The 506,289-nt window shown below is 46.5% G+C and overlaps 1 protein-coding gene across 1 annotated transcript; it reads right to left on the reverse strand.

The window, feature by feature from the left end:
- Positions 1 to 25,272: 25,272 nt before the first annotated feature.
- Positions 25,273 to 434,752, reverse strand: ETNK1 (ethanolamine kinase 1). The gene is given in 12 exon segments (XM_029600112.1): positions 25,273 to 25,350; positions 73,333 to 73,493; positions 156,385 to 156,468; positions 224,697 to 224,839; positions 270,288 to 270,458; positions 364,082 to 364,143; positions 364,145 to 364,207; positions 364,209 to 364,226; positions 364,228 to 364,272; positions 364,274 to 364,303; positions 364,305 to 364,337; positions 434,319 to 434,752. Coding segments are annotated over 12 exon segments (1,035 nt in total). The 5' UTR covers positions 434,466 to 434,752.
- Positions 434,753 to 506,289: the final 71,537 nt, after the last annotated feature.

Here is a 506,289-nt window from a genome sequence, read left to right on the forward strand (position 1 = left end):
GGACAATTTGGACCAGCGACATTTGGGAGGGTATATCACTGGTTAGCCTAGAATTGTCCTGCCATCAGGTTGAATCGTGCTTAATGACTGTGTGACACAGATACTGTCTCACAGATCTTGAGTGGCCTGCAGCCACTGAGATCTGAGGGTCTATCGGGCTCTCCTCATGTGGAGACATGCCAAGGGAATGACATGTACAGTTGATGCCATAAGGCCCAAAACCATGAACATGTCCCATGCCATCTGCTGACTCACCTGAATCCTTTCCACTACTGATATCAAGGTGATATCAATAGTGGAAAGGAGAAATGTATCCTTGAAGGACATTAATGAAACAGGAGAGTTAGGGCATCCCAACAGAGAGGTTAAAATAAAAGCAAACGTAGTCCATGTGCCTATATGTAAAAAATCACCGAAGCTAATGATTTCCAAATTATCCCTAACAACTGAAAAGCAGGTTGTTAATACAAACAAAAAACACACTTTGAAATGTCTGTATGCCAATGCCATAAGTCTAAGAAATAAGACGGGAGAGTTAGAGTGTATAGCAGAAAAAGATGAGATTGACATAATTGGCAGCAAAGAGACCTGGTGGAAGGAGGATAACCAATGTGACAGTGCTATATCAGGGTACAAATTATATCGCAATGATAGGGAGGATCAACTTGGTGGGGGTGTGGCACTTTATGTTCGAGAGGGTATAGAGTCCAACAGGATAAAGATCATACAAGAGACGAAATGCTCAGTAGAATCTATATGGGTGGAAATGCCATATGTGTTGGGTAAGACTATAGTGATAGGAGTATACTACAGTCAACCTGGACAAAATGGTCAGACAGATGATGAAATGCTAAGAGAAATCAGGGAAGCTAACCAATTTGGCGTGCAATAATAATGGGAGATTTCAATTACCTGAATATTGACTGGGTAAATGTAACATCAGGACTTGCTAGAGAAAAAGTTCCTGGATGTAATAAATGACTGCTTCATGGAGGAATTGGTTCAGGAACCAACAAGAGAGGGAACTATTTTAGATTTAATTCTTAGTGGAACGCAGGATTTAATGAGAGAGGTAATGGTGGTGGGGCCACTTGGCCACATTTGATCATAACGATCAAATTTAAACTAATAACCGGAAGGGGGACAATAAGTAAATCTGCAGCTCTAACACTAAACTTTCAAAAGGGAAACTTTGATAAAATGAGGAAAATAGTTAGAAAAAAACTGAAAGGTGCAGCTGCAAAGGTTAAAAGTGTTCAACAGGCATGGACATTGTTTAAAAATACAATCCTAGAGGCGCAGTACATATGTATTCCACGCATTAAGAAGGTGGCAGGAAGGCAAAACGATTACAGTCATGGCTAAAAGGTGAGGTACTTCCGTGTTTACTAATGAGGATGTTGGGGAGATACCAGTTCCGGAGTCAGCGCATGCAAGGGGTGCACAATTTGCACCTTAGTGCGCCGGGCCGCGCTACCTTACCCTCCCCCCTAACCTAACCTTCCCACCCTTTCCCCTAACCTTCCCCCCCAAGCCCTACTCTAACCCCCCCGACCTTTATTTTACCTTTTGCGCCTGCAACTGTGCCGGGAGCCTGACCCCGCCCCCTGACCGCCCCGCTCCTTTAGTAAATCCCTGGCATGCGTAACCTTTTTAAAATCCGGCCTCTAATGTACAACTCTGATGTACATTGCAGTAAGTATATTAAATATATATTAAAAAAACATGTTAAGAGCTAACCAATCTTCCTTTAGAATGATTTCACTGATCCCCACTTCTTCTGGGCAGATTCCAATGGTGTGGTAGCTGCGGTTTTTGATATCCAGGAGCAGCTTGTACTAAAAGTATGTGGTGTCTACTCGTTTGTTGACAGCAGAGACAGAACATGGGTGCTCCCAGATACGATGCAGGAGATCCAGAAGTACCTCATGTATTGGAATAGCCAATACCTGTTTTAGTGGGTCAACAAATTGAAGTACTTCCAAAGTTGTTGCCTTGTATCTTCTTCCACAACCAGCTTAAAGGGTATGGTATCTGCCATTTCTTGTATGAAGGTGGAAAAGGACAAATTCTCTGGTGGGGACTTTTTCCTTTGGTCTGGAGGTGAAGGCTCTGATATGAAATCCTCAGAAGAGGTGTCAGTATGTTGATCATCCCAAGAGTCATTTTGATCATCCCTATATGGAGATAGTGGGGAAGATCTGGGTGAAGGCCCAAAGGTCCTAGCTGTGGATCATCAGAGGGTAATTACTGGAGAAGTGTCCTCTAATGTTTTTGGTGGAAGAGTATCGATGACATCTTGGTATCTTTTCAAGAGACATTGAAAAAATGCCAAATCATGTTCTGGATCTTCAGACAGCAGCTACATCGATGGCATGGAGGTTAGTATCGATGCAGGTGTCGATGGAAGTGCCAGCAATGGTGTCGAAGATGTTAACTGTGCTGGCACAGAGGTCGGCCTCGATGAAGTCGTTGGTATCTGTGCATAAATCGATGTCGACGCAGTAATCAACCTCTGTGCGGGTATTGATTTTGAGCCTTGCACCGGCATCGGTAAGTTTACCAGCATCGGTGCTGTAGGCACCGGCGGGAGCACCGGAGTTGTTTGCTGTTCCTGGAGAGCCTGGATGACCGCTTGCCTGATAAGAACAGACAATTCCGGCATTACAACTGATGGAGTCAGAGCAGTTGTACGCGGTGGCGGAGGTTGTGGTGGCAGATCCTGCACAGAGCCCTATGAGGTTCTAGTATCGACGATTCCTGATGAACAGGCCCAGGCGTAGAAAGAACCGATGTATCTTGGTTCCGTGGCCGCTTTGCAGTCGATTCTTCTGGGGGAAGAGAAGACTCCGACGTCGGTGTCGATGACGATGTTTTTGTGTTGATCGATGGACTTCAGCGATGCTGTCGACGACGCCGGGGAAGGATGGTCCCCTGATTCCCCCGGACGATGTTTTTTTTAGTAAGACACGTTTAGTAGCTCCAGCAGGAGATGATTTCGATGACGTCGAGGGAGATGGAAGAAGTTGAAGGTGGAACAAATGTTCCATTTTCTCTTGACGAGCTTTCCTTCCTTTTACTGTCATCTCCGCACATTTTGGGCAGGTGTTGACATCTGTTTTTCACAGAGACACATCACACACTTGAGGTGCGGGTCGGTGATGGACATTGTCCGGTTACATATAGGGCATTTTTTGAAGCCCGTGGACATTTTGGATCGACAGCCGTCGATGAGAAATAAAGGAATTTGTGACAGAAAAATTTATTTTACTCTAAGAGTAAAATACGAGACAGAGGTACTCACCAGCCAGTGGAAAACCCCGAGAGATCCCAATGGGAGAAAATATTTTTGAAAAATTGTAGAGATTACTTACCTGATAATCTCGTTTTCCTTGTGTATGCAGATGGACTCAAAACAAGTGGGTATAGTGTGCTCGTGCTAGCAGTTAGAGACGGATCTGACGTCAGCACGGGTACATATACCCCCACAGGAAGTGAAGCAATTCAGTAATCTTCCTTGCAAAGCTGTCATAGCTATATGAGTACTGACCGATCGATTAAACAGGATTACCCTGACCGGTTGATAGTAGCTGGAGACCGCCAGGATTCTCAACCGGAAGGTGTCGACACCCGGCAGGGTGGATGCCCTATATAGTATAACATGGCTTACCTTGAGCCTGTGAAATCCCATGAATATTGGCAGCCGGGCGGGATGCTGAGTCCATCTGCATACACTAAGGAAAACGAGATCATCAGGTAAGTAATCTCTACATTTCCTAGCGTGTAGCAGATGGACTCAAAACAAGTGGGATGTACAAAAGCTACTCCTGGACTGGGCGGGAGGCTGCCCGCGGTCCGTGCAGGATTGCCCTCACGAATGCGGTGTCCTTCCTGGCCTGGACATCCAGACGGTAGAATCTGGAGAAGGTATGGAGGGAGGACCACGTCGCCGCCTTACAGATCTCAGCAGGCGACAGCATCCGAGTTTCTGCCCAAGAGGCTGCTTGCGCTCTGGTAGAGTGAGCCTTGACCTGTAGAGGCGGTGATTTTCCCGCGTCCTCGTAGGCTGCCTTGATAACTTCTTTGACCCAGCGGGCGATAGTTGCCCGTGAGGCTGCTTCCCCTTGCTTCTTCCCGCTGTGTAGAACGAACAGATGGTCCGTCTTTCGTATTGCTTCGGACACCTCCAGGTATCTGGACAGTAGCCTGCCGATGTCGAGATGTCATAGAACTCGACCGTCTTCTGACTTCTTCAAACCTTCTGTGCTAGGTAAAGAGATGGTTTGGTTGAGGTGGAAGTGCGAGACTACTTTGGGTAAGAAGGAAGGGACTGTGCGAAGATGGATGGCTTCTGGCGTGATTCGGAGAAACTGATCACGGCAAGACAGTGCTTGTAGCTCTGAGACGCGTCGTGCGGAGCAAACAGCCAGCAGGAACACCATCTTCAAGGTTAACAAATGGAAGGACAGGCCTCGAAGTGGACGGAAGGCGTGTCCCGCTATAAAGTCCAAAACTAGGTTGAGGTTCCACAGAGGTATGGGCCACTTCAGTGGCGGACGAATGTGTTTGACACCTTTCAGGAAGCGTGAAACGTCTGGGTGTGTGGCGATGCTATTGCCGTCACTCCGGGGACTGTAGCAGGAAAGGGCTGCCACTTGGACCTTGATGGAATTGAGGGACAGACCCTTCTGTAGTCCATCTTTTAGGAATTCCAAAATGATAGGAATCTTAGCGGCATGTGGATTGGTGCCATTAGCTTCGCACCAAGCTTCAAATACTCTCCAGATCCTTATATAAGTTAGTGATGTGGAGAACTTGCACGCTTCTGAGGAGTGTATCTATTACCGGTCCTGAATATCCCCGTGACTTCAGTCTAGCCCTCTCAATGGCCAAACCGTAAGAGAGAATTGAGCTGGATCCTCGTGAAGTATGGGACCTTGTCGCAGTAGGTCCCTGTGTGGAGGCAGGGGTAGTGGATTCCCTGCCAGTAGTCTTCTCATGTCTGCGTACCAGGGTCTTCTTGGCCAGTCCGGGGCCACTAGAAGAACTAGGCCTCTGTGCCGCTGAATCCTGTGTATAATGGCGCCCAGCAGGGGCCATGGTGGAAAAGCGTACAGCAGGATCTCCTGGGGCCATGGTTGTACCAATGCATCGATCCCCTGAGACAGAGGATCCCGCCTGCGGCTGAAATATCTGGGTACTTGAGCGTTGGACCTGTTCGCTAGTAGGTCCATGCCCGGGGTCCCCCACCGATTCACAATCATCTGGAACGCTGTGGGTGACAGTTGCCAATCCCCGGGGTGTAGACTTTCTCTGCTGAGGAAGTCTGCCGCGGTGTTGTCCTTCTCGGCGATGTGGACGGCGGAGATGTCCTGGAGATTTGCTTCCGCCCAAGTCATCAGGGGAGCTATTTCTAGGGCTACCTGTTGGCTTCTGGTTCCGCCCTGTCGGTTGATGTATGCCACTGTGGTGGCGTTGTCTGACATCACTCTGACTGCTTGGTGTCGCAGTCTGTGGGCAAATCGCAGGCACGCTAACCTGACTGCCCGTGCCTCTAGTCGGCTGATGTTCCATCCCGACTCTTCTCTGCTCCACCGCCCTTGGGTGGTGAGTCCTTCGCAATGTGCGCCCCAGCCGCTCAGGCTGGCGTCTGTAGTGAGCAGGGTCCAGGTCGGAGAGGACATCCTGGATCCCCGGCTCATGTGGCTTTGCTGCTGCCACCATCGCAGCTGATTCCGTACCCTGGCTGGTAGAGGTAGGTGTACGGTGTAAGTTTGTGATCGCAGGCTCCACCGGGATAGGAGGGCACGTTATAACGGCCTCATATGCGCCCATGCCCATGGTATCACCTCCAGAGTGGATGCCATCAGGCCGAGGACTTGTAGGTAATCCCAAGCTGTGGGCCAGACGGCGTGCAGCAGGGCCTGCTGACGATTCTTGAGCTGTTCTCTTCTTTTGGGAGTCAAGCTTACTCTGTCTGCCTGAGTGTCGAATAGGACTCCTAGGTATTCCAGTGACTGAGACGGCTGTAGGAAACTCTTGTTTAAGTTTACTACCCAGCCTAGGCTCTCCAGAAGAGCAATCACTCGGCTGGTTGCCCGATGGCTCTCTTCTGGCGATTTTGCCCTGATCAATCAATCGTCCAGGTAGGGATGGACGAGAATTCCCTCCTTCCTGAGGGCTGCCGCCACAACTACTATGACCTTGGTAAAGATCCGCGGCGCTGTGGCTAACCCGAAGGGTAACGCCCGAAACTGAAAGTGTTGGTCCAAGACTTTGAAACGTAGGTAGCGCTGATGATCCCGATGGATTGGGATATGCAGGTAGGCTTCTGACAGATCTAGGGATGTGAGAAACTCCCCTGGCTGTACTGAATTTTTGACAGATCGCAGGGTTTCCATGCGAAAGCTGGGTACCTGTAGGTAGCGGTTGACTGACTTGAGGTCCAGGACGGGTCGGAACGTGCCCTCCTTCTTGGGTATTATGAAATAAATGGAATAATGCCCAGAATTTACCTCCCCTGCAGGCACTGGAATTATGGCCTTGAGGGAGAGAAGCCTCTGTAAGGTAACACCTAGCGATGCCCTCTTGAGAGGTAAACAAGGAGATTCCACAAACTTGTCTGGCGGGAGCCGAAGAAAGTTCAGGTAGTACCCCTCTCCAATGATGGTGAGGACCCACTGGTCCGAGGTAATCTCGGCCCACATGCGGTAAAAGAGGGTCAGCCTGCCCCCTATGGCTGCTACCCCTGGATGGGCCGGCTGATTGTCATTGTGGGGTACGGCCGGGGCCGGAACCCGAGCCGGCTCCCCTCTTACTGTGCTTAGGCCAAAAGGACTGGTTCCTGGCCTGCGACCGAGGTGCCTGGTACCGAGTCCCGTAAGGGTTGAAGCGCTGAGAGGTTCTACCTCTGGGTGGTCTAGAAGACGGGCGCTGCCTCCTGCGTGGTCTGTCTTCTGGTAGACGAGGTAAAGGAGAGGCGCCCCATTTATTGGCCAGCTTCTCCAGGTCACTGCCGAACAGGAGAAATCCCTCAAAGGGCATTCTCGAGAGACGCGTCTTGGAAGAGGAGTCGGCCGACCAGTTACGTAGCCAGAGCTGCCTCCTGGCTGCCCCTGAGTATGACACTCCCTTGGCTGCCATACGGACGAGGTCGGAGGCTGCGTCAGTAAGGAACGAGAGAGCTGATTCCATCCCTTCTCCCGGGGCGTTGTTCCGAGCCTGAGATAAGCAGGAACGCGTCACCACCGTGCAGCAAGTCGCAATTCGTAGGGACATGGCTGCCACCTCAAAGGCCTGCTTCAGAATGGCATCCATACGCCGGTCATGTGTATCCTTGAGGGCCGTCCCTCCTTTACAATTGCGCTGACTATGGCGTCTACCTGAGGGCACGCCAACATGTCCTTAGTTGCCGGGGCTAAGGGGTACATGCCTGCCAAGGCCCGACCCCCCTTGAATGGAGCCTCTGGTGCAGCCCATTCCAGATCGATGAGCTGCTGGGCCACTTGCAGGAGGGGAAGTGGTGAGAAGTTTGGCGCAGACCCTCTAACAGGGGGTTCACTCTAGGTTCCCCTGGGGTGTCATGGCCCGGAAGGGCCAGTTCCGACAGGCATTGCGAGATCAAGTCTGGAAGATCCGCTCTAATAAAGAAGCGCCGCATGGTCCGATAAGGTTCTACCCCCGAGGGAAGCTCTCCCTCCTCGGAGGGCTCATCTTCTTCTGCCGGGTAGTCTGAATCCCCATAATTGGGGCTATCAGGTGGCAAGTGGCCGTGCCTAGGCCTCGAGGGTCCAGGGGCCAGGTCATTCTGAACGTACGGACCCGGTCGGGGAGCTGACTGCATCGTGACAAAGGTATGAATCCCTTTGAATAACTCCACCCAGGAGATCGAAGCCATATCTGTCCGCATGGGAACCAGGCCCCCCTGGTTCACTGGCTGCTCCCTGGTGCTAGCTGGCTCCGGGGTGTTCCCTGAGGAACCGGCAAGAACGCCGGGCTGTGACCGACCCTGGCCCGGTACATTCTGTGTGGCCCTGAGGGTGCATGCAGAGCAGAGATTGATGCCTGATACTGGAGGTGCCGGCACTGCCTGAAGCCTGGTCACTCTTACTTTCCATGCCGCCGGTGAACTCAATAAGAGTCTGCGCTGTGCGCGAAAGCAGGCGCCTGGAATCAGCGCCCAGCAACATGCGCCTAACAATGTGCGCCTATAGCAATGCGCCGAGAACGCGCGCCTATAAACGGGCGCCTAGCAATGTGCGCCTATGAACGGGCGCCTATGCGCCGATCGCCGTGCGCATAGCAACGGACGCCTATCGCCATGCGCGTAGCAATAGGCGGGACGCTTCAGGTAGCAGATGATGGCGAGCAGGCAGACGAAATGGCGGCCTACTGAACTGGCCGCCCCAGAGGCACACTCTGCTTCTCCTCGGAGACCAACAAGTAAATATATACGCCTTACCTTGTCTTCGGCGCTTCCCGGCTGCGACCCGGGCGGTCTCCGGCTGTGGGGGGAGAGGGCGAGTACCTTCACCACCGCGCTCGAGGAGGTGCACCTGCTGCCTCTAGGCCGCGCCCGAGCCCTTCTCACTCGGGGGCAGATCCCTGCCGCGAGTCGGCCACCGGACCGAGGCACTTACCTCCGAGGGACCACGGAAATCACCTCGGGAAACTCAACTGGGGGAGGGACCGACTGGTATCACCGCAGGAGTGCGGGGCTCGTCGTTAATAGTCTAGGAATTTAGTCATTAGAATTTGGAAGAACGCTCAGCGAGCGTGAAGGAGCTCCAAACTGCTTTGGAGACGGAAATTACTGAATTGCTTCACTTCCTATGGGGGTATATGTACCCGTGCTGACGTCAGATCCGTCTCCAACTGCTAGCACGAGCACACTATACCCACTTGTTTTGAGTCCATCTGCTACACGCTAGAAAAATATGACTTTTCAGTCAGAAATTGTTGTGAGAGACTCGCAACGGCTCCTGCTCCGTGATGCCTACAGCAGCGCGGAAAAACGAAGACTGAAGAGAGACCCCTGTGGCAGAGAATATCATGGCATGCTGGGCATGCTCAGTGGCCTCACAGGGCCAGTCAAAAGTTTCTAGAAACTTTGACAGAAAGTTTTCCCGCAATAGGGCTCAGTCAGTGACGTCACCCATCTGTGACAACTAGCATCCGGCTTGTCCTGGGATAAGAAATGTTGTATGAAAAAAGACTCACACCTTTACGGTTTCTTGGTAGAGGTGTTAAGAGCCTGAGTTGATATGTGTGGCTAAACGTTAAAATAGAAACAGCTGGTCTACGGGGTGAAGTCCAACTGTTTAGGTAGGCACATATAATGACTAGAGAATATACAGACTCATCCGAATTTCCAGTCTAAAAAGCAGTATCTGTCTCATTGCTCCTAGAGGACTTCTGATGCCCTATAATAGTATCGTGATCTTTCGTGAAACGAAGATGTAGATAGGGCAATACAGGTGACATTTCCATTTTAAGAGAAATATGAAATGGGTACTGCTCTCTAGAAAGGAATTAAAATGTTGTTGCAGAAGCAGCATGAGGAGCTGGCAGCAACCTAGGTTGTCTTGCTTGACGTGTGTTACGTTCTGTGTGTAAAGTTAGGCAGTGGGCCCTTGGGTCGTGAAAGAGATGACTCCACCCACAGGGAGGAGCCCTGAGAGGACTCACCATGACAGGCGGGATCTCAGCAGTGATTGACAACAGAGGCAGTAACTTTATTATGCATTAAAAATAACCCGAGGAGCGGGTTAATAAACTCAGTCCATGTAAATAGCCTGTAAGCAGTCTTCTCCAGTAGAGGTCTGCAGAGCGAGGTAATCCGGGAGATACTTCCTCTAGATGAGACTTATGCTGATGGTCTCCGGTAGTGGTCCACAGTGCGGGGTAGGCCGGAGACTGAAGCCGGTGGTTGCACAAGATAATGCAGATCCGGTAGTGGCCCGCAGCGTGGGGTAACCCAGGGAGTACCTTCTCTTGATGAAGCCTTGTGCTGGCGATCTCCGGTAGTGGACCGCAGCGCAGGGTAGGCCGGATGCCGATGGTAATGGTTGCACATGACAGTATGGATCTGGTAGTGGTCCGCAGAGCGGGGTAACCCGAGAATCCACACGATGAAGGAGAAGTAGGTCCAGTACTCACTCAGCATAGAGGAAGCCAGATGTAGAGTAGGCGAAAAGACCCGGAACAGGAGCACTGGAGGGTTGTCTGAGGAACAGTGATGAAGCTCACACTAAAAGGAAGGTGGGGCAGGTAAGATGGCTCTCAGAGGAGCGGATAGCCCTAGGTGTAAACAAGGACCCCGAGAAGCGGGTATCGAGATCACCCAGATAGGAACAGCGAGACAAATCCCAGAATGGCGGAAATGAGCAGGACAGGAATCCTTGCTAACTCGTAGCAGATGACGTCATACAGTGGGGACGCCCCCGAGGTTCCCGCCATGACGTGTACAAGAAGGGGGCAGGCGCATGCCCTAGGTTACCCCGGATGTAAGATGGCTGCCGGGAGCGCCCACACCATCCTGGTGTATGGAAGCGGAGGCGGCCATCCTCCCTAGACTCTGTGTTGTAGGAAGAAAGGAGGTAAGCAACTAAGGTCACAGCTGCCTGCGACCGACGTGCACAATGTGTTTGTCCTCTCTGTTGGGCCTGGGCTGTTGTAGCACAGGGCGATGGAGGATAGCATGTTCGTGGTCTGTAATATTGTCTTCTGACGTCACTATGTATGCCCCCAGGGGCTTCGGAGGTTGTCTCTGTGGAGGCAATTGATAACTGAAGCAGGGTCTCAAGGTAATCTTTTAGCTGAGTTACTGCATCCTGGATCTTGTCTCCAAATAGGTTATCAACTATACAGGGCAGATCAGCAAGTCTATCTTGAACTTCTGGGCGTAGGTCCGAAGCTTTTAGTCAGACCCAACGCCTAGCACTAATGCTAGTTGCTGAGTCGTAAGCAGCTCTAACCTCATGCTTACCTGCTTCCATTGCCTTTTGAAAAATTGAGGACAGGGATTCTTCTTGTTGTTGTGGTAAGGAATCTGCCAATGTTTGTACTTGCTTCCAGAGATTCCTATTGTACTGGGCCATGTATAGTTGATAGTCAGCTATCCGCGCTATCAACAAGGATCCCTGAAAGAATTTGCATCCAGTGCCTTCTGGTTCTTTCCAGGAAGAGCAGTAGAATGTGGCCATGATCTTTTGGCTTTCTTCTGCGCTGACTCAACCACTACAGATTGGTGAGAGAGCTGACTTTTTTGGTAACCTGGGGCCTGTTGGACCAGGTAAGTAGCATCAGTCATCTTATTGACTGGAGATATTGTACCTGGGTGCTCCCAGAGGTGGTGCAGTAGGTCAAGAAACACTTCGTGCACTGATATCGCCATTACTTCTTTTGGAGGATCTACAAATTGTAGAGCTTCCAACATCTGGTGGCGAGCATCTACCTCCATAGCCAAAGAAAATGGAATGCTTTCAGACATCTCCCTCACAAAACTTGCAAAGGAGAGGTCTTCTGGAGGAGATTGTCGCCTTTCTTCCGGGGGTGAGGGCTCTGAGAGAAGGTCCTCGGAAGTATTGAGGAATCATCGGTGGAATCATTTTCCCAGGGATCATAGGGACTTTCCCCTTGGCCTTGTGAATCTCCTGAGGGAGGAAGGACAAACTCAAGAGGGTGGGAAGACCTTGATTGGTGATGGGATGGCTTCGATGGAGGTTGCAGTTGCATCGATGGATCTGGTGCTGGCATCGAAGGACACTGTGTTGGCATCGATGGACCCGGAGTCGGGAACAATGGTTTGGAAACGGAGGTACGTTTAGGCATCAATATTCCTGATGGTTCAGGTATCGGCTCCAGCCTCGGTGGCCTCATTGTCCTCCGAGGAATCCAGTATGGGGATCGGGCCCTGCGGAGGCATGTGTGGATGAGTCAAGGCCAAAGAGTCCGATGGCATAGAAGGAGTCGACACGGCACCGATGAGCGCATCTAGGTGCTTGAAAAGTGGTGCAAACAGAGTGCTCCAATTGCGGTGTCTGTATGGGGGCTGGCACAGATGGCAAATGAAAGCCCTGGAGGGCTTTAAGCACTGCCTCCTGGACCATTATATGTCCAATTCCCCCTTTGAGGCAAGCATTGAAAACACTGTGCCTGGGGTAAGAGGCAGGCTAGGCGTTACTGATGTTTCCACAGTGATTTGTGGAGATTCAGTACCTGGCACAGATATTATTTATTTATTTATTTATTTAACAGTTTTATATACCGAAATTCTTGTAAGGGTTTACAAATCAGTTCGGTTTACATTGAACAGAAACAGTGCTTCAGTAAATGAAAGCAATTACATTGAACATTGACAGAGCTTCAAATGTGAACAATTACAAAGAACTAATAATAAAATATCTTATTAACCGAAAAACAAGCAGAATAACATTTAACATTTTAGTTCCCACATATTAGTGGGGAACTAATATGTGGGTAACTAACATATTACCGGGTCACCAAGGCATTCCCCACATATTAGTGGGGAATGCCTTGTGACCCGGGTCCAGAGGAGGATGAGGGCTCCTCTCCCCGGGTTTTCTTCGCAGGTGGCTCGATGGCCATCGATGCCCCTGTAGAATCTGTGCCGGCACCGGGTGTGGGATTCGTAACTGTTTCCCCCGGTGCTTGGCTCGGTCTTTCCCTGCTGCCAAGGATGAAAAAGGTGATGTCTGCGAGAGGGTCAGTGACGGCTAGTCACCCGCTCCGATAAGGTGTTTGCTCGGCGCCTTCGATGTCGAAGGACCCTCTTTAGAAGGTTGTGGCCATGTTGGAGATGAATCAGCACCTTTGGGACTAAAGAGCTCCTGCATTTTCTCCAAACTAGCGCGCCTTCCCTTTGGGATCATTTGTGCACATTTTGAGCACTGATGGATGTCGTGTGAGGATCCTAAACACAACACACAAATGTCGTGTGGGTCTGTTATGCACATTGTCCTTGGACACTCAGGGCATTTTCGAAAAACCGTGGCCATGGAAAAGAATTTGGCGCGCGTGCTGTCCATGACTGTCGGTAACCGAAAGAGTGCCACCGGGAATCTACTGCGGAACACGGGGAATGAACTTACTGGACGTTGGAGGAAACATATTCGACGGGGGACCCCGGTGAAGATGATTCTAATGAAGATAATCTTCAAAGTTCCGTGAGGAAAAGTTGTGAGGTAAAATCTCACAGAGCTCCTCACAGAGCTCCTAACCACGAGGCAACTGCTGTGAGGAAAAAAAGAGACTGAAGGGGGACCCCTGCTGGCTGCAGGGTTGGTGCTATGCTGGGCATGCTCAGTGTTCCGTGACAGGGCTCCACCTGATGTCACCCTCATGTGAGGACTACCATCCTGCTTGTCCTGGGAGAAAGCAAGTGTTGCTTACCTGTAACAGGTGTTCTCACAGGACAGTAGGATGTTAGTCCTCAGATATGGGTGATATAATCAGGATGGAGCCCAATCACGGAAAACTTCTGTCAAAGTTTCCAGAACTTTGACTGGCCCCTACTGGGCATGCCCAGCATGGCACTAACCCTGCAGCCAGCAGGGGTCCCCCTTCAGTCTTATTTGATAGCTACAGGCAGTGCCGAAAAAATAAAACAAAACGTTGCGAACCCAATACCACGGGGCGGCGGGCGGGTTTCGTTAGGACTAACATCCTGCTGTCCTGTGAGAACACCTGTTACAGGTAAGCAACACTTGCTTTCTCACAGGACAAGCAGGATGGTAGTCCTCACATATGGGTGAGTACCGAGCTGAGGATGTCCGAACATGCACCAAATGTACCCAACGGTGTGCAACAGGCACAACAACTGGGGTGGAATTTGGTAGAGGGCATCCTGAACCCCACCGGGCAGGCGGAAGGGTGTTGGTACGTCACGTTGGAAATAGGTTACACAGGACAGACTGGCTGAAGATGGAATCTTGTCTTCCGGCTTTGTCCAAGAAATAGTGGGCTGCGAAGGTATGGAGAGAGCTCCAGGTGGCAGCCCTGCAAATGTCAGGAAGCGGCACTGATCTTAGGTGTGCTACTGAAGTCGCCATGGCCCTCACAGAGTGTGCCTTAACACGGTCTTGAAAAGGAATGCCTGCTTGCTGGTAGCAAAAACATATGCAGTCCGCCAACCAGGAGGAGAGAGTCTGCTTACCCACGGGTTGCCCTAATTTGTTGGGATGGAAAGAGACGAATAGCTGAGTGCTCTTCCTGTGGGCAAGTGTACGGTCTAGATAGAAAGCTAGAGCCCGTTTACAGTCAAGGGTATGCAGAGCCTGTTCCCCTGGATTGGAATGGGGCCTGGGAAAAGAGGTAGATAGTATGATGGATTGTTTAATGTGAAACTCCGAAACTACTTTGGGTAAAAACTTAGGGGGAGTGCGGAGTACCGCCCGGTCCTGCAGGAGTTTAATGTAAGGCGGATAGGTAACTAGGGCCTGTAACTCACTAACCCCGCAAGCTGAAGTGATAGCTAAAAGGAAAATCACTTTCCATGTGAGATATTTAAGATCACAGGAGTGAAGAGGCTCGAATGGAGTTTTCATGAGCTGACCGAGAACCAGATTAAGGTCCCAAGAAGGGGCCGGAGGACGTAAAGGTGGCTTGATATGGAGCTAGCCCTTTAAAAATCGTGTTACAAGGGGTTGTACTGATATAGGGACATCCCCGACACCTTTATGGAAGGCGGCTACCGCACTGACATGCATTCTGATGGAAGGGGTTTTTAGACCAGACTGACAAATGCCAGAGATCGTCCAAAAACCTTGGGATTGGACAGGAAAAGGGATCAAGGGACTGCGAAGTGCACCATGATGTGTACCGTTTCCATTTATAGTAATAAGATTTTCTTGTGGAAGGCTTCCGTGAAGCAATCAGGACACGAGAAACCGAATCTGAAAGGTTAAGTGGTTGAAGGATTAACCTTTCAACATCCATGCCGTCAGGGACAAGGCCTGAAGATCGGGATGGGTAGGCATCCGTCGTTTTGAGTGATCAGATGCGGGTCCGTTCCCAAGGGAATGTGCCTGCGGATGGAGAGATCCTGGAGCATGGGAAACCACACTTGGCGTGGCCAGTGAGGTGCTATCAGGATCATGGTTCCCTTGTCCTGACGTAGCTTCACGAGAGTCTTCGAAAGAAGAGGAAGTGGAGGGAATGCATAGAGCAGACCCATTGCCCACGAGAGGGAGAATGCATCTCTGGGTTGAGAGCGCTCGCTCCGAATGAGGGAGCAGTAATTGTCCACTTTGTGATTCTGAGGGGACGCAAAGAGGTCTGTCTGGGGGTATCCCCATTGGCGAAAGATTGAGGTCGCTACCGAGGGGGTGAGAAACCACTCGTGTGGCTGGAAGACATGACTCAGTTTGTCTGCCAAGACATTGTCCACTCCCGACAAGTAGGTGGCCCTGAGGTACATCGAGTGGGAGAGCGCTTCCGCCCAACTCTGCGCAGCTTCCTGACACAGAAGGAAGGAGCCTGTGCCTCCCTGCTTGTTGATGTACCACTTGGCCACCTGGTTGTCCGTCTGAATCAGGATGACGTGATTTGATAGGCGTTCCTGAAAAGCCCTGAGAGCATATCGCATTGCTCGAAGTTCTAGGAAGTTTCATGTTTGGCTTCCTCTGGAGACCAAGATCCTTGTGTCTGTAGATTGTCCACGTGGGCTCCCCACCCGAGGTTGGAAGCATCGGTGGTGAGAATGAGTTGAGGATCTGGCACTTGAAAAGGCAGTCCCTGGAGAAGATTGGCCTGATCTTTCCACCAAGCGAGAGACAGACGGAGTGAGTTGGTGATGTGGACAATGGTCGAAAGAGGCTGAACAGCTTGAATCCATTGTGACTTAAGAGTCCAATGCATGAGTCTCATGGCCAGGCGGGCCATTGGTGTAACATGGACGAGGACGCCATATGTCCTAGCAGGATGACGAATTGGCAAGCTGCTGCTATATGCTGAGACTGCAACTGGTGAGCGAGAGACACGAGAGTTAGCGCTCGTTGTTGAGGTAGAAAGGCTTTTGCCTGCAAGGTGTCCAAGTCTGCCCCAATGAACGACAAGGTTTGAGATGGGACTAAATAGGATTTTTCGTAATTGACGAGAAATCCTAGAGAAATTAGTGTGTGTAGGGTCAAATTGAGGGACGACAGAGCGGCTTACTGGGTTGGAGCCCTGATTAACCAGTCGTCCAGATAGGGGTAGACGTGAACACCTTCTTTCCTGAGAAAAGCTGTGACAACCACGAGACATTTGGTAAAGACTCGTGGTGCTGATGCTAGGCCGAACGGAAGCACGCAGTATTGATAGTGCTTTGGGCCTACTAAAAACCTGAGGTACTTGCGATGAGCTGGAGTTATCGCAAAGTGAGTGTATGCGTCCTGAAGGTCCAGAGAGCAGAGCCAGTCTCCTCTTTGCAGAAGAGGTAGAAGCGAGACCAAGGTTACCATCTTAAATTTTTCTCGCTGTAGGTACTTGTTGATAGCACATAGGTCCAGAATTGGACGAGCTCCCCCGGATTTTTTGGGGATCAAAAAGTACCAGGAATAGAACCCTAGGCCTTGCTGCGAGAGAGGGACGGGTTCTATTGCCCTTAACTGGAGAAGAAGGGAAACCTCCTGCTCCAGAAGGACAAAGTGGTCGGTTACTCTCCACGCTTGTAGAGGTGGGGAGTCCGGTGGAAGAGCAAGAAAGTTCAGGTGGTAACCCTGAGCAATGATTGCTAGCACCCATTGGTCGGTTGTGATTGATTGCCACATTCCGTGAAAATGGCACAATCGACCTCCCACTGGTATGCCTGGCAGAGGAATCAGGCTGCTGCTCTCCAAGTGAGAGTCAAAAACCTGAAGCAGGCCCCGGCTGGGGAGCTGCTTGCAGCTTTTGCTTTCGGGCCTGGCGAGGCTGAGGTTTTTGGAAAGGCCTCTTCCTTGGATGGAAGAATGACTTCTTAGAGTCCTTCCTAAAGGGCTGTCTTGAGGGGAAGTCGGAAGGTATCGATGAGAGCTGTTTAAGGGTCTCATGATGGTCCTTTAATTCAGCCACTATTTGCTGGATCTGTTCACCGAACAGATTGTCTCCTACACATGGTAGGTTAGATAGCCTGTCTTGTACTTCTGGCCGAAAGTCAGAAGATTTGAGCAAGGCCCATCGTCTTGCCAAAATGGCAGCTGCAGACACTCTAGTAGAGGTGTCGAAGATATCGTAAGCTGTTCTTATCTCATGCTTTCCTGCCTCAAACCCTTTGTTGACAAGGATTTGAAGATGTTGTTGGAATTGGTCAGGCAGGATTTCAGAGAAGTCCTGTATCTGCTTGAAAATGACCCTATTGTATTGGGTCATATACAGCTGGTAAGCAGCAATTCTGGAGATGAGCATGGCCCCTTGGAACACTAGTCGACCAATATTGTGTAGGAACTTGTGCTCTTTAACAGGAGGGGTAGATGAGTGAGGCTTCGTCCTTTTTGCTTCCTTTTGAGCCGATTCCACCACAACTGAGTGGTGGTCGAGCTGAGATTTTTGAAAGCCAAGGGCTGACTGTACTAAATAGGTAGTGTCAGCTTTTCTATGGACTGGGGCAATGGATCCTGGGTTTTCCCAGTTCTTTTTGAGCAGGTCAAGAAGAACTTGATGAATGGGAATAGAAGTGATCAATTTAGGGGCATCCAGGAATTGGAGGAGCTCCATCATCTGGTGCCTATCATCCTGCTCCATCTGAAGCTGAAAAGGGACCAACTCTGACATTTTCTTCACAAAATTAATGAAAGAAAGGTCCTCTGGAGGAGAACGCTTTCTACTTTCAGTAGGGGAGGGAGGTGAAGGTAAGTCATCTGTGTCTGTGGAAGTATCATCACCCCAGGTGTCATAAGGATCAGAAGACTGACCCGTAGGACGAGAAGGGGGTTGGATACCCGAAGGCCCCGGCTGAGGCTCCGAGAAAATTGAAGGAATCGCCGGGGGCACCGTGGATGGCCTGGAAGGCACCGGTGCCGGTATCGAAGGCATTGATGGCGCCGATGTGCATACCGCCCCCGATGAATGAATCGGTGGCGAGGGACGAATTGGCATCGATGGCTGAGGCAATACTCCCGAAGGAGGAATGCAGAACGGCGTTTCTCCTCCCGATGAAGCTGTCAACAGGGAGTGCACCGGAGGCATCGGAGACCAGGGAATCACCGGTGGAAGGGCGGTAATGAGCGCCTCCATCCGGGATAGCAGTGGTGCCAGCACTGTTGTCATCGGGTTGGTGACCGGTTCCATTCTTGGTGCCGGAGGAACCTGGAACCGTTGCATCACCTTGTCAATGGCCTCCTGGACCAGCCGGTCCAGTTCTTCCCGGAGACCTGGAGCAAGCAGCCCCGGCTCCATGACTGAAGAGGGAGGCGGAGGCACAGTCGGAGGGACCACCTTTACAGGCGGAATTGCGACTCCCAAACCCTGATCAGGTGAGGGTGGCCTCGATGTCCCGGTCGCAGGAATGGTCGGTGCCATTTCTGGATGGGGCTTCTTCGATGGTGGTTCGGACGGTGGCGAGGTCGATGATTTCGCTCCCTACGATCCCTCGATCTTGAGGGGGAGTAACTGGAGTCGATGGCCATGAAGACGTCAATGGCGGACAGTCACCAGACGGTGGTCGATGCTGGTGCAACTTCAACGGTGCCGGTTCCGATGACGTCGATGTGATGGACAGCGTTTGGGTGTGAGTACGGAAGAGGAGTCCCATCTTCTCCATTCTGGCTTTGCGACCTTTTGGTGTCATGAGGGCACATTTGGTGCAAGTCAGGACATCATGCTCACGGCCTAAACACATTACACATACGCCATGAGGGTCTGTGATAGATATGGTGCGAGTACAGTCCGGGCACCGAAGAAACCCCGACGCCATGGCCATAGAAAAAGCAAAATTGCTTACCTTGTAATAGGTGTTATCCCAGGACAGCAGGATGTAGTCCTCACATATGGGTGACGTCACTGACGGAGCCTGAAGCGGGAAGCTTTCTGTCAAAGTTTCTATTTCTAGAAACTTCTGACTGGCCCTGTGAGGCCACTGAGCATGCCCAGCATGCTATGATATTCTCTGCCACAGGTGTCTCTCTTCAGTCTCGTGTATAGCAAACGCGTTAGCAAAAATAAAATAATAAAACATATGAGGCCCAACTGTCTTGGAATAACACCTATTACAAGGTAAGCAATTTTGCTTTATCCCAGGACAAGCAGGATGCTAGTCCTCACATATGGGTGATTAGCAAGCTAGAGGCTGAGTCACTGGTAGTGAAGCACACTTGCTGTCTTGTTTATGGAAATGAGTCAGCCGAAGATCACAGCAGAATGGATGTAGAAGGAGTTGGGTTTAAACTGGAAACAAGTTCTTTAAAACAGATTGTCCATAGTTTGAATCTTGTCTTCCTTGCTTGTCTAAGCAGTAATGGGCTGCAAAAGTGTGAAGTGAACTCCATGTTGCTGCTTTACATATGTCAAGTATTGGCACTGAACGATAGTGTGCTACTGAAGTTGACATTGCTCTTACTGAGTGTGCTTTTACTCGCCCTTGGAGAGGAAGGCCTGCTTGCTCATAACAAAATTGTATGCAATCTGCTAGCCAATTGGATAGAGTATGTTTACCCACTGCTTTACCTGGTTTGTTTGGGTCATAGGAAACAAAGAGTTGATTGGATTGCCTGTGGACTGCAGTGCGGTTTAAGTAAAAGGACAATGCACGTTTGCAATCCAAGGTATGTAAGGCCCGTTTCTCCCTGGTGAGAATGAGGCCTTGGAAAGAATGTGGGTAAAACTATAGATTGGTTTAAGTGAAATTCTGTTACTATCTTAGGGAGGAATTTTGGATGAGTACGGAGAACCACTCTGTCATGTAAGAACTTTGTGTAAGGTTCATATGTGACAAGTGCTTGTAACTCACTAACCCTTCTAGCTGATGTAATAGCTATGAGGAAGATAGTTTTCCATGTAAGAAATTTTAGATCACTGGAATCTATGGGTTCAAAAGGAGAACGCATGAGTCTTGATAAAACCAAATTTAGATCCCATTGTGTGACTGGGTGTCTAATTGGTGGTTTGAGGTGAGTTAAACCTCTCATAAATCTGCTGACAAGAGGTAGTGTAGAGATAGGTGCATCTGCTACCTGATTATGGTAAGCTGAAATTGCACTTAAATGTACTCTTACAGATGAAGTCTGGAGACCAGATTCTGAAAGATGGTACAAGTAGTCTAGTAAAGAATTTGTAGTGCAAGTGAAAGGATTTATGTTGTTTTGCGTGCACCATAAAGTGAACCTCTTCCATTTGGAAGCATAGTTCTTCGGTGTGGAAGGTTTACGTGAAGCTATAAGCACTTGGGATATATTGGATCAAAGATTGAGTGGTTGTAAGATCAAGCTTTCAACATCCAAGCCGTCAGTGATAGGGATTGGAGGTTGGGATGGCGCAACTGACCCTGATCCTGAGTTATGAGAGTGGGAGCTATTCCCAGGCGAATGGGATCCATGACTGAGAGGTCTAGAAGTGTGGGAAACCACACTTGTCGAGGCCAATATGGGGCTATGAGTATCATGGTCCCCTTGTCCTGTTGTAGCTTCACTAGAGTTTTGGTTATGAGCGGTATTGGAGGATACGCGTAGAGTAGGCCTGAGTTCCAAGGGAGAGCAAATGCTGTCCTTGGCTGGCCTGTTGTTCAGGTTGTATAGGAAACAGTAGTTGTCTACTTTGTGATTCAGATGTGATGCAAAGAGGTCTACTGTTGACTGTCCCCAACGTTGAAATATCCTGGTCACTACTGTGGGGTCCAGGGACCATTCGTGTGGTTGGAATTGGCGACTGAGTCTGTCCGCCACTACATTGTGAATGCCTGCTAGGTAAGTGGCCTTGAGAAATATTGAGTTGTTCAAGGCCCAGCCCCATATCTGAGCTGCCTCTTGACAAAGGAGGTACGAACCTGTCCCTCCTTGTTTGTTGATGTACCACATGGCTACTGTGTTGTCCGTTTGAATTAGAACAGTCTTGTTTGTAAGGCAGTCCTTGAAGGCATGTAGAGCATAACGTATAGCTCGAAGTTCCAGAAAATTGATTTGAAATGTTGCTTCGAGCTTTGTCCAGGTTCCTTGTGTTTGGAGATTGTCTATGTGAGCTCCCCAACCCAAGGTGGATGCATCTGTAGTCACAGTTATTTGTGGAACTGGTGGTTGAAAGGGTAGGCCCTTGCGCAAATTGTCCTTGTTTACCCACCATAGCAGAGAAGAATGTAGTTGGTGGGTTACTTGAATCTGAGTATGTAATGGTTGAAAGGCTTGGATCCATTGTGATCTTAAAGTCCATTGTGTTATTCTCATGGCTAGACGTGCCATGGGTGTGACGTGAACTGTAGAGGCCATGTGGCCTAGCAAAGTTAAAAACTGGTGAGCTGTTACATGTGTTTGTGATCTGAGCCACCTTGCTAGTAGTGAGATTGTTTCTGCTCGGTCCTCTGGTAGAAAAGCTCTTGCCAGGTTGGTGTTCAATTCTGCTCCTATGAATTGAAGCAGTTGTACTGGTGTGAGATGAGATTTTTGATAATTGATCAGGAATCCCACTGAATGCAGTGCTGCAATTGTTTGATGGAGAGAATCGAGAGCTCCTTGTAGAGACTGACTTCTGATGAGCCAGTCGTCTAGGTATGGGAATACATGAGCACCTTGTTTGCGGAGATGTGCTGCAATGACTGCTAGACACTTCGTGAACACTCTGGGAGCAGAGGCGAGTCCGAAAGGAAGGACCCTGTATTGGAAGTGTTGATGACCTACTATGAAGCGCAGGTACTTGCGATGAGGAGGGTATATTGGGATGTGAGTATAAGCATCCTGAAGATCCAGAGAACAAAGCCAATCTCCTTTTTGAAGAAGTGGAAGCATGGTGCCTAGAGAAACCATCCTGAACTTTTCTTTCTTTAGAAATTTGTTGAGATTTCTGAGGTCTAGGATGGGGCGTAGGCCTCCTGTTTTCTTTGGAATGAGGAAGTAACGGGAGTAGAATCCTCTTCCCTTCTGAGATTGGGGTACTAACTGTATTGCCCTGAGTTTCAGAAGGGAGGCCAATTCTGCTTGTAGAGGAATTAGTTGAGAGTCTTGTTGTGGGAAGGCTCTCGGTGGAAATTCTGGTGGAATTGACAGGAAATTGAGTTTGTAACCTTGTGCTACTATATAGAGCACCCATTGGTCTGTTGTTATTGTCTGCCAGTGTGTGTAAAAATGGGACACTCTTCCACCCACTGGGATTTGTGTGTGAGGGTTTAAAGGAGTGGCTTGTTCTCTGGGCAGTATCTCAAAACCCAGTAGCAGGGCCTGTCTGAGGTGGGGGTTGAGTACGAGGTGTCCTTGGTTGTCTAGCTTGGGCGCGTTGCTGTTGAGGTCTGGTAGGTCTACCCCGAGATGTTTGGGAGTAGTATCTGCGTGGCCTATAATAAGGCCTCCTTGTTTCCCTGTGAGGAAGTCGGCGAGGAGGCTGCGTGGAAGGATCTTGAGGCATTTGGGACAATTGACGTAAAGTCTGTGTGTGATCCTTCAGTTGTTGGACTGCCTCCTGAACTTTTTCTCCAAATAGGTTGTCTCCCTTGCATGGAAGATCAACAAGTTTTTCCTGTACCTCAGGCCTGAGGTCAGAAGCCTTGAGCCATGCATATCTACGTGCAGCAATGCCAACAGCTGCAGTTCTGGAGGCAGTATCGAAACTGTCATAGGCCGCTCTTACCTCGTGTTTTCCTGCTTCCAGGCCTTTATGTATGATGGCTTGTGCAGGTTCTTGAAGCTGTTCAGGCAGTGAGTTGGTGAGTTCCTCCATCTGCTTCCATAAATTTCTCTGATACTGTGTCATGTACAGCTGGTATGCAGAGATTCTGGAATTTAGCATTGAAGATTGGTAGATCTTCCTTCCCAAAGAATCAAGGAAGCGATGATCTTTGCCAGGTGGGGTGGAGGAATGAGGCCGGATTCTTTTTGATTTTTTCTGGGCAGATTCAACTACCATAGATTGATGTGGTAGTTGAGCCTTTTGGTACCCTGGAGTTGATTGTACCAAGTAAGATGAGTCTATTCTTTTATTGACAGCAGACACTGTGGATGGATGCTCCCAGATACGATGTTGTAAGTCTAAAAGCACCTCGTGTATTGGTATAGCCAAAACTTGTTTGGGTGGATCCACAAACTGCAGCACTTCTAAAGTGTGTTGCCTTGAGTCTTGCTCAGCTTCTAATTTAAATGGGATGGTGTCTGCCATATCCTGTATGAAGTTCGAGAAAGAGAGGTCTTCAGGTGGGGACTTGTTTCTTGGTTCTGGAGGTGAGGGATCAGACAAAGTCCTCAGAGGAGGAGTCTGTATCCTGACTATCCCAGGAATCCTCTTCTTCCTGCCCATAAAGCTGTTTTGATGTGGTTTTATGAGGCAGATGGAGCCCTGATGGACCTGGTAGTGGGTCATCAGTGGGATCAGATGAAAACACATGTTCTGCAGATTTGGTGTGAATGACATCCTGGTATTTTTGAAGTAGACGGTGGAAGGATGACAAGTCCTGAACATCCTCATCATCTATTGTTGTTGTTCTCGATGGCGCTGATGGTTGCCTCGACATCGACGTCGAAAGTGGCCTTGCACCTGATGGAGGCGGCAACATGGGCATCGATATTGAAGTAGTCGATGGTAGCTGCGCATATATGGACGTCGACGTGGTTAAAATTCTTGGTGTCGATGTCGATTCCTCCAGTGTCCTCGGCGTCATGGTGGACACCGGCATCGGTGGTCCCACCGGCATCGGCAAGGTTGCCGGCATCGATGCTTGGAGCCTGTCGGAATTAACTGTTCCCTCAAAGCCTGTGAAATCGCTTGTCTGATGATATCAGACAATTCCGGCGTTACAACTGATGGTATCAGAGCAGTTGTAAGCGGTGGCGAAGGCTGAGGCGTTGGAACCGTTGCAGAGCTCCTAAACCGCGAGGCTACTGCTGAGCGGAAAAAAGAAGACTGAAGGGGGACCCCTGCTGGTTGCAGGGTTAGTGCCATGCTAGGCATGCCCAGTAGGGGCCAGTGAAAGTTCTGGAAACTTTGACAGAAGTTTTCTGTGATTGGGCTCCATCCTGATGATGTCACCCATATGTGAGGACTACCATCCTGCTTGTCCTGTGAGAATGAGGAAGATAGGCATTGAAGTGGAAAGATAAAGGAAAGATAGATAAGGGAAAAAGGAGAATAAGAAAGGGAAATGGAGGTATAGGAGAGTTAAGATACATAAATGAAGACAGGAAATAAGGAGATAGAGGGATGGGGAAAATGGGAGGTCAAAGCACAGAAGGGAGTTAGAGTATCAAAGGAGGGCAAATAAGGAGGCAGATGAAGGGAAAGGTTGTGAAAAGTCTGCATTGGTGACAGGCTTAAGGAGAGAACAGTGGAAAAATCAGGTGAGGAAAAGGAGTGTGTCAGAGGGAGAGAGAAAAGATTGCAAAGGAAGGAAAAGGTAATGGAAATGAACAAGCTAAATAAATATGAAACAAAAAAGTAGATGAAAGAAGCTCTAAGTAGGAGACAAGCAAAAAGGGCATACAAGTTTACATAATTTTGACTGTTATAACCTGTTATACACAATTCTTACACAGTTGTCACTGCTATGTAAACTCTTTAATGTGAAACAGCCTTTGAAAATCCCACTGGCAAGCTCACTAAATATGATCAGACCCTAGGGAATTGGAAGCAGGATAAAATTGGAGCCAGGCCACAAGAGAGCAGGGCTGCAGTTGCAGTTCACATGGTAACTGGAGGGAGAAGCCATTGCTGCAATTCATGTAAGCACTGGGGAAAGAATTTGAAGATATGGGGGGATGAAGGTGAAGAAAAGATTAGGAGGAAAGGAAAGGTTAAAGGGAGGGGCGCAAAGACAAGTCAAAAAATATAAGAAAGTAATTCTTTGGCTGAAGGCTAATTTTTCTAAATATTTTTCTACCCCTACATTCCGACTCCAACTAAACTCCATTCCCCTGCATAGCCTTTCCCTGGAGCAATATGTGCTCTCATGCCATGCTGAGATAGAAAAAGTGTTGTCTCTACATAGCACTGGCACCTGAAGACAATTAAGCATGAATAGTTGCTAGTAGGTTTTTGTATAATTTTTGAGGAATGGTGAAATATTTCCTGAAATTATGCCTGGAATAAGAGGTCTCTGTCATGCAGATCCAATCAGGGTTCTTATAATCAGTTTTATCCTGTGTAAAACAATATATTTAAAATCACTTACCCAAGGAAATCAAAATCAATTGTGGAATATTTGGCCTGAATCAAAGCCCACAGTCCCCAGAAAAAATGAGAGGCCTGAGGAGAAAAAATTATGGAACGTATGAGATATATAAAAAAACATTATCTAAGAAAATATTCAATACATGGTTCACCAGAATATTTTTGGGAAAAACCCCCCAGAAGGGTTCCTTTCAATGATCTTTTCAAGCCACACAGGAGTCCGATCCCTGCATTCTTATCACCGGGCATCTTATGGTTTAACTTGCACAGGGCAGGCTGTGAAAATGAGACAGCTTTAACATGGATTGCAAACTCCCATGAAGCTTCAATAGACCATTGGTCCCTCTGCTCTAATTTGATACCCCTTTGTCTGAGAACAACAAGACAAGGGGATCATAAAAAAATTCGAAAAGTTAAAAAAAAAAAATCAAATCTGAACAAGTAGTTAAGAGTGAGCTCCTACATTTGCACAGATCTATCTCTGATTATCACAGAGTTCCTTGTTCTGCTTGTCATTTCTCTTCAATGGTCTGCTATACTGTTTCCCCAACCAGTGTGTGCCTTCAGACCTGATCAGGTGTGTCATAGAAAATTCATCACTACCTGATGCTCATGTCCATGCCACTGCCTTGAGTTCTGCTCTCAGGACCTAACAAGCAACACCATCAGCAGCTCTTAAATATGTAGAAACTTCTTTCAGAGAACATGTTTAACCATGTATGCTTCTTTCTAACTATAACATGAGCCCCTGAGTGTGGTAATTAATGGTCAACATGTAGGTCTTAGAGTCCTTTCAATCTCTGTTTTATCTTTAGGCTGAGAGACAGGAAGCTCATGCACTGATCACTAGATGTGACTCACTGAGTGCTGGGAACAGTATGCGACAGCCAAGGTAACCAACTGAGCCAGTTGCCTAAACCACACTGACTTCTCCCACACTTGTATATAGAAGGAGCTCGGCCAGCATGACAGGTTCATGAGTTTTCACCCCCTCTCTTCCTTTGTTTTAAAATTTGAAAGAAACTGTGGGGTTTTCAGTGCTTTCCTAGCTCAGTGCCTGCTCCATTGAGGCTGGTGTGTCTTGGGCATGAAAAGGTTGGAAACATTATGCTAAAGTACTGGGCAGAATGAGGAGTTGCAACCTATTTAAAAAAAAAATTCTCATATCCGTTTATTATCTTGGTTTGCATCTTGCCATTCTGGACCGTATATGGTATAGGACCATTTACGGGCTAAACAGACCAATTATCAGTTGCTTTAGAATGAATTCCTATGATGCTTATCTTCTACTGTTCTTTCTTAATTTCAAACCCAACTGTACCTGTTACGATTCAAAGAATCGGTAAACCCTTGGGCAGCAACGATATGTGTAAAGGTGCTTACCCCAGTTACTCGGCGGGAGATGAACCTCAGGGACAGTAGCTGGTGATGAGATGGTGCCAGCAGAGGCAGCGGCTAGGCTGGTAGTATCCAGAGAAGTTCTGTACAGTCCAGAGTCGGAGACAGGCGGCTGGTAGGCAAAGTCCTGGTCCAAAGCAGGGTTGGGCAGGTAGCGAACAAGATGGGGTCCAATCTGAAGCAAGGTCGTACAAGAGCAAGGTCCAACTCAGAGGCAGAGGTCAAAGGCAGGCGGCAGCAAAGCAAAGTCCAATCCGAAGCAGAGGTCAAAGGCAGGCGGCAGGCAAGGCAAAGTCCAAATCCGAAGCAGAGGTCAAGGGCAGGCAGCAGGCAAAGCAAAGTCCAATCCGAAGCAGGAGTCAAAGGCAGGCACAGGCAAAGCAAAGTCCAATCCGAAGCAGGAGTCAAAGGCAGCCGCATGCAAAGCAAAGTTCAATCCAAAGCAGAAGTCAACGCAAGGCAAGAGACACACCAAGCTGGACCTATTGCAAGGCACTGGATATCCCTCAGAAGCCTCCTTAAATAGTTCTGGGTAGGAAGTGGTTCCTGGGATCCTGGAATGACTTCCTGTCGTGCCTCCTTTAAGTGGGGGGAGGAGCCAAGCACCCGTGTCTGATTGGAGCTAAGGCTGCCCCTGCAGAAGCCCTGCTGTCGGCTCCCTGCCGCCTAAGCCATTGATGGGAACTGCGTAGAAGCACTGAGGGGAACTGCGTAGAAGCACTGAGGGGAACTGCGTAGAAGCACTGAGGGGACCTGCCTCTGCCTGCGGCCATCTGAGGCACCCGCGGAGAGTCGAAGCAGCGTGATGCAGGGGCCGGCCTGCCGGCTCCCTGCCGTGGCCATCGTTGCTGGTAAGTGCGATCGGTTGTGGGGGTCGGCCCCTGCCGATCGCAACAGTACCCCCCTCCAGGAGGCCTAGGTTTCTCCGGGTGATTGGTATGAAAATCCACAAGGAGTGTTTTGTCCAGTATATTCTTCATGGCTCCCACAAATCCTCCTCTGGGCTGTACCCCTCCCAGGCTATGAGATATTCCCAATGCCTCTTATGACGGCGGACATTCAGGATCTCTCTGACTTGGTACATCTCCTCCTCCTCAGTGCAGATTTCTTGGGGAGGACCAGGACCGAATCACTGGTTTCAAAAGAGAGACATGGAAAACGTTATGGATTTTGAATGGAGGAAGACGTAGTTGATAGGTGACCGGAGTGACCTCTCTCAGGATAGGAAAAGCCCCCACTTAGCGAGGGGCTAGCCTCATGGAAGGTACACGTAAACATAAGTTGCGGATGCTAAGCAAAACATTTTCTCCAACCTTGAGTTGAGTTGCTGGTCGCTGATGTTTATCTGTAGTATTCTTTGTTCTTTGGGCAGCTTTACTGATCAAGGTTTCAATCTGAGTCCATAGTGCATGAAGATCCTGTGCTGTCATCTGAGCAGCTGGGGAAGGCACGGATAATGGTATTGGAAGAGGAGGGAGTGGTTGTTTCCCCATAGACACAGAGAAAGGGTGAGGATCCCGTAGCTGCGTTGGCATGACTGACTGTTATGGGAGAATTCTGCCTAAGGGAGAAGGTCAGCCCAATCATCCTGACGCTCATTCACAAAAGCTCTTAAGAAAGTTTTTAATGTACAGTTAGTTCGTTCGGTTTGTCCATTGGCATGGGGTGGTAGGCTGTAGTAAAATCCAATTTAACCCCAAATTTGCTGCACAATGACTGCCAGCATTTGGCCGTGAACTGGGTTCCTCAGGCGGACACAATATGGTGAGGTAGTCCGTGTAATCGAAAAATGTGTGTTGTGAACAATTTGGCCAGTTCTGGAGCGGAGGGTAGTGTTGGAAGAGCGATAAACTGGGCCATTTTAGAAAAACGGTCAATGACCACCCAAATTACCCGATTACCATTGAAAATAGGTAATTCTACTATCTCTTCCTGCGACTCAGGCCCAATATATCCAGGAGAATTTAGACCGGGGATTCATTCGCCCATCTACTTCGCTGGCTGGAGCCGGTTTTTTCTTTGTGGCCAAAAAAGATGGTGCGTTACAGCCTTGTATAGGTTATCGAGGATTAAACGCCATAACCAGGAAAGATATTTACCCGTTGTGTTTCATTCCGGTTTTACTAGACCGGTTACAGGGCGCCCAAGTGTTTACAAAACTTGATCTCCTCCCAAGTTGCATCGGTTCTTCTGGCTCGAGGTTTGTAGCCATTGGTTGAGGACGAGACAGAGGCCAAGAGAAGGAAGGTGCAAGAGTGATTGGTCTATGTGGTTCATGCAATTCCTTAGCGCATTGCTGAAGATGTCGAGCAATTTTGCCAGCTAGGTCAATCAGATCATCCAGAAAGTCAGGGAGATATCGAGCGGCCAATTCATCTTTGATTCAGGTGGCTAGTCCTTCCAAAAAAATACTTCATAAACTGTCCTCGCGCCAATTCAGTTTGGTAGCTATTGTCCGAAACTCGATAGCGTAATCGGATAATATATGAGCACCTTGACGTAAATGAAGAATATCCGACCCAGTGGCCGCCAGTCGACCAGGATCATCAAAGGTTGTTTTAAAAACTTGGAGAAAACGTTGAAGGTCCTGAAGAATAGGATCTCCTTTTTCCCATAAATGGAAATGTCCAAGCCAGAGCCGTGCCGTCTAACAAGGAAAGTATAAAAGTGGTTTTAACTATATCCAAAGGAAACTGTGCAGGATGAAGTAAAAAGTGCATTGAGAAAAACCTTGACATTGTCTTGGATCACCTGCGTACCAGGGAGGAGCCGTCAGTCAAACAGGAGAGGTATTGTGTGTCAGAATGGTAGTTGGTCCATTGGAGGACCTAAAGGCGTCTAGCCGAGAGTTCAGACATTGTATTTATTTATTTAGATTCTTTTATATACCGAAGTATAGCTGAGTGCCTTCACCCCGGTTTACAGAGAAAACAACATCATACATGAAACATATTATAATGCAAGTACAGCTAAGAGATAGTTAACATCTCGGCAAAGGCCGAGTATAACATATTTGCAGAAAACAATTTACAATTGTAGAGATGCCGCCAGGGAGTCCAGGCATTGTTGCTGCTGCTGTATCTTTAATGCTAGGCCTGGAATAGCCTATAGACTGGAGAGGTCCATCGGGTTCATGGCCTTGCAATCTGTTATGATTCGATGAATCGGTAAACCCTTGGACCGCAACGAAATGTGTAAAGGAGCTTACCCCAGTTACTCGTTGGCGGGAGATGAACCTCAGGGACAGTAGCTGGTGATGAGATGGTGCCAGCAGAGGCAGCGGCTAGGCTGATAGTATCCAGAGAAGTTCTGTACAGTCCAGAGTCGGAGGTAGGCAGCTGGTAGGCAAAGTCCTGGTCCAAAGCAGGGTCGGGCAGGTGGCGAACAAGATGCAGTCCAAAACGAAGCAAGGTCGTATACGAGCAAGGTCCAAATCGGAGGCAGAGGTCAAAGCAGGCGGCAGGCAAAGCAAAGTCCAATCCGAAGCAGAGGTCAAGGGCAGGCGGCAGGCAAGGCAAAGTCCAATCCGAAGCAGGAGTCAACGCAAGGCAAGCGACACACCAAGCTGGACCTATTGCAAGGCACTGGACATCCCTCAGAAGCCTCCTTAAATAGTTCTGGGTAGGAAGTGGTTCCTGGGAGTCTGGAATGATTTCCTGTCGTGCCTCCTTTAAGTGGGGGGAGGAGCCAAGCTGAAGTAAGTTTTGGAACAAAGAAAACAAAAAGTAAAAGGTAGGGGGAAAGAGCGGGGGAGGTAGGGGAAGGGAAGGTGGGGGGGGGGGGCGGGGGGAGTAAGCAAGTTCCCTCCCAGGCCACTCCAATTTTGGAGTGGGCTGGGAGGGAACAGGGGAAGGCAGCACGGCTCAGATAGAGCTCGGTGTGCGCAAGGTGCATAATTGTGCACCCCCTTGCGCACGCCGACCCTGGATTTTAAAACATGCACGCGCATGTTATAAAATCGGGCGTACATTTGTGTGCACGGGTAGCACGAACAAATGTACATCTCGCGCGTACCTTTTAAAATCTGCCTCTTACTGAATGATAAACACTAACACTCACTGCAAATAAGGTATCTACACTAAATAAATATCAAGGAAAGTCGCACAGATAGCAGACCTAGTATATCTATGTGTATATCTTCTCATTTTTCAAAATTTTTTGTTCTGGATATAAAACATCAGAATTCTTAAAAGATTTCTTTTATAAATCTGCATGCTTTTCTTGCACCTGGATGAGAAAAAGTTTCCAAAATATATTTCCAAAGGGATAAGAAACAATGTGTGTGTAATATCCCTTTGTTATTAACCCGACATTGCAACATTTCAGAAAGATTGTTCTTTCCTTCTGCAGGGGAAAGTTGAAACACACTGAAATGTTAACATAATCCGGTATTTGTAGTGGAGAAATCATTGAAATTCAAAAAGGAAGCAGGTTTTGCAGTTCCCTTCTTGTCGGCGTTTTCAATCTCTTAGAAATCAAAGGAATATTGTGCATGCATTCACAGTGCTCTCTCAATAGTGAATAAAGAAAGTTCTTTTTTACTCAACGCACAATTAAACTCTGGAATTTGTTGCCAGAGAATGTGGTTAGTGCAGTTAGTATAGCTGGGTTTAAAAAAGGATTGGATAAGTTCTTGGAGGAGAAGTCCATTACCTGCTATTAAGTTCACTTAGAGAATAGCCACTGCCATTAGCAATGGTTACATGGAATAGACTTAGTTTTTGGGTACTTGCCAGGTTCTTATGGCCTGGATTGGCCACTGTTGGAAACAGGATGCTGGGCTTGATGGACCCTTGGTCTGACCCAGTATGGCATTTTCTTATGTACTTATGTGTTAAGTTTTCATGATCTTTCTCAAGGAGCTCCAAGGAAGACAACATCTACTTTCAAGAGAGCTGTAAGGGGGAACCCCCTGACTCCCAGTGTGGAAAAGAACTTGTAATGTGAACCCAGTACTAGTTTCTCAACCAAGGGAGGGACCAAACTGTATTGCCACAGGAGAGCAGGGCAAATAAATATCTTCCTCCTTTGAAAATTTTTAAGCAATCCCCAGAAGGGAGATGCACGTCCACCATCTGCTGGAGATGGAGAATACTGTCGAGCTGTCAGTGCAGGAATATATATACTGTGATATCAGCTTTTGTCCGTCTTCATCTGCTGGTAGAGTGCATAACCCACTGGTTTTGGACCTAACTGTCCATATGATAAGAAAACTATATTTAGGCTCTTAGGTAGAAAATTGAAATCTAGAACCTCTAGGGTAGCATTCCATGTTTTACCACTGAAGGCACCAAATATGAATCATAATAGACAAAGTAGTATGCGGACCAGTATATTTACAGACCAAATCACTGTCACAGCTAAAGAAAAGAAATTTTGTCCAGATTAGAACTTTAAACCAGCTCTGAAGGATGCTTATCAAAATCTGCCTGTTTGTAAGAGCCTGTGTAAATAAAACCAAGGCAGAGGGACAATGCAGCCACTTAAGCTAATAAGCAGGAGTCACAGACTGGCCAAGGGAATTCCAGAGGTCAGAGGGACCCCCACCCTTGGATGATGGGGGAGCATTCTGAAACTGAGAAAAAAGATGACTCTGGCATACAGCTCGGCATACATGGCAGGACCCCCCCCCCCAAAGAAAGGGGAGGGGGAAAGACATGCGATGTGGCAAAGACCTTCCACCCACTACATGATTATGCACAAGCTTATGCATATTTATCAGCTGGAAAGTATAAGATGGGGCAAATAAGGAGAAAAAGAAGTGAACCCGAAGCAGCCCAGTACCCCCTGCTACTGAGGGAGAAGATTAGGTGTGGCCAGAAGACTGGAGAAGCCCTGCTTAGGGTCGGAGAGTGACACAGTCTGAGACAGTGAGGGGCCGAGAGCAGCCCAGCAGCTCTGCTAGTACCAGAACCGGAAGCAAGCCCCAGACACCCAGGCAAGTACCAGACCCAGAAGCATGCCTCCTTCCTGAACCGCCCTGCAGCTCAGCCAGTACCAAACCAGGAAGAAAGTCTTTTCCCCTGTCCACATTCTCCAGACCTCCAGCTAGTGTCTGCTTTAGATCTGAACAGAGGGAGTTGGGACCCAGTTTAAGTAAGTTAGCCATAATATATTAAGCAGGCTAAGGTTTATGGCATGTTTGAAACCACCCAGGACACAGAAATTTCTTTAGGATAAACTGGTGCTTAGTGGCCAGGATGTTAGAGACAGGAATTGTCATCTTCTAAATGCTAAATCCTGCCAAATATAATAAAAATAATTCTGAGAACATATTGTCTTTTCCTGACTTAGGATCATGCAGTGAAGTGGGAGGGGAACAAAGTGCCCTGTAGCAGACAGGTCCCTGCACCCCTAAACTTACAACTCTTTCAAATGCTCCTTGTTTCACGGGCAGGATCCCAGAGGCAGGCGGGCGGAGCTCTAGTCTCTCAATGCGTGGTTAAGACAATGGTGCAGGGAAGAGGGCTTTACTTTTATTAGGAACTAGGCAATATTTCGGGCCAAGGGGGAGCCTATTCCAAAGGGATGGGCTCCACCTTAACCAGGGCACTAACCTTCAAAAAGGAGACAGATCAGCTTTTAAAACAGAACATGGGGGAAAGCAGACAGTTGCTCAGAAGCGCATGATTCGGAGGGAGCTATCTTCAAAGATTACTAAAATAGTAGAGAAGTTAAGGCATCCCGATAGAGAGGTTCTAATAAAAGAAATAGTAGCCCATGTGTTTAAAAGTAAAGAACTACATGAGCTAAAAGATTCCAAAATACCCCTGTCGAGTGATAAGCAGATTGTCTGGACAGAGTATAAGCATTGGGTCCTATATTATGTTGGTTTCATTCTGTAAAATTGTGCAATTTTACTTCAGCTATTTCAATTTTTGTTTTATTTTTAATTTATGGGTTATATATTTAATTATTAAATGTAATAATTTTGTACATTGCTTTGAGCAATTTTTGAAATAAGCAAAGAGATCCATAATTATTAAATACATTTTTAATACCAACAAAAAACACAGTGGAAAAGGGTAAACAGTGGAGTGCCTCAGGGATCTGTACTTGGACTGGTGCTTTTCAATCTACTAGGTAAGGGAGCCCTGACCGACGTGCCGCAAATGCGCAGTAGAGCGCAACTCTACTGGCTGAAAACCTGGCTGTTCGCCCAAGCTTACAGTTGAAGGAGCCTCTTTCAACCAATATTGACTCTCTCACCTCCCTCCCCCCCCCGCTCCCAGTCCCTGCCCTTACCCCCCCCCCCGGTTACCTCCCCTGTTCTTCCTTCCTCAGGAAATGTTATGCTAACAACTGCCTAAGATAAATCTCCAGCCGAATTCAGCAACCTTATGTTAACCTTAATATGTCTCGCTACTTAATTGTTTTTCGCTGACTATTTTCAGTACTCTCCAGTTGTATTAGTTTGAAATCTTTCCTTTCTTCCAAAGCCCATGTTTATGCTCCCTGTTTAATGTAACTTTACCTTCTATATAGTTAATAGGTTTCCCCTAGTTCCACTGTAAACCGGTACGATAAAACTTCGTCTTGAGCATCGGTATATTAAAAGAACTTAAATAAATAACTACCGCGCATGTGCGGGCGAGCACGTCGGTCAGAGCGGAGCGTGCCCGGAAAAAAAAAATGGCGCTGGGTCCAGGAGCAGGAGTGGCGGCGGCGGCGAGGAGCAGGAGCGGGAGGAGCAGTACCAGCTGCGGCGGCGGCGGCAAGCAGGAGCGGCGGCGGCGAAGCGCGCGAGGGAGGGATACACCACGTCTGCCAGTTATGGATGAGCTGAAAGGGGAGGGGACTGAGAGAGGGGGAGTGAGTGAGGGGAGGGAGGAGAGAGTGAGGAGAGGGGGAGGGGGGAGGAGAGAGTGGGGGGGAGGGGGGAGAGTGGGGAGGGGGATAGAGTAAGGGGGAGGGAGGAGAGGGGGAGGGGAGGAGGGAGGAAGGAGTGAGGGGAGGAGTGGAGGGAGGGGAGAGTGAGGAGGGGGAGGGAGAAGAGAGTGGGGAGGGGGAGAGAGGGGAGGGGGAAGAGAGTGAGAAGAGGGGAGGGGGAGGAGTGAGGGGGAGGGAGGAGAGGGTGAGCAGAGGGGAGAGGGAGGAGAGGGTGAGCGGCAGGGGGGGGGGGGGAGGAGAGAGTGAGGTGAGGGGAGGGAGACTAGAGGAGGGAGACTAGAGGGGGGGAGGTGAGAGGGAGGGGGGAAGAATGAGGGGGAGGGAGTGGGAAGGAAATGGACCGAAAAATTTTTTTTTAATGTTGCCCGTTGTTACAGGCTTAACGGCTAGTATATATATATATATATACTATATATATATATATATACTATATATATATATATATATATATATATATATATATATATATATATATATATATATATATATATATATATATATACCACCGGGGTAAGGCCCTCAATCGCACCCTCACCCCGGCAGACCCCCGCGCCGACCACGAGGCGCCGTCCCCGGACCACGGGCTCCTCCTTCAGCCCTCCCCCCGGCCGGCAGCCACTAAAAAGCAGCGCAGCACCGCCAATGAGAGCAGGGCCAGGAGGCCTTTAAATTACCCGCGGCGACGAAAACTCACCTCTTCAGCGGGACGGGACCGTGCGAGGCCTGCGCAGCCGGCGCCGAGACCCACCGGGGTAAGGCCCTCAATCGCACCCTCACCCCGGCAGACCCCCGCGCCGACCACGAGGCGCCGTCCCCGGACCACGGGCTCCTCCTTCAGCCCTCCCCCCGGCCGGCAGCCACTAAAAGCAGCGCAGCACCGCCAATGAGAGCAGGGCCAGGAGGACTTTAAATTACCCGCGACATCTTGGCGTCGCACGCCGGGCGTCGCACGCCTAAGGAGCACGACAAAGGGGCCTGCCCCTTCGTCTCGGCCCCGAGAAAGCCACGAACCTTATCCACAGACGAAACTACAGCACAAACAAATGCCAAGCAGCCATGGACAAACGGATGTTTCTGACCGGATAAAGCCATAACGCACCGACCACTTTCAAACACCTAAACCAATCCTTTCCAGCTACAATACAACACACCCTTCACAATCTCGCCAGCGTCCATCAACTAAAATCAAATGTCTAACTAGCCCTCACAGAATCCACTCCAGCAGTTCCAGCAGCCACTCCAGCTGTGCCAGCATCCACTCCAGCTGTGCCAACATCCACTCCAGCTGTGCCAGCATCCACTCCAGCAGTTCCAACATCCACTCCAGCAGTTCCAGCAGCCACTCCAGCAGTGCCAGCATCCATCCTAGCAGATTCCGCACGTATCCGGTCACCTCTAGCAAACCAGCATATAATGACACACAGCCATTCCATCCCCATACTCAAGAGAAAACCCAGAAATAACTCTCCACCAGACCCCATTCAGACACCCAGACAACAAAGACTCATCAACATCATGACATCTCCCATTACACAACTCCTCGGCCTTTCATTATTCACTTTAACCTTATTCAATGCACAGTCACTGTCCAAAAAAATGCACCTTCTAAATGATTACCTAATTGACAACAACCCTGACATATGTGCAATAACTGAAACATGGCTAAAACCCACGGACATATCATTAACAAACCAACTACCTACACAATCCTTCGACCTCTTCTCAATACCTAGACCGAAAAAGAAAGGAGGAGGAATTCTACTTGCTGCAAAAAAACAATTGGGGATAACACTACAACAATCATACTCCACCTCAAAACTTGAATGCTCCATATTCAAATCGCAACATCTACAAATATTCCTCATCTACGCCACACCAGGAACGCTAGAGGCTAACCCCTCCCCTCTAATAGAGATGATAGCCAAACATCTAAATTCAGACAAACCAACCATCATACTGGGAGACTTCAACATTCACGTAGACTCCACCCCTCAATCCACTAACTGCGAAACCTTCCTTACCTCCCTCAGTCACCTTGGATTCACACAAATAATCAGCGGGCCCACTCACAAAGCAGGTCATACTTTAGACCTCATATTTATCAACGAGAGCTGGTCCATCCATACAAATCCCACCTGCACGCCTATCCCATGGTCAGACCACCAGCTCATAGACACAACCCTCAAAATGAAAAACACACCTCCTCCAAACATCTCCAAAACCACCATTCATTTCAGGAAACCATGCGCACTGGAGTCACTCAACAAACAATGCTCCAAAGACCTCAAACAAATTGACTTCTCAGACGCCAACACAGCCACCACTTCATGGATCAAACTCACGAACAAAATAGCTGATCAACTCTGCCCAACCTCCTCAAAAGAAATCCAACCGACACGAGACAACAGAAAACCATGGTTCACCCCAGAACTCAAAACCCTGAAACAGAAATTACGAAACAAAGAACAAAGCTGGAGAAACAACCCTTCTCCCACAGCCAGACTTGACTACAAAGCCACCCTCAACACCTACAGAAACGCCATACACAAAACAAAAAAGGACTTCTATGCAAAAAGAATTCATAACTTCATCTTCGACTCGAAGGCTTTATTCTCCTACGTCTCATCACTCACCAAACCAACACCACCATCCATTCCAGACCACCTAGCGCTCAGTAAGGCCAACGAACTAGCCACCTACTTCAAAACAAAAATCTCAAACCTCACCCTCTCCCTTACAACCCACCAAACGCTTCCAACACCTCATAGCACATACCAACTCACTCTGAATTCTAGACTAGAGTCATTCGAGCCCACATCAGCCATGGAGATTGAAAACTTACTTAAAAAAATTAAACCATCGGCACATCCCTCGGACCCACTCCCTACTAATTTGCTCACTGCCATCTCTAGCACCGTCGCAAAACCTATTGCAGAAATCATCAATACCTCCTTAGCCATGGGCACAGTTCCTAATCAGCTAAAACTTGCAATCCTCAAACCCCTACTGAAAAAACCAACAGCATCACCCATGGACCCAGCCAACTACAGACCCATTGCAAACCTGCCCCTGATCTCCAAACTGATGGAAAAAGCGGTAAATAAACAACTTTCCGAATACCTCGAGGAGCACAACATTCTTTCCCCGGCACAATATGGATTTCGCAAATCTCGAAGCACAGAGTCCCTTCTGCTTTCCCTCACTGATAATTTACTTTTGAACCTGGAGAAAAAACAGTCATTCTTACTGGTCCTACTAGACCTATCTTCAGCGTTCGACACGGTAAATCACTCACATCTCCTAGAACAACTATCAAACATAGGAATCAAAGGCACAGCCCTCTGTTGGTTCCAATCGTTCCTATCCAACAGGTTTTACAAGGTCAGAATCAACAACAAGGAATCTGACCCCATCCTATCAGACCAAGGCGTACCACAAGGTTCATCCCTCTCCCCTACCCTGTTCAACATTTACCTCCTCCCCCTCTGCCATTTGCTATCTCAACTCAAGCTTACTCATTACCTCTATGCAGACGACATCCAGATCCTAATCCCCATCACAGAATCAATTCAAAAAACCTTCGTCTACTGGGAGAATTGTCTTAAACCAATTAAACAACTACTCTCCAGCCTAAACCTGATTCTAAACTCCAGCAAAACAGAGCTGCTACTAATCTCACAAAACCCGAACAACCACCCACCTAGTCTGGCACAAACCACATCTTTAAACATGGAGCTCTCTGCAGACGTCAGGAATTTAGGTACTTGGCTTGACAATCAACTTAACCTTAAAAAATTCATAAACACAACCACCAAGGACTGCTTCTTTAAACTACAGGTCCTAAAGAAGCTAAAGCCACTCCTTCACTTCAATGACTTTCGCCTCGTTCTTCAATCCATTATTTTTTCGAAACTTGATTACTGCAACTCAATCTTACTGGGCCTCCCCTCCAACAGCATCAAACCCCTACAGATGGTACAAAACGCCGCAGCCAGAATCCTAACTAACACTAATAGAAGAGACCATATTACCCCCACCTTGAGCTACCTCCACTGGCTACCCATCAAACAGAGAATCATATATAAAACCTTAACCATTATCCATAAAACAATTCATAACGTCGCACCTATATCTCTACAAACCCAACTTCGTCTACAATCATCGGCCAGACCCATCAGAAGTGCCTACAAAGGCACATTAGTCGCAGTTCCCGCCAAATCAACGTTAAGAAAAAGAGCACTATCCACTGCGGGACCACATCAATGGAATGCGCTCCCACCAGACATAAGACTCGAACCCAATCTACCAGAGTTCAAAAAAAGGTTAAAAACCTGGCTCTTCAGGCAAGCATTCCAATTCCCAGAGTGAAACTAGGCACCTCCTCCTGTCTTTCAGATCCAACCATTGCAAGGTGTCACAAACACATTGACACTCAATTTCATACACGGACTTGATTATTCACAATATCTATTTATTTAAGTCATCCTTTCATATTATATTATTTAACCGATTACTTGCAGACTATTTACGCTACCAAAGTTCCTTGTAAAACGTGAACACGAATAATGTTATAATAATATTATATGTTTGTTAAATACTATTGTTACTTTCACTGTTCCTTGTAATAATGTTCAATAGTTGATTGTTAGTGTTCTATGTTCTATGTAAAAAAACCCCAGTCTAATCTACCAGACCAGGGCAACCTTTTCGTTACTTGTAAACCGGACTGATTTGTATTGCATACAGGAATTCCGGTATATAAAAATTAAAAATAAATAAATAAATAAATATAAATGATCTGAAAAGGAATACGACAAGTGAGGTTATCAAGTTTGCGGATGATACAAAATTATTCAGAGTAGTTAAATCACAAGCAGACTGTGATACATTACAGGAGGACCTTGCAAGACTGGAAGATTGGGCATCCAAATGGTAGATGAAATTTAATGTGAACAAGTGCAAGGTGTTGCATATAGGGAAAAATAACCCTTGCTCTAGTTACACGATGTTAGGTTCCATATTAGGAGCTACCACCCAGGAAAAATTTCCAGGCATCATAGTGGATAATACTTTAAAATTGTCGGCTCAGTGTGCTGCAGCAGTCAAAAAAGCAAACAGAATGTTAGGAATTATTAGGAAGGGAATGGTTAATAAAACGGAAAATGTCATAATGCCTCTATATCGCTCCATGCTGAGGCCACACCTTGAATACTGTGTACAATTCTGGTCGCTGCATCTCAAAAAAGATATAGTTGCGATGGAGAAGGTACAGAGAAGGGCAACCAAAATGATAAAGGGGATGGAACAGCTCCCCCTATGAGGAAAGGCTGAAGAGGTTAGGGCTGTTCAGCTTGGAGAAGAGACAGCTGAGGGGGGATATGATAGAGGTCTTTAAGACAGGGGAGAAAGTCAGATACTTCACTTTCAATGCATATCCAGCATAGCTCTCTGCTTCAACGGCAGGGGGAATGAAGAAAAGTAGATCTATATACAGACAACAACCAACAAGGTCTGAATTATTTAGTCTGGGTAAACAAATAAGCATGGGTATAGCTTGCTTATTGTAACGGTTACTACCCCTAACTAATTAAGCAAGATATTTCACTTAGAGGCAGTTCCAACAATGCTCTCTACATTAATGGTGGGGGTGGAAGGGAAATAGAATCAAAAGGTTACTAAGAGCCAAGAGTAACAGATAAGTATGAGAAAAAAAAGTGCAAAACTTGCTGGGCAGACTGGATGGGCTGTTTGGTATTCTTCTGCCGTCATTTCTATGTGAAGGGATCCAAACTGCGACCCTTGCACCAGGAAGAAAACTGTTTCCACTTCAGATAATATGATTTTCTGGTGGAAGGTTTTCTGGACTCCAGAAGGACACAGGATACACCCTCCAGTAGACTGAGGGCCTCCACCATCACCCGATCAACATCCAAGCTGTGAGGGCCAGGATCTGCATGTTGGGGTGATGGAGTCTGCCCTGGTCCTAGGTGATGAGGTCCAGAGCCATTACCAAACAGATTGGGGGGTGCGCAGTTAGGTCCTGAAGGGTCGAGAACCAGACATCGCGGGGCCAACAGGAGTGATCAGGATCATAGACCTCGATCCTGCTGCAACTTCTGGAATGTCCTGGATATGAGCGGAAGGGGAAGGTAGGCGTACAGCAAGCACGTTCCCCAGTGGATCAGAAGGCATCCGCTATCGATCATCTGCCCCTCCTGCCGAGGGATCAAAACAGATTCACTTTCCTGTTTTCCAGAGGCAAACAGATCTATGTCTGCGGTCCCCCAGCAGCGGAAGATGCTGTTCACTACCTGCTGATTGAGGGACCATTCGTGAGGCTTGAATGTTCGACTCAAGGTATTGGCCAGGATGTTGTCCACTCCCGGAAGGTAAACCACCCGGAGAGTGATCCTGTTCTCAATTGTCCATGTCCAGACCTGGACTGCCTCCTGGCGAGGGGAAACTGATTGTTAGTCTGAACCAGAAATACATTGTTCATGAGAAGCTTTCGGAACACCCGCAGGGCATAGCGGACCGTTCGTAGCTCCAAGAGGTTGATCTGGAGCCGAGCCTCCTGAACTGACCAAAACCCTTGGGTGCGGTACCCCAGAATGTGCACTCCCCACCCAGTCTGGTGAGCGTGGCCTGGGGCTGAGCATTCCAAAAGGGACAATTCTGCTCTAGGTTTGTGGGGATTACCTACCACAGGAGGGATTGCTGCAACTTTTCAGTGACTATGATGGGAGCATGCATTTCCTGCAATGTCTGACACCACTGAGAGCACAGCATCCATTGCACATGGCGCATGTATAGCCGACCAAACAGGGTGACTACCATCACTGCCATATGGCCCAGCAGTTGGAGAAACTGACAAACAGAGACATGTGGGCAGCTGGAGACATGTCGTGCAAGAGCTGCTAAAGCCTCTGCCCTGAGGTAGGCAGGCCTTCTCCTGGATTATGTCCAGGCGCGCCCCAATGAAGTCCAGCTGCATGACCAGCTGAAGGAGGGTCTTGGGATAGTTGATCAAGAATCCCAGGGTCTCCAGAATTTCAATCATGGGGCGCATGGCACTCTGAGCCCCTTGCCGGGAGTTGCCTTTTATGAGCCATTCGTCGAGGTAGGAAACACGTGAATTCCCTGCCTTCAAAGATGGGCACCAACAACTGCCAGACATTTGGTAAAAACCCAGGGCATAGATGCCAGGCCAAAGGGCAGAACTAGATACCGATAGTGGTGCCCGTCAACCAGAAATCTTAGGTACTGCCGATCCACCTGAAAAATTGGGATATGGGAACACGCATCTTGTAGATTGAGGGAGCAGAGCCAATCCACCGCCCTGAGAAGGGGGATCAGGGTGCCCAGCAGACCATCGTGAACTTTTCCTTTAACAAAAAGTGGTTTAAAGCTCTCAGGTCCAATATGGGTCTGAGGCCACCTGTTTTCTTGAGAATTAGGAAATACTGGGAGTAGAACCCTCTGCCCCGTTGGCTGGTCGGAACAGGTTCGACTGCTTGAGCAGAAACGAAAGCCGAACGTCCCCTGCTACTCTCCACTTGGGAGGAGGAGCGGGGAGAAGTTGCTGGAAATGCAGCCAGTAACCCTGGCAAATGACAGATAGGACCAGGAGCTCCGATGTGATCGAGATCCATTGATCTGCGAAACGTTAGAGACAGGGGAGGGGGCTAAGGTCCCATGGGGAACGATGGCTCATACTCCCTTGCTGCCAGTCAAAATCCCATGGCGGGGTTCTGTGGTGGAGCCGTGGGCGCCCTAGGTGGCCTAGGCTGTCTCAGTCTGGCCTTGGGGACAGGCCTCCGATCCCTGGCCCTTGGTGCAGGCGGGTAATACTTACGAGGCCGATAGAAAGGCCATCTTGGATATTGTCATGAGGGCTTCCTGCTAGGCTGTGCTAATCTTTCAGCTGAGCTACAGCCTCCTTAATCCTGTCCCCAAACAGGTTCTCACCCATACAAGGCAAGTCGGTGAGATGGTCCTGTATCTCACGGCACAAGTCGAAGGCTTGTAGCCAAGCTATCTGACAGGCACCATTATCCGCTGCAGGGCATCATATGGCTGTCTCGAAGACATCATGAGCTGAGCGGACTTCATGTTTATCACACTCCAGGCTCTGCTGGACGATAGCCTGAAAATCCTCCTGGAATTGTTGAGGCAGACGCTCAATGAACTCCACAGCCTGCTTCCACAGATTTCGGGAATATTGCCCCATGTAAAGCTGGTAGCAAGCTATACGGGCAATGAGCATGGTGCCCTGAAACACTCAGCATCCCAACACATCAAGGGCTTTATGGTCGTGCCCTGGCGGAGTCGAGGCATGGGTACAAACCCTCAGTCTTTTTCATGGCTGACTACCACCTCAGATTGGTGGAGGAGTTGATGGCGGTTCAACCCAGTTAATGACTGGACTAGGTACACCGCATCAGTCTATTAACCAGTGACACAGAGATGGGATGCTCCCATAGGCAGGTTATCAGTTTCTTGAAAATGTCATGAACTGGTACTGCCACCACCTCCTTTGGGGCATCCATGAACTGTAGAATCTCAAGCATTTTGTGCCTCGAGCCCTGCTCTGTCAATATTTGGAAGGGCACCGACTCAGCCATGAACATGACGAACCCCGCAAAGGAGAGGTCCTCATGGGGAGATTGCCGTCGTTCCTCGGGGGAGAAGGTTCGGCAAGCAGATGCTCAGATTACTCCGAAGAGGATATGGATGCCTCACCCTCCCAGGGATCAAAGGGAGCCTTACTTAGCCCTCACTGTGAACTTCCGGGGATGCAGGGGGCTGAAGGTCCATTGGTGTACATGGCCTGGGCCTCGAAGACACCGAGAGGGGCATCAGAGAGCCTCATGCTCAGGAGAGATCAGATTGTGTAGCTGGATCAGGGGTACCGAAGGAATCGGTGGAATCAACCCCAAGGGCCCTGGGAGAGCCAGATGGCAAGGTGGCATCCCGTGTCTCCAGCCTGCCATCGTGCCCAATGGCCCTTCCCCCTCAGAGCAGTTGCTCACTGGTATGGGGGCTGGGGACAATGGCAGCAGGGGCACCAGAGCTGGCTGCATGGGTAGTATACTGAGGAAAGGTGTGAGCACCGGTGGAACAGGCTCTTGAGGCGGAGGCGGTACCCGGGGAACCAGAGGCTCGAGGCCTCTCTGGCTCCTCCTCAAAAGCCTGCAAGGATAAAATGGGCTGAGGAGGTGGTGGCAGGATTGGGCTAAAGAGCCCTCCACCGGTCCTGGAGGAGGCCGCCTGGAAGCCTGGGTGGGGTTGGAGGGAATGGCCACCTCCACCCTGGACCGCTTCATGGGAGGCACTAAGGTTGATGCCTTTTCACGGTCTGTTTTGGAGGAAGATGATCAGTGTCGGTGCTTTCTGGACCTCTCCCAACTATCACTGTAGTCCTTGCCAGAGGCAGACGGCGATGTTGAGGAACCTGATCGAAGAGACTGAAGAGGGACCCTGCATGGATGCGTGGTTGGCGGCATGCTGGGCATGGTAGTGTGCCTGTCAAAGTTTCTAGTAACTGACAAAGGTTTTCATGCCAGGCTCCATCTGATGATGTCACCCATGTGTGAGGACTACCATCCTGCTTGTCCTTGGAGAAAATACAATTACAAAAACTAATACAAACATAAACTAAAAACATGATAAAATATAAACAATCATATTAGATGCATATTCAGTAGGCCAGTGAGCAACAAAATTATCTGGATAACTTTAGCTGAATATTCAGTGGGACAAGTCTCCTGTGGCATATATGCAGTAAAGTTATATAGATAACTTTGCCACTCACTCTTAGATTGTGAGCCCTCTGGGACAGAGAACTAGCTCCAGTACCTGAATGTAATCCGCTTTGAAATGCCGGAAAGCGGAATATAAAAAATATAATTAAAAAAAAAAAAAAAAAGGTTCTAGTAGGTTAGTAAAATTTTTAAATAGCATTTGAAAATTATCATTCCAAGTTTATATTTGATTCTCTCACTTATAGGGAGCCAGTGTAACTCGATTAATGTTAGGATAATGTGGTCCCATCACTTCAGTCCTGATATTAAGCGAGCTGCTGAGTTCAGCTACAGTTGCAATGGTCGAAGTGTTGTGATTGGTATGTCAGAATATAGGCTGTTACAGTAATCAATAGCAAAAATTGATGCTTGTAACACTGTGCGAAATTCAGGAGCATGTAGTAATTTCCTGAGGCTTGCAAGAAAGCAGAGTTGCTTACCTGTAACAGGTGTTCTCCCAGGACAGCAGGATGTAGTCCTCACATGTGGGTGATGTCACTGGACAGAGCCCTATCACAGAAAATTTTTCTGTCAAAGTTTCTAGAACTTTTGACTGGCACACTGAGCATGCCCAGCATGCCATAATCCCTGTAGCCACAGGGGTCTCCCTTCAGTCTCGTTTGTAGCAAAAGGTACGAGCAAAAAATTAAAATAATAAAATGTTCGGACCCAACTCCGCGGGGTGGCGGGTGGGTTTTGTGAGGACTACATCCTGCTGTCCTGGGAGAACACCTGTTACAGGTAAGCCACTCTGCTTTCTCCTCCCAGGACAAGCAGGATGGTAGTCCTCACATTTGGGTGATTAGCAAGCTACAGGCTGACTCATAATACAACAGGCCAATAGCAGACAACTCGTGCATCAGGCACAATAATTGGGGTGCTATTGGCAAGGATGAGGCAGCCTGAAATCACAGCAGGTGGTTGTGGAAAGAGTTGGGGATTATACCGGAACAAAGTTCTGCAAGACAGAATAGCCAAAGGCAGAGTCTTGACGGACTTCCTTATCTAAACAGTAGAGGGTTGCAAATGTGTAAAGAGAGCTCCGTGTCACAGCCTAGCAGATGTTGGCAATCGGTACTGAACAATAGTGTGCTACTGAGGTTGCAATGGCTCTTACTGAGTGAGCCTTCACTCTTCCCTGGAGAGAGGGGACGAGTGAAGGCGCACTCATAGCAGAATTCGATAGTCTGCTAGCCAGTTGGAGAGAGTTTGTTTGCCCACTGCAACTCCTGACTTGTTTTTATCAAAAGAAACAGAGTTGGGTGAATTTCCAATGGACTGCAGTGCGGTCTAGGTAAAATGCAAGTGCATGTTTACAGTCCAAGGTGTGTAAAACTCTCTCACCCTGGTGAGAGTGAGGCCTTGGTAAAAATGTGGGCAAGACTATAGACTGATTCAAGTGGAAGTCAGTAACCACCTTGGGAAGGAATTTAGGGTGAGTATGTAGGACCACTCTGTCATGTAGGAACCTGGTATAGGGTATGTGACAAGTGCTTGTAACTCACTAACCCTTTGAGCAGATGTAATGACTACTAGGAAGAGAACTTTCCATGTAAGAAATATAACATCCCAGGAGTGCAAAGGCTCAAACGGGGAGCGCATGAGCCTTCTAAGTACTATATTCAGGTCCCATTCAGTGACTGGTGGCCGTAGAGGGGGCTTGAGTTGTAGTAGGCCCCTCATAAACCTACTCTCAAGGGGTTGCGCTGTTACCGTGGCATCCCCAATTCCTTTGTGGTACGCTGAGATGGCACTCAGGTGTACCCTCACCGAGAAAGTCTGGAAACCAGAGTCTGAAAGGTGCCAAAGATAGTCTAATAGAGTTAGATTAGGGCAGGAAAAAGGATTGGGATGGCGTAACATGCCTTGGTTCTGAGTTATGAGAGTGGGCGCTGTGCCCAGGCGAATGGATTCTCTGATCGAGAGGTCAAGAAACATGGGAAACCATACTTATCAAGGCCAATACGGTGAGTATCACTGACCCTTTGTCCTGTTGCAGCTTCACGAGAGTTTTGGCTATCAGCGGTATCGGGGGATACACGTATAGGAGGCCTGTGTTCCACGGGTGAGCAAAGGTATCCATGGCTAATTTGTTTTGTTGCCTGTGCAGGGAGCAGAATCTGTCCACTTTGTGATTCAGTTCGGATGCAAAGAGGTCTACTGTTGGTTGACCCCAGCTTTGGAAGATTCTGGTCATTATCACAGGATCCAGGTAGCTGAGGCGATCTGCTACCATGTTCTGCATGCCTGCCAGATAAGTGGCCCGTAGATACATGGAGTGTGCAAGGGCCCAGGCCCAGATTTGTGCGGCTTCTTGGCAAAGGAGTTAAGAGCTTGTGCTGCCCTGCTTGTTCAATTACCACATTGCAACTGTGTTGTCTGTTTGTATGAATACAGTCTTGTGTGAAAGGCAGTCCTTGAACGCATATAAAGTGTAACGTATAGCTCAAAGCTCTAGGAAGTTGATATGAAACGTTGCTTCAAGCTGTGTCCCAAGTACCTTGAGTTTGAAGATTGTTCACATGAGCTCCCCAACCCAAGTTGGATGTGTCTGTGGTTAAAGCTATTTGCACAACTGGTTGCTGAAAGGATAGACCTGTTAGCAAGTTGATTTTGTTCATCCACCAGAGAAGCGATAAACGTAACTGGTGGGTTACTTGAATCTGGGATGAAAGTGGTTGAATGGCTTGGAGCCATTGAGATTTCAAAATCCATTGAGTTATTCTCATGGCCAGTCTGGCCATAGGAGTGATGTGGACCGTGGAAGCCATGTGTCCCAGCAACTTTAAGAATTGATGGGCTGAGGCTGCTTTCTTTGTGCACAGACATACAGCTTCGTTGGGCAGGAAGGCCTTTGCCACTGTGGTGTCCAAATCTGCTCCGATGAAAGTCAGCAGGTGAGATGGAGTCAGCTGGGATTTTTATAGTTGAAGAGAAATCCCAAAGAGCGTACCAGAATAATAGTGAGCTTGAGAGCGTCGAGAGCTCCTTGCTTGGATTGGCTCTTGATGAGCCAGTCGTCCAGGTAAGGAAATATGTGCATGCTTTTCTTGTGTAGATGGGCCACAGCCACTGCTAGGCACTTTGTAAATACATGGAGGTGGTGAGGCAAGTCCGAAAGGCAGGACCCGGTATTGAAAGTGTTGATGTCCCACTAGGAAACACAGGTACATGCGGTGCTGTGGGGATATTGGAATGTGAGCGTAAGTGTCTTGAAGATCCAGAGAACAGAGCCAATCTCCTTTTTGCAGAAAAGGAAGCATGGTGCCCAAGGACACCATCCTGAATTTTTCTTTTTGTATAAATTTGTTTAGATTGCGGAGGTCTAAGATGAGGTGGAGGCCACCTGATTTCTTTGGAATGAGAAAATAGCAGGAGTAAAACCCTCTGCCCTGCTGTGCCCGGGGCACAGGTTTTACAGCCCTGGTGCCCAGAAGGGTGGACAGTCCTGACTTGTGTGATCCTTGTGTATCCACAGCGGATTGGGAGGCAAGTCTGGGGGGTACCATGAGAAAATTTCGTTTGTATCCGTGGGTTATGATGGATATCACCCATTGGTCTGTGGTAATGTTGAGCCAGTTGGTTATGAAATGGTGAATTTGACCTTCTACTGGCAAAAGTGGATCTGGATTTGTGGAATGGCTGCTGTTCTCTGGATAGGTTTCAAAATCCAGAGGCTTAGCCTGTTTGTGGTGGTGGTGGTGGCTGAGGCCTGGATGTCTTGGGCTGGAGAGGAAGTGCTCTCTGAGACAGCCTCATGCGATATGCAGGTGGACAGTACCTGCGTGGGCGATAAAATTGTTTCCTAGGGTCCCTTCTAGTAGATCTTCTTGCAAAAGAAGGGGCCTCAATATTTACAGTTGATAATTGCCACAGGGTCTCATTGTGGTCTTTTAATTGAGCCACTGGTAACATGGAATACACAGTTTTTGGGTACTTGCCAGGTTCTTATGGCCTGGATTGGCCACTGTTGGAAACAGGATGCTGGGCTTGGTGGACCCTTGGTCTGACCCAGTATGGCATTTTCTTATGTTCTTATGTATCTTGTCGCCGAATAGGTTTTCACCGGTGCATGGCAAGTCGGCAAGTTTGTCTTGGACTTCAGGTCTCAGATCAGAGGCATTTAAGCTAGGACCACCTCCTGGCGCTGATTCCTGTTGCTGACATGCGAGAAGCTGTTTCAAAGGAGTCGTAAGCAGCACAAACCTCATGTTTCCCAGCCTCAAGGCCTTTTTGTAGTATGGCGTTGAGACTATCTTGCTGCTGTTGGGGAAGAGAGTATAAACATCCTGCATGAGACTAAATACAAAATTGAATCTTTATGGGTAGAAATCCCTTGTGTATCAGGGAAGACTACAGTGATAGGGGTATACTACCGTCCACCTGGTCAAGATGGTGAGATGGATAGTGAAATGCTAAGAGAAATTAGGGAAGCTAACCAAATTGGTAGTGCAGTAATAATGGGAGACTTCAATTACCCCAATATAGACTGGGTAAATGTATCATCGGGTCACGCTAGAGAGATAACGTTCCTGGATGGAATAAATGATAGCTTTATGGAGCAATTGGTTCAGGAACCGACGAGAGAGGGAGCAATTTTAGATCTAATTCTCAGTGGAGCACAGGACTTGGTGAGAGAGGTAACGGTGGTGGGGCCGCTTGGCAATAGTGATCATAATATGATCAAATTTGATTTAATGACTGGAAAAGGAACAGTGTGCAAATCCAAGGCTCTCGTGCTAAACTTTCAAAAGGGAAACTTTGATAAAATGAGAAAAATTGTTAGAAAAAAACTGAAAGGAGCAGCTACAAAAGTAAAAAATGTCCAAGAGGCGTGGTCATTGTTAAAAAATACCATTCTAGAAGCACAGTCCAGATGTATTCCACACATTAAGAAAGGTGGAAAGAAGGCAAAACGATTACCGGCATGGTTAAAAGGGGAGGTGAAAGAAGCTATTTTAGCCAAAAGATCTTCATTCAAAAATTGGAAGAAGGATCCAACAGAAGAAAATAGGATAAAGCATAAACACTGGCAAGTTAAATGTAAGACATTGATAAGACAGGCTAAGAGAGAATTTGAAAAGAAGTTGGCTGTAGAGGCAAAAACTCACAGTAAAAACTTTTTTAAATATATCCGAAGCAGAAAGCCTGAGGGAGTCAGTTGGACCGTTAGATGATTGAGGGGTTAAAGGGGCACTTAGAGAAGATAAGGCCATTGCGGAAAGATTAAATGATTTCTTTGCTTCGGTGTTTACTGAAGAGGATGTTGGGGAGGTACCCGTAATGGAGAAGGTTTTCATGGGTAATGATTCAGATGGACTGAATCAAATCACGGTGAACCTAGAAGATGTGGTAGGCCTGTTTGACAAACTGAAGAGTAGTAAATCACCTGGACCGGATAGTATACACCCCAGAGTTCTGAAGGAACTAAAAAATGAAATTTCAGACCTATTAGTAAAAATTTGTAACTTATCATTAAAATCATCCATTGTACCTGAAGACTGGAGGATAGCAAATGTAACCCCAATATTTAAAAAGGGCTCCAGGGGCGATCCGGGAAACTACAGACCGGTTAGCCTGACTTCAGTGCCAGGAAAAATAGTGGAAAGTGTTCTAAACATCAAAATCACAGAACATATAGAAAGACATGGTTTAATGGAACAAAGTCAGCATGGCTTTACCCAGGGCAAGTCTTGCCTCACAAATCTGCTTCACTTTTTTGAAGGAGTTAATAAACATGTGGATAAAGGTGAACCGGTAGATATAGTATACTTGGATTTTCAGAAGGCGTTTGACAAAGTTCCTCATGAGAGGCTTCTAGGAAAAGTAAAAAGTCATGGGCTAGGTGGCGATGTCCTTTCGTGGATTGCAAACTGGCTAAAAGACAGGAAACAGAGAGTAGGATTAAATGGGCAATTTTCTCAGTGGAAGGGAGTGGACATTGGAGTGCCTCAGGGATCTGTATTGGGACCCTTACTGTTCAATATATTTATAAATGATCTGGAAAGAAATACGACGAGTGAGATAATCAAATTTGCAGATGACACAAAATTGTTCAGAGTAGTTAAATCACAAGCAGATTGTGATAAATTGCAGGAAGACCTTGTGAGACTGGAAAATTGGGCATCCAAATGGCAGATGAAATTTAATGTGGATAAGTGCAAGGTGATGCATATAGGGAAAAATAACCCATGCTATAATTACACGATGTTGGGTTCCATATTAGGTGCTACAACCCAAGAAAGAGATCTAGGTGTCATAGTGGATAACACATTGAAATCATCGGTTCAGTGTGCTGCGGCAGTCAAAAAAGCAAACAGAATGTTGGGAATTATTAGAAAAGGAATGATGAATAAAACGGAAAATGTCATAATGCCTCTGTATCGCTCCATGGTGAGACCGCACCTTGAATACTGTGTACAGTTCTGGTCGCCGCATCTCAAAAAAGATATAATTGCGATGGAGAAGGTACAGAGAAGGGCTACCAAAATGATAAGGGGAATGGAACAACTCCCCTATGAGGAAAGACTAAAGAGGTTAGGACTTTTCAGCTTGGAGAAGAGACGACTGAGGGGGGATATGATAGAGGTGTTTAAAATCATGAGAGGTCTAGAACGGGTAGATGTGAATCGGTTATTTACTCTTTCGGATAGTAGAAAGACTAGGGGACACTCCATGAAGTTAGCATGGGGCACATTTAAAACTAATCTGAGAAAGTTCTTTTTTACTCAACGCACAATTAAACTCTGGAATTTGTTGCCAGAGAATGTGGTCCGTGCAGTTAGTATAGCTGTGTTTAAAAAAGGATTGGATAAGTTCTTGGAGGAGAAGTCCATTACCTGCTATTAAGTTCACTTAGAGAATAGCCACTGCCATTAGCAATGGTTACATGGAATAGACTTAGTTTTTGGGTACTTGCCAGGTTCTTATGGCCTGGATTGGCCACTGTTGGAAACAGGATGCTGGGCTTGATGGACCCTTGGTCTGACCCAGTATGGCATTTTCTTATGTTCTTATGCTATTCCCTGAACCTGCTTCCAAAGATTCCTTTGATACTGTGTCATGTAAAGTTAGTATGCAGCTATGCGTCAGTGTCAACATCTAGCATAGAACCCTGAAACATCTTGCAACCCAAGATATCAAGGAATGTTTGGTCCTTGCCAGGAGTTAAGAAGTGTGGTCGCAGTCTTCTGGCCGCTTATCTGCAGACTCAAATACCACTGACTGATGGGGCAGTTGTGGTTTCTGGAATCCAGGAATATGTTGGACCAGATAAGTTGCATCTGTCCTCTTATTCACTGGCTGAACAGCACAAGGATGCTCCCAGAGACGATGTTGCAGATCTATTAGCATTTCGTGTACCGGGATAGCCATCACTTTTCGGTGCATCCTCAAACTGGAGAACCTCTAATGTTTTGTGGCGTGTGTCCTCCTCTGCAATCAGTTCAAAGAGAATTGTGTCTGACATTTCCCTAACAAAACTGGCAAAGGAAAGATCTTCTCAGGGAGATTTTCTCCTTTCTTCTGGAGAAGATGGTTCTGATAAGATATCCTCCGGGATGTGTCAGTGTCAACATCTTCCCATTGTCAGAAAAGGTCTGTTGAGATCATGAAGGAGGGAAGAAGAATGGTACGGTAGGCCAGGTAAGCACAGATGAATCCTTCGATGGCCTCAATGGAAGATGCGGTGGCACCGAAGCAGGTTTTGGTGGCACTGGAGGCATCGATGGAAAACAAGGGCCTCTCATCCCGAGAGCCCTGATGGACCAGGCATCGGTGACTGGAATCCGTGCCTTCGTCTGAGGACCCCAGAATGGGAATCGGGGATTTCAGAGGCTTTGCAGGTTGCTTTGGCATCGGTGGCCCGGGTTGTGCTGGAAGGGTACCAATGAGTGTATCCAGCCTGGTTAGCAAAGGTGCAAATATCAATGGCTCCGGTGTTGGTATGGGGGCCGGCATCGATGGCTGTAGGTCTCAGAGCATCGAGCATGCCTGGTGGATGAAACTGTCCAGTTCCTCCCTGAAAACTTGTGTAGATATCATAGCTACAGGGGGTGGCAGGCTAGGCACTACTGGCACCTCCACAGGGACTTGTGGGGGCTCAGTACCCAGCACCGATCTCGGTGGGGATCGCCTTGGTTTTTCGGGTGGAGAGGGTGTTAAGGGCTCCTCTACCCAGTGAACCTAGAAGATGTGGTAGATCTGATTGACAAACTTAAGAGTAGTAAATCACCTGGACCGGATGGTATACACCACAGAGTTCTGAAGGCACTAAAAAATGAAATTTCAGACCTATTAGTATTTTGTAACCTGTCATTAAAATCATCCATTGTACCTGAAGACTGGAGGATAGCTAATGTAACCCCCATATTTAAAAAGGGCTCCAGGGGCGATCCGGGAAACTACAGACCGGTTAGCCTGACTTCAGTGCCACGAAAAATAGTGGAAAATGTTCTAAATATCAAAATCACAGAACATATAGAAAAACATGGTTTAATGGAACAAAGTCAGCATGGCTTTACACAAGGCAAGTCTTGCCTCACAAATCTGCTTCACTTTTTTGAAGGAGTTAATAAACATGTGGATAAAGGTGAACCTGTAGATGTAGTGTACTTGGATTTTCAGAAGGCATTTGACAAAGTTCCTCATGAGAGGCTTCTAGGAAAAATAAAAAGTCATGGGATAGGTGGCGATTGTCCATTCGTGGATTACAAACTGGCTAAAAGACAGGAAACAGAGAGTAGGATTAAATGGACAATTTTCTCAGTGGAAGGGTGTGGGGAGTGGAGTGCCTCAGGGATCTGTATTGGGACCCTTACTTTTCAATATATTTATAAATGATCTGGAAAGAAATATGACAAGTGAGGTAATCAAATTTGCAGATGATACAAAATTGTTCAGAGTAGTTAAATCACAAGCAGATTGGAGCAATTGGTTCAGGAAGACCTTGTGAGGCTGGAAAATTGGGCATCAAAACGGCAGATGAAATTTAATGTGGACAAGTACAAGGTGATGCAGAGAGGGAAAAATAACCCATGCTATAGTTACACAATGTTAGGTTCCATATTAGGTGCTACTACCCAAGAAAGAGATCTAGGGTTCATAGTGGATAACACATTGAAAAAGTCGGTTCAGTGTGCTGCGGCAGTCAAAAAAGCAAACAGAATGTTGGTAATTATTAGAAAGGGAATGGTGAATAAAATGGAAAATGTGATAATGCCTCTGTATCACTCCATGGTGAGACCGTACCTTGAATACTGTGTACAATTCTGGTCGCCGCATCTCAAAAAAGATATAATTGCGATGGAGAAGGTACAGAGAAGGGCGACCAAAATGATAAAGGGAATGGAATAGCTCCCCTATGAGGAAAGACTAAAGAGGTTAGGACGTTTCAGCTTGGAGAAGAGACGGCTGAGGGGGGATATGATAGAAGTGTTTAAAATCATGAGAGGTCTAGAACGGGTAGATGTGAATCGGTTTTTTACTCTTTCGGATAATAGAAAGACTAGGGGGGTACTCCATGAAGTTAGCATGTGGCACATTTAAAACTAATCGGAGAAAGTTCTTTTTCACTCAATGCACAATTAAACTCTGGAATTTGTTGCCAGAAGATGTGGTTAGTGCAGTTAGTATAGCTGTGTTTAAAAAAGGATTGGATACGTTCTTGGAGAAGTCCATTACCTGCTATTAAGTTGAATTAGATAATAACCACCGCTATTACTAGCTACGGTAACATGGAATAGACTTAGTTTTTAGGTATTTGCCAGGTTCTTATGGCCTGGATTGGCCACTGTTGGAAACAGGACACTGGGCTTGATGGACCTTTGGTCTGACCCAGTATGGCATGTTCTTATGTTCTAAGGGATTGTGTAGCTGATTTGTCCTGTCTACAGAGAACACCTTTTACACATAAAAAACTTTACTTGTTCCATGAACGAGCATGACAAAAACAGCCTCACAAATGTGGATTGACTAGCTGAGGGTTGATTAATTTTACATGCTGTGTGAAAAATATTTCTAAACAACCGATGTTATTATGGTGGTGGAAGAGTTGAAGTATCTGATTAAATTCTTAAGATTTGCTTAGCCAAAAACACTGTCTCTTCAAGACAATAAGTGCTTGGCAAAGGTATGAATGGATGACCATGTTGCCTTGCAGATGTGCTAAATGGGGACAGATTGACTAAATGCTGTGGAACCTGCTGAAACTTGAACTTGACAAGCTGTAATCTATTTTGGGAGATGTACCCCTTCTGTTTTATAGCACATTATGATGCAGTTTGATAACCAAGATGGCTTGCTTCCCTACTGGTTTACCTTGTTTATTTGTATCTATTGAGATGAACAGTTAATGGAGAAATTACTTACCTGATAATTTCGCTTTCCTTAATGTAGACAGATGGACTCAGGACCAATGGGTATAGTGTATTCCTGATAGCAGTTGGGAGACTGAGTCAGGTTTCAAGCTGACATCAGCCTACATATATCCATGCAGGAAGCTTAGCTCTTCAGTATTCTCCTCGAAAAGCAATTGTGGATATATGTGTGTTTTAATAATTTGATTAACTTGGCTAACTTGATTAACTAGGACTGATTCAACTGATTTCCAAATTGGAGACCGCCAGTGCACTCAACTGAAAAACGCAGACACCCAGCAACTATGGATGTCTTGAACTAGGGGTAATACCTGGCTTACCGGTGCTTGTCTTGCTCTCGAAGATGTCATCTGAGGTTTCCTGATTTTGGGGCAGCCATGGGCGGGATGTTGAGTCCATCTGTCTACACTAAGGAAAACGAAATGATCAAGTAAGTAATTTCTCCATTTCCTAGTGTGTAGCAGATGGACTCAGGACCAATGGGGTGTACAAAAGCTACTCCTGAACCGGGTGGGGGGCTGCCCATGGCCCACTTAGTACTGCACTTGCAAATGATGTGTCCTCTCGGGTCTGGACATACAGGCGGTAGAATCTGGAGAAGGTATGTAAGGAGGACAACATTGCCGTCCGACAGATCTCAGCGGGTGACAGCATCTTGGTTTCTGCCCAGGTCACTGCCTGGGTTCTTGTAGAATGGGCCTTGACTTGTAGAGGCGGGGGCTTCCCTGCCTCTACGTAGGCCGCCTTGATTACTTCTTTGATTCAGCGGGCTATGGTTGCCCGCAAAGCCGCTTCCCCTTGTTTATTCCTGCTGTGAAGGACAAATAGGTGGTCTGTCTTTTTTTTATGGATTCTGATCTTTCCAAGTATTGGACTAGGAGTCTGCCAACGTTTAGATGGCGAGGAGGGCGTGAGTCTTCCAAGTCCTTATGTTCGTCTGGAGATGGTTGAGATATGGTTTGGATTAGATGAAATTGAGAAACCACCTTCGGAAGAAAAGAGGAGACAGTGCGTAGTTGTATGGATCCCAGTGTGAACCTGAGGAATGGTTCTCGACAGGATAGGGCTTGAAGCTCGGAGATGAGACAGGCTGAACATATTGCCACTAGGAATGCAGTCTTTAAGGTCAGGAGCCGTAGTGATAGACCGCGAATAGATCTGAAGGAAGCTCCCGCTAGGAAGTCTAGTACAGATTGAGATTTCATAGGGTCACCATCCACTAAGGGTGCTCGGATTTGTTTGACTCCTCTCAGGAAGCGGGAAACATCTGGATGGGTTAATATAATGATGCTGTCCACTTTGGCTCTGAAGCAGGCCAGTGCGGCCACCTGAACCTTGAGGGAGTTGAGAGACAACCCCTTCTTCAATCCGTCCTGCAGAAATTCCAGGATTATGGGGATTTGACCATCCGCTGAAGGATCTCGCGGTCCTCACACCAGGCTTCGAATATTCTCCATATTCGTATGTAAGCTAGAGACGCGGAGAACTTGCGTGCTTGGAGCAAGGTGTCTATCACTGCCTTAGAGTATCCGCTCTTCTTCAGGCGAGTCCTCTCAATGGCCAGACCGTAAGAGAGCATAGAGTCGGGTCTTCGTGGAGAATCGGTCCTTGCCAGAGAAGGTCCCTGAGTGGAGGAAGGCACAGAGGGTTCCCCGCAAGAAGTCTTCGCATGTCTGCGTACCATGGCCTTCTTGGCCAGTCCGGGGCCACTAGAAGTACTAGCCCCCTGTGGTGTTCTATCTTGCGGATGATCCTGTCCAGTAGTGGCCATGGGGGAAAGGCGTACAGCAGGTCTTCCTGTGGCCAGGTCTGGACAAAGGCATCGATTCTCCGGGATTGCAGTTCTCGGTCTGCAGCTGAAGAACTTGGAAACTTGGGCCTTGGACCGGGTTGCCAGGAGATCCATGGCTGGGGTTCCCCAGCGGTTTACTATCAACTGGAAGGCTGTGATCGACAGCGACCATTCCCCTGGGTCTAGACTCTCTCCTGCTGAGGTAGTCCGCAGTGACGTTGTCTTTTCCCACGATGTGGGCAGTTGAGATCCCTTGCAGGTTTGCTTCCGCCTATGCCATTAGGGGGTCTATTTCCAGGGACACCTCCTGGATTCTGGTTCCTCCCTGGCGTTTCATGTAGGCAATTGTTGTGGCGTTGTCCAACATGACTGACAGATCAGCCCCGGAGTCTGTGACTGAATTGTAGGCAGGCTAGTCTGACTGCTCGGGCTTCCAGTGGGTTTATGTTCCATCCCGACTCTTCCTTGTGTCATTGCCCCTGGGCCGTCAGTTCCTGGCAGTGGGCTCCCCACCCATGCAGTCTCGCATCCATGGTGAGCAAGATCCAGGTCGGTGGGGATAGTCTTACTCCCTTGCTCAGATGGTCTTACTGTAGCCACCATTGGAGCTGGGTCCGAACCTCTGCCAATAGCTGGAGGCGAATGGAGTAGTTCTGGGACATTGGGTTCCATCGTGACAGTAGGGAACGTTGTAGTGGGCGCATGTGGGCCCTTGCCATGGGACGACTTCTAGTGTTGATGTCATGAGACCAAGAACTTGGAGGTAGTCCCATACCTTGGGGTGAGCATAGTTCAACAGTTTTTGCAATTGGTCCATCAGTTTCCTTCTCCTTGTAGGGAGAAGGACAACCCTGTCTTGTTTGATGTTGAACCGGACTCCCAGGTACTCTAGCGATTGGGAGGGCTGCAGGCAGCTCTTGGCTGTGTTGACGACCCACCTGAGATTCTGCAATAGATTCTTGACTCTGGGGGTCGTCTGGTAACTCTTCTGGAGATTTGCCCTGATCAGCCCATCGTCCAGATAAGGATGTACGAGGATTCCTTCTTTCCTCAGCGTCGCCGCCACTACTACCATGATTTTGGTGAACGTCCGAGAAGCAGTAGCTAGTCCGAAGGGTAGCGCCCAGAACTGGTAATAATGGTCCACTATCGCAAAGCGTAGGAATCGCTGATGGTCGTGGTGGACCGGGATGTGGAGAAAGGCTTCGGATAGATCCAGTGAAGTCAGGAATTCTCCCGGTTGTACTGCCCTTATGACTGAGCATAGGGTTTCCATGCGGAAGTGCGGTACCCTCAGGTAGCGATTGAAGATCTTGAGGTCCAGAATGGGCTGGAACGTTCCCTCCTTCTTGGGGACGATAAAATAGATGGAATAGTGACCAGTATTTTGTTGGTGCGTGGGCACCAAGGTTATCGCCTTTAGGCTGAGTAGTTTTGTCAGTGTGGTTTCCACTACCGTCCTCTTGGAGAGGGAGAGTCACGGTGATCTCACAAATTTGTCTGGAGGGATGCTGTGGAAATCCAGATAGTATCCCTCTCGAATGATGGTTAGGACCCACTTGTCAGACGTTATCTTGACCCATCTTTGGTAGAAAAGGGTAAATCTGCCCCTTATGGCTTCTTCCTGTGGATGGGTCTGTTGATTCTCATTGTGGGGTGTGGCCGGGGTCTGTACCTGAGCCGGCTCCCCTCTTGTTGTGGCTGTTCCGAAAGGACTGGGCTCTGCCTGTGGGGCGAGGTGCTTTGTATGTGTTTTTGTACGGTCTAAAACGCTGGCCTCCTCTGCCTTTGGTTCCTCAGGGAGAGGAGCGCTAGTTTCTTTTGTTCCTATCCTCCGGTAACCGAGGTACTGGGAATTTGCCCCATTTGTTGGAAATAAAATATTTAAAATGCAAAGGATACGACAGCATAATTACATAAAACAAAGATCAATACCAACTAAATTTTGAAAGGCAGTCAGCAAGGCAGTATTTCTTTGACTTCTGTTAATCACTGTCAATGCATATATAAACTTTGAGCACACAATCTGGACTGTCACATTTATAAAAATGAGAAATTACTACTTACCTGAATTTCCTTTTCTTTAGGAAAGTCAGATGAATCCGGAACAAGTGGGTTATGCATTCCTACCAGCAGATGGAGACGGAGTAAACTGATGTCACAGTATATACACCCCAGCAGTTATATCAGCCTGCCAGTATTCTCTTCAAAAGCATCTGTGGACAAACTAGCAAAAAAACTTGGTGAAAAACAGATAACCATTGCAATACTCAGCCAATAAGCAACACTGAGCTCAGACGAAAACGCAATAACACTAGTCTAGGGACTTGAGTAACACTTACCAGTAAGCCCTGTAACACGTAGGCACACAGGAGGATCATTATGCAATCCTATGGCAGCCAAGGGAGGGAAGCTGGATTCATCTGACTGTCCTGAAGAAAAGGAAATTATCATTAAGAAGTAATTTCTCATTTCTTAGCATCCAGTCAGATGAATCCAGAACAAATGGGATGTACCCAAGCAACTCCAAAATAGGGCGGGGGACTGCCCGCGATCCAGTGAACACCGCACATGCAAAGGCTGCGCCCTCCTGGGCTTGCACATCCAGACCTGGAAAGGTGTGTAAGGAGGACCAAGTCGCAGCTCGGCAATGTTATCGGGAGACAACAATCCAACTTTTGTCCATGACACTACCTGAGCTCGAGTGGAATGGGCCCGAACCTGACTACGTAACAGCTTCCCAGCATCCACATATGCAGTCGTGACTACCTCCTAAATCCAACAAGCTATTGTAGCCCGCAAGTCTAACTCTCCCTGTCTAGTACTGCCATGGAGGACAAACAGGCATCCAACCTATGCAAAGGCTCAGTGACCTCCAGATACATGACAATTTGATGTTTGACATCCAAGGGCCGCAATAGATGAAACTTCTACATCTCTCTCCTTGACCAGAGATGACAGGGAGACAGACTGGTTCAACTAACTCAGAGACCACTTTCGGTAAAAAGAGAAACTGCTCCTGGCAAGACAAGGCCTGCCGCTTGGAAATCCTACGTGCAGATCAATTTGCCACACTGCTGTCAAGGTCAGACAACACAAGAATAATACATAGCGACTGAAATGTAGGGCCTACCAAAATAATCCAAAACAAAATTGAGTCTCCTTAGGGGCACTGGAAATGCAAAGAACGACGAAGATGTTCCACTCCTTTCAGAAAACGGACATCAGAATGAACCGACAAGGATATACTATTGCAAGAGCAGTTTTTTGAACCCTTAAGGAATAAAAGGCTAAGCCTTTATTCAAGCCATCCTGCAAAAATTCCAAAATGAACAGTATCTTGACTGAACAAGGAAGAGTACCGCAATCCTCACACCAGGCCTCAAACACTCTCCAAACCCGCACATAGGCTAAGGAAGTGGAGAACTTTCTATCTCTTAGAAAGGCGGAGATCACTGCTGCAGATTATCCATGTTTCAGCAAGTGAGCCCTGTCAAGGGCCATACCGTAAGACAAAATCGAGTCAGATCTTCATGAAGGACAAGCCCCTGCTGTAACAGGTTCCTCTGCACCGGAAGTCAAAGAGGCGAATCTACCAGGAGCTCTACAGATCTGCATGCCACAGTCTCCTGGGCCAATCTGAAACAATCAAGAGCACCAACCCTCTGTGGCATTCAATCCTTTGAATGAATCTGCCCAACATAGGCCATGGAGGAAAGGCATTCAGCAACTTGTATTCCAGTCACTCCTGCATTAGAGCATTGATCCCAATGACTTCAGATCTCTTCTGCAGCTGAAGAAATGTGAAACCTACGCAGTGCGCAAAGCCACCAACAGGTCCAGAACAGGAGATCCAGAATCAGATGAAACTCCTCAACTGACAGTGCCCACTCTCCTGGGTCCAGACTCTCCCTGCTTAAGAAAGTCTGCTTTTACATTGTCTTAGCTTGCGATGTGCAAGGTTGAGATCTGGAGATGCACCTCTGCCCATTCCTTAAGATGATCTATTTCCTGCAACACTTGCTGGCTCTTGGTACCTTTCTGCCGATTGATTTACGCCACAGTCGTCAAATTGTCAGACATTATGCGGAACGAGTGACCCTGCAGCCTGTTGCCGAACTGTAAACATGCCAACCAGACCGCCCTGGCCTCCAGGCAATTGACATCTCTGAGAGACTCTCTGCACTACAGCACCCTTGCGCTATCAGCTCCTGACAGTGAGCTCCCCAACTAAGAAGTCTTACATCCACTGTCAGGACTAGGTACTCTAGAGGGGACAGCGAAACTCCCTTCCATAGATGATCCACCTGCAGCCACCACTGCAGTTGGGAGAAGATCTCCATTGGCAGGTGGAGCCAAATCGAATAGTCTTAAGACCGTGGATTCCACAGACACAGCAGGGAGTACTGAAGAGGATGCATATGCGCCCTCGCCAAGGCACCAGTTCCAGGTTCGCTGCCATTAAGCCAAGGACCTGGAGGTAACACGCTAGAGAACTATATAGATCTTCTCTAGAAATCACATGATCTTTGGCAGTCTATTATCTTTGGCAGTCTATCATTAAAACCCAGCCTCTAGCCTATATTAGGCACCGCTCATGTTAATTATGTTATTACCCCCTTATATCTTAATCCAAGTTAATTCGACCTGTTCATTGTAAGACATTTACTTGTCATTGTTGTTATTGTTTAAAATGTAAAAAAATAAAACAAAAAAAAAAAAAAAAAAATTTAAAATGTAAACCGAATTGATCAATAATTTTGTTATTGGAAAGTCGGTATAGAAAATTGCTAAATAAAATAAATAAATATGGTCGGGCACAGAGTGTTTAACAGATGGGGTTGAGCTAGCAACTTCTGAATTTGAGTTTCTGGCAAGAACACCTTGGCCTGCTTCATGTCAAACTGAACCCCCAGATATTCAAGCAACTGAGTAAGCTGAAGATTGCTCTTGGCTAGGTTCACCACCCAGCCAAGCTCTCGCAACAGGGAGATTCCCTTGCACATCTCCAGAAAGCTCTCATCCAGCGAATTGGCACGAATCAGCCAGTCATCAGAATATGGTTGTACTAGGAGCCCATCCATTCTCAACTCTGCCTCAACTATCACCATTACCTTGGAAAAGGTTCTGGGAGTGGTGACCAGACCAAGGGCAGTGCCTGAAATTGAAAGTGACGTTCCTGAACTGCGATGTTCTAGTCGGATGGCAATGTGGATCTGACAGATCCAGAAAGATAAAAATTCCCGACTGCACGGAAATTATCACCAAGCACAATGTCTTCATGCAAAAATGCTTCACTTGCAGATGACAATTGATGCCTCTGAGGTCCAGGATAGGACGAAAGAAGCCCTCCTTCTTTGGCACAACAAAATAATGGAAAATCACCCTGTATTTTCTTGAGACGTGGGCACTGGGACCACAGCCCTCATATTGAGGAGCATTGCCAATGCAGTTTTCACTGCCTTGTTTTTTTTGCGGTGAGTGATAGGGAGACACCATGAACACATCCCGAGGAATACTGTGAAACTCTAGCGCATATTTCTCTCATATCAGCTCCAGGACCCAAAGATCCGATGTGATTTCGACCCACCTATGATAAAAAAAAAAAAAAAAAAAAGCATCCTCTTATTGCAGGGGTGGGTCAATAAATCTTCATTAGTGGATCCTCCCAAGCCTCCTAATCAAGCCTGCACTACTTCTGGGTTGTTGCTGGCGAAAGGACTGAGAACCAATACAGGGTCGAGTCCTCTGAAGGTCGAAAACACTTGGATCCTCTAGCACACCCTCTTATGTGAAGTGAATGCTGCATCTGCTTCTTATCCTCCAGCAAACGAGAGAGAGATAGATAGAGAGATAGCAAAATGTTGCTTACCTGTAACAGATGTTCTCACAGGACAGCAGGATGTTAGTCCTCACATATGGGTGACATCATCAGGATGGAGCCCAATCACGGAAAACTTCTGTCAAAGTTTACAGAACTTTGACAGGCCTCTATTAGGCATGCACAGCATTGGCACTAACCCTGCAGCCAGCAGGGGTCCCCCTTCAGTCTTATTTGAAAGCTACAGGCAGCGCCGAAAAATAAAACAAAACGATACGAACCCAACACCGTGGGGCGGCGGGCGGGTTTCGTGAGGACTAACATCCTGCTGTCTTGTGAGAACACCTGTTACAGGATAAGCAACATTTTGCTTTCTCACAGGACAAGCAGGATGGTAATCCTCACATATGGGTGAGTACCGAGCTGAGGATGTCTGAACATGCACCAAATGTACCCAAAGGCATGCAACAGGCACAACTGGGGCGGAAATTGGTAGAGGGCATCCTGAACCCCACCAAGTAGGCGGAAGGGTGTTGGTACGTCACGTTGTAAATAGGTTACGAAGGACAGATTGGCCGAAGATGGAATCTTGTCTTCTGGCTTTGTCCAAGCAATAGTGGGCTGCAAAGGTGTGGACAGAACTCCAGGTAGCAGCCCTGCAAATGTCTGGAAGCAGCACCGATCGTAGGTGTGCTACTGAAGTCGCCATGGCCCTCACAGGGTGTGCTTTAACACGGTCTTGGAATGGAATGCCCACTTGCTGATAGCAGAAGGAGATGCAGTCCGCCAACCAGGAAGAGAGAGTCTGCTTACCCACAGGCTTCCCTAACTTATTAGGGTGGAAAGAGACAAATAATTGAGTGTTTTCCCTGTGGGCAGCTGTACGGTCTAGGTAAAACGCTAGAGCCCATTTACAGTCAAGGGTATGCAGAGCCTGTTCTCCTGGGTTGGCATGGGGCCTGGGAAAAAAGGTAGGTAGTATGATCGATTGATTGAGATGAAAATCCGAAACTATCTTAGGTAAGAATTTCGGGGGAGTGCGGAGTACTGCCCGGTCCTGCAGAAGTTTAGTGTAAGGCCAATAGGTAACTAGGGCCTGCAATTCACTAACTCTGCGAGCTAAAGTGATTGCCAAAAGGAAAATCACTTTCCATGTGAGATATCTAAGGTCACAAGAGTGAAGAGCCGACATAGAACTAGATTAAGGTCCCAAGAAGGGGCCGGAGGACGTAGCGGAGGCTTGATGTGGAGCAAGCCCTTCAAAAAACGTGTTACAAGGGGGTGTATTGATATAGAGACATCCCCGACACTTTTATGGAAGGCGGCTACCGCGCTGACATGCATTCTAATGGAGGAAGTCTTAAAACCTGACTCTGATAAATGCCAGAGTTGTCCAGAAATTTCGGGATTGGACAGGAAATGGGGTCAAGGGACTGAGAAGAGCACCATGACATAAACCGTTTCCATTTATAAGAGTAAGCTTTTCTCGTGGAAGGCTTCCGTGAAGCAATCAAGACACGGGAAACTGGCTCAGAAAGGTTGATTAACCTTTCAACATCCATGCTGTCAGGGACAAGGCTTGAAGACTGGGATGTCGTAGGCACCCGTCGTTCTGAGTGATCAGAAGCGGGTCCTTTCCCAAGGGAATATGCCTGCGGATGGAGAGGTCCTGAAGTATTGGGAACCACACTTGGTTTGGCCAGTGAGGTGCTATCAGGATCATCGTTCCCTTGTCCTGACGTAACTTCACAAGAGTCTTCGAGAGAAGAGGAAGTGGAGGGAATGCGTACAGTAGACCGGTTGCCCACGAGTGGGAGAATGCGTCTCTAGGCTGAGAGTGTTTGCTGCGAATGAGAGCGCAGAAGTTCTCTACTTTGTGGTTTTGAGGAGACGCAAAGAGGTCTATCTGAGGATATCCCTATTGCTGGAAGATGGAGTTCGCTACCGAGGGGTTGAGAGACGCGACTCAGCTTGTCTGCCAACATATTGTCCACTCCCGGCAAGTAGGTGGCCCTGAGGTACATCGAATGGGAGAGAGCTTCCGTCCATATCTGTGCAGCTTCCTGACACAGAAGGAAGGAGCCCGTGCCTCTGTTTGTTGATGTACCACATGGCCACCTGGCTGTCCGTCTGGATCAGGATAACTTGATTTGAGAGGTGATACTGAAATGCCCTGAGAGCATATCTGATTGCTCGAAGCTCCAGGAAATGTATTTGGTGTTTGGCTTCCTCTGGAGACCAAGAGCCTTTTGTCTGCAGATTGGCCACATGGGCTCCCTATCCGAGGTTGGAAGCATCGGTGGTGAGAATTAATTGAGGGTCTGGAGCCTGAAAGGGCAAGCCACGGAGGAGATTGATCTGATTTTTCCACCAGGCTAGAGACTGACGGAGTGAGTCGGTTACGTGGACAATGGTCGACAGGGGCTGAATGCTTTGAGTCCATTGAGACCGTAGAGGCCACTGCATGACTCATGGCCAAACGGGCCATTGGTATGACCTTAACTGAGGACGCCATGTGTCCCAGGAGGATGAGAAAGTGGTGTGTAGTCGCGGAGGGCTGAGACTGCAGCTGGTGTGCAAGAGACACGAGAGTGAGGGCTTGTTGTCGAGGCAGGAAAGCCTTTGCCTGCAAGGTGTCCAAGTCTGCCCCAATGATCAACAAGGTTTGAGATGGGACTAAAGTAGGATTTGTCATAGTTGAAGAGAAATCCTAATGAAATTAGTGTGTGTAAGGTAGACTGAGGGATGACAGAGAAGTTTGCTGAGTGGGAGCCCTGATTAACCAGTCATCTAGATAGGGGTAGACTTGAACACCTTGGGTCCTGAGGAAGACTGCAACTACTACAAGGCATTTTGGGAAGACTCGTGGCGCAGATGTTAGGCTGAATGGAAACACTCGGTATTGATAGCTCTTGGGGCCTACTAGAAACCTCAGGTATTTGCGATGAGATGGAGTTATCGCAATATGAGTGTATGCGTCCTGGAGGTCGAGAGAGCAGAGCCAGTCTCCTCTTTGTAGAGGAGGAAGCAGCGAGCGTAAGATTACCATCTTGAACTTCTCTCTCGCTGGATGTTCTTGTTGAGAGCTCGTAGGTCCAAAACAGGACGAAAGCCTGCAGATTTTTTTGGGGATTAGAAAGTACCAGGAATAGAACCCTAAGCCATGCTGGGAGTAGGGAACGGGTTCTATTGCCTTGGACTGGAGGAGGGGGGAAACCCTTGATCCAGATGGATGGAGTGATCGGATGTTCTCCACGTAGGTAGAGGTGGGGAGTCCGGTGGCACAGAGAGAAAGTTCAGATGGTAACCCTGAGCAATTATTGCTAGTACCCATTGGTCTGAGGTGATTGAGTGCCATATGTTGTGAAAGTGGCACAATCGACCTCCCACTGGTATATGAGGCAATGGAAGCTGGCTCATGCTCTCTAGGTGGAAGTCAAAAACCTGAAGCAGGCCCTGGCTGAGGGGCTGCTTGCAGTTTTTGTTTACGTGTTTGACGAGACTGTGCTTTTTGAAAAGGTCTCGTGGCACGGGATCTGGTTGGTGGCGGGTAGGACTTCTTCGGGCGGAAGAATGACTTTTTAGAGTCCTTTCTGAAGGGCTGTTTAGAAGAATAGTCAGAAGGCATCAGAGAGAGATGTCTTAGGGTCTCATGATGGTCCTTAAGTTCCGCCACCGTCCACTGAATCTGCTCGCCAAACAGGTTATCTCCTACACAGGGCAAGGCAGATAACCTGTCTTGTACCTCAGGGCGAAGGTCAGAAGACTTAAGCCAGGCCCACCTTCTTGCCGAAATAGCAGCTGCAGATACCCTTGTAGCAGTATCAAAGATATCATAAGAAGATCTGATCTCATGCTTGCCTGCCTCAAAGCCCTTGTTTACTAGGGTTTGGAGTTGATCTTGAAATTGCTGAGGTAGGGAATCTGTGAAGTCTTGTATCTGCTTAAAAATGACCCTGTTATATTGGGTCATATAGAGTTGGTAAGCGGCAATTCGGGAGATGAGCATTGATCCTTGGTAGACTCGGTGGCCAAAGGCATCTAGAAACATGTTCCTTGGTAGGGGGAAAAGAAGTATGAGGCTTTGACCTCTTTGCTCTCTTCTGTGCAGATTCAACCCACTACAGATTGGTGATCCAATTGTGGTTTCTGAAAGCCCGGAGCTGACTGCACCCAATAGGTAGTGTCAGCTTTCCTGTGGACTGGAGCAATGGAGCCAGGATGTTCCCAGTTCTTCTTTAGGAGATCCAGAAGAACCTGGTGGATAGGGATGGAGGTTATTACTTTGGGGGCATCCAGGAATTGGAGCAACTCCATCATCTGATGCCTATCATCCTGCTCAGTCTGTAATTGGAAGGGAACCAGTTCAGACATTTCCTTCACAAAATTTATAAAGGAAAGGTCCTCTTGAGGAGAACACTTTCTACTTTCAGTGGGTGAAGGTGGTGAAGGCAAATCATCGGTGTCTGGTGAGGAATCATCAGTCTAGGTTTCATAGGTATCAGCCCCTGCCCCTCTAGGATGTAGACGGGATGGGATGGTGGGATACCTGAAGGTCCTGGTCTAGGCTCCGAAGGAATCGAAGGAATAACTGGAGGCACCGATGAAGGCATCGAAGGCACTGGTGTAGGCATAGAGGGCATCGATGGGTGGCTCGGTGGTGCCGACGGGCGTATTGGCACATATGGTTGGATCTGTGGTATTGGACATATCTGTATCGATGGCTGAGGCAGAACTCCCGAAGGAGGAATGCGAAACGGTGTTTCTCCTCCCGATGACAGAATGAGCGGGGAGGGCACCGGCGCCATTGGTGACCCAGGGTCCATCGGTGGAAAAGCAGCGGTGCCAATGCTGCCTTAAATCGGGTCAGTGATCTGTTCCGCAATCGGTACCGGAGGAACCTGAAGTCATTGCATCGCCTTGTCGATTGCCTCCTGAACCATCCGGTCCAGTTCTTCTCGGAGACCTGGAGCAAGGAGCCCCGGCTCCGGAGCAGAAGAAGGAGGCAGAGGCATAGCCGGAGGGACCACCGTTAAAGGCGGAGTCGCAGCTCCCGATGCCCTTTCGGGGAGGGTTGCCTCGGTGACCCGGTCGCCGAAAAGGTCGGTGCCTTTTCTGGATGGGGTTTCTTCAACGGCGGCTCGGACGATGGCGAGGTCGATTTCGCTCCCTCGATGGTCCGAGACTTTCTATGCTGGTGGCGATGTTTGTCTCTACAATCCCCTCGGTCCTGAAGGGGAGTAGAGGATGTCGAAGGCCGAGATGTCGTTTAGGCCGGATGGTCACCGGCCGGTGGTTCAGTGCTGGCGCGAAGTTGATGGTGCCAGTTCTGATGTCGATGCAATGGATGGAGTCGGGGTTTGAGCATGGAAACAAAGTTCCATCTTCTCCATTCTGGCCTTGCGACCTTTTGGTGTCATAAGGGCACATTTGGTGCAGGTCAAGACATCGTGCTCTCGTCCAAGACACATTACACAGACTTTATGGAGGTCTGTGATGGACATGGTGCGATTACAATCCGGGCACCGACGGAACCCCAACACCATGGCAAAAAATTGAGCCATGGTACGGTAGACGGCCAGTAGGCCGCAAGGGCCAAACTCTACGGTAATAGACGGAAACACGGGTAAAACCTTACTGGAGTACCACAGCTTGAAAAAGTTAGAGGAGTGACCCCTGTGGGGCAAATTAACTTTTAGTAATTCTGTGAGAAAAATTCCTGTCAGGAATCTGAGAGCTCCTTAACCGCGAGGCTACTGCTGCATGGAAAAAAGAAGACTGAAGGGGGACTCCTGCTGGCTGCAGGGTTAGTGCCATGCTGGGCATGCCCAGTAGGGGCCAGTCAAAGTTCTGGAAACTTTGACAGAAGTTTTCCGTGATTGGGCTCCATCCTGTGATGTCACCCATATGTGAGGACTACCATCCTTCTTGTCCTGTGAGAAGTAATAAAATACCACAGTTGCTGAAGCTGGGCAATGGGCAAAGCTTGGGATTGTATTATTGACGACTCACCATGAAGCACACAGAAAAAATAGAAGAGAGAGGCAACCTACCTACTGCGGTACGGAAGCATGGTGACGAGAGATACCATTTTACCTGCACCTTCTGAAGGAAGTTGATATTTCTGAGGTCCAGGATGGGCGGAGAGTAACTACTTTCTGTTGAAAGAAAGAATAGTGAGATTAAAACTCTCCCACCCATCCCCCCTCCCCCTCTGTGCTTTGAAGCATCCCGGGGACTGTACCCTGAACCTTGGTACAAAGTGGGGTGGCTGTTCTGATATCCGGCAAGTTGAGAGACCAGGAGTTGTCCAACTGGCGGGGCTGACGTAATCAGGATATCATGTAATCTTCAACGTAAGCAGTAAAAGTCGCACCCGCATTTGTGTGTGCTATACAAGAATACGACGAGACCTGTCGCCAGCTATCGAGGTGGACTTGCAATTGAGACAGTGTTTGCTGAATCTCGTGTTTAGCAAATCAGTGAATGCATCTGGAATTTCGGTCCTTAAATAGGAACCAGAACCAGAGTATTAATCAGTACAGAGTCCCGTTGCTAACAACGGGAGGATGTCCTGATGTAATCCCAAATGATTGGTAGAGAGGCTCTCTTGATATTGTGCCCAACATAGCTGGCAATAGCGATATGACACACTAATACGGCTCTTGGAAGGCCAGACAACCTAGAACCTATCGAACCATATGGCTCGGTTTAGAGAACAGGTCTCAATGGGATTATCGCTGAAGCGAGATTAAAGTAGAGTACTTACCATCCTTCGTGGATCACAGAAAGACGAGCCGGCGAAAATGGATGGCTCCGTGGATTTCAGGAGTCAACGAGGGATAGCCTGGTGGACGTAGACGTCCGACTCAACTCTGTAACCTGGTATGGTGGCACAGGTACAGAGGAGTCCAGGCTGAGCGTGTCTGTCGCTACCACATTAATTTGTGGAGGTACAGAACCCCGCACCGGTGTCGGTCGGGAACGCCTCGGGTACAGGGGAGCCATTATGACTCATGAACCCGGATCGGGTACAGGAGAGCCATTATGACTCATGAATCCAGCCCTCTTTGCAGCAGCTCGATATATCGTGACGCCAGTGCATAATTCTTCGGAACTCGGTCCGGTCATTCTGGAGCACGAAGGACTGCCAGTGTTGTGTGGAACAGCGATGGTGGCAGTAGCGATGTTGCTCGGCCGGAGCATTCTCCAGCACCGAGTAGGACAGCACCGATGTGCTGGATTGCGTCGGTGGCAGACGATCACCGTGCCGATGACAATGAATGCCACGGTGCTCGGCCCGGTCTTTCCCCAGTGCCGAGGTGGACGCCCTTGCTGTCCTGGATGGCGAATGATGACGGACTGTCAGCATGCCCGCACTGCTCCTGGCACTATGTAGTGTCATAGGCTGATACGGGGCTGTAGTAAAAACCCCAAAGCATGGAGCACTGTTTAGGCGAGGGCATTGCGTGTAGGCGCTATGTCGGTATTGACGGCGGCATGGAGCGGCAGAGGGTATCGTCAAAAATATATATATGAAAAAATGTTGATGGCCAGGCAGAGCAACGATAACAGTGACGGAGGCACCGACGGCATCGGTATAGGTATCGATGGCCGCATTGATAGGAATGACCTGGCCATCAATGTCATGGATGGAATCGAAGATGGCATCGATGGCACCGGCCCGGGCATCGATGGCATCAATGGCACCGGCCCGGGCATCGATGGCATCAATGGCACCGGCCCGGGCATCGATGGCATCAATGGCACCGGCCCGGGCATAGACGGCACAGAGGTGTGCATTGATGGCACCGATGGAAAAATCAGCGCCATGGATGAAAACATTGATGGCACTGAAAGAATCGATGCGGGGATCGATGGCATCGACAGGCCGCTGGGGGGAGGGGTGTTGATGGTGTCTAAAAAGGCAGGACAGCCTGGAAAGGGGTACCGATGATAGTGATGGGGCATCGACTGCACGAAGGTACCGAGGTATGAATTCGACAGGGGGCCCTGGCAGCAACAGTAACCGTGGAAGTCTCTATTCCACTAGTGCTAGTTATGAGGCAGAGGGTCCCAGGAGGACACTCGCAGGCTATGTGGGGCAAACTGTGAAAACATAGGGAGAGGGAAGGCCACAATTAGGTTGGTAGGCCGGGGAAACCGTTGTGTGGTGACAGGAACCGACCGAAAAACAGGGCATAGTACTCACCGAGCGTCAGTTAAACATACGCAAGGGGAGACCTGCACAGGGAAAAAGCGTTTGTTTATTATTTTTATTTAACTTCTTTAACTATACCGATACTCAAGACGAGGTCTTATCGTACAGGTTTACAATATAACAGGGGGAAAACAATTTAACAACTAAGTGGAAAGGTAAAAGTTACATTAAACAGGGAGCGAAAACATGGGAGATGGAAAACAGGAGAGATTTTAAACGAAAACAACTGGAGAGTGATAAAAATTAACGAAAACAATATAGTAGCGAGACAAACAGATTTATCTTAGGCGATTATTAACATAATAATAATGAAGTAAAAGTTTGTGTTTCCGTAAGGAAAAGTTGTGAGAATTTCACAGAGCTCCTAACCGCTATGCTTACTGCAGAGCAGAAAAAAGACTGAGGGGAGACACCTGTGGTCACAGGGATAATTGCAGGCTGAGCATGCTCAGTGCACTCAATGTGCCAGCGTCAGTCAAAGCTTTATAGAAACTTTGACAGAAAAGTTTTCCGTAGCAGGGCTCCGTCCACTGACATCACCCATGTGAGGACTACCATAGAGATAGATAGATACTTATAGATATTTAATTAAATTTTTGTTTTTTTTTAAACTTACCAGAGCTCAGCCATACCTGGCTGAGCACCGAGACTGTCTCCGGCTGCAGGAGGAGAGGGTAAGTGTCGTAGCATCCCACTGCATCCTGCACCTGCTGCATTTCAGCTGCTCAAGCAGCTAAGTCCATGCTGACAAAACCAGCTACCGGACCAAAGCACATATCTGAGGGACCACAGAAAATTACCTCAGGAATTCTCAACTGGGGGAGGAACCATTTGGTGTCACTGTAGGAAAGTGGGACATATTTTATCCTTCATGCTCCTTTATTTTAAAATGAAGCAATCACCAGATGCATGCCCACCATCTACTGGAGACTGAGAATACTGGCTGACTGATAACTGCAGGGGTGTATACATTGTGACGTCAGTTTACTCAGTCTCCATCTGCTGGTAAGAAAGCATAACTCACTTGTTCTGGATTTAGCTGACTAGATGCTAAGAAATCCACTTGTTTTCATAGATATACATTTTTAACCTGTTGAATCTTTTAAGCAACAATTTCATTTTCCACAAAAACAAGCCAAGTAATTTTAAAAGCTATGAATTTCAGCTTTCCATGATACAAAGTCCTTAGTGGTTCTGACAGAGTAATTTAAAAATGGTATTATGCACAACAAAAATACCCCTGCAAAGAAATTTAACATGATTGATTAATGCTGATTTGCAGTGTCTTTCAAACAGAAAAACACTAATAAAAAAAACATAAAACAGTTAAGGGGAAAATCTTTCAGGAAATTATGTTTCAAAGATGGCGCTTTTTCTTTGTGAAGTCTCATTGGTTACTGGCTGGGACATTGCGTCGCAGTGTGAGTTTTTGCCTGCACAACTAATTGCTGTCTCCAATTCGGACGCCAGTGGGAGGAGCCAGAGGCGCGCATAAGACCCACGCTGTAGCAGCGTACCGCCGCCGCGCCACCAAAGCCGTGCACACGGCTTTGTCCGGCTTATTCCGGGTTTGTACGGATTTGGAGGCTTAGGAATTTTGAATTATTCTAAACTACCTCAGAGAGAATTTTTGTTTTTTTTATGTAAATTAGGTGTAATTCAGGAAATTGAGGTATTGTTTAAATCTTTTTCCTAAATTGAATATGCCCCATAAAAGGAAAGCTAAGGCAAGGATATTTCCAGCCGAACCCTCTACCTTATTTCATCAACGTCTCATTCCTGAATTTACAATTCCGACAGTCACTCAGGGAGATGCTAGTCCCATTGGTGTAACGGCCTGAGCGCAGACCCTCTTCAGAAAATAATCCGGCCCTGTCGGAGCCCTCACAAGGCGCCGCGGACTGCATCGCCGCAGGGAGAGAGAGAGAGAGGGGGGAGGCTCTACAGGTGGCTCGCGCCTAAAATGAGCGCCGACCTGGCAACGGACGCTTGCCGCGGTCCCCCACCGACCTGAAGAACTGACGGGGAATTACCCTCCCGACAGCAAGCGGCCCCGGGGAATGGTGCTTCGCGGGGCCGCAGTTCGGGACGGTCGCTCCCCAAAAGGGAGGGGGGAAAACCTGGGTCAGGAGGGAGAGGCCGGCGCTACCGACTTTCACCTCAGAGAGCCGGAGTCCAAAAAATTGCAGTCTTCTGCTGAAAAAGAAGATGAAACAAAAATACACTTACCCCAACTGAGCCCTCAGTGAGGAAAATGAGAAAAGAAAGAAAGTCACCAGGCTAGAGAGTGATGAGCCAGCACCAGCGGAGAGCTCTCCCCCTGCTGTAAGAGGAGCCTTAGGCAAAGTGACCTAAACTGTAAATTTAAAACTTCCTATTTTTTTTTTTTAAACTTGATCCCCCTGAGGAGATAGCCCTAAGCTAACAAGCTGGGGACCACAAGTCCCCTGCTCACATCTGCTGGAGTCAGAACGTTACTGAGAGCTGTTACAGGGGAGGCGTGGTTATATGGTTCCTCCCCTGGGAATTTTGTGTTCTGACTCCATCTGCTGGACATGGAACATAACCCACCGTCTGGAATGATCCTGGTATGTACAGGGAACAGTACTTACTACATTGTAGTCAAAGAAAACAATTTTGCAAATTTCTCCCAAATTTTTAAATGTTGCTTTACAAAGACTTTAGAGAAAGCAGATGTTTGCCTTTTACAGTTCAATAATGCAGTAACAAAGTAAGCTAATGGGTACAGAACTCACCAATGCAAACTGGTTGACTTGTATGTACAAAACTTCCACCTCTTTCTCAGTAACATCTTTGTCAAAACCTTTATACTCTTTATATGCTTCCAAATAAAATCTCAGCCATTGCTCTTGCAGAGCTCTGTCAGGAAACAAGCTGTAGTCCACATAATTCACTCCTAAACAAACATTAAAAATCAAAGTTAGAGAGCTAAGATAATAAACATTAAAAATATTTTTAACAAGAGTATATTGTAAAGCTCAAATGGTGTAATTTGTTCAGAAGTATAGATCAGAATGAGAAAAAAATACTCATTTTTCTTCAAGAAACAGTTCAAATTTCACCATGCATTTCTCTAAGATAAGATCCTAATTGCTACTACTAATTTCTAGATCACTACTAGATGGACACAGCACTAGGAATACACACAATGCCTTGTAAAAGTCTTCACACCCTTGTACATTTTTTCATATTTTGCTGTCTAAAAATATAAATCCAATGTATTAAAGCAGTACAAGAGGATAGGAAGGCTCATCTACATACTGCTTCCCGCATCCCCCGGGAGGGAACTCCAGAGATCACAGCGAGTGATCCAGGCTGTGAACTCTATAGCACCAGCTTCCAGAGGCCCTACACCCTTTGCAGTAGAAGAGGACCGGAAGACTCATCTGCATACTGCTCTCAAACCTTTCAATCAATTTAATTGTGGTTGAAAAGGATTGATAAGTATAGATTTGGGAAATTTTAGGACAAAGTTTGGGGAGAAGTGAAATACTTGGTTATATTCTGTAGCGTTTGTGTGTGCCTGAGATAATAAGCAAGCCAGAGGGAGTTAATTCTGGTGTCTATTTTTCCCACCCACTCACCCCTAGCTCAACCCTAAGGGGCGGATTTTAAAAGGAGCGCGAATAGCCTACTTTTGTTTGCGCTCCAGGCGCAAACAAAAGTACGCTGGATTTTAGTAGATACGCGCGGAGCCGTGCGTTATCTGCTAAAAACCTGGATCGGCGCGCGCAAGGCTATGGATTTTGTATAGCCGGCGCGCGCCGAGCCGCGCTGCCTACCCCCGTTCCCTCCAAGGCCGCTCCGAAATCGGAGCGGCCTCGGAGGGAACTTTCCTTTGCCCTCCCCCTCACCTTCCCCTCCCTTCCCTAACCCACCCGCCTGGCCCTGTCTAAGCCTCCCCCTTACCTTTGTCGGGGGATTTACGCCTCCCGGAGGGAGGCGTAAATCCCCGCGCGTCAGCGGGCCTCCTGCGCGCCGGGACGCGACCTGGGGGCGGGTCCAGAGGGCACGGCCACGCCCCCGGGCCACGCCCCCGGGCCGCCCCCCCGGCCGTAGCCACGCCCCCGGGCCCGCCCCCGGAACGCTCCCGACACGCCCCGAAAACGCCGCTCAGTTCGGGCCCGCCCCCGACACGCCCCCGACACGCCCCCGACACGCCCCCTCCGAAAACCCCGGGACTTACGCGAGTCCCGGGGCTCTGCGCGCGCCGGTAGGCCTATGTAAAATAGGCTTACCGGCGCGCAGGGCCCTGCTCGCGTAAATCCGCCCGGTTTTGGGCGGATTTACGCGAGCAGGGCTCTGAAAATCCGCCCCTTGGTTTTTAGGCAGGAGACACTCTCTAAAAATCAATTAGGCTCTTATCTAAATTATTTATTTAAAAACTTTTCTATACCGTTGTTAAGTTAGATAACCATCACAATGGTTTACAGAAGGGCACAATAATTAAGAGTATGGGTGGTATAGATTACAAATTACAAATGTGCCATCATAGTTCGGTAACAATTCATTATAATAAACTAAGTGTGAAAGTTAAGTCTGTTTGTTCGGAACATAATAGGCGGTTTGATTTTAACATTACTATGCATTTGTAGGTTAAGAACATAGGAAATTGCCATGCTGGGTCAGACCAAGGGTCCTTCAAGCCCAGCATCCTGTTTCCAACAGAGGCCAAAACCAGGCCACAAGAACCTGGCAATTACCCAAACACTAAGAAGATCCCATGCTACTGATGCAATTAATAGCAGTGGCTGTTCCCTAAGTAAAATTGATTATTTATTTGTTTATTTAAAAACTTTTCTATACCGTCGTTTAGTAGTATACCATCAGAACGGTTTACAGATAGGCACATAAATAAGTCTGGTTAGGATTATAAATTAGCTAGTAGGTGCCAATAAAGTTTTGGTTACATGATTCAAATAATATACGCTATTTGGATTGTGGATTGGAAGTTCCATTTATATGAATAATAGGATATCCATATGAGAATACTGTACCCTTAAATTAATCTTTAGGTATGAGAAAAAATAATAAAGGAGGAATAACTGCTATTTGTTGACTTTTAAACAGTGTGCCGGAGTTCTCTTTCTTGTCCGCTAGTATTCCTTACTCTCCACTCTCATTGTGAAAAGCTTTTTTGAAGAGCCATGTTTTTAAGCTTTTTTTTTTTTTTTTTTTTTTAAAGAGTTTTAGATCTTTCATTAGTCTTATTTCGAGTGGTAGTGTGTTCCATAATATTGGACCGGCTAGGCATATTGCTCTCTCTCTTACTTGCGTCAGTTTTGCTGTCTTTACAGAGGGAATGGTTAGTAGAGCTTTGTTGGCTGATCTTAGATTTCTCTGGGGGACATGTAGTCGTAGTGCAGTGTTTAGCCAGTCAGTATTTTCCTCATAGATCAGTTTGTGGATTGTGCATACTGTTTTAAATTGGACTCTTTGTTCAATTGGCAGCCAGTGTAATTCAGCAAGTGTTTGAGTGATGTGATCTTTTCTGCTTTTTCCCGTTAGAATTCTGGCTGCAGAGTTCTGTAAGATTTGTAGGGGTCTTAGTGTTGTAAATGGTAATCCAAGGAAGAGTGTGTTACAATAGTCTGTGCTCGCGAATATAAGTGCTTGAAGAACAGTTCTAAAGTTCGCTTGTGTTAATAGGGGTTTTAGCCTTCTAAGCGCCATAAGTTTGGCATAACCTTCCCTAACTTTCACTGATGTGTGTTGCTTAAGATTGAGTTCATTGTCAATTATTACACCTAGGTTTCTGGCTTTTCTGTTTAGTTCCACTATCTGGTCCTTTTTAAGTTTGAGGGGATTCTGTATTAATTCAGTGGTTTTTCTTTCAAGGTGTATGAATTCTGTCTTTTCAATATTAATTACCAGTTCCTTTTAGCTTAATAGTTGTTTTATTATATCTAGGTACAACATTGCTAAGTTTAGTGTTTTTTCAATTGTTTCCTCTATTGGTAGGATTAGCTGAATGTCGTCAGCGTATATGTAATATATGATACCTAGTCCTGCCAAGAGGTGGCATAGAGGCAGCATGTAGATATTAAATAGAGTTGCCGAAAGTGCTGACCCCTGTGGGACCCCCGTCATTAGCTTGATTTTGTCTGATATTGTGTTTTTTATCTGTACCTGAAAAAATCTATTGTGTAGGTAGGAGCAGAACCATTCAATTGTTTTGTTTCGTAGTCCTATTTCTTCAAGCCTTTTTATTAGTATGCTGTGATTTACTGTGTCAAATGCTGCTGACAGGTCTAGTAATATCATAATGTAGTGTTTTCCGCTATCAAACCCTCGGAGTACATTATCTGTTAGTGAGATTAGTAATGTTTCAGTGCTATAGTGTTTTCTGAAGCCGTGTTGTGAGGGGTAAAGTTTGTTATTGTTGTCTAGATATTCTGCCAGTTGCTTTTGTACTGTTTCTTCTATTAATTTAGCGAGCATGGGTAAGTTTGAAACAGGTCTATAGTTACTTAAGACATTTGGGTCACTGTTCTTTTTCTTCAGTATTGGTTTAATTATTGCACCTTTAAGAGAGTCTGGCATTAGTCCTTCACTAAGCGATAGGTTAATTATTTTTGCTATAGTACAGGAGGTTATATCAGCTAGTTTTTTGATGTCCATGGTGGGAATGGTGTCAATCTTATGTGGAGCGGGGTTCAAGTTTTTTTATCATTGATTCCACTTCTCTCTGGGATGCCTCGTCAAATGTGTCCCATGGTGTTACATCTTTTTTGTGCATTTTAATTTCCTGCTTAGTTAAGATCGGTATCTTTGCTTTAAGGCTAGTGATTTTATCTGAGAAATACTGTGCTATTTCATTGCATTTATTTTCTTTAGGGGTTTGGGGAGCCTCGTGTTATCATTAGTCAGATTTTTTACTATGTTAAATAGAGCTCTTGGGTTGTTTGTAAATTTCTCAATTTTTGTGCTAAAGAATTGTTTTTTTGCGACGAGAATTACTTTTTTATAATAAGCTAGTTGTTTCCTAGATTCGGTTAGGTTTTCTGCTGATTTGTCTTTTTTCCATTTTTTCCTTTTTTCTCAGACTTTGTTTGATTTCCTTTATCCTCTCGTTAAACCATGGGTTTTTTTATTTTAGGCTCGTGTATTTGCATTGTTTTTGTGGGGTTAATGTCAGCCAATTTATTCGTGCTAGTCAGCCATTCTGTAGTTGCGGTTACACAGTCTTTGTGGTCAAAGTGTATTAGCGTCTCTTCTAGTTTATATTTTAATGTTTCAATGTTAAAAGGTGGACGATATTTAAACTCTGTTTTATTTTACTGTATTTCTTTTGGTTTTATGCATTTAATAGTGGACTGAATTATGAAATGGTCTGACCATGGGATTTGCTTATATTTAGTGTTCATGTGTTCAAAGAAGCTATGGTTGATGTAAATGAGGTCCAGTGAGTGTCCCGCTTTGTGAGTAGGTCTATCTGTGATTAATGTGAATTAATAGCCATTAATGGACTTCTCCTCCAAGAACTTATCCAAACCTTTTTTGAACCCAGCTAACTGCACTAACCACATCCTCTGGCAACAAATTCCAGAGCTTTATTGTGCGTTGAGTGAAAAAGAATTTTCTCAGATCAGTCTTAAATGTGCTACTTGCTAACTTCATGGAATGCCCCCTAGTCCTTCTATTATTCGAAAGTGAAAATAACAGAGTCACATCTACTCGTTCAAGACCTCTCATGATCTTAAAGACCTCTATCATATCCCCCCTCAGCCGTCTCTTCTCCAAGCTGAACAGCCCTAACCTCTTCAGCCTTTCCTCATAGGGAAGCTGTTCCATCCCCTTTATCATTTTGGTTGCCCTTCTCTGTACCTTCTCCATCGCAACTATATCTTTTTTGAGATATAGTTGCAATGGCTTCAAGCTTGGTGCATCTTTATCCATCATCAGTTTTTCTCCTTCTCTTTATAAAAAGCTTGTTTAAAAAGCCAGGTTTTCAGATTGATTTTGAATCTATTGCACCATTCTATTGCACCAGCCCTTGTTGAAAGTTTAATCATCCCCTTGTAGGGCACTAGCAGATTAATTAGTAAATATACCTGTAAATTTAAAAGTACTCTAATTCCAACTCCCTTAGTAAACTTAAATCTTAACTAGGAACTCAACAAAATTAAGATGAAGGCAGCAGTACAGCAACAAAATGGGGGATTTCCTGTCTTTTGCATTGAGTATCACATGTATGATTTTTTACCCGCCGGTAAGAGATTGTGTGTGTGCAGTGGGTGCAAAGAGCTCCTGGCTCTCAGAGAAAGAGTTTGATCTCTGGAGGCTAGAGTGGCAGACAGAGAGGTACACAGATGAGATCTTCAGGGACATAGTAGCTAAGTCCAGAATCCAATCTGGCAGCTCCAGTGCTGCCTTGGATCAGAAAGGAATCCCGGTGGGAGAACATCACCCTGGTGTAGCAAGAAGTGATCCTGTAGCAAGGACCTGCTCGCCAGGTGATGCTTTGTCCTACCGTACTTAGGACAAGTCTCCCAAGGATACTGCCCAGGAGTGAAAAGTTAGATCGGCCATCATAACTGATGATTCGATTATTAGAAGTGTAGATAGCTGGGTGGGTCTGGTGGATTGAGGACTGCCTGGTAACTTGCCTGCCTGGTGCAAAGGTGGACCTCACGCGTCACCTAAATAGGATTATAGAAAGTGCTAGGGAGGAGCCAGCTGTCGTGGTACATGTGGGCACCAAAAACATAGGAAAATGTGGGAGAGAGGTTCTGGAAGCCAAATTTAAGATTTTAGGTAGACACCTGAAATCCAGAACTTCTAAGGTGCATTCTCTAAAATGCTCCTTGTTCCACGTGCATGTCCCCACAGGCAGGCAGGGCTCCAGAGTCTCAATGCATAGATGAGATGGTGCAGGAAAAAGGGATTCAGTTTTGTAAGGAAATAAGGAACCTTTTGGGGAAAGGGGAGACTTTTCTGAAAGGACAGGCTTCACCTTAACCAGAGCAGAACCAGGCTGCTGGCACTAACTTTAAAAGCTGCTCTAGCTCCTTTTAAAACTAGAAAAAAAGGGAAAGCAGACAGTCACTCAGCAATACACGGTTTGGAGGAATGTATCTTTGAAAGATACTAATGAAACAGTACAGTTAGGACACGGCAACAGATGCTCCAATAAAAGCAAACGTAATTCATGTGCTTATAAAGCAAGTGTTGCTTACCTGTAATAGGTGTTCTCACAGGACAGCAGGATGTTAGTCCTCACATATGGGTGACATCATCAGGATGGAGCCCAATCACGGAAAACTTCTGTCAAAGTTTCCAGAACTTTGACTGGCCCCTACTGGGCATGCCCAGTATGGCACTAACCCTGCAGCCAGCAGGGGTCCCCCTTCAGTCTTATTTGATAGCTACAGGCAGTGCCGAAAAAATAAAACAAAACGTTACGAACCCAACATCGTGGGGCAGCGGGCGGGTTTCATGAGGACTAACATCCTGCTGTCCTGTGAGAACACCTGTTACAGGTAAGCAACACTTGCTTTCTCACAGGACAAGCAGGATGGTAGTCCTCACATATGGGCGAGTACAGAGCTGAGGATGTCCGAACATGCACCAAATGTACCCAACGGCGTGCAGCAGGCACAACCACTGGGGTGGAATTTGGTAGAGGGCATCCTGAACCCCAACGGGCAGGCGGAAGGGTGTTGGTACGTAACGTTGGAAATAGATTACGCAGGACAGATTGGCTGAAGATGGAATCCTGTTTTCCGGCTTTGTCCAAGAAATAGTGGGCTGCAAAAGTGTGGAGAGAGCTCTAGGTGGCAGCCCTGCAAATGTCAGGAAGCGGCACCGATCGTAGGTGTGCTACTGAAGTCGCCATGGCCCTCACAGGGTGTGCTTTAACACGGTCTTGGAAAGGAATGCCTGCTTGCTGATAGCAAAAAGATATGCAGTCCGCCAACCAGGAGGAGAGAGTCTGCTTACCCACAGGTTGCCCTAATTTGTTGGGATGGAAAGAGATGAATAACTGAGTGCTCTTCCTGTGGGCAACTGTACGGTCTAGATAGAACGCTAGAGCCCGTTTACAGTCGAGGGTATGCAGAGCCTGTTCCCCTGGGTTGGAGTGGGGCCTGGGAAAGAAGATAGGTAGTATGATGAATTGATTAATGTGAAACTCCGAAACTACCTTAGGCAAAAACTTAGGGTGAGTGCGGAGTACCGCCCGGTCCTGCAGGAGTTTAGTGTAAGGCGGATAGGTAACTAGGGCCTGTAACTCACTAACCCTGCGAGCTGAAGTGATAGCCAAAAGGAAAATCACTTTCCATGTGAGATATTTTAGGTCACAGGAATGAAGAGTTTCGAATGGTTTCATAAGCCGCCCGAGAACCAGATTAAGATCCCAAGAAGGGGCCGGAGGATGTAAAGGTGGCTTGATATGGAGCAAGCCTTTAAGAAAACGTGATACGAGGGGTTGTACCGATATAGGGACATCCCCGACACCTTTATGGAAGGCGGCTACCGCACTGACATGCATTCTGATGGAAGAGGTCTTTAGACATGATTCCAATAAATGCCAGAGATAGTCCAAAAACCTTGGGATTGGACAGGAAAAGGGATCAAGGGACTGCGAAGAACACCATGATGTATACCTTTTCCATTTATAGGAATAAGACTTTCTTGTGGAAGGCTTCCGTGAAGCAATCTGGACACGAGAAACCGAATCTGAAAGGTTAAGTGGCTGAAGGATTAACAACATCCATGCCGTCAGGGACAAGGCCTGAAGATTAGGATGGCGTAGCCATCCGTCATTCTGAGTGATCAGAAGCGGGTGCGTTCCCAAGGGAATGTGCCTGCAAATGGAGAGATCCTGGAGTATGGGAAACCACACTTGGCGTGGCCAGTGAGGTGCTATCAGGATCATGTTTCCCTTGTCCTGACGGAGCTTCACGAGAGTCTTCGAGAGAAGAGGAAGTGGAAGGAATGCATAAAGCAGACCTGCTGTCCACGAGAGGGAGAATGCATCTCTGGGCTGAGAGCGCTCGCTCCGAATGAGGGAGCAGTAATTGTCCACTTTGTGGTTCTGAGGGGACGCAAAGAGGTCTATTTGGGGATAACCCATTGCTGGAAGAGAGAGGTCGCTACCGAGGGATTGAGCGACCACTCATGCGGTTGGAAGACACGACTCAGTTTGTCTGCCAAGACATTGTGCACTCCCGGCAAATAGGTGGACCTGACTTACATCGAGTGGGACAGCGCTTCCGCCCAAATCTGCGCAGCTTCCTGACACAGAAGGAAGGAGCCTGTGCCTCCCTGCTTGTTGATGAACCACATGGCCACCTGGTTGTCCGTCTGAATCAGGATGACGTGATTTGATAGGCAATCCTGAAAAGCTCTGAGAGCATATCGCATTGCTCGAAGCTCCAGGAAATTTATCTGGTGTTTGGCTTCCTCTGGAGACCAAGATCCTTGTGTCTGTAGATCGTTCACACGAGCTCCCCACCCGAGGTTGGACGCATCGGTGGTGAGAATGAGTTGAGGATCTGGTAGGTGAAAAGGCAGTCCCTGGAGGAGATTGTTCTGATCTTTCCACCAGGCGAGAGACAGATGGAGTGCGTCGGTGATGTGGACAATGGTTGACAGAGACTGAGTCGCTTGAATCCATTGTGACCTCAGAGTCCAATGCATGACTCTCATGGCCAGGCGGGCCATTAGTGTGAGATGGACTGAGGACACCATGTGTCCGAGGAGGACAAGAAATTGCCGAGCTGTTGCTGTATACTGAGACTGCAACTGGTGAGCGAGGGACACGAGGGTTTGCACTCGTTGTTGAGCTTTTGCCTGTAAGGTGTCCAAGTCTGCCCCAATGAACGACAAGGTTTGAGATGGGACTAAATAGGATTTCTCGTAATTGACGAGAAATCCTAGAGAAATTAGTGTGTAGGGTCAAATCCAGGGACGATCGAGCGGCTTGCTGGGTTGAGGCCTTGATTAACCAGTCGTCTAAATAGGGGTAGACGTGAACACCTTCTTTCCTGAGAAAGGCTGCGATAACTACGATACATTTGGTAAAGACTCGTGGTGCCGATGCTAGGCCGAATGGAAGCTCCCGGTATTGATAGTGCCTTGGGCCTACTAAAAACCAGAGGTACTTGCGATGAGCTGGAGCTATCACAATGTGGTTGTATGCGTCCTGGAGGTCCAGAGAGCAGAGCCAGTCTCCTCTTTGCAGAAGAGGTAGAAGCGAGCCCAAGGTTACCATCTTGAACTTTTCCCGCTGGAGGTACTTGTTGAGGGCACGTAGGTCCAGAATTGGACGAAGCCCTCCGGATTTTTTGGGGATCAAAAAGTACCGGGAATAGAACCCTAGGCCTTGTTGCGAAAGAGGAACGGGTTCTATTGCCCTTAACTGGAGAAGAAGGGAAACCTCCTGCTCCAGAAGGACAAAGTGGTCGGTTACTCTCCACGCTTGTAGAGGTGGGGAGTCCGGTGGAAGAGCAAGAAAGTTCAGGTAGTAACCCTGAGCAATGATTGCTAGCACCCATTGGTCGGTTGTGATTGATTGCCACATTCCGTGAAAGTGGCACAATCGACCTCCCACTGGTATGCCTGGCAGAGGAATCAGGCTGCTGCTCTTCAAGTGAAAGTCAAAAATCTGAAGCAGGCCCTGGCTGGGGAGCTGCTTGTTTTTTTGCTTCTGGGGCTGGCGAGGCTGAGATGTTTGATAAGGCCTCGTAACTCGGGACCTTGTTGGTGGAGGATAGTACTTCCTTGGGTGGAAGAATGACTTCTGAGAGTCCTTCTTGAAGGGCTGTCTAGAAGGGAAGTCAGAATGTATCGATGAGAGCTGTTTCAGGGTCTCATGATGGTCCTTTAATTCAGCCACTATTTGCTGAATCTGTTCACCGAACAGATTATCTCCTATACAGGGCAGGTCTGAGAGCCTGTCTTGTACTTCTGGGCGAAGGTCAGAAGACTTGAGCCAGGCCCAGTGTCTTGCCAAAATGGCAGTTGCAGACACTCTAGTGGAGGTGTCGAAGATATCGTAAGCTGTTCTTATCTCATGCTTTCCTGCCTCAAACCCTTGTTGACAAGGATTTGAAGATGTTCTTGTAATTGGTCAGGCAGGGTTTCAGAGAAGTCCTGTATTTGCTTGAAAATGACCCTGTTGTATTGGGTCATGTACAGCTGATAAGAAGCAATTCTGGAGATGAGCATGGCCCCTTGGAACACTCGTCGACCAACATTATCTAGGAACTTGTGTTCCTTGACAGGAGGGGTAGAGGAGTGTGGCTTCGTCCTTTTTGCTTTCTTTTGAGCTGATTCTACCACAACTGAGTGGTGGTCAAGCTGATATTTTTGAAAGCCAGGGGCTGACTGTACTAGATAGGTAGTGTCAGCCTTTCTGTGTACTGGGGCAATGGATCCAGGGTTTTCCCAGTTCTTTTTGAGGAGGTCAAGAAGAACTTGATGAATGGGAATAGACGTGATCACTTTAGGGGCATCCAGGAACTGGAGAAGCTCCATCATCTGGTGCCTATCATCTTGCTCCGTCTGAAGCTGAAAAGGGACCAATTCCGACATTTCCTTCACAAAATTAATGAAAGAGAGGTCCTCTGAAGGAGAACGCTTTCTACTTTCAGTAGGAGAGGGAAGTGAAGGTAAACCATCGGTGTCTGTGGAAGTATCATCACCCCAGGTGTCATAAGGATCAGCAGGCTGACCTGTAGGACGAGAAGGGGGTTGGATACCCGAAGGGCCTGGCTGAGGCTCCGAGAAAATAGAAGGAATCGCCGGGGGGACCGTGGACGCCCTGGGGGGTATCGGTGCCGGCATCGAAGGCATCAATGGCGCCGATGTGCGTATCGCCCCCGACGAATGAATCTGTGACAAGGGACGACATGGCATCGATGGCTGAGGCAATACCCCTGAAGGAGGAATGCGGAACGGTGTTTCTCCTCCCGATGAAGCTGTCATCGGGGAGCGCACCGGAGCCATTGGTGACCCGGGAATCATCGGTGGAAGGGCAGTCATGAGCGCCTCCATCCGGGATAGCAGCGGTGTCAGCGCTGCTGGAATAGAGTTGGTGACCGGTTCCACTCTTGGTGCCGGTGTCTGTGCCGGAGCCGGATGAACCTGTAGTCATTGCATCGCCTTGTCAATGGCCTCCTGGACCAGCCTGCCCAGTTCTTCCCGGAGACCTGGGGCAATCAGCCCCAGCTCCGTGACAGAAGGGAGGCTGAGGCACAGTCGATGGGACCACCTTTACAGGCGGAATCGCGACTCCCAAACCCCGATCAGGTGAGGGTGGCCTCGATGTCCCGGTCGCAGGAGTGGTCGGTGCTGTGCCTGGAAGGGGCTTCTTCGATGGTGACTCGGACGGTGGCTCGGTCGATGATTTTGCTCCTTCGACGGTCCAAGACTTACGATGCCGATGTTTCTCCCTACGATCCCCTCGATCTTGAGGGAAAGAAACGGGAGTCGATGGCTGTGAAGACGTCGATGGCGGGCAGTCACCGGACGGTTGTCAATGGTGGTGCGACTTAGACGGTCCCGGTTCCGATGACGTCGATGTGATGGATGGCATCGGGGTGTGAGCCCGGAAAAGGAGTCCCATCTTCTCCATTCTGGCTTTGCTACCTTTTGGTGTCATGAGGACACATTTGGTGCAAGTCAGGACGTCATGCTCATGGCCTAAACACATTACACAGACTCCATGAGGGTCTGTGATAGACATGGTGCGAGTACAGTCCGGGCACCGACGAAACCCCGACGCCATGGCCATAGAAAAAAATCGAGCCGCGGTACGGTCGACGGCCAGTAGGCCGCGAGGGCCAAACTCGACGGTAATAGACGAAAAACGGTGAAAAACATACCGGAGTATAGCAGCCTGAGAAAGTTAGAGGAGGGACCCCTGTGGGGCAATCTAATTTTAATTAACTCCGTGAGGAAAATTCCTGTCAGGAATCTCTTCAGAGCTCCTAAACCGTGAGGCTACTGCTGCGCGGAAAAAAAGACTGAAGGGAACCCCTGCTGGCTGCAGGGTTAGTGCCATGCTGGGCATGCCCAGTAGGGGCCAGTCAAAGTTCTGGAAACTTTGACAGAAGTTTTCCATGATTGGGCTCCATCCTGATGATGTCATCCATATGTGAGGACTACCATCCTGCTTGTCCTGTCAGAAATAAAGAATCACCTCAGCTATAGAATTCCAAATTATCCCTATCAACTGAAAAGCAGGTTGTTAATACAAACAAAATAGGTACTTTGAAATGCCTGTATGCCAATGCCAGAAGTCTAAGAATAAGATGGGAGAGTTAAGACTGTATAGCAGTAAATGAAGAGATAAACATAATTGGCATCTCAGAGACCTGGTGGGAGGAGTACAGCCAATGGGACAGTGCTATATCAGAGTACAAATTACATCGCAATGATAGGGAGAATCAACTTGGTGGGGATGTTTGGGAGGGTATAGAGTCCAACAGGATAAAGATCATACAAGAGACTAAATGCTTAGTAGAATCTATATGGGTAGAAATCCCATGTATGTTGGGTAAGAGTACAGTGATAGGAGTATACTACCGTCCATCTGGCCAAAATGGTCAGACAGATGATGAAATGCTAAGAGAAATCAGGGAAGCTAACCAATTTGGCAGTGCAGTAATAATGGAAGACTTCAATTACCCCAATATTGACTGGGTAAATGTAACATCAGGACATGCTAGAGACAAAGTTCCTGGATGGAATAAACAACTGCTTCATGGGGCAATTGGTTCCCCAACCAACGAGAGAGGGAGCTATTTTAGATTTAATTCCCAGTGGAATGGATGATTTAGTGAGAGAAGTAATGGTGGTGGGGCCTCTTGGCATTAGTGATCATAACGATTACATTTGAACTAATGACTGGAAGGTGGATAACAGTAAATCTACAGCTCTAGCACTAAAGTTTCAAAAGGAAAACTGATAAAATGAGGAAAATAGTTAAAAACAAAAATAAAAACCTGAAAGGTGCAGCTGCAAAAGTTTAAAAGTATAACAGGCTTGTACATTGTTTTAAATACAATCTTAGAAATGCATCCAGATATATTCCACGCATTAATAAAGGTGGAAGGAAGGCAAAACGATTACTGGTATGGTTAAAAGGTGAAGTGAAAGAGGAAATTTTAGCTAAAAAGAACATCCTTCAAAAATATGAAGGATCCATCTGAAGAAAATAGGAAAAAGCATAAGCATTGTCAAGTTAAGTGTAAAACATTGATAAGGCAGGCAAAGAGAGAATTTGAAATGAAGTTGGCCGTACAGGCAAAAACTCATAGGGTTTTTAAATATATCAGAAGCAAGAAACATGTGAGTGAGTCAATTGGACTGTTAGATGACCGAGGGGGTTAAATGGGCTCTTAGGGAAGATAAGGCCATTGCAGAAAGACCAAATCAATTCTTTATTTCTGTGTTTAATAATAAGGATGTTAGGGAAATACTGGTTCAAGAGACAGTTAGGGTGATGAGTCAGATGAACTGAATCAAATCACTGTAAATCTGGAATAGGAATTACCACCCAGGAAAGAGATCTAGGCATCATAGTGGATAATACATTGAAGTCATTGGCTCAGAGTGCTGCGGCAATCAAACAAGCAATGTTAGGAATTAATAGTAACGGAATAGTGAATAAACAGAAAATGTCATATTGCCTCTGTATCGCTCCATGGTGAGACCGCACCTTGAGTACTGTGTGCAGTTCTGGTCACAATCTCAAAAAAGATATAGTTGCACTTGAAAAGATACAGAGAAGGGGGACCAAAATGATAAAGGGGATGGATCAGCTCCCCTATAAGGAAAGGCTAAAGAGGTTAGGGCTGTTGAGGGGGGATATGATAGAAGACTTTAAAATCATGAGAGGTCTAGAACAGTTAGATGTGAATCGGTTATTTAAACTTTCGGATAATAGAAAGACTAGGGGGCACTACATGAAGTTAGCAAGTATCACATTTAAACCTAATCAGAAAAAAAAAATGTTTAACTCAATGCACAGTTAAGCTCTGGAATTTATTGCCAGAGGATGTGGATAGTGCACTTAGTATAGCTGGGTTTAAGAACATAAGAACATGCCATACTGGGTCAGACCAAGGGTCCATCAAGCCCAGCATCCTGTCTCCAACACTGGCCAATCCAGGCCATAAGAACCTGGCAAGTACCCAAAAAATAAGTCTATCCCATGTTTATTTATTTATTTATTTTAAGTTTTTCTATACCGGCATTCGCGATGAGTATCGCATCATGTCGGTTTACAATTAACAAGTGAAGAGGTAACAAGAGGTCATAAATAACAATAAATAACAAATTAAAAAGGTAGTAGTAATAGTAACAATATACAAGTGAAAGTTAAGGGTTGCAGTTACAATAAAACAAGGTAGTAATATAACTTGGAACAGAGAAAAGAAGCTGGGGTTTTTAACTAGATACATATGATACATATATGCATATATATGTATCATATGTATCTAGTTAAAAATATATATATACATATGTGTATATGTATATATATGTATATATATATATATATATATATATATATATGTTACTTTTGTTAGTTACAGCAGTGGCTATTTTCTAAGTCAAATTGATTAACAACAGGTAGTGGACTTCTCCAAGAGCTTCTCCAATCCTTTTTTAAACCCAGTTACACTAACTGCACTAACCACATCCCCCGGCAACAAATTCCAGGGTTTAATTGTGCGTTGAGTGAAAAAGAACTCTTTCAGATTAGTTTTAAATGTGCCACATGCTAACGTCATGGAGTGTCCCCTAGTCATCCTATTATCCAAGAGTAAATAACATTCACATTTACCCAATCTAGACCTCTCATGATTTTAAACACCTCTATCATATCCCCCCTCAGCCGTCTTCTCCAAGCTGAAACGTCCTAACCTCTTTAGTCTTTCCTCATAGGGGAGCTGTTCCATTCCATTTATCATTTTGGTTGTCCTTCTCTGTACCTTCTCCATCGCAACTATATCTTTTTTGAGATGTGGCAACCAGAATTGTACACACTATTCAAGGTGCAGATGCACCATTAAGCGATATAGAAGCATTATCACATTTTCCGTTTTATTCACCATTCCCTTTCTAATAATTCCCAACATTCTGTTTGCTTTATTGACTTCCGCAGCACAATGAACTGACTATTTCAATGTCTTATCCACTATGACAACTAGATCTCTTTCTTGGGTGGTAGCTCCTAATATGGAACTTAACATTGTGTAACTGTAGCATGGGTTATTTTTCCCTATATGCATCACCTTGCACTTATCCACATTAAATTTCATCTGCCAATTTTCCAGTCTCACAAAGTCCTCCTGCAATTTATCACAATCCGCTTGTGATTTATCATCTGCAAATTTGATTACCTCACTCGTATTCCTTTCCAGATAGTTTATAAATAAATTGAAAAGCACGGGTCCCAATGCAGATCCCTGAGGCACTCCACTACCTGCTCCCTTTCACTGAGAAAATTGTCCATTTAATCCTACTCTGTTTCCTTTTAGCCAGTATGTAATCCACGAAAAGACATCGCCGCCTATCCCATGACTTTTTACTTTTCCTAGAAGCCTCTCATGAGGAGCTTTGTTAAATGCCTTCTGAAAATCCAAATACACTACATCTACCGGTTCATATTTATCTACATGTTTATTAACTCCTTCAAAAAAGTGAAGCAGATCTGAGAGTCAAGACTTGCCTTGGGGTAAAGCCATGCTGACGACTTTGTTCAATTAAACAATGTCTTTCTATATGTTCTGTGATTTTGATATTCTGAACACTTTCCACTATTTTTCCTGGCACTGAAGTCAGGCTAACTGGTCTGTAGATTTCCCGTATCGCCTCTGGAACCGTTTTTAAATATTGGGGTTACATTAGCCACCCTCCAGTCTTCAGGTACAATGGATGATTTTAATAATAGGTTACAAATTTTTAATAATAAATCTAAATTTTCATTTTTGAGTTCCTTCAGAACCCTGGGGTGTATACCATCCGGTCCAAGTGATTTACTACTCTTCGGTATGTCAATCAGGCCTACCACATATTCTAGGTTCAATCCATCTGAATCATTACTCATGAAGCCTGCTCCAGAGAAGATTATCTCCCCAACAGCCTCTTCAATAAGCACCGAAGCAAAGAAATCGTTTAATCTTTCCATGATGGCCGTATCTTCTCTAAGTGCCCCTTTAACCCCTCGATCATTTAATGGTCCAACTGACTCCCTCGCCAGGCTTTCTGCTTCGGATATATTTTTAAAAGTTTTTACTGTGAGTTTTTGCCTCTACGGCCATCTTCTTTTCAAATTCTCTCTTACCCTGTCTTAATGTCTTACATTTAACTTGCCAATGCTTATGCTTTATCTTATTTTATTCTGCTGGATCCTTCTTCCAATTTTTAAATGAAGATCTTTTGGCTAAAATAGCTTCTTTCACCTCATCTTTTAACCATGCCGATAATCGTTTTGCCTTCCTTCCACCTTTCTTAATGTGTGGAAAACATCTGGACTGTGCTTCTAGGATGGTATTTGTTTTGTTTTGTTTTTTAACAATGTCCATGCCTCTTGCACACTTTTTACCTTTGTAGTTACTCCTTTCAGTTTTTTTCTATTTTTCTCATGTTATCAAAGTTTCCCTTTTGAAAGTTTAGCACGAGAGCCGTGGATTTGTTTACTGTCCCCCTTCCAGTCATTAATTCAAATTTATTTATTTATTATTTTATTTATTTATTTAAAGGTTTTCCTATACCGACGTTCGCAGAGCATCACATCGGTTTACAAGTAACATGTGGAGGAAACAGTATAACAAAGACGTAACTGTGAATTACATTTAAAGAAGAACATGAATATAGGGCAAAAAATGAAGATATAATATATTAAAAATATAACAAAATAATATAGCTTATAATATGAAAAAGAGCAATATAATGTAATTTAAGACAGCATGTGGAAGTATAATTTAATATGATGTAACATAAAGCAATATAACATTGGGGGGTGGAGAAGGGGGGTATTGAGGCATATATCGGGGTGTTGAAGCATATGAGTGTAGGGTGGGGTTGGATTATGTGAATGCTTGTTCGAAGAGCTACGTTTTTAGTTTTTGTTTTAAATTTGTGGTGGCAGGGTTCGAGACATAGGTCAGGTGGCATAGCATTCCAATTTGAAGGTCCAGCTATGGAGACTGCTCTTTCTTTTGTGCTAGAGAGACGGGGTGGGGGGGGGTTTAGTGCAGGGGTGGGCAATTCCAGTCCTCGAGGGCCACAAACCTGTCGAGATTTTAGGATATCCTAATGAATATGCATGACAGATTTGCATACAACTGAGGCAGAGTGCATGCAAATCTCTCTCATGCATATTCATTAGGGATATCCTGAAAACCAGACTGGTTTGTGGCCCTCGAGGACCGGAAGTGCCCACCCCTGGTTTAGTGGAAGGTATGTGTAGTGTGATCATATTATGATCACTATTGCCAAGCGGCCCCACCACTGTTAGCTCACTCACCAAATCTTGTGCTCCACTGAGAATTAGATCTAAAATTGCTCCCTCTCTCATCGGTTCCTGAAACAATTGCTCCATAAAACTGTGATTTATTCCATCCAGGAACTTTATCTCTAGCATGTCCCGATGATCCATTTACCCAGTTAATATTGGGGTAATTGCTCCTATATTAATAGGAGTATACTACCGTTCACCTGGCCAAGATGGTGAGGTAGAGAAAAGCTAATAGAAATTAGGGAAGCTAACCAAATTTGGTGAGGGAGGTAACAGTGGTGGGGCCGCTTGGCAATAGTGATCATAATATGATCACACTACACATACCTTCCTCTAAACCCACCCGTCTCTCTAGCACAAAAGAGCGAGCATTCTCCTATATGTGGTGAACCGCTGACTCCCTCTGTTTAAGTCAGGTAATTGAAATATCCCATTATTACTGCACCACCAATTTGGTTAGCTTTCCTAATTTCTCTTAGCATTTCTCTATCTCACCATCTTGGCCAGGTGGATGGTAGTATACTCCTATTAATATACTCTTCCCCAACACACAAGGGATTTCTACCCATAAAGATTAGAATGTGCATTTAGTCTCATGCAGGATGTTTATCTTGTTGGTCTCTATTCCTTCCCGGACAAAGTGCCACACCGCCTCCTGGGTGCTCCTCTCTGTCATTGCGATATAATTTGTACCCCGGTATAGGACTGTCCCATTTGTTATCCTTCTTCCACCATGTCTCTGAGATGCCAATTAAGTCTATGTCATCATTCTATGAAGGATTTCAAAGGGGCATGGGCTAAACACTGTGGAGTGAAGTGGAGGCTACTACCTGGGGATTACTATCCTTACTCAATAAGCCTTCGCATAGTTAATGCAACTCCAACATTGCTCTCTACTTCAACGGCAAGGGGAAATGTGGAAAAGAGGATTTGCATTCAGATAACAACCAACAAGGACTGACCTTCACAGTCTGGGTTAACAAATAAGCGTGGGGGTAGCTTGCTTATTACGGCAGTTATGACACTAAACCAATTAATCCTGATAAATCACTTTGAATGCATATACACCACTGCTCTTTGCTTCAACGGTAAGGTGAAATGTGGAAAACAGGATTAACATTCAAACATCCAGCAAGGCATTGATCTGTGCAGTCTGGGTAACCAAGCATCCGGGTAACTTGCTTGATGCGCGATTACTACCATTAAACATTAAGCCTTATGCTCACCTTTGATGCAACCCCAACATTACTATCTACATCAATGACAGGGGATAGCAGGAAATTTGAATCAAACAGTTACCAACAAGGGCCCTGAACTTGGTGGTTGATGAAACAGATAAGTATGAGAAAATAAGTGTGGGAGCTTGCTGGGCAGACTGGATGGGCCGATTGGTCTTTTTCTGCCGTCATTTCTATGTTTCACTGCTTTACATTCTATTCTCCCATCTTACTTCTTAGACTTATGACATTAGCATACAAACATTTCAAAGTGTGTTTTTTGTTTGTACTTTCATTCTGCTTTTTAATCGATACGGGTAAGTTAGAATTTTTTAGCTCAGGTGAGTTTTTAGTTACAGGCACTTGGACTACTTTTCTTATTATTGGAACCTCACTGTTGGGATGCCCTAATTCTAATGCATAATTAGAATCCTTTGAAGATACCTCCCTCCGAACCATGTGCTGCTGAGCGACTGTTGGCTTTCCCCTTTGTTCTAGTTTAAAAGCTGCTCTATTTCCTTCTTAAAGGTTAGCGCCAGCAGTCTGGTTCCACCCTGGCTAAGGTCGAGCCAATCCCTTCGGTAAAGACTTCCCCTTCCCCAAAAGGTTCCCAAGTTCCTTAAAAAACTGAATCCTCTTCCTTGCACCATCATCTCATCCACGCATTGAGACTCTGGAGCTCTGCCTGCAACTGGGGACCTGCGCGTGGAACAGGGAGCATTTCAGAGAATGCTACCCTGGAGGTTCTGGATTTAAGCTTTCTACCTAAGAGCCTAAGTTTGGCTTCCAAAACCTCCCTCCCACATTTTCCTATGTCAGTGCCCACATGTACCACGATAGCCGGCTCCTCCCCAGCACTGTCTAAAATCCTATCTAGGTGACACGAGGTCCGCCATCTTCGCACCAGGTAAGCAGAGTTGCTTACCTGTGACAGGTGTTCTCCCAGGACAGCAGGATGTTAGTCCTCATATATGGGTGACATCATCAGAAGGAGCCCTGACATGGAATACTTTTGTCAAAGTTTCTAGAACTTTGACTGGCACACTAAGCAAGCCCAGCATGCCACTAACCTTGTGGCCACACGGGGTTCCCTTTCAGTCTCGTTTGTAGCAAAAGTACGAGCGAAAAATAAAATAATAAAATGTTGGCTAACCCAAATCCACGGAGTGGCGAGTGGGTTTCGTGAGGACTAACATTCTGCAGTCCTGGAAGAACCCCTTGACAGGTAACAACTCTGCTTTCTCCCAGGACAAGCAGGATGGTAGTCCTCACATATGGGTGAATAGCGAGCTACAGGATGCCCAAAATAGAGTCAACCAAGCAGCACCCAAAATGTGCAATAGGCACAACAGGGGTGCTGTTGGTTATGAAGAGCAGCCTGAAACTCACAGAGGGCTGTAGGTAGGAAGAATTGGGTTTCTAAACTGGAAACAAATTACGCAGGACGGACTGGCCAAAGACACTGTCCTGCCTGCCAGCCTTGTAAAGACAGTAATTAGCTGCAAAGGTATAGAGAGAGCTCCAAGTCGTAGCTCTGCAGATGTCAGCAATGGGTACTGAATGGAAGTGCGCTGACGTTGCCATGGCTCTGACTCAATGCACTTTCACGCGTCCCTGTAGCGGAAGGCCTGATTGCTGGAAGCAGAAGGAAATACAGTCCGCCAACCAGGTGGACTTGCCCACCAGCTGCTTGCCCACCACAACTCAGTCTCTGTTTATCAAAGACGACAAGAGTTGGGTGGATTACCTATGGGCTGCAGGGCGGTCTATATAAAATGTGAGCGCACGTTTACAGACCAATGAGTGCAGGACCCGCTCACCTGGGTGTGAGTGAGGCCTCGGAAAAAAGGTGGGCAGAATTATGGATTGATTCAAGCGGAAATCAGACACTACCTTTGGCAAGAATTTAGGGTGAGTGCGAAGCACTACCCAGTCGTGGAGAAATCTTGTATAAGGTGGGTATGTTACTAGTGCCTGGAGCTCACTGACTCCACGAGCTGATGTAATAGCCACTAGGAAAATAACTTTCCAGGTGAGGTGTCGCAGCTCGCAGGAATTCAGGGGCTCGAATGGAGAGCACATGAGCCTTGCCAGGACAACATTGAGGTCCAGGCCACAATTGGGGGACGCAGTGGAGGCTTCAGTTGTAATAAGCCTCTCATAAAGTGCCCTACAAGGGGTTGTGCCGAAATTGGAGCATCCCCTATACCTTTATGGTAAGCGGCTATAGCACTTACATGTACCCGAATCTGTAGGCCAGATTCCGAGAGGTGCCAGAGGTAATCCAGGAGCCTTGGTATGGGGCAAGAAGGGATCCAGATCTTTCGGCATACACCATAAGGAAAACCTGTTCCACTTGGAGTGGTAAGAATTCAGAGTAGAAAGCTTTCGTGAAGCTACGAGGACCTGGGAGACATCATTGGAAAGGTCAAGGGATTGCAAAATCAACTTTTCAACATCCAGGCTGTCATGGACATAGACTGGAGGTTCGGATGACGTAACGCACCCTGGTTCTGCGTTATGAGAGTTGGCGCCATGCCCAGGCGAAGAGGCTGCTGGACCGAGAGGTCGCGAAGAATGGGAAACCAAACTTGCCGAGTCCAATACAGGACTATGAGGATCACTGTGCCCCATTCTTGATGTAACTTCACGAAAGTCTAGCTGATGAGCAGAATAGGAGGGTACACATACAGAAGACCCGTGCTCCATGAGTGGGAGAAGGCATCCATTGTTGGTGTCTTGCGGCTGCGGAGGAGAGAGTAGAATCTGTCCACTTTGCAGTTGTGAAGAGTGGCAAAGAGGTCAATGTCTGGGCGACCCCACTGGTGGAAAATACAGTTTTCCACAGAGGGTTCCAGGGACCATTCGTGCTGATGAAAGGTCCGGCTGAGACGGTCTGCCATCACATTCTTTGTGCCCGCCAGGTAGGTGGCTCTCAGAAGCATGGAATGTGAGAGAGCCCAGACCCAGATCTGTGCCACCTCCTGGCAAAGGAGATAAGAGCCTGTGCCCCCCTGCTTGAGACACCACATCACTGTCTGGTTGAATTAGGATTACCTTGTTAGATAGGCAATCCTGGAATGCGAATAGGGCATATCGTATTGCTCGGAGCTCCAAAAATGTTATCTGATGGTCCACTTCACCCCGGGTCCAGGTTCCTTGTGTTTGCAATCCATCGACGTGGGCTCCCCAACCCAGGTTGGAGGCATCCATAGTCAATGTTATTTGAGGTTCTGGAGGTTGGAAGGATAGTCCTGTTCGTAAATTAGACTCCCGTATCCACCAAGCCAGTGAATGATGAAGCTAGCTGGTTACCTGGATGACCTATGACAGGTGTTGAGAAGCTTGGGACCACTGGGATTTTAAAGTCCGTTGTGTTACCCTCATGGCAAGCCGAGCCATTGGGGTGACGTGAACTGTGAATACCATGTGTCCTAGCAAACTTAGGAGCAGATGAGCCGATGCCGTCTGAAAACTGAACTGTTTTGGGCAAAGTGGACAGTGTGTTTGCACGGTTCTCTGGCCATGGAGGTGTTTAGATTTGCTCCGATGAAAGAGCGTTTGCGTGATGGCGTCAGATGGGATTTGGGATAGTTTATCAGAAATCCTAATGACTGGAGCATGTGTATGGTAAGACGGAGGGAATGAAGTGCTCCTTCCCTGGATAGGCTTCTGAGTAGCCAGTCTAGATATGGATAGACTGGGATACTTTCCCGTCTCAGACACTTCATGAATACTCGAGGTGCTGAGGCAAGACCAAACGGTAGCACTCTGTATTGGAAGTGTTTGTGCCCCACTACGAATCAAAGGTATTTGCGATGAGGAGGGAATATTGCTATATGGGCGTATGCATCCTGAAGATCTAGAGAGCAGAGCCAATCTCCTTGCTGCAGAAGTGGAAACATGGTCCCCAAGGAAACCATCCTTGGGGACCTCTGTGAAGGTATTTGCTTAGGGCGCGGAGGTCCAAGAAAGTACTATGCTGCCTTTTTTTATTTTCGGGATTAGAAAGTATCGAGAGTAGAACCCCCTTCCTCGCAGTGTTCTCTCTCTCCTACTGGGCCGCAGTAGGAGAGAGAGTTCTGCCTCGAGGAGCACTGTGTGATGGTTTAGGTTGTGTTCCTGGACTGGTGGAGAGTCTGGGAGTAGAGCAAGGAAATTTAGATGGTAGCCGTGGGTCACTATAGACTCTACCCAGCAGTCGTGGTGACCGAATGCCATTTGTTTGCAAAGTGTCATAGGCAGCCTCCCACCGGTAGAGGGTCTGGGGGGGGGGGGGTGCAATGGAGGTTGACTGCTGCTCTCTGGAAAGGAGTCAAAACCCCGCTGCAGGACCAGTCTGGGGGTTGGCTGTGCTCTAGGGGTTCTGTGCTGACGAGGTTGGCCTCTGTGAGAGGGTCTGGCTATCCTAGCACGGGATGGAAGAGGGTAGTACCTGCTGCTGTAGGTTAGTTTCCTGGTATCCCGCATGGCTCTTCGAGCCATAGCCAAGGTATCTGAGGTGACAGTGGACAGTTGGCGCAGGGTTTAATGGTGATCCTTGAGCTGCGCTACTGCTTCATAAATTCTGTCACCAAATAAACTGTCCCCTGTGCAGGGAAGGTCAGCTAATTTGTCTTGAATCTCTGGTCGGAGGTCAAAGGCTCTAAGCCAAGCCCAGCATCTGGTACTAATGCCGGCTGCTGAAACTCTGGATGCAGTTTCGAAAACATTGTAGGCTGCCCTGACCTCATGCTTGCCAGCTTCCAATCCTTTTTGTAGGGTGGAGGTCAAGCCCTCTTGAAACTGTTCAGGTAAGGTCTCCGAGAAATCCTGGACTTGCTTCCAGAGATTTCTGCTAACTGGGTCATGTAAAGCTGGTAGGCTGCTATACGAGCCATTAACATTGACCCTTGGAATACTCTGCGGCCTAAGGCATCCAATGCCTTTTGCTTTTTCTCAGGTGGGGCGGAAGAGTGAGGCTGGGATCTCTTAGTTTTCTTTTGAGCTGACCCCACCACTACAGATTGGTGGGGCAATTGGCTCTCCTGAAAACCTGGGGCTTGTTGGACCAGGTATGTATTATCAGTCTTTTTTTTTTCCTTAACCGGAGGCACAGTTCCTGGGTGCTCCCAGAGGCGGTGTTAGAAGCCAAGAAAAACCTCATGGACAGGAATGGCCATTATCTCTTTTGGAGCATGCATAAAGTGAAGTACCTCCAGCATTTTGTGTCTGGCATCCTCCTCAGTTTCCAATTTAAACTGAATCATCTCAGACATCTCTGACAAAGTTGGCAAAGGAGAGGTCCTCTGGAAGGGAGCGGCACCCTTCCTCCGGGGTGAAGGCTCTGAAAGAATTTCCTCAGAAGCTTGTGAGGAGTGTTCAGAGGAAGCATCATCCCATTGGTTATATGGGGATTCTCCTTCACCAACCGGGCCTTCAGATGGAGGAAGGAACCCTAATCCAGATGGGTAGGAGGGCGGCACCGGTGGACGGTGAGGAGGCACCGAGATAGGCAGCGTCAGCGCAGAGGGATTCGGGGCCATCGATAGGTGTCGAGGCACCGATAGACCTGAAGGTCCTGGAACTGGTTCCGGCAATAACTTCTGTTTATTCGCTGCCTTACTGACTATTAAAAGCACAAACATACTAAATAATATACCTCAATAGTTAACATTGCCCCAATACTTTAAAAAGATAATACCTGTAGTGCGAAAGGATCAGTGCGAGGGGTAGGCACAAAGGACAATCCACGTTCCAATATTTGAATTTGTATTTCTGTAAGATTAATAGATGATAAATTAAGAACTAAGGATTCTTGTGATACTGTGAGCGAGTTCCGCGTGATGGTGGGTCATATTGATCTCGGGCCGGATATCGGTAGTGGCGATTGCCGTATGGACGGTGAGAGCCTCTCGATCCTTGCCCCATAACCAGCCCCAGATCAATACAACCCACCATCACGCGGAACTCGCTCGCAGTATCACAAGAATCCTTAGTTCTTTTTTTTTTTTAAATTATTTATTTATTGGATTTTTCAAAACAAATATACAGAACTTTCTCGTTCAGAAATTAAATCACAGTAAATGGAATACGCTGATACAGAAAAAGAAAAAATTTACATCTCAAAGAATATAAAAAAATTTACCCTGTGTTATCAATTAAAGGAAATTGTAGATCCAAGATGTAAATACAAGCAGCTAGCTAAGAAATAACAAAGATATTTATTACAAATTGCGTCAAAATTAACTAGTGTCTTCTCTGAATTATACCTTCTTCCCCTGGAACTAAACAAGGTGGGAGTCGAGGTAAGCTCGTAGTTGTTCTGGTTCCCTGAAAATATATTGTGAATTCTGGTAAATTAGCAAACAGTAGCATGGGAATCTGAGAATATACTTTGCACCTCTGGCAATAACTTCTTCCCTCATGGCGATAAATTTTTTTCTTTTAATTTGGGTAATCTTCGTTATGTCCGGAAAATTTTTTAATGGGTATCCATAAAATTTTTGATGTTGATTTCGAAAATAAGTTCATGATTAAGTCTCTATCAGACGACATAGCAAATTGTATAAAGAATCCTTAGTTCTTAATTTATCATCTATTAATCTTACAGAGATACAAATTCAAATATTGGAACGTGGATTGTCCTTTGTGCCTACTCCTCGCACTGATCCTTTTGCAGTTATCATTTAGTTTCACAGGTACACTTAAATTAAAGCATTTTTTTGCTTCGCATCCTACTGGACCTGATTCATCCATCATTTCTAATCTGTCTACCTGGATACCACCTGGCCCAGAAGAACCAGCTATTAAAATATTCTATCAATTAGTTTCACAAGAGATTTCTTCTCTTGCCACTACTCCGACCCAGTTTTTTTCTAATCTTTCACGAAAAGAGCATTCAGCCCTTCAGGATCTGTGTTCTACTTCAAATTTGATAATAAAACCCGCTGATAAAGGGGGTAAAATTGTGATTCAGGACAGAGCTGCATATGAATCTGAAATCCTACGTCAGTTAAACGATACACGCTATTATATACCTTTAGCACAAGATCCGACTGCTGCAATAAAAAGAGAGATTTCTAATTTGGTACAATCTGGAGCTAAAGCTTTTTTTGACTCATAAGGAAATTATTTTCCTAGTTAAATCACATCCTCGGATTCCAGTTTTTTTACACACTCCCCAAAATTAAAAAAAATCTCCAACATTCCCCAGGTCTTCCAATCGTTTCAAGTTGTGGATCTCTAATTGAACCATTATCTCGTTTTATTGACCAATTCCTGGCTCCTTTTGTTCCTCAGATGTAATATTTCATCAGAGATTCTTCAGAGATGGTTGGTTTTTTTTTTTTAGAAAATCTAAAAATTGACACCACTGATTTGAAACTCGTAACTTTGGATGTTGAGGTGTTATACACATCCATCCCTCAGGATGAGGCAATTGAAGTGGCCAATTTCTATTTTGATCAAAGACCGTGACCACATTGCGTTCCCAGTTATTTTTTGACACAACTCTTAAAAGTGGCCTTAAAGATTTTTTTTGCTTTTGATTCTTCTTTTTTCCAACAGATCTGTGGGACGGCCTTGGAAGCTACCATGGCTCCAGACCTGGCCAACCTGTATATGAATAAATTTGAGGAGGAATGGCTCACTGAACATTCATTTAAACAACTCATCATTTGGAAACATTATATCGATGATGTTTTCATTTTGTGGCATGGTACTGTTGAGGATTTCGGAACTTTTTTTGAACTGGTTCAATTCTTATAATTCAAATTTGCATTTTACAGCTGATATCCAAGAGACATATTTCTTTTTTAGATATCAAAATTGAATTGATTAATGGAGGTTTTTCTACTTCCAACTACAGGAAACCAGTTTGTTCTAATACCTACTTACATTTTCAAAGTGCACATCCACGAGCTTTAAAAGTGAGTCTTCCAGTGAGTCAATTTATTCGTCTTCGAAGACTTTTTTCAACTACTGCGGATTTTGAAACACAATCACAAGTTTTGTCGGAACGGTTTTTACAAAGAGGTTATCCTCGTAAATGTATTAGAAAATCTTACCTACGGGCAAAATTTTCTCACAGAGAATGGTTGTTTTTACCTTGATCTAATGAAGATTCTGCTACTTCTACATGCATTTTACCATTTTCACCAGAGGCCAAAATCATCAAGAAAGCTATTTTGAAAAACTGACATGTTCTACAAAAACGCTGTTTTTCAATCTTTTCCACGGATTACTTTCTCTCGTGCCAGAAACCTAAGAGACCAATTAGTACATTCTGATTTTTCTTTTTCACCTGATGTTACACATTCAAATTCAGAATCTCACCAACCATGTGAGTCTTGTTCAGTATGCACCAATTCTATGACAGTTGCTTTTTGTTTAGAATTATCTTCTGGTTTCAAAATTTACCTGAAACATCACACTACATGTACTTCTACTATGGTTGTATATTTGATAAAATGCCCATGCGACTTGGTATACATCGGGGAAAACCAAACATATGCTTAAAACCAGAATTATAGAACACCGTTCTAACAAAAACTGTTCGTATAGATCGGGGGGGGGGGGGGGGCAAGTCTAGTCCTCGAGGGCTGCAAACCAGTCGGGTTTTCAGGATACCCCTAATGAAATGCATGAAATAGATTTGCATACAACTGAGGCAGTGTGTATGCAGGTCTCTCTCATGCATATTCATTAAGGATATCCTGAAAACCCGACTGGTTTGCAGCCCTCGAGGACCGGAATTGCCCACCCCTGGTATAGATGAACCCCTTGTTACTCATTGTACTCAACATGGACATTATTTTACTGACTTAACTTTTTGTGCAATAGATCAAGTGGCACAACATTGGCGGGGAGGAAATCAGGGATTATATCTTCTCCGCTTAGAACAGCGTTGGATATACAGACTAAAAACAGTTATTCCTTTTGGTTTAAATACTGAATTGGATCTACATGGTTTTTTTTTTGGATAAGACATTGTTATGTTTCTCCGTTCATGGTTGTTATTATAGATTTGTGAGGAGATAGTACTTTTTTCCCTCATCTACATGACGTCAGTCTCATGTTTTGACATCCCCATTTGCCTATAATGACGTCCAGTTCCCACTCTCGGCACAAACAGGATATTTAAAGAGATGCATTCGTTAGCCTCGCTTCCTCCGTTCCTCATGCAAGACGGTTGAGACGCCAGTCCAGATGAAAATGGTAGCTTTACAACGAAGATAAGTACTGCTGTGTATTATTGACTATCTTTGCATGTCTTACTAAAAACAGTCCTTTGTTATAATTCTTATAGGTACTATAAAGGAATTGTTTAAATGCCCCTGAAGAAGCACTGCTTGTGTGAAACACGGCCGTGTTGGCCGCTTTAACATTTCTGGACTGTGGTTACATTTTACATTTTAACTCGAAAAATACATCAAAAAAATTTAAAAAATATATATGACATAATAAAATACTGTTGAAGGTGGATGAGAGAGAAGACAGGTTGGTTTCGGTTGAAAACAACGACAAGCTTGCTGACACCATCTAGGTTATAATTTAAAATTTACTTATAAGTTCCCATATATTTTGATTGATAGATTTCAATTACCCAAATATTAACTGGGTAAATGTATGATCGGTACATGCTAGAGATATCAAGTTCCTGGATGGAATAAATGACAGCTTTCTGGAGCAATTGGTTCAGGACCAGACAAGAGGGAACAATTTTAGATCTAATTCTCAGAGGAGCACAGGATTTGGTGAAAGAGGTAACGGTGGTGAGGTTGCTTGGCAATAGTGATTATAATATGATCAAATTTGAATTGATAACTGGAAGGGGGACAGTAAGCAAATCCACGGCTCTCGTGCAAAACTTTGAAAAGGGAAACTTTGATAAAATGAGGAAAATAGTTAGAAAAAAACTGAAAGGAGCAGCTACAAAGGTAAAACGTGTGCAAGAGGCATTGTCATTGTTAAAAAATACCATCCTAGAAGCACAGTCCAGATGTATTCCACACATTATGAAAGGTGGAAAGAAGGCAAAATGATCACTGGCATGGTTAAAAGGGGAGGTGAAAAAAGCTATTTTAGCCAAAATTGGAAGAAGGATCCAACAGAAGAAAATAGGATAATGCATAAACGTTTGCAAGTTAAAAGTAAGACATTGATAAGACAGGCTAAGAGAATTTAAAAAGAAGTTGGCCGTAGAGGTAAAAATTCACAGTAAAAACTTTTAAAAATATTTCCGAAGCAGAAAACCTGTGAGGGAGTCAGTTGGACAGTTAGATGATCGAGGGTTTAAAAGGGCAATTAGAAAAGATAAGGCCATCGCAGAAAAATTAAATGTTTTTTTTGCTTCAGTGTTTACTGAAGAGGATGTTGGGGAGATACCAGTATCCAAGGTGGTTTTCAAGGGTAATGATTCACAGATGGACTGAACCAAATCACGGTGAACCTAGAAGATGTGGTAGGCCTGACTGACAAACTGAAGAGTAGTAAATCACCTGGACCGGATGATATACACCCCAGGGTTCTGAAGGAGCTCAAAAATGAAATTTCAGACCTATTAGTAAAAAATTGTAACCTATCATTAAAATGCTGAGATTACTTACCTGATAATTTATTTTTTTTATTTATTTAAAATTTTTATATACCGGCATTCATGTTGCAAACATATCATGCCGGTTTACATATAACAGGGGTGTACAGAGAACAGTTGAATAACCTAATAGTGAGGAAGGAAGCAGTTACATATAACAAGGTAATAGAACTGGGAGAAGAGAAGGGAGAGGATAACATTAGATAGAGGTATTTACATTAGTAACAACATTTTTACATGTGGAAGTGGTAGATCTGGTTGAATAGAATTAATCAGTGTCCGGGAAGGCTTTTTTAAACAGCCAGGTCTTAAGTCTCTTCCTGAAGGTTGGGAGGCTGGGCTCCTGTCTAAGGTCCGGTGGGATGGAGTTCCACAGAAGGGGGCCAGCTGTTGAAAAGGCCCGATCTCTCAGGTAATGTGTCTGGTAGTCTTGGCTGGGGGTACTTGAAGAGATCCTCTGAGTGCGTCTCTTGTTGGTCTGGAGGAGTTATAAATTTGGAATGGGATCTGTAAGTCTAGTGGGGAGTGTTGGTGGATGGTTTTGTATATTATGGAAAGAGATTTGTAGAGGATTCTAAAGTGAACAGGTAACCAGTGGAGATCTTTTAGGATTGGAGATATATGGTCCCTCCTCCTGGAATTTGTCAGTAATCTTGCCGCAGCGTTTTGTAACATCTGAAGGGGTTTAGTGTAGGAGGAAGGTAGGCCCAGCAGGACAGAGTTACAGTAATCGATCTTAGAAAAAATGATAGCTTGTAGAATGGTTCTGAAATCCTGAGTGTGGAAGAGTGGTCTAATTCTTTTCAGAACTTGGAGTTTATGGAAACAGTCCTTGGTGGTTCTGTTGATGGAAGCTTTAAGGTTCATCCGGTTATCAATTAATACTCCTAGATCTCTCACCTGTGTAGTAGTTGGGGTAGTTGGAGGATTAGAGATGGAATTGTTATCTGGGGAGATGAGTAGCAGTTCTGTTTTAGAGGAGTTTAAAACTAGATTTAGGTTAGACAGGAGATGTTTGATTTCGAGGAGACAGTTTTCCCAGTGAACCAATGTTTTTGTGTAAGATTCTTTAATGGGTATCACGATCTGGATGTCGTCGGCGTAAAGGAAATGTTTGAGGTTAAGGTTGGAGAGTAGTTGGCATATTGGTAAAAGATAAATGTTAAAGAGTGTAGGCGAGAGTGAGGAGCCCTGAGGGACTCCTATGGATGCGTCCATTCGTGAAGATTCTTTGTTCTGTATCTTAACCTTGAAGCCTCTGTTGGAGAGAAAAGATTTAAACCATGAGAGTGCGGTGCCTGAGATACCAATAGAAGCCAGAATGGAAGTGAGTATGGAATGATTGACCGTATCAAAGGCGGCTGATAGGTCCAATAGAATTAGGAGGAAGGATTGACCTTTGTCAAGGCCCATTAATATGAAGTCAGACATGGAGATGAGAAGGGATTCTGTGTTCAGTGATTTGCGAAATCCGTATTGTGATTGGAATAGGATTTTGTTTTCTTCAATGTATTCGGAGAGTTGAGTATTAACAACTTTTTCTAGAATCTTGGCTATGAATGGGAGATTGGCGATAGGACTGAAGTTGTTGGGGTCTTTAGGATCCAAATTGGGTTTCTTAAGTAGAGGTTTGATGGAGGCCAATTTGAGGTCGTCAGGATATAGTCCTTGAGAGAGTGAGAAGTTTATGATGTCCGACAATGTTTTAGCGATGGAATCAGGGATGGCCAGGAGCAGTTTGGTGGGGATAGTATCCAAAGGATGGGAGGAAGGTTTCATTCTTCTTATAAGAGTTTGTATCTCTAAGATAGAGATGGGTTCAAGTGTTTCAAGACCATTGTTGTTGAGGGATGACTGTTGAAGAGACTGGTAAAGAGCAGGGTCGGTGGGATTAGAAGGCAGTTGAGTTAGAAGGCTGTTGACTTTGTTGTGAAAGTGAAGAGCAAGTTCTTCAGCTTTGGATTGTGCTAGGTCGTTGGGTATCTCCTGTGAATTGATTTGGGTGAGATTGGAGACATAGGCGAAGAGGGCTTTTGCGTCGAAGATTAAGTGGTGAATTTTGGATGCATAGTAGTCCCTTTTGGATTTAGAGGTAGTTGACTTGTATTGATGGAAGGTGGCTTTGTAGATGGATCGTGTATTGGTGTTTGGGGATTTGCGCCAGTCGCTCTCTTTCTGTCTTAGTTTTTGTTTTAGCTTTCTTAGTTCTTCCGTGAACCATGGTTGTCTTTTGGAGGCGTTTGTGAGTGATTTTTTGGTTGCTAGCGGGCATAACTTGTCGGCTATGGAATCTGTGATGGCTTTCCAAGAGCGGAGAGCTGTGTTCGGGTTTGAGAGATCAATGGATGGAAGTTGAGAGGCTAGGTGGGAGCTGAGGTCTTCTGTAGAGCAGGATCTTCTGTATGGGAAAGATGGTGAGGGCCCTTTGGAGGTGGAGGGTTTTTTCAATGAGAATGAGGTTGAGAAGTGAGTGATCAGACCAAGGAACCTTCTTGCTCTTGAGGCGTGAAGAAAGTTTGATGCCTGGGTTAATAAAGATAAGATCCAGCGTGTGGCCTGCTTTGTGTGTGGGTTTGCTATTTGTTTGAAACCCAGGGCTGAGAGGGCTGAGAGAAAGGATTCACAGCTGGATGAGAGGGTGGGGTTGTTCACATGCAGATTAAAATCTCCAAGGATAATTGCTGGAGCGTCCAGTTTGATGAGGGTTGTGATTTCCTCTAAGGGGGAGGGGTCTGTCTCAAGGAGGCCCGGAGGGGCATAGACGAGTAGGATTTGTAATTGATCCGAAGTGAAGAGACCCATTTCTAGTTTAGAGTCTGAGTTGTATGGGTGCTGGATGAATCTGAGGTCTTTTTTTGATGCAAATAGTAGTCCTCCTCCCCTTTTTTTCAGTCGGGGGATGGAGAAGATGTCGTAGTTTGATGTGGGTAGTTGGTTTATAATTGCTGTGTCCGTGGGTTTGAGCCATGTTTCCGTTATAGCACATATATCTGGTTTGGTATCGAGGAGATAGTCGTTGAGGATTAGTGATTTCTTGGACAGAGATTGTGCATTGAATAATGACAGTGAGAATAAAGTGAGGCCTAAGAGTTGGGTGATAGGTGTTATCAAGATTGGGGTGAATGTATTAAGGTTTCGGTGTAGCACCTGTCGTTTGGGTTGTGGTATGAATTGTGGAATGAATGACCTGTTAGGTTTTCCTATTGCTGACAGGCTATGTTGTAAAATAGGTATTGGGAAGGTTGGGAACATTTTAGCGTATAGCGCTTGTGTTGTAATAGTGCTGCGCTTGTGCTGGTGATGGCCCGGAGGGAGAGGGCAGACTTTGTGAGCGGAGGCAAGTTAGAGCTGGAGCAGGAAGTGTAGCCCTCCGGGGCTGCACTAAGGGGCGCACAAAGGGGCCAGCCCCTTTGTCGCGCTCCTTCGGCGCGACAAAGGGGCTGGCCCCTTTGTCTCGTTTTCCTTAGTGTAGACAGATGGACTCAGAACGAATGGGTATAGTGTGCTCGTGCTAGCAGTTGGAGACGGATCTGACATCAGCATGGTTACATATACCCCCACAGGAAGTGAAGCAACTCAGTAATCTTCCTTGCAAAAGCTGTTATGGATATATGTGTACTGACGATCAATGAAATAATGAAACAGGATTCCCCTGACCGATTGATAGTAGCTGGAGACCGTCAGCGCTTCCAACCGGAAGGCGTCGACACCTGGCAGAGTGGACGCTCTTATGTAAGAAAATGACATGGCTCACCATGGAATCGGTGTAACCCATGTATACCGGCAGCCGGGCGGGATGCTGAGTCCATCTGTCTACACTAGGGAAAATGAGATTATCAGGTAAGTAATCTCAGCATTTCCTAGCGTGTAGCCAGATGGACTCAGAACGAATGGGATGTACAAAAGCTTTACTCCCGGACTGGGCGGGAGGCTGCCTGAGGACCGCCCTCGCAAATGCTGTGTCCTCCCTGGCCTGGACATCCAGACGGTAAAATCTGGAAAAGGTATGGAGGGAGGACCATGTCGCCGCCTTACATATTTCCGCGGGCGACACCATCCTCGATACTGCCCAAGATGCTGCTTGCGCGCTGGTAGAATGAGCTTTGACCTGTAGAGGTGGTGACTTTCCGGCCTCTACGTAGGCCGCTCTGATAACTTCTTTGATCCAGCGGGCTATGGTGGGCCGAGAGGCCGCTTCCCCTTGCTTCTTCCCGCTGTGAAGGACGAACAGATGGTCCGTCTTTCGTACTGCTTCTGTCATTTCCAGGTATCTGGACAGCAATCTGCCGATGTCGAGATGGCGTAACAAACGTCCTTCTTCAGATTTCTTCAAACCAGTCGTGGTTGGCAAAGATATGGTTTGGTTGAGGTGAAATTGTGAGACCACTTTAGGTAAAAAGGAGGGAACCGTGCGAAGATGGATAGCCTCAGGAGTGATTCGCAGAAAGGGATCATGGCAGGACAGTGCTTGTAGCTCTGAGATGCGGCGTGCTGAACACACCGCCAGCAAGAACACCATCTTCAAAGTTAGGGAACGGAGAGACAGGCCCCGAAGGGGTCTGAAGGTGGATCCCGCGAGGAAATCCAAAACTATGTTGAGGTTCCACAGGGGTACTGGCCACTTCGGTGGCGGGCGAATGTGTTTGATGCCCTTCAGGAAGCGAGAAACATCTGAGTGCGTGGCAATGGTCTTGCCATCCCTCCTGGGACCATAGCATGACAACGCAGCCACCTGGACCTTGATGGAGCTTAGGGAGAGACCCTTCTGAAGCCCATCCTGCAGGAAATCCAGAACAATAGGGATTGTGGTCGCATGTGGATCGGTGCCGTGAGTGTCGCACCAGGCTTCAAATACTCTCCAGATCCAGGGATGTGGAAAAATTGCGGGCTCTGAGGAGCGTATCTATCACCGGCTCCGAGTAACCTCTTTTCTTCAGTCTAGCCCTCTCAATGGCCAGACCGTAAGAGAGAATTGAGCCGGATTCTCGTGGTGGATGGGACCTTGACGAAGCAGGTCCCTGAGAGGAGGCAGGGGAAGGGGCTCCCCTGCCAGTAGTCTTCTCATGTCCGCGTACCAAGGTCTTCTTGGCCAGTCTGGTGCCACTAGAAGAACTAGGCCTTTGTGTTTGTGAATCTTGTGAAGAAGAGCGCCCAGCAAGGGCCACGGAGGAAAGGCGTATAGCAGAGTCCCTGGAGGCCATGGCTGAACCAGGGCGTCGATCCCGTGAGAGAACGGATCTCGCTTGCAACTAAAGTATCTGGGTACTTGAGCATTGGACTTGTCCGCTAATAGGTCCATGTCCGGAATCCCCCACTGATCTATGATCATCTGGAAGGCTGTGGGGGACAGCTGCCATTCTCCCGGATTTAGGCTTTCCCTGCTGAGGAAGTCTGCCGCGGTGTTGTCCCTTCCGGCAATGTGGACGGCGGAGATGTCCTGGAGATTCGCCTCTGCCCAAGCCATCAGCTTGGGAAGAGGCGAATCTCTCTAGGGACACCTGTTGGCTTCTGATTCCGCCCTGTCGGTTGATGTATGCCACCATGGTGGCGTTGTCGGACATCACTCTGACTGCTCTGTTCCTCAGTCTGTGAGCAAATCGCAGGCAGGCTAACCTGACTGCCCGTGCCTCTAGGCAGTTGATGTTCCACCCCGACTCTTCTCTGTTCCACCGCCCTTGGGCGGTGAGCTCTTCGCAGTGTGCTCCCCATCCGCTCAGGCTGGCATCTGTGGTGAGCAGAATCCACGTGGGGGAGGACATATTCGACCCCCCTGCTCATGTGGCTGGACTGCAACCACCATCGTAGCTGGGTCCACAGCCTGGCTGGTAGCGGTAGATGCACGGAGTAATTCTGGAAGCGTGGGCTCCATCGAGAGAGGAGGAAGCATTGCAGTGGTCTCATATGGGCCCGCGCCCAGGGTACCACTTCCAGGGTGGATGCCATGAGGCGGAGAACCTGCAGATAGTCCCAAGCTATGGGCCGACTGGCTCCCATCAAGGACCGTAGACGCATCTGAAATTTTAACCTTCTCTTGGAAGTGAGGCTGACTGTGTCTGCCTGGGTGTCGAACTGGACTCCCAGGTATTCCAGTGATTGGGAAGGGTGTAGGCAACTCTTGTTTAGGTTGACTACCCATCCCAGGCTTTCTAGAAGGGCGATCACTCTGTTGGTTGCCCGATGGCTCTCCTCTCGTGACTTCGCTCTGATCAGCCAATCGTCTAGGTAGGGATGGACAAGAATTCCTTCCCGTCTGAGCGCTGCTGCTACTGCTACGATCATCTTCGTGAAGGTCTGCGGTGCCGTGGCTAACCCGAAGGGCAAAGCCCGGAATTGGAAGTGTTGTCCCAGGACCTTGAAGCGTAGGTAGCGCTGATGACCCCGATGAATCGGGATATGCAGGTAGGCTTCTGACAAGTCTAAGGCTGTGAGGAATTCTCCTGGCTATACTGCGGTCTTGACTGAGCGCAGAGTTTCCATGCGAAACCTCGGGACCCTTAAGTATTGGTTGACTGACTTGAGGTCCAATACGGGCCGGAAAGTGCCCTCCTTCTTGGGTACCATGAAATAAATGGAATAGTGCCCAGAATCCATTTCCCATGCAGGTACTGGGATTATGGCTTTCAAGGACAGAAGCCTCGCCTGGGTAGCTTCCAATGCTGCCTTCTTGTGGATAGGACACGGAGATTCCACAAACCGGTCTAGAGGGATGTGATGGAAGTCCAGATAATACCCCTCTTGGATGATGGTGAGGACCCACTGGTCCGACGTAATCTCGATCCATCTGGGGTAGAAGAGGGTTAACCTGCCCCCTATGACTCCATCCCCCGGATGGATCGGCTGATTCTGATTGGGAGGTGCGGCTGGGCCCTGAACCCGAGCCGGCTCCCCTCTTGTGCTGCTTGGTCCGAAAGGACTGGTTCCTGGCCTGAGAACGAGGTGCCTGATAGCGACTCCTATAGGGAGTGAAGCGTTGGGAGCCTCTACCTCTGGAAGGCCTCGGCAAGGCACGCTGGTTCCTTTTGAACCTGTCTTCCGGCAGTCTAGGTACTGGAGAGGCACCCCATGTGCTGGCCAGTTTATCAAGGTCGCTGCCGAACAGGAGAGAACCCCGGAAGGGCATTCTGGTGAGGCGTGTCTTCGAAGGAGCATCGGCTGACCAGTTCCTTATCCAGAGCTGCCTCCTGGCTGCCACGGAGGATGAGACCCCGTTGGCTGCCGTACGGACTAGGTCGGATGCAGCATCTGTAAGGAACGAGAGAGCTGACTCCATGTCAGCTGCCGGAGCATTGTTCCTGACCTGTGACAAACAGGAACACGTTACCACTGTGCAGCAGGTTGCGATTCGCAGAGACAAAGCTGCCACCTCAAAGGTGTGTTTCAAGATGGCGTCCAGGCGTCGGTCATGAGCATCCTTGAGGGCCGCCCCCCCTCCACTGGAATGGTAGTGCGCTTGACCACAGCGCTAACCAAGGCGTCCACCTGAGGGCACGCCAGCATATCCTTGATTGCCGGGTCCAGGGGGGTACATGCCGGACAGGGCCCGACCCCCCTTTGAATGAGGCCTCTGGCGCATTCCACTCCAAGTCGATCAGCTGTTGTGCCGCTTGCAGGAAGGGGAAATGGCGGGCTGTAGGACGAAGACCCTCCAGCAGGGGGTTCTGCGTGGAGGCTTGCATGGTACTGGGGCCTGGAAGAGCCAACTCCGTCAGGTACTGGGAAACCAGGTCGGTGAGATCTTCCTTGGGAAAGAACCGCCTCATGGTTCGGTATGGCTCTATCCCAGAGGGAAGCTCTCCCTCCTCGGGGGGCTCGGACTCGTCCTCCGAGACATCCGGGTCCGCATGAGCGGGACTGCCCGGAGGCGGGTGCCCGCAATAAGGGCGAGAAGGGCCAGGGGCAGGGTCAGCCGGAGCGGCAGCAGGGCCTGGACGGGACGCTGACTGCATCTGTACAAAAGCGTGAATCCCCTTAAATAAGTCAACCCAGGAAATGGAAGCGGTTTCTAGCCGTTGGGGTACCAAGTCCCCCGGAATTCCTGGCTGTTAAGGGGTGGCCCCTGGGGAACTGTCTGTAAACCTCGGTTGAGACTGGTCCTGGCCCGAGGCTCCCACGGCCTCCTCGTATTGGGCACAAAGGGAGTCTGGCTCCTCGCTCTGCGTGGCTCTCAGCTGGCACGCTGAGCAGAGGCCTAGAGCTTTCACACTGGAAGCAGGAGGTGCCGCTTCTGGAGATGCCGAGGCATTTAAATGTTCCATTGCGTCTTGCAAATGCAGGGCGCCTGTGCTTATGCTGCCAATATGCGCTCAATAATATGCGCTCAATAATATGTACTCGATATACAATATGCGGTCAGCAATAGGCGCTCATACGATATGCGCTCAATAATATGCGCTCGATATACAATATGCGCTCAATAATATGCGGTCAGCACCATGCACTCGTTCATTATGCGCTCAACAATATGCGGTCAGCAATATGCGCTCAATAATATACAATATGTGCTCAATAATATGTGCTCAATAATATGCGGTCAGCAATATGCGCTCAATAATATACAATATGCGCTCAATAATATGCGGTCAGCAATATGCGCTCATCAACAGGCGCCTATCATGGGCGCTCAATACCTGAACAAGGCAGACAAAATGGTGACCTCCACGGCGTGCCACATGCAGGCAACGCCGCCGATCCTCGTACCTCGGAGACCAAAAATAAGAGATGTACGCCTTACCTGATCCTCGGCGCTTCCCGGCTGGAACCCGGGCGGTCTCCGGCTGCGGGGGGAGAGGGGAAATACCTTCACCGCCGCGCTTGAGGAAATGCACCCGCTGCCTCTAAGTCCACGCCGGGACCGAGGCGCCTCTCAGCCAGGCCCGAGCCCTTCTCGCTCGGGGGCTAGATCTCTGCCGCGATTTGGCCACCGGACCGAGGCCTAGACCTCCGAGGGATCACGGAAATCACCCCGGGAAACTCAACTGGGGGAGGGACCCGAAGGTATCACCGCAGGAGTGCGGGGCTCGTCTTCTGAAGAAATTTGGTAAGTAGAATATAGAAAGTAGAAAGTAGTATGGAAAACACACTCAGCGAGCGTGCAGGCTCTCCAAACTGCTTTGGAGACGGAAATTACTGAGTTGCTTCACTTCCTGTGGGGGTATATGTACCCGTGCTGACGTCAGATCCGTCTCCAACTGCTAGCACGAGCACACTATACCCATTCGTTCTGAGTCCATCTGGCTACACGCTAGGAAATCATCCATTGTACCTGAAGACTGGAGGGGTGGCTAATGTAACCCCAATATTTAAAAAGGGCTCCAGGGGCAATCTAGGTAACTATAGACCAGTTAGCCTGACTTCAGTGCCAGGAATAATAGTGGAAAGTGTTCCAAATATCAAAATCACAGAACATATAGAAAGATATGGTTTAATGGAACAAAGTCAGCATGGCTTTACCCAAGGCAAGTCTTGCCTCACAAAGCTGCTTCACTTTTTTGAAGGAGTTAATAAATATGTAGATATAATATATTTGGATTTTCAGTAGGCGTTTGACAAAGTTCCTCATAAGAGTCTTCTAGGAAAAGTAAAAAGTCATGGGATAGGTGGCGGTTTTCTTTTGTGGATTACAAACTGGCTAAAAGACAGGAAACAAAGAGTAGGATTAAATGGACAATTTTCTCAGTAGAAGGGAGTGGGCACTGAAGAGCCTCAGGGATCTGTATTGGGACCAGTACTTTTCAATATATTTATAAATGATTTGGAAAGAAATACGACAAATGAGGTGATCAAATTTGCAGATAATACAAAATTGTTCAGAGTAGTTAAATCACAAGCAGATTGTGATTAATTGCAGGAAGACCTTCTGAAACTGGAAAATTGGGCATCCAAATGGCAGATGAAATTTAATGTGGATAAGTGCAAGGTGATGCTTATAGGGAAAAATAAGCCATGCTATAGTTACACAATGTTAGGTTCCATATTAGGAGCGACCACCCAAGAAAGATCTAGGGGTCATAGTGGATAACACATTGAAATCGTTGGTACAGTGTGCTGCGGCAGTCAAAAAAGCAAACAGAATGTTGGGAATTATTAGAAAGGGAATGGTGAATAAAACGGAAAATGTCATAATGCCTCTATCGCTCCATGGTGAGACCACACCTTGAATACTGTGTACAATCCAGGACACCGCATCTCAAAACAGATATAGTTGCGATGGAGAAGGTACAGAGAAGGGGGACCAAAATGATAAAGGAATGGAACAGCTCCCCTAACTAAAGAGGTTAGGAATGTTCAGCTTGCAAAACAGACGGCTTAGGGGGGGATATGATAGAGGTGTTTAAATACATGAGAGGTCTAGAACGGGTTAATGTGAATCAGTTATTTACTCTTTCGGATAATAGAAAGACTAGGGAGCACTCCATGAAGTTAGCATGTGTCATATTTAAAACTAAATCGGAGAAAGTTCTTTTTCACTCAACGCACAATTAAACTCTGGAATTTGTTGCCAAAGCATGGGGTTAGTGTAGCTGTGTTTAAAAAAGGATTGGATAAGTTCTTGTAGAAGTCCATTACCTAGTAATTAAATTGACTTAGAAAATAGCCATTGCTATTACTAGCAACATTAGCATGGAATAGACTTAGTTTTTGGGTACTTGCCAGGTTCTTATGGCCTCGATTGGCCACTGTTGGAAACAGGATGCTGGGCTCGATGGACCCTTGGTCTGACTCAGTATGGCATATTTTTATGTTCTTATAGATATAAACAAAATAAAATAGATGAAAGTAAAACAATGTAGACTATCAGAAATAACATTGTTTAAATAAAAATATTTTTATTGCTATCCTAAAATCCTTATGTGATTCTGATCCAATAGAAGAATATTCCAGAATGTCAGTTCAGCCACCGAAAAGGTGCGTTCTCTGGTAATATGCAATCAGGCTGTCTTAGGAAATCGAATTTCCAAAAGGTGATGTTGGAGTTATCTTAGGGCTCTTGGGGGCTGATAGAATTTGAGCAAAGAGTTAGCCCAGACGGAAAAATGGAGAGATTACTTACCTGATAATCTCATTTTCCTTAGTGTAGGCAGATGGACTCATTACAAATGGGTATAGTGTGCTCGTGCTAGCAGTTGGAGACGGATCTGACGTCAGCACGTAGTACATATACCCCTGCAGGAAGTGCAGGCGCTCAGTAATCTTCCTTGCAAAAGCTTTATGGATATATGTGTGACTGACCGATCAATTAACTGAACATGATTAACCTGACCGATTGCCAGTAGCTGAAGACCGCCAGTGTTCTCAACCGGAAGGTGTTGACACCCGGCAGGGTGGATGCCCAATGTAAGGAAACATAGCTTACCTTGAAACGGTGAATCCCTATATATATCGGCAGCCGGGCAGGATGCTGAGTCCATCTGCCTACACTAAGGATAACGAGATTATCAGGTAAGTAATCTCTCCATTTCCAAGCATGTAGCAGATGGACTCATTACAAATGGGATGTACAAAAGCTACTCCCGGACTGTGTGGGAGGCTGCCCGAGGTCCGTTTAGGATTGCCCTCACAAATGCTGTGTCCTCCCTGGCCTGGACGTCCAGACGGTAGAATCTGGAGAAGGTATGGATGGAGGACCACGTCACCGCTCTGCATATCTCCGCAGGCGACAGCATCCTAGTTTCTGCCCAGGAGGCCGCTTGTGCTCTGGTAGAGTGAGCCTTGACCCGTAAAGGTGGTGGTTTTCCCGCTTCTACGTAGGCCGCCTTGATAACTTCTTTGATCCAGTGGGCAATAGTCGCCCATAAGGCCGCTTCACCTTGCCTCTTCCCACTGTGAAGGACGAACAGGTTGTCCGTCTTTCGTACTGTTTCCGACATTTCCAGGTATCTGGACAGCAGCCTGCCGATGTCGAGATGACGCAGTATTCGACCTTCTTCCGACTTCTTCAAACCGTCCATGGTTGGCAAGGATATGGTTTAGTTGAGGTGGAAGTGTGAGACTACCTTGGGTAAGAAGGAAGGAACCGTGCGAAGATGGATAGCCCCTGGGGTGATTCTGAGAAACGGATCACGGCAGGACAGCGCCTGTAGCTCTGAGATGCGACGTGCCGAGCATACGGCCAGCAAGAACACCATCTTCAAAGTTAACAAACGGATGGACAGGCCTCGGAGAGGTCTGAAGGCAGGTCCCGCTAGGAATTCCAAAACTAGGTTGAGGTTCCACAGGGGCACTGGCCACTTCAGTGGCGGGCGAATGTGTTTGACGCCTTTCAGGAAACGTGAAAAGTCCGGGTGTGTGGCAATGCTGTTGCCATCACTCCTGGGGCTGTAGCAGGATAGCGCTGCCACCTGAACCTTGATTGAATTGAGGGACAGACCCTTCTGAAGTCCATCTTGCAGGAAATCCAGAATGATGGGGATTTTAGCGGCATGCGGATTGGTGCTGCGAGTTTCGCCCCAGGCTTCAAATACTCTCCAGATCCTTATATAAGTTAGTGATGTGGAGAACTTGTGTGCTCGGAGAAGTGTATCTATTACCGGCCCCGAGTATCCCCTTTTCTTCAGTCTAGCCCTCTCAATGGCCAGACCGTAAGAGAGAATTGAACTGGATTCTCGTGGAGGATGGGACCTTGTCGCAGCAGGTCCCTGTGAGGGGGCAGGGGTAGAGGATCCCCTGCCAGCAGTCTTCTCATGTCTGCATACCAGGATCTTCTTGGCCAGTCCAGGGCCACCAGAAGAACTAGGCCTCTGTGCCGCTGAATCTTGTGTATAATGGCGCCCAGCAGGGGCCATGGGGGAAAGGCATATAGCAGGATCCCCTGAGGCCATGGCTGCACCAGGGCATCGATCCCGGGGGATAGAGGATCTCGCCTGCGACTGAAGTATCTGGGTACTTGAGCGTTGGACCTGTCCGCTAGTAGGTCCATGCCCGGAGTCCCCCACTGATCCACAATCATCTGGAAGGCCGTGGATGACAGCTGCCATTCCCCCGGGTTTAGGCGTTCTCTGCTGAGGAAGTCTGCCATGGTGTTGTCCTTCCCGGCGATGTGGACGGCGGAGATGTCCTGGAGATTTGCTTCCGCCCAAGCCATCAGGGAGGCTATTTCTAAGAATACCTGTCGGCTTCTGGTTCCGCCCTGTTGGTTGATGTATGCCACCGTGGTGGCGTTGTCAGACATCACTCGGACTGCTCTGTTTCGAAGTCTGTGGGCAAATCGCAGGCAGGCTAACCTGACTGCCCGTGCCTCTAGTCGGTTGATGTTGCACCTCGACTCTTCTCTGTTCCACCGCCCTTGGGCGGTTAGCTCTTCGCAGTGTGCTCCCCAGCCGCTCAGGCTGGCATCGGTAGTGAGCAGGGTCCAGGTTGGGGGGGGACATTTTTGACCCCCGGCTCGTGTGGCCGGGCTGCAGCCACCACCGTAACAGATGTCGTACTCTGGCTGGTAGAGGTAGATGCACGGTGTAGTTCTGTAAACGCGGGCTCCACCGAGATAGGAGGGCGCGCTGTAACGGTCTCATGAGCCCGTGCCCATGGTATCACTTCCAGAGTGGAGGCCATTAGGCCGAGGACCTGTAGGTAATCCCAAGCTGTGGGCCGGGTGGATCTCAGCAGATTCTGCAAACGATTCCGGAGTTTTGATTTCCTCTTGGAGGTCAGGCTGATCTAGTCTTCCTCTGGGTGTCGAATCGGACTCCTAGGTATTCCAGCGACTGTGAAGGCTGTAGGGAACTCTTGTTTATGTTGACTACCCATCCTAGGCTTTGCAGAAGAGATATAACTCTGTTGGTTGCCCGGTGGCTCTCCTCCGGTGACTTTGGCCTGATCAGCCAATCGTCTAGGTAGGGATGGACGAGAATTCCTTCCTTCCTGAGTGACGCCGCCACCACTACTATTACCTTGGTAAAGGTCCGCGGCGCGGTGGCTAACCCGAAGGGTAAAGCCCGGAACTGAAACTGCTGTTTAGGACTTTGAAGCGTAAGTAGCGCTGGTGATCCCGATGGATTGGGATATACAAATAAGCCTCCGACAGATCCAGGGATGTGAGATACTCCCCTGGCTGTATTGCACTTCGGACTGACCGCACAGTTTCCATTCGAAATCCAGGGAACCTTAAGTGCCGGTTGACTGACTTGAGGTCCAGGACGGGTCTGAAGGTCCCACCCTTCTTGGGTACGATGAAATAAATGGAGTAATGCCCAGAATTTATCTCCCATGCAGGCACTGGGATTATGGCTTTTAGGGACAGGAGCCTCCCCAAGGTGGCTTCCAGTGCTACCCTCTTGAGGGGTGGACAAGGAGATTCCACAAACTTGTTCGGAGGGAGACGAAGGAAATCCAGGTAATACCGTTCTCGGATGATGGCGAGGACGCACTGGCCCGACGTAATCTCGACCCATCTGCGGTAGAATAGGGTTAGCCTGCCCCCTATGGCTTCGTCCCCTAGATGGGTCGGCTGATTCTCATTGTGGGGTGCGGCCGGGACCCGAACCCGAGCCGGTTCCCCTCTTGTTGTGCCTGGTCCGAAAGGACTGGTTCCTGGTCTGAGAACGAGGCGCTTGGTAGCGAGTCCTGTAGGGGTTGAAACGTTGAGGGCTTCTACCTCTGGATGGCCTAGGAACAGGGCACTGGTTCCTCCTTGACTTGTCTTCTGGTAGACGGGGTAATGGAGAGGCGCCCCATTTGTTAGCCAGTTTCTCGAGGTCGCTGCCGAACAGGAGGGATCCCTTAAAGGGCATTCTTGTAAGGCTCGTCTTGGAGGAGGAGTCGGCCGACCAATTTCATAGCCAGAGCTGTCTCCTGGCTGCCACTGAGGACGACACTCCCTTGGGCTGCCGTGCGGACCAGGTCGGAGGCAGCGTCAGTGAGGAACGAGAGAGCCAATTCCATTTCTTCTCCCGGGGTGTTGTTCCTGGCTTGTGAGAAACAGGAACGTGTCACCACGGTGCAGCAGGTCGCTATTCGTAGGGACATGGCTGCCACCTCAAAGGCTTGTTTCAGAATGGTGTCCAGGCGCCGGTGATGCGCATCCTTGAGGGCTGCCACTCCCTCCACTGGAATGGTGGTGCACTTCACAATTGCGCAAACTATGGCGTCTACCTTGGGGCACGCCAGCAGCTCCTTGGTTGCCGGGTCCAGGGGGTACATACTAGACAAGGCCCGACCCCCTTTGAATGAGGCCTCCGGCGCATTCCACTCGAGGTCGATTAGCTGCTGGGCTGCTTGTAGGAGGGGAAAATGGTGAGCCCATTGACGCAGGCCCTCTAGCAGGGGGTTCATTCTAGGCTCCCCCGGGGTGCCTGGGCCCGGGATAGCCAGCTCCGACAGGCATTGAGAGACCAGGTCTGGAAGATCCTCCTTAAGAAAGAAGCGTCTCATGGTACGATACGGCTCTATCCCCGAGGGAAGTTCTTTCTCCTCGGGGGGCTCGCCTTCTTCCTCAGAGTAATCTGAGTCCCCATAAGTGGGGCTTCCGGGTGGCCGTGGCTAGGTCTTGAGGGTCCAGGGGCAGGGTCCTCCGGTACGTATGGGTCCATTCGGGGATCAGACTGCATCCTGACAAAGGCGTGAATCCCCTTGAATAATTCCACCCAGGAGAGCGAAGCAGGTTCTAGCCGTAGGGGCACCAGGTCTATAGGGTTCCCTGGCTGCTCACCGCGGCCTGCTAGGTGCGGGGTGTTCCCTGAGGAACTGGCAGTTAATCTGGGCTGGGTCCGGCCCTGGCCTGGAACTCCCAGAGCCTCCTCACATTGGGCACATAGGGAGTCTGTTTCCTCTCTCTGTGTGGCTCTGAGGTGGCATGCTGAGCAGAGGCCTAGAGCTCTTATGCCTGATTCTGGAGGTGCCGGCTCTGCGGACGCATGGGCTCTCATACGTTCCATCGCGTCTGTTATCTGTACGCTCCGGTGCTCTCAGCCGAAAGTATGCGCCTTTCAACGGTGCGCCTATCAATGTGCATCTATCAATGTGCGCCTATGAACGTGTGCCCAATTACTTTCGGGCGTCTAACATACGCGCCCGATGCCTGTGCGCTTAGTCTGAACACTTGATCGAGGCGGCAAACCAGGGCAGATGGCGACGGCGAGCAGGCAGGCAAAATGGCGACCTCCTTGGTGGGCTGCGAAGTAGGCAGACCCCGCTAATCCTCGCTCTTCGGAGACCAGTAAAGTCAAGATGTATGCCTTACCTGATCTTCGGCGCTTCCCGGCTGTGACCCGGGCGGTCTCCGGCTGCGGGGGAGAGGGTGAGTACCGTCACCGCTGCACTCGAGGAACTGCACCCGCTGCCTCTAAGCCACGCCCGAACTCGTCTCGCTCGGGGGCCAAGTCCTCACCGCGAACGGATCGGGACCGAGGCTGCCTCTATGCCATGCCCAAGCCCTTCTCACTCGAGGGCTAGGTCCCTGCCACGATCCCGCCACCGGACCGAGGCTCTTACCTCCGAGGGACCACGGAAATCACCTCGGGAAATTCAACTGGGGGAGGGACCCGAGGGTATCACCGCAGGAGTGTGGGGCTCGTCTTCAGGTAGGATTCTTCTAAGAATTTAGTTGTTAGAATTTGGAAAAACGCTCAACGAGCGTAAGGTAGCTCCAAACTGCTGTGGAGACGGAAATTACTGAGCGCCTGCACTTCCTGCAGGGGTATATGTACTACATGCTGACGTCAGATCCGTCTCCAACTGCTAGCACGAGCACACTATACCCATTTGTAATGAGTCCATTTCTAATGAGTCCATCTGCTACACGCTAGGAAATCAGTGTTTATGAGCTTGAAAATTAGCATCGCAATTTTGTATTTGCCTTGTATTGCAAGCCAGTGGAGTTCAATAAGCACAAGGGTAATATGCTCAGATCTTTTTAGACCAGTGAGTAGATGGGCAGCAGAATTGAGGAGTAACTGTAAGGGACAAAGAAAAATGTATGGAAGATCTAGATAGAGACCTTTGAAGTAGTGAGTTATGGGAAAAATTGATGCCTGAAGAATGGCACGGAAATCATTGTCAAGCAGAACCTTTTTTAAACCAGAAAGAACACAATCTAGAGAAGCCATGTTTGATAACTTGCTTGATCTGGTCACGAAATTAGGTCTCATCTAAAATGAAATCAAGACTCTTGATCTTCTTTTGATTCGTAAAGGAAATATTGTTAATCAATATGGTCTTTTCATCAAAAGGACTGTGGATCGCAAGAAATTCAGTCTTGGTCATGTTTAATGAAAGCTTATTGTGATGCAGCCATTTCTGGAGAGTAGAGAAACAAATATTTATCATTTCCAGGGTCTCATCTCAAGAGTGCTAAATTTGAATAAACTGGATGTCATCCGCATAGATTTTTTAACAGTTAAAGCTGCGAGGATTTTACAGATGGGGCAATATAGATATTAAGCAGAGAAGCGGATAAAGCTGATCCTTGAGGGGACTCCACATTTGATCTCAGAAAAAGATGAGAGGCTGTTATTTAATTTGAAGCATGAGACCGATCACTCAGGTAGGATTTAAACCAACTGAGGACAGTTCCTGTGATTCCAGATTCTTGTAGTCGATACAAGAGGTCATGATCGAGAGTGTCAAATGTGGAAGATATATCTAAGGAAACCAACAGAAAGTTGTGACCAGAATCTACAAAGGAAATCTGTAAGATAATAGAATTTCTGTACTAAAGTTAGGTCGAAATCCGAACTGATGTGGGTCCAAGATCTCATGGTTCTCAGGATATTCAGTAAGTTGTAAAAGAACAGAAGATTCAAGAAATTTAGCAAAAAAGGGTAGTCAGGAGATAGGACGATAGTTACCAGGATCTGAAGAATCAAGGGTGCTCTTCAAAAGTGGATGGACAATTGCTTTAAGTGGAGATGGAATAAAGCTTTCATTCAAAGAGACGTTAATGAGATTTGCAAAAGTAGATAAAAGATTCCTTGAGGCTTTGAACAAAGACGTTGAACAAAGAATATGAGAACATAAAAGTGTCATTCATGTTTGAAGTAAGGGTATCAACTTCTGTAAAAGAAGTGGGTTTGAAATTGCTCCAGCTGAGTGAAACAGTAGGGAGAGGGTTCTGAAAACAATTGGGAACTGAAGCAAAAGAAAGTCTGAGATTCTGAATTTTGAGATTGAAGTGAATTGAGAAAGATTCAGCATTGAGGGAATTAGGAAGGTCAGCAGTTAATTTGAAAAGAACTTTGGGATTATATCAGACTTACCGAATTTTCTTTGAGAAATGATCTTTCATAGCATGATTTGTTAAAGCCTGGAATTCAAGAAGATGGATACGAAAAGATTGGACTACTTCAGATGACGGATTTTTTTCCCAGGCACACTCACCTTTACCTAAGGAGGTACGGGCCTCTTTGACATACAATAAGTAAAGCCAAAGGGCTTTCGGAGAATTTGATGGAGTGGTAGACTTAAGAGGGGCAGTTAGATCAAGAACATCGAGTAAAATGAAGTCCCATTGGGAAAATGCTTCATCGAAATTGTCAAACAATAAATGAGAGAAGTGGCGACAAGGAGTCATGTAAGAGAGTAATCAGACCACAGCGAAACTGTGAAATGGCAGGAGATATAGCGGAAATACCATCATTCCTGACTGGTAAAAGAAATTTGGTACAATGATGGTCTGACCAAGGAACAGGAAGTGAGCTTACAGATTGCATGCAGAGAGAAGAGATAGCTATTAACAAAAATGAGGTCAAGTGTATGACCAAGCCTAGGCATTGGACAATTTGCGTCCGAGAGATTGAAGGATGTGTAGGAATAAAGCATATTGGTAAGATTGGGGAATGACATCAACATGTAAGTTGAAGTCCCAAAGGATGACCATCTTGTTAAAATCAGCTTTAGAGAGAAGTAAAGATTCAAATAGAGGTGACAAATCAGCAGACAATCTGTTTTTTATCTTTTAACAGAGTATTTATTTATAACTAAGCATGTTTTATTTATTTATATTTGAGTTTGCTTCATTTTTATTTTTTTGAGTATTGTTTTTTACATTATACATGTTTTGTTCATCACTCAAGCCGGTACCATGTTGAGCGATTAAGAAATACAATAAATGTAAGATAAAATTCTGCCCAGATTACTATTACAGCAGTGACCCATAAATACTCTAGCCCTATAGAAATCTTAATGTGACAGACTACTCCAAGGAACATCTATTGGCGAAATTATTTACCTGAATATTTCGTTTTCCTTAGTGTAGACAGATGAACTCAGGACCAATAGGCTACAATTCCTCACCTTTCTCTGGAGGCCGCTCCGTAGCCAGGGCCCCGCCTGATCTGATTGCCCAGGTTTTGCTCCGTGGCCTGGGAGGCCTTGGACGTCATCGGGGTCTGCTTCAGTCTTCGCCTGGACTTCCTGGTTTGGGCCCTGCCCTTCTATCTAGGGGTCGGCCTGCAGCTCTTCTCTCCAGTTACAGGGCCAGCCAGGTGTGGCCCATCTGAACTACTCCCAGGGAGTTGCTTGTTTCCTGTCCTATAAAAGGACTTCCTCTTCTCTCAGTCCTTGTTTCGGCAAGGGGCTAGTCCACTTCGGCTATGAATCCCTTAGACTTCCTGTGTGATCCGGTGTTCCTGATGTGTCTGGTCCAGACGCCAGAATGTGGGACCCATGCCTCCGAGAGTCTCCTCCTGTGTTCTGAGTCTACAGATTCCTCGTTGCCTTGCCTAGTTCAGACTCTAGAGGATCCAAGGGGTTAACACTACCCTGTGCTAAGTGACTTTCCGAGCTTCTCCCGCTCTTCTAGTGGTCCTCGACCAGCCTCCTGGCTGTGTAGGGCATGTAGGAGACAGTGTGGTCCGCAATCAGCCCGTGTCAGGTAGGGCGCCTGAGGGTCCAGCTCATCCCTCTTGTTCCTGTCTTCGTCCTGAACTCCACTTGTGCCTTGCTCCAAGTTCCAATATCTTGCTTTGACCGCTTCAGTCCTGTGCCTTCCTAACCTCCATCTGGCCTCTGTTGCTCCCTGCGGCAGGTCCAAAAGGGCTGGGAACGGTTGGAGGACCATTCAGAGACCACCGTAATGTTGTGGTCTCCTGGGGCGTGTAGGTCAGTGGAGTGGCCGAGACTTGGACCGTCTTCACCTCCACAAGGGCACACCTCACTTCTCTTCCATCCAGAGAGCCCTGGTATGCCAAGCCTTGAGTGCTTGCTCGACACTGACACTATCTATAACACAATGGGTTATATGCTCCCCTGCTAGCAGATGGAGACAGCGTCAGGTTTCAAAGCTGTCACCCTAGATATATCCCTGCAGTGACCCCAGTCATTCAGCATTCTCTTCAAAAGCCATTGTGGACATATTGAAAAACTTGATTAGAATTTGGAATAACAATTAAAACCTTGATTAAACAAACTGGAGACCGCAACTGTACTCAACCAAACGCTGAATCCCAGCAATACTATAGATGCCCTGAACAAGGGCTAGGGTGACAGCTTACCAGTAATCTCATGGAATAGAGATCCACCTCATGAGCAATTCCTTGGTACCGTTCATCGGCAGCCCTGGGCAGGATGCTGAGTCCATCTGTTTACACTATGGAAAATGAAATCATCAAGTAAGTAATTTCTCCATTTCCTAATGTATAGCCAGATGAACTCAAAACTAATGGGATGTACAAAAGCTACTCCCAAACATTGCGGGAGGTTGCCCATGGTCTGGTTAGCACCGCCTTGCAAAGGCTGCGTCCTCTTGGGACTGGATGTCCAGGCGATAGAACCTGGAGAAGGTGTGTAAGGAGGACCACGTTGCTGCTCAACAGTTGTCAACTTAAGACAGTATCTTAGCTTCCACCCAGGATAATGCTAGGGCCCTAGAGAAATAAGCTTTAACCTGAAGGGGTAAAGGCTTCCCTGCTTCTACATAAGCTCCCATGATCACTTCCTTGATCCCGCAAGCTATGGCAGCTCGCGAAGCTGCTTCGCCTTGTTTTCTTCCCCTGTGAAGGAAAACAAGCGATCTGCTTGTGCACTGGTTCTAAATGTTGCAGATACTGTACTAAAAGCCAACTGACGTTTAAGTGACATAGGAGGCGGTAGTCTTCGGTGTCCTTATGTCTCACCGGTGACGGTAAGGAAATGGACTGGCTCAGGTGAAATTCCGAGACTACCCTTGGTAAGAAGGAAGGGATGGTACGAAGCAGTACTGTACCTGGAGTAAACCAAAGGAATGGCTCCCGACATGACAGTGCCTGTAGTTCACAGACGTGATAAGCAGAGCATATTGCCACCAAGAATACAGTCTTCAATGTTAACAGGACTAGAGACAGACTGCACAGTGGCTGAAAGGAAGGCCCTGCTAACAAGTCCAGTACTAGATTGAGGTTCCATAGGGGGACCGGCCACTTTAAGGGTGGTCTGAGGCTGGCCACAGAGGCAAAAACTCAAAAACTTTTTTAAATATATCGGAAGCAACTCCCTCACAGGTTTCTACCTGTGAGGGAGTCAGTTGGACCATTAGATGACCGAGGGGTTAAAGGGGCTCTTAGGGAAGATAAAAACATTGCAGAAAGAGTAAATTAATTCTTTGATTCCGTGTTTACGAATGAGGATGTTGAGGAGATACCAGTTCCAGAGATGGTTTTGAGGGGTGATGAGTCAGACGAACTGAACCAAATCACTGTGAACCTGGAAGATGTAGTAGGCCAGATTGACAAACTAAAGAGTAGCAAATCACCTGGACCATATGGTATGCATGCTAGGATACTAAAGGAACTAAAAAATGAAATTTCAGATCTACTTATTAAAATTTGTAACCTATCATTAAAATCATCCTTTGTACCTGAAGACTGGAGGGTGGCCAATGTAACCCCAATATTTAAAAAGGGCTCCAGGGGCGATCTGGGTAACTATAGACCAGTGAGCCTGACTTCAGTGCCAGGAAAAATAGTGGAAACTATTCTCAAGACTAAAATCGTGGAGCATATAGAAAGAAATGGTTTAATGGAACACAGTCAATATAGATTTACCCAAGGGAAGTCTTGCCTAACAAATCTGCTTCATTTTTTTGAAGGGGTTAATAAACATGTGGATACAAGTGAACCAGTAGATGTAGTGTATTTGGATTTTCAGAAGGCGTTTGACAAAGCCCCTCATGAGAGGCTTCTAAGAAAACTAAAATGTCATGGGATAGGAGGCAATGTCCTTTTGTGGATTACAAACTGGTTAAAAGACAGGAAAAAGAGTAGGATTAAATGGTCAATTTTCTCAGTGGAAAAGGGTAAACAGTGGAGTGCCTCAGGGATCTGTACTTAGACCAGTGCTTTTCAATATATATGTAAATGATCTGGAAAGGAATTCGACGAGTGAGGTTATCAAATTTGTGGATGATACAAAATTATTCAGAGTAGTTAAATCACAAGTGAATTGTGATACATTACAGGAGGACCTTGCGAGACTGGAATATTGGGCATCCAAATGGCAGATGAAATTTAATGTGGACAAGTGCAAGGTGTTGCATATAGGGAAAAATAACCCTTGCTGTAGTTACACGATGTTAGGTTCCATATTAGGAGCTACCACCCAGGAAAAAGATCTAGGCATCATAGTGGATAATACTTTAAAATAGTTGGCTCAATGTGCTGCAGCAGTCAAAAAAGCAAACAGAATGTTAGGAATTATGTGGAAGGGAATGGTTAATAAAACTGAAAGTCATAATGCCTCTGTATTGCTCCATGGTGAGACCGCACCTTGTACAGTACTGGTTGCCGCATCTCAAAAAAGATATAATTGTGATGGAGAAGGTACAAACAAGGGCGACCAAAATGATAAAGGGGATGGAACAGCTCCCCTAAGAGAAAAGACTGAAGAGGTTAGGGCTGTTCAGCTTGGAGAAGAGAAGGCTGAAGGGGGATATGAAAGAGGTATTTAAGATCCTGAGAGGTCTTGAACGAGTAGATGTGACTCGGTTATTTACACTTTCGGATAATAGAAGGACTAGGGGGCATGCCATGAAGTTAGCAAGTAGCACATTTAAATCTAATCGGTGAAAATTATTTTTCGCTCAACGCACAATTAAGCTCTGGAATTTGTTGCCAGAGGATGTGGTTAGTGCAGTTAGTGTAGCTGGGTTCAAAAAAGGTTTGCATAAGTTCTTGGAGGAGACGTCCATTAACGTCTATTAATCAAGTTTACTTAAGGAATAGCCACCGCTATTAACTGCATCAGTAGCATGGGATCTTCTTAGTGTTTGGGTAATTGCCAGGTTCTTGTGGCCTGGTTTGGCCTCTGTTGGAAACAGGATGCTGGGCTTGATGGACCCTTGGTCGACCCAGCATGGCAATTTCTCATGTTCTTATGTGTTTAACCCCTTTTAGGAAATGGGCCATGTCCGGATGCATCGACAAGCAAGCTCTGTTCACCTTGTCCCTGAAGCAGGAGAGGGCCGCCACCTGGACTTTCAAGAAGTTGAGTGACAATCCTTTGTTCAGGACATCCTGTAAAAATTTCAGAATCATGGGGATCTTGGTCATTCACGGGGACACCCTGCATTCCTCGCATCAGGCCTCAAATATTCTCCAGATCCATAAGTATGCCAGAGATGTTGAGAACTTCCACACAGGGAGCAAGGTGGTGATTATGGCTGCCAAATATCTACACTTCATCAGGCAAGCCCTCTCAAGGGCCAGACCATAAGACAGAATAGAGTTGGGTCCTCATGAAGAATCGGACCTTGTTGGAGAAGGTCCCTGTGCGGGGGGAGGAAAAGGAAAAGGAAACTCTCCACCAGGGGCCACCAGGACTAATCTTCTGTGGTGTTAGATCTTGCGGCTGACCGTGCCCAGCCGAGGACACATTTGAAGGCGTACAGTAAGTCCTCCTCTAGCCACATCTGGACAAAAGCATTGATCCCTTGGGAGTGCTGATCTTTGTCTGCGACTGGAGAATCAGGGAACCTTCGCCTTGTGAGATGTAGCCAGTAGGTCGATGGATGGGAGGCCCCAGCGATCTACTAGGAGCTGGAAGGCTCTGGTCAACAACGCCCATTCACCTGGATCCAGACTCTCCCTTCTGAGAAAGTCTGCTCTGATGTTGTATTTTCCCCGCAATGTGGGAGGCCGAAATCCCTTGTAGATTTAACTCTGCCCATTCCATAACGGGGTAGATCTCCAGAGGTACTTGGTGGCTTTTGGTTCCTCCCTGGCAGTTGATGTAGGTTACCATTTTTGCATTGTCTGACATCACATGGACTGCCTGAGCCTGGAGCCCGTGGCTACACTGCAGACATCCTAATCTGACCGCTTGTGCTTCCAGGCAGTTTATGTTCCAGTGTGTCATTTCCCCTGAAATGTCAATGCCTGACAGTGAGCTCCCCAACCCTTGGAGACTCGCGTCCTTCGTGAGGACAATCCAGTTCGGTGGAGACAGGCTTACACCCTTGCTTAGGTGAACTTCCTGTAGCCACCTCTGGAGCTGAGAACATACTTCCATCAGTAAGTGGAGGCGAATCGAGACGAGACAGTGGGTTCCAACGTTACAGCACGGAGAGTTGGAATGGCCGCATGTGTGCCCTTGCCCAAGCTACTACTTCCAAGGTTGATGCCATCAGGCCGAGGACCTGGCAATAGCTCCACACCCTGGGGTGCACTGCGTTCGACAACCAACTTACTTGGTACATCAGTTTCCTTATCCTCGAAGGAGGAAGACCTTGTCTTGCTGGGTGTCAAACCGGACTCCCAGGTACTCTAAGGACTGGGAGGGCTTGAGGCTGCTCTTTCTTGGGTACGATGAAATAGATGGAATACGCCCCGTATTTGCTTGGGGTGTAGGTCCCGGGGTTATAGCCCTCAGACCAAGAAACCTTAACGTGGATTCCACTGCCAGTTTTTTATGCTGGAAGTGACAAGGTGACATCATGAACCTCTCCCGAGGGATGCTGCGAAATTCCAGAGCGTACCCTTCTTTTGTATGATGTCCAGTACCCATTTGTCCGATGTGATCTTGACCCAACACTGATAGAAGATGGATAGTCAGCCCCTTATCTCCTCGTCCTGTGCATACATTGGCCAAACTTCATTGGGAAGTTCGGGTTGAACCTGAGCCCGAACCAGTTCCTCTTTTTGGGTGTTGGCTCCAAAAGGATTGAGACCTTCCCAAAGGCCAAGATATCTGAAATGACGAGTTTCTATAGGGCTGAAAGCACTGGGAGCCCCTAGCCCGACACCTCATGGGTGAGGGGCACTGCCACCTTTCTTATCTTTCGATAGCCGAGGCACTGGAAATTCACCCCACTTACTGGCTAGCTTTTCCAATTCATTTCCGAATAGGAGGGATTCCTTAAAGGGCATCTTTGTGAGATCTGCCTTAGAGGTTGTGTCCACTGACCAATTTTGCAACCATAGCTGTCTTCTGGCCACCACCACTGAGGCTGCTCCTCTGGCCGAAGTATGCATTAGATCCGAGCTTGCATCCGCTAGGAAGGCCGTGGCGGGCTCGATCGCCCCTCTGGTATGCGCCCCTGAGCTGACACAAACAAATGAGAAGCAGACACCAACAAGTCGCCAGGGAATAATAGGAAGCAATCTGCAGTGTCATTGCTATCACGTCAAAGGCTTGCTTAAGGATGGATTCCAACCGCCTATTGTGAGCATCCTTCAAGGACGCTCCTCCCTCTACTGGGATAGTTGCTCTCTTCAAGATGGTACATACCAGACGCCCACTTTCGGAAAATTCAGATGTTCTTTGGCCGCCGGGTCCAGAGGGTACAAGGCCTCCAAGGCCCGACCCCCTTTAAGACTGGCTTGCGGGGTGTCCCATTCCAGGTCAATCAACTCCTGGATGGTTTCCAGCATCAGGAAGTAGCAAGAGGCTTTCCGTAGAGACACCAGGATGGGATTCTTCTTTGGTTCCAACATAGCGTCCGTTCCAGGAAATCCCAGAGTCTTCAGGGTCTGGGAGACCAGGGCTGGTAATTCATCTTTGTGGAAAAATTGAAGCATGGTCCGATATGGCTTCAGGCCTTGAGGGATTTCCCCGTCCTCCAATGAGTCCGCATCCCCTTTGTCATCCGTGGTGTTTGGGACCCTGTCAAGAATACCCTTGGTGAGGCGAGGCATTTTCCGAGGCATGCTGAAATGGCTGGGAGGGTAAGGCCTTCCCAGCTGGGGCTCTGCCCGGGAAGGGGCAGTAGCTGAATGCACCTGAACAAAGGCTTGTAAGCCCTGAAAGAAATCCAACCAAGAAAAGGCTGCTAGGTCCATATTTAGCCCAGGAGGAACTGGGGTAGAGGCCGCTGAACTGCCCTCTCCCAGGGAGGACACTGCCCCAGAATTCCTCAGGTCCAGGGTGTTACCAGATAAGGTCATGGCTGACCCGTCCTCTGACTGGGAGGGGCCAGGCTTAGAAAAGTTCTGAGAGTCCAGCCCTCCCTGGGCTTCCTCACAGTGCTGACACAGGAAGGATTTCAGGTCAGACTATGCAGCCCTAATATGGCAGAAAGCACAAAGGGAGTGTCGCTTGTGCTTCTTTATTGCTAGGGCCATAGTAATCTGTAGCTTGTGCGTTCAGCCAGTTTGCACTTCTCGAGCATGCACAAACCCGCCTTGACGCACATAAGTCTAAGCGGCCGGTTGTGCGCTAATGAATACGTGTGCTTATGCGCGCAGGAGTGTGCGCGTTAAGCGCACAAAGGGCCGCCTGTACCGTGCATACCAATGGAGGAAAATGCTTGGGAAATTTTCTTTTTTAAACGTATTGGGGCAAAGTTAACTATTGGGGAATATTATTTTGTGTGTTTTGTGCTTTTAATAGTCAGGTAAGGCAACAAAAACAGAAGTTAGACTGTATGGAATAGTTTGCAGATGACACAAAATTGTTCAGAGTAGTTAAATCACAAGCAGATTGTGATAAATTGCAGGAAGACCTTATGAGACTGGAAAATTGGGCATCCAAATGGCAGATGAAATTTAATGTGGATAAGTGCAAGGTGATGCATATAGGGAAAAATAACCCATGCTATAATTACACAATGTTGGGTTCCATATTAGGTGCTACAACCCAAGAAAGATCTAGGTGTCATAGTGGATAACACATTGAAATCGTCGGTACAGTGTGCTGCGGCAGTCAAAAAAGCAAACAGAATGTTGGGAATTATTAGAAAGGGAATGGTGAATAAAACGGAAAATGTCATAATGCCTCTGTATCGCTCCATAGTGAGACCGCACCTTGAATACTGTGTACAATTCTGGTTGCCGCATCTCAAAAAAGATATAATTGTGATGGAGAAGGTAATAAGGGGAATGGAACAACTCCCCTATGAGGAAAGACTAAAGAGGTTAGGCCTTTTCAGCTTGGAGAAGAGACGACTGAGGGGGGATATGATAGAGGTGTTTAAAATCATGAGAGGTCTAGAACGGGTAGATGTGAATTGGTTATTTACTCTTTCAGATAATAGAAAGACTAGGGGGCAACTCCATGAAGTTAGCATGTGGCACATTTAAAACTAATCGGAGAAAGTTCTTTTTTACTCAACGCACAATTAAACTCTGGAATTTGTTGCCAGAGGATGTGGTTAGTGCAGTTAGTATAGCTGTGTTTAAAAAAGGATTGGATAAGTTCTGCTTCAACGGCAGGGGAGAAGAAAAACTGATACTTCACGCATATCCAGCATAGCTCTCTGCTTCAACGGCAGGGGAGAAGTAAAACTAATAGTTCACGCATATCCAGCATAGCTCTCTGCTTCAATGGCAGTGGAGAAGAAAAACCACCAATAAGGGCTGAATAATGTAGTCTGCGTAAAACAAATAAGCATGGGTGTAGCTTGCTTATTGCGGCGGTTACTACCCCTAACTAATCAAGCTTGATATTTCACTCTGATGCAGCTCCATCACTGCTCTCTACATTAATGGCGGGGGTGGAAGGGAAATAGAACCAAAAAGCTAAGAGAAACAGATGGTATGAGAAAAAAATGTGTGAAGCTTGCTGGGCAGACTGGATGGGCCGTTTGGTCTTCTTCTGCCGTCATTTCTATGTTTCTATGTCCATTACCTGCTATTAAGTTCACTTAGAGAATAGCCACTGCCATTAGCAATGGTAACATGGAATAGACTTAGTTTTTGGGTACTTGCCAGGTTCTTATGGCCTGGATTGGCCACTGTTGGAAACAGGATGCTGGGCTTGATGGACCCTTGGTCGGACCCAGTATGGCATTTTATGTTCTTATGTTGCAATTGGTTCAGGAACAGACGAGAAAGGGAACAATTTTAGATCTAATTCTCAGTGGAGCACAGGATTTAGTGAGAGAGGTAACGGTGGTAGGGCTGCTTGGCAATAGTGATCATAATATGATCAAATTTGAATTAATAACTGGAAGGGGGACACAGTAAGCAAATGCACGGCTCTTGTGCTAAACTTTCAAAAGGGAAACTTTGATAAAATGAGAAAAATAGTTAGAGAAAAAAACTGAAAGCAGCAGCTACAAAGTTAAAAAGTGTGCAAGAAGCGTGGTCATTGTTTAAAAAAAAAAAAAAAAAAATCCTAGAAGCACAGTCCAGATGTATTCCACACATTAAGAAAGGTGGAAGGCAGGCAAAATGATTACTGACATGGTTAAAAGGTGAGGTGAAAGAAGCTATTTTAGCCAAAAGATCTTCATTCAAAAATTGGAAGAAGGATCCAACAGAAAAAAATAAAATAATGCATAAGCGTTGGCAAGTTAAATCTAAGACATTGATAAGACAGGCTAAGAGAGAATTTGAAAAGAAGTTGGCCGTAGAGGCAAAAACTCACAGTAGAAAACTTTTTCAAATATATCCGAAGCAGAAAGCCTGTGAGGGAGTCAGTTGGACTGTTAGATGATCGCGGTGATAAAGGGGCACAAAGAAGATAAGGCCATCACGGAAAGATTAAATTATTTCTTTGTTTCTGTGTTTACTGAAGAGGATGTTGGGGAGATACCCGTAATGGAGAAGGTTTTCATGGGTAATGATTCAGATGGACTGAATCAAATCACCGTGAACCTAGAAGATGTGGTAGGCCTGATTGACAAACTGAAGAGTAGTAAATCACCTGGACCGGATGGTATATACCCCAGGGTTCTGAAGGAACTAAACAATGAGATTAAAGATCTATTAGTAAAAATTTGTAACCTATCATTAAAATCATCCATTGTACCTGAAGACTTGGAGGGTGGCTAATGTAACCTCAATATTTAAAAAGGGCTCCAGGGGCGATCCAGGAAACTACAGGCCAGTTAGCCTGACTTCAGAATCAGGAAAATCAGTGGAAAGTGTTCTAAATATAAAAACCACAGAACATACGGAAAGACATGGTTTAATGGAACAAAGTCAGCATGGCTTTATCCAAGGCAAGTCAAGCCTCACAAATCTACTTCACTTTTTTGAAGGAGTTAATAAACATGTAGATAAAGGTGAACTGGTAGATGTAGTGTATTTGGATTTTCAGAAGGCATTTGACAAAGTTCCTCAAGAGAGGCTTCTAGGAAAAGTAAAATGTAATGGGATAGGTGGCGATGTCCTTTCATGGATTACAAACTGGCTAAAAAACAGGAAACAGAGTAGGATTAAATAAACAATTTTCTCGGTGGAAGGAGTGGGCAGTGGAATGCCTCAGGGATCAGTATTGGGACCCGTACTTTTCAATACATTTATAAATGATCTGGAAAGAAATACAATGAGTAAGGTAATCAAATTTGCAGATGATACAAAATTATTCAGAGTAGTTAAATCACAAGCAGATTGTGATAAATTTCAGGAAGGCCTTCTGAGACTGGAAAATTGGTCATCCAAACGGCAGAAGAAATTTAATGTGGATAAGTGCAAGGTGATACATATAGGGAAAAATAACCCATGCTATAGTTACACAATGTTAGGTTCCATATTAGGAGCTACCACCCAAGAAAGAGATCTAGGTATCTAGGTGTCAGTGTGCTGCGGCAGTCAAAAAAGCAACAATGTTGGGAATTATTAGAAAGGGAATGGTGAATAAAACGGAAAATGTCATAATACCTCTGTATCACTCCATGGTGAGACCGCACCTTGAATTCTGTGTACAATTCTGGTCGCTGCACCTCCAAAAAAATATAGTTGCGATGGAGAAGATACAGAGAACGGTAACCAAAATGAAAAAGTGGATGGAATAGCTCCCCTAGGAGGAAAGACTAAAGAGGTTAGGACTTTCCAGCTTTGAGAAGAGACGGCTGAGGGGGGATATGATAGAGGTGTTTAAAATCATGAGAGGTCTAGAACGGGTAAATGTGAATTAGTTATTTACTCTTTCAGATAATAGAAGGACTAGGGGGCACTCCATGAAGTTAGCATGTGGCACATTTAAAACTAATCTGAGAAAGTTCTGTCTCACTCAATGCACAATTAAACTCTGGAATTTGTTGCCAGGGGATGTGGTTAGTGAAGTTAGTGCAGCTGGATTTAAAAAAGGATTGGAGAAGTCCCATTAACTATTAAGTTGACTTAGAAAATAGCCACTGCTATAACTAGCAGCAGTAACATGGGATAAGCTTAGTTTTTGGGAACTTGCCAAGTTCTTTTGGCCTGGATTGGCCACTGTTGGTGACAGGATGCTGGGCTTGATGGACCCTTGGTCTGACCCAGTGTGGCATGTTCTTAGCAGTCCAAACTGTGTAGGGCTTGTTCACATCGGTGTGAATGAGGCCTGGGAAAGAATGTTGGCAGGACGATGAACTGATTACAAGTAAGTCTGTCACCACCTTAGATAGGAACTTAAGGTGCATACACAAGACCATCCTGTTATGGAAAAACTTAGTATATGATGGATATGGCACTAAGGCCTGGAGCTCGCTGACCCTGCGTGAAGTGACTGCCTCAACTGGAAGAACCTTCCAATTCAGGTACCTCAGGGCACAGGAGCACAGCGGCTCAAAAGGAGCCTTCAATAGCTGAGCTTACACCACACTGAGGTCCCAAGACACAGTGGGAGGCTTCAAATGAAGCAGGCCCTGCATGAAGCCTACAACTAAAGACTGTACAGAGATGGGCGTACCATCTACACCATGGTGGAATGTGCCAATTGTACTCAGATGAACTCTAATGGAGTTGGTCTTCAAGCCAGCTTTCAATAGATGTAGAAGGTAATCAAGCAGTTTTTGTGTGGGGCAGGAGAAAGCATCTTTTGCTCACATTGGAAGGACAATGGAACATCAGCCCCCTAATACAAATACAAAGTAAATGTGTGCAGGGGGATAAAAAAGTCAGCTTAATACAGCACAAAAGTTCAAGAGTGCAGAAATCTGAGCACAAATTTTTGTCTGGGCAACAAAATACCAGATCTGCAGGTCCTAATGGTGGAGGCGGACTTGGACACTGTTGCTGTTACAGAGACATGGTTCATGGATTCTCATGACTGGGATATGGCCATACCATTAAGGAAGGCCAGAGAGGAGAGAAAACTGTGAGGAGTAGCTCTGTGTCAAAAACAATATCCAAGCAACTGAACTGCATGGAAGATAGGGTAGAGAAGCAGCATTTTCGGCTGTCCTTAGGGGGGGGGGGGGGGGGGAAGGTTTGCATCCATTTTTACTAGAATGGTTTACAGGCCTCCGACTCAACAGAAGAACTAGACAGAGATCTGGTTGAAGACATCCAAAAGGTGGAAAAGAAGGGAGAAGTGATGACAGCTGGAGATTTTAATCTACTAGACGTAGTCTGGAGTATCCCTTCTGCGGAATCTACCAGAAGCAGAGGGATAGTGGATGCCCTGCAAGGAGCTCTGTTCAAACAAATAGTAATGGAGAGAATTATACTTGACACCTAGTGCTCACTAATGGATATAATGCCCTTAATGTCCAAATGGGTGCCCACTTCAACATCAGCATGGTATAATATGATCTGGAGAAGTCGCACAAAGACTTCAATAATACAGACTGTGGAAATGGGGAAGTATCTGGAGGCAGAACTTGAAGACTGGGAGAAAATGAAAGGTGGAACAACAGTGGTCCAAACTAAAAGGAGTAATTACTAAAGCAACAAATCCGTATGTTAGAAAAGTAAACAAAGGCAAGAGAAATAAGAAACAGATCTGGTTCTTAAATGAGGTGGCTGATAAAGTAAAAGTAAAAACAACAGCGTTCAAGACATATAAAGGATCCCAAAAAGAGGAACACAAGGAACAATATCTGGTGAAACAGAGAGACGAAGAAAGCAATCAAGAAAGCAAAAAGACAGGCAGAAGAAAGAATTGCCAAAGAGGTAAAAGAGTGGGGACAAATCATTTTTCACATACAGAGAAAGCTCCAAATTGGTATAGTGAAATTGAAAGGTGACAGGGATCAATATGTGGAAAGAGACAAAGAAAAGGCAGAAATATTAAACAATTACTTCAGTTCTGAATTCACTAAAGATGACCCTGGAGAAGGACAATCGCTAATTAACAAGACATTGGAGGGGGGTGGAGCTGACGAAACTCTGTTTACACAAGAAAGTGTATGGGAAAAGCTAGGAAATCTGAAATTGGACAAAGCCATGGGGCCTGATGAGATTCGTCCCAGGATACTGAGGGAGCTCAGAGATGTTCTAGTGGGTCCGCTGCAAGACCTGTTCAATAGATATCTGGAAACAGGAGTGGAGCTGCAAGATTGAAGAAGAGTGGTGGTGGTCCTGCTTCACAAGAGTAGGAGCAGAGAGGAGGCTGGAAAATACAGGCCACTTAGCCTCATCTCAGTGGTGGGAAAATTAATGGAGACTCTGCTGAAGGAAAGGACAGTGAACTATCTACAAATCAATGGTTTGCTTAACCTGAGACAGCATGGATTCATCATAAGAACATAAGAAAATGCCATACTGGGTCAGACCAAGGGTCCATCAAGCCCAGCATTCTGTTTCCAACAGTGGCCAATCCAGGCCATAAGAACCTGGCAAGTACCCAAAAACTAAGTCTATTCCATGTTACCATTGCTAATGGCAGTGGCTATTCTCTAAGTGAACTTAATAGCAGATAATGGACTTCTCTTCCAAGAAGGTGGAAGGTCCTGTCAGACAAACCGGATTGATTTTTATGATTGGGTGACTAAAGAACTAGATAGGAGGAAGAGCACGTGATGTGATCTACTTGGATTTCAGCAAAGGTTTTGATACGGACCTGCACAGGAAGCTTATGAATAAAATGAAAAGCTTGAGAATAAGCACAAAGGTGTTGGAGTGGATTACAAACTGGTTGATGGACAGAAGGCAGCATGTGATGATACATGGAACCTATTCTGAAGAGAGAATGGTGTTAAGTGGAGTGCCACAAGGATCGATGTTGGGATTGGTTCTGTTCAATACCTTTGACAGTGACATTGCAGAAGGGATAGAAGGTAAAGTTTGTCTGAGAGCGCATGATACTAAGACCTCCAAGGAACCAGCCACAATCACAATATCAGCAGGGGGAGTCTCTGCTGCTCTACTTGACATCGGTGCCATCCCAGGATCTAACACTAGTTGGGTCGGTAACATGCCAATGAGCGCATGGAGAATCCAGCAGCAGCTCTAGGACAGATGGTGCCGTGGCAACGATGCGCTGCATCGCCATCTCTATAGCCTTCTGCACCAAGCTCCTCCTCAAACATTGCTGAAGCCCGAACCAACTGGGAGAGAGGAGGTATGACCTCTTCGGAACAGAGAGGAGGATTGATGACTGGAACCGGGGACAATGGAGTCTGTGGCACATCCCTAGCATTGGTAGAGGACTGGCAATCCTCTCCAAAGGTTTGCTTCAGGGCATCACAGCATGAGCCAGTGCATCCCCGTGCCGGCATCATGCATCGAAGGACCGATGCCAATGGTTGCTTAGCTTCCCTTAGTGCTAACCATGTGCAACAGGGCACATGGTTAGGTGCTGGTTGGCCTAGTTTGTTTCAGGAGCAGCCTGTAGCTTGCTATTCACCCATCTGTGAGGACTACCATCCTGCTTGTCCTGGGAGAAAGCAGAGTTTCTTACCTGTAACAGGTGTTTTCAAGGGACAGCAGGATGTTAGTCCTCAGAAAACTCACCCACCACCCCGCAGAGTTGGGTTCACTTCTGTTTTCTTATTTTATATTTCGCTTGTACTTTGCTTTAAAACAAGACTGAAGGGGGACCCAATGTGGCCACAGGGTTAATGGCATGCTGGGTATGCTCAGGGTGCCAGTCAGTTCTAGAAACTTTGACAAAAGTGTTCCGTGACAGGGCTCCATCTGATGTCACCTATCTGTGAAGAGTAACATCCTGCTGTCCTGGGAGAACACATGTTACATGTAAGCAACTCTGCTTTCTTGGGTTTCTGAATCCTCTGTGGGGAGATATTCTGGATGCTGCTAGAAAGGGGAAGTTTTTTGAAACCTGAGCAGTTCCACTTTCAGATAAGGCGGTTGCTTTTTCATTGCAGACAGCTGAAAGCAAATTGAACAACCTTTAAGTCTCCAAATGGCAGGCCTTGGGACATAAGCACTACAAATTGTTACACTGAATCAGAAATTCTGCTAATAGTGACTAATTATAGAAGTTGTTAGATTGGTATTTTCATCTTATTCACTTAACTTAAGTCCTTGGAAGAACTGTTTAAGAAGAAAACACCCTATGGGTGGGTAGGTGTGGGCAGGGTAGGAGGGAAAAACACAGATACCAGTCTTTTTTTTTTTTTTTTAATTAAGACAGTTAAATACATATTAGCAGGGATTCTAAAATTTCTGTATAGCTTGGAAAAATATATAGATTTCAAACCATGCAAAACACAGATAATGCAGAAGAATAAGTGTCAGCAAGAAAGCAGTCTATAAATTATGGCTAACTAAAAATAAAATTCAACATATCTGGCCACAAGTTCAAAGGGGTGTGTGTGTGTGTGTCTCTGTAGAGCCACCTGTGCATTTAAAATGTAATCGAACAGCAATTGGAGGTGCAATCTTGATAACAAGTTTAAGGCTTTCACCCATTACCAGCAGTTTACAGATGGCTAATGGGCTGCAAAGATACTTTTTAACTCAGCAGCTGTTGATTGAATTCATTCCATTGACTAATTTTAAATAATTGTTCAGGTTCCCATCTACAATGTATCTGTAAGAAAAAAGTTCAAAATTGCACTGATCTGCTTATGTGTTAATTGAAGCTGAAGTTCTTAATCAAATTTGTTTGCTAATGTGGGGTCGAGTTCTGCAGGGCCTTTTTTTTTCCCCATGCTACTACCGTTTCAAAGTATAAGAGGGTCTAGCATTGAAAGGAACTATTTCTGCAGAAACACATAAAAAGGCAAGATATTTATTGGGGTGAACAGGAGTCTAGAATTCTAGGTTCTTAACATTTCTCAGTTTAGTTGCTGAAGCAACTAAACTGAGTGTTAATTTCAAGCTACATTTGAATGGAAAATAATTACTCCAATTTAGTACTGTATGGAATAAAAATAGCATCTGATGTAAATGACCTCCAGTGGAGAAGAGAGGTGATAGTCCTGATTCACAAAAGTGGGAGCAGAGAGGAGGCTGGAAACCATAGGCAGTTAAGCCTTACCTAGGCTGGAAAATTAATGAAAATGCTGCTGAAGGAAAGTCAACTAAACTACAATCCACTGGGTTGCTAAATCCAAGGCAACATGGTTTTTACCAGAGGACGGTCGTGGCAAATGAATCAGATTTTATTTTTGATTGGGCGAATAGAGACTTATTATTACTACTTCTACTGATCTAGGAAGAGCAATAAATATAATTTATCTGGATTTCAGCAAAGCATTGATACTGTCCTGCAGAGGCGGCTCATAAACAAAATGAAAAGCCTGGGTCTCAATGTGATCGATTGGATTACAAATTCATCCTCATAACCACCTTTCAGACATTGGTATCTTAGGAACAGTCCCCAGATGGTTTAAGTCGTTCCTCAGCAATAGAAACTACAAGGTCAGAATAAGCAACAAAGAATTCCTTCCCATCAGCTCAACACTTGGAGTACCCCAAGGATCATCCCTCTCTCCTACTCTCTTTAACATACATCTCCTACCCCTCTGCCAGTTCTTCGCAAATCTAAAATTAACACATTTCATATACGCCGATGACGTGCAGATACTGATTCCCATAACAGAATCCATCTCCAAAACCCTCAACTTCTGGCACAGCTGCTTGCACTCCATTAACCTCCTCCTCTCCAGTCTCAACCTAGTCCTCAACACAGCCAAAACTGAACTCCTCCTTATCTCTCCGGATGACAATAAGCTTTCTCTCCACAACCCCTCAACTGCCACAACAGCCCAAGTGAGAGATCTTGGTGTTATACTGGACAACCGACTAAACTTAAAAAAAAATTGTCAAAATCACAACAAAAAAATGCTTCCATAAATTACAAATTCTGAAAAAGCTCAGACCCCTCCCTCCACTTATACGATTTCCGGACAGTCCTCCAAGCTACCCTACTCTCAAAAATGTACTACTGCAACTCCCTCCTCCTCGGCCTCCCCGCAACTACCACTAAACCTCTGCAGATGCTCCAGAATGCCGCCGCCAGGATCCTAACCAATTCTAGCCGAGGAGACCACATCATGCCCATCCTCGGGAATCTCCATTTGCTTCCCATAAGCTTCAGAATCCTTCATATGTCCCTCACTATTATCCAAAAGACCATCCATAATCAGCACTAGCTCGAGCTATAAATCCCGCTTCGTCTCCACACCTCTAATAGACCGGTTAGAGCTACCTATAAAGATACCCTCCATGCTCCCCCCACCAAATCCACTCTTCACTCCTCCACAAGGAAACGTACCTTCTCCACAGCTGGACCATCTCAGTGGAACGCCTTACCTCCAGATCTACACCAGGAACACTGTCCTCTGACTTAAGAAAAAACTTAAGACCTGGCTATTCAAACAAGCCTTTCCTTAAAATGTTGCGGTACATTCATTGAATCACAATGTAGTTATTGTTTAAGTATATTGCTGTAATTATTATCATTCTTGTGTTCCTCCCTTCTATCTCCCTAGCTCTAGTCACCCTCCTTTACAGTAATTATCGCATAAGTATATCATTTTTGTAACCATTGTCATTTAGTTGTTCCTTCCACTCCCCTACCTCCCATATCTTCCAAGCTCTAGTAACCCTTTTCCCTTGTTAATCTCCTCCCTGCTTAATGATTAAGTTAACTTTATTACCCCTGTTCGATGTAACTCACCCATGTTCGATGTAAACCGATGTGATATGGCTTTCGTCATGAACGTCGGCATAGAAAAGAATTAAATAAATAAATTAACTGACAGATGAGAGCGAGTAGTGGTACATGGAACTTTTTCTGAAGAGAAAACAGTGATAAATGGCACCTCAAGGATTGATTCTGGAGCTATTCTGTCTAATATCTTTGTGAGCGATATAGTAGAAGAGTTAGAAGGAAAAGTTTGTCTCGTGCCGACAATATTGAGATCTGCTACCAAGTGGGGACAGCTGAAAGATTAGAGAATGAAAAGTGACCCAATGAAACTTGAGTAGTTGAAGGTTTAGTAGCTAGGATTCACTGCCAAGAAGTGCAGACTCATGCATTTGGGTGCAGAATTCCAAAGGCACTCTGTGATGGGGGAAGGGGGAATTGAGACTGATGTGCATGGACTGATAAAGAGACCTTGAGATGACAAGTATCTGATCTGAATGCAAAGCAGTGTGACAAGGCAGTGGCCAAAATCAGAAGAATGATGGGCACCATAGAGAGAGAGAGCAAATGTTGCTTACCTGATGTAACAGGTGTTCTCACAGGACAGCAGGATGTTAGTCCTCACGAATGGGTGACATTGAGGATGGAGCCCAACCACGGAAAACTTCTGTCAAAGTTTCAGGAACTTTGACTGGCCCCTACTGGGCATGCCCAGCACGGCACTAACCCTGCAGCCAGCAGGGGTCTCCCTTCAGTCTTGTTTCAAAGCTACAGGCAGTGCCGAAAAATAAAATAAAAACGAACCCAACACCGCGGGGTGGCGGGCGGGTTTCGTGAGGACTAACATCCTGCTGTCCTGTGAGAACACCTGTTACATCAGGTAAGCAACATTTGCTTTCTCACAGGACAAGCAGGATGGTTGTCCTCACAAATGGCTAAGTACCGAGCTGAGGATGTCCTAACATGCACCAAATGTACCCAACGGCGTGCAACAGGCACAACAACTGGGGTGGAATTTGGGAGAGGGTATCCGCACCCTACCGGGAAGGTGGAAGGGTGTTGGTACCTCATGTTGGAAAAAGGTTACGCAAGACAGATTGGCCGAAGATGGAATCCTATCTTCCAGCTTTGTCCAAACAATAGTGGGCTGCAAATGTATGGAGGGAACTCCAGGTTGCAGCCTTGCAGATGTCAGGAAGCGGCACCGATCGAAGGTGTGCTACTGAAGTCGCCATGGCCCTCACAGAGTGTGCTTTAACACGGTCTTGAAAAGGAATGCCAGCTTGCTGATAGCAGAAGGAGATGCAATCCGCCAACCAGGAGGAAAGAGCCTGCTTACCCACAGGTTGCCCTAACTTGTTAGGATGGAAAGAGACGAATAATTGAGTGCTCTTCCTGTGGGCAACTGTACGGTCTAGATAGAAAGCTAGAGCCCGTTTACAGTCTAGGGTATGCAGAGTCTGTTCCCCGGAGTTGGAGTGGGGCCTGGGAAAGAAGATAGGTAGTATGATGGATTGATTAATATGAAACTCCGAAACTACCTTAGGTAAAAATTTAGGGTGAGAAGCTTTAAAAAACAATTCTTCTTTAGAAGAAAAAGTAGTTAATTTGGAAAAACAGGTAAAATCTTCAGAAACACAGATGGGAGAAGTTCAAAGAGTACAAACGAACTTAATAAGATCACTGGGAGAGACTGAAGCAAGGATTGAGTTCCTAGACAATCAAAATAGGAAGTTCAACTTGAGATTGTTGAATTTCCCTAAAACACCCTTAGCACTCCCAGTGGACTTATTCAATAGTTACTTAAAGAATATTTTGAAGTATAATATTAGTAATATTCCTGTGTTATCAAAAATCTATTACCTTTATCAAACACAAACTGATAAAGAGAAAGATATACAAAATCAAAAAGATCCTGATTTAAACTTGACTGATTTCTTAGAAAAATCATATGAGGCTCGAATAGAAAGTAGAGCAACGTTATTAGTCCAGTTTACCTCTCTAAATGAGAGAGATACCGTACTAAAGTTGCATTTTAAACATCAGAAGCAAGAATTTTATGGATTCCCTATAAGGATTTACCCAGACGTTGCTCGAATGACTCAAAATAAACGGAAAAGCTTTCTATTATTAAGAAAAGAAGTGATTGATAGAGGAGCACAATTTACTCTTAAGTATCCATGTAGATGTATTGTAAGGTATAAAGATAAAAGGTATAGCTTTACTAATCCTGATCAGCTTAAGAACCATCTAGATATTGCACCCCCTAAAGATGTATTAAAGGGGGATGAAAGTATTCAAATGGAAGAGGGAAATAGATAAGTAGAGGTAAATTTTATTTCTTATGTGAAGCTCCAATATTTAAATTAGCATGGGGTTCTAAATTTCCTTAAGATTACTTGGAAAGATGGAGGCTATGATGACACTGTTTAATATTCGTAATTGAATTTACTGTTGTTGAAAAGTTCTGTAATATGTGACATTGTAGCTCTCCATGTGTTGTGTATTTAAAATATGAATAATGCAATAAAAATAAAATTAAAAAAAAAAAATTTAGGGTGAGTGCGGAGTACCGCCCGGTCCTGCAGGAGTTTAGTGTAAGGCGGATAGGTAACTAGGGCCTGTAATTCACTAACCCTGCGAGCTGAAGTGATAGCCAAAAGGAATAACACTTTCCATGTGAGATATTTTAAGTCACAGGAGTAAAGAGGTTCGAAAGGTGGTTTCATAAGGCGACCAAGAACCAGGTTAAGGTCCCAAGATGAGGCCGGAGGACGTAAAGGTGGCTTCAAATGGAGCAATCCTTTAAGAAAACGTGTAACAAGGGGTTGTACTGAAACAGGGACACCCCCCGATACCTTTATGGAAGGCGGCTACCGCACTGACATACATTCTAATGGAAGAGGTCTTTAGACTTGATTCTGATAGATGCCAGAGATAGTCCAAGAATTTAGAAATTGGACAGGAAAGGGGATCAAGGGACTGAGAAGTGCACCATGATGTATACCTTTTCCATTTGTAGGAATAAGATTTCCTTGTGGAAGGCTTTCGTGAAGCGATCAGGACACGAGAAACTGAATCCGAAAGGTTAAATGGTTGAAGGACTAACCTTTCAACATCCATGCCGTCAGGGACAAGGCTTGGAGGTTGGGATGGAGGAGGCATCCGTCGTTTTGAGTGATCAGATGCGGGTCCTTTCCCAGAGGAATGTGCCTGCGGATGGAGAGATCCTGGAGTATGGGAAACCACACTTGACGTGGCCAGTGCGGTGCTATCAGGATCATAGTTCCCCTGTCCTGACGCAGCTTCACGAGAGTCTTCGACAGAAGAGGAAGTGGAGGGAATGCATAGAGCAGACCGGTTGTCCACGTGAGGGAGAATGCATCCCTCGGCCGAGAGTGCTGGCTCCGAATGAGAGAGCAGTAATTGTCTACTTTGTGGTTCTGAGGGGACGCAAAGAGGTCTATGTGGGGATAACCCCATTTGTGAAACAGAGAGGTCGCTACCAGGGGGTCGAGTGACCACTCGTGTGGTTGGAAGACACGGCTCAGCTGGTCTGCCAATACATTGTCTACTCCCGGCAGGTAGGTGGCCCTGAGGTACATAGAGTGGGAGAGGGCTTCTGCCCAAATCTGCACAGCTTCCTGACACAGAAGGAAGGAGCCTGTGCCTCCCTGCTTGTTTATGTACCACATGGCCACCTGGTTGTCCGTCTGAATTAAGATTGTGTGGTTTGATAGGCAATCTTGAAAGGTCCTGAGAGCATATCGGATTGCTCTCAGTTCCAGGAAATTTATCTGGTGTTTGGCTTCCTCTGGTGACCAGAACCCTTGAGTTTGTAAATTGTTTACATGGGCTCCCCAACCGATGATGGAAGCGTCGGTGGTGAGGATTACTTGGGGATCTGGTGGAAGAAAAGGCAAGCCCTGTAGGAGGTTGGATTGATTTGTCCACCAGGCAAGAGACAGACGGAGTGCATCGGTGATGCGAACAATGGAGGACAGAGGCTGAACAGCTTGTGTCCATTGCAGTGTCAGAGCCCACTGCGTGATTCTCATGGCCAGACGGGCCATGGGAGTCACATAAACTGAGGAGGCCATGTGTCCCAGTAGAATGAGAAATTGGCGAGCTGTAGCTGTGGGTTGAGACTGCAGCTGGCGAGCTAGGGACACAAGGGTTTGAACCCGTGGATGAGGAAGGAAGGCTTTTACTTGTAAGGTGTCCAAGTCCACCCCAATGAAGGATAAGGTCTGTGATGGGACTAAGTAGGAGTTGTCGTAATTGACAAGAAATCCTAGAGAAAGCAGAGTTTGAATTGTTAGGGTCAGGGAGGACCGAGCTATCTGCTGGGTTGGGGCCCTGATTAACCAATCGTCCAGGTAGGGGTAGACGTGGACACCTGCCTTCCTCAGAAAGGCTGCCACTACCACGAGACATTTGGTAAAAACTCGTGGTGCGGATGCCAGGCCGAAAGGTAGCACTCGATATGGGTAGTGATTGCGGCCTACTAGGAAACGCAGATATTTGCGATGAGATTGCGTGATCGCAATGTGGGTATATGCGTCTTTGAGGTCTAGAGAGCAGAGCCAATGCCCTATTTGCAGCAGAGGGAGAAGCGAGCCCAGGGTTACCATCTTGAACTTCTCCTTGTAAAGGTACTTGTTGAGGGGCCCGTAGGTCCAAGATGGGACGAAGTCCCCCTGACTTTTTTAGGATCAGGAAGTACCTGGAGTAGAACCCTAGTCCTTTTTGTGAGGGAGGAACGGGTGCTATATGTAGGAGAAGAGAAACTTCCTGCTCTAAAAGAACAGAGTGATCGGTGAGTCTCCACGCCTGCAGGAGTGGGGAGTCGGGAGGTAGAGTCATGAAGTTGAGATGGTAACCCTGTGCAATTATCGCTATTACCCACTGATCTGTGGTGATATGATGCCACTTTTCTAGAAAGTGGCACAGCTGACCTCCTACTGGTATGGCTGGAAGAGGCGTTTGGCAAGTGCTCTCTAAATGAGAGTCAAAAACCCACCGCAGGGCCAGGTTGTGGAGCTGGTGTGGGCTTTTGTTTACGAGACTGGCGAGGTTGAGTTTTATGGTAAGACCTCGCAGGCCTAGCCTTGGTTAGTGGGGGATAATACTTCCGTGGCCGGAAGAAAGACTTTTTGGAGTCTTTTCTAAACGGCTGCTTAGAAGGCAAGTCAGGAGGAATGGATGAGAGCTGTTTAAGTGTCTCATGATGATCCTTTAGTTCAGCAACAATTTGTTGAATTTGCTCACCAAACAAGTTATCCCCTAGACAAGGCAAGTCAGAGAGCCTGTCCTGAACCTCCGGACGAAGGTCAGATGACTTGAGCCAAGCCCAGCGTCTAGCAGAGATAGCCGTAGCAGAAAGTCTGGTGGAAGCATCAAATATGTCATAAGCTGTTCTTATTTCATGCTTCCCAGCTTCAAATCCTTTATTTAGTAGGGATTGAAGCTGTGGTTGGAACTGTTCTGGTAAGGCATCTGAGAACTCCTGCATTTGTTTAAGGATGACTATTATATTGAGTCATATACAGCTGATAAGAAGCTATTCTAGAAATCAGCATGGCTCCCTGGTATACCTTCCTACCTATACTATCTAGGAATTTGTTTTCCTTAGTAGGAGGTATGGAAGAATGTGGCTTTACTCGTTTAGCTTTCTTTTGAGCTGATTCTACCACAACAGAATGATGGTCCAATTGTGGTTTCTGAAAGCCAGGTGCTGACTGCACCAGATAGGTAGAGTCAGCTTTTTTATTTACCGGAGCAACAGATCCAGGAGATTCCCAATTCTTTTTGAGAAGGTCTAGAAAAACCTGATGAATTGGAATAGAGGTGATGACCTTAGGGGCATCCAGGAATTGGAGCAATTCCATCATCTGGTGCCTGTCATCTTGTTCAGATTGAAGCTGGAAAGGGACTAACTCCGACATGTCCTTCACAAAGTTTATGAAAGAGAGGTCCTCAGGGGGAGAACGCTTTCTACTCTCCGGAGGAGAGGGTGGTGAAGGCAAATCATCGGTGTCAGTCGAGGTATCATCACCCCAAGTGTCATAAGGATCAGGTTGCTGACCCTTAGGACCATGAGCGGGCTGAATACCTGAAGGCCCCGGTTGAGGCTCCGAGAAACTCGAAGGAATCACCGGGGGCATCGAGAATGCCCTCTGTGGAATCGATGCCGGTATCGGTATCGATGCCGGTATCGAAGGAACCGGTGTCGGCATCGGAATCCTTGGTGGAGCTGATGTGCGTATCGCCCCCGAGGAATGTATCGGTGGCGAGGGACGACAAGGCACCGATGGAACTATCCCCGAAGGGGGAATTCGATACGGTGTTTCTCCACCTGATGAGAATGCTGTCGGTGATCCGGGTATTGCCGGTGGAAGGGCATTCATGAGCGCTTCCATCCGGGCAAGCAGCGGTGCCAGTGCTGCTGGAATCGGATTGGTTGACTGGTTCCACTCTCGGTGCCGGAGGAGTCTGGAACCGTAGTATCGCCTTGTCGATGGCCTCCTGGACCAGCCGGTCCAGTTCTGCCCGGAGACCTGGGGTAACAAGACCCGGCTCGACGGGCGTATGCATCCTGAAGAGCTGGAGAGCAGAGCCAATCTCCTTGCTGCAGAAGTGGAAACATGGTCCCCAAGGAAACCATCCTGAACCGCTCTTGAAGGTATTTGTTTAGGGCACGGAGGTCCAAGATAGGACATATGCCGCCGGTTTTTTTTGGGATTAGAAAGTATCAAGAGTAGAACCCCCTTCCTTGCTGTGTTCAGGGAACCAGTTCTACAGCTCTGGACTACAGTAGAAGAAAGAGTTCTGCCTCGAGGAGCACTGTGTGATGGTTTAGGCTGTGCTCCTGGACTGGTGGAAAGTCTGGGGGTACAGCAAGGAAATTTAGGTGGTAGCCTTGGGTCACTATAGACAGTACCAATCTTGTCGGTGGTGAGAGACAGAGGCACAGTTCCTGGGTGTTCCCAGAAGCGATGCAAGAGGTCAAGAAAAACCTCTTGGACAGGAACAGCCATTATCTCTTTTGGAGCATCCACAAATTTCAGTACCTCGAGCATTTTGTTTCTGGCATCCTCCTCAGATCCCAATTTAAACAGAATAGTTTCAGACATCTTCTTGACAAAGCTGGCAAAGGAGAGGTCCTCTGGAGGGGAGCAGCGCCTTTCCTCCGGGGGTGAAGGCTCAAAGAATTTCCTCAGAAGCTTGTGAGGAATGTTCATAGGAAGCATCATCCCATGGGTTATATGGGGACTCTCCTTCACCAACCAGGCCTTCACATGGAGGGAGGAACCCTAATCCAGATGGGCAGGAGGGCAGCACCGGTGGACGGTGAGGAGGACCGAGATAGGCAGCGCCGGCACAGAGAGCATCCGGGCCATTGATGGACGTCGAGGCACCGATAGACCTGAAGGTCCTGGAACTGGTTCCAGCATCAGTGGTTCCCGGACAGGGGATGAGCCATGGGCTGCATCTTCTTCCTCTGAAGAAACTGGAATCGGTATAGATACCGGGAGAGGGATCGGTGGTTGGCTGGGTGCCGACGGACCTGATGGAATGGGCACCCAATGGCAGGGCACTGATGAGTGTGTACAAACGCTCCAAGAGTGGAGCCAACATTGAGGGCGCCGGTTCCGGTGTCTGTATGAGAGCCAGCGCCAGCGGTCCAATTTCTCCTGAAAGGCCGGCATGGCCAGCGTGGCACCTGGGGTAAGGAGGCAGGCTAGGCATTACCGGAACCTCCACCGGAATCGGTGGAGGCTCTATGCCCAGCACAGATATCAGTGGGGAACGCCTCAGGGTCCCGGGTCCAGAGGAGTATGGGGCTCCTCTCCCCGGGCCCTTTTTGAAGGCAGCTCGGCCGAGGTCGATGCCGCTGCCATGTCGGTGACTATGTTTTTCTCAGTGCTCGGTCAGGTTCTTCTCCAGCGTCGAGGACTATACAGAATTTCTGGAATGGGAAGACATCTGTGACGGATGGTCACCCACTCCTCTGATCTTCTGAGATGTCAACGGAGAAGGGTCCGAAGACGATGGAATCTTTCAGCTCTTTTACTTGGAGTCAAAGGAGACATGCTCAAGGAAACAAACAAGTGCTCCATCTTCTCCAGATGGGCTCGGTGACATTTGGGGGTCATCTGTGCACAAGTTGGGCACCGATGGACATCATGGGGGTCCGCGGACACTCGGGGCACTTCCAAAAACCGGCCATGTTAGAAAATAGGGCGTTGGTCGTTTGCCGTCCGGCACCGAAAAGTACACCACCAGGAACAGTCTGCAAGAAACATGATACTGACTTACCTAAGCGTCGAAGGAAGTATGCGCGCGATGGGAGACCCTAGTGACGGGGAAAAGTCGAAGAAAACTTCGAAAAAATTTCATAAGGAAAATATTAGAGAATTCTGTCAGAGCTCCTAAAAACCGCAAGGCAACTGCTGCACAGAAAGTGAGTGAAGGGGGACCCCGTGTGGCCACAGGGTTAGGGGCATGCTGGGCTTTTCTGTACAGTTTACTGGATTGCTCAGAAATGAACGCACATTTTACTTTCAGTATCCCAGGGATTAAACTAATAGCCTCATCAACATGCATTTGCATGTGATGAGCGCTATTAGTTTTCGGGGGGGGGGGGGGGGGGGTGTTTGGCTGCGTGTTTGACACGCTAAACCCTTAGTGTATAAGGGGTAATAGATATGCGTTGAAAATGCGCAGCCAATTGCAGGGTAAACGGTGTGCTCAGCTGAATGCACCTTACTGTAAATCTGCCTGTTTGAAAGGTAAAACCTCTCATTGAGAGGCCAAAAACACACATTTATGTTGGCCTATCCAAGTGTCTAATCTCCCCACCCCAGTTTTCATGTGCTTATCTTAGTCATTAAGGGGCAATTCAACTGCATTGTAACAAAGACCACACATACTTTTTACCCTAGGGTTTTGCATCAATTCTCAAAGTGAAAGTACAATCATACTTTGAAACTTTCTACTGGTACAAAGTACATACAGTCACCTGCACGTGATTTTTCTACAGGTAGAATTTTTTTTTTTTTTTGGTTATGCTGTCTATGTTTATTGATTTGTTGATGATCATTCACTACACCACCAGAGATACTGTCCCTGTTGGTAAGCACAAGGTCCAGTATCGCCCAGTCCTGTGTGGGTTCTGTTACCGGTTGACAGAACAGTTCTCCTTGCAGAGAATCCAGGAGCTCCCTGCTTCTAGAAGATACTACAGTTGGGATGTCCCAATCAACATCTGGAAGATTAAAATTTCCCAGCAGCAGCACCTCCCCTTTCACAGCAATCCTGTGGATATCCTCCATTAAATCTCTATCCATCTCTTCTGTCTGTGATGGAGGTCTGTATATTACACCAATACAAATAGATGTTCCATTCCCTCTTTCCAGATGAATCCACAGTGCCTCCTCCTTATCTTGTAAGCCCAGCAGTGCTGTTGCTTTAATACTATATATTTTTTTTTTCAATTTAACTTTTTCGTTTATTAAACCATTCAACACATGAGTAACAGGCAGTACATAGAACCATACAAAATACTCAAGCATAGAAAACTCTTTCGGCTTCATAGTTCAATAAATTTTTTTCAAAAAGTATTCTCTAACCCCCCTCCCCCCCCCTCCCTCCCACCGCATGGCAGAATCTCACAAGGTACACAAAGCAGAGTAACACGACATTGAAAACTCCAACAGTGTGGATATACACAGGTTGAAAGTCACGCTCTAACAGAAAGTGATCCAGGCGATCAGTAGCCAGACGTCCCGAGTACATGTCAACCAGCAACATCCAAGAGCAATAAACGTATCTATCAAGACTCCATATGATGTACACAAAATGCAGAATAAAGAACATAACCAAGTAAAAATAACAAACAAAGCTTACAACATAGAGATATAATCTGTAAAGGGCTTCCAAAGTTTGTGGAAAGAGGCATGACGATGGTGCCTATCAGCTGTGAGTGAGGCCAAGTGTTTGTAGGAGTGTAACTTTACTAAAACATCTGAAAGGGCAGGCATTTGAGGGGACCGCCAATGGCGGGCAATAAGACTGCGAGCAGCTATGAACACTTGGACGCATAGTTTCTGTTGCATTTTATCTAAGGTATCGGGAAACACGTGCAATAAGGCCATCTCCATCTTGGGAGAAATAGTAATCCCGAGCATATCGCTAAGCATTTGAAAAATCCCCTCCCATAACGGCTTAATACATGAGCATAGCCACCAAACATGTTGGTATGAGCCCAATTCCCCGCAAGCTCGCCAGCATAAGTCAGATACAGTCCTGTACATTTTATGGAGCCTAACAGGAGTGAGATACCAGCGGTACATCATTTTATAGCAATTCTCTTGTAGATTAGCCGAAATAGAGCAATAGCGGGCTTGTTGCGCGATAAGTCTCCATAATTCAAGGCTAATGTTGCTACCAAGATCCTGTTCCCATTGAACAATGTGTGCGCCGATTAATGCATCAGGGGGTTGAAATAATTTATAGATTTTGGAGATAGACCCACTAAGAACATCCCCTTGAGTAAAATAAATTTCGAATAAAGATCTCCCCGTACGAATGGACTGAGTGTGGAGTGCGTTGCGTATGAAGTGTGCAATTTGTTCATATAGCAAACAATCTCTATGGTCCAAATCATACAAGGTGAATAAGTGATCCCTAGAAAGCAGAGTGCCCAACTGCAAAAGGTGACCCATCGTAGTGATTCCTTGCGCTGTCCAATGCCTCATACGGGAAGTTTGATAACCCGGGGAAAAGCTGGCATTGTACACTAAGGAAGATTGATAATAGTATTTATGAACACCCACTATTGTTTGTCGGGAGTGTGCCCATACCTTCAAAGTAATCCCCAAAGACCAAGGTATCTGTCCAATCGGTCTCCAGGTGCTGCGCGGTTGCCAGAAAATAGCAGTGAGGGCCATAGGTCCCAAAATGGCCTGCTCGATATTAACCCATTGCTTGTGGTCCACACATCGGGACAGGTCTAAGACCGCCCGTAGTTGTGCCGCATTGTAATACCAGGATAGATTCGGCACTGCCATGCCCCCCTGTAATTTGGGAAGGTAGAGCACGGATTTTGATATCCGTGGAGGCCGACGCCGCCAAATAAAGTCAAATATTCTCTTTTGCCAATTCTTTAACATCTGTGAGGAGACAAACACCGGCAGGGACGAGAATAAATATAAAAATTTCGGCAATACCGTCATCTTAGTGATGGCAATCCGGCCCAACCAAGAAAAGGCAGATTTGTTCCATCTGCTGAGGTCAGTAGTCACCTTACGTATCAGTGGAGTGTAATTGATATCGAACAAAGCAGTCAGGTTGGAAGCCAGCATAATACCCAAATATTTAATGTGCTTTTTGGCCCAGCGAAAGGGGTAGGTGGAGCCCAAGGTGCTTACCATGTGTGGGGGCAAATTGATATTAAGCAGTTCCGATTTGTCAAAGTTGACACGTAATCCCGCCACCCGGCCAAAACTGGAAAAGTTCCCTCATTACTCCCCGCAAGGAGTGCATCGGATCGGTAATAATCATAAGAATGTCGTCTGCAAACAACGAGAGTTTATAATGTTGATCCCCTATGGTGACCCCGTGAATGTCGTTCGACTCCCTCACCCGGGTAGTGAGCGGTTCAAGATATAGGGCAAATAGTAATGGGGATAATGGGCACCCTTGATGAGTGCCGCACCCTATGGGAAACACCTCGCCATAACCATTGTTAACTTTGACTCGAGCCTGTGGACGCTCATATAACCGCTGTATCCAGGTAATAAAAGTAGGCCCAAAAGCCAATTTCCGCAGGGTTTGAAACAGAAAAGGCCAGTGCACGAGGTCGAAGGCCTTCTCCACATCTAGGGATAACAGTACCGCTGGTTCCTTCTTCTCCTGCACCCACCACATGAGGTCAATTACTTTCCTGATGTTGTCGGCAGCCATGCGCTTTGGAACAAAGCCGACCTGATCGGTATGCACTAAGTCAGGGAGACAGGTGTTTAGACGCAGCGCCAGCACTCGGGCCAATATCTTAAGGTCGACATTTATTAAAGATATAGGTCGGTATGAGCTACAATGGATAGGATCCCTGCCCGGTTTGGGTAGTACTGTAATTCCCGCTACATTGGCCTGTTGATGTATAGAGCCCCCCGCCTGAAGGCTGTTAAAATAGGCCGCCAAGGGCTCGGCGACCGTGTCTATGCATTTTTTGTAGTATGCCCCCGACAGACCATCCAGCCCTGGTGATTTATTTGGTTTAAGAGAGCGAATTACTGCCTCAACTTCATCTATCGATATAGGAGCATCAAGTCTACGTCTCTGATCCTCAGTAAGACAGGGCATGGACACTGTGGCCAAATAGTCCTCTATATCAGAGAGGGAAATAGAGCTCTCAGCCGAGTACAGCTGTTCGTAGAAGCTGGCAAAAGCTTCCCTAATCCCCCCGGAATCCGTGACAAGGGCACCCATAGAATGTTTGATCTTAGTGATAGTGGTCTGGGATATTTTCGCTTTTAATTGACGTGCCAAAAGCTTTCCCGCCTTGTCCCCCCCTTCATAGTATATTTGTTTAGTCATATCCATGGCGTAAAGAAGCTGTTGGTTGTCAAGTTGTTGTAATTGTGTTTTGAGGGCCAAAATCTTATGGTAACACTTCTGGGATTGATGCTGCATGTGCGCATTAGTAAGCTGACTAAGTTGAGCCAGGAGCTCGGTTCTGGCTTGGGTTTTCTGCCGCTTACATGCGGCGGCCCTCGCTATGAAAAGACCTCTAACTACGGCTTTAGAGCAGTCCCAGCGAATACTCGGGGAGATATCAGGGCTGTCATTGTTGATAAAGTACTCCTGCAATTGGGACTCCAGGACTCTAGAGAAATCCATGAAGTAAGGACTCATTCAATTTCCAAAATCTGGAACCCATATCGCAGTCTCCCATATTAATATCTAAACTAATTGGGGCGTGATCGGACCAGGTGATTGGTTCGATATCAGGATATGTAACACGATTGCTCACTCGTTTGTCTACCAGAAAGTAATCAATTCTCGAGTAACTATCATGTGGTGAGGAGTAAAAAGTGTAGGAGCGGGAATGTGGATATCTATTTCTCCAGACATCTACCAGCTGCCAATCACGCAAAATATCCTGTAAGTGAGACCGAGGGACCTGAAGGGTCGCCCCCTGGGACTTCGAGTTATCTAACTCCCAATTTATAGTCAAATTAAAATCCCCCCCCCCCCCAACAAGGGATCCTTCAGCATGCTGCAAAAGTAGGTCCTGCAGTGTCTGAAAGAAGGCCCTATGTTCCGTATTTGGGGCATAGAGGGAGACAAGTGTATAGGTTTGAGAACCCACTCGTATTTTGAGTAATAGGTATCTACCAGCCGGATCCTCCACATGTGACAAAACGTCAAAAATGAGTTTGGACGAGAGCAGTATTCCCGTTCCAGTATATTTATGCTTGGCACAGCTGGCAGCTGCGTACACATGTGGAAACTCCCTGTTGCCCAGCAAATGAGCATGTCTACGTTTAAGGTGGGTCTCTTGTATAAATGCGGTGTCCGCCTTAAGATAAACAAGCTCTTTCCGTAGAAGAAAGCGCTTTTTATAGGTATTGAGGCCCTTTACGTTTAAAGATATTATTTTAACCATAGATTAATTAGTGATGAGATGTATCAATAACAGTACCTCAGAGACGGGGACAGTACGGACAACAGACAATATGAGCAAGAAGCATGACCCCTCGATACCCAGACCCCCTGCCCCACGAGCCTTGAAGTAAGGTGAAAATATTGGTACCCTTGTGTGTAGACTAGTAACAAAGAAAAGAACCCCTGCCATAAATCCCCCCCCCCCCCCCCCATACTATGGAGGTTCGCTGCATGCTAGCGAACCAGAAACAGGGGAATGCCGTGCACTCAATGCAAGCCCCCATCAGAGACCACCCCTCCCCCCCCCCGTTCAATATAAACATTCCCAAACATTAACCTCTGAAACTTATAACGACATATAACCATAAACATGCAATGAGCTGTCGCTCCCTTTAAGACCATAAACCTGGTCGTCGCTAGGCCATATAGCTCGATCCTCTCAGCCAGCACTAAAGGTAAGAAAGAAGGGAATATCCCTCACAGCACATTGAGTCCATTCTCAACCCAGTCCCTTCGGCGTAACCTCGGCCTGCGATTGTTGCCTGCGTAGTCTGCCCCGTTCGGGTGCCGGCCGTCACCATTTTGAAGCTCTGGTGGGCCCAGGCCCTGGTTGCCTCTGTATCGCTGCCAAAAATGGTGCATCCAATCCAGCCTGCTTGAAGCTCTCCACGGCATCAGAGATACTCTTAATCCGGTAAGTTACACCCTTGCGCTGGAATATGAGGGCGAACGGAAACGCCCAGCGATACCTGATTTCTTCATTCTGAAGAGCCGTAGTTACTTCCCGGAGCTGGTAACGCTTCTGCAGGGTTATTGGTGCGAGGTCATTAAATACAGAGATTTCCAAGTTCTGCCATTTTACCACATTCTGCGCACGAGCCGCCGTCAGTACTTCCTCTTTAACGCGAAAGTGATGGAATTTTAAAATAATATCCCGAGGCCGTCCATCTGTTCTAGGACCCAGCACCCTATGTGCTCGTTCGAGGTCCACCTCGGGGGCGCCCTGATCCCCTTCTGAAGTTGGCTTATGGGTAGTTAAAATGTGCTGGCAGATGGCTACAGCTGTGGCCATACAGTCAGTGTATAAATCAGACTCCGGGACACCTCTCAGGCGGAGGTTCGCCCTCCTCGATCTATTTTCTAAATCCTCTACCTTCTCGGAGAGCATTTCCACATCTGAGGCCACCCGGGTAGTTTGGGCGGAGAGAGAGTCCGTTAGTACCTCCTGGCCATCCAGAAGACCATCTATGTCATCTACCCGGCGTCCCAGTGCATTCAAGTCCTCCCGGACATTTGCAATTGAGGCCACAATATCCGCTTTGTGGGCCTTGAGGTCTGCTCTCAGCTCAATAAACCAGGTCCTCATTTCGGTGCGTGTAGGGAACTCAGACGGCGGCTCTGAAATTGCTAGCACTGCCGCTGCACCAGGTGCCGCAACGCTGAGGCCAGCAACAGGGTCCTCGTGGACTGGGGCCGCCGCGGCCTGTTCTTCACTCTCCGGGAGAAGTTCCTCCGCAAGTTTGCTGAACGCAAACTGTTTTAAATCCGCCGTTTTTTTTTCGTGCTGCCATCGCGCACTGCACCGGCAACCCGGCCCGTTATTTTAGCGCTTCAGGGACCGCAACTGCTGCTGAAAAAGTCGTTGTTAATCAGGGGTGAGGAGGAGCAAGCTATTCAGGCGACCATCTTGTTGAGCTGCTCTCTAGCGCCCCCTCTACAGGTAGAATTTAACTGGAAAAGTATGCATAAATATTTCAAACTATTCTATGCATGTACTTCTCCCATGACAAACACTCCTAAAAACGCCTCCACTCAATGTAGCTAAAGTACATGAATTGCAAGCTTTAACTACATTGAAGGAAGGGCAATTTTTAGGAAGCCAATTAACACGAGTAAAATGTTTTTTACTTGCATATATCACTTTGAAAATGGATTTCCCTGCCCATTTACTGTGCACTATTATATTTTATGTTATGGCAATAAGCTTTAATAATACTGCAAATAAAAAATAAATACCTTACAACACATAAGGCAATTTCTTTTTTTTTTTTAATTTATATTTTATTAATCACATAAACCATTACAAGCATTAAAATATCTTGATTTGAAATACAGAGAAAGTTAGCACATTTCAAATATTCTAATCAGAATAATCAAAATTAATAATAAACAGATGAAATAATTAAATTAACTTCTCTTATTAGTCCTCAAAATTGGGACCTCTACCCAACTGCAAGAAAAGCTTTACAGCATAATCAAAAGGAAAACCTACAGTACAATACGAGGAGCTCTTTAATATTCATACGGGATTGGTACCAGTATTGAGCCTATTCTGTAATAATTGGTGAAGAACATTTTACAGGAATAATCTTATTTGACAGAAACAGAGAGCTGGTTGGGAGTAAAGAAAAAATGTTTAAGACCTTGATGTCTTACTATACACTTACAAGGGAAATTAAGTAAATATGAAGCTCCCAGCTCAATCACTCTAGGTTTTAGTATCAGAAATTGTCTTCTTTTTAGTTACTCTAGATAAATCAGGAAAAACACTGATCTTTAGATTTAGAAAAGTAACAGAAGAATTTCTAAAATACATTTTGAGTATCCACTGTTTATCTTCCTCTAAAAGAAAAGATATCACCAGGATTGCTGGAGTAACTTGCTTCTCTAATGAGGTCTCTAAGATCTCAGAAACATTTAATAAAGAGGGATCATTTGGTAAACAGGGATAAGGGTAATTTCTTAATCAGCAACTTCTTTTAAAGATGAGCACAGGAGCCGGTTTATATTTTACCTGCAAATTCATTGAAATGGTTTCCAATGTCATAAGCCTGGTAGTTGTAGCCTGAATATTCATAATCAATAAACTGTACATCGCCTACATAAGAAAATAAAAACAGAGGCATAAGAGCATATACAGAAGATACACATTCTTCTATGCTATCTATAAATACAAACATTGAGGTAATCACTTAAACAAGATAATCCATGCTAAGGCAGTGAATTTTTTGGCATGAACTTAACATAGGATTAAGACAATATACTCAGATCAACAATTTATTTTGCAAAAAAAAGCTGGCCAGTGTGATTTTAGAAACTGCAAAGATGTTTAAACTGTCATGTTTAGTTCTAATGTTCTTAAAATGAAAGAAATTTATCAATACATTTTACCACCTTAAAATGTAATAGTCATCAAAATATCATGTAGTACAATGCTGGAAATTAGGATCTTTATAATTAGCTGATAAGCCGCATGTTACACTTTCTATATACCAATGTTTCACTTTTTAACTACTATGTAGTAAAAACATGTATAACTCCTGCTATACTATTACCAAATAATCTATAAATGAATGCTGATAGTACAACAGAAATAATTTTATAAAAATCAGTTAAGTTAACTCACAAATATTTTGGGGGTTTGGCTGCAATACTCAAATATATAGATAAATAAATATGAACCAAGTCATTGTATGTTTGCATTCTATCAACAGGACTATTTTATCCAGACTTCTAAAAGTAGAAATTTTCAGAGAGTCAATACCCAATGTTGTTTGGAACATATTTGCATTCACAAAAGGTTTTAAATCTTTGTATGCTTTAAAATTTGCAGTAATTAAATATTACTGATTAGTAGGGATGTGAATCGTTTTTTGACAATTTAAAAAAATAGTCAGATATATTTTAAAATAGTCAAAAATCATTAGAGCCGCGATACAATAGCAATTCCCCAGATTTATCGTCAAAAAATCGTAAATTGGGGGAGGGCGGGAAACCGGCACACCAAAACAACCATAAAACCCACCCCGACCCTTTAAAACAAATCCCCCACCCTCCCGAACCCCCCCAAAATGTTTTAAATTACCTGGGGTCCAGTGGGGGGGTCCCGGCACGATCTCCCGCTCTCGGGCCACGGCTGCGTTAATAGAAATGGCGTCGGTGGCCCTTTGCCCTTACCATATGACAGAGCAAAGGTAGCGCCGGCGCCATTTTGGTTCCTGTCACCCGACGTTATGAGTGCAGGACATCGGACCCCCGCTGGACACCCAGGGACTTTTGGCCAGCTTGGGGGGGCCTCCTGACCCCCACAAGACTTGCCAAAAGTCCAGCGGGGGTCCGGGAGCGACCACCTGCACTCGGGCTGTATTGCAATATTCAAAATGGCGCCACCTTTGCCCTCACTATGTCATACGACCCGTATGACATAGTGAGGGCAAAAGTAGCGCAGGAGCCATTTTGAATATTGGCAATACGGCCCGAGTGCAGGAGGTCGGGAGGGTGGGGGATTTATTTTAAAGGGTCGGGGTGGGTTTTAGGGTTGTTTTGGTGTGCCGGTTTTCCCGCCGATTTACGATTTGACGATTTAACAAAAAAAACCATGACGATCAGATTTCCCCCCCCCCCCCCCAGCCAAAATCGATCGTTAAGACGATCGATCACACGATTCACATCCCTACTGATTAGTACATATTCCTCTAATATTCTATGAAGATAAACAAAATAATCAAGACTTATTACCTAAAACTAGTTTTGGATTTAAGTTATCCTGGTTTACATGTTTCCTACATGTATACTACAATCAGGTTAAGGTAAAAGTTTAACCACAGTCCATAGAACAAAACAAGCATTTTAAAGAACAGGCTCAGAACATTCTATCATTCATGCTGCTCTTAACCATGGACTTGAATTGCTTCCAAAGTCTGCTGTTATAAAAACTGTAAAATCAATATAGTAGAATAGTCTTCACATCAGCAAAATTAAACCTTTTTTGGCAAAGGACCAATATCTAATATTTTCCTTCAGTCCCTGTCCCCTAGTCCCAAAGAGAACATACTGCTGAATGCTATCCCCTCCTGTGCTTCTGCCTCTCTGCCACCATCACTCAGACTCCAATCCCAGACAACCCAAGTTTGTACTGCAGACAGGAGGGACAGTGCTTTATCCATTTATCATTGGAACTTGATGCCCCCCTATATTCGACTTGAGCCTTGCACCAAGACCTTCAAAAAGAAATTAAAAACCTGGCTCTTTAAACAGGCATTCTCATCACACTCCACACTCCTACCCCCTCCACTATACGTATTCCTCCTTTTGTGTTAATTCTATGTTTTCTTAAACCAGACACTTGTTCCTCTAACATCTCCCCGTTTACCTATCCGCTCTTCTCTATCCTTTTCTCTTAGCCTCTTTTATCTAATCAGTTATTTGTTATAATGTAACTTTTTTCTCCCGATTGCTCTTCCTCTTCTTCCCTTTTGTTTTATGTAAACCGATGTGATGTCTATACGAACTTCGGTATATAAAAGTGTTTAAATAAATAAATAATGTCGGTGGTCAGCATAGTACTCAGATGGCTAAAGCTATAGCATGAAAGCTTGGCTCTCCTGCACAAGAGGCAAGCCTCTTAATTGAAAGGAGGCTCTGGAATGAGGGATCGTGGGATAAGTCTGAAAGAGGGAAGGACTCAGGAGTAAAGCAAGTTCCCTTAGTGTAAACTGTTTTCTATAGATAAAAAGATGAATTAGCCATTATATGAGGGTGACATCATCCAGCGGCACTGAAAAGTCTCGTCTCTTCAAGATAGTAGTAGGGTTTTGAGCTCAGCTTGTATGGGCATTCCCACGTGGGCACTGCTTTGTAAGCCTCTTCAATCTATAGTAGAGCTAAATCTAGCTATGTAGTTGATTCTCCGGGGGGGGGAGCGAGTATTAAATCATCCTGTTTACAGAAAAAACTTTTACGGTAAGCAAACTTGCTTTTTTCATCAATAAATACACTGAATTAACCATTACATGGTGGCATTCCCAAGCAGAGGGTATCAGTACAGTGTTTACTGAATGAGCAACTCAAACTCTACCATGGAAAGTGGACTACTGCAAGAATAGGTTACAGAAGACTGCCTGTCTAAATTTACTGTTCGTTCTTGAGAAGTTGTCGAGACAATAATGGGATGTAAAGATGTGAACTGATGACCAAGTTGCAGCTTTGCATATCTCTTCGAGAAGTACTTATCACAGATGAACAATACAGGCCCCAGTGAAGGTAGCAGATAGGGAAGCAGGTCAGTAGGATTACATGGATGGCTGTTGCCGTATGTCCTAGAACCATTAGCAGGGCTTTGGCAGTTGAGTATGGACAATAGCTTTTAGATAAGCAATTTCATGACATTCACTCTTTCAGAAGGGAGGAATAATCTCTCTCTTGTGAATCTATCCATCCCCTGATGGATTGATGTGTTTGAGAGGGGACTAGATTTTGATTTCTCAAAATTGACTAGAAAGCACAATTGTTGTAAAAGAGAAATTGTCTTGTGCAGGGAACAGAGTACTAAACTCCTGAGATGAAAGACTAGCCAGTCACCCAGATATGGGAAGACCTAAATTCTTTGAGGATTTAGATGTGCTGCTACAACTGTGAGGCATTTCATAAAGATTCTTGGAGGTCAAATGGGAGTACTTTGTACTGATGGTGGGAAGAATCCAACTGAAAATGAAGGTAGCGCTATTAAGAAGGTTGGATGGCTATGTAAATATATGCATCCTTCAGGTCCAGAGCACACATCCATTTGTCCTCTCTGTAAGGAAGGATCGTGCTGAGGGAATTTAATGTTGGGATTACTACCTGATAATCCCCTTTTCCTTAGTGTAGACAGATGGACTCAGAACAAATGGGATAGTATCCGCCTGCTAGCAGTTGGAGACTGATCTGACGTCAGCATGGGGGCGTATATATCCCCACAGGAAGCGTAGCTATTCAGTAATATTCCTTGCAAAAGCTGTTATAGATGTGTGTACTGACGCTCAGTTAAAAAGTGAAACAGGATTCCCCTGACCGATTGATAGTAGCTGGAGACCGCCAGCATTCCCAACCGGAAGGCGTGGACACCTGGTAGAGTGTACGCTCTTATGGAAACAGATGACATGGCTTACCTTGAATCGGTGATACCCATGTACGCAGGCAGCTGGGCGGGATGCTGAGTCCATCTGTCTACACTAAGGAAAAGGGGATTATCAGGTAGTAATCCCAACATTTCCTGGCGTGTAGCCAGATGGACTCAGAACAAATGAGATGTACAAAAGCTTTACTCCTAGCCTGGGCGGGAGGCTGCCTGAGGCCCATGGAGTACCGCCCTCGAAAATGCCGAGTCCTCCCTGGCCTGGACATCCAGACGATAGAACATGGAGAAGGTATGGAGGGAAGACCACGTCGCCGCTTTACAGATTTCCGCAGGCGATAGCATCCTGGATTCTGCCCAAGATGCTGCTTGTGCCCTGGTAGAATGAGCCTTGACTTGTAGAGGCGGAGACTTCCCGGCCTCCACGTACGCTGCTCTGACAACTTCTTTAATCCAGCGGGCGATGGTGGGCCGCAAGGCCGCTTCACCTAGCTTCATCCCGCTGTACAGGACGAACAGATGGTCCGTCTTTCGTAGGTCTTGTGTAAGTTCCAAATATCTGGGCAGCAATCTGCCAATGTCGAGATGGCGTAATTAACGCCCTTCTTCAGATTTCTTCAGACCCACCGTGGTAGGCAAGGATATGGTTTGATTAAGATGAAACTGTGAAACCACCTTAGGCAAAAAGGAGGGAACCGTACGAAGATGAGAAAGGGATCACGGCAGGACAATGCTTGTAGCTCTGAGATGCGGCGGGCTGAACATACAGCCAGCAAGAACACCATCTTCAAGGTTAGAGAACGAAGAGACAGGCCCCGAAGGGGTCTGAAGGTGGATCCCGCGAGGAAATCCAAAACAAGGTTGAGGTTCCACAAAGGTACAGGCCACTTCAGTGGCGGACGAATATGCTTGACTCCCTGCAGGAAGCGAGAAACATCCGGGTGCTTGGCGATGGTCTTGCCATCCCTCCTGGGACCATAGCAAGACAGCGCAGCCACCTGAACCTTGATGGAGAGACCCTTCTGAAGTCCATCCTGCAGGAAATCCAACACAATAGGGATTGTGGTTGCATGTGGATTGGTGCCGTGAGTGTCGCACCATGCTTCAAATACTCTCCAGATCCGGATGTATGTGAGGGATGTGGAAAACTTGCGAGCTCGGAGGAGGGTATCAATCACAGGCTCCGAGTAACCCCTCTTCTTTAATCTAGCCCTCTCAAGGGCCATACCGTAAGAGAGAATTGAGCCGGATCCTCGTGAAGAATGGGACCTTGAGGTAGAAGGTCCCGGAGAGGAGGCAGGGGAAGGGGCTCTCCTGCCAGTAGCCTTCTCATGTCCGCGTACCAGGGTCTTCTTGGCCAGTCTGGCACCACTAGAAGAACTAGGCCCCGGTGTCTCTGAATCTTGCGGATGACAGCGCCTAGCAGAGGCCACGGAGGAAAGGCGTACAGTAGAGTCCCTGGAGGCCAAGGCTGAACCAGGGCATCGATTCCGTGTGAGAACGGGTCGCGCTTGCAGCTGAAGTATCTGGGTCCTAGAGCGTTGGACTTGTCCGCCAGTAAATCCATGTCCGGAATTCCCCAATGATCCACAATCATCTGCAAAGCCGTGGGTGAGAGCCGCCACTCTCCCGGATTTAGGCTTTCTCTGCTGAGGAAGTCCGCCGTGATATTGTCCTTCCCAGCAATGTGGGCGGCGGAGATGTCCTGAAGATTCACTTCTGCCCAAGTCATCAGAGGGGCGATCTCCCGAGATACCTGTCGGCTTCTGGTTCTGCCCTGACGGTTGATGTATGCCACCGTGATGGCGTTGTCGGACATCACTCTGACTGCTCTGTTCTTCAGTCTGTGAGCAAATCGAAGGCATGCCAATCGGACAGCCTGGGCCTCTAGACGGTTGATGTGCCATGCTGACTCTTCTCTGTTCCACCGCCCTTGTGCAGTGAGTTCTTCGCAGTGTGCTCCCCAGCCACTCAGGCTGGCATCTGTGGTGAGCAAGATCCACGTGGGTGAGGACATCTTCGACCCCCTGCTCATGTGGTTGGACTGCAACCACCACCGTAACTGGGTCCGCACCCTGGCTGGGAGAGGTAGGTGCGTGGAGTAGGTCTGTAGACGGGGGCTCCAGCGAGAGAGCAGGGCGTGTTGTAGAGGTCTCATATGGGCCCTCGCCCAAGGTACCACTTCCAGAGTGGATACCATGAGACCAAGAACCTGCAGATAATCCCAGGCTGTGGGCAGACTGGCTCCCATCAAAAACTGGATATGCTGCTGAAGTTTCAACTTTCTCTTGGTTGTGAGACTGACCGTGTCTGCCTGGGTGTCGAACTGTACTCCCAGGTATTCCAGTGACTGGGAAGGCTGTAGGCAGCTCTTGCTGAGGTTGATAACCCAGCCCAGGCTTTCCAGAAGGGCTATCACTCTGTCGGTGGTCCGAAGGCTCTCCTCTCGTGATTTCGCCCTGATCAGCCAGACGTCTAGGTAGGGATGGACCAGAATTCCTTCCCGCCTGAGTGCTGCCGCTACCACTACTACCACCTTGGTGAATGTCCGTGGCGACATTGCCAACCCGAAGGGCAGAGCCCGAAACTGGAAGTGGTGGCCAAGAACCTTGAAGCGTAGGTAGCGCTGATGATCCAGATGGATCGGGATATGCAGGTATGCCTCCGACAGGTCTAATGCCGTGAGGAATTCTCCTGGCTGTACTGCGGCCTTGACGGAGCGTAGAGTTTCCATGCAAAACCTCGGGACCCGTAAGTATTGATTGACTGACTTGAGGTCCAGGACAGGCCGAAAGGTACCCCCCCTTTCTTGGGGACCATGAAATAAATGGAATAATGTCCAGAATTCACTTCCCAGGCAGGTACTGGGATGATGGCTTTCAAGGACAGGAGCCTCGCCAAGGTAGCTTCCAATGCTGCCTTCTTGTGTATGGGACACGAAGATTCCACAAACTTGTCCGGAGGGAGATGATGAAAGTCCAGATAATATCCCTCCCGGACAACGGCGAGAACCCACTGGTCCGATGTAATCTCAACCCATCTGGGGTAGAAGAGGGTCAACCTGCCCCCTATGGCTCCGTCCCCCAGATGAATCGGCAGATTCTCATTGGGAGGCACGGCCAGGACCCGAGCCTGGGCCCGCTCCCCTCTTGCGCTGCTTGGTCCGAAAGGACTGATTCCTGGCCGGAGGACGTGGTGCTTAGTAGCGACCCCTGTAAGGAACGAAACGCTGGGAACTCCTGCCCCTGGAGGGCCTTGGAAAGGCGCGCTGGCCCCTTCGGAACCGATCCTCCGGCAATCTGGGCACTGGAGAGGCGCCCCATGCACTGGCCAGTTTATCAAGGTCGCTGACAAATAGAAAAGAGCCCTTGAAGGGCAATCTGGTGAGGAGTGTTTTAGAAGGCGCATCAGCCGACCATCTTCGGATCCAGAATCCCTTTAGCTGTTGTCCGGACCAGGTCAGATGCCGCATCTGTAAGGAACGAAAGAGCGGATTCCATGTCTGCCGCTGGAGCGTTGTTTCTAACCTGTGACAAACAGGCACGCGTCACCACCGTGCAGCAGGTGGCGATCCGTAAAGATAAAGCTGCCACCTCAAAGGCCTGACGCAGAATGGCGTCCAGTCGCCGGTCATGCGGCTCCGAGGGCCGTCCCCCCTTCAACCGGAATGGTAGTGCGCTTGACCACAGCGCTAATCAAGGCGTCCACCTGAGGGCACGCCAGCAGGTCCTGGATAGCCGGTGCCAATGGGTACATGCTCTTCAGAGCCCGACCCCCTTTGAAGGCAGCCGCTGGTGCCGCCCATTCTAAATCGATCAGTTGTTGCGCCGCTTGTAAGAATGGAAAATGGCGGGCCGTAGGACGAAAACCTTCTAGCAGGGGGTTCTGCGCAGAGGGTACCGAAGCGCTGGGACCTGTAATATCCAATTCTGCCAGACACAGACACCAGGGCGGAGAGATCCTCTTTAGGGAAGAACCGCCTCATGGTTCTATATGGCTCAGTCCCTGGAGGGAGGTCCCCCTGGTCCGGGAGTTCGGACTCGTCCTGTGAGACCTCCTGGTCTGACTGATCCGGACTATCCATCGGTGGGAAGTCCCGCTCGCGATAAGGTTGCGAGGGTCCAGGAACTGGATCCGCAGGAGCTGCTACCGCAGCAGCCGCCGTAGGTGCAGCCACCGCAGGAACTACAGGAACAGCAGGAACCGCAGGGCCTGGATGGGCAGCCGTCTGCATCTGTACAAAAGCATGAATTCCCTTAAAGAGATCCACCCAGGAAATTGAAGCAGCCTCTAATCGCCGGGGTACAAGCTCCCCCGGGATTCCTGATTGGTCGAGACTGCCCCCTAACTCCGGGGTAGCCCCTGGGGAACTGTCCACAAATCGTGGTTGAGACTGGTCCTGGCCCGAGGGTCGCACGGCCCCCTCACATTGGGCACACAGAGAATCTGGCTCATCACTGCGCGTGGCCCTAAGGTGGCATGCAGAGCAGAGGCCAAGGGCTGCAATGCCTGAAGCAGGCGGCGCCGTCACTGAAGACTCTGCAGTGTTCTGATCCATTGAACAATAGGTGCTAAATAAAAATATGCGGCAGCTATAGGCGCTTAAGGCAACAGGCGCTCAACAAGAATATGCGGCAGCAATAGGCGCTTAATACAACGGGCGCTCAATAATAATATGCGGCGGCAATAGGCGCTTAATACAACAGGCGCTCAATAAAAATATGCGGCGGCAATAGGCGCTTATTACAACAGGCGCTCAACAATAATATGCGGCAGCAATAGGCGCTTAATACAACCGGCGCTCAACAATAATATGCGGCAGCAATAAGTGCTTAATACAACCAGCGCTCAACGTGTGCACTGCAATAGGCGGCTAAGAAAGCAGCTCAATGGTATGCAATAAGCACACGGCAATATGCAGTTAGCAATATACACTCAATGGCCTTCAATAGGCGTTCAGCAATAAGCGGTTAGTCATATACGCTCAATGTGCATGCAATAGGCCTTCAGTAATAAGCGGTCAGCAATATGCGCTCAATGTGCATTCAATAGGCTGTCAGTAATAAGCGGTCAGCAATATGTGCTCAATGTGCATTCAATAGGCTTTCAGCAATAAGCGGCCAGCAATATGCTCTCAATTGGCATTCAATAAGCTTTCAGTAATAAGCGGTCAGCAATATGCGCTCAATTTGCATTCAATAGGCTTTCAGCAATAAGCGGGCAGCAATATATACCCAATCTGCATTCAATAGGCTTACAACAATAAGCAGGCAGCAATATATGCTCAATGTGCATTCAATAAGCTTTCAGCAATAAGCGGCCAGCAATATGCTCTCAATAGGCATTCAATAAGCTTTCAATAATAAGCGGCCAGCAATATGCACACAATAGGCAGTCAATAAGCATTCAGTAATAAGCGGCCAGCAATATGCTCTCAATAGGCATTCAATAAGCTTTCAGTAATAAGCGGTCAGCAATATGCGCTTAATAGGCATTCAATAAGCTTTCAGTAATAAGAAAAGAGAAAAATTATAGTAGTCTTGGAAAGCACGCTCAACTAGCGTGCAGGCACTCCAAACTGCTTTGGAGACGGAAATTACTGAATAGCTACACTTCCTGTGGGGATATATAAGCCCCCGTGCTGACGTCAGATCCGTCTCCAACTGCTAGCACGCGGATACTATCCCATTTGTTCTGAGTCCATCTGGCTACACGCCAGGAAATATATACCCAATCTGCATTCAATAGGCCTACAACAATAAGCGGTCAGCAAGATACGCTCAATGTGCATTCAATAGGCTTACAACAATAAGCGGGCAGCAATATACGCTCAATGTGCATTCAATAAGCTTTCAGCAATAAGCGATCAGCAATATACGGTCAGTGGCATTCAATAGGCGCTCAGCAATACACCGAAACAAAGCCAAGGAGGAAGAAAGCCGCGCCTATTACGGGCGCGGTGTACCTGAGCAAGGCCCCACCAGGGCGTCCTCCACGGCGTGCCACGCCGCCGATCCTCTGCGCTTCGGAGACCCGTAGGAAGAGACGTACTCCTTACCAGCTTCGGCGCTTCCCGGCTGGAACACAGGCGGTCTCCGGCTGCGGGGGAAGGGAGCACCTCACCACCGCAATTGAGGAAATGCACCCGCTACCTCGTCCACGCCGGGACCGAGGGCCTCGTATACCTCACTCGGACTGCGTCTGGGGACTGCGTCACTGCCGCGCTTCGGCAGGACCGAGGAGTTTCCCACCGGGGGAGCACGGCAATCACCCCGGGAGCTCGCTGCGGGAGGAACCCTTGGGTATCTACTGCAGGAGCGCGGGGCTCTAAGTGGAATAGACAGGAAAAACAAAGTAGAATCTAGAATGATAAGAAAAGAGAAAAATTAAAGTAGTTTTGGAAAGCACGCTCAACTAGCGTGCAGGCACTCCAAACTGCTTTGGAGACGGAAATGACTGAATAGCTACGCTTCCTGTGGGGATATATACGCCCCTGTGCTGATGTCAGATCCGTCTCCAACTGCTAGCACGTGGATACTATCCCATTTGTTCTGAGTCCATCTGGCTACACGCCAGGAAATTTTGGATTTCTCTAGGAGAAAATGTTGTTCAACTGTCTAAAGTCCAGAATGGGCCTCAATCCTTCTTCTTGGAGATGAGGAAATAGGAGTAGAAGTCCTACCCATGTTGGAAGGCAGGGACTGGCTCTATCACTCATGGCTGAAAAAGTGATTGGATTTCCAGACAGATAAAGTTGAGGCAGGTGAGACAGATATGGATGGAGAGGCATACAACGGGGGAGAGACAGGAGCCGGGAAAAACGCAACTGTTAACCAGACTGCACAATTTTGAGAATGTAAAGGTCCTTGGTTATCTAATACCACATTTATAAGAAGGGTTGGATTATTCCTTCCAATGGAAGGGAGGAGTGGAGATTGGTGGGAGAAATAAAAAAAACTTGGCCTAGCCTTGGGTTGGGTCTGCTGCATGGTTTTTGGTTGGTGATGTTCATGCTGTCATGGTCTGGCCAGAAGTGTCTAGTGATGCTGGGCTGGAAGAGGCAGAAGACTGTACTGTTGAAAAGCGTGGTTGTTTGTAGGTGAAGGAGAGTCTTGTTGCAGAGAGCTGTTCGGGAATCATCCAGAAAGACTGCACTGCTACATTCTGATTATTTAATCTGAGCAACTGTTTCTTCAAGCTTCTCATCAAAAAGGTTGTCACCCAAGCAAGATAGGTCTGTCAACTTCTTGTGGACATCTTCATGATTGTTGCTTGCTCTAAACTATATGTAGAGTCCCAACAGATGCAAAGAAGGTACGTGAAATAGAATCATACACAGATCTGCAAAGATAACATCTTCTTTCGCATCTAAAAGTAGCTGGGGGTAATAAGTACCAGCATCTGCAGGTTGTAGAAAAGGCTTTAGCTTCTAGATGCAGTCATGCATGTATTGTTCCATATCAAATTGGTGGACAATGATGTGAGCAAAAAGCATGGAATGTAAAAGATTTTCTTGACGAAATTATGAAGTAGTTGATGATCCTTTCCTGGAGGCAAGTTTGAGTGAATTTTGGATTTTTTGCTTTTTTCATAGACTTGACTACTACAGATTGATGTGTAAGTTGGTTGATGCCAAAACACAGGAACGTTTGAACTCTGTTTCTAAAATCAGGTTTTCTTGCCTTAGGAGTGCCTGAGCCAGCAGTTTTCCACATTCCCATGAGCAGAATGTTGTGAAATGAAAGTGCTGTTTGTTCTAATGTGGTGTCTAGAATTTGTAACAGACTGAGAAAATCCAAAGAGGAGCATTATCTTTAAAGACATGGACTCCCTAATGCAGTTCCCATCTTTTGGGGGTCAGGTGAGTCCAGAAGCAGATCAAAAGGAATACCTGTAGAGTACTCCTCTGAACCCATGGCATGGGATTACTTAACCACAACTCCAATGATGAACAGGGTGAATCAGGAGGCTTTTCTGGTTCTCCCTGAGGAAATATACCCTGGCCAATCGCATCTGACTGACTGAACTCTGCTGCTAGAGAGCGCAATGAAGAACCCTGAATCATCTGTTCTGTGTTCAGCCTGATAGGCAAGACTGGAGCTCCAGTCTGAGGAAGCGCTATAGTAATGGAGAAGAGGAAGGTTGGATTGTCCTTCCATCTCCCAAGTCAAAAAAGGAAAAGAAACTCCTCACAAACCTGCAATCAGGTGCATCCTTTAACCTGGTATGAGTAGTAATACATCCTCTTCAAAGACCAGTAAAGGTTCCTGCATCTGGATTGGTGGATTACTGCATGCAAGTAGAACTATGGAACACGATCTGGTGTTTCCAAGCAAAGACTCAGAGCATTCTTGTTGGAGCGAGAGTTCTAGTTATTGGAGGGGGGATCATGGTAACATGACCCCGCTTCCCCTGCAGATCTAGGATAGTATGCATAAAGTATGCATAAAGTTGTATTGGTAGAGCAGCCTGAAGGATAGCAGAGTTGCTTACCTGTAACAGGTGTTCTCACAGGACAGCAAGATGTTAGTCCTCGCATATGGGTGACATCAAGAAGGAGCCAATCTCGGAATACTTTTGTCAAAGTTTCTAGACTGGCACCTATTGGGCATGCCCAGCATGGCACTAACCCTGCATCCAGCAAGGGTCTCCCTTCAGTCTTATGTATAGCAAAAAGAGCATGTGAAAAATAACTTAATAAATCAAAAGCGTAGCCAACTCTGCGGGGTGGCGGGTGGGTTTCAATAGGACTAACATCCTGCTGTCCTGTGAGAACACCTGTTACAGGTAAACAACTCTGCTTTCTCACAGGACAAGCAGGATGGTAGTCCTCACATATGGGTGAATAACAAGCTGAGGATGCCCGCGCAATTCTTTGGATAACGGGCAGCCTGAATATCCCAGCGGGTGCAGAAGGAGGTTGGATATTACGCTGAGAATAGATTGCGTAGAATAGACTGGCCAAAGATAGAATCTTGTGTACCAGCTTTGTTTATGCAGTAGTGGGTGCAAAGGTATGGAGAGAACTCCAGGTTGCAGCTTTACAGATATCAATAAGAGGTACAGAACGAAGGTGTGCCACCGACGTTGCCATTGCCCTAATGGAGTGCACTTTAACTCATTCCTGACGTGGAAGGTCTGCTTGCTGATAGCAGAATGAAATACAGTCTGCCAGCCAGGCAGGCAGGGTCTGCTTTCCGACAGGGAGTTCCAGCTTAAGCTTATCAAAGGAAACAAAAAGCTGGATGGATTTCCTATGGCCTGCAGTGCGTTCCAAATAAAAGGCAAGCGCACGTTTGCAGTCCAAGGAATGCAGAGCCTGCTGAGCAGGAAGTGAGTGGGGTTTTGGAAAGAAAGTAGGTAGTACTATGGATTGATTTAAATGAAACTGAGATATCCTAAATTTCTTCCGAAAGTGGTGAGTGCAAAGGACCACTCGATCATGTAGAAATTTCGTGTAAGGGGAATACGTAACCAGCACCTGTAGCTCACTGATCCTGCGAGCAGACGTTAACGCCATAAGGAAAAGGACCTTCCAAGTGAGATGGCGCAACTCGCAGGAATGCAGAAGCAAACGGAGGTTTCATGAGCTGCGCTAAAACCACATTAAGGTCCCAAGATGGGGCCGGTGGACGGAGAGGAGGCTTCAGATGAAGCAATCCCTTCATAAAGCGCACCACTAGGTTTTGTGTCAATATAGACACATCCCCCGTACCCCTATGGAAGGCAGCCACCGCACTGATATGCACTCTGATGGAAGACGTTTGTAAACCCGCCTCAGAGATACCAGAGATAGTCTAAAAACTGATTTGTGGGGCAAGTAAAAGGATTTAACTCCTTTGAAGTGCACCACAATGAAAAGCTCTTCCATTTAGAATGATAAGACCTTCTAGTAGAAGGCTTTCGTGAAGCTACCAAGACCTGGATACAGATTCCGAAAGATTGAGAGGTTGTAGGATCAAACTTTCAACATCCAAGCTGTCAGTGACAAGGCCTGAAGATTGGTGTGGCATAATTGGCCGTTCCTCTGAGAAATCAGGGACGGATCCGAGCCTAGAGGAATCTGTGGACGCACAGAGATCCCGAAGGATGGGAAACCAAGCTTGACGTGGCCAGAAGGGGGCAATGAAAATAATTATACCCCTGTCCATGCGTAACTTCACGAGAGTCTTGCTGATAAGAGGAAGTGATGGATAGGCATAGAGGAGGCCTTCCTTCCAGAGCAGGGCGAACACATCCCAAGGTTGGAGTGTGTCGACTGCGATGAAGAGAGCAGAAATTGTTCACCTTGTGATTCTGCAGAGATGTGAAGAGGTCAATGGTCAGGCGCCCCCACTTCCAGAATAGTCTGTCCGCAACTACAGGGTTGAGGGACCACTCGTGGAGCTGGAATTCCCGACTGAGATTGTCTGCTAAAACATTGTCCACACCTGCCAGGTAGGTCGCTCTGAGAAGCATGGCCTGAGATAGAGCAAAAGCCCAAATCTGTGCTACCTCCTGACATAGGAGGTAGGATCCGGTTCCCCCCTGCTTGTTGATGTACCACATTGCTACCTGATTGTCCGTTTGGATCAGGATTGTTTTGTTGGACAAACAGTCCCGAAACGCTGATTGCTCGGAGCTCCAGAAAGTTTATTTGATGTTGGGACTCCTCTGCCGACCAAGTTCCCTGAGTCTGCAGGTTGTTGACATGTGCTCCCCAATCTAGACTGGAAGCATTGGTCGTCAAAATCATTTGAGGTTCTGGAGCTTGGAAGGGTAGACCTTGAAGCAGATGGGATTCCAGGATCCACCATGACAGTGCGAGACGAAGTTGCCTGGTGATGTGGACAAGGTTGGACCTTGGATGATGTGCCTGTGACCACTGGGACTTTAATGTCCACTGTGTTACTCGCATGACTAGGCACACCATTGGGGTAACATGGACCAAGGATGCCATATGCCCCAGCAAGACTAGTAAATGACGAGCTGTCGTGGTTTGACGAGACTGTATATTCCACGCCAATAATACCAGTGTGTGAACTCGGTTCCTGGGAAGAAAAGCCCTTGCTTGGATCATGTCGAGATCCGCTCCGATAAAGGAGAGGAACTGAGATGGAGTCGGGTGAGATTTCTGATAATTTATTAGAAATCCCAATGACAGTAGTAGTCGCACTGTAAGATGGAGGGAGAAGAACTCCTTCCGATGACTGAGCTCTCAGCAACCAGTCGTCCAGGTAAGGATAGACATGAGTGCCCAGTCTTCTTAAGTATGCGGCTACTACCGCCAGGTATTTCATGAAGACCCGAGGGGCTGACGCCAGGCCGAATGGAAGGACTCTGTACTGGAAATGTTGGTTCCCGAGAAGAAAGCGGAGGTATTGTCTGTGAGATGGGGTAATTGCGATGAGCATGTATGCATTCTGTAGGTCGAGAGAGCAAAGCCAATCCCCCTGTTGAAGAAGTGGAAGTAAGGAGCCCAAGATTACCATCCGAAATTTCTCTTTCCGAAGATGTTTGTTTAGGGCCCGAAGGTCTAATATCGGGCGAATGCCTCCCATAAGAACATAAGAAAATGCCATACTGGGTCAGACCAAGGGTCCATCAAGCCCAGCATCCTGTTTCCAACAGTGGCCAATCCAGGCCATAAGAACCTGGCAAGTACCCAAAAACTAAGTCTATTCCATGTAACCATTGCTAATGGCAGTGGCTATTCTCTAAGTGAACTTAATAGCAGGTAATGGACTTCTCCTCCAATAACTTATTCAATCCTTTTTTAAACACAGCTATACTAACTGCACTAACCACATTCTCTGGCAACAAATTCCAGAGTTTAATTGTGTGTTGAGTAAAAAAGAACTTTCTCCGATTAGTTTTAAATGTGCCCCATGCTAACTTCATGGAGTGCCCCCTAGTCTTTCTACTATCCGAAAGAGTAAATAACCGATTCACATCTACCCGTTGTAGACCTCTCATGATTTTAAACACCTCTATCATATCCCCCCCTCAGTCGTCTCTTCTCCAAGCTGAAAAGTCCTAACCTCTTTAGTCTTTCCTCATAGGGGAGTTGTTCCATTCCCCTTATTTTGGTAGCCCTTCTCTGTACCTTCTCCATCGCAATTATATCTTTTTTGAGATGCGGCGACCAGAATTGTACACAGTATTCAAGGTGCGGTCTCACCATGGAGCGATACAGAGGCATTATGACATTTTCCGTTTTATTCATCATTCCTTTTCTAATATTTCCCAACATTCTGTTTGCTTTTTTGACTGCCGCAGCACACTGCACCGACGATTTCAATGTGTTATCCACTATGACACCTAGATCTCTTTCTTGGGTCGTAGCACCTAATATGGAACCCAACATCGTGTAATTATAGCATGGGTTATTTTTCCCTATTTGCATCACCTTGCACTTATCCACATTAAATTTCATCTGCCATTTGGATGCCCAATTTTCCAGTCTCACAAGGTCTTCCTGCAATTTATCACAATCTGCTTGTGATTTAACTACTACCATCTTTTTTGGGATTAAAAAGTATCGGGTGTAGAAGCTGTCTCCCCTCTGGGAAAGAGGAACTGGTTCTATGGCATTTGCTTGCAGGAGGGAAGTTATTTCCTCCTGCAGATGATGAAAGCGGTCGGAGGAAGTCCACCCCGGCCGAGGTGGCATGTCCGACAGGACGGAGAGGAAGTTTAGATGGTAGCCTTGAGCTACGACTGACTGTACCCACCGGTCTGTGGTGATGTTTAGCCACATGGTGGAGAAGTGGCATAGCCGTCCGCCCACAGGCAGAGGGGGTTGAACTTTGCTCTGGAGTTGGAAGTCAAAATCCCGCCACAGGAGTAGGCTGGGCAGGAGGTTGAGATTTCTGAGCCCATGGCTGGCACGGTGCAGACTTCTGGAAGGGCCGGGATGGGTGAGCCCAAGTCGCTGGTGGCTAATATTTCCAGGCCTTGTATGCTGTTCGTTTAGCTTCACGTCTGAATGGGCACTTGGAGGGAGCCGAAAATTCAGCATGAGCGGCCGAGAGCTGTCAGAGTGTTTCACTGTGGTCCTTCAGTTGGGCCACCATCTCTTGGATTTTTTCACCAAACAGGTTATCCCCCGTGCATGGGAGGGCAGCCAAATGATCCTGCACCTCTGGGCGGAAATCGGAGGACTTCAGCCAAGCCCAAAGGCGAGCACTAATACCAGCTGCTGATAATTGAGAGGCCATATCGAAGACATCATATGCCTATCGGACCTCATGTTTTCCAGCGTCGAATCCCTTTTTAACGTTGGAGTTCAGCTGGTCTTGAAGCTGCTCTGGGAGTAACTCACCAAACTCCTGTAGTTGTTTAAATAGGTTTTGGTTGTACTGTGTCATATATAACTGATATGATGCAATATGCGAGATGAGCATGGCCCCATGAAACACCCTGCGGCCTAAAGCGTCAAGAAACGTCTGCTCCTTCCCAGGCGGAGCCGAGGAATGGGGCTTTGGAAACTTGGCCCTCTTCTGGGCGGACTCCACCACCACCGAATGATGAGCTAATTGTGTCTTCTGTAAACCCAGGGAAGGCTGGACTGGGTAGATTGCGTCCGTCTTCCGGTTCACTGGAGGGAATGTTCCAGGATGCTCCCAGTTTCGCTGCATCAAATCCTGCAGAACTTCATGGACTGGGACGAACATAATTTCTTTTGGAGGATCCAGGAACTGAAGTACTTCCAACATTTTATGCCTGGAATCCTCCTCCATCTGCAGTGTGAATGGAATAGTCTCCGCCATCTCTTTGATAAAGCTAATAAAGGAGAGATCCTCTGGCGGAGACTTGTGTCTCTCCTCTGGAGGTGACTGCTCCGACGGGGCCTCAGTTGAGTCCTGGGATTCAGAGGAATAGTCTGTCCATGGATCATAAGGTTGATCCCCTGCATCCATCGGTGGTCATATTGGAAAACCTGGAACACCTCTGGCCGGAGGAGGTCTTGGCATCGGTGCCGGCATAGATGGACCTGGCCTTGGCATCGAGTAATCGAGGCCCGTATCTGTGCCGGACGAGATGGCATCGGGGACTTCACCGGTAGCCTCGGTGCGGGGACTCCGGCCTCGACGCATCTTCATCTCCCGATGAAAGTGGGGTGGGCGTCGATGGAGCCATGGGCAACTGATAAGGAAATCCAGCTTATCCAGGAGAGGAAGCAGCATCGGTGGCATCAGTGCCGGTTCTGGCACCTATGCTGGCTTCGGTGGTCTCGGGAAGCCTTGACCACCGCCTCTTGCACCATCCGGTGCAATTCCTTTCGGAGCGCTGGGGTGGTGAGCCACAGGTCCGGGTTGGGAGGCATAGCGGGCAATACCTGAGGGTCCACCGGTCCCCGGTGGAATCTCAGTAGCAGCGCCCACTGAAGGCGAGGGATGCCTCGGTGCATCAGGCTTCGAGGGCAAGGGACGCTCCTCGGCCCGGGTCTTCTTTGTCGGTGGCTTGCTCGATGACGCCACCGGTGCTGCAGAAGTCGAAGGCACCAGTCTCCGAAGCTTGTGTCGGTGCTTCTCTCGGTGCTCCGCTTTACTGGACTCTGGCATCGATGAAGGAGACGCTGAAGACTGAGACACCTCGGAGCGACGTCGATGCTTCGCCGGGGATGATGTTGATGGCGCCTGTGGAGAAAGACGCTGAAATAAAAGCGCCATTTTTTCGAGTCGTGCCCTACGGCTCTTCGGGGTCATTCGGACACAATTGGTACGTCTCCACGTCGTGCGACTGTCCGAGACATAACACACAGACCAGTTGAGGATCCATGATCGACATAGTTCTCGGACAGGCAGGGCACAGACGAAAACCCGTCGCCATCGTGGCAGTCGAAAAATTTAGTCTGGTTGCGGTCGGTGCCGACAAGGCCCACAGTGGTCCCCGCCGGGAACCGACCGAAAAACGGGGTAAACACCGTACGACTCTGCACTCGATGACGGAGAAGGGAGACACCTAGGGGGTATAAACTTTTGCAAGTTTTTAAAGTAATTTCCTTAGGAAAAAATTCCTGTCAGGAACTATGAAGAGCTCCAAAAATCCGCGTGGCTATAGCTGCACGGAAAGAGAGACTGAAGGGAGACCCCGCTGAATGCAGGGTTAGTGCCATGCTGGGCATGCCCAGTAGGTGCCAGTCAAAGTTCTAGAAACTTTGAGGAAAGTATTCCTTGATTGGCTCTATCTTGATGATGTCACCCATGTGAGGATTACCATCTTACTTGTCCTGTGAGAACAGTTGTTTCATATGTCAACTGCTTTCATGGAGTGGAATGCTTGGATGCTTTGGAAGAATGGGGCTTCAATTGCTTCATCTGTGAAGTGGTTGCAGAAGAAGAATATTGGCCCAATTTGAATACAGACTGCATCAAAAGCGTCTGTGCTGCACCATATATCCTTGCCCGTGCAAAATGGGGGTAATGTTTTGGAGGTGAGCATACACCAGTATGCCATACATGCTGGCACACTATAAGTTGAGTACACCGATAAACCATACATTGAGTGCCATCAGAGTGCCAAGCATTGAGCAAATGGGTGCATTGTGTGTCGATTGCATCATGCGAATGCCAGGGGTGCCAACACACCTTGCACTGATGGCAGTAATGATGTCTGTTTCGATTGCACCATACTGTGCTGATGCACTATACTTGAAGTGTTTGTGCTTCTTTGATGCAGACATGCTAACTTCATGGAGTGCCCCCTAGTCTGTTATCCGTTCTAGATCTTTCATAGGTCGTAGGGGAGCTGTTCCATTCCCCTTATTTTGGTAGCCCTTCTCTGTACCTTCTCCATCGCAATTATCTTTTTTGAGATGCAGCGACCAGAATTGTACACAGTATTCAAGTTGCAGTCTCGCCATGGAGCGATATAGAGGCATTATGACATTTTCTGTTTTATTCACCATTCCCTTTCTAATAATTCCCAACATCCTGTTTGCTTTTTTGACTGCCGCAGCACACTGAACCGACGATTTCAATGTGTTATCCACTATGACGCCTAGATCTCTTTCTTGGGTAGTAGTACCTAATATGGAACCTAACATTGTGTAACTATAGCATGGGTTATTTTTCCCTATATGCATCACCTTGCACTTGTCCACATTAAATTTAATTTGCCATTTTGATGCCCAATTTTCCAGCCTCACAAGGTCTACCTGCAATTTATCACAATCTGCTTGTGATTTAACTACTCTAAACAATTTTGTATCTGCAAATTTGATTACTAATGATTAATAATTACTGCTTTTCTCCAAGATTCTTTAGATAATACTGATACTAGAGCAACACCGATTGTGTCTTGTTTTAGACAAGATAAAGAACAAATTCTGACACAATATTTAAAAAATAGGAATGCCCTTTTCTGTTGTCACAAGGTTCAAATCTATCCCGATGTGTCCCGGGAATCCCAAATGCATAAAAAGATTTTCTAAGGGTTGAAGCCACAAACTCTCTCTTTAGGTACATCCTTTTTCCTGAAGTTTCCTTGCAAATGTTTGGTAAATCAACTTGACAATAGGTATATCTTTAAAGATCCTGCACATTTGGAGACCTTCATCACTGATAAAACTTCTGTAACTTAAATAGGGGAAGGGTTGATAGATTATATTAGGGTAACAATAATAATTTAGATGTAAATGTTAGTAAGTAGTATTTCTTTGAGCTGTATTTTCTTTTTATGCCCAACATGAGAACTTGCACAAAACATACATGCATCCAATTACATCTGTTATTCCTAGTTTTTTTGTTTTCTGTTGACAACCTAAATTTCTCTATCTGAAAAAGCAAAATTGCTTACCTTGTAATAAGTGTTATCCCAGGACAGCAGAATGTAGTCCTCACATACGGGTGACGTCACTGACTGAGCCCTGTCACGGAAAACTGTCAAAGTTTCTAGAAACTTTTGACTGAGCCCACTGAGCATGCCCAGCATGCCATGATCCCTCGAGCCACAGGGGTCTCCCTTCAGCCTCGTTTGTAGCAATGAGCATTAGCCAAAAATAAGATTAAAAAAACGTATCGGACCCAACTCCACGGGGTGGTGAGTGGGTTTCATGAGGACTTCATCCTGCTGTCCTGGGATAACACCTATTACAAGGTAAGCAATTTTGCTTTATCCCAGGAAAAGCAGGATGCTAGTCCTCACATATGGGTGATTAGCAAGCTACAGGCTGAGTCTTCTTTGTATTGGACCAACAGCGTACAACTTGTGCAACAGGCACAACAGGTGTACTGTTGGGAAAAATGAGGCAGCCTGAAATCACGAAAGGTTGGATGTGGAAGGAGTTGGTTCATGCTGGAAACAAGTTCTTTAAGACAGATTGTCCATAGGCTGAATCTTGTCGTCCTTCCTTGTCGAGACAGTAGTGAGCCGCAAAGGTGGGAAGAGAACTCCATGTCAGTTATTGGTACTGAACAATAGTGTGCTACTGAGGTTGACATTGCTCTTACTGGGTGAGCCTTTACTCGCCCCTGGAAAGGAAGGCCTGCTTTTTCATAACAAAATTGTATACAATCTGCAAGCCAAGTTGATAAGAGTTTGCTTGCCCACCGCTATTCCAGGTTTGTTTTTATCAAAAGACACAAAGAGCTGGGTGGATTTTCTATAGGCTGTAGTGCAATCTAAGTAGTACGCGAGTGCACGCTTACAGTCCAAGGTGTGTAAAGACTTCTCTTCTTAATGAGAGTATGATTTTGGGAAGAAAGTAGGCAAGATGATGAATTGATTCAAGTGGAACTCCGTAACTACCTTGGGGAGAAATTTTGGGTGTGTCCGGAGTACCACCCGGTCATGGAGGAATTTTGTGTAGGGGGAGTATGCAACAAGTGCTATAACTCACTAACCTTTCTTGCAGATGTGATGGCTATTAAGAAGATAATCTTCCACGTGAGAAATTTACATCACAGGAATCCATGGGTTCAAAAGGGGAACGCATGAGCCTCGTTAATACTACATTAAGGTCCCATTCCAAGACTGGTGGTCGGTGTGGAGGTTTAAGTTGAATTAAACCTCTCATAAATCTACTAACAAAGGGTTGAACTGATATTTGGTGCATCTCCAACGGTATTGTGATAAGCTGAGATTGCACTTAAGTGCACCCTTACAGATGAGGTCCGGAGACCAGAGTCTGAGAGATGCCAAGATGATGTAGTGCAGGAAAAAGGGTTAATACTGCTTTGTGAGCACCACGTGGTAAACCTTTTCCATTTAGCACAATAGTTCTTTCGTGTGGAGGGTTTACGTGAAGCTACAAGCACTTGAGAGACATTAGTTGAAAGATTGAGAGGTTGTAGAATCAAGCTTTCAGCATCCATGCTGTGAGGGATAGGGATTGAAGGTTGGGATGACGCAATCTGCCCTGATCCTGAGTTATGAGAGTGGGTGCTGTGCCCAGGCGAATTGGGTTTCTGATCGAGAGATCGAGGAGTATGGGAAACCATACTTGTCGAGGCCAATATGGGGGTATGAGTATCATGGACCCTTTGTCCTGTTGTAGCTTCACTAGAGTTTTGATTACTAGCGGTATCAGGGGATACGCGTATAGAAGGCCTGAATTCCAGTGGAGAGCAAAGGCGTCCCTGGATAAGCGGTTTCTCTGCATATGCAGGGAGCAAAAATTGTCCACTTTGTAATTCAGTTGTGATGCAGAGGTCTACTGTTGGTTGGCCCCAACACTGAAAGATCTTGGTCGCTACTACTGGATCCAGAGACCACTCATGAGGTTGGAACTGAATACTGAGGCGATCCGCCACTATGTTGTGGATGCCTGCCAGATAAGTGGCCCGAAGAAACATTGAATGCGTTAGGGCCCAGTCCCAAATTTGTGCTGCTTCTTGACAAAGGAGATACGAGCCCGTACCTCCTTGTTTGTTTATGTACTACATGGCTACTGTGATGTCTGTCTTTATCAGGATAGTCTTGTGTGAAAGGCAGTCCTTGAACGCATGCAGTGCATAACGTATAGCTCGAAGCTCTAGGAAATTTATCTGAAATGTAGCTTCGAGTTTGCAGATGTCCAATGTGTGCTCCCCACCCGAAGGTGGATGCACCTGTTAACATCACATGCAGAATTGGTTGTTGGAAAGGTAGGCCTGTGAGCAAGTTGTCCATAGGAGCGAGGACTGTAGTTGCTAAGTTACTTGAACTGGATAAGACAGTGGTTGAATGGCTTGGTTTCTGAGTGTCCATTGAGTAACTCTCATGGCTAATCTGGCCATAGGAGTGACGTGAACTGTGGAGGCCATGTGACCCAAAAGAGTGAGACATTGATGAGCTGTTACTTGCGTGCGTGCGCGGAGAGAGCCTGCTAACGAGGAAGGAAAGCTTTTGACGTTATGGTATTTCATTCTGCTCCGATGAATTGTAACAGGTGAGATGGTATGAAGTGGGATTTCTGGTAGTTGATGAGTAATCCCAATGAATGGAGTAGAGTTATTGTGAGCTTGAGAGAATTGAGAGCTCCTTGTTTTGTTTGGCTTCTGATGAGCCAATCGTCCAGGTAAGGAAAAACGTGCACGCGAGCAGCTGCCACTGCCAGGCACTTTGTGAACACTTGAGGTGCTGAGGCAAGACCGAATGGTAGCACCTTGTACTGGAAATGTTGACTTCCTACTAGGAATCGCAGATACTTGCAATGAGGAGGGAATATTGGAATGTGAGCGTAAGAGTCTTGAAGATCCAGAGAACAGAGCCAATCTCCTTTTTGAAGTAGAGGTAGCATGGTGGCCAATGATATCATCCTGAATTTTTCTTTTTTTTAGGTATTTGTTGAGTTTCCGGAGGTCCAATATGGGACGTAGGCCTCCTGTTTTCTTTGCAATGAGGAAATAATGGGAGTAGAATCCTCTGCCCTGCTGAGGCTGGGGAACTAGTTCCACGGCCCTGGCTCTCAGAAGGGTGGATAATTCTTTTTGTAACAGTGTAGATTGATTGTTTACTGTCCAAGACGAGGTGGGTGGAGTATCGTTTGGTACAGTAAGAAAGATCAGGTGGTACCCTTGAGATGTTATTGAGAGTACCCATTAGTCTGTAGTGATGTGCGACCAATTGTGATGGAAGAAAGTGATTCGACTTCCTACTGGCAAATTTGGGGTCGGATTGGCAAGTAGGCTTCTGTTCCCTGGTGAGATTTCAAAATCCCGAAGTCTGGCCTGTTTGCGGAAGGGGTTGAGCTCTAGGTGCTCTTGGTTGTCGGGCCTGCGGTCTTTGTGCTGGCCTAGATGAACTTCCACGGGTAGGAGGTGGATAGTATCTCCGTGGTCTATAATATGGCAGTTTTGAATCCTTCCTTGGGAGTCTTCGTGAAGATGTTTGGGACTCCTGAGGAGCAGAGGAGAGTTGCCGCAAGATTTCCGAATGTTCCTTCAGCTGGGAAACTGCCTCACGTACTTTATCTCCAAAGAGATTGTCCCTTGCACAAGGAAGATCAGCAAGTTTCTCTTGTACTTCTGGTCTCAGGTAGGAGGCCTTGAGCCAGGCCCATCTGTGGGCACTTATGCCAGTGGCAGACATTCTAGATGAAGTCTCAAAGCTAGCGTAAGCTGCACGAACTTCATGTTTCCCAGCCTCCAGGCCCTTATGGATGATACTATTGAAGGAATCTTGAAATTGTTGGGGAAGAGATTCCGACAGTTCCTGAATTTGTTTCCACATATTACACTGATATTGAGTCATATAGAGTTGGTAGGACGCAATTCTGGATACTAGCATGGATCCCTGAAACATTTTTCTGCCAATGGTGTCCAAAAACCTGTTGTCTTTCCCAGGAGGATTAGATGAATGAGGTTCAATTCTTTTTTACCTTTTCTGAGCTGATTCTACAACTACCGATTGATGGGGTAGTTGAGTTTTTTGGAAGCCTGGGATATGCTGGACTAGGTAGGTAGCATCAGTTCGTTTATTCACCGGTGGTATGGTGTAGGGATGCTCCCATAGCCTGTGCTGTAAGTCGACTAGGACTTCGTGAATTGGTATCGCCAGGACTTCTTTAGGTGGGTCCATGAATTGTAATACCTCCAGAGTCTTTTGTCTAGTATCTTCTTCAGATTCCAGCTGAAAAGGGATAGTATCAGCCATGTCTGATTAAATTTGAGAAAGAAAGGTCCTCTGGAGGGGATTTCCTTCTTTCCTCTGGAGAAGGTTCTGAGAGGACTTCCTCAGAGGAAGAATCAGTATTTGGATCCTCCCAAGTGTCCGATGAGTGTGGACAAGGAGGAGTCAATGGAATAGGAAGAGATGGCATCGACGGCATCGATGGTTTCTCCAGTGGTTTAGATGGAAATAGTGGAGAAAACTATGGCCGTGGATGTGAGATTCCTGATGGACCTGGAATAGATTCAGGTATCTGTACTTCCTTCACTATTTCTTCTTCCATCGGTCTTGGCACCGGGACATCGGGTGATTGCACCGGGATGGCACCGATGAGTGTGTCCAATTTTGCTAAAATTGGCGTGAAAAAGGACATATCCAGAATCGGCATCGGTTGAACTGGAACCGGCGATGGAGTCTGCAACGGCATTGGAACGGGTACCGGTGATGGGAGTGGAACCGGTGCCGGCGATGGAATTTGCATCGATGGCGGAACCGTGATCGGTGCTGGCATTGGAGGCATGTCACAGAGTGAGTCTCTAACTGCATGGTGGATGTAACTGTCCAGTTCCGCCCTCATAGCTGGTGAAACCAGAGCAGCTACGGGGGGAGGCAGCTAAGGCAATATCAGTACCTCTGCAGGACCCTGTGGAGGTACTGTTCCCGGCACTGATATTGGTGGGGATCGCCTAGGAGTCGAAGGCCTCTGTGGACATGGAGAGTCCTCTCTCCGAGATTTCTTTGGAGTTGATTGGAGACTTGTCGATGGAACTCCGGTTACTGGATCCAAATTCAGGATCGTGAGCCCTCCGGTGTCAATGACGATGCTTCTGCCGATGTTAGACGCCTTTTGATGATAGATGGAGACTTTATCGATGATCTTGAAGGGGGTCGGTGAAGGCTGATCCCCTGCTTCATCTGGTCTACATTTTGTTTTTAGGTCGACTTTCCTAATCACTGCAGCCGGAGACGACTGTGTGGAAGTTGAGGTCGATGGCATTAGTTGAAGATGGAATAAATGTTCCATTTTCTCCATGCGCAGTCTTCTGCCTTTCGGCGTCATCTCGGCGCATCTAGGGCACTTCGAAATGTCATGTCCCTCGCCGAGACAAAGTACACACTCGATGTGTGGGTCCGTTATGGACACAGTGCAGGAGCAATTTGGGCACTTTTTAAAACTCGTAGCCATAGCGAAGGCTGGACAGCCGTCGACGACCTTCTGACTCGGTTTAGCCGCAAAGGAACCGACTGGAAAAATTTAAAGACTTACCGACGGTGGAAAAAAGGGAGACCCCTACGGCACTTTTAAGGTTTTCCGAATTTCCTCCTATAACCGCGAGGCTAACGGCTTCACAGAAAAAAGAAGACTGAAGGGAGACCCCTGTGGCTCGAGGATGCCACATGGCATGCTGGGCATGCTCAGTGGGCTCAGGAAGCCATCAAAAGTTTCTAGAAACTTTGACAGAATGTTTTCCGTGATAGGGCTCAGTCAGTGGCGTCACCCATATGAGAGGACTAGCATCCTGCTTGTCCTGGGATAAAGAAGAAGAATCTGTGGGAAGAAAATATGCTGCAACTCCAAAGAGATTTATGCAGCTCCTCAATTCAACTGCCCTGGAATGTTGGAAGTGCAGGGACATCCGCCCACAAGCATAGCAACATGTCTGGCCATGTTCTGGACCAAGGTACCGATAAGAGACTTCATGACCATCTGTGAGGGACATTACTGTGCCACAGATAAGAACATAAGATTTGTCATACAGGTCAGATCAAAGGTCCATCATGTACAGGATCTATTTCCAACCATGGCCAATACAAGTCACAATTAGCTGGCAGGATCCCAAAAAGTCGCTAGATTCCATGCTACTTATCCCAGGGATAAGCAGTGAATTTCCCCAAGTCCATAATGATTTATGGACTTTTCTTCCAGGAACTTGTCTAAACCTTTTTTAAACCCAGCTACATTAACAGTTTTCACCACATCCTTCGGGAACAAATTCCAGAGTTTAATTATGCGTTGAGTAAAAAAAAAAAAGATTTTTTCTTGTCTTAAATGTATCACCTAGTAACTTCATTGAATATCCCTTAGTCTTTGTACTTTTTGAAAAAGTAAACTAAAAACTGTGTTTACCTGTTCCATTCCACTCATTTTATGGACCTCTATCATATCTCCCCCTTGGCTGTTTCTTCTCCAAACCAAAGAGCTCCAACCTCTTTAGCCTTTCCTCAGGGGAATCATTCCAACCCCTTTATCATTTTGGTCACTTCTCTGTATTTTTTCTAATTCTGATATGTCTTTTTTGAGATGTGGTGACCAGAACTTCACACAATACTCAAGTTAAGGTTGCACCATAGAACAATACAGGGGCAATATGATATTTTCCTAAGACAAGCAGGATGGTAAGTTCTCACTCTTGGATGACATCATCAAATGGAGCCCAGCATGGAAACTTAAGTCAAAGTTTCTGGAACTTTGACCAGGCACACTGAGCATGCCCAGCATGGCTTAAACCATTGTGTCCACACGGGGTCGCTCTTCAGTCTCTCTTTCCCAAGGAGCTTTTGCCTTGCCGTTAAGCGAGTTCTTGGGTTTTTCCTTAGAAAATTGCCTTTGGAAAATTTCCACCAGCTCCCTCTCCATTCCTCCCCTTAGGCTCCTTAGTCAGGTTTTTCAGCATTCTCTGTTTTCACTTCCATTCTCCACATGGCAGCAGTGCCTTGATGGCTGCCAGTTTCGACCACCTTCCATCACAGCTCTTGTTTTATTTCCCTTCTTTTCGCTTGTCATGGCCTTGTCTGGTTTTCATCAATGCTCTCAATGCCAGAGGACAATGTCCATCAGGGACCCTCACGAGATATGTGCCCTCTGCCTGGGGGCATCACATGAAGTCCAGGATTGCCGCATGTTCGCTCAGATGACCCCTAAGGGACGTCACACTCAATTCAATAAGATGGAGAAACTCTTAAGGTTGTGCAAGTCCAAGCCATCGACATTGGCGGCATCTGCACTGATAGTCCTTAAAGCCACATTGATGGACACCGGGCCATCGACATCAGCGGGGCCTTTGATTCTGTCAATGCCACCAGCGAATAGGGGTACCGGAGACCGGCCCCTGTCTGTTTCTTCCAGGTAGAGGACGTCTGGTTCGTCACCATCGACCTTGACACTGGGAAAAGATGGGGCCAAGCACCAAGGGAATCTGAGGAAGCATCTGCACTGGTCACCTTCGATGCACTGTGCTGGGCTCGGAGAGGCACCGGCTCATGCCGTGATGCCCCCCAAAGCAACCGTATGGTGAGGAGTGCCAATCCTCCATCGATGCTGGGGTCCGTGACTGTCTCCGCCAGTCCTAGTGCCAGGCGCCGATCCACCTCAAGGATCTGAGGACTACCTGACCACCCCTCCTGCCTCCCAGTCTGTGTTGGCATTGGCAACTTTCAAGGAGGAGCTAGAGCAGAGATTCCAGCTGGAGGTGGAAACAGCGCTGCAGGGCATCACACCTGTGGCACCGACTGTGCCGATGCCCGCACTTTCCATTCTGGAATCACAACTGGAACCAGTTCAATGTGCTTATTGGTGCATTACCGACCAGGCTGGTGTTGGTTCCCGGGAGGCCATCAATGTCCTGCGGGGCACTGATACTTCCTCCTCAAAGGAGGAAGCTCCATCAAAGCTGGCAGAGATGCTTAGGCCGGCAGCCCCCCCCATCTAGCTTTGATGAGGCCGGCACCGGTGCCCATGCCTCTAGACGAAGGTAGAGCACCTAGAGCCCCATTCCCTGAGGACTACAGTGAGGATGTGGATCCCTATGACCGTTGGGGGGATGACCCTGCAGGTTCCTCCTCTGAGGATCTCCCCACAAAGCCTTCTCCTCCAGAGGAATGAAGGAAGTCTCCAGAGGACTTAACATTCTCAGGTTTTGTGTGGGCGAGGGCCGAAGCCATCTCTTTTCAGTTGTCTAAGGAGGATGCCAGGTAGAAGATGCTGGAAATCCTCCAGTTTGTGGAGGCTCCTACGGAGATTGTGGCAATCCAAGTGCACGAGATCCTTAAGGAATTGCTGCTGAGGATCTTGGAACACCCTCTCACAGTACCTCCCGTGAACAGGAAGGCAGATGGCGTTTACCTCTTCCAGAAGGGTACAGACTTCGGGAAGTGTCAGCTGTCACATCAATCGGTGGTGGTCGAATCCACCCTCAAGTGAGCCATGAACTCTCGGATGCACATCTCTGCGCCCCCGGGGAAGGATCACAGAGTGATGGACACTCTTGGGAGAAAAGTATTCCAAGGAGCCATGCATAAGAAAATGCCATACTGGGTCAGACCAAGGGTCCATCAAGCCCAGCATTCTGTTTCCAACAGTGGCCAATCCAGGCCATAAGAACCTGGCAAGTACCCAAAAACTAAGTCTATTCCATGTTACCATTGCTAATGGCAGTGGCTATTCTCTAAGTGAACTTAATAGCAGGTAATGGACTTCTCCTCCAAGAACTTATCCAATCCTTTTTTAAACACAGCTATACTATCTGCACTAACCACATCCTCTGGCAACAAATTCCAGGATTTCATTGTGCGTTGAGTAAAAAAGAACTTTCTCTGATTAGTTTTAAATGTGCCCCATGCTAACTTCATGGAGTGCCCCCTAGTCTTTCTACTATCCGAAAGAGTAAATAACCGATTCACATCTACCCGACCTAGACCTCTCATGATTTTAAACACCTCTATCATATCCCTCCTCAGCCATCTCTTCTCCAAGCTGAAAAGTCCTAACTTCTTTAGTATTTCCTCATAGGGGAGCTGTTCCATTCCCCTTATCATTTTGGTAGCCCTTCTCTGTACCTTCTCCATCGCAATTATATCTTTGAGATGCAGCTACCAGAATTGTACACAGTATTCAAGGTGCAGTCTCACCATGGAGTGATACAGAGGCATTATGACATTTTCCGTTTTATTCACCATTCCCTTTCTAATAATTCCCAACATTCTGTTTGCTTTTTTGACTGCCGCAGCACACTGAACCGACTATTTCAACGTGTTATCCACTATGACGCCTAGATCTCTTTCTTCGATTGTAGCACTTAATATGGAACCCAACATTGTGTAATTATAGCATGGGTTATTTTTCCCTATATGCATCACCTTGCACTTATCCACATTAAATTTCATCTGCCATTTGGATACCCAATTTTCCAATCTCACAAAGTCTTCCTGCAATTTTTCACAATCTGCTTGTGATTTAACTACTCTGAACAATTTTGTGTCATCTGCAAATTTGATTATCTCACTTGTCATATTTCTTTCCAGATCATTTATAAATATATTGAAAAGTAAGGGTCCCAATACAGATCCCTGAGGCACTCCACTGTCCACTCCCTTCCACTGAGAAAATTGTCCATTTAATCCTACTCTCTGTTTCCTGTCTTTTAGCCAGTTTGCAATCCACGAAAGGACATCGCCGCCTATCCCATGACTTTTTACTTTTCCTAGAAGCCTCTCATGAGGACCTTTGTCAAATGCCTTCTGAAAATCCAAGTATACTACATCTACCGGTTCAACTTTATCCACATGTTTATTAACTCCTTCAAAAAAGTGAAGCAGATTTGTGAGGCAAGACTTGCCCTGGGTGAAGCCATGCTGACTTTGTTTCATTAAACCATGTCTTTCTATATGTTCTGTGATTTTGATGTTTAGAACACTTTCCACTATTTTAACTTGCACTGAAGTCAGGCTAACCGGCTGTAGTTTCCCGGATCGCCCCTGGAGCTCTTTTTAAATATTGGGGTTACATTTGCTATCCTCCAGTCTTCAGGTACAATGGATGATTTTAATGATAGGTTACAAATTTTTACTAATAGGTCTGAATTTTCAATTTTTAGTTCCTTCAGAACTCTGGGGTGTATACCATCCGGTCCAGGTGATTTACTACTCTTCAGTTTGTCAATCAGGCCTACCACATCTTCTGGGTTCACCGTGATTTGATTCAGTCCATCTGAATCATTACCTATAAAAACCTTCTCCATTACGGGTACCTCCCCAACATCTTCTTCAGTAAACACCGAAGCAAAGAAATAATTTAATCTTTCTGCGATGGCCTTATCTTCTCTAAGTGCCCCTTTAACCCCTCGATCATCTAACGGTCCAACTGACTCCCTCACAGGCTTTCTGCTTCGGATATATTTTTAAAAGTTTTTACTGTGAGTTTTTGCCTCTACAGCCAACTTTTCAAATTCTCTCTTAGCCTGTCTTATCAATGTCTTACATTTAACTTGCCAACGTTTATGCTTTATCTTATTTTCTTCTGTTGGATCCTTCTTCCAATTTTTGAATGAAGATCTTTTGGCTAAAATAGCTTATTTCACCTCCCCTTTTAACCACGCCGGTAATCATTTTGCCATGCCTGCATGCACATTGCCTGCATGGCCTCCTGCCAGTTCTATATGAGCCAATACCTGCAGAACCTCTGGAAGTAAGTACAAGAGATGGCCGAGCAGTTGCCTCAACAGCAGCAAGACACCTTCATGGTGCATAAGGGCCTGGGAATGCGGAAAACACGAGGTTCATACAACCTACAATGTTTTTGAAACAGCATAGAGTCTCTGCAGTGGGAATCTGTGCCCACAGAGTAGCATGGCTACAGGCTTCGGATCTCCGACCGGAGGTACATGAAAGACTCGCTGAATTGCCATGTACAGAAGAGAATCTCTTTGGAAATAAGGTGAGGGATGCAGTAGCCCAGTTGTGGGACCATCATGAGACCCTACATCAACTCTCTGCCAGCACTTCAGACCCGCCCTCCTCAGCAAGAAGGTCAGCGAGACGGGGTCAGAGAAAATCTATCACAAGAAAAAGTACTAGCCTCTAGTCCCTCGCTCCTGTTCGCAACAGGTGAGCTCCCGTGTCATCCCAGGCAGCAGAGAGCTCCCAAGTGCCTGGGAGCACCCCTGTCAAATTCCGGGATGGGGATTTGACTGGATTGTAGGGAGCACAAGCCAGCTACCTGTACTTAAGATGCTGGATCCCCCGGTCGAGGGCAGGCTATGGTTCTTTGTGGATCAGAGGCCCAGTATAATCTCAGATCAGTGGGTTCTGTCCATCGTCCGTCAAGGATACCAATTAAACCTATTGGGTGTCCCACCAAATTGCCCTCCGTGCTTATTTTGAGGGCCAATAGTTCATCAGGAGGTTCTGATAAGGGAGCTCTCTGCCCTCTTAATGGCCAAAGCAGTCGAACCTGTCCCACCAAGGCAAAGAGGGAAGGAATTCTACTCCCAATACTTCCTGATTCCAAAGAGAACAGGGAGCCACTGTCCCATCCTAGATCTGAGGGCTTTGAACAAGTTTCTAAAAGAGAAAAGTCCAAAATGGTTTCCCTGGGTACTTTAATTCCCCTTTTATAAAAAGGGGACTGGCTTTGCTCCCTTGATTCGAAGGATGCGTACACTCACATAGAGATCTTCCCAAGTCACAGGAAGTATCTCAGATTTGTGGTGGGAAAACAGTACTTCCAGTACAGAGTTTCATTTGGACTAGCATCGGCCCCATATGTCTTCACAAAATGCCTGGTCATGGTGGGGGTGCTCTTCCTCAATCCAATTCTTTAGTCACCCAATCAAAAAAAATCAAATCAGATTTGTCTGACAGAACCTTCTCCTGGTGAATCCATGCTGCCTCGGGTCCAGCAATCCTCTTCACGGTAGATAGTTCACTATCCTTTTCTTCAGCAGCGACTCCATTAATTTTCCCACCACCGAGGTGAGGCTAACTGGCCTGTACTTTCAAGCCTCCTCTCTGCTTCCATTCTTGTGAAGGACCGCCACTGCTCTTCTCCAATCACTTGGCACTACTCCCATTTCCAGAGACCTATTGAACAGGTCACGCAGCAGACCCGCTAATACATCTCTGAGCTCCCTCAATATCTTGGGATGAACCTCATCAGGCCCCATGGCTTTGTCCAGTTTCAGTTTTCCTAGCTCTTCCCAAACATTTTATTTCTGTAAACAGAGTTTCATCTACTCTACCCCCATCCCGAGACTTCTGAACTAGCGATTGTCCTTCTCCCACGTCTTCTTTAGTCAATACTGAAATGAAGTATTTAATATTTCCATTTCTTCGTCTCTCTCCACACACTGATGTCACCTTTCAAATTCACTATACCATTTCAGACCTTTCTCCTTTCTCTGGTGTATCTGAAAAATGTTTTGTCACTTCACTTTACCTCTTTGGAAATCCTTTATTCCACCTATTTGCTTTCTTGATTATTTTCTTCATCTCCCTCAATTTCACCATATATTCTACCCTGTGTTTCACTTTTTGGGATTCTTAATATTTCTTGAATGCTGTTCTTTTACCTTTTATTATGTCAGCCACCTCCCTTGAGAACCAGATCAGTTTCTAACAGATTTGTTGCGTTTGTAATTGCTCCTTTTAGTTTGGCCCACTGTTGTTCCACCTTAACTATTTTCTCCCAGTCTTCTAGTTCTACCTCCAGGTACATCCCCATTTTGAAATGCAAAACTTGGGTCTTCGTGCGACTTCTCTGTGTCTTATATGCAATGCCTAACAATACCGTTTGATAATCACACTTGCTGAGGTGGGCATCCACCTGGACACTAGAGACATTCTCCCCATTAGCGAGCACTAGGTCAAATATAACACCCTCCCTCGGGGGTTCCATTACTATTTCTTTGAAGAGATCCCCTTTGCAAGGCATCCACTATCTCTCTGGCCTTGGTGCCATACCACCTTATACTAAGTTTTAGAATGACAAGATGGCTTTACGTATGCACCCTAAGTTCCTGCCTAATGTGGTGATGGTCTTCCACCTTAACCTGTCAATCACCTTGCCATCATTCTTTCCTAGGCCCCATTCGCACCAAGGCAAACAAGCACTGTATAGTTTGGACTGCAAGACAGCCTTAGCTCTATCTGGAGCGGACAGAAGCCCATAGACAGTTCGTCCAACATTTCTTTTGATAGGAGTAGACTGGGAGTTGCTGTTGCCAAACAGACAATATCCAATTGTCTGCATCTTGGGGGTCGTGTCAAGGCTCATTCTGTCAGAGCCATAGCAATCTCGGTGACCCACTTGCGAGCAGTTCTCATGGAGTTCTCACCACACATTCACATCCCATTACTGCCTGCATAAGGATGGCTGACATGACAGTAGGTTCGGCCAATCTGTTCTGAGGAATCTCTGAGATGTAGAATCCAACTCTCCCTGCCTAGGGCCCATTGCTGGGTTCAGGGTGTCTCCCCCTCTGTTACTAACACTGTGGTTGTTTTGCCCATTTGCACCTGGCTGGTGTCTTTGATCCCCTTTTGTGTTGGGGAGCAACCTGTAGGCTAGAAAGTACGATTCTGCTTGTCCTTGGAGAAAGCAGGGTTGCTTACCTGTAACAGGTGTTCTCCTGTTTTCTATCATTTAACCACTTCTCAATCCACAAGAGAACACTGCTTCCTATTCTTTGACTTTTTAATTTCATCAAGAGTTTCTCATGAGGTACTTTGTCGAACGCTTTCTGAAAATCCAGATAGATGAAAATCTCTAGTCAAATGCTTTGGAAACTATTTTTGTAGCACACTTTCAAGTTTGCTCAGTCCTCATGGCACACCAAAAAAGCACTTTTTCCTTGTGTTTCTCTCTGTCATCCCCTTGCATAATCTCTCCTTCCCCAAATCTCTCTCTGACATACATCTTTTCCCATCACCCCACTATACAATCATATATTAGGTGGGCAGCCTGAAATTTCATTTTTCTTTTCGTTTTTGGGTAGGGTTTTTTTTTCCCAATTTTTGTGGCATTAAATGTTGATTTCATCTCAATTTAACGAACAGAAACAAAACATTTAAAAAAACAAAAAAAAACCTAAATGGTGCCTCTCTTGACCCCCTCACTCACGGTATTAAAATGGTATCAGGGAAATTTTATCACCTCACTCCTTCCCTTTTTCAGATCATTTATGAATGTTAAACAGCACAAGTCCCAGTACAGATCCCTGTGGTACTCCACTAAATCTTTCTCCATTTGGAGACCCAACCATTTAGTCCTACTATGTTTCTAGTCTTTTAACCAGTTATCAAGCCACAATAGGAAACAACCTCTTATCCCATGACAATTTCCTGAGTCATCTCTCATGGGGGACTTTGTCAAATGCCTTTTGAAAATCCAAATACACTATCAGCCAGCTCGCTTACCTATATGTTTATTTACACCATAAAAAAAATCTAATAGATTTTTAAGGCAAGACTTTTGCTAAATCGATGTTGACTCTTCCCCATTAAGTCATGTCTATCTATAATGGCAGAGTGATTTTGTTTGTAAGAATATCTTCTACCATGTTGCCTAGCACCACATTAGGCTCACAAGTATATAGTTTCCCAGATCACCCAGGGAATCAAATTTAAAAAAAAATGGGTATTGCAGTGGCCCCCCCCTCCAATCTTACTATTATTGTTACTTAACACTTCTAAAGTGCTACTCGACATACCCAGCACTGTATAAACAAACATAAGACTGCTCAATACAGTTTACAATTTATCAAGACAAACATACAGGGCAAAAGAGATTTGGGGAATTTCATTTAAGACAATGGTTAAAAATTAATGAGGCTGTAAGTGGGAGAATCAGGAGTTAAAGATTTAAAAGCAATCTCAAAAAGTGGGATTTTTAGAAGGGAATTAAGGCAAGAGGGAGAGAGAAGACTATTCCAAGCATATGGTGCAGCCAGGTGGAAAGCATGCAGTTGGGAATTACCGGTAGAGAAAGGCATAGAAAGGAGCGACTTGCCTGATAAGTGAAGTGCATGAGGAGGGTCGTGAGGAGAGGTAGCAAGGAGCTGCAGAATAAAGGCTCTTGTAGGTGAGTAAGAAGAACTTGAACTGAATGCGGGAACAGATAGGGAAACCAATGTTGTGACTTGAGAATAGGGATATTATGGGTGTAACAAGTTTGGTGAAAGATATGACATGCAACTGAATTTTGGACAGATTGTAGTGGAGAGAGAGATGGCTCACAGAGACCTGGAAGGAGCATGTTACAACAGTAAGTGAGATGATAAAGTGGATAAGGGTTCTGGTAGTATGTTCAGAAAAGAAGGGATGAATTTTGATGTTATAGAGAATGAAATGGCAGCGTTTTGGATAGGTGTATAGAAGGAGAGAGAGAAGTTAATGATTCCAAGCTTAAATGCTGATGGGACCAAGAGGTTTACAGTGTTATCCACAAAAACAGATAAAGGAGGAAGAGGAGAAGTGGGCTTGTGGAGAAAGATAAGGAGCTCTATCGTGGCCATGTAGAATTTAAGATGGCAATGAGACATCCAGGCAAGAATATCAGATAACCATGCTGAAATCTGGGATTGGATTCCTGATGAAATTTCTGGTGTAGTGTAGTAAATCTGGGAATCATCAGCATAAAGATGGTATTGAAAGTCATGAGAGGGGATCAGAGCACAAAGGGAATTAGTATACCAAGAGAAGAGGGCCCAGGATATAACCTTGAGGTACACCAATTGCAGTAGAACACCTGCCAGAGGAAATACTAAACATGTGATAGAAGAGTTAAGAAAAGAACTAAGACAGGACAGACCCCAAAATCCAAGTGAAGACAGTATCAGGTAATAACATGTTTTATCAAGTGCGATATTAAGTTTCAATAAATGAAATAAACAAACAGGTGGTGATCAACAGTGCTAAAAGCAGTAGATAGATCAAGGAGGATATGGAATGAGTAAAGGTCTTTGGTTTTAGTCATAAACAGGTCACTGGAGATTTTAGCAAGGACAGTTTCTGTGGAATGTAGAGGGCAAAAACCAGATTGGAACGGATCAAGAATGGCTTGGGATGAAAGTCAAGACAGCAGTGGTGAAAAGAATGTTAAAATAGTTTGGAAGCAAAAAGGGAAGCAAGAGAAGGAATTGGAACAATAACTGTTAGAAAAGGTAGGGTATAATGAAAGTTTTTTGAGGAGTGGTGTGATCGCAGCAGGAACAGTAGCAATGGAAAGTGACAGACTGAGGATGTGACATAAGGGTTACTGCAGTGGAGACAGAGTTGAAGAACTGGGTGAGTTTGGAGGAGAATAGAAGACGCAGTTTCCAATGTTACTTCAGAAAAGGAGGAGAGTGTGGCAGAGGCCAGGAGACGTGCAAAGGAAAGAAGTGGGGGAGGAGGAGGTAGAGGTAATCAAGTTGAAAACTCAAGACTAGTTTTTGTGAATCTTGTCATGAAAGTAGTCAGCTATAGTCTTGGCACAAAGTGAAAGGGGGGAGGGAGGCAAAGGAAGTTTGAGGAGGGAAATGAATTGACAAAGAGATAGCAAGAGTTGGATAGATGGATATAGCAGTCTTGCTTGGCAAGTATCATAGACTGAAGGAGGTCAGCATGAATTTGAAATATATGAAGTCTACATGGGCACAGAATTTTAGCCAAAGACATTCCACAGAGTGGGCACAACCTAGGAAGCGAATTCTAGGGGTGCACTAAGGCTGGGGTTTGGCATGCTTTACAGGACAGGTAAAGTTGTAAGAAACTGCTTTGTCATCTGACTCAGACAACAGTGGAGGAAATAGGTGAAGCACTTTTGGAGAGGATACAAGAGTCAACAGCTTGGAGACTGCTGAAGGTGTTGGTATCTGGATGAGGCTGATCAATGAGAAAGTTATTAGATGGTCTGAGATAGAAAGAACTGAGGTGGAGTCAGACAGCAGTTGGAAATAAGGACTAGGTCAAGGCAGTGGCCATGCTTATGAGCAGGAGCAGTAGAGCAGAGATGTATATTAAATGAGGAGGATAAAGAAAAGTTTTGAGGCATAAGTTAGTGGAGGTCATCAAAATCTCCAAGAATAAGGTAAGGGGAAGATGAGACAAAGGAGAACAGAAAGCCAGGAATCTATGTCAGTGAGAAAAGAGGAGAGGGATTTATCAGAGGCTGATAAATGATAGCTACTCATAGATAGTGGGGTTAATAAGCAGATGGAGTAGGCCTCAAAAAGAAGAAAAAGTGGGACTGAAGTGGAAGAAGATTTTGAACCCTACAGGAGGGGAAGATTACTAGTCTAACACCATCACCACAGCCTACTGTGAGACAGAGACAGAGAGCAGCAACTGAAGCAGAGTCCTCAGGGAAAAGCCAGGTCTTAGTCAAGGCAAGAAGATAAAGTATGAGAGATGAAGTCATGAAAATAGGAAAGCACCATGGAAAGAAAGATTGAATATTCCACAGGAAAGGAAGAGAAAAGAGATATGCAGTCATAAGGGAAAAAACATAGGATTGCTTTTATGGCCAAGTCCTAAAGGAAACAAAGAAAACATACATATGGGGGGGGGGGGGGGGCTGTAACTTGCTGTTGCGCCGGTTACTACCCTTAACCAATAAGCCTTGCTACTTTTAATGCAACTCCAACATTGCTCTCCACTTCAACAGCAGGGGCAAAAGGGGAACTGGATTCAGACAGCAACCAATGAGGGCCCCGACTTGTACGGTCTGGGGAACTGATAAGCATGGGGGTAACCTGCACAGAGTGGCAGTTAATATCCTTAACAGAAGGTATGAGATTACTATCCTTAACCAATAAAACTTGATGCTTTTGATGCAACATAGCTCTCTGCTTCGACGAAGGGGGGGGGGGGGGGTGAGGGAAAGAGGAAATTGGATTCAGAGACAACCAACACAAGCTATGACTTTTTCACAATCTGGGGTATTGATGCACAGGCATTAGGGAAAAACACAGGACTGCTTCTAAGGCCAAGTCCATAAGCAAAGCACATCAAGCAGCACTAACTGAATATGGGTGTTACCTTCACAGTGAGCCAGTACTATCATGGGAAGCTTGCTGGGTGGACTGGATGGACCACTGATGCTTTTCTGCTGTCATTTTTATGTTTTGATGAATAGTGATGAGATTGCATGTCAAACCATGGGGGTAAAAGTTGCCTTGGAGGGTCAGGATTGGGATTGATATCCCTGACAGAGTTAGAGGAAAAACAGGAGAATATGTAGAAGAGGCATAGAGGTGTGATAACAGTGACAAAGATGAAATGCTGTCAGGGAGAGTGGAGATGGTTGGATGAGAGGAAGAAAATTTTGAAGTACAAAAGCAGTGGACAGTGCAGATGACAGATGAGATCTATTGGGGAATAGGTGGATTTGGTGTTCACAGTAGCTTGCAGCAGAGAGAAAAAATGGAGAGGATTAGCATTAGAAAGGGAAAATATGGTGGAGCCACAGAAAATAGAGACCCCTGCAATCTCCCTAGTACCTGGCTTACTGCTCAAGGTGTGAATGCTCAGTGTGGCAACAGCTCAGGCCCAATGTCCAATATGGTGATTTCTTGAGTTGACCACAAATGCAGCTGGGAGAAGTATGCAGATGGGCTGTAACCTTTCCAAGTACCTGGCCAGCTAATCAGGGTGTGCAAGGTTCTTGCAATCCTTGAGCAGCTGGCCAGACTCTGGTGAGATTGCAGGAATTAAATAGCCAATGGATTAGAATGACCCTGGATTGTAAAATCCCCCATTTCCATCAGGTCCACGATTTAGGGGTGGTGTTTGATACCACTATTGTTCAAGCCTCAAGTAAATCAGTAGTTAAGAAATAGATTATAAGTATCAGATGTTGCAGAGACTTAGGCCTTTTTTGACCATTGATCAATTCTAGACAGTTTTGCATACTTTGGCTATTTCTGGCATAGACTACTGCAATGCAGTTTATGTTGCTTTGCCTATATCAATACAGAATGTCACAGCTAGTGTTAGTAGGTGTTGGCAAGAACAAATTTATCTCCACATTATATAGGTTACATTGGTTACCAGTGGCATAGCAACTAAAATGTAAAATTCATAAGGAGGTTAATTCATGACCTTCATAACACATTAATTCTCTATTAAAAATCACAATCTAAACAAACAACTTTGTTCTTAAAATAAAAATCTACTTGATACCTTCACGGAAAGCAACCCATTTGTGTGGGATGAGAGTGTGATCATTTGCAATAACAGGCCCAAAAATGTGGAATCCTTTGCAGGATTTACTAAGGGCAGAGTTGGACATAAAACGCTTCCAAAATAATCTAGACTGTTCTTAATGAGGCATTTACTACATTCCAGGCTACAAACATAATTTGTAACATAATTTGTAAAACATAATTTGTAAGAACACCCGAAGTGCCAAGACGCACGTAAGTGCAGGCGCGGGCCCCAGGAGTCCAGGCCAGCGCCTGGACCCGACGCCACCAAAAGAGGAGCCCAGCACTGCCCGGAACCACCGTCAACACCCTGAACAGCACTGGAGCAGTCTGACCTCCCCACAGAGGAGAACTGTCCCCCCCCCCCCCACCACCCAATGACGACACCTGGAGCGCCGAGGCGCACATATGTGCAGGCGCGGGCCCAAGGCAACACACACCGAAAGAGCGCGACAAAGGGGCCCACCCCTTTGTGCACTCCTTCGTGCAAACCTAGTGCACAACCTAAAACCCTACCGCTCTCCTTGCCACAACCTATCAGGAATGACAAGCTCCCAGATTCCAGCATTCAATGGAAGCGGCACCAAAATGGACCAAAACAAGAAAGCCCCATCGAAAGAAACACAAAAAAAAAAAAAGTGAGTACAACCACACTTACACTCCATACAACATCAAGCTCTATAGCAACTACATAATTCTATCATTCATACTCAACGCCCATTCCATAGTAAAGAAAATTCCCATATTAGATGACCTACTCAATGACAAAACCAGATTTCATAGCAATCACGGAAACATGGATAAAAAATACGGACTCCGTCTTAATCAACCAAATCAATAACCCTACATACAAAACTTTCTCAATCCCCAGACTAAAAAAGAAAGGGGGAGGACTAATGTTAATCATGAAAGCTAACCTACAGATGAAATTAGTCCCAATCAACATCTGTTCACCCCTGGAAATTGTACTATTTGACTCAACAAAGCTACAAATCTGTCTACTATATTGACCCCCCGGTTCTCTAGACCGAAATTGCTCCCCACTAATCGAATTCCTTATGACCAACCTAACCCTAAACAAGCCCCTCATCATTTTAGGAGACTTCAACATCCACATGGACACCCTCCCCCACACACCCACATGTGCAACAATAACAGATGCTCTAACAACTCTAGGATTAAAACAAATCGATGGCCCAACTCAAAGCAGGTCACACCTTAGACCTTGTCTTTATCATCACAGACTTCTGGCCCACACAGCACACAAACATAACAAAAATACCCTGGTCAGATCACTCATTAATCCAGTCATACCTGACTCACAATGCAAAATTCACATCAGAGTATACCTCACTGATGTTCATCACATACCATCCGCCATTCAATATGGAAATGCTCTGAGCACAGTGTTGCTTAGAGAGAGGAGTAGTGTTTTAGTGCTCAGGTATTTCCTGAAACCAAATTGTGTGGGGAATAGGATATTGTTCTTTTCTAGGTAGTCTGATAGTTGGGAGTGGACATATCCAGCGCTGAAAATGCCACAGCCTCCTGGCTCAACATTACTAAAACAATCTCGGACAAGATAAACCCCACTATTAATAAAGCAATAAAAACCACAAAACATCAGAATCAATGGTACAATGACTATCAGATCTGCCAAACGTGAACTCAGAAGAAAAGAGAAGGCCTGGTGCAAGAAGAAAACAACCCTACTACTTAACACCTACCTAACACACTTAGCCCACTACAAAAAACTTATACACAATGCAAAAAGGAACTCTGAGGGCCTTGAAGGGAGAGAGAAGGGAGCTCAGTCGGAGCCCTCCAAGCACTCGTGGTAAGCCCAGATTGAAATCAGCTGCTGCAGCTAGGGCTCCCGCCGAGAGACTATCAGCTGGATTGGGGCTTTAAAACCCCGTGTATGGCTTAGACTGGCTTTGACTGTCTTCTGACTGCTGTATTTTATCTTGCAATTGTTTTGGGACATATGGGGCGCAAGAGGAAAGCCAAGATCATCACCTCCTCTCCAGCTACTTTAAGACTCGGTCCGATGGATGCTCATCTAAGTAGGCTCAACTTGCCAAGAGAGAACAGTGTTAGAGACATATTAGATGTCTCTAAGTCCTGGTGCTGGACCAACTCCTATACAGCCCCCAGGAATTACAGAGGAGGGCAATTCCATTGAAAATTAAGCAGCAAGTGTGAGTTTTGCAAATGTAGGTGAGTTATATGTAGATTTAGCAGCTTCACAACCCTTGAATATTCATCAACAGGAAGTAAATGGAAGCACCTTTGTAAACATTGGTGGCATACAGGCGACTGCTGTAGATGCCACCAATGTTACTCTGGGTGACTTGTGGAGAATGTTGCAGAAACTAGATACTAATGTAACAAATGAATTTATCCTTTTCAGCTATGGTAGGTGGAAATAGATCAATGATTAAAGATCAGGGGAAAAAATTAACTGAATTGGAAACTAAGGTAAATAGTTTATCATTGAAAATTCAGAACGCTCAAAGTGTTGAATCTAACTGTATTTCAGATAATATAGTGTTACATAATGAGATAGAGAATTTGGAGAATTGTTTAAAAGTTAAAAACTTGTGGTTTGTAAATTTTCCTTATACAAGATTTTTGTCTCCTTATGAGATGTTTCTAAAATATCTTAAGGAAAATTTAGCATATATATATTTATTTTGAATTTTTATAACTGACATTCCTGTAAAGAATACAGATCTCACCGGTTTACATTGAAACAGAACTTTCGCTGGGAGGCGATACATTAAACAATGAACATTAGCGTATTATAACATTCAAACATTTGGAAACAAGGAACAATTACAAACCGAAAGCTGCTTCAACGCAGAATTAATCAAATAAAAATAAGAATAAAAATAAATATAAATACTTTAATACAAGATACATTAAAACAAGTAGGAAGGTTAAGTAGCTTGGATAAGGGGGGAGAGAAGGTTATAAAGATATAAAGATAATGAGATTCCAAACATTTCTAAGATCTATTATTTTCCTCTCCAATTAAGAGACACTCCTGGGAATCAGGGAGACTTACAATCCCCAGGAGTGTCTACTTTTTTGGAAGAATCTATTGACATCATAAATAAGAGAGCTACTCTTCTTGTATCTTTTTCCCTAGAAAAGGATAGAGTTTATTTTTGAAAAATCTCTAAAATAGGGAACTATTTTTTTGTGGTCAAAAAATTTATGTTTTTCCAGACATTTCAAGGGCCACTCAGGTACGCAGGAAACAGTTTTTGGTTTTGAAAAGTAAGACTATTGAATTGGGTGCAACTTTTTATTTAAGGTTCCCATGTAGATGTTTAGTCAATTATCAAGGCAAGAAATTTATTTTTAGTATGCCACAACATCTAGAAAGGTTTTTGAAGGATAAAGAGTTAGTAAAGGAAAATCAGGTTGAAGCAACAGAAACAGGTCTGTAAAAATAAAGATTTCTACCCCTCTCCTCCTTGTTAATTGTATTATGTAAGTTTTCTTTACTGTATAAAGACCCTCATTTATTGGATAAATGTGACAATCAAATTTACTTTTGACTGTATTAGTCTTCTTGTAATAAGTTTGCAGGAATTGTTCACTGTTTATTGCCTTTTTATGTTAATTTTATTTATTGTTTTGAATTTAAAAATTGAATAAAGTATAAATTATTAAAAAAAAAAAGGAACTCTACTCAAAAAATTAATTCCAACATAACCCTAGAATGCTCTTCACCATTGTCCAAAATCTCATCAAACCCCCAAATAATCAGAAAACACAATTCCACAAGAACTCACCGAATTCTTTGACAAGTAAATCAACAACCTAATCAACAACCACCTCATCGGCAACACCCAAATGATCAAAATGCATACCAAACAAACCCCAAGCTGATCCAAATTCGACGAAGCCTCATCACTGGAAATACAATCATCAAAAAAATGAATCCAGCAAATCATCCCATCGGCAGCATACCTATACCAATGATCAAAACTATAGAAGCTAGCAAAGCATCAATAACCAAAACTATAACCAACATAGTTAACCTATCCCTCATAGAAGGAAACTACCAGACTCCTTAAAATCAGCTGTTATCAAACCCACTTTAAAAAAGACCAACCTAGACCCAAAAAACCCACTAAGCTATCAACCCTTATCTAACCTACCCTTCATCGCCAAAATCATTGAAAAGATAGTCCACTCCCAACTATCTGACCACCTAGAAAAGAACAATATCCTATTCCCCATACAATTTGGTTTCAGGAAATACCTGAGCACTGAAACACTACTCCTCTCTCTAAGCGACACTGTGCTCAGAGGCTTCAAAAATGGCCAAAGCTATCAATTAGTCCTCCTAGACCTATCAGCCGCATTCGATACCATAAACCACGCAATCCTTATGGAACGACTGACTGAAATTGGATTAACTGAGAAAACTTTGCAATGCTTCTTGATCTATCACACAGAAGCTACCAGGTATTAATAAATAATACCCTCTCGAAGAAAATAAACCTAAACACTGGTGTTCCCCAAGGCTCTGCACTATCCGCAGCCGTTTTCAACATATACCTTCTCCCACTTCGTCACTTTCTATCTGACCTAGGGCTTACCCACTTCCTATACGCAGACGACATCCAAATACTAATCCCAATCCAAAATACTCTGGAAGAAACCTACAAAAAACAGCCTCACATCTCTCCAAAATAAAACTATTATTATCCAACATGAAACTCATAATAAACATTGAAAAAACAGAAATAATTCTCCTGGATAGGAAAAACACACCATCACCCCCACCACCGCTCAACATCGAGAACCCAAAAGACAGCAGTCTCCCCAGTCTCACATGCTCGTAACTTAGGAATCATCGACAGGGAATTATCCTTCAAGAACCACATCACGAATAAAATTAAGGAAGGATACTACAAACTACTCACACTATGTTGCGGTCCTGATCGCGGGTCTCGCGACCGAGCCCTTACCTTCTCTCCCGGGCTGCCGGTGACAAGGTCCGCCATCGTTGGGCCTACTCAGGCCTCCCCAAGGCGGTGCCTCCACGAGGGAGACGCCGCCGAGCTTCAGAACCAGGCCCCTCCCCTCCTGGGCACGCACGCCAGGAGGGAGTATTTAAAGCGCTTTTCCCGCCAGACCGCGGGCCGCCCCCAGAAGTGACATCAGACGACGGCAGTGATTTAAGCCCGGCGTCTGACTGACCATGTTGCCTTGCAACGAGGTTCCCTGCCTATGGGTAGATAGTTGCTGTATTCCTGCTTTCCTGTCTTCTTCCCTGCTTGGATCTTCAGTTTGTTCCTGGTCCCGCTTCAGTTCCAGCTCCGGATCTTCAGTTCCAGCTCTGGGTTCTTTGTGGCTCCTGATCCCGCTTCTGCTCCGGTCCACGGTTCCTGGTTCCAGCTTCCTCTTGGCTTGCTTCCCTGGTTCCTGACTCCGGCTTGCTTCCGACTCTCCATGTCTGCCGCCTGCCTCGACTTCTGGTTAGTCTTTTCTTCAGCTCTGTCATCACCTAAGTCCCAGTGGTCCGAGTCCTCACGGGCTCCTCCCGGGGGGGGGGGGGGGGGGGGGGGATCTCGGGCTTCCAGGGTGAAGACTTCTGCTCTACGTCTGTCTTGGCTCCACCTTCCGGCCTATTCCATCTCCGCGGAGTTCTCTTATTCATCCATCCCACTCCGCCAAACGATCAAAGGATCCACCGTTCCGTCCGCAATACACTAAGAAGATTAAAACCATTCCTTACTCCAGATGACTTCAGAACAGTCCTTCAACTGTTGATTGCAATAAACAGTGAACAATTCCTGCAAACTTATTACAAGAAGACTAATACAGTCAAAAGTAAATTTGATTGTCACATTTATCCAATAAATGAGGGTCTTTATACAATCTCATGATTGGGATACAACAATACCAGGCTATAACTTGTTAAGGAAGGACAGAGGATAGAAAAGGGGGAGGTGTGGCTCTTTATATCAGAAACAACATCCAAGCATCTGAGCTGCAAGGAAGTTGGGGCAAGGAAGAAGCAATATGGGTCGACCTAAAAAAAGATGACGGAGCATCCATTTATATTGGAGTGGTTTACAGGCCTCCAAACCAAAAGGAAGAGCTGGACAGAGATCTGGTTGAAGACATCCATAAGATAGGTAAGAAGGGAGAAGTGGTGATCGTGGGTGACTTTAATATGCCAGATGTAGACTGGAAAATCCCATCTGCAGAAACTAAAAATAGTAGAGCGATAGTGGATGCCATGCAAGTATCTTTGTTCAAACAAATGGTGTTGGAACCCACGAGAGAAGGAACTATACTCGACTTAGTGCTCACTAATGGAGATAATGTCTCCGATGTCCAGGTGGGCACCCACCTCAGCACCAGTGATCATCAAACGGTATGGTTTAATATCACTAAAAGAATAGGGAAAAGAACCACAAAGACCCGAGTTTTACAGTTCAAAAACACGGACTTTGAGGAAATGGGTAAGTACCTGGAAGAAGAACTAAAAGGATGGGAGAACGAGAGAGATGTGGAGCAGCAGTGGACCAATCTAAAAGGAGCAATCACCAAGGCAACTACTCTATATGTTAGAAATGTAAGGAAAAGCAAAAGAAAATTGAAACCTATCTGGTTCTCAAAGGAGGTGGCTGACAAAATTAAAGCTAAAAGAACAGCATTCAAGAAATATAAAAGATCGCAAAGGGAGGAACACAAAGAAGAATATTTGATTCAACTGAGGGAGACAAAGAAATTAATCAAGTTGGCAAAAAGTCAAGCGGAAGAGAGGATTGCCAAGGAGATAAAAAAATGGTGACAAAACATTTTTCAGATACATCAGCGAAAAGAGAAAGGTCCAAAGTGGTATAGTGAAATTGAAAGGTGATAATGATCAATGTGTGGAGAGAGACGAAGAAATGGCAGAAATATTAAACGAATACTTCAGCTCTGTGTTCACTAAAGAAGACCCTGGAGAAGGACCATCTCTACACAACAAGAAACTGGAAGGAAATGGAATAGATGAAAATCCTTTTACAGTAGAAAATGTGTGGGAAGAGCTAAAGAACCTGAAAGTGGACAAAGCCATGGGGCCTGATGGGATTCATCCAAGGATATTGAGGGAGCTCAGAGATGTTCTGGCGGGTCCTCTGTGTGACCTGTTCAATAGATCCCTTGAAACGGGAGTGGTGCCGAGTGATTGGAGAAGAGCGGTGGTTGTCCCGCTTCACAAGAGTGGGAACAGGGAGGAGGCTGGCAACTACAGACCGGTTAGCCTCACTTCGGTGGTGGGAAAAGTAATGGAGTCACTGCTGAAAGAGAGAATAGTGAACTATCTACAGTCTGGAGAATTGATGGACCAGAGGCAACATGGATTCACCAGGGGAAGATCCTGTCAAACAAATCTGATTGACTTTTTTGACTGGGTAACCAAGGAATTGGATCGAGGAAGAGCACTCGATATCATATACTTAGATTTCAGCAAAGCTTTTGATACGGTTCCGCACAGGAGGCTGGTCAATAAAACAAGAAGCTTGGGAGTGAGTGCTGACCTGGATTGCAAATTGGTTGACGGACAGAAGACAATGTGTGATGGTAAATGGAACCTTCTCTGAAGAGAGAGCGGTTTTAAGTGGTATACCGCAAGGATCGGTGTTGGGACCGGTCCTGTTCAATATCTTTGTGAGCGACATTGCGGACGGGATAGAAGGTAAGGTTTGTCTTTTTGCGGATGACACTAAGATCTGCAACAGAGTGGACACGCCGGAAGGAGTGGAGAGAATGAGACGGGATCTAAGGAAACTGGAAGAGTGGTCGAAGATATGGCAGCTGAGATTCAATGCCAAGAAGTGCAAAGTCATGCATATGGGGAGTGGAAATCCGAATGAACTGTATTCGATGGGGGGGGAAAGGCTGATGTGCACGGAGCAGGAGAGGGACCTTGGGGTGATAGTGTCTAATGATATGAAGTCTGCGAAACAATGCGACAAGGCGATAGCAAAAGCCAGAAGAATGCTGGGCTGCATAGAGAGAGGAATATCAAGTAAGAAAAGGGAAGTGATTATTCCCTTGTACAGGTCCTTGGTGAGGCCTCACCTGGAGTACTGTGTTCAGTTCTGGAGACCGTATCTACAAAAAGACAAAGACAAGATGGAAGCGGTACAGAGAAGAGCGACCAGGAAGGTGGAGGATCTTCATCGGATGACGTACGAGGAGAGATTGAAGAATCTAAATATGTACACCCTGGAGGAAAGGAGGAGCAGAGGAGATATGATACAGACTTTCAGATACTTGAAAGGTTTTAATGATCCAAAGGCAACGACAAACCTTTACCATAAGAAAAAAATCAGCAGAACCAGGGGTCACGATTTGAAGCTCCAGGGAGGACGATTCAGAACCAATGTCAGGAAGTATTTCTTCACGGAGAGGGTGGTGGATGCCTGGAATGCCCTTCCGGAGGAAGTGGTGAAGACCAGAACTGTGAAGGACTTCAAAGGGGCGTGGGATAAACACTGTGGATCCATAAAGTCAAGAGGCCGCCAATGAAGAGTGGGTGACTCGCCAGAATGATGGCTACTGCCTGGACACAATACCCTTAATTCAATAAACATACACATGGTTACTGTGACTCCAACATCACTCTAAGCTTCAACAGCAAGAGGAAATGTGGAAAAAAGGATTTGCACTCACAAAGCCGGGAGTAGCTGGCTTGTTACGGCGGTTACTACCCCAAACCAAATGTGCCTGATACTTCACTTTAGATGCATATCCAGCATAGCTCTCTGCTTCAACGGCAGGGGAGAAGAAAAACAACCAATAAGGGCTGTATAACATAGTCTGGGTTAAAACAAATAAGCATGGGTGTAGCTTGCTTATTGCGGCGGTTACTACCCCTACTACCCCCTAACTAATCAAGCTAGATATTTCACTTGGATGCAGCTCCATCACTGCTCTCTACATTAATGGTGGGGGAGGAAGGGAAATAGAACCAAGAGCTAAAAGAAACAGATAAGTATGAGAGAAAAAAATGTGTGAAGCTTGCTGGGCAGACTGGATGGGCCGTTTGGTCTTCTTCTGCCGTCATTTCTATGTTTCTATGTTTCAACTACTCATCTTTTCTAACCTGGTTTATTGCAACTCCCTATTATTTGAATTACCACTCTCCACCATCCGCCCACTACAAATCTTACAAAACACTGCCGCCAGAATCCTCACAGGAACAAAAAGCACGAACATTTTACACCAATTCTCATGGCTCTACATTGGCTCCCAATAAAACATCAAATAGATTACAAAATACTGACACTACTGCACAAAACAATATACGAAGAACAAACCAAGAACAAAACTCATGGTACTCAGAAAACTTAAACCACTACTAACTCAAAATGACTTCCGAACAATACTACAGGCACTAATTTTCTCCAGCACAGATTACTGCAATGCCCTTATGTTAGGACTACCTAATACAACATTAAGACCACTGCAAATACTTCAGAACACAGCAACTAGAATACTCACCGGAAAAAGAAGGAGGGACCACGCAACTGAAACCCTAGCAGAGTTACATTGGCTACCAATTGAACACAGAATTAAATACAAAACCCTTTGTATCATTCACAAATTAATTTATGATGAGAAATCAGACTGGTTGAACATAGCATTACGGGTACACATTCCACACAGGAACCTCCGATCAGCAAATAAAACACTCCTAACCATTTCATCAGTTAAAACAGCAAGACTGACCCAAGTGAGAGAAAGAGCCCTATGACTAGCAGGACCCATAATCTGGAACACAATGTCTCCAGAGATCAGACTACAAAGTGATCTCAAGACATTTAAGAAAAGTTTAAAAACATGGCTTTTTAAACAAGCATTTTATAAAGAGACAGGAGAATAGAGAGAAATTATTCAGGAAAAGACAGAAAGGCACTGACACACAGTCATTAGGACTGTACAGTAGATTAGTCTACGAACTCTACATCACAATAAAGCATAACTATAATACTGTGTGTGATAAAACTACCGGTGTAAGTACCTTGGTACATTTGGTCATGAACTACTTCGCTAATGACTATGTCTAATGATATATTGTAACCGAACCTTTGACAGCACCTGTTAGAATGTACTATAGTACACTTTTCCCTACATTAAATATGTGCCTACATGTAAACCACTGCGATGGTATTTAACTTAGCAATGGTATAGAAAAGTTTTTAAATAAATAAATAAAAGTAAAACAATAAAAATACACACACCTCAACGAAACCTCCGCTCAACCAACAAAAGCCTTCTGAAAATCCCACCTGCGCACTCCAAACAACTAACCTCAACCCGTGAAAGAGCCATATCCCTCGGCAGCCCCAAACTCTGGAACACCCTCCCAGCGGAACTAAGAACTCAACCAAACCTTCAAAAAGGAACTTAAAACCTGGATGTTCACCAAAGCCTACCAAAACACCCAATGACTCACACCCTTCCCCAAAATTTAACACAAATCTGGACTGAAATTCTCCTCGCTCCCCTCCCCCCAATAACCTTCATTCAGAACCCCACCATGTTCCCCCTTGCTATGTTAAGAATATCCCCCTCAATATTAATAATGCTTTAAATGAATGTTGTATGTATAAATGAACGCTCTATGTACATCAATGCAAATACTAACCTAACACTTTATCCATCGAAAACCTGTTAACCAATATGAAAATGATGTTAATCCCCATCCTAACCTCTTAACATCTAACCCATCGAAACTAGTAAACTGTTGTGATGTCGAAACCGAATGACGGTATATAAAACTCAATAAATAAATAAAACATGTCCATCAAGCTCAGCATCCTGTTTCCAACAGTGGCCAATCCAGGCCATAAGAACCTGGCAACTACCGAAAAACTAAGTCTATTCCATTCTACTACTACCATAGCAGTGTCTATTTCCTAACTCAACTTAATTAATAGCAGGTAATGGACTTCTCCAAAAACGTATCCAATCCTTTTTTAAACCCAGCTACACTAACTGCACTAACCACATCTCCTGGCAACAAATTCGAGAGTTTAATTGTGCGTTGAGTGAAAAGAACTTTCTCCGATTAGTCTAAATGTGGAAAATGCTAACTTCATGGAGTGCCCCCTAGTCCTTCTATTATCTGAAAGAGTAAATAACAGATTCACATTTACCAGTTCTAGACCTCTCATGATTTTAAAGACCTCTATCATATCCCCCCCCTCAGCCATCTCCAAGCTGAACAGTCCTAAGCTCTTTATAGTCTTTCCTCATAGGGGAGCTGTTCCATCCCCTTTATCATTTTGGTCGCCTTTCTCTGTACCTTCTCCATCGCAACTATATCTTTTGAGATGCAGCGACCATAATTGTACACAGTATTCAAGGTGTGGTCTCACCATGGAGCGATGTAGAGGCATTATGACATTTTCTGTTCTATTAACCATTCCCTTCTTAATAATTCCAACATTCTGTTTGCTTTTTTGACTGCTGCAGCACACTGAACCGACGGTTTCAATGTGTTATTCATTATGATGCATAGATCTCTTTCCTGGGTGGTAGCTCCTAATATGGAACCTAACATTGTTTAACTATAGCATGGTTATTTTTCCCTATATGAATCACCTTGCACTTATCCACATTAAATTTCATCTGCCATTTGGATACCAAATTTTCCAGTCTGACAAGGTCTTCCTGCAATTTATCACAATCCACTTGTGATTTAACTACTCTGAATAATTTTGTATCACCTGCAAATTTGATTACCTCACTCATCATATTCCTTTCCAGATCATTTATAAATGTACTGAAAAGCACAGATCCCAGTACAGATCCCTGAGGCACTCCACTGGCCACTCCCCTTTACTGAGAAAATTGTCCATTTAATCCTACTCTGTTTCCTGTATTTTAGCCAGTTTGTAATCTATGACAGGACATGGCCACCTATCACATGACTTTTTACTTTTCCTAGAAGCCTCTCATGAGGAACTTTGTCAAATGCCTTCTGAAAATCCAAATACACTACATCTACTGGTTCACCTTTGTCTACATGTTTATTAACTCCTTCAAAAAATTGAAGATTTGTGAGGCAAGACTTGCCTTGGGTAAAGCCATGCTGACTTTGTTCCATTAAACCATGTCTTTCTATATGTTCTGTGATTTTGATTATTAGAACACTTTCCACTATTTTTCCTGACACTGAAGTCAGGCTAACTGGTCCGAAGTTTCCTGGATCGCCCCTAAAGCCCTTTTTAAATATTGGGGTTACATTAGCCACCCTCCAGTCTTCAGGTACAATGGATGATTTTAATGATAGTTTACACATTTTTACTAATAGATCTGAAATTTCATTTTTTAGTTCCTTCAGAACCCTGGGGTATATACCATCCGGTCTAGGTGATTTACTACTCTTCAGTTTGTCAATCAGGCCTACCACATCTTCTAGATTCACCGTGATTTGGTTCAGTTCATCTGAATCATTACCCATGAAAACCTTTTCTGGAACGGGTATCTCCCCAACATCCTCTTCAGTAAACACCGAAGCAAAGAAATAACCTTTCCTTTCTCTTCCTTCTCAGCCAAGTTCTTATCACCCTGTTATATGTAACTGCCTTTTCAACACCATTGTTATAGTTATGTTTACTATGCACCCCTGTTTTATGTGAACCAGCACGATGTGACTGCTGTCTCGAATGCCGGTATATAAAAATTCTGAAATAAATAAATAAATAAATCTTTCCGCGATGGCCTTATATTCTCTAATTATCCCTTTAACCCCTCGATCTTCTAATGGTCTAACTGACTCCCTCACAGGCTTTCTGCTTCGGATATATTTTTAAAAGTTTTTACTGCGAGTTTTTGCCTCTATGGCCAATTTCTTTTCAAATTCTTTCTTAGCCTGTCATATCAAATTCTTACATTTAACTTGCCAATGCTTAAGCTTTATCCTATTTTCTTCTGTTGGATCCTTCTTCCAATTATTGAATGAAGATCTTTTGGCTAAAATAGCCTCTTGCACTTTTTAAACCATGCCAGTAATCATTTTGCCTTCCATCCACCTTTCTTAAAGTGTGGAATACATCTGGACTGTGCTTGAGGATGGTATTTTTTTTTACAATTTCCATGCCTCTTGCACACTTTTTACCTTTGTAGCTACTCCTTTCAGTTTTTTTCTAACTATTTTTCTCATTTTCTCAAAGTTTCCCTTTTGAAAGTTTAGCACTAGAGCTGTGGATTTGCTTACTGTTCCCCTTTCAGTCATTAATTCAGATTTGATCATATTATGATCACTACTGCCATGCGGCCCCCACCACAGTTACATCTCTCACCAAATCCTGTGCTCTACTGAGAATTAAATCTAAAATTGCTCTCTCTCTAATTGTTTCCTGAACCAATTGCTCCATAAAACTCGTTTATTCCATCCAGGAACTTTATCTCTTTATCATGTCCCGAAGATACATTACCCAGTCAATATTGGGCTAATTGAAATCTCCCATTATTACTGTACTACCAATTTGGTTAGCTTCCCTAATTAGCATTTCACTGTCCGTCTCACCATCTTGTCCTGGTGGATGATAGTATACTCCTATCACTATACTCTTTCCCAACACACAAGAAATTTCTACCCATAAAGATTCGATTGTGCATTTAGTCTCATGCAGGATGTTTATTCTGTTGGACTCTATGCTGTCCCAGACATAAAGCGCCACACCGCCTCCTGGATGCTCCGCTCTGTCATTGCAATATAATTTGTACCCCGGTATAGCACTGTCCCATTGGTTAGCCTCCTTCCACCATGTCCCTGAGATGCCAATTTAGTCTCTCATCATTCACTGCTGTACATTCTAATTCTCCCATCTTACTTCTTAGACTTCTGGCATTAGCATACAAACATTTCAAATTGTGTTTTTTGTTTGTATTTTCATTCTGCTTTTTAATTGATACAGATAAATTAGAATTTTTTTTTAGCTCAGGCCCTAATTCTAATGCGTCACTGATATCCTTTGAAGATACCTCCCTACGAACCATGTGCTGCTGAACAACTGTCTGCTTTCCCCTTTGTTCCAGTTTAAAAGCTGCTCCATCTCCTTTTTAAAGGTTAGCGCCAGCAGTCTAGTTCCACCCTGGTTAAGGTGGAGCCCATCTCTTCGGAAAAGACTTCCCCTTCCCCAAAAGGTACCCCAGTTCCTAACAAAACTGAATCCCTCTTCCTTGCACCATCGTCTCATCCATGCATTGAGACTCCAGAGCTCTGCCTGCCTCTGGGGACCTGCGAGTGGAACAGGGAGCATTTCAGAGAATTCTACCCTGGAGGTTCTGGATTTCAGCTTTCTACCTAAGAGCCTAAATTTGGCTTCCAGAACCTCCCTCCCACATTTTCCTATGTCATTGGGGCCCACCACTACAGCTGGCTCCTCCCCAGCACTATCTAAAATCCTATATAGGTGACATGTGAGGTCCACCTTCTTCGCACCAGGAAGGTATCTTACCATGTGATCCTCAAGCCCATCAGGCACCCAGCTGTCTACATTCCTAATAATCGAATCACCAACTATGACGGCCAACCTAACCCTTCCCTCCTGGGCAGTAGCCCTTGGAGACACATCCTTGGTGCGAAAGACAATGCACCAACCTGAAGAGCATGTCCTTGCTACAGGATCCTTTCCTGCTGCACCAGGTTGATTGTCTCTGATCACAAGACCTTCTTCCAAGGCAGCACCAGGGCTGCCAGTCTGAAGTTGGGACTTGGCTACTATGTCTCTGAAGTTCTCCATCTATATACCTCTCTGTCTGCCTCAGCTCCTCCAGGTCTGCCACTCTAGCCTCCAGAGATTGGACTCGTTTTCTCTGAGAGCCAGGAGCTCTTTGTATCGCATGCACATGTACAACTTCTCATTGGCAGGTAAAAAAATCATACTTGTGGCACTCTATGCAAAAGACTGGGAGCCCCCCCCCCCTCTTTTCTGCTGGACTGCTGCCTTCATCTCAGATTTGTTCAGTTCCTAGTTAAGTTTTAGGTTGCTATGGGAGTAGGAATGTGTTTAATTAGCGTCCTTTAAATTTATTAGTGAATTCACTATATGTATGGTAGTGGCCTACAGGGGAATGATCAAACTCTCAATAAGGTGTGGGGAATTTGTGAACTGAAGTTAGAAGGCTGGGTTTTTGGGGTTTTTTTTTTTTTAAGTGTGAAAGTGGCTAAAGCAAGGTGGTTCTAAACTGATGACTAATTAACCAATAATTGTGCGTGTTACTCTAGGTTTATATTTTTTGCATGGTGTTTTTAACTCAGCCAGAATCTAAGACTGAGTGAATAAAAGTATTTCGAAACGAACAAAACTCAAGCTGGTTCTTTCAAGAGCCAACAGTAGGATACCTTGCTCAATAATGTCTTTTCTTGAGTTATCTTTGCTTTAATCAATTTTACTACACAGCACAATGGGTAAAGATTAAAATGAGTATATAAATGACAGAATAATCTCACTCAACTAGTAGCCTTAACTCTTATTTTGATAACCAGAAAATCTCTTTAAACAAATTTTGATTGTATAAAGAAAATAGCTGTTGCACGCACATGGGCCACTGACGCCGCCATAGCCTGCACAGAGTGAGCCTTCACTCTGCCGGCAGCTGGAGGCCTGCTTGTAGCAGAAGGCGAAGCAATCCGCTAGCCAGTTGGATAGGGTCTGCTTCCCCACTGCTGTTTCCAACATGCTTGTGTCAAAGGACACAAAGAGCTGGGTGGGCTGTCTGCGCCTCGCTGTATGGTCCAAGTAGGAAGCGAGTGCCTGCTTGCAGTCCAGGGTGTGAAGAGCACGTTCCACTGGTTGAGAATGAGGTCGTGGGAAGGATGATTGACTGGTTGATGAGGAAAACAGTCACTGCCTTCGGCAGAAATTTTGGATGCATGCACCAGACGATCATGAAAGAATTTCGTATAGGGAGCATACGTAACCAGGGCCTGGATCTCGCTGACCCCGCGAGCGGGACTGATCGACACCAGGAACATAACTTTCCAAGTGAGGAACTTCAGGTCACAGGATTTGAGAGGCTCAAACAGATGCTGCATAAGCCTCACCAGGACAACATTGAGATCCCATGAGGTTGCCAGCGGGCGAAGTGGGGGCTTCAGGTGAATTAGGCCCCGCGTGAAACACCCGACTAGTGGCTGGACTGAGATGCGCACTCCCGCGACGCCCTTATGGTAGGCTCTGAGGTTTACTCAGACCGAGCTGGTCTGGAGACCAGACTCGGACAGGTGCCACAGGTAGTCCAGCAGGTGGGGCATCAGGCAGGAGAAAGGGTTCAATCCGTGACCACCGCACCATGTGCAGAAACACTTCCACTTCGAGCTGTACGATTTCCGCGTGGAAGGTTTCTGGGATTCAATCAAGACCCTGGAAACACCATCCGAGAGCTGTAAGGGCTGGAGGATCATGCGCCATCCAACCTCCTATTGCAGAACCAGGGCACCCTGCGCCCCGGAGGTTCAGGTGGTGCAGGATCTGGAGATAGGAGGTCTGGAGCCATCCCCAGCGGAACTGGTGCACTCATTTACAGGTCCTGGAGCAGAGGGAACCATACCTGCCTTGACCAGGAAGGTGCCTCCAGGATCATGGTCCCCCAGACTCTTGCAGTGTCAGAGTCCTCGAGAGAAGCAGAATAGGGGGGTACGTGTACATGAGACCTTGTCCCCAGTAAAGGGAGAACGCATCACAGGCCAGATGGTCCTTCCCTGGAATCAGAACATGCTCACCTTGTAATTGTGGGGAGTGGCGAACCGGTCCATGTCTGGCGTGCCCCAGCAACAGAATAGGTTGGCTGCCATCGCTGGGTTCAGGGACCACTTGTGTGGCTAGAAGGACCAGCTGAGGTGGTCCGCCAGTGTGTTCAGATGGCCCCGGCAGGTACATCCCCCTGGACAGGCCCAATCCCAGACCTGTATCACTTCCTGGCAGAGGGGTAAGGAACCCGTGCCGCCCTGCTTGTTGATGTACCACATCGCCACCTGGTTGTCCGTTCTGATGAGGATGACCTTGGAGGTCAGTCTGTCCTGGAAGGCCCACAAGGTATGCCGATCACCCACAGCTCCAGTAAACTTATCTGGCAGTGGGACTGGGCTGCAGCCCTGGGTATGCAAGTCTTCCGTGTGGGGCCCCCCCACCCCTGAGGCAAGGCATCGGTGGGTGAGGGTCACCTGGGATCGCGTGGGCTGGAATGGGAGCCCGAGTTCCAGAGTGGAACGGGCCTCCCACCGGGTTAGGGAGAGACGGAGAAGGTCCGTGACCATCACTTCCAGATTCTGGGATGCCTGCCGCCAATGGAACCGCAAGGTCTACTGCGGGTCCCTTAAGCAGAGGGGGGCCAAGAGGGGTGACATGGACCAAGACCGCCATATGGCCCAGCAAGCAGAGCAGCAGACAGGCCGGTACCTTCTTTCTGTTGCAAACAAGGGTAGCCAGCGAGGAGAGAGGGAGACTGCTCGATTCCTGGGCAGAAATGCTTTCACTTGTGCCATATCCAACCTGGCACCGAAGTCGTCCAACCATGGAGATGGATTGAGATGTGATGTGGGGAAGTTGAAAACGAATCCCAAGGTCTGTAAGGTTTGAACCATCAAGGCTAGAACATTCATGGCCCCGGAGTGCGAGTCGCTCTGGATAAGCAAATCTTCCAGATACAGGAAGACGTGGACCGAGCAATGCCTGAGATAGGCAGCCACCACCGCCAAGCATTTTGTGAAAACGCGTGGGACTGAAGCCAGCCCGAAGGGCAGCACTTTGTATTGAAAATGTGCTGTCCCCACCAGAAAGCGGAGATACTTCCTGTGGTAGGGGACAATTGCAATATGGGCGAAAGCCTCCTTTAAGTCGAGGGAGCAGAGCTAGTCTCCTCTTTGGAGGAGTGGGATCAGCGTGCCCAGAGAGACCATCTTGAATTTTTCTCTTCTGAAAAAACGGTTTAACGCCCTGAGATCGAGAATGGGGCATAAGCCGCCATTCCTCTTCGGAATGAAGAAATACCTCAAGTAGAAACCGTGGCCCCCACTGCTCGCGGGGAACTGGTACTACCGCGTTCGCCGCTAGAAGGGTGGAAAGTTCTGATTGAAGGATGACCTGATGGGCAGCCATACCCCACAATGGACACGGGGGAGCGGTCTCTGGGCGCCTGCTGAAATTCAGGCGTTAGCCCTGGGGGACAATGGAGAGGACCCAATGATCCAAAGTGATCATCTCCCAGTGGCAGGTGAAGCGAAGACACCTGCCGCCAACTGGGGGATCAGCCACCATGGGAACCGGCATTTGGCTCGTGCCCCCTTGCCACCAGTCAATCGTCGGCAGACTGGGCCTTCTGGGGGGTTGGTTTGGCCCTCAGCCTCTAGAGCTGGACTGAGGCAGGCAAGTACGGGTAGCCGGAGGGAAGTATTATCTTGACTGGTAGAAGGGCTTACGAGAGCCCAGCCAGGAGGACTTCCTGGCAGTGGAAGGGCTTTCTGAGAGGCTGGCAGAGAGTTGCTGAAAAGTATCATGCTGATCTTTCAGGTGCGCCATGACCTCTTTCACCTTATCCCCAAACAGGTTCTCTCCTGTATAGAGGAGGTCCGTGAGCCTATCCTGAACCTCCGATCAGAGATCGGAGACCTGGAGCCAAACTAGCCATCTGGCACAGACTCCACTGGTGGCTAGGCGGGCAACAGTTTCGAAGATGTCATAGGTAGACCTGACCTCATGTCTACCCACCTTGAGTCCTAGCGAGGCAATGGCTGCAAGGGACTCCTGCTGTTGCTGGGGAAGGGCCTCCGCAAACTCCTGGGCTTCCAAAGGTGGTTGTCGTCATGTACAGCTGGTAGGCTGCAATATAGGCCACCAGTATAGCCCCTTGGAACATTTTCCTCCCTACATCGTCGAGCTACCTGTGTTCGCGCCCCGTGAAGCATGTATCCGGGAGCGTCTGGCTTTCTTAAGCACGGACTCCACCACCTCAGAATGGTGGGGTAAGTGCCGCCGTTCAAAGCCCTTGATCTGTTGAACCAGATAAGTTGCATCAGTTTTCCTGTTCACTGGGAAAACAGACACCGGGTGTACCCACATACGGAAGAGGAGCTGTTTAAAGATGTCGTGACCGCCACGACCTCTTTTGGAATGTCAATGAACTGGAGGACCTCCAGCATCTTATGACGGGTACCCTTCTCCAACAGGAGCTGAAAGGGAATGGCCTCTGCAATGGCCCTCACAATGGTGGCGAAAGACAGGTCCTCAGGCGGAGAGCGATACCGCTCCTCTGGAGGGGAAGGCTCAGAGATGGGGTCGTCTCCTCAAGCCTGAGGGGTACTGGAGAGAGGGACCGCCAGGGGAAGCGATGGAGAAAGTTCCCCCCGGTCCTTAGGCGTGGTGGACACTGACACCGGTGGAGGGTTTTGGAGAGCCAAAAAGCTTCTCCATTTTATTTAGGCACGCACGATGCCCTTTGGGGTCATTTGATTGCACAAACACCACCCTCGAATGCCGTGCGATGCACCCAGGCAGAGGATCCACACCATGCGGGTTTGCAATGGATATGGTCAGCGGACACTGGGGGTACCATTGAAAACCTGACACCATAAAAAAAAAAAAAAAAAGGGACGAGTTCCAAGATGGCTGCAAGTTGAATGCAGGAGCGGAGCGTTTTTTGCAGCGTGGCTTAAAACTTTTTCACCTAATACTAAATTTATGCCTTCGAAGCGGAAAGGGAAGATAAGGGTTTACCCTTCTACTCCCCCACCAGCACTAGCTATGCAGCAAGAAATTACCCGGTACCTCAATTCACCAGGAATACTTCCAGGAGTCGAGGAATCCTTGGTGCAGGGTCTGGAGAGAGAAGCCTCTGCGCCGGAGGAGACAACCCTGAGTCCAGATCTTAGACCAGCTCAGACGCGAACTTCAGTGCCGGTGTTTCAACCCGACTCGCTCTGCGAGGGAACACCTTCCGGGACCTATGAAGTGAATACATCTATATCCGCAGCCATACAGGCTTCGACATCTTCGGCGGAGGCCCCGGCTACACAGACGAGCATGGAGCTAGCGATAGCTGGCTTGGGAGAAGGGGCAGCTGGGGTAAGTAACTTTGGAAGCGGCCTGCAGCTAACAAGAAACTACCCTAGAATTTAAGCTCCTAATGATCCCCGACCGGCTTGAAGTTGTCACTAACGCTGCGATATGGGATTTGCTGGTGGGGGTTGCGACTTCGATGAATACTTTGAGCAAGAAAGTTGAACTTTTAGCCGTACAGAATAATCAAACTTCTATTGAGTTACAAAGGAAAGTTGAAAATATCTCTATCAAAGTTTCAACACTGGAAGTAAAAGAATGTGAAAATGAAAAATTTAAGGCAGCTGAGGTGAAAAATAAAGAATTTCTGACCAGAAGAGTGGAAACTCTTGAAAATGCCTCTCGCTCCTTAAATATAAGGATCTTAAATTTCCCTAGAATATTGGGTGAAACCCCTTATCTTTCCTTCAAAAGATTCCATCGAGAGATTCTATGTTTTGAAGAAGAGAATTTACCTTCGATTAATAAATGTTATTTTTTGCCAAGAACTGTTACAACATCTATTAGAATTAATCTTCAAGAAAATTTAACAGAAATTTTAGAAAGTCAACATTTGAGGTTTTGGACAGAGCAACTCTACTGGTTTCTTTCATTTCATTGGCAGATGTATAAGTTATTATGAAAAACTACTTTAGGAAATTTCCAACTTCCTTTTTAAATGAAAATATAAAAATTTTCCCAGATCTCTCCTCTTTTACCTAAGAACGCCGTAGAGCTTTTTTAGCTCTACGACAAGAAGTAATTTCTTTAGGTTTCACCTTCATGTTAAAATTTCCTTGCAAATGTCGGGTAGAGAGGGGGTCTGAGGTATATATATTTTTCACTGTGGATCAACTAAAATCCTTTATTCAATCAAAAACTCCCACCACTTCCTCTCCCATAAATATAGAATAAAACTACCTGGTCGTGCATAATTTTTGTTGTTAAATTAATTTCCTAATTTTGAATACCTCTCTTAGTAAATTCTGGATCTCTTTGAACTTAAATATATTGATTTATGGACTTTAATGAAAAGTCTTGATCTATAATATATAATTTGTTTAATGTTAATTTCAATGTATGACTTATTATTCTGACTTCCATTTTGATTTCTGTAATTGCAAAAGGTTGGGATTACTACCTGATAATCCCCTTTTCCTTAGTGTAGACAGATGGACTCAGAACAAATGGGATAGTATCCGCGTGCTAGCAGTTGGAGACGGATCTGACGTCAGCACGGGGGCGTATATATCCCCACAGGAAGCGTAGCTATTCAGTAATCTTCCTTGCAAAAGCTGTTATAGATGTGTGTACTGACGCTCAGTTAAAAAGTGAAACAGGATTCCCCTGACCGATTGACAGTAGCTGGAGACCGCCAGCATTCCCAACCGGAAGGCGTGGACACCTGGTAGAGTGTACGCTCTTATGGAAACAGATGACATGGCGTACCTTGAATCGGTGATACCCATGTTCGCAGGCAGCTGGGCGGGATGCTGAGTCCATCTGTCTACACTAAGGAAAAGGGGATTATCAGGTAGTAATCCCAACATTTCCTGGCGTGTAGCCAGATGGACTCAGAACAAATGGGATGTACAAAAGCTTTACTCCCAGCCTGGGTGGGAGGCTGCCTGAGGCCCATATAGTACCGCCCTCGCAAATGCCAAGTCCTCCCCGGCCTGAACATCCAGACGATAGAACCTGGAGAAGGTATGGAGGGAAGACCAAGTCGCCGCTTTACAGATTTCCGCAGGCGATAGCATCCTGGATTCTGCCCAAGATGCTGCTTGTGCTCTGGTAGAATGATCCTTGACCTGTAGAGGCGGAGACTTCCCGGCCTCTACGTACGCTGCTCTGACAACCTTCTTTAATCCAGCGGGCGAAGGTGGGCCGCGAGGCCGCTTCACCTACTTCTTCCCGCTGTACAGGACGAACAGATGGTCCGTCTTTCGTAGGTCTTGTGTAAGTTCCAAATATCTGGGCAGCAATCTGCCAATGTCGAGATGGTGTAATAAACGCCCTTCTTCAGATTTCTTCAGACCCGCCGTGGTAGGCAAGGATATGGTTTGATTAAGATGAAACTGTGAAACCACCTTAGGTAGAAAGGAGGGAACCGTACGAAAGATGGATAAGCCTCTGGAGTGATTCTGAGAAAGGGATCACGGCAGGGACAAATGCTTGTAGTTCTCAGATGCGGCGGGATGAACATACAGCCAGCAAGAATACCATCTTCAAAGTGAGGGAACGAAGAGACAGGCCCCGAAGAGGTCTGAAGGTGGATCCCGCAAGGAAATCCAAAACAAGGTTGAGGTTCCACAAAGGTACAGGCCACTTCAGTGGCGGACGAATATGCTTGACTCCCTGCAGGAAGCGAAAAACATCCTGGTGCTTGGCGATGGTCTTGCCATCCCTCCTGGGACCATAGCAAGACAGCGCAGCCACCTGAACCTTGATGGAGCTGAGGGAGAGACCCTTCTGAAGGCCATCCTGCAGGAAATCCAACACAATAGGGATTGTGGCTGCATGAGGATTGGTGTCGTGAGTGTCGCACCATGCTTCAAATACTCTCCAGATCCGGATGTATGTGAGGGAAGTGGAAAACTTGCGAGCTCGGAGGAGGGTATCAATCACGGGCTCCGAGTAACCCCTCTTCTTCAATCTAACCCTCTCAAGGGCCAAACCGTAAGAGAGAATTGAGCCGGATCCTCGTGAAGAATGGGACCTTGATGTAGAAGGTCCCGGAGAGGAGGCAGGGGAAGGGGCTCCCCTGCCAGTAGTCTTCTCATGTCCGCGTACTAGGGTCATCTTGGCCAGTCTGGCGCCACTAGAAGGACTAGGCCCCGGTGTCTCTGAATCTTGCGGATGACAGCACCTAGCAGAGGCCACGGAGGAAAGGCGTACAGTAGAGTCCCTGGAGGCCACGGCTGAACCAGGGCATCGATTCCGTGTGAGCACGGGTCACGCTTGCGGCTGAAGTATCTGGGTACTTGAGCATTGGACTTGTCTGCCAGTAAATCCATGTCCGGAAACCCCCAATGATCCACAATCATCTGGAAGGCCGTGGGTGAGAGCCGCCACTCTCCCGGATTTAGGCTTTCCCTGCTGAGGAAGTCTGCTGTGGTATTGTCCTTCCCGGCGATGTGGACGGCGGAGATGTCCTGAAGATTCACCTCTGCCCAAGTCATCAGAGGGGCGATCTCCATAGATACCTGTCGGCTTCTGGTTCCGCCCTGACGATTGATGTATGCCACCGTGGTGGCGATGTCGGACATCACTCTGACTGCTCTGTTCTGCAGTCTGTGGGCAAATTGAAGGCATGCCAATCGGACAGCCCGGGCCTCTAGATGGTTGATGTTCCACGCCGACTCTTCTCTGTTCCACCGCCCTTGTGCGTTGAGTTCTTCGCAGTGTGCGCCCCAGCCGCTTAGGCTGGCATCTGTGGTGAGCAAAATCCACGTGGGTGAGGACATCTTCGATCCCCTGCTCATGTGGTTGGACTGCAACCACCACCGTAACTGGGTCCGCACTCGGGCTGGTAGAGGTAGGTGCGTGGAGTAGGTCCGTAGACGGGGGCTCCAGCGAGAGAGCAGGGCGTGTTGTAGAGGGTCTCATATGGGCCCATCGCCCAGGGGCACCACTTCCAGGGTGGATGCCATGAGACCAAGAACCTGCAGATAATCCCAGGCGGTGGGTCGACTGGCTCCCATCAAATACTGGATACGCTGCTGAAGTTTCAACGTCCTCTTGGTGGTGAGACTGACCGTGTCTGCCCAGGTGTCGAACTGTACTCCCAGGTATTCCAGTGACTGGGAAGGCTGTAGGCAGCTCTTGCCAAGGTTGATAACCCAGCCCAGGCTTTCCAGAAGGGCTATCACTGTCGGTGGTCCGAAGGCTCTCCTCTCGAGACTTTGCCCTGATCAGCCAGTCGTCTAGGTAGGGATGGACCAGAATTCCTTCCCGCCTGAGCGCCGCCGCTACTACTACTACTACCTTGGTGAATGTCCGTGGCGATGTCGCCAACCCAAAGGGCAGAGCCCGAAACTGGAAGTGGCGGCCTAGAACCTTGAAGCGTAGGTAGCGCTGATGATCCGGATGGATCGGGATATGCAGGTATGCCTCTGACAGGTCTAATGCCGTGAGGAATTCCCCTGGCTGTACTGCGGACTTGACGGAGCGTAGAGTTTCCATGCGAAACCTCGGGACCCGTAAGTATCGATTGACCGACTTGAGGTCCAGGACAGGCCGAAAGGTACCCCCTTTCTTGGGTACCATGAAATAGATGGAATAATGGCCAGAATTCACTTCCCAGGCAGGTACTGGGATGATGGCTTTCAAGGACAGGAGCCATGCCAGGGTAGCTTCCAACGCTGCCTTCTTGTGCATGGGACACGAAGATTCCACAAACTTGTCCGGAGGGAGATGATGAAAGTCCAGATAATATCCCTCCCGGATAACGGCGAGAACCCACTGGTCCGATGTAATCTCGACCCATCTGGGGTAGAAGAGGGTCAACCTGCCCCCTATGGCTCCGTCTCCCAGATGAATCGGTGGATTCTCATTGGGAGGCGCGGCCGGGACCCGAGCCCGGGCCCCGCTCCCCTCTTGCGCTGCTTGGTCCGAAAGGACTGATTCCTGGCCGGAGGACATGGTGCCTGGTAACGACCCCTGTAAGGAATGAAACGCTGGGAACTCCTGCCCCTGGAGGGCCTTGGAAAGGCGCGCTGGCCCCTTCGGAACCGATCTTCCGGCAATCTGGGCACTGGAGAGGCGCCCCATGCACCTGCCAGTTTATCAAGGTTGCTGCCAAATAGAAAAGAGCCCTTGAAGGGCAATCTGGTGAGGCGGGTTTTAGAGAAGGCGCATCAGCCGACCATCTTCGGATCCAGAGCTGCCTCCTGGCGGCTACGAAGGATGAAATCCCTTTAGCTGTTGTCCGGACCAGGTCAGATGCCGCATCCGTAAGGAACGAAAGAGCGGATTCCATGTCTGCCGCTGGAGTGTTGTTTCTAACCTGTGACAAACAGGCACGCGTCACCACCGTGCAGCAGGTGGCGATCCATAAAGATAAAGCTGCCACCTCAAAGGCCTGACGCAGAATGGCATCCAGTCGCCGATCATGCGGCTCCTGAGGGCCGTCCCACCTTCAACTGGAATGGTAGTGCGCTTGACCACAGCGCTAATCAAGGCGTCCACCTGAGGGCACGCCAGCAGATCCTGGATAGCCGGTGCCAATGGGTACATGCTCGTCAGAGCCCGACCCCCTTTGAAGGCAGCCGCTGGAGCCGCCCATTCTAAATCGATCAGTTGTTGCGCCGCCTGTAAGAATGGAAAATGGCGGGCCGTAGGACGAAGACCTTCCAGCAGGGGGTTCTGCGCAGAAGGTACCAAAGCGCTGGGACCTGTAATATCCAATTCTGCCAGACACTGAGACACCAGGTCGGAGAGGTCCTCCTTAGGGAAGAACCGCCTCATGGTTCGATATGGCTCAGTCCCTGGAGGGAGGTCCACCTCGTCCGGGAGTTCGGACTCGTCCTGTGAGACCTCCTGGTCTGACTGATCCGGGCTATCCATCGGCGGGAAGTCCCGCTCGCGATAAGGTTGTGACTGTCCAGGAACCGGATCCGCAGGAGCTGCTACCACAGCAGCCGCTGCAGGCGCAGCCACCGCAGGAACTACAGGAACAGCAGGAACCGCAGGGCCTGGATGGGCAGCCGTTTGCATCTGTACAAAAGCATGAATTCCCTTAAAGAGATCCACCCAGGAAATGGAAGCAGCCTCTAATCGCCCGGGTACAAGCTCCCCCGGGATGCCTGAGTGGTCGAGACTGCCCCCTAACTCCGGGGTAGCCCCTGGGGAACTGTCCACAAATCGTGGTTGAGACAGGTCCTGGCCCGAGGGTCGCACGGCCCCCTCACATTGGGCACACAGAGAATCTGGCTCATCCCTGCGCATGGCCCTAAGGTGGCATGCGGAGCAGAGGCCAAGGGCTGCAATCCCTGAAGCAGGCGGCGCCGTCGCTGAAGACTCTGCAGCTTTCTGATCCATTGAACAATAGGCGCTCAAGAATAATATGCGGTAGCAATAGGCGCTTAATACAACAGGCGCTCAATAATAATATGCGGCAGCAATAGGCGCTCAATACAACAGACGCTAAAGAAAAATATGCGGCAGCAATAGGCGCTTAATACAACAGGCGCTCAATAATAAGAGGCGGCAGCTATAGGCGCTTAATACAACAGGCGCTCAATAATAAGAGGCGGCAGCAATAGGCGCTTAATACAACAGGCGCTCAATAATAATATGCGGCAGCAATAGGCGCGTAATACAACAGGCGCTCAACAGGAATATGCGGCAGCAATAAGCGCTTAATGTGCCCTCAATAGGCTTTCAGCAATAAGCGACCAGCAATATGCTCGCAATAGGCATTCAATAAGCTTTCAGTAATAAGCGACCAGCAATATGCTCGCAATAGGCATTCAATAAGCGTTCAGTAATAAGCGGTCAGCAATATGCTCTCAATAGGCATTCAAGAAGCTGTCAGTAATAAGCGGCCAGCAATATGCTCTCAATAGGCATTCAATAAGCTTTCAGTAATAAACGGTCAGCAATATGCTCTTAATAGGCATTCAATAAGCTTTCAGTAATAAGTGGTCAGCAATAAGCTCTCAATAGGCATTCAATAAGCTTTCAGTAATAAGCGGCCAGCAATATGCTCACAATAGGCATTCAATAAGCATTCAGTAATAAGCGGCCAGCAATATGTTCTCAATAGGCATTCAATAAGCTTTCAGTAATAAGCGGCCAGCAATATGCTCTTAATAGGCATTCAATAAGCTAAGGAGGAAGAAAGCCACGCCTATTACGGGCACGGAGTACCTGAGCAAGGCCCAACCAGGGCGTCCTCCACGACGTGCCACGCCGCCAATCCTCTGCGCTTCGGAGACCCGTAGGAAGAGACGTACTCCTTACCAGCTTCGGCACTTCCCGGCTGGAACACAGGTAGTCTCCGGCTGCGGGGGAAGGGATCACCTCACCACCGCAATTTGAGGAAATGCACCCGCTACCTTGTCCACGCCGGGACAGAGGGCCTCGTACACCTCACGCGGACTGCGTCCGGGGACTGCGTCACTGCCGCGCTTCGGCAAGACCGAGGACTTTCCCACCGGGGGAGCATGGTAATCACCCCGGGAGCTCGCTGGGGGAGGAACCCGTGGGTATCTACCGCAGGAGCGCGGGGCTCTAAGCCGAATAGACAGGAAAAACGAATCTAGAATGATAAGAAAAGAGAAAAATTAAAGTAGTCTTGGAAAGCACGCTCAACTAGCATGCAGGCACTCCAAACTGCTTGGAGACGGAAATTACTGAATAGCTACGCTTCCTGTGGGGATATATACGCCCCCGTGCTGACGTCAGATCCGTCTCCAACTGCTAGCACGCGGATACTATCCCATTTGTTCTGAGTCCATCTGGCTACACGCCAGGAAATTTTACTTTTTGGTAATTTAAAAATTTGACAAATAAAGAATAAAAAAAAAAAAAAAAAAGAGGCCAGCGAGCGGTCGATGACCGATAGGAACCCAAGGTGGAAGTTGGGAATCAACCTCGAAAAACTGACAGCAAAAGCCACAGGTACCTACCTGGAGGGACCAAATGCGAAGGGGGACCAGACGTAGAAAAACAACGAAATATTCAGCTAAAACAACCACGAGGCTACTGCACCGCAGAAAATAAGAGACTGAAGGGGGACCTCGGGTGAACGTGCGGATAGCAGCAGGCTTGTCATGCTCAGTCTACCAGTCAAAATTTCTGTGCAGTGCTCCATCTGATGTCACTCCATCCTGCTTGTCCTAGGAGACCACAAATCTTTCATATGCATGTTCATAAGGGATATCTTGAAAAACTGATAACTTGGGTGGAACCTTGAGGATGACAGTTGCCCACCCCTATTCTAGGAGGCCACCTTGTGTTTCATTATAAATTGATGTTGCAACTATATACTACCAATTTAACTGTATAAAATTCTAAGGACATTTTAGCCCAATTTAAGCTAATTTACAGAAAACATACAATAAAAATTTAACTTACTGGTGTTTTCAATGCCTACCTTGTTTTTCATTGTAGATAATATTCTTACATAAAAGATCATTGTGACAAAGAACTACTGGAGAACCGAGATTTGAAAGCTTCTCCTTCATCCAGGCCATCTCCTCCTGAAGCACATGAAAACTTGGAACATCACGTAAGAACCTATGTTCAAGAATGTATTAAAACAGTGAATTATGAGCAGCACAATACCTTGCTTCACATTGTCTATATACATCAGTGGCGTTCACTATACAAACCAGGGAGATTGTTTTTCTTGTGGCCCGTCATCACCCGAGGAGGCTGGTAGATTAAGCCCAAGGCTCCTGGTCTCCCACAAAATCTTGTAATTCCTGCGGAATTACCCATTTTCCCTGGAACTGCCATGGCAGATTAGAAGTCGGAGCATCAGCAGTGGCAGTCCACATCTCTCTTCCTCCTTTCCTCTTAAACAAGCCAGGATGGAGCGTGAATGAGGGAACTGGAAGGAGCATGAGAGGATATGGAAGAGCTACTAGAAGGTAAATGAGGAATTCAGAGGTGCTGAAGAATAAGTGTGGGGGCTAGAGGAGAAAATGCAACTAGATCAGAGGTGGGGATTAGGGAAAGAATAAAGTGATTAGAAGAGGATCAGTCCTACCTCTCCCTGATCCACTTTCTCTCACACAATTCCCTTTCCTTCTCCATCCTCTGCTCCCTGATTCCCATAGCCTCCCCTCCCTCTTTGCCTCCATTCCCCCCTTCCAGTCCTCTTGCCTGAGATCTCTTCCCCATTTCCCTCCTCAAATCCACTCACCATCTCTTCTTTATTCCTATCCTCTCTTCCTAGCTCTGATCACTAAGATCCTTTTTTGTGGAAAAGGGTCATATCAATTAACTAGACACAAGAAATGTCAGAAAATGAAAGTAAAATCAAAATGTAGCTTATTTAATAAGCAAACGTGCAAATGTGCCACAATTCCTGCAGAATTTCACAGATTTTTACAACTCTTGCTACAGAATCTATCCTTGAGCCTCTGTAGGAAAAGCTGTAGCTAATACCCAACCCTAAAGAGAGAAGGGACCTTTAGCTGCTGCAACCATTCACCCATCATCTGTTATGAATTTGCTAGGGAGTTAGCAATCTGTTGTAAATCTGCTGCACGAGTAGCAATCTGTAGTGGGTTAGACTGCGTAGTTAGCCTCTGTTAGAGATCTGATGGAAATCTGATGCTTGATGGGAGGAGCAGTCAGATAGGAGCAGCAATCTATAGAGAAAGCTCTGTGTAGCGGGCTCTTGTAGTGTCTCAGATATCACCTTGCTAAGGAGTAGCTATCTGTAATGACTCTGATAAGTTGTGGGTGGATCCCTGGGCCGAATCAGTAAGTTTTTGCTTGGGACATTGAATTTTTTAAAAGTACTGGGGCAAAGTTAACTATTTGGGAATATTATTTAGTGTGTTTGTGTCTTTAAAAGTCAGAAAGGCAGTGAACAAACAAGTTAGACTGTTTGTATTTTTAAATAGTCAGTCAATAAGGTAGCTAGTAAGCAGTAGGTAGTGTGTTTATTTTTATAAGTCTGCAGAACTGAGTGTTTGTATTGGAAAAAAAAACAGCAAAGTAGCCAGAAGCTAGAAATAAGCTAGGAGCAGTGTATACCTAAGTAAAAATGTTGAATAGTTCAGCTCAGTTACTCACCTTGGAAAGGTGTTGAGGTAGTGTGATTGGGTTTGAATAGGGACCAACATTTGTTAATCAAGAGAGCAGTGAGTCACTCTGGCTGACTAACTGAAGTTAGACTGTATTTCCCAACCCTCCCTCATACCTTAAAAAAAACAAACAAAAAAAAAACCCATCAACAAAAACTTTGAGAATTCGATCAGACCCCAGTAGGCCACTACCAGACACATAGTGAATTCACTAATACATTTAAAGGACGTTAGACACATTCCTACTCCCTTAGCAACCTAAAACTTAATTAGTAACTGATCAAAATTGAGATGAAGGCAGCAGTCCAGCAGCAAGAGGGGGGCTTCCCAGTCTTTTGCATAGAGTGTCACATGTATGATTTTTTTACCCACCGGTGAGAAGTTGTACATGTGCATGCGATGCAAAGAGCTCCTGGCTCTCAGAGAACGAGTCCGATCTCTGGAGGCTAGAGTGGCAGACCTGGAGGAGCTGAGGCAGACAGAGAGGTATATAGATGAGACCTTCAGGGATATAGTAGTCAAGTCCCAACTTCAGACTGGCAGCCCTGGTGCTGCTTTGGAGGAAGAGGGTCTCATGATGGGAGAGCACCAACCAGGTGCAGCAGGAAAGGATCCTGTAGCAAGGACCTGCTCTCCAGGTGATGCATTGTCCTTTCACACTGAGGATATCTCCCCAAGGTCTACTGCTCAGGAGGGAAGGGTTAGGTCGGCCGTCATAGTTGGTGATTCGATTATTAGGAATGTAGATAGCTGGGTGGCTGGTGGGCGTGAGGATTGCCTGGTAACATGCCTACCTGGTGCGAAGGTGGCGGACCTCACGCGTCACCTAGATAGGATTTTAGACAGTGCTGGGAAAGAGCCGGCTGTCATGCTACATCTGGGCACCAATGACATAGGAAAATGTGGGAGGGAGGTTCTGGAAGCCAAATGTAGGCTCTTAGGTAGAAAGCTTAAATCCAGAACCTCCAGGGTAGCATTCTCTGAAATGCTCCCTGTTCCACGCGCAGGTCACCAGAGGCAGGCAGAGCTCCGGAGTCTCAATGCGTGGATGAGACGATGGTGCAAGGAAGAGGGATTCAGTTTTGTTAGGAACTGGGGAACCTTTTGGGGAAGGGGGAGTCTCTTCCGAAGGGATGGGCTCCACCTTAACCAGGGTGGAACCAGACTGCTGGCGCTAACCTTTAAAAAGGAGATGGAGCAGCTTTTAAACTAGAACAAAGGGGAAAGCCGACAGTCGCTCAGCAGCGCATGGTTCGGAGAGAGGTATCTTCAAAGGATACTAATGATGCATTAGAATTAGGGCATCCCAACAGTGTGGTTCCAATAATTAGAAAAATAGTCCAAGTGCCTGTAACTAAAAACTCACCTGAGAATTTTTTAGCTAACTTATCCCTATCAATTAAAAAGCAGAATGAAAATACAAACAAAAAACAAACTTTGAAATGCCTGTATGCTAATGCCAGAAGTCTAAGAAGTAAGATGGGAGAATTAGAATGTATAGCAGTGAATGACGACAGACTTAATTGGCATCTCAGAGACATGGTGGAAAGAGGATAATCAATGGGACAGTGCTATACCGGGGTACAAATTATATCGCAATGACAGAGAGGAGCACCCGGGAGGAGGTGTGGCGCTTTATGTCCGGGATGGCATAGAGTCCAACAGGATAAACATCCTGCATGAAACTAAATACAAAATGTTGAGATTACTTACCGGATAATCTCCTTTTCCTTAGTGTAGACAGATGGACTCAGAACGAATGGGATAGTATCCGCGTGCTAGCAGTTGGAGACGGATCTCACGTCAGCACGTGGTACATATACCCCTGCAGGAAGTGCAGGCGCTCAGTAATCTTCCTTGCAAAAGCTTTATGGATATATGTGTGACTGACCGATCAATTAACTGAACATGATTAACCTGACCGATTGACAGTAGCTGGAGACCGCCAGTGTTCTCAACCGGAAGGCGTCGACACCCGGCAGGGTGGATGCCCAATGTAAGGAAACATAGCTCACCTTGAAACTGTGAATCCATCTATATATATCTATCTATATCTATATAATCGGCAGCCGGTTGGGATGCTGAGTCCATCTGCCTACACTAAGGAAAACGAGATTATCAGGTAAGTAATCTCTCCATTTCCTAGCGTGTAGCAGATGGACTCATTACAAATGGGATGTACAAAAGCTACCCCCGGACTGGGTGGGAGGCTGCCCGAGGTCCGTTTAGGATTGCCCTTGCAAATGCTGTGTCCTCCCTGGCCTGGACGTCCAGACGGTAGAATCTGGAGAAGGTATGGATGGAGGACCACGTTGCCGCTCGGCACATCTCCGCAGGCGACAGCATCCTAGTTCCTGCCCAGGAGGCCGCTTGCGCTCTGGTAGAGTGAGCCTTGACCTGTAGAGGTGGTGGTTTTCCCGCTTCTACATAGGCCGCCTTGATAACTTCTTTGATCCAGCGGGCAATAGTCGCCCGTGAGGCCGCTTCACCTTGCCTCTTCCCGCTGTGAAGGACAAACAGACGGTCCGTCTTTCGTACTGCTTCCGACATTTCCAGGTTTCTGGACAGCAGCCTGCCGATGTCGAGATGGCGCAGTATTCGACCTTCTTCCGACTTCTTCAAACCTTCCGTGGTTGGCAAGGATATGGTTTGGTTGAGGTGGAAATGCGAGACTACTTGGGGTAAGGAAGGAAGGAACCGTGCGAAGATGGATAGCCCCTGGGGTGATCCTGAGAAATGGATCGCGGCAGGACAGTGCTTGCAGCTCTGAGATGCGGCGTGCTGAACACACGGCCAGCAAGAACACCATCTTCAAGGTTAACAAATGGAGGAACAGGCCTCGGAGGGGTCTGAAGGCAGCTCCCGCTAGGAATTCCAAAACTAGGTTGAGGTTCCACAGGGGCACTGGCCACTTCAGTGGCGGGCGAATGTGTTTGACTCCTTTCAGGAAACGTGAAACGTCTGGGTGTGTGGCAATGCTGTTGCCGTAACTCCTGGGGCTGTAGCAGGACAGCACTGCCACCTGAACCTTGATTGAATTGAGGGACAGACCCTTCTGAAGCCCATCTTGCAGGAAATCCAAAATGATGGGGATTTTAGCGGCATGTGGATTGGTGCTTCGAGTTTCGCACCAGGCTTCAAATACTCTCCAGATCCTTATATAAGTTAGTGATGTGGAGAACTTGCGTGCACGGAGGAGTGTATCTATTACCGGCCCCGAGTATCCCCTTTTCTTCAGTCTAGCCCTCTCAATGGCCAGACCATAAGAGAGAATTGAGCTGGATCCTCGTGGAGGATGGGACCTTGCCGCAGCAGGTCCCTGTGAGGAGGCAGGGGTAGAGGATTCCCTGCCAGTAGTCTTCTCATATCTGCGTACCAGGGTCTTCTTGGCCAGTCCGGGGCCACCAGAAGACCTAGGCCTCTATGCCGCTGAATCTTGTGTATAATGGCACTCAGCAGGGGCCATGGGGAAAAAGCATATAGCAGGATCTCCTGAGGCCATGGCTCTACCAGGGCGTCGATCCCCTGGGATAGAGGATCTCGCCTGCGAATGAAATATCTGGGTACTTGAGCGTTGGACCTGTCCGCTAATAGGTCCATGCCTGGCGTCCCCCACTGATCCGTGGATCATCTGGAAGGCCGTGGATGACAGCTGCCATCCCCCCGGGTTTAGGCTTTCTCTGCTGAAAAAGTCTGCCGTGGCATTGTCCTTCCCGGCGAAGTGGACGGCGGAGATGTCCTGGAGATTTGCTTCCGCCCACGCCATCAGGGGGGCTATTTCTAAGGATACCTGTCGGCTTCTGGTTCCGCCCTCTCTATTGATGTATGCCACCGTGGTGGCATTGTCCGACATCACTGACTGCTCTGTTGCGAAGTCTGTGGGCAAATCGCAGGCATGCTAACCTGACTGCCCTTGCCTCTAGTCGGTTGGTGTTCCACCCCGACTCTTCTCTATTCCACTGCCCTTGGGCGGTTAGTTCTTCGCAGTGTGCTCCCCAGCCACTCAGACTGGCATCTGTAGTGAGCAGGGTCCAGGAAGGAGAGGACATTTTTGACCCCCGGCTCATGTGGCCGGGCTGCAGCCACCACCGTAACTGATTCCGTACTCTGGCCGGTAGAGGTAGATGCACGGTGTAGTTCTGTAATCGTGGGCTCCACCGAGATAGAACGGCGCGTTGTAATGGTCTCATATGAGCCCGCGCCCATGGAACCACTTCCAGAGTGGAGGCCATTAGGCCGAGGACCTGTAGGTAATCCCAAGCTGTGGGCCGGGTGGTGCTCAGCAAAGTCTGCAAACTATTCCGGAGTTTTAATTTCCTCTTGGAGGTCAGGCTGACTGTCTCCCTGGGTGTCGAATCGGACTCCGAGGTATTCCAGCGACTGCGAAGGCTGTAGGGAACTCTTGTGTGTGTTGACTACCCATCCTAGGCTTTCCAGAAGAGGTATAACTCTGTTGGTTGCCCGGTGGCTCTCCTCTGGTGACTTTGCCCTGATCAGCCAATCGTCTAGGTAGGGATGGATGAGAATTCCTTCCTTCCTGAGTGACGCCGCCACCACTACTATGACCTTGGTAAAGGTCCGTGGCGCGGTGGCTAACCCGAAGGGTAGAGCCCGGAACTGAAAGTGTTGTCCCAGGACTTTCAAGCGTAAGTAGCGCTGATGATCCCGATGGATTGGGATATGCAAGTATGCTTCTGACAGATCCAGGGATGTGAGATACTCCCTTGGCTGTATGGAACTTCGGATTGACCGCAGAGTTTCCATGCAAAAGCCTGGGACCCTTAAGTGCTGGTTGACCGACTTGAGGTCCAGGACGGGTCTGAAGGTGCCCCCCTTCTTGGCCACGATGAAATAAATGGAGTAATGCCCAGAATTTATCTCCCATGCAGGCACTGGGATTATGGCTTTTAGGGACAAGAGCCTTCCCAAGTTAGCTTCCAGCGCCACCCTCTTGAGGGGCGGGCAAGGAGACTCCACAAACTTGTCTGGAGGGAGGTGAAGGAAGTCCAGGTAATACCCTTCCCGGACAATGGCGAGAACCCACTGGTCCGAAGTAATCTCGACCCACCTGCGGTAGAATAGGGTTAAGCCTGCCCCCTATGGCTTCTTCCCCCAGATGGGTCGGCTGATTCTCATTGTGGGGTGCTGCCGGGACCCGAACCCGAGCTGGTTCCCAGCTTGCTGTGCCTGGTCCGAAAGGACTGGTTCCTGGTCTGAGAACGAGGTGCTTGGTAGCGAGTCCTGTAAGGGTTGAAAGCGTTGAGAGCTTTTACCTCTGGATGGCCTAGGAAAAGGGAGCTGGTTCCTCCTTGATTTGTCTTCTGGTAGACGGGGCAATGGAGAGGCGCCCCATTTGTTAGCCAGTTTCCCGAGGTCGCTGCTGAACAGGAGGGATCCCTTAAAGAGCATTCTGGTAAGGCGAGTCTTGGAGGAGTCGTCGGCTGACCAATTTCGTAGCCAGAGCTGTCTTCCTGGCTGCCACTGAGGATGCCACTCCCTTGGCTGCCGTACGGACTAGGTCGGAAGCAGCGTCAGTGAGGAACGAGTGGGCTGATTCCATTTATTCTCCCGGGGTGTTGTTCCTGGCTTGTGATAAACAGGAACGCGTCACCACGGTGCAGCAGGTCGCAATTCGTAGGGACATGGCTGCCACCTCAAAGGCTTGTTTCAGAATGGCGTCCATGCGCCAGTCATGTGCATCCTTGAGGGCCGCCCCTCCCTCCACCGGAATGGTGGTGCGCTTCACAATTGCGCAAACTATGGCGTCTACCTTGGGGCACGCCAGCAGCTCCTTGGTTGCCGGGTCCAGGGCGTACATGCCAGACAAGGCCCGACCCCCTTTGAATGAGGCCTCCGGCGCATTCCACTCGAGGTCGATTAGCTGCTGTGCTGCTTGTAGGAGGGGGAAGTTGTGGGCCGTTTGACGAAGGCCTTCCAGTAGGGGGTTCATTCTAGGTTCCCAGCTCCGACAGGCATTGAGAGACCAGGTCTGGGAGATCCTCCTTAAGAAAGAAGCGTCTCATGGTTCGATACGGCTCTATCCCCGAGGGAAGTTCTCCCTCCTCGGGGAGCTCTTCTTCTTCCACAGAGCAATCTGAATCCCCATAAGTGGGGCTTCCGGGTGGCGGGTCGCCGTGCCTAGGTCTTGAGGGTCCAGGGGTAGGGTCATCCGGTACGTATGGTCCATTCGGGGATCAGACTGCATCTTGACAAAGGCGTGAATCCCCTTGAATAATTCCACCCATGAGAGCGAAGCAGGTTCTTGCCTTAGGGGCACCAGGTCTCAAGGGTTCCCTGGCTGCTCACTGCGGCCTGCTAGGTCCGGGGTGTTCCCTGAGGAACTAGCCATCTAATAGCCATAAAGCAAAATTGCTTACCTTGTAATAGGTGTTATCCCAGGACAGCAGGATGCAGTCCTCACATATGGGTGACATCGGTAATGGAGCCCTATGTACGGAAAAACTTCTCTAAAAGTTTCCATGAAACTTTTGAATGGCACCGGAGTGCCTACTGAGCATGCCCAGCATGCCATGATATTCCCTGCCACAGGGGTCTCCCTTCAGTCTTGTTTTGTAGCAATAAGCGTTAGCAAAAATAAAATAATAAAACGTATCAGGCCCAACTCCGCGGGGTGGCGGGTGGGTTTCGTGAGGACTACATCCTGCTGTCCTGGGATAACACCTATTACAAGGTAAGCAATTTTGCTTTATCCCAGGACAAGCAGGATGCTAGTCCTCACATATGGGTGATTAGCAAGCTAGAGGCCGAGTCATTTTGTAGTGAAGCAACAGTGAAGTTTTGTTGATGAAATGAATCAGCCGAAGATAACAGCAGGTTGGATGTAGAAGGAGTTGGGATTATACTGGAAACAAGTTCTTTAAGACGGATTGTCCATAGGCTGAATCTTGTCTTCCTTCTTTGTCTAAACAGTAGTGAGCTGTAAAAGTGTGAAGAGAACTCCATGTTGCTGCTTTGCAAATGTCCAGAATAGGTACAGAGCGAAGGTGTGCTACTGAGGTTGACATTGCTCTTACTGAGTGTGCCTTTACTCGCCCTTGAAGAGTAAGGCCTGCTTTTTCATAACAAAATTGTATGCAATCTGCTAGCCAGTTTGACAGAGTATGTTTGCCCACTGCTTTGCCTGGTTTGTTTGGATCATATGAAACAAACAGCTGATTGGATTTCCTTTGGGCTGTTGTGCGGTTTAAATAGAAGGATAATGCACGTTTACAGTCCAAAGTGTGTAAGGCTCTCTCACCCTGATGGGAATGAGGCCTAGGAAAAAATGTTGGTAAAACTATTGATTGGTTCAAGTGAAATTCCGTGACAACCTTAGGAAGGAATTTTGGATGTGTACGGAGGACTACTCTGTCATGCAGGAACTTTGTAAAAGGTTTGTATGTGACTAGTGCTTGTAGTTCACTGACCCTTCTAGCTGATGTAATGGCTATAAGGAAAACCGTTTTCCAAGTGAGAAATTTAAGGTCACAGGTATGTATGGGTTCAAATGGAGAACGCATAAGCCTGGTTAAGACTACGTTCAGGTCCCATTGTATGCTTGGGGAATGAACTGGATGTTTAATGTGAGTTAGGCCTCTCATGAATTTACTGACGAGAGGCTGTGTTGAAATAGATACATCTCCCAGCTTGTGATAAGCTGAGATTGCACTTAAGTGTACCCTTACAGATGATGTCTTAAGACCAGAGCCTGAGAGATGATAAAGGTAATCTAGTAGTGAGGTTGTGGGGCAAGTGAAAGGATCTAAATCTTTCTGAGTGCACCACAAAGTAAACCGTTTCCATTTGTAGGAATAATTCTTTCTAGTGGAAGGTTTACGTGTAGCTATAAGTACTTGAGATATAGAGGATGGAAGGTTGAGCGGTTGTAAGATCAAGCTTTCAACATCCATGCTGTCAGGGACAGGGATTGAAGGTTGGGATGGCGCAACTGACCCTGTTCCTGAGTTATGAGATTGGGAGCTACTCCCAGGCGAATTGGATCCCTGACTGAGAGATCTAGCAGTGTGGGGAACCATACTTGTCGAGGCCAATATGGGGCTATGAGTATCATGGTCCCCTTGTCCTGTTGTAGCTTCACTAGTGTTTTGGTTATGAGTGGTATCGGTGGATACGTGTATAACAGGCCTGAATTCCAATGGCGAGCAAAGGCGTCCTTTGGTAGGCTGTTCTGCTGCCAGAGGAGAGAGCAGTAATTGTTCACTTTGTAGTTGAGCTGGGATTGCAAAGAGATCTATCGTCGGTTGACCCCAGCGTTGGAAGATCTTGGATGCTATTGCTGGATCCAAGGACCATTCGTGCGGTTGGAACTGACGACTGAGGCGATCTGCTACTATGTTGTGGATGCCTGCTAGATAAGTGGCCCGTAGAAGAATTGAGTGTGTCAGGGCCCAGTCCTAAATCTGCGCTGCTTCTTGACAAAGGAGGTAGGAACCTGTCCCCCCTTGTTTGTTGATGTACCACATGGCTACTGTGTTGTCCGTTTGGATCAGAACAGTCTTGTGTGAAAGGCAGTCCTTGAATGCATGTAGCGCATAGCGTATAGCTCGAAGCTCCAGGAAGTTTATCTGAAAAGAGGCTTTGAGTTTTGTCCACTTGCCCTGTGTCTTTAGTTGACCGATGTGTGCTCCCCACCCTAAGGTGGATGCATCTGTAGTTAAAGTCACTTGTGGAATTGGTTGCTGGAAAGGTAGGCCTTTGAGCAAGTTGTTCATTGATATCCACCAGATGAGTGCAGCTCTGAGTTCTGGTGTGATATGAATGGGCGTGGACATTGGTTGAGTGGCTTGTATCCACTGTGCTTTGAGTGTCCATTGCAGTAGTCTCATGGTCAATCTGGCCATGGGAGTTACGTGAACTGTGGAAGCCATGTGCCCTAGAAGAATTAGGCACTGGTGAGCTGTTACCTGGATCTGGTTGCAAAAGTTGTGAGTCAAAAGGACAAGTGTTTGAGCTCGATCTCTTGGAAGAAAAGCTTTTGCTATCGTCGTGTTTAGGTCTGCACCTATGAACTGTATAAGATGATTTGGTGACAGATGGGATTTCTGATAGTTGATGAGAAATCCCAAGGAGTGAAGCACATGGATAGTGAGCTTGAGAGAAGTGAGAGCTCCTTCTTTTGATTGACTCTTGATGAGCCAATCGTCCAGGTAAGGGAACACGTGCACTCTTTGTTTGTGGAGGTGTGCCACCGCTGCAGCCATGCACTTTGTGAATACTCGTGGTGCTGATGCAAGGCCGAATGGCAGCACTCTGTATTGAAAGTGCTGATCCAGTATCTGAAATCGCAGGTATTGGCGATGAGGAGGAAAGATGGGGATGTGAGCGTAGGCATCTTGAAGATCCAGAGAGCAGAGCCAATCTCCCCTTTGAAGAAGAGGCAGAATGGTGCCTAGGGACACCATCCTGAATTTTTCTTTTTTGAGAAATTTGTTGAGATTTCTGAGGTCTAGAATGGGACGAAGGCCTCCTGTTTTCTTTGGAATGAGGAAATATCTGGAGTAGAATCCTCTGCCCTTTAGAGCTCCAGGAACTGGTTCTATGGCCCTGGCTCTCAGAAGGGTGGATAATTCTGTTTGAAGAATTATGGAATGACGATTTTCTGTCCAAGATGGAAGTGGTGGGTTTTCTTTTGGGACAGTAAGAAAATCCAGTTTGTAACCGTGGGCTGTGATGGATAACACCCACTGGTCGGTGGTGATGGAGGTCCAAATGCTGTGGAAGTATTTTATGCGACTCCCTACTAGCATATTTGGGAATGGGTTGATCTAGCTGCTGCTCTCTGGGGCTTTTCAAAAACCAGATGTAGTGGCAGTTTGTGGTGGTGGTTGAGCCCTTGCAGGCCTTTGTCTAGGCTGTTGGCGTTGAGATGGCCGGCCAGTTCTGGGCCTACTTGCTGGGGGGTAATATCGACGTGGACGGTAATAAGGCCGTCGAGTGTCCCGCCTTTGAAGCTTCCTTGCAGAAGGCTGAGTATCTTGTGGTAGAGAAGATAACTGCTTTAATGTTTCAGTGTGGTCCTTCAGGGTTGCCACAGCTTCTTTTATCTTCTCTCCAAAAAGGTTATCCCCCAAGCAAGGCAGATCCGCTAAATGTTCTTGCACCTCTGGGTGTAGATCAGAGGCCTTGAGCCATGCCCACCTCCTTGCAGCTATACCAGATGCTGATAGTCTTGCTGCAGTCTCGAAGCAGTCATAGGTGGCTCGGACCTCATGTTTACCTGATTCGAGGCCTTTATGAATGATTTCCTGCAATGGTTCCTGATATTGTTCAGGAAGAAAGAGATATTTCTTGAACCTGCTTCCAAAGGTTCCTTTGATACTGGTTCATATATAATTAATAAGATGATATCTTAGACACCAGCATAGAACCTTGAAACATTTTTCGTCCCAGGTTGTCCAGAAACCTACTCTCTTTTCCAGGTGGTACAGAGGAGTGGGATTTTTGTCTTTTCGCCTTCTTTTGGGCGGATTAGACGACCACTGACTGGTGAGGCAACTGTGTTTTCTGAAACCCTGGGATAGGTTGCACCAAGTAAGTTGCCTCTGCTCTCTTGTTTACTGCCGACACCGATCCTGGATGCTCCCAAATCCTGTATTGCAGCTCCTGGAAAACTTCATGGACAGGGACTGCCAGCATTTCCTTGGGAGGGTCCACAAACTGCAGGACCTCTAAGGTCTTTTGACGTGTATCCACCTCTGTTTGAATGGGAAAGGGGATGGTTTCAGCCATCTCTTTAATAAAATTTGTGAAGGAGAGGTCCTCAGGAGGCGACTTCCTGTGGTCATCAGGTGGAGAAGGTTCTGAAAATATTTCTTCATCCGAAGAATATTCAGAACAGGTGTCCACAGGCATCTCACGTGGTGTGTGGTGAGTGACTGGCTCCTTAGGTCGTGGTGGTAAGACAGGAGAACGAGGCCTTGGGGGTCTTGGTACTCCAGATGGGCCTGGAATAGGTTCCTCTGGTAATTTATTAGAGAGGATGTCCAGGAGTGTGTCCAGTTTAGTAATCACTGGATGTAGCACGGAGACATCTTTGGGCACTGGTGCTGGCATCGATGGCACCGGTGAAGGTATCGGTGGAGGTACCTGTGGCACCGGTGAAGGTACCGTAACAGGCATCGGGATCGGTTCCCAGGACCTCGTCGGTGTTAGCGGCATCGATGGAGTTGGATCCCTCTGTGATGGAATTGACATCGATGGAGGTGTCGATGGCTGAGGCAGAATGGCATCGCGCAGAGCCTGTTGCACCGCTTGACGTATGAACGTGTTAAGTTCCACTCTCATAGCTGGTGATATCAGAGCAGCTATGGAGGGAGGCAGTGTTGGCGATGCCGATACCTCCTCAGAGCCCTGAGGAGGTACGGAGCCTGGCACCGATATCGGTGGGGATCGCCCTGGATCACTAGGCCTCAGAGCCTCAGTCCCCGTCCGGGGTTTCTTTGCAGGTGAGGCCGTACCTGCCGATGGATCCTCGGTCATCGATGCCTGGCGTCTTCGATGCCGGTGGCGATGTTTCTCTTTTTGCTTCTCGCTACCCGAGGTCGATGCCTTTGATGATACGGAAGGGGATGGCGTTGAGGCATCTCCCGCTTCCGGACGTTTCTGCCTCAGCATTAGTTGACGAACTGAACCGGATGGCGATGATTGTGCTGACGTCGAAGGCCTTGGAAGCAACTGAATATTGAATAACTGTTCCATCTTCTCGGCTCGAAGACGACGACCTTTGGTAGTCATCTCCGCACAAGATTTACATGTTTGGATATTGTGATCTTTGCCTAAGCAAAGAACACATTCAAAGTGAGGGTCTGTTATCGACATTGTCCTCACACAATTTGGGCATTTTTTAAAGCCGGAGGCCATGGCGCCGGACAGCCGTCGACGGTGATAACCCAAAAACTATCGGTCCCGGCCGGGAACCGAAAATGGAAAAAGTTACCGCTGGTGATACTGTGGGAAACCCCTGCGGTGGAAGTAATTTTTTTCCGAAAAATATCAAATTTTTAGATAGGTGAAAATCACCTCAGGACTCCAATTTAGCCCGCGATGCTAACGGTTTCGCGGAAAAAAGAAGACTGAAGGGAGACCCCTGTGGCAGGGAATATCATGGCATGCTGGGCATTCTCAGTAGGCACTCCGGTGCCATTCAAAAGTTTCATGGAAACTTTTAGAGAAGTTTTTCCGTACATAGGGCTCCATTACCGATGTCACCCATATGTGAGGACTAGCATCCTGCTTGTCCTGGGATACAGATGTACACCTTACCTGATCTTCGGCGCTTCCCAGCTGCGACCCGGGCGGTCTACGGCTGCAGGGGAAGAGGGTAATTACCGTCACCGCCGCGCTCGAGGAAGTGCACCCGCTGCCTCTAGGCCGCGCCCGTACTTGTCTCGCTCGGGGGCCAAGTCCTCACCGCGAACAGATCGAGACAGAGGCTGCCTCTATGCCGCGCCCGAGCCATTCTCACTCGGGGGCTAGGTCCCTGCCGCGAATCGGCCACCGGACAGAGGCTCGTACCTCCGAGGGACCACGGAAATCACCTCGGGAAACTCAACTGGGGGAGGGACCCGATGGTATCACCACAGGAGTGTGGGGCTCGTCTTCAGGTAGGACTTCTATGAATTTAGTTGTTAGAATTTGGAAAAATGCTCAGCGAGCGTGAGGTAGCTTCAAACTGCTTTGGAGATGGAAATTACTGAGCGCCTGCACTTCCTGCAGGGGTATATGTACAACGTGCTGACGTCAGATCAGTCTCCAACTACTAGCACGAGCACACTATACCATTTGTAATGAGTCCATCTGCTACACGCTAGGAAATTGAATCTTTATGGGTAGAAATCCCTTGTGTGTCGGGGAAGACTATAGTGATAGGGGTATACTACCGTCCACCTGGTCAAGATGGTGAGACGGACAGTGAAATGGTAAGAGAAATTAGGAAAGCTAACCAAATTGGTAGTGCATTAATAATGGGAGACTTCAATTACCCCAATATTGACTGGGTAAATGTATCATCGGGACACGCTAGAGAGAACGTTCCTGGATGGAATAAATGATAGCTTTATGGAGCAATTGGTTCAGGAACAGACGAGAGAGGGAGCAATTTTAGATCTAATTCTCAGTGGAGCACAGGACTTGGTGAGAGAGATAACGGTGGTGGGGCCGCTTGGCAATAGTGATCATAATATGATCAAATTTGATTTAATGACTGGAAGAGGAACAGTGTGCAAATCCAAGGCTCTCGTGCTAAACTTTCAAAAGGGAAACTTTGATAAAATGAGAAAAATTGTTAGAAAAAAAACTGAAAGGAGCATCTACAAAAGTAAAAAATGTCCAAGAGGCGTGGTCATTGTTAAATACCATTCTAGAAGCACAGTCTAGATGTATTCCACACATTAAGAAAGGTGGCAAGAAAGCAAAATGATTACCGGCATGGTTAAAAGGGGAAATGAAAGAAGCTATTTTAGCCAAAAGATCTTCATTCAAAAATTGGAAGAAACCAACAGAAGAAAATAGGATAAAACATAAACGTTGGCAAGTTAAATGTAAGACATTGATATGACAAGCTAAGAGAGAATTTGAAAAGAAGTTGGCTGTAGAGGCAAAAACTCACAGTAAAAACGTTTTTAAATATATCCGAAGCAGAAAGCCTGTGAGGGAGTCAGTTGGACCGTTAGATGATCGAGGGGTTAAAGGGGCACTTAGAGAAGATAAGGCCATCGCAGAAAGATTAAATTATTTCTTTGCTTTGGTGTTTACTGAAGAGGATGTTGGGGAGGTACCCGTAATGGAGAAGGTTTTCATGGGTAATGATTCAGATGGACTGAATCAAATCATGGTGAACCTAGAAGATGTGGTAGGCCTGATTGACAAACTGAAGAGTAGTAAATCACCTGGACCGGATGGTATACACCCCAGAGTTCTGAAGGAACTAAAAAATGAAATTTCAGACCTATTAGTAAAAATTTGTAACCTATCATTAAAATCATCCATTGTACCTGAAGACTGGAGGATAGCAAATGTAACCCCAATATTTAAAAAGGGCTCCAGGGGCGATCCGGGAAACTACAGACTGGTTAGCCTGACTTCAGTGCCAGGGAAAATAGTGGAAAGTGTTCTAAACATCAAAATCATAGAACATATAGAAAGACATGGTTTAATGGAACAAAGTCAGCATGGCTTTACCCAAGGCAAGTCTTGCCTCACAAATCTGCTTCACTTTTTTGAGGGAGTTAATAAACATGTGGATAAAGGTGAACCGGTAGATGTAGTATACAGCAAAATTGCTTACCTTGTAATAGGTGTTATCCCAGGACAGCAGGATGTAGTCCTCACATATGGGGTGACATCGGTAATGGAGCCCTATGTACGGAAAAACTTCTTTAAAAGTTTCCATGAAACTTTTGAATGCCACTGGAGTGCCTACTGAGCATGCCCAGCATGCTATGATATTCCCTGCCACAGGGGTCTCCCTTCAGTCTTGTTTTGTAGCAATAAGCGTTAGCCAAAAATAAAATAATAAAACGTAGCGGACCCAACTCCGCGGGGTGGCAGGTGGGTTTCGTGAGGACTACATCCTGCTGTCCTGGGATAACACCTATTACAAGGTAAGCAATTTTGCTTTATCCCAGGACAAGCAGGATGCTAGTCCTCACATATGGGTGATTAGCAAGCTAGAGGCTGAGTCATTTTGAGGTGAGCAACAGTGAAGTATTGTTGTTGAAATGAATCAGCCGAAATCACAGCAGGTTGGATGTAGAAGGAGTTGGGGTTACACTGGAAATAAGTTCTTTAAGACAGATTGTCCATATACTGAATCTTGTCTTCCTTCTTTGTCTAGGCAGTAGTGAGCTGCAAAGGTGTGAAGAGAACTCCATGTTGCTGCTTTACAAATGTCCAGAATAGGCACAGAGCGAAGGTGTGCTACGGAAGATGACATTGCTCTGACTGAGTGTGCTTTTACTTGCCCTTGAAGAGTAAGGCCTGATTTGTCATAACAAAATTGTATGGAATCTGCTAGCCAGTTAGACAGAGTACGCTTACCCACTGCTTTGCCTGGTTTGTTTGGATCATAGGATACAAACAGCTGACTGGATTTCCTTTGGGCTGTTGTGCGGTTTAAATAAAAGGATAACGCATGTTTACAGTCCAAAGTGTGTAAGGCTCTTTCTCCCTGGTGAGAGTGAGGCCTAGGAAAGAATGTTGGTAAAACTATTGACTGGTTCAAGTGAAATTCCGTGACAACTTTAGGAAGGAATTTTGGATGTGTCCGGAGGACTACCCTGTCATGCAGGAACTTTGTAAAAGGTTCGTATGTGACTAGTGCTTGTAATTCACTGACTCTTCTAGCTGATGTAATGGCTATGAGAAATACCGTTTTCCAAGTTAGGTATTTAAGGTCACAAGTATTTATGGGTTCAAAAGGAGAACGCATAAGCCTGGTTAAGACTACGTTCAGGTCCCATTGTATGCTTGGGGAATGAACTGGAGGTTTAATGTGAGTTAGGCCTCTCATGAATTTACTGACGAGAGGCTGTGTGGAGATAGGAGCATCTTCCAGCTTATTATGGTAAGCTGAGATTACACTTAAGTGTACCCTTACAGATGATGTCTTAAGACCAGAGTCTGAGAGATGGTAAAGGTAATCTAGTAGTGAGGTAGTGGGGCAAGTGAAAGGATCTAAATCTTTCTGAGTGCACCACAATGTAAACCGTTTCCATTTATAGGAATAATTCTTTCTAGTGGAAGGTTTACGTGCAGCTATAAGCACTTGAGATATAGCGGATGGAAGGTTGAGAGGCTGTAAGATCAGGCTTTCAACATCCATGCTGTCAGGGACAGGGATTGAAGGTTGGGATGGCGCAGCTGACCCTGTTCCTGAGTTATGAGATTGGGAGCTACTCCCAGGCGAATTGGATCCCTGACAGAGATCTAGCAGTGTGGGAAACCATACTTGTCGAGGCCAATATGGGGCTATGAGTATCATTGTCCCCTTGTCCTGTTGTAGCTTCACTAGAGTCTTGGTTATGAGTGGTATCGGAGGATACGCGTATAACAGGCCTGAATTCCAATGGCGAGCAAAGGTGTCCCTTGGTAGGCTGTTGGACTGCCAGAGGAGAGAGCAGTAATTGTTCACTTTGTAGTTGAGCTGGGATACAAAGAGATCTATCGTCGGTTGACCCCAGCGTTGGAAGATCTTGGATGCTATTGCTGGATCCAAGGACCATTCGTGAGGTTGGAACTGACGACTGAGGCGATCTGCTACTATGTTGTGGATGCCTGCTAGATAAGTGGCCCGTAGAAGAATTGAGTGTGTCAGGGCCCAGTCCCAAATCTGTGCTGCTTCTTGACAAAGGAGGTAGGAACCTGTCCCCCCTTGTTTGTTGATGTACCACATGGCGACTGTGTTGTCCGTTTGGATCAGAACAGTCTTGTGTGATAGGCAGTCCTTGAACGCATGCAGCGCATAGCGTATAGCTCGAAGCTCCAGGAAGTTTATTTGAAAAGAGGCTTCGAGCTTTGTCCACTTCCCCTGTGTCTTTAGATGACCAATGTGTGCTCCCCACCCTAAGGTGGATGCATCTGTAGTCAAAGTCACTTGTGGAACTGGTTGCTGGAAAGGTAGGCCTTTGAGCAGGTTGTGCATTTATGTCCACCAGAGGAGCGCAGATTTGAGCTCTGGTGTGATGTGAATAGGAGTGGACATCGGTTGAGTGGCTTGTATCCACTGTGCTTTGAGTGTCCATTGTAGAAGTCGCATGGTCAACCTGGCCATGGGAGTTACATGAACCGTGGAAGCCAAGTGCCCTAGAAGAATGAGGCACTGGTGAGCTGTTACATGGAATTGGTTGCGAAGATTGTGAGTCAACAGTACAAGTGTTTGAGCACGGTCTCTTGGAAGAAAAGCTGTTGCTATTGTAGTGTTTAGTTCTGCACCTATGAACTGTATCAGATGAGTTGGTGACAGATGGGATTTCTGGTAGTTGATGAGAAATCCCAAGGAGTGAAGCACTTGGATGGTGAGCTTGAGAGAAGTGAGAGCTCCTTCTTTTGATTGACTTTTGATGAGCCAATCATCCAGATAAGGGAACACGTGCACTCTTTGCTTGTGGAGGTGTGCCACTGCTGCAGCCATGCACTTTGTGAATACTCGTGGTGCTGATGCAAGGCCGAATGGCAGCACTCTGTATTGAAAATGCTGATCCAGTACCCGAAAGCGCAGGTACTGGCGATGAGGAGGAAAAATAGGAATGTGAGCGTATGCATCTTGAAGATCCAGAGAGCAGAGCCAATCTCCCCTTTGAAGAAGAGGCAGAATGGTGCCTAGGGATACCATTCTGAATTTTTCTTTTTTGAGAAATTTATTGAGATTTCTGAGGTCTAGAATGGGACGAAGGCCTCCTGTTTTCTTTGGAATGAGGAAATATCTGGAGTAGAATCCTCTGCCCTTTTGAGGTCCAGGAACTGGTTCTATGGCCCTGGCTCTCAGAAGGGTGGATAATTCTGTTTGAAGAATTATGGAGTGTTGATTTACTGTCCAAGATTGAAGTGGTGGATTTTCTATTGGGATAGTTAGGAAATCCAGTCTGTAACCGTGAGTTGTGATGGACAACACCCACTGGTCGGTGGTAATGGAGGTCCAATTGTTGTGGAAGTACTGTATGCGACCTCCTACTGGTGTTTCTGGGAACGAGTTGATCTGGCTGCTGCTCTCTGGGGCTTTTCAGAAACCAGAAGTGGTTGCCGTTTGTGGAGGTGGTTGAGCCCTTGCAGGCCTTTGTCTAGGCTGCTGGCGTTGTGCTGGGCGGCTAGCTCTTGGCCTACCTGCTGGGGGGTAATATCGACGTGGGCGATAATAAGGCCGTCGAGTGTCACGCCTTGGAAATTTCCTGGCAGAAGGCTGGGTGTCTTGTGGTTGGGACGACAACTGTTTCAAGGTTTCAGTGTGGTCCTTTAGGGTTGCCACAGCTTCTTTTATTTTCTCACCAAAGAGATTGTCCTCTGAGCAAGGTAGATCTGCCAAATGTTCCTGAACCTCTGGGCGCAGATCTGAGGCTTTGAGCCATGCCCATCTTCTTGCTGCAATACCTGATGCTGAGAGCCTTGCAGCAGTTTCAAAACAATTGTAAGTTGCTCAAACCTCGTGTTTCCCAGAGTCCAGGCCCTTATGAACTATGTCCTGTAAGGATTCCTGATATTGTTCAGGGAGAGAGAGAGAGAGAGAGTTCCTGAACCTGCTTCCAAAGGTTCCTTTGGTACTGGTTCATGTACAGTTGGTAAGATGAAATTTTTGACACCAGCATTGAACCTTGAAAGATTTTTCTTCCTAGGTTATCCAAGAGCCTACTCTCTTTCCCAAGGGGTACAGAGGATTGAGATTTTTGCCGCTTTGCTTTCTTTTGAGCGGATTCCATGACCACTGATTGGTGGGGTAACTGTATTTTCTGGAACCCTGGAATAGGTTGCACCAGATATGTTGATTCTGCTCTTTTATTAACTGCAGATACTGAACCAGGATGCTCCCAAATTCTATATTGTAGTTCCTGGAACACCTCATGAACCGGGACTGCTAACATCTCCTTGGGAGGGTCCACAAACTGGAGGACTTCCAAGATCTTCTGACGTGCATCCACTTCCGTTTGAATGGGAAAGGGAATGGTGTCAGCCATCTCTTTAACAAAGTTGGTAAAAGAGAGGTCCTCAGGAGGAGATTTCCTGTGGTCATCTGGCGGAGAAGGCTCTGAAAATATTTCTTCATCAGATGAAAATTCAGAGCTGGTGTCTATAGGAATCTCATGTGTGTGATGAGGATGAGATGGTAAGACTGGAGAACGAGGCCTTGGGGGTCTTGGAACTCCAGATGGGCCTGGAATCTGGTCCACTGGAATCTTCTTATTGAGGATGTCCAGTAATGTGTCCAGTTTGGTAAAAACTGGATGTAACCCGGATATATCCTCCTTGGTCACCGGTGCTGTCATCGGAGATATCGGTGCGGGCACCGGTGTAGGTACCGGTGGAGTTGTCGCATCACTTAGAGCCTGATGCACCGCTTGACGGATAAAGGCGTCAAGTTCCGCTCTCACAGCTGGTGATAACAGAGCAGCTGTGGAGGGAGGCGGTGTTGGCGATGCCAATACAACCTCAGAGCCCTGAGGAAGTATGGAGCCCGTCACCGATATCGGTGGGGATCGCCCTTCACTAGGCCTCGGAGCCTCAGTCCCCGTCCGGGGTTTCTTTGCCGGCGAGGCCGTGTCCTCCGATGGATTCTCGGTCATCGTTACCTGGCGTCTCCGATGCCGGTGGTGGTGCTTTTCCTTCTGTTTTTCGCTCCCCGAGGTTGATGCTTTTGAAGACACCGAAGGTGTCTTCAAAAGCATGGAGAAGAATGCGCTGAGGTCGAGGGCCGTGGAAGCAATTGGATGTTAAATAATTGCTCCATCTTTTCGGCCCGAAGACGACGACCTTTTGCTGTCATTTCTGCACATGATTTACATGTTTGGATATTGTGGTCTTTGCCGAGGCAAAGAACACATTCGAAATGAGGGTCGGTAATCGACATAGTCCTCACGCAGTTTGGGCACTTTTTGAAGCCCGAGGCCATGGCGCCGGACAGCCGTCGACGGCGATAAGCCGAAAAATATCGTTCCCGGCCGGGAATCGACAACGGAAAAAAGTTATAGGAAGGGAAACCCTTGCGGACGGAGTAATTTTTTTTCTGAAAATACGAATTTTTTTCGCTAGGTGAAAATCACCTCAGGACTCCAATTTAGCCCGTGATGCTAACGGCTTCGCGGAAAAAAGAAGACTGAAGGGAAACCCCTGTGGCAGAGAATATCATAGCATGCTGGGCATGCTCAGTAGGCACTCCAGTGCCATTCAAAAGTTTCATGGAAACTTTTAAAGAAGTTTTTCCGTACATAGGGCTCCATTACCGATGTCACCCCATATGTGAGGACTAGCATCCAGCTTGTCCTGGGATAATTGGATTTTCAGAAGGCATTTGACGAAGTTCCTCATGAGAGGCTTCTAGGAAAAGTAAAAAGTCATGGAATAGGTGGCGATGTCCTTTTGTGGATTGCAAACTGGCTAAAAGACAGGAAACAGAGAGTAGGATTAAATGGACAATTTTCTCAGTGGAAGGGAGTGGATAGTGGAGTGCCTCAGGGATCTGTATTGGGACCCTTACTTTTCAATATTTTTATAAATGATCTGGAAAGAAATATGACGAGTGAGATAATCAAATTTGCAGATGACACAAAATTGTTCAGAGTAGTTAAATCACAAACAGATTGTGATAAATTGCAGGAAGACCTTGCGAGACTGGAAAATTGAGCATCCAAATGGCAGATTAAATTTAATGTGGATAAGTGCAAGGTGATGCATATAGGAAAAATAACCCATGCTATAATTACACAATGTTGGGGTCCTTATTAGGTGCTACAACCCAAGAAAGAGATCTAGGCATCATAGTGGATAACACATTGAAATCGTCGGTTCAGTGTGCTGCGGCAGTCAAAAAAGCAAACAGAATGTTGGGAATTATTAGAAAGGGAATGGTGAATAAAACGGAAAATGTCATAATGCCTCTGTATCGCTCCATGGTGAGACCGCACCTTGAATACTGTGTACAATTCTAGTCGCCATATCTCAAAAAAGATATAATTGCGATGGAGAAGGTACAGAGAAGGGCTACCAAAATGATAAAGGGAATGGAACAGCTCCCCTATGAGGAAAGACTAAAGAGGTTAGGACTTTTCAGCTTGGAGAAGAGATGGCTGAGGGGGGATATGATAGAGGTGTTTAAGATTATGAGAGGTCTAGAATGGGTAGATGTGAATCGGTTATTTACTCTTTCGGATAATAGAAAGACTAGGCGGCACGCCATGAAGTTAGCATGTGGTACATTTAAAACTAATCGGAGAAAGTTCTTTTTCATTCAACGCACAACTAAACTCTGGAATTTGTTGCCAGAGGATGTGGTTAGTGCAGTTAGTATAGCTGTGTTTAAAAAAGAATTGGATAAGTTCTTGGAGGAGAAGTGCATTACCTGCTATTAGATTCACTTAGAGAATAGCCACTGCCATTAGCAACGGTAATCTGGAATGGATTTAGCTTTTGGGTACTTGCCAGGTTCTTACGGCCTGGATTGGCCACTGTTGGAAACAAGATGCTGGGCTTGATGGACCCTTGGTCTGACCCAGTATGGCATTTTCTTATGTTCTTATGATGGCAGATGACCACGCCCTTGGGAGGATACCCCGAGAGGGACCACCAGCTAGTCTGGAGTATGGAGACAGACACACATTAGTTCTTTTATTAAACAGGTTATTAGAAACCACCCGAGGTGGCAGTAGTGAGCTGATATGCCCAACAGGGCTGTAGTCCCTCAGGTACTGGATGGCTGAGCTGTTCAGAAACTGTAGAAAGTGGTAGGCAGAGTTCATGAACAGAACTAGATGACAAAACTCACATAAGGTCTCAAGTAAGCTCAGGAGCTGGAAAGGATTAGGCCCTCGAGGAGCGAGTACCTGGTTCCAGGGAAAGCTCTGAGCGCGATGGTAACTCAAAATTGTTTGTAGCAGTGATAGCTTCCAGGCAGTAGAGAATCTTCAGAGTGTCCAGGAACATGGGCCCTCGAGGCCCATGTTCCTGGACACTCTGTAATCTGTAATCTGAAAATAAAGAAAAGAGCGAGGCCCCCAAGGAGCGGGTACCTCTGGTAAGTCCGAGGAGGCAGAGTAGCTTGGGAGAAAAGCCGAAGCAATCCCCTTGCTAACTCTGTTTGTTAGCATTTTCAAAGACCTATAAATATTGGAAGCAGATGACGTCATCTCAGGGGGACGCCCCTGAGGTTCGCGCCCTTGCTGGTACAAGAGTCGGGACGTGCGCACGCACACCCTAGGCATCATGACAAGATGGCGGAGTTGCAGTGTCGAGCCGGTCCGGGTACGCTGGAAAGAGGCGTCATGGAGATGCCGCGGCAGCCAGCTGTCCATCAGACCCTGAGGGAGTCGCCACAGAGGTAAAGAGGGCGGAGTGAGGGCGTCTAGCAGTGACGGTCGCAACACCATCTTAGAGAAGAGATCAGAGCAATCAGATGTTATCCAACCCAGATGAGAAAAGGCAGCACCCAATCCTAAGGGAAAAAAGAACCAACTAAGGAGCAGCAGGCAAGTGAGAGGATGCTAAAGGAGGCAGGGGTGGAATGGGTATGTTATACTTAAGATATGTTATAGTACTGAGGTTGCTTATAAGAGGGGTGAGTTGTGTTTTCCACTTTTGGGGATTCTGGATGTGTTCTGTCAATTTATATAAATTAATTTTTAAAACGTACATTAACAGTAAAATTCCTGCCCTACTACACATTTCCCACATCCTAATTGGACCTTTGCTATTTTCTACTGAAAAAAAAAAAGAAAGAATACTAAACCAACACAAAATGTATGAACTACAAAACAGTGAATGGTGAAGCTCTGTGGCAGTAAAGCCAATGCAAAATCCAAAAGAACTTTCTATAGAGGTACTTCTAATTTACTGTCCATAAGCTATGAAAATCTTAAAAACATCCACTAATTAAATAAATGTCAGACTGAGTCCCAGAGATATCAGACCATAATTATCCTTGCACAAGTATTTCAACATCTTCATAATTTACTCCTTCAAGATGTGCATTTGCAAGGTTTCATATGCATTACATAGTTTACAAAACATGATCCCTCTTTCAGGCTTGAGGTCCACAATAGCCATGATAGAGGCTCTCAAAGCTGTTTAAAAAGCAATGCAGATCAAATGAACCAAATACTTCCATTCACCAGTGTCCAGAAAGTGATCACATTCTTCTAGTTTTCTTCAAGGAGAAATTCAGAAATTCTGTGTTCCTTTCAGAATTGCATATATTTGATACAACACCGCAGAACTGAAGCAAAACATACTGAAAGGTTTCTCCCTGAAAAATCCAAAGTCTGGCAGTCATGCCTTACAGGAGAAGAGTGAGACCGGCTTTTTGGTTCTCTATAGAGAATTTAATGGCCATAGATTTTTTTTTTAAATGTATTTTATAGTGCTACTGGTAAGACATACAACGCACTGTATAAAATTGATAAGTATTGAGGTACAATAAGCCCTGCCCCATAAAGTTTACATTTAAGTGGGTATTAGAGGCAATTGGAGATAAAATGCTTGCCCCAGGGTCATAAGGAACATCACTGGAAGAAGTGACATTTAAATCCTGGTTTGCTTAGCTCCCAACACATTGCTCTAACCACTGGGTCACTCATAAGAACATAAGAATTGCTATGCTGCACCAGAACAAAGGTTCATCAAGCCCAGCATTCTCTCTGACAGTGACCAATTAAGTTACAAGAACCTGGAAGATCCTATAAAGCAGACCTTATTCCAATTACTTACTCCCAGAGATATAAATTGCTTTCTTTAGTCTACTTAGCTATTAATGTGTTATGGACTTTTCCTCAGGAACTTGTCCAAACCTCTTTAAGCCAGCTATGCTAGTTGCTTTGATCACATCCTCTAGTAACAGACTCCACAGTCCATGCCAAGTAAAAAATTACTTTCTACAATTTTTTTTTTAGAATCTGCTGATTGTTAATTTCATGGAGTGTCCCTTGTTTTAGATTTGACAGGGTAAACAACATCTTCTCTTTACCTGTTCCATCCCACTACTGATTTTATGAACTTCAATCATGCTCCTTCTCAACAGCTTCTTTTCCAAGCTGAAGAGCCCTAGCCTGTGTAGACTTGCATTATAAGTTGTTCCATCCATTTTATCACTTTTGTTGCTCTCCTCCGCAATCTTTTTTTTTTTAAGCTCCTCTATGTCTTTGAGATGAGGTGATTAGACCTGAACAAAATATTCCAGGTGCAGTTGCACCTTGGCTCAATACAAAGGCAATATGATATTTTCTGTTTCGGATAATTTCTAACATTCTTTTTGCTTTCTTGACCACTATTATACACTGAGCCAAGGATTTCAACATATTGTTCACAAAGACTTCAGGGACCTTTTCTTAGGTAGTGACTCCCAATACAAAACCCAGCATCGTGAACCTTATGTCGGGATTTTTTTTCCCCTGTGCACATCAATTTGCACTTTTACACAAAATTTAATGAGAAATTACTACTTACCTAATCATTTCCTTTTCTATAGCACAGTCAGATGAATCCAAAACAAGTAGCTTATGCAATACTACCAGCAGATGGAAATCGAACAAGCTGACGTCACAGTACATATACCCCTGTAGTGACCTCACCCTGCCAGTATTCTCTTCAAAAGCAACTGTGGACAGACTAGCAAAAATGTTGAGATTACTTACCTGATAATCTCCTTTTCCTTAGTGTAGACAGATGGACTCAGAACGAATGGGTATAGTATGCTCGTGCTAGCAGTTGGAGACTGATCTGACGTCAGCACGGGTATATATACCCCCACAGGAAGCGTAGCAACGCAGTAATCTTCCTTGCAAAAGCTGTTATGGATATATGTGTACTGACGATCAATGAATTAGTGAAACAGGATTCCCCTGACCGATTGATAGGAGCTGGAGACCACCAGCATTCACAACCGGAAGGCGTCGACACCTGGCAAAGGGGACGCTCTTATGTAAGCAAGAGGACATGGCCTACCTTGAATCGGTGAAACCCATGTATAATGGCAGCCTGGGCGGGATGCTGAGTCCATCTGTCTACACTAAGGAAAAGGAGATTATCAGGTAAGTAATCTCAACATTTCCTAGCGTGTAGCCAGATGGACTCAGAACGAATGGGATGTACAAAAGCTTTACTTCCAGCCCGGGTGGAAGGCTGCCTGAGGACCGCGTAGGACTGCCCTCGCAAATGCTGTGTCCTACCTGGCCTGGACATCCAGACGGTAGAACCTGGAGAAGGTACAGAGAGAGGACCATGTCGCCGCTTTACATATCTCTGCAGACGACAGCAACCTGGATTCTGCCCAAGATACTGCTTGGGCTCTGGTAGAATGAGCCTTGACTTGTAGAGGTGGCGACTTCCCGGCTCTACGTAAGCTGCTCTGATGACTTCTTTAATCCAGCGGGCGATGGTGGGCAGAGAGGCCGCTTCACCTTGTTTCTTTCCGCTGTGCAGGACGAACAGATGGTCCGTCTTTCGTACTTCTTGTGTCAATTCCAGATATCTGGGCAGCAATCTGCCGATGTCGAGATAGCGTAGTAAACGCCCTTCTTCAGATTTCTTCAAACCCGCCGTGGTAGGCAAAGATATGGTTTGGTTGAGGTGAAACTGTGAGACCACTTTAGGTAGATAGGAGGGAACCGTGCGAAGATGGATAGCCTCAGGAGTGATCCTGAGAAAGGGATCACGGCAGGACAGCGCTTGTAGCTCTCAGATGCAGCGTGCTGAACACACCGCCAGCAAGAACACCATCTTCAAAGTTAGAGAACGGAGAGACAGGCCCCGAAGGGGTCTGAAGGTGGATCCCGCGAGGAAATCCAAAACTAGGTTAAGGTTCCACAGGGGCACTGGCCACTCAGTGGCGGCGAATGTGCTTGACTCCTTTCAGGAAGCGAGAAACATCTGGATGCGTGGCAATTGTCTTGCCATCCCTCCTGGGACCATAGCAGGACAGCGCAGCCACCTGAACCTTGATGGAGCTTAGGGAGAGACCCTTCTGAAGCCCATCCTGCAGGAAATCCAGAACAATAGGAATAGTGGTTGCATGTGGATTGGTGCCGTGAGTGTCGCACCAGGCTTCGAATACTCTCCAAATCCTTACGTAGGTGAGGGAGTGTATCTATCACCGGCTCCAAGTAACCTCTTTTCTTCAGTCTAGCCCTCTTAATGGCCAGACCATAAGAGAGAATTGAGCCGGATCCTCGTGGAGGATGGGACCTTGACGCAGCAGGTCCCTGAGAGGAGGCAGGGGAAGGGGCTCCCCTGCCAGTAGTCTTCTCATGTCCGCGTACCAGGGTCTTCTTGGCCAGTCTGGTGCCACTAGAAGAACTAGGCCCTGGTGCTTCTGAATCTTGTGGATGATGGGGCCCAGCAGAGGCCACAGAGGAAAAGCGTATAGCAGAGTCCCTGGAGGCCATGGCTGAACCAGGGCGTCGATCCCGTGTGAGAACGGATCTCGCTTGCGGCTGAAGTATCTGGGTACTTGAGCATTGGACTTGTCCACTAGTAAGTCCATGTCCGGAATCCCCCAGTGATCCACAATCATTTGGAAGGCTGTGGGTGACAGCAGCCACTCTCCCGGATTTAGGCTTTCTCTGCTGAGGAAGTCTGCCGTGGTGTTGTCCTTCCCTGCAATGTGGACGACGGAGATGTCCTGAAGATTCGCCTCTGCCCAAGCCATCAGCGGGGCTATCTCTAGAGATACCTGTCTGCTTCTGGTTCCGCCCTGACGGTTGATGTATGCCACCGTGGTGGCATTGTCAGACATCACTCTGACTGCTCTGTTCCTCAGTCTGTGAGCAAATTGCAGGCAGGCTAACCGGACTGCTCGTGCCTCTAGATGGTTGATGTTCCACCCAGACTCTTCTCTGTTCCACTGCCCTTGTGCGGTGAGTTCTTCGCCGTGTGCTCCCCAGCCGCTCAGGCTGGCATCTGTGGTGAGCAGAGTCCACGTGGGGGAGGACATCTTCGACCTTCTGCTCGTGTGGTTGGACTGCAACCACCACCGCAACTGGGTCCGCACTCTGGCTGGTAGAGGTAGATGCACGGAATAATTCCGGAAGCGGGAACTCCAGCGAGAGAGCAGGGAGTGTTGTAGAGGTCTCATATGGGCCCTTGCCCAGGGGACCACTTCCAGGGTGGAGGCCATGAGGCCGAGAACCTGCAGATAATCCCAAGCCACGGGCCGGCTGGCTCCCATCAAGGACCGGAGACGCGTCTGAAGTTTTAACCTTCTCTTGGTAGTGAGACTGACTGTCTGCCTGGGTGTTGAACTGTACTCCCAAGTATTCCAGTGATTGGGAAGGCTGTAGGCAACTCTTGTTGAGGTCGACTACCCATCCCAGGCTCTCCAGAAGGGCGATCACTCTGTCGGTTGCCCGATGGCTCTGCTCCCGTGATTTTGCCCTGATCAGCCAATCGTCCAGGTAGGAATGGACCAGGATTCCTTCCCGTCTGAGCGCCGCTGCTACCACTACAACCACCTTGGTGAAGGTCCGTGGCAACGTGGCTAACCCAAAGGGCAGAGCCCGGAATTGGAAGTGGCGTCCCAGAACCTTGAAGCGTAGGTAGCGCTGATGATCCGGATGGATCGGGATGTGCAGGTAGGCTTCTGACAAGTCTAAGGCCGTAAGGAATTCTCCTGGCTGTACTGCGGTCTTGACTGAGCGCAGAGTTTCCATGCGAAACCTCGGGACCCTTAAGTATCGATTGACTGACTTGAGGTCCAATACGGGCCGGAAATTGCCCTCTTTCTTGGGTACCATGAAATAAATGGAATAGTGTCCAGCATTCATTTCCCATGCAGGTACTGGGATGATGGCTTTCAAGTCTTGCCTCACAAATCTGCTTCACTTTCTTGAAGGAGTTATTTATTTATTTATTTATTTAACGTTTCTTTTATACCGATGACCGTTCGCACATCGCATCGGTTTACAGTGAACACAAAACCATTGGGCGGGGCCCTTACATAAACAGATAATATACTGAACTAGGAAACATATAATTGAAATTAGGGGGGAGCCCTTACATCAAAACTATTTACATCAAAACTATATACAGAATTAGTGCACAGTACCAAATCGACAAGCATAGAGGTGGTCATATCAGGAAATCCGAGTAAGGGTAAGGGTCGGAGGGGGAGGTATGTAATAGGGGGTGTGATGGAGTAAGCTTGTTGGAAGAGCCAGGTTTTAAGTTTCTTTTTGAAAGTGGGGGTATAGGTCTCAGTGCGAATATCATGGGGCATAGAGTTCCATATCGTGGGGCCGGCCAGAGAAAAGGCTCTTAATAGTGGAGGAAAGCTTAAAGGATTTAATAGATTGGGCTTGGAGTGTTCCTTGGAGTGCAGGGCGTGTAGGTCTCTTGGAGGTACGGGGTACGAGGGGGGGGTTGAGCCAGTTGAGGTTGGAGTTTAATAGACTTTTGTGTATGATTGAGAGAGTTTTATAAAGAATTCGTGACTGTATAGGGAGCCAGTGTAGTTCCATAAGTGAGGGGTGATGTGATCTCTTCTTTGTGTTTGACAGGATGCGAGCGGCGGCATTTTGTAGAAGTTGGAGTGGTCTAGTGTGAATTGCGGGAATGCCAAGTAAGAGCGCATTACAGTAGTCAATCTTTGAAAAGATAATAGCTTGAAGGACTGTACGGAAATCATTGAAATGTAGCAAGGGTCTGAGCTTCTTTATTGTTTTGCAGTTTAAAGTAGCAGTCCTTTATAATGGATTTGATGAATGGTTTGAAAGAGAGGTGATTATCAATAATAACTCCTAGGTTGCGAGTGTGAGGTGGGAAGTTAGTAGCAGAGTAGGCAGGGGGGATGACCGGGAGTGGCTGCTTATTCGATATGACTAAAGCTCAGTTTTGTTGGAGTTAAGCGCTAGGTGCATGTCCTTTAGGAGCTGGTTGATAGAGGAAAGACAGGATTCCCAGCTGTGTAGAGCCGTTTGGATGGTGTCCGAGAAGGGGAAAATGATTTGTACATCATCAGCATAAATAAAATGCTTGATGTGTAGATTAGTGAGGAGCGTAGTAAGGGGGAGCATGTAAATGTTAAATAAGGTAGATGAGAGTGATGACAACATGTGGATAAAGGTGAACCGGTAGATATAGTATACTTGGATTTTCAGAAGGCGTTTGACAAAGTTCCTCATGAGAGGCTTCTAGGAAAAGTAAAAAGTCATGGGATAGGTGGCGATGTCCTTTCGTGGATTGCAAACTGGCTAAAAGACAGGAAACAGAGAGTAGGATTAAATGGGCAATTTTCTCAGTGGAAGGGAGTGGACAGTGGAGTGCCTCAGGGATCTGTATTGGGACCCTTACTGTTCAATATATTTATAAATGATCTGGAAAGAAATACGACGAGTGAGATAATCAAATTTGCAGATGACACAAAATTGTTCAGAGTAGTTAAATCACAAGCAGATTGTGATAAATTGCAGGAAGACCTTGTGAGACTGGAAAATTGGGCAGATGAAATTTAATGTGGATAAGTGCAAGGTGATGCATATAGGGAAAAATAACCCATGCTATAATTACACGATGTTGGGTTCCATATTAGGTGCTACAACCCAAGAAAGAGATCTAGGTGTCATAGTGGATAACACATTGAAATCGTCGGTTCAGTGTGCTGCGGCAGTCAAAAAAGCAAACAGAATGTTGGGAATTATTAGAAAAGGAATGATGAATAAAACAGAAAATGTCATAATGCCTCTGTATCGCTCCTTGGTGAGACCGCACCTTGAATACTGTGTACAATTCTGGTCGCCGCATCTCAAAAAAGATATAATTGCGATGGAGAAGGTACAGAGAAGGGCTACCAAAATGATAAGGGGAATGGAACAACTCCCCTATGAGGAAAGACTAAAGAGGTTAGGACTTTTTAGCTTGGAGAAGAGACGACTGAGGTGGGATATGATAGAGGTGTTTAAATCATGAGAAGTCTAGAACGGGTAGATGTGAATCGGTTATTTACTCTTTCGGATAGTAGAAAGACTATGGGACACTCCATGAAGTTAGCATGGGGCACATTTAAAACTAATCGGAGAAAGTTCTTTTTTACTCAACGCACAATTAAACTCTGGAATTTGTTGCCAGAGAATGTGGTTCATGCAGTTAGTATAGCTGTGTTTAAAAAAGGATTGGATAAGTTCTTGGAGGAGAAGTCCATTACCTGCTATTAAGTTCACTTAGAGAATAGCCACTGCCATTAGCAATGGTTACATGGAATAGACTTAGTTTTAGGGTACATGCCAGGTTCTTATGGCCTGGATTGGCCACTGTTGGAAACAGGATGCTGGGCTTGATGGACCCTTGGTCTGACCCAGTATGGCATTTTCTTATGTTCTTATGTTCAAGGACAGGAGCCTCGCCAGGGTAGCTTCCAAGGCTGCCTTCTTGTGTATGGGACACGAAGATTCCACAAACCTGTCCGGAGGGAGATGATGAAAGTCCAGATAATACCCCTCTCGGATGATGGCGAGGACCCACTGGTCCGACGTAATCGACCCATCTGGGGTAGAAGAGGGTTAACCTGCCCCCTATGGCTCCGTCCCCCAGATGGATCGGCTGATTCTCATTGGGGGGCGCGGCCGGGACCTGAACCCGAGCCGGCTCTCCTCTTGCGCTGCTTGTTCCGAAAGGACTGGTTCCTGGCCTGAGGACGAGGTGCCTGGTAGCGACTCCTATAGGGAGTGAAGCGCTGGGAGCTCCTACCTCTGGAGGGCCTTGGAAAGGCGCGCTGGTTCCTTCTGAACCGATCTTCCGGCAGTCGAGGTACTGGAGAGGTGCCCCGTGTGCTGGCCAGTTTATCAAGGTCGCTGCCAAACAGGAAAGAACCCCTAAAGGGCATTCTGGTGAGGCGTGTCTTCGAAGGCGCATCTGCTGACCAATTCCGTATCCAGAGCTGCCTCCTGGCGGCTACGGAGGATGAGACCCCCTTGGCTGTTGTACGGACTAGGTCTGACGCAGCATCCGTGCGGAACTAGAGAGCTGACTCCATGTCTGTTGCCGGAGCATTGTTCCTGACCTGTGACAAACAGGCACGTGTCACCACTGTGCAGCAGGTTGCGATCCGCAAACATAGAGCTGCCACCTCAAAAGTCTGTTTCAGGATGGCGTCCAGGCGTCGGTCATGAGCCTCCTTGAGGGCCGCCCCCCCCTTCAACTGGAATGGTAGTGCGCTTGACCACAGCGCTAACCAAGGCGTCCACCTGAGGGCACGCCAGCATCTCCTTGATTGCCGGTTCCAGGGGGTACATGCCCGTCAGGGCCTGACCCCCTTTGAATGAGGCCGCTGGTGCAGCCCATTCCAAATCTATCAGTTGCTGTGCTGCTTGCAAGAAGGGAAAATGGCGAGCTGTATGACGAAGACCTTCCAGCAGAGGGTTCTGCGTAGAGGGCACCGTAGTGCTGGGACCTGTAATAGCCAACTCTGCCAGGCACTGCGATACCAGGTCGGAGAGATCTTCCTTGGGAAAGAACCGCCTCATGGTTCGATATGGCTCAATCCCCGAGGGAAGTTCCCCCTCCTCAGGGGGTTCGGACTCGTCCTCCGAGACATCAGGGTCCGCCTGAACCGGACTGCTCGGAGGCGGGTGCCCGTGATAAGGGCGCGAAGGTCCAGGGGCAGGAGCAGCCGGAGCAGCAGCAGCAGGGCCTGGACGGGAGGCTGATTGCATCTGTACAAAGGCATGAATCCCCTTAAAGAGATCCACCCAGGAAATGGAAGCGGTCTCTAGTCGTCGGGGTACCAAGTCCCCCGGGATTCCAGGTTGTTCGAGACTGCCCGCTAGATCCGGGGTGGCCCCTGGGGAACTGTCAGCAAACCTCGGTTGAGACTGGTCCTGGCCCGAAGCTCCCACTGCCTCCTCACATTGGGCACAAAGGGAGTCTGGCTCCTCGCTGTGCGTGGCTCTAAGCTGGCATGCTGAGCAGAGGCCGAGAGCTTTAATGCCGGAATCAGGAGGCACCGCCGCTGAAGACGCTGGGGCGTTCGGGTGTTCCATTGCGGCGCTGAAGAATATGCGCTTAATATAATATGCGCTCAAGGATATGCGGCAGCAATATGCGCTTAATACAACAGGCGCTCAATAACATGCGGCAGCAATATGCGCTTAATAATATGCGGTCAGTAATATACGCTCAATAATATACAATATGCGCTCAACAATATGCCGTCAGCAATATACGCTCAATAATATACAATATGCACTCAATAATATGCGGTCAGCAATATACGCTCAATAATATACAATATGCGCTCAATAGTATGTGGTCAGCAATATATGCTCAATGATATCCAATATGTGCTCAAAAGTATGCGGTCAGCAATATACGCCCAATGATATCCAGTACGCGCTTATTAGTATGCGGTCAGCAACATGCGCTCAATGATATACAATATGCGATTAATCATATACAGGCGCCTATCATGGGCGCTCAATACCTGACCAAGGCCGACAAAATGGCGACCTCCACGGCGTGCCGCATACAGGCAACGCCGCCGATCCTCGTCCCTCGGAGACCAAAAGTAAGAGATATACGCCTTACCTGATCCTCGGCGCTTCCCGGTTGGAACCCGGGCGGTCTCCGGCTGCGGGGGGAGAGGGGAAATACCTTCACCGCCGCGTTTGAGGAAATGCACCCACTGCCTCTAAGCCTCCGAACTCGTCTCGCTCGGGGCTAAGTCCACGCCGGGACCGAGGCGCCTCTCAGCCCGACCCGAGCCCTTCTCGCTCGGGGGCTAGATCCCTGCCGCGATTCGGCCACCGGACCGAGGTCTAGACCTCCGAGGGATCGCGGAAATCACCCTGGGAAACTCAACTGGGGGAGGGACCCTAGGGTATCACCGCAGGAGTGCGGGGCTCGATGTTCCTGTAGAAATTTAGTAAGTAGAATATAGAAGTAGAAAATAGAAATAAAGTAGTATTGGAAAACACGCTCAGCGAGTGTGCAGGCACTCCAAACTGCTTTGGAGACGGAAATTACTGAGTTGCTTCGCTTCCTGTGGGGGTATATATACCCATGCTAACGTCAGATCAGTCTCCAACTGCTAGCACGAGCATACTATACCCATTTGTTCTGAGTCCATCTGGCTACACGCTAGGAAATCTGATTTTTAGTCAGAGAAAAACTGTGAGGAAAACTCACAAAGACTCCTGCTCCGCGATACCTACCGCAGCGCAGAAAAACGAAGACTGAAGGGAGACCCCTGTAGCAGAGAATATCATGGCATGCTCAGTGACCTCACAGTGACAGTCAAAAGTTTCTAGAAACTTTGACAAAGTTTTCCGCAATAGGGCTCCATCAATGATGTCACCCATATGTGAGGACTAGCATCCTGCTTGTCCTGGGATAAGTAGTAATTTCTCATTTCTTAGCGTCCAGTCAGATGAATCCAGAACAAGCAGGGTGTACCCAAGCTACTCCCGAACAGGGTGGGAGGCTGCCAGTGGTCCAGTCAAAACTGCATGTGCAAAGGCTGCATCCTCCCAGGCCTGAATATCCAGGCGATAATACCTAGAAAAGGTGTGTAAGGAGGACCACGTCGCAGCTTGGCAAGTGTCAACAGCAGCAAAAATCTAACTTCTAGCCATGACACTGCCTGAGCTTGAGTGGAATGAGCCTGAACCTGACTAGGTAACAGCTTCCCAGCATCCACATAGGCAGCCATGACTACTTCCTTAATCCAGTGAGCTAATGTAGCCCACGAGGCTGGTTCTCCCTGATTAGTATCACTGCTAAGGACAAACAGATTATCCAGCTTCCGCAAAGGATTAGTAACCTGACAATATATCTCTTGACATCCAAGGGTTGCAAAAGACGATACTCCTCTTCGTCTTTCACTGTATCCAGAGATGGCAGGGAGATGGTGTGATTCAAGCGAAACTCGGTGATCACCTTCAGTAACAAAGGAAGGAATAGAACACAGTTGTACCACCCCTGGAGTCAACTGAAGAAATGGCTCCTGGGAAGACAAGCCCTGCAGCTCAAAAACCTATGTGCCGAACAAATCGCCACCAGAAGCATTGTTTTCAAGGTCAGCCTCCACAATGAGAGAGTATGCAGCGGACTAAATGTAGATCCTGCCAAAATATCCAAAACCAAATTAAGACTCCATAGGGGCAGTGGAATCAGCAAAGGAGGACGAAGTTGTTTTACTCCTTTCAGAAAACTGGATGAGCTGGCAAGGATCCATCATTTACTTGACCCCTGAAACAGGCGAGGGCTGCTACTTGTCCCTTTAAGGAATTAAGAGCCAAGCCTTTATTCAAACCATCCTGCAAAAATACCAAAATGAGTGGAATCTTAAGGAAGGAAGGAACACCTCGATCCTCACACTAGGTCTGAAACACTTGCCAAACTCGCACATAGGCCAAGAAAATGGAGAACTTGCAAGCTCTTAGCAAGGTGGATATCAATGCCACAGAATATCCATGCTTCGGCAAGCCAGCTCTTACCATAAGAGAAAATTGAGTCAAATCTTCATGAAGACAGATTCCTGCTGCAACAGGTTCCTGTGCGCTGGAAGTGGAAGAGGCAAATCCACCCAAAACTTCTGCAGTTCTGCATACCACGGTTGTCTGGGCCAATCTGGAGTGACCAAAAGTACCAGCCCGCTGAGGCATTCAATTTTTTAAATCAATCTGCCCAACACAGGCCATGGAGAAAAGGCATACAGCAACTTGTTTTCCGGCCACTCCTGCACTAAGGCATTGATCCCCAAGGACTATCTTGTCTGTGGCTGAAAAATCGCAGAACCCTTGCATTGCAGAGTTGCCAAAAGGTCCAGGAACGGGAGACCCCAGCAATCCCAAATCAGTTGAAATGCCTCATCTGACAATGCCCATTCTCCTAGGTCCAGACTCTCCCTGCAGAGAAAAGCCTGCTCTTAAGCTGTCCTTACTTCCAAGGTACGAAGCTGAGATCATCTGAAGATGCATTTCTGCCCATTCCATATGTTGATCTGTTTCCAGCGACACCTGTTGGCTCTTTGTGCCTCCCTGCTGACTGATGTAAGCCACAGTCGTGGCATTGTCCAACATTAAGCAGACTGATTTACCTTGCAGTGTGCCGAACTGTAAACATGCCAACCAGATGACCCTGGCTTCCAGTCGACTGATGTTCCAGAGACACTCTTCTGCACTCCAGCGCCCTTTCACCAATCAGTGAAGTACAAAGACTAGGAGACATTCAATGAAGTTACTAGGTGATACATTTAAGACAAACAGAAGTAAGCAAAGTTGCTCCTCTGTAACAGCCTAGGACAGCAGGAGAGTGATGTTGCAATTGTGTCAAAATCGTGAAAGCTATTTGGTTAAAGGTAGTAACTGCCGCTCCATGGAGGCTATCCCAATGCACTGGTTTCTTCATTTCCATGCTCTAGCCTTTAAGGATACACTGTTTTCCCATGCCTTTTTATTTTTACTGTTCTTGTCCTCATCTCCTCTTCTGGAAGGGCATTCCAATCATCCACAACCCTCTCCATGAAGAAATATTTCCTGATGTTGGTTTTGAGTTGTCCCCCTGCAGTTTTATTTCATGACCCCTAGTTCGAATGTCTGATTTCCAAAGTTCATGTATCATTAAAACCTTTCAAATATTTGAAGGTCTGTATCATATCTCCCCTGTACCTCCTCCCTGTCAGATTCTTCAGTCTCTCCTCATAAGTTTTCCGACACAGAGCCCACACCATTTTAGACACCTTTCTCTGGACCGCCTCCATCCTGTCTATCCTTTTTGAGGATAGACACAGGATGGAGGATAGAGAATAAAAACAGAACTTGGTTCTTTGAGTAGGAACAAGGTTCAATTTGGTGAAGATGATAATGAACCCTAGCAACTGAAGAAGCTAGAAAGCCTTCTTCAGGGAATCCAACTCCCCTGTTTGGGAAGGCCTCATCACTAACCAGTTGTCCAAGTAAGGAAAGACAAATCCTCAGCTGATAAAACTGCATTGCTGCTACTGCCTAGAGCCCAAAAGGGTCAACTTTATCTATTGGTAGTGAGGGGAATCCACTATGAAACAGAGATATTGCCAATTGGTATGATCTATGGGTATGTGAGCATACACCTTTTTCAGTTGCAGGGCTTGAATGGAAGGGCAGGATGGTGTGGAAGGAGGGCGGTCTTATTTATTTATTTATTTGTTATTTTTATTATACCGAGTTTCATGATAGGAATCACATCAACCCGGTTTACAATTAACAATGTGAGTAAAGGCAGAGAGTAACAAAGTAAAGAACATTTCCCAATACAAGAACAAATATAGTATGAAACTTAACAAATATTATAACAATATTTTGGATGTGAGAAAGTTACAAAAAACATGGAAAAATAACTTGGATATGAAAGGGGAAGAATTGTAGAACGACTATAAGCATTTTAACCAGCTGTATCAATTAATAAATATGTATAATATTATAAAATGTAGATGTGTAGCAAAATGATTAGATAAGATATTGTTGTGAAGTATAATAAAATGTTGCTGTGACTGCGTGTGAAGTTAGTGGGATTTTTTTTTTTTTTTTTTTTTTTTTTACAGTTCCTAACTTTTGTGTTTATGCTGATGATGAGTGGGGAATTTAATCCAGATCTGGGAAAGCTTTTTTAAAAAGCCAAGTTTTTAGTCTTTTCCTAAAAGTTGGAGCGCATGGTTCTTGTCTTAAGTCCGGTGGGATGGAGTTCCAAAGGATTGGACCTGCTGATGAGAGAGCTCTTGAGCTGTAGGATTTATGATGGTAGGTTTTGGCATGTGGAACCTGTAGTGATTCTTTGTAGTGTTCCCTGATGGGTCTGTCTGATGTGTGTTTTTTAAAAAGGATTTGTAGGTCCAGTTGAGTGTGTTGATGGATGTTCTTGTAGATAATCATGATGGTTTTATACATAATTCTGAAGTGGATCGGTAACCAATGAAGGTCTTTGAGGATGGGGGAGATGTGGTCGATTTTCCTGGAGTTTGTGAGGATTCTGGCTGCTGTGTTCTGTACCATTTGTAGAGGCTTGGTGTAGGAAGCTGGGAGGCCTAGTAGAAGAGAATTGCAATAATCTAGTTTGGAGAAGATTATTGCTTGCAGGATTGATCTAAAGTCATGCGCATGGAAAAGTGGCTTTATTCTTTTCAGGATATGTAATTTGTGGAAGCAGTCTTTGGTAGTTCTGTTAATGAATGGTTTGAGGCTAAGACGATTATCTAAGAAGGCTCCTAGATCTCTTACATGGGTGGTTTGTAGGAGTGTTGGAGGCTTTGAAAGTGTATTGTTGTTTTCAGGTGCTATAAGGAGATATTCCGTTTTCGACGCATTGAGGACTAGGTTTAGGCTGTTGAGGAGGTGTTTGATTTCTAGTAAGCAATTGTCCCAGTATTCCATTGTTATCGAGATTGATTCTTTTAAAGGGATCACAATCTGTACGTCGTCAGCGAAGAGGAAGTGTTTCAGGTTTAATTTTGTGAGTAATTGACAAAGTGGTAGAAGGTATATATTAAATAGAGTGGGTGACAGGGAAGAACCTTGTGGCACCCCTCTGGTGGAGGGGTGATATTGGGACAGGGAAGAACCTTGTGGCACCCCTCTGGTGGAGGGGTGATATTGGGATTCTGTATTATGTATTTTGACCCTGTAACCTCTGTTTTCCAGGAAGGTTTTGAACCATGTTAGTGAAGTAGCTGTCACTCCAATATTTGCCAGTTGTTTTAGCAGGAGGTAATGGTTGACGGTATCAAAGGCCGCCGAGAAGTCAAGGAGGATTAGTAAAAATGCTTTGCCTTTATCGATTCCAGGATGAGTCTCAATCTCCCTGACTTCTTGGAGGATAAGGAAATAGCAGGAATAGAACCCTTTGCCATGGTCTTTGGATAGGAACTCCATCTGGAGATGGAGCTGAGTCGAGTGAGCTGGATCCATATTGAAGGCTCAGCTATGGTGCAGCATTACAGAGTGGGAGACTATTTTGAGAAATCAATCGTCTTTGGTGATCTTCTGCCACTCATAGGAAAAAGTCAATCTGTCCCCCTACCAGAGGGGTTGGGTACAGTAAAAAATCTAGGTTCAGACTTGGGCAGGTCTTGCTGTGGCATCCTCTGTGAACATCTCTTGCGCCAATAACCACAAGCTGGAAGATGCTATTGTGGAAGAGCAGGTGGTGCACAATACCGCTGACATTGGCAGAAGAAGCACAGGCTGAATGCACATTTTAACTCGGGGGGACGACATGTAGAGAATGCAAAAGACAGCTGACTAAATCATATTTATCCAGTTATCTGGCCACAACTAACTGCAACCAGATAGCTGGATAAATACCAACATCCTGCTAAGTGGCAGCAGTGCTTACCATAGCCAGATAAATTCATACTTATCAGGCTAAATGGAAGCAGAAAGTACTTTTTTCAGCAGTGCTGGACAATCCATTTCTGACCCAGGAATTAAGTTTCTAGTTTTAAGAAAATGGAGTAATTACTTTCCTAATAATTTTGTTTTCCTTAGTGTAGACAGACTGATTCAGGACCAATGGGTTATGCTCCCCTGCCAGCAGATGAGATGGAGCAAGTTGACGTCACAGTATATATAACTCCTGCAGTGACCCCAGCCTGCCGTTATTCTCTTCAAAAGCAACTGTGGACAGACTAGCAAAAAACTTGATTAAAAACAGGCAACCATAACTGTACTCAACCAACAAGAAACACTGAACTCACGCAAGAATCTAGGTACCCCAATCTAGGGACTGCATACTTACCAGTAAGCTTGGCACCCAGAGACCCACAGGAGGACTACTGACAGATTCATGCAGCAGCCGAGGGCGGGAAGCTGAGTCCATCTGTCTACACTAAGTAAAATAAAATTATCAAGTAAGTAGTAATTTCTTCATTTCCTAGCGTGTAGACAGATGGACTCAGGACCAGTGGGATGTACCAAAGCTATTCCCGAACAGGGTGGGAGGTTGCCCAAAGTCTAAACACCACACGTGCAAAGGCTGCGTCCTCCCGGGCCTGCACATCCAGACGATAAAACCTGGAAAAAAAAGTGTGTAAGGAGGCAGATATTGACGGGAGACAACAGATTAACCTCCGCCCATGACACTGCCTGAGCCCTAGTGGAATGAGCGCGAACCTGAGTAGGCAACGGCTTTTCAGCATCCACATAAGCAGCCATAACTACTTCCTTAATCCAGTGAGCTATGGTAGCCCGAGAAGCTGAAATGCCCTGCTTACTTCCGCCATGGAGGACCAACAGGCGCTCTGTCTACTGGAAAAGTTCAGAAACCTCCACATATCGCACGACCAGTCTCTTGACATCCAAAAGCACAGGAGGCGATACTCCTCCCCATCCCTACTTTATCCAGGGACAGCAAGCAGATGGACTGATCCAAATGAAAGTCAGACACCACCTTGGGCAAAAAAGATAGAACAGTATACAGCTGTAAAGCCCCTAGAGTGACCGGAAGAAACTGTTCCTTGCAAGACAAGGCCTGCAGCTTAGAAATGTGATGCACAGAACATATAGCCACCAAGAACACTGTCTTCAAGGTCAACAACCACAAGGTAAGGCTATGCAATGGTCGGAACATAAGGCCCACCAAGAAATCCAGCACCAAGTTAAGACTCCACAAGGGAACCAGTAACTTCAAGGGAGGCAACATCAGGATGAGACAAGGAATCACCATTCACCAGACCTCTGAAATAGGCAAGAGAAGCAACCTGCATATTCAAGGAATTAAGGGCCATTCCTTTATTCAACCCATCCTACAAAAAAAAAAAAAATCCAGAGCAGGATCCTAACTGAACGAGGAAGAACACCACACTCCTCACACCAGGCTTCAAATACTCTCCAAACCTGCACATAGGCTAAGGAACTAGAGAGCTTTCGAGCACGGAGTAAGGGGGAAACCACCACAGAAGAACACCCACGCTTCAACAGGTGAGCCCTCTCAAGGGCCAAACTGTAGAACAGAACAGAGTCAGATCCTCATGAAGAACCAGACCCTGCTTAAACAGATCCAGGTACAGTGGAAGACAAAGAGGTTTCCACCAGGAGTCTTCACAAATCCACATACCACAAACACCTGGGCCAGTCCAGCACCACCAGCAGTACTAGCCCCCTGTGGCCTTCGATTTTGCGAATCACCCTGCCCAGCAATGGCCATGGAGGAAAGGCATAAAGCAATCAGTCTTCCAGCCATACCTGTACAAGAGCATCTATGCCCAAGGACCACAGATCCCCCCGTGTCTCTAGAATCTAGGAACTTTTGCATTGCAAGAAGTCACCAACAGGTCTAGGAACGGAAGGCCCCAGTGATCCACAATCAGCTGAAACGCCTCAGCTAACACTTATTCTCCTGAGTCCAAACACTCCCTGCTGAGAAAGTCCACTCTTACATTATCATCTTTTCCTGCAATGTGAGGCATATATCCATAGATGTCCTTCCATAAGTTGGTCTACTTCCTGCGAAACTTGCTGGCTCTTGGTTGCTCCCTGGCAACTGATGTCATGTTGTCAGACATCACTTGGACCGCTTCATCCTATAACCTGAGACTGAACTGCAAGCATGCCAACAGGACCACCTGGGCTTCCAGGCGATTGATGTTCCCGCGGGACTCCGGCATTCCAACGCCCTTGGGCATCAGTGAGCTCCCCAACCCTGTCAAAAGTACCAACCAGGTCGAAGAGGACAAGGAAACTCGCTTTCTCGGATGAGCCTCCTGCAACCACCACTGGAGGTGAGAGCAAATTTCCATCGGCAAATGGTGCCAAACTGAATACTCCTGAGACTGTGGGTTCCAATGAGACAGCAGCAAGCACTGAAGTGGATGCATATGCACCCTTGCCCATGGCACCATTTCCAGGGTTGCCTCCATCAAGCTAAGTACCTGTAGATAGGACCATACCGTCAGGCATATAGTGTTCACCAATTGACGCACCCTGAACATCAATTTCTAAATTCAAACTTCCAGCAGGAAACTTTATCCTGTCTCGTGTCGAACCGAAACCCCAGATACTACGACTGGGATGGCTGAAGACTGCTCTTGGCCAGGGTCACCACCCAACCGAGCTCCTGCAACAAGAAGATTACCTTGTGTGTCACCAGGTGGCTCTCTTCCTGAGACCTGGCTTGAATCAGCCAGTCGTCCAAGTATGGGTGCACCAGGATCCCTTCTCTTATCAAGGCCGCCGCTACTACTACCATAACTTGTAAGAGGTTCTAGGGGTGGTGGCAGCAACCAAAACAGATCATGGAGCCCAAACACCGTAAAACACAAAAAACATTAGTGTTCCAAACAGATGGGAATATGAAGGAAGACCTTGGACAGATTCAGGAGGTCTGAAATCTGCATGGCCATTATCACAAAAGGAACCCTCCTTCTTTGGGCAGAACAAAATAAAAGAAATATCGCCCCATACTTTCTTGAGATGTGGGCACTGGAACCACAGTCCTCAGCCTGAGGAGCCTTTGAAGCTTAAACTCCACTGCCTGTTTCTTCTGCGGGGAGAGGCAAGGAGACACCATGAACACCTCAAGGGATACTGCGAAATTCCAGCGCATATCCTTCTCATATCACCTCCAGGATCCACTGGTACAATGTGATCTTGACCCATCTCTGTTAAAAGAGAGAGGCATTCCCCTATCTCTTGCTCCCGAAGGTGGGTTGAAAACCTTCATTGGGAAGCTCAGGAAGATCCGCCACCAGATCTCGCTCCTCTCTTGGGCTTCAGGGACGAAAGGACTGAGACCCGTCAACCCTCTGAAGGGACGAAACTGCTTGGAACCCCGGAGACAACCCCTCTTACCAAAGGGGCACTGTAATTGCTTCTTACCCTCCGGCAACTAAAGAATGAGAGATTCACCCCCTTACTGGCCAGTTTCTCTAACTCACTCCCAAACAAGAATGAGCCTTTAAAGGGCATCTTTTTAAGATTAGCTTTGGAGGCTGTCAGTTGACCAATTTCATAACCAGAGTTGACGCCTGGCCGCTATCACCAAAGCCTCTCCCCTGACTAAGGTATGGACCAAATCGCAGCCCATGTCTGCTCAAAAGGTGGCAGTAGGCTCCATAACGGCTCTGGAATTCCCTCCAAAATCAGCCACCTCCTAAGAGAGAAGCAGACAAGATCAACCACTAGGGCACAAACCGAAGCGATCTATAAAGTCATTGCCACTACCTCAAAGGCTTAAGGATAGCTTCGATCCTCCTATCATACATATCCTTCAAGGCCGCTCCTCCCTCCAGGGGGACAGTCATCTGCTTAGAGACTGCACATACCACTTTGGAAAAACGCAAACGTTCTCTCACAGCTGGATCCAGGGGGTACAGGCCTTCCAATATCAGACTCCCTTTAAAATTTGCTTCGGGGGTTTCCCATTCAAGGTCAATCAATTCCTGAATGGCGTCCTTCACAGGGGAAAAACAAGAGGCTTTACGCCTATATGGTACAGATGCTATGTCTTCGGCTTAGACATAGCATCTGTACCAGAAATACCCAACTGTTTCAAAGTCTAGGAAATCAGGGCCAGCAGCTCATCTCTATGAAAGAACCGCAACATGGTTTGATAAGGTTCCAGACCCAGAGGGATTTTTCCATCCTCCAGTGAATCAAAATCTGCATCATCATCAGTGCCATCTGGGTTCCTGTCAGGACAACCTGCAGGGAGCTGAGGCAAGCCCTGGCGCTTCAGCATAGGACTGGAAGAGGGAGGAGCCACTGGCTGAGGATCTGACCTGACAGGAATGGATGAAGTGGAGGACTGTACCTGAAGAAAAGCTTGTAAGCCTTGAAAAGAATTCCACCCAAGAAAAAGCAGCTGGGACCAAACCAAGCCCAGAAGGAACTGGAGCGGGGGCCGACAGAGCTGCCCTCTCCTGCAGAGAAGCCAGTCAAAGGAGAACCAAGGTCTGGCGTCCCTCCAGCCAAGGCCATAACCAACCCATCATCAGAATGGTAGGAGCTAGGCTTAGCAAACTCCGAGGAAGACAACTCTCCCTGAGCGTCTGAACAGCGCTGACCTGTTAGAAGATAGGTCAAGCAACACAAAGGGAAAGGCGCTTAGGCTTCTTGTTTACCGGTGCCATCACAGCAGTAAACGTGCGTCTGAACGGCTCGCACTCAAAAATTTATGCACACAAAAATTACGCGCCAGAGAAGTAGGCGCAGCAAGGCACACGCACAACTTATACGCCAAGCTAAAGCATTTAAAACAGTTCAAAAATTTGTACGCTCAAAAGCCACGCCCAAAACTGAGTGCACAACCCATGCACAGAACTGACGCACTGCGCAAAATGACGGCCTGTAGAGGGCAGCAAAGCACGCAGAGGAGTGCACGAAAACGCCACCGCGGCCTACCACGCAATAGGGGCTGCTCAACCCGCCAGGCTGCCCAGTTCCCCAACCCCAACGGGAGCAGGAACGAACGACAGTGTGTCTAGCATGGAGACTGGAGGAAGTCCTAAAACCCCTTTGTTTTCGAAGGTAAAACTTTTTTTTTTTAAACCTTATCTGAGCTCAGCGCTTACCAGATGATTACAGAGAGTCTCTGGTTGCGGGAGAGAGGATAGGGCATCTGCCGTTACCGCCATGCTCGGCCTTCTGCACCCACTGCCTGTCAGCTGAACAAGCAGCTAAGTCCACACCGAGAAACCCAGCTACCGGACCAAGGCATACCTCTGAAGGACCACAGAAATCACCTTAGGAATTCTCAACTCGGGGAGGGACCTTTTGGTATCACTGCAGGACAGCGGGGCTTTCGTTTCCTTAATTCAAGTTTCTCCTTCTTAAAAACCCGAAGCAATCCCTCATAGGGAAATGCACGTCCAGAGAATACTGCCAGGCTGGGGTCACTGCAAGAGTATATATACTGACACATCAGCTTGCTCTGTCTCCATCTGCTGGCAGGGGAGCATAACCCACCAGTCCTGAGTCCATCTCTATACATGCCAATAAACCCAGGTTAGGGCCAGTGCACCTCTCTTCGGGGAGTACTTAGTGCTAACAGTTTGCATTGGATTTCCAAGCGAAGGTGCTAAGAATACTCACATTTTTGAATGCCCATTTTGAAAGCGTAAAACTCACAAAATGAGCGTTCAAATGTGGGTAAAGCTATGCATCAGCCTGTGAGTTAGAGAGATGGGTTCTTTCAGCACATCAGATGAAATCACCCAAGAGACATGGGTGATTCAGCCTTGCTTTTCAAAAAAAGAACAGTTATATATTTATTTAGCTGCTGCTGCTTCTTCAGTTCAATATTGAAAAGAGAAACATTACCTGGTATTCACTTCCTGATCCTCAAACTCTTTAGGAACAAGAGAGAAATACTTCCCCATTTTGAACCACAAATTAGATTTTGGGATCCAGCCATTGTGAGCATGAATTGCATGAATTTTGGCAAGCTGTCTTGCAATAAGCCTGTAAAATAAAAAACCGTAGTAAGTTATACTTCTTAATACATGTAGTTTGTCCCTTGCACAAGTACGTGTGTTAGAATTTTCATGTGCATGCAAACTTCAAGAACATTAAATAAATTGAAAAATTACCAGTAATGCTTTAAATTAATTAATTTTTTTAAATAGTGATGGTTTAATTTTAATGCATGTTTGAATGGTGTATCTGTATAAAAAATAAGTTACATACTGCAAAGTGACAGATATATCCAAAATGCATTCACTTGACAATAAGTCAGATATTCCACTTGACAAAATAGTTAAGCTACCCATAGCTGAGTTCATGTGGTCTTTCTACTTAAATCTACACATTTCAAAATAATAGCTAGACTATAATCAGGGCCACTAGTTTCCTGCACAAGGGTTAGAAAATTTTGAGGCACTGTGAGATTCTGTATCAATTTTGCTACAGATTTTTTGCAGTAATTGTTTTAAATATTTTACTTAACTTGTGTGCATCTGATTTTTTTCCCTTTGCCTATTTTAGTGTTCACTTCCTTTTACATTCTTTACCCCTGTCCTCTTACTCAACTTGCTTGACACAGCCAGTTTCTCCCAATCCTTTCTCCACTCCAGACTCTTCCTTTATTCCCTCCCCTTTCCTATACATCTCATCCTGTCTCCTTCTCCCTATTCATCCCATCCTTTATCACTTCATTCTTCACATCACCTATTTTTCCCTTTTATCCTACTCCTCTCCCATTCTGCTGCAGCCCTCACTAGGGCTTAGTTTCCTCTGAGAGAAGCTGTGCCAATAAAACATTTCACAGAAGGCAGAGCTACCAACAAGCATTACAGTCCAAATAAACTGAAACCAGATACAGTGAAGGCAGCAACTGCAACTTCATGAATGTTAAAGTGGGGACAATGGGAGGCAGAGGAGACGTACAAGAGAAGATAGAAGAAACAGGGAAGGGAATGTGTGATGAGAAATGAAACACAGTGGTAATTAGAGGACAGAAGAGATATGAGGAAGGTAGTTGTGATAGTTTGAATGACTAAACGAAAAGAAAAGTAAGAGGCAGCATCAGCCACAGTTATGAGGGAAGGAAGCAGAGTAGAGGCGCAACAGAGAACAGCATTAATCAAATAAGACTAGAAAAGAGGGTGTGGGAAAAGAGATAAGGGTTCAACGATTAAAGAACGGGCACAGCATCTTCCAGGACTAAATGGCAAATCTGAGGAAAGCTTTAATGTTGATTACTTACCTGATAATCTCCTTTTCCTTAGTGTAGACAGATGGACTCAGAACGAATGGGTATAGTATGCTCGTGCTAGCAGTTGGAGACGGATCTGACGTCAACACGGGTATATATACCCCCTCAGGAAGCGTAGCAACTCAGTAATCTTCCTTGCAAAAGCTGTTATAGATGTGTGTACTGACGCTCAGTGAAATAGTGAAACAGGATTCCCCTGACCGATTGATAGTAGCTGGAGACCGCCAGCAGTCACAACCGGAAGGCGTTGACACCAGGTAGAATGCACGCTCTTATGTAAACAAATGACATGGCTTACCTTGAATCGGTGAAACCCATGTACACAGGCAGCTGGGCGGGATGCTGAGTCCATCTGTCTACACTAAGGAAAAGGAGATTATCAGGTAAGTAATCTCAACATTTCCTGGCGTGTAGCCAGATGGACTCAGAACGAATGGGATGTACAAAAGCTTTACTCCCAGCCTGGGCAGGAGGATGCCTGAGGACCATGTAGGACCGCCCTCGCAAATGCAGAGTCCTCCCTGGCCTGGACATCCAGACGGTAGAACCTGGAGAAGGTATGGAGGGAGGACCACGTCGCCGCTTTACATATTTCTGCAGGCGACAGCATCCTGGATTCTGCCCAGGATGCCGCTTGTGCTCTGGTAGAATAAGCCTTGACTTGTAGAGGTGGAGATTTCCCAGCCTCCACGTAAGCTGCTCTGATAACTTCTTTAATCCAGCAGGCGACGGTGGGCCGGGAGGCCGCTTCACCTTGCTTCTTCCCGCTGTGCAGGATGAACAGAAGTCTTTCGTACTTCTTGTGTCACTTCCAGATATCTGGGCAGCAATCTGCCAATGTCGAGATGGCGTAATAAACGCCCTTCTTCAGATTTCTTCAAACCCGCCGTGGTAGGCAAGGATATGGTTTGTTTAAGATGAAACAGTGAAACCACTTTAGGTAGAAAGGAGGGAACCGTACGAAGATGGATAGCCTCAGGAGTGATTCTGAGAAAGGGATCGCGGCAGGACAGTGCTTGTAGCTCTGAGATGCGGTGTGCTGAGCACAACGCCAGCAAGAACACCACCTTCAAGGTTAGAGAACGGAGAGACAGGCCTCGAAGGGGTCTGAAGGTGGATCCCGCGAGGAAATCCAAAACAAGGTTGAGGTTCCATAAGGGCACAGGCCACTTCAGCGGCAGACGAATATGCTTGACTCCTTTCAGGAAGCGAGAGACATCTGGGTGTTTGGCAATGGTCTTGCCATCCCTCCTGGGACCATAGCAAGACAGCGCAGCCACCTGAACCTTGATGGAGCTAAGGGAGAGACCCTTCTGAAGTCCATCTTGCAGGAAATCCAACACAATAGGGATTGTGGTCGCATGTGGATTGGTGCCATGAGTGTCGCACCATCCTTCAAATATTCTCCAGATCCTTACATAGGTGAGGAATGTGGAAAACTTGCGAGCTCGGAGGAGTGTATCTATCACGGGTTCCGAGTAACCTCTTTTCTTCAGTCTAGCCCTCTCAATGGCCAGACCGTAAGAGAGAATTGAGCCGGATCCTCGTGAAGGATAGGACCTTGACGTAGAAGGTCCCTGAGAGGAGGCAGGGGAAGGGGCTCTCCTGCCAGTAGTCTTCTCATGTCTGCGTACCAGGGTCTTCCTGGCCAGTCTGGTGCCACCAGAAGAACTAGGCCCCAGTGCTTCCGAATCTTGTGGATGATGGCGCCCAGCAGAGGCCATGGAGGAAAGGCATATAGCAGAGTCCCTGGAGGCCATGGCTGAACCAGGGCATCGATTCCGTGTGAGAACGGGTCGCGCTTGCGGCTGAAGTATCTGGGTACTTGAGCATTGGACTTGTCCGCCAGTAAATCCATGTCTGGAATCCCCCAGTGATCCACAATCATCTGGAAGGCTGTGGGTGACAGCTGCCACTCTCCCGGATTTAGGCTTTCTCTGCTGAGGAAGTCTGCCGTGGTGTTGTCCTTCCCGGCAATGTGGACGGCGGAGATGTCCTGAAGATTCGCCTCTGCCCAAGCCATCAGTGGGGCGATCTCCAGAGATACCTGTCGGCTTCTGGTTCCGCCCTGACGGTTGATGTATGCCACCGTGGTGGCGTTGTCGGACATCACTCTGACTGCTCTGTTCTTCAGTCTGTGAGCAAATCGAAGACATGCCAATCGGACTGCCCGAGCCTCTACACGGTTGATGTTCCACGCCAACTCTTCTCTGTTCCACCGCCCTTGTGTGGTGAGTCCTTCGCAGTGTGCTCCCCAGCCGCTCAGGCTGGCATCTGTGGTGGGCAGAGTCCACGTGGGGGAGGACATCTTCGACCCCCTGCTCATGTGGTTGGACTGCAACCACCACCGTAACTGGGTCCGTACTCTGGCCGGCAGAGGTAGGTGCGTGGAATAATTCCGTAGACGGGGGCTCCAGCGAGAGAGCAGAGAGTGTTGTAGAGGTCTCATATGGGCCCTTGCCCAAGGTACCACTTCCAGGGTGGATGCCATGAGACAGAGAACCTGCAGATAATCCCAAGCTATGGGCCGACTGGCTCCCATCAGGTACTGGATACGCGTCTGAAGTTTCAACCTTCTCTTGGCAGTGAGACTGACTGTCTGCCTGGGTATCGAACTGTACTCCCAGGTATTCCAGTGACTGGGAAGGCTGTAGGCAACCCTTGCTGAGGTTGATAACCCAGCCCAAGCTTTCCAGAAGGGCGATCACTCTGTCAGTTGTCCGTTGGCTCTCCCCTCGAGATTTCGCCCTGATCAGCCAGTCGTCTAGGTAGGGATGGACCAGAATTCCTTCCCGTCTGAGTGCCGCTGCTACCACTACGACCACCTTGGCGAAGGTCCGCGGTGACGTGGCCAACCCGAAGGGCAGACCTGAATTGGAAGTGGCGTCCTAGAACCTTGAAGCGTAGGTAGCGCTGATGATCTGGATGGATCGGGATATGCAGGTAGGCTTCCGACAAGTCTAATGCCGTGAGGAATTCCCCTGGCTGTACTGCGGTCTTGACGGAGCGCAGAGTTTCCATGCGAAACCTCGGGACCCTTAAGTATCGATTGACTGACTTGAGGTCCAGTACGGGCCGAAAGGTGCCCCCTTTCTTGGGTACCATGAAATAAATGGAATAGTGTCCAGAATTCACTTCCCAGGCAGGTACTGGGATGATGGCTTTCAAGGACAGGAGCCTCGCCAGGGTAGCTTCCAATGCTGCCTTCTTGTGTGTGGGACAGGAAGATTCCACAAACTTGTCTGGAGGGAGGTGATGAAAGTCCAGATAATACCCTTCTCGGATGATGGCGAGGACCCACTGGTCCGACGTAATCTCGACCCATCTGGGGTAGAAGAGGGTTAACCTGCCCCCTATGGCTTCATCCCCCAGATGGATCGGCGGATTCTCATTGTGAGGTGCGGCCAGGACCTGAGCCCGGGCCTGCTCCCCTCTTGTGCTGCTTGGTCCGAAAGGACTGATTCCGGGCTTGAGGACGAGGTGCCTGGTAGCGACCCCTGTAGGGAACGAAGCGCTGGGAGTCCTACCCCTGGAGGGCCTTGGAAAGGCGCGCTGGTTCCTCCTGAACCGATCTTCCGGCAGTCGAGGTACTGGAGAAGCGCCCCATGTGCTGGCCAGTTTATCAAGGTCGCTGCCAAACAGGAAAGAGCCCTTAAAGGGCAATCTGGTGAGGCATGTCTTTGAAGGCGCATCGGCTGACCATTTCTGGATCCAGAGCTGCCTCCTGGCAGCTACGGAGGATGAGATCCCCTTGGCTGTTGTTCGGACTAGGTCTGATGCAGCATCCGTGAGGAACGAGAGAGCTGACTCTATGTCTGCTGCTGGAGCGTTGTTCCTGATCTGTGACAAACATGCACGCGTCACCACTGTGCAGCAGGTTGCGATCCGCAAAGATAGAGCTGCCACCTCAAAAGTCTGTTTCAGAATGGCGTCCAGTCGCAGGTCATGAGGCTCCTTGAGGGCCGTCCCCCCTTCAACTGGAATGGTAGTGCGCTTGACCACAGCGCTAATCAAGGTGTCCACATGAGGGCACGCCAGCAGGTCCTGGATAGCCGGTGCCAGTGGGTACATGCCCGTCAGGGCTCGGCCCCCTTTGAAGGAAGCCGCTGGTACAGCCCATTCTAAATCAATCAGTTGTTGTGCTGCTTGCAAGAATGGAAAATGGCGGGCTGTAGGACGAAGACCTTCCAGCAGGGGGTTCTGCGCAGAGGGTACGGTAGCGCTGGGACCTGTAATATCCAACTCCGCCAGACACACACACCAGGTCGGAGAGATCCTCCTTAGGGAAGAACCGCCTCATGGTTCTATATGGCTCAATCCCTGGGGGAAGTTCCCCCTCGTCCGGGAGTTCGGACTCGTCCGGTGAAACCTCCTGGTCTGACTGATCTGGACTGTCCAGCGGCGGGAGGTCCCGCTCACGATAAGGGCGTGAGGGTCCAGGAACAGGATCCGCAGGAGCTGCCACCGCAGCGGCAGCAGCCGCCGGAGTCGCAGCCACCGCAGGAACCGCAGAAACAGCAGGAACAACAGGGCCTGGACGGGAAGCCGTTTGCATCTGTACAAAGGCATGAATCCCCTTAAAGAGATCCACCCAGGAAATTGAAGCAGCCTCTAATCGCCAGGGTACAAGATCCCCCGGGATTCCCGATTGGTCGAGACTGCCCGCTAAATCCGGGGTAGCCCCTGGGGAGCTGTCAGCAAATCGTGGCTGAGACTGGTCCTGGCCCGAGGGTCCCACGGCCTCCTCACATTGGGCACATAGGGAGTCTGGCTCTTCACTGTGCGTGGCTCGAAGCTGGCAAGCGGAGCAGAGGCCGAGGGCTTTAATGCCAGAGGCAGGTAGCGCCCCCGCTGAAGACGCTGAGGCGTTCTGTTCCATTGAAAAGTATGCGCTGAATAAAAAGCGGCAACAATATACGCTTAATAGAACAGGCGCACAATAATAATATGCGGCAGCAATATGCGCTTAATACAACAGGCGCTTAATAATAATAATATGCGGCAGCTATATACGCTTAATAGAACAGGCGCTTAATAATAATATGCGGCAGCAATATATGCTGAAGACAACAAGCACTCAGCCATATGCGGCTAATAATATACGCTCAATGATATGCAATATGCTCTCAGCAATATGTGGTCATGAATACACGCTCAATTGTATGCAATATGCTCCTAGCAATATCCGGTTAGCAATACACGCTCAATGTTATTCAATATGCTCTCAGCAATCAGCGGTTAGCAATACACGCCCAATTGTATGCAATATGCGCTCAGCAATATGCGGTTAGCAATACCCGCTCAATGTTATTCAATATGCTCTCAGCAATAAGCGGCTAGCAATACACGCTCAATTGTATGCAATATGCTCTCAGCAATAAGCGGTTGCAATACACGCTCAATCGTATGCAATATGCTCTCAGCAATAAGCGGTTAGCAATACACGCTCAATGGTATGCAATATGCTCTCAGCAATAATGCAATATACGCACAATGAGGAATAGAGTATGCGCTTAGTCATAGACCCGCGCCTATTACGGGCGCTCAATACCTGAACAAGGCCACAAAAATGGCGCCCTCCACGGCGTGCCACGCCGCCGATCCTCGGTTCCTCGGAGACCAGAAGTAAAAGACGTACGCCTTACCTGATCCTCGGCGCTTCCCGGCTGGAACCCGGGCGATCTCCGGCTGCGGGGGGGAGAGGGCAAGTACCTTCACCGCCGCGTGTGAGGATATGCACCCGCTGCCTCGTCCACGCCGGGACCGAGGCGCCTCGTATGCCTCACCCGAACCTCGCCCGGGGGCTACGTCCCTGCCGCGATTCGGCCACCGGACCGAGGACCTAAACCTCCAGGGGATCACGGAAATCACCCCGGGAAACTCTACTGGGGGAGGGACCTTAGGGTATCACCACAGGAGTGCGGGGCTCGATGTTGTAGAAGTTTTAGTGAAAAGAAAGTAGAAAGTAGAAAATAGAAAGTAGATTTGGAAAACACGCTCAGCGAGCGTGCAGGCTCTCCAAACTGCTTTGGAGACGGAAATTACTGAGTTGCTACGCTTCCTGTGGGGGTATATATACCCGTGCTGACGTCAGATCCGTCTCCAACTGCTAGCACGAGCATACTATACCCATTCGTTCTGAGTCCATCTGGCTACACGCCAGGAAAACAAGGATTGTTTTACTGCAGGAAACATCTTTCTGATTCAGAACATAAACTGGCAACAGAATGTGTGGGACAAGTGTTCTTTTCCTCTTTTAATACCAAGAGTAGAGGTGTATGTATTCTGATACATAAAATTGTCCACTAAACATATTTAAATCCCTGTCTGATCCAGAGGGATGCTTAACAGCTATTGAGTGTTCCCTATACGATAAACATTTTGCTTTAGTCAATGTGTATGGTCCTAACAATAGCCAACAGGAGTATTTTAAACAACTGACTGGGAAATTGGAAGAGTTTTCCTCTACCTCCTTTCATTGTTGGATGAATTTGGAATGTTTGTTTGGACCCACTGATGGACACCTCAGCTAGGGACAGAAGGAACAGGGGACAGGCAATATGGGTGCAACATCTTATGTCAAATTTGGTTGTCACAGAATACCCAACTAGCAAGAATTATACTTGTTATTACTCTAAACCAGTGGTTCTCAACCTATTTTCTGTCAGGACACACCTGATAGTTCCCACATGCATGACACACTTAACATGAAAGTCACAAAGCTAACCCCACCCCCAACCCTCAGTAATGGGTATAAAGCAGAATTAGAACATTGCCTGTACAACTCACATACAAAAGAAATATTCTGTTCTTAGTAACAACAACCCAAACTCCCTCTACCACCAAGCGCAATAGCCCTACTAATAAAAAGAAAGCAGTTCACCACCAATGCATGTCCTATTGAGAAAACACAACAAATAAGATGAGGTATTTTACTAGCCTACATGCTAGTTAAATACTTCAACCTCTGTCATACACACAGATATAGCAAATGTTGCTTACCTGATGTAACAGGTGTTCTCACAGGACAGCAGGATGTTAGTCCTCACAAATGGGTGACATCGAGGATGGAGCCCACCACGGAAAACTTCTGTCAAAGTTTAAACAGAACTTTGACTGGCCCCTACTGGGCATGCCCAGCAAGGCACTGACCCTGCAGCCAGCAGGGGTCTCCCTTCAGTCTGATGTTCAAAGCTACAGGCAGTGCCTAGAAAGTAAAAACAAAACAAACCCAACACCGCAGGGTGGCGGGCGGGTTTCGTGAGGACTAACATCCTGCTGTCCTGTGAGAACACCTGTTACATCAGGTAAGCAACATTTGCTTTCTCACAGGACAAGCAGGATGGTTGTCCTCACAAATGGGTGAGTACCGAGCTGAGGATGTCCTGACTTGCACCAAATGCACCCAACGACGTGCAACAGGCACTACAACTGGGGTGGAATTTGGTAAAGGGCATTCGCACCCTACCGGGAAGGTGGAAGGGTGTTGGTACATCACGTTGGAAAAAGGTTACGCAAGACAGATTGGCCGAAGATGGAGTCCTGTCTTCCAGCTTTGTCCAAACAATAGTGGGCTGCAAAGGTATGGAGAGAACTCCAGGTTGCAGCCTTGCAGATGTCAGGAAGCGGCACCGATCGAAGGTGTGCCACTGACGTAGCCATGGCCCTCACAGAGTGTGCTTTGACACGGTCTTGAAAAGGGATGCCCGCTTGCTCATAGCAGAAAGCAATGCAGTCCGCCAACCAGGAGGAAAGAGCCTGCTTACCCACAGGTTGTCCTAACTTGTTAGGATGGAAAGAGACGAATAATTGAGTGCTCTTCCTGTGAGAAACTGTACGGTCTAGGTAAAAGGCTAGAGCCCGTTTACAGTCTAGGGTATGCAGGGTCTGTTCTCCAGAGTTGGAGTGGGGCCTGGGAAAAAAAGATAGGTAGTATGATGGATTGATTAATATGAAACTCAGAAACTACCTTAGGTAAAAATTTAGGGTGAGTGCGGAGTACCGCCCGGTCCTGCAGGAGCTTAGTGTAAGGCGGATAGGTAACTAGGGCCTGTAATTCACTAACCCTGCGAGCTGAAGTGATAGCCAAAAGGAATAACACTTTCCATGTGAGATACTTTAACTCACAGGAGTGCAGAGGTTCGAAAGGAGGTTTCATTAGACGACCAAGAACCAGATTAAGGTCCCAGGATGGGGCCGGAGGCCGTAAGGGTGGCTTCAGATGGAGCAAGCCTTTAAGAAAACGTGTTACTAGGGGTTGTACTGAAATAGGGACACCCTGTACACCTTTATGGAAGGCGGCTACCGCACTGACATGCATCCTAATGGAAGAGGTTTTAAGACCTGATTCAGAGAGATGCCATAAATAGTCCAAGAATTTGGAGATTGGACAGGAAAGGGGATCAAGGGACTGAGAAGTGCACCATGATGTGTACCTTTTTCATTTGTATGAGTAAGACTTTCTTGTGGAAGGCTTTCGTGAAGCTATCAGGACTCGAGAAACGGAATCTGAAAGGTTGAAAGGCTGAAGGACTAACCTTTCAACATCCATGCCGTCAGGGACAAGGCTTGGAGGTTGGGATGGAGGAGGCATCCGTCGTTTTGAGTGAGCAGATGCGGGTCCTTTCCCAGAGGAATGTGCCTGCGGATGGAGAGATCCTGGAGTATTGGAAACCATACTTGGCGTGGCCAGTAAGGTGCTATCAGGATCATGGTTCCTCCGTCCTGGCGTAGCTTCACGAGAGTCTTTGACACAAGAGGAAGTGGAGGGAATGCGTAGAGCAGACCGGTTGTCCACTTGAGGGAGAATGCATCCCTCGGCCGAGAGTGCTGGCTCCGAATGAGAGAGCAGTAATCGTCCACTTTGTGGTTCTGAGGGGACGCAAAGAGGTCTATGCGGGGAGAACCCCACTTGTGAAACAGAGAGGTCGCTATCAGAGGATCGAGTGACCACTCGTGCGGTCGGAAGACACGGCTCAGCCGGTCTGCCAATACATTGTCTACTCCCGGCAGGTAAGTGGCCCTGAGGTACATGGAGTGGGAGAGGGCTTCCGCCCAGATCTGCGCAGCTTCCTGACACAGAAGGAAGGAGCTTGTGCCTCCCTGCTTGTTTATGTACCACATGGCCACTTGGTTGTCCGTCTGGATTAAGATTATCTGATGAAAGAGATGATCTTTGAAAGTGCGGAGCGCATAGCGGATTGCTCGAAGTTCCAGGAAATTGATCTGGTGTTCGGCTTCCTCGTTGGACCATAACCCTTGGGTTTGAAAGTTGTCCACATGGGCTCCCCAACCGATGTGAGAAGCGTCGGTGGTTAGGATTACTTGCGGATCCGGTGGAAGAAAGGGTAAGCCCTGAAGGAGGTTGACCTGAGTCGTCCACCAGGTTAAGGATAGGCGCAGCGCTTGTGTGACTGTGACTATGGAGGACAGAGGCTGAAAAGCTTGAATCCATTGGTGTCGTAGAGTCCATTGTGTTACTCTCATGGCTAGTCGGGTCATGGGAGTGACTTGAACCGAGGATGCCATGTGTCCTAGGAGAATGAGGAACTGGCGAGCCGTGGCCGTATCTTGAGACTGGAGCTGGTGAGCTAGGGACATGAGAGTTTGGACCCGTTGAAGCGGAAGGTAGGCCTTTGCCTGTAAGGTGTCCAAGTCTGCCCCAATGAAAGATAAGGTTTGAGATGGGACGAAGCAAGATTTCTCGTAATTGACAAGAAACCCTAAGGAAAGGAGTGTGTTGATTGTCAATTGTAGGGAGGACCGGGCAATCTGAGGGGTGGAGGCCCTGATTAGCCAATCGTCCAGATAGGGGTATACGTGGACACCTTCCTTCCTGAGGAATGCTGCTACAACTACGAGGCATTTGGTGAAGACTCGTGGAGCAGATGCCAGACCGAAAGGTAGTACTCGGTATTGATAATGGTCGCGGCCTACTAGAAACCGCAGATATTTGCGATGGGATTGTGTTATCGCAATATGGGTATAAGCTTCCTTGAGGTCGAGGGAGCATAGCCAATCCCCTCTTTGCAGCAGAGGGAGTAACGTGCCCAGGGTTACCATCTTGAACTTTTCTTTTTGAAGGTACTTGTTGAGGGCCCGAAGGTCCAAAATTGGACGTAGCCCTCCTGACTTTTTTGGAATTAGGAAGTACCTGGAGTAAAATCCCTTGCCTCGTTGAGAGGGAGGGACAGGTTCTATAGCATTTGATTGCAAAAGAAGGGATACTTCCTGTTGTAATTGAGTCAAGTGGCTGGATAGACTCCATGCTTGAAGAGGCGGGGAGTCTGTCGGAAGAGTTATGAAATTGAGGTGGTAACCCTGTGCGATAATTGCCAGCACCCACTGGTCTGAGGTAATCCGTATCCAATGCTGCAAAAAGTGGCACAGACGACCCCCTACAGGGATGTGGGGGAGTGGGATATGGCATGTGCTCCGTATCGGGAAGTCAAAGGCCTGCCGCAGGCCCGGGAGGTGGGGCTACAGCAGGTCTTTGTTTCCGAGGTTGGCGTAGCTGAGGTCTGGTGGAGGATCGAGCCGGACGAGGCCTAGTCGACGGAGGGTAATAACGACGTGGCCGAAAGAATGACTTTTTAGAGTCCTTCTTAGGTGGTGGTTTGGAGGATACCTCAGATGGAACAGACGAAAGTTGTTTCAACGTCTCGTGGTGATCCTTCAATTCCGCCACAATCTGTTGAATCTGTTCTCCGAACAGATTGTCCCCCAAGCAGGGTAAATCGGCTAGACGATCCTGGACCTCTGGGCGAAGGTTGGATGATTTTAACCAAGCCCAACGTCTGGCTGAGATGGCAGTAGCTGAGACTTTCGTGGAAGCATCGAAGATATCGTAGGCCGTTCTGATCTCGTGCTTCCCAGCTTCAAATCCTTTGTGAAGGAGGGCTTGAAGCTGTGGCTGGTATTGGTCCGGTAATGTGTCAGCGTAGTCCTGCATCTGTTTAAGGATAGCTCTGTTGTATTGAGTCATATAAAGTTGGTATGAAGCTATGCGAGATATCAACATAGCCCCATGATACACTTTCCTGCCCACACTATCAAGGAATTTGTTGTCCTTGATAGGGGGAGTGGAAGAGTGTGGTTTTAGGCGCTTGGCCTTCTTTTGCGCAGACTCAACTACAACAGAGCGATGATCCAGTTGAGACTTCTGAAATCCTGGTGCTGACTGAACGAGGTATGTTGAGTCAGCTTTTTTATTAACTGGTGACACAGATGAAGGTGATTCCCAGTTTTTCTTTAAAAGATCCAGAAATACCTGGTGAATGGGGATGGAAGCGATGATTTTTGGGGCATCCAGAAATTGGAGCAGCTCCATCATTTGGTGCCTGTCATCGGTCTCAGATTGCAGCTGAAAAGGCACAATTTCTGACATCTCCTTTACAAAATTTATAAAGGAGAGATCTTCAGGAGGAGATCGTTTTCTACTCTCTGTAGGAGATGGTGGGGATGGTAAATCTGTATCTGAAGATGTATCATCACCCCAGGTATCATAAGGATCATGTAGGGCTTGCAGTCCTGAAGGACCTGGTAGAGGATCCAAAGGCATCGATGGAATCGGTGCTGCAAGCGGAACTGTGAACGGCATCGAGGGCTTCGGGGGTACCGATGGAATCGGTGCCGATCTTGGAATCGATGGAGCCGAAGGATAAATCGGTGGAAAGGTATGTGAAGGCACCGATGGAACGACACCGGACGGGGGAATCCGGAACGGTGTTTCTCCTGTCGATGAATGTCCTTCCGGAGATGATGGTGTAGTCGGTGCTACTGGAATCACCGATGGAAGGGCGCGCATGAGTGCCTCCATACGATTTAGTATCGGTGCCAACGCTTCCACTAGAGGCTCGGTGGTCGGTTCCCTCCTCGGTGGCAGAGTCGGTGCTGAGGTCGGTGCCTGAGGCGGTGCCGGAATCGGTGCCGGAGGCGGTGCCGGTGGAGGCTGGAATCTTCGCATCGCATTCTCGATGGCCTCCTGGACCAGCCGGTCCAGTTCTGCCCGGAGACCAGGGGTAACCATACCCGGCTCGACGGGAGAGGGAGGCTGAGGCAGGGCCGGAAGTACCACCGTAACCGGTGGGATCACGGCCCCCGCACCCCGGGAGGGTGAGGGTTTCCTCGGTGCCTGCGAACGAGACGTGGACGGTGCCAGGTCTGACCGAGGCTTTTTCGTCGGTGGCTCGGCCTGTTCAGAGGTCGATGGTTGTGGATCCTCGACGGGCCGAGACTTATGCCGTCGATGGCGATGCTTATCCTTCCGATCTCCTCGCCCATCCGGGGAGGGGACAGGAGTCGACGGCCGAGAAGTCATCGGTGGAAGACGGTCACCGGAGGGTTGACGGTGGTGGTGCAACTTCGACGGTGCCGGTTCCGATGACGTCGATGCTATCGATGGCGTTGGGGTGGGTGCATGGAAGAGGAGCCCCATCTTCTCCATCCTGGCTTTACGACCCTTAGGTGTCATTAGGGCACATTTAGTGCAAGTCAGGACATCATGCTCACTTCCCAAACATAGAACACAGACCCGATGGGGATCTGTGATTGACATAGTCCGGGTGCAATCCGGACAACGACGGAACCCCGTCGCCATGGCCTAGGGCCAAATTTAGCCGCGGGATTGGTAAGTGCCAACAGGCCTCTAGGGCCAAAATCAACGGCAGTCGATGAAAATCGGCAAAAAACTTACCGGCTTTCGCGGAGGTGACAAAAATTTGTCGAAGGGAGACCCCTGAGGGGCAAATTTTCTTCGGAAAGAAAAAAACCGAATTCCTGTCAGGAACGTGGTAAGAGAGCTCCTTTCACCGCGTGGCAACTGCTGCGCGGAAAAAAGAAGACTGAAGGGAGACCCCTGCTGGCTGCAGGGTCAGTGCCTTGCTGGGCATGCCCAGTAGGGGCCAGTCAAAGTTCTGTTTAAACTTTGACAGAAGTTTTCCGTGGTGGGCTCCATGCTCGATGTCACCCATTTGTGAGGACAACCATCCTGCTTGTCCTGTGAGAAACCTTAAGTACAGAAAGACCACAAATTACAAATATGGAGACAGAAAGTTCAAGAATTTATTATATTCCTCCTATCAAGAATAAGTTGTTTTTGGATCATAAAGGTACTCAAAACATAACATCTACTGTCCCCTCCGCAGTTAAATTTACAGAAATCTTGGAAACTTTTCAGAGGGATTCGATTGTTCCTGCAACATTGGTGGTTTCATTCCTGCTTGAGGCAGACAAAGAAGGACGTTAAAAATGTTTTCGGCATCGTACAGAAAATGTTTTGGGCTTTAAAGTTAATATTTTTCCAGATCTTTCTAGATCTACACAAAAAAGTAGGAACAGTTCTTGCTGTTAAGACCTAGGGTCATTGAAATAGGAGATATGTTTCTATTAAAGTTTCCTTGCAAGTGTCTTGCAAAATATCATGGACAATCATATTTTTTTTCCAATCAAACCAGCTTTTGGCTTTTCTTGCTGATAAAATTCTTTTACCTAGAAGATCCTCTCCAATAATTATTGAGCAAGTGTAAAATATGACATAAGTTCGCCAGTGAAATAGTTCTACCCTATTTAACAGCTTCTTTTCCCAATTTAAATTATTTGGATTCAATTTTTTTTCCTCAGGTTTAACTCTTGGATCCAATATTATTGACTTTGGTTGAGATACTAATGGCTTGGAATATATATGTTTTGTTTTTAATTTCCTATTATATTTTCCTTTGTATAATCAAGCACGATATTTACAAGCCCAGGCTACTATGTTGTATCTCTGTTTTCAAATCAAGATGTGTATTGAAAATAATTTGTTAAATTTCAATAAATAATTTAAAAAAAAACTGGAACGGAAACCCAAAAAAGCCACTCTGCATGCAATACAAAACTGGAGAAATGGGTACAGAAATATAGCACATAACATAGTACCAGGATCAGAAATAATGCACACAAACTAATTCACACAGAGTTACACCTGCATTATGGCATGCACTCAAATGGAACAACCCTACCTATAAAAAGACACCACTACCAATATTAAAACAGGCCCTAAACACCAAATCACCTCTAATTAGGAAAACAGAAAAAAACAAGCTGTTATAGATACCCACACAGAAAGAGTTGCTTACCTGTAACATGTATTCTCCCAGGACAGCAGGATGTAGTCCTCACATGTGGGTGACATCACTGGACGGAGCCCTATCACGGAAAACTTTTCTGTCTATGTTTCTAGAACTTTTGATTGCACATTGAGCATGCCCAGCATGCCATGATCCCTGCAGCCACAGGGGTCTTCCTTCAGTCTCGTTTGTAGCAAAAGGTGCGACTGAAAAAATAAAATAGCAAATGTTGCTTACCAGTAACAGGTGTTCCAGGACAGCAGGATGTAGTCCTCACATATGGGTGACATCACAGGATGGAGCCCAATTATGGAAAACTTCTGTCAAAGTTTCCAGAACTTTGACTGGCCCCTACTGAGCATGCCCAGCATGGCACTAATCCTGCAGCCAGCAGGGGTCCCCTTCGGTCTTATTTGAAAGCTACAGGCAGTCCCGAAAAATTAAACAAAACGTTACGAACCCAACACCGTAGGGCAGCGGGCGGGTTTCGTGAGGACTAACATCCTGCTGTCCTGTGAGAACACCTGTTACAGGTAAGCAACATTTGCTTTCTCACAGGACAAGCAGGATGGTAGTCCTCACATATGGGTGAGTACCGAGCTGAGGATGTCCGAACATGCACCAAATGTCCATGGCCTCAGCAATCTGTTAGGAAATGTGTACTCTTGGACGGTAATGGCTCAATACTGTAGGTGGATGAACCCTGAAGTAGGTCTGTCAGAAGCTTCACCTTCACCAACTGGCAAGACTTAGGGGGGTCCCATGGGCTGTCCGGAAGCGAAAGACAGTTCGAACAAGGGTCGGAGAGGGCAGTGGGAACCAGTAGGCAAGCAAGAGGTCAAGGCAGGCAGTAATCAGCAGAAACCATTAGGCAGGCAAGAGGTCAGGGAAGTCCAGGGTGGTCCAAAAGCAGTCCAAGATCAGTTCAGGGGATCAGGCAGAGAAATTACAAGGAACATCAACAGAAGATGCTCAAAAGAGCATATACATAGTGTGTGTATGGGTGAGCACCCGTGCCTATGGCACAGGTCACTGAGACTAACAGCAGCGAATAGCAGTGGCATTGCTGTATGCAGCAGGCATGCTGGGGCTAGCAAGTTTGCTCTCCAGAGAACGTTTCTGATGGAAGCACGGCCTAACAGAATTCTCATGGACAACACGTTGAAATACTCAGCTCATTGTGAAGCAGGTCGGCAGCAGTCAAAAAAGCAAATAGAATATTAGGAATGACCCAAAAAGGAATGAAGAACAGAACAGAAAATATACTGCCTCTGTATTTAGACATTTTATATACCGTCATTACATGTATAGATCACAACAATTTATAAGATGAATGCCTGGAACACTTTAGGGTTGATATGAAAACAAACTCCCACATTGAAAACATCATCATCTGTCTCTTAAGGCTGTAACCACTGCAGGTTACTCCATCCCAAGTTTTTGCTTGGGACATTGTCTTTTTTAAAAGTATTGGGGCAAATTTAACTATTTGGGAATATTATTTAGTGTGTTTGTGCTTTTAATAGTCAGAAAGGCAGTGAATAAACAAGTTAGACTGTTTGTATTTTTAAATAGTCAGTCAATAAGGTAGCTAGTAAGCATAGGTAGTGTGTTTATTTTTAAAAGTCTGCAGAACTGAGTGTTCTGCAGACTTTTAAAGAACTGAGTGTTTGTATTTAATACAAACTGAGTGTTTGTATTGAAAAAAAACAAACCCAAAAAGTAGCCAGAAGCTAGAAATAAGCTAGGAGCAGTATATATCTAAGTAAAAAGGTTGAATAGTTCAGCTCAGTTACTCACCTTGGAAAGGTGTTCAGGTAGTGTGATTGGGTTTGAATAGGTACCAACATTTGTTAATCAAGAGAACAGTGAGTCACTCTGGCTGACTAACTGAAGTTAGACTGTTTGTATTTCCCAACCCACCCACCCCTAGCTCATCCCTTAATTTATAGGCAGGTGCCACTTTCACAAAAAAAAACCAAAACCATCAACAAAAACTTTATTGAGAATTCGATCAGACCCCGGTAGGCCACTACCAGACACAAAGTGAATTCACTAATACATTTAAAGGATGTTAGACACATTCCTACTCCCATAGCAACCTAAAACTTAACTAGGAACTGATCAAAACTGAGATGAAAGCAGCAGTCCAGCAGCAAGAGAGGGGCTTCCCAGTCTTTTGCATAGAGTGTCACATGTATGATTTTTTTACTCACTGGTGAGAAGTTGTACATGTGCATGCGATGCAAAGAGCTCCTGGCTCTCAGAGAATGAGTCCGATCTATGGAGGCTAGAATGGCAGACCTGGAGGAGCTGAGGCAGACAGAGAGGTATATAGAGACCTTCAGGGACATAGTAGTCAAGTCCCAACTTCAGGCTGGCAGCCCAGGTGCTGCCTTGGAGGAAGAAGGTCTCATGATGGGAGAGCATCAACCATGTGCAGCAGGAAAGGATCCTGTAGCAAGGACCTGCTCTCCAGGTGATGCATTGTCCTTTCGCACTGAGGATATCTCCCCAAGGCCTACTGCCCAGGAGGGAAGGGTTAGGTCGGCTGTCATAGTTGGTGATTCGATTATTAGGAATGTAGATAGCTGGGTGGCTGGTGGGCGTGAGGATCGCCTGGTAACATGCCTACCTGGTGCGAAGGTGGCGGACCTTACGCGTCACATAGACAGGATTTTAGACAGTGCTGGGGAGGAGCCGGCTGTCGTGGTACATGTGGGCAACAACGACATAGGAAAATGTGGGAGGGAGGTTCTGGAAGTCAAATTTAGGCTCTTGGGTAGAAAGATTAAATCCAGAACCTCCAAGGTAGCGCTCTTAAAACTGCTCCCTGTTCCACGCGCAGATCACCAGAGGCAGGGAGAGCTCCGGAGTCTCAATGCGTGGATGAGACAATGGTGCGAGGAAGAGGGATTCAGTTTTGTTATTAACTGGGAAACCTTTTGGGGAAGGGGGCAGTCTCTTCCGAAGGGATGGGCTCCACCTTAACCAGGGTGGAACCAGACTGCTGGCGATAACCAGCAGTCTGGTTCCACCCAGCAGATAGAGCAGCTTTTAAACTAGAACAAAGGGGAAAACCTACAGTAGCTCAGCAGCGCATGGTTCGGAGAGAGGTATATTCAAAGGATACTAATGATGCATTAGAATTAGTGCATCCCAACAGTGAGGTTCCAATAATTAGAAAAATAGTCCAACTGCCTGTAACTAAAAACTCACCTGAGCTAAAAAAATCTAACTTATCCCTATCAATTAAAAAGCAGAATGAAAATACAAACAAAAAACAAACTTTGAAATGTTTGTATGCTAATGCCAGAAGTCTAAGAAATAAGATGGGAGAATTAGAATGTATAGCAGTGAATGATGACAGACTTAATTGGCATCTCACAGACATGGTGGAAAGAGGATAACCAATGGGACAGTGCTATAACGTGGTACAAATTATATCGCAATGACAGAGGAGCACCCGGGAGGAGGTGTGGCGCTTTATGTCCGGGATGGCATAGAGTCCAACAGGATAAACATCATGCATGAGACTAAATACAAAACTGAATCTTTATGGGTAGAAATCCCTTGTATGACGGGGAAGACTATAGTGATAGGAGTATACTACCGTCCACCTGGTCAAGATGGTGAGACGAACAGTGAAATGCTAAGAGAAATTAGGGAAGCTAACGAAATTGGTAGTGCGGTAATAATGGGAGACTTCAATTACCGTAGAATAATGATGGTGCAGATGAATATACAGTCCTGACAAGGAACCTTGACAAACATATAAAATGTGAAAGTGTTTTATTTCTTCAATCTGGCAACTCCACAAAGTTATGCAAGCAGCAGTTTAATGGCGTCCCCCGACACGGACCCGTGTTCGCCGTGGGCTGCATCGGGGGGGATCACCACTTCAGGCATTCAAACTAAGAGCTGTAACATGAAAATAAACAAATGTCAGGAAATAGAGGGACTTACAACCGACCATAATTCGTTAAACAGAGATTAACATACCTGTTTGCAGCGTATAAAGATAACCGGGAGCGCAATGCCCTTACAAAGTGCCAGGTATTTAAAGATCGCAATTGGCGCCAAAACAGCAGGAGAGGTAGCCACGTGAGTCAGGAGACTCCATTCATTGGCTACCGTTCCTGCGAGGCACCCAAACAGCACCAAGACCAACCAATCCTGCTAGACAGTGTTCTTCAAGTAAATAAAAACCATTCAATCTCGCGGTTTAAACCTTTCGGAGATACTGTATCTAGGGTAAAAATCCAGCGTTGTTCAATCCTACCAAGTATCTCAGAATAATTACCTCCCCGAGGAGGGCGTGGAACAACTTCGATGACACAGAAAGAGAGATCTGAAAGTGAGTGTGATTTTGTAAGCCAATGATCAACTAGGGGTTCTTTTACGCGTTGCAAGCGGATATTAGAGCAATGCTCTATAATCCGGGTTTTAACCATCCGTGCAGTCTTGCCAACATACACTAAGGGGCAAGGGCAGGTAAGCATGTAAACAACCCCAGATGTAGTGCAGTCAGAGTGGAAACGGAACTGGAACTGTTTGCCTGTAGTCGGATGCCTCACACTGGTAGTAATACTGGTATACATACACACAGTACAATGGCCGCAAGGGTAATGGCCAGGTTCACTGATAATGGCCTTGCGGCCATTGTACTGTGTGTATGTATACCAGTATTACTACCAGTGTGAGGCATCCGACTACAGGCAAACAGTTCCAGTTCCGTTTCCACTCTGACTGCACTACATCTGGGGTTGTTTACATGCTTACCTGCCCTTGCCCCTTAGTGTATGTTGGCAAGACTGCACGGATGGTTAAAACCCGGATTATAGAGCATTGCTCTAATATCCGCTTGCAACGCGTAAAAGAACCCCTAGTTGATCATTGGCTTACAAAATCACACTCACTTTCAGATCTCTCTTTCTGTGTCATCGAAGTTGTTCCACGCCCTCCTCGGGGAGGTAATTATTCTGAGATACTTGGTAGGATTGAACAACGCTGGATTTTTACCCTAGATACAGTATCTCCGAAAGGTTTAAACCGCGAGATTGAATGGTTTTTATTTACTTGAAGAACACTGTCTAGCAGGATTGGTTGGTCTTGGTGCTGTTTGGGTGCCTCGCAGGAACGGTAGCCAATGAATGGAGTCTCCTGACTCACGTGGCTACCTCTCCTGCTGTTTTGGCGCCAATTGCGATCTTTAAATACCTGGCACTTTGTAAGGGCATTGCGCTCCCGGTTATCTTTATACGCTGCAAACAGGTATGTTAATCTCTGTTTAACGAATTATGGTCGGTTGTAAGTCCCTCTATTTCCTGACATTTGTTTATTTTCATGTTACAGCTCTTAGTTTGAATGCCTGAAGTGGTGATCCCCCCCGATGCAGCCCACGGCGAAACACGGGTCCGTGTCGGGGGACGCCATTAAACTGCTGCTTGCATAACTTTGTGGAGTTGCCAGATTGAAGAAATAAAACACTTTCACATTTTATATGTTTGTCAAGGTTCCTTGTCAGGACTGTATATTCATCTGCACCATCATTATTCTACGATATTGCATTAGGTGCAGTAATTGCTCATTGTGTTTTGCTAGACTTCAATTACCCCAATATTGACTGGGTAAATGTATCATCGGGACACGCTAGAGAGACAACGTTCCTGGATGAAATAAATAGCAGCTTTATGGAGCAATTGGTTCAGGAACAGACGAGAGAGGGAGCAATTTTAGATCTAATTCTCAGTGGAGCACAGGACTTGGTGAGAGGTAACGGTGGTGGGGCCGCCTGGCAATAGTGATCATAATATAATCAAATTTGATTTAATAACTGAAAGAGGAACAGTGTGCAAATCCACGGCTCTCGTGCTAAAATTTCAAAAGGGAAACTTTGATAAAATGAGAAAAATTGTTAGAAAAAAAACTGAAAGGAGCAGCTACAAAAATAAAAAATGTCCAAGAGGCGTAGTCATTGTTAAAAAATACCATTCTAGAAGCACAGTCCAGACGTATTCCACACATTAAGAAAGGTGGAAAGAAGGCAAAACGATTACCGGAATGGTTAAAAGGGGAGATGAAAGAAGCTATTTTAGCCAAAAGATCTTAATTCAAAAACTGGAAGAAGGATGCAACAGAAGAAAATAGAATAAAGCATAAACGTTGGCAAGTTATATGTAAGACACTGATAAGACAGGCTAAGAGAGAATTTGAAAAGAAGTTGGCTGTAGAGGCAAAAAAACTGGCAGTAAAAACGTTTTTAAATATATCCGAAGCAGAAAGCCTGTGAGGGAGTCAGTTGGAACACTAGATGATCGAGGGGTTAAAGGGGCAGTTAGAGAAGATAAGACCATCGCGGAAAGATTAAATGATTTCTTTGCTACGGTGTTTACTGTAGAGGATGTTGGGGAGGTACCCGTAATTAAGAAGGTTTTCATGGGTAATGATTCAGATGGACTGAATCAAGTCACGGTGAACCTAGAAGACGTGGTAGACCTGATTGACAAACTGAAGAGTAGTAAATCACCTGGACCGGATGGTATACACCCCAGAGTTCTGAAGGATTTAAAAAATGAAATTTCAGACCTTTTAGTAAAAATTTGTAACCTATCATTAAAATCATCCATTGTACCTGAAGACTGGAGGATAGCAAATGTAACCCCAACATTTAAACAGGGCTCCAGGGGCGATCCGGGAAACTACAGACCGGTTAGCCTGACTTCAGTGCCAGGAAAAATAGTGGAAAGTGTTCTAAACATCAAAATCACAGAACATATAGAAAGACATGGTTTAATGGAACAAAGTCAGCATGGCTTTACCCAAGGCAAGTCTTGCCTCACAAATCTGCTTCACTTTTTTGAAGGAGTGAATAAACATGTGGATAAAGCTGAACCGGTAGATGTAATATACTTGGATTTTCAGAAGGCGTTTGACAAAGTTCCTCATGAGAGGCTTCTAGGAAAAGTAAAAAGTCATGGGATAGGTGGCGATGTCCATTTGTGGATTGCAAATTGGCTAAAAGACAGGAAACAGAGCGTAGGATTAAATGGACAATTTTCTCAGTGGAAGGGAGTGGACAGTGGAGTGCCTCAGGGATCTGTATTGAGACCCGTACTTTTCAAAATATTTATAAATGATCTGGAAAGAAAAACGACGAGTGAGTTAATCAAATTTGCAGATGACACAAAATTGTTCAGAGTAGTTAAATCACAAGCAGATTGTGATAAATTGCAGAAAGACCTTGTGAGACTGGAAAATTGGGCATCCAAATGGCAGATGAAATTTAATGTGGATAAGTGCAAGGTGATGCATATAGGGAAAAATAACCCATGCTATAATTACACAATGTTGGGTTCCATATTAGGTGCTACAACCCAAGGAAGAGATCTAAGCATCATAGTGGATAACACATTGAAATCGTCGGTTCAGTGTACTGTGGCAGTCAAAAAAGCAAACAGAATGTTGGGAATTATTAGAAAGGGAATGGTGAATAAAACGGAAAATATCATAATGCCTCTGTATCGCTCCATGGTGAGACCGCACCTTGAATACTGTGTACAATTCTCGACGCCGCATATCAAAAAAGATATAATTGTGATGGAGAAGGTACAGAGAAGGGCTACCAAAATGATAAGGGGAATGGAACAGCTCCCCTATGAGGAAAGACTAAAGAGGTTAGGACTTTTCAGCTTGGAGAAGAGACGGCTAAGGGGGGATATGATAGAGATGTTTAAAATCATGAGAGATCTAGAACAGGTAACTGTAAATCGGTTATTTACTCTTTCGGATAATAGAAAGACTAGGGGGCACTCCATGAAGTTAGCATGGGGCACATTTAAAACTAATCGGAGAAAGTTCTGTTTTGCTCAGCGCACAATTAAACTCTGGAATTTGTTGCCAGAGGATGTGGTTAGTGCAGTTAGTATGGCTGTGTTTAAAAAAGGATTGGACAAGTTCTTGGAGGAGACGTCCATTACATGCTATTAAGTTCACTTAGAGAATAGCCACTGCCATTAGCAATGGTAACATGGAATAGACTTAGTTTTTGGGTATTTGCCAGGTTCTTACGGCCTGGATTGGCCACTGTTGGAAACAGGATGCTGGACTTGATGGACCATTGGTCTGACCCAGTAAGGCATTTTCTTATGTTCTTATCCTCCTAGGAAGCATAATGCCATCATAGCACTACTGCTGTTAATCAAAATTTATATTCCACGTATCCAAAAACCAAAGCAGAACACAGCATTTAGAAAAGGTATAAATAGCAAAACAAAATCCCATAGAAGAAACAGCCAATAAGAGGGACATAATCTAAACCAGATAACTAACACACAAACAACAAAAAATAAAACTAGAGGCCAATCTAATAACTACAAAGCAGGTTATAGTGGAAAATATATAAAATCAATAGAACAATATAAAAACAAATGATAAAGACAAATAAATTACATCATTTACATAAACAGCATCAAGAAACTTCCACTAGTACCAGGCAATTGTGAAGTAACAAAACCCTGCAAGCAAAAAAAAAAAAAACAACACCCAAAACTCAAACAGCAACAACCTTACATATCAAAAGACAAAATTGGAAAAGTTTAAATATTGAAAAGTGCCCTTGAATAGTGGTTCTCAATCAAGCCCTTGGGATACAATGATCTACCCAGTCAAGTTTTCAGGATATTTTATTTATTTATTTAAAGGGCTTTTCTATACCAGTACTTCTGGGAACATCATACCGGTTCACAGAGAACTTAACGTATTACAAAAAACAAGGGAGGGGCAAACAGGGGAGCAAAGGTACAACAAAAAACACAATGTGCAAAGTAGCAAGGGATAGTATCAAATAAACAGAGGCGTAACTATTATATATAAGATATCATGAACATGAATGACAAGGGATAATGTTTACTAATATACAAGGGTAAAAGAAACCGGACTATCAATGTACAAGGAAGCAAGGGGTCATAACTAGTAAAACAAGGGGGAAACTAATGTATACAAGCTTTATAGTACAGGGATAATAAGACATAATATATACTAGTATACACGAGGTATAATGTACAGGACTAACAATGAAAAATAAATAAAATACAATGAATACTGTATGATACGAAGACAACTGTATAATAAACAGGGCATACTATATGATACGTGAAGCTATAAGCACTTGAGATACATTAGTGGAAAGATTGAGGGGTTGTAAGATCAAGCTTTCAACATCCATGCTGTCAGGGATAGGGATTGAAGGTTGGGATGGCGCAGTCCTTGAACGCATGCAGCGCATAACGTATAGCTCGAAGTTCCAGGAAATTGATTTGAAATGTTGCTTCGAGTTTTGTCCAAGAACCTTGGGTTTGGAGATTGTTTATATGGGCTCCCCAACCCAAGGTAGATGCATCTGTAGTTAAAGTTACTTGTGGGACAGGTTGTTGGAAGGGTAAACCCTTTCGCAAATTGTCCTTGTTCGCCCACCAAAGTAGCGATGAACGGAGCTGGTGGGTTACTTGAATTGGAGAGGACAGTGGTTGAATGGCTTGGATCCATTGTGACCTTAGAGTCCATTGAGTGACTTTCATGGCTAACCTTGCCATAGGAGTGACATGAACTGTGGAGACCATGTGGCCTAGTAAGGTTAGAAACTGATGAGCTGTCGCTTGTTTCTGTGAGTAAATGGATTTTGCCAGAAGGGAAAGTGTCTCTGCCCGATCCTCGGGTAGAAAGGCCTTTGAGAGGATGGTGTTCAATTCTGCTCTTATAAATTGAAGCAGGTGAGAAGGAGTGAGATGGGACTTTTGATAATTGATGAGAAAGCCCATGGAATGAAGTAGAGTAATTGTTCGACTGAGAGAAGCCAGAGCTCCTTCTTGAGATTGACTTCTGATGAGCCAGTCGTCTAGATATGGGAAGATATGGACACTTTCCTTGTAGTGCTATTACTGCCAGACATTTGGTGAATACTATGGGAGCAAAGGCAAGTCCGAATGGCAGTACTCTATTGGAAATGTTGATGACCCACCATGAAGCGCAGATACTTGCGATGAGGAGGGAATATTGGGATGTGAGCATAAGTGTCTTGAAGTTCCAGAGAACAAAGCCAATCTCCTGTTTGAAGAAGTGGAAGCATGGTGCCTAAAGAGACCATCCTGAACTTTTCTTTCTTCAGAAATTTGTTGAGATTTCTGAGAACAAAGATGGGACGTAGGCCTCCAGTTTTCTTTGGAATGAGGAAATAACGGGAGTAGAATCCTCTTCCCTGCTGAGTCCGGGGCACCAGTTGTATAGCTCTGGCTCTCAGAAGGGTGGATAATTCTGCTTGTAGATTAATTATGTGAGATTCGTCCTGCGGATATGGTCTCTGAGGAGAATCTGTTGGAATCGAGAGGAAATTGAGTTTGTAACCTCGAGAGACTATGGAAAGTACCCATTGGTCTGTTTTGTTCATCCAATGGTTGTAAAAGTAGGATATTCGGCCTCCTACTGGTAGATCTGCTCGAGGGCTGAGGAGATGGATTTGTTCCCTGGTTGTGGCCTCAAAACATCGCAGCTGGTCCAGTCTGTGGCGGGGGCTGAGGCCGAGCAGTCCTTGTTTGTCTGGACTGAGAACATTGTTGCGGCCTAGTGGACCTGCCCCTCGATGCTGGAGGGTAGTAACGTCTTTGCCGGTAGAATTGACGTCTGGGTTCACGTTGTGGAGGACGGCGAGATGGCTGTGTGGCAGATTCCTGTGGAATTAGCGATAGTTGGCGCAGGCTTTCTGAATGCTCTTTCAGTTGTGCCTTTGAACTGAATAGGTTGTCTCCAAGACATGGCAAATCGACCAGTTTATCTTGGAATTCAGGTCTAAGGTCAGAGGCCTTAAGCCATGCCCAACGCCTAGCACAAATCCCAGAAGCCGCTTCGAAGCTATCATAAGCAGCCCTGACTTCATGCTTCCCAGCTTCAAGTCCCTTATGGATGATTACCACAGCAATATCAGGAAGCAGCCCAGGCGAAGATGTAGTGAACTCCTGCATCTGTTTCCAGAGATTCCTCTGATACTGAGTCATGTAGAGTTGGTAGGAGGAAATTCTGGTATTCAGGATAGCTCCTTGGTATACCTTCCTACCCAGGGAGTCTAAAAATCTATGATCTTTCCCTGGGGGAGTCGAAGAATGCGGATGTATTCTCTCTGATTTCTTTTGAGCAGATTCCACCACTACTGACTGATGAGGAAGCTGTGATTTTTGATATCCAGGAACAGACTGTACCAGATAAGTAGTGTCCATTCATTTATTGACAGCAGATACAGAGCATGGTCCCAGAGTCGATGTTGTAGATCTAGGAGAACCTCATGAATAGGTATGGCCAATACCTGCTTTGGAGGGTCAACAAATTGGAGTACCTCCAATGTTTGCTGTCTGGTATCCTCTTCCACAAGCAATGTGAAGGGTATGCTGTTTGCCCTATCCTGAATGAAGTTGTTAAAGGAGAAATCCTCTGGTGGAGACTTTTTCCTTTGATCTGAAGGTGAAGGCTCAGACATAAAATCTTCGGAAGACGTATCTGTGTGGTTATTTATTTTTATTTAAAATCTTTTCTATACCGTCGTTAAGCGGGAGCCATCACAACGATTCACAATAAGACACAAAAACTATGTTGCATAAAGTGTCTGGAATTTTAACTCTTACACAGGGTGCCATCAAAAATACTGTAACATTATATCATAATAAGTACTATTTGGTGAGTGTTATAAGTTATGTCTAGGATTTCTAACTCTGCTAAAAGTTTGGTGTTACTTAACTTTAGTTCTCTGAAGTTTAAGATAAAGGTGGAGATTAGAATATAGGAGAGGAGACACACTTTAAGAAGGAAGGAGTGTGTTTGTGTGGGTGTTTGCTTGACCGCAACTAACAGTTCCCTGGGTTCAACTCTTGATTCTCTTTGTGGTATGCTTGCTTAAATAGCCGTGTTTTTAAATTTTTTCTGAATGTTTTGATGTCTCTTTCCAATCTGATTTCTACCGGCATGGTGTTCCATATTATCGGTCCTGCTAGTGATAGGGCCCTGTCCCTTACTTGTGTTAATCTGGCTGTTTTGACTGATGGTATAGTTAGCATTGCTTTGTTTGCTGACCTTAGGTTTCTGTGTGGGGTATGTAAGCGGAGGGCTGTGTTCAGCCACTCTGCTTTTTCATCGTGTATCAGTTTATGAATGGTGCATAAAGTTTTGTATTGTATTCTTTGTTCAATGGGTAACCAGTGTAATTCTATTAAGGTTTCAGTGATATGTTCTCTTTTGCTTTTCCCAGTTAGAATTCTAGCCGCTGAGTTTTGTAAAATCTGTAATGGTCTTATTGTGGTATATGGCAGTCCCAGTAGGAGGGCATTGCAATAGTCGGTACTGGAAAAGATTAGGGCTTGTAAGACTGATCGGAAGTTGGTGGGCGTTAGTAGTGGTTTTAATCTTCTGAGAGTCATAAGTTTGGCGTATCCTTCTTTTACTTTTTGAGATATATGTTGTTTCATACTTAGTTCTGGGTCAATTATCACTCCCAGGTTTCTTACTTTCTCAGCTAGATGTATTTTTTGGTTGTTGTTGAGTGTAATTGGGTTCTGGATGAGAGTTATGTTTTTTCATTCTAGGTGTAAGAAAATCTGTTTTCTCTATATTGATTACTAGTTCCATTTGGTTTAGAAGTTGTTTTATTATGTCTAGGTACATGTTTGCTATGTTCAGTGTTTTTTCAATTGTGTCGTCAATTGGGAGTATTAACTGAATATCATCGGCGTAGATGTAGTGCGAAATTCCTAAACCTGCTAGTAGGTGACATAATGGCAGCATGTATATGTTGAACAGTGTGGCGGATAGGGCAGATCCCTGTGGAACTCCTGTTTGAAGGTTTATTTTTTCTGACATTACGTCTTTGATTTGTACCTGGAAGTATCTGTTATGTAGGTATGATTTATACCATCTAATTGTCGAGTTGCTTAGTCCTATTTCCTCTAATCTATTTATTAATATGTCATGGTTAACTGTATCGAATGCCGCTGAAAGATCAAGCATTACTAAAATGTACTGTTTACCGCTGTCGAATCCTCTCATGATGTTGTCTGTTAGTGCAAGTAATAGTGTTTCAGTGCTGAAGTTTTTGCGGAAGCCATGTTGTGATGGGTATAGTATATTGTTGTTCTCTAAGTGTTCTGTTAATTGTTTTTGTATGGATTTTTCTATTAACTTTGCAATTAGTGGCAGGTTTGACACTGGTCTATAATTGCTCATGACTAGATGATCGCTGTTTTTTTTCTTTAGAATTGGTTTTACTATTGCTCCTTTTAGTGAGTCTGGCATGTTTCCTTCTTTTAGTGACAGGTTAATGATTTTTGTTAGAGTTGGAGCTACTACATTGGCTACTTTTTTTAAATCTGTGGTTGGAATTGTGTCTAATGCATGTGGGGCTGGGTTTAGTTTTTTTAGCATTGATTCAACTTCAATTTCGGATATTTCGTCGAATTCTTCCCAATGTTTAACATCTCTTTTGTGCATGTGAATTTTCTGCTTATTTGTTCTAGGGATTTTTGCTTTTAGATTCGTTATTTTGTCGTTAAAGAAGGTAGCTATTTCATTGCATTTGCTTGTTGGTAGTTTCTGTGAATTGTCATTTTTGTCTGTTGTGAGATTTTTTACTATGGTGAACAGGGTTCGTGGATTGTTTGCGTGTTTCTCTATCTTAGTGCTGTAATATTGCTTTTTAGCATTAAGAATTACTTGTTTATAGTAGGCTAGCTGTTTTCTGTATTTAGTCAGGTTGTCTGTTTTATTGTTTTTCCAATCTTTCTCTTTTTTCCTAAGGTTTCTTTTTATTATCTTTATTTTTTCATTATGCCATGGTCATTTGGATCATCCCGATATAGAGATAGAGGGGAGGATCTTGGTGAATGATGGAGCCCCGAAGGTCCCGGTTGCGGATCAGAGGGTATCTCTCCAGAAGTATCCTCTGACGGTTTTGGTGCAAGGGCATAGACTACTTTCTCAAATTTCTTTATGTGAAGTTGGAAGAGTGCCATTTCTGGTCGTCCCGGGTCCCCGGACATCATCAGTATCGACAGCATGGGGGCTGGCATCGATGGGTGCCCCAGCAGGTTTCGAAAATGTCGATGGTATCAGTGTCTAGATCGGCATCGACGGAACAGTCGGTATCAGTGCGAAGATCACTGTCGATGCAGGGATCGGCTTCGATGCGAGCACCAGCTTCGGTGTGATCACCGGCATCGGTAGGGTTATCGGCATCGGTGCTGAAGGCACCGAAGTTAACTGTTGTTCCTTAAGTGCCTGAAGAACAGCTTGTCTGAAAATCAGACAATTCCGGCATTACAACTGGTGTGGACAGAGCAGTTGTACGTGGTGGCGGAGGCTGTGCTGGTAAATCCTCCACAGAGCCCTGTGGAGGTTCAGCAATCGACGTCTCTTCTTGAACAGGCCCAGGCATTGAAGGAATGGGTGTTTCCTGGGTCCGTGGCCGCTTTGCGCTCGATTCTCCTGGGGAGAGAGGTGAATGCAATGCTGATGGATGTCGATGACGATGCTTTGATCGGTATTCGCCGACTGATTTCACCAATGCTATCGACGACGTTGGCGATGGATGGTCTCCTGATCCTTCCGGACGGCGTTTTTTGAAAAGTACACGCTTGGAGACTTTGTCGAAGTCAAGAGAGATGGCAGAAGTTGCAGATGGAATAAATGCTCCATCTTCTCCTGGCGGTTCTTTTTTCCTTTCACAGTCATCTCTGCACATTTAGGGCAGGAATTGACATCGTGTTTCTCTCCTAAACACATCACACACTCAAGGTGTGGGTCCCGTAATGGACATTGTACGGTTACAAAAGGAAAATTAGTTCTTACCTGTTAATTTTCGCTCCTGTAGTACCACGGATCAGTCCAGACAGTGGGCTGAGCCTCCTTTCCAGCAGGTGGAGACAGACTAAAACTTGAAGGATGCCCTATATCAGGACAGAGCCTATCCTCTAACCCTTCAGTATAACATATGTCAAAGCAGAAAACAACAAACCCAAGAATAGGATCAAGCAAGTAACCAAAAAGCTCAAAGGAGCAACCATAGAATAATGTAGAAACATAGTATACCTATATGCTCTTGCATAAACTTGGTATAACAAAACGACCAAGGCTTCCAGTGTAATTGCTCAGTAATCTTGCACAAAGAGAAATATGAAAATCTGCAAACCTGCAAAAAAACAAGCTTCAAGAGGACAGAAGACAGACAGGGAAGGGCATCTGGACTGATCCGTGGTACTACAGGAACAAAAATTAACAGGTAAGAACTAATTTTCCTTTCCTGTACGTACCCGAATTAGTCCAGACAGTGGGATGTACCAAAGCTTCCCTAAACTGGGTGGGACTGAGACAGTCCCGCTCGAAGCACTTGCCGCCCAAAGGAACCGAAAACCGGAGCGTGCACATCCAGACGGTAGTGCCGAGCAAAAGTGTGTGGAGACGTCCAAGTGGCGGACCTGCAAATCTCCTGTGGGGAGACAGATTGACTCTCCGCCCACGAAGTAGCCTGAGAACGCAGAGAATGGGCCTTCAGACCCCTCAGGAAGCGGATGACCTTGACAAAAATATGCCGAGGAAATGGCTTCTTTCAACCACTGCACAATCGTGGTCTTAGAAGCCTGTTTACTCCGGTTGGGACCACTCCAAAGGACGAAGAGATTGTCCGATACCCGCAAGTCATTGGTGACCTGGAGATAGTGAAGCAAGACTCGTTTGACATCTAGCCAATGAAGGTCGCCACCAGCAGTACCCGCAATCTCCTCCGGAGAGAAAGTGGGTAGTTCTACCGACTGGTTGACATGAAAGGCGGAGACAACCTTAGGCAAGAAGGAAGGAACCGTCCTGAGAGAGACCCCGGAATCAGAAAAATGCAAGAAGGGCTCCCAACAGGACACCGCCTGGAGCTCGGAAATCCGGCGAGCAGAGGAGATAGAGACCAGAAAGACAGTTTTGAGTGTTACCCTGCTTCCCCGAAAACAAGACAGTGTCTTATATTAATTTTTGCTACCAAAGATGCACTAGGCCTTATTTTCAGGGGATGTCTAATACTGTAGAGCTGCTGGCTGCCCCTGCATCAGCCATGCCTCACCAGTGTGCTGTCAGAGAGAGGTAAGAGTGTGCAGCATTCATGGTAGTCAGCTTGGGCTGACTCTGCTGCTTTTGAACCTCTGCACACTGCTTGGAAGGGGTCCCCCGACTGGTACTGCCACCATCCCCAGATGTCAGTAATCTTGCTGCCACTGTAGCTGCTGCCACATGGCTATTGGGGAGGCGCCGATTGCTGCTACTGACACTGAAGCCCATTCTGCTGCCTCCTCTGTGCAGGCCCCGTGGGCTTCCACTTTCTCCATGCTGATCTCGTACATTGTGAGATCTGCATAGAGAAAGTGCTATTCTTGCACATTCCCATACATGTGCCAATCACTAAAAAGTAATTTTTTTTTTTTTACCTTTGCTGGCTGATGTTAGTTTTCTAATCGGTTGGTCACAGGCTTTTTTTTTCCCCACCTTCCCTTTCTTATTTTTTGCCAATTCCTTTTATATTGTACTTTTTTCTTCCGTATTTCTTTTCTCTCCATCTTCTTCCCTCAAACACAGTCAGGTTCTCATTCTCACATGCATTTCTCTCTCTCACACACACACACAGGCTCTCACTGTCACATGCTGTCTTGCCCAAGCATAGGCTCTCACCGTCACACGCTGTCTCTCTCACACACACACAGAGGCTCTCACATGCTGCCTCTGCAAACATTCAGATCCTCACTCCCACACACAATCTCTCAACTCATCTCATACACGCACGCACACACCCTCTACAGACCCTCACTCAGCCTCTCTCTCACCTCTGGGCCTCCTCTTCGCGGGTCGCCGCAGGATGGGCTCTGCAGCAGCCCTGAACTTCTCGGGCCTCTTCCTCTTCCCTGCTGCCGGGCCTCTTCCTCTTCTTGGGCTGCTGCGACTTGGGATTCGCAGCAGCCCGCGGCAGCTCCTCTTCTGCACGCGCTGATGTTCTTTCTCCTTCCTGCCCACGCGGCTCCGGCAATGTTTACTTCCGGGGCCGCACAGGCAGGAAGGAGAAAGAGCATCAGCACGTTTAAACGCAATCTTTTTCTTCGGGCAAGGAGGCTCAGCGGCCGCATGAGCCTCCTTGCGCCCGGGGGCATTGGCTCCCCTCGGGATACCACTGCTCGCGTCTGCCCCTAATACTTTGGAAACTTTATTTAAAAAAAAAAAAAAAAAGACGTCACAGGATTGACCGGCCCACCAGGGGAAGCCCGATCCCCCGATAGGTCAATCCGCCCCTGTTTACAAGGGATGCCTTACTTTCGGGGGAGGTCTTATATTTAAGAATTCGGCAAAATCTCTACTAGGACTTATTTTTGGGGGATGTCTTATTTTTGGGGAAACACGGTAGATCCTTGAGCGTAGCGTGGCGAAGAGGATCAAAGGGAGCCGTACAGAGAGCACGAAGAACTAGATTGAGACTCCACGACGGACACGTGGCACGAGAGGGGGGACGAAGGTGTCTAACACCCCTCAGGAAACGAATCACGTCCGGGTGAGCAGCTAAGGAATGACCGTCCACCCAACCCATGAAAGCGCCGAGCGCAGAGACTTGAACGCGTAGAGAACTGAAGGACAGGCCCTTAGAAAGACCCTTCTGAAGAAAAGAAAGGAGCAGAGGAATCGAGGCAGAGCATGCCGGAACACCAGACTCCGCAAACACGGACTCAAAAACTTTCAAGGTGCGCACATAGGCCAGAGAAGTAGACTGCTTTCGGGCTCGCAGCAGGGTGGAGATGACCTCCTCCTTATAACCCTTGCGCCACAGGCGACGCCATTCAAAAGCCAGGCCGCTAGACAAAAGCGATTGGCCTGGTCAAAAAATACAGGCCCCTGCCGGAGGAGACGAGGAAGATGGCAGAGGCACAGGGGCCGGTCCACCGCTAGATTGATGAGATCCGCGAACCACCGTCTTTGCGGCCACTCGGGAGCGACGAGATTCACCGGGCCCCGGTGGAGCTCGATTCTCCTGAGAACTTTCCCCACCAGTGGCCACGGGGGAAACACATACAGAAGGATGTCCGCGGGCCAAGGTAGAGCCAGAGCATCCACGCCCTCTGCGCCGTGCTCCCTCCAGTGGCTGAAGAACTGATTGGCCTTGGCATTGCGCAGAGTTGCCATGAGGTCGAGGTGAGGAGAACCCCACCTGTCCACTATCAGAGCCATGGCCGCGTCCGAGAGCGCCCACTCTCCCGGATCGAGCGACTGCTGGCTGAGGAAGTCTACTTGAACATTTTCCTTTCACGCGATGTGAGAGGCCACAAGGCACTGTAGGTGACACTCCACCCAAGAGAGGAGACGGCTGGCTTCTAAGGCTACCTGGGGACTGCGAGTGCCCCCTTGGCGATTGATGTAGGCCACTGTGGTGGAGTTGTCGGACAGGACTCTTACCGCCCTGCTGCGGATCAGGGGAAGGAACTCCTGAAGAGCCAGGCGGACCGCCAAGGTTTCCAGTCGATTGATGTGCCAGCGCAACTGAGTCTGCGACAATGTTCCCTGGGTGGATTGAGAAAGGCAGACCGCACCCCAGCCCGACAGGCTGGCGTCCGTGATCACTATTGTCCACTGTGGAGCTTGAAGAATCATCCCTTGCAAAAGATGAGGAAGAGACAGCCACCACTGTAATTCGTCGGCAGTAGAATCCAAGAACGGAAGGACTACGTGAAACCACTCCGACACTGGCTGCCTACGGGATAGCAAAGCTTTCTGCAACGGACACATATGAGCAAAAGCCCAGGGGACAAGGTCGATGGTGGAAGCCATGGATCCCAGGACTTGAAGATAATCCCAGGCTGTTGGGGAGGGTAGCGCAATCAGATTCCGGACCTGATCGATCAGCTTGAGGGCGCACGCCCGTGGTAAGAAAACCTTGCCTACTCGGGTGTCGAAGTGGGCTCCCAGGAATTCCAACTCCTGAGAGGGCTGAAGCTTGCTCTTGGAAAAGTTCACTATCCACCCGAGGGAGGCAAGGAGCTCCAAGACGCGATCCACCGCCCGTTGGCAAGAGGTCTCCGACTTGGCCCTGATGAGCCAATCGTCCAGATAGGGGTGGACGAGAATCCCCTCCCGGTGCAGAGCCGCCGCTACCAGTACCATGACCTTCGTGAAGGTGCGAGGAGCAGTCGCGAGGCCGAAGGGGAGAGCTCAAAACTGCAAGTCCTGGTTGAGGATGTGGAATCTGAGAAACTTCTGGTAGTCGCGGTGGATGAGGATATGGAAGTATACGCTTCTGCGAGATCGAGAGAAGCAAGGAACTCTCCGGGGCGGACCGCCACAATGACCGCACGCAGGGTTTCCATGCGGAAGTGGGGGATCTTCAGGGCCCGATTGACCCTCTTGAGGTCCAGGAAGGGGCGGAAGGACCCGTCCTTTTTGGGCACGGTGAAGTAAATAGAATACTGGCCGGCGCCAATCTCCCTTTCCGGAACTGGGACCACCGCCCCCAGATCCAGAAGTTTGGAGAGAGTCTGGACCACTGCGTCCCTCTTGGCCCATCCGCAAGGCGAGAAAAGAAAGAGATCCGGCAGTTCCCTGACGAGCTCAAAAGCGTACCCGTCTTTGATAATGTCGAGGACCCACGGATCTGATGTGATCTTGACCCATTCCTCGAAGAACAGGGAGAGGCGTCTGCAGAGGTAAGGAACCGAGGAATGGGTCAGCTGAACTTCAATGCGTGGTAGGTTTAGTGGTGGCACGCACGGGCTGGCCCTCACGAAAGGGCCGCCTGCCACGAAAGGACTGCGACCAGGACTGAGCACGAGAAGAACCCCTTGCGGAACCGCCCCGCCCCCGAGAAGCGAAGCGACGCTGGCCCCTGAAGCGAGAAAGCGGGAGGGTGTGAAGGACCGGGAAGACTTAGGGCGGTCCTCTGGAAGCTTATGGACCTTGTTTTCAGCCAAGGAATCCATAAGCTTCTCGAGATCCTCTCCAAAGAGCATCTTACCTTTGAAGGGCAGCGTGCCCAGCCGAGTCTTCGACGACTGATCAGCCTTCCAATGGCGTAGCCAAAGGAGCCTCCAGGCAGCCACCGCCGAAACCATCACCTTCGCCTGCACACAGACCAGATCGTAGAGGGCGTCCGATACATAGGCGGTTACAGCCTCCAGACGTTTGGCTTGCTCTGCATCTACTGGCGGAAGATCCGGGCGCAGAGTTACAGTTGAACCCACTGAAGGCCTGCCCGCATCATGAGGCTGCTACAGCAAGACGCCCGGACCCCGAGGGCCAAAAAGTCGAAGATGCGTTTCAAGTGAGCCTCTAACTTACGATCCTGTGGATCCTTCAGAGCCGTGGAACCTTCCACCGGAATCGTGGTGTGTTTGGCCATCGCAGAGACATAAGAATCCACAGAGGGATATCGAAGCAGCTCCAAACCTTCCTCCGGGAGGGGATAGAGCTTATCCATTGCACGCCCCACCCAGAGCACACCCTCGGGGGCCTCCCATTCCCACAGGATAAGGAGCTTGAGCATGGGGTGGAAGGGAAAGGCCGAGGCCGGAGCCCCTCCAGGACCGGGTTCATATACTTAGGGAGCGAGGCCAAGAGATTATCCACGGAGGGACTTTCCAGACCCAGCTCCTGCAGAACAAAGGGAAGGAGGGGCTCCAATTCCTCCTTACGAAATAGACGAAGGGCTCTGGGGTCATCCCCCTCTGGGGGGGGGGGGGGGCATCCGCCGAATCCGAGGAAGCGGCAGGGCTTCCACATATCCTCAGGCTGCGTTAGGATGGACCAGCCACAGCACCACTGGGCCTCTCTTCGGGCTGCGGCAGAATGATCCTGGTAGTGCCCATGGCGACCACCCAGTGCATCCTACCCAAAGGCCATCACAGCTCACTCACCTGTCACTGTTAACCCCTCCCACTCAGGAACAGTCTCTCTCACCAGCCACTGTCACTCACCCCTCCCCTGACCAATCTGTTCAATCATATGCCTGCCCTGCCCTCCTTTCAATGAGGGTTGTTTGATGTCCCATCTGTATGCACTGCACATCTCGAGGAGACTTGGGATCAAGCCTTTTCGGTAGCTGCCCAGTCCTCTACAATTCACTGCCTGCCAAACTGCATCTTATAATTTGCACCAAAACATTCAAATCTCAGCTGAAAACACACCTGTTTTGACTTGCCTTTGCTTAATTGATGTTTTAAGTTCTTTAGGGTTTGTTTTGTAAATATTGATGATATTGCCTATAAAATAGAACTTGATAAAACTAATGTTAGTCATATGCATTTGGATCATTTTACATAGGGTAATTTTATTTCTGATTTTATTGTTTGGTTTATGTACATATTTTTTGTAAGTCACTTAGAGTTCCTCACCAGGCAACTAAGTAAATAAATCCCCTGCCCTCATACCAGTCTCTCTCGCCTCCTTGATCACTACCACTCAACTCCATTCCCTTCTCCCAGACCAGTGTCATCTTTTCACATCTCTTCTGGAACAGGGATGAACCAGAGAACCATTTGGCCATATTCTGAAGTTCTCAGGCTCTAGCTTGCTACTAAAGAATGAGGGCTGCACTGAAGACCAACACCTTGCTCATACCAAGTCTTCTAGTACGCTCCCCTATGACCGACGCTCTGCCCCAACCTCTGCTCCCTGTGTGCTCCTCGGCTCTCCCATCCAGTTGTATGGCTGCAACCTCATCTCCCTCCCTGTGCTCTTCCTTTTCTTCAGGCCCCCGACAAGCCATGCACTGAGCTAAACCAGAGGGACTTTGAGCAGGGGAACCGCAGCTGATCAATGAAATGTGTTTGCCACTCACCAACTTCTTTAAATTAATAATGCAGCCTTAGCCATAAACAGTTTTTTTTTCACACTTACATCCCATGGGGACAGGCAGCCTAGCAGCAGCGCACATGCAGCAAATGGCATTGGCACAATTTTAACAGGGCGAACCAGCAAGGCAAGGGAACCAGTCACACACTCAGTTAAGCGATGTAGCAAAAGGCAGAATAAAGTGGTGAGCCTGCGTGCTGCTGTTTTTAAAATGTGTGCCGCTGCGGCTCTGGTAATGTGAGGCACTGAGGCAGATGCTGCAGGGGTGTTTTGGGGAAGGAGGCATTTTTTGCCACCTCAAAACTCTGCTGCCTGAAGCAGCTGCCTCACCCTTCTATAGAACCGTCCATGGTTAGAGCATGTCAATCTTGCTCCACACTCCCTCCAAACAGAATTTTACTACAAATACTAGGGGCTCAAAATCATGTTGAGCCCCCATTTCTAACACTAGAGAGTAACAGAGTTTCTTATATCATGTTTTCTCTATGATAGTGATTCTCAACCAGTGTGTCGCCAAACACCAGTAGGTATGTCGCAGCTCCCCGTGTCCCACTGCCCCAGTTTTGCTTCTGTTCTTCCTTTTTCCTGCCCCCGCAGGGCCAATGGGAAACCTACTTTCTTCCTGCCCCTGCAGGGCCAATAGGAAACCTCCGCCCTTCTTCCTGCTGATGGGAGTAGGAAGGTGGGAGGAAACTTCTCACCAGTGAAGCAAGAAGGGACATCATGTAGCCCAGGGGTGGGGTGGTTTGAGAGGGGCTGTGAGAAGTGGAAGTGTCCAGGTAGTGAAGAAGCCCAACCTTGCCGAAGCAAGGCCGCCAAGGAAGTAAACCCACAGTGGAACTGGAGTCCATCCCTGCAAAGAAGGAAGAAGAAGTGTGGAGGTGAAGCCCGGTGCATGCATGTGAGAACGGGAGCCTGGGTGTGTGATTGAGACTGGTCAGGGAGGAGCCTGGTGTGCGTGCGTGAGAGAGAGACTGGTCAGGGAAGAGCTGTGAGAGAGAGACTGGTCAGGGAGTTGACTGTGTATGAGTCAGACTGGACAGGGAGGTGACTGGTGTGTATGAGAGAGACTGACTTTTCATGCTGTTTAATTGGTGGGGTGGTGTGCAAGTGACTGGTTTTGGGCTGTAAGGAAGGGGACCATGAGGGCAGAGCTTCAGCCCACTACTGCTTCTGGTGTCTGCTTTTGGCAAGGGAAAGGAGTAGAAGAGTTGCTGGAGAGGGTAAGTAAAGGTGGCTTTTTAAGTTTATTTTTCTTGATTGACTGCCATTTTAATTATTGGGTATTATATGAAGACTGTTTTGAAATATTTTATTAATATTTGGACTTTTTTTTTTAATAATTATGAGTTTTTAAATTGTTGGATGTTATTCTGTTCATCAGCTGTTTTGTAACATTTATTAGTATAGCTTTACAATTATTTCTGAGTGGGGATCTATAGCAGCTTCGCTTATTCTGTTTTCCTAATAGAAGGTGTATTGGTGTTTAGGGCCTGGTGTAATATTTGTAGCGATGGCTTTTCATAGGTAGGGTGGTACTGTTTGAGTGTGTTCCATAATACAGATGTAACTTTGTATGGATTAATGTGTGTGCATTATTGCATACCCTGGGTTTATGTTGTGTGCTGTATTTCTTTTTCCATTTCTCCAGGTTTGTACTGCATGCAGAGTGGATTTGGTTTTCCATTCCAGTTTCTGTCTCCATATTTATAATTTGTGGCCTCTCTGTACTTGGTCAAGGTCAGTTCAGTGCGTGTGACCAAGGTGAGGTATTTTACTACCATGTAGGCATTTGTATCAATCTTATTTGTTGTGTTTTCTCAATAGGACATGCATTAGGGGTAAATTATTTATTTAACAGTTTTATATACCGACCTTCATAGTAAATAACCATATCGGATCGGTTTACAATAAACAAGAATATAACTGGGGTAGCAATTCAAGTAAACGAAAGGTAAACAATAGGTAGGAATGAGTCAAAAAGTTACAATCAACAGGGTAAGAGAACTTGGAGGCTTGCATGAAGCTGGAAGGAAGAGAAGGCAGGAAATAAATACATACAAAGTGATAACATAGTGCGTACGGGTTAAAGCTTAATGGTGCTTTAATCTAGAAGAGTCAGAGTCCATTCGTGAGAATAAAAACCGTGACGGGTAAGCGTAAAGGACAATTAGTGATTGTCTGGTGGGTCGGCGAAGGCTTGGTGAAAGAGCCAGGTTTTAAGTCGTTTTCTAAAAGTTAACAGGCAAGGCTCTACTCTGAGGCTTGATGGGATGCTATTCCAAATAGATGGGCCAGCTATTGAAAAAGCTCTGTCCTTTGTCATCGAGAGGCGTGAGGCTTTAGTAGGAGGGAATTTCAGAGTGCCTTTGAGAGTATCTCTGGTTGGTCTGTTAGAGGAGTAGAGTTTGAATGGGATTTCCAGGTCGAGTTGAAGATGATGATGGATAGCTTTATGAATTACTGTGATTGATTTGTATAGAATTCTGAAATTAACTGGTAACCAGTGTAGGTTCCTGAGGATGGGAGAGATGTGTTCGCTGCGTCTGGTACTGGTCAGCAATCTCGCAGCCGCATTTTGTAACATCTGCAGTGGTTTGGTAGTGGATTTGGGGAGGCCTAGGAAAAGGGCACTGCAGTGGTCTATTTTGGCGAACAGTAGCGCTTGGAGGACTGTCCTGAAGTCGTGGAAGAATAAGAGTGGTTTAAGACGTTTCAGAATCTGTAACCTGAAGAAACAGTCTTTGGATGTTGTATTGACCATTTTCTTGAGGTTTAGTCGATTGTCTAGTATTACCCCAAGGTCTCTAACCTGCTTGCAGGTAATGTGAGGGCTGTGTGGTGATGGTGGGGAGATATTGATTTCGTTTGAGGAGATGTGGAGCAGCTCTGTCTTAGAGGCGTTGAGAACCAGGTTTAGGCTGTTAAGTAGGTTGTGATGGATAGAAGGCAGTTGTTCCAATGGGTGAGCGCTTTTGAGATTGATTCTGTTATTGGGATTAGAATCTGTACGTCGGCTGCGTACAGATAATGAATTAGGTTGAGGTCTGTTAACAGTTGGCAGGGGGGGAGGAGGTAAATATTAAAGAGGGTAGGAGATAGGGAGGAACCCTGAGGGACGCCAAGAGTTGATTTAGTTATGGGTGACTCTTTATTGTTGATTTTGACTTTGAAAGTCCTATTGCTGAGGAAGGACTTGAACCAGTTGTGGGCAGATCCGGAGATGCCGATGTCTGTTAGGCGATCCAGCAGGATGGTATGGTTGACGGTGTCAAATGCCGCTGAGATGTCTAACAGGATTAACAGAAAGGAGTGTCCTTTGTCTAACCCCATGATAATATGGTCAGTAAGTGAAATGAGAAGGGTCTCCGTGTTGCGTGATTTACGAAAACCATATTGTGATGGGTATAGGATCTTGTGGTCTTCGAGATATTCAGAAAGTTGGGTGTTTACCAGTTTCTCCGTTAGTTTGGCAACGAATGGGAGGTTCGAGATGGGTCTGAAATTAGCTAAAATATTCGGATCTAAGTTGTGTTTCTTGAGGAGGGGCTTGAGTGAGGCGGTTTTTAGACTGTCTGGGTAGCTTCCTTGCGTTAGAAGACTGTTTATGATACTGGTCAGAGGTCCTGAGATCGCATTTGGGATGAGAAGCAGGAGTCTCGATGGGATGTTATCGGCCGGATGGCTTGATGGTTTCTGCCTTTTTAAAAGGGATTCAATCTCTTTGGTGGAGATTGACTCAAAACTGTCGAATTTAGGTCTGGTGAGAGACTGGGGATTCTCACGCGACTTGGGAGGTGTAGTATTTGAAGGCAGGAGGGCGAGAGTATTTAAAATCTTCTGTTGAAAGAAAGAAGCGAGTTCATTAGCCTTGTAAAGGCTAATTACTGTCTTTTCATAAGGAGGGCTATTGTGCCTGGTAATAAGAGGAGTTTGTTTTGCTTTTACTGAGATGTCATCAAAACCAGAATATCTTTTTTGTATGGTGAGTTGTATGGGTAATGCCCTAGTTCTGCTCTGCATCCATTGTTGGGGGTCAAAGGGGTTGCTGGGGATGCAGAGTGTATGTTTACATACAGCCCCGTGACTGTCACATGTTTATTGTGTCACACATGTGAGAACCATCTGTCAGGTGTGCCCGGGCCGAAAAAAGTGAACAGCAGGATATCAATCCTCAAAAGTGGGTGACATGCGATGGAGCCCAGCCAGTAACATTTAAGTCAAAGTTTCTAGTACTTTGACTGTGCCTCTTTGGTTATGTACACTACATCAGTATGCCATGTGTCCACACAGAAGCCCTTTCAATCTTATTTCTCAGCTTAACAAGGAGATGCCAAGTCCAAGGGGGGGCAGGTTTCATGAGGACTAACCTATTAGAAGTAAGCAGCTCTACTTTCTACTAGGACAAGTTGGTGGTAGTCCTCACAAATAAGGATTTCCTAGCTACCGACTACCCCAAGACAAAAAAAAAAAAAAAAAAGGAGGGAACAAGAAACACAACAGGGCACAACTATTTTTGTTGGCAAAAGGCTTTTTTCATATGCCCCTTTTTGAGGGGCAGCCTAGAACAAAAACTGGCCCTAGGAGGAAAAACAGGTTCTACACCTCAGATTTCACAAGACAGACTTGGCTGAACCTGTCACATTGGGAATTTTAGTCCAAGCAACAGAATGATGTAAATATGTGGTAAGGACTCCACATTGCAGATCTCTTCTATGGAGACTGATCTTAGGTGGACTACAGACACTATGAGCTGCAATAGTCTGTTTCACAATAGCAATCCCTAGTTAATGTCAAATAAAACAAAAAGCTGGTTGAACTATCTATGGGCTTCAGTCCATTCCAGGTAGAAGATCAAGAGTCTTACACTCTAAACCATGCAATGCTTGTTCACCATGGTGGACATGCAGCCTGGGAAAGCCTGGTTAATATGGAATTCCAACACTACCTTAGGCAGAACCAAACTATCATAATAAAAACTTAGTAGAAGGTGGATAAATTACTAAAGCCTGCAATTCACAGCAATCACTACCACCAAAAATATGATGACCTAGGTTAGATACTTCAGGCCACATAACACTGGCTTAAAAATAGCTTTCATCAGCTTGGACAAAGCAAAATTGCTTACCTTGTAATAGGTGTTATCCCAGGACAGCAGGATGTAGTCATCACATATGGGTGACATCACCGACGGAGCCCAGCGCGGGAAATCTTTCTGTCAAAGTTTCTAGAAACTTTTGACTGGCCCTGAGAGGCCACTGAGCATGCCATGATATTCTCTGCCACAGGTGTCTCTCTTCAGTCTCGTATGTAGCAAAAGCTTTAGCAAAAATAAAATAATAAAAGGAAGGAAACCCAACCCTGCGGGGTGGCGGGTGGCTTCTGTGAGGACTACATCCTGCTGTCCTGGGATAACACCTATTACAAGGTAAGTAATTTTGCTTTATCCCAGAACAAGCAGGATGCTAGTCCTCACATATGGGTGATTAGCAAGCTAGAGGCTGAGTCATTTCGTAGTGAAGCAACAGTGAGGTATTGTTGTTGAATATGAGTCAGCCGAAGATCACAGTAGGTTGGTTGTAGGAGTTGGGATTATACTGGAAACAAGTTCTTTAAGACAGATTGTCCATAGGCTGAATCTTGTCGTCCTTTGTCCAAACAGTAATGAGCTGCAAAGGTGTGAAGAGAACTCCAGTTTGCTGCTTTACATATGTCAAGGATTGGCACTGAACGGTGGTGTGCTACTGAGGTTGACATTGCTCTTACTTAATGTGCCTTTACTAGCCCTTGGAGAGGAAGGCCTGCTTTTTCATAGCAAAACTGTATGCAATCGGCTAGCCAATTGGATATAGTATGTTTACCCACTGCTTTCCCTGGTTTGTTTGGATCGTAGGATACAAACAGCTGTGTGGATTGTCTGTGGACTGCAGTGCGGTTTATATAAAATGCTAGTGCACGCTTACAGCCCAAGGTATGTAAGGCTGTTTCCCCTGGATGGGAATGAGGTCTTGGAAAGAATGTGGGTAAAACTATGGATTTGTTCAAGTGGAATTCCGTAACTATTTTGGGAAGGAATTTTGGGTGTGTACGGAGAACCACTCTGTCATCTAGGAACTTAGTATAGGGTGCGTACGTGACAAGTGCTTGTAACTCACTAACCCTTCTAGCTGATGTAATGGCTATGAGGAAGGTAGTCTTCCATGTGAGAAATTTAAAATCACATGAATCGATGGGTTCGAAGGGAGAACGCATGAGGCGTGTTAATACCAGATTCAGATTCCAGTCTGTGACAGATGGTCGAATTGGTGGTTTAAGATGTGTTAAACCTCTCATAAATCTGTTTATGAGAGGTTGTATGGAAATAGGTGCATCTCCCATCTTGTTATGGTAAGCAGAGATTGCACTTAAATGTACTCTTACAGATGAAGTCTGGAGACCAGATTCTGAAAGTTGGTATAAGTAGTCTAGTAGAGAAGTTGTGGGGCAGGTGAAAGGATTTATATTCTTTTGGTTGCACCACAAAGTGAATCTCTTCCATTTGGAAGAATAGTTCTTTCGTGTGGAAGGTTTACGTGAAGCTATAAGCACTTGAGATACATTGGCTGAAAGACTGAGTGGTTGCAAGATCAAGCTTTCAACATCCATGCTGTCAGAGATAGGGATTGAATATTGGGATGGCGCAACCAAACCTGATCCTGAGTTATGAGAGTGGGAGCTACTCCCAGGTGAATTGGATCCTTGACAGAATCTAGCAGTGTGGGGAACCATACTTGTCGAGGCCAATACGGGGCTATGAGTATCATGGACCCCTTGTCCTGTTGCAGCTTCACTAGAGTTTTGGTTATAAGTGGTATCGGAGGATACGCGTATAGTAGGCCTGAGTTCCAAGGGTGAGCAAAGGCGTCCTTGGCTGGCTGGTTCTTCTGTTTGTGTAGAGAAGAAAATTTGTCCACTTTGTGATTCAGATGTGATGCAAAGAGATCCAATGTTGATTGTCCCCAACGCTGAAAAATCCTGGTCACTACTGCAGGATCCAGGGACCATTCGTATGGTTGGAATTGCCGACTGAGTCGATCTGCCACTACATTGTGAATGCCTGCGAGATAAGTGGCCCGTAGGAACATTGAGAATGTTAGGGCCCAGTCCCAAATCTGTGCAGCTTCTTGACAAAGGAGATACGAGCCCGTACCTCCTTGTTTGTTGATGTACCACATGGCTACCTTGTTGTTCGTTTGGATCAGAACAGTCTTGTGTGAAAGGCAGTCCTTGAACGCATGCAGCGCATAACGTATAGCTCGAAGCTCTAGGAAATTTATTTGAAAAGTGGCTTCAAGAGTTGTCCAAGTCCCTTGAGTTTGGAGAGTGTCTATGTGCGCTCCCCAACCCAAGGTGGATGCATCTGTAGTTAAAGTTATCTGTGGGACTGGTAGTTGAAAAGGTAGGCCTTTGCGCAAGTTGCCCCTGTTTGTCCACCAATGTAGAGATGATCTTAGTTGTTGGGTCAATTGAATTGGATAGTGTAGTGGTTGAATGGCTTGGATCCATTGTGATCATAAAGTCCATTGGGTAACTCTCATGGCAAGTCTTGCCATAGGTGTAACATGAACTGTGGAGGCCATATGATCCAGTAAAGTTAGAAACTGATGAGCTGTCGCTTGTTTCTGTAAGGAAATGGATTTTGCTAGTAGAATAAGTGTGTCTGCTCCATCTACAGGTAGAATGGCCTTTGCTAGATTGGTGTTCAATTCTGCACCTATGAACTGAAGTAGGTGAGTTGGAGTAAGCTGGGATTTTTGATAATTGATGAGAAATCCCATGGAGTGAAGTAGAGCGATCGTTCGCGTTAGAGAAGTAAGAGCTCCTTGTTGAGACTGACTCCTTATGAGCCAGTCGTCTAGATATGGGAACACATTTATTTTATTTATTTATTTAAATACTTTTCTATACCGAAGATCATGTACAAGTACATATCGGTTCGGTTTACAGTGAACCAACAGTTGGAAATTACATCAAACAATAAAAACATAATTTAACTAAACCTTGTACAGCAAACAATAAGAACAATTAACAAAATTGTACTAGAGTAGAACTGTAGTTGAACAAGCATAACGAGTGGAATATAGGGAATATCGAAAAAGGGAAAAAAAATGATAATCAGCACAGGGAGTACATTATAGAGGTTACGGGGAACTTCGATCGGTTAGACACGATTGAACCTAAGTTCTAAAAAGTAAGGACAGGTATGGGACTTTAAGTAAATGCTCTTGAGAAGAGCCAGGTCTTCAGTTTTTTTTTTGAACGTCCGCAGGCAGGGTTCTGTTCGGAGTTCCGAGGGCAGATTGTTCCATTGTAATGGTCCTGCAATTGAGAATGCTCGTTTGAGAGCTGACTTGGCCGGGGGAACATAGAGTGTACCTAGGTATGTTGTTCTCATTGGTCTGGAGGTTGAGTGATGTTGCAGGGGGAAGGATAGTTCGAGGGAAGTTAGAGAGTGAATCGTTTTGTGGATCATAGTTAGCACTTTATACTGAATTCTGTATTTGATAGGGAGCCAATGTAAATACATAAGGACAGGAGTGATGTGGTCTCCTCTACCGGTGTTGGTCAATATTCTTGCTGCAGAATTCTGTAGCATTTGCAATGGTTTGGTTGTGATAGCTGGGAGGCCGATTAGAAGAGCATTGCAGTAATCTATTTTTGAGAATAAGATGGCTTGGAGAACTGTTCGGAAGTCCTGCATGTGAAGGAGGGGCTTCAGATTTTTTAGAATGCGTAATTTATGGAAGCATTCTTTTGTTGTGTTGACGAATTTTTTAAATTCAGCCGATTGTCTATAGTTACTCCCAAATCTCTTACATTAGTGGTAGTAGATATTTGGAGTGAAGAGAGGTTGTGGAGTGTCCGAGCATATTTGTTGTCCTCTTGATCGATGATTAGTAATTCCGTTTTAGATGTGTTGAGTACTAAATTAAGGTTAGTAAGGAGGGTGGTAATAGACTGTAGGCAACTGTTCCAAAAAGTGAGCGTTTTTGTGATTGATTCTTTGACAGGTATCAGGATCTGAACGTCATCTGCATAAATGAAATGAGTAACCTTTAGTTTTGTGAGAAGCTGACAGAGCGGAAGGAGGTAAACGTTGAATAAAGTGGGGGATAGAGAAGATCCTTGGGGAACTCCGAAAGTGGCATTTACAGGGTGCGAGTCCTTGTTGCTGATTCTGACCTTGAATTTCCTGTTATTGAGGAAGGACTTGAACCACTCCAGGGCTGTACCTGATATTCCAATGTCTGCGAGGCGGTTGATGAGGATGGAGTGCTTCACCGTGTCGAAAGCATGGACATGGACACCTTCTTTGTGTAAGTGTCCTGCTATTACTACTAGACATTTAGTGAAGACTCTGGGAGCAGATGCCAGTCCAAAAGGTAGAACTCTGTATTGGAAATGTTGATGGCCTACCATGAAGCACAGGTACTTGCGATAAGGAGGGAATATTGGAATGTGAGCGTAAGTGTCTTGAAGATCCAGAGAACAAAGCCAATCTCCTGTTTGAAGAAGTGGAGCATGGTGCCTAGAGAAACCATCCTGAACTTTTCTTTCTTCTGAAATTTGTTGAGATTTCTGAGGTCTAGGATGGGACGTAGGCCTCCGGTTTTCTTTGGAATGAGGAAATATCGGTAGTGGAATCCTCTGCCCTGCTGTGTCCGGGGCACTGGTTGTATGGCCCTGGCTCTCAGAAGGGTGGATAATTCTATTTGTAATTGAATTAGTTGAGAATTTTGTTGTGGGCAGGAAGTTAGTGGAAATTCTGGAGGAATTGAGGAAATTTAGTTTGTAGCCTCGAGAGACTATGAAGAGTACCCATTGGTCTGATATTGTGTTTTGCCAGTGTGTGTGAAAATAGGATACTCTTCCGCCCACTGGCAGGTTTGGCCTGGGATTTTGAGGTTGGGTTTGTTCTCTGGCTTGTATTTCAAAAGCCTGCCGCAGGGCCTGTCTGTGCAGGAGGTTGTGGACGAGTAGGCCTAGGCTGCCTGGCTTGGGACAGTTGTTGTGGTCTGGTCGATCTACCCCTAGAAGTTTGGGGGTAGTATCTCCGTGGCCTGTAGTAAGATAGTCTGGGTTCTCTTTGGGGAGGGTGATGAGAAGATTGTAGCGGGCTCTTGTGGGGTTTGAGACAGCTGACGTAGAGTCTCTGTATGGTCCTTAAGCTGTTGTACTGCTTCCTAAACCCTTTCCCCGAACAGATTGTCACCAATACAGAGCAGATCCACAAGTTTTTCTTGAACCTCAGGCCTGAGGTCAGAGGCCTTGAGCCATGCCCATCTAGGGGCAGTAATTCCAGCTGCTGCTGCTCTGGAAGCAATCTCAAAGTTGTCATAGACTGCCCTCACCTCATGTTTCCCAGCTTCTAGGCCTTTGTTGATTACGGCCTGTGCTGGTTCCTGGAATTGTGTGGGTAAAGAGGCAACACATTCTTCCATTTGTTTCCATAGGTTCCTCTGATATTGTGTGATATATAGCTGGTAAGCAGAAATTTTGGTGTTTAAGATGGAACTCTGATACACTTTTCTGCCTAATGAGTCAAGGAACCTATGGTCCTTACCAGGTGGAGTCGATGAGTGTGGGTACACACGTCTGGACTTTTTCTGTGCAGACTCCACTACAACAGACTGGTGTGGTAACTTGTTTTTGGTAGCCTGGAGCTGGCTGCACTATATAAGGTTATTTATTATTTGTTAAATATTATTGATATTTCACTGTTCCTTGTAATAATGTTCATTGGTTGATTGTTATTGTTCAATGTTCTATGTAAAAAACCCCGGTCTAACCTCCCAGACCAGGGCAACCTTTTTGTTACTTGTAAACCGGATTGATTTGTATTGCATACAGGAATTCCGGTATATAAAAAATTTAAATAAATAAATAAATAAATAAATATAAGTTGTGTCCACACGCTTATTCACTGCAGGGACAGAAGATGGATGTTCCCAAATGTGATGTTGGAGATCCAAGAGAACTTCATGGATTGGCACGGCCAGCACTTGTTTAGGCGGGTCAACAAACTGTAAAGAGGAAAATGATAGATCCTCTGGAGGTGATTTTTTTTCTCTGATCCGGAGGAGAAGGGTCAGACATGAATCCTTCAGAAGATATTACAGATTGCTGTTCATCCCAAGAATCCTCAGAGTAGTCTCTGTAAGGAGATTTTGGTGATGACCTTGGAGGGAAGTAAAGGCCTGAAGGGCCTGGCTGTGGATCATCGGTGGAAAATAATGGAGAAGTGTCCTGAGGCTTTGTGGATGGTAGGTTATCAATAACATTTTGATATCTTTGCAAAAGTCGTCGATAAAAAGCAAGATCTTGTACTTCTGGAGGCTCGGATGACGGTTGCCTCGATAGTACTGAGGTTGTCATCGACGTCGTCATCGGTGGAAGTGCCGCGGAAGTCGTCAACGTCTATGGAATCGAGAACGGCATCGAAGGGCCCGATGGAATATGGGCGAAGATAGATGTCTAGGATGTCGTGAGCCTCAGCGTTGTAGTAATCGAATCCATCGGTGTTCTCTGTGCCAATGAAGGCACCGGCATCGGTACTACTACTGGCATCGATGCTGGAGGCATCATCGCCGGAAGTGTTTGCTCCTTGAGAGCCTGGATGACCGCTTGTCTAATTATATTAGACAATTCCGGCTGTACAACTGGTGGAATCAGAGCAGTTGTAAGCGGTGGCGGAGGCTGTAACGAAACATCCTGTGCGGAGGTCTGAGGAGTGTCTGGAATCGATGGAGGTAAAGGCCCAGGCGCCGAAGGGGCCGGTAGTTCCTGGTCCCGTGGCCGCTTCGCCATCGATTCGTCTTGGGACATCGATGTCGAGGATGACGGTCGACGATGACAATGTTTGGACTTTAGATGGTCCGCCGACTTCGTCGATAGCACAGACGATGGTGAAGACGGACGATCCCCGGATCCATCCGGACGCGGTTTTTAATTAGGGCTCTTTTAGTCGCTCCAGCCGGAGACGACCTCGACAATTTGGAAGGGGAAGGAATTAGTTGGAGCTGGAACAAATGTTCCATTTTTTCCTGCCTAGCCTTCCGCCCTTTCGCTGTCATCTCCGCACATTTGGGACATGTACCTACATCATGCTTTTCACCGAGGCAAAGGACACATTCTAAATGTGGGTCTGTGATTGACATATTTCTATTGCAAACAGGGCACTTTTTGAATCCCGTAGCCATTTTGTTACCGACGGCCATCGATGGATGTGAATTCGTGAGAAGGGAATTTGTGAAAAATGAGAAATCAAGACAGAGGTACTCACCAGCCGGTGAAAAAGAACCCCGAGAGACGTCTATGAGAGAGAATATCGAAAAATATGACTTTCCAGTCAGAAAAGACTTCGTGAAGAACGCAACGGCTCTTGTCCCGCGATGCGTGAAGCAGCACGGAAAAGCGAAGACTGAAGAGAGACACCTGTGGCAGAGAATATCATGGCATGCTGGGCATGCTCAGTGGCCTCTCAGGGCCAGTCAAAAGTTTCTAGAAACTTTGACAGAAAGATTTCCCTCGCTGGGCTCCGGTGACGTCACCCATATGTGAGGACTAGTATCCTGCTTGTCCTGGGATAACACCAAGATGAAGTCCCAAGACAAAGCAGGTGGTCACATGAAGCAAGCACTGCATGAATTGGACAACCAAAGGTTGTACAGAAATGAGAACCAACTCTACTGAGATAAACATTTGCTGAGTTGGTCTTGAAACCTGACTCGGACAGGTTTGTATGTGGAGCAGGAAAAAGGGTCTAAGACCTTGTGGTCACAACACTAGACAAACTTTCTCCACTTCAATAGACAGGACTTCCTCAAACATTCCTTTCTTGAAAGAAGAGGACCAAAAGGCTCATCTGCATACTGCACCTAGCATCCCTCGGGAGAGGACTCCAGAGGTCATAGCGAGCAAAGCGTGCGCCTAACGACACGCAAATCTCAAACCTTTCAATCCTTTGTGTGAAGAGCAACTTAATGGTGGTTGAAGAGGATTGGTAAGTATAGCTTTGGGAAATCTTAGGGCTTAAAGTTTGGAGAGAGGTGAAATAGTGGGATATATTCTTGAGTTTGTGTGTGTGTGTGATATAAGCAGCAAGTCAGAGGGAGTTAATTCTAGTGTCTCTTTCCCACCCACCCCTATGTCAAACCATGATTTTTATGCAAGAGGCACATTCTCATTAAAAATCAATCAGGTTCAGGGAGGCCTACCGTGGAGACATCGCGCCGTTCGGCGTCCGGGTGAGAGGACTGAGTGACCAGCTGTTGAGAACCCCGCCCCCTTCCTTTTTTGGGAAACCGGAAGTGAAGGGCTGCTCGATAAAAGCTGTGAGCAGCAAGGAAATATCGGAGGCCTACCGTGGAGACATCGCGCCGTTCGGCGTCTGGGTGAGAGGACTGAGTGACCAGCTGTTGAGAACCCCGCCCCCTTCCTTTTTTGGGAAACCGGAAGTGAAGGGCTGCTCGATAAAAGCTGTGAGCAGCAAGGAAATATCGGAGGCCTACCGTGGAGACATCGCGCCGTTCGGCGTCCGGGTGAGAGGACTGAGTGACCAGCTGTTGAGAACCCCGCCCCCCTTCCTTTTTTGGGAAACCGGAAGTGAAGGGCTGCTCGATAAAAGCTGTGAGCAGCGGCGCGCAGCCGCCGGCGCGCCTAAGCCGCGCGCCAAAGGGGCGCACCCCTGGGCGATTTTCTCAGTCTCAGTTCCTGACCCGGAGATGGGGAAAAAGCGAAAATTGAAGATCGTAGCCTCCACACCGGTACCAAAAGAAGTGAGAGGACCAATGGACTCGCATGTCAGAAGGGTGAGTCCAGTCTCTAAGGAGACAGTGTCTGATTTGTCATCATCATCGAGTGCATCAGCCAGTCCTGCCCAAGTGCCAGCTCCAAATATATCTCTAGGAAGCGGTGGGATTAGCATGTTTCAAGCTAATCCACGCTTAACAGAGACAATAATATCAAGTGCACCAGCAGAAAATATGACAGGAGAAAAAGTGGAAGAAGGAGAGACCCTAGGGGAAAGCAACCAGGGATTAACATCAGAACCTGAAAATATTACCCTGCTGGATGTTTGGAGGGTTGTGAAAAACATGGAGGGAAAACTATCCCAATCCATAGCTCAGTCCACTATTAATCTTACAAATGTTAAGAAGGTGGTGGAGGAACAAGGTAAACGAATTGAAGTGTTGGAAGCTACAAATGTTACTTCAATATCTCAAATTTCATCTCTTCAAAGTGCTGGGGCCACATTTATGAAAGATTCTATGATTATTTATAAACAAATGGAAAATTTAGAAAACAATTTGAGAGCTAAGAACTTGCGTCTCCTGAATTTTCCAATTACAAGAATTTTGTCAGCGGAAGAACTATTTAAGAAATATATCAGAGAAATTTTAGGAATAACTAAAGATCTATTAATTTCTAAGATTTATTATCTTTCTAATCAAAAAAGAGCAGTTGTGGCACCTGAGGGGGGAATAGATATGTTATCGGAACAGAGCCCTAATTTAACATCTTTTCTAGAGGTGTCTGTGGACGACATACAAACCAGAGCAACATTGATTGTTGCTTTTGGTTTGGAGCAGGAGAAAAATTTAGTCCTACAAAAGTACTTTAGAAATAAGGTATTTAAGTTTTGTGGGCAGACCATCCAGGTCTTTCCTGACGTTTCTAGGAATACCCAGATGAGAAGAAAAATGTTTCTTGCTTTAAAAGAGAGAGTAGTGGCACTTGGTGCCACATATTTTCTCAAGTTTCCTTGTCGTTGTATAGTGATGTTTAATAAAAATAAATTTGTATTCCTTGAGCCTACACACCTAGAAATTTTCCTAAATGATAAAGAAGGACGAGATGTTATCACAACAGATTAAAGATCCTGGTAGTATAGATAAATTACTCCACATTATTTCATATTTGAATGAAAAATTTCTTTTGTTAAATTGCTAAATGCCTCCCATGATGTGGACTTTATTTAGGAGTACATGTAAAATTTTTCTTCTTGAAGTACATACGTATGTTGATAATATGAATGTAACTTAAATTTCTTTTTTTTTATTCATTGTAAAATGTTTAAGAAATTTAATAAACAATAAATTAAAAAAAAAAAAAATCAATCAGGTTCTTATTAAATCATACTACTGCACCAGCCCTTATTGAGAGTTTAATCATCCCCTTGTAGGACACTAGCAGATTAATTAGTAAATACACTTGTAAATTTAAAGTACTCTTAATTCCAACTCCCTTAGTAATCTAAAATAATTAGGAACGCAACAAAACTAAAATGAAAACACTAGGCCAGCAGCAAGATGGGGGCTTTCCAGTCTTTTGCACTGAGTGTCACACGTATATTTTTTACCCACCAGTGAGAGACTGTATGTGTGCACCCAGAGAATGATTGTATATGGCTCTCAGAGAACGAGTCCGATCAATGGAGGCTAGAGTGGCAGACCTGGAGGACCTGAAGCAGACGTATATAGATGAGACCTTCAGGGACATAGTAGCCAAGTTCCAAATCCAGTCTGGCAGCCCCAGTGCTATCTTCGATCAGAAAGGTCTCCCAGTTGGAGAACACCCTGGTGTAGCAGGAAGTGAACCTGTAGCAAGGACCTGCTCTCCAGGTGCTATGTTATTCTCTCGCACTGAGGACAATCTTCTAGGGCTACTGCCCAGGCGGGAAGGGTTAGGTCGGCCATCATAGTTGGTGATTTGATTATTAAAAATTTAGATAGCAGGGTGGCTGGTGGACGTGAGGACCGCCTGGTAACTTGCCTGCTGGTGCGAAGGTGGCAGACCTCACACATCACCTAGATAAAATTATAGACAGTGCTGGGAAGGAACTGGCTGTCGTGGTACATGTGGGCACCAATGACATAGGAAAGTGTGTATGAAAGCTTCTGGAAGCCAAATTTAGGATTTTAGGTAGAAAGCTGAAATCCAGAACCTCCAGGATGGCATTCTCTGAAATGCTCCCAGTTCCACTTGCAGGTCCCCAGAGGCAGGCAAAGCTCCAGATTCTTAATGAGTGGATGAGACGATGGTGCAAGAAAGAGGAATTCAGTTTTGTAAGGAAATGTGGAACCTTTTGGGAAAGGGGGAGACTTCTGAAAGGACGGGCTCCACTTTAACCAGAGTGGAACCAGGCTGCTGGCACTAACTTTTAAGAAGGTTTTAAACTAGAAGGGGGAAAGCCAACATGGTTCGGAGAAATGTATCTTTGAAGGCTACTAATGAAACAGGAGAGTTAGGGCATCCCAACAGAGGTTCCAATAAAATAATAACATAGACCATGTGCCTATTATTCTAAAAAGATTTCAAATTAGTCCTATCAACTGAAAATACAAATAAACACTTTGAAATGTCTGTATGCCAATGCCAGAAGTCTAAGTAGTAAGATGGGAGAGTTAGAGTGTATATCACTAAATGAGACAGACATAACTGGCATCTCAGAGATCTGGTAGAAGGAGGATAACCAATGGGACAGTGCTAGGTCAGGATACAAATCACAATGGAGAGGATCAACTTGGTGGGGGTATTGCACTTTATGTCCAGGAGGGTATAGAGTCCAACAGGATCAAGATCATTCCAGAGACTAAATGCTCAGTAGAATCTGTATGGTAGAAATCCCACGTGTATTAGTATACTCCTATCTTCCACCTGGCCAAAATGATCAGACAGATGATGTAATGCTAAGAGAAATCAGGGAAGCTAACCAATTTGGCAGTGCAGTAATAATGGAAGATTTCAATTACCCCAATACTGACTGGGTAAATGTAACATCAGCACATGCTAGAGACAAAATTCCTGGAAGGAATAAACAATTGTTTCATGGAGCAATTGGTTCAGGAACCAAACAAGAGGGAGCTATTTTAGATTTAATTCTTAGTGGAACTCAGGTTTTGATATTTATTTATTTAATATATATTTCTATACCGGACTTCACGAATGGAATTCACATCAGGCCGGTTTACATGGAACTTAGGGGAATGACAAGTGTAACCAAACAAGAAGGCTGAAACAAGCAAAGTTACATAAAACAAGGGCATTGAACTTGGGGGCTAAAGTAGCCAGGAAGAAAGGTAGAGCGGAATTAGCAACAAATAAATATAAAACGGGTTATGAGATTAGTAATTATCTCATTCCTTGGGCTGAGTCCGAAGTGTCATTTTGACTAGGGGAAGGCTTGGAGGAAAAGCCACGTCTTCAGTTTTCTTCGAAAGGTATGAAGGCAAGGTTCAAGTCTTAGGTCAGTCGGTAGTCTGTTCCATAGGACAGGGCCTGCTGTGGAGAAGGAACGTTCTTTGGTGGTTTTTAGACGGGTGTATTTGTAGGTGGGACTTGAAGGGTTCCTTTATAAGCTTTATAAGCTGATATGAGAGGTAACAATGGTGAGGCCACTTGACAATAGTGACCATAACATTCAAATTTGAACTAATAACTGGAAGGGGGACAATATGTAAATCTGTAGCTATAACATTACATTTCAAAAGGGAAACTGATACAATGAGGAAAATAGAAAAAAACTGAAAGGTGCAACTACAGAGGTTAAAAAAGTGTTCAACAGGTGAGGACATTGTTTAAAAATACAATCTTAGAAGAACAGTCTAGGTGTATTCCAAGCATTAAGAACGATGGAAGGAAGGCAAAACGATTACCAGCATGGGTAAAAGGTGAGGTGAAAGAGGCTATTTTAGCCAAAAAAAATCCTTCAAAAATTTGAAGAAGGATCCCTCTGAAGAAAATATGAAAAAGCATAAGCATTGTCAAGTTAAATGTAAAACATTGATAAGGCAAGCTAAGAGAGAATTTGAAATGAAGTTGGCCATAGAGGCAAAAACTCAAAAACTTTTAAAAATATATCTGAAGCAAGAAACATGTGAGGGAATCGGTTGGACTATTAGACGACCAAGGAGTTAAAAGGGCTCTTAGGAAAGATAAGACTAAATAAATGTTTTGCTTCTGTGTTTACTAATGAGGATGTTGGGGAGATATTGGTTCTGGAGATGGTTTTCAAAGGTGACGAGTCAAATGAACTGAACCAAATCACTGTGAATCTAGAAGATATAGTAGGCCAGATTGACAAAAGAATAGCAAATCACCTGGATCGGATTATATGCATCCCAGGGTTCTGAAGGAACTCAAAAATGAAATTTAACATCTATTAGTTAAAATGTGTAACCTATCATTAAAATCATCCATTGTACCTTAAGACTGGAAGGTAGCCAATGTAATCCCAATATTTAAAAAGGGCTCCAGCGGCGACCCAGGAAACTATAGACTTCAGTGCCAGGAAAAATAGTGGAAACTATTCTAAAGATCAAAATCACAGACCATATAAAAATATATGGTTTAATGGAACACAGTCAATATGGATTTACCCAAGGGAAGTCCTGCCTCACAAATCTGCTTCATTTTTTTTTTGAAGGGGTTAATAAACATGCGGATAAAGGTGAGCCAGTAGATGTATCTGGATTTTCAGAAGGCGTTTGACAAAGTCCTTCACGAGAGACTTCTAAGAAAACTAAAAAGTCATGGGATAGGAGGCGATGTCCTTTCATGGATTACAAACTGGTTAAAAGACAGGAAACAGTAGGATTAAATGGTCAATTTTCTCAGTGAAAGCAGAGTTGCTTACCTGTAACAGGTATTCTCCCAGGACAGCAGGATGTTAGTCCTCACATGTGGGTGACATCATCAGTATGGAGCCCAATCACGGAACACTTTTGTCAAAGTTTCTAGAACTTTGACTGGCACACGGAGCATGCCCAGCATGCCACCAACCCTGCATCCAGCAGGGGTCCCCCTTCAGTCTCATTTGTAGCAAAAGTAAGACCGAAAAATAAAATAAAACATAAGCGAACCCAACTCCGTGGGGTGGCAGCCGGGTTTCATGAGGACTAACATCCTGCTGTCCTGGGAGAACACCTGTTACAGGTAAGCAACTCTGCTTTCTCCCAGGACAAGCAGGATGGTAGTCCTCACATGTGGGTGAATAGCGAGCTACAGGATGCCCGAATAAAATGAACCAAACACACCCAATGACATGCCACAGGGACAACAATTGGGGTGGTTTTGGGTAGGAGGGCAGCCTGAGTTTCTTAGTGGGTCGCAGGAAGGAAGTTGGGTTACTAACTGGAAACAAATTACGTAGGACAGACTGGCCGAAGATGGAATCCTGCTTGCCAGCCTTGTCAAGACAATAATTAGCTACAAACGTGTGGAGAGAACTCCATGTGGCAGCTCTGCAGATGTCAGCAAGAGGTACAGAACGGAGGTGCGCCACTGATGTTGCCATGGCTCTTACTGAATGCGCTTTTACGTGTTCCTGTAGCAGAAGGCCTGCTTATTGGTAGCAGAAGGAAGTGCAGTCCGCTAGCCAGGTGGACAGAATCTGCTTGCCAACCGGAACTCCCAATTTGGTTTTATCAAAGGAGACAAATAGTTGGGTGGACTTCCTATGGGCTGCAGTGTGGTCCAAACAGAAGGCAAGCGCACGTTTACAGTCCAAGGAATGCAGAGCCTGCTCACCTGGTTGTGAGTGAGATCTTGGAAAAAAAAGTAGAAAGTATTATTGACTGATTTACGTGGAAATCAGAAACTACCTTTGGTAGGAATTTTGGGTGAGTGTGGAGTACCACAAGATCGTGAAGAAATTTGATATACCGTGGGTATGTTACCAGCGCCTGCAGCTCACCGACTCTGCAAGCTGATGTTATAGCAACTAGAAGATCACTTTCCAAGTGAGATGTCGAAGTTCGCAGGAGTGCAGGGGCTTGAATGGAGGTCGCATGAGCCGTGCTAACACAACATTAAGATCCCATGCTGAAACCAGAAGCCGCAGTGGAGGCTTCAGGTGTAGCAAGCCTCTCATAAAGCACCCTACAAGGTGTTGCGCTGAGATCAGGGCATCTGCTACACCTTTGTGGTAAGTGGCTATGGCGCTAATATGCACTCGGATGAAGTTTGTAGGCCAGACTCCGAGGTGTGCCAGAAATAGTCCAGGAGCCTTGTTGCGGGGCAGGAAAAGGGATCTATTTTTTTGTGGTGCACCATGAGGAGAATCTTTTCCATTTGGAACAATAAAATTACCTAGTAGAAGGCTTTCGTGAAGCTATGAGGACATGGGACATGCTGTCAGAGAGATTGCGGGATTGTAGTATTAACCTTTCAACATCCAAGCTGTCAGAGACAGGGAGTCAAGGTTTGGGTGACCCAACAGCCCATTCTGCATTATTAGAGTTGGATCTGTGCCCAGGCGAATTGGTTGCTGGACTGAGAGGTCGTGTAGGATGGGAAACCAAGCTTGACGCGGCCATTGAGGGGCTATGAGGATCACTGTGGCCCCGTCCTGCCGTAACTTCACGAGAATCTTGCTGATGAGTGAAAGTGGAGGGTAGGCATATAGGAGACCCGTTGACCATGAGTGAGCGAAGGCATCTCGCGGCGGTGTGTCGAGACTGTGGTGTAGAGAGCAGAAATTGTCCACTTTGCGGTTGTGAATTGACGCAAAGAGGTCTGTGTGTGGGCAGCCCCATTGGTGAAAAATTTGGTTTGCTACAGTGGGATCCAGGGACCATTCGTGGGGATGAAAGGTCCAGCTGAGGTTCTCCGCCATCACATTGTCCACGCCTGCCAGGTAGGTCGCTCTCAGTAGCATGGAATGGGAGAGAGCCCAGGCCCAGATCTGCGCCGCCTTCTGGCACAGCAGGTAAGAGCCTGTGCCCCCTTGTTTGAGATACCACATTGCAACCTGGTTGTCTATTTGAATTAGGATTACCTTGTTGGAGAGGCAATCCAGAAAAGTGAAGAGGGCATACCGAATTGCCCGGACCTCCAGAAAATTTATCTGGTGCTTTGCTTCCTGTGTAGTCCAAGTGCCCTGGGTTTGGAGGCTGTTGACATGGGCTCCCCAACCCAGGTTGGATGCATCTGTTAGAGAAATTTGAGGTTGTGCAGTTTGGAAGGGTAGTCCTATCTGAAGATTGGATTCCTGTATTCACCAAGCTAGTGAGACACGAAGCTGGTTGGTGACGTGGATAACGTAGGACATGTGTTGATTTGATTGGGACCACTGGAACTTTAAAGTCCATTGTGCTACTCTCATGGCTAGTCGAGCCATTGGGGTTACATGAACCATGGACACCATGTGACCTAACAAGGATAGCAGATGAGCTGTAGTTTGGTGAGACTGCACTGCTTTGGCCAAGATTGAAAATGTGCATGCTCGATCCTTTGGGAGTGCGAGAAGGAGGTGGGTAATACCTAACTGGCAGATATTCTCCTAGGATCCCGCCGAAAAGACCTCTTGGTAGATGGGAAGTTCGAGGGGAGAGTGGACAGCTGGCGCAAGGTGTCATGATGATCTTTTAGTTGCGTTTCTTGAATTTTGTCACCGAATAAATTGTCCCCTGTACATGGAAAGTCTGCCATCCTCTCTTGGACTTCCTGGCATAGGTCAGAGAACTTGAGCCATGCCCAGCGTCTGGCGCTTATGCCTGCTGCCGATACTCTTAAGGCAGTTTCAAAGATATAAGCTGCCCTCACTTCATGCTTTCCAGCATAGAGTCCTCTTTGAAGGATTGCGGTAAGTCCTTCCTGATATTCATCTGCTAGGGTTTCAGGGAATTCTTGGACTTTCTTCCAAAGATTTCCTGAGGACCGAGTCATGTATAGATAAGCTGCCAAACGTGCCATCAGCATAGAACCATGGAAGAATCTTCGTCCAAAGGCATTCAAGGATTTCTGTTCTTTATCTGGAGGGGCAGAAGAATGAGACCGGAATCTCTTGGCTTTCTTTTGGGCAGACTCAATGACCACAGATTGATGGGGTAGTTGGCTTTTTTGAAACCCCGGAGCTGACTGGACCAGATAGGTGGCATCAGTTTTTCTGTTCACTGGTGGAACTGTGCCAGGGTGTTCCCAGGTGTGCTGTAACAAATCAAGGAGCATTTCATGTACTGGAACTGCCATCACCTCCTTAGGGGCATCCACAAATTGTAGTACCTCAAGCATCTTATACCTGGCATCCTCCTCCGTTTGTAGTTTAAAAGGGATGGTTTCAGACACCTCCTTAATGAAGTTTGCAAATGTGAGGTCTTCAGGAGGGGAGCGGCATCATTCTTCTGGGGTTAAAGGCTCTGATAGGAGTTCATACGAGTCCTGAGTGTCAGAAGAATCACCACCACAGGCTCTTCAGATGGAGGCACTGGTCCAAATCCAGCCTGATCTGGTGGTGGAATCAATGCGGGCACAGATGATGGTGATGGCATCGACTGAAACGGTGCTTTCGATGGATGTCGGGAGGCAACAGACCAGATGGTCCTGGAACCGGCTCCAGCATCGGTAAACTTTGTTCCTCATCCGAGGACAATGGAATAAGTATCTGTGTCGGTGGGCTTGAAGGTGCCAATGGCATGTAAGGAGCAGGCACCGATGGCAATGCACAGATTAAGGCATCTAGCTGCTCGAGAAGTGGAGCCAGCATGGTGAGCATCGGTTCGGGTGTCGGCATGGGAGCCGGTGCCGGTGGAGATTGGAATCCCCAAAGTGCCTGGAGTACTACCCTCTTGGATCATTCGGTCCAATTCCTCCCAGAAGGCTAGTGTTGGCAGCACAGCCACCGGGCTTGGAGGCTCGGAAGGCATTGCCGGAAGGTCCACATGTATTAGTGGAGTATTGGTTCCCAGCACCAGTGCTGGTAGGGAACCCCTCAGTGTCCCAGGTCCAGAGGGATGGGGCACCTTCTCCCCGGGACTTCTTGGCCGGTAGTTGTCGATGCCTTTCCGGTGCCGGCATCGGAAGAAGGCTCACATCGATGGCAGTGACTGTGTTTTTCCCAATGCTCCGTCCGGTCCTTCTCCAGCACCGAGGAAGAAGATGTCGATGCCTTCAAACATGAAGAAGCTGATGATGAAGGATGGTCACCGGTGTCTCGATGGCGCTCAGACTTCGTTCGCGAAGAGGAAGGCTTCCGACTCTGTGTAGCCTTGGCTGGAGTAGACGTAAACTTACGCTTAAAAAGATGCTCCATCTTCTCCAAGCGGGCGCTGCGGCCTTACGACATCATCTAGGCACAGCTAGTACACCCTTGGACATCATGAGTGGACCCCAAGCACAAGACACATACGTTGTGAGGGTCCGTAATGGACATAGTCTTTGGGCACTCGGGGCACTTTCGGAACCCAGTCGCCATCTTTTTGGAAACAATAAGGGTGGCGCACAGTCAGTGGCTGGACACCGAAGAAAGCACCGCCGGGAACAGACCGCAAGGGACAACGTAAATGTACAGGCGCCAACGGAGGTCGGTGGTCAATGGGGGACCCCGAGATGGGGGAAAATTTTTTTAATTTTTGAAAAACTGTTTCCGTGAGGAATTCTCACAGAGCTCCAGAAATCCGCGAGGCTACTGATGTGCGGGGGAAAAAAAAAGACTGAAGGGAGACCCCTGCTGGATGCAGGGTTGATGGCATGCTGGGCATGCTCAGTGTGCCAGTCAAAGTTCTAGAAACTTTGACAAGTGTTCCATGATTGGGCTCCATCCTGATGATGTCACCCATATGTGAGGACTACCATCCTGCTTGTCCTGAGAGAAAAGGGTAAAACAGTGGAGTGTCAGGAATCTATACTTGGACTGGTGCTTTTCAATATATTTATAAATGATCTGGAAAGGAATACGAGTGAGGTTATCAAATTTTCAGATGATACAAATTTATTAAGAGTACTTAAATCCCAAGCAGATTGTGATAAATTGAAGGAGGACCTTGCAAGACTGGAAGATTGGGCATCCAAATGGCAGATGAAATTTAATGTGGATAAGTGCAAGGTGTTGCATATAGGGAAAAATAACCCTTGCTGTAGTTACACGATGTTAGGTTCCATATTAGGAGCTACCACCCAGGAAAAAGATCTAGGCGTCATAGTGGATAATACTTTAAAATCGTTGGCTCAGTGTGCTGCAGCAGTCAAAAAAGCAAACAGAATGTTGGGAATTAGAAAGGGAATGGTGAATAAAACGGAAAGTGTCATAATGCCTCTGTATCGCTCCATGGTGAGACCGCACCTTGAATACTGTGTACAATTCTGGTCACCGCATCTCAAAAAAGATATGGTTGCGATGGAGAAGGTAGAGAAGGGCAACCAAAATGATAAAGGGGATGAAACAGCTCCCCTATGAGGAAAGGCTGAAGAGGTTAGGGCTGTTCAGCTTGGAGAAGACACGGCTGAGGGGGGATATGATAGAGGTCTTTAAGATCATAAGAGGTCTAGCAGGTAATGGACTTCTCCTCCAAGAACTTATCCAATCCTTTTTTAAACACAGCTATACTAACTGCACTAACCACATCCTCTGGCAACAAATTCCAGAGTTTAATTGTGCATTGAGTAAAAAAGAACTTTCTCCGATTAGTTTTAAATGTGCCACATGCTAACTTCATGGAGTGCCCCCCAGTCTATTATCCGAAAGAGTAAATACCGATTCACATCTACTCGTTCTAGACCTCTCATGATTTTAAACAGCTCTATCATATTCAACTCTTGAGGAGGCAGGCTTGGCTTATGTGGAAGACGAGTGGATTGTGGTCTACTGAATGAAAACCAATCAGATTCAGAACCCTCACTACATGAAGAGTTATGGTCAGAGACTAGTTCCACATCTAGCTCGGAGTCTGTCTCCTGAGTTGTTGATGACTCCATATGTTTTGTTTTCTGTGTCTTTTTAAGATGTTTTTGATTATGCAGTGTAGACTGCGTCGAGACAGGTGTTAGAGCCCAAGGTTGGTAAGAGTCGTCTGTCGTGGACTACAAAGGCATCGAGAGTTTCGCATGTTTTGAGTTATGCTCCGATGCGCCATGTGCTCCGATGCGGCACGCTTCGATGCGCCTTGCGGCAATGCGCAGTGTCCTGGTGCGCCATATGCTTCGTTTGCTTAGATTTCCTATGCTCCAACTTTTTTGGCGTCTGAGTGGGAGTGAGCGGGTACAGGGCTCTGTAACCCGAGCGGCTCATGAGGGGCTCTCTGTGAGAGAGGAGACGAGGCCTCCACTCCCTTCACCGGCCCTGGTATCTCCAACGAAGCTGATCTCTTGGCTGGTATCTTCTTCGGCCTCTTCGTCAGTCCCGGCAAAGACTGTGTGGATGGCGACTTCAAAACGTGCAATTTTTTCTGCGCATTGCCTTTAGGCCCGGGGCGACAAACGACCACAGTCTCGGCATGAGGCTTGGTTGTGCTCCGGGCCCAGGCATATATAGCAGTAATTGAGTCCATCTGTTATGGACATAATTTTACCGCATTGGCAGTACTTAAATCTAGATGGCTTAGGAGCCATCACTGCCCATGAGAAAAATCGAAAACAATTTCTTCAGAGAAGAGGAGAAAAAACCCCGCATGCAGTCTCCTCGCTGAAAAAGAGAGAGACAAGGGAAACAAGGTAGTCTAGCGGTAAGCTCACCGCACATCCACACAGTTCAAAACTCTAACTAAATTGTGAAAACTACGTCTACTGACCGGTCGCGACGCTCCCAGACAGCATGGCTAATTCAGCCCTGCTATCGACGGGAAAAAAGTGTTCACATTGATACAGTCCCCCAACACGACCTAGTTGCACCAGCAGGGCTGCATTGGGAGGGATCCACAAATAATTCTTCAATGTAAAATTGAAAACAACTCTGGGACAAAAACGAGCCAAAGGAGTACAGTGGTGTTGATGGATAAACAGCTGAACAAGGCAAAGCATAGCCTAAGGAAATTGAATACAGAGAATTTAAGTGTTCATAAATGGTAATTATTCGCCCCTACAAAATACTGTATTCAATTTCCTTACTATGGTGGTTAGAGCAGCAGGCTACGAACCAGGAGACCAGGGTTTGAGTCCTGCTGTCTCTCCTTGTGACCTTGGACAAGTCACTTTACCCCCATTGCCTCAGGTACAAACTTAGATTGTAAGCCCTTTGGGGATAGGGAAATACCTACAGTACCTGAATGTAATCCACTTTGAAGCGCTGAAAAAAGTGCAAAAAGCGGAATATAAATCTAAATACATTTTCTTCGGTATCCGGTACTCCTCTGAAGCGGAGATTACATCACTGGGACTTCAAGTCTGTCAGCTATATTTACATTCACTGCTTACTAATCAGAGTTTGCGTGCCACCACCTCGAAAACTGCAGTGATCTGCTCCTCAACATGGTTTTCTACGTTTTCCACCCTGTGACCAAAGTCAGAGAAATCTTTACGGAGCTCAGCCATTTCTAAGATGTCTGTTTTCACAGATTCATTTTTAATTCAGATCATGAATCTGGTGGAAGCGAATTAGAAAGAGGTATGGCAATATCTGGGTCTTCTGCTACTGCAGCCTGAGACTCTGTATTCCACATTTTGCCCTAGTTCTAGGCTACCATACTATAGGTCCCATAAGAAAATTTCCTAAGTCAATCGATTTTTTCCTCAAAGACAAATGTAGAGAAACCAGGTAGTTAAGAGTGACTGAGGTATCAGGGAGGCTCTCCGAAAACTAGCTCTGATTGAGAGGTATGCTGGGGAAGAACAAACCACTTAGGTTGGCAACGCTCCCGCCTAGGAAAGTGTGCGCAAAATTTGTGTGAGAGCAACATTTTTTTAAACCACAAAGAAAAATTTATGGGAGCAACCATGTAAAACCTCTGAGCAAAGCTCTGAAATTTATAAGCAACAGCTCATGCATTCAGCTTAGAGGGAACTAATGGGTGCTATCCATGCCAGTGACATCACTTCCTCCAGCAATACCTGATTCTAAGCACACCATATTTGCACTCTTGGATATTAGCTGTACCCTATCTAAAATTACTCAGGTTACTTAGCCACTACACAGCAAGATTTGGATAGACCGGACCCCAATTGTAAACACTGCTTTAGGATAGCCTCAATTTCTCTATCCTCAGAGTATTTTAATACTATTCCTATCAGGATAGTGGTTTTATGAGTTACAGCTAACACCAGCACATCCACCCTTGGGACTTGTAGCAGGTAATTCTTATCTTCCAGTGAAAGTGGGCATAAATTTCCCCATAATTCTGCCCCCTTTTAAACCCCCTTGTGGGGTATCCAATTCCATTAGCACTATGCATTTTAAAGCTTCATGCAAAAGGAAGGCTCTCTGAGGTTTCCTTATTCCCTGTATAATGAGATCACCCTCTACCAGATTTCCCCTCTTCATGCCCAGTAACTTCAGGGCCATCAACACACCTGGCAATTAGAACTGAAAACTCCTCCCTACAAAACAGCTTTATTATCATTGACTTCTCCTTCGGAGAACACTGTCCCTCCTCTAGGGAGCTTGGGAGCATGCTCTGCTCCAAATTGCCCCCGACCAAACACCCTCAAGGGAATCGGGGATGGGTGACAAAACTGGAGAAATTGTAGCTCTAATGGAGAAATTACTTACCTGATAATTTTGTTTTCCTTAGTGTAGACAGATGGACTCAGGACCAATGGGTATAGGGTACTCCTGGTAGCAGATGGGAAACTGAGACAAAGCTGACGTTAGCCTACATATACCCGTGCAAGAAGTTCAGCTCTTCAGTATTCTCCATGAAAAGCAACTGTGGATATGTGTGGGCTTGATTAACTAGGACTGGTTCAACTGGTTTCTAAATTGGAGACCGCTAGTGCACTCAACCAGATAACACAGACACCTGGCAACTATGGGTGTCTTGATCTAGGGGTAATACCTGGCTACTGGTGCTTGTTTTGTTCTCCCGAAGTTCCCGGATTCTGGGACAACCGTGGGCGGGGTGCTGAGTCCATCTGGCTACACTAAGGAAAATGAAATTATCAGGTAAGTAACTTTTCCATTTCCTAGCATGTAGCCAGATGGACTCAGGACCAATGGGATGTACAAAAGCTACTCCCGAGCAGGGCGGGATGCTGCCCGTGGCCCACTTAGTACTGCTCTTGCAAAGACTGTCCTCCCAGGCCTGGACATCCAGGTGGTAGAACCTGGAGGAGGTATGTATGGAAGACCACGTCGCCGCCCGACAGATCTGGTTTCTGCCCAGGACACTGCCTAGGCCCTTGTTGAATGGGCCTTGACTTGCAGAGGTGGGGGCTTCCCTGCCCCTACGTAGGCCGCCTTGATAACTTATTTGATCCAGCAGGCTATGGTTGCCCGCGAAGCCACTTCCCCCTGTTTCTTCCCGCTGTGAAGATTCCGATCTTTCCAGGTATCCGTATGGATTCCGATCTTTCCAGGTATTGGACTAGGAGTCTGCCGACGTTTACATGGCAAAGAAGGCGCGAGTCTTCCGAGTCCTTATGTTCATCTGGAGACGGCAGCAGGATTGTTTGGTTTAGATGAAATTGAGAAACCACTTTCGGTAGGAAGGAGGGGGACAGTGAGTAGCTGTATAGTTCCCTGTATGATCCTGAGGAACGGTTCCCAACAAGATAGCGCTTGCAGCTCGGAGATGCGACAGGCTGAACATATTGCCACTAGGAATGCAGTCTTCAAGGTCAGGAGCCATAGTGACAGGCCCCATGTTGGTCTGAAGGAAGCTCCCGCTAGGAAGTCTAGTACTAGATTGAGATTCCATAAGGGCACCGGTCACTTTAATGGTGGTTAGATTTGTTTGACCCCTCTCAGGAAGCGGGAAACATCTGGATGAGTTGATAGACTGATGCCGTCCACTTTGGCTCTGAAGCAGGCCAGCGCGGCCACCTGAACCTTGAGGGAGTTGAGAGACAACCCCTTCTTCAAGCCATCCTGCAGAAATTCCAGGATCATGAGAATTTTGAGTGTATGCGGAAAGAAATCGTGGTCCTCACACCAGGCTTCTAATATTCTCCATATTCGTATGTAAGCTAGTGATGTGGAGAACTTGCGTGCTCTAAGCAAGGTGTCACTCACTACCAGAGTATCCGCTTTTCTTCAGGCAAGTCATCTCAAGGGCCAGACCGTAAGAGAGAATAGACTCGGGTCTTCGTGGAGGATCGGTCCTTGCCGGAGGTCCCTGTGTGGAAGGAGGCACAGAGGGATCCCAGCAAGAAGTGTTCGCATGTCTGCCTACCATGGCCTTCTTGGCCAGTCCGGGGCCATGAGAAGTACTAGTCCCCTGTAGCGTTCTATCTTGCGGATGATCCTGCCCAGTAGTGGCCATGGGGGAAGTGTACAGCAGGTCTTCCCTTGGCCAGGTCTGGACGAGGGCGTTGATTCCCCAGGATTGCGGTTCTCATCTTCAGCTGAAGAACTTGGGAATTTGGGCGTTGGACCGGGTTGCCAGTAGATCCATGGCTGGGGTTCCCCAGCGGTTTACTATCAACTGGAAGGCTGTGATCGACAGCGTCCATTCCCCTGGGTCTAGGCTCTCTCTGCTGAGGGAGTTCACAGAGACATTGTCTTTTCCTGCAATGTGGGAAGCTGGAGTTCCTTTGCAGGTTTGTTTCCACCCATGCCATGAGGGGATCTATCTCCAGGGAAACCTGTTGGCTTCTAGTTCCTCCCTAGTTCCTCCCTGGCGGTTGATGTATGCAACGGTTGTGGCGATGTCCAACCTGACTGAGACTCGCCCCGGAGTCTGTGGCTGAATCATACTGACTGCTCGGGCTTCCAGTTGGTTTATGTTCCATCCCGCCGCCTCCTTGTCCCATTGTCCTTGCGCCGTCAGTTCCTAACAGTGGGTTCCCCACCCTTGCAGGCTCGCATCTGTGGTGAGCAAGATCCAGTTCGGTGGGGATAGTTTTACTCCCTTGCTCAGATGGTCTTCCTGTAGCCACCATTGGAGCTGGGTTCGAACCACTGCTGGTAGCTGGAGGTGAATGGAGTAGTTCTGGGACGCTAGGTTCCATCGTGACAGTAGGGAATGTTGTAGTGGGCGCATGTGGTACCTTGCCCATGGAACGAATTCCAGGGTTGATGTCATGAGACCGAGAACTTGGAGGTAGTCCCATACCTTGGGGCGAGCATAGTTCAACAGTTTTCGCAGCTGACCCATCAGTTTCCTTCTCCTTGAAGGGGGAAGGACAACCTTGTCCTGCTTGGTGTCGAACCGGACTCCCAGGTACTCTAGTGATTGGGAGGGCTGCAGGCAGCTCTTGGCTGTGTTGACGACCCACCTGAGATTCTGCAATAGATTCTTGACTCTGGGGGTCGTCTGGTAACTCTTCTGGAGATTTTGCCCTGATCAGCCAATCGTCCAGGTAAGGATTTACGAGGATTCCTTCTTTCCTCAGTGTTGCCACCACTACCACCATGATTTTGGTGAAGGTCCGAGGGGCGGTAGCTAGTCCGAAGGGTAGCACCCGGAACTGGTAATGATGGTCCAGTATCGCAAAGCGTAGGAAGCGCTGATGATAGTGATGGACTGGGATGTGGAGATAGGCTTCGGATAGATCCAGTGAGGTCATGAATTCTCCCGGCTGTACTGCCCTTATGACTGAGCGTAAGGGTTCCATGCAGAAGTGTGGTACCCTCAGGTAACGATTGACGGTTTTGAGGTCCAGGATGGGCCGGAACGTTCCCTCCTTCTTGGGAAGGATAAAGTAGATGGAATAGTGACCAGTATTTTGTTAGTGTGTGGGCACCGGGGATATCACCTTTAGGCTGAGTAGTCTTTCCACTGCCGTTCTCTTGGAGTAGGAGTGGCACTGTGCCCTCACAAATTTGTCTGGGGGGATGCTGTGGAAGTCCAGATAGTATCCCTCTCAAATGATGGTTAGGACCCACTTGTCAGACGTTATCTCGACCCATCTTTGGTAGAAGAGGGTAAGTCTGCCCCCTATGACTTCTTCCTGTGGCTGGATCTGCTGATCCTCATTGTGGGGTGCAGCCAGGGCCTGTACCTGAGCCTGCTCCCCTCTTGTTGTGTCTGTTCCGAAAGGACTGAGCCCTGCCTGCGGGGTGAGGTGCTTGGTAGTGTGTGTTCTTGTACAGTCTAAAGCGCTGAGCTCCTCTGCCCTTGGTTCTTCCGGGGGATGAGCGCTGGTTTCTTTCGTTCCTGTCCTCCGGTAGACGAGGTACTGGATATTCTCCCCAATTGTTGGCTAGCTTCTCCAATTCCGAACAAGAGAGATCCTTTAAAGGGCATCCTCGTGAGGTTTGCTTTGGATGTCGCGTCGGCTGACCAATTTCGGAACCATAGATGTCTTCTGGCTGCAACTGCCAAGGTGACGTTCCTGACTGAGGTGCGCACTAGGTCTGAGGTCGCATTCGTGAGGAAGGATACCGCAGGTTCCATCGTCTCACTGGGCGTGGTTGCATCTCTGGAGAGGAGCAAGCAAGAACATGCCACCAGGGCGCAGCAGGAAGCGATCTGAAGAGTCATTGCTGCTACGTCAAAGAACTGTTTAAGAATGGATTTCAGTCGTCTGTCCTGAGCATCCTTTAGTGCTGCTCCTCCCTTGAGGAAATGGTCGTGCGCTTGGAGGCTGCGCAGACCATGGCATCCACCTTTGGGAACTGCAGGAGTTCCTTAGCCGTGGGTTCCAGGGGATACAGGGCTTCTAGGGCCCGTCCTCCTTTGAAGCTGGCCTCTAGGGCATTCTATTCCAGGTCAAATCAGTTGCCGTAAGGCATGCAACATTGGAAAATAGCATGAGGCCTGACGGAGGGAGACCAAAATGGGGTTTATCTTTGGTTCCACTGTGGTGTCCATGCTTGGAATGTCCAGAGTCTTCAGGGTCTGGGACACGAGAGCTGGTAACTCGTCTCTGGAGAAGAATCACAGCATGGTTCCATCCCTGGGGGGGATTTCTCCTTCCTCCGGGTAATCAGCCTCATCTTCCGAGGTGTCTGTATCCCCAGTAGGGAGGCTCTTGCTTAAGGAAGGGCATGCCTCGATGGGCCCGAGAGGTGCTTGGAAGGTCTTTCGCTTCTGGTGGTGACTGGGACTGAGTTGCAGCCAGTACTGAGTGAACTTGGACAAAGCTTTGCAGCCCTTTGAAGAATTCCATCCAGGAAAAGGCCCCTGGGTCCATATTGATTCCAGGTGGCGTTATAGTGGAGGCCCCAGAGATGCCTTCCTGTGTAGGTGCAGAGTCGGAGATACAGAGGTCTGGGGTACTATCATTAGTGGATCCAGATCCCACTACTGGCTATGCGGGACCTTGCTTTGGTTCCCCCCGAGCCTCTTCACACTGCTGGCATGGGGAGGAAGCCACTTCAGGTTGCACAGTTCTCAGGTGGCAGGCCGGGCAGAGAGCTTGTCCCTTGGCCATCTTGGCAGGCAGTGCCTGGTTTGTGCTTGTGGGGAGCTTCAAAACTCATCTGTGCGAGTAGGTGCGCGCATGGAGGCTTAGTTGTGTGCTCCAGGTGCGCCTGGCTAAGATGTGCGCACCGCTGTGTGCATGGCAATATTTGTGCGCTCGGCACAGATGTGCGCGTCGCTGTGCGCACAAGTCGGTTGTGCGCATGGCTCAGTTGAGCGGGCAATACGGCGGTGAAGAGGGGGAAATGGTGCTGACGACCACGTGGACAAGATGGCGACCCCCCACCCCGGAAGATCTCCACGTGTGTGGACCCTCGCACCGGATCGGGTTCTAGCCCAGAAGGGGCTGCTCAACCCGATTTAACAGATGCCGGAAGGGACGATCTGTCTGGCTAGTCAAGCCTCGGAGACTTGAGAGGTTTCTACCTTACCTGGTCTCGGCGTTTCCCGGTCTCGTGCCTGCGGGAAGAGAGAGAATTACCTTCACTGCCGCCTCTCAGCCACCCTGGGGGCTAAGTCCATGCTGGGAGCCGGCTACCTGACAAGAAAATTATTCCTTACCTGCTAATTTTCGTTCCTGTAATACCATGGATCATTCCAGACGGTGGGTTATGTTCCATGTCCAGCAGATGGAGTCAGAACACAAAATTCCCAGGGGAGGACCCATATAACCACGCCTCCCCTGTAACAGCTCTCAGTAACTAGACTAACAAAGCCCAAAAGAGAGAGACTAAAAACAGAGGGATCAAGTAATCCAAATAAACTGTCCAAATAAATTCTGAACAGTGAACTTGTGAACAGCAGTGTGTGAACAAAAAAGACGCGCAGTATTCGAAATACAAGTAAAAGATTGTTAAGACAAGTAAGCAGAGATGCCCCACAAGCAAACCCCCAAACCAAGGGAGGGTGTCTGGAATGATCCATGGTATTACAGGAACGAAAATTAGCAGGTAAGGAATAATTTTCTTTTCCCTGTACATACCAGGATCATTCCAGACGGTGGGATGTACCAAAGCTTTCCCATCACGGGTGGGCCGCAGACAGCCCTGCTCATATTACCTTGTCTCCAAGCTGACCGCCCGACGGAGCACCGACGTCCAGGCGATAATGTCTCGCAAAAGCATGGATCGACTTCCAGGTGGCCGCCCTACAAATCTCCTGAGTGGAGAAGGAGGAGCTCTCCGCCCAAGATGTCGCCTGGGCTCGAGAGAATGAGCCTTGACAACCAGCGGAGGGAACTTACCTACGCCAAGGTACGCCGCTATGATCGCTCCCTTCAACCACCGCTCTATAGATTGTTTGAAGGCCATGCAACCCTTCCGGGGTCCGGACCAGAGGATAAACAGATGATCGGAGAGCCGAAAATCATTAGTCACCTCCAGATAGCATATCAGAGACTGCCGTACATCCAGTCTACGCAGGTCTCCAGACTCAGAAGAGGCAAAAGATGGTAATTCCACCGATTGGTTGAGGTGGAATGCCGAAACCACTTTAGGGAGAAAAGAAGGAACCGTCCTCAGCGAAACCCCTTCAGGCGTGAAACGAAGGTATGGTTCACGACAGGATAGGGCCTGCAGCTCGGAAATACGTCTTGCTGAACTGATTGCCACGAGAAAAATGGTCTTGAGAGTGACGTCCTTGATGGTAGCCGAGCTTAGAGGTTCGAACGGCAAACCACAGAGGACTCTGAGCACCAGATTCAGATTCCACGACGGACATGGTGGGCGAATCAGAGGCTTCAAGTGTTTCACTCCTTTAAGGAAACGGGAGACGTCCGGATGAGAGGACAGAAACTCCGTATTTCCACTGCGAAGAAAAGCCCCCAAGGCCGCCACCTGAACCCGAAAAGAATTGTAAGCAAGACCCAAATCCAAACCTGCCAGCAAGAAGGAAAGGACTTGTGGCACTGAGGCCTGCATGGGAAGAATGTCATTCGCTCCACACCAATCCTCAAAGACCTTCCAGACTCGAACATAGGTAACAGAGGTGGACATCTTACTTGCTTTCAGTAGCATTGAAATAACCGGCTCCGGATAACCGCGCCTCCTCAACTGACGCCTCTCAAAAGCCAGGCCGCAAGACAGATGCGATCTGCCTCCTTGAAAAATATTGGTCCCTGGCGTAGAAGACGTGGCAGCTGACCGAGAAGAAGGGGACCCTCCACCGTCAAATTGCGCAGATCCGCGAACCACAGTCGTCGGGGCCACTCTGGCGCCACAAGGATCACCGGCCCTTGGTGTGCCTCTATCCTGTGGATGACCTTGCCCATGAGGGGCCACGGTGGGAAAACATATAGGAGACAGTGGCGCGGCCAGGGCAGGACCAGCGCGTCCACGCCCTCGGCGCCGCGCTCCCGCCTGCGGCTGAAGAAGCGGGCAGCCTTTGCATTTCCGGCAGTTGCCATTAGTCTACGTGCGGTATCCCCCATCGCCGTACTATTATCCGCATCGCCTGCTGCGAGAGCTCCCACTCTCTCAGCCGACAAAACTTGGATCCCAGAAAGTCCGCCTGTACGTTGTCCACTCCCGCTATATGCGAGGCCACTAGTCGTTGGAGGTGAAGCTCTGCCCACTCCATCTATTTGTTGGTTTCCACAGAGACCAACCGACTTCTCGTGCCTCCCTGGCGACTGATGTATGCCACTGTAGTCGCATTGTCCGATAGCACCCTGACTCCTTGATGGCGTACTATGGGGAAGAAATCCTGCAACGCCAGACAGCCCGCCCTGGTCTCCAAGCGGTTGATGGGCCACTTCGACTGTTCCTCCGTCCATCGACCCTGGATTGAGCTGTCCCGACAGACCGTTCCCCAGCCTGTGAGGCTGGCGTCCGTGGTGATAATCACCCAATCCGGGTCCTCCAGCAACACCCCCTGAGCTAGGTGCCGCGGCTCCAGCCACCAATGGAGACTGATGAAGGTTCCTCTCGGAATCGGAAGGATTGCCTGGAAATCTCTCGACACCGGCTGCCACCGAGGAGGGTAGGAATCTCTGCAGAGGCCTCAGATGCGCAAATGCCCAAGGAACCAGATCGATGGTCTATGCCATGGTCCCCCATACCTGCAGGTAGTCCCAGGCAGTGGGCGTCTCGAGTGCCATAAATCCTTGAATCTGCTGACGCAGAGAATGAGCTCTGTCCGGATGCAGAAAAACCCTGGCATTCTTGGTGTCGAAGTGAGCTCCCAGAAAATCCAACGACTGGGACGGGACCAGGCTGCTCTTGGTGAAGTTGACAATCCATCCCAGAGATTGGAGAAGTTGTACCACTCTGTCGACTGCGAGGATACACTGCGCTCGTGACTTTGCACGAATGAGCCAATCATCTAGGTAAGGATGCACAAGGATGCCTTCCTTGCGCAAGGTTGCCGCCACTACCACCATGATCTTCGTGAAAACCCATGGAGCTGTGGCCAGGCCAAAGGGAAGAGCGCGAAATTGGAAGTGTTGACCCATAATTTTGAAGCGTAGGTAACGCTGATGAGCTTGACAAATTGGTATGTGGAGATACACCTCCGTGAGATCCAACTAAGCCAAGAATTCTCCCGGATGAACTGCCGCTAACACTGAACAGTGTGTCTCCATGCGGAAACAAGGGACTCTGAGGGACCGGTTGACCTGCTTGAGGTCCAGGATAGGACGAAAGTACCTTCCTTCTTGGGAACCACAAAGTAGATTGAATAATGCCCCCGGCCCAGTTCGGCGGCTGGCACCGGCACTATGGCCCCAATTGAAGGAGACTATCGAGGGTCTGCCGCACGGCTCCCTGTTTGATTAAGGACCCGCAAGGGGAAAACAGGAAACCGGTCCCCGAGGAGCGCAAACAAAATCCAAAGCGTAACCGCATCTTAGAATATCCAGAACCCATTGATCCGACGTGATTTGGACCCACTCTTCGTAGAAGAGAGCAAGGCGATCCCCCAGTCGAGGGACCACCTCGTGGGTCTGTCTGGCATCATTGGGTAGATTTAGCGGATGTACCAGCGCCCTGCGTTTCCTTACCCTGGCGGCGCCCATGAAAGGGCCGGTTCCAGGAGTGCAAACAAGAAGAGGGAGCCAGAGGTGGCTGTTGCCTCTGTGGACGCGCTCTCCGCTGGTTACGATAACAGTTTCTGCAGTAATTATATGATCTTGACGAACGGGGTCGATCTTCGGGCAACTTGTGCACCGCGTTCTCATTAAGGGACTTGATGATCTGATCCAAGTCTTCACCAAAAAGATACCTACCCTTAAAAGGAAGGGACCTCAAACGTGTCTTGGAAGAGGCATCAGCCGACCAATTGCGAAGCCAAAGGAGCCGACGCGCTGAGAGCGCCGCCACCATGGTTCGGGCTATAAAGCATCCGCTCCATAGGCAACCACGGCTTCCAGTCTGTCCGCAGTTGATCACTCGGGAATGGGATTCCCCGGAGGCTAACCTTAGGGTCGGTAGAGCCATGGAAAAATTGTATCCTCTGCCGGCCGATTTTTTGGAAATTCTCAAAGTTCCCGCCGTAGATTCTGCGGTATCAGTGGTCACAAAGCATACCACTATTCCTGTTACTGGTGAGCTTCAGCGTCTGGTAAGGACTGGGAAGTGAGAAGCTGCTGCACCCACCGAAGACCCGGTCGCTGTGCGAGAGAACAGCAGATAGCCGCCCGCATCCCTAAGGCTGAGACCTCAAAGATACGCTTGAGGTAAACCTCCAGCTTCCGAACCTGCATATCCTCCTTCAACGCCGTCCCTCCAGTAACAGGAATAGTGGTATGCTTTGTGACCACTGATACCGCAGAATCTACGGCGGGAACTTTGAGAATTTCCAAAAAATCGGCCGGCAGAGGATACAATTTTTCCATGGCTCTACCGACCCTAAGGTTAGCCTCCGGGGAATCCCATTCCCGAGTGATCAACTGCAAGATCTTGTGATGAGTGGGAAAAGACTTGGCTAGAGGCCGCAGTCCTGCTAGGAGGGGGTCCCCCCCTTCTTGAGAGCCGAGTCAGGCCCCACCGGTTCCGGAGGGGGATCAATATCCATTTCCTGGAGGATGTAGGGAATGAGGTCATCTAACTCCGCCACTTGGAAGATGCGGAGGACCCTAGGGTAGTCTCCCTCCACCTGGGCCGCCAAGGTGGGGTCGTCCACGTCAGGGTCCTGGGATTGTCCTTCCCCCGACGAAGTCTGTATTATCGATGGTGTCCCGGTAGGGCCTCGGGATGTCCCCGCTCCCCCGCCTACTAAAGGGGGGCGAGCCTGAGGGAGGGTCCCACCCAGGAGGGGGGTAGGACATGGTATCTTGGGGGAGAGGGTCCCCAGGTCCCGAAGGTCGTATCTCTGCTCTGAAGAAAAGCCCTGTGCATCAGGACTATGAATTCAGGGGAAAAGGCCTGGCATCCTGAAGGGTCACCCACCGGGGGATCCCACCTCTGCCAACCAGGATTAGACTCGGAGAAAGGGTCCAAAACGGGCCTAGAAGTGGGGAACGGATTATCCGTGTCCTCAGAAAGCGCGGCATCAGAATCTTGCAAAAAAAATGGCCGCCGTTCCCACGTTGAGAGGGAACGGGGCCTGGCGCTTCCTTCCCACGCGGTCTGCAGCTCGAACGTCCTTGTTAGTAGCTGGCGCACATTCCCCCTCGGGGAAACAGCCTGAGCACAGACCCTCTTCAGAAAATAATCCGGCCCTGTCTGAGCCCTCACAAGGTGCCACGGGCTGCATCACCGCAGGGAGAGAGAGATGGGGGGGGGGGGGGGGGAGCTCTACAGGTGGCTCGCACCTAAAATGAGCGCCGACCCGGCAACGGACGCTTGCCGCGGTCCCCCACCGACCTGAAGAAGAACTGACTGGGAATTACCCTCCCGACAGCAAGCGGCCCCGGGGAATGGTGCTTCGCGGGGCCGCAGGTCGGGACGTCGGTCGCTCCCCAAAAGGGAGGGTGGAAAACCTAGGTCAGGAGGGAGAGGCCGGCGCTACCGACTTTCACCTCAGAGAGCCGGAGTCCAAAAAATTGCAGTCTTCTGCTGAAAAAGAAGATGAAACAAAAATACACTTACCCCAACTGAGCCCTCAGTGAGGAAAATGAGAAAAGAAAGAAAGTCACCAGGCTAGAGAGCGATGAGCCAGCACCAGCTGAGAGCTCTCCCCCTGCTGTAAGAGGAGCCTTAGCAAAGTGACCTAAACTGTAAATTTAAAACTTCCTATTTTTTTTTTTTTAAACTTGATCCCCCTGAGGAGGTAGCCCTAAGCTAACAAGCTGGGGACCACATGTCCCCTGCTCACATCTGCTGGAGTCAGAACGTTACTCTGAGCTGTTACAGGGGAGGTGTGGTTATATGGTTCCTCCCCTGGGAATTTTGTGTTCTGACTCCATCTGCTGGACATGGAACATAACCCACCGTCTGGAATGATCCTGGTATGTACAGGGAACGATGCTTGCCTCTGAGGGATCTCAGAAATCACTTCAGGAATTCTCGACTGGGGGAGGGACCCTTAGGTATCACTGCAGGAAAGCGGGGCTTGTCTTCTATTTATTTATTTATTTTTAATTTTCATATACCGAAGTTCTTGTGAGAACTACAAATCACTCCTGTTTACATAAAACGATGAACTGCCCAAAAGAGAAAGGGGCTTTACATGGAACCATAGAACAGATGGAACAATATAACCGGATGTCAATTTAACATAGTAATAAATAATTATATTTACAGTTTAACTATTTAACGTAGAAATAATGACATATTAAAGCTACAATATAAATACAATAAAAAATATGATGAACTTTTGGGCTCAAAGATTGTTGTACAGTTGCAGAGTCCTGATGGTAGGACTTGGTGAGGTGTCCGTAATTTGGGGATACCTCATATTTAGGAGGTCCTCCCGTCTAAGTAGCATTGAGAGTCTGGGAAGGCTTGTTGGAAAAGCCATGTCTTCAGTCTTTTTTTGAACTCTTGATGACTGGGTTCTAGTCTTAGATCTGGGGGGAGCGCGTTCCACTGGTGGGGGCCTGCTGAAGATAGTGCTCGTTTGTTCAACGATAATTTTACTTGTGGGGCATGCAGTGTTCCTTTCTATGCGCTTCAAATTGGTCTGGAAGATGTATGCGGTTGAAGTTGAGAGCTTAGCATGATAGGAGCCAGTTTGTATGTCGCTTTGTGGATGATTGTGAGTACCTTATAGAGTATCCTGTGTTTGATAGGAAGCCAATGTAGGTTCCGAAGGATTGGGGTGATATGATCTTTTTTGTTAGAGCTTGTGAGGATTCTAGCAGCGGAATTCTGTACCATCTGCAATGGTTTGATGGTGTTGATGGGTAGACCTAGCAGAAGGGAGTTGCAATAGTCGAGCTTAGATAATATGATGGATTGCAGTACTAGCCTGAAGTCGGAGAAGTAAAGGAGGGGTTTAAGTTTTTTGAGTACTTGCAGTTTGTAAAAGCAGTCCTTTGTGGTAGTGTTTACGAACTTTTTTAGGTTTAGATGGTTGTCTAGCCAGGCTCCAAGGTCTCTGACGTCAGGTGAGAACAAGTTATTTCAGTTTGGTGGAGAGAGGGTAGATGAGATTGTAAGGGGATCCTGGGAGATAATGAGCATTTCGGTTTTATTGGCATTCAATACTAAGTTGAGGCTTGAGAGTAAGTTTTTAATAGGCTGTAGGCATTCGTTCCAGTATGTGATGGTTTTTTGAAGGGATTCTGTAATCGGGAGAAGGATTTGTATGTTGTCTGCATAGAGGTAATGGGTAAGCTTGAGGTTTGAGAGTAGTTGGCAGAGAGGGAGGAGGTAGATGTTGAAGAGGGTGGGTGAAAGTGAGGATCCTTGCGGGACTCCTTGATCTGTAAGGACTGGATGCGATTCTTTGTTGTTTATCCTGACTTTGTAGAATCTGTTGCTTAAGAAGGACTGAAACCATCTGAGAGCTGTGCCTTTGATCCCTATATTGGCTAGTTGGTCTATAAGTGTAGTGTGTTTTACCGTGTCAAACGCAGCAGAAAGATCAAGAAGAACAAGCAGGTAAGATTGTTTTTTCTCCAGGTTAACGAGGATGGTGTCAGTGAGAGATAGTAAGAGAGATTCGGTGTTTAGGCGTTTTCGGAAACCATATTGAGCCGGGGATAGCAAATGTTGCTTACATAGAAACATAGAAATGACGGCAGAAGAAGACCAAATTGCCCATCCAGTCTGCCCAGCAAGCTTCCCTCATTTTTTCTCTCATACTTATCTGTTTCTCTTAGCTCTTGGTTCTAATTCCCTTCCACCCCCGCCATTAATGTAGAGAGCGGTGATGGAGCTGCATCCAAGTGAAATATCTAGCTTGATTAGTTAGAGGTAGTAGGGGTAGTAACCGCCACAATAAGCAAGCTACACCCATGCTTATTTGTTTTTACCCAGATTATGTTATACAGCCCTTATTGGTTGTTTATCTTCTCCCCTGCCGTTGAAGCAGGGAGCTATGCTGGATATGCGTGAGGTATCAGTTTTTTTCTTCTCCCCTGCCGTTGAAGCAGAGAGCTATGCTGGATATACATCGAAAGTGAAGTATCAGGCACATTTGGTTTGGGGTAGTAACCGCCGTAACAAGCCAGCTACTCCCTGCTTTGTGAGTGTGAATACTTTTTTCTTCTCCCCTGCCGTTGAAGTTATGCTGGATATGCGTGAAGTATCAGTTTTTCTTTTCCCCTGCCGTTGAAGCAGAGAGCTATGCTGGATATGCATCGAAAGTGAAGTATCAGGCACATTTGGTTTGGGGTACTCACCCATTTGTGAGGACAACCATCCTGCTTGTCCTGTGAGAAAGCAAATGTTGCTTACCTGATGTAACAGGTGTTCTCACAGGACAGCAGGATGTTAGTCCTCACAAATGGGTGACATCGAGGATGGAGCCCAACCACGGAAAACTTCTGTCAAACTTTCAGGAACTTTGACTGGCCCCTACTGGGCATGCCCAGCACAGCACTAACCCTGCAGCCAGCAGGGGTCTCCCTTCAGTCTTGTTTTTATAGCTACAGGCAGTGCCTAAAAAGTAAAATAAACGAACCCAACACCGCAGGGTGGCGGGCGGGTTTCGTGAGGACTAACATCCTGCTGTCCGTGAGAACACCTGTTACATCAGGTAAGCAACATTTGCTTTCTCACAGGACAAGCAGGATGGTTGTCCTCACAAATGGGTGAGTACCGAGCTGAGGATGTCCTGACTTGCACCAAATGTACCCAACGGCGTGCAACTGGCACAACAACTGGGGTGTAATTTGGGAAAGGGCAGCCACACCTTACCGGGAAGGTGGAAGGGTGTTGGTACATCACGTAGGAAAAAGGTTACGCAAGACAGATTGGCCGAAGATGGAATCCTGTCTTCCAGCTTTATCCAAACAATAGTGGGCTGCAAAAGTATGGAGGGAACTCCAAGTTGCAGCCTTGCAGATGTCAGGAAGCGGCACCGATCGAAGGTGTGCTACTGAAGTCGCCATGGCCCTCACAGAGTGTGCCTTGACACGGTCTTGAAAAGGAATGCCAGCTTGCTGATAGCAAAAAGAAATGCAGTCCGCCAACCAAGAGGAAAGAGCCTGCTTACCCACAGGTTGTCCTAATTTGTTAGGATGGAAAGAGACAAATAATTGAGTGCTCTTCCTGTGAGCAACTGTACGGTCTAGATAAAAAGCTAGAGCTCGTTTACAGTCTAGGGTATGCAGAGTCTGTTCCCGGGAGTTGGAGTGGGGCCTGGGAAAAAAGATAGGTAGTATGATGGATTGATTAATATGAAACTCCAAAACTACCTTGGGCAAAAATTTAGGGTGAGTGCGGAGTACCGCCCGGTCCTGCAGGAGTTTAGTGTAAGGCGGATAGGTAACTAGGGCCTGTAATTCACTAACCCTGCGAGCTGAAGTGATAGCCAAAAGGAATAACACTTTCCATGTGAGATATTTTAACTCACAGGAGTGCAGAGGTTCGAAAGGTGGTTTCATAAGGCGACCAAGAACCAGATTAAGGTCCCAAGATGGGGCCGGTGGACATAAAGGTGGCTTTAAATGGAGAAAGCCTTTAAGAAAGCGTGTTACAAGGGGTTGTACTGAAATAGGAACACCCCCAATACCTTTATGGAAGGCGGCTACCGCACTGACATGCATTCTAATGGAAGAAGTCTTGAGACCGGATTCTGATAGATGCCACAAATAGTCCAAGAACTTAGAGATTGGACAGGAAAGGGGATCAAGGGACTGAGAAGTGCACCATGATGTGTACCTTTTCCATTTGTATGAGTAAGATTTTCTTGTAGAGGGCTTTCATGAAGCTATCAGGACACGAGAAACTGAATCTGAAAGGTTAAAAGGCTGAAGGACTAACCTTTCAACATCCATGCCGTCAGGGACAAGGCTTGGAGGTTGGGATGAAGGAGGCATCCGTCGTTTTGAGTGAGCAGATGAGAGTCCTGTCCCAGAGGAATGTGCCTGCGGATGGAGAGATCCTGGAGTATGGGAAACCACACTTGGCGTGGCCAGTGCGGTGCTATCAGGATCATGGTTGCCCTGTCCTGGCGAAGCTTCACGAGGGTCCTCGACAGGAGAGGAAGAGGAGGGAATGCATAGAGCAGACCGGTCGTCCACTTGAGGGAGAATGCATCCCTCGGCCGAGAGTGCTGGCTCCGAATGAGAGCAATAATTGTCCACTTTGTGGTTCTGAGGGGACGCAAAGAGGTCTATGTGGGGGTAACCCCACTTGTGGAATAGAGAGGTCGCTACTACAGGATTGAGTGACCACTCGTGTGGTTGGAAGACACAGCTCAGCTGGTCTGCCAATACATTGTCTACTCCCGGCAGGTAGGTGGCCTTGAGGTACATGGAGCGGGAGAGGGCTTCTGCCCAAATTTGCACAGCTTCCTGACACAGAAGAAAGGAGCCTGTGCCTCCCTGCTTGTTTATGTACCACATGGCCACCTGGTTGTCTGTCTGGATTAAGATTGAATGGTGTGATAGGCAATCTTGAAAGGTCCTGAGAGCATAGCGGATTGCTCGGAGCTCCAGGAAATTTATCTGGTGTTTGGCTTCCTCTAGTGACCAGAACCCTTGAGTTTGTAAATCGTTTACATGGGCTCCCCAAGGGTGGGGAGTCTGGAGGGAGAGACAGGAAGTTGAGATGGTAACCCTGTGCGATGATCGCTGTCACCCACTGATCTGTGGTGATCCGATGCCACTGTTCTAAGAAATGGCATAGCCGACCTCCTACTGATATGGCTGGAAGAGGGGTCTGGCATGTGCTCTCTAAGTGGAAGTCAAAAACCCGCCGCAGAGCCAGGAGGTGGAGCTGCTGCAGGTTTTGTTTACGAGCCTGGCGAGGCTGAGTCTTATGGTAGGACCGTGCAGGCCGAGGCTTGGTAGATGGGGGATAATACTTTCGTGGCCTAAAGAAAGACTTTTTGGAGTCCTTCCTAGACGGTTGTTTGGAAGGCAAGTCAGGAGGAATAGATGAGAGCTGTTTTAATGTCTCATGATGATCCTTCAATTCAGCAACAAGTTGCTGAATTTGCTCACCAAACAGATTATCCCCTAAGCAGGGCAAATCCGAAAGCCTGTCCTGAACATCTGGGCGAAGGTCAGATGATTTGAGCCAAGCCCAATGTCTAGCAGAAATGGCTGTAGCAGAAATTCTAGTAGAAGCATCGAAGATGTCATAGGCGGTTCGGATTTCATGCTTTCCAGCTTCAAACCCCTTATTTAAAAGGGACTGAATCTGGGGCTGGAACTGCTCTGGCAAGGCGTCAGCGTATTCTTGCATTTGCTTTAAAATGACTGTTATATTGAGTCATATAAAGTTGGTAAGAAGCTATTCTGGAAATCAGCATAGCTCCATGGTAAACCTTCCTACCTATACTATCTAGGAATTTATTGTCCTTAGTAGGAGGTATGGAAGAGTGTGGTTTTAGTCGTTTAGCTTTTTTCTGAGCTGAATCGATGACCACAGAATGATGATCTAACTGAGGCTTTTGAAAACCTGGTGCTGATTGTACCAGATATGTAGAATCAGCTTTTTTATTGACTGGGGACACAGAGCCAGGAGATTCCCAATTCTTTTTAAGAAGGTCTAGAAAAACCTGATGAATGGGAATAGAGGTGATGACTTTCGGGGCATCCAAAAATTGGAGCAATTCCGTCATTTGGTGCCTATCATCCTGTTCAGATTGAAGTTGGAAAGGAACCAACTCTGACATTTCCTTCACAAAGTTTATGAAAGAGAGGTCCTCAGGGGGAGAACGCTTTCTGCTCTCCGCAGGAGAGGGTGGTGAAGGCAAATCATCGGTGTCAGTAGAGGTATCATCAGCCCAAGTATCATAGGGATCAGGTTGATGACCTGGAGGCCCTCTAGGGGGCTGAACTCCTGAGGGCCCAGGTTGAGGCTCCGAAATATTGGCTGGAGTCACCGGGGGCATCAAGAAAATCCGATGGAATCGGTGTCGATATCGGTGCAGGCATCGAGGGAATCGGTGCCGGCATCGGAAACCTCGGTGGAGCAGAGGTGCGTATCGCCCCTGAAGATAGTATCGGTGGCGAGGGACGACCTGACCTTGGTGGAACAATTCCCGAAGGGGGAATTCGATACGGTGTTTCTCCACCTGATGAAAAACCTGTCGGTGACAGCGGTCTTACCGGTGTCGGTGACACAGGTATCACCGGTGGAAGGGCTGTCATGAGCGCTTCCATCCGGTGCAACAGCGGTGCCAGTGCCGCTGCAATCTGCTCGGTGGCCGGTTCCGCTCTCGGTGCCGGAGTCTGTGCCGGAGGAGGCTGGAACCGTTGCATCACCTTATCGATGGCCTCCTGGACCAGCCGTCCAGTTCTGCCCGGAGACCAGGGGTAACAAGACCCGGCTCGACGGGAGAGGGAGGCTGAGGCTGAGCCCGAGGGACCACCGTCACCCGGAAGGGGTGAGGGTGAGGGTGAGGGTTGCCTCGTTGCCTGCGAAACAGAAGTGGATGGTGCCAACTCTGATCGAGGCTTTTTCTGCGGAGGCTCGGTCGGTACAGAGGTCGATGACGTCGATTCCTCGACGGGCCGAGACTTATGACGTCGATGGCGATGTTTCTCCTTCCTATCTCCTCGATGACCAGGGGAAGGAACAGGAGTCGATGGCCGAGAAGTCGTCGATGGCGGACGGTCACCGGAGGGCTGTTGATGGTAGTAAGACTTCGACGGTGCCGGTTCCGATGACATCGATGCAATCGATGGCGTTGGGGTGCAAACATGGAAGAGGAGCCCCATCTTCTCCATTCTGGCTTTGTGACCTTTTGGTGTCATTAGGACACATTTGGTGCAAGTCAGAACATCATGCTCACTCCCTAGACATAACACACAGACTCTATGAGGGTCTGTGATTGACATAGTTCGGGTACAGTCCGGGCACCGATGGAACCCCGACGCCATGGCTGAAGGCCAAAAATTTAGCCGCGGGACTGTCGACTGCCAGCGGGCCTCAAGGGCCAAAGTCGACGGAAGTCGATGAAACAACGGCAAAGACTTACCGGAGTTCCGCGGACGAAAAAATTTACCGAAGGGAGACCCCTGAGGGGCAAATTTTCTTCAGAATAACGAATTCTAAATTCCTGTCAGGAACGTGGTTAAGAGCTCTTTCACCGCGTGGCTACTGCTGCGCAGAAAAAAGAAGAATGAAGGGAGACCCCTGCTGGCTGCAGGGTTAGTGCTGTGCTGGGCATGCCCAGTAGGGGCCAGTCAAAGTTCCTGAAACTTTGACAGAAGTTTTCCATGGTTGGGCTCCATCCTCGATGTCACCCATTTGTCCTGTGAGAAAGAATGTTATGATCTTCCAGATATTCTGACAGTTGCTTGTTGACAATTTTTTCCATCAATTTGGCGATGAGTGGTAAGTTTGCGATAGGTCGGAAGTTAGCTGGGTCCGATGGAGAGGCGTTTGGTTTTTTTAGTAGTGGTTTGAGGATTGCCAATTTTAACTGGTTAGGAACTAAACCTTGAGAGAGGGATGTGTTAATAATTTCTGCAATTGGTTTTGAGATGGTGTTTGGTATAGCGATGAGGAGATTTGTTGGTAATGGGTCTGATGGGTGGGAGAATGGTTTGAGTTTCTTGAGTGTATTTTCTATCTCCAGTGAAGAAGTGAGCTCGAATGAATCCAGGCTTGTGTTTTGTTGAGGCAAGGCTGTGAGATGGTGTATTGGGGTGAGGCTGTTGGTTGTGATTGAATGGGTAAGGTTGGTGATTTTTGTCTTGAAGTAGTTGGCGAGTTCGTTTGCTTTGTTGAGAGCTTGGTGGTCTGGGATAGTGGGAGGGGATGGTTTGGTTAAAGAGGAGACGTAAGAGAAAAGAGCCTTTGAGTCGAAAATGAAGTTGTGGATTTTTTTTGCGTAGAATTCTTTCTTTGTTCTAAGGATAGTATTCCTGTAAGTGTTGAGGAGGGATTTGTAGATGGCATGTGTCGAGGTGGTTGGGTTTTTTCTCCAGCTTTGTTCTTTTTTTCTTAGAGATTGCTTAAGGGATTTAAGTTCAGGGGTAAACCATGGTTTTCTATTGTCTAATGTGGGTTGTATGGTTTTGGTTGAAGTTGGGCAGATTTGATCTGCAATTTTATTGTTAATATTGATCCATGAGGTGGTTGCTGTTGTTGCGTCTGTGAGGTCTAGTTGATTTAGTGCTTCGGACATCTTTTCGCTGAGTATGTCTGGAGAGCATGGTTTCCTGAAGTGGATGGTGGATTTGGTAGCGACTTGAGGTGGAGGGTTGTTGATCTTAAGGGTTGTGTGGATGACTCTGTGGTCTGACCATGGAACTGGTGAGCAAAGGGTTCGTGGTGGTAAAGGGTTCGTTAATAAAGATGAGGTCCAAAGTATGGCCTGCCTTGTGGGTAGGACTGTTGATAATTTGAGTAAAACCCAAATGGCTGAGTGAGGAGAGGACTGTTTGGCAGTTGATGGATTGTGGAGTAGCGTCTACATGTAAATTAAAGTCTCCGAGGATTATAGCAGGTTTGTCAGCGTTTATGTGTTTGGCTATAAGTTCGATCAGCGGAGAGGGATCCAATTCTAAGGTTCCCGGTGGGGCGTAGACTAAGGCTAGTTGGATTTGATCAGATTTAAAGAGGGAGAATTCTAGTTTGGTGGAGGTTTTAGTAAGTTGTAAGTTTATACTTAGTCCTTTTTTTGCTGCAAGGAGGAGTCCCCCACCTCTTTTTTTGGGTCTGGGGACAGAGAATAAGTCGTAAGATTGCATGGGAAGCTGATTTGTAAGTACAGTTTCTGTGTGTTTTAGCCATGTCTCTGTGATTGCACAGATATCTGGGTTGACTATTATGAGATAGTCACTGAGGATGTCCATTTTTTTGGAAAGAGACTGAGCATTGAATAGGGTTAAGGTAAACAGAGAGAGTCCTAGGAACTGCGTAATTGGCGATATCATTATTGGTGTAAGCCTTTGTTGTCGTGCAATGTGATGAATTGCAGGTTGTGTGTGCTTTCTGAGTTTGTACCAAATTTTGGGTATGGTGCAGAGGTGCATTATTGTGGCTCAATTGGTTGGGAAAATGTTGCAATATTGGAGATACGGCAATAAATATTGGAGAGACTGGATGATTGCTGGAGAGGCTGGAAGAATGCTGGAGAGGCTGGATGAATGTTGAAGAAGCAGATGTGTGTATGATACCTGGAAAATGGAATCACTGGACGAATGCTTGGGTGGAGCTGACGATGAGTGCTTCGGTTGTAGAGGGTTGAGTGGCAGAGACGTTTAGCGTGGGTGGTTTCTGGTTATGCTCCGGTTCACACTAAGGGGCACACAAAGGGGCAGGTCCCTTTGTCATGCACCTTCGGTGCGCGACGCCTAGCTGGGCGTGGGTTTAAAGCCCAGCCGGGCTGTATCTGGTTGGCTGGCTTCTTTTTTTGGGCGGGCCTTGGCACGTTTCCCTGTTTTTTCTTTTCCTTGCGTTACGTTCGTCGGATTGGGCCTCGGCGCGCGCGGCTGGCGTTGGGGGTCCCCCGGGTGGGGAGGCCGAGCACTGACCTGACCTTCCCCCGGTGGGGCTCCGGCGCCGGTCGCGCAGGTCTTCGGTCGCGGCGTGGAGAGAGGACGAAATGGCGCCTGCAGCCTGGATTTAAAGCCCAGCCGGGCTGTATCTGGTTGGCTGGCTTCTTTTTTTGGGCGGGCCTTGGCGCGTTTCCCTGTTTTTTCTTTTCCTTGCGTTACGTTCGTCGGATTGGGCCTCGGCGCGCGCGGCTGGCGTTGGGGTCCCCCGGGTGGGGAGGCCGAGCACTGACCTGACCTTCCCCCGGTGGGGCTCCGGCGCCGGTCGCGCAGGTCTTCGGTCGCGGCGTGGAGAGAGGACGAAATGGCGCCTGCAGCCTGGATTTAAAGCCCAGCCGGGCTGTATCTGGTTGGCTGGCTTCTTTTTTTGGGCGGGCATTGGCGCGTTTCCCTGTTTTTTCTTTTCCTTGCGTTACGTTCGTCGGATTGGGCCTCGGCATGCGCGGCTGGCGTTGGGGTCCCCCGGGTGGGGAGGCCGAGCACTGACCTGACCTTCCCCCGGTGGGGCTCCGGCGCCGGTCGCGCAGGTCTTCGGTCGCGGCATGGAGAGAGGTAAGTTTTCTTTCTTCTTTGGTTTAAAATTGCTAACACTATTCTGTGTGTGTAGTGTCCCTATCTGCTTAGGAGACTGAGAAATACTGAAGAGCTGAGCTTCCTGCACGGGTATATGTAGGCTGACGTCAGCTTTGAAATCTGACGCCGTCTCCCATCTGCTATCAGGAGTACACTCTACCCATTGGGGTCCTGAGTCCATCAAATGTCCAAATGTCCATTTGGACATTTGAGGACTAGGTCCTCTCTCTGACAAGCCCTGGTCTGGAGTCATAAAAAGAGTACATAGTGCAGAAGGCCTGGAGCATCAGCACCACAAATTCTGGAACAAAACCCCTAAGTGGGTCTTCTAGCAGTTCTAGTCTCAGTAAACAGGTCCTGACTGACACGGGGGAGGGAAGGGCAGAAAATCCTCCCCTCCACGTTGATGGTGGGCTTTCACAGAGCCTGTCTGTAGAGGCTGGGCCTGATCCCCCATCACATGACAGGCAAGAAGAGCCTGAGAGGCTGAAGATTCTTTGCTCTGCATGCCATGCACCTGTTACCTCAGAGCATATCTATTTTATTTTATTTTTTAAAGACTAGGAAGGCCACGAAAACCCAAAGTGCACCACGGTGCTGCTTCCTAACATGAGCATGCACTGAAAAACAAACAAAACAGGCAAACCCTGCTCCCCTCCACTTGTACTCACCATCTCCAGGAGGCCTTCTGCACTGGCTGCTGCTAATTTTATTTAAAAATGTATGTCTCTCTTATCAACATTCACATTTCAGGAACATAAATAAAAACTTATAAAACTTGCCTGCCTGTATTCTCTCCCTCTTTTTTTAAGCGTTATTCCTCCTAGGCATAGAACCCCTGAAGAAACTGAAAAGAAGAAAGAGAGGGAAAGGAGAGGAGAGCCCAAAGGAGTCCTACCTTTATTTATTTATTTGCCACCTACACCAAGGCCCGAAACCGCTCACAAAACACACTAAAATGCATAAAACATAAAAAAACTAACAATGTAAGGGCCAAATCTCTTGGTTACTACCCTTCAGAATAGGGAACATCTGCTAGTAGAGATCTCCAAGTGCCCTAGGGGTACTAGGATCAAGTCCTAGAGCACACTATCAGGAAGCTTCCTGGGGGGCTGCTGTACTGGGGAAAGCAGCCCCAAAGGACATTTACCCCAGGATCAAAGGGACTCAAGGCCAAGACCGCACTCTGGGAGTTTAAGAGAATCCACCCACACTTCCCACTGCTGCAGAAAACAGACTACTGGGGAGAACTTGGTGCCACTTCTTTTTGGCAGGAAATGAAGCTATGGAGGAGATATGACTTCTGACTCCAGCAGTTGAGCAGTGAGGAAATCCCAAGTGTAAGAACTGGTCTAGCAGGAAACAAAGGTGGTGTTACGCTGCCCCTGCTTCTCCTGTCTCCCAATCTGCAGGGGAGAGAGAGGAGTATCACTGAATAAAATGGAGCTGGTCCAGAGAAACGATTAGAGGAAGAGAGTAAGGTATGTGGATGGGGGCTAGAGAAATAATCATTGAAGAGTTTAAGGGAATCAGACAGGAAAGCAAGAGGGAGTGAGGGAATGGAGGGGGGGTGTTTGGAGAGACAGTAAGTGAGGACTGGAAAGGGTGTGGGGTAATGGAGAAATTACTTACCTGATAATTTTGTTTTCCTTAGTGTAGACAGATGGACTCAGGGCCAATGGGTATAGTGTACTCCTGTTAGCAATTGGAGACGGATCAGATTTCAATCTGACGTCAGCCCCCAGTACATATACCCCTGCAGGAAGTGCAGCTCTTCAGTATTCTCCTCGAAAAGCATTGTGGATATATGTGTGACTGATTGGTTAACTTGAATAACTTCATAACTTGGTTAAACGTTCAAACTTGATTAACTTGAACTGGTTGATTGACTATAGCTGGAGACCGCCAGTGTACTCAACCGGAAAGCGTCGACACCCGGCAGGGTGGATGCCCTAGGTAAATGAAAACATGGCTTACCCTTGAATTATTTGAAAGACCATGCATAACAGCAGCCAAGGGTAGGATGCTGAGTCCATCTGTCTACACTAAGGAAAACGAAATTATCAGGTAAGTAATTTCTCCATTTCCTAGCGTGTAGCAGATGGACTCAGGACCAATGGGATGTATAAAAGCTACTCCCGAACCGGGTGGGAGGCTGCCCGTGGTCCATTTAGTATTGCCCTTGCAAATGCCGTGCCCTCCCGAGCCTGAACGTCCAGACGGTAGAATCTGGAGAAAGTATGGATGGAGGACCATGTAGCCGCCCTGCAGATCTCGGCAGATGACAACATTCTAGTGTCTGCCCAGGATACTGCCTGGGCTCTGGTAGAATGGGCCTTGACCTGTAGAGGTGGTGGCTTGCCAGCTTCTACGTAGGCCGCCTTGATGACTTCCTTGATTCAGCGGGCGATGGTTGCCCGCGAGGCCGCTTCCCCTTGTCTCTTCCCGCTGTGAAGGACGAAAAGGTGGTCCGTTCTTCGTACGGGTTCAGACATTTCCAGGTACCTGGATAGGAGTCTGCCGATGTTGAGGTGACGTAGACTACGGGCTTCTTCCGAATTCTTCAAGCCATCCGTCGCTGGTAGCGAGATGGTCTGGTTGAGGTGGAAGTGTGAGACCACTTTGGGGAGGAAGGAGGGAACCATGCGTAGTTGGATGGACTCCGGGGTGAGCCTGAGGAATGGCTCCCGTCAGGACAGTGCTTGTAGTTCCAAGATGCGGCGGGCTGAACACACTGCCAGCAAGAATACCGTCTTTAGGTTTAACAGGCGGAGGGACAGGCCTCTGAGGGGTCTGAAGGCGGTTCCCGCTAGGAAGTCCAAAACGAGATTGAGATTCCACAGATGTACCGGCCACTTTAGTGGTGGGCGAATGTGTTTGACTCCTTTCCGGAAGCGTGACACGTCCGGGTGAGAAGCTATGCTGTCGCCCTCGCTCTTGGAGCCGTAGCATGACAATGCGGCCACTTGTACCTTGATGGAGTTGAGGGACAGACCCTTCTGTAGTCCATTCTGTAAGAATTCCAGGATCACGGGAACTTTAAATGAGCGTGGCTTGATGTTGTGGTCTTCGCACCAGGCTTCAAATACTCTCCAGATCCTTATGTACGTTAACAATGTGGAGAACTTGCGTGCTCGGAGGAGGGTGTCGATTACCGCCCCCGAGAATCCGCTCTCTCTCAGGCGGGCCCTCTCAATGAGGCGGGCCCTCAAGAGAGAATTGAGCTAGGTCCTCGTGGAGGATCGGACCTTGTTGTTGCAGGTCCCTGTGTGGGGGCAGGGGTAGAGGGTTCCCTGCCAGCAGTCTTCTCATGTCTGCGTACCAGGGTCTTCTTGGCCAATCCGGAGCCACCAGAAGAACTAGTCCCTTGTGTAGTTGTATCTTGTGAATGATTGTGCCCAATAGGGGCCACGGTGGGAAGGTGTAAAATAGAGTCCCCAGTGGCCAGGTCTGTACCAGGGCATAGATCTCTTGGGACTGCGGTTCCCGCCTGCGGCTGAAGTATCTGGATACTTGGGCGTTGGATCTGCTTGCCAGAAGGTCCATGTCTGGTGTCCCCCACCGATTCACTATCAATTGGAAGGCTGCGGACGACAGCCTCCATTCTTCTGGGTGTAGAATTTCCCTGCTGAGGAAGTCTGCCGTGATGTTGTCTTTCCAGGCGATGTGGACGGCGGAGATCTCCTGGAGGTTTGCTTCCGCCCACGCCATCAGGGGGTCTTATTTCTACAGACACCTGTTGGCTCCTGGTTCCCCCCTGCCAGTTGATGTAGGCCACTGTCGTGACGTTGTCCGACATTACTCTGACCGCTTTGTTTCGGAGTCTGTGAGCGAACCGCAGACAGGCTAGTCTGACTGCCCGCGCTTCTAGGCGGTTGATGTTCCATCCCGCCTCTTCTGCGTTCCACTGCCCTTGGGCGGTTAACTCCTTGCAGTGTGTTCCCCGTCCTCGTCGACTGGCATCTGTGGTGAGTAGGGTCCAGGTTGGGGAGGATAGCCTTGATCCCCGGCTCATGTGGCTGGTCTGCAGCCACCGCCGTAATTGGGTCCAAACTCTGCCCGGGAGTGATAGACGTACGGTGTAGTTCTGGGACCATGGGCTCCACCGAGACTGAGCGCTGTAGAGGCCTCATGTGGGCTCATGCCCATGGCACAACTTCCAGGGTGGATGCCATCAGTCAGAGGACTTGCAGTTAATCCCATGCTGTGGGACGAGGATCGTTCAAGCAAGGTTTGCAGCCGGTTCCACAATTTTGATCTCCTTGTGGGGGTCAGGCTGACCTTGTCCTCTTCGGTGTTGAATTGGACTCCTAGGTATTCCAACGACTGTGAGGGCTGAAGGGAGCTTTTGTTTGTGTTGACTCCAGTAGAGTTATGACTCTGCTGGTTGCTTGGCGGCTTTCCTCCGGTGACTTTGCCCTGATCAGCCAATCGTCCAGGTACGGGTGAACGAGGATTCCTTCCTTCCTCAGTGTTGCCACCACCACTACTATTACCTTGGTGAACGTCCGGGGTGCTGTGGCTAACCCGAAGGGTAGTGCCCCGAACTGGTAGTGACGGTTCAGGACTTTGAAGCGTAGGTAACGCTGGTGATCCTGATGAATTGGGATGTGTAGGTAGGCCTCCGAAAGATCCAGGGATGTGAGAAACTCTCCCGGTTGTATCACCCTTATTACGGATCGTAGGGTTTCCATGCAGAAGCGGGGAATCCTGAGGTGGCGGTTGACCGACTTGAGGTCCAGGATGGGCCTGAATGTTCCCTCTTTCTTTGGAATGATAAAATTAATGGAATAATGCCCAGTATTCATTTCTTGCGGAGGCACTGGGGTTATGGCCTCGAGGGCCAGTAGCCTGGACAATGTAGGTTCCACTGCCGCCCTCTTGGAGAGGTCGTGGCAGGGGGGACTCCATGAACCTGTCCGGAGGGATTCGTAGAAAATCCAGGTGGTACCCCTCCCGAATGAAGGCTAGGACCCACTTGTCCGAAGTTATCTCGACCCATCTGCGGTAGAATAGGGCTAGTCTGCCCCCTATGGCTTCTTCCCTTGGATGGGTCGGCTGAATCTCATTGTGGGGTGCGGCTGGGGCCTGTACCCAAACTGGTTCCCCTCTTGTTGTGCTTGGTCCGAAAGGACTAGTTCCTATCCGTAGGGCGGGGGGCTTGATAGTTGCTCCTGTAAGGATTGAAGCGCTGTGAACTTCTACCCCTGGAGGACCTGGGGCAGGGTCACTGGTTTCTCTGTCTTATCCTCCGGTAGGCGCGGCAATGGGGACTCGCCCCATTTGTCGGCCAGTTTCTCTAGTTCGCTGCCGAACAGGAGGGATCCTTTGAAGGGCATCCTCTTTAGGCGCGTTTTGGAAGATGCGGCGGCCGACCAGCTTCGGAGCCAGAGTTGCCTCCTGGCCGCCACCGCAGAGGACACTCACTCCTCTGGCCGTGGTGCGCACTAGGTCGGAGGCAGCGTCCGCAAGGAATGAGACTGCTGGTTCCATGTCTTCTCCCAGGGTGTTGTTCCTGGTTTGTGATCAGCAGGCACGTGTCACCACGGTACAGCAGGCCGCAATTTGTAGAGACATAGCAGCTACGTCAAATGACTGTTTTGAGGATGGACTCCAGCCGCCGGTCATGTGCATCCTTGAGCACAGCTCCTCCTTCCACTGGGATGGTAGTGCGCTTGGAGACCGCGCAGACCATGGCATGCAAGGAGATCTTTGGTTGCCGGGTCCAGGGGCTACAGGGCTGCCAAAACTTCACCCCTTGAAGGTGGACTCTAGAGCATTCCATTCCAGGTCGATCAGCTACTGTGCTGCTTGTAACAGAGGGAAATGGTGAGAAGTCTGTCGAAGACCCTCCAGCAGGGGGTTCGGTTTAGGCTCCCCTGAAGTACCTGGGCCCGGGATAGCGACCTCCGTCAGGCATTGGTTGACCAGGTCCGGTAGCTCGTCCTTTGTGAAGAAGCGTCTCATGGTTCGGTGAGGCTCTGTCCCCGGGGGGAGCTCCCCCTCTTCTAAGGGTTCGGTTTCCTCCTCAGAGATGTCAGAGTCCCCATAGGTGGGGCTTCTGGGTAGTGGAAGCCTGTGCCTAGGTCTTGAAGGGCCTGGGCACGAGGGTCCTCCTGTGGAGCCTGTGGTTCAGTTTGCATTTGAACAAAGGTATGAATCCCCTTGAACTCCACCCATGAGATAGACGCTGGGTCAAAGTTGAGGGGCGCTGGTTCCTTGGGGGTCCCAGTCTGTGGGGAGGTCCCCCTGGCTAGGTCTGGGGTACCCCCTGAGGAGCTAGAACTCGGCCCTGGATGGGACTGGCCCTGGACTGGGTCTCACAGGGCCTCTTCGCACTGCGTGCACAGGGTGTCGGCCTCCTCGCTTTGAGCGGTTCTGATGTGGCATGCTGGGCAGAGGCCTTGAGCCTTTATCCCTGTTTCTGGAGGTGCCATGGCTGGTCGGCGCGTAAACTCTTATGCGCTCCGGCGCGCTTAAGATGAGCGTGTAGTTGTGTTGCGCAGCTGTGCGTTCAGTCGTAGATATGCGCCCGGCTCTGTGCGCGCAAGGTTTTATGTGCGTGTAAGTGGTTTGTTGCGCCTAGCTAGAGTTGTGCGCTCTCGAAACGGCGAGGCGAATAGGGCCAAGATGGCGACTACGAGCACGCGGGCATTATGGTGGACCCCCTCGGAGGGTCTCCACGTGGGTAGACCGTCGGAACATAGCCGGGGACTGGCCCTGCTAGGGCGGATCAACCTGGTGGCACTGGTCCTGGCCGGTGGACCTGTGCTCCTCCTCAATCCTTGGAGACCGGATTTAGCAGAAAGATTTCCTACCTTACCCTTGGTTCAGCACTTCCCGGTTGCGTCCCGGGCGGTCTCCGGCTGTGGGGGGAGAGGGCAAATACCTTCACCGCCGCGCTCGAGGGTGCACCCGCTGCCTTTTCCAAGCCCGCTCCCGAGGATCGGGGGGCTAGGTCCTCGCTTGCGATTGTCGGCGGCCGCCGGACCGAGGCTTACCTCCGAGGGACCACGGAAATCACCTCGGGAATCTCAACTGGGGGAGGGACCCGAGGGTATCACCGCAGGAAAGCGGGGCTCGTCTTCAGGTAGGTTCTTCTTTAAATTGGATTTTCTTCTTGAATTTGGTTCTAACGCTGCGAGAACGTGCAGATAGTCCCTAACTGCTATGGAGACGGAAAATACTGAAGAGCTGCACTTCCTGCAGGGGTATATGTACTGGGGGACTGACGTCAGATTGAAATCTGATCCGTCTCCAACTTCTAACAGAAGTACACTATACCCATTGGTCCTGAGTCCATCTGCTACACGCTAGGAAAGAGAGGATTGAAGTGAATGTGACATGCAAGTGAAAAAATTGATGTCAAAGTGATGAGTGGACCCTAGTTCCCTTTTCCAAGATCTCCTTTATCCCTCATCTCAATCCTCCTACCTGAGATTCCCTGTTCATTCTCTCTTCTGAGATTCCCCTCTATCCCCCCCCCCAATTTCTAGATTTCTTCCCATTTGCTCCAATTTTTTTTTTTTATATAATTTATAGTTTCCAATAAAAATATATTAAAATTGCAAGAAATACTTCATTTTGCATTAAAAGTACCTGAAAATGGCCTTGGGTTGCAGACATGTTCTGGATCCAGAGCTGCTCCTTGCATGAATTCATAACAAAGTCCCATTGTTGAAAGTGCAGTAAAGTTGTGGTGCGCAGCCATGGGCCTGCAGCACCCGAAAGCTCTTTTAACTCCTCCTCACGATCTCACTAGCAATTCAGTCTTATTCCCATAAATCCTGACCAAGACAACCATCTTCCATTGTGTCTCCCACATAACACCCAAATGAGTTTATTTGTGATTCCATCTGTAAATACCTGCAAGGTAATAAAGCTTCTGTAAACAAATATATTCTGTGGAATAATTTCAAAGGGGAAAATCCAGCAAGCTGCTTTTACTCCACTAGATGTCAAATACTAGTCTGGTAGCAGTAAGTAATATCAATTTGTGACTGGCATTCATCAAGTAAACTATACAAAGAAAATGAAGATAACCATGGACGGACCTCTGAACCCAAACATTATATAACTAGGGTAGTCCACTTTTACCTGCTTAGGATCTAACATTGCTGTTATATAATTATGAGAGCTGCAACTACTCCTGGACTGTGAGGAGTATGGCCAGAAACATGAAAAATGTACCCAAGGGAAAGAAAAAAAAAACAACACACACATATGTTATAACACCTTTGGTATATGCATATGTCAGATTTTTGTTGCATGCAGATTCATTTCAATTCTACATTTTTTTTCTGTTTCTAGATGTTCTCTAGATTTCCTTAAATCTCGTTTTTCCATTTTAACTGTTCATTTATGGACGTTAGAGCAGTGGCTTAGTCCAGTCCTCAGGGCACACCTAATCAAGTCAGGTTTTCAGGATATCCACAATGCATATGCATAAGAGATTTGCATACAAATCTATATAGTGCTTTCAAATCTGTCTCATGCATATTTATTGTCTATATCCTGAAAAGCTAACTGGCCAGGAGTGCCCAGAGGAGTGGGTTGAGAACAGAAAAAAAAGCGGTAGAATAGAAATAAACAAATCTGAATACAACAAAATTCTGAAATAAATGTATGATAGCATCTTAGTGCATTTGTTTTCCTAGGTAACAAAAAGCCAGAAAATTTAGAGAACCTAACTAAAAGAACATTTTTGACAAATTTCTTAAATTCAGAAGCTGTCTACAAGAAAATGTTTTAAAAGTCTTTTAGCGATATTAAACATTTCCACTAGGATAGGGGGGCTTGTCCGATGGCACCCTAAGCAGCAGCGGGTGTTTGAGCTCCTGCACTTCCCTTGCAAACCCTTTTCCTCATTTCATTTGTAAAGCTACCTTCCCTTGGTGGCCATAGGCAAAAGAAAAGGTGTAGTAAGAAAAATATCTTCTCTTGTAGGTATGTTCTGGCAGATCACCAAGCTGGAGTTCTTTTCCATCCTACCTTTGCTGACATTGGAGGTCGACTTGGCTGGTCTTGGAACTGCCGGTCAGGCCAATAGGCCGAGATATCGACTCAAACCCCATAGATCTGTCAACGCTGGCGGCTCTCGTGTGATGCCACCTGAACAATGGTTGAGACGCCGGGAAATGTTTAGAACTCTGGCACTGCCATCGTGTTATCTGTGCTCCCACCTACTTTCAGCTATGACTGGAATTCAGCGAAAGACAGAAGAATTTCAGCTTCCTCTGGGGCTAGAGGGACATGCTGGAGGTGTGGCGGCAGAGGTCTTAGCGTTGGGTGAGAGTTCCTTATCAGAGGTCACGGCTGTCGTCTTGCAGGAGGTTCAAAAGTCATTTCCTCGCTATAAAGTTAAAACTGTTATCCAAACCTGCCTCTGTGATGTTAGATAGCCTTTGGTCTGCAATGGCAATCAAAGAACAGTCTGTGTCCTCTTTGGTAACTGTTATCCTCGATATCCGTTCTATAGTTCAAAACCAAGATTTACGTGTTTCATCCTGTGAAACTTCTCTCATTTGAAAGCTTCGGTTTCTCAGGTTAAAGATTTGCAAGCAAAACAAATTATCAATTTATCATCTATTTCACGCAAGCTTGAAAGGATGGAAAAACGTTTCTAAGATTTTGAATTTGCAAGTTCTAAATTTTATTCAAATACCATTGCTTTCACCCACTGAGATGTTTAAAGCTTATATGAAGGAAGTGAATCCACGTTGCCTATTCAAAAAATGTTCTATGCGCCTTCTGCTAAGAAGAATTTGGATAGAAGTGAACAGGACATCACTTTGAATTTAACTGAGCTCTTGGAAAATTCTGGGACACATGCCTTTTCTAGGGCTACACTGTTGGTCTCGTTTGTGTTCTTGCAAGATAGGAACCATATACTTTGATTATTTTTCTTTGAGAGGTCTTGTTTTAAAGGCAAAATAAATTTTGATTTTTTCCAGATTTAGCTAGGGCAACGAGCGAAGGAGAAAATTTCTGGCAATGAAATCAGAGTTTAATGTTTTGGGGGCTAGCTTCATTGCAAAATGTATAGTTTTGAATTCTCTAAAATATGGGGGGGTGGGGTTATCCCAGCTGAGGGATTTCATTGATACTAGATATGCTGCTACTTACCAACCACCTTAATGTATCAGGCTCACACATGAGAAGGCAGTGCATGCTCAGGATGTGACTGTATTATGTTTTTCCTATTGCTTAACTAGGTTTTTACCTTAAGACCTATTGCTGTCACCCCTTCTCCTATATCTGAAGTCTTTTTGTGGGTTTTACAATTTGTTTTTTTCATCATCTTGTAACCACTGTTGTAGATCACCCAGTTTTCTTTCAAATATGTTTGTTTATCTGGATATGTTTAAATTCAAATAAAAATTAAAAAAAAATTCCATCAGAAAATTCAAATCTAAGGAGCAGCTTAAACTGTCTCAAATTTCCTCAGTTTGAATTTAATGGATTTTTTGGGGTGTTATGTAACGTTCAGAGTCCAACCCCACAATTATAATTGTAAACTGTGTGCTTTGAGTGAGAGACTGGATATTACGGTAATTCTTTAAAAACACAGGGAAGTTATTTGTTAACCGGAAAGTAAGCATTTTTCCAGATGCAGCCAAGGCCAGCCAAAGAAAAGGCAGCAAAACAAGTTTGCTTGCCATAAAGTGTTTTCCGTAGATAGTAGGCTGTATTAGCCATTACATGTGAATGATGTCACCTTGTCTCTCCAAGCTGTAGAGTTTTGAGCTTTACTAAGAATTTGCCAGTGTTGCCTCGTGAACTTCCTCAGTCAATAACAGAGCTGAATGTAGCTATGTAGTCTACTCTCCAGGAAGGTGAGCAGGTATTTCATGGCTAATTCATCCTAATCACAGAAAGCACAAATTTACAATAAGCAAACTTGCCTTTTCCATTAATAAGCAGGCTGAATTAGCCATTACATATGGGGAGTCCCAAGCTAAGACTTGCAGTGAAGCATTTACAGACAGGTCTATACAGTACAGTGCGCTCCGAAGGTGCGCACTGTTAACCCACGTTAACAGCTAGCACGTTAAAAACTAGCACGTTTGACGCGCTAGCTTTACCCCTTATTCAGTAAGGGGTAATATCGCATCGAAAAACGCGTGTCCAACCCCCCCCCCCAAAACTTAATAGCGCCCGCAACATGCAAATGCATGTTGATGGCCCTATTAGGTATTCCTGCGCGATACAGTAAGTAAAATGTGCAGCCAAGCCGCACATTTTACTTTAAGAAATTAGCGCCTACCCAAAGGTAGGCGTTAATTTCTGCCGGCGCAGTGCACAGAACAGCAGTAAAAACTGCTGTTCTGTGCACCCTCTGACTTAATATCATGGTGATATTAAGTCGGAGGCTCCCATAGTTAAAAAAGTTAAAGATTTAAAAAAAAAGAAATTTGAAATGGGCCCGCGGCTTGAAAACCGGATGCTCAATTTTGCCGGCGTCCGGTTTCCGAACCTGTGGCTGTGAGCGGGATCAAGAACCAACGCCGGCAAAATTGAGCGTTGGCTGTCAAACCCGCTGACAGCTGCCGCTCCTGTTCAAAAAGAGGCGCTAGGGACGCACTAGGGTCCCTAGCGCCTCTTTTTGCCGCGGGCCCTAATTTAAATAAATTAATTTAGTGAATTGCATGCACAGGAGAGTGACCTGCGTTCGCCCGCGACTTTTACTGTATCGGCCCGTTAGTAAGCAACCAGATCTCACTATGGAGAGTGGACTATAGAAATAAACAGATTTAGAAAAAAACTGTTTGTACAAATCTACTCTCAGCCTTTGCGATACAGTAATGGAATGTAAATATGCGGACTGAAGATCAGATTTCAGCTGTGAAGATAGCTTTAATGGGTATGTCTCGAAGATAAACAACAAAAGCCATGTCTTGTACCTGATGAGCTTTGACTGAGTAACTTGCAGTCCTACCAAGTCAGGGCAGTGATGGATACAATCCCTAACCAGTTGGATAAAGTTCATTTGGCGACCACTATCCGAGATGGTTAGAGTAGCACGAGATAAAGAGATGGTTGGTTTGACGATAAGGCAGAGTATGTCTTTTGTAATATGCCAAGGCCCATTTGCAGTCCAGAGAGCGGAGGCCTCTCTCCCCCACTGCCCCCATGGGGTCTTAGGAAGAATGTAGATAGTACTATAGATTGATTGAGATAGAAACCTAAGACTACATTCAGTAGAAACTTTGGATGAACTACCCTGCTGTGATAGAACTACAGGTACAGAGGGTAACATAAGAACCTGGAGCTCACTAACTTACATAGAAACATAAAAATGACGGAAGAAGACGACCAAACGGCCCATCTAGTTTGCCCAGCAAGCTTTCACACATTTTTTTTTCATACTTAGCTGTTACTCTTGGCCCTTATAAGTAACTTTTTGGTTCTATTTCCCTTCCACCCCCACCATCGATATAGATAACACTGCTGGTGCTGCATCTAAGTGAAGTATGTAGCTAATTGTTTAGCGGTAGTAACTGCCGTAATAAGCAAGCTACTCCCACGCTTGTTTACCCAGCCTGTGCAATTCAGTCCTTGTTTGTTGTTGTCTGAATATAAATCCTCTTTTCTTCATTCCCCCCTGCCGTTGAAGCAGTGAGCTGCGCTGTATATGTATTCCAAGTGAAGTATCAGGCTTAATTGATTCTGGGTAGTAACCGCTGTTAACAAGCGGCGGCGGCGACAAAAAGCCTTGTGGCGAAAAAAAAAAAAAGCCTTTTGCAGGTGGCGGTGGCAACAAACCCACAGCGGCCCCAAACCCGGCAGCACCAAATCGCCCATGCGGCGAACACAGCAGCAGCATTCTGCACGCGGTGGCAATAGAAAAAAAAAAAAAAAATCAGCATCGGGATCACCACGTGGCTGAGACCAGCTGAAGACAAGCAAACAAAGTACTGGGAATCAGGGGAGGGGAAAAAACAAAAGGCAGATTGTGCCCTGATACAAGTGCAGGGAGCCTGTCTGGCGCCCATCGTCAGCCATTGTTCGTGCAGACCGAGCACGTGTGGAACAACAATTATAAACCATACCCACCCCCCCAGCTAGCCCCACATGGCTTCTGGCTGCACAGTGATTAAGGCTGCCCCAGACTGCACTGGCAGGGCCACAGTGACAAGGTGACTGCAAAAAAGAAAAGCACTTTCCAAGCCAAGAATATTAAAGACACAGACTCCAATGTTTCAAAAGGAGGCTTCATCAGTTGGGAGAAAACCACATTGAGATCCCATGGAACAGGAAGTCTTTCATAAACGAAACAAGTGGGTAAATGAGATGGGCTTGTTATCCACCACTGCCTCCTACTGAGGCAGTGGTGAGGCACGAATTAGAGAAGTGAAGCAACTACTATAACAGTTGTGGAGAATCACATGATAAAGGAATCTGAATCATGCTAGTAATAGATGGAAAATCTTTTCAGTCTGAAGGCAGTTTCCTTGGTTAATAGCCAGCTGCTCCAACCACTAGGCTACTTCCATCCCCCCCCCCCCCCCATAGGATTGATGGAAAGCTTGAAAAAAAAGATATGCATACCAAGTTTGTATGGGCCCCACCAGAGCTATGAGTCCTGGCAATGAGGGGTATCAGCTGAAATGCATAGATGAGGCTTTGGCCCCAATCGAGTAGGAAGGCGTTTTGTCCTAGTCTGTGATTGCTAGGTAGAATGGAACAGAATTGATTTAGTTTTGTGTTTTGCTGTGATGCATACGGTCCACTGATGGTGAAACCCAGAAGTCAAACAGTTTGTTTGCTACTGATTGCTGCGGAGACCACGCACGAGGTCAAAACACTCTGCTAAAGCAACCTGTTAGAATGCTAGAGACACCTGGTAGGTAAGCGATATGACGTGTCACTTGATGTCATTCTGCCCAGTTCAAGATTTCCAGCGCTTCCCAGCAGAGGAGCCATGATCCTGTTCCTTCCTGTCTGTTGGCATAGATCACGGCAACCTGATTGAATTAGGATGCTCTTTCTTCAGCAAAGAATTGTGAATGTGGTGAGAGCATTCCATATTGTCTAACTCCAAGAGACTGATTTGAAAGAGGAACTACTGAGGAGACCAAACTCCATGGGTGCAGAAGGATCCTGCATGGGCTCCCCAACCTCTGGTGGAAGAATTCGTTGTGAGGACAAGCTAATAGAGAAGTAGGCAAAGTTGGGCACTCTCTCTGAACATGCAGGGCTATAAATATATCTTAGCATTGGCAGAATGATGCACACTACCAAAGAGGGGTTGAATGACTTGACCCCACTGAGATCTCAAACCCCAAAGTATAACACTGATGAAGGCGTTTTAGTGGAACCATGGGGCTGGCCACCACCACATAACCCAATATTACAAGGCACCTCCTGGCCATGGACCTTGAATTTGACAGCTGTATATGGATGAGCAAGATCATTTATTTAAAGATTTTTATATATCGACATACACTGAGTATCACATCGGTTTACATTGGAACAAACTTAGCTTATAACACTTTACAGAGAACTTCATAAATATGAGTAGCACGAGCTAATTATTAATGTGAATAACAAGAGCAAGAACTTAACTTAAAAAGAATAATATGAGCTTAGTTTACAGCATTTTACAGAGAACTCTTTACAAGTACGAATTATTAGAAGCTGGGGTGATAGGGACAGAGGGAGGGGAACATAGGGAATAAGGGTTTTAAGTATAGCAAGTTTATTCTCCCAGTGTCTGGATAATTACAGACATTATTATTTCAGAGACTGGAAATTTAATTACAGAATTATTATCTGTAGGATGGTGGGAGGGGTACAGCAGGAAAATGCCGGAAATTAAGGGAGGTCTACATAGAAACATAGAAATGACGGCAGAAGAAGACCGAATGGCCCATCCAGTCTGCCCAGCAAGCTTCACCATTTTTTCTCTCATACTTATCTGTTTCTCTTAGCTCTTTGTTCTATTCCCTTTCCACCCCCACCATTAATGTAGAGAGCAGTGATGGAGCTGCATCCAAGTGAAATATCTAGCTTGATTAGTTAGGGGTAGTAGGGGTAGTAACCGCCGCGATAAGCCAGCTACACCCATGCTTATTTGTTTTACCTAGACTATGTTGTACAGCCCTTGCTGGTTGTTTTTTCTTCTCCCCTGCTGTTGAAGCAGAGCGCCATGCTGGATATGCATTGAAAGTGAAGTATCAGGCACATTTGGTTTGGGGTAGTAACCGCCGTAACAAGCCAGCTACTCCTCGCTTTGTGATTGCGAATCCTTTTTTTCTTCACCCCTGTCGTTGAAGCTATGCAGGATATGCGTGAAGCATCAGTTTGTTTTTTTCCCCCTGCTGTTGAAGCAGAGAGCTATGCTGGAAATGCATGGAAAGTGAAGTATCAGGCACATTTGGTTTGGGGTAGTAACCGCCGTAACAAGCCAGCTACTCCCCGCTTTGTGAGTGCGAACCCTTTTTCTTCTCCCTTGCCGTTGAAGCAAAGAGCTCTGCTGGATGTGTGAAGTATCAGTTATTCTTCTCCCCTGTCGTTGAAGCAGAGAGCTATGCTGTATATGCATTGAAAGTGAAGTATCAGGCATATTTGGTTTGGGGTAGTAACCGCCGTAACAAGCCAGCTACTCCCCTCTTTGTGAGTGCAAATCCTTTTTTCCATTTCCTCTTGCTGTTGAAGCTTAGAGCGATGTTGGAGTCACAGTAAGCATGTGTATGTTTATTGAATAAGGGTATTGTGTCCAGGCAGTAGCCATCATTCTGGCGAGTCACCCACTCTTCATTGGCGGCCTCTTGACTTTATGGATCCACAGTGTTTATCCCACGCCCCTTTGAAGTCTTTCACAGTTCTGGTCTTCACCACTTCCTCCGGAAGGGCATTCCAGGCATCCACCACCCTCTCCGTGAAGAAATACTTCCTGACATTGGTTCTGAATCTTCCTCCCTGGAGCCTCAAATCGTGACCCCTGGTTCTGCTGATTTTTTTCCTACGGAAAAGGTTTGTCGTCGTTTTTGGATCATTAAAACCTTTCAAGTATCTGAAAGTCTGTATCCTATCACCTCTGCTCCTCCTTTCCTCCAGGGTGTACATATTTAGATTCTTCAATCTCTCCTCGTACGTCATTCGATGAAGATCCTCCACCTTCCTGGTCGCCCTTCTCTGTACCGCTTCCATCTTGTCTTTGTCTTTTTGTAGATACGGTCTCCAGAACTGAACACAGTACTCCAGGTGAGGCCTCACCAAGGACCTGTACAAGGGAATAATCACTTCCCTTTTCTTACTCGATATTCCTCTCTCTATGCAGCCCAGCATTCTTCTGGCTTTTGCTATCACCTTGTCGCATTGTTTCGCAGACTTCATATCATTAGACACTATCACCCCAAGGTCCCTCTCCTGCTCCGTGCACATCAGCCTTTCCCCCCCCCCATCGAATACAGTTCATTTGGATTTCCACTCCCATATGCATGACTTTGCACTTCTTGGCATTGAATCTCAGCTGCCATATCTTCGACCACTCTTCCAGTTTCCTTAGATCCCGTCTCATTCTCTCCACTCCTTCCGGCGTGTCCACTCTGTTGCAGATCTTAGTGTCATCCGCAAAAAGACAAACCTTACCTTCTATCCCGTCCGCAATGTCGCTCACAAAGATATTGAACAGGACCGGTCCCAACACCGATCCTTGCGGTACACCACTTAAAACCGCTCTCTCTTCAGAGAAGGTTCCATTTACCATCACACATTGTCTTCTGTCCGTCAACCAATTTGCAATCCAGGTCACCACCTCGGCACTCACTCCCAAGCTTCTCGTTTTATTCACCAGTCTCCTGTGCGGAACCGTATCAAAAGCTTTGCTGAAATCCAAGTAGATGACATCTAGTGCTCTTCCTTGATCCAATTCCTTGGTTACCCAGTCAAAAAAGTCAATCAGATTTGTCTGACAGGATCTTCCCCTGGTGAATCCATGCTGCCTCTGGTCCATCAATTCTCCAGACTGTAGATAGTTCACTATTCTCTCTTTCAGCAGTGACTCCATTACTTTTCCCACCACCGAAGTGAGGCTAACCGGTTTGTAGTTGCCTGCCTCCTCCCTGTTCCCACTCTTGTGAAGCGGGACCACCACCGCTCTTCTCCAATCACTCGGCACCACTCCCGTTTCTAGGGATCTATTGAACAGGTCACACAGCGGACCCGCCAGAACATCTCTGAGCTCCCTCAATATCCTTGGATGAATCCCATCAGGCCCCATGGCTTTGTCCACTTTCAGGTTCTTTAGTTCTTCCCACACATTTTCTACTGTAAAAGGATTTTCATCTATTCCACTTCCCTCCAGTTTCTTGTTGTGTAGAGATGGTCCTTCTCCAGGGTCTTCTTTAGTGAACACAGAGTTCTTTAGTGAACACAGAGCTGAAGTATTCGTTTAATATTTCTTATTGTGTAGAGATGGTCCTTCTCCAGGGTCTTCTTTAGTGAACACAGAGCTGAAGTATTCGTTTAATATTTCTGCCATTTCTTTGTCTCTCTCCACACATTGATCATTACCACCTTTCAATTTCACTATACCACTTTGGACCTTTCTCTTTTCGCTGATGTATCTGAAAAATGTTTTGTCACCATTTTTTATCTCCTTGGCAATCCTCTCTTCTGCTTGACTCTTTGCCAACTTGATTAATTTCTTTGTCTCCCTCAGTTGATACAAATATTCTTCTTTGTGCTCCTCCCTTTGGGATCCTTTATATTTCTTGAATGCTGTTCTTTTAGCTTTAATTTTTCAGCCACCTCCTTTGAGAACCAGATAGGTTTCAGTTTTCTTTTGCTTTTCTTTACATTTCTAACATATAGAGCAGTTGCCTTGGTGATTGCTCCTTTTAGATTGGTCCACTGCTGATCCACATCTCTCTCGTTCTCCCATCCTTTAAGTTCTTCCTCCAGGTGGTTCCCCATTTCCTCAAAGTCTGTGTTTTTGAACTGTAAAACTCGGGTCTTTGTGGTTCTTTTCCCTATTCATTTATTGATATTAAACCATACCGTTTGATGATCACTGCTGCTGAGGTGGGCGCCCACCTGGACATCTGAGACATTATCTGCATTAGTGAGAGGGAGAGGGGGGAGGGAGGGTAGTGGTGGTCATCCATTCGCTGGGCAGGAATGCCTTCTGTAGCTAAGACATGCATGCTCCTATGAACTAGAGGCACCATGCAGACTCTAGGTTTGACTTCTCAAAGTTGATGAGAAAACCCAAGTTCTAAAGAAAATTAATCACTTCTAAGGAGTGGCAAACTGCTTCTTGAAACTGTGCTGTGATCAGCCAATCATCAAGGTATAGAAAGAATTGTATTCCTGGCAACACAGGTGTCCTGCTGTTACCAAAAGGCACTTTGTAAAGACTCTGGGAGCTAAAGAATGGCCAAACAGAAGGACTTTCCATTGATAGTGGAACGAATCCGTTTGGATGCTTAGGTAACGCCAATGGGAAGGATGAACTGGAATGCAAGTATATGTGTCCTTGAGATCTAGGGTATACATCCATTTGCCCTGTTGAACAAATGGAAAAATTGTGCTGAGGGAGCTCATTTTGAAACTTCTTCCAGGGGATGTGTTTGTTGAAAAGCCTCAAGTCCAGAATTGGTTGTGGTCCCCCTGCATTTTGGGGGATGAAGAAGTAATGGCATATAAATCTTACACATTTGTGATGTAGGGATCATCTCCACTGCCTGTCTGAAACATGGTTGTATGTCCAGATGGTTCTGAAGAAAATGAGACTGATCCAGATGGGGAGCTTAACACTATGGAAAGGTTCAGGCTGGGAGAATTGCAACCAGTACCCATACTGTACAATGTTGAGGCCCCAAGACTCTGGCTATTTGATGCCATTTCTCCAGAAAATGATGAATTTGCTGTTACCAGAAAGGAAGGGAGGGGATTGGTCAATGGGATCAAAAACTGGGTCCTAGTTTAAGCTGGGGCTGCTGAGTGGTTTTGGCTTACAGCATTCCTGTTGCCTAGGTCTGGCTGGAAGCTGCTGTTAACGCTGTGCCAGAAGGTGTGGAAGCCAGTACCACTGAAAAAGTCATCTGTAAAAGCAAGGTCGTTTGTAAGGATAGTATGAATGCTGTGAAAAAGCAGGTTGCTCTGGTGCTAAGGAATAAGACCAAAATATGGCTATACAGTCTTATCTGGGAGCTGTTTCTCTGAGCTTCTCCCAAAAAAGGTTGTATCCCAAGCATAGGAGGGTCTACCAATTTCTCATAGATGTCCTCACAGATGAACTGCCTCTTAGCCACACCATATACTGCACTCCAATAGAAGTCGCTGAGGTATGAGAAGCAGAATCAAATGATTCATACAATGAATGGTATTGAACAGCATCTTCTGCATCCCAGAAAGGTTGGAGGGAAGGCAAACATGGCTTCAGCTTCTGAAGACACCCATGGAGATACTGAACCATGTAAAACTGATGGATAATGTGAACGGCAAGCACTGCATTCTGAAATATCCTTGTGCAGAAATTGTTCATAAGTTTATGATAAGAACACAAGATATGCCATACTAGGTCAGACCAAGGGTTCATCAAGCCCAATATCTTGTTTCCAACAGTGGCCAATCCAAGTACCCAAACATTAGATAAATCACAAGATACTATAATTACCAACCATAATAGTTTATGGATTTTTCCTCTAGGAACTTATCTAAATCTTTTTTAAACCCAGTTACACTAACTGCTGTAATCACATCCTATGGCAATGAATTCCAGAACTTAATGGTGCATTGAGGGAAAAAGAATTCTTAGATTTGTTTTAAATGAGCTACTTGCTAACTTCATGATCTTTGCCCAGTGGAGATTGGAATGAATATAGATTCTTTGCCATTCTCATAGCAGATTCAACTATGACAGACTAATGCACAGATAAATCACGCTGAAGCCCAGCGATTGTTGTATCTATATATGAGGTCTAATTTTCAAGCTATAGGGGGAACATGAAATCGGCATTTCCCATATTTTCATTAGAAGGATCTTGAGAATGTCATGAACTGGTAAGGTGGCAGGTTCAGACGATATATCCAGAATTTTGAGTATTCCAAGGAGCTCTGTACATGGGTGTTCAACCCAGTGCTGCTACTAAAATCTCTCAACGAACTTTAAATAGGTGAGATACTCTAGAGCAGTGGTTCTCAACCTTTTTTGGCCGGGACACACCTGACAGATGGTTCTCACATGCGTGACACACTGAACATGTGACCATCACAGGGCTAAATGTAAACATGCAGCCTGCATCCACAGGAATCTCCTCAACCCCGAGCAATGAGTGCAGAGCAGATCTAGGGCATTACCCTGTACAACTCGCCATATAAAAAAAAAAAAAGATATTCTGGTTCTGATGACATCTCAGTAAAAGCAAAACAAACTCCCTTTACTACCAGGCACAATAGCCTTCCTTATGAAAAGACACAACAAATAAGATAGATACAAATGCTTACATGCTAGTAAAATACCTCACATCGGTCACGCACCCAGAACTCACCCTTCAAGTACAGAAAAACCACAAATTATAAATATGGAGATAGAAACTGGAATGGAAAACCAAAAAAGCCACTCTGCATGCAGTGCAAACCTGGAGAAATAGAAAGAGAAACATCGCACTTAACAGACTCTCAGGATTTGCAATAATGCACACAAACTAACCCGCACAAAGTTACACCTGTATTATGGAACACAGTCAAACAGTAACAACCCTAAAGAAATACAATTAAAGGCCCCAAACACTAATACATTTCCTATTAGGAAAACAGAATAAGTTAAGCTGCTATAGAGCCCCACACAGAAATAATTGTAAAGCAATACTAAAAATATTACAAAAAAGCTGCTGAACAGAATATCCAACAATTAAAAACTCATAAAAATTATTAAAACATGTCCAAATATCAATAAAATATTTCAAAACAGCAGACATCGCACAATACCCAATAATTAAAATGGCAGTCAATCAAGAAAAATAAATTTAAAAAGCTACCTTTACTTACTCTCTCCAGCAACTCTCCTACTCCTTTCTCTTCCATGCCAATAGCACTCATCAGAAGCAGCAAGGGCTGCAGTAGCTCTGCCCTCAGTCCTCTTCCTTAGCGCCCACAACCAGTCACACACACACACACCCCCAATTAGTCCCAACAACCAGTCTCTCTCTCAACCAGGCACCCATTCACCGCCCAGACACACCTGCTCTCTCCCAGACACCCATTCACCTCCCCCCCAAACTCACCAGCTCTCACCCAGGCACCCATTCACACAAGCTCTCACTAAAAACTTCGTCCTTCACTGCAGGGATGGGCTCCCGTGGCGGCCTTGCTTCGTCGGGGTGGGTTTTCCTCTTCGCCGCCATGGGGATGAGCTCTAGTGGCGGCCTTGCTTCGTCGGGGTTCGACACTGCCATTCCTCCCACCCCACCCCCAGGCTATGCGATGCCTGCCTCACCGGCCAATCAAAGGCTTCCTCTCTTCTTCCTACTCCCACTGGCAGGTAGGAGGGAGGAGGCTTCCGATTAGCCTGCGCGGGGGCAGGCAGAATGAAACAAGCTTCCCACTGGGCAGTGGGAGCTGGAAAAAGGGAGAAGGAAAGTACAATGGGGCAGTGGGACACCAGGAGATACGACACACCTGCCAGTGTTTGGCGACACACTGATTGAGAAGCTCTGGGGAATCTGGTAGAGGATATGACGGCATTCCTGTAGAGTCATTGTCTGAGCCCAGAAGAATCTTTGTTCATGTCTTTTCCCAAGGAGGCAGATGACACCGGAAGGAAGATCTACTGCAACTCTGGAGAGAGATTTACACAGTTTTCCTTATGCAAGGCCTGGAGCACTGTGGTCCGGTCCCAGAAAGCTGTAGCACAAGTTGTGGCCATCTGCAAGGGTCATGTGTTTCCCATATGGGCAATTCTTAAAAAAACAAAACAACTCACCATAGTAAGGATATTAAAAAATTAGCCTAAAATAATCACAATTCTCTAGGTCTAGAAAAGTCTCCTTATTGAGAAGGTGAACTGCTGCAATTTTCAACATCCCCTTCTTCAAAGCTTTTACTATTAATTTAATCCCCTCAAGAAAATCTCTAGAGATTTTGCTTTCTACAATAGATACAGATCAAAAGTATTTGTACTTGCTCTTAATCCCCTCAAAACACCATCCATGAAATTGTGTCATGTCCTGGAGCAGATCTCTTGACCTATATAAACTCTGGTAGCACTTTCCTCAACCCTAGCATTCACTCTCACACTGTTCCCCCCAATTCAACTCAAAGATATTAATTTACATTCTGCCCTACACTATTTCAAATGTGACTATGTTCATTATTGTCTTATTTTAGTTCATGTGTATTTTGTCCTACTTTTGCTTTTTGCAAAATTTAAATGTTTCAGATGTAATATGCCCATAACATTTAATCTTGATATATATATAGAATATAAATCTTTGTAAATAAAAAGAGATGTTTTTCTATACTAGAACAATGACCAGCATACCAAAATCAGTCTCAGGAAGCCTCTCTCAACTCGTAGTGACCACATGTGTTCTGGCCCATAGCACCTTTTGTCCATCTCACCCTCACTACCTCTCAGCCTCCTAAAATTCAGCCAGAAAGGAAACAGCTTTTTTTTTTTTACCCCCTCATGGCTGCCTTCCTAATTTCTGGGTTCATGGTGATAAAAAAAAAAAAACAAAAACAAAAACATCAGGTGATTGTGAGGAAGGAGGGGGAACAGGAACAGACTTTTTTGGCGTGATTAGAGCCTTCTTTGATCTTCAGCTGCCCAAAAGAGGAGGTGCACCACTGCTCAGCAACAGCATAGGCGGGTTCACTAACATCTTCTTGCACAGGTTTAGACCCCCACAGGCATCCTGGAGACTTCCTTGAGGATGACAAATAAGAGGGAAGCCAAAAAGTAGGCTAGGTAAGTTTGGTTCGGGGGGGGGGGGGGGGGGGGTGTTCCTGGCTATTTTGCTTTTAAATTTTTGGTCTATTTTATTCTGTTTTTGGTTTAGTTATATGTCTTTTTTTTTACTTTTATTTTTGTTTACGCTACTATATTACATTCTGAAGGGGCTGCTCTCTCCCTCCCTCATGATAAAGGCAACAGTCAGAAACGTGGCCTACTGTAGAAAGTGTTTGCCCATATCTGCTCTACAGATTTTCCCCCAGATTCATAATACTCACTCTCTAACTCTCCGTTTTCCCATTGTTAGTTCCTTCCTCTTTCAGTCCTCTCGTTACTCTTAAGCCAAACTCTGCCCTGATATCCTTTCCAAGCTTTATGGGTAGGGTAGGGTAGACAATATTTCTCCGCCTAAATTGAAATGGCAGTAAGAGACGCCCCAGAACCAAAAGCAAATGGGTAAGCATCCCTCTCCACTGCTGCAAGTACTGCCATTTACTAGAGGCAAAACAAGAGCAGCACAATGCCACAGTTTGGGAACAGGTATAGAGTGTTTTGTCCTGATATCTTCACAGCAACACCAACTTTACATTGGCAAAAAAATAATAAATCACACAATAGGAATTCCATAATACAGTAGCAAAAAATGAAGCTTTGAGACCTATTTTAAAATAGTGCTGGATATCCACAAAAAAAAAAAAAAAAAAAAAAAAAAAAAGACTTGGGTCTCTTTGTAGACTTTGATTGTAATATTTTATATTTTTTAATCTCATTGTTAATCCTATGCTGTTTGCCTTATCGCACTGAACATTTTTTTATAATTAAAACAAATAAAATACTGGGTATATTAAGTAGATTCACGGGTGAATTTTAAATCGCCTGCGTAAGTAAGATCCGGGGGTTACGCGCACGGCCAGGCCTTGCACGCGCATAACCCTCGTTATGCGCACAAGAGCCAGGCCGAAGAAAAAGGGCACTCCAAGGGGCAGGAAGGTGCAGGGCTGGAGACACAGCTACAGCAGCCATTTACTGCTGTGCTAGGAAAGTGTGCACTGGCAGTTGGCTGGCGCACGCAAATTGCTCTGCTCCAGAGCAGCAGCAACTTGAGACAAAAAAAAAAACCAATAAAAAAAAGGGAAGGTAAGCTACATTTAGGGGGTAGGGAAGGAAGGGGAAGGGGAAGGGAGGTTAGGGTAGGTGGTAAGGAAGTTCCCTCCCAGTCCGCTCCTTAATTTGAGCGGACTGGGAGGGAACTGGGGAAGGCCCCCTCAGTAGAAGGGTGTGGGCAGTGGAGTGCCTCAGGGATCTGTATTGGGACCCTTACTTTTCAATATATTTATAAATGATCTGGAAAGAAATACGACAAGTGAGGTAATCAAATTTGCAGATGATAAAAAATCGTTCAGAGTAGTTAAATCACAAGCAGATTGTGATAAATTGCAGACGATCTGGTGAGGCTGGAAAATTGGGCATCAAAATGGCAGATGAAATTTAATGTGGATAAGTGCAAGGTGATGCATATAGGGAAAAATAACCCATGCTATAGTTCAGGGTTCGGGAACCTATGGCTCGCGAGCTAGATGTGGCTCTTTTGATGGCTGCATCTGGCTCGCAGACAAATCTTTAATAAAAAAGTAAAAATCTAACAAAACCCCCCCACCCTCCTGACCCCCCCCAAGACCTGCCAAACGTCCCTGGTGGTTCAGCGGGGGTCCAGGAGCGATCTCCTGGACTTGGGCTGTCAGCTACCAGTAGTCAAAATGGCGCCAACGGCCCTTTGCGCTCACTATGTCACTGGGGTCGACCAATGGCGGCGGTAGCCCCTGTGACATACTAAGGGCAAAGGGCCGTCGGCTGCCAGTAATCAAAATGGCATCGACGGCCCTTTGCCCTTACTATGTCACAGGGGCTACCGCCGCCATTGGTCGACCCCAGTGACATAGTGAGGGCAAAGGGCCGTCGGCGCCATTTTGACTACTGGCAGCCGACAGCCTAAGTCCAGGAGATCGCTCCCGGACCCCCGCTGGACCACCAGGGTCTTTTGGCAGGTCTTGGCGGGGTCAGGAGGGTGGGGGGTTGTAGTAAATTAATTTTGGAGGTCTTGGGGGCGTCAGGAGGGTGGGGGGTTTTGTTAGATTTTTACTTTTTTATTAAAGATTTGTCTGCGAGCCCTGGACCCCCGCTGGACCACCAGGGACTTTTGGCAGGTTTTTTTTTGGGGGGGGGGGGGGCAGGAGGGTGGGGGGTTGTAGTAAGTATGGCTCTCACGGAATTACATTTTAAAGTATGTGGCGTTCATGGCTCTCAGCCAAAAAGGTTCCCGACCCCTGCTATAGTTACACAATGTTAGGTTCCATATTAGGTGCTACTACTGAAGAAAGATCTAGGCGTCATAGTAGATAACGCATTGAAATAGTCAATTCAGTGTGCTGCAGCAGTCAAAAAAGCAAACAATGTTGGGAATTATTAGAAAGGGAATGGTGAATAAAATGGAAAATGTCAATGCTTCTGTATCGCTCCATGGTGAGACCGCACCTTGAATACCGTGTACAATTCTGGTCGCCGCATCTCAAAAAAGATATAATTGTGATGGAGAAGATGCAGAGAAGGGCGACCAAAATGATAAAGGGAATGGAACAGCTCCCCTATGAGGAAAGATTAAAGAGGTTAGGATTTTTCAGCTTGGAGAAGAGACGACCGAGGGGGGATATGATAGAGGTGTTTAAAATCACGAGAGGTCTAGAACGGGTAGATGTGAATGTTTTTTACTCTTTCGGATAATAGAAAGAGTAGGGGGCACTCCATGAAGTTAGCATGTGGCACATTTAAAACTAATCGGAGAAAGTTCTTTTTCACTCAACACACAATTAAACTCTGGAATTTGTTGCCAGAAGATGTGGTTAGTGCAGTTAGTAGCTGTGTTTAAAAAAGGATTGAATAAGTTCTTGGAGAAGTCTATTACCTGCTATTAATTAAGTTGACTTAAATAATAACCACCGCTATTACTAGCAACAGTAACATGGAATAGACTTAGTTTTAGGGTATTTGCCAGGTTCTTATGGCCTGGATTGGCCACTTTTGGAAACAGGATGCTGGGCTTGATGGACCCTTGGTCTGACCCAGTATAGCATGGTCTTATGTCACCACGCGAAACTAGCAAAAATCTACCCTCCCTTGCGCATGTTATAAAATCGGCGCGTCCATGCTCCTATTAAAATCTACCCCTCAATGTTCACACAAAACATTTGACACTTTCCAAACACACAGATGTTTTGCATCAAATGTATTGGTCTTATACCATTTCATGATTGAATAAAATTAAACATGTCTCAAACATCCCTGAAAGAATGTTTCTTATAATATTTTCTATGGATAAACCCAAAAAATGTGAAGGCATGACCAGCCCTTAGTTGACTCAAAGCCAAAAATAAACAAGAAACTATTTGCATAGTGGTGGACTGACACGTTGCTAAGAAAAAAAAAATACTGAGCACGTGGAACAGAGCAAAAAGTACAGAAGGCATTCATTTGGAGAATATACACACAGAATAAACACAAACTGCATTATTGTGCCTTTTTGGCCACACTGATTAGTTGACTCCATCGATCACAATATTAACCTAAACTAAGAGCTGTTACTAAGCTCAGACTGTTTTGTTAATGGTAAAGCATGTTCCTGGGCAATTTCTCTTTTAACTGCTCACTACTTCGGCAAAGGAGAGCTCTGTTATCCTGGAGTGAAGGGCACATGTTTTGACATATCAATTTGAGATATCATTGTACTCAATCTGACCCCCTTAAGTTTTTGGTTGTTTTTTGAAAGGGGATTCTATGACGTGCTGTTTATTTGATTCAAAAGGTACTGCATAGCCCAACAGATACAGAGCATTTCAGGATATCCAAAGATTAGCAATATTAACACACTCTCCGCACTTGTGTATCCAAAATTATGGACTTCATGGACATATACAATCTGAATCTCCCATACGGGGTGCATTTGGAACTGATCTGGCTGGCCATGTTCAAAAATAAACGCAGCCTATGGGAAATTACTCATGTAGCAGGTACCTGCCTCCATCCCTAGGATACCATGACCCACCGGACTTGTCTGAGCAACAAGAGACCGAAGCTTTCTTCGCAAAATTTAGACCCTGAAAAGGAACAAAAGAAAAAAAAACAACTAAACCCCCAAATCCTTCTTTGGAGTATTGTATTTTAAAATGATCCGAATTCCAGAGACCTGAACACAAGACACCAGGGATAACCCGAATTAATCACAGCTTAAGATCCTCAGGTATCGCTAAAAGATCTCAATGACTGGGCCAGAGAAAGAGTGCTTAGGACCAGTAAGTACACCCTTTTACTAAAATGGATTGAGTTAATCCCAATCAGATGGGTTGAGACTTTGCCGGGAGACTGTGCTGAATTTTGTTTGCTCTATTTACTGTTGATTTTAAGCAGGGTACTAATTCTAACTTTAACCCAAAATTTGGAAAGCTATCACAGACTACTGCAGCACGCAGGGAATAAAGCACTCGTGCACATTAAACCTGACTCCAACATCTCAGTAACGGAGGGCTTTTTTTTGGGCTGGGAGAAAGGGAGGGGATTACATAATCTTTCTATTCCAATTTTTTTTTATACAGAGAACGGGGCAATGGTACATACTCTGGATGGAGTTTACAGTAAATGTGTATAGTATATTGTCATTGAACTATAGTTTATAACAGGTATGAAGAACCAAGTTCTACTATTATGGCAGAAGCATAATATACCTTGGTAATGAAACAAGGGAGGCTGAGCTGGGGGCTTCCCTTTCCAATGTTGATAATGATTCATTGCTCTTCTACATCATTTTTCAAGGAAATGAATAAATTAATCTCATGGAACGTGAACGGTTTGGGGTCCCCTATAAAGCAGAAAAAAAGCAAGTTTCTTACTGTAAACCGTGTTTCCCTAGATAGCAGATGATTTAGCCATGCTGTATGGGAGCGTGTCGCGATCCTGGTAAGCGGAGCTTCCTTCAGTGAGTCACAGTTTTGAACTCTGTGCAGCTGCACGGTGTGTTCTCGCGCGAATCAGCCATCTCCTCTTCAGTCTCTTTGTATCCAAGATGGAATGCATTAGCAAATGCCTTTTTTTTGTCTGGGGAGGAGGGCGGGAACGCATGGCTAATTCGTCTATCTATGGAAACACCGTTTTACGGTAAGCAAACTTGCTTTTTCCCCCATCGATAGCAGGCTGATTTAGCCATGCTGTATGGGACTCCCAAGCTATAGATGGTGTCCACCTTTGTCTGTAGTGGTGTAGGACATCCATCCCTATAAAGGTAGACAGTCTTATCGTTGTTGAAGGGTGGACAAGACTGCTGAACCTAGTGCAGCATCTGAGGTGGATTGTTACTGTAGGCAGTAGTGCAACGTTAATGTATGTAAGGAAGACCACATTGCAGCCTTGCAAATATCTATTAACTGAACTCTTTTGAGGTCTGCCGCCGATGCTGCTATGGCTCTGATCTGGTATGCTCGAGGTTTAGAGTCCAATTTTTGGGAACGTTTGTTGTAACAGAATTGGATGCATTGGGTTGTCCCGGAGCATTAGGATTGAAAGAAAGGAAGAGCTGGGATGGTCTAGACTGCGATTCAGTTCTCTGCTTGTAGTACGCCAGAGCCTGCTTGCAATCAAGTGAATTCAACTGCCGATCCCTATCGTGGATATGTGGTTTCGGCTTGAATATTGATAGAGTGATTGTCTGATTTAAATGGAATGGAGAAACTACTTTCGGTAGAAAGGTTGGATGAGGTCGAAGTGTTACTTTGTCATGGAAGAACTCCTGATATGAGGGGTAGTGAACTAGAGCTTGGAGTTCACTGACTCTCCTCGCTGATGTAACCGCCACCAAGAACACTGTTTTCCATGTTAAGTGTTTAATGTGTGAGGTGTCCAGAGGTTCGAAGGGGGACAACATTAACTGCTCCAGAACGATATTCAAGTCCTAGGGAACTGGAGGTTTCATTGTTGTTGGACGGAGGTGGAGTAAGCCACGCATGAATCTGGAGATTAGGGGGTGATGTGAAAATCGGAAGACCGCTGTCTGTATGGTGGAATGCTGCAATTGCACTATGTAATACACCATGGTCATCCTTATCTTCTATCGTTTACCTGTGTGAATTTCATAACCTTTCCTTTCTCTTCCTTCTCAGCCAAGTTCTGTTATATGTAACTGCCTTTTCAACACCATTGTTATAGTTATGTTTACTATGCACCCCTGTTTTATGTGAACCAGTACGATGTGACTGCTGTCTCGAATGCCGGTATATAAAAATCTGAAATAAATAAATAAATAAATGTACCCGCACTGATGCAGTGGCAAGACCAGAGTGGTAAAGATGATACAGATATTGAAGCAACTCTGCTACGGTTGTGGAGAAAAGATCAAGTTTGTGGTGAGCGCACCATTGCGAATAACGAAACCATTTGCCTTTGTAATTACGTCCGGTGGATGCTTTTCTGGAAGCTATAAGGACATCTTCAACAGGAGTCGTAAGTGCAAGGTGACTTAATATTTGCCTCTCAATCGCCATGCCGTTAGGTGAAGGGGGTGGTGCATTGGGTGGAGTAGATTTCCTCCTTGTGTCAGAAGGTTTGGGTGGGATTCCAGAGGAATTGGGCGGGCTATGGATAGCCGGAGTAGATATGGATACCACGGTTGCCTTGGCCACGCTGGAGCTACTAAAATCATGTTAGATATGTCTTGTATACATTTTTTAATTGTCCTGGAAATTAGCAGAATTGAAGGGTAAGCATAAAGGAGACCCTCCCTGTCCATGGAATGAGAAACGCATCTGGCGCATAACGAAGCGTGCTTGGATAAAGTGAACAAAAGTGGGGGACTTGTCAATTGTCCTCCGTCGCAAACAAGTCGAGAGTGGGATAGCCCCATTCCTGAAAGATATATTGTCACTTCTTGATTGAGCATCCACTCGTGTGGATGGAAAATCCTGCTGAGGCAGTCTGCTGTGGTGTTGTCCAATCCCAGCAAGTAGGTTGCTTGAAGGAACATCTGCATGGACTCCACCCAACGAAGAATCCGGAGAGCTTCTCGGCAAAGAGTCCATGAACCTGACCCACCTTCTTTGTTTATGTAGAACATGGCAACTTGATTGTCTGTATAAATCATGAGTCGCTTCCCTACTACTTGAGCTGAGAAGGTTTGAAGGGCTTTGCAAATTGCTCGAAGTTCTAGGAGATTTATGTGTAGTGTTCATTCCCTGGGGGACCACAACCCCTGAGTCTTTAGGGTGGTCAAGTGTGCTCCCCATCCTGTCGGGAGGCATCCGTGGTGAGAATCAACTGATAAGGAGGAGTCCTGAATGGGGAACCCATGGAGAGATTGGAATGGGAGAGCCACCACTGAATGTCCAATTTCATTGCTGCAGTAATGTAAACTCTTTTTGTTAAAGACTGTTTGTACTGGCACCACTGACGTTTGAGGCCCCATTGAAGCTGTCTCATATGTAGTCTCATGTGCGGGACTATATGGATGAAAGCTGCCATGTGGCCGAGTAATTGGAGAACATGTCGTGCTGAGGAGCATGTTTAAAGGTGCATACATTGTGCTAGATTGGAGAGGGTGAGAGCTATGTCTCGAGGCAGATAAGCTCTGTTGTGTACGGTGTGTATCACTACTCCAATAAACTGCAGTAGTTGTGTGTGTTAGAGGTGGGATTTTTCGTAATTGATGATGAATCCCAAGTTCTGGAGGCATTGCAATGTGGTGGTTGTATGGGCCTGGAGTGTAATTGGGTCTGAGGCTACTAGAAGCCAGTCCAGATAAGGAAAAATTTGGATAAGCCACCACCACCGCTAGGCACTTTGTGAACACCCTGGATTGCTGAGGAAAGGACGAACGGAAGGACCTTGTATTGGTAATATGTGTTCTGGACTCGGAAACATAGGAAACGCCAGGACAATGGGTGCATGGGAATGTGCAAGTAAGCATCCTTCAGATCGATGGAACACATCCAATTGTTCTTTTGTAGAAGAGGAAGAATGTTTTTGAGAGAAGTCATTTTGAATTTCTCCTTCTGATGTGTTTGTTTAGGTCCCGAAGTTCGAGAATGGGTCGAAAACCTCCTGATTTCTTGGGAATGAGGAAATATTGGGAGTATCATCCCAGATCCATTTGATGAGATAAAAGAAGCTGAATGGATTCATTTAAAAGGAGTTCTGAGACCTCTATTTGTAATGAGGGTATCTGATGTTGAAAGCCATGTAGAGGTGGTATATGCGGCAGATGAGGATTGGTTATGAAATTTAATTGGTAACCCTCTTTTATAATTTGTAGTACCCACTGATCTGAAGTGATGGATTCCCAATGCTTGTGGAAGAATTGTAGGTGTCCCCCAACTGGTAGTGGTGAGGATGGCGTAGCCTCTCTCAAAAAGCCAGAAGCTGTTTTTGTGGGGGCACTGTAGTTTGTTTAGCAGTACGCTGCTGCCGAGAACGCTGATCTAGCTGGAGTGAATGGTTGTGGTGTATATGAAGGTTAAGAGCGAAACTGGCCCCTTGGGTATGTTTTACAACGATACGAGGGGTTATATCTTTTTGAGGAAGAATGGAAGTCAGCTGGTAAAGTTAAGAGTACCGCTAAGTTCTGTTCTTTTAACTTTGAAACCGTCTCTGCAAATTGGTCTCCATACAGATTTTGAGGTTTGCAAGGGAGATCTGCCAGCTTTTCATCCCGTATAGCGCTAGCTCTCAACCAAGCTATGCGGCGAGCTGAATTGCCACGGACGATGTCCTGGCAGATGTCTCAAAGTTCTCGTATATGGAACTTAGCAAATGATGCAGGCCTTCCTCCAAATCTGTGAAGGATTGCGTTAAAGAATTGTCATCTGCTGTACAGAGGGGTCTTAACTTTTGCAGCGACTCAAATAAATACTGCGTCATATAAAATTGGTGAGTACTTATCTTTGACAACAGCATTGCAGCATGGTAAGTCTTCCGGCCAAACTCATCCAGATATCTGCTGTCTTTACCTGGCAGAGTGTTGGCATGCAATTTTGGACGCTTTGCCTTGGACATTGCAGACTCAACCACAATTGAGTTATGTGGCAGTTGAGCTGAGTTATAAATTGCTGAGTTTCACATTCGGAACTTTAAGTCCGTTTTTCTAGATGTGGAAGGAGTGGAAAAGGGGGCTTCCCACATCTTTTCCAGAACTCCCTGAAGAACTGCATGAGGTGGTAGCGCAGTAGGTTCATGTGGCATGTCAAATATTTTGAGGATACCGAGTGTCTGAGCATGGGTCAGCAACTTTTCCCATCTCCACATTGAGGAGTGTTCCCATTTTTTCAATACATTTAGAGTATGAGAGATTCTCCGGCGGAATCGGGTTCTGGTAAGGTGTCCGGTGGGTCGGACAGCATGCCCGTGGAGGAAGATGGAGACGAGGCTGATGTAATTGGCGATTCCGGGCTATAGGGGTGTCCGGGCCTGGAAACTCTGGAATATCCAGTCTTTTTTGGGGTTCAGGAATTTTTCCTTTAGGAGAAGCTGGTGGTGGAGAATCCTTAGGTGAAGATTGTGGTACTTCCATGGATTCTAAATCATGAAAGAAAGTAGATAACACTTGAGAAATTGTAGACATAGCTTTTCATGCTAGTGCGCCCTGTGGTGTTCTGGTTTGACCTGTCTTGGAAGGCGGATGGGGATGTGGAATGTGAGAATAAAGACCTGATGGAGGTTTTAATCTTTTAGGAGAAGGTGGATGTAAGGCCGGTGAATGGCTTCTACGTTTGGATGCAGAAGACATGTCTGTAGAGAGAGAGTATGCACCACTGGAAGTCACCTTAGATGAAGGAGACGGAAGGTCAGAGAAATTTTCCACATCCACATCTGTAAGGGTTGCTCTGGAATGAGACAAGCAGCCCCGGTGCACAGAGGATGAAGCTGGTTTTCCTTTAAACCTTCGGTGTGTGTGCCTGGACCCCAAATCTGTCTTGGTTTTATGCTTTTTTAGAAAGCAGATGCTGTAAAGGGTCATCATACGTCGATGGCGCGGTAAGCGATGGCGCCGTGAACTGCGGAGCTGGCTTCGATAGCTTTGTAGGCTGCTCTGTACGCCTCAGTGGCGTCGTACACGGGACATCGTGTGTCGAGAGCGGAGCAGGCTGCTTAGATTGCATCGAGGATGGCGCGTGCGTCGTATGCTTCGACGCAGACAGCGCCCTAGGCTGCGAAGCGCCAGGTACAGATCCCTGTGCCTCGGATGACGACACTGGGGCCTTAATGGAAGCAGGGGGAGTGATCCTCGACCCCTGGTGCAATTTCTTGGGCTCTGTAGGTAAAGTGTACCTGGGCCCAGCTCCTGATTAGTGTCGCGGCTTCTCCCATGGTCCCAGGAAGGAGGCCTATTTCTTGTGTGATGTCGATGTAGTCTTCACCCGGCCAAGCGAAGACTGCACAGACGGCGTCGGGGCATAAGCACCTGATGTTTTGAGGTGCTCGATCCGCTCCGCGCGATGACAGGGCGCTCGGGGTAACATTCTGCCACAATCACGACAGGATCCCTGGTTGTGATCGGGCCAGAGGCACAAATAATAATTATGTCCATCCGTGAGGGACATAATCTTCCCGCACTGGCAATATTTAAAACCCAAAGGTTTCGGTGCCATTATGCAGGGGAAAAAGAAAAAAAAAAAAAAAAAAAAAAAAATCGAAAAATATCGAAAAAAATTCAGACTGAAAAATTACTTCACTGAGCGAGAAAAAAGCCCGCATGCATTTGGCTTGCGGAAAAAAATAGACTGAAGAAGAGATTGCTGATTGGAGCGGGAACACACCGCACAGCTGCACAGAGTTCAAAACTCTGACTCACTGAGGGAAGCTCCGCCTACCAGGATCGCGACACGCTCCCATATAGCATGGCTAAATCAGCCTGCTATAGACAGGAAAAGGTCTTGTCTCATTTTAAGCGCCTACAAGCAGACATAACTTGCTTGCAAGAAACCCATCTTTCCCTTCTTTGATCCAGCGAGCAATAGTCGCCCGTGAGACCGCTTCACCTTGCCTCTTCCCACTGTGAAGGACGAACAGGTGGTCTGTCTTTCGTACCGCTTCTGACATTTCCAGGTATCTGGACAGCAGCCTGCCCATGTCGAGTTGAGGCAGTATTCGACCTGCTTCAGATTTCTTCAACCCTTCCATGGTTGGCAAGGATATGCTTTGGTTGAGGTGGAAGTGTGAGACTACTTTGGATAAGAAGGAGGGAACCGTGCGAAGATGGATAGCCCCTGGGGTGATTCTGAGAAACGGATCGCGGCAGGACAGCACTTGTAGCTCTGAGATGCGGCCAGCAAGAACACCATCTTCAAGGTTAACAAAACGGAGGGACAGGCCTCGGAGGGGTCTGAAGGTGGGTCCCGCTAGGAATTCCAAAACTAGGGTGAGGTTCCACAGGGGCACTGGCCATTTCAGTGTACAATGAAATAAATGGAGTTTTGCCCAGAATTTATCTCCCATGCAGGCACTGGGATTATGGCTTTTAGGGACAGGAGCCTCCACAAGGTAGCTTCCAGTGCCACCCTCTTGAGGGGTGGACAACGAGATTCCACAAACTTGTCCGGAGGGAGACGAAGGAAGTCCAGGTAATACCCTTCTCGGATGATGGCGAGGACCCACTGGTCCGAAGTAATCTCGACCCATCTGCGGTAGAATAGGGTTAGCCTGCCCCCTATGGCTTCTTCCCCCAGATGGGTCAGCTGATTCTCATTGTGTGGTGCGGCCGGGACCCAAACCAGAGCCGGTTTCCCTCTTGTTGTGCCTGGTCCGAAAGGACTGGTTCCTGGTCTGAGAACGAAGTGCTTGGTAGCTAGTCCTGTAAGGGTTGAAGCGTTGAGAGCTTCTACCTCTAGATGGCCTAGGAAAAGGGCGCTGGTTCTTCCTTGACTTGTCTTCCGGTAGACGGGGTAATGGAGAGGCGCCCCATTTGTTAGCCAGTTTCTCGAGGTCGCTGCCGAACAGGAGGGATCCCTTAAAGGGCATTCTTGTAAGGCGCGTCTTGGAGGAGGAGTCGGCCGACCAATTTCGTAGCCAGAGCTGTCTCCTGGCTGCCACTGAGGATGACACTCCCTTGGCTGCCGTATGGACTAGGTCGGAGGCCGCGTCAGTGAGGAACGAGAGAGCTGATTCCATTTCTTCTCCCGGGGTGTTGTTCCTGGCTTGTAATAAACAGGAACGCGTCACCACGGTGCAGCAGGTCACGATTCGTAGGGACATGGCTGCCACCTCAAAGGCTTGTTTCAGAATGGCGTCCAGGCGCCGGTCATGCGCATCCTTGAGGGCTGCCCCTCCCTCCACTGGAATGGTGGTGCGCTTCACAATTGCGCAAACTATGGCGTCTACCTTGGGGCACGCCAGCAGCTCCTTGGTTGCCGGGTCCAGGGGGTACATGCTAGACAAGGCCCGACCCCCTTTGAATGAGGCCTTGGCGCATTCCAGTCCAGATCGATTAGCTGCTGTGCTGCTTGCAGGAGGGGAAAATGGTGAGCCGTTTGACGAAGGCCCTCTAGCAGGGGGTTCATTCTAGGTTCCCCTGGGGTGCCTTGGCCCGGGATAGCCAGCTCCGACAGGCATTGAGAGACCAGGTCTGGGAGATCCTCCTTAAGAAAGAAGCGTCTCATAGTTCGATACGGCTCTATCCCCAAGGAAAGTTCTCCCTCCTCGGGGAGCTCGCCTTCTTCCTCAGAGCAATCTGAATCCCCATAAGTGGGGCTTCCGGGTGGCGGGTGGCCGTGCCTAGGTCTTGAGGGTCCAGGGGCAGGGTCATCCGGTACATATGGGTCCGTTCGGGGATCAGACTGCATCTTGACAAAGGCGTGAATCCCCTTGAATAATTCCACCCAGGAGAGCGAAGCAGGTTCTAGCCTTAGGGGCACCAGGTCTCTAGGGTTCCCCGGCTGCTCACCTCGGCCTGCTAGGTCCGGGGTGTTCCCCGAGGAACTGGCAATTAACCTGGGCTGGGACCGGCCCTGGCCTGGAACTCCCAGGGCCTCCTCACATTGGGCACATAGGGAGTCTGCTTCCTCGCTCTGTGTGGATCTGAGGTAGCATGCTGAGCAGAGGCCTAGAGCTCTTATGCCTGATTCTGGAGGTGCCGGCTCTGTGGACGCATGGGATCTCATACGCTCCATCGCGTCTGTTATCTCTATGCACCGGTGCGCTCCCAGCCGAGAGTATGCGCCTGATAATATGCGAAGATGTGCGCCTATCAATGTAATATGCGCCCAATTACTTTCGGGCACCTAACATAAGCGCCCGTTGCCTGTGCGCTTAGTCTGTACACTAGGTCGAGGCGGTGAACCAGGGCAGATGGCGACGTCGAGCAGGCAGGCAAAATGGCGACCTCCTTGGTGGGCTTCCACGTAGGCAGACCCCGCTAATCCTCGCTCTTCGGAGACCAGTAAAGTACGCCTTACCTGATCTTCGGCGCTTCCCGGCTGCGACCCAGGCGGTCTCCGCCTGGGTCGCAGCCGGGAAGGGGGAGAGGGTGATTACCGTCACCGCCGCGCTCGAGGAAGTGCACCCGCTGCCTCTAAGCCGCGCCCGAGCCCTTCTCACTCGGGGGCCAGGTCCCTTCCGCGATTCGGCCACCGGACCGAGGCTCTTACCTCCGAGGGACCACGGATATCACCTCGGGAAACTCAACTGGGGGAGGGACTCGAGGGTATCACCGCAGGAGTGCGGGGCTCATCTTCAGGTAGGATTCTTCTATGAATTTAGTCGTTAGAATTTGGAAAAACGCTCAGCGAGCGTGAAGTAGCTCCAAACTGCTTTGGAGACGGAAATTACTGAGCTTCTGCACTTCCTGCAGGGGTATATGTACTACGTGCTGACGTCAGATCAGTCTCCAACTGCTAGCACGAGCACACTATACCCCATTTATTCTGAGTCCATCTGCTACACGCTAGGAAATGCGCTTTAACAATATCTCCAACTTCCGATCCTGGAGATCCTTCAAGGCTATCCCCCCTGTGACGGGGATAGTAGTATGCTTAACGACGGCCGTGACTGCCGAATCCACCGAGGGGGTCTTAAGAAGATCCAAGGATTCTGCCGGTAGGGGATACAGCTTATCCATAGCCCTGCTCACCCGCAACGAGGCTTCTGGAAGCTCCCATTCCTTGGACATAATCTGCCAAACCTTGGAATGGAAGGGAAAAGTTTGAGGGGGGGCCCGTAGGCCCGCCATAGCCACATCCCCCATGGAAGTGTCCGCTTCCTGATGCGGAGCCGTAAGCTCTAACTCCTTCAGGACATGAAGAATTAAGAAGCTCAACTCGTCCTTACCGAATAATCGGAGCACCTGGGGGTCATCTCCCTCGACGGGTCCCTGCTCATCCACCCCATGGAACCTGGTGCACCCGGAGAATCCGGAGCGAGGTCCGGCTCCACTGGACCTCCAGCCCCCCTCTGCGGGCGGGGGCAACGAGCCCCAGTGTTCCCCTGATCCAAAAAAGTCTTGGGGATCTTCGGAGGAGAGGGACCTTCTGCCTCCCATCCTGCCTCTAAAAAAGCTTTGTGCATTAGCAGCACAAACTTAGAAGAAAACGGAACTGACCGCTTTAAATCTTTCCTCAGTGATCCGGAAGGAGGAGGGTCTCGAGGGCCCTCCGAATCGGGTGGACTCCGCGGGCTCAAGTCAGGTGGAGAAGGAGGAGGAGGGGAGGCTCCCTCCTCCGACGCTGAACACTCTGCCTGCCGCGTGTCCAAGATGGCCGCCGCCCTCCTCTCCAAGGGAGGCGGGGCCGAAGATAGGGTGCCCGGCGTCTTGTGCTGCCGCGAAGAAGAGGGGAGAGAAGAACCGCTGCGGGCAGCGCTCGGCCCCCGAGAGGGTCCCTCGCCCCCAGGAAGACATCGGGAGCAGAGACCCTCTCGGGAGAGTTGTGCCCCCGCCCCCCCGCAGGCTGTGCAGGCCGAAGATTGCGGCATCCCGAGGCCGGGCCAAAGCGGAGCAGCAGAGAAAAGCGCGGACTGTATTTCCTTTTGTTACCAACAGGCAGGCATTCCGCTGCAAGACCGTGTTAAAGCACACTCTGTCAAGGCAGATCGGTAACACTTGGTAACACTCACTCCCAACGCGCGCCGGGTGAACTAGCCACCCCTCCGGAGTCCTCAGAGGCACGGCAGGCCGGGGCTGTAACCAGGAGCTCACTGCCTGTCCCCAACAGGTCTTAAGTATCTCTACAGAAATAAATGTTACACTAGAAATTTTTTTTTTCTTCAAGCCCCCTTCAGGGAATTAAACCCTGGGATAGTGGGGGGAGGGTGACCGGCCCACCGGTAAACTCTCCCCCAGCCTACTGGGACACAGTAATCCGGGAAACCAAAAAGGGCAATGCCCTCTGTGCCTGCCCCGCAACTTGGCTCCATGCTGCGCTGAACAGAGCTGCGCTGAACAGAGAGGACTAAGCCAACCAACTTTTCTTTTTTTTTTTTTTTTTTTACATGAAGAACCCCCCGAAGGGAAGAAACTAGTTGATCTAGCCAGACACAGAAAAGAGTAAATTCCCAGACCAACAAACCTAACCAGGACAGGACCACAGGTTATGCCTCTCAATTTGCTGGAGTCAGAGAAAATAATGAGGGATCGCAGGTAGCACACCAGTATATCTAGGGGGTGCTTTTCAGCTTTTCTCTGACTCCATCTGCTGGAGGGGAGGCATAACCCAGCAGTCTGGACTGATCCTGGTTCGTACAGGGAACACCTGTTACAGGTAAGCAACTCTGCTTTCTCACAGGACAAGCAGGATGGTAGTCCTCACTTATGGGTGAGAACCGAGCCGAGGACACCCGAGCAATGCACAAAATGTACCCAAAGACGTGCAACAGGCACAAGAACTGGGGTGGATTTTGGTAATGGGCATCCTGAACCCTACCGGGTTGGTGGAATGATGCTGGTACCTCAGTTTGCAAATAAGTTGCGTAGCACAGACTGGCCGAAGATGGAATCTTGTCTGCCAGCCTTGTCTAAACAATAATGGGCTGCGAAGGTGTGGAGAAAACTCCAGGTAGCAGCCTTACAGATGTCAGCACGCAACACTGAGCGTAGGTGCGCTACTGATGTTGCCATGGCCTTGACAGAGTGTGCTTTAACACGGTCTTGCAACGGAATGCCTGCCTGTTGGTAACAAAAGGAAATACAGTCCGCTAACCAGGAAGAGAGAGTCTGCTTACCCACAGGTTTTCCCAATTTGATGGGATCAAAGGAAACAAACAATTGGGTGCCTTTCCTGTGGGCAGCTGTATGGTCTAGATAAAAAGCTAGAGAACGTTTACAAGATAAGAAAAAAATCACATATATTCAAACGCGAACTATTGAATAAGGTACACCCTCATACTTGAGCAATTATACATTTACACTGGAACAGTGTTTTAAATCTCATGCACTTATTTCAAATGTGCCTGCTCGTTTGTGTTAATCATGGGGTAACTTTTTTCATTTCACATGGAATTATGCTGTCTTTTTAAATCACACGAAAAAAATGTTTTAAAGAGACTTTTTGAAAAGCTTTTGCTTAGAACAATTTTTTATAAAGGCTTTATAGCATCAGCTCAGTTTTAGTGAAAGGACAAAGAACTTATCTTTTCCAAAAAAGACAAGAGCAACAAGCTAGTCAGCTCGGCTCAGCCAAATGCCCGACACCGCTGGTGTTTCGAAAGTTCTTCTTCAGGGGCTTTAAGCACTAAAACAGTGGTTCTCAACCCTGTCCTGGGGACCCCCCCAGCCAGTCGGGTTTTCATGATATCCACAATGAATATGCATGAGAGAAAATTTGCATACACTGCCTCCATAACATGCAAATTTTCTCTCATGCATATTCATTGTGGACATCATGAAAACCCGACTGGCTGGGGGGGTCCCCAGGACAGGGTTGAGAACCACTGCACTAAAAAGATGAAACACAAGACATATTTAGTTCAAAAAACGCCGGCATTCAGATAACGCAAATTTGCAAATATTAGCTTACATGTCCAGAGTTGAAAAGCAGATCATCTGTTATACGGCACAAAGAAGGATCCGCCATCCTAAGCCAAAGTATTTAAACGCTACATACGGTCTCAAAGGTATCCAATCAGAACACAGATACAAAGATATTAAAACATATCATTGGAGGATTTGAAAAACCCTTTAAATTAATGAAGACCATTCAATGGCCTCAGTCATGCCCCAAGGAGACTCAGTCGAGAGTTTAAAAATCCATTTTTGCTCTCTATAATTTAAAAGGGAATTGGTATCTTCTCCTCTAATATTTGCCGGGACCATGTCTAGAATAGTCCACCGTAAATCTGAAAAAGTGTGGTTCTCTGACAGGAAATGTTTAACAATCGGTGCTTCTACATTGCCTGTATTGAGTCTGCTTCTATATTCTCTTAAATGTGTCCTGATCTTCCTTGATGTCCGACCAATGTAAAGAAGAGGACAGTCGCACTGTATTAAATAAACATGGTGAGAATCACAGTCAGTTATAAATTTCTTTTTATATTCAACAATAGTAATTGGATCTTTCCAATTTTCTCCAATCATCGCATTATGACATGTCACAGTGGCCTCAGGTTTTGTGAAAACCAATTGTAGATGGTTGTGCAGGGGTTGGTAATGCCACTCTCACAAGATGGTTTTTAATATTCGCCTCTAATTTCATTTCAGAGAGGCCTGGTTCTGTAAACATCGGATGAAGTTGAAGAACATGCCAGTGTCTATGTATGCTTTTAATTATATCTGCTGAACGATTTGTAAATTGCAATACATAGACATCTTGGGTAACAGTTTTTCTTTTCTGATATGATAGAAGAGACTCCCTCGGAGAGTATAACGCCCTTTTATAGGCTGATCTGATGACTTGGAAAGGATAACCTCTATCAAAAAAATCGCTTAGCAAGCTCATAAGCTTGATATTTGAAATCTTTAAGTGAAGAACAAATCCTCCGTAGGTGAAAAAATTGGCCCTCGGGAAGGCCATTTTTAAAGGCCCTCGGATGAAAACTTTGGTATCTCAAGAGATTGTTCCGATATAGAATAGTCTGAATTTGTATGCCATTTTTTATAATCATAATATCCAGAAAAGGAAGTTGTTGATCATCAACTCTCGATGTAAATTTCAAGTCACTCTCTATCGTATTCAGCCATATAAGAAATCGCGATAGACTCAATTTGTCTGATTTCCAAAAAAAACAGAAGATCATCAATGTAGCGAATCCACAAACATACATTTTGAAAAAATGAAGATTTATAAATTATCTGTGTTTCAAGACTGTTCATAACCAAATTAGCAACAGCAGAAGCGACTGAAGACCCCAGCCATGTGTTTGGAGAAAAAAAACAAAACACAACTTTCCCTCATAAGAGAAGTAATTATGTTTTAAAACTATTTCAGTTAGTTTTATACATTGTGCCGTATAACAGATCTGCTTTTCAACTCTGGACATGTAAGCTAATATTTGAAAATTTGCATTATCTGAATGCCGGCGTTTTTTGAACTAAATATGTCTTGTGTTTCATCTTTTAGTGCTTAAAGCCCCTGAAGAAGAACTTTCGAAACACCAGCGGTGTCGGGCATTTGGCTGAGCCGAGCTGACGAGCTCGTTGCTCTAGTCTTTTTTTAGAAAAGATAAGTTCTTTGTCCTTTCACTAAAATTGAGTTGATGCTATAAAGCTTTTTATAAAAAATTGTTCTAAGCAAAAGCTTTTCAAAAAAAGTCTCTTCAAAAAAATTTTTTTTCTTGTGATTTGAAAAGACAGCATACTTCCATGTGAAATGAAAAAAGGTTACCCCATGATTAACACAAACGAGCAGGCACATTTGAAATAAGTGCATGAGATTTAAAACACTGTTCCAGTGTAAATATATAATTGCTCAAGTATGAGGGTGTACCTTATTCAATAGTTCGCGTTGAATATGTGATTTTTTCTTATATTTTGTTCACATTTCTCTCACATATTTCACCAGTTTTTTTTATATTGGTAGTTAAAGAGCATGTTTACAGTCAAGGGTATGCAGAGTCCGTTCTCCTGGGTTTGAGTGGGGCCTGGGAAAGAAAGTGGGTAGTATAATGGATTGATTGATATGAAACTCTGATACTACCTTAGGCAAAAATTTAGGGTGAGTGCGGAATACTACCCTGTCATGAAGAAGTTTAGTGAAAGGCAGGTAGGTGACTAAGGCCTGTAACTCACTAACTCTGTAAGCAGATGTGATCGCCAAAAGAAAAATCACTTTCCAAGTGAGATAGCGGAGATCACAGGATTGGAGAGGATCAAACAGCGGTTTCATGAGCCTTCCCAAAATCATGTTGAGGTCCCAAGAAGGGGCCAGAGGGCGCAGTGGAGGTTTAAGGTGAAGCAAGCCCTTAAAAAAGCATGTGACAAGGGGTTGTACTGAAATTGGTACATCCCCCACACCTTTATGGAAGGTGGCTTCTGCACTGACATGTACCCTGATAGAAGAAGTTTTGAGGCCTGACTGACATGTGCCAGAGATAGTCCAAAAACGTTGATGTGGAACAAGTGAAGGGATTGATGGACATGGAAGTACACCATCCCGTAAACATATTCCATTTATAACGATAAGACTGCCTAGTGGAAGGCTTTCGTGAAGCTACTAGGATACGGGTAACCGGCTCAGAAAGGTTAAGAGGATTCAGTATTAACCTTTCAACATCCAGGCAGTCAGAGATAGGGCCTGGAGGTTGTGGTGACGCAGGCATCCGTCGTTCTGAGTGATCAGAAGCGGGTCCTTCCCCAGAGGAATGTGCCGGTGAACTGATAGGTCGTGGAGAATTGGAAACCAGACCTGGTGCGGCCAATGAGGAACTATGAGAATCATTAGCCCCCTGTCCTTTTCCAACTTCACGAGAATCTTTGAAATGAGTGGAAGTGGAGGGTATGCATAAAGGAGACTGCTGGCCCACGAGAGGGAGAAAGCATCTCTGGGCTGGCGGTGTTGGCTGCAAGTGAGAGAGCAGAAGTTCCCTACTTTGCAGTTGTGAATTGATGCAAAGAGGTCTATGTGAGGGGTAACCCCAACGTTGGAATACTGAGTCCGCTACAGTGGGGGTTGAGGGACCACTCATGTGGTTGAAAAGCACGACTCAGCCTGTCCCCCAACATATTGTCCACTCCCAGCAAATAGGTGGCCTTGAGGTACATTGAGTGGGAAAGGGCTTCTGCCCATATCTGGGCAGCTTCCTGACACAAGAGGTAGGAGCCCATTCCCCCTTACTTGTTGATGTACCACATGGACACCTGGTTGTCCGTTTGAATCAGGATGACCTGGTTGAAAAGCCCTGAGAGCATATCTGATTGCACGAAGCTCCAGGAAATTTATCTGGTGTTTGGCTTCCTCTGGAGACCAGATGTCCTGAGTTTGCAGGTTTCCAACATGTGCTCCCCAGCCGAAGTTGGAGGCATCTGCTGTCAAGGTTATTTGAGGTTCTGGAATCTGAAATGGAAGGCCCTGTACCAGACTGGATTGGTTTGTCCACCAAGCTAGAGATAGCCGGAGCTGTTTGGTGATGTGGATTGTGGAGAACATTGGCTGAGAAGACTGAGTCCACCACATTACTCTCATGGCGAGGCAAGTCATGGGAGTGACACAATAATATCAGGAAGTGTCCAAGTCGGCCCCTATGAACGATAGAGTTTGCAAAGGAACTAGCCTGGATTTTTCATAGTTTATGAGCAAACCCAGGGAGATCAGGGAATGCAAAGTGAGGCGAAGGGACGTCAGTGCACCTTGCCGAATCGGAGCCCTGATCAACCAATCGTCCAGATAGGGGTAGACGTGGACATTGACTACTGAGATAGGCAGCTACAACCACGAGGCATTTGGTGAAGACGCATGGGGCAGATGCTAGGCCGAAAGGTAACACTCGATAGTGGAAGTGTTTTGGGCCTATTAGGAACCGCAATGTGACGGAGTGATTGAAATGTGCGTGTAGGCGTCCTGAAGGTCTAGAGAGCAAAGCCAGTCTCCACCTTTGAAGGACGGGAAGTAGAGAACCCAAAGGTCACCATCTTGAACTTTTCTTTTTGTAGGTATTTGTTTAGAGTGCGAAGATCTAGTATTGGGCGAACACTACCTGACTTTTTTGGTATCAGGAAATACCTGGAATAGAAACCTTGCCCCTGTTGGAAGAGGGGCACTGGTTCTATTGCTCGGGACTGGAGGAGGGGGGAGACCTCCTGCTCTAGGAGTGGCGCGTGGTCAGATGTTCCTCACGTCAGCTGAGGCAGGGAATCCAGTGGGACAGAGAGAAAGCTAAGGTGGTAACCTTGAGATACTATTGCAAGTACCCACTGATCTGTGGTGACTGTGTGCCATAGGCTGGAGAAGTGGCACAACTGGCCTCCGACCGGAATAGTCTGAAGTGGAAGCTGGGTACTGCTCTCTAGAAGGGAGTCAAAAGCCTGACGCTGGACCTGGTTGAGGGGCTGGCTGCGACTTCTGCCCTCTAGGCTGCCTAGGTTGGCCTTTTTGGTAAGGCTTAAGAAGACCGACCCCTGGACGCCAGGGGATAGTATCTCCTCTGCCGGTAGAATTGCCTCTTAGAATCTCTCTTAAAGGATCTTTTGAAAGAGGAAGAGAGATCAGAAGGCAGTAAGGAGAGCTGGCACAGAGTCTCTTGGTGGTACTTGAGCTGCGCCACTGCTTCTTGAATCTTTTCACAGAAAAGATTATCCCTCGCACAGGGCAGGTCAGCCAACCTGTCTTGTACCTCTGGTCTGAGGTCTGAAGATTTCAGCCAGGCCCATCTCCTTGCACTGATACCGGCTGTTGACACCCTGAAGTGGTGTCAAATATTTCATGCGCTGATCGTACTTCATGCTTGCCAGCATCTAAGCCCTTCAAAAGGATGTCATGAATAAGGATGGACATGATTTCCTTTGGAGCATCGAGAAATTGTAGAAGCTCCAACATCTGATGTATAGAGTCCTCTGCTTTCTGAAGCTGGAATGGGACCGTTTCAGACATCTCCTTTATAAAATTAATAAAGGACAGTTCTTCGAGGAGAATGCTTCCTTTCATCAGGAGGGAAGGGCTGTGAATGTAGATCATCAGAATCCGGGACGAATCGTCAGTCCAAGGATTATAAGGGTCATCACCAGCTCCAAAAATGTTCATCAGAAGGAAGTAACGGAGTTATTCCTGAAGGCCTCATGAGAGGCTTCTACGTAAACTAAAAAGTCATGGGATAGGAGGCGATGTCCTTTCGTGGATTACAAGCTGGTTAAAAGACAGGAAACAGAGAGTAGAATTAAATGGTCAATTTTCTCAGTGGAAAAGGGTAAACAGTGGAGTGCCTCAGGGATCTGTACTTGGACCGGTGCTTTTCTATATATATATATATATATATATATATATATATATATATATATATATATATATATATATATATATATATAAATAAATGATCTGGAAAGGAATACGACGAGTGAGGTTATCAAATTTGCAGATGATAAAAATTATTTAGAGTAGTTAAATCACAAGCAGACTGTGATACATTGCAGGAGGACCTTGCAAGACTTGAAGATTGGGCATCCAAATGGCAGATGAAATTTAATGTGGACAAGTGCAAGGTGTTGCATATTGGGAAAAATAACCGTTACTGCAGTTACACGATGTTAGGTTCCATATTAGGAGCTACAACCCAGGAAAAAGATCTAGGCATCATAGTGGATAATACTTTAAAATCGTCAGCTCAGTGTGCTGCAGCAGTCAAAAAAGCAAATAGAATGTTAGGAATTATTAGGAAGGGAATGGTTAATAGAACGGAAAATGTCATAATGCCTCTATGTCGCTCCATGGTGAGACCACACCTTGAATACTGTGTACAATTCTGGTCGCCGCATCTCAAAAAAGATATAGTTGCGATGGAGAAGGTTCAGAGAAGGACAACCAAAATGATAAAGAGGATGGAACAGTCCCCTATGAGGAAAGGCTGAAGAGGTTAGGGCTGTTCAGCTTGGAGAAGTGACGGCTGAGGGGGGGATATGATAAAGGTCTTTAAGATCATGAGAGGTCTTGAACGAGTAGATGTGACTCGGTTATTTTCACTTTCGAATAATAGAAGGACTAGGGGACATTCCATGAAGTTAGCAAGTAGCACATTTAAGACTATTCGGAGAAAATTCTTTCACTCAAGCACAATAAAGCTCTGGAATTTGTTGCCAGAGGATGTGGTTAGTGCAGTTAATGTAGCTGGGTTCAAAAAAGGTTTGGATAAGTTCTTGGAGGAGAAGTCCATTAATGGCTATTAATCAATTTTACTTAGGGAATAGCCACTGCTATTAATTGCATCAGTAGCATGGGATCTTCTTAATGTTTGGGTAATTGCCAGGTTCTTGTGGCCTGGTTTTGGCCTCTGTTGGAAACAGGATGCTGGGCTTGATGGACCCTTGGTCTGACCCAGCATGGCAATTTCTTATGTTCTTAAGGCCCTGGCCATCGATGGCGGCATCGGAGGCACCGATGGAAATGTCAGTGGCGGCACTCCTGATGGTGGAATGAAGAGCGGTGTTTCTTCATCTTCCTCCGATGACAACGGAATCGGCGAGGAAGGAATCGGGTCCATCGGTTCCCTCGGATCCACTGGTGGATGGGTACCGATTATCTTGTCCATTCTTGCCAATAGCAGTGCGAGCGCCATGGGTATCTGGTCGATGACCAGAGGAGGAACCAGCACTGATGGAAGTTGGAAGCCCTGGAGTGCTTTGCCAATGGCCTCTTGGATCATCCGATCCAATTCCTCACAGAAACCTGGGGCGTGGATACCCGGTTCCGGAGTAGGAGGTAGCACCGAGGGTCCACTGGTGAAGGTGGAATCGCGGATCCCGGCACCTGTCCAGGTGGGGAATGCCTCTGTGACCCAGAGACAGAAGAGGACGAGGCCTATTCTGTACGGGACTTCTTTGTCGGAGGCTCAGACGACATCGATGCCGAGGGTTTGCCCGTAATGGTGGCCTGAGCTTTACTATGCCGGTGTCTGTTTTTCTCGATGTTCACCTCGGTGTTTTTCCTGAGGGGGACGGGGGGGGGGGCGGGGGCGGCGACACCCGTGGAGTCGTTGAGGCCAGTTGGATAGCAGCGAATTCCCGGTGCTGGCGCAACGTAGACAGCACTGGTTCAGACGACATCGAAGCTATCAATGGAGTCGGGGTTTTTGGCTGAAAGAGAAGGCCCATCTTATTGAGCCCAGCCTTGTGACCCTTTGGTGTCATTTGGGCACATTTGGTGCAAGTAAGAACATCATGGCTGGACCCACAAGCCCATTACACAGACCGTGTGAGGATCAGTGATGGACACTGTTCGAGTGCAGTCGGGGTACGGACAGAAACCATGCGCCATGGCCTCGACCAAATTTAGTCGCAGTGTGGTCGATGGCCAGTAGGCTGCGAAGGAAAACCTCAACGGGAATAGAGCGCAAACGAGCAAAAAAAAAACAACTTACCGTTCGACTGCGGAGCAAAGAAATTGCTAAGGGGACCCCTGTGGGGTAGAAATTTTTGAAATTATTTTTAACAAAGTTCCGTGAGGAAAATTCCTGTCAGGAATCTCTGAAGAGCTCCTTAACCCGCGTGGCTACTGCTGTGTGGAAAAAAGAAGACTGAAGGGGGACTCCTGCTGGCTGCAGGGTTGTATGCTGGGCATGCCCAGTAGGTGACAGTCAAAGTGTTCCGTGATAGGGCTCCATCCTGATGATGTCACCCATATGTGAGGACTACCATCCTGCTTGTCCTGTGAGAAAAACCATTGTCCAAAAAACAAAAACCTGGTTATTTACACAGGCATTTAGTTAGATGGACAGTAGGGGGGTTTCTAGGTATATTTTTTCAATAAAGCTCTTGGAGGAATTGAGATGGATTACAGAAACGTTACACACTTAAAACAAAAAATATTTTTTATATATCTCACACACACACTGCATTCAGACCCCTTCACTTTTTCCACATTACAGCCTTATTCTAAACTAAATACATATTTTTCCCTTCTCAGTCTACACACAATATATCACATAATGACAATGCAAAATCAGGTTTGTAGAAAGTTGTGCAAATTAAAATAAAAAACTTATGTAAAGAATATTTCAGTATTGAGATCCTTTGCTCAGTATTTTGTTCAGGCACCTTTTGCAGCAATTACAGCCTCAAGTCTTTTTGGGTATGACACAACGAACTTGGCATACCTGGATTTGGAGATTTTTTCCTATTCTTCTCTGCAGATCCTCTCAAATTATCAGGTTGAATGGGGAGTGTTGATGCACAGCTATTATCAGGACTCTCCAAAGATGTTCGATCGGGTTCAAGTCCAAACTCTAGCTAGGCCACTCAAGTATGTTCGCAGATTTGTCCCTAAGCAACTGCTGTGTTGTCTTGGCTGAGTGCTTAGGGTTCTGTTGGAAGGTGAATCTTTGCCCCAGTCTGATGTCCAGAGTGCTCTGGAGCAGGTTTTCATCAAGGATCTCTATACTTTGCTCTGTTCATCTTTCCCTCTATCCTGACTAGTCTTCCAGTTTGCTTCACCATAGGAATGGTTTCCTCCAGACATGACACTTAGCACTCAGCACAAAAAGAGTTCAATCTTGGTTTCAGACTACAGAATCTTGTTTCTCTTGCTCTGGGAGTCTTTTAAGTGCCTTTTGGCAAATTCCAAGCAGGCTGTCATGTTCCTTTTACTGAGGAATGGCTTCCATCTGGCTACTCTACCAGAAAAGCCTGACTGGTGGAATGCTGCAAAGATTGTTGCCCTTCAGGAAGTTTCTCCTGTCTCCACAATGGAACTCTGGAGCTCTGTCAGAGTAACCATCAGGTTATTGGGCACCTCGCTCACCATGGCCCTTCTCTCCAGTTGCTCAGTTTGGGTGGGTGGCCAGCTCTAGGAAGAGTCCTGGTGGGTCTGAACTTCTTCTATTTAAGAATGACGGAGGCTACTGTGTTCTTCGGGACCTTCAATGTTGCAGCAATTTTTTGTACCCTTCTCCATTTCTGTGTCTCAATACAATCCTGTCCCAGTGGTCTACAAACAATTCCTTTGATTTTGCTCTGACATGCACTGTCAACTGTGAAACCTTAGACAGGTGCGCTTCTGCAAATCATGTCCAATCAATTGAATTTGCCACAGGTGAACTCCAATCAAGTTGAACAAACATTTCAAGGATGATCAATGGAAACAAGATGCACCTAAACTCAACATCAAGTGTCATAGCAAAGGGTCTGAATAATTATGTAAAAGTGATTTCAGTTTTGTTTTGGGTTTTGTTTTGTTTTTTATTATTCAATTTTCACAAATTTCTACAAACCTGATTTTGCTTTGTGATTATAGAGTATTATGTGTAGCTTGAAGAAGAAAAAATGCATTTTATCCATTTTAGAATAAGGCTGTAAAGTAACAAAAACATGGAAAAAGCTGAGGGCCTGAATACTTTCTGAATGCAATGTGGGGTAGATTTTTAAAGAAGCGCGGGGTACATTTGTGCGCGCTACCCGGTGCGCACAAATGTACACCCGATTTAATAACATGCACGCGCATGTTATAAAATCCGGGGTCAGCGCGTGCAAGAGGATGCACACTTGTGCACCTTGCGCGCACTGAGCCCTAGGGGAGCCCTAATGGCTTTCCCCATTCTCCCCGCTCCCCCCATCCCTACTTAAATCCCCCCCCCCACCTTTGTTTCAGGAGTTACGCGCCATTCCCCGGCACAGCCTCTGTGCCGCCCCCGGAATGGTGCCAAGGCCCCGCCCCCTTCCCGCCCCTTTTTAAAAGCCCCGGGACATACGCGCTTCGCCGAGCCTATACAAAATAGGCTCGGCGCGCGCTGGAGGGTTTTTAAAGGGTTGCGCGCGTAACCCTTTGAAAATCTACCCCTGTGGGTATATGCGTATATACCACCAGTCCCCATTGTACTGGGTGTATCTCCCTGTTGCTGTAATTTTAGTTGTGGCCACACAGAGGTATATTATTTGCCACTGCACGTACTTTAGCAACAGACTAAAACACCTTCGACATGCAATAAAATGCAGTTTCAGTGCTGGCTGCTTGGAGGTACTGTCTGTGGAGGCTGGGGGAATCTATACTTCCATCAATCCATACCAGGACCGAAGAACATTAACTCAAGGGTAGGCAACCCCAACCCTTGAGTGCTGTAAACAGGTTTGATTTTCAGGATATCTACAATAAATGTGCATGAGATATTTGCATCCAGTGCCTCCAGTGTATGCAAATATGGAATGCATATTCATTGCTGACATCCTGAAAATCAGACCTGTTGCAGCACTCAAGGACGGGAGTTGCCTATCCCTACTTTTAACTAAGAGCCATATGAACCAAGCATTTTTCCCATAAATACAAAATGCGAAACCATCTTTCATATCACATCTTTGGTACAAAGTGCCTAGTTTCTAGAGCTTTGGCTTTCCCTTCACTGTGAAAAGGAGAAATATTGCCAATATCCAGTAGGCCTCATAAAAAGAAGTAATCAAAATTGGAAAAATAGAACTGAAATGCAAATCAGTCAGCTCTCTTTCAGCATTTCCATTAATATTTTTAATGAATTTTAACAAGATATATTGATAGTATCCAAAAGGCAAACATACTGGAATATCGAACAATATATTCAATATAGTATTCCAATTAACTAGTCCCCAAGACACATCTGAGAAGCATAAAACATGCCATACTGGGTCAGACCAAGGGTCCATCAAGCCCAGCATCCTGTTTCCAACAGTGGCCAATCCAGGCCATAAGAACGTAGCAAGTACCCAAAAACTAAGTCTATTCCATGTTACTGTTGCTAGTAATAGCAGTGGCTATTTTCTAAGTCAACTTGATTAATAGCAGGTAATGGACTTCGCCTCCAAGACCTTATCCAATCCTTTTTTTAAACACAGCTATACTAACTGCACTACCCACATCCTCTGGCAACAAATTCCCGAGTTTAATTGTGCGTTGACTAAAAAAGAACTTTCTCCGATGTGCCACATGCTATGTCCTTATGCTAACTTCATGGAGTGCCCCCTAGTCTATTATCTGAAAGAGTAAATAACCAATTCACATCTACCCATTCTAAACCTCCCATGATTTTAAACACCTCTATCATATCCCCCCTCAGCAGTCTTCTCCAAGCTAAAAAGTCCTAACCTCTTTAGTCTTTCGTCATAGGGGAGGTGTTCCAGTCCCCTTATCATTTTGGTCGCCCTTCTCTGTACCTTCTCCATCGCAATTATATCTTTTTTGAGATGCGACGACCAGAATTGTACACAGTATTCAAAGTGCGGTCTCACCATGGAGCGATACAGAGGAATTATGACATTTTACTTTTTATTCACCATTCCCTTTCCAATAATTCCCAACATTGTTTGCTTTTTTGACTGCCGCAGCACACTGAACTGATTTCAATGTGTTATCCACTATGACGCCTAAATCTCTTTCTTGGGTAGTAGCACCTAATATGGAACCTAACATTGTGTAACTGTAGCATGGGTTATTTTTCCCTATATGCATCACCTTGCAGTTGTCCACATTAAACTTCATCTGCCATTTTGATGCCCAATTTTCCAGTCTTACAAGGTCTTCCTGCAATTTATCACCTTTTTTTCCTGGCACTGAAGTCAGGCTAACTGGTCTGTAGTTTCCTGGACCTGGAGCCCTTTTTAAATATTGGGGTTACATTAGATATCCTCCAGTCTTCAGGTACAATGGATGATTTTAATGATAGGTTACAAATTTTTACTAATAGGTCTGAAATTTCATTTTTGAGTTCCTTCAGAACTCTAGAGTGAATACCATCCGGTCCAGGTGATTTACTACTCTTCAGTTTGTCAATCAGGCCTACCACATCTTCTAGGTTCACCATGATTTGGTTCAGTCCATTTGAATTATTACCCATGGAAACTTTCTCCAGTTCAGTACCTCCACAACATCCGTTTCAGTAAACACTGAAGCAAAGAAATCATTTAATCTTTCCGCAATGGCCTTATCTTCTCTAAGTGCCCCTTTAACCCCTAGATCATCCAACGGTCCAACTGACTCCCTCACAGGTTTTCTGCTTCAGATATATTTAAAAAAGTTTTTACTGTGAGATTTTGCCTCTACGGCCAACTTCTTTTCAAATTCTCTCTTAGCCTGTCTTATCAAATTCTTACATTTAACTTGCCAATGCTTAATCCTATTTTCTTCTGTTGGATCCTTCTTCCAATTATTAAATGAAGATCTTTTGGCTAAAATAGCCTCTTTCACCTCACTTTTTAACCATGCCAGTAATCATTTTGCCTTCCTTCCACCTTTCTTAATGTGTGGAATACATCTGGACTGTGCTTCTAGGGTGGTATTTTTTATTTATTTATTTTTAACAATGACCACGCTTCTTACCTTTGTCGCTGCTCCTTTCAATTTTTTTCTAACAATTTTTCTCATTTTATCAAATGTCTCCCTGTTGAAAGTTTAGCACGAGAGCCGTGGATTTGCTTACTGTCCCCCTTCCAGTCATTAATTCAAATTTGATCATATTATGATCACTATTGCCAAGTGGTCCCACCACCTTTACTTCTCTCACCAAATCCTGTGCTCCACTGAAAATTAGATCTGCAATTGCTCCCTCTCTTCTCGGTTCCTGAACCAATTGCTCCATAATAATGTAATTTATTCCATCCAGCAACTTTATATCTCTAGCATGTACCGATGATACATTTACCCAATCAATATTGGGGTAATTGAAGTCTCCCATTATTACTGCACTACCAATTTGGTTAGCTTCCCTAATTTCTCTTAGCATTTCACTATCCGTCTCACCATCTTGACCAGGTGGACAGTAGTATACTCCTATCACTATAGTCTTCCCCGACACAAAAGGAATTTCTACCCATAAAGATTCAATTGTGTAGTCACATGCAGGATGTTTATTCTGTTGGACTCTATGCCATCCCGGACAAAGTGCCACACCGCCTCCCAGGTGCTCCTCTCTGTCATTGCGATATAATTTGTACCCCGGTATAGCACTGTCCCATTGGTTGTCCTCCTTCCACCACCATGCCTCTGAGATGCCAATTAAGTCTATGTCATCATTCACTGCTATACATTCTAATTCTCTCATCTTAATTCTTAGACTTCTGGCATTAGCATACAAACATTTCAAAGTTTGTTTTTTGTTTGTATTTTCATTCTGCTTTATAATTGATAGGGATAAGTTAGAATTTTTTTTTAGCTCAGGTGAGTTTTTAGTTACAGGCCCTTGGACTACTTTTCTTATTATTGGAACCTCACTGTAAGGATGCCCTAATTCTAATGCATTTCAAAACAGAACCTAAAAAAATATTTAAAAATCTGTAAAAAATTACAGTAATCAAGAGACTAGCTTAATACCATTTATACCTCACATGGTAGTCATAATAAACTTCATATCAAATCCCCTTCTCCACAAGAAATGTCTCAAGGTGGGAGGGATCTCGAATATAAACTTATTCCTGTAACATGTAACCAGACACTTGCAGGGGAATTTAAAGAAAAATACTGCCCCCAAGGATAAAATTCTTGGTTTTAATAACAAAAATTGTTTCCTCCTCAATTAAGTACTTCTAACAACATTAGGAAAGACTTGGATTTTTTGATACGAAAAATAAGGAAGAAGAACATCCTTGTTCTTACAGTATTTATGAAGCACCAATTTTTTTTTTTATCTTGTTCACTACAAAATGATACCAATAGCATAGCCCTGGTGGGGATATCATCAATAAGAAGCTTCCAGAAAGGAGGTCAAATTGGGACTATCCCCTTGCAAGCTGTCCAGCTCATCTTCACGTCCCTCCAACCTAATCCTAAACTGAGGAATAATACATTTTAGAAATGACCATTTCTTTAGTCAAGGAAATGGTATTTGTCCAATGTATTTTTTTTTAACCAATTCAGTAGCCGACAGCAACCTCGAAATAGAAAAATTTATAAAACTAAGATTCGTTATTCACATCTCATTTTCCAAATTTTCGAACTGTTTTTGTAACATTAAATTAGATAAATGAAGCTTGACCGACGTGCCACAAATGCGCAGTAGAGAGCAGCTCTACCGCGTATGCGCGGGCGAGCACGTCTTTCAGAGCTTACCTGTAACAAAAATGGCGCTGGGAGAAGCAGTAGCGGCGGCGAGGAGCGGCGGCGGCACGCGCGAGGGAGGGAGGGAGGGACCTCCCCCGGAGATTTTCAGTTTGTGCCATCCGAAGGGGTTGTGAATGAGGGGAGGGGAGGGGAGGGAGGAGGAGTAACTGAGGGGAGGGGAGGGAGGAACTGAGGGGGAGGGGGGTAGGGAGGAGAGAGGGGGGAGAAGGAAATGGACCGAAAAAAAAAAATTAATGTCCAAACAGATATAGAATGAGATAACTTCTACATATTTATGGGTGCCCTCCATACATCGGCAAGTGTCAAATTCTTGGGGGGTCAAGAAGCTCCAAACTAAAACTTTAAAGTTGAAGTGTCCCACTGACAGGGAGGATTATAGACAATTTGAGCCCCTTATTGTCCACCTAATTCCATCATGCCAAGTTGGAGAGTGTTGACTACTGGGTCAGAGTTATTAACTAAGATTTGAGAATTAACTTCGAGGGATCCCGGAGCAGTGTGAGGTAACAGGTGTTGGCCAGGACTCTCTGAAGTCCCAGAAGAGAAGGAAATAGGGATAGAAATTTGCATAGATTGACTCAACTTACAAGCCAAATGTGTGGGGAATTATGAGCTTTGCTCCTGATGGCTGGCAGACCACGTCAGGGGTTAACGCTGTCAACACATCTAACTTCCCTTTTCTCGGGCCTACGCTGAGCGCAGCAGGATTGCCACATCCCAACCGCCGTAAGCTCTAGCCTGTAAACAACCCCCACTGCCACTAGCTAAAAGACAGGAAACCTGTCTGCACGTAGACAGGTTTCCTGCACCAGACATACACATATATAGTGCAAGCTTTAGCAGCCCACGAAACTGCTCTTGGCCTACTTCCTCTTATGTGGCTGTCACACTTAGGCAGATAGGTTAACACATCTCAACCGCCTCATGTCCAGCTTGTGACCTCTCCCCTCCCTGCCTGAATACACTGCCTGATTACACGTAGTCAGCAAAAGGCCAGGAAGAGACATATATGGTGTAAAAACGCCGTAACAGCCAATAATATGATGCATGTATTTACAAGAGCCAATGATGTTATGGCACATCTGTATGCTATGGATAATGTACAATAAAAGGAGCCCCGGGGAAGGAGGAGGGAGAGGAACCTTCCCGGGAGCCTTCACCACGAATCCTGCCTGATGTATCTTCTTTGCCGCAACATTTGGTGACCACCCGACGTGACAGCCCCCTGCTCATCCGGCTGGACAAAGCCTAGGGGCGCACCATAGCAGAAGACCCGCTCCCGCAAGCGTAAGTATTTTTTCAGCGAGTTTGCTCCCAACATTCGTGAGTATGGGAGGAGAATTTTCAGCTCAGCAGAAGCTTCATGCAAAAGAGCTGCAAAAAATTATAAAGAATTATTATTTCGTCACCAAGGGAGAAATAGCACAAGTCAGACTAGGGGACTTAGAAAAATTGATAGGTGAAATAGCCTGCCTTTGCCCATGGTATCCAGAGGCTGGGACTCTGGATATCCAAGATTGGATTAAGATAGGCAACAGTCTCCATACGCCTCCGCGCGCTCCCATAAGGCATTTGTTACTCTGGCAAAAATGCAGCGATAGAATATCTGGGGACATCACCGGCCCCTACCACGGCTTCTGTGGCTTCCGCTGCGTCCACCTCAGAGGAAAAACCCCAGGAAACTAAAGACACTGAAATCAAAGAAGCTAGCCTCCCTCCACCTTACCCGCAAGCCCCTTCCCCACCAACCACCAGCTCCCTGTACCCCCAGCTGCCATTGCCTACGACAGTCGTTGATTCTGCATCACCAATTTGTCCAGGTAAATTACCATCTCAAACCGCCGCTCCCTGTAACGATTTATGTGCTGCGGTCAGCATGGGGTTTCATCTAGAACAGGTGAATGGAAATCTCACAGGGGAGGAATTGTTGGAAAGGATTCAAGCATTTCCCATCACGGAGGTGCCTAATGCCTAGGGTGAGATTCAGTATCAGTGGTCAGCACTACCTTATACTATTTTAAGGGAACTTCGAAAGAGCATCAAAGAAACAGGCATTCATTCCACCTATACTCGTGGGATGTTAATGGAAATTGCGAATAGCTATAAATTCACTTCCCAGGATTGGAAAGATCTGTCCCGTATGATCCTTACCCCTGCTCAGTATGTGGTCTGGGACTCAGCATATCAAAGGGAAGCCCTCATGGCTGGTACTTCCTCAGGAGGAGCATATTTCCCTGACCAACTTTATGGGGTGGGACAATTTGCAACGCTGGAAGAGCAAGCAGTGGGGACGCCTGCCGCTGCCTTTCCAGCGATCACTCGCTGTGTGACCAAGGCCTTTAAGAAGGTTCCTGATTCCGGTAAAGCCGCAGTCCTGATATCACAGTGGCGTTACAAACAAAAACAGTACCAACATGAGAGAAATGATCTAATGAGACAATACAATGCTCTGTTGCAAACCAGACTAAACCAAGTAATGGAACAGACAAAGCAAACCTGGAAGGAATGTTTATCATGGGCCTTGATATTCCGTTACAGGAAGCCTGCATACTTAGAGCGCATTTCCCCACAGGAAGTGGCAGCGGCCCCTCACCCAGAGAAAGATCCAGTGTATGTAGAGCCTTACGTTGTAACTGTAGTGAAACTTGGACAGGACACTGTGTAAACTTAATGTGAAATGGTCCCCTTTGACAAAGTTAAATAGGACCAGATCTAGGATGACTCCCTTACTCAGATTTATTTTTATAGCTATTGCTTGCATTGCCAGTGCACAGAATTTGCATTTTTACTGCAATTTTTGTTGTAGGACAAAGTAAGCTAAGATAGATTTTGTTACTGATATCTGAATCTGAAAGGACATTTTAACCACAGAGTTAAACTGTCTCTTAGGGAAGTAAGGATTGCTTTAGCATGTGGTAAAAGGCAGAGCACTGCTTATAGAGAAGTACCTTTGTCAGTGCTGTGCAGCGAACGGAAAAGAGAAAAAAAAAGAGTTAAGTTCTACTCATTTGATAATTAACTGTTTGATGTTTCAGTTCTAATTATTCTAATTATTTAGTATTGCACATTACATTTCAGCTCAGAATATTATTGATTGAATTTATTCCAGGTTGACATCTATACAGTGATGATAGTGCATCCACTAGGAGGCACTGTGCTATTCTACCAGATGTTCCATATTGTTAAAATGATTAATTCGAGTTTCAGCTTTTTTCCTATATTAGGTACCCATCACTGGGAAAGGATGTTATGTCAATCTGCAGTACTGCAAGCTGCGCTAGCAGAATATGTGGGTAAAATTTCCTATCATATACCATCAGATTCCCGTATCCTTGCATTCAATCAGGTTCCGCTCTCAGTTTACCCAGGGCTGTCGCCCGCTCCCTTACCACAGGCTCAGACTGTCTTCACTGACGGCGGCCTGGCAAGTGCAGGGAAAATGAGTGACCAAAATTACACCACCTCAGTCGTCAGCGCAAAGGGCAAAACTAGCTGCAGTCATTCTCGCTTTGCAATGTTTTATGAATGCTGATTTAAACATTATTTCTGATAGCCAGTATGTTTGTAATGTTGCTTCTTCTCTTCCTGGAGCCTATGTAACCCCCTTGTTAGACAAGAATCTGCTCTCCCTTTTTCTGACGCTGCAGTCAGCCCTCCAAAGCCGCACACACCAACTTTACATTGCCCATATCAGAAGCCACCAGCCTTTCCCTGGATGGATTTCTGAGGGCAATGCAGTTGCAGATGCGGCCACAAAACAAGCAGTGCTTACTGTGACACCCTGGAATAGTCATACCATGTTCCAACAAAATGCTAAGTCTATCGCAAAACAATTTAATATCCCACTAGAACAAGCCCGAGCCATTGTGCAACAATGCCCCCAATGTTCACAAGTCACCTCTGCCCCTTCCATGGGCGTGAACCCACGAGGCTTACGTGCTAATGAAATCTAGCAGATGGATGTTACCCAATACCCCTCCTTCGCCCCCTGGAAGTTTTTGCATGTAACAGTTGATACTTTCTTGCATTTTCTATGGGCCACACCCCAAAAAGGGGAAGCTACCAAACATGTTTTTAATCACCGCATAAAAACTCTCTCGATAATGGGATTACCCTCAGTTCTGAAAACTGATAATGGCCCTGCTTACAGCAGCCATTCCTTTGCTGAATTTTGCCAACAATGGAACATTAAGCACATATTTGGCATACCCTACAACTCCACCGGACAAGCCATTGTGGAACAAGCCAATCACACCCTTAAGACAGCCCTTCACAAACACAAACAAAAAGCAGGGAATGCCATTGGACTTCCCCCTAAGCAGGACTGGCTGAACAAAGTATTGTTTACTTTAAATCATCTAAACATATCAAATTCAAATCAGACCACAGCCGTGGATAATCATTATAGGACAAGGGTTAGTCACCCACAGCCATCCGTTTTGTATAGAATGTTACCTAACCCTTCTGGCATGGTCCCGTTCCTTTGTTAACATGGGGACGTGGATGTACTGCTGTGCTTGCTCCCACAGGTCCACTTTGGGTTCCGAGCTGCTGTATGAAGCCGTGTAAGGATGGCGTGGCATCAAGGTCTACAGAACCCGATCCCCAACTTCTCCCTGAGCCTCCACAACCCTCAGAAGGTCAGAGACCGGACTCCCCGCAAAAAGCAGCACCACATGACCTGGGGACAGATCAAAGCCCTATCCCACCAATCTGCACAACTCTTGGAAGAGCAAGGCCTTGAGAAAACTCCAGAGAACTTATTAGCTGCCTTTTCTTGCCTGAATGCCAACTCATTAACAATTGTGTTCTGCACCCTCCTGTTTTGCTTTATTTCTCCAGCTATGGCAATTTCCAAACAAGGACTCTGGCAGGACAACATGTACATCCTCGATGCACAGAACTTTTCACACCTGTTGAATCGAACAGACTGTTGGATCTGCACACACATGCCGACCCATACCCGCGGAGGACTAATGATGCATGCAGTGCCATTTAATCTTACAGGATGGACTACTTACCCTTGGCCGAGAGGAAGGTATCCCCTTAACTCTCCAGTTGATACCACCATATTACCCATCGGTAGCCGTATTCAAGAGACTGCTGCAGTTTGTTGGGAATATGATCCAGGGGATGGTATGGGGCTTCAGGTGGGAAAATATCCATATTGTAGCCGAACCATTGTATTAAAAGAAGTCATGATCAGATTGTACTCTAATGTAACAGCACACCCAGAATTCTCAAAAAATATCACAGAATACTTGCATAGCTTTACCCATTATATGTGCAATTGGCTGATCTCAGGATGTTCAGTGGGAGAAACAAAAAGGTGTGAAAGAGGAGAAAAATTCTCAGACGGGCAATTTAGCTTGTGTGAATATGTATCCGCAATGGTAGAACAAGTCAAAACAGCCCCGTAACTGGTCCACTAACCAGATAGGGAACATTTGGATGTTATGCGGGCGTAGAGCATATATGCACATTCCCCCCAGATGGAGAGGCAGATGCACTATAGGCTACATCCTCCCCTCATACTATGCAGTCAAAAATTTACCTAAAGCAAGACTCCGTAACAAAAGGGAGGCGATCAAGAGTCCCATAGATAAGTATACAGAAACCCAGGTAGCTAGAAGCCTGTTTCCCCCAATGGGAACAGCTATGAATTACAGAGACTTACACATCCTAGCTAACTGGACAACTGCTCTATTTAATCACAGTCCATGCATTAAATCTACTCACAACAGAAGTTTCTCAGATTATAGAGCAGGGGTCGGGAACCCATGGCTCGCGAGCCAGATATGGCTCTTTTGAGGGCTGCATCTGGCTCGCAGACAAGTGTCGCCACACTTCGCGGTTCCCCGCTGACCCAGTTGCTCCCCGGTCCTCCGCCGCCCGGGCTTAAAATGCTGTCAGCCCGGGCGGAACGCGGCGGGACAGCTGGAGTCAGCGGCACCGGCGTGCTCTCTTCTCCTCCTCCCCCCCCCCCGCGGCCCGGAAGAGGAAGTGGTGAGCATCGGGTGCCTGCGCGGAAGAAGAGACCACGCTAGTGTGGTCTCTTCTTCCTGCGCAGGCACCCGATGCTCACCACTTCCTCTTCCGGGCCGCGGGGGGGGGGGGAGGAGGAGAAGAGAGCACGCCGATGCTCACCACTGAGCGGCACCGGCGTGCTGAGCGGCACCGGCGTGCTCTCTTCTTCCCGCGGCCCGGAAGAGGAAGTGGTGAGCATCGGGTGCCTGCGCGAGAAGAAGAGGCCACGCTTGTGGGAAGTAGACTGCAGCGCGGCTCGGAGGAAAATGAAGAGTTTCAACCGCGGCCGATGGGACTCCGCCTCCGCGAGGGCTGAAAATGAAGGAGGTTAGTGTTGGGAGGAGGCTGCTGCCGCGAGTTCCTGGGGTGGGGGTGGGGGAGAGAGAGAGTGAATGAGCGAGCAAGCGTGTGTGTTTGAGATCCTGTGTGTGTGAGTGAGATTGCATGTATGTGAATGATTGAGAGCCTGTGTATGTGAAAGAGAGTATGTCTGTGATTGAGAGCCTGCCTGTGAGAGAGAGAGCATGAATGTAAGTTTACCATTGGGAACCTGTATGTGTAAGTTTGTGATTGAAAACCTGTTTGTGTGAAAGAGTATGTGTGTATGATTGAGATCCTTTGTGTGTGAGAGAAATCATGTGTATGTATGATTAAGAGCCTGTGTGTATAAGTAAGAGAGAGATCATGTGTGTCTGTGTCTGATTGACAGCTGGTTTAGGTGATGGAGCATGTGAGTATGTGATTGAGAGCCTGTGTTTAAATGAGAGAGAGAGACCATGTGTGTCTGTGTGTGATTGAGAGCTGATTTAGGTGAGGGAGCATGTGAGTATGTGATTGAGAGCCTGTGTGTAAATGAGAGAAAGAGAGGACATGTTTGTAAGCATGTGAATGAGAGTCTGTGTGTGAGAGAAAAAGACAGCATGTATTTATGTGATTGAAAGCCTGTGTGTGTGTAAGCGTGAAAAGATAGACAGCATGTGTGTAAATGTGTAATTAAGAGCCTATATAAGTGAGTGAGAAAAAACATGTGTATATGTGAGTACTGAGAGCATGTGTGTATAGGTGTGTCATTGAGAGCCAGTGTGAGAGAGAGCGCTGGTATGTGACAGAGAGGAGAAAGTTCCAAGCAAACCACCCCACCTCCTGCTAATTCAGAACAATCTCAGGACACCTGGATATCAAACATTCCCAGGTATGCAGAGCAAAAAAATGTTTGTATCCTTATTATTTTTCATTACTGGATCTTTGTGTCTGCTATTTTGAAATATTTTGTTGGTATCTGGAAATGTTTTATATGAGTTTTAATTATTGGATATTCCTCTCATCAGCTGTTTCGAAATATGTTCTTTTTGTTAGTACAGTTTTACTGCTGATGATTTTATATTTCTTGATTTGTTTTATAAGGATGGGTGATGTTTCTTTTTTCCTTTGTTACACTGCATACAGAGACTCTGGCTTGTTGCAGTTTCCAATTCAGTTTTTTCTGCATGCTTCTTGTTATGCGTTTTGGTCTCTTTATTCTATGTTAGGTGAGGAACAGCACGTGATTCAGGTGAGGTTTTCTGCTGGCGTGTTGTTTCTGTGTAGGACTTTATAGCAGCCTGACTTGGTCCGTTTTCCTAATAGGAGATGTATTGGTGTCTTAAGGCCTGGTGTAATATTTTCAGAGACTTATTGTACATTAAAAGTGGGATCTTACATAAAATGCCCTCAACCAGAAGCCAGCCAACCAGCTACAGCCCGGCTGGGCTTTAAAGCTAGGCTGCAGGCGCCATTTCGCCCCTTGTCCACGCCGCGACCGGAGACCTGCGCGACCGGCGCCGGAGCCCCACCGGGGGAAGGTCAGGTCAGTACACGGCCTCCCCACCCGGGGGACCCCAACGCCAGCCGCGTGCGCCGAGGCCCAAAGCCATAGGAGGAAACGCGGCGAAAAACGAATAAAACAAACCCGCGAAACGCGACAAGGCCCGCCCTCAACCAGAAGCCAGCCAACCAGCTACAGCCCGGCTGGGCTTTAAAGCTAGGCTGCAGGCGCCATTTCGCCCCTTGTCCACGCCGCGACCGGAGACCTGCGCGACCGGCGCCGGAGCCCCACCGGGGGAAGGTCAGGTCAGTACACGGCCTCCCCACCCGGGGGACCCCAACGCCAGCCGCGTGCGCCGAGGCCCAAAGCCATAGGAGGAAACGCGGCGAAAAACGAATAAAACAAACCCGCGAAACGCGACAAGGCCCGCCCTCAACCAGAAGCCAGCCAACCAGCTACAGCCCGGCTGGGCTTTAAAGCTAGGCTGCAGGCGCCATTTCGCCCCTTGTCCACGCCGCGACCGGAGACCTGCGCGACCGGCGCCGGAGCCCCACCGGGGGAAGGTCAGGTCAGTACACGGCCTCCCCACCCGGGGGACCCCAACGCCAGCCGCGTGCGCCGAGGCCCAAAGCCATAGGAGGAAACGCGGCGAAAAACGAATAAAACAAACCCGCGAAACGCGACAAGGCCCACCCTCAACCAGAAGCCAGCCAACCAGCTACAGCCCGGCTAGGCTTTAACTGCACACCCTACTAGGCGTCACGCGCCGAGCGTCGCGCGCCGAAGGAGCACGACAAAGGGGCCTGCCCCTTTGTGTGCCCCTTCGTGCGCACCTGAATAGCAGCAGAACCACGATTCTCGTATTGGCAGCCATTATACTCCTCCTGCCCCACCATCCCACGATACTCCCTCAGCCCAGGTCGGCCTCCCTGCGCAGTCGGCGTCGGCCCCTGGAATCTCGCAACTAAGGGGCCATAGAAGCAACCGTCGCTACTTTCCATCAACTACCCCACCCTCTCCTTATAAGCGCTAACCCATTCCAGCTTCTATCCTTTACCCAGCCACTCCAGCATTCATCCAGTCACCCCAGCATCCAGCCTCTCCAGCATCCAGCATTCATCCAGCCTCTCCAGCATCCAGCATTCATTCAGTCACCCCAGCATCCAGCCTCTCCAGCATCCAGCATTCATCCAGCCTCTCCAGCATCCAGCATTCATTCAGTCACCCCAGCATCCAGCCTCTCCAGCATCCAGCATTCATCCAGTCACCCCAGCATCCAGCCTCTCCAGCATCCAGCATTCATCCAGCCTCTCCAGCATCCAGCCTCTCCAGCATCCAGCATTCATCCAGCATCCAGCATTCATTCAGTCACCCCAGCATCCAGCCTCTCCAGCATCCAGCATTCATCCAGTCACCCCAGCATCCAGCATTCATTCAGTCACCCCAGCATCCAGCCTCTCCAGCATCCAGCCACTCCAGCATCCAGCATCAACCTACATCCAAAAAAGACATTAACATGCTACAAACCTTCTCCATTCCGATTATCCCTCGCTCAATCCCCACCAGAGCTAACGCACCATTACTCAATCTACGCTCAAAGAGATCTCTGATTCCAATCATGATCTCCCCAATAACACAATTCCTAGGTCTATCCTTAATAACCTTAAGCCTTCTAAACTCACAGTCACTCTCAAAAAAATCTCACTTGCTCAACGACCATCTCCTAGACTCTCAACCGGACATTTGTGCCATTACCGAAACATGGCTGAAAAACACTGATACAGCCATAATCAACCAACTACCAATACAACAATATGACGTCTTCTCTATCCCCAGACCTAAAAAAAGAGGGGGTGGAATAATGTTAATCACAAAAAAAGAATTAAGACTAACTCAACAAGCCTTCAAATCTACGACTAAATTAGAAATCGGATTATTCAAATCCTCCCAACTCCAAATCTGCCTTATTTACGCCCCCCCAGGGCTCCTAGAAGCCGACCCCTCTCCACTCATCGAAATTATAGCCAAACATATCGACTCCATCTTACCCGCTATCATTTTAGGAGATTTCAACATCCATGTTGATTCTCCCTCCCCATCTTCCAATTGCGAAGCCCTACTTTCCTCCTTCCAGGCTATGGGATTCAATCAAATCATAAATAATCCCACCCACAAGGCAGGCCACACGCTTGACCTGATATTCACTAATGAAACCATCTCGCCCATCTCCCCACCTTCCTGCTCCCCCATCCCCTGGTCAGACCACTCGTTGATAGTTACAAAACTAGCCATTAATCAAAACAGACCCCTGTTGCTTCCAAATCCTCCATCCAATTCAGGAAACCTTGTTCAATGGACGCACTCAACAACAGCCTTGCCAAAGACCTATCCAAACTGGACTTCACAGATGCTGATACCGCAATTAATTCCTGGCAAACAATCACACACGCAGTAGCAAACTCAATTTGCCCATTATCCTCAAAAATTATCAACCCAGCACGCTCGAACAAAAAACCCTGGTTCTCTACGGAATTAAGAAAACTCAAACAAGACCTACAACACAAGGAACTACGCTGGCGGAAAGACCCCTCCCCCACATCATTGGCTACTTACAAAACAGCAATGAGCTTCTACAGAACATCGATCACCCGCACCAAACGAGATTTTTATGCCAAAAAAATACACGGTTTCCTATACGACCCGAAAACGCTCTTCTCATATGTGGCAGCCCTCACCACTCCCACTTCCCCTACCTTCTCAGAAGAAGAAGCCCAAAACAAATCTACAGAGTTGGCGATTTTCTTTGACAACAAAGTCAAAAACCTACTTGGCCCACTGGCAACATCCAACAAATCATCAATAGCCTTACAACCCCCCAGCCAAACTCCTAGCCAAAATCCATCCTCTACTATTCTTAAACAGACGCTAGTATCTCTTGAACCTACATCATCCCTGGAAATAGAATCGATTATCAAGAAAATGAAACCCTCATCTCACCCTCTAGACCAAATACCAACCAAACTTCTCCTCACCATTCCTAACACCATTGCCAGATCTCTGGCAGACATCATAAATTGTTCCCTCAATCAAGGATCTGTCCCTGACTCCTTAAAAATTGCTTCGCTGAAACCCTTACTAAAAAAACCCAATCTGGACCCAGCCAACCCAGCAAATTTCCGCCCCATCGCAAACCTACCTTTTATAGCTAAAATAATGGAAAAACTTGTCAACTTCCGTCTCACCGACTACTTGGACTCCCACAATATCTTATACCCTTCTCAATTCGGTTTCAGGAAACGCCTAAACACAGAATCCCTCCTTCTTTCTTTAACGGACACCATCCTGATGGGCCTTGACAAGGGACAATCTTACCTCCTAGCCCTACTCGATATTTCTGCGGCGTTTGACACGGTAAATCACAACATCCTCATCAGCCGTCTAATGGAAATAGGCATCTCTGGCTCTGCACTGCTCTGGTTTAAATCCTTTCTGAACAACAGGCACTACAAAGTTAAAATAAACGACAAAGAATCCCACCCCGTCCCATCAAAACAAGGAGTACCACAGGGCTCTTCTCTGTCCCCTACCCTGTTTAACATATACCTACTTCCTTTATGCCAGCTGCTCAAGAGCCTCAACCTCACCCATTTTATATACGCAGACGATGTGCAAATCATAATCCCCATCTCGGACCCCATCTCCTCAACTCTAAATTTCTGGAACGACTGCCTACATGCCATCAACCAGCTTCTCACGAATCTCAACCTGGTCCTAAATACGTCCAAAACGGAACTCCTGGTTATCTCCCCTAGCGATAACCACCCCTTCACTAATAACACAATAACCCCACTAGCAAGCCATGTCAGAGACCTTGGGGCCACCCTTGACTCCAGAATGAATTTCAAAAAATTCATTAACGCTACAACTAAAGAATGTTTCTTCAAGCTACAGGTCCTGAAGCATCTAAGACCGCTCTTACACTTCCAGGATTTCCGTTCTGTGCTTCAAGCAATACTGTTTTCAAAGATTGACTATTGCAACGCTCTTCTACTCGGTCTCCCCGCCTCTTCGACCAAACCTCTACAGATGCTGCAAAACGCAGCAGCCAGGATCCTTACAAACACACGGCGCAAGGACCACATCACACCTATCCTAAAAATCTTACATTGGCTTCCTATTCAACATAGAATACTGTTCAAAGCTCTCACTATCATCCACAAATCGGTCTACCAACAATCCTCTCTCCAACTCACCTTCCCTCTGGAACTACTTACATCTTCAAGACCAATAAGAACTGCCTACAAAAGTAAGCTCAAGGCCCCTCCCAACAAATCATCAGTTCACAACTCCATCCACAAGCGAGCTTTTTCAACAGCAGGTCCCCTACATTGGAATTCGCTTCCTCAAGACTTACGCCAGGAACAATGCCATTTAACCTTCAGAAAAAAACTTAAAACCTGGCTGTTCACACAAGCCTATCGTTGAAGGATTCCATATTAACCAACTCTCTCTCACCCTCCAACCCACCCTTCTCCCTCCCCGCACTCCCAAACTTTTTTCACTTTTTTCCCTTTTCCACTCGCAACCTCAACCCACCCTTTTCCCTCACCCCCGCCACTCCTCCCATCTGACATAACATGTATATTCCAGCTGTATATATTCCATATATATATATTTCCATGTATATTTCCGCTGATTATAATCCATGTTTTCTGTATTATTAATTTATTGTTTTATGTTAATTTATAGTTTGTAATTTTGTTAACTTATTGTTCAATTACTTAATTCTGTCCTATCTTCCGACATCCATGTTTTTACTCTCCCTGTTTTAATGTAACTTCTCTTTTCCACTTATACGTTAATTGATTTTTCCCCTTGTTCTAATGTAAACCGGTACGATAAGACCTGGTCTTGAGTGTCGGTATAGTAAAAGAAGTTAAATAAAATAAATAAATTTAGTTTTAAACATATTGTATGGCTCTCATGGAATTACATTTTAAAATATGTGGCGTTTATGGCTCTCTCAGCCAAAAAGGTTCCTGACCCCTGTTATAGAGGTAGCATTACAGAACCGCTATGCCTTAGACACCGTCTTAGCTTCAAAGGGTGGTGTCTGTGCCTTAATTGGATCTCATTGCTGTGTATACATATCAGATTATAAAGCAAATCTCACACATACCATAGAGCAGATGGAGACCATGATTGCTGATGCACCTCTATCAGACAGAACACCAATATCTCCCTGGGACTGGCTATGGTCCTGGCTTCCTGATATCGGTGGTCTCAAACGAATTATTCCTATTGTAATAATTGTAATTGTCTTGCTTATTTGCCTGTGCTGCTGCATTCAGTGCATACCCAATCTCATATCCGTTCTGAAACCTCGATCTTAGCCTGGATACAGAGATATTCTTTATGCTGCTTAAATAAAAACAGAAAAGGTGAGATGTGGGGAATTATGAGCTTTGCTCCTGATAGCGTTAACCCCTGACGTGGTCTGCCAGCCATCAACACATCTAACTTCCCTTTTCTCGGGCCTACGCTGAGCGCAGCAGGATTGCCACATCCCAACCGCCGTAAGCTCTAGCCTGTAAACAACCCCCACTGCCACTAGCTAAAAGACAGGAAACCTGTCTGCACGTAGACAGGTTTCCTGCACCAGACATACACATATATAGTGCAAGCTTTAGCAGCCCACGAAACTGCTCTTGGCCTACTTCCTCTTATGTGGCTGTCACACTTAGGCAGATAGGTTAACACATCTCAACTGCCTCATGTCCAGCTTGTGACCTCTCCCCTCCCTGCCTGAATACACTGCCCGCTTGCACGTAGTCAGCAAAAGGCCAGGAAAAGACATGTATGGTAAAAATGCTGTAACAGCCAATAATATGATGCATGTATTTACAAGAGCCAATGATGTTATGGCACATCTGTATGCTATGGATAATGTACAATAAAAGGAGCACCGGGGAAGGAGGAGGGAGAGGAACCTTCCCGGGTGCCTTCACCACGAATCCTGCCTGATGTGTCTTCTTTGCCACAACAAAATGTGTGTCCATGGGGCCTCTCACCGCAGTCGAACCCGGAGTAGATGTCAAAATTTTGGTCCTTTTCCTACCCATGAATCATGCAGGCAAAAGCCACCCAAAAGTAGCTCCTTGGGCACTAACTGATGACGTCACCGGGGTCAGGGAAGTGCCATGACACAGGAGTCCTCTGGCCAGGTCCCTCCTGAAACAGGAGGAAGATATCTCCAGGATGCTTCCCCTCTTTCAGCATTTCAATATGGGTAGTCTTCCATGGGTAGACAAAAAAAGAAATGGATGAGCCAAAAGCTCTAACAAAAACCAGCAACTCAGTTATATTATAAACTTGCTGGATACTCAAGATCAGTGTTTCAGTAAGCCAAGGAAAATGCACCTCTGCCTAATGCTCAGATCTAAGCCACCTCATAGCAAAAAAAAAAAAAAAGACACCAGCAGTGACTCTTGCTAGTAGAGTTGTCTAGTAGTTAGAGCAGAGAGCTGCAAACCTGGGAAGCCAAGGCTGAAATCCTGATACCGTTCCTTGTGAACTTGGGCAAGTTGCGTCACCCTCCATTGCCTCTGGTACAAAATATAAAGTATGAGCCCTCTGGGAACAAGGAGATACCTACAGTGCTGAACATAATCCACTTTGAAGTGCCTGAAAGGCAGAATATAAATCAAACATGCCGCTTCTTCCTAGCTGCAATATGATCCCCAATTTGTGGTAATTAATGGGCAGCATGCAGGCATGGATAGCAGGGACTCATACATCTTCTCCAGCCTGTCTTACATTAAGAGCATCAGAGAGAGTATGGAGCGCTGGATATACGCATTTTGAGTGCTGTGAGCAGCAGCTCTGGCAGCTGAATGCTGCAGCTAAAGTCTCAGCTTTGAGAAGGAAAATACGATTCAGAAGACAACCAACTTGGGACTTGACTTTTATGGTATGGGGTATGGATATGCAGAGGGAAAAAGCACAGGACTGTTTCTATGGCCAAGTTCAAAAGCAAAACATACCAAGCAGCATTGCCTGAATTTTCAAGAAGGCTCCTCACCCAGTAAAAATTTTGCTGTGTTAATATATAAGGCTTGGGGATAACCTAAACGGATCGGTAGTTACAACCCTTTCAGAAACCATTCGAACGCACCTTTTTGCTGAACTTCAATGAGCATTTTCTGCGCTCAAGACTTAATGTCGATGCAGCAAGTTCTGCACGCAGAGAATGTGCATTCGGGGGGCGGGGAGGGGGGGGAGATATTGGCCCTGTGAGAGAATGTAGTATTTGAACGCCTCATCAATTTCTTCTTTGCTTGATATACTAATTCCAAATATCAAGCACAAGGGCAATATCCTGAATGGACCCCTACAGCCTAAAATAGATTAGTTTCTCACCCAAACTTCCAATGTTTCTTTGGGTGCTGGTTCCATTGCAGAGCGAACAGGAACTGTGCTGGACATTGAGTCTTCACTAAGCCCTGGAATGCCAAGAATCTTCCTTCCCCTCTTTGGATGTCATCAAGAAGAGACTCCTTACAGTCACGTGGGCGGTTGCAGCAGCAGTATCTGGGAAGATTTCGTTCTGTGTTAAAGGACTTTTCCCCAGACAAGGTTGTGTTCCTGGTACAAGATTTTGGCATCACTTCACTGGAACAAGATGCCGCAGTGAACTTGCAGGTCCAGACCTCAATCCCAGTAAGTGGAAAGGAGGTAGCTGGAAGCAAGTTCTCTCTACAAGCTTCTAGTAATTAAGTTATGGCAAGATCTATTTACCATGCAGCCATGAGAGAAACCACAAATTCAGTCGGGTCAGCCCTGGAGAAGTCAATATTTTCTCGTGGATGCTACCTCAGATAATTTCCTTATGCAACCAACTGAAATTGCACTTTCTACTCAAAAGAAAGAAATGGAAGATTTAGACAAACATGTCGGTATCTTACAGAATACATAAGTGAACTTAATTCAGTGTGACTTGGTAAATGCTACAAAATTAGAAAATATTGAAAATTCTCTTGATTATCTTAATTTGAGTGCACTAAATTTTCCTGATTTGGATCTAATATCACTGCTGGAAATTAAAAAAAAAAAAAAATATGCTTGAAGTTTTTAAAATTCCTGTTGATGCTATACAACCTATTGTTAAAGCTTATTAACTTTCAACTAATCCTAGAGAAGTATTACACGGCCATGGTCAAGGAGCAGACATGGATTTGACTGGATTTTCAGAATCCCCGACAGAAGCTCAAGTTACAAGTTCTGGGACTCTCTTGGTTAAATTGTTTCCACAAGATCGAAACTCGGCATTAAGATTGCTTATTACAAAGGAATAAATAATATTTTATGGTCAGAAGATCTAGATATCAAAAAAGTCACGATTATAGAGGAAGGAATTTCTTGATATACGTTAGAAAGTCTTTGCTCTCGGGAGCCAAACCAGGGAGAGTGGAGGACCGCTGGAGTCGTGCAGGCGGCGGCGAAATTAAAAACTGCTCGCAGCTGTGAGTGCCGGGAGTCACCTGCCTGATCCGGGGCTTCAAAACCCCGTGAGTGCTGGAGTACCTTGGAGCCGAACCAGGGAGAGTGGAGGACCGCTGGAGTCGTGCAGGCGGCGGCGAAATTAAAAACTGCTCGCAGCTGTGAGTGCCGGGAGTCACCTGCCTGATCCGGGGCTTCAAAACCACGTGAGTAGCGGCGCTAGTCGCCGCGTCGCCTAAGCCGGGCGCGCGTGGCTTAGACCGGCTTTGACCGCCTTTGACTGCCATAGTTTGGATATTTGCTGCTGGAATATATTGGTATTTATGGGGCGCAAAAGGAAGGCCAGGGCTTATACATCTTCCCCTGTTACCCCGAGGATCGGCCCGATGGATACTATACTCAGTAAACTCAATAAGCCAACAGAGGACGGAGGAGGAGACTCCTTTGAAGTCTCCTTAAGTCCTGGCCAAGGACCCACACCCTCCCAACCCCCAGGAGCAGTGGCCGTGGACAGAACCACGGGAAATGACTCTGCAGACGTAAGTAGAGAGGACATCCCTCCCAAAGAGGAAGGTATAGAGTCTCTACAGCATTTGTCTTCCTTACAGCAGGAAGGTGTATGTGGAATTCTATCTCCACTACAAGTAAGCACCCAGATGGTGGATCTGGATGCATCCAAAGTTACGCTTGGGGATCTTTGGAGGATGTTATTGAAACTTGACTCTAATGTTACTCAGATGAACTCCTCCCTTTCAATGATGGTTAATAACAATAAGGTTACAATAGATGAACATGGGAGAAAGTTAATAGATATGGATGTGAAGGTAAATAATTTGTCAACAAAAGTTCAAAATATACAGAGTGTGGAAACAGTACGTGTTTCTGATAACATAATGTTACATAATGATATCGAGAATCTGGAAAATTTGATGCGGATTAAGAATTTAAGATTTGTCAATTTTCCTTATACAAGATTGTTATCTCCATATGAGATGTTTGTTAAATATCTTAAAGAAAATCTGTCTTGTAGAAATGAGGATATCCCCCTTATCTCCAAAATTTATTACTTTCCCATTAAGGTTGTTGAAAAAGCAGGGGGGGGGGCTGGAGGATATACAGTCACCTGGAATTTCAACTTTTTTGGAGGATTCCTTAGATATAATAAATAGAAGGACAACTTTGTTTGTCTCTTTCGTCCAGGAAAAGGATAAGGAGTTAATATTTGAAAAATCCCTAAAAAATAGGGAAATATTATTTTGCGGACAAAAAGTTTACACTTTCCCTGATGTTTCTAGGACCACTCAAGGTCGTAGAAAACAGTTTCTTTTGTTAAAAGCAAAAACATTGGAGTTAGGGGCAACTTTTTATTTAAAGTTCCCCTGCCGATGTTTTGTGAATTACCAAGGGAATAAGTTTATTTTTTCTCTGCCTGAACATATGGAAAAAATTTTAAATAAGGAATTGGATAAATTGAATCAAGTTTCAGTAACAAATGTGGATCAATAAATTAAAGGGTTCTCCTATCCTGTATAATTGTATGTTTTGAGAGATTATTGTATAGCGGCTCCCCTTATAGGTTAAATAGAGCACACTAAGAAATTTCTTTTCTTTTTGCAAACGCATTTCCTTTGTATTCCTACGGTCTGCAATATTTACTTGATTTATTGTAGAAATTGTAATCATGATGATTGAAATTTAATAAAGATATAAATTATAAAAAAAGAAAGTCTTTGCTCTCGACACATAACTTGTTATTCGTTATCCTTGCAAACATATAATGAAACATTCCAATGTGAAATTTATATATTTAGATTCTCTTGCTAGTTACAATTAGTTAAATTCATAGTACAGTCATGTTATAATGTAAAGTGGAAGTTTTTTCCTCTTCCTTTTTTTCTTTTTTTATCTTCCACTCAATTAGGTCTTCTGTTCCCCCCTTTATTTCTAATTCATGGGGGTTATTTGACAATGCATTGTTACTTCTTGGTATATAACTTTGGCTTATAGTCTACTGCTGAAGCATTTCAGTTTTCTCTCAAACAAGTTCTTCTTGTATTACATTGAACCAGTGATTAAAAAAAGTATTAAAAAAAGAAAGGGCATTAAAAGACAGCATAATGTCTTTGATGGAAATCTCATACAAATGAGAGCACTAAACAGTACTCCCCCAATGTAGAGAGGTACATTGACCCAGTCAGATTTTTTTTTTTTAATGCTTCAAACTTAACTCTAGCTCACAAATGGAATACATTTAAAACCACCAAAAAAGTTTAACAAAAAAATTCAGGAACACTTCAGCAGGTTAAGTACTGACTTATCCGGTATCAAGCCATGGTTCACCATGTGCGTTTAGCCTGTGCTGGATGTGCATTTTAGTCAATGAGCTTTTTTTTTTTTTTTTTTTTTTTTTTTTAAACTCATGTATTAGCATATCATTAGCTAAACAGAGACAATCTGTCCCCTACTACCGGAACTGAGGAATGGAAGGCCGCCCATCATTGTGAAGGCTTTCTGCCCTGTGTAGACTGGGTGTTACCAGGTCTACCGAAACGTTGCCCACGAAAGGACTGAGACCATGACTGCTGTCTGTTGGAATTCTGCCAAAGAGGAAGTGGGCACCCACTCCGACCCCCACAAAATCGAGACTTGGAAGAAAAAGAACCTCTCTGCTTCGGCCTATCTTCCAGCAATCAATGAACTTTATTCTCTCCCAGAGACTGAATCAGGTCCTCCAGTTCTTTGCAGAACAGCAGCTTGCCTTTAAAAGTCAGATATCCCAGCTGAGATTTTGAAGAAACATCCACCAACCAGTTTCTTAACCACAAAAGATGACGTGCAGAGACAGCGGATACCATGGTCCTGGCAGATGTGTGAAGTAAATCATAAAGGGCATCCATACTATAAGCAATGACAGCCTCAAGTCGCCCAGCCTGGAGGGCTTTCCCCCTCCGATAGCGAATCATTGGCCTGCAGTTGTTGCACCCAGCGAAGGCCCGCTTGTAAAGAAAAATTGCTACACATAGCTGCTCAGACTCCAAGCGCTGAGACCTCAAATCTTCTTGAGCTGAAGCTCCAGCTTGTGATCTTGTAAGTCCTTGAGGGCCGTCTAACCAGTGACCGGGATGGTGGTCTTTTTTGTGACAGCAGACACCGCCGCATCCACCTTGGTTACTTTAAGACGATCTAAAGCCTCCTCTGGTAGAGGATATAGCTTATCCATCGCCTTGGAAACCTTCAGTCCTACGTCCGGGGTGTCCCATTCCTGGAAAAGCAATCCGTGGCCAAAAAATGAAATGGGAAATGACGAAGGTGGCCCCCACAGGCCTAACACTGGGTCAGTACACCCTAGCTTGGACTCTGCATGGGGAGCCTCGATACCCAATTCCCCTAAAATAGCGGGAATGAGAGAACTCATCTCCTCCTTCTGAAAAAGCCGTACCATCTTCGGGTCGTCTCCGTCCACCCCATGGGACACATGCAGAGCTCCCTGCATCTGATCCGTGTCCCCATAAACCCCCCTCAGGGGCTGGGATGGTAACTCTAGATCCTCAGAATCTGAAGAAGAATCTGAAACAGCCTGAGGTGTCCTTAACCTTAAGGGCTGCTTTAACTTAGAATGCCCTGTGTCCTCAACAGGCTTGGAACGCTTCCTAGGCCTGGCTGGTGGGTCCGATAAGAGGGACCTGTCGTCAAGCGCCCTCTTTTTCCCTGCTTTCCTGGCCTTAAAGGCCCTGTGCAACAAAAGCACAAAATCAGATGAAAAACAAGCAGAAGAGGCATCATCCTTATCCCCCTCGGGGATATCCGCTGCGCCTCAGGGACTGTCTTTTGTGGAGACAAATACGGTGGGAGATTCCCCTCCCCTGTAAGCGCCGCTGAGCTTGCTGCCGTGAGCAAATCCAAAATGGCGCCCATTCCTGCGCTCAGCGGGAATGGGCCGAGAGAAGGGGGCTGCAGCTCCCTGAAGGCTCCAGAGACAGTCTGGACCCACAGAACGACCCTCCCGGGGGTTGTGGAGGCTCCCTCTCCACCTGAGAGTCAACTGGAACACAGGCCGTCCCGCGAGAGCCTTGCTCATGCGGTGCCACATGCTCAACACGCGGTTCTCCGTGGCATTTTCTTGTCAAGAAAACTACAAGTTTCCCCCTCTGAAAAAAACGACAAAATAGCGGCAAAACGGAAAGCGAGGCGCCCAAACGTGACCGCAAGGAATGGGAGAGTCCAGAAAGAAGAAAAGGCAAAAAAAATGAAAACTGGTCCTACTGGGGGGGAGTGAGCCGGGCTCCCGGGTATCACCCCCAGTACTGCACTTAGCTGGCAACAGGGTTCTCAACCCTCCTCCGCAGCTGCCTCTACAACCAGGGGGATGGACCCCTCAGGACCTAGCAACACCCTGGGAGGCTGAAGACCGTCTCCTTTTCAAAGGAATATTAGCAAATTTATCTCTCTTTATTTATTTTTTTAAATGCTAACTATCTGTCTAGGCTATAACCTTCCTTATTCCTACACTAAGTAACAGCACAGACTGTAGGTTTTGCACCTCCATCATCTGCTGGAGACAGAGAAATACTGACGGACTGTAGGTGGCACCTCAGGATATAGGGCAGAGTGTCAAAACATCTCTGTCTCCATCTGCAGGAGGGGAGACAAAACCCAGGAGTCTGGACTGATCCTGGTACGTACAGGGAATGAGCTTTTTCTTTTTGTTTTAACTCACGTATTAGCATATCATTAGTGTGCTGCCTCAAGAGTTAAAAAAAAAACAAAAACAAAAAAAGTACTCTAAGCATTAAAACTGTGCGCTGAAATGCAGCAGATTTCTGCATTGGGCCTATGAGCCAGCTGTCTACATCATACAGACTTCTCCGGCAATTGTATATAAAGGGAGCCCATCTATTGTGTCAGGTTCATGAATCTATTCATCCCCTCTGATTTAAAATTTTGAAGAGAGACTGTACAGCCTTTCAGTTCTTCCTAGCTCTTCTTTTGATCAGAGGAATCCTCTCCATGGCGAATGGAGTGCCACACATTTTTGTTAACGTAGGTGTGTCTTAAACATGACAAGATTGACCCAGAGAAACAAGAAATTCTCTCAAACTACAGGTGAGAATGCAAAAAAAAAAAAAAAAAATCTATTCATTAAGTACCTGTAGCTCTAAATTTGTAATCTGTCTTCAGATCACTCTTAGAAGAAGGTGGCATATCAAATGTTTGTAAATAATGTAAGAAATAGCATGAGTATTCAGCCATAGGTTTAGGTATGAGTGCCCAATATTCCTTCTATTACAGAGGAATGAAATAAAACCTAAGCATCTACTTTATGTCTGTACATAATATTTAGCAACAAAATAATGTGCGGCAAATAATTATACTGGGCAATAACAGTTTAACAAAATAGTTTTTTATTCTGTTTGTGCATACATCGATTGTGCACAAGTATTCAATACCACACTAGACCAATGCTTATAATTGGAAGACCCCGACATGGTTGTGTTTCGCGTCAGGGGGACCAGAGTTTTCTAAATTTGAGAATTATGGGTGCGGACTGATGTCAGCTGATTACTTAATGGTAGGTGTGCAGCTCAACTCACGGCAGTGACTAACACCAAGGCGTTGAAAACACTTTAAAATATGAAGTCAACAGGGACTCTCTCATGTGTTAAATATGCAGAACTTGAAGAGTACCATCGTGGGACAAAATTAACTTACAGCAAGCTGTAAACCAGACCCGAAGGTCTCCGATATTGTAGCTTATAAATTTGAAAATATTCTCATGTTTGACCGGCGGGTAAAGACCACAACGGGAAATTATCAGAGAGGAGTCTTTGAATAGACCAGGAGGTCTTACGAATCTGTAGACGTGGATGCTATGCACTTTTGGTGGCGATGTCCCAGGGCTGGGAATATTATGTACCGACAAAGTAGATGCTTAGGTTTTATTTCATTCCTTTATAGTGGAAGGAATATTGGGCACATATACCTAAACCTAAGGCTGAATACTCATGCTATTTCTTACATTATTTACAAACATTTTATATGCCACCTTCTTCTAGGAGGGATCTGAAGACGGATTAAAAAATTTAGAGCTACAGGTACTTAATGAATAACTGGGACTGGGACATCGCGACCAAAAGTGCATAGCATCCACGTCTACAGATTCGTAAGACCTCCTGGTCTATTCAAAGACTCCTCTCTGATAATTTCCCGTTGCAGTCTTTACCCGCCGGTCAAACATGAGAATATTTTCAAATTTATAAGCTACAATATTGAAGACCTTCGGGTCCGATTTACAGCTTGCTGTAAGTTAATTTTGTCCCGCAATGGTCCCAGCGATGGCACTCTTCCGGTTCTGCAGATTTAACAACACATGAGAAAGTCCCTGTTGACTTCATATTTCGAAGTGTCTTCAACGCCTTGGTGTTACAGTCACTGCCCTGAGTTGAGCTGCACACCTACCATTAAGTAATCAGCTGACATCCGTCTGCTCCCATAATTCTCAAATTTTGAAAACTTTGGTCCCCCTGACGCAGCCTGACACGAAACATGGCCGTGTCGGGGTCTTCCAATTATAAGCATTGGTCTATTGTGTTATTGAATACTTGTGCACAAACAGAATAAAAAACTATTTTGTTTGTTAAACTGTTATTGCCCAGTATAATTATTTGCTGCACATTATTTTGTTGCTAATTACCTAAATGTGTGTGCTTTCTACTCCGCTCTCTCTTTGTGCTTTCGCCCGGTACATAATATTTGACAGATTGTGCCCTTCCCCTAGCTTCACATGATAAAAAGAATTGCTAAAAATCTCAAAATTAATTTACCACCCTTTTCTTAAGTTATAAGCCTACACAAGAAAATAAAAAAAGGCGGTTTTGGAAGTCTTAAATCCACCAAGATCTTTTCCACCTTTATAACAATCAATATTCAGTAAAAGAAAACTGGAGAAAAGCGTAGCTTTCGCTTCACTAAGAATATTCCCAGCCGCCCAAGACTGGCATCAGATGACAACTACTGGTCTGAATTAAAAACCGTCAACTTTACATTAGTATGTAAAACCAGACGAACAAGGCGTAAACCAGAATTCTCTCCGCGAAGACTAAATAGAGGAATGAAGAGCAGACACTGCAGTCTGAAGATGGTAACACGTCTATTTTCTAGCTTTGCTTCTGATGCTTATGGCACTGCAGCAACTCACCAACCTAAATACAATATTTTGTGTTTCCCATCCCCCCCCCCAAATCAACCGTCACAAGGGGGAACTCGCTAAGAAAGCGGTAACCAAAGCCAACATGACCCCGGGGATAGACATGGTATCCAAAGCGCTCTCCCCGGTGCGAAAAAGCGGCTATGCCTTTGACGGAGTATTCGGAGCCAAAGCACCGCTGGTGGACACAAAGGGTCCAAACTAAACAGCCGGGGGTGGATGCAAAGGGGGGCGAGAACGGTACCTGCATAGTTATAGCCTCAGGTTTCCAGTGTGGTCGTAGCTCTCGGAGTAATCTCAGGGCACCTTCGCGATAGTCCTGCTCCTCTACGGTTAGGTTTAGTTTGGTCACACTTGGGGAGCCGGGGGGGACGTGGACGTAATTGGCCATGTTACTTGCAACACTGTACTGCTGACGTTTAACGACAAATCCGTCCTTTACGTTCTCACAACCGTCTTTGCTTTGAATCACGCTTCCTTCGATAGCTATGTATATAAAATACAGATTTTGATATGAGTTCAAGTGATGTTAATTATATAGTCCTTTAAACAGTCTCTACTAGTAACACTCCGAAACCGTATTTCCAAGAGACCAGCACAGGGTAGGAAAGATGCGCCTTCCTGATTATAAGCATCGGACGACGCGGAAATTTCCACTTCGTTCCCAACCCCCCTCTCGAGCAGCTGCGCCTGCCTTCCCATTGCATGCCGGGACTGGCCTGATTGGTTGTGTCATTGGGAGCGTGATGTCACCAACCAATAAACAGTGCTAGTGAGGAGAGGAGGTGGCCTATGCTTAATACTATGTTGTAACTTGTAAGCGGCTCGGTGAGACTGGGTCTAACTGGCTGCCTTAGTACCTGAAATTTTGTCATGTCTCATCATTTGAAAGGATTTAGGTCAGCTGTGGTTCTTAAACTTTATAGAGATGCTGTTAGAGTAGTATTTGTTAAAATGGTGTAATTTGCAACCAGCTATGAAGGAATTTGAATTGGCAATTTTTAAAAACCTTTTTAAGGAAAATATAGAAATAACTCAACAGGTAAATTTTAGGAAATAAATTAATCAATAAAAAGGTATTCATCTACAACTTGTCTGTTCTACTTAAGGTGCCTATGCACTAAACCACATTAAAACCAGCAGACATTGGGTCTGATTTACTAAGTGTTTTTCCCATAAACATACAATAGGAGAAAAGCCTTAATTAATCAGGCCCATTATCTGCTAATTTTAACATGGGTGTTAAAATAGAACTTAAGTTCCAAATGTACAAAGCTAATGTGATGCTTAATGTCACTGCATTAACATAGCTGCGTATTAAGGTGCATAAGACCATGATGCTGCTCCATTAACAAACCCAAAGTGAAAGGGCTGGTTAGTGCAGAGACCCTTCCCCAACTTCTGGAAATACTTAAAAGGCCTTGACACCCTACCCCAAAATAACAATAAACGTAGGGCCTGATTTTACTAAGGCTTTTCTCCCATTTCCTATGGGAAATATGCTTTGTAAATGAGGCCCATATTGTGGTGCAAAAGGTTGCAACTCCTATCCACCTATAGACTACACTCCTTAGTCTAATAAAAATGTATTACCTGAGAGGCATCAAGATAATAGTGGAATTGAGACATTATGATTGACTGGCTGCAGAATTACCTGCTATTTTGGTGTTTTGGGGTTTTTGCCATGCAGTCCAGGCTTCATGAAATGCTTTCCTCCAGCTTGACACCTGAGTAGACTCTCCTTTCTTGTGAGTGAGTTTCTCCATTAGCTGTTATGTTGAGTAAGAGTATGATCTTTCCCATAACCTTGTCCCCCTCTCCCAGGTAAGCCACCTAGTATGGGTGAGCTTAATCTGCAGTCAGAGGAGGCAGGAAGAAGCTCTATCCCTGCTGTGAAATGAATAAGCAGCGAGCAAGTAGTCAGAAATATAGGTGGATAATTATTACTACAGCAGCATAAAATATGCAATGGTTTATATATAGTAGTTCCCTGTACATACCTGGATCAGTCCAGACTCCTGGGTTTTGTCTCTCCTCCAGCAGATGGAGACAGAGAAGTTTTGACTGAACTGCCCTATATCCTGAGGTGCCACCTGCAATCCATCAGTATTTCTCTGTCTTCAGCAGATGGTGGAGGTGCAAAATCCTGATTAAGACTCCAGTTCTCAACTTGCCGGTTCAAGCCTCACTGGGGGTTCTTTCTGGCCAAGCAGTTTCCACAGGAATCTTCAAGGGGACCTGCTCTAATGAAGCAATATAAAGACAGTTTGCACTGTGTGAGTTTGCTGTAATTAATTTTATGTGGCTTGCCATATAAGGGCAATGGAGCCATCGCCTTCTCTGTGTCTGTGTTAGCATTGGTTGGACAAGATGATTTATCTACTATGGTTTTTGTTGATGCTGGCCATTCCTTCGGACTGAGGGAAGTGGGGTGGAAGACAATACAAATTAATGTTTCTCCTTCTTGATTTCCATGACCGAGACTTCTATGAAAGATGTAAGTCAGTCCGGCAGTGTTAGTTTCAGGCCTGTGGGCTCCGGGATGGACCCATCCTCCCTTTCCTGGATGAAATCCCAGGGTCTTCAGGTTTTCTCTGCAGAGACACCTAGCAGAGACGTGGGGTTCCCAATTTTCAGTCACTTCTCTGCAAACACTGTGGTGAGGTGGTCTTGGTAATGTTCAGGAGGATGTGCTTGATGATACGTTGGATGCCTCCAAGAGGGACTTTGGTTTCTCCTTTATGGACAAAGGGGTGATTCCTCCACATTTGGAACCACATTACACTCTGATCCGAGATTTTCACACAGTTGAGTTGCTAGATCTGATGTTTCAGACTCTGGAGATGTACGGTGTGGCTGGGAGTGACTGCTGGTGTGCACAGGAGGACCCCTTACTGGTAACCCTACGCAAGGTGTCATGTTTTCTTTCCCCTTCTGGGTGCGATTTCAGGGTTGATTCTCCTTGTGTGCACCCGGTGCAAAGAGCTCCTGTCTCTCAGAGAATGAGTCCGATTTCTGGAGGTTAGAATGACAGACCTGGAGGAGATGAGGCAGGCAGAGAGGTATATACATGAGACCTTCAAGGACATAGTAGCCAAGTCCCAACTCCAGTCTGGCAGCCCTGGAGCTGCCTTGGAGAAGAAGGTCTCCTGGTTGGAAAGCGTTAACCTGGTGTGGCAGGAAATGATCCTGTAGCAAGGACCTGCTATCCAGGTGATGCATTGTCCTTTCGCATCAAGGATGAGACTCCCAGGGCTACTGCCCAGGATGGAAGGGTTAAGTCAGCTGTTATAGTTGGTGATTCGATTATTAGGAATGTAGATAGCTAGGTGACGGGTAAGCATGAGGATTGCTTGGTAACATGCCTACCTGGTGCAAAGATGGTGGACCTCACACATCACCTAGATGGCATTTTAGACAGTGCTGGTACATGTGGGCACCCGCGACATAGGAAAATGTGGGAGGGAGGTTCTGAAAGCCATTTTTAGGCTCTTAGGTAGAAAGCTGATAACCAGAACCGCCAGGGTAGCATTCTCTGAAATGCACCCTGTAAAATGTGCAGGTCCCCAGAGTCAGGCTGAGCTCCGGAGTCTCAATGCATGGATGAGACGATGGTGCAAGGAAGAAGGATTAAGTTTTGTAAGGAACTGTGGAACCTTTTGGGGAAGGGGGGGGTCTTTTCCAAAGGGATGGGCTCCATCTTAAACAGTTTGGAACCAGGTTGCTGGCACTAACCTTTAAAAAAGAGACAGAGCAGCTTTTAAACTAGAACAAAAGGGAAAGACGGCAGTCACTCAGCAGCACATGGTTCGGAGGGGGATATCTTCGAAGGATACTAATGAAGCATTAGAGTTAGAGCATCCCAACAAAAAGGTTCAAAAAATAAAAAAGTAGCCCATGTGCCTGTAAGTAAAGAATCATCTGTGCTAAAAGATTCCAAATTATCCCTGACAACTGAAAAGCAGAATGTTAATACAAACAAAAAACACACTTTGAAATGTTTGTATGCTGATGCCAAAAGTCTAAGAAGTAAGACGGGAGAGTTAAATTGTATAGCAGTAAATGATGACATAGACTTAATTGGCATCTCAAAGACATGGTGGAAGGAGGTAACCAATGGGATAGTGCTATGCCAAGGTACAAATCTTATTGCAATGACAGAGAGGAGCAATTTGGTGGCGCTTAATGTCTGGTATGGCATAGAGTCCATCAGGATAAAGATCCTGAAAGAGACTAAATGCACAATCGAATTTTTATGGGTAGAAATCCCTTGTATGTTGGGGAAGAGAATAATCTTAGGAATATACTACCGTTCACCTGGCCAAAATGATGAGATGGACAGTGAAATGCCAAGAGAAATTAGGGAAGCTAACCAAATTGGTAGTGCAGTAATAATGGGAGATTTCAATTACCCCAATATTGACTGTGTAAATGTAAAATTAGGGCATGCTAGAGAGATAAAGTTCCATTTTTATGGAGCAATTGGTTCAGGAACTGAGAAGAGAAGGAGCAATTCTAGATCTAATTTTCAGTGGAGACCAGGATCTGGTGGTGGGGCCGCTTAGCAATAGTGATCATAACATGATCAAATTTGAATTATTGAAGGAAGGGGGACAGTAAGTAAATCCATGGCTCTAGCATTAAGCTTTCAAAAGGGAAACTGACAAAATGAGGAAAATAGTTAAAAAAACAAAAAACTGAAAGGTGCAGTTACAAAGGTAAAGAGAGTACAACAGGTGAACAATGTTCAAAAATACCATGTTAGAAGTGTAGACCAGATGTATTCCACACATTAAGAAAGATGCAAAGAAGGCCAGACGATTGCCGGCATGGTTAAAAAATGAGGTGAAAGAGGCTATTTTAGCTAAAAGATCTTCATTCAAAAATTGGAAGAAAGATCCATCAGAGGAAAATAAGATAAAGCATAAACATTGGCAAGTTAAATGTAAGACACTGATAAGACAGGCTAAGAGAAAATTTGAAAAGAAGTTGGCCATAGAGACAAAAACTCATAATAAAAACTTTTAAAAATATATCCGAAGCAGAAAGCCTGTGAGGGAGTCGGTTGCACCGTTAGATGATCGAGGGGTTAAAGCGGCACTTAGGGAAGATAAGGCCATTGCAAAAAGACTAAACAAATTCTTTGCTTCAATGTTTACTTAAGAGGATGTTGGGGAGTTACTTATTCCGGAGATGGTTTTCAAGGGTGATGATTCAGATGAACCAAATTATGGTGAATGTGGAAGATGTAGTAGGCCAGATTGACAAACTGAAGATTAGTAAATCACCTAGACTGGATGGTATACACCCCAGGGTTCTGAAAGAACTCAAAAATGAAATTTCTGATCTATTAGTTAAAATTTGTAACCTATCATTAAAATCATCCATTGTACCTGAAGACTGGAGGGTGGCCAATGTAACCCCAATATTTAAAAAAGGCTCCAGGGGCGATCCGGGTAACTATAGACCAGTGAGCCTGACTTCAGTGCCGGGAAAAATAGTGGAAACTATTCTCAAGAACAAAATTGTAAAGCATATAGAAAGTCATGATTTAATGGAACATAGTCAACATGGATTTACCCAAGGGAAGTCTTGCCTAACAAATCTGCTTCATTTTTTTGAAGGGGTTAATAAACATGTGGATAAAGGTGAACCGGTAGATATAGTGTATTTGGATTTTCAGAAGGGAAAAATAACCCTTGCTGTAGTTACACGATGTTAGGTTCCATATTAGGTTCCATATTAGGAGGAACCCAGGAAAAAGATCTAGGCATCATAGTGGATAATACTTTAAAATCGTCAGCTCAGTGTGCTGCAGCAGTCAAAAAAGCAAATAGAATGTTAGGAATTATTAGGAAGGGAATGGTTAATAGAAGGAAAATGTCATAATGCCTCTATATCGCTCCATGGTGAGACCACACCTTGAATACTGTGTACAATTCTGGTCACCGCATCTCAAAAAAGATATAGTTGCGATGGAGAAGGTACGGAGAAGGGCAACCAAAATGATTAAGGGGATGGAACAGCTCCCCTATGAGGAAAGGCTGAAGAGGTTAGGGCTGTTCAGCTTGGAGAAGAGACGGCTGAGGGGGGATATGATAGAGGTCTTTAAGATCATGAGAGGTCTTGAACGAGTAGATGTGACTCGGTTATTTTCACTTTCGAATAATAGAAGGACTAGCTGGCATTCCATGAAGTTAGCAAGTAGCACATTTAAGACTAATCGGAGAAAATTCTTTTTCACTCAACATACAATAAAGCTCTGGAATTTGTTGCCAGAGGATGTGGTTAGTGCAGTTAGTGTAGCTGGTTTCAAAAAAGGTTTGGATACGTTCTTGGAGGAGAAGTCCATTAATGGCTATTAATTAATTTTACTTAGGTAATAGCCACTGCTATTAATTGCATCAGTAGCATGGGATCTTCTTAGTGTTTGGGTGATTGCCGGGTTCTTGTGGCCTGGTTTTGGCCTCTGTTGGAAACAGGATGCTGGGCTTGATGGACCAGCATCCTGACCCAGCATAGCAATTTCTTATGTTCTTAATTAAAAGATGCCGGATGGATGTGACTGCAGCCAGTGGCAAAGACTAGCCTTGAAACAGACAGTCAGGTGCTTCTGGAACATTTCCTAGACGGGCTCAACTGGCTCATGTGGAATTGGGTCTGTTGGCAATCGGGGCTCGCTTTAGAAAAAGCACTAGAAGTGGCAGATACCTATCACCAGGTTCAATTAATGCCTGATGTGGTGCAAAGGCTAGAAAGACTCCATGGCACACTAACCAACCGCCCTCTGAAGTAGACAGTTTGGATTCTGAGTCCAGCCCACAGGCCACACCCTCTCTCGCATGCTTCAACTGTGGAAAGTGAAGTCACTTGACCAGAGACTGTCGATGTGATGGGATGGAAAAGAAAATAAATATAAACAGGGCAGCTATGAGCATTACACAAACTGTTATAGCTATGACATACAGTGAAAGGAAAGTGAAGCATGTGAATACAGATGATTTGTATGTTTACTGCCTCAGCAGGTAGCTGTAGGGCTGTAAGTTTACTAAGCTACATGGAACAAGACAAATTCCACTTGTACCTATTTATTATGCTTTTGAATCATAAAGGATGGACATGCTAGCTGGTTTTCATGCCTTCATTGGTTGTAATGTCACTGGTGATTTTGCTAGCAAAGGGAAACTTTCTTAAGCTTTCTAGCTATCAGATGAAAAAAATTAAAAGTTTTTTTTCTGAATTTGGACTGTGGGTGAAATACTATTAGATGCTACAGTTGCTGCATTGGAACATCTAGTATGCAAGTTGTTCTTGCCCAACTCCACAAAAACTGAGGTGTCTAATAGAGTTTGTTTCAGAAAAAAATTGCCGAGTCAGAGAAGGTGCCTCCAACACTGCCTGCTGTTCATCTTGTCATACTACGGGCATATTACCAATACAAAATGATATCAATGCTAATCCAGACATTTCATCACCAGAGTCAGGTTATGGCAGGGAGATAAACAACAGTTATTTATCCCAGAAAGGGGTAGTGAAATACTTAGTAAACATAGTAAATGTTATCAAATAAAGACCAAAAGGCCCATCTAGTCTGCCCAGTAGCGATTTTATACGTATCTACCCAAAATAGATCAAATTCCCACATGGTCAAAACCCCTCTGTGTCCCCTTTAGGATTGCAAGTGTTGCTTCATGCAGGTAACTCCATACCTTCTAGTAAGCATAATGCAGCCATATCACCGCTGCCCTGGGCTACAAAATTGTTGCTCAGTAAAGGTTGCCCAGTGCTTTATTACAAATACTTGTGTAAAAGAAAATATGCATCACAACTATGTGGCTATTGTCACCATAATATTCCATGTATTGATATTTATAGCTGCTTGAATGTTGATGATAATGATGCCTGGAATTGCATGAAGTAATTATTAGAAGACTCATACAATTCAGATAATGACAGTGAATGAAACAAATGATTGATACTGCAGCAAGGAATTAGTAATACAAACATCATATAAATTTGTAAAAGTTCACTCTCTTTTTAATTACTTGTGTAATCCTGAACTTAGGGAATACTTTAAAATTCATAGAGCCACTGGCAAAAGATATTGGGGCTTAATCACAATCCACTTTTTTCAAGTTCCATAAAAGGGATTCTTCATCTGGAGGGTAAGGGAACAGAATGATATCCTCCAGGCTCCAAGATGTTCAGCATGCCAATCACCAGTGCCTTTAAAACAATCAGAGGAACATTTGATTGGTGTTCCAAAGTAATGTCTTCACTGAAGCAATTGTGCAGTAAAAAGAATCTCTCACAGAATGCACTTTTCCTTTAATAAATGCACAATCTAAAAATAAATACTGGAATCAGCAACTATGTGGCCCCTCCTTTCTGTTACTGGGATTCCCCCAGGTTCCTTTCTGAAATTTTGGGCCTCCACCAACTATTCCAATTGGAATTTAGGGACTATGGGGACTCTGTACAATGGATATTTATTTTATTTATTTTAAGTCTTTTCTATACCGTCGTTTGGTGGGGACCGTCACAACGGTTTACATTAAGGCACATAAAAGTAATGATACTACAATTTGTCCGTTTACATAGGTGCCATAAGGTTCGGTAACATAGTTTGTTATCGATGTTAGTTGTTGTAACCGTCTCTTTTTAGTCAGTAAGGAGGTCCAGACAACTGATCCGTAAAGATAGACTTTTATTGCCAGCAAGATGCAGCTAAGACAAAGGCTCAGTACAACTGCATGCCACGCCCCCTTCGGAGCAAACTTTTATGCACTTTACAACTCTTATCTTTCACACATGCGTTCTGGTTTTTGCTGAACAAACATTTCACAAATTGCTGAACAAGCATTAGCTAGCGTGGTCCTCTAGTAGGTGTAGCTTAAGATCAGACTATTGTTTCGTCATTTAATTGACGTGTTAGACATTTTACATTGGCATTCGTATTAATACAATACAAAGTATTATTCCAAAATGGAGTTACGTTACGTTACGCTAAAAATTAGTGCGTCACTGCGTCACTACGCATTACGTATCATTTGCGTTGCAAATATTAGTATGTTCAAGATGGCTGTGCGTTTCACTGCTGGCATGATTAGTCGGAGGATGTTCAGTTGCTCGTTCGTACTTCAGGGGGGTCACGAAATTGAACCTCTTCATTGTTAAATGTGATTAATCATGTCCATGTCTTTCCTTCTCAGTTTTAATTACAGAGCTAATTTTACAAATGTAACTTATCCATTAATAATGGTGTGCTATATCTTAAAAACTAAACACTTAGTGAATTTCTGCAGTGTGTATGGTTGTTTAATTGTTCGTGCTTTGCCCATCCCTGGCTTCTATTCTCCCTTCTCTTTCTGGAAGGCTTGTTTAAATAGCCAGGTTTTCAAACCTTTTCTAAAGGTTTTGTTGTCTCTTTGTAGTCTTAAATCCAAGGGCATGGTTCCATAGTATGGGTCCTGCCAATGATAGTGCCCTCCAATTTAGAGTTTCTTGTAAATTATACCTGAATAATGCTGTAGCTCAGATTGGATCCTTTACCTTTTTCCATTACTCTCTCTTTTTTACTAGTTAGTGTTACAATTTCACCTGCTGCGCAGCCTCATTGTACCCTATGATGTCTTACCACCAGCAGAGGTCTCCTTGGAGCTCTATTCTGTGCTATCCCCATCAGCTTTTCACAGCTAATCAAAACCAGCCTGTGGTGCAGCCTCCTAGGCACCAGGAGTCCTCAGTGAACCAAGCCTCCAGCCTTGCTAAGCTCATCCTCCTTGCCTGCACCCAAGCCTCAGCACTACATAATCCAGCCTTTTAAACCCTCCTCACTTTCGCTTCAAGTCGCTCTTGGTTCCTTGCCCTAGCAACTACTGCCTTGCAGTCTACCTAGGCCTATCCTTGTCTTGTGCCCTCTTGGCTTTCTTGCTCCTTGCCTTGCCCTGTGGCCTAAGGGTCTTCTTGCTCCTTGTCTTGCCCTATGGCCTAAGGGCCTTCCCCTGACCTCTGGCCTATCCAGACCTTGCCTTGTTCTGTGGCCTATCTAGGCCTCTCCTTATCTTGCCTAGCCCCTACGGGCTTCCTGTATCGCTATCTTTGGGCCTTTATGTTCCTTATTCCGTGCTGTCTTTGTCTCATTCTGTCCTATCTTGTCTTCAACTAGTCCTTGCCTGCATTCAAGCCTCAGTTCCAGTCCTTGCCTGCACTCAGGCCTCAATTCCAATCTTTGCCTTCACTCAAGATCCAATTCCAGTCCTTGCTCCAGATTCACCATGATGAACTGCCGCCGCAAAGACCTGCTGGACTGAGAACCCAAGGGCTCAACCTGCAGGGGAGGGGGCTGATTAGGCAGAAGACCGGCCCTCGCATTGCCTTGCGGTCCTATGCCAAGGGTGGTGTTCCCTACACACAGCCAGAACCCGAGCCATAACAATTAGGCAGAGCCATAGGCAGGCCATGTGGCAACTATGGCCAAATGTAAAAGTGCTTACTCACCCAGCACACAACATACAACACCGCGAGCTGGGAGACACTGTTAAATGTAGGGGGTTTTGATTTTTATTTTTATTGTGACCCAGAAATTTCCTCCTGCTCCTTTGGGCTTCTAGCTCAGTTGAAACCAGATCAGAGATCCTAGTGCCATGAACTTTTAATCATAATTACCGAGGATCTTTTTTCCCCCTCCCAACTTTCTTTACTCTTTATCATTGCACTGTCAGTTCTGGAATGAGGGCTATGCACCAGGGCTCCCCTTCAGAATCCTGCCATCATGGGCCTCCAATCCAACCACTAGGTATCACCTCTTTCCCAATCATGCCATTTATAATACTAGATTGTAAATGAAAAAGATATTCTTAGGTTTAAAAAAAATCACTTACAAAATGTATATTTACATGCATTGCTGTGGTGCCAAGCAGAAAACCCTGCAAAACAGACTCTTGAAACCCATATGGGATCAGGCCTATGGTAGCGTGTGTTACCCACCACTCCAATGATTGTAGCAGGGTACAGATAAAACGTACATAATAAAAGTGGTAGGTTGGAGGGGAGTCACGTGAGAGAGGAGTCATGTGATTTGGTGAGCTGGGACAGTCACTTCCTCCTGAGCTCTGGATGCCACACTCCTATTTTGCTCTTTTATAGCTCAAACCACCTTTTTCTACTGACAGACTCCTTTAATACCCTAAGGGGTAGATTTTCAGAGCCCTGCTCGCCTAAATCCGCCCAAAACCGGGCGGATTTAGGCGAGCAGGGCCCTGCGCGCCGGGAAGCCTATTTTACATAGGCCTCCCGGCGCGCGCAGAGCCCCGGGACTCGCGTAAGTCCCGGGGTTCTCGGAGGGGGGCGTGTCGGGGGCGTGTCGGGGGGCGGGCCCGGTCGTCGCGGCGTTCCGGGGGCGTGTCGGCAGCGTTTTGGGGGCGGGTACGGGGCGTGGCTACGGCCCGGGGGCGTGGCCGCGCCCTCCGTACCCGCCCCCAGGTCGCGGCCCGGCGCGCAGCAGGCCCGCTGGCGCGCGGGGATTTACGTCTCCCTCCGGGAGGCGTAAATCCCCCGACAAAGGTAAGGGGGGGGTGTAGACAGGGCCGGGCGGGTGGGTTAGGTAGGGGAAGGGAGGGGAAGGTGAGGGGAGGGCAAAAGAAAGTTCCCTCCAAGGCCGCTCCGATTTCGGAGCGGCCTTGGAGGGAACGGGGGGAGGTAGCGCGGCTCGGCGCGCGCAGGCTATACAAAATCGATAGCCTTGCGCGCGCCGATCCAGGATTTTAGTGGATACGCGCGGCTCCGCGCGTATCTACTAAAATCCAGCGTACTTTTGTTTGCGCCTGGAGCGCAAACAAAAGTAGGCTGTTCGCGCTCGTCTGAAAATCTACCCCATAGAGTACATGTCAATTGTGCCCTATATGAATTAAACTTCTCCAGGGATGCCCACACAGAGTGGAAAAAAGGACAAGGAAAGACCACGCGGACCCACAGTTAAAATGGCGGTGGCAGCAGCAGCAGAGCAAGAACTTGCTTCAGAACAGACCCCACAGACTACAATAAATTCTGAAATAAAATCTGTGGTTCTAGCTGCGCTTGACGAAAACCTGGCCGGCATATCTGCACAATAGAGGAAGTGAAGACGATGATTATAGACCTTGGCCCAAGGATGGATCAGGTAGAGGGCCACGTCTCAGTACTAGAGGATGATTCCTTAGCTAGCACGGCTAAAATTGCGGCCTTAGAAAAATCTTTGACAGAGCAGGCTGCAAAGCTGGATGATTTAGAAAACCGTTCATGGCGTTCTAATTTAAGTTTTTTGGGCCTACCAGAATCCATCGAAGAATGGAACCTTGGCAATATATTGGAAACATGACTTCCGGATGCATTGGGCCTAGAGGACCTCAAACCTCATTTCCGCATTGAAAAGGCTCATCATATCGGGGTAAAAAAAGACTCGGACCCTAGACCACGAGTGGTAATTGTGAAGCTTCTTAACTTTGCACACAAGTTGGCGATTATGCAAGCATTTTGTAAATGCTCTGAGCTGACCTATAGAACACTTAGTGTCCACATCTTTCAAGATTATTCCACCAAAATCGCAGCACTCCACAGTTTCTCCCTGATTCGTTCTATTCTTTTCAAATGCCAAGTACGATTTTCACTGCAAATTCCCAGCCAAACTAAAAATATGGTATGACAGCAAAGTCAGAGTCTATGATCGTCCTGAAGAGGCCCAGAATTTCATGAATAGCCTTCCCGAAGGAGTGATGACTTGAGCCTGGCAATTGTTATCTATGTGGGCTGGAATTGATACCTGAACTAGATAAAACGACTCGAGACTAGTGGCCTATTCAGTAGGCTCCTCTTTCAAATGGGCCGCTAAGTCGCCTGAGTCTTCCGGAACACACTGGTGGCGAGCTTGAAACGCTCACCCCTGAACGAAGAAGTAGAAAGAATGAATAACCCCCACCTGGCTTAATCAGTCGAGTTGATTAATTACAGTCGTTACTTGGAGTTCTGGACTTTTATTTCCCTTTATTGGGTTCCATTTTGGATGGAAGCATGACTGTTTGTGTAAAAGGTTAACATTGAATAATGTCTATTCTACCCGATTAGGTCATTGATCACAGAACTTTTTTCTCTTTTTGTATTTGAAGTTACTTAATTGTACAGATATCACTGTTCATTCTCATTAAAGTATTTTTAGTGGGCCGGGTCTGTTTTCTTTTTACAGTAGTTGGGGCGTGGCACTCAATCATGTCAATCACATGACTCCAATCCCCTGTTGCATTGGTAGAATGGACTTGTTCTGTTGTGCATTGAGGGAAAGGGAAAAGATATGGGAAAAGGGGTGGGGGGTATACCAGTTAAAGGGGTTTATCAGAACATTACTTTTCTGTGTGATTTGGGATACTTTGGAGGTACTTAATCTTTCATCACAGGGCAAACAGGGCCAGCAAAGCAATTCATTTATTTGATATTGACCCTGTGTCACTTGATTTTCTGGGGACTTTGCATTTTCTTTAGTTCTCGCATTATGGGTTCCTTATATGCTTTTGTAAGGAACAAAGCAGGCTAACTATCTATTAGGGGTGTGCATTCGTTTGCAACATATTGGCAATCCGCAACGTATAGGTCCATATTCGTTGTATTCGTGGGTTCGCAAAATGTATTGCGATCCCCCACGAATATAACATATCATACGTTTTATTCTTTTGGCGCGCTTGCAATGATTTCTAAGCAGAAGTTTCAAATAGGAGAACGCCATTTCGCTGTACCATAGCCAAAAACCAGCCCTTTCCTATGAGTCATTAGTGACCTCACAGGCCTGTCATAGAGTGGGTCGGACAGGTTGGCAAGGAGACCAGTATGCAGCTTATCAGTGGTAAGAATTTTGGCAATGCAGCCAATCGCGCTCTCACTCAGTGGTCGGTGATGCTTTTGCTGATGACTCACCACTATATATACTTAAGCACGTGGCGTGCCACGCACTTTCTTTGCAGGGGTGATGAGGGGAGGTGGTCTCTGCGGAAGGTCGCTGCACTCAGAGCTAGTCTGAGTGCTCAAATCTGTATTCAATTGCTAGCTAGGCTAGCTACTTAGATAGAAAAACATATTTGTTCTGCATTTGGCTGCAGTGCCAGCTACTAGCCAGGTTTTTTTTTACTGCAAGTATTCTTATTGATCTGAGACGGTTTCTCTCTGTCACTGAGAGAAGCTGGCAAGCTGCTAGCTAGCACTAGCAGTGGCATCTTGCTGCTTATTTTACCCCCTGGGGTCGGTTGCAAACAGCATTTGGATGTTGTGGGTGGAAGATATATTCAATTTCTAGCTAGTTTGACAGAATTGCTATTGGAAAAGATATTTCATCGATTTTGTTGCTGTGCCAAGCAAGACTATTTTGTTAGTTTGTTTTATTGAACTCACTGTCTCTTTGAGCTCTTTTAATCAAATACGCCAGTGCACTGGGCATCAGTGATAGTGGGCACTGGGCAGTTTTGCAGACTCACATATATTGGGACAGCAGTGCTCCTCTGTGAAGCCAAATCCCCAGTGGGCCTCTTTTGGAAATAATTCTTTTAATTGAAATCCCTAGTAGGCAGTGACATTAAATCCATAATGTCAGGGAAAGCTAGACGTGGTTGGGTGATTGGGACTGGGAGAGGCAACACCTCAAAAGGGAGTACCAGTCCCCCATTAAAGTTAAAAAGGGATCTGTTGCAATCTAAACTCTTTGGAGGGGCAGACAGTTCCATCCGGAAAAAAATGAAATCTAAACATGATGCATCGCCACCACCTGTTTCTGACCTTGTTGTTTTGGAGGTGATGGAAGGGGAGGCTGAGTCATGCAAGACAAAATGTCGATACCCAAAAGCAGCAGTGGGAGAGCAGTCTCGACTTAGCGTTGACAATGTAGCGCAGGCACTGTTTGCTTCTGATTCCGATGAAGAATCATCTTTTGTGGGATTTTCATCAGAAATGGAAAAAGTAATAGCTGACGAAGTTTTAGGAGGAATCGTTAGTCCTGTCTTAGCCTCCACTTCAGTGCAGCAGGGGAGAGATGAGACTGATGATGATGAGGAGGAAGAGCAGTCAGCGCAGTGCCAGCATCCACCCCCAAGGCTATACAGAAGGGAGGATCATGAAAGACATCTGCAATCTGGAACCACTTTAAAGTGATGGAGCACATGCGTTTTGCTCGGTATAATTACTGTGGCAGGGCTATTAGCAGAGGCAAGCAAATGGGACATCTATCTAATTTTGGCATGATGCATCATATGAAGAGACAACACCCAACAACAGTACTGCCATCTGGGGATGGCGGCAGTACCAGTCAGGGGACCGCTTCTAAGCAGCGTAAAGTGGTTGAAAAGGAGCAGAGTCACCCCACGCCCTCAGCCCCTTCTAGCAGTCAGGTGGCAGGCCAGCAACCCCCTGACATGTGGCAGAAGCAACAACCCACCATGGAGGAAATAGGGTGGAGTGCGGTAATGCTATCCCGGGGTAGGAGGCAGGCAGCCTCAAAAGTTGTAACCAGGAGCATTGAGGAAATGATTGCCCTTGATGACCAGCCCTTGCAGATAGTAGAGAATGTGGGTTTCAAGCATTTTCTGAAGGTCGTACTTCCAAATTACAAAGTCCCCTCCAGAACCACATTTAGCAGAAAGGTCATCCCCAGCCTGTACAACCAGTGTCGCAGTCGCATCCAAGTGCTGCTAGCTAAGGCAGAGGGGAGTGTGCATTTCACCTGCGATATCTGGACCACCATGAATGCTGCACACTCTTACCTCTCCCTAACAGCACACTGGTGGGACCTGGCTGAGGCAGGGGCAGACAGGGTGGAGGTGGGACCTGGCTGAGGCAGGGTGGAGGTGGGACCTGGCTGAGGCAGGGGCAGGCAGGGTGGAGGTGGGCTTTACTGCACACCCAACCTGATGGACCAGGCCCATACCACAGCCAATATTCTAGCATGCGTCAGACAGATGCTGGAGGGCTGGCAACTACACCAGTGAGACAGGAATCCTCAGGCAGGGTTCTTTGACACAGACAATGGTGCAAACATGGTTAAGGCAATAACAGAGGGGCGCTTTAAGACTATCTGATGTTTTGCACACACTCTGCACCTGGTAGTGAAGTCAGCTCTGGGGTTGGAGTCCAGTGACCAAGAGAATGAATACCTGCATAGGTTAATACAGAAGTGTAGGAATATTGCAGTGCAATTCCACAGAAGTGTGAAGGCGGGGCAGGTTCTCCGACAAAAGCAGACTGATTTGGAGATGCCTCACAAGCGTCTCATTCAAGACATTGCCACCCGGTGGAATTCCACTTATATGATGCTGCAGAAGTTAGTGGAGCTGCAGACACCCCTTCATGAACTTTCTGGTTCAATGGACATAGGTGAGCAGAATCCCCTAGGGCATCATGATTGGTTAGTCATGAGTCAGCTGGTAAAAATCCTGCAGCCCTTCAAGGATGTCATGGAGGAGCTGAGTTCCAGAAGTGCCACCTTGGCTGACATCATCCCTATAGTTAATTTCCTGGATGAAAATTTGAAGGCCTTTAAACAGGAAGAGGGAATGACAGCTGAGGTGCTGCATTGTCTGGACGTTTTGCAGCAGCAGCAGTGGAAGAGAGATTAAGGCCTTTAACAGAAGACCACACATACATGCTCGCCACAGTCTGTGATCCCCATGTGAAACGGAACTCGCCCTACAGTACGATTGTCTCCTATTGGTGAAAGACCTGCTGTTAGCAAACGTCCGTGAACAGGAGCGCCATAGGCAGAGACAGATTAGGCGTGAAGCAGAGGAGGAAACAGCGGGCACTTCAGAGAGTTGTGCTAGCCCAAGCAGGAGCAGCACTCTGTCAACGACAGCTAGCACCTCCTCCTCCTTCACTTCAGTATGCCAAAGGCATGTTGCCCATAAAGAGTCATCTTTTGTCCTATGGGCTAGAGAGAAAGCAGCTGGCATGAGTGACTCTCAGCCCACCCAAGCAAAAGAGACACCAGCACAGCTGTCAGTGACACGGTATCTCTCAGAGCCCATAGAGGACATGCAGACAGATCTGCTGGCATACTGGGCACACAAGTCCATTGTCTGGCCACACCTAGCCAAAGTGGCTCAGCAATATCTGTCATGTTCACCAACCAGTGTGCCCAGTGAACGTGTACTTTCAATGACAGGGGATATCAAGAGCCCTCACCTTTCAAGGCTGGCACCAGATTTGATGGAAATGCTAGTGTTCTTGAAAGTAAACCTGCCTTTGCTTGGGTTTCCAAATTTTCCCTGTGAATGGCAAGATGAATAAAAGCAATTGAAAGCCTTGCAGCAGTTCCAACTGCCTCCTATGCTCCAAATAATATAAGCACTGCAGCACATGTACCTGGCCTGAAACACTGTGCCTGTCCGTCCACTGTGCAGGCCATACATCCCTACAAGGGCCTGACCTCTATCGCTGTGCCTGTCTATCCATATTTGGAATGTAAGAACATAAAAAGCTGACTTAAGATGTCTGGAGCTTGCATATTTCATATGCTCAATAGTTTTCATACCTTTATAATATGGGCCATGTTCCCTAAATCTTTCTTAGGTGCCAACAGTAATGTTTCTAGTACTATCGAAAACTGGTGGTAGTTGCACTCTAGTTCATCCTCTGTGTTCCCATTGTTTACAGAGGCACTGTGTAAACCACAAAGTCAACATAGGTTGATATTGTCCATTTGGACTTGAGTAGCGGTTTTCTTATTTCTGAGAGCTCTTCATGTTCCTTTGTCATCAGCGGAAGTACATAAGTACAGTTAATAGCTTCTGGGTATTCATAAATAATCTCCAGCTCAGTTCTTGCTTCAAAAATGGCAGTTTCTATTGCTCTAAAAGCATCCTCTGTTGAATTATCTTTCAGAAATGAAAAAATGCCATTTTCTTCTGGCAGTGAACCAGTTCAGGAAGAAGTGACAGGTCAAAACAACATACCTGCACAAAGGAAATCCTCTAATGTGTGGGAAATATGCGCTTGCCAGCAAGCCATTTCAGGGTTTAAACATTAACTTCTCTTCTCCCTGACATTTGCCTGAATAAAAGCATCACTTGTGCTTAAGTCTCTGCCTGGGAAAGGATACCTGTTGGCCCTGAATTCCTGGGGGAGGGGCTGGGTTTTCCCTAGTCAGAGGCAGGACAAAGTCAGGAGGTATAGATTTCAGCAGCCAATGATATGATCCGTGCACACCCCCTGAGCCAAAGCCAATGGTGTAATGACTCTTCTGTTGCTATGGGAAAGTAGCCAATCATGTAATGACACATCATCTGCCTTTGTATGAATGTACAATAAAAGGAAGAGGCTCGGGAGGACAAACGCTCTTTGCCTCTTTGCCTTCTCTCTTCCTGCCTGCCATGAAAGCTGTCTGAGGCCTCTTCATTACTGCTATATCTGGTGACCCTTGCGACGTGATGATAAACCCCATGCTTATTTCGGCTGGTCATAGCTTAAAGGTACGTACCGTTCAACAGATCTGCTAATCGTAAGTATATTAAAGTACTTTTTAGTATATTTAAGTATTTCTCAGTAAGTTTGTTCCCCACACTCATAAGAATGGGTAATGATTTGACTGTACAGCAGCGGCTACATGCCAGAAAGCTGCAGCAAATCATCAATAATCATTATTTCATCACCAGAAGAAAAATAGCGCAAGTTAGCCTGGGGGACTTAGAAAAATTAATAAGTGAAATAGCTTGCCGTTGCCCTTGGTATTCCATGGAGTCTGGAACTCTAAATACCCAGAATTGGATTTCAATCGGCAATTATCTTCATATGGCTCCCAGAGCTCCCATAAAGCTAAGATTAATCTGGCAAAAATGTACAGAAGCCATCGAACGCACAGAAAAAAAAAGGTTTAAAAACAGCAGTTTCAAACCATGTGCTTTTAGAAGCAGGCAGACATACCCTTCCCCCATCTTCTCAGTCTTCCTCAGAGACAGCAAATTCTTTGTATCCTCAGCTCCCCATACCTACACCCAAAGCACAAGCAATTCACACCTCCCCCATTTCTTTAGAAAACCAGCTCTTGAGAACAATAGAGCCACCACCTGGCCTGGGTGGGGCGATTAGCATTGAATTTCAGCAGAAACTGCAGAAAGAAAACTTTACAGAAAAAGATTTGTTAGAAGGACTTCAAGCCTTCCCCATCCCAGAAAAGAACCATGAACAAAGGGGGACAGAAAATGAAATAGAACATCTGGAGACACACACTCACATGGCTCCTGTGGCTTCCTCTGCATCCACCTCAGAGAAAAGACCCCAGGAAATAGAAAACACTGAGGTCAGAAAAACTAGCCTTCCTCCATCTTGCCTGCAAACCCCTTCCCCCACTAACCACTCCCTGAACATTCATTTGCCATTGCCTGAGACAGTCATTAATTCTGCATCATCAATTTGTGCAGGTAAATTACTATCTCAAACCACTGCTCCCGGTAACAATTTATGTGCAGTGGTCAGCATGGGATTCCACCTAGAACATGGAAATCTCACAAGGGAGGAATTATTGAAAGGGATTCAGGCCTTTCCCATTACAGAAAGAAACAAAGAACTAGGTGTGGCAGCAATAGAGTTGAGTGCCATGTGCAGTGGCTATGCCCCCAGGTCTTCAAAGAAATCAGCGTATAAGACCTTGGGCCAAGCAGCTGCACTCCTGCATTACAAGCAAAGAAAATATCAATATGAAAAAAAGGATTTAATTAGACTCCTGCGTTACAAGCAAAGAAAATATCACTATGAAAAAAAAAAAAATGGTTTCTATTAACAAACAGTACAAATTTGGAAAAAATGGTTTCTATTAGTATTTTAATTCAGTTACAAAAAATCTGCATACTTTGAGAATATTTTCCCCCACAAAGTGTATGCAGAGCTTATGTTAAAAACTGTACTGAGATTTGAACAATATTCTGTGTAAATTACATGTGAAAATTTCCCTTTTACAAAGTTAATTTGGCTCACATTTAAAATGACTCCATTTCTCTGAGATTTAAGTTTATAGTTTGAATTGCTAGCGTACAGAACTTACTGTGATTCTCCCTAAAGTAAATTAAAAAATAGTATCTGTCTGCAAAGAATCAGCAAATCCTGGGCCAGCCATTGTCTGTGGTCAATTGTTAAACAATGCTATCTTTAAGTTTCTATTGACTGAAGGATTAACTCCTTGGGTGTAGTTCTTTTCTTTTGAGAAACACTGCTCCTCCCCCCCCCCCTTTTCTGTAGCCACTCATGGGGGAGGGAGGGAGAACTTTTGAAAAGAAAGAAAAAAACCTGGACTTAGTCCTGCAATTTCTCTCTCTACTTTCTATATGTCTTTAATCTTTTAATACTTTCAAACTTTAGCATGCAGCAGACAGAGCTGAGCAAGCAGCGTGTTTAATTTCCTATTCTAATAATTATAAGAAGAAATTCTATTCTGATACTCCACATTGAATTTAAGCTCAGAGTATTATTGATTGCAACCTGGAACAATAGTTGCAATCTATAAAGTAATGATGGGGTCTCCACTAGGAGGCGCTATGTTATTCTACAAGTTATATTATATTATTGTTTTAATAATTCTGTTGTATAATAGTTTTTATTTTTCAGACCTACAGACCTTCTGTATTAAGGACACTTCAGTTTTATTTTCTTTTTCACAAAATTTATACAGAATTCTGAACCTTATAATTTTTACTGACAGAGGTTGCTACATATAAAGCAATCCCTCTCAAACCTTTTCTTGTAAATCCAAATTGATTTTATTAAATTGAATGATAGAATTGATTTCTTCAAGGTTAAAAAAGTAAGAAGTTCACTTTAATCCTTACCTTAGTAATTTTTTGCTGTATGCCAGTTTTTAATATTTTCCAGATTTACAGCCTTCCTGCCATGAAGAGATGTGAAGATGGACACTTTGCAGTTTATTTTCAAACATTTTTCTAACGCCTTTTCACTTTTGACTTTTGATCCTTGATCTAATTTTGTTTTTGATAACTTTTTGATAAGATTTTTAGCTCATATTATGTGTTATCTGTTGTCTGTCTTGATGCAAGAAATATTTGCAGGATGGATGAATATGTGTCAGTTTTGTGTAAATTAATATTTGCAAGATGAATGAATATCTGTCAGTCTTGTGTAACATATGTTTAATGTAATCTCTAATATACTTGTCATTTGATTCTGCTTACTGCAAATGACTTTTCCTTTAAACGATTAATTTACATTTATTGCTATTTTACTGAATGAAAATAGATCACTGCATAAAAACTTTCTTGATAATGGGGTTACGTTCTGAAAACTAATAATGGCTCTGCTTACTGCAGCCATTCCTTTGCATGAATTTTGTCAATAATTGAACATTAAATACTTATTTGGCATCCCCTACAACACCACAGGGCAAGCCATTGTGGAGAGAGCAAATCATACCCTTAAGAGCTCTGGACCAAACAAAAAGAAAAAAGGGGGATTGCCCCTGGATTTTCCCCCTGAACAAAGTAGGATTTTCCCGCTGAACAAAGTATTGTTTACTTTAAATCATCTAAACATATCAGGTTCACATAAGAACACAGCCATGAGTAATCATTATGGGACTAGGGTTAGTCACCCACAGCCATCAGTTTTGTATAGAATATTTAATGTCTGGTACGGTCCCGTTCCCTTAAAATGGGGAACGAGGATATGTTTCTCTGCTTGCTTCCACAGGTCCAATCAAGCCGTGGAAAGATGGAAAGGTGTCCAGGTCTACAGGACCCGATCCCCAAACTTCTCCATGAGCCTCCACAGCCCTCAGAAGGACAGAGACCGGACTCCTTGCAAAAAAGCAGCACCACATGACCTGGGGACAGATCAAGGCCCTATCCAACCAATCTGCACAACTCTTAGAACAGCAAGGCCTTGAGAAAACTCCAGAGAACTTATTAGCCGCTTTTTCTTGCCTGAATGCCAACTCATTAACAATTGTGTTCTGCATCCTCCTCCTTTGCCTTATTTCTCCAGCTATGGCGATTTCAGAACAAGGACTCTGACAGGACAACATGTACATCCTCTGCACAGAACTTTTCACACCTGTTGAATCGAACAGACTGTTGGATCTGCACACACACATGCCAACCCAAGCCCGCGGAGAACGACTGATGCATGCTGTACCATTTAACCTTACAGTATGGACTAATTATCCTTTACAGAGAGGTTTTCATTAACTCTCCAGTTAATAATACCATCCTACACATTGGTAGCCGTATTCAAGAGACTGCCGCTCTTTGTTGGGACTAATGATGCATATGATACAGGGGATGGGAAAGGGACTTCAGGTGGGAAATATCCATATTGTAACTGAACTTTTGTATTAATCACTGAACACTTACATAATTATACCACAGATATGTATGCAATTGGCAGATTTCAGGATGTGCAGTGGGAGACCCAAGCAAGTACAGAAAGTATAGAGGGGATGAAGGATTTACCCTTTGTAGTTATATAGCCCAAATGATAACCAATGACATGTCCACTAATCTGTTAGGAAACATATGGATGTTATGTGGGCGTAGAGCATATATGTACATTTCCCCAAGATGGATAGACAGATGCACTTTAGGCTACATCCTCCCCTCATACTATGCAGTCAAATATTTACCCAAAGCAAGGCTCCGTAACAAAAGGGAGGCGATAAATAATCCCATAGAAAAGTATACAGAAACTCAGATAGCTAGAAGCCTGTTTCCCCCAATGGGGACAGATATGAATTACAGAGACTTACACATCCTAGCTAACTGGACGACTGCCATATTTAATCAGGCAGTCCATGCATTAAAACTACTCACAACAAAAGTCTCTCAGATTAGAGAAGTAGCATTACAGAACAGCTATACCTTAGAAACCATTTTAGCCTTAAAGGGTGGTGTTTGTGCATTAATTGGATCTCATTGCTGTGTGTACATATCAGACTATAAAGCAAACCTCACACATTCCATAGAGCAGATAGAAACCATGGTTGCTGATGCACCATTTTCAGGCAGAATACCTACTTCTCCATGGGACTGGCTATGGTCCTGGCTCCCTGATATTTCTGGTCTCAAAAGGGTGATTTCTATTATAATGACCATAATTGTCTTAATTGTTTGCCTGTGATGCTGTATTCAGTGCATACCCAACCCTCATATCTATATTGAAACCTTGCTCTCAGCCCGGATACAAAGATGTCTTGTAAGATGCCTAATAGGGAATCCGGAGCCCTGCAGAGTTGGCACACCACCTGCACCTGCTCTGGGTGATATGGAGATTCAGGAGCTCATCGGCAGCTGGCACACCACGTCGAATTAGCTCTCTTCTCTCCATAATCCCTCTTCCCCTATTTCCAGCCCATACCAAGACATAACAGATTTCAGTAAGGGTCTAAAGCTTTACTGAGCTGCTTAAACAAAAACAGAAAGGGTGAGATGTGAGAAATATGCGCTTGCCAGCAAGCCATTTCAGGGTTTAAACATTAACTTCCCTTCTCCCTGACATTTGCCTGAATAAAAGCATCACTTGTGCTTAAGTCTCTGCCTGGGAAAGGATACCTGTTGGCCCTGAATTCCTGGGGGAGGGGCTGGGTTTTCCCTAGTCAGAGGCAGGACAAAGTCAGGAGGTATAGATTTCAGCAGCCAATGATATGATCCGTGCACACCCCCTGAGCCAAAGCCAATGGTGTAATGACTCTTCTGTTGCTATGGGAAAGTAGCCAATCATGTAATGACACATCATCTGCCTTTGTATGAATGTACAATAAAAGGAAGAGGCTCGGGAGGACAAACGCTCTTTGCCTCTTTGCCTTCTCTCTTCCTGCCTGCGATGAAAACTGTCTGAGGCCTATTCATTACTCCTATATAATGCTGTGCCTATCCGTCCAGGCCTTATGTCCCTAAAAGAGCTTGACCTCTGTCCTCGAATGCTGTGCCTGTCCGTCCACATTTGGAATGTAAGAACATAAAAAGCTGACTTCAGATGTTTGGAGCTTGCATATTTCATATGATTAATAGTTTTCCTGACCTTCATAATATGGGCCATGTTCCCGAAATCTTTCTTAGGTGCCAACAGTAATGTTTCTAGTACTATCGAAAACTGGTGGTAGTTGCAGTGTTGCACTCTAGTTCATCCTCTGTGTTCCCATAGTTTACAGAGGCACTGTAGGGTACAAAGACAACATAGGTTGATATTGTAGATTTGGGCGGGAGATGATGTCAGCTCTTCTTTTGGTCCTAACGGCTGAACCCTTGTTGCAAAGGGAAACCTCAGTGTCCGGCAATTCAAAATATTAATCCTTCACAGCATGGATCCTTAAATAAAACAAACAATTTTCTTTTTGTTTCAGGGCAGAGAAGAGAACTTCCCCCATCTTGCTCATGAAGTCATGATCTGTTTGCACATGCTTAAATCCTAACAATTTGTACCATTATACACTCTAGGGACCAACCCATTCCGCAGATCCTTTTCCTGCTCAAAGGAAAGGGAACTCTCCCCGATGTTATCTCTTAGCACCGGTTGACCCATGTTGAACCGCTGTTCACATGGCACCCTGCTCCACGTCGCCACACTTTGAAGGCTCGTGCTCCACTCAGGGGCCAACCCATTCCGGGGAGCCCTTCCCTGCTCAAAGGAAAGGGAACTCTCCCTGGGTGTAGCCAGCCTGTATCTACCCTCTGACCCATATTGAACCGCTGTTCACATGTACCCTCCTCTGCTTCGGCCTTGAAAATTCTCGTTTGTATATCTGCTACGTCCACCAGATTTTAAAAGACCAGCGAGAGCTCACTAGACGCCAATGGAAACACTCCACTCTAGGGGCGAACCCATTCTAGGGAGCCCTTTCCTGCTCAAAGGAAAGGGAACTCTCCCCAGGGCCAGCCTGTCTTGCCCCTATCAAAACCACAGGGACCAGAGTACCTCCGCTCTGCCAGCCTGTCTTGCTCCTATCAGCTTTCTGCCACTTTGCCTTGCTGCCATACACCAGATGATTCACTCAACTCCTTGTGTTGTTTTTGGTTCCTCAGTGTGTTGGTGCTAGTCTTTCTGCTTGCTATGTTCTCCCTTCATTGTGCTGTAGGATGTTGATGCCACTTGTCTTGCACTTTGCCTGTCGTGCTGCCTTTGAGGGGTCATGCATCTGTTATCGGTGCTCTCTTTTGAAGCTGTGGTGTGTTTTTGACACTCTCAATGCTTTGTGCCTCTGTTAAAGCACTCTTGCCACTCTTAGGCTATTCATGCCACTTTGGTGCCACTTTGCCACAGTCTAAGTACATTGGAGCTCTTTTCTTGTTCTGATGATTGCTCCCCAGAAGTTTCATCAGAATTGATAATAAAACCCCAATTCTGCAGCCAAAAATAGGCTGCAAATACTACCCCCATTGACTTTAATGGGAATCGGAAAACGAATACAACTTATCAATGGATCAGGTCCCCCATTGAATGAATGCAACGTATTTGGTTCCCGACAAATACGAATACCGAATCAAACGAAGCTACTTAGAAGCAGTGATATGGAATGTTTAAATGGATATGTCATTACTGACAATGGTGCCAATATGATTAAGGCTCTGGCTGATGGTGGATTCAAGGGCATCCGATGCTTTGCACATACGCTGCACCTGATAGTGAGGGATGCTTTGGGGCTAAGTGGCAAGGAAGAGCAAGGTTGATTGAAAAGTGTCGCAAAATAGCTGGGCATTTCAATCGCAGTGTGAAAAGTGGGAAGGAACTCAGGGAGAGGCAAATAGCAGGTGAGGCACCATTGCACAATCTTGTTCAGGATGTGCCTACCAGATGGAATTCCACTTATCTTATGTTGGAGAGGTTGTCAGAACAGCAGACACCTCTGCATGATTTGGCAATGGAATCTGAAATTGGATTGGAAAGTCCTCTTGGATGTCAGGACTGGATAAACATTGCATAGATGGTGCATATCCTCAAGCCTTTCAAAGAATATACCGATGAACTGAGTGCAACTACGGCCACGTTAGGTGATATCAGACGACATCCAGGCTGAAGAGGTTTGAACTGTGAACTCAGTTCAGACTCACTCCATTTCAGAAGAGATAGAAGAACAGGTGGAGATATCTCTGAATGAACCCTTCCTCTGGTTTGAAGAGATAGTAAACAATCAGCTCATGGAACTGGATGCTTTCATAAATTTGGCAGAGAGAGATCAGCTAAAAGAACTGTTACATAAATATAAAGATATCTTTGCTATTGATGCCTATGACTGCAGCCTGACTGGCTTACTTGTCACTCAAGTGCCCACAGAGCCAAAAATCAAGCCAGTTTTTGTATGCCAGTACAAAATACCGCTAGTTTCATACAAGTCAGTGCAAGAAATCTTAAGCATGCTAGAAGAGGAATTATCAGCACCTTTAAGAGCCCCATGTGGCCTAACCTGAAAAAGAATGGTACATGGAGACTGGCTATAGACTACAAGAAACTGAACAAAATTATATCCTTGTCCAAATGGCCCATGGCCGACCTGGATCAGAATTTAACTGTTATGAACACTGCTGCGGGTTCCCCCACGAGCAGGCTCCGCTCACCTTGTCTCTGCTGCTTCCCGACACGGCTGGTCGCCGCCGAAGTTGGACCTTCCTTGCGGCTGGAGCCGCGGACTTTCCTTCCTCATGCGGCCCGGAGGCCGCCCTTGGTGTCCTGATTCACCGCGGCAGGAGCCGCAGACTTCTGTCTGCCACCTTCTCGGCTGGAGCCGCCGCCGATGTCATCTTCATCTTTGCGGCCAGAGGCCGCAAGCCCCGGCCTGGATTAGCAGCTGGAGCAACCCCCGGGGCCTCCTGCAGTGGCTGGAGCTGCTGCCGTCTTCAGGGCCTGCCTCCAGGCCCAGCCCTGCGTCATCGACGTTGGTGCAGGACTGCTGTCCACGGTCCTGCATAGCCCTGCTGCTTCCTGCTTCCTCTAGGCGGGCGGCCGCGCCTCTCTTCTGAATTTAAAGGGCCCACGGCCGGATATGCCCTGGGCCCCACCTGGTCATCATTTCCTGTGCTAGCCCTATAAAAGGGCTGTTGCTGCATTTCCTCGTTGCCTTGCATAGGAGTTACTTCAGTCCTGGAGGCTCCTGCCTGCCAGAGCTTCGTCAGGTCTTCTGTCTTCTTTGTGGACTCCTCGTCTCGTCTTGTCGTCTCGTCATGCCATGTCTTTATTGCCTGAGGTCCCCGTCCAGGTGTCCTGGTATCACATCTCCTGATGTCTCGCTTCCTTGGTGTTCTAGCCCTCCTTGGTGTTCGTTCTTGCTCCGGAGGCTTCTGTTCTGCCGGCCGTGGATCTCCGGGTGACAGGTGGCCGTCATGGGAGATGCCGGTAGTGGACTGGTGTCCTGTGCTCCTGAGCCGTCTTGTCCTGCCAGCCTTTGTGGTGCTTCGGATGACATTGGCTTCGTCGTCTGAGTCCCACCTCGACTGGATCCTCTCCTGCGCTTGTCCCGCTCTTCGCATGGTCCGTGACCAGCCTCCTTGGGCTGTGTAGGGCGCGCAGTGGGACAGGGTCCGCCCGTGAAGGTGGGCTGAGTAGGGTGCCCTGAGAGACAGTGCCAATGTCTACCTGCCCAGCTTCTCGTCTCGTCTGGACTTTGTCAAGTTCCTCGTCTCGTCTCTGATGCCGTCCCATCAACCTTGGTGTCATGTCTTCGTGTCAAGGCCTCCGTCTGCCCTCATCCTCAGGCTGGCCTGCTGCTCCATGCCGATCCAAGCGGCAGGTCCGAAAGGGCTTGGAACGGTCGGAGGACCGTTCTCCTACCAACATCATCATGTTGTTGGCACTGGGAGCTTGCAGGCCTGGCAGAGGGTAAGACCATGTCTCCGCCATCCTGGGACACATCGCCAACCCTCGGTTCAGTCCTGGATCCGTCTGGGGTCGGGCTGAGGCCCATGGGCTCACTAAAACACCCAATTTGTAACAGAATGCAAGGCCTTCAGAGGCCGTTCTGACTGCTTCACAACGTTAACCAAAATTCAGGGAACCAAATATTTTACCAGCCTTGATTTAGCCTCAGGGTTCTGGAACTGTTCCTGTAGACTTCAAAGTTCAGCAAAATATGTCTGTTTTGGGAAGAAACAATACACCTGGAGCAGAACCCTCTTTGGGTATCTGAATTCTCCAGTGGATTTCAAAATTTTCCTACACAAGGCATTACCCGATGCAGATACTAGAGGCTCCTTAGTATTCTTAATTAAGATACCATCCATGTGCACTAACTTCCAGGAGCATCCGAGAGATTGATCATGTTTTGGCGCAGCTGCAGGTGACTGGAGCTAAATTTTCCCTCTCTAAAGGTGAGTGGTGTAGGAAGTCATTCAATTACTTAAGATGTTAGAGATTTGAATAGGGTGCCGGAATCATTTCCGGTTTCATTATCGTGGAACCGCGGGAGATTTCGTATGCCCTGCGGTTCGTAATTTTTTTTTGACAATTTCCACGAAGCGCGTTAGTGCGCGCTAACTGGCCGAATGGATCACTAATGCGATCCTCGGAAGTACGCATTACCTTGTCGGAGGCAGAGGCAGGAACCCGGCCGGGTCAGGCCTCTGAGGTGGATGCTGGTGGAGGCAGAGGAAGGAACCGGCTGCGTACAGCCTTGGAGGTGGATGCTAGGCCAGAGGAAGGAACCTGTCTGGGTCTGGCCTCAGAGGTGGACGCTGGGGGAGGAAGAGGAAGGAACCCAACTGGGTCCGGCCTCGGAGGTGGACGCTGGCGGAGGCAGAGGAAGGAACCCGGCTGTGTCCGGCCTCGGAGGTGGATGCTGGCGGAGGCAGAGAAAGGAACTGGCTGGGTACGGCCTTGGAGGTGGACGCTGGGCCAGAGGAAGGAACCCAGCTGAGTCCGGCCTTGGAGGTGGACGCTGGCAGAGGCAGAGGAAGGAACCCAGCTGAGTCCGGCCTCGGAGGTGGACGCTGGTGGAAAGTTGGCAGAGGAATGAACCCGGCTGGGTCCGACCTCTGAGGTGGACACTGGGGGAGGCAGAGGAAGGAACACGGCTGGATCTGGCCTCTGAGGTGGACGCTGGCAGAGGCAGAGAAAGGAATCCAGCTGGGGCCGGCCTCTGAGGTGGATGCTGGTGGAAAGGAGGCAGAGGAAGGAACCCGGCTGGGTCCGGCCTCTGAGATGGACGCTGGTGGAAAGGAGGCAGAGGAAGGAACACGGCTGGGTCCGGCCTCAGAGATGGGCAGGAGAGAGCGTGGAAGTGAGAAGCCTGTGTGCGTGTTGTGTCTGCGGGCAAGAGAGAGCGTGGGAATGAGAAGCCTGTGTGCAGCAAGATGTAGCGTTTTCATCATATGCCTTGTGACTCCCGGACTGGCTTCTCCTGGGGGCCAGAAGCGGCAGTGTGGTGTGTCAGCGGCACAGTGCTGGGTGCCCCAGTGGGCAGTGCTGGGAGCATAGCTGCAAAGAGCAAGGCCTCTCTTCCAGCCCTCGACCTTGCATCTCGGGCCTGGACAGGAGGCAGCAGCAGGGCTGACTTGCTGGCAGGCTGTAGTGCGGGGACGCAGCAGGATGGGGCATTTTTACCATATGCCTTGTGACTCCCAGACTGGCTTCTGCTGGGGGCCACAAGAGGCAGCAGCGGCGGTGTGTGTCAGCGGCACAGTGCCGTGTATGCTAGCGGGTGGTGCTGGGAGCACAGCTGCACAGAGCAAAGCCTCTCTTCCAGCCCTCGACTTTGCATCTCGGGCCTGGACAGGAGGCAGTAACAGGGCTGACTTGCTGGCAGACTGTAGTGTAGGGATGCAGCAGGACGGGGCATCTTCTCCATATGCCTTGTGACTCCCGGACTGGCTTCTGCTGGGGGCCTCAAGAGGCAGCAGCGGCAGTGTGGTGTGTCAGCGGCACTGTGTCGGGTGCCCCAGCGGGTAGTGCTGGGAGCACAGCTGCACAGAGCAAGGCCTCTCTTCCAGCCCTTGTCCTTGCATCTTGGGCCTGGACAGGAGGCAGGAGCAGGGCTGACTTGCTGGCAGGCTGTAGTGTGCCCCAACGGGTGGTGTCGGGGGTGCAGCAGGATGGAGCATCATGAAGAAGCCAGTCCAGGAGTCACAAGGCATATGATGAAAACGCCCCGTCCTGCTGTGTCCCCAACTGACCTTACATCCCGGGCCTAGACAAGAGGCTCACTCCTCCTCCCAGTCACAGGGGATTTTCAGATTCCCAAGCAGCGGAAGGTTCATTTTGATGAAAACCATTTGCTCTACTAATTCTGGAGACAAACGTGTACGGTGTGGACTCACAATGTTCCCTGTCATTGAAAATACTCTTTCACTTTGCACACTAGTTGGTGGGCAGGAAAGAAAGTGTTGTGCTACTATGGCAAGATCAGGCCACATTGATGCTTTCTCTGCCCAATATCTCAGGGGATCTGAGTCCATACTCTGATCTGGCTCAGACAGAAAACTCTTCACATGAATTTCTGAAAGATTCTCTTGCAGGTGTTGCTGCTGGTTAGCAGCACCACTCACAATTCTGCCAAGAAGTCTTGCTCTTGCCTTTGAAATGGCACCAATTTGATGAAATTTGGGAGGAGGATGGGGTGTCATGAGAGTGGAGTAGCTGGTGGAAGCAGTTAAACAGGATGGAGTTGGAGTTGAAATGTTTTCAACCATTGTAATCAACTTATTTTTCCAATGTGTAAGAGCATTGCACTTGAGAGCAAAATTGCTTTTCACACGTGGGTCACACATAGCGGCTAACATATAGCAATCCCTTTGCATGAGAGGTTTCAACCTTTTCTGTATTTGCTCTTTTAAGCATTTCACAAGCTGCAACACTTGCTTCGAGAAATCTGGCTGATGCAGAAATTCCTCTAATACCCGCTGCAGATCGTATATTTCAGGCTGTCAAGCTCCCTTGACAATAGGAAATAGTTGTTTTTTAGTTGAACCTTGGAAGCTTGATCATCATAAGGCCAAATAAACTGTAAGTTTATGTAAGTTGATGAAGCCTTTAGGTAGCATTTTGCAAAACACAGGAGGATCTTCTCTGGAGTATACCTTGGTGTTCATAGGTAATTTACCTATAACCAGAAGATTTAGCTCCAGATCAGGGAATAATTCACCAATTAAGGATCCTAAGGGTTCTTTGCTCAGTGTAATTCGGCTGGGCTAGTATTTTTTTTTTGTTTCAATCTATTTTATTAATTTTAAAGAAACAACAAACATAGGTGTTAACAAGTAATGCCATAACCGAAAAAAACGTACAACTCATTGCTGGTCAAAAATTATGTACAGAAAATCCAATATTTAAGAGAAGAATATCCAGGAAACAGTAATACAGAAAGATCACCATTGCAATAAGTTATAAAACATTAACCACCTAAAGAAAAGAGATATACAATGAAAGACGGAGAGGATAGTAAGAGGAAGATGAAAGAACAGGAGAAGAAGAAAAGTGAGAGAAAGGGGAGAAGAAGAGAGTGTGGGCCTGTAGCAAAAAATGCAGAGGTCTGATTATTGATACGAATAGATTATAAAGAGGCTATATAAGTGGTGAGTGGCTTCCATACTTGAGACAAGGCAGTAAGCCTATTATATTTGTCCGCCATTGCTCTTTCATATTTGCAATATAGGTTAACAGAATTCCACCACAGGTGCTCTGATAGCAGATCCCCATGTTTCCAATTAGATAAGATATTAAATTGCGCAACTGTTAGTAAAAAATCCAGAAGTTTGCGTTGGGAAATGGTGAGTGGAAGACGTGGGTAAGCTCCTTTAAGAATGATAATACTATATGAAAGAGGCTGATTAATGGGTAGAAATTTGGATGTAGTTGACCAAATTTGTAACCAGAAGGTATGTACATGTGGGCAGGAGAAAAGAAGATGGTGTAGCATGGCCTTGGGAGCGGAAGGTCTAGCATGCATATGTTTGAGTAGGACCTGCCCTGTGCAATTTCCATGGGGTCCATACCGCTCTGTGTAAAACGAAAAAAAGAGGATTGTGTTAAGCTAGAAGAGAGGGATATGTGAATAGAATTCCGCCATACATGCTTCCAGACTTCTATAGAAGGGTTTTCTCCCAATTTAGAGGCCCAGATATTGTATAATGGCTGAGGTGAGGCAGACTGGGATAGACGTTGGAAGAGTTTATAAAAATGGGATGCTAGATGTCCCTTAGGACCATATTCCAAATAAAAATCCAATAAGTAAGGGGATCTGGTTGAGGAAGTATTGTGTATCCCCGAGGACTGGAGAGCTTTGCAAAGCTGCAACCTGGCATAGAATTGAGTGGATGGTAGGGTATACTGCTCCTGTAGTTGTGTAAAAGATATAAAGGAGATACAATGGAACACTGTCTGCAGGGTCCATATGTTCCTGCGTTGCCATATTGGCCAATTAATAACTCTGTTACCAACTTGGATCAAAGCATTTTGCCATAAAGGAGCCATTTTTTATGACCGCCAAGCACAAGTTGATGGCAGTTGCAAGGCTTCTAGCTCCATAATTGCCTTATGTAGGGAGTTCAGAATCGGGGAAGCTGAATGCAAAGGTTTAGGAGGATACCCGGAAAGACTTTCAATGGGTATGGAGAAAGCAAATGATGTTCTAAACAGAGCCATCGTGGGGGGGGGGGGGGGGGGGGGGGGGGGGTCGGTGTGTATATCAGGTGTAGCAAAATAATGATAACCTTGTTGTAATATAAAGGCCCTATGGTATGTGTAGAAATCAGGAACGTTTACTCCCCCATCTTGTTTGCTTGCTTTAAGTTTCTTTAATGAAATCTTGGGGGTTTTCCCTTTCTAGAGAAACACTGTGAGGAGCCTACCAACATGAGAGTAGAAATCCTTGGAAAAGAAAATGGGAAGCATTGAGAGAATAAACACAATTTTGGGGGCTAGTACCATTTTAATGGTATCTAATCTACCCCACCAGGTGAGGTGCAATGGAGACCACTTAAGAGTGTTTTTTCAAAAGCTGTAAAATTGTGACTTCATTATGTGTAATAGTATCTGTCGGACAAATATAAAAGTATACACCTAGATACTTAAGACCTTTGGATACCTTCAGTATTTGATACTGGGAAGTGTTTACCAGAGCACCTCTATGGTTGAGAGGGAGAAGTTCAGTTTTATGCCAATTGATTTTATAACCGGAATAGGTAGAATATTGGGAAATAAGGCAGAAAAGGTTAGGAAGAGAAGAGTCAGGCTTGGTAAGAAAAGGAAGCACATCATCAGCATAAGCGGACAACTTAAAAGTGTCTGATCCAATTGTAATACCTGTAATAGAAGAGTCATGTCGTATCCTTATCTCAGTAGTGGTTCCAATGCCAGGTTAAAGAGAATTGGCGAAAGGGGACAGCCTTGTCGAGTGCCTCTAAATAATGAAAAAGGTAAAGATGCTCGGTTGTTAATATATAAAAAGGCTGATGGAGAGTGATATATGTGTTGAATCCAAGAAAGAAAAGTGGAGTTTATGCCAAACCATTGTAGAACCTGAAATAATAAGGGACATTCAACACGATCGAAGGCCTTTTCAGCATCTAGTGCATTTGCTACTGCAGGGAATTCAGCCGAAAATACATTTTGATGTAAATGGAGGAAAAGGCGAGAATTATTAGATATCAGCCTGTTTTTAATAAAACCAGATTGGTCAGAATGAATGAGGAAGGGCATGATATGGGACAATCAATTGGCTAATATCTTTGCAAAGATCTTGTAATCAGCATTAAGCAGAGAGATGGGTCGATAATTTGTAATTTTAGTGTCATCTCTACCTGACTTAGGATTCACTATTACGCATGCCTCTGTGAAGGCTGAAGAAGCTTCTAGAGATAATAGTAGAGAAGAATAATAGTCCTGTAGATGTATGACGAGATCTTTTTTAAAGGCTTGGTAAAAGTCAGTGGTGTAGCCATCTGGTCCTGGTGCTTTACCAGGAAAGAGAAGAAATTGCTGTAGCAATTTCTGAGGTAGTAATCGAAGCATTTAATTGAGAGTTTTGGTTTTCTGAGATGGTAAGCTGAGGTAGAGTGGCCAGAAATTGCTGAATGGCGTCTGTTGGTTGCGTAGACTCTGACTGGTAAAGGGAAGCATAAAAGTCTCGAAATGCATGCAGTATTTCCATATCAGTGGTCAGCATCTTCCCAGAGTCAGTGGATATTTTAACTATTCGTTTAGATCTAATTTTAGATCTAATTCTCAGTGGAGCACAGGACTTAGTGAGAGAGGTAACGGTGGTGGGGCCGCTTGCCAATAGTGATCATAATATGATCAAATTTGATTTAATGACTGGAAGAGGAACATTGTGCAAATCCCCAGCTCGCGTGCTAAACTTTCAAAAGGGAAACTTGATAAAATGAGAAAAATTGTTAGAAAAAAACTGAATGGAGCAGCTACAAAAATAAAAAATGTCCAAGAGACGTGGTCATTGTTAAAAGAAAGAAGCAGCCCGACTGGCTGTCTGTGGAAGGTAAGAGCCTGCCCATGCTTCTTGTGGGCAGGAGCGTAACAGTACCCCCTCCTCAAAGCCCCCCCTCAAGCCTCTTGTCAACAGCTTGAGAAGAAGGCGGTAGTCCATACCGTCGAGGGCAAGCGAGGATCCAAGGACGAGCTGGTACTTCTTGGCGAGTAACTGTAGCGAGAAGAATACTAAAGCAGAAGACAAGGCAGAAGTGGTCAAGGTCCAGGCAAGACAAAACATAGAACACGGAATGCTGAAGGCGTAGATCAGGCAGGGTGTAGGGTACAGAACCACAAGATGGCATCTTGGTTCAAGGATCAAGTAACAGAGGCAGGACTCCTTCCAAGACTGGACTTGAATGGAGGTCCTCAGACTTAAGACTGAAGCTGCGGTGCAGGTTGGAGTATTAGGTGAGGGTTAGCCATAGTTGATTAATGGTTCCAGAGACTTGGGACTCAAGTGACACAAGGTGGAAGAGCTGGAGCAAGGCGTCAAGGTAGCAATGCAAGACGTGGCGAGAAATGATCTTGGTTTCACTAGAGGATGGAGGACATCCCTCAGTTGGTACAAGTCTGCTTTGAAGTATGTTGAGGCACTCTGAGTTAGGTACCCACCAGTAGTTCAAGGGTCAGACTTGGAAGTATTTGTGACCGGATGGTATAGCAGTCTCTAGAAGATACGCAATCTGAGCAAGCGTGACTTCCTTTGAGATGTAGATGCAAGAGGGCAGGTGAACTGCTAGTCATTGCTGGTGGTCACAGATGGAAATACACTTGACAAGGAACATTGGGTGAAGTCCTCAGGTTGGTGACCAGATGATGTTGCAGTTTCAAACGTGACATCCTGATAAGCATAGTTCAAGATGGGAGGTGGACTGCTAGTCAATGCTGGCAGTCACAGATGGATTCAGGCTTGGCAAAGCATGTAAGCTGGAGTTCTTCGGTTGGTAACAAGATTCCTTAGTGGAGACATATTGCTGATGCTCAGGTGGGTAGAACTGGCAGCTCAAGTAACTGGTAGTGAGAATCAGGATAGAGTAGTGCAGAGGATTACAGGCACAAGAGTTCAGTAACTCCCATCTAGGAGTGAGCCCTAAGACTGGGCAGAATTTTGATGTGACTCGGTTAACTCACACTCGAGTGGTCCTAGGCTGACGGTAGAGATGGACATCTTCAGGATGGCTTGAAGCAAGCTGGCAGTAGGTTACTTGGAAAGGCACACTTGGACCAGTACCTTTGCTTAGATGGTGAAGCTTGCAGCGGATTCCCGAAGAGGCTGCTGGACTCGCGCTCAGGGTGGTGAGCAAGACAAGCATGTGGTAACAGAAGTACTGTAGAGGCTGAGCGGGAAGAGTGAAGACATCTGCTGGTTCGGCTGGAAGAGATGGCAGATACTCCAGGCCCCATTGGACTGATGACCACAGATGGGGTGCAGGCGCCTCCTGCAGGTCGTCTGGAGAGGTGTACCACAAGCTGGCATGTAGTAGGCATCACTTGTAAGCATGGTGAACCCAGTAAGCGAGATGCGCAGGAATTTCAGCAGAGTAAGCTCTTCTGCGCAGGTACCTCTTGCTGGTGAACAAGCCTTCTCGGAGGGAAAAAATAAAAAATTCTGGACAAGATGGTCATGCAACACAGGAACCAGGTGCTGCAGCGTGGAAGATGGTGGTGAACCTGGGTGCAGGCGCCTCCTGCAGGTCGTACAGCAAGTGTACCCAGGCTAAGCAAAAGTCTCAAGAAGGCACTTGGAGAAAACAGGTGCTAGGCCTCTAGTGATGTGGGAAAACAAAAGTTCAAATAAGCTGGCGCCTCCAGCTGGTCGGTAAACACAGCGAAAAAACTGGGACTGAAGTTTTTTTCCTTTTTAAAAAAAAATTCCTTTGGCAAAGAAACTCCAGAACTTGGCACAGGCCCATCACAAGGACATGAACGCCGGACACATGGCCTTCGCAATCTGTTGTGGAGCGCTAGGAGAGCGATCCCACTCCTGGGTGATGTGTGTCCTAGGGCCACGGCTCGACCCCAGAGGGCTCTGAAGAGGTGCCACGGGAGGCGTGGTATGCCCGAGCATGGGCTGGACGGGAGCAGGGCTGGAGTGACATGGAAGACAGGTCCTCCTCCGGACCTGCACGCTTCGGAAGACCCAACAACGCAATGTTGGTCTTGTGAACAGTCCTCCGACCGTTCCCAGCCCTTTCGGACCTGCCACAGGGTACGGCACGAAGCGGCAGGCCGGATGGAGGCCAGGACAGCGATGACTGGAACATAGATTCAGACGAGACTCAGGAACATGGTACTGGAAGTGCAGACATAGACTCAGGAACGTGGTACTAGAAGTGCAGACGTAGACTCAGGCATAGACGTGGACTCAGGAACGAGGTGCAGGATCCGTAGACGTGGACTCAGGCATAGATGCAGGATCCCTAGACGTGGACTCAGGCAAAGACGTGGACTCAGGAATGAGGTGCAGGATGCATAGATGTGGACAGGCACAGATGTGGACTCAGGACTGGATGCACAGAGGTGGAATCAGGAACGAGGGCTGAAGGAAGACATGGGCACCGCCCCTCAGGGCGCCCTACTCAGACCACCCGCAGGACTGAGTCGCGGACCACCCTGCCTCATGCGCGCCCTACTCAGCCCTGGAAGGCTGGTCGCGGACCACGCAGAGAGCGGGAGAGCACAGGAAAGAGGAAGCAGGTTCGCTGCACTCCTGGCAGCACAAGGCAAGGATACGCTGCTCTCCTGGCAGCACAAGGCAAGGATACGCTGCTCTCCTGGCAGCACAAGGCAGGTTAAAGCATCAGGATCAGGAACAAGGATATCTGGAACAGCAGGAACATCAGGACTGGAACACAGATACTGGAACAGGAGACACACCTCAGGGCTGGAACATGGACATCAGGAACAGCAGGAACATCAGGACTGGAACAAGAGACAGACCTTGGGACTGGAACGGCAGGCAGACATCAGGACTGGACGAGGAGCTCCGACAGGCAAGACGAAACACAGGACCTTGCAGAAGTGCTGGAACACGGACGATTTCCTGGAGCGAAGGATCTCAGGACTAACCAACTCCTTGCAAAGGCAAAGACTGACTGAAAGCTGAGCCCTTTAGTAGGGCTGAGGTGGACAACGCCCAGGGAGGGGTCAGCAGGGGGCCACACCTGGCTGGTCCTTTAAGAGGAGCAGAGAGACGCGCGCCCGCGCCTTAGGGAGCTGGAGAGAAGAGCTGGAAGCTGGTGGCGTCCGCAGCCACGTGGAGGGCCCAAGGAAGCCGCGGAGCAGCCCTGGACTGGAGCTGGGTGAAGGCAGGTCACTGGAGCAGCTCCCAGCTGCAAGGACAGAAGCAGGAAGAAGCAGAGAGAGGTAAGGCTGGCTGCAGAGGAAGCGGGGGAAGGGCTGACTGCAGGAACGGCTCCATGCCGTGAAGACAGCAGGCAGAGCAGAGAGCTGAAGCAGGCTGCAGGCACTGGCAGGGACGGCTTCCCAGCCAGGCAAGGACCCGGGCTGTAGCAGCACGTCGGGGGAAGGCAGGAACAGTAGCAGAGAAGCAGACCGCATGGCAACAGCTGTGGGAACGGCCCCAGCTGATTCAGGGAGAAAGAAGCAGCCCGACTGGCTGTCTGTGGAAGGTAAGAGCCTGCCCATACTTCTTGTGGGCAGGAGCGTAACACAATACTCAAGATTAAGTCACACCATCGAGCAATACAGAGGCATTATGATATTCTATTTGCTTTTTTGGATGCTGTTGCACACTGAGAAGATTTCAATGATGACACCTAGATCCTATTTCTGAGTGGTGACTTCTAATGTGGAACCTTGCATTTTTTAACTATAATTTGGGTTTCTCTTTCCTAAGTGTATCTCTTTGCACTTGTCTAAATTTCATTTTCCATATGCATACCCAGTCTCCCAGTTTTGCAATGTCCTCTTCCAATTTCTCACAATCCTCTTGTGTTTTAACAACTATGAATAATTTTGTGTCATCAATAAATTTGAACACCTCACTTGTTGCTCCTATTTTCAGGTTATTTATAAATATATTAAAAAGTAGTGGTCCCAGAACAGATCCCTGGGACATTCCACTATTCCTCATTTTTATTGAGAAAATTTATCATATAGCCCTACTCCTGGTTTTCTATCTTTTAACCAGTTGGCAATCCACAATAGAACAATGCCCCCATCGCATGACTTTTTAATTTCCTAAGAAGTCTCTCATAAGGGTCTCTGTCAACTGCTTTCTGGAAATACAGATACACTATAATAACTGGCTCACCTTTATCCACATTTATTTTTGCCCTTGAAAAATGTAGCAGATTGGTGAGGCAAGACATCTCTTGGCTCACCATGTTCGCTTTGTCCCATTAAACTATGCTAATTTTCAACAATTTTGTTCTTTGTGATAGTTTCTACCATTGTACCTGGCTTAGACATCAGATTTACTGGTCTGTAGTTTCCTGGATCACCTCTTGATCCCTTTTTAAAAACTGGCGTTACACTTGCAACCCTCCACTCTTCAGGTACCATAGATGATATTACTGATAGCTTACCATATTAGCATACCATAGCTTGCCATATTAATAACTTCAATGTATGGCTTAAATCCTGGTGTAAGGAACAAAGTTTTGGATTTATTGGGGGCTGGGGCTGTGTATGGAACAGTAAAAAGCTCTTTGTCAAAGATGGTTTAACATTTGTCTGTGGCAGGAAAAAGGATCCTAAGAGATAAATTCAAATCCTATGTCATAAGGCATTTTAACTAGATGCCTGGGGTGGCAGAAAAATTAGAATGTCACCCCACCAAATACAAATGCAATGGAAAAGGGTGAAGTGGATAACAAAACTCAACTAAATAAGTCACAAAAGGAGTCCAAGAAAAGCAGTAACCTGAACGAGAAAAGCTGGAAAGTTACGAGCACAAATGCTCATAGTTTGGGCAATAAAATCCCAGATCTGCAAGCCTTAATGGTGGAGGCGGACTACTGGGCTATAACTTGTTAAGAAGGACAGAGAGGACAGGAAAGGAGGAGGACTGGCTCTTTATGTCAGGAACAATATCCAAAAATATTAATAGCACCGTATAATCTAGAGGGATTTATCAAATATGAACACTAAAAATACAAAGCAATCACCTCTTGTGCTTGAAGAACTTTTTCAAAAGGAATTATCAGATTTTATTCCCCTCACAGGGTGACCACGTTTAATGTATTGAAGAAATATTTAATAAAGAACAATTGCTCTAAAAATTTTTTTCAAAAATAGTTTTTATGGAGGGAAGGAAGGTTTCATATAATTGTATTGTAACCCCAACCGAGTGATCTCAAGGTGTTATAATCATAAACGATCCTCCTCCATCCACATTCTATTTTTTATTTTGTGTATAACAAGCACCATTAGTGAAAAACATTTCTTTTTTTTAAAAGACAAGCTTGTTACCAACAACAGTAAAAATATATAATTGTCCTGACTTATCTGATATCAGATGATGACTCGATGCAGCCACGTTTCAGATCCAATGCCGGATCTTTCCTTAGGGGTGTTTCCTTATAAATTCATCGTCGGTATATCGATTTTCCAGAAGTTTGTATAAACAGTTGTTAGTCCAACAGTGGCCAATCCAGGCCATAAGAACCTGGCAAGTACCCAAAAGCTAAGTCTATTCCATGTTACCATTGCTAATGGCAGTGGCTAGTCTCTAAGTGAACTTAATAGCAGGTAATGGACTTCTCCTCCAAGAACTTATCCAATGCTTTTTTAAAAACAGCTATACTAACTGCACTAACCACATCCTCTGGCAACAAATTCCAGAGTATAATTGTGTGTTGCGTAAAAAAGAACTTTCTCCGATTAGTTTTAAATGTGCCCCATGCTAACTTCATGGAGTGCCCCCTAGTCTTTCTATTATCCGAAAGAGTAAATAACTGATTCACATCTACCCGTTCTAGACCTCTCATGAATTTATACATCTCTATCATATCCCCCCTTAGCTGTCTCTTCTCCAAGCTGAAAAGTCCTAACCTCTTTAGTCTTTCCTCATAGGGGAGCTGTTCCATTCCTCTTATCATTTTGGTAGCACTTCTCTGTACCTTCTCCATCGTAATTATATCTTTTTTGAGATGCAGGGACCAGAATTGTACACAGTATTCAAGGTGCGGTCTCACCATGGAGTGTTACAGAGGCATTATGATATTTTCCGTTTTATTCACCATTCCCTTTCTAATAATTCCCAACATTCTGTTTGCTTTTTTGACTGCCGCAGTACACTGAACCGACGATTTCAATGTGTTATCCACTATTATTTATTTATAGACTTTTCTTTGCTGACATTCGTGAGGCACATCATACCGGCTTACATTGAACTGAAAGGAGGAAAACACAATGAACAGAATAACATGTCATAGTTAAACGCAAATGGTGTAAGATATAAGCATCGTAAAAACATTCTGAGATTATATATGTAGGAGTAATGAATAGGCCTCAGACAGTTTTCATCGCAGGCAGGAAGAGAGAAGGCAAAGAGGCAAAGAGCGTTTGTCCTCCCGAGCCTCTTCCTTTTATTGTACATTCATACAAAGGCAGATGATGTGTCATTACATGATTGGCTACTTTCCCATAGCAACAGACGAGTCCTTACACTATTGGCTTTGGCTCAGGGGGTGTGCACGGATCATATCATTGGCTGCTGAAATCTATACCTCCTGACTTTGTCCTGCCTCTGACTAGGGAACACCCAGCCCCTCCCCCAGGAATTCAGGGCTAAGCACAAGCCAGAGAAATACATGAAGTCAGGTATCCTCTCCTTGGCAGAGACTTAAGCACAAGTGATGCTTTTATTCAGGCAAATGTCAGGGAGAAGGGAAGTTAGTGTTTAAACCCTGATGAAATGGCTTGCTGGCAAGCGCATATTTCCCACATCTCACCCTTTCTGTTTTTGTTTAGGGCAGCTCAGTAAAGCTTTAGACCCTTACTGAAATCTGTTATGTCTTGGTATGGGCTGGAAATAGGGGAAGAGGGATATGAAGAGAAGAAAGCTTATTCGACGTGGTGTGCCAGCTGCCGATGAGCTCCTGAATCTCCATATCACCCAGAGCAGGTGCAGGTGGTGTGCCAACTCTGCAGGGCTCCGGATTCCCTATTAGGCATCTTACAAGACATCTTTGTATTCGGGCTGAGAGCAAGGTTTCAATATGGATATGAGGTTGGGTATGCACTGAATACAGCATCACAGGCAAATAATTAAGACAATTACAGTAATTATAATAGAAATCACCCTTTTGAGACCAGAAATATCAGGGAGTCAGGACCATAGCCAGTCCCAAGGAGAAGTTGGTATTTTGTCTGAAAGTGGTGCATCAGCAACCATGGTTTCTATCTGCTCTATGGTATGTGTGAGGTTTGCTTTATAGTCTGATATGTACACACAGCAATGAGATCCAATTAATGCACAAACACCACCCTTTAAGGCTAAAATGGTTTCTAAGGTATAGCTGTTCTGAAATGCTACTTCTCTAATCTGAGAGACTTTTGTTGTAAGTAGTTTTAATGCATGGACTGTCTGATTAAATATGGCAGTCGTCCAGTTAGCTAGGATGTGTAAGTCTCTGTAATTCATAGCTGTTCCCATTGGGGGAAACAGGCTTCTAGCTATCTGAGTTTCTGTATACTTTTCTATGGGATTATTTATCGCCTCCCTTTTGTTACGGAGCCTTGCTTTAGGTAAATTTTTTGACTGCATAGTATGAGGGGAGGATGTAGCCTAAAGTGCATCTGTCTCTCCATCTTGGAGAAATGTACATATATGCTCTACACCCACATAACATCCATATGTTTCCTAACAGATTAGTGGACCTGTCATCTGTTATCATTTGGGCTATATAACTACAAAAGGTAAATCCTTCATCCCCTCTATACTTTCTGTACCTGCTTGGGTCTCCCACTGCACATCCTGAAATCTGCCAATTGCATACATATATGTGGTATAATTATGTAAGTGTTCAGTGATTAATACAAAAGTTCAGTTACAATATGGATATTTCCCACCTGAAGTCCCTTTCCATCCCCTGTATCATTAGTCCCAACAAAGAGCGGCAGTCTCTTGAATACAGCTACCAATGTGTAGTATGGTATTATTAACTGGAGAAGTAATGAAAACCTCTCTGTAAAGGATAATTAGTCCATACTGTAAGGTTAAATGGTACAGCATGCATCAGTCGTTCTCCGCAGGCTTGGGTTGGCATGTGTGTGCAGATCCAACAGTCTGTTCGATTCAACAGGTGTGAAAAGTTCTGTCAGAGTCCTTGTTCTGAAATCGCCATAGCTGGAGAAATAAGGCAAAAGATGAGGATGCAGAACACAATTGTTAATGAGTTGGCATTCAGGCAAGAAAAAGCGGCTAATAAGTTCTCTGGAGTTTTCTCAAGGCCTTGCTGTTCCAAGAGTTGTGCAGATTGGTTGGATAGGGCCTTGATCTGTCCCCAGGTCATGTGGTGCTGCTTTTTGCAAGGAGTCCGGTCTCTGTCCTTCTGAGGGCTGTGGAGGCTCAGGGAGAAGTTGGGGATCGGGTCCTGTAGACCTGGACACCTTTCCATCGTTCTACGGCTTGATATACCTGTGGAAGCAAGCAGAGAAACATATCCTCGTTCCCCATTTTAAGGGAACGGGACCGTACCAGACATTAATTATTCTATACAAAACTGATGGCTGTGGGTGACTAACCCTAGTCCCATAATGATTACTCATGGCTGTGTTCTTATGTGAACCTGATATGTTTAGATGATTTAAAGTAAACAATACTTTGTTCAGGGGGAAAATCCAGGGGCAATTATCCCTCCTTTTTGTTTTTGTTAGGGCCAGAGCTCTTAAGGGTATGATTGGCTCTCTCCACAATGGCTTGCCCTGTGGTGTAGTAGGGGATGCCAAATAAGTATTTAATATTCAATTATTGACAAAATTCATGCAAAGGAATGGCTGCAGTAAGCAGAGCCATTATTAGTTTTCAGAACAGAGGGTAGCCCCATTATCAAGAAAGTTTTTATGCAGTGATCAATTTTCATTCAGTAAATTAGCATAAATGTAAATTAATCGTTTAAAGGAAAAGTCATTTGCAGTAAGCAGAATCAGATGACAAGTATATTAGACATTACATTAGACATATGCTACACAAGACTGACATATATTCATTCATCTTGCAAATATTCATTTACACAAAACTGACACATTCATCCATATTCATTCATAGTCTTCTTGGCATCAAGACAGACAACAGATAACACATAATATGAGCTAAAAATCTATCAAAAAGTTATCAAAAACAAAATTAGATCAAGGATCAAAAATCAAAAGTCAAAAGGTGTTAGAAAAATGTTAAAATAAACTGCAAAGTGTTCATCTTCACATCTCTTCATGGCAGCGTCAATCTGGAAAATATTAAAAACTGGCATACAGCAAAAATTTATTAAGGTAAGGATTAAAGTGAGCTTCTTACTTTTTTAACCTTGAAGAAATCAATTCTATGATTCAATTTAATAAAATCAATTTGGATTTGCAAGAAAAGGCTTGTGAGGGATTGCTTTAGATGTAGCAACCTCTGTCAGTAAAAATTTTAAGGTTCAGAATTTTGTATAAATTTTGTGAAAAAGAAAATAAAACTGAAGTGTCCTTAATACAGAAGGTCTGTAGGTCTGAAAAATAAAAACTATTATACAACAGAATTATTAAAACAATAATATAATATAACTTGTAGAATAACATAGCGCCTCCTAGTGGAGACACCATCATTACTTTATAGATTGCAACTATTGTTCCAGGTTGCAATCAGTGATACTCTGAGCTTACTTTCAATGTGGAATATCAGAATAGAATTTCTTCTTATAATTATTAGAATAGGAAATTAAACACGCTGTTTGCTCAGCTCTGTCTGCTGCATGCTAAAGTGACTGTAACTACTATTAATCTGTCTGAGTTATAACATATATAAACTAGAGAGAAAAACTGCAGTACTAAGTCCAGTTTTGTTTTTTTTTTCAAAAGTTCTCCCTCCCTCCCCCATGAGTGGCAAGCAAGAGTTACAGAAAAGGGGGGGAGGAGCAGTGTTTCTCAAAAGAAAAGAACTGCACCCAAGGAATTAATCCTTCAGTCAATAGGAACTTAAAGATAGCTTTGTTTAACAACTGATAACATCGACCACAGACAATGGCTGGCTGATTCTTTGCAGACAGACACCACTTCAATTCACTTTAGGGAGAATCACAGTAAGAATACAAGTTCTGTGTGCTGGCAATTCAAACTATAAACTTAAATCTCAGAGAAATGGAGTCATTTTAAATGTGAGCCAAATAAACTTTGCAAAAGGGAAACTTTCACATGTAATTTACACAGTAATTGTTCAAATTTCAGTACAGTTTTAACATAAGGCTATGCATACACTTTGTGGGGGAAAATACTCTCAAAGTATGCAGATTTTTTGTAACTGAATTCAAATAGAAACTACTCCTTAAGTATGCAGTCCCTCTGCAACTGAACATCGAAGACCAGGAGAAACCATTTTTTCCAAATTTGTACTGTCTGCACAGTTACTTTGCCTAATCTGGTCTGCAAGAGGTCATTGAAGTGTATAATTAAATCAATTTTTTCATAGTGATATTTTCTTTGCTTGTAACGCAGGAGTCTAATTAAATCCTTTTTTTCATATTGATATTTTCTTTGCTTGTAACACAGGAGTGCAGCTGCCTGGCCCAAGGTCTTACACGCTGATTTCTTTGAAGACCTGGGGGCATAGCCACTGCTCATGGCACTCAACTCTATTGCTGCCACACCTAGTTCTTTGTTTCTTTCTGTAATGGGAAAGGCTTGAATCCCTTTCAATAATTCCTCCCTTGTGAGATTTCCATGTTCTAGATGAAATCCCATACTGACCGCGGCACATAAATTGTTACCGGGAGCAGTGGTTTGAGATAGTAATTTACCTGCACAAATTGATGATGCAGAATTAATCACTGTCTCAGGCAATGGCAAATGAAGGTTCAGGGAGTGGTTAGTGGGGAAAGGGGTTTGCAGGCAAGATGGAGGAAGGCTAGTTTTTCTGACCTCTGTGTTTTCAGTTTCCTGGGGCCTTTTCTCTGAGGTGGACGCAGAGGAAGCCACAGGAGCCATGTGAGTGTGTGTCCCCAGATGTTCTATTTCATTTTCTGTCCCCCTTTGTTCATGGTTATTTTCTGTGATGGGGAAGGCTTGAAGTCCTTCCAACAATTCTTTTTCTGTAAGGCTTTCTTTCTGCGGTTTCTGCTGAAATTCAATGCTAATCGCCCCACCCAGGCCAGGTGGTGGCTCTATTGTTCTCAAGGACTGCTTTTCTAAAGAAATGGGGAAGGTGTGAATTGCTTGTGCCTTGGGTGTAGGTATGGGGAGCTGAGGATACAAAGAATTTGCTGTCTCTGAGGAAGACTGAGAAGATGGGGGAAGGGTATGTCTGCCTGCTTCTAAAAGCACATGGTTTGAAACTGCTGTTTTTAAACCTTTTTTTTCTATGCGTTCGATGGCTTCTGTACATTTTTGCCAAATTAATCTTTGCTTTATGGGAGCTCTGGGAGCCGTATGAAGACAATTGCCGATTGAGATCCATTCCTGGGTATTTAGAGTTCCAGCCTCAATCGAATACCAAGGGCAATGGCAAGCTATTTCACTTATTAATTTTTCTAAGTCCCCCAGGCTGACTTGCGCTATTTTTCTTCTCGTGATGAAATAATGATTATTGATGATTTGCTGCAGCTTCCTGGCATGTAGCCGCTGCTGTACAGTCAAATCATTGCCCATGCTTACGAGTATGGGGAACAAACTTGCTGAGAAATACTTTTAAAAATTACTAAGAAGTACTTATTTTTTTTAAATTATTACGATTGCAAATCTGTTGAACGGTACGTACCTTTAAGCTATGACCAGCCGAAATAAGCATGGAGTTTATCATCACGGTCGGGCTCACCAGATGTAGGAGTAATGAAGAGGCCTCAGACAGCTTTCATGGCAGGCAGGAAGAGAGAAGGCAAAGAGGGTTTGTCCTCAGAGCCTCTTCCTTTTATTGTACATTCATACAAAGGCAGATGATGTGTCATTACATGATTGGCTACTTTCCCATAGCAACAGACGAGTCCTTACACTATTGGCTTTGGCTCAGGGGGTGTGCACGGATCATATCATTGGCTGCTGAAATCTATACCTCCTGACTTTGTCCTGCCTCTGACTAGGGAACACCCAGCCCCTCCCCCAGGAATTCAGGGCTAAGCACAAGCCAGAGAAATACATGAAGTCAGGTATCCTCTCCTTGGCAGAGACTTAAGCACAAGTGATGCTTTTATTCAGGCAAATGTCAGGGAGAAGGGAAGTTAGTGTTTAAACCCTGATGAAATGGCTTGCTGGCAAGCGCATATTTCCCACAATATATAATAAAATAAAAGAACTAAATAGCTATGGAGGAAAAAGGTAGAAAGAAAGAAAGATAAAGTTTTCTTAGTTTGTACAAAGTTTATCTTTAACAATGAGAAAGTGGTACAGGGGTTATGAAGTGCAGCAAAGTTCCAGGGGGGGAGGGTAGGGACACAGATGGAAAAGGAGAAGAGCAAGGGGGGGGAAGGGCAGGTAGTGGAGATTCTTAGAAAGGTCCATTTAGAAAGGATCATTTAGGAGAAGTCTACGTATTGGTTGAGTCGGGGTATGCCTGCTTGAAGAGCCATGTTTTGACTCCTTTTTTGAATTTGTTGAGTGATGGTTCTATTGGGAGGGAAGGGGGGAGGGAGTTCCAGAGGTAGGTGCTAGCTATGGAGAAAGCCCTTTCTCTGGTGAGGGACAGATGTGCAGCCTTCAGGGAAGGAATGTGTAGGGTACCTGCATGAGCACTTATTGTGGGGCGGTTGGAAGTGCGGAAGCGAGCATTTCATCCAGCCAGGTGTGATTGAGTTGGTATAATGAGCAGTGAACAATGGTGAGTGTTTTGTATTGTGAACGGAAGGAGACAGGCAGCCAGTGCAGGTCTTTTAAAATTGGAGTGATGTGTTGTGTTTTTCGGGTGTTTGTTATGATTCTGGCCATGGAACTTTGGAGGATCTGGAGTGGCTTGATAGTGGTAGCAGTGAGGCCGAGTAGGAGGGTGTTACAATAGTCCAGTTTTGACAGCATAGTAGTCTGGATTACAGTTTGGAAATCGTTGGTGTGGAGCAGAGGTTTGAGTTTCCTGAGGATATTTAATTTGTAGAAGTCTCCCTTTATGATGGATTTGATGTAAGGTTTAAAGTTTAGTTGATGGTCGATAAGGACGCCCAAGTCTCTTACAACCTGTAATTTGTGTTGTGGAGCAGTTGTGTTCTGAGGTGAGTCGTGGGGAGAGCAGTCAAGATGGGTGGAAATGATGAGTAGTTCTGTTTTTGCAGCGTTTAGAGCTAGGTGTAGGTTGGATAGTATTGACGTTATTGAAGAGAGGCAAGATTCCCAGAAGTGCATGGATTCCTCAATGGATTTTTGGATTGGGATAATAATCTGCACATCGTCTGCGTAAAGGAAAGATTTGAGGCCTAAGTCAGATAGTAATTGGCAGAAGGGTAGGAGGTATATATTGAAAAGGGTTGATGATAAAGATGAACCTTGGGGGACACCTTGTGTGATAGGGATGTGTGAGGATTGGTGTCTGTCAATTTTTACTACGTATTTTCTATGGTTAAGATAGGAGGAGAACCATGAAAGTGCGGTGTCAGCAATACCTATTTCAGCCAGGCGGGTCATTAAGATTTGATGATTGACAGTGTCGAATGCTGCCGAGATATCTAGGAGGGCGAGCAAGTATGAGGTTCCATGGTCCATAACTTTGAGGATGGTATCTGTCATTGGTAGTAGTAGGGTTTCTGTATTGCGTGCTTTCCGGAATCCAAATTGTGAGCGGTGGAGGATGTTGTAGTCTTCTAGGAACTCTGAGAGTTGTTTGTTAATGACTCTTTCCAAAATTTTTGAAATGAAAGGCAGGTTGGACTATGATGCCTACATCTCTTTCTTGGGTTGTAGCACCTAATATGGAACCCAACATTGTGTAATTATAGCATGGGTTATTTTTCCCTATATGTATCACCTTGCACTTATCCACATTAAATTTCATCTGCCATTTGGATGCCCAATTTTCCAGTCTCACAAGGTCTTCCTGCAATTTAACACAATCTACTTGTGATTTAACTACTCTGAACAATTTTGTGTCATCTGCAAATTTGATTATCTCACTCGTCGTATTTCTTTCCAGATCATTTATAAATATATTGAAAAGTAAGGGTCCCAATACAGATCCCTGAGGCAGTCCACTGTCCACTCCCTTCCACTGAGAAAATTGTCCATTTAATCCTACTCTTTGTTTCCTGTCTTACTTTTACTAGAAGCCTCTCATGAGGAATTTTGTCAAACGCCTTCTGAAAATCCAAGTATACAACATCTACCGGTTCACCTTTATCCACATGTTTTATTAAATCCTTCAAAAAAGTGAAGCAGATTTGTGAGGCAAGACTTGCCTTGGGTAAAGCCATGCTAACTTTGTTCCATTAAACCATGTCTTTCTATATGTTCTGTGATTTTGATGTTTAGAACACTTTCCACTATTTTTCCTGGCACTGAAGTCAGGCTAACCGGTCTGTCATTTCTCGGATCGCCCCTGGAGCCCTTTTTAAATATTGGGGTTACATTTACTATCCTCCAGTCTTCAGGTACAATGGATGATTTTAATGATAGGTTACAAATTTTTACTAATAGGTCTGAAATTTCATTTTTTAGTTCCTTCAGAACTCTGGGGTGTATACTATCCGGTCCAGGTGATTTACTACTCTTCAGTTTGTCAATCAGGTCTACCACATCTTCTAGGTTCACCGTGATTTGATTCAGTCCATCTGAATCATTACCCATGAAAACCTTCTCCATTACGGGTACCTCCCCAACATCCTCTTCAGTAAACACTAAAGCAAAGAAATCATTTAATCTTTCTGCGATGGCCTTATCTTCTCTAAGTGCCCCTTTAACCGCTCGATCATCTAGTGGTCCAACTGACTCCCTCACAGGCTTTCTGCTTCGGATATATTTTAAAAAGTTTTTACTGTGAGTTTTTGCCTCTACAGCCAACTTCTTTTCAAATTCTCTCTTAGCCTGTCTATCAATGTCTTACATTTTAACTTGCCAACTTTATGCTTTATCCTATTTTCTTCTGTTGGATCCTTCTTCCAATTTTTGAATGAAGATCTTTTGGCTAAAATAGCTTCTTTCACCTCCCCTTTTAACCATGCCGGTAATCGTTTTGCCTTCTTTCCACCTTTCTTAATGTGTGGAATGCATCTGGACTGTGCTTCTAGAATGGTATTTTTTAACAATGACCACGCCTCTTGGACATTTTTCACTTTTGTAGCTGCTCCTTTCAGTTTTTTTTCTAACAATGTTTCCCATTTTATCAAAGTTTCCCTTTTGAAAGTTTAGCACGAGAGGCGGGGATTTGCACACTGTCCCCTTCCAGTCATTAAATCAAATTTGATCATATTATGTTCACTATTGCCAAGCAGCCCCACCACCGTTACCTCTCTCACCAAGTCCTGTGCTCCACTGAGAATTAGATCTAAAATTGCTCCCTCTCTCGTTGGTTCCTGAACCAATTGCTCCATTAAGCTATCATTTATTCCATCCAGGAACGTTATCTCTCTAGCGTGTCCCGATGATACATTTACCCAGTCAATATTGGGGTAATTGAAGTCTCCCATTATTAATGCACTAACAATTTGGTTAGCTTCCCTAATTTCTCTTAGCATTTCACTGTCCATCTCACCATCTTGACCAGGTGGACGGTAGTATACTCCTATCACTATAGTCTTCCCCGACATACAAGGGATTTCTACCCATAAAGATTCAATTTTGTATTTAGTCTCAAACAGGATGTTTATCTTGTTGGACTCTATGCCATCCCGGACATAAAGCGCCCACACCCTCCTCCCAGGTGCTCTTCTCTGTCATTGTGATATAATTTGTACCCCGGTATAGCACTGTCCCATTGGTTATCCTCTTTCCACCATGTCTCTGAGATGCCAGTTAAGTCTATGTCATCATTCACTTCTATACATTCTCTCCCATCTTACTTCTTAGACTTCTGGCATTAGCATACAAACATTTCAAAGTTTGTTTTTTGGTTGTATTTTCATTCTGCTTTTTTAATTGATAGTGAATAAGTTAGAATTTTTTAGCTCAGGTGAGTTTTTAGTTATAGGCACTTGGACTAATTTTTCTAATTATTGGAACCTCACTGTCGGGATGCCCTAATTCTAATGCATTCATTAGTATCCTATGAAGATACCTCTCTCTGAACCATGCGCTGCTGAGCGACCATCGGCTTTCCCCTTTGTTCTAGTTTTAAAAGCTGCTATCTCCTTTTTAAAGGTTAGCACCAGCAGTCTGGTCCACCCTGGTTAAGGTGGAGTCCATCCCTTCGGAAGAGACTCCCGCTTCCCCAAAAGGTTCCCCAGTTCCTAACAAAACTGAATCCCTCTTCCTTGCACCATCGTCTCATCCATGCATTGAGACTCCGGAGCTCTGCCTGCCTGCCTCTGGTGACCTGCACGTGGAACAGGGAGCATTTCAGAAAATGCTACCCTGGAGGTTCTGGATTTAAGCTTTCTACCTAAGAGCCTAAATTTGGCTTCCAGAACCTCCCTCCCACATTTTCCTATGTCGTTGTTGCCCACATGTACCACGACAGCCGGCTCCTCCCCAGCACTGTCTAAAATCCTATCTAGGTGACGCGTGAGGTCCGCCCACCTTCGCACCAGGTAGGCATGTTACCAGGCGGATCCTCACGCCCACCAGCCACCCAGCTATCTACATTCCTAATAATCGAATCACCAGCTATGGATGGCCCGACCTAACCCTTTCCTCCTGGGCAGTAGGCCTTGGGGAGATATCCTCAGTGCGAAAGGACAATGCATCACCTGGAGAGCAGGTCCTTGCTACAGGATCCTTTCCTTCTGCACCTGGTTGATGCTCTTCCATCATGAGACCTTCTTCCTCCAAGGCAGCACCAGACTGATCCATGTATCGGATATAAAGTGATTTGTAAATCCAGCACCACATGCATGTTATGGTCGTGGACCCTTGGACCGGCTGAGACTGCAGATGTTGCACTATGGGGACCCACAGTGAGTGTCGCGGCCGGGAGGCGGCGCTGACGAAAGACTCCGGAGGAGACTTCACCACTGGAAGTCCGAGGTCCTCCCAGGAGGAGCCCGTAGGGACCATCTGCGACCAAGGATCCAGGAAGTGGGCAAAGAGATGGTCGATGAGGACGGTAGGGCCCAGGAGGCTAGAAGAGTCTTCACTTCGCCCAAGCCGCTGGGACTTAGAATCCCTTGGGCCAGCAAGAACCGGATACCTGAAGAGGCGGAGGGAACAGAAGTCGGAGTCCAGGAACGAAGCAGGGTCAGAAGCCAGAAGTCAGAAGTCCAAACCAAAACCAGGAGCGGGAGCGAAGACGAAGTCAATGGATGAAGTCGGGTCAGAAGCCAGAAGTAGAAGAGACAATCCAAGATCCAACGCAACAACTAGCAACTCAAGGGACTGAGTGAACCTCGTTGCAAGGTGAGGCGTGTCAGTGACTGCCGGGTTTAAATTAACCCGGCAGCATCTGACATCAGTGGGAGGCTGTCCCCTGAGTTTCCCCCGCTGGCCCCTTTAAGATTGAAGCCCGGCACATGCGCGCCATAAGGGGGCGGGCCAGCCAAGGATTGTCGTCGGCTTCTCCCTTGCAGGGAGAGCACTGCGGTAGGCCGCGTTTGGGCCTGAAGTGGAGGGACTCCAGTGGCCGGCCCGGGCCAGGAGGTGAGTGGAGGTTCCGGGGCACGGCCCGGGACCGTAACAGTACCCCCCTCCTACGCCTCCTTCCTGGAGGCCTGGATTTACCTGGATGAGCCACGTGAAATTGGTGGAGAAGGTCCTTGTCCAAGATGTTGATGGCAGGATCCCAGGAAATTTTCTTCGGGGCCATAACCGTCCCACGAGAGGAGGTACTCCCAACATCTTAGGCGGAACCGCACGTCCAGTACATCCTTAACTGATAAAACAGTATCTTCTTGTGCCTCAGGAGTGGCGGTGCAGGTGTCTTCCTATGGAAGGGAGAGAGAAACCAATGGCTTCAACAGGGGAAACGTGGAAGATTCCTGGGCCCCATTTCTGGCCCAGGTCATCGCCCCGTTATGAGGCCTCCGTAGCCAAGTATCTAAAAGAACTGTGTTGTTCGTGTGATAATAAAATTTATTAGGGCCATCTGTTTAGTGGAAATTCACCAAAACGGGTCCAGGGGGCACTGCTTTCTTGTAAATTAAGGGCACTGCTGTTCTTGAAACTGTCTCTGAAGCTGTCTCACACTTAGATAACCGAAAAACATATGTATCGCTTTGTAGTTTTAGGCAAACAATGAAGAGTTATAAAATCAAGGTTAGTTAGTTTCCCAGGGCTCTGTGGAATGTTAGAGTAAGCAAATGTTTCCTTAACCTTGTGACCCTAAATCAAAGGAGTGTTGTTTTAATTACTGGGAAAAACTGTATTTAAGCAATGACCAATTCAATCACAAAATTAAGTCAGGCTCTTAGTCTTACGAGCCGATTTCTTCATGCGCGTAAGAAATAAAGGCTTTTGTTTCATGAGAAATACACTGTCTCTATTTTCCTGTTGTCCTTTGCTAAAAATTTTTCATTGCATTTGAAATACTTATTTTATAGTAACTGTTAAATTAGCTCTCCATTATAATCAACTGTTTGTTTGTTACTCTCCTGCATTACTTTTAGGAATGTTATGTTAAACTTTTCTCTCTCTTAAATATTCTGAACTGTACTCTCTGTTCATTGTAACTTTCTTTCATTTAGTTAAATGGTTTCCCCTGGTTATACTGTAAACCGGTTCGATAAGACTTGTCTTGACCATCGGTATATTAAAATAATTTAAATAAATAAATAAAAATAAATAAGACGTTGTGTACCCTGAGCGTGGCCGGGAGACGGAGGAGGTAGGAAACTGCCCCTATCCTTTCCTTGTTAGTGAAAGGGCTAATTTACTTCGGAGCCAGACGCAGCGAAGGAAGCCGCAAGCGGAGGTGTCTGGTGCTTAGCCACACCTTCTCCCCGGGCAGAAATACCGGGGCTGGCCATCATAGGCAGTCCGCAAATCTTTTCGCAATGACTGCAGTGCGAAGAATTTCTCCCGAGTGGATTTCCAGACCTGTCGCAAACTGTTGGGCTGTGATCTGTACAGCTGGCACTTCCAACGGTAATGGCAAAGGAGGGTCGAAGACGTTTCCCATATACCGTGTAGAAGGGAGACCTACCGGTGGCGGAATGCTTGTGGTGGTTGTAAGAGAACTCCGCCCACGGGAGTAAGCCACCCAATCATTTTGTAGGTCTCCTACGAAGGACCGGAGGAGCCTCTTCAAAGTCCAGTTCGTGCGTTCCACTTGGCCGTTAGCTTGGAGATGGAACACGGTAGTGAAGTCTAGCTGGACCCCAAACTTCATACAGAGTGCCCTCCAATATTTCGCAGAGGCGGGTAAATCTACGATAAAATCCATGGATAAGTGGGTCCACGGTTCAGTGGGGACAGGCAGATGCTGAAGAAGACCCCAGGGACGACCGGTGGGAGTCTTCTGTCGGGCACAGGTCGGGCAGGAGTTGACGTAGAGAAGGACGTCCCTCTTAAACTGAGGCACCAGTAGAACTCAGAGAGTAGCTCCGGGTCATAGCTACTCCTGGATGACCAGCAGTCAGGGAGTCATGGGCCCAAGAGAGGACCTTTTTTTCGAAGTCGGAAGAAGGCACCACTGTCTTTCCCATCGGGACCATGTCGGAGGCCGTGAGGAGCACTTTGGCCGGGTCAAGGATGTACTTGTGGTGGATTAGGGGTATCTTCCGTCTCCGCTGTACGGGAAAGGGCGTCCACCCGGATGTTCTTGTCTCTGCTGGGCTGGTAGTGGAGAAGGAAGTCGAAAGCGGTTAAGAAGAGAGACCACGGGCCTGCCGGGGGTTAAGACGCTGGGCGCGGCATAGGTATTCCAAGTTCTTGTGGTCCGTATACACGACCACTGGGTGCTGGGCCCCTTTCAACCACTGGCACCACTCTTCGAATGCTAGTTTGATGGCCAGCAACTCTATCCCCTATGCTGTAGTTCCTCTCTGCGGGCGAGAATCTGCGTGAAAAATAGGGGCAGGGCAGGTATTTACCCCCATTGGACGGCTTAGGACGGCCCTGATGGCCGTGTTGGAGGTGAAGACCTCCATGATGAGCTGGCGTTGAGGGTCTGGGTGCCAGAGGCATGTATCCTGGAGGAAAGCGTCCTTCAATTCCTGAAAAGCTCGTAGGGCCGTCGCCGGCCAGTTCTTAACGTCGGCCCCCTTTCTGGTGAGGGCTGTCAGCGGGGCCACCATCTGGGAATAGTGTGGGATAAATTGCCGGTAGAAATTGGTAAAACTGAGGAACCGCTGAAGCGCTTTGACTCCCACAGGCTGAGGCCAATTCTTGATGGCGGCGACCTTTTCTGGGTCCATATGGAACCCTGTGGAGGATACGATGTACCACAGAAAGGGTAGTGACTCCTGTTCAAATTGGCATTTTTCTAATTTGGCATAAAGCCGATTCTCTCGCAGTTTCTGCAGTACTTGACGGACATCTCGGTGGTGTACCTCCAAGTCTTTGGAATATATTAACACGTCATCGAGGTAAACAATCACTGAGGTGTGCAGCATTTCCCTGAGTACCTCATTCATGAGGTTCTGAAACACAGCCGGGGCACTGCATAGGCCGAAGGGCATGACGAGATATTCGTAATGACTATCTCTTGTGTTGAATGCGGTCTTCCACTCGTCACCGGGCCGAATTCTTCCCAGATTATATGCCCCTCAGAGATCCAACTTCATGAAGACCTTGGCTCCCTGTAGCCGATCCAATAGTTCTGGGATCAAGGGTAGCGGGTAGTGGTCACGCCGCGTAATACTGTTCAGGTCAAGGTAATCAATACAGGGTCGAAGGGACCCGTCCTTCTTACCTACAAAGAAGAACCTGGCTCCGGCCGGGGAGTTGGATGGTGTGATGAACCCTCGGTCCAAGTTCTCTTTGATATAGGCAGACATGACCTGAGTCTCCGGGAATGATAACGGGTAGACCCTTCCTCGAGGTGGCATGGTGCCGGGGATCAGGTTGATCGCACAATTGAAGGGCCGATGCTCGGGAAGTAGTTCGGCCTTCTCCTTCGAAAATACGTCTCTGAAGGCGTGGTACTGGGGAGGTAGCGCTAGTGGAGTTGTCAAGAGTGGAACCAGCAGTCAAGGCTGGGCAGACAGACACTCATTAAAACAGGTTGGACCCCAGGATGTAATCTGGAGGGAGTCCCAACTGATCACGGGAGAGTGCTTCTGAAGCCAAGGCAGTCCTAATATGGCTGGGTATATGGATTTCTCCAGGATGAGGAACGAGATCTCCTCAACGTGTAGGAGACCGGTGTGTAGCGTTAGTGCTGAGGACGTATGGGAAATGGTTCCAGGAAGTGGGGTCCCCTGGATTGAAGACACTCATATGGGGGGTTCCTGAGGATGGACCCCAAGCTGGAGTTGCTGCACCAGGTCCCGGAGGATAAAGTTCCCCCCGGCTCCAGAGTCAACCAGGGCTAGGGTGTCGAAGTTTCCATCCGGGAGAATCAGGGTTACTGGAATGGTACACGGGGAGGTGGAGGTGGTGTTACCTAGAGTTAACTCCCCGACTGACTCTAGGTCCGAGCGTTTCCCGGATGCTTGTGACAGTGGGCAAGGAAATGTCCCTTGCCCCAGCAATATAAACACAGGCCCTGGGACCAGAGACTTCTCGTCTCTTCTTGGGAAATAGGATCCCGGCCTAACTGCATGGGTTCGGCATTGTGCAGCCCCGGGGAGGCAGGAGGAGAATGCCTGGTTCGAGGAGGCGTGGTTCCGGAGCCCCCAAATCCCTGAGCAGGTCTCCTCTCCCGGAACCGGCGTTGGATGCGGCGGTCTACGCGGCCAGCCAGGTCAATCAGATCATTCAAGTCGTCCGGGAGATCTCTGGCCACAAACTCGTCCTGAAGTCAGTGAGAGAGCCCGTGCAGGAATATGCTGTGCAGGCTATCGCTTCTCCAGTTCAGCTCGGCAGCAAGGGTCTGGAACTCTATGGCGTACTCCGCCAAGGGACAGTTACCCTGCCATAGCTGGAGTAATTCGGACGTGGCTGTGATCCGCGGGAGGGCTCGTCAAAGATCCGTTGGAATGACGTGACGAACTGAACCAAGTTGGCTAAGCGAGGATCCTGTCACTCCCATAGGGAAGAGGCCTAGGCCAATGGCCTCCCATCCAACAGGGAGATAATGTAGCTTGTTTTGATCTGGTCTGTGGGAAATTGCGCTGGTAGTAGGTTGAAGCGGATATAACATTTGTTCAAGAATCCGCGACATAATTTCGCGTCCCCTGAGTACCGAGAAGGTGCTGGCATTTGTATGGGTGCAGACGGCCCTGCATTAGGGATGGCTACCGGTACTGGGGAACCGGAAGCTGCGGCTCCTTCCACCCGGTCCGCTAGCCTCTGCACAGTTACCATCAGCGAGTCGAGGCAAGTTTGTTGCTGTTGCAACCTTTGTGCAATTCCCGGAATGACTTTCAAGGTCGAGAGATCCGCTGGGTCCATGGCCTTGCAAACTGTTATGCTCGTGGACCCTTGGGCCGGCTAAGACTGCAAATGTTGCACTGTGGGGACCAACAGTGAGTGTCGCAGCCAGGAGGTGACGCTGACGAGAGACTCCGGAGAAGACTTCACCACTGGAAGTCCGAGGTCCTCCCAGGAGGAGCCCGTAGGGACCCGGACCTCTTGGACTTAGGTGGGACCCTCTGTGACCAAGGATCCAGGAAGCAGTCGAAGAGATGGTCGATGAGGACGGTAGGGCCCAGGAGGCTGGCAGAGTCTTCACCCTCGGAAGCCCGCGGCTCCCCCGGAAGGAGCCCGAGCTGCTGGGACTTAGAATCCCCTGGGCCAGCAAGAACCGGATACCTGAAGAGGCGGAGGGAACAGAAGTCGGAGTCCAGGAACGAAGCAGGGTCAGAAGCCATAAGTCAGAGGTCTGAAGTCAAAGCCAGGGGCGGAAGCTGGAAACAGAGTTGTGGACGGAGCCGTGTCAGAAGCCAGAAGTCCAAACCAAAACCGGGAGCGGGAGCGAAGACGAAGTCAATGGACGAAGCCGGGTCGGAAGCCAGAAGTGGAAGAGACGATCCAAGATCCAACGCAGCAACTAGCAACTCAGGGGACCGAGTGAACCTCGTTGCAAGGTGAGGCGTGTCAGTGACTGCCGGGTTTAAATAACCTGGCAGTGTCTGACGTGAGTGGGAGGCTGTCTCTGCGTTTCCCTCGCTGGCCCCTTTAAGACTGAAGCCCGGTACACGCGCGCATAGGGGGCGGGCCATCCGCGGATTGTCGTCGGCGTCTCCCTCGCAGGGAGAGTGCTGTGGTAGGCTGCGTTTCGGGCCTTTGGGGCCGAAGTGGAGGGACTCCTGCGGCCGGCCTGGGCCAGGAGGTGAGTGGAGGTCCTGTGGCATGGCCCGGGACCGTAACAATGCAATTCTGAGTATGTGGTATACGCTATTATTTGCACCTGTCCCAAAGTGTACATAGGCAAGACCACTCGCAAAATCAAAACAAGACTTAATGAACACAAGTCTAAATTAAACTCAGCAATGCCGACTGCATCGATTGTTGCACATTGTGTTCAATATGGGCATATATTTTCTGATTTAAAGTGGACTGTCATAGATCATGTACAACTATCGCCAAGAGGCAGCAATCGGGGAGCCTTATTTAATAGGCGTGAAGCATACTAGATTTTTACATTACATACACAAGCTCCGCAAGGTTTAAATGAGGAACTCAATTGGGGTTCGTTGATCTGAGGAATATGTATTGACGTTCACAGCAACGTGGTTTTGGATTGGAAGCACAGCAATTCTGCATCAAGGTTTTAAAGCTAGCCAGTATAGATCAGTGTTCAGTGTCTTTTGACTTGCATAGAGGATGGCAAGCTGTTTCAAATTTGGACTAACTGTTTATACAAACTTCTGGAAAATCGATATACCGACAATGAATTTATAAGGAAACACCCCCTGAGGGAAGATCCGGCATTGGATCTGAAGCGTGGCCGCATCGGGTCATCATCTGATATCAGATAAGTCGGGACAATATATATTTTTACTGTTGTTGGTAACAAGCTTGTCTTTAAAAAAAAAAGAAATGTTTTTCACTATTGGTGCATGTTATACACAAATCAAAAATAGAATGTGGATGGAGGAGGATCGTTTATGATTAACACCTTGAGATCACTCGGTTGGGGTTACAATACAATTATATGAAACCTTCCTTCCCTCCATAAAAATTTTTTGGAGCAATTGTTCTTTATTAAATATTTTTTCAATACACCTCAGCACCAGTGATCATCAAATGGTATGGTTTCATATTACAAACAGGATACAGAGAAGAAACACGAAGACCTGAGTTTTGCAGATCAAAAACAAAGACTTTGATGAAATGGGGAAGTACCTGGAGGAAGAACTAGAAGGTTGGGAGAACAAGAGAGATGTGGATCAACAAATGGACCAAATTAAAAGAAGCAATTACCAAGGCAACTAATCTATACATTAGAAAAGTAAAAAAAAGCAAGAGAAAAATGAAACCTATCTGGTTCTCAAAGGAGGTGGCTGACAAAATAAAAGCTAAAAGAACAGCGTTCAAGAAATATAAGGAATCCCAAAGGAAGGAGCACAGGGAAGAATATCTGGTGGAATGAGGGAGACAAAGAAAGTAATCAAGGATCGCAAAAAGTCAAGTGGAAGAAAAGGATTGCCAAAGAGGTAAAGCGAGGTAGGGGTGACAAAACATTTTTCAGATAGATCAGAGAAAGGAGAAAAGTTGAAGTGGTATAGTGAAATTGAAAGGTGAAAGGATCAATGTGTGGAGAGAGATGAAAAATGGCAGAAATATTAAACGAATACGTCAGTTCGGTGTTCACTAAAGAGGACCCTGGAGAAGGACCTTCGCTAGTTAACAAGAAACTAGAGGAGAGTGGAGTAGATGCAACTCCATTTACAGAAGAGAATGTATGGGAACAGCTAGGAAAACTAAAACTAGGCAAAGCCATGGGGCCTGATTAGGTTCATCCCAGGATACTGAGGGAGCTCAGAGTTATACAGGCGGGTCCGCTGCGTGACCTGTTCAATAGCTCCCTAGAAACAGGAGTGGTGCCGAGTGAGTGGAGAAGAGCGGTGGGGGTCTCGCTTCACAAGTGTGGGAGCAGAGAGGAGGCTGGAAACTACAGGCCGGTTAGCCTCACCTCAGTGGTAGGGAAAGTTATGGAGTCGCTGCTGAGAGAAAGAATAGTGAACTATCTACAGTCAGAAGAATTGCTGGACCAGAGGCAGCATGGATTCACCAGGGGAAGGTCCTGTCAGACAAATCTGATTGACTTTTTTGATTGGTTGACTAGGGAATTAGATCGAGGAAGCGTGCTCGATCTAATCTATTTGGATTTCAGCAAAGCTTTTGATACGGTCCCGCACAGGAGGCTTGTGAATAAAACGAGAAGCTTAGGAGTGAGTGCCAAGGTGGTGGCCTGGATTGCAAACTGATTGACGGACAGAAGACCATATGTGATGGTAAATGGAACTCACTCTGAAGAGAGAGCGGTGTTAAGTGGAGTGCCGCATGGATCGGTGTTGGGACAGGTCCTGTTCAATATCTTTGTGAGTGACATTGCGGATGGGATAGAAGGTAAGGTTTGTCTTTTTGCGGATGATACTGAGATCTGTAACAGACTGGACACGCCAGAAGGAGTGGAGAGAATGAGACGAGATTTAAGGAAGCTGGAAGAGTGGTCGAAGATATGGCAGCTGAGATTCAATGCCAAGAAGTGCAGAGTCATGCATATGGGGTGTGGAAATCGGAAAGAACTGTATTTGCTGGGGGGTGAAGGGCTGATGTGCACAGAGCAGGAGAGAGAACTTGCTGTGATAGTGTCTAACGATCTAAAGTCGGCAAAACAATGTGACAAGGCGATAGCTAAAGCCAGAAAAATGCTGGGCTGCATAGAAAGAGGAATATCTAGTAAGAGAAAGGAAGTGATGATCCCCTTGTACAGAGCCTTGGTGAGGCCTCACCTGGAGTACTTTGTTCAGTTCTGGAGACCGTATCTCCAAAGAGACAGGGACAGGATGGAGGCGGTCCAGAGAAGGGCGACCAAAAAGGGTGGATGGTCTTCATAAAATGACTTATGAGGAGAGATTGAAGAACCTAAATATGTATGCCCTGGAGGAGAGGAGGAGCAGGGGTGATATGAAACAGATTTTCAGATACTTGAAAGGTTTTAATGATCCATGCTCAACAACAAACCTTTTAGGTTGGAAAAAAATCAGTAGAGCTAGGGGTCATGACTTGAAGCTCCAGGGAGGAAGACTCAGAACCAATGTCAGGAAGTATTTCTTCACGGAGAGGGTGGTGGATGCCTGGAATGCCCTTCTGGAGGAAGTGGTGAAGACTAAAACTGTGAAGGATTTCAAAGGGGCATGGGATAAACCCTGTGGATCCATAAAGACTAGAGGGTGGGAATGAAGAGAAGAGCCATGGGGATGGATTACTGGAGTGGAGGCTACTACGAGATGATTACTACCCTGACTCAATAAGCTTTCTAAGGTTAATGCATCTCTAACATTTCCCCTTGCCGTTGAAGCAGAGAGCAATGTGGAAAAGAGGATTTGCATTCAGACAACAACCAAAAGGCCTGAACTTCACAATCTGGATAAACAAATAAGCGTGGGAGTAGCTTGCTTATTACGGTGGTTACTACCATTTTTATTTATTTATTTTTAACTTTTATATACCGACATTCTTGAATATACAGCGTTGCTTTCTGCTTCAACGGCAGGGGGAAATGTGGAAAACAGGATTTACATTCAGACAACATCCAACAAGGCAATGATCTGTGCAGTCTGGGAAAGCAAGCATCGGGGTAACTTGCTTGATGCGGCGATTACTACCCTTAACCATTAAGCCTTATGCTCAATTTTATGCAACTCCAACATTATTCTCTGCATCAATGGCAGGGGATAGCAGGAAACATGAATCAAATGGTTACCAACAAGGGCCCTAAAATTGGTGGTTAGTGAAAAAGATATGTATGAGAAAATAGGTGTGGGAGCTTGCTGGGCAGACTGGATGGGCCAAATGGTCTTTTTCTGCCGTCGTTTCTATGTTTCTTACAAATTTCCAATAGCAGCTCTGCAATTTAATTTCTCTGTTCTTTCAGCATTCTGGGTTGTATACTGTTATGAACACTGCCCGCGGGTTTCCCCGCGAGCAGGCACACTCACCCCATGCTGCTTTCTTCGCCGGCGTGGCAGGACGCCGCCGTCGGCCTTCCCACGCAGCCGGAGCCGCGGCTTGAAGTTCCTCTTGCGGCCCGGAGGCCGCCCGTGCTTCCCCTGTTCTCCGCGGTCGGAGCCACGGTCTTCTTCGGGACTGGGACCGCCCCCGACGCTGATTCCATCTTCGCGGCTGGAGGCCGCAAAAGCCCCGGGCTGGAGTAGCGGCTGGAGCCGCCCCCGGGGCCTCCTGCAGCGGCTGGAGCCACTGCCGACTTCGGAGCCTGCGTTCAGGCTCAGCCCTGCCTCTTCTGTCTTCTGCGTCGGTGCAGGCCGCTGTCTGCGGTCCTGCACAGCTTCCTGCTCTCAGGTGCCGGCGTGCGCCTCTCTTCAACATTTAAAGGGCCAGACACAGGTAGTGTCCTGGCCCCACCTCTGTGACTGTTTCCTGTACCAGCCCTATAAAAGGCTGCTCCGTGAATCCGTTCTTTCCCTTGCATCATGGTGACTTCGCTCTGGAGGCTCCTGCCTGCCAGAGCCTGTGTAAGGTCTTCTCTTCTTCGTGGAGCTCCTCGTCTTGTCCGTTGTATCTCGTCAAGTCTTCGTGCCTGAGGTCCTCACCCAGGTGTCCTGGTGTCTTCATGATCTTTGTCCTGGTGTTCCTGCCTTCCTGGATGTTCATTCCTACGTCTTGTCTTCAATGCTCCTGAGCCTTCTGGTCCTGTGGGCCGGACTCCCTCGGACGACATCTTTCCCGGGTTGGGGTGGCCTGCAGGTGGACAGGTGTCCTGTGCTCTTGAGCCGTCATGTCCTGGATCTTTCCTGCGCTGTCCCGTTCTCCTCGTGGTCCGTGACCAGTCTGCAAGGGCTGTGTAGGGCGCGCAGTGGGACAGGGTGGTCTGCGACTCAGTTCCGCGGGTGGCCTGAGTAGGGCGCACTGAGAGACAGTGCCAATATCTGCCTTCCTTGCTTCTTGTCTCGTCTAGGATTCCAAGTTCCTCGTTATGTCTGCACTTCAGCGTCATTCTCTGATGTCGTTGCATCGACCCTGGTCCGGGATGCCGTCGCATCGACCACTGGTCCGTGATGTCTTCACATCAGCCTTGGTGTCAAGTCTTCATCTGCGATGCCGTTGCATCGATCCTGGTGTCACGTCTTCATAGTCCTGGTGTCATGTCTTCAACCCAAGTCTTCGTGCCATGTGATGCTGTTGCATCAATCTTCATAGTCTTGTCTTCGTGTCAAGATCCATCTGCCCTCAACCTCAGGCTAGGCCTGCTGCTTGCAGCAGGTCCGAAAGGGCTCGGAATGGTCGGAGGACCATTCAACTTCCAACATCCTCGGATGTTGGCCTTGGGAGCTTGCAGGCCTGGCAGAGTGTACGACTGTCAGCCATGTGGAGTCACCGTCAACCCTTGGCTCGGCCCTGAAGGTCTGGGTCGGGCTGAGGCCCAAGGGCACACGAAAACACCTGGCACTCAACAGAATGCAAGGCCTTTCGAGGCTGTTCTCAACACATACCATCTGGTCCAGGTGATTTGAAACTCCTTAGTTTGTCAATTTGCCTTAGTACATTTTCCAGGTTCACTGAGATTTATTTCAGTTATTCTGAATCAATTTTGAATATCATTTCTGGCACGGATATATCTCTAACATTTTCCTCAGTGAATACCAAAGCAAAGAATTCATTTAGTCTCTCTGCTATGGTTTTGTCACCCCTAAGTGCCTCTTTTACCTCTAGATCATCTAATGGTCCAACTGACTCCCTTGCAGGCTTTTTTTTTTTTTTTTTAATTAACATTTATTGGTGTCATCACTTCACAAGAGAAAACAGAAATCACCTTCTTTGTACAGCATAACCGTATACAGTGCAATAACAATAACCAGAGAGGTGACAAAATACAAAAATACAAAGTGTATGACCCATTTTTATTATTATTTCTCCCCCCCTCCCCTAAATAATTCCCTTTCTTCTATTCCCACCCTCCCCCCTCCCGTTGCAAAGAGGTATTTATGAGGACTGGATTAACCTCTTATAGAGGCATATTCAAAGCATCATGAATGCAAGCTGATCACACCAAAGAACATAACTTGCTAAACATGTCCTGAAACAGGTCTCTAGGAGTCTGACCTGGCCAACCAAACGAAGAGTGGCTGTAACGCATGTAAGGTTTGCTGATTGTGGGGATTGTGGGCAGCTATTGCCTTGTGGACCGACCCCAATTTGGCTAGTTGGAGTCGGAGATCCTCCCTTGACGGTATTACCTCTGTCCGCCAATATCTGGCTAGTTCCCTACGAGCTGCCATTACAATGAAGTGACCCAGTTTTAATTTATTCACTGGAACATCGAAACACCGATTCAGGGGTTAGTAAGACCTCCTCTCCAGAGATCGCATGGATAAGGCGTGTAATATAGTGCCAATAGGTGGTTATTTTAGGGCAGACCCACCACATGTGAAAGAACAAACCCCTTTGTCCGCACCCCTTCCAGCACTCCCTCGCAGGCTTTTAACCTCGAATGTACTTTAAAGTTGTTATTAGGAGTTTTTGCTTTCATGGCAAGCTTCTTTTCAAATTCTCTTTGTCTTCCTTATCAATGCTTTGCATCTGACTTGCCAGTGCTTATGCTGTTTCCTGTTTTCTTCATTCAGATCCCTTTTCCATTTCTTGAAAGATGTTCTTTTAGGTATTATAACCTCTCTCATGTCACTGTTTAACCGTGCTGTAGTCATTTAGCCTTCCTTCCACCTTTTCTAATGCATGGAATACATCTGATCTAAGCTTCCAAGATTGTTTAAAAATACAATGTCCATGCCTGAGCTAAACTATTAACCTTTGTAGTTGCTCTTCTCAGTTTTTTCTTAAACATTTTCCTCATTATAACATAGTTACCTTTTTGAAAGTTAAATGCTGTCACTGTAGATTTCTTTTTTGCACTCCCCTCCAGTTATTAAGTCAAATTTGACAGTGTTGTGATCACTATTGCCAAATGGTCCAACACTGTTACCTCAGACACCAAATCCTGTGTTTCACTATGGACTAGGTGTAAAACAGGTTCCCCTCTTATTGGTTCTTGTACCAGCTGCTTCATGAAGCATTCATTTATTTCATCTAGCAACTTTACTTCTCTAGAATGTCCTGACGTAGCATTCACACAGTCAATAGGGTAACTGAAATTTCCCATTATTACTGTGCTTCTGATTTTGTTAGCTTCCATAATGTCTTTTAGCATTTCATTGTTTGTTAGTTCATTCTGGCCAGGTGGACGGAATTACACCCCCACTACTATTTTATTTCCTCTTTCACTTGGGATTTCTATCCATAAGTATTCAACATTGCACTTTGTTTCCTGCAGAACTTTTAACCTGTTTCACTCAATTCTCTCTTTAACAAATAGTGCCATCCCTCCTTTGTTCCCTGTCAGTGTCCCATTGGTTATCCTCCTTCCACCAGATTTCTGAGATGCCAATTATATCTACCTCTTCACCACTGCTAGACTCTAACTCTTCCATCTTAGTTTTTAGACTTCTAGCAGCTGTATACAGACATTTCAAAGTATGCTTTTTGTTTGTATTAACAACCTGCTCATCATTTGACAGGGGTAATTTGGGATCATTCTGCAATTTAGTTAAAGGCACATAAGTACCTAAGAAAATGCCATGCTGGGTCAGACCAAGCCCAGCATCCTGTTTCCAACAGAGGCCAAACTAGGCCACAAGAACCTGGAAATTACCCAAACACCAAGAAGATTCCATGCTACTGATGCAATTAATAGCAGTGGCTATTCCCTATGTAAACTTGATTAATAGCCGTTAATGGACTTCTCCTCCAAGAACTTATCCAAACCTTTTTTGAAACCCAGCTATACTAACTGCACTAACCACATCCTCTGGCAACAAATTCCAGAGCTTTATTGTGTGTTGAGTGAAAAAGAATTTTCTCCGATTAGTCTTAAATGTGTTACTTGCTAACTTCATGGAATGCCCCCTATTCCTTCTATTATTCGAAAGTGTAAATAACAGAGTCACATCTACTCGTTCAAGACCTCTCATGATTTTAAAGACCTCTATCATAACCCCCCTCAGTCGTCTCTTCTCCAAGCTGAACAGCCCTAACCTCTTCAGCCTTTCCTCATAGGGGAGCTGTTCCATCCCCTTTATCATTTTGGTTGCCCTTCTCTGTACCTTCTCCATCGCAACTATATCTTTTTTGAGATGAATTGTACACAGTATTCAAGGTGCAGTCTCACCATGGAGTGATACAGAGGCATTATGACATTTTCCGTTTTATTCACCATTCCCTTTCTAATAATTCCCAACATTCTGTTTGCTTTTTTGACTGCCACAGCACACTGAACCGACGATTTCAATGTGTTATCCACTATGACGCCTACATCTCTTTCTTGGGTTGTAGCACCTAATATGGAACCTAACATTGTGTAACTATAGCATGGGTTATTTTTCCCTATATGCATCACCTTGCACTTATCCTTATTTTAAATCCCCTCCCAAATTATATTTAGTCCAATCATTGCAGTGACAGTCATGGGCTGGGGTCCATGTACCAGTATTCCTGCCAGATCCCTGCAATCATGGGCCCTATATCAGGTCAATAGGTGTCACCTTTAAATAATGATCATGACTCCCTCCCCACCAGAGGTTATGAATGTTGTCTCCATAGCATCTCCAACCTAGTGGCGTAGCCATGGCCCACCAGCAGTGTCTGATACCGGAAGAGGCCTGTTGGAATAATGCCACTGCAGGATCCCATCCCCATGACGGTGGAGAAGAGGGCTGGAGCAGCAATGCTCTTGTGGGATCCTATCCCTACGACAATGGAGAAGAGGGCCAGAGCAGTAATGCCATCGTGGGATCCCCTCCCCTCCCCGCGGCAGCAGAAGTAGGAGTTTGGCTGTACCTAATGAAAAGGACCCATGGTGAGAGTGGGTGAGATTGGGAGCGTGTGTGTGTGTGTGTGTGTGTGTGTGGGTGAGAGTGGGAGCCTGGGCGTGTGGGCACGTGAGAATGGGAGCCTGGGGGTGTGTGTGCGTGTGTGGATGAGAATGGGGGCCTGAGGGGGTGTGTGTGAGGGAGGAAGCGAAGAAGACAATAGAAGAAACAGGAATTAGGAAATGACCGAAAAGGGAAAAGTGGGAAGAAGGAAATGGGAACCAACTGATTAGAAAAATATAAAGATCAACAACAAAGGTAAAAAACAAAATTATTTTAAGATTTTAGCAATTGGAATATGTAATCTTTGGGACTGCATTTCTTATATTTTTGTATTTAGCTCTCTCTTCAATATTCCACTGTTTGGAGTCTGGTTTCTCAGGCTTTTTATTTCGGTTTTGCCTGCATGTTTCTGATTTGTAGATTAGGTAAGGGTCAGTCTCTGTTTTGCCTGTATGCGACTGGGGTGCAGTATTTCTGCTAGTGTGAAGTTTCTTTGTAGCAGTCCAGCTTGTTCTGTTACTCCAGTAGGTGAATTATTAATGTTCTAGGGCCTGGTGTAATATTTGCATTGCTTCTTTTTCATAAAGTTACTGTTATTTGAGTCTCAATAGTCAGTCAATGCTGTGACTGTATGGCAGAGCTTTCCAAAGTGTGTGTCGCGACACTTTAGTCTGTCGCCTGCAGTGTGCCGCGCAAGCCCGGTGCATGTGACACACCGGCAAGTGGGAGCCAATGCGGCCGCCGGTGGACCTCATCCCACTGGCGGCTGAGCAGTGAAGTTTCGCTGGGCTGGGCTGTGTGCAGGAGACACACAGCAGGAAGATCGGCAGGGCCGTGGTGGAGCTCTCGTCACCACGGCCCGAAGAAAAAGGTCACGTCTAAACGTGCAGGTGCTCCGCCTCCTTCCTTCCCACGCGGCCCCGGAAGAAAAATGTTGCCGGAGCCGCATGGGCAGGAAGGAGGTGGAGCATCTGCCGCGTGCAGAAGAGGAGCAGCGTTGTTGCAGTGGGCTGAGAAGAGGAGGAGGCCCGGTAGCAGGGTCCCCACTGCGGATCGGCCCGAGAAGATCAGGGCCGCCGCTGCCGCGGATCGGTTCGAGAAGATCAGGGCCGCTGCAGAGCCCATCCTGCAGCGACCCGTGAAGACGAGGCCCAGAGGCTGAGGGCCCGTAGAGTGCGTGTATGAGATGAATTGAGAGATTGAGTGCATGTATGAGATGAGAGATTGTGTGTCTGTGCGTGTATGAGATGAGTTGAGAGATTGTGTGTGGGAGTGAGGACCTGAATGTTTGCAGAGACAGCATGTGAGAGCCTGTGTGTGTGTGAGAAAGACAGCATGTGACAGTGAGAGCCTGTGTGTATGAATGATTGTATGAGAGAGAGTATGTGACAGTGAGAGCCTGTGCTTGAGCAAGAGAGCATGTGGGAGTGAGAGAGAGCCTGACAGCATGTGCAAGAGAGAGACTGTATGAATGATTGTATCAGAGAGAGCATGTGAGAGTGAGAGCCTGTGTGTGTGTGTGTGTGAGAGAGAGAAAGCATGTGAGAATGAGAACCTGACTGTATGTTTGAGGGAAGAAGATAGATGGAGAGAAAAGAAATAGAAAAAAAAAGACAATATGAAAGGAATTGGCAAAAAAATAAGAAAGGGGAGGTGGAACAAAAAAGCCTGTGACCAACCGATTAGAAAACTAAGATCAGACAGCAAAGGTAAAAAAAAATAAAATTACTTTTTACTGATTGGCACATGTAATCTTTGGTAATGTGCAAGAGTAGCACTTTCTCTATGCGGATCTCACAATGTACGAGATCAACATGGAGGAAGTGGAAACCCACGGGGCCTGCACAGAGGAGGCAGCAGAATGGGCTTCGGTGCCAATAGCAGCAATCAGCGCCTCCCCGATAGCCATGCGGCATCAGTGACAGTGGCAGCAGAGGAATGAGAGAGGCTCCGAGGTTGCTGGCAAAAGAAAGAGAGGGGGTCTGCCTTTAGTGTGCATGTGTATGAATGGGAGTCTGCCTGGGGGTGTATGTGTGTGAATGCATGGGTCCCTGCCTGAGGGTGTCTCTGTGTATGAGAATGTATGGGTGTCTTCCTGGGGTTTGTATGTGTGAGAATAGGTGCCTGCCTGTGTGTGGTGTATGTGTGTGTGTGAGAATGAATTGGTGCCTGCCTGGGGGACTGTGTGTGTGAGAATGAATTGGTGCCTGCCTGGGGGTCTGTTTGTGTGAGAATGAATGTGTGCATGCCTGGGGGATGGTGAGGGAATGGTGTGAAAATGAATGGGAGCCTGCCTGGGGGGTCAGTTTCAGTGTGTGAGAATGACTGGGAGCTTGCCTGGGTGTGTGTGTTTGTGTGAGAATGACTGGGAACTTGCCTGGGTGTGTGTGTTTGTGTGAGAATGATTGGGAACTTGCCTGGGTGTGTGTGTTTGTGTGAGAATGATTGGGAACTTGCCTGGGTGTGTGTGTTTGTGTGAGAATGATTGGGAACTTGCCTGGGTGTGTGTGTTTGTGTGTATGTGAGGGAGCCAGAGAGAGTGAGAGCATGAGTGTGTGTGAGAAAATCCAGGGGAGTAAGAGTTTGTGTATGGGGGGGTGGGGGGTGGAGGGGGAGAGAGTGTCTTAGAGCCTGAGAGTGTGTCAGTATCTGTGAGAGCGAGAGGTTATGGTGGATATAAGAGCATGAATGTGTATGTATGTGACACTGTATGTGTGAGAGAGAATGGACATGTGAGTATGTGTGAGAGAGAGAGGATAACCTCCTAATCCTTGACAATATCAGGGTGACTGGAAATCAAGAGCTCCCACGTATGGACAGCAGGGGCTTTTTAAAATCCTTATTAGTTTTAATTATTGGGTGTTATTTGATATATGTGCTGTTTTGAAATATTTTATTGGTGTTTGGGAAACTGTAAAAAATTTATATGATTTTAATTAATAGAAATTAAACTGTGAACGACTTCAAAGGGGCGTGGGATAAATACTGTGGATCCATCAAATCTAGAGGGCGTGAATAAAGTGGAGGCATTCAAACACTGCACGGAGCGGCAGTAGCCACAGCGGCATTCAAACACTGCACGGAGCGGCAGTAGCCACAGAGGCATTCACAGAGCAGGATGCCAGTGGCCAGTAGTTGGTGTTCCACCTTCACGGAGCGGAAGGATGGAGGGCTGCTATTTCCAAAAAAAAATAAAACAAAACAAAAAAATAAAAACAGGGGTGGGTAAGAGTATGGGGCAAGGGGGTGGCCTGCTTGTTACAGCGGTTGCTACCCCTAATTGAGCTGGATGTCACTTGGATGCAGATACAGAGCTGCTCTCTAAATTGGGTGGAGGGGAATTAGGGCTGGAGGGTACTGGAAGCCAATAGTAACAGGTGGGAGAGAGAAAAAGGGAAAAAAAATGGATAAAGTGCTTAGCTTGCTGGGCAGACTTGATGGGCTGTTTGGTCTTCTTCTGCCGTCATTTCTATGTTTCTATGTAAATTCTATTTATCAGTAGTTTTAAAATATTCTTTTATTAGTATAGTTTTACTATTATAACTGATGCTTTATGTTTCTTGATTTTATTTGTTTTATGAGGAATGGTGGTTCTGTTTTTCCATTGTTAATACACAAGAGTCTGGCTTCTTGGGGTTTCCATTTCAGTTTTTGTCTAATTTGTGCTCCTTTATTTTTTATTCTGTATTTGGTGAGGGTCTGTCTCTGCTCTGTGTGTGTGACCATGATGACAGATTCTGCTAGCATAGGGATCTATAGCAATCTGGTTTGTTTTGTTTCGTTTCCTCAGTAGGTGGTGTATTGGTATTCTAGGACACAGTGTAATATTTACCCTTGCTTTTTCACAGGTAGGATTATTGTTGTTTGAGTTCTTGGTGTTATTACTGTTATGTAACGATGGGATTGCAGTATAGATTTTGAGTGTCTTTTTTGCGGGGTTTTGTGTTAGTTCACAATGTGCCTGGCAGTGGAAGGTGTTTGTGCTGCTGTTACTGTGAGGTGACACCAGAATTTGAAAATATCTTTCAGTATGATGAGCTGTAAGGGAAACATCCAAGCTCCATTGTTTGGGGGAATTTCAGTGGATGCACAGAGTTACAGAACTGGAGGTGCAGGATTTATATTGACATTCTGTCCCTTCCTATAAATTCCAGACTTCACTCTCATAGCCATATAGAATTAGTTGAATGAGGCTATCAAAATAATTTAATAGTATACTAGAAGTGTGAAACTGGCCAGCTTTTTAAAATTACGCAGAAGACCCTTTGGACATTTTTTATTAACACCAAATATTCAAACGCTGTGTTCATCCCATCAAGCTCATATATCTCATTAAAGAGGTAAATTGAATAACACAATAACTTTGTTTTATTATTGTTACTCATAAATTATAACAATAACATTAATCTTGGAATATTATATATTTTTAATAAAAATGAAATGTTTTCACAAGTTAGGTTGTGTCGTGAAACATTTTATTATGTATATATTTAAGGAAACATACATAAATTGTCAAAATACATTTCGTTCGTTTAACCTTTAACCTCTGGTTTGCTAGTAGACTGAATTACTGTGTCCCGAAATTATGTTTGTCTAAAAAGTGTGTCTCCAACATGAAAAGTTTGGAAAGCTCTGCTGTATGGTATGGCAAGGCTCTAGCATCTCTTTATTTGGAGGAGTTTGTGTTACTTCACAAAATGTTTAGTAGTGGAGGGATAATTTTTTGCTGAGTTGACACCAGAATTTGAATTTTATTTTCATGTTGGTTATAATGTGAATTGTCCTAGCTCTGCTCTACGCCTGTTCTGTTGATTACTGCTATTTTATTGTAGTTATAATGATTTCTGGCTTTCTGCAAAGAGGATTCATGAAAGAATACACAGATTTGTTTTATTACAAGACTGATCTGATATGTTTGTTTTTTTATATGATATACTTGTGCATTTATAAACTGCAACAAATATAAAATAAATTAATACAGATCAATAAGGAATTTTTAATGCCAGCAAGTGCTTCAAATAATTGAGGTAAAATGTTTTAAAGTTTCACTCATGATGCATAATGGCTGTTGCAAACTACTTAGAAAGCCATTGTAGTGTACACTATATGGCATTATTTATCAATAAGAATACAACTGGTAGGTCTCAGATCTGCATACTTACAGCCCTCTCATTTTAACCTTGTACCCACTAAAAAAAATCAATTTTGCCTTTGCCACTGCTCCAACCGCTGGCCGAGTGGAAGTCCCAACCTGTGGATTGAACAGGCGACCTTTCCCCATGCAGTGCACAGCACTCACCACCTGGCTCAGTGGTAAGTGATGTGCACAGCACGTAGAAGGTCCTCTCCCCACCTGTGCCTTCTCTCTCTCTCTCCATCAGTATAGCCATGCTGTTTCCTTCCCCTGATGTCACATCTCTG

Source organism: Rhinatrema bivittatum, chromosome 4, assembly GCF_901001135.1.
Source record: "Rhinatrema bivittatum chromosome 4, aRhiBiv1.1, whole genome shotgun sequence".
Taxonomy (NCBI): domain Eukaryota; kingdom Metazoa; phylum Chordata; class Amphibia; order Gymnophiona; family Rhinatrematidae; genus Rhinatrema; species Rhinatrema bivittatum.